We start from the raw sequence: 546,854 nt of genomic DNA, 5'->3' as shown, positions 1-546,854 counted from the left end.
TGTTGCAAGACGCTCTGTGTGTGCACATCCGCTGATTGCGTCATCTTTCGCTCATCTTGGATCTGCAGCTGCCTCAGAGTGTGTTCGACTATCCGTCGCTGCTCCTCTACCATTTAATGTGACCCACAGCTAAGTATTAACTTGTTGTTCATTTTTTTTCACATTCTCTTCCAGCACATAACGGTGCTTGTGCTTGTGCTAATTCTGCAGTCAACAAGAAGCAGAACAACAGCAACAACAATACGTGTCCGATACGCACATTATTCTTGGAGAGGAGCGCGCGTTTTGCAGTTTGGGCTGGGCAAGAGATCGTACACTTATATCAATATCTTGTAATCAATATAAAAATATATCAATTTGTTTCATTTAAGCTCAATAAACAATGTACGAAGTCTTAAAGTCAACTACTGCTGATCTCCTCTGAAGATAAACCCAAACAAAATCCAAATCTATTTGATCTGTTCTTAAGCTTTTTTACACTGGGAAGAAAGTGAGTTAAATGAATCGAGTTTAATTTTAACACATTTTCTACATATTATATATTGAATTCATTTATGATAAATTGTATTTATTTTCGTGCTTTTGGGTCGTGTCACGACACGCTCTCAACTCTAGCACGTACATGTATATCGAGCACGCCAGCGGTCAATTGCTTGCGTGGTAGCTGGCAATTGTGTTGGGGCAAAGACGCGTACGTGACGCGTTCGGAAGTTTTTTTTTTTTTTTTTTTGGTAATTGGGACTGTGTACACTGATTTGGGCACGGAAATGCTTTATTTAAGTGGCAGCGTCGTCGCCCAAGGGGCATGCTCAATGCCCCCTCAGTAAAACGCGTTAAGCTTGGAGCTGCTTCCGTCTGTGGACATTGAGCTGCAGGGGCCAAGAACTTGGTCTCCCCTTTGTTGTCTGTCAACGTGCAGCGCCGACAGTTATGTTTTGTGTGTGTGGCAGCTACATAAACAGATTTCCCAGCTAGCTGCAGCATCAGCAAATGAGACAATGGGCTAATAAAAGGCCGTAATAAAATGACATTAGAGATTTCAAGCACATAACGGTAGAGGCAGACGGCTATTATGTCATTATGACACTTCTGTGCGACATTTGGAAGCATTCTGAGGGTTCTCACATCGGAACAAAAAAACAGGTTGGGATGCGCAGCGGCTGCTCTTTGTACAGAAATGTTAAATTTAGTCGGTATCTCTTGCGAGCTGAGAGGTGCTCACAAATGTCAACGCCAATGAGAGATTACGTGTGGCCGCGTGGGCGTTGTCCAACACTGACCTTCACTCCAAGCCAACGGCAGCTAAAGCCTTTTAAAAATATCAATAACAATAAGAAAGAAAGAAACACGTTTACATGTGTTCACATTTTGGCATTTTCACGGTCAACGCAGGTGAAGGCTCGGCGTCGGCGTCGCCGTCGGCCAATGAACGCAATCGAACGGCCGCCAACGTAGCGACGTCTCGAAACTCAAGTTTGAAGATGCGCTCAGACTTTACAGAACAAATCGATTTCGAGACGATGAGCGCAGTCGGATTCAATGATTCCCCAGTGAAAATGGGGCTCTGGGCATTCGAAATGCTCACCAAAACGAAAGACTCAGGCAACAAACTTGCTAGTGCTGTTCACTGTTCACACTGTTTGCTGTCTGTTTGAACATTTCGAATTCCCATTTAATTGGAAAACAATATTTATTAATTCTTGCCCACTGTCAGTTCTGAATATTTGGTTTTGTTCGTTTGTTGCGCTGCAATTAAAATTTAATTAAAACGCTTTGCGCCCTTCAGGCGGCCAAGCGTTTATGTCTATGTCGCTGTTACTGACCCTGTACGTAGTTAGTAGTAAGAAACAAAAATAAAACAATACATGGGAATAGCGTAAGCATGGCTGACCGGCTTACAGATACCCTATAAGCATTAAAATTGCATTTTAAATATTAATATATATTTTACGTGTTTGCTTCTTATGTTAAATTTGGGGTATTTGGCCAAGAATATGAGCCCGGAACTGAAATATTCTTGTAATATTTGAATATAGATATAACCTTTGCTATAAGAAGTAGAAGGAGACAGTCTTCCATCCCCGTCAATTATTCCTATATGTAATTATATTCATATATTTATAAAATGTGCCTCGTAAGTAATAATGCTTGTAATGGATGGGTATAAAAATAAACTATTCATAGTTAATTTAATTGCGTTTGGCATGCACAACAACAACAATAACAAGTAAGAGGTTCGAGTCGGGAGCTCCCGACTAGGGGATACCTTGAACCCTCTTCTTCTTTCGATTTTACCAACGACCTCTATTTTAAAAAAAAACCTCCGCGCGGAGTTATGTCGTTTTGGAACATCATATCTCCGCGCGGAGCTATTACCCGAGATATTAAAAAAAATATCATCGAAAAAGTTTCGATTTTCGCACCGACCTCTATTTTGAAAAAAAAAAAACGTGTTGCAACCCCTTGCCATTTTGTCGATTTGGGTCAAAATTTTGGATTTCTTTTTTTTTTATGCCAATCGATAGAACTGATCCTTACGAGTCAAAAATGGTATAAACTTTCAAAATCGGACATTCTTTGACGGAAATATTTCAAAAAATCATCAAAAAGATGGAATTACGAACGAATCGGGTTTTTGTATTTAACATTTTTGAACCCATCGATGATTAATTTGTTTGAATGCCAATTGATGGTAGGGATCCGTACGCATTCAAAAAGGTATAACATTTTAAAATCAGCCATTATTTACCCAAGATTATGATTTGAAACCTCGATTTTGAAAAAAAAACGTGATGATTTGGAAGGTCATATCTCGCGTGGAGTTATGTCGTTTTGGAACGTCATATCTCCACGCGGAGTTATGTCGTTTGGGAACGTCATATCTCCGCTTGGAGTTATGTCGTTTTGGAACGTCATATTTCCTCGCGGATTTATGTCGTTTTGGGACGTCATATCTCCGCGCGGAGTTATGTCGTTTTGGAACGTCATATCTACGCGCGGAGTTATGTCGTTTTGGAACGTCATATCTACGCGCGGAGTTATGTCGTTTTGGAACGTCATATCTACGCGCGGAGTTATGTCGTTTTGGGACGTCATATCTCCGCGTGGAGTTATGTCGTTTTGGAACGTCATATCTCCGTTTGGAGTTATGTCGTTTTGGAACGTCATATCTCCACGCGGAGTTATGTCGTTTTGGAACGTCATATCTCCGCGCGGAGTTATGTCGTTTTGGGACGTCATATCTCCGCGCGGAGTTATGTCGTTTTGGAACGTCATATCTACGCGCGGAGTTATGTCGTTTTGGAACGTCATATCTCCGCTTGGAGTTATGTCGTTTTGGAACGTCATATCTCCACGCGGAGTTATGTCGTTTTGGAACGTCATATCTCCGCGCGGAGTTATGTCGTTTTGGAGCGTCATATCTCCGCGCGGAGTTATGTCGTTTTGGAACGTCATAACTCCTTGCCATTTTGTTGATTTGGGTCAAAATTTTGGATTTACTTTTTTTTGATGCCAATCGTTAGAACTGATCCTTACCAGTCAAAAATGGTACAAGCTTTCAAAATCGGACATTATTTGACGGAAATATTTCAAAAAATCATCAAAAAGATGGAATTACGAACGAATCGGGTTTTTGTATTTAATATTTTTGAACCCATCGATGATTAATTCGTTTGAATGCCAATTGATGGTAGGGATCCGTACGCATTCAAAAAGGTATAACATTTTAAAATCAGACATTATTTACCCGAGATTATGATTTGAAACCTCGATTTTGAAAAAAAAAACGTGATGATTTGGAAGGTCATATCTCATATCTCGCGTGGAGTTATGTCGTTTTGGAACGTCATATCTCCGCGGGGAGTTATGTAGTTTTGGAACGTCATATCTCCGCGCGGAGTTATGTCGTTTTGGAACGTCATATCTCCGCGTGGAGTTATGTCGTTTTGGAACGTCATATCTCCGTTTGGAGTTATGTCGTTTTGGGACGTCATAACCCCTTGCCATTTTGTTGATTTGGGTCAAAATTTTGGATTTAATTTTTTTTTGATGCCAATCGATAGAACTGATTCTTACGAGTCAAAAATGGTATAAGCTTTCAAAATCGGACATTATTTGACGGAAATGTTCCAAAAAATCATCAAAAAGATGGAATTTACGAACGAATCGGTTTTTTGTCAACAAAATTTTTCAACCTATTGATGATTAATTTGTTTGAATGCCAAAAGGTACTTGACAAATATATTATTTTTTAGGGGCAACATATCATGTTTCGTGACTCTAGCTCTTGATGATGCTGATCAAGAATATATACACTTTAAGGGGTCGGAGATGCTTCCTTCTGCCTTGTACATACATTTGGATTTTGCACAAATACAATATACCCTTATACCCATTTTTAATGGGTTCAGGGTATAAAAACAACCACAACAACAAAAGCAGCAGCAGCAGTAACAACAACAACTGCAACAGTAATAACAACAGGGTCGTTGTGGAGCCTTAGTTTGGAGTCAATGGCGTGGCAACTTTTTGCGGCAGTTGACACGCGACTTTTTACATAAAAGTTTGCTGCCATCAATGCGCATGGGTAATTACAAATACACACACACACACACACACATACATGCTGAATGATTTTTTAATTGTATGCAAATGTGCATGCGCTGAGCTCATCTTTGCGGCTGACGTAAGCCCAGCATCCTGCCCCGTCAGAGGCCACGCAGATGACATTAACTGCAGCTGCTGGCAACAACATACAATGATAGCTTTTGAGCGTAACTTCACTTGTTGATTTTTCATTATTGTTTTTAGCTGTCAATTTTAATTTTTGTTTAATTTTCATAGCCGTTTATTCAGCGCGTCAAGTGCTTGGGTCAACAGGGACGAGGCGGCTGCACAACACAAAAGACTCTGGCAACAAACTTGCCGTGGGTTCTGGCATGCACTCAACAGTGCGTATAAAAGTATATACACATGTATATATATATATTGCCACAGTGAACTGGCAACACGGTTGCCATAACAGCAGCAATTAAAATTTGCAATTTTTACAAAAATTTGTGTCAGGCTAATCGAGCGAAAGGAAAAAGCAACAGATTACAAAACTGTTTGCCCCAATAAATGCTGGGAATTACATTAAATACAAGAAATGTATCACAATGACGACAGCAAATGCTGCGTGCGTGTGTGTGTGTGTGTCTGTGTCTTGGCCATAAATGTGTCGATGCGTGAGTTGAAGTCGCCGCTTAGCTGGCCGGGTGCTAATTGAGATTTCAAAATACATATCTATATGAGCTCCATGCGGCTGTAAACGCTCGTAAATCGATGCTATGAGCCAATAAATAAGACACGCCATATAAGCCAACAACTATCAACTATCGTAACTGTGCCGTGCGCAAGATAAACTCCAAACTCAAATGTATTTATGATAATTTATTAGTCAGTTTTGGATACCGGCTCAGGTCATTTGAGCATCGCTTGTTGAGCCTGGTGACGCGAAATACTCCAATAATTAATTTTAAATGTCAATGGCTAATAAATGGTGGATCCTCAGACTAAAATGGTTATCATAAAACAAACCATTAAGTTCACAGATTGCTTTTAATTCCATTTGCGTCAAGATTTTGCAAATCACATGAAGGTTGACGAGAGGGAGAGAAAGAGAGAGGCTAATCATTTGTTGCTTGTCTTGATGATTCTCTAAAGTCACAAGTCTCTTAGAGAGAGAGATAGAGAGAGAGAGTTCTTGAGTTCTTGTTAGCTCTTTCAGTTAGCTAACTCGTTAAGTAAGACAGAGCCCAGTTAGCTCAGTTGACTGTCGTATCACCTTGCCCCGCGACTCCATCGGCTAGTTAATGATGCACCTTAATAAGCCGAGACATTAATTGAATGCCAAAGAGTCACGTCAGGCGTTCGGGTTATTTCATGTGCGTTTGCTGTCAATACACGCCAAGTTCGCGGCGCTGAGCAAATGGCTAATCATCTTGGCATATGGATGGGTTACCTTGTAACCAATCTCGCCAACTGGATGCCTTATAAGTGGCACAGCTAAAACTCAATTAGCATGTCGAAAAAGGCAGAACCACTTGCCGCAGTCACATAACATATCATAAAACATTAAGTAAATCTTTTGTTGCGTGGGTGTTTGAGTCGATTCTAGTGACCAGCCCGATCTTAGCCCAGCTGGACTTACCGTTTCCTTGGGCATCGTATTGCAGCTGCGCAGCGGCAACTTGTAGCGCAGCGGTCCATTGTGATCTCTGCAAGAAATTCAACAGATAAGATAGAACAGATATCTAAATAGTATTCCGCATCGCGCACTCACCTGTACTCGCTGAGGCATGTGGAGTTCTTGGACAGGCCTTTCGGGTAGATCATGCCGCTAAACAGGCCCGTCTCGTGATTGGGTGGCGCATCTTTGATCACGATCAGCATGGAGCCGGACAGGCATTTAACCCGCACGCTCGGCTCTATTGTGGCCTGTTTGCCCGAGGGCGTGGCATCCTGCGCGGCTGCTTCCGCCTCAGCTGCTGCAATGGCAGCGTTTAGCGTGCCAGGCGCATCCTCTGCAACAGAAGAAGGTGGGGGAAGAGACAACGGGCGACGTTCGATTATAAAATATTTGTGAACGTACAGTTAAAACTACAGTTAGACAATAACAATAAAAGCCAAGGCCCAAACGCAAGTCGAGGATGCAGTTGAGCAGAGCCCAAGTCATTGGCATAAATCATCCGCGATACACGAATCTGCAAAAATAAATAAATATGCTCTGGGCGCGACTATTCGACTATGAGATGCCCTGTAAACTGCGCCGAGCAGGAAAGGGAAGGACTCAAGCTAGATTTTATGCTTTCTCTATATTGTGTTAAGCGGATAAAGGTATCCAAATATTTATATACGCTTCTTGAAAACTAGCCTATCAAATTTTGCTGTCTCTAGCTCTTATAATCCCGAGTTATTTTTAAGAACCTTTATTTTAAAATCGATATGCATCAGTTTTTAGCAAGCATATCGAAATGTCATATGTGAGAGCAAAGATTTAAAAACTGATGTACATTTTAATACTTATCGATTTTGATCGATTTTTTCAAAATATTTGTCGATCAATCGAAATGGAAAAAAACTGGCGAGAAAATATATCTTCTGATCGATTCATAATAGGATCGCACCCGCACACAACTAATATACCCCTTCTACAGAAATTTCACTAGGTATAAAAAGACAGCTTGCGATGGCAACCAAGACAATGGCAAAAAAAAGACGCCCCTGGGAGCAGCAACCGAAGCTGTAGCTGACTGCGACTGCGACGGCAGCTGGCAACTGGCAACTGCGGAAGCAAATGCTGCGACAAACATGAAAACCTGGCCAAGTTAATGACATTGAAAAGCCATTGAATGCGCGCAGCAGCTGGCATTAGAGAGATGCCAGTTCCTTGAACTTGCGCCACAGAACAGTCAGAACCCTAAGCTGGAGCCACAGTCGCAGCGACAGCCACATCTTGTGGTTTGGCATCGCAAAGTAATTGCAGTGCCCAGAATCCAGGTGAGCTACGAGTTGCAGGGTTATATAGTCGCTATATATACATATATATATATATGTATATATGTATATGTGTACCATATGCAGCACAACACCTCGCGTGCGATTGCCCGCTCTGCGGTTCATTCCAGGCAGATTCCTATACGTTTTTTTTTGCACTTCTTTTGTGGCCCAGACACGGCGTGTGCTCGCCTCGCACGTCCACGTTTTGGACCCGGCTTAAATGGAGTGGGCTCTGAAGATGGCGTGTTGCTTTGGTTTAGTTCAACGAACCTTCGAGCAATTCGCATCAGTTGCTTTGCTTCTATTCCTATTCTACAGCATGTGCTGCTGGGCAAAGTAATTGCATGCAACTCGGAGCCGGTTTTCGGTTTTTTTTTTCTCTATTTTCCTCTTAGTCGGTTGCCCCAAAGCTCCGAGTTGTTGTCGCTGTCGTCGTTGGCTGGGCTGGCACATAAAATGTTTAATGGCTTTCTATTATGTATAATTTTGTAAAATGCACAACTGCAACATCAAATGGAGCAGCTCTCAACGCTAAATCTAATCTAGAGAAGGTTCAAACCCTTCCCGCCAGGTTAGGTTCATCGTAAAATCTGGCCTAACTATATAGGAAGCTTTTTAAAATGTAACATCAGTTCATTTTTTCATCTACTCAAAAAACTATTTTATCATATTTTCTACACATTTGATTTTTATGTTTTTTTTAGTATAAAATTGCAAGTTTTCAAATGGAAGATTCTTTCATAATCAAAGACCTTAGCGAAGGTCTTAGCGATACAGAAAGCTCGGACGATACGGCTCAATGCACCCCCTCGAATCTGGAGAGGTCCTGTACGACAGAGACGTCTGCAACAGCAAGGCTGGAAATTTTGTGGAATGGACAAAGCGATCTGTCTGCTGCTGAACAGCAGAAGCAATCGTTGGATAATTCGCACAGACTGAAGTCGGGCGCACAACTTGAGGAAAAGAGTTCCGATAGCACCAGAACTTACACGGACACAAAGACGGAGCTGGGGGATGAGACTGTTAGCCAAATAAATTCCAATCCGACATCGGCACCGACTTTCGATGATAAAGAAGGGAGTGCTTCATCTGATTTCGATGTAAAGGTAGGCATAATTGATTGCGTTTGTAATTCCCAAATGGTTAAAGCGCAAAGCTTCTGCTGTTTCTGGCAGTTGTACATTGTTTAAATAATATTTTCATTTATTTATCTGGATGTTGTCTTGATTTAGCACAGTTACGTATGTAAAGAAGTTATCCAAATGGGGTAACAATATTATATAGCTACCATAGAAAGAATCAGTAAAATGTAGTCATTTTGTGTATGCCATGGATATTAAATCTTTTTGCTAATACTTATTCTTTTCCTTTCTTGATCCTTAGCTGGGTGTGCCTCTTGTATGGTATGAAAAGGTAAGCCACATGAATATCTTTTATAAGTCGAAAGTAAAGTGCCTTAAAAATGCCTGCAGCAGGAACTCAACGAAGACAAGGAAGGCTCCTCAGTCAAAAGCTATAGATCCCAGATGGAAAGGCAAGATACATGCATATTTGCATATGCAAATGACTTATTTTTTTTTAAGTTCTTAATAGACCCTTAACACAATCCGAGGAGCAGCTGCTCATAGTGCCGCTTGACGAAACGTACAGCCTGATGGACAAGATAGAACTCAAAGCGGAAATGAACAATGGCAACGAGCAGCAGCCGGGCAGACCCCATATTGGCAAAAGGCTCCTTGAGCTATTGCTGGACGGCAGCAAGTGGGACGTAAAGGTGTATATCGGAGATTACAAGTTCTACTGCCATCTGTGCGTGCTGCAGGTGTACTCGCCGTACTTTCAGCGATGCAAAATGGAGGAGACCTATGTGATTCGCCTGCCAACGCACAAGGTGACCGCGCAGGCATTTCACATCATCTACAATTGGATGCTGCACGATGAGCCGCCGCCGCGTAAGCGCTTCAGCAATCGCTGCCTCCTGGAGATCTATAGCTCGGCCAAATTTCTGGCCATCACCGAGTTGATTGATGCCGTGTGGAATACGCTGGACATTATCAAGAACGAGAACGAGGCGTTCACACTGTTGCCGGACATGAACTATGTGGACATGGCCACCTTTGATTTCTTGTGCTTCTCCCGCATCAGTCGCTTCTTTCTGACGCTCGTCGCCTCGCTGGAGTTCGCCGAGATGGATGCCAACTATGTCTGCCGGCTGCTCAGCAGCCACAGCGTGGGCGTCAATAGCGAGATTGAGGTGAGTTCGATTATTCTATTGGCACCCAATGCAGCTGCTACTCCTGCAGATCTTCTATTCGGCATTACGTTGGCTCAGCTACAAATGGCCCAAACGCCGCACGCATGTTCCCCAGCTTATGGGCTGCGTTCGGTTCGGTTTGCTCTCGCCCGTGTTCTTACGCTTTCTGCAGAAGGAGCACAGCACACGTGTCATGGACTACATCACCAAGTGCCCGCAGGTCCAGGAGCTGATCAACAAAGCCTTTGTGTAAGCCTTAAATATTGTCCCAAGTATCTATTACTCCCCCATTTCCAACTATTAGATATGCCTCGGCGGAGCTCTACTGCAAGGATCCCCAGCAGACTTTACCCTTCCAGCTGCCCGAGTACGTGGTGCCGGAGCAAAGGCGCTGGCTCTATGACGATAAGTGTCCCTATCATCATGATCTCAAGTGCAGCCAGCGTCAGTTCTTTACCTACGAACAGTTCCTGGCCTATCTGCAGGCGCTGCACGAAACCGGGCCCGAATATTGGCGCAACTTAATATATATACTTGAGCCCGTAAAATGCTGCGAGCGCCCTTCGGCTGACTAGTCAGAGCCAGAGATTGGCCAAGAGGAAGTGTGCCGCAATATGCAAGTCTTTCAAGTTGGATGTCATCGCTTTTTAATAAGACAGCTAAATGCGACATGAATTGACTTTTGTTTGCCATCTGGCGTTTATTTGGCTGCGGCACAACATATTACGAGCCCAGCTTTTCTCTGTTTTCAGTTGTTGTTGCCGTCAGAGCCAGAGACACCTTCACTTTTTTTTCTAGCTTTAGAGATTTATCAGCAGGACAAGCAACTGCTGGCAGCAGCCGAATTCCCTCATGAGGATTGGCACGGGCTTCCAAATGGCAATAGGCCAACGACTACTTTAACAAGAAACAAGCAAGGGGTTCTAGTCGGTAGCTCCCGACTAGGGGATACCCTGAACCCTCTTCTTCCAACACCAAATGCATATATATATTCTATTATAGAAGCTATATGTCAAGTTTGGTGACTCTAGCTCTTATTATTTACCAAAATTGGGCAAAAATCAGGATATCGATATCGATTTTTATCGATTGCTTGGAAACGGAGAAAGTTATCGATTATCGGAAATTAACTCGATCTGCGCGGGCACTAGGAGCATCTACATCTAAAATGGTGTCTAGCTCTTATAGGTTCTGAGATACTTGCGTTCATACATACGAACAGACAGACAGACAGACAGACGGACATCGATGATACGGATCCCTACGTATTCAAAAAGGTATAACATTTTAAAATCAGACATTTACCCGAGATTATGATTTGGAACCTCGATTTTGAAAGAAAACGTGATGATTTGGAAGGGAATATCTCATATCTCGCGTGGAGTTATGTCGTTTTGGAACGTCATATCTCCCCGTGGAGTTATGTCGTTTTGGAACGTCATATCTCCCCGTGGAGTTATGTCGTTTTGGAACGTCATATCTCCCCGTGGAGTTATGTCGTTTTGGAGTTATGTCGTTTTGGAACGTCATATCTCCGTGCGGAGTTATGTTGTTTTGGAACGACATATTTCCGCGCGGAGTTATGTCGTTTTGGAACATCATATCTCCGCGCGGAGTTATGTCGTTTTGGAACGTCATATCTCCACGCGGAGTTATGTCGTTTTGGAGTTATGTCGTTTTGGAACGTCATATCTCCCCGTGGAGTTATGTCGTTTTGAAACGTCATATCTCCCCGTGGAGTTATGTCGTTTTGGAGTTATGTCGTTTTGGAACGTCATATCTCCGTGCGGAGTTATGTTGTTTTGGAACGTCATATTTCCGCGCGGAGTTATGTCGTTTTGGAACATCATATCTCCGCGCGGAGTTATGTCGTTTTGGAACGTCATATCTCCACGCGGAGTTATGTCGTTTTGGAACATCATATCTCCGCGCGGAGTTATGTCGTTTTGGAACGTCATATCTCCGCGGGGAGTTATGTCGTTTTGGAGCTATGTCGTTTTGGAACGTCATATTTCCCCGTGGAGGTTTTTCGTTTTGGAACGACATATCTCCCCGTGGAGTTATGTCGTTTTGGAGCTATGTCGTTTTGGAACGTCATATCTCCCCGTGGAGTTATGTCGTTTTGGAACGTCATATCTCCCCGTGGAGTTATGTCGTTTTGGAACGTCATATCTCCGTGCGGAGTTATGTTGTTTTGGAACGACATATTTCCGCGCGGAGTTATGTCGTTTTGGAACATCATATCTCCGCGCGGAGTTATGTCGTTTTGGAACGTCATATCTCCACGCGGAGTTATGTCGTTTTGGAGTTATGTCGTTTTGGAACGTCATATCTCCCCGTGGAGTTATGTCGTTTTGAAACGTCATATCTCCCCGTGGAGTTATGTCGTTTTGGAGTTATGTCGTTTTGGAACGTCATATCTCCGTGCGGAGTTATGTTGTTTTGGAACGTCATATTTCCGCGCGGAGTTATGTCGTTTTGGAACATCATATCTCCGCGCGGAGTTATGTCGTTTTGGAACGTCATATCTCCACGCGGAGTTATGTCGTTTTGGAACATCATATCTCCGCGCGGAGTTATGTCGTTTTGGAACGTCATATCTCCGCAGGGAGTTATGTCGTTTTGGAACGTCATATCTCCCCGTGGAGTTATGTCGTCTTGGAGTTATGTCGTTTTGAAACGTCATATCTCCCCGTGGAGTTATGTCGTTTTGGAGTTATGTCGTTTTGGAACGTCATATTTCCCCGTGGAGGTTTTTCGTTTTGGAACGACATATCTCCCCGTGGAGTTATGTCGTTTTGGAGCTATGTCGTTTTGGAACGTCATATCTCCCCGTGGAGTTATGTCGTTTTGGAACGTCATATCTCCGCGCGGAGTTATGTTGTTTTGGAACGTCATATTTCCGCGCGGAGTTATGTCGTTTTGGATTATCATATCTCCGCGCGGAGTTATGTCGTTTTGGAACGTCATATCTCCACGCGGAGTTATGTCGTTTTGGAACGTCATATCTCCGCGCGGAGTTATGTCGTGAACGTCATAACCCCTTGCCATTTTGTTGATTTGGGTCAAAATTTTGGACTTACTTTATTTGATGCCAATCGATAGAGCTGATCCTTACGAGTCAAAAATGGTATAAAATTCCAAAATCGGACATTATTTGAGGGAAATATTCCAAAAACTCATCAAAAAGATGGAATTTACGAACGAATCGGTTTTTTGTCAACAACATTTTTCAACTCATCGATGATTACGCATTCAAAACGGTATAACATTTTAAAATCAGACATTAGTTACCCGAAATTATGATTTGGAAACTCGATTTTGAAAAAAAAACCTGATGATTTGGAAGGTCATGTCTCATATCTCGCGTGGAGTTATGTCGTTTTGAACGTCATATCTCCGCGCGGAGTTATGTCGTTTTGGAACGTCATATCTCCGCAAGGAGTTATGTCGTTTTGGAACATCATATCTCCGCGCGGAGCTATGTCGTTTTGGAACGTCATATCTCCGCGCGGAGCTATGTCGTTTTGGAACGTCATATCTCCGCGCGGAGTTATGTCGTTTTGAAACGTCATATCTCCGCGCGGAGTTATGTCGTTTTGAAACGTCATATCTCCGCGCGGAGTTATGTCGTTTTGGAACGTCATATCTCCGCGCGGAGTTATGTTGTTTTGGAACGTCATATCTCCGCGCGGAGCTATGTCGTTTTGGAACGTCATATCTCCGCGCGGAGCTATGTCGTTTTGGAACGTCATATCTCCGCGCGGAGTTATGTCGTGAACGTCATAACCCCTTGCCATTTTGTTGATTTGGGTCAAAATTTTGGATTTACTTTTTTTTATGCCAATTAAGATAGAACTGATCCTTACGAGTCAAAAATGGTGTAAAAAAATTTTGAAAAAAAAAAAACGAGATGACTTGGAAGGTCATAGATAGAACTGATCCTTACGAGTCAAAAATGGTGTAAAAAAATTTTGAAAAAAAAAAAACGAGATGACTTGGAAGGTCATATCTCATACCTCTCGCGGAGTTATGTCGTTTTGGAACGTCATATCTCCGCGCGGAGCTATTGCATACATAGCTGTTAAATACATTTGGATTTAGCACAAATACAATATGCCCTTATACCCATTTTTAATGGGTTCAGGGTATAAAAACTGAACATGTCTTAATTCTAGCTGGATTTATTTTTTGAGTGAGTTTTTTAATGGGAAGGGTCTAACCTTAAGCGTATTTTACCACTAACTCGTAAGTCAATTAAATGTAATTTGAGCTCCATAAAAGTAATATTTTAATTTAGTATTTATTAGTATCAAATTTTTTCAGCATGAGCAAATGTTTGGGAATTTAATTATACTTCAACTATAGCTTTACAAATGAATATGCCTATGAGATCATATTCGACTTTTGGTCACGCCCACCAGGCTTTGGTTGTCGATTGTATACAAAAAGACTATTAGTCAAAGATCATCATTTGCTACTAAGGTTTGTTTTTCAGACTAGACTCAAAACCTGAAAAGCGTTTTGTGACTCGTTCAGCTACATTTTTGAAGACGACTCTTTTTAATTAACTTTGTTGTTCTTTAAAAGTTAAGGAGAAGCATTTATTTAAAATAATTTTTCGAAAATTATTCTTTGATAATTATTTACATTTAGTTAATTATTATAATAATAATTATAATGAATTGATTTCTGTTTTAAGCCAAGCCAAGAATGTGCAGTCGTGAAATTTTGACGGCATTTGATTAGCCAAGTAACTTTAAGCCTAGCTAAACTATCAGCTAAGATAAAAGTACGCATATAAACTAGCTTGGAATTCTGTTCGAGTGAGTGGGTCAATCTGTTGGTATCTAGCTTTTAACGCATTTTTCCTTGATTTAAATAAGCAACTTGAATGGCATATTAAATTGGAATTGGCTTACACAATATAAATGATAAATGTACTTACTCTCTGGCGTTGGTATCTGTGCGCCGTGTGTCGTTAGAGCTGCGATTGTCTGCAAAGAAAGTGGATGGGAAAATGATCATTAGCAACTGGCTGTGAGAGGGCCATGGCCATAACAGTGGCCGGTTGCCATAAAGCTGTTGACATAAATCACGATCGAGCCGACATTAATGCCAGACTTATCTCGGCAAGTCTGCAGGCGAGCTAAGCTCCTTTAATTAAAATGGAAATGCAAAGAAATGCGCCAAGATTTTTGGTTGCAGTTCGTGCTGGGTTAGAGGGAGATGGGCAATATTCTCACGATTCTAGAGGCAGCCAAAAAATAATAAAAAACAAAAAAAAACTTTCGCCAGCAGCAGCTCGCGCCAGGTTAGAGTTGAAACCCAAGCTGGGACCCGACTCAAGGCGGCTTAGAATCTAGCCATGAAGCTGGCAGCTGGAGCTGTGCTACTTTTGGCAACTTGGCACAACACGGCATCGATTTTAGCATACGGGCGGCAGCAGGAGCACGGAGAAATTCAGGTTAATCGCCAGGCCATGCAATTGTCATTCACAGCCCAGGCTCCAGCTGGAGCTGTGGCCTCTGCTGATTGATGTGTGCTTAGCCAATTTTTCATTTCACAGCGCCTCGGAATGAGGACACGAAAAAAAATATCATATTTTCTATAATACTTACGATTAAGTGCAGCGCGGTGCACAGAATTCGAGTGCTTGACTTCATTGTGGCAGCTGCAAAGAGACAATAGAGAGAGAGAGAGAGAGAGAGAACTAAGTTAAAAAGTGAGCAAAGTTTTGGATTAATTAGAGAAACAAGCGAAATTGCCAAACCGGTTGCCAGTTTGAGATAGCTATAGAAATCGGATTATATTATGCTAAGAATCATATGAGCCAAAATAAAATTAATGAATTTTTGATTAGCTGTAAGTGTGTGTGTGTGTTTGTGAGTGTTTGTTTTCGCCCAAGCTGCGCCCGAGGCGAAACTTTCGAGCAGACACAGCCCTGGCAATTGGGTCAGCCAAGCTGGCTGGCTGGCTGCCTCATGTTGCGTGCCATGGTTCGAAAATGGGTTAAAATCAGCATAAAAGCCCGAAAACATACAAGACATAACGGTAAAGGCGCAGCGACAGGGCCTAAACTGGCAAAATCCTCAATACAAGCCAAAGAGCTTCCGTCAACAGCTGCCACTCGCCGCTTGCAACACATGACAGCAACAACAACAACAATGACAATGACAACAACAACAGATATCAATAACCAAATGGAGCACATGATAAGCAGTTTTTTCTCCAGTTACAGCTTCCTGCATAATACGTGTGCTGTGTGAGAACATTGTTGTTGGCCAAGTCATGGCCAGGAAGAGAGGCCCCTAGAGTTGTTGGCCAGCAATCCGGCCCGATCATTATCGCGACGACCTAAAACCAAAAACAACTTGCCGCGGCTTACATAGATGGCCAAGCGCATGATAAAAGACGCCAATGATTTCTGGCTGTTGTTTACTCTTTCACAGATGATGTCACAAGATGGACGGAGGGAGGGAGGCACGGTCTTACACTCACCTATTGATTGCCGTGCTGCAGTTGTTGCAGCTGTTTATTATCCAAGTGCTATAATCTCTATGGGATTTTGGTTATTATTGAACTTTGTTTGCCAGTCAATTGGGTCATGCGATATTGTCAGCGTGTCTTGACAAATGGCCAACATCATGTGGCGTCAATAATTCCAATCAAATATTTGTCAATGCCGGGCCCACACAGTCTATCGAGCAGGAGAGAGATTCGGATCGCAGCTAACCGCGTGGCTACAGTCGCAGCTCGGAACTGACATCCGCCCAATGCAAATTGCCAGCTAACACTAACAACAACAACAACAATAAAAATAGCAACAACAATGAAAGCAACAAACAGACAATACTCGCCTTGCTATTGCTGCTGCAATAAATTAGCTAAAATTAGACGCATGACGTAAGCCCGTTTAGCGGCATAGCGCAAAAATGTCACTAACTCGGCTCTAATAAAAAATAAAAACAAAAAATACAGCTGCTCCAACCTGAAAGCGCAGCTCATGCACGTAAAACACCATTCGAATAATAATAAATATATTCATGACAAACTGCGAATACCCTAATTGACGAACTAACTAAGCTAAAGTGTGAGGAAATGAAAGTAAGCGCAGTCTAATCAGGAGTGTTCGACTAGCAGATATCCTTGCTTCAGCGCCGAGTTGCCTTTGGAAATATTATAGCTTTCTGCAATCTACATATCTATTCCTCCCCACAGCTCAAATAACTTCGGTGCCCATGGGCCCATTTATTTTAAATTCTCATGGCTTTTAAATGCCATGCCAAAGGAGAGCCCATATACTAATTTTTCAGGGTCTAGCTCTGATAATCTACAAGTTAGGATTTAAAAAGAGTCATCGAGCTATGATTATAAAGAGTACGATAAGACAGGTGTCTCAAAATTGTTATCTATCGAAAGTATGCAACCGAAGAAGATTTCGAAAAAACAAAATGATTATATAGTCGCAGAAGCTTTCGTCTTTCATTTAATTTGCACAAAACTATAATAAAAGTTTGTCTGTTTTACATATTCGACTAAAGGCTTAGTTCCTATTGGAGTTTCATATAAAGTCTCGCTATAAATCATTTTCCCAACATTTTACATAGCCTGACAAAATTGTAATACCCTCTGCGAGCGTATAGAGCTAACAATAACTTTGAATTAAAATTGCTGCGCATTGCGCTCAACGGAAATTATGAATAATGAACTCTGATTGGCATCTGCTCTCGTTACCCAGTTTCAAGGGTTCGTAACAAAAAGTCGGGAGCTCCCGACTAGGGGATACCCACAACCTTTTTTTCTTAACATCAAATGCATATATATATTCTATTTTAGAAGCTATATGTCAAGTTTGGGGACTCTAGCTCTAATTATTTACCAAAATTGGCAAGAAATCAGGATATCGATATCGATTTTTATCGATTTCTTGGAAACGGAGTAAGTTATCGATTATCGGAAACAAACTCGATCTACGCGGGCACTAGGAGCACCTACATCATTTTAAGTCTATAGCTCTTATATGTTCTGAGATCCTTGCGTTCATACATACGGACGAACGGACAGACAGACAGACGGACATCGATGATTAATTTGTTTGAATGCCAATTGATGGTAGGGATCCGTACGCATTCAAAAAGGTATAACATTTGAAAATCAGACATTATTTACCCGAGATTATGATTTGGAACCTCGATTTGAAAAAAAAACGTGAAGATTTGGAAGGTCATATCTCATATCTCGCGTGGAGCTATGTCGTTTTGGAACGTCATATCTCCGCGCGGAGCTATGTCGTTTTGGAACGTCATATCTCCGCGCGGAGCTATGTCGTTTTGGAATGACATATCTCCACGCGGAGTTATGTCGTTTTGGACCGTCATATCTCCACGCGGAGTTATGTCGTTTTGGAACGTCATATCTCCGCGGGAGTTATGTCGTTTTGGAACGTTATATCTCCACGCGGAGTTATGTCGTTTTGGAACGTCATATCTCCACGCAGAGTTATGTCGTTTTGGAACGTCATATCTCCACGCGGAGTTATGTCGTTTCGGAACGTCATATCTCCACGCAGAGTTATGTCGTTTTGGAACGTCATATCTCCACGCAGAGTTATGTCGTTTTGGAACGTCATATCTCCACGCGGAGTTATGTCGTTTTGGAACGTCATATCTCCGCGGGAGTTATGTCGTTTTGGAACGTCATATCTCCGCGGGAGTTATGTCGTTTTGGAACGTCATATCTCCACGCGGAGTTATGTCGTTTTGGAACGTCATATCTCCGCGCGGAGTTATGTCGTTTTGGAACGTCATATCTCCACGCGGAGTTATGTCGTTTTGGAACGTCATATCTCCGCGGGAGTTATGTCGTTTTGGAACGTCATATCTCCACGCGGAGTTATGTCGTTTTGGAACGTCATATCTCCACGCGGAGTTATGTCGTTTCGGAACGTCATATCTCCACGCGGAGTTATATCGTTTTGGAACGTCATATCTCCACGCGGAGTTATATCGTTTTGGAACGTCATATCTCCGCGCGGAGCTATTACCCGAGATATTAAAAAAAAATCATCGAAAAAGTTTCGATTTTCGCACCGACCTCTATTTTGCCATTTTGCCGATTTGTGTGAAATTTTTGGATTTGCTTTGATGCCAATCGATAGAACTGATCCTTACTAGTCAAAAATGGTATAAAATTCCAAAATCGGACATCATTTGACGGAAATATTCCAAAAAATCATCAAAAAGATGGAATTTAGGAACGAATCGGTTTTTTGTCAACATTTTTCAACCCATCGATGATTAATTTGTTTGAATGACAATTGATGATAGAGATCCGTACGTATTCAAAAAGGTATAACATTTTTAAATCAGACATTATTTACCCGAGATTATGATTTGGAACCTCGATTTTGAAAATAAAGGTGATTTAAGGTCATATCTCATATCTCCGCTTGGAGTTATGTCGTTTTGGAACGTCATATCTCCACGCGGAGTAATGTCGTTTTGGAACGTCATATCTCCGCGCGGATTTATGTCGTTTTGGGAGGTCATATCTCCGCGCGGAGGTATGTCGTTTTGGAACGTCATATCTCCACGCGGAGTTATGTCGTTTTGGAACGTCATATCTCCGCGGGAGTTATGTCGTTTTGGAACGTCATATCTCCACGCGGAGTTATGTCGTTTTGGAACGTCATATCTCCGCGCGGATTTATGTCGTTTTGGGACGTCATATCTCCGCGCGGAGGTATGTCGTTTTGGAACGTCATATCTCCGCGGGAGTTATGTCGTTTTGGAACGTCATATCTCCACGCGGAGTTATGTCGTTTTGGAACGTCATATCTCCGCGCGGAGCTATTACCCGAGATATTAAAAAAAATCATCGAAAAAGTTTCGATTTTCGCACCGACCTCTATTTTGCCATTTTGCCGATTTGTGTGAAATTTTTGGATTTGCTTTGATGCCAATCGATAGAACTGATCCTTACGAGTCAAAAATGGTATAAAATTCCAAAATCGGACATCATTTGACGGAAATATTCGAAAAAATCATCAAAAAGATGGAATTTAGGAACGAATCGGTTTTTTGTCAACAACATTTTTCAACCCATCGATGATTAATTTTTTTGAATGACAATTGATGATAGAGATCCGTACGTATTCAAAAAGGTATAACATTTTAAAATCAGACATTATTTACCCGAGATTATGATTTGGAACCTCGATTTTGAAAATAAAGGTGATTTAAGGTCATATCTCATATCTCCGCTTGGAGTTATGTCGTTTTGGAACGTCATATCTCCACGCGGAGTAATGTCGTTTTGGAACGTCATATCTCCGCGCGGATTTATGTCGTTTTGGGACGTCATATCTCCGCGCGGAGTTATGTCGTTTTGGAACGTCATATCTCCACGCGGAGTTATGTCGTTTTGGAACGTCATATCTCCGCGGGAGTTATGTCGTTTTGGAACGTCATATCTCCGCGGGAGTTATGTCGTTTTGGAACGTCATATCTCCACGCGGAGTAATGTCGTTTTGGAACGTCATATCTCCGCGCGGATTTATGTCGTTTTGGGACGTCATATCTCCGCGCGGAGTTATGTCGTTTTGGAACGTCATATCTCCACGCGGAGTTATATCGTTTTGGAACGTCATATCTCCGCGCGAAGCTATTACCCGAGATATTAAAAAAAAAAATCATCGATTAAAAAAAAAAAAAAAAAACGTGATGTCTTTTTGTCGATTTGGGTCAAAGTGTTAAATAAATCGCTTATGGTAAACAGGATAACAGGAGTTAGTTAATTAGTTGTTAGTTAATTAGGCATTAGTTATAGATAGAATTGCATAATATTTATGCGGCTATTCAAGCCGCGTTGCGTTATATTTCATAAAGTTTTAATGCACTGTGTTATATGAAAACCTTTTGGGAATTAGAACTAAGAGATTTGAATATCGAAATTCTTCTTATAAGTCTCTTGTGTGTGCTGTTTACAGAAAAGTCTTTTCATATAGACTGTGAATCAATGAAGCTATATAATGTTACGATTATATGCCCAAGTACATATATGGTTAAATTTATGCATGTGTCTTGTTTTAGCATTGGGTATTCATCATGAAGTCATTCAATTGATCATCATCATCATCATTGTCATCGGCAGCGTGCGTTCAGCTGTAACGGATATTTTTATGTGGCTGCCAAGTGTTGAATTCGTTTGACACACATTCCGTAACAGCAACGACAACAACGACAACAATAACAACAACAACAACAACAACAAACTAACAACAAAACCTTTAAGCCAAACAAATACGAATAGAGAAAAGGCCGACAAATGGGCCGTGCAACTGAATAAATTAAGCGAGTTGCGCGTGCACGCGGCAGTACAGCGAAAAATGACGTAGAAGAAAAAGAAACACTAAAAAAACAAAAACGAAAAACAAACATATTTGTTTAAACAATTGCATTTTCATTTACGAGCGCAAACCCAACTGAACGTAATGTGGCGACTAAATGACCTCGCGTGTTGCCATTACCAAAGCACACATAATTTATTTCGAAAAGTCGCGCCGCATAAACATTTGCAAAATGACTATTTTTGAATACACTAAAAATACTTTGAAAAAGGCTCAATGATTTTGTGCAACTTTATGTAACAGGCAGCAGGAAGCATTTTCGAGCCAATAAGGTACATAAATTCTCGCGCAGGACGAGCTGTCTACCCTTCTTTTAGATATATATATACTATTATATCATACACAGAACGGGATTATAATTATTTTTCGATAAGTCCTCCAATTCACATTCTATTGATCAATATCGATCTGAGCTAGATATACATATATATGCGACCTTCAATTATTGTATAAACAAAAGGCATCTCAGGGCCAGGGCATCGCCTAGTCGAGCACTACCGTCTAAAGCAGGCTAGCTTATCATTTATTTTACTTTATTCAATTTTTGTTATTTTTTTAGTTTTTTTCAAGCACGAATAATTTACAGCTTTCTGCTCGAGCGATATTGAAAGGAAACAAACTGTAAAATGTGTTGCCAAAACCCGCGTAACTGTGCGTAAAATGCGTTTAATTTACAACAAAAATTTCATGTGCTAATTGAGCAGCAAATGGGCATATAATTTTTTTTGGGTCAAGCAGGAACGCTCGATGATGCTTGAAGATTGTTCCACAGAGCGAATGGTAATCAAGCTGTAATCTAGTTTGCGGCATCTGCGCCACTTCATTGGGCAAATTATGCTGTTCCACATAAAAAGACGCACATCAATCAAAGACGAAAGACGAATGACTTAAGACGCAAACTTGCGCAGCACAGATGACTGAAGACACAAACTTGGGTGCGCGCTTGCGATAAAATCGGGGGCGAAGCGGGGCTACGACTTGATTAGAACGAGCTTCGCTTACAATTAGAATATCACACGCTTAAAATCAGAAAACACGGCCATGCAAATTGCCAATGGCAATACAAAAAGTGTGTTAAGCACACACACACACACATATGCACACGCACACACCTAACCACAAAGCGCGCCAGTTTGACCTATTTGAAATGGGCAACAGACAGTGAAAAAAAAAAATATAGAAATAAAACGAACACGGACAAGACCAAGATTCTAACAGCTAACAACTTTCGGTTGTGGTTAGGCCAAATGCCATAAAAACTGAGAAATCTCTGCTACCTCCCTCCCTCCCCTCCCTCTCTCTCTCTCTCTCTCTCTCGTATTACAATCAATCTAACGAATAGCACTGCGTATAGCTAATTTCGCTGCAATTTCGATAGAAAGTAAAGTTGACTTCAGAGGGTTTCCATCTCGATAAGCCACCAGCTGGCATCCGAGCTGCATTTTGTGACTGCTGCTGCGTTTTGGCCCGCATTGTGTTCTTAATTATGGTAATTAACGAGGCAAAGGGTCAATACGAGCCACTGGAAAGCGCATAATATATTTCTTTATATCTAGTTTTGTAGCTTAACAATGTGTTTGTATCTTCGCTTTGTTTTTTTTTTGGGGTCAGGCACGGCTTTAATTTTTTCGACTTTGTCTTAGCTTTTACTTTTACTTTGCCGAGAACTCGCCCGTGCTAATCAAAAGCGCTAAAGACATGATCAAAAACTCAATTGTATTGACTTTCACCTGCTTGGCTATGCAAATAAGTACATTCATTTGGCTGGCCATCAAAATTAGAATTTTAAATCTGACTAGAATATACATACATATATCTGATAGCTGCAGTTTCGAATGCCAGGTAGCTGTCCAAGTAACGTTGAGTTGGCTATTAAGTGTCATTTGGCTGCCAGCTTAAGTTAACAAGCTTTGTGTGCTGGCGAGATGGGGAGATGGGCATGGGCTGGGGCTTGGCCAGATCAAAGTAAGCGCAGTCAACGAAACGGAACGAACGATGTTTTTTTTTATGGCTTGACGATTGCGTCAAGGTCATTGCAATTGCCCGGCGTCATCGCAAATGCGCTAACAATGCCTCCAAATTGCTATTGGAGGGGCGACAACAGTTGGTAATGCAATTTGCAATAAACGCCAACATTAGTTTCCATTGTTTAAATGTACTTTGGCTATTTTCCCAGCTGCATTAACTTTTATTATGTGCCCGCAATTTACAATTAACAATTAAGACAAAGTGCACAGTTAATGTTGCAGTTTAAATCAAATGACTTAGGCCACAAACTTCTGTTGCGCTTTTGTTCAATTGCAACATGGCCAAAAGTTATGTCTGTTCGATTGTGTTGCTTGCCTTTACGAGCTTTTTTGGCCAGAGCTAGTTTAGCCATATTTTTGGCAGCAAAGCAGCCAACACAAATGGAAAGGCGCTGCTCTTAAAGTTGTCCTTGTGCAATGCCTTTGCACTAAGCCAAGAAAGCGTATATTGAGTCGGCGTAGCTAAAGAAATTATAAACCATTTACTAACTGAACGAACTCAAGCCAAGATTTACGCTTTTGGTTCGAACTTCGATTCGGCACAGTTTTTTAAACATTCACTAATTTAATAATTTAATTTCTGCTTCATGCATTTTATAGAATTGTCAGTTGGGCTGCTTAAACCGGCTTCGGATGCTGATAGCAATAAGCTACCATTGCAGTGCATTTGCTAGTCGTATACTCTTGCCGCATTCTGGCTGCGTGCACTTAGCGCTTAGCACACAGCAAATGTGCGTCAATATTTGGTCTTGGTTTGCGTGCTGTCAGCTCTGTCGTCAGCCAGGTCCGTCAGACGCAGTTGCAAAAGTCCGCCCCGCATTTGGCCGAGTGCGTTAAATTGGAGCGTTCACAAGTTGCCACATCTTTGGGGCTGTGGCTGTGGCTGTGCGACCAACTTGAGAAGCAACAAAGTCCAAAAACAAAACCTAAGAAAATACACAAGCCAAATGCGTTGCGTCTTTTATTTTTTAATTTTCTTCTTTTGTTTTTATTGGTCGCCACGCAGTTACGTAAAATTTGTACAAATTGTTTTTGCTGTTGATTTGTCAAGATCTCCAATTTAGCTCAAAACACAAGACCAATGTTTTTTTGAGCACCCACGAGACGCGCCCTGCGGCAATTTTTTTTCGCACAGCTATTTTTGACGCCTAATTTATATTTTCTTTTCCAGCTTTGCGCCTTTATTTTGTATATGCAAAAAAAAAAAAAAAAACACGCAGCTGAACGTGACTTGAGCTCAGCTTTTTGGCCGTAGGACTTGAATATGTTTCGATTTTTATCAGACAACGACAACAACAACATTTTCAGCTGCCAGACATTTACTTTGCGCTGGCCGTTGCCATTTTTTTCCTCGGTTTTTAGCTTTGCCCTGGCGCTCATTGTCTGTGTGTGTCGTTGTAGTTGCTGCCTGCCTGAGGCCGGCGCAAAACAAGTTTTGCCAAACGCTCAACAGTTCCGTTTCAGTTTTTTTTTTCTATTTATTTTTTGCATTGTTGCGACTGGCCTGTGCCTAGAAGTACTTAAAAGTGGAGACCTCCAGCGACATTGGCTACCGCGGATCTATTTTTATTGTTAATTGGAAATTTGAAACCCAAAGAGAACTCATTAAACTGAAATTATGAAACACGTTTACGACTTGAGAGTAGTTTATGAAATATCATTAATGCGTTCTTTAGCTTTTTATGGGCGGCAGTAAGTAAAAATATATTTGAGAAAAACTTAAGTCAGTAGAACTCAATAAAGATTGTAAGGCACGGAATCATAAAAACATTAAATATTTAGTAGAAGGTATTTTCTAAGAATAGTTCAACTTTTCAGCGTGCTTCGAATAGACAAAAAACATGCAGAGAAAATTCTTTTCAGTTGAAAAATTTTTAACTAGAGCTGGAATTAAAGCTTAAGTAAAACCAACTGTTGCCTAACTAGCTATTGTGTCCATTTATTATAGGGTATATAAAAAGAACAGGCAAAATTTCTGACCTGGTTCAAAAGTCATGAGTACATGCACCAGTTTTTTTCCTTTTTTTTTTTGCCAGCCCGTTGGACACACCCACGCCCCACTCGGTTTGTGTTTGAAAGTGTTTCTGTGAACGTTTGTACAATTACGAGCAACATTGTGTTGGGCCCAGACTAACCCACGCAGAGGTTGTTTGTATTATTTTTTTTATTTTTTTTATTTTTTATGGTAAAAGCCTGCATTTAAGTTGGCTTTTGGATTTGGACACGTTGTGCCAGTGTCTGCACCGAATCTAGCCAGACTACTTTTCATTTAAAACAAACAGACAACAACTGATTGTTCGACTGGCGTTTAATCCAGCTCAGCTGCTGACTCACATGCGCCAAAGCAAATTGTTGGGCACGCCTTACAGCAAAATGAAATGAACGAGGAAAAAACCCGAAAAACTGCAGAAATACAGATTTGCATAATTATAGATTGAGCGAGGAAGAAGAGGTAGAGGGAGCGAGAGAGAGAGAGAGAGAGGGAGCATGGTCATGAGTAATGCGTGGCGGTTAGCGAAAGAGCACTGTTAAGTAGCAAGTTTGTTGCCTAAGTCTTTCGTTTTGAAAGCCGTTAGTCGCTTGTTACCTCAACTGTAAATCAATATTGTTGCCAAAAAAAAAAAACATGTATAGGAAAGCCAAAAATGGAATTTAACATTGTAAGTTCTTCGCGCAGGTTGAATGAACCTTTTTCTCTTCTCTTTGAGCTTTCTTTGCGTGTTCTTTAAAGCTGGCAACATATGGCAAAGCGATTAAAAATCAATTATTAAGTTCGTGAACTCAACAAGCTGGCAATCAAATGGTTTTTCTTATTTCTTTGAGTGCGTCATAAAATTACCAATCAATATGTAAATAATGGTTGCCCCCTTCTTGCCCAGCGATTTCACAGATGCTGCCGCAAATGTTGTAACCGCAATTCACTTTTCAAGTGCTTTGCAATGAGGCAATATGCCAAAAAAAAATAAATAAAAGCCAAATTTATAAATTAAAAGCAGAGCACAGCAACAAGAAATAATAAACAACAAAAAATGATTTTTTCGACGCATTTTTGTGTGGCCGCTTTTGTCTCAAGGTCAGTCGAGCTGCTTGTGTTGTGTTTGTTATATAAACAAGTTAAGTTCATTATGACCAAGAAGTGCCGCATAAATTGTGTACGCGCATGTGTGTGTGTGTGCATATATAAGAAAAAACTGGTCTTGCCTGCTTTTTAATTATGGAAATTTGATTTTTTGGCTTGTGCGTTGGCGTTTGCCAGTTGCCCACATATTGGTAGAATCTATAGAATCTGAGATTCTATTAGCTCAGTTGAGAGGCCAACACCGACGATAGCACACAATTATTCACAACAAAAGGTGTTGCAGTCAACACACATTATAGGAAAATATTTTGATAGTTAACAACCACAAATTAACCAATTAATAGGCCATGCATCAAGCGGCAGGCAGGGTTCAGGAAAAATGACCGAAAAAACATTTTCATTCAATTCTCCAATGCTGATGATGCAAGTCGTTCATCTGCCGCTCTGCCTCTCGCTCTCTCTCTCTTCCTCTTTTGCTCAGCTGTCAATCAATCAAATTTTCTAATTGCTTCTTTAGACGCCAACACAACAACAACAACAACAGCAGCAGCAACAGCAATAACAATAAAGCAAACGAAACGCAGAGTCATAATTATGGTTAAGGTCTTCGCGTAGAAGTGCTAAAAGTTTAGACAAGCTTTTTTTCTCTGTGTACTTGGCTCCACCGGCAATCGCAGCCAATAGTTGGCAAGAGGCACAGCTTATGCTGGTCTCGGACTATGATTAATGTTATTCGAGAGTTTCTTTCGTAATGTTTGCCAGCCAATTAGCAATAGATTCTAGTACTTAAAAATCATGTGGGCTCGTTATAAGTAAATGTAAATGCGTTGAAAATTGCTTTACTCTTACGGAAAATGTTGGAAAAAGAAACACCCACTTCTTAGCGTGGCCATAACTAGACAGCTACTTCGTTTTCATCAGAACTAGTTGGGAATTACAGCGTAAAAGGCAGCAATTGCCTGGCATTGTCCATAAATATTGTTGCAAAACTAAAAGATAAGACCCTGACAGTTAGAAATATACGACGGCTTGATACTCTATTGTTAGTGCAATAAAAATGTATATAAACAGACGAAGAAAAGCCGTTAAAACTTGAGAAGATTTCTGAATGGAAGTGTATTGATAAAAAAAAAAACTTTAGGTGATTTTTCAAGTCAAGCTTAAGGAAAAACCCAACTCGTATTCAATGACACAAAATCTACAAATCTCTAGCTATAACAAATCTAGTTTTAATACTCCACTTAACTTAGACTTAACAGAGTATTAAGAAAGACTATAATAAAATTGCGCAAGCGACTGGAAGAGGCAGATAGCTGTTGAGTATGTGTGTCGGGGTCCATTTGTCGGAGCCTGTCCAACTTGTCGACAACGTTAAAAGCGGGAAACAACAACACATATTAAGAGGACTGCAGACCGGAGTACAGTATTTTCTAGTCGAGCACTCTCTTTTATTTAATAGCTAAATGTTCTGTGCAGCTATTTGTATTTCTCAGCGCTGAGAACGTTTTTTTGGGTATGACTTTTCACAGTTTTCCGCTGATTGAAATTAAACATGCCGAACATGCAGCCGAGCAGCAGAAAGCAACAAAAGCGGATGTCCGTGACGTGGCCATTACAATGTCCATAATAATATATATAGAGGGGGATTTATGCTACGCATTGTGGCATGCCGCGTCATGCAAGCTAATAAGTGGCAGCAAAATTGTCGCATCTCCATGTTTGTCCGAGCGATCGGCGATGATGTAACTGTGCGGCAAGAGCTGAGCGAACTTGGGAGGCAGCATATGACAGCCGATTTGCTGCGGATCTAACCTTGAGGAACAGGTTCAATGCGCACAGATCGGACGGACTTAAAGACAGTTGCGACAGGAAAAACGCAGCTAAAAGCTGGCTGACCAAAAAAAAAAAAAAAACAAAACCTCCATTACATTGAATTTTGCGCACAAAACATTTTCTTCATATATATGTATATATACATGCGAATTTGTGCGCAAGCGAACCTTAAGTCAGAGCCCGAACGAACCGGTTTCCAAGATGAGGACCGCCTCAGTAGACGGCGATTTATGAAGTCATCTTTCGTGGCTTAGCTTGCAATTTTGCAAACGGCAAAACATTAAAAAGAAATATAAAACTAAAAAAAAAAACACCCTGCGCCATATTGAATATGTTGCGATCTGCTCCGAGCTGGACAATATGTGCATAATTAAACTCTAGCGGTTCATTTTTGCCAAAAAGATATAAACCGAAAAAAAAACATCAAACTCACCTTATAACAACGTTCGTCCCGTTTTAGTTGCTTTGCGTAATCCAATTAGTTATGTGGCCTTTGTTTTACACGTGTTTATTTATTTGTGATCAACTTTTTGTTTGCCAAAATATGTGGAAATATATTTTTGTGTTTGAATTATTTGTACAATTTTTAAAATTTATCATGCTTTGTGTGGCGCATTATTCGTTTCTTTCACAGGCGCATAATTTGTTAGGTTTTCTTTGCATACATTTAATTTGGCTAACTTCCTCTTGGTTTGGCGCACACTCGATTTACATATGGTTGCAGGCTGTAGAAAATAAAACAACAATTACGACTGGCTAAAAAACAACTGCAAGAGCGAAGAGCGTGCTTTAAGAGTGAAAAAGCAAAGGCAAAGAGCGATAGATATAGTTGTATATATCAATTGTTGTAACTGGCGCTCGCAAGTGCTGGCAACAAGCGAGAAAAAACAAAAGACTTAGGCAACAAACTTGCGGTCAATTTACACAAATTTCGTTATTCTGTTGTTGTCGTGATGAAGTCAAAATTAACTGTTAGTCGAACCACCCGTTGTGCCTTATAACAACAACAACATCAACAATAACAACAACAAGTTGATCGCCCGCCAAGGGCAGCAACAAAATCAAACGACAAAAATGCAACCGAACATTTCTTTGACTTTGGCAGCGTCACAAATGCGTTTGCACGTTCGCAGTAAAAGAGCCAGCCCCAATTTAGAACCATTTCATGCCTCAAGATTAAACCGATTCACACTCTAACTCTAGCTTAACACGTACATGCTCGTTTTTCATCTGCGATTCCACGGCTCGGTATATTGAATCAAAGGCAAACCGCGGGAGAGCGAGCGCGCGACGTACGAACCGCGCTTCTTATTTGCTGTGTGGATGTGTCTCGCACACCGACCTGGCCAAGACTGAACTAAACAGACGCTTGCCTCTAAAGTCAAGACGGCTCTAAAGTCAACACCGACAACAACAGCAACGAGACCTAGGCAGCAACCGGTCTGGCCAAGTTTTCGGAGTCGCAGTCGGAGTAATTGGCAAGCCAAGCCGCGCTCTTATTGGCGCCGCGCTCTTCTTGTCACTTATGTGTGTGTGTGTGTGTGTGTGTGGTGTGTGTTGTTGCCTGGTGTTGGCAGTTTTTCAGCAACAACAACTACTACAACGATAATAACAACAACTGGCCCACACACCGGTTGCACTTGGGCCCTGTGCCACGCTCGGCTGACGCTCTTTTTATGCCCTAGAAAAAGGGTATTCTAATATTGTTGGAAAGTGTGGACACACCCGAGACAATAAAGTATATATATATAAGTTCTCGTTCAGCAGTCAAAGTTGCAACGATATAGTCAAGTCGGCTCTGTATGTACCCAGACGAATCTAGCCTCACGGTTTAAAGTATAACTGAAGCAAGTGATAAGGAATCTTGTCTCTTGTGTATTTATTAACCGGCCTGCAATATCCATAAAAGTGTATTTAATAGTCGGCCTGCCGCTGCTAGGTGTCATTTCTAGTTCTCACCTGAGATTGTTTCTCTTTCTAATGAGCGCACGCCTGGCGCGTAATTAGAGACTCCAGCCCATGTATCCCTGCAGACCCGAATCACGTCATGCTTGGCTAACGCGTCTAACTAAGCCGTCTTTGCGAGCTTTCCGAATGCGCTCGGAGAGTCGCCAAGTTGAGCTGCGTCTTGGCAGCAAGTCGAGAGCTACGCAAACAGAATCAATGTGTGGGCTGTCACCAGAATGCCTTGATGACGGCATATACGGCAAATACTCCCATACATACATATATATATATTTATATACATGCATGCATATAGTCATAGCTGACAATACGCTAACTACGGTCCGTATTCTGTTGAAGCTGCATAAATCTTGAACTTGCATTTACATTTTCCAACCACGCAGGTAGTGGCCAGCAGAACCTTTTCCTCGTTTCCAGCTGCTGCTGTTAGCCTTGATCGGGGCCGCCTCAGACGCGGCCAATTGTTGACGTTTCCCATTAACTTGAACGTTTCTATTTATATTTTTAGTTATACCAATATTTATGATTATCATGCGTGCTTCTCTTGTTCAATGCTCAATGTCAAAAGTTCGTCGACAGAGACGTGCAGGAATGTTTCGATCTTCAGACGTGCCTGGAGAGCTCTAGATATAAAAATATGTGTCTAATAAATGAAATAACCAGAGCATTAGCGTATTATTTAAATGTGCTTAAAAATTAAAAACAATTTTACAGGGTATATTCTGGAATGGTTACAAACATATGATGTGCACTTTTGATTTATGCAGAATCGAAATTGTTTCAGCTTTAGCTTGATATTCGCTCGAAGACAAATAATATGATTAGTTTCTGAATTTAATAAGCTGACTCAGCGCTGGAAAGGCCATTTGGGTGGGTTTCATCCATCCATCAGCTCTGTTGGCAACAGTCGATCAATTGCAATTACATCACAGAATTCTAGAGACCATCAGCATTTGCCTAGAAATACGATAAGCCCACGCCATGCGTGCATGTTTTTTTGGCAATACTTCCAAGCAGGAACGCCCACGGACTGAGCCAAGTTCATAATGTCAAGCTGACAGGTACATAAATTCACAAGTCGTTGGCCTTAAGACACGTCCGGCGTGGAGAGCGGGGGGTGGGGTAATAACAATAGCAACAACAGAAAATGAAAAAAAAAATAACAAAAACAACCCCCGCCTGAGGTGCTGCGACGGACATGTCCAGGTAGCCCTTGGTTACAGTACAACAATTGTTTATGTACTTGTCGGCCAGGTGTTAAAATCAAAGCAGGGTCTGGATTTTGGCTCAAATAAAGGCAAAGCTCCGAACGGAGGAGGCAGCTTGCCAATTAAATAAATATTTGTAAAAATTTCTTGTTGAAAAAGGGTTCATCAGATCAAAGTAGATTAGCTCATTCGAGGCAAGTGTCCAAGAAGGAGACAATTCAAAATACATTTAACGGCATTATGGCCGAGATCTTGTCGCGCGAAAAGGAACTCTTCAATATAAATCAAGAGCTAAATCTTTTGGCATTGAATCCCGCCGAAGATGGCAGCCATGCGGTAACCCAGTCCCGCTACAGCACCTATCTCAAGCAGAAGGGTCCCAGCACGTTGCTGAAAAAGAAACTGAATGTGGATGGCGGCAGCGCCAGGACAACGGGCAGGCGTGGCCACAAAGGAGGACTACCCAGGGCGCTCAGATCGCCCAATAAAAGTGCTGCAACAACACCAACAACATTGACACCGCCATCAACGCAGGTGACATCACCACGGTGCAAGCCCACGACGACCCTAATGTCACAATTGAACAAATCCAAAATGCCCGACTGGCGGTTGGGCAAGGCGCAGACCAAACAAGCTCCAACAACCAACAACAACAACAACAACGGAACACAGCAGCCGGCTGGACGAATCGATAGTACCTTTACGCGTAGGGCAAGCCATAAAACGGCCACGTACGTTAAGTATCGCAATCCAAATTTCAAGCAAAGTCCATCGTTGGATCTGCTGCTGCGGCACGGCGATGGCCTGGACGCGCAGCAACAGCCGATGGTGGAGCTAGAGGTAGTGCAGCAGTCACAACGCGAGAGCACAACGGTCGTTAATGGACAATCGAAGAAGCAGCTAACGCAGGACAACTTCATCAGGTGTGTGCGCATCAAAAATTAAACCGCATTCAAAGTCTAATGTGTGCTATTTTTAAAGATTTCTAAAGGCCAAGGTTACCATTTTGGAGGAGGATCACGGACAGCTGACGCAGGATATGGCCGATCAAAAGGAGCGGTTGGAACAGGCACTCGACGCACTGCGCAAGGTGGAAAGTCAACGGGATCAGGCATTGAACTCAAACGCCAAGCTTGCCGAGCAGCTGCATCGTCTCGAACTGCAGTCCGAGGAGGCCAGCCGCCGGCAAAAGGAGCGCCAGGTGGAGTACAACAACCAACAGCACGAGTTGGAGCTGCTGCGGCGCGACACAAAAATGCTGAAGCAAACCAATGCCAATCTGGAGAATCGCTTGATGCGCGCCAGCGAAGATGCCGAATCCAGTCGCCAGATGCTCGGCCAGCAGGCTAACCAGCAGCGCGACGATCTCGAATACAATCGCAAAGAGATCAAGTTGCGAGATGGTCGCATCAAGGCCCTAAAACGCCAGCGTGCAGACCTCCTGAATGCCTACAAGAAGCAGCTCTTCATGATTGACAATCTCAAGCGGCAGAACAGCTGCGTGGAGCAGGCGGTGGCCATTGGCTTTGGCGAGAAGGAGTTCAGCAAGGTGCTCGATTGGAATGCGGGTAGCAAGGCAGTATTTTAGTTCGGTCTCAAAGCTGATCAATTTAATTTATTTTAATTTCGGAACTAGTGCTTATTTGAATCGCTTGTACTTAATTAAATGTAGTATAACAATTAAATTTTATGTTAGGACACGCCAAAGAAAAAAAAAAAACCAATTCCCTCAAGTCATTTTGCTTTTCAATTAACACGAGCATAACCCAATTAGCCGGGCAGACAGGACACCAAGGGTAGATGCAGCCTATAAAAGCAACAGTCCTGGCAACCACAAATCACACTTCAACTTCAACGCTTCGCCAGCAAACAGTTGCCAGCCACAACACGCCGCAAACAGACTTCACAATGGCCGCACTCAGATGTACACTAACCTTGCTGCTGGTCACCATTATTGTGGCCGCCATTCTGCTGCACAGCAGCGAGGCAGCCTACAGGAAGCCACCGTTCAATGGCAGCATCTTTGGCAAGCGCAATGCTTTGGGTAAGTTCGCATAGACTTAAAACAAAATCATGGATAATAACCGTAGATAATACATTTGCTTAGACTATGACAATGCCAAGGCAATGGGCGCTGTTTGCGAGGTGGCCGTGGAGGCGTGTCAAGGCTGGTTTCCCCAGAACGACAGCAAATAGGAGCAAGCCCTGAGACTGATCTTAAACGTACGCATTCTAAAGCAAACTAAAACTAGATGTTGTAGCTGCCGACTCACCAACAGCGACTAAATACAATTACAAAAAAAAAGCATGTATAAAATGTATTAGTTAAGTCGTCCATATACATAAACTTACAATACCTATATAGCATATACAATACATACTCAATAAACTTACGAGCAATGCACTTGACTGTTGTTTTTTTTTTTTCTTGTCCTCTAAAGTTAACTAGCACGCGCTTGAGATACAATTAGAATATAATTACGCGAATTATTTGTTTATGAAATACAATTTAAATATGTTGCAGAAGCTTTATGTTAGCGACCTATCGTATTAGTCTATGTACAAGAGAAGTGCAGTATCAACGCCGTCGACGCTGTCGTAGCTCATTTATATGCTTGCGCAGATATTTCATATAGTCCACCATGGATGAGGTGAGTGCCTGGCAAAATAAATAAAAGAAAATACATATATTAATCAATATAATTATAATATTATATAAATAGACACTCACTGCATCTAGCACATAGCGTGGTATATAGCCCTTCAGATCCAGGCACAGCACCCATTCCAATATGCAACCATCCGATTTGCCAATGATTTCTCGAAACGCAAAGCCCGACACTATGTTCTCGCCTCTGATCAGATATAAAATCCGCATTATTATGGTTATCAATTATATATAAAGATTCATTCCTTACCTTGTATACTTCGCTATGGCCGGCACGGCTGGATATTCCACACTAATTGCTGCGCTCATCCACACCTTTTCATTGGTCTTGCCCACCACAGTATCTGTCGGCGTTAATACGCTCTTCATTATGGGCGGCGTATCGTCCAGCTGATCTTTGGCATCCTCGAATGCATCATCCAGCGGCGGTGGTTCGGCATTAAACGTTAAGGCAGCACCCAAGCTCTTGGCGCCCAAACTCTTGCTCAATGTGTCGTAGGGTGTCGTTGGGGCTGTCGCAGTCGCTGTGCCCTCCGCTGGCGGCAACGAGCTCTGGCCGAAATACCTGTTGCGATAGCTACCAACACTGCCGGCTTGTGGTGTCTGCGATTCATTGTCCGATAAGGTGGTTACACTGCCCTCACAAGATCGATTTAGAGAGTTATCGTCCTCGTCCTCGCTGCTAAGCTTAGCCGCTTCGTCGTCATCACAGATTTTGCCATTGTAAATTAAACGACACGAACGCAAGTTGACAAAATCGCGACTCTTTACCATGCCACCGCCGCCGCCAACGGAAACTTGGTAGGTAATATCGGTGTACGAATTGATTTTCTAACACAATTCGGCAAGTGTATAAAAGAAAAGTAACATAAAATCAAATTTTATATATTTAAAAGCCTATCAATATAACATTATAGCCTTGCTACAAATGACAACTATTTATTTTAACAAATATATAATCGACATTAACAACTATTGACTATTACTACTTACCCGAACTATCTTGGACTCTAAGAGCGTTGGATTCCATTTGGGAACATCTTCAATGCGGTAGAACAGCTCCTCCATAAGCGCTTTGGCGGGATACTTAAGGCGCGCCTGAAATAAAAAAGTAACTTCATTAAAAATCAGACTTAATAATTACAACTACGCACCGTTAATTTATAAATCTTGCCAATTTTATCTCGCTGTGTGCTGTGTATTGTGTCGCCCTTGGGCGTAACCTTTTCTACTTTCCAATCCGTTGACTCAATAAATTCATATGCCTTGCGCAGGCAGTCCAAGCCCATTTGATTGTACTCCTCGTCCTGTGCAATGTAGAAAAGGTAAATATACATATGAATTAATGGCGATAGGTACAAATAACTACCAAGAACATTGTGAGAGTGCTTTTGTTGCCTAAAAACTAGATGTCAGCATCTTTTATAGATGATGCACAGTATAATTGTTTTATTCAAAGTTTATTCTGAGTATGCGCATGCATAAATACTTAGCTGACCTCTTCATCCTCTTCGTCAGAATGATGTGCCGTGTCCAAGGGTGAATAGAAATCGGTTACGCTTTGCGGTGGGCGCTCGTGTTCCGTCAAGATCGTTGGCTGCGTTAATGTTGTGCGCTCATTTGTGCTCGCCGCTAAGCAACAGAAGACGGCATGGAATAAATAAATACAAATATCGAAGAGATCACAAGATTTACCAGCAAAATAACGACGGGCATGCCGCTCCTGAGGTATCACACGGCAGTCCAGAAACCAAGCCTCACCCCAGGCCAGTATGAATGATGTTATAATGAGTATCACCTCGAATACTTGCTGTTTGGAGTGCACCCACTGAAAATAATGAAATATTCTTATATTAAAGCTAAATGCCGATCTATAATGGATATACTTACATCATAGAAAAACACTTTGGTGATGAGAAACAAACATGAAGCACTTGTGGAAAGCTGCAAGTAGCAAGTTACTAATTAAAGATAGTCAAGCATCAAGCAACAGTCGCTTACCGCTATAATGGACCAATGATTTATATACAGCAATGCATAGAAAAAGATTAAGACTATGAAGCGGCAAAGCGCCGTGGCAACTACATCAAAAAGCGATGTGTATATGGTATATTGCATGACTTGTTTCTGAAACGCCTGGAATATATTGTCGCCACCAATCTGCGCAGAAAATAAAAAAAATTAGCACTATCTTGTTGCTGGTACCGGCTGTATACATACAACTATGCAAATCAGCCAAAGCAGCGAAACGAACACCAAATCGAAGGTGACAAACAGGCAGAAGAAACGTCGCACCACGGACATGCGTCCATCCTGCATATAGCCGCCCAGGAACTCCTCCGTAAATAAATTTATGGAATGCGGTCGCGCTATAAACAATGGATTACTTATTATGGCGTATGATATGGGAATGCATTCACTACTTACACATATCGTACGGCATGTGGTAGGGATTGCCGCCATGCCGAGCATTTGTGAGCAGAAGCTGAGCTGTGCTGCGTACATCATCCGAATCATTTTGGGACATGGCTGTGGCTGTGGCTGCCTTTGAAGGTCTTAGCTCATTTTAGCGACACACTGCAAATCCAACTGTAATTCATTATAATTAACAATTGTTGTTTATATCAAGCATATTGGTTACTTTTAATCAGCTAACAAGTGCGCTCGAATAACCAACTGCCCCATTGATAAGAATGCCAAATAACCAATATTTATTTGTTTTCGTGTATTCATTCGGCTTTCTGTGTATGACTAATATAATCACAATAAAGAGTTTCCTCGACGTGTGGTTCCGCTAATGTTTATGCTGATAAGCAAAAGCTTAAATCCATACAAGCACATGCACACACACACACACACATATATATACACACACACATACACACCCACATATGTGTATACATAATTGTCTTTGCACATATGCAGCTTGACTTGACACAATTTAACGCACCAATTAGCTAGATTTTAGAGCGCACAGATTGTATATAGATTTCTGATAAGCTGCAGTATTAGAACTTTTTCTTTGTTTTCTTTGCCAAACAAATATTTAGCGATTCACGCCCGCATACGCAACGAAAAAGATTGCTTACATTTGTGCATATATTTTTACCTGACACGTGACTATATATTTGTAATATAATATCAAACTATTTACTAGTAATACTAAATCACTATTTAAAATGTTAATTAACAATTTGTTAGGGTTCAGCTCGTTCAACGGGTATATACGTGGGAAGCTACGGTGGAACTGCATAAACAGCTGTTCAGTGTGACCCTGCTGTAAGCAACGCTAAAATACCAAGTATTTTTACTAGTACTCCTGTATGCCGACAGGTGGCGTGATATAATATTTTAAGCAATTGCTACAATTGATAAAAACCTTTTATTTATCGCTAATTACTGCCTAATTACTTAAATGTATTGAAATTATTTTAATATCATCGTAGGGCTTATCGGTTTTGGGATTTGCCTTAGCATTGCATATGTTGAGCACGACTTCCATGCCACGATACACACGGCCGAAAACCGTATGCTTGTTGTCCAGCCAAGGCTTAAAATAAAATAAACCAAAACACATGAAATATGAATAAATTACAAACATCTTAAGACATCCCTTACCGTAGGCAGAACTGTTATAAAGAATTGGCTGCCATTTGTATTGGGTCCAGCATTTGCCATGCTTACAGTGTACGGACGATCATGTTTCAAGCTCGGCACGAATTCATCTTTAAAGTCATGGCCCCAGATGGACTTGCCACCGGTGCCCGTGCCTGTGGGATCCCCAGTCTGTACCATAAAGCCCTTGATCACACGATGAAATATATGTCCATTGTAGTAACTAAAGAGGATTGTTTAAGATTGTATAGAGTTTTGGATAAAGAAAGAAAATTCAATCCTTACCCGTTTTTCGCATGAACACAAAAGTTTTCCACCGTTTTTGGTACCTCCTTAAAGAACAGTTTCATATGTATATCACCTTTGGTGGTGTGCAATACCACATTTTCATAGATGCGTTGTATAACTAAAAAGCATTCATAAAATTCATAAAGTTTATAGTTAAGAGCCCATAAAATACATATAAACACCTTCATCTAAATAGTGTTAGCGTGTAAAAGACAGTACACAGTTGTTAGTAATTGTTAGTATTAATGTTAGTTTACATTTAGCAATTACCTTGAGCCTCGGGCACGGCAATGATGTCCTCCTTCGAAGGCTTCTCATTAAATATGTCACGATCAACATCTTGCAGATCCGAGGGCAGACGCCTGCTATATAGATAAAACCGATTCTTTCTGTAAACGAAATTAATATTTCATTATTTTAAAATATATCTTCTCCTCGTGCGCCTATACCTACTTGTATGCTGTGCAAAAAGCTGTCGGATCATTGAGCAAGTTCTGCAGCGCTGGATTCTCGCTAGCCTCCTGCTCGAGCGTTATGGCAGCCTTCTGCCGCTTGATTCTACCTTGGAATAGCGCCACTTGCAATGGTCGAATGTTATCTGTTTTACCCAAAATTGTGACACAGCGATTTGTGGCCACATTGATAACTTTGATGCCCAGCATCGTGGGATACAGCAGGAAATGTCCAGTGCTATCGAAGAGTATATTTAGCGTTGTATTTTGCGCAGTCTTTTCCAAATCGCGCTCAGCTGCCATTCTGCAAGAGTGAAAAACAGACTTTAGTTGAAGTAGTTACAAATAAGGAGAACTAACCTTCTGCCAAACTCCATGTTGGGCAGCGCATGCGGCGTCTGCTGCATTTGTGTGTATGTGGAGAGCGCCTCGTCAAATACACGCAACAGTTTGCCCGTATTGAACTGAAAGACACGCACTTTGCGATCCGTTGAGATGGCAGCAAAACGTTTGCCATCCGGCGTTGCTGCTAGCCCTGTAACTTGAGTTTTATTCTTGGCAAACTCAAAGAGGCCTACGAAGGGATTTAATAAATTAGAGTTTACTATTATATACTGTATGCAAAGCTACTTACTTGTGTCCAATTTAGAGCTAAAACTAACCAACCGCTGTGGAAATTTGTAGTCATGCCTCGAATTTTGCCAGTACTCCAATATACCGTTGCGATCAACCGAGATGACCGTTTCCATGGCCAAATTAAAGCACATAGCAACGACCGGTGCTGAATGCAATTTGTCCAGAGTGTGCAGGACATCGCCACCGCCCTGTCCATCATAGATGTGTATGCTGTTACTCTCCGAGTCGGTGCTGTCGTGTGTGTAAATATATATTAAGGAAATGCATGTAAAACTATTGTACGCATCTAATTACATGGCCAGGCCCTGAACTGCGTCTCCAGGGGAGCTTATCCACTCGCTACAAAGCGGCGTATAGCCCAAACGTATAATATTGATCATGTCAAAGTTGACCACATCGAAAACCTTTGCTGTTTGATCGGTTGCCGCCGAGCAGAGTAAAGTTCCGCTGCTATTTGTTGTCAGCGTTTTAACAGGCACCAAATGACTACGAAAATGCTTAACAAAGTCGATGCCCAGGTCCATTTTCTTCCAAAACTTGATGTGCCCATCTATGCTGGCGGTAACAACGAATTCAGTTTTGGTGCTCACCAGGTGCGTGATGACGTCGCGATGCATGTAGCTGCGCTCATAGCTCTCGGCATTGGGCAGATTCTCCAAGTAGATGTGTTCATAAGGCAAAACTGTAGGAGCATAGTACACAATTCAGATGCTTGGGGCTATAATATGTATTTGATTTTGCTTGTTTACCTTTCTTTTTCTTTGCCGGCACTGCCGCGCTTTGTTCCGATGGCAGCGGTCCAATCCAGCCGTCATTGTCTCCCTCTGCTTCTGTTGCCTGCGTTGCTTCTTTCTCTAATTCCTCTGTATCTGCAGTTGCGCTGCGTTTTAAGTCTTCTCGGTCAATTTCCGCGCTCATTTTATGCCACTATTAAACGTATAAACAAAACCCAAACAAACAAAACGTGCCAACATCAACCGGAACGTCAACGTAGTTATCGATAAGCTGCGATATATCGATAACTGCAATTAGCAAAAAACAGCTGTCCGCCTGGATGGAGAATGGCAAATTTGAGCTGTGGCAATTCACACAAATTGAAAACATAACAAGCCACAGATTTAAACAAAACTAAAATCTGTATATATACACGAATTGTAAATAAAGTATGCAAAAGACCAGCGAAGAGGACAAGACGCATGCCATCCAGATTGCGTCGAAGCCAAGAAAGGATGTGGACGATGGTGGCGGCGGCGTTGGAGGCGCCAATCGTATCATTGTAAATGCAGCGCTTGGAGCGACTGAGACACGCATACGAATCAATAAATGGCGCGTACGCGAAGGGCAAAACGTTTCAGCGGCACAAATCCTGTTCCTGTACCAACAGCTCGGCGATGATGGGAAACCAATCAAAATGGGCGATGCCACTTTTCTAAAATACAAGTCAAATCAAGCTGGAGTGGTTAGGAAGCGGCTACGCAAAGAAGGCGAAATAGTGATAAAAGGGTGAGTTTTTCCTCTTCATCTGCTTCTTCTTTTGTTTTTTATATGTGAATCCAAGTCGCAACGAATGGAGCGGGCGGCAGTGGGTGGAATGCAGTTATTGCACCACACACCGCACAGCACAGCAACACATGAGCGTATACATAAAATGTTTTCTTTTTTCTCCCGCTCAGAGATGCGCTTTTGGAGCTATCCGAATGCATACACACAACAGTTATCAAGGACATGTGCGCAGACTGCGGCGCAGACTTAAGGCAGAACGATAATGTAAGTGTACCATAGAAAACATGCATGAAGAAAAGAATTTCTTATTAATTCATAAATCTTATTGACAATAAAAATAATAATAGGGACAAACATCGGAGGCATCGGTGCCCATGGTGCACACAATGCCCGATTTGAAAGTTACACAGAAACTGGCCCAAAAGCTTGGACACGATGACACACGCCGCCTGCTCGCCGATCGCAAGCTGGTGCTGTTGGTGGATCTCGATCAGACGGTTATACACACTACCAACGATACGGTGCCGGATAACATCAAGGGCATCTACCACTTCCAACTGTATGGCCCACAGTCACCCTGGTATCACACGCGTCTGCGCCCGGGCACCGCTGAGTTCTTGGAGCGCATGTCACAGCTGTATGAACTGCATATTTGCACCTTTGGTGCACGCAACTATGCACACATGATTGCCCAGCTGCTTGATCCGGATGGCAAGTTCTTTTCCCATCGGATTTTGTCGCGCGATGAGTGTTTCAATGCCACCAGCAAGACGGATAATCTAAAGTAATTGCTTGCACAATTGTTGTAGTTGTAGTTTACTTACCTTTATGTTTTCCTAATGTGTTTGCCTTTATTTTCTAGAGCGCTTTTTCCCAATGGCGATTCAATGGTGTGCATTATAGATGATCGTGAGGATGTTTGGAATATGGCGTCCAATTTGATACAAGTGAAGCCCTATCATTTCTTCCAACACACTGGCGACATTAACGCGCCGCCAGGCTTGTCAAAACACGAGCTGGATGGCGAGGGTGTTGATTTTAAGGGTAAGTAACTTTTTTTACCTTTGATGTAAACTCTGCGCACAATTTTATGGTCACTTGCAGAAATTGATAAAATTGCCGAAAAGAAGTCGGACGGCGACAAGCCAGCGTCGAGTGTGGATAAGGAATTGAACAAATCCGAAGACGCTGAAGAGAAAGGCGACAATACAGTTTCAAGCACAAGCAAGGATGAGGAGGGAAACGAGGAGTCTGTGGATATATTCGAGCTAGATAGCGAGACAAAGGATGCAGAGGCCAACACCATTGAAACTAAAGACACCTGTGTAAATAGCGTTGAAAAATTGAATGGCAGAGCGGCTGTCGACGAACATTTGAATGTAGACGAGAACTCATCCGGTTTACCAGAGGAGGAAGCGCACAGCAGCGGCAAGCATGGAAGCGATAGTGATGATATTGTTGTGATTGATGACGTGCCCTCGGAAAGCTCAAAGGGCAGCAATAATGCTGAGAAATTGATGCCCAAGAAAGAAGATGACGAAAGCATCGCCTCGTCCACAAGCGGCGATGATAAGCGGCTGGCAGAGGGCGACGATGACGCCGCAAAAACCAATGATGATGTGGCCACAACATCGCAAAGCAACTGTCCAAATGTTAAAATATCCAATGATGGGTTGAAACAAATCGAAATCGAGGATCCCGATGACTATTTACTCTATTTGGAGGTTATATTGCGCAACATACACAAGCGCTTCTATGCGATCTACGATGAGACAACAGAAATACCCGACCTCAAAATCATTGTGCCGAAAATCCGATGCGAAGTGCTGCGCGGTCAAAATCTAGTCTTTTCCGGCTTGGTGCCGACCCAAATGAAGCTGGAGCAATCGCGCGCCTACTTTATAGCCAAGAGCCTAGGCGCCGAGGTGCAGTCGAACATTAACAAGGACATAACACATCTGGTGGCCGTCAATGCGGGCACCTACAAAGTCAATGCGGCCAAAAAGGAGTCCAAAATCAAGGTGGTCAATGCCAATTGGCTTTGGGCCTGTGCCGAACGCTGGGAGCATGTAGACGAGCGACTATTCCCGCTGGATCGCAAGGTGCGCAACAAGGGCCGCCAGCCGCCGGCACATTGTCACAGTCCCGAGCATGTGGTCAACTACAGTGAGAGATCTGAAATTTCGCCATCGAGCAGCATGCAGCAGGAGCAAGGTGGCAACTTCCGTGAAACGCTGAATCCGCTGTTGGTGTTTACCAATGCGGACATTGAGTCCATGAACAAAGACTACGAGACGTTCTTCGAGTCGGACTCCTCCAGCGATGAAGGGCCAGTCAACTTTGGTAAGCAATTGACAGTTACTTAAATAAATTTCGTATTTATATAAATGATTCCCATAGAAAATCCGCCCATGGACAAAAAGTTACTGAAGCGCAAGCGCGAGGACGAAAGTTCAAATCGCGCACATGATTTCTTTACACGCGCTGAGGATATCATGCTGGCCGCTCCCAGCAACGTTGCGGATTTCGATAAGAGCTCCAACGAGGGCGATGAAAATGATGACGAGGAAAAGGAGGACGAAGACGATGACGAGATGCCAAGTGCTAAGTTTAGGCGCGGTAAGCTTAATTTAATTATAAAACAATGTAGCATTAAATCTAAACTAACAATTTTTGCAGGCGAAGAATTGCCATCTGATTTGGAAATGGGCTCCGATTCCAACAGTGAAAACAATCAGGAGGATGAGGATGATGGTGAATGGAACATGATGGGCGCAGCTTTGGAGCGTGAATTCCTCGGACTAGAAGATTAGATTATTGATTTCAAATTGGACATGTAAAAAATTTGGCGTTACGCTCGAACTAAAAAACCGAGTAGCGCAATTTACTTGGCCTGGCCATGGAAGACTAGCTGGTGGATATAATGTTCAATGCACTTTTGACATTTCAAATGTACCTACTCTTCGAAAACAAAAAAAAAATGCAAAAAAGAAAAGAAAAAATTATAACGTAATTAAATGAATCTTGGTTCGGCTTAATTTAAATACCACCAAGCGAAGCAATAAACAGCAAATAACAATTTGTATGTAGAAAGGAGAGAGCCGATCTTAACGCGTGTTTGCTGCAAGTACGAGATTATTTATAAGAAGCAGATGCGTACTGTATGTATTAGTAGTTAATATGTATCTACTTTTAAACACACACACATCTATCTAAGTTTAAGCAAAAGCGTATGAATTTTGAACATTCAATATGCATACACACACATCCCACAACACAAATATATAGTGTCCTGTTAAGCTTAAGCTGATTTCCTCGATCAGACTCAGGCGCAACGCTTGATTTAAATTGTAAAATCAAAAACAAATATCTCATTGTAAGTAAATCGCGTAAATGTAAATGTTTTAAAAATAAATTCCGTTGAAACGGACTAGTAAATAGTGTTTAATTTAATAACAACTCGTGTACACAACTCTAATTATTTATTGTTGTGTGCGTGTGTACAATACAGGTTAAACAAATTGATGTACATAGGCTCATAATTCCGTTTTTCCACAAAGTAAATAAATGTACATATCTCACCCATCATTATGTGTACCATTATATTTTGTTCATGGAGCGTTGCTCCTTAAAGCGACTGATCCGCTTCTTGGGCGCATGCGTTTCTATATATTTGCCCTCGGGCAGTGGCTCCGGCGCTGTCGGCTCCTTTTCGACCAGATCCTGCATGACTTTCTGATACGCGCTCATGTCGCGCAGATCATCATCAATGGTGCGTGGCTTTTTATTCTTTCGGTTTCTGTTCTTCTTGGCCTTATTTGGTTTTGGCTCCTCGACAACAGCACGAACTTCTCGTTCCACAGCCGATTTGTTGCGTAATATCGACTTAGTTTCGGTAACTGCTGGATCTTCACTTTTTTCGGTGGTTTCCATTGTCGCCGGGAATTTGGAAAACTAAAAAATAAAAAAATTATTTGGGTTAATCAATTAGCATTTAGGATAGAGCAGGTTTAGTAAAGTTGGGTGTTGACATTTCAAGAGAGCTATTGTCTAATTAGAAAATCTAACTTAATTAAATCACAGTTCTAGAAGTTTAAACTGAGATAAAGATTCTTCAAGAAGAAACATTTTTTTAGCTATATCCTTTCTATCCGATTCTCATAATCTGATTCCGCTGCTCAAAACTCACTCGGATTTGCCTTAACTCTCATTTTATGCTCTACCACCTTTTAACATCACAAAAAAGTACTCTATTTATTGTGTTGCTATCTTACCTGAGCACGCGGATCATCGTAGGCCGCCGATCGTTCCTCCTCTTTAAGTATGGGCACTTTCAGCTCGTCCTCGCCCGCAAAACTGTTGATATATATAGGAAACGATTGCTCAGCCTGCGCCTCGGCCAGGGCTTTTTTGTATAGCTGATATAAGTGCGCTGGATTACCAGGAATCGATGTATCATCGAACTCCTTTGAAGTACTTGGCGCATCGGAATGACTAAAGCTTATGTGTAGTGTATTAATGCGTCCCGTAGAGGCTTCAAGTATTTTGTTGACCAAATCAAAGTCTTGCACGCTTTGATTTTCCTGCACATATTCCAGATTTCGTTCAACTTTTTGCATGATTTTTGGACTCGTGGCCTTTGCTGGCACCTCTAAGCTGCTTTGCTGCTGCGCTGGCTGCAGTGGTGCATCCAGGTGAATTACTTCACGCTGTTGTTGCTTGCCCTTGGCGAGCATTTCGGCCACTGTTTCGTCTTGTTTAAAGACCAGCTGCTCGTCGGATTCTGCAAAGGAAATGCGTCGCTTTTTGGTATCAACCAAATCGGGCAGAGATTCAGCATCCTCTGACAGCTCCTCTGTGCTGGCCACTTCGTTTTGCTCAAACAACATTTCCTGCAAATCGTCCTCTAGGCAAACAACCACATTCATCAAATGCGTGAGCTCATCACTGATGAACGATATCTTTTGTATTTTACGCATTTTCGCTTTTATAACTTGCAATTGCGAATGCAAAAACTGCTCTCGCTCCTCCTTGGGCAATACTGCCATTTGTTGTCGTATTAGTTTTACTTCCTCCGGTAGATCTGATTCTTCCTCCTCCTCCTCCATGTCATCTTCCTTATTTGTTGCCAGGTCTTCATTTAGTTTGTCGGCATTGATTTCGGCTCTAGCTATGCGTTGCTTTGCAGATGTCACCTGCGTTTCACCCTTCATTAGATTACGCACGAGCTCGTTGGTGCTTTGCAGATTTTGCTCAGACTCCTCGTCCAATTCGGATGTCTCAAGCTGCTCCTGCGCTTCCAGTTTAGCTAATATGTCAAATATCTCCGTATCGGTTTTAGCTGTTGAATTTTCATTATCACAGTTATTGCTTTCAGGTTTGTCAATTTTAATCTCAGTTTGGATCAGATCAATAAGCGTCTGTTTATTGACATTGTCCGGATCGAGGCCAAGCTCCTCCAACATTTCAGATTCCTCCAGGTTATGAAAAAGATCATCTGGCGCATTGGCATGTGCTTCACGCTGTGCGCGCTCTTCTTGCTTTTCCCTACGCACGCGTTCCTTATGTTCCCTTAGCCAATTTTTGTGTTCCGCCTCGTTGTACTCCTCCACAATTTCAATTTCATCTGAGCTTGGCACAGCACCTTGCAGTACAGGTGTTTCCAGATTGTTTCTGTAAAACAGATATATTAAAATCTCCTAGCATAAGCAAACTTTTCTTTGATTTACTGCCACAGATCCGCCTCCACTTGAAGTTTATTTAGGTGCTCTTCGGCTAGCCGCAGACGGTGCTGACATATCTCCTGGGCCTTATGGGCCGAGCAAGCGGAAAAGTAGCCCTGATAGTGGCCCACAAGCAATTCGTTGGTGTGTATCAATTCGCCCGGCATTAGCGCCTTCTTTCCGATTGGCACCATAACCTCGACGGTAAGATTTTTAGAGAAGATTTCGAGATTCTTCATCGCCACCTCATTGTCCGCTTTGTATGCTTGCCAACGTTCCGTTTCTTGAGCATTTTTGTCGAGTGCCTAGTATATTGCTCACTTTGTGTTTATTTCGCAGAATATTAAAACATTCTAAATTACCTGTCTCAGCACATCCTCGCGCCGCTGCATCGTTGTTTATTCCGCGAATTTATCGATAGCTTGTTGTTTACTCATCGAACATATCGATAACGCGAATTAGGCGCGTACAGTGTGCCCAAGCGCCATATAAATACTAAAGCTCAATGTTACCAGCCCTTTTAAACTGATACCCAAATTTAACATTTCAAATATTTAACGGAAATCAATTAATTTTTTTGGTTAAAAAGTTCGTAACTGAATTTTGAGAACAATTTGTATAATTTAGAACTTAATATTTTCACCATAGAATCTAATCGAAACAAAATAAATATAAAAACGTATCAGAATATTGACTAATTGAAGTTAGATAAGATACAAGCAATTATGCTAATTTATCTATTCTAGTTTATTTACATTACACAAGTCGCTAATTAGCCATTATCAAAAATCAATACACCAGCCAGTATTGCAATTTGATTGTTTTGCACTTTATTCAGTTGTTACATATTTAATACAAGCTCACTCATTAAAAATTAAAAAAAAAAAACGGATTTCACAATGTGCAGGTGGCTTTAGTTGACGATTCTGCAAAATCATGACACGTTTTTAACGTAACATGCAACAGCGTAATTTTACAGGGCCTAATCATGTTGAATACATATAGTTAAGCTATATGTTCACATACAAGTTCGTTTCTCGTGTACATTGTCATTGCTTTCGCTTTTCTTCATTATTGGTGTGGGGACGCGCGTGCTTCAAACGATAAATTAATTACATACATACAAAATATACATAGGTAAAGCTTTTCATTGCAATTAATCGTTGTTTTTTGTTTTGTTGTTGCGATTGCTGAAACCACATTCTTCTTTTTTTTTTATTTACGTTGTGCATTCTTGGTGCCGGCGCTCAGCGAAGTATTCGAAGCGGCATTACCAAGCGTGGGGAAATTCTTTGTGAGCTCATGCACCTTCTGATGGCTGGGAAAATCGTTCGACAAAAGTATTTGCTTGCAGCTGCCGCACACTTCCAGGCTGGGCATCAACTTGATCTGGCTGGGCGTCAGGCTGTTCACATATTGCTTATGCACCAGATACAATTCCTGTGTACAAGAAATTAAGAAAACAAATATTATAACAAGCACAGAGGTTGAGTTTAATTTTAGCTGATAAACCTGTTGTTTGCTTATGTCGGGTAGCATGACTAATAGTTCCGGAAACAGACTGTGAAACTTATCTAGCATTGCGCATTGGCAGTGCTCATAATAAGCTTGTCCTGTACAGGTGCCATCACGAAAGCTGGACGAGAGCATGCGAAATTCGTTAAAGGCCTCGGGTGTTTTTAGTACCTCGCGCAGGTTATCCACCAAATTCTGCCAAAAATCCAATATTATTAGTTATGTGCTGAAGACATAAATTTCAGTTGTGCTCACCTGGTTCCTGTTGGCCGTGTCTGGTGGATCGCTATAGCTATAGGAACTCGGCACAATGCTATAATTCTCACCCAATGAACTGGTAAATGTCAAATTATTTGGCAGCTTGGCCACCGAGTTGACGGTGACATTGGACATAAAACCGGGTGGTGGTTTAACGGGCGCTGCACCAGCGCTCAGACCAGGCGGTGCACGCAATGTGCTTAATAAGTTGCCATTGGAGTTGACAATTGTTGGCAGCTGTTCGTCGTCGTTGTTGTTTCTGTTATTATTGTAATTATTATTATTATTGGTATTGTTGTTGTTTTTTTCTTTTTGCTTGTTCACTTTGGGCTGATTCTCTTGATTGTTTTTCTTTTCTTTGGATTTCTTATCCTTCTTGTTGACCTGTGTTTGCGACTCCTGCTTGTTGGCGTTGTTCTTGTTGTTATTTAAGCTAGTTGTGCTGCCCTTTGGTGTTGGTAACATAGGTGCGGGCGCAACTTTACCCTTGCGATTCTCTAAATCCTTCTGTTTCTTGTCTGATATGGGTTTGGTCCAGTTTAAGGAGGCTGCCGTTCCGCCCCCATTGGCCCTAGGTAATGGTGTTGCTTTGGTGCTGCTTGGCGCCAACGTGGGGAACTCCAATGCGGTTAGTTTGGGTGCACTCTTCTTAAGCGCCTCCATGCGTGCCTTAGCCTCCAGCTCCTCCTTTTGTACCATTTGTATCTTTTGATAGGTGCTCGGATGCGCCACCGAGACATAATCGTCGACCAGTGTGCGATGCTTGGCCGCCAGATTGCCCATGGGCACGGCCGAATTGCTGGGCAGCATGTCTTCGTCCAAGTTGCGCGACATCTTTTTGCCTTTGCCCATAGGCAATGCGGGAAAGTCCATGTCTGATGTTGATTTCTTGCTGCCGTTGGCAGCTGGACGATTCGAAACATGCAGCAACATGCCATTAGCCGGAGCATTGGCACGCGCTACTGCAGCGCCGCCAGAAGTACCGCCAGCAGCACCGCCTGAGCTAGCGGACTTCTTAAAGTTAGCCACTGCAGGCTGCGGGGCAGCAGCTCGGGCGCTGGCATAACTGTTATAGGCGTTGGATATATTGCCACCAGCAGCGCCACCCAGAGCTGGAAAGTTTTCTTTGGTGCGTGCTAGGCCCGAGGTGCCGCTCAAATTCCGCATGGACGGTGGCGGCGCCCTAACCAAAGACACATTCGGACCAGGTGTAAAGCCAGCCAGCATGGGAAACTCTTCCTCGTTGCCGGCATCAATGGTAACGGGCTGGCTGCGCTGTGTGCTGCTCGAGGGCAGCTCATCCAAATAGTCTTGATGCTCATCGTTTCTGCAAAAAAAAAAAAAATACAATATTAAATAATAGGAGAAATTAGTGTCCTTGCAAAGGCTACACACCGTGATCTCATGTTTGTAATGCCTTGTTCATTTTGGCCGCGTCGCCCGCGTGGTCCCAGCGTAATCTCCAGCTGCAATGTGCGCGTTTGCTTGGCCTGCTGTTTGTTCAACGTTTTTCCATGAACACTGGCCACATGCGCTTTATATTCAATCTCATTGCGAAAGGCGCCCGTAAACTCCTCCGTGGCGCATTTGCCCTCCTCACAGAGGAAATGCTCCTTGCGAAAATGATCTGCCAAGTCTGCATAGACGCTGAAAGGTAGAGAAATAAGCATAAGTTATAGTTGACATTTTGATTTGGTAACATGCAACTCACTTGTAAAAATCATTGCAGCCATCGGCATCGCAAAAGTGACAAAAGTAATGATCGCGTCTCAAATGACGGAAGAGCTCATCACGATCCACGTAGCGCTCATTGCAGTACTCGCACAGCGGATGCCCACGATGCGATGTGTTCTCCGGATCGCCCTTCGCGTTGTGTGTTACCAGCTCGGCCTGCGTGTAGCAGCGGCGTTCGAATGTAAAGATCTTCAAATTCTTTACGCACAGATCGCAGAAATACATTTGGTGTTCGCGTAGAACATGATTGCGCAGCGCCTCGAAGGTGCGATAAGGCGGCACATTACACCTATTCAATTGTAATTTATTATTTCAATTGTAACACAGAAGCAAACTGGAAACTTACTTGGGACAGGGATGATCGAGTAGCTTATAGAATTTCTGCTGAATGTCGGCGGTACAGAAGCCAATGCGATACTTCTTGCTATAGAAATCGGAACGATTGCGAGCTTCAAGTTCGCGATAAGGCAGCTTTTCCAGTGTAAATAGAACCTGCATGGAAACATTTTATACATATATTCAGTATAAATATTTATATATAAAACACAAGCATATATAAGGACTTACCTTGGACAGCACATGCCGACAGATGGGGCACTCGTTCTGCTGGCACAATACCCTCATACGTGTAGAGCATTCATAGCAAACGGGATGATCGCAGTCTCCGATTGAATAGATTTCCACGTTCTTAAAGCACACCACGCACGCGTTATCATCGTTGCCCACTTGATTGTAGGCAGCCTCCGTGGTGTTAAGCTTTGTGTTCGATTCGCTTTTCTTGACGCTTGTAACTTCTGCAGCTGCGGCTGGTCGACGGTGTGGCCTCGACGATGAGCCTCTCGATCTTGAGTTCTGCATGGCAATAGAGGGGGAAATTTCTACTTGTTGCCAAAAAAAAAAAAGGAGACCTGCAGCAAGTATAGTTTTGTTGCTAATTGCAGCACTGTATGCTGTGTATTTGAAGTCGGGTAGAAAGCTTAAAAATTCGTATACGTATTGCGTTTATGCAAAGACCTTGATCATCAGGTTGCCGAGTAGCAATTTTTATCCCAAAATCAAAGCGACGACTTACAATTTCTCTGAATTTTTGTCAGCGTGGAGAATGATACAACTAGTATTATTCGATTAGCTATTTAAAATAATCGAATCAATTGCTTGGCATATATACGGCCTCACTGTGGCGAAATTCCACGAATACCAAATATTAAAGTCAATAACATGACAGTGAAAACATGAAAACGAGCTGTTTTTGTGTATTTAAAAAAAATAACTATGTGACATATTGTACGCAGTTTTTATTATAGTTTCAACCAATTTGTTAGCAGTCAGCACATCGCAATGTAATTAAAGTATTTTCTTTGGTATTTTTTTTACCACCAAGTCTGGCAACACTAGCTAAGCAGAATGTTCGCAGAAATTACAAGGAGTTCATATATTGCTTTCTCACGTGTACTAGGTAGGCGTTCATTCCGGCCAATTTGTGCAGTGTCAGAAGTAACATTTAGCCGCAGTTATAGGCAATTACATATCCAGAGTCTACGGAAAACAAACTTAAAAATGCCGCTGTACGAAACAATTGCAAAAGGCGCCATAAACTCGCCCAACTACAGCCTATATTTCAGTAAGTATGCAAAAAGGAGCGCAAAAATGCCGCTCCTTAGGTAATTAAGCCCAAATAAAATAAAAACATAGCAGCCAACTATTGAAATAAACAATTATGCAACAAGTTGCTGTTAATTAAAAGAAAGAAAAAAACAAAAAAAAACGCTGCTTTATCAGCAATTCGCGCGCGGCCGGCGCAAGCTTTGCCGGTGACACCGGACAAGGTGAATCGGTTGATGCCGAACGACCTGTGGACTTTAAAATTTAATGGAATTTTGATTATAAAACGGATATAGCATATCTTAATTTGAGTCATAAATTCAATATCCAGCTGCTGTTTGAAGAACTTGTCAACAGCGTGGCTACCTTTGCGCTCGCTGTTTTAATTAATCAAGCGTTTGCGTGCTCAGTTTTTCGGACGCAAATAAATTACAACTGCTAATTGCTATTTGAATATTATTTGCTGTAGAAAACAACTGCGGCAATGTCATTTCACCCATGCACGACATTCCATTGTACGCCAACGAGGAGAAGACCATCTACAACATGGTCGTCGAGGTGCCACGTTGGACGAACGCCAAAATGGAGGTAAATAGCATAATTATCGATAGATAATTTTGATAAACATTCGAATGGCGTGTTTTGAAATGCAATTTTAGATTAGCCTGAAGACGCCCTTGAATCCCATTAAGCAGGACATCAAGAAGGGTAAATTGCGTTTTGTGGCCAATTGTTTTCCCCACAAGGGCTACATCTGGAACTATGGCGCCCTGCCACAGACCTGGGAGAATCCCAATCACATTGAACCTTCCACTGGCTGCAAGGGCGACAATGATCCCATTGACGTTATCGAGATCGGGTATCGTGTGGCCAAACGCGGCGATGTGCTGCAGGTCAAGGTGCTGGGCGCCATCGCGCTCATCGATGAGGGCGAAACGGACTGGAAAATCATTGCAATCAATGTTAACGATCCGCTGGCCTCAAAGGTCAACGATGTTTCCGATGTAGATCAATATTTTCCGGGTCTGCTGCGTGCCACCGTCGAGTGGTTCAAGGTACTTCCTCATCGGACTTACATTCTATATATATTTATTTTCTTTTATTAATGCTATGCCTTCAATTTGGCCTAGATTTACAAAATACCCGATGGCAAGCCAGAGAATCAGTTTGCGTTTAATGGAGATGCCAAGAGCGCAGACTTTGCCACCTCCATCATTGCGGAGACGCACAAGTTCTGGCAAACCCTGATCAATCAGTCCAATGTGGGCACGCCGGAAATAGCTTGGTTTGTTTATATTTATCATATAACATAATATCATATCAAACTAATTGCATTTCTAGCCAAAATATAACCAATCGCCATTCGGAATTCGTAATTGGCAAAGAAGAGGCTGCCAAAATACTCGATGAAGCCCCAGATGGCGGCGAGGTCGAGGAAGTGGTCGACACAGGTAAGGTTTACTATGTTCCCGCTAAGCTTTAATACACGCCAAATCAAACACAGCACAAAATTGGATTCCAAATTCCAATTCTGCATGCTATACTAACCCAAAGACAAATCAAATCGACACAAACCAAAACCAAATGTCCTGCTGTAAATATTGCTTTAGATCTATGCACACTTTTGTAATTGGCTTTGCTTGTTTATTGTTTATTTATTGTTAAATGTAATTGTTAATAAATATTGTGTAATTTGTAAACAAATCTCTTCTATCTATTGTCTTACAGTCGACACTTGGCATTTCATACATCTCAAGTGAACCGCACGCGCGACTGGAATAGATTGCCCAAGATTTTCAATTGAATTCCAACACACTCGATGTAAAACTTGAAAAAAGAAAAACAACTCACATTTAAAAAATGAATAAAGCTCTAATGCAAGCCCAAAGTGCGGGCAAAAATTGGTACAACTTCTTCACTTGAAATATACAGTTTTTATTTATATTTTACGACTAGATCCAAAACAAGTTTAAATTAATTAGGGTACATATAATGTAATATCGAAATATGCTGTGTGGTAATTATGTGTGTGTTTTGTGGATTTCTTCGCGCAATGCAATTAGAATTAGAACGTAAACGTAACAAATTAACTTAATTGCTTAAAGGATAGGCAAAAAATTTACAAAATATCATATATGTAAGGTATTTGTATGTGTAGCAAAAAAAAAAAAAACAAATTATTTATCTTTATATACATCAGACATTTTTTCGTTTCCATTTCTTTTGTTTGCTTTGTCCTTTGCTTGAACCAAAAAAAAAAAATAATAAAATAAAAATAAAAGAAGATACATAATTCTGGCGTGATACATATACATATATATATATATATAAAGAGAGTTGAATAACTAAACTTAAATCGGGGCTCCCTAAAGCGAAAACAATTGTACAAAACCTTCTAAGCAAGAAGAAAAACAGACATGAAGAAATGTTACACTGTCATATATATGTATATATATATTTACTTGAGTATGTTTATTATTTATGTATTATTATGCATTATATATTCATTATGTTCATTTTCACTTAAGAGTAATTCGCGTATTTTCGGTGATTAATTTAACTCGTGTGCTTGTTCTCTTGTATTTGTCGGTAGTACGTGTGTGTGTGTGTGTGAAAGAGAGTATATAATATATGTAGGGATAACTCGTATTATGCGTTTAGCTATGGCTCTATGCCGCCTTCAAGTCAAGCCCGTCCGTCCGTTTACTTGCGTCCCAGGGTATCGCGCCATTCGTTGTACTTGTCCATTTCCTCGTGCAGCTGCAGCGCCTCGACGCAGGCATTGAAGAACGGCGATCCGAAGCAGTCTTGCCTGTTTTATGGAATTGCAAAGAAATCCAAGCATTACAATATGATCAGTAAAAGTGCGAAGGGGTTTTTATTTGAGGCGCCCCGCCCCGCTCACACAGTGTGGAGCCAAAAGACAAAAAATCTGTTTTGTTTGTGCCCGTTCAAAAAACATTGTTGGCCGCTCGTCCATGGTGAAAAATTCAAAATGGCAATTGCACTTGACAAAACAAATGGCAAAAATCAAAAACGTAAAAATATATATATACATATATATAAAAAAAATTAGAAATTTCAAACTGAAAACGTACCACAAAATAAAAACGGTAAGCGCGCGTTTTTAGTCGCGCCGGAAACGCGCCAAGCATCTACGTCAGCTGCTGCACTTGTTGCGAACGCTCTCTGCTCTCGCGCTCTTTGCCTTTTCGCTCTCACGTTGTGCGCTCTCTTTTTGCGCTCTCCCTGGTCAGTGTCGCATTCTAATTTCATTTATCACAATTTTGGATGCCCTCAAATAGCCAGCGATTGTTTTGTTCATTATTTAACATAAATATTAATAATTTTTTTTTCTTCTTTTTTTTTTTTTTTTCAACTACATTTCGAATGCAGTTTTGTTTTTTCTGTTCGCTTTTGCGTGTTTTTACCAAAGGTTTTTTTGTTTTGTTTGTGTTTTGCACAAATTGCGTTATAGGCTTAAATATTTTTATGTATTCGTGGATATATAATTTTTCTTTTTTTTTTTTGTTTTCTTTTCTTTTTGCCAACAAATTTTACGCTAATTATGTTTTAAAACTTTACAAAATAGCACAAAAATCTAATACATTTGCAAAATACTTTCGGTCTTGTGTGTGCGTGTGTTTGTGTGTGTGTGTGTGTGTGTGTGTGTGTTTGTGTCTGTGAATAGCTTTTGTTTTGTTTTCTCTTTTTTCAGTATTTTTATCCTTTTTTTGTCTGCCCTTTGATGTAAATGCTGCTTGGAATACGCGATATATTTTTGTTTTATAGTTTTTTTTTATGTTTTGTTTTCTTCTTCTTTTTGTTTTTGTTTTTTAAATACAATATAAAAAATAATAATTATACATTAAATAAGTATATTAAAAACAATGGATCTTTTATTTTACATACATAACGCAATAATAAACAAGCTAAGAATACTTAGAAATAAATACTTCTTCGGCTACGGGGTACGCTGTCATGGTACTGAGAGGTAGACCCCCACCCTCCCTGATACCGTACTTTCGCCCGTTTTTCCCCCCTTGCGTGCGTGTGTGTGCTTGCTCACTCGCACTCGTTCCCGTACATACATACATATACCCCTGCCCCCCGCGGCCCCCCCACATATGTTCCCGTGTCCCTCACTTACAACAAACGCATAACGTTTCAATAAATTAATTAAAATAATTCGTTTTTTAAAAAACACATATAGTAAAAACTGTAAGGCATACAGTAATAAATAAGTACGAATTAAATTTGGGCGTTAAACATTTAATTTGTTGTTCTGCTTGTTGTTGTTGTCGTTGTTGTTGTTGTTATTGTTATAGTTGTTCTTGCTGCTGTTTCTGTTGTTGATTGTGTGGTTCAAGTTCCGAGCCGAGCCGAGCCGAACCGAACCGAAACGAAACGAAACGAACCGAAACGAACCATATGCGAACTGGAATCTCTTGAACTTGTTCTTCCATTTCGTTGTGTGTATCGCGTGAGTGTGTGTGCCTGTGTGCGTGTCGCTGCGTGTGGCTGCGTGTGTAACTGCGGATAGGTGGATGTCTGTGTCTGTGTGCGTGTGCGTGTGCGTGTGCGTGTGCGTGCGTGTGAGTGGCTTCTGGTGGTATTCGGTGGTGGTTCTAACCAACCACTTCGAGTTATGTAACCGGCGCCATGTTGAATGATATGGGCGAGCCATTTACTACTTTTATAAAATGTTGTAAATTTGTTATTTCTTCTGTTGGTGTTAAAAGCACTTTAACGCATTCGCCAAACCATTTGGAATCAAAGCAGTCTTTCCTAAAATGCACACAGAAAGAAAACAAACAAACGTACAAATCAAATAATACAAAATCAAGAAAGTTTCAAATAAATCATATCAAATCAAATCAAATCGAAGCACACAAGTTAACAAATTAGAAATTAAGTAGAAAATCAATGTATAAGACATCTAATATTTATAGACAACGGGCTTGTGAAAGGGATAGGGCGAGCCATTGATAACTTTTAGATAATGCTGCAGCTGTACAATCTCTTCATCATCGATGAGCAGCACTTTAAGGCATTCTCCGAAGGTTTGATGGGCGAAACAATTGGCCCTGCAGCAAATAGACAGAAAGAAGATACAGCTAGCATAGATTGATAGACAGATAGATAGATAGATAGATAGATGGATAGATAGTTGGAGAGAATGTACAAGAGAAAACTAGAAAACAGCTAGATACATAGATTTGTTTTTAGAAATATAATAGTTTCCTGTGTTTTTTTTTTGTTTTGGTATAACTATGTCAGGGTCATATTTTTTAAGAAAAGTATTCTTGTTTTTTTTTTTTTGCGATTTGGCGCCTTGAATTGCTTTCAAATTGTTGTTGGACCCTGTCGTTGAGGTTAAGGAAGAGTGGATAGGAAATGTAGGAATAGGGTATCTCAATTGCTAGACGAATTTGCTTGGATTTGGTTAGTCAGTGGGCGTTGGCTTAGCTGATCGCAAACACTTACTTGCATAGTCGATGTATACTCGTCTCACGGAACAATTGGTAACAGTCCTCACAGATGCGATCCAGGCGAAAGAACATCGTCTTGTTGAAGATGCCCTTGCATTCCAGATCAAAGAAATTGCTGCGCTTCGATAAATTGTGATTGTGTGGCAACGCTGTGAATATGGGTATCAAGACAAGAAACAGCACCACCGAGATCTTTATGTTGCGGGAACACATCTGCAAAAAAGAAAACAAAACAAAACAAATCAAAATTTATAATTAACAAACACACGAGTTTAAATATAAGAATAAAAGAAATCTCTGGTTTTTTATTTTTTTATTTCTACACTTAAACTAGATTTCGTAGTCGCTGCAACCTGAAGTTGAACTCTGCCAGCGCTATACTTACGCTCTGATCTGATAATGCTCAAGTAGCCGAGTACCGGAAATAGTTTAAAAATAGCACAATTTACTGTCTGGCCCGGCTATTAATAGCCCGTGTCGGTACACTTAAGTTCTGCTTTGGTTAGCGTGCGGCAGCTAACCGCTTACTGGGTAAATGGATATGGGCCAAGCTGAACCTTGAAACCGCAAAAGGGCCCGTGGACTGGCAGGCGGGGCACGACGCTTTGGACGTCGGCCATGGGTAATCAAAGCGAAAGGGGGGGGAGAGTGCGAGTACTTGTAGATCGTAAATCGTAGACCAGAGGCAACTATAAATAGAGCCTGTCTGCAACTGCAAAGTGTGTGCTAAAAATAAAATGAATTTCGTGTTGATCTTGCTTTATCTGTTGCCCATCTGCATTCGGCGTCTGCATAAAGGTGTCCACACACACACACACACACGCTCTCTCTCTCTCTATAAATAAAACGCGCAATTTCAATGTTTATTGCATTATTTGCAAATCTGTCGACTTGGCTAATTTACGAGTCCAACTGGGCTCAAAGGCGAGCCGCAGTCCAACAACAAATTGCATGGTCACACCTAAGCACACACACACACACATACGCACACACATATGCATATAAATAAATGCATGCGTGTGTGCGCCATCAGACAGGCCCCCAAAAAAATATAAATTAAATTAAATTAATAACAATTGTCGCTGCATTTGCATATTTTTATCAATTTGCATGGCCCGCTTCAATTTCAATTACGTTCGGCGTCGACATACATTCCACATTCCAAGCTATTGAATAATTTAATTAAAATTGTAAATTTTTCCATTGCGCTTCGTTTTTGCATGTGCGCCAATTGGTTTTGCTTTAAGCCCAAAAAAAAAAAAAACGACAACAACAACAACAAAATACTGAAAATGCGGCGTGTGTGAAAATTTCGCGTGCTTGTCAGCTTACGTGTGTCTGTGTGTGCATGTGTGTGTGTGTGTGTGTGTGTTTGTGAAAAATGAATGAAAATTCAAAGCAGACACAGCGTCGCTATTTGGCATAACAACAAAAACATGTGAACAATTTGTTGAAATATTTCATCGAATTTTCGTCTTTGGCTTCTTTATGAGCATTTTCTATATGCTCTCTCGCTCTCTCTCTCTCTCTCTCTCTCTCTCTCTGTGTGTGTGTTTATTGAAATTGATTTTTTATTGGCTTGTTGATGCCTTCAATTAAGTTGAGCGCATTTTTGTTGTTGTCGCATTTGATTTATGGCCAAATGTCTATGGCTAGCTGCAAAGTAGAAAAGTTCATCAATCAGTTTTGCCAAATGTTCTGCCGTATGCTGTTGCCATTAAAATCGAGCTCAGTGCGCAACTCAACAGTTGGCCAAAAAAAAAAAAGTTAGTTATAGTATATTATAGTATATATTATTTTTGGGCTTATTTAGATGTAGTATAATTAGCAGCTGCCGCACGACACGTGAGTGCCATTAAAATACTAAATAAAATACGGGCACATAAATAATTGACGTAACATTGCAGAGTGTTGGAAAAAAGTGCAAGTTTTCAATGATGGCGCCACTTCGTTTTCGTTTAATGGTCTACGGCCAGGCTTTACACTTAACATTGCCGTCGAGGAGTGTTAACAGCAGCTGGCGCTGTCTCGCGTTACCCACACGACGACCTCTGCTTGCGCTAATTGGATTCGAATTGCACGATTTATGGGCATCAAGCGGAGAGTTCGAGAACGAGTTCGAGTTCGATGCATTTATTTTTAACACTTTGGGCCGGCCGCATAAATTGCATAATCGATACGGGCATAAAGTAACAGCCCGTAACAGAGCAACAGCTGTAGCTGTAGCTTTAGCTCTAACAGCAGCTGTTAGCTGTAAATGTGTGCGTGTTGCCGATGGCGTCATCGTTGTCCACCAAACAGGAGCCAACGAACGGGAACGGGAACGGGAACCGATTGGCCATATATAGAGAACGATCGATGGATCGATCGATCGATTTATCGTCATCGTCATCGCTGGCAATTTGTTTGCATTGTGCTTTGATTAGCTGCCAATTGATTTTATTTGTCGGCCTGCCGCTTTGTATCAATTTAAATAACTGTCTGTCATACATACAAGTAGACGCATTATAAAACAAAAACTGATCGCCAATACACAAATATATATTTATATATATATATATATATATATAACTGAATCATTGGCGCGAGTCGCGCACGCCACGCAATTCGCCATGCTCCATGCTCAAGTCCATTTGCCAGATTGTAAACTATTCAACTTTGATTTTGTGTGTGTAGAAGCTGCCGCCTGCTGCCAGGCGACATTGAATGAAGTCATGAGCCAAAAATAATGACAAACAGCAATTATAACGAATTTTGTATTCTTTTGTGCGCAATAGTTTTAAGAATTTCATGCCCCTCTCACCTCTTCCCGCTGGGTGAGACGGTGGCATTTATATTAGAGATAAACATTTAAGCAAATATCCACCTGTCTGTGTGTGTGGGCCTTATCGGGGCGCCTAAATTTGGCCTGGAATGCGCCCTGTTATCGCCGCAATTAACTGTTATTATATGGATTTTTTACTGTGAATTGACAATGAGTGACAATGAAATGCCTGAAAAACAAGCGCGTGCATTGTACATGCAGGTTGCATCAATACTTATACATTTTTATATTTGTGGCAGGTGCCACAACTTAACGCTTGGCTACGCAAGCGTGCTACGACATTTGTTGCCATTAACTGTTAAGCTAGCCAGACAATTGTGCTGTTAATTGTGCTGTTAATTTGCATTTACATTTAGCCAATTACAGCGCAATGAGTTCTGTTAAAAGTTTGCTGTTAAGCTTATCCTTATGCTGTTAAAGACTGAAAGAGCTGCTACTGGAATATCTAAGAAACAAATACAGCCAAGGCACGCAAACATTTAATGTTTGCGAGCAACAGTTAAAACAACCCACCCAAGTTGTTAAAACAGCTCTCGAGACTGCATGGTACCATGGCCACAACAAAAACGAAAAACAAAAAAAAACATAAACACAGAGACATGGCGAGACTGCTTGGTACCAAATAAACTGGCACAGCGAATTGTTGGCAGTTGCAAGCTGTTGTTGTTGCTGTTGCTGTTGTTGCTGTTGTTGCTGCTGCTGCTGCTGCTGTTGGCCGTTGCGCCTGCGGTAAACGGTGCTGTTAATTGACTAGACATGCGGCATTTGCATTTCGCTGCAACTGGACACCGCTTGTAGCAGGCGCATTTTAATATGCAATTTAATATGCATTAAGTTCTGTTTGGCATCAAATTAATAGCTCAGCTCAGCAGCAGCAGCAGCAGCAGCCGTAGCAGCAGCTCATTTGCAAAATGGCGGCAGGTGGTGTCGGCGTCTGTTTGTGAATGTTGCGCGCTCGTTTAACAGCGCTAGGAATAGGATGAGCATGCATATGTATGTTAACTGTGTGTGTGAGTGTGTGCGTGTATTAATTTCGCTCACTTTGGCTGCTGCCTGCTGCTTTTGATGCGTTTTTCTATGGCTTCCAGCTGCGCTGACGTCGCCGTCGCCGTCGCTGTGACGTTCAAGCTGCATGACGCGCATCAATTGGCTGCTGAATTGCTGTTGTTGTTGTTGATCTCTCTGGATTGATCGTGTGCCTCGTGCGCGTATTGTATCCAATTAGTATTTATTAAGATTAATAGTTGCACGTTTCGTAATAGATCGTAAAAAAATATATATATCTCTGGCAACACACAACTATTTCACTCTCTCTTCCTCTCTCTCTCTCCCACTCCTCTGTGTGTGTGTGTGTGTGTGTTTGAGTATTTTATCAAGTTGTTTGCTTTTTCACTTGTTTTCTTCGTTTTTTGGTCGCTTTCGTCAATGTTTAAACAGTGTTGAAAATCATGTGCAAACAACAGCTAACAGCAACCTGTGTATTATTATTATTGTACACATAACAATAAGAGCGAGCAGTGTTAGCAAATGCCAAACAAAACACCCGCGCGAGCAATCCACTTTGTTGGCAACAAAAATAAAACTGAAGATCGCAAAACTGTTGAGGTTGCCAGACAACAACTGCTGCTGTTGCTGCTGCTGCCGCTGCTGCTGGTGTTGTCTTTTTCTTATCAGCACACACACACACACACACACACACACAGACGTGCACACATTTGTGAGAGGCAGCGACGACAGCGAGTCTGGCGCTGTTGAGAAGGCAAACGCAGCCAACCGCACCGAACCGAAGCCAACCCGCCAGCCAACTTAAGCATGCAACTGTCTGTGTGTGTGTGTGATCGCACACACACTTACACAGACTCATTATAAATGCAGCGTGGAACAGCGAGGCGTATACGTGATATGCATTATAAAATAAAACACTGGACGCTTATCATTCGAGCCAAATCAAGCCGAAAGCCGTTAAGAAACGACCACGTTTATCTTCTTATTATTATAAGCGTTTTATTTTATTATTTTTTATATTTTGTTTTTGGAATTGTGTCCTGCTTGATCTTTGCCTGGCGGCGAAAACGTTGACGTTTACCGCATATGAATATGCATTTACGTGCCGCAAAAACTAGTTGAGAATTTTTGCTTGTTGCTGTAAATTGTTTTGCCCCAGAGAAAGACTTTGCGCACAAATTGAATAACTGTGTTTTCTTGTTCTATTTATCATCTGATATCGATTTCATTTTTAGATATTCTAAACTATATTTAAAATTAAATTATTCGTATGGGCCAATTTCAGCTTTTAGTTAACAATTTTAAACTATTTTCAAGTTGAAAGAAGAAAATGTAAGATTAATTTCTTGCTTTCTTAAGCCGTAAGCCTCATAGAATGAATACTGAATTCTGATATTTTTAAGAATATATCTAAATACGCAAGGAATTCTTAGTCTTAGCTTAAACTTTCAATCAAATATGAATTTTAGCTGGTCTCTTAGTTTAATTGCAGCTTTGAGACAAGCTACAAATAACGCAACTGTACAATTGCTAATTGTTCCAGTTTTATACACATTGCGCATACGCCGCGTTTGACTTTGAACTGGCATGATAATAGATCTAATAGATGGGCTGATTTTAGATTCGATTGGTAAGAGTCGAGCGAGGCATTCACTGGCCAGCCGAGTCCGGCGTCAGTTACAGCTTTGCCAGCCAGTTAGGCGACCGTTCGACACACACACACACACACACACACACACACGGCAGACACACACACAGACATACACAGTCAATGTATTTTATTTTTTTGCTATATACGACAATTGGCATTTTATTAGTTTAATTGAAAGCAAAACAATTTAGCATGCATGGAGAACCGAAAAACTGGTTTTGACTCGTTTTTCAAATGCCCCGTAAAAAAAAATAAAAATAAAATAAAAACAGACGAATGCGAAATGGAATGAATACAAATACGTATACGAAATACAAGTTTCGAGTAGTTTGCAGCGCAGAGAAGCGTGTCACAGGTTTCACTGTACCACAGCAAATGCATATACATTGATATACATACAAATATACATATTGATACCAATATATATATGTATATATATATAAATTAAACAAGTCCATTGAGGAAATTATTTGCGTGAGTATTTCGGGCTGCGGCCGCTGATTGTGCCAATTTTCATTATTGCTGCTGTTTGCTCAAAGCTCGCATAAATCACATAATTAAGCTTTAGCGATCGTTTATATTGATATTGAATTTTGTGCATTTGAATTGAAATTCATAAATTTTCGAACCGCACTCGTTAAGCATTAAGGCCCTCTATATAGGCCCATTAGGCGTACAGCTGTTAACTCAACAGTAAGGAATTTATTTTTGGGCATACGGAATAAGACGTAAGCTGATTAAGTGGCCAGGTGATGACAGCGATATCGAAATGCAAAATCAATGCAAATTATATGGCGATGGCAAACAAGGAGCTCAGATTAAGAGTCTGTTAAGCCGCAGATTTCTTTTAACATAACATAACAGAGGATCTCTGTTCGGGTGCCTGTTAAGCTGCACATTTATCCTAACATACTGTAAAGCAGCAGATGATCTCTGATTGAGTGGCTGTTAAGCTGCACAATTAGCTTAACATAACAGAGGATCTCTGTTTGCGTGGCTGTTCACATGCTGTAAATGTTCAGTTAACAGTGCTGTCATTTGTACGACACTGTTAATTGGAATTCTTTAAAGTGTTATTATTAAATTGATTTCTTCTGGCAACTTACAACACTGCCCCACAAAAACCATTCACACAAAAAACAAACACACACACACACACACACACACCCACACAAGTTGGCTTGCAATCAAAAATGGCGACCTATATTTTAAATAGCAAATAGAAAATGCCACAAATGCTCGATATCAATTTATTTAAGCACACACACATGTGTGTGTGTGTGTTTAACATTTGTATTGCTTGTACATGCTGTCAGGCAACGGAAACGGGAAGTGAGTCACGGCTACAAAGTGCACACACACACACACACACACACGTTCGCCAAAGCAATTATAATAAACGGCCATTGAACGTGTGAACCAGAAGAATTAACAAGAAACAAACAAATAATGCGTCAAATGCACAAGATTTGTGTGTACTCTAAGAATGCGAGAAATGCCAAACACACACACACACACACACACACACGCACACACACACACAATTAAAATCAATTCACATTTCGATTGAATGCAATAAAAAGATTCATGAGAATTTTTGTTTTACTTTAAATATACATATTTTTTTGTGCTTGGCTTGCAGCTAAAGTCTTTGGCCCCATTAGGTGTTGTGTGTGTGTGTGTGTAAAAGCGTGGACGAGATAATGATCTGATAATATGATAACGTGATAATGTATTTTTTAAATAAATACACATATATATAAATATATGTGCATATGTGAGCAGAGCTTGACTTACAAAGGCCTGAATTCAGCTGCGATTAAAGACAAAGTGATCTTAAGCTTAGAAAACAAATGAATTTATTTAGACAACAATCAATTTATTATAATTGATTATTTTTTATATAGTTATAGTTATGGGTATTAGATTAACTACAACCGATTCCTTGTGGAATAGCAATATAGCATACTTTTGGGCTGTTGGCCTGCTTTTTTTAATAGCTGGAGTTGTTCGTCATCAGAGCTTTTACTGTACTTCAATCCAGTTCTCTCGTAGTTGGATCTAAAGTATATTTTGTGCTTGAAAGCATTCGGAAATAAATCAACAAACATTTCAACATTTTTGAAAGCTCTATCATTCGTTTCAATATTAGGTAATTACAGGGTATCTGTTATAGGGAAATTCCCATTTTCCAGCAGTTCTGCAAAAGGAATTGTCTTACACTTCTTCTGGCTGGTTATATTCAATGCATACGTCAAGTATATCAATATTCAGCTTATTACAGGGTATTAATTACGCAAAGCAGAAACGTTTTACTTATACTTCTTTTGCCATAGTTTTGTATACCCTTCGACTAGCTCTTTTGGACTGCTCTACTCAAAATATTCAACTCCTACGTTAAGCATATCAAGAGCCAGTTAATTACAGGGTATCAGCAGTAATTCAGTGTATTTGCTACGGCCAAGGACGGAAGAAATGTGTGACGCCGGAGCGTCAAGTGCGGCTATAAAAGGCCAAAACTTGCACCGTTCAAGAGGGGAGGGGGGGGCTCGCGGTGTCGCGCCGTGTTTGACGTCAACTAAAGTTGGAAAAATTATAAAAAAAAAAAGAAACGGCAAAACTGCAAAACTGCAAACTGCAAACTAGTTTGCCAGCCGATTACATGACATAAAATCAATCATTAACATTTGTAAATTGTGTGCGACTTATTTGGTAACCCGTCGTCGTTGTTGTTGTTGTTGTTGTTGCTGGCTAAGACTAGAGAGGGGGGGGAGAGACAGGCCACAGCTTGTTGACGTTGTTCAGTTGGATTTATAATGGCAAAAGTAACAATTAATAATTTATGCCCCGAACCCATTGAAATAGTTTGAAAAAGGGTAAAATGGCTGCTGATATAATCAAGTCCAACTGCAAGTCGAGCATTTCCGCTTGGCGAAACAAGAACAAGAACAGAATATATAATTGCATTTTCTCAATCTAAGCTAAAAATCGATTCTCAGTTTTGTTCAAATAAACCAATCTTGAACCTCTGCTATATTAAAGAGAGATTAAAAGTATTTCACTTTTAAGGTGTAAATAGATTCTCAGTTTTGTTCAGATAAACCAAACTTGAACTGTAATTTCTGGCATATCAAAGACGGCTTAGAACTATTTAACTATTTAACTATATTTGCGCAGGTAGAGCTTAACGCTTTAGTATATTCAACTCTTGTATGCCCTATTAAAGCTCTGCAAGTTACAAAAAGATCGGACAATGAGTACCGAGTTTTAGAAGCAGAATGAATATGGCATATCTCTAGATGGATAGATGGGCTGGCCGTTTGAGTCTAGGGTATTTGCTAGTCGGGCACTGTCGAATAGAGCACTCTGTGCAGTTATTGTTGCCGTTTTCGGTTTCGCCTGTGACAGGCCCCCCTTTTTGACTGTTTTAATGGCACTTTTGTCAATTGATTGTTAATATTTTTTATGGGCTCATATTACAACATTTCATTTGCCAGCCTGACATAAGAACGCGTTCAGCTTTTACGACGCACAGCAGCAGCAGCAGCAATAATAACAATAAAAAATAAAAATAAAAATCAGTTAATTGCTTCATTGGCAGCATAAATACGTATGGCTGGCTATAGATATAGTTGATATAGTTGATATATGGCCATTAAAGGCCAATTTAATGCGCAGACACACACACACACACGCCATAAAAATAATGTTGCTGGCAATGGCAGAAAAGCAGAAAAGCAGAAAATAGATATATAGAAAAATTTATAGCAAAAATAAGAAACTGTTGCATCAGCCAATTTGAAAATGATTTGATCTGGCCATGATAACAATTAAATAATTATTACACAGCGAGAAATTGAGTTAAAATAGCCTCGAACTCTGTGTTTGGCTTAATCCAAGATCAAGAAGTCTTAAAAGAAGTAAAACCTGAATTATTCTAGAATCTTATTTAAGAAAAATCACTTCTCGCAGCAAATATCTTATGCATAATTATGCTAAATTAGAGAATTAATTACACAGCGCGAAAAGTGGATGTGCTTAAATTAAGCTCAAATAGGCTCGAGCTCTGAGTTTGGCTTAATCGAAGATCAAGATGTCTTAAAAGAAGTAAAACCTGAATTATTCTAGAATCTAATTTAAGAAAATTCACTTCTTGCAGCAAATATCTTTTTTATAATTATGCCAAATTAGAGAATTAAATAAGAATTAAGGCGCTTGAATCAAGCATTGTTGAACTTGATTTAAGCATATTTGCCAACGCCACAAAGTTAGTTACTTTTTCTCGCTGTGTAGCCATGCGCCCAGACATTGAGTCACGGATATGTGCGTCAGATTATAAAGATAAGTACTGAGCAGATAAGCCCAGAGCTAATTGAAACTGACTAAACGAAGTGTCAAGTGCGAAGAGCATGTGAGCTTATAATATTATACTTAGTTATAGAGAGCCATAAAATGGGCTGTTGCCAATGCCAAATCAAATCGAATATGTAAAATCATTTCGCTGTGCGCATTATCGGGGCATTGAACTGTAAAATAAGTCTGTCAGAGGCTGCAGCTGGCAGATGTTCTATATGGTATATATGGAGTAGGTATATATATATATATATATATAGGATGCGAGTACTTATAATAATATGGAAAACATATGCATATTGTCTTTTGATATATGGCATGTTTCTTCTTCTTGCTGGCGATTTTCAATTGGCAACATCAAAGCGTGCCAGTCGCATTTGTATCTGTGTATCTGTGTATCTTTGTATCTTTTTCTGCCACACATTAACCTCAGAGTGCGGCCGCTGCTAACCATCAGAGTCCACTTGATTGCCGTCGGCTTTTTGAAGCGCCTGCCACAACTTCATTATCGTGTTGCAAACACACACACACACACACACACACACACACACACATACATATAAGCAGCCTGTGGAGGATCATTTGAGTGCGGCACAATTGCTTTTCAATTAGGCTAAGGCGACGGAGAAGGCGGCGCGTGCCTTCACAAGAATCCGGCTAAACGAAGCAAGATTTATCGCCGAATTCAATTAGGGTTGGGTTCTCTGGTATAAAATACAAAAAAAAAAAAAAAGGAATCCAAGCCCGGCGACGTGCAAGGTCAGTCGCAGTTACAGGAAGAAAAAAATAAATAAAATGCAGATAACATTTGCTTGCGAGCTGCTTATTTGCGCAAGTCTTAAACAATTCTTAGAACAAGGTGTGTCAGATCAAAATGCCACGCTTTAGCCATATATAAAAGTTATATATATTTCACAGGAAGCAGAAAAGTGCATTGCTTGAATCATAGGAAAAGCAATTTAAGTAAGAAATAGTTTATTACAAAATATAAATATCTTTCAAAGGAAAAAAACCAACCACAAGCAAATATATGAAAACCTATTTATCAACATGAAGCGAAGCCAAACAACAAGGTTGCGGGTTCAAACCCTAGATTCTAGTGCCTGCAAGTTGTAGCCCAACAGTGGAAGATAGCTTGATCTTATCTCGATAATCTCTCGCGAAAGTTATCGATAACCGCGGATCGATTGTTCGATAACCAATGAAGTAAATCGAACCCGTAGAACGATAAAGAGTTTAAAAACGCAAAAAGTAACTCTGCGGAAATTGCGCAAAAGTATCTTTCATCAATTGGTTTGATTCATGCGCACTTTAATTTGAGCATTTGCCGCAGTTCAATAACAATTTCAATCAGCCGCAACATCATCAACAGCAGCATCAGCATCAGCTTGCAACATCATCATTACGTTGGCCTTTTCAAGTTCATTAACATGTGCCCCAGGCACACAGCGAGACCAAAGATCGAGTTGTGGAGCCTTCAATGAAAATCTCTTGTTGCTCTTTCACGCGCTGAACTTGAAAAAAAAGTGCATTTTTTATACTTATGTATAAAGTTCTGGGATGCAGAATAATTCTTGGAACAGCATGTTGTGCAAATTAAACAAGTAATTCATTTAACCCCCCTCCCATACCATATTGAACCCCATCCACCCCCCTCAGACAACTCCCACAAGCACGTTTGATACTCACATTTAGTGACAGCTTCTTCATGGTTTTTAGTGACAGCTTCGATTTGATGTTAATTTTTTTTCTGCTTTTTCTGTTGTTGTTAAACTAACAATAAAATGTTTGTAAATTTGTTTGGCTGTTAATTAGTTGCTTTAAGTACTTGTGTTTGCTGTTTATTTAAGTACTTGTAACACAGTTTGTTCCTTTTTTTTTTACCGTTTGTGGTTTGATTTATTATTTTCGTTTCGTTAAGTTTTGTTTTTTTTTTTTGTTTTTTGTATTGTTTTAAGTTGACTTGCCGCAGCTTTTGTTTGTTTGGGATCTTATAAGTTTTTCTAAAAATAAATATTATGGCCATTATTATTATTATCAGATTTGCGGTTGCTGTTGTTGTGATCGCCCGATCGTCTGACAGCTGTCAAACTGATTAATCACAAATCGTTTGCATTTACATTTACAGTTGCCTATTTTTTTTTTTTTACAGCTTTTTAGCTAATAACAGTGCAAATCATTAATCAAAATGTTATCGGCAGCTTTCGCTGTTAGTTAACTGTGAGAGTTTGTGCAATTGTGAATGCGCTCTGCCCTTCCAATGCGCATTCCAAATACGCATTGCTGGAATTTGTTATGCTCGTATGATCGCTGTCATTTATTATTATTAATGTGCGTGCGTGTGTGTGTGTGCAGCACTGCCTGCGCTCTGTGCTGGCATAGTGTGCGTAAACGTCGACGTCAACGCCATTGATTAAAATCATTTATATGCATTGAGCGCTTTAACGGCTGGACTGCAGCCGCCGCCGCCGCCGTCGCAGCAGCAGCAAGAGCACGGAAAGAGAGCGCGAGGGCTGGCTGGGCGCATGCACATGGCTGCTTTTGCTGCTTGCTCTTTGCTGCTGCTGCTGCTGCTGCTGCTGCTGCGACTGTTGTTGTTGTTGTTGTTGGTTATTGCTGATGTTGATTTATTTAGCCGGTCCGATCGCTTCGCTCGCTGCATTTAAAATGTCGGAAGTGTTTGTGTGCAAAAAATAAATACAAATGCAAGTGTGCGTGTGTGTGTATGTGTGTGTATGTGTTGTGTGCTTAAGCATAATATATATATTTCCTGTTGCAAGCGCGCATTTGTGTGGCAACAACAACAACGCGAATGGAACGCGCATATTGGCAAAACGCGCCAACAATTTTGATTTCTAGGAAACGCGCTCCGGATAAAAAAAAAAATAAAATAAAAATAATAAACTGAATGCCCGTCCATTCTCGCGTTGTCCCTATGCCCGGCCCGGCTTGCCTGTTCCCTTTTACCAGTCGCCGCTTTTTTCACGCACCAATAAGAACTTATGACATCATCGCCCAATAAAATATCAACGAAAGTTGTCTTCCCTGTGTGTGTGTGTTGGTGTGTGTGTGTGTGTGTGTGTGTGTGTGTTGGTGTTGTTGGCGCACCCTCTCATGGCAACAGAGCCAAAAAGAAAAGAAATAATGTCAAAAATGTACAACAACAGCGACAGCGACAGCGGCCGCACAGGGAAACGTGGCTCAAAGATGCAGCGTCAGCGTCGTCTGTGTGGCCTGTGTGCGGCAAGGTGGCAGCATAATGCGAAAAACAACAAGAAAAAAAAATGAAAAAACAAAAGAAACGAAAACAACAACAACGACAATTTGTGCCGGTCGGCATTGATTTGGTTATGGATATCGATGAGAGATGACGACACAACTGACAAGATGCTCGAGGCGCAGGCGCAAGGGCCGTGGCACAGCAGGTAGTCCCCTTTTAAATACAGCACACACACACACACACACACACAGGCAGAGAGAGAGAGCGCGACCTGCGCGCACAGATTAAAACGTCGCGATAAGCAGCAATTGGTATTTTGGTATTTTGTTAAATTCGAATTTGGTATTTTTGTTCAGTTACAGTTAAAGAGCCTGTTTATCCCAGTTTAACATTTCATAATGCAACAACAGCAACAGCAACAACAACAACAACAAGAGCAATCATGATAATAATAATAATAATCGTAACAATAATTATTCGCGCGGTACTTTTCCACCATTCACGCAAGACATCAACTTTATTTTGGTTTATTTTATGACTTAATTTTGTTTTTTTAATATTTCGTTAATTGCGGCCCAAAAGTTGAACCTGCATCGAGCTGTGTTTTGTTTTGTTATTTAACGTAACAATTTTTCAAATGTTTATTTCACCTTTTTTTTTAAGACTCTTTTAAATTGCACGTGTTTTTTATTAATTAATAACAATTTTGTTTTGTTTTATTTTTTTTTTTTTATTTTTGCACTAAATATGTTAAAAATTTGAAGTGACACTTGTTTGCTTGCACTTGTTGCCTTTCGTTGTAATACGTGTATTGGCTGCGTGCTTACATGATCTTTGAAAACAGAAAAATATCTCGATATCTATGCTACAAGTTGTCTCTCGGAAAACGACCTGCTCGCCACGCTGTTCAGATTGAAACTGTTGCACTCGGCAATCCGGTTTTGTTTTTTATACTAAACTTGTGAGAAACTCTGAGAGCGACCCTCTTACCTCTGCAACATTGTTTGGCTGCTGAATGTTGACTGTTGTCTGTTGGCTGTTGTGTGTGTGTTTGCCTGCATGTTAACTTAACACGAATGCCTTATTGATTTTCTGCGCCTCTTGGGCACATGTTGCGCGCGCGCGCTTCTGTGCAAAAGGTTGCAGCCGAATGTTGCTGAGTCAACAGTGTGCTGTTAACGCGCTGTTAAGTGCTCTTTCTCTGTGACTCACGCTCTCGCCCGCTCTTCGCTTTGTGATGTGTGCGTGTTTTCTTAATTCTCTTCGGACCACTTGTTGCTGCCGGCATAAGGTGCAACTGTAACTGTTGCCTTCTCGCTCGCTGAGGATCTGTTCTGTTCCCCCAGGTATCTGACGTAATTAATTGCTAATCGATGCAATAATTGCAACATATAATTGCCACAAAACTACAAACTGTGCGTTCTATTGTTATACCCTATAAATCAAAACATGCTGAGGGTTAGCTTATTTTGAATGTGCTAACACAACTATAATGTTTGGGAAAATTGTTGTCAAATTCCTTTAAACTAATGTACATTTGAAACTAACATTGCATACTATTAGGCTGTTATGTGCCTGGAATGTTCTCTCAGTTTACAGGGTATCCATGCAATCTAGCACACGCTCCGCTGCTGACACATGACAATCTAATTGGGAATGTGAGGGAAATTTTGTAAAACAATTGAAACTCTCCAATGGAAAGTGCCAATGGAATAGTTCAGGTTCCCAATTGCATTTAGTAACCGGAAAAGCTGCATGCAAAGTTCACAAAATTAAAAATAACTCACAATCGTGTTGTGAGTGGGCACTGTGTTAATTTCCATTTAATTGGGCATATAATAAGCAGCCAAAAATAGCAGATCGCCCTCTCGTGTCCCGCCCCCCTTCAAGCAGAGAATTGTATACTAAAGCGAGCAGCAGGTGGGCGTGTTTGAATCGTCATGCGAATATAAAAAATATATATATAAAAATAATATATGCCGCATGTTTACGATTACGTTCCAGCAATTAAACTAATTAAATCATCATTCGATATAATTATTGTGAATAAGCCAACCGAGGGCAATTAATGCATGAGTTAAGATTAGTTTATTGGCTAGCTTCAATCGATTGATTTATTACTCATTCGAGAGAGGAGACTCTATGACGTCCATACACTCCAATTATGGCATTATAATTTCCAGTTTGCCCAAATACATATTTATATTGTTCGCAGAAAAGTGGAAAAAAGAGAAACACAAGTCCAAAGTTTCCTAGAATTTCGAAAAATTAATCAAATTCAAGTAGGAAAACTTCGCTGGAATATTCTCATTTGTACCTAAAAAAAAAGTCCCGAATAAAAGCTAGAGAAACAGACTGAAATTAAATCAGGTTCTTAAGGCAATTTTCGCTGGAATGTTCTCATTTGTACCTAAAAAGTCCTAACTGAAAGCTAGCTTTAAAATAGGACAGTTTCGCTGGAATATTCTTATGTGTACCTAAAAAAGTCCCAAATATGAGCTAGCTTTTAAATAGGACATTTTTCACTGGGATAATCTCATGTGTACCTAAAAAAGTCCCAAATAAAAGCTAGAGGAACAGACTGAAATTGAATCAGGCTCTTAAATAGGAAATTTTTGCTGGGATATTCTCAGGTGTACCTAAAAAAGCCCCGAATAAAAGCTAGAAGAACAGACTGACATTGAATCAATTTTAATTCCTTGGCAAAAATAGCTAAATCAAAAGAAAAAACACAAAATTACGGTAAAATCGAATTTAAAAAAAAGTTCTCATGCTCATAAATTGAATACGCACACAGACACAGACGCGCATTACTTGCAAAACGGAACCGGAAATTACGGTAAACAACACTTTTGCGTCTGCGTGCGTGTGTGCTCGAATGTGTGCGTGTGTGTGTATGTGTATGTGTGTGTTGCGGCAAAGAAGCCGAAAAATTCGTTATTGAAATGAAATGAAACCAAATATATGCCAGCTCACGGGCATAACCCGTACAAAAACCCGTACGTACGCTCAACAAACAATTGACCTTGTAACCATTTCTTTACAACAGCAACAAAACCCCCAAAAATGTTTAAATTTGTAAATAAGCGACTGGGAAAGTGGACACAGCGTTGGGGCGAGGGGTGGGAATGGGATATCAATGTTATTAACCTCAAACTGGGCCACACAAACGGCAAACAAACAAAAGTTGAACTTGCGAAGCGAATGGAAATGCAAAAACGCCGCAAAAAGGGTGAGATAAAAGTTAATAAACTGACAAACAAATATGCAAATATGCACAACAAACAGGCGAAGATCGAATTCGAAGTCGAATTCGAAGGGTCGCTTACCTTAGGCGCTTGTTTCGGGTTCGATGCGAGTTTCTCTGCTGCTGCTGCTGCTGCTGCTGCTGCTCTTTGGCTTGTGGCAAAGTTTTGTTGCATACAAATTTGGTCGAGTTTTTTGTTTGTTTTGTTTTTGGTTTTGTTTTTTTTTTTTTTAGCTAGTTGTTATCTTTGCTCTGTTTTAAACTTGACGCTGGGGCGTTTCTCTGGCGCTTGAGTTTATCGCCATTTTGTGTGGATTTTTGTTAGATCTTTGTGTGCGTTGCGTTGATACGGCCTAGGCGGCATAGATGGGCGTGGCCAGGCGAAATGACACAGCACAAAAAAGCAACACGAACAACTTGCGCCGTTTCTCTGGCTGATTTGGTTCTTTCACGTTTTCGTTTTCGTTTTCGATTTGGGTTTTTTCTTTTTCTTTTTATTTTTGTTTGGTATTTTTGTTCCACACGCGATCACTCTCACTGCTGTTGCTGCTCTCCTCTCTCGGTGCGTGGCAGAACTGACGATAATCACCAGAGGCGGCAATCACAATCGTTATCGTTCACAATGATGCCGACGCGCAATGAATGAATGTAAATTGTTGTTTGTTTGTTTGTTTGACGTGCGGTTTCTGCTGCTGCTGCTGCCGCCGCTGCTGCGATTGCGAAGCTGATCTACACACACACGCACGCAAAGAAGGAGAAACACTGGGTTAACTTGCTCTCTCTCACACACACTGGCTGTGTGACTGTGTGTAACATTCGCACGCAATGCGAGTGGTTGGCGCGTTTAGTGACATTCAGTGCCAGGGCATCGAAATTGCTTTACATATGCACGCACGCACACACACACACACACACGAACACATAGACACAGATGAACACTCACAGGCAAACATACGTACATATGCATATGTATCTTTGTAAATATATTTCCACATAATTGATACGCGGCGTATATCGAAGCTGTCGCCCCTGGACAAGGGCCGCACAATTCTCACGTTGTCACTGATAATTCACAATTGACTCTGTACCACATGCAGTTGTAGTTGTACACACGCATACATACATACATATGTATATTCAAATATATATATAATAATATACATATATGCACATATATTTTTAAGTAGCCAAAGTATATCTGCAATGGACGCAAAAACAAATACCTTTGTTGGCTTATATAGAAATGGGTATATACATATGTATGTATACCTATATCTAGCTATATGCCAAGGCGACGCGCCATATCGAAAAAAAAAGCAAAAAAACACTACAAAATTCTCATTTTTCTTATATTTTTTTATGTCGAAAGCAAAATTGTCAAGCCACATGAGCAACGAAAGCAGACTAAATGCAAAAAATGAATTGACAAAATGTTGGACTGGCTGTGGGGGACTGAGCAGCGAGCACTGAGCACTGAGCACTGGAACACGGACGATCGTGCGGATATACACACACACATACACACTTACAGGCGCACATACATGCAAGCATATGCGGCAATGTTGCCCGAGTTGAGTGTCTGTCTGCGGCCCCAATACAACGCCGCCCCCCTTTTAAGCTCACTGATAACTGCGTGCGTGTGTGTGTGTGCCCAACTTTGGTCAATGCATTGGCACAGAGGCATGGCAACACTGGCCAGTCAGAGGCTGCCAACTAAAGCAGTGAACGAGTCTGGAGCGAGTCCCCCTTCAAGCTACGCCACTGCTTAAGTCACACACACACAAATGCACGAATTGAAATTGAAATTGAAGCATGTAACTGTAATTCACTCGACTCACCAAAATAAAACGCGTCACGAGCATAAATGAGCAAGGAAATGTTTAGTGTGACCATGCACGACTATGAGATGCCACTTACAATGTGAAATCTTATAAACTAATTTTAAAAATCTACCATAATAAACGATATTAACATATGCAATAACTGGAACTTTTAATTAGGTAATTTTATGGTGCAGCATATTTTCAGCTAGTTGAGGAGCGTAAAGAGAATTTTTTAGTATATTTAAAAGAATGCTTTGTAAAATATTACACTCGTATAAATCGAAATTTTCTAATTCCCAAAAGTAGGCTTTATATTGAACATTTCGACTAGATTTGAAGAGTTTTTGAACTACCTAAAGGGGTGTATATCCCTAGCGATATTATAGCTTTAACTTTTCCTAGCAGCTATGTAGGGTATACAGAAGTTGGGCTGCTGTTAGTGTAAGAAGTGTCTTTCCAGGCGTTCTTGCAGCGCCGCCACCTTCAGTTGACGACGCCGTGGCTTGTCGCGAAGCATGTAAAAGCGTGTAAAATAAAATATATGTTAAAAAAAATTAAAAAAAAAAAAAAATAGTTTGAGCTGCGTCGCATATTATTGCCCATTTCCGTTTTTGGGGCGGCAACGCGACAGCCCCGGACTTAAATATAACCGTAACCAAAGCCATCTAGCTATATATACATACATATAAATTAAACGCCTGTTTACAATTAGATTTACGCTAGCGCTTTGCCCTGCGGTTCGTATATTTTGTTAGTAATACATGTAAATCATCTATGGTGGGCACCTCACCTCACCTGTGTGTGTGTGTGTGTGTGTGTGCACATCACGTATACGTCAGCGTGTCAACAAACTTGTAATGTAGCACAAGTATGATTCAATAAACCGAGATACGGTCAGACGTGTTGTCTGAGCTTCTGTCAATCGGACGCCGATTGCAGAATGTTGCAATACTTGAGAGGCGTATAAAATTATAAGAAATATGAATATATCTATATCTATTTCTATAAGCATTGAGATATTAGCATAATCCCGTTGCATTTACAAGAAATCTTCAATTAACGATTGAATTGATTACGCAATTGGCTAACCGAATGCAACACTTGCTATTGCACGTGCCCCCCTTCCTCCGCTTCCCCCCTTGCAGTTGCATGGATTGCGGTAGGGCGGCTGTGCGTCCACGCTGACAGTTAATTGGCCGTATTTTCTTGAGATATATGGACAGACGTTGACTAAATGAGCGTCGCACACGCAAATTATAAATACTTAGCAGGCACAAAGTAAGAAAATGCCAAACACAAACTCAAGAGAGTGAGAGAGAGAGAGAGAGAGAGAGAGAGTGGGCAGCGACAGACCCCAGCAAAGGTCGCCAGGCACTAAAGTATCTGTATCTAAATTCGTGACTCTGTCTCGTGATGGGCACTTAAGCCAACAAACCAGATTAAACTGCTGCCATTTAAGAAAGCCAGATTCTTATTTTAGTGGGCAGCCGATGCGATCTTTCACTGCACTAAAAAATATGGCAAAGCTTAAATTAATAAATAAAATTTAGTATATCCTAACATTAGCTGTCTACTCTGGCCACACTATTTCGAGCCAAGCTTTCCATTGTGAACTGCCGTTATGCACACATTGTACTTGCACACTCTAACTATTTCCATTTCCATTTTCCACTTCCATTTGCATTTTCATTTCGATTGCAATTATAGATCGGCTTGTTGGCATTTGAATCAAACCCGTTTTTGGTGCATGCTGCAAATGGAAACTGCGCGTCTAAAAATAGCTGGGCTTAGCTCAAAGATTACCCAAGTGCCGATCGCATATTATTATACCCTAGCCCAGTGTGCATGCGCAGAAAGGGTATAATAGTTCCTCCTGTTTTAGGAACTGGCCAGACTTGAATTTATAAACTAGCTCTTGCCAGTGCACGAAAAGATCAACTTTATTGCAAAACATCGATTAATCGCCTCGTTTCTATGACATCGATAAGTATCGATATATATCGAAAGTGCATTCTTAAAGCTAGAGCTTTGATTATTTGATAACGGACGTCTAGTATTTTAACAACAACAGCGTATCTTCTAATCGGGCATACCCGAATCGAGCACTCTTAGTTGTTTTTCAAATGTGGTTTACAGATCTGATTCGCACTCACCATTTTGTAAGCCTTTGACTGGGTTTATTTTTCTTTTAACTGACTGCTGTCTGTGGCCAAAACTCCGCCGGGTTCTGCAAACTGTGCCAAAATGTTTGCGAAACTTCTGGCCCAGCCGCTTATATAGTCCCCTTTACAAGCCAACAGTGGTGTTGGAGGGGAGGGGGTGGGGAGTGGTTGTTGCGGTCTTCTTTTTGCATAAAACGCGGCTGCTGAAGCTGATTACAAAGCGCCCTCAAGACAACTGTATAAATTAGATACATCTCTCTGTCTCTCTGTGTGTGTGCGTGTGTGTGTGTGTGTGTGTGTGCGTCTGTCATATGATTATGATTATGACTATGATTACGGTTATGTGGCACGTTGATTAGAATGCGCGCTTATCACTTGTTGCCGCTGTGTTTTAATGCTCATGGCAACTATTTTGTTCTTCTTCATCTCAATGCAATTGGCCGGACGATGACAGCTTCAGGCACAAAGGATGTCATTAGTTCAATAGCGTCAGCAAGGACGATTCATTATGCACATCGATATGCGCTTATTGAAAGGCGCGTAGGATGTGCCATCGATAGCCTTTCACTTTCCAAGCAGCGGGTTATCCGACAGAGATGCTCAGCTTAGCGGGAAACAAGCTAAATCAGCCAGCTGTAACTGTAACTAGCTGCTAAAGGATAGATAAACTCAATTTTGGCACTGATCCGGCAGTTGAAGTTGATTAACAATTTTTAATAATCGACTTTATTACTTAATTTGTAATTATTATACCCTGAACCCATTAAAAATGGGTATAAGGGTATATTGTAAAAAAAAGTTATATGCAACTGCGCAATTGAATACAGCAGCATCTTTAAGAATTTCTGTACCAAAATCGACAAAATGGCAAGGGGTTACATCACGTTTTTTTTCAAAATCGAGGTCGGTGCGAAAATCGAAAGAAGATATGACGTTCCAAAACGACATAACTCCGCGCGGAGATATGACGTTCCAAAACGACATAACTCCGCGCGGAGATATGACGTTACAAAACGACATAATTCCGCGCGGAGATATGACGTTCCAAAACGACATAGCTCCGCGCGGAGATAAGACGTTCCAAAACGACATAACTCCGCGCGGAGATATGACTTTCCAAAACGACATAACTTAGCGCGGAGATAAGACGTTCCAAAACGACATAACTCCGCGCGGAGATATGACGTTCCAAAACGACATAACTTCGCGCGGAGATATGACGTTCCAAAACGACATAACTTCGCGTGGAGATATGACGTTCCAAAACGACATAACTCCGCGAGGAGATATGACTTTCCAAAACGACATAACTCCGCGCGGAGATATGACGTTACAAAACGACATAACTCCGCGAAGAGATATGACTTTCCAAAACGACATAACTCCGCGCGGAGATATGACGTTCCAAAACGACATAATTCCGCGCGGAGATATGACGTTCCAAAACGACATAACTCCGCGCGGAGATATGACGTTCCAAAACGACATAACTCCGCGCGGAGATATGACGTTACAAAACGACATAATTCCGCGCGGAGATATGACGTTCCAAAACGACATAGCTCCGCGCGGAGATAAGACGTTCCAAAACGACATAACTCCGCGCGGAGATATGACTTTCCAAAACGACATAACTTAGCGCGGAGATAAGACGTTCCAAAACGACATAACTCCGCGCGGAGATATGACGTTCCAAAACGACATAACTCCGCGAAGAGATATGACTTTCCAAAACGACATAACTCCGCGCGGAGATATGACGTTCCAAAACGACATAATTCCGCGCGGAAATATGACGTTCCAAAACGACATAACTTCGCGCGGAGATATGACGTTCCAAAACGACATAACTCCGCGCGGAGATATGACGTTCCAAAACGACATAACTCCGCGAAGAGATATGACTTTCCAAAACGACATAACTTCGCGCGGAGATATGACGTTCCAAACCGACATAACTCCGCGCGGAGATATGACGTTCCAAAACGACATAACTCCGCGCGGAGATATGACGTTCCAAAACGACATAACTCCGCGCGAGAAATGAGATGTGACCTTCCAAATCATCACGTTTTTTTCAAAATCGAGGTTCCAAATCATAATTTCGGGTAAATAATGTCTGATTGTCAAATGTTATACCTTTTTGAATGCGTACGGATCCCTACCGTCAATTGGCATTCAATCAAATTAAACATCGTTTTATTAAAAGAAATGTAGACAAAAAACCGATTCGTTCGTAAATTCCATCTTTTTGATGATGTTTTGGAATATTTCCGTCAAATAATGTCCGATTTTGGAATTTTATACCATTTTTGACTTGTAAGGATCAGTTCTATCGATTGGCATGAAAAAAAAGGAAATCCAAAAATTTGACACAAATCGGCAAAATGGCAAAACAGAGGTCGGTGAGAAAATTTAAACTTTTTCGAGGTTTTTTTTTAATATCTCGGGTAATAGCTCCGCGAGGAGATATGACTTTCCAAAACGACATAACTCCGCGCGGAGATATGACGTTCCAAAACGACATAACTCCGCGCGGAGATATGACGTTCCAAAACGACATAACTCCGCGAGGAGATATGACGTTCCAAAACGACATAACTCCGCGCGGAGATAAGACGTTCCAAAACGACATAACTCCACGCGAGATATGACGGTTGAAAAATGTTGTTGACAAAAAACCGATTCGTTCGTAAATTCCATCTTTTTGATGATCTTATGGAATATTTCCGTCAAATAATGTCCGATTTTGGAATTATATACCATTTTTGACTCGTAGGGATCAGTTTTATCGATTGGCATCAAAAAAGGAAATCCAAATTTTTGACCCAAATCGACAAAATAGCAAGGGGTAACATCACTTTTTTTTTCAAATCGAGGTCGGTGCGAAAATCGAAAGAAGATATGACGTTCCAAAACGACATAACTTCACCACATAGCTCCTCCGAGATATGACGGTTGAAAAATGTTGTTGACAAAAAACCTATTCGTTCGTAAATTCCATCTTTTTGATGATCTTTTGGAATATTTCCGTCAAATGTCCGATTTTGGAATTTTATACCATTTTTGACTCGTTGAAAAATGTTGTTGACAAAAAACCGATTAGCGAAAAATATGTCGTTTTGGAACGTCATAACTCCGCGCGGAGATATGACGTTCCAAAACGACATAACTCCACGCGAAATATAACCTTCCAGGTCAGGTCAGGTCAGGTTTATTTTCAAAATCCAGGTTCCGTTGAAAAATGTTATTGACAAAAAACCGATTCGGCATCAAAAAAAGGAAATCCAAATTTTTGACCCAAATCGACAAAATAGCAAGGGGTAACATCACTTTTTTTTCAAAATCGAGGTCGGTGCGAAAATCTAAAGAAGATATGACGTTCCAAAACGACATAACTCCGCGAGGAGATATGAAGTTCCAAAACGACATAACTCCGCGAGGAGATATGACGTTCCAAAACGACATAACTCCGCGAGGAGATATTACTTTCGGAATGATCACGTTATAACTCGTGCGGAACATATATATTTTAGATGTAGGTGCCTGCGCGGATCGAGTTTGTTTCCGATAATCGATAACTTACTCCGTTTCCAAGCAATCGATTAAAATCGATATCGATATCCTGTTTTTTGGGCAATTTTGGTAAATAATAAGAGCTAGAGTCACGAAACATGATATGTTGCTTCTAAAATAGAAATATATATATGCATTTGATGTTGTAAGAAGAGGGACAAGGGTATCCCCTAGTCGGGAGCTCCCGACTAGAACCTCTTGATTTTATTTCATTTAATTTTTTATTTTTAATTATTAATGTTCCTATGATAACATAAATACGTTTAGCGCATTATAGATCGTCTTATTCTAGTTAAACTTATTAGCTGCAACTAAAATTTGCCAAAAAACTTATTTTTGCCATGATGCCCATGCCCATGCCCATGACCGTGTCCATGACCATGCCCACCGCCGCCGCCCACAATAACGGGCTTGACCACAACAATGGGCTTCACAACGACGGGCTTGACAAACGTCGGCTTTGACTTGACAAATTTCGCGGACAGTTCGCCGAAAAGCTGGTCGGGATTCGGCAAATAGCTGGGCTTCTGCAAAGCGAAGGCGCCGCCTTTGAACTTGTCGTGTGTGGGCGTGGCCAGGGCAGCGGCCACAATGGCCAGAAGCAGCAGATAACACTTGAGCAGCTCCATGGCTAGAGTGCGGCACTTAATCCCGCCGCCGGACTATTTATGGTGAGCCACGCGCAGCAAGAAAAGCCTCATTGGCATGCAGGAATCGTCGCGGTTTTTCGCGCACTTTTATTCAAATTCATTCTTAACGCTCGCAACTTCTAAAGCACGGAGAATCACATGGTTGTTGGTGGCTGTTGCTGCTGCTGCTGCTGCTGCTGCTGAGAATTCCCCCAGTTGTAAGTTGAATTAACAATTATGTCGCGATACTGCGTAACATTATTCAATGATCGCTGCCGGGCCACATTCAGTTGTCATTCAGTCGGCGATTCTCTAGACTCGCGAGCAGAGAAATGACGTCGTCTTTGGCTGAGAGCACTTGACTCGCATTTCGAATGATTTCAATTCATATCTCATGGCGATTGCGGAAGTCGAAATGCATTTTCAACATATTTTCATGCGAATGTTTTATAAATAAATTTAAATTCCAGGCTTACATTTTGTAATTAACGCTTAAATACCATGCCCAATATTTTTTTAAACTAAATAATTGTGAGCATTTACAACACTGGCTGGAACGAACCGTTGCGAAATGAAACGCGCTGGCGTATGTATGTCTATGTTTGCATGTATGTATGTATTTGTGTGTAAATCACATTTTAGTTGTTCTTGCCTTGGCTTATTTCCTGAAAACGCTTTCGCTCGAGTTCGCGAAAAACGCGCCGCGAGGCCGGCGGCGCACCGACTATGCTGCGTATTACGAGATTCTGCTCACAGTAGGCTCTCGGATCGTAGGTTGCCACCGGTGGCTCATCATCCCAGTTCTCGGAGGACTCCACCAAGGGGACGGGCGAGGCGAGTGGCTCTTTGGGCGGCAGCACATCGGGATTTTGAAATCTCTCAAAGTCAATTCGGCTCGAACAGTTCTTAATATGCGACTATCGTACAAAATGGTAATACTTTTTCAAAATATTTTGTTGTGGCAAACGGTGCTACCTTCACTTACGTTCATGTCGGAGCTGTGCACCACATGGGTGGTATTGAAGGGGCAGCGTATCATATTGCTGCCGGGATGGTTGCGAGCGCATCTGGTCAAGTGCCAGGATAAACGGCTGCGCAGTATGCGATGCCCGGCGTCATAAGGACACTTTATATATGTGTCCACGGGTGGCTTCAACTCGACAGCTATTTGGGCGGTGGGCGACGAGGGGGAGCTCGATTCTTTGGGATCGTTGCGTTCAGTGGACATTTTTGGCGCTATAAATTCCTAGTTTTTAACTAGCTGAAATGCCTGTGAAATTGTTTACTACATTTTAATGTTTATGCATATCATAAAATACTTACAATTATTTAATAATCAGCCAAGCTTGTGCTGCGATACGCTTGACAGTCCGGCTAACATATAGTTAAAATGTTAATAACAGCAAACCGCGGCGCGCTGTTAAAAGAAATTGCCGTTAACTCTTTCTGTTAAGTGAGCAAAATTGAAGGCGTATTTTTTGTATATGAATTTAAGGATCAATACAATAATAATCAATACAAATACAAAACTGAAAAGGTTTTGATGGAAGTTATATTCCAGTTTTAGGAGGAGCTCTTTACACTCTGACGATAGAGAAACGAAATGGCCTTAATCTTATTAAATCGTAGGTACAACAGCTGAGACAAAGCTTATGATTTATAAATCAAGGCTTATGTTGTTTTAACCTTAATAATTTAACAATGTTATATTTCCTAAAACGCAACTTGGCAGAAGAGAGAATATTCTTAATATATAGACAATGCAGGCTAGAAATGTGAGCAATATTGAATTTGGCATCAAACATCAATTGAAGCGAATATATACTTAAGCTATATATTTAAGATAATTTTCATTAAATAATAATTGTTATTATTAAAAACAAAATTAGGGACTTTGCAACGTGTAACTCGTCGCGTTTGAATTTTCGCTAAGGCGGGGACTCGTTACTCGTTACTTGGCACTCGTTTTGCAATGTAACGAGTACTTAAGAGTCGCCCTGGAACTATGAACCAGTGTTCATGAACGGAAAAATAATAGTTTTTTTTTGCTGTTTATTTATTTAAAAGAGAAATGGACAATAGCGTTATAGAAATTAACGATTCTATCATAACAATTGACAGCGATGCCGACGTAGAAGACGGAGAAGTGAGGGAAGTCGAAGAAAATGCCGTAAACATTGCCGCCAAAGAACAACCGCCCCCGTCCCCCGGTGTAGAGGGAACGAACGACCAAGTACAGTATCGAGAAAAACAATAAAAATATTCATTTTCTATTAAAGTGAATTATAACCAAGCAGAAATCAATTACACCGGAAGGCCTGATATTCGAGGTGAACTTTACGCAAAAGGATGACTTCGAGAGGCTGCAAGAGCGCCTGGTCAAGGCGCTAAGCGCAACATTTGCCGGCGAGGAATTTGTGTACACAACAAAGGACACGAGCATAAGCGTACATCGGAGAGCGATAAGCCCCGAACCGGAATGCGATATATTTCAAATAGACACTTCGCCGGCGACAAAGCTAAATGCAGCCCAAGTGCCGTCCTACAAGCGCTGTCACACCGAGGTGCTGGACGAGGGCACGTTGGCGCGCAAGAAACTGAAGCTCGAGGCGGTTAACAAGTGCTTCCGGCCCAAGGTGCAGTCCGCGTGCTTCAATTGCGGCGGCGTTGAGCATTCGCTGCGTGAGTGCACGCGGCCGCGCAACCAGGCGCGGATACAGCGCGCCCGCAAGAAGAACAGCCGGGCGGAACGCTACCATGTGGACACGGAGCAGCGTTTCGCACACATACGACCCGGCCGCATAAGCAGTAAAACGCGTCATGCCATGGGCTACAGTCGGGGCGAGTTGCCGTTCATGTTTTACCGGATGCGTGTCCTGGGCTATCCACCAGCCTGGCTCGAGGAGGCCAAGGTGCAAAGCTCGGGCATAGCGCTGTTCAATGCGGATGTGAGTATGGGATATATCTAATCTACCATTTGGCTTAGGCTTAACATTGTTACAATTTCAGGGCAGCGAGGTGCAGGGGCCGGAGGAAGAGATGGGCGAAACGGACAGCTTCAAATATGATGTCAATAAAATAATCGACTTTCCCGGCTTTAACGCGCAGCCGGGTTCCAAGTTCTACGATGTAAATATCTGGCATGTGCCACAGCAAGCAAATAACAGTAAAACTAATCATGAAATCTTCAGGACTTTCAACATCACAATGTGCCACCTTTTCAGGAGCACCAGCTAAAGGAGAACTTCATCAAATCGCTAGGCGAAAACGTGACCAAGGCCTATAAGCGTAAGAAATTGGTGGACTTGCCCACGCCACATGATGCTAGTCCCACGTTGCTGGAAAGCGACACAAATCTGGTTGAGCACGACATGGAGCTGGACGATGATGAGACGGAGGGGCTGGCTATGCAGCCACCTTTGCCCGCAGAGCCAAGCAAAGCGACGACGCCGCCACCGCCACCAGCGCAAGATACGAGCATACGCAGTCCATCGCCCACACTGGAGGATCTGAAGGCGCAGCAGGACCAATTGCTCGAGCAGCTCGAATCGAATACTTCATTCAACACAAGTGAAGTCGAGCTGCCGCATGTGCCTCAAACAGAAGAAAAGGAAACGGCGGCGCCTGCTACTCCCGTCGAATCCAGTCAGCCCAACATCTTTAAGGCGCCATCCATAGCTGGCACGCCGATATTGAAATTTTCCGTCTATGACAAGCTGCCCGTGGGCGATAACTTTAAGGTGGGCGTCAGCGATGTGATTAACTTTGAGAATCTGCCCGATTCCACGGGCAAATACGAGCAAATGAAGGATCTGCTGAAGAACGTGCGCCAAAAGATGGAGAAGCTGCAAAACGAGGACAATTGAGCCGGAACGAGCTTATTATTTGTAAATACATAAACCGGACATGGCTTTTAATTAGCGACAAGTGCAGAGATTGGTTTTTGATTTGCCAATTTTAATGCTAAATTGCGCATATACAAAATCATGCCAATATACATTAAAAAATATATATGTGCATGTAGTATGTGATTAAGTTTGTACAAAAAATGATATTGATTAAACAAGAGTTGGTATCAATTGAGCTAATAATTTATGGCCGAAACGCACACACGCACACACACGCACGTACATTGATCAGCTTTTCGTTTTGCTTTTGCTTTCATTGCATTAATTTATTTTTGTCTTCCAATATAAATATATATATATATATATTGTGGCAAGTTTAGCCTATACATACATACATATATGTACATATATAAATATTTATATATATAACCGTTTGTGTATGTAGCTATAACCAAAGGAAAATGCAAGCTCTAATCATGTCCAGCGGCAGCTCAATTGATCGCCGGAGGTGGCTGCGGCGGTGGCGCACCATCCGGATTGTTATCACGTCGACTGGGCTTATTGTTGGAGAACTGGCGCCAAACGCTCGGATTCACCACATACATAAACATGGCCAGCAGCATGAATACCATGGCTATGGTGAAGCTTCCGCCGGTGTCGCCGCCGCCAATCGCCGGCTGAGCTACGCGTCCGCTGACTGAAGATCCGGAGAGTTAATCATCAACATGTTTAATCGCCAAACGGAAAATTCCACTTACCATCAATGCACTCGGTATCTGTGCAGGCATTCTGATTTTGGCGTATCTATCAGTACAAATATTATATAGATATAGATATATATATATATATATACATTAGATTTGTGGCTCAACTTACAAAGTTGAGGAGCCTTTGCATGGCCAACTCATGGGACCAAATGCATTCGCAGCCATCGAATTCGTCAGCCATGTTGGGAGCTCCTGTTTTATTTTCTGGTTATTTGTAACTGGCGATGCAAATAGTCTAAAAAATATTATATATATGTATAAAAAAAAACAAAAATAAAGTGCTCTATGCTTATGTATATATTTGAAAAATATATGAACAACAGTGACTATTATTGGCAATTTTGACTGACGTGGCGTTATAAATTGACGTAGAGCGTACGAAACACGACTGGTAAATATCAAAATGTGAGTAAAACTGTTTTCTAACTGAAAATGTGCTCAACTGAAACGAATTTTGTTTTCTTTCTTTTCATCGCTTTTTTTTTTTTTTTTTTGCCAGCGAAACAAAACGCTGGAAATGATTAGAACTTGAACGTAAACTCTACGCAGTGCAGATAGAAGACTGATAATAACTGTATTTATAATTGCTACATACAGTCGGTGATACAGTGAAGACTTTGCTAAAGGACACACTTTCTTGAGAAACGAAAATGGTTTTTGAGTATTTTATATGTTTTACATTGCGCGCGAAAATAAACCGTTTTCAAGACATACGTCATTTACAATTTAACCGTTATCAATGTGTGTTCACTTTAGCGAGTTGCCACTTGGTGCCTGATAAAGTCGACGAGAGAGCCGCAGCTTATACGCCACAATTTTAAATAGCTTAACAATTTTCAAGCATCGCCCATGTGTGTGCGTGTGTGTGTGTGTGACATACATATATGTTTGAGTTTGTGTATGCTTGTGTTAGTATGCCGCAAGAGTAGAAGTGGAATTGTTCTGACGAAGCTTTACTTCCAATACACACGACCGACCTTGATAGAACGCCTACAAAATAGATTACAAATATGAGCACTTAATTTAAAATTTAGTTGATATACTAAGAAAAACCACTAATTGATTACACGTACATACGTTTGTTTGTTTGTTTGTGTAACAAGTGCAGTTGATTCGACTTGTGAGCAGCTTTCACACACACACACACACACATATGCATGTACATATATGCAACTGCTGGCATCTACATATGTACGTAATTACAAACGCGAGACCAATTAAATGTTACGCCAAATCACATACATATATATATATATATATGTACATATTGATATTATTCACATTCATATACATATATACATATGCGTGATGGCAGTTTGGAAAATTGCAAACATGAAGTCACTTTCATATTTGATTGTTTTGCTTTTTATATTTGGGTCCCTTCCAATGGAAATTATGCAGCGGACGTAAACAAAGTGCATGAGCTATGTTTTTATGATGCCTGCCACAGCTAAAATTACGTACATTTTGCTTAGTTGTACAGCTATTACTTATATTATAGTTTTGATTGTTAATTTACATTTGTTTTTTTATGTTTAACGCTCTGTTTATTATTTTAGATTAGACTATTTATTTTCTTACCAATTGGAAATGGAATGAGCGACTGGAACACACATATGGTAGTGTTGGTTAACGTCTGCCACTGAAATGCACTAAAAAATGTCACTGCCAGCACTGCAACATTGGTGTATATGTATTTTTTGTACCGCACTTTTATTTGTTTTTTAAATATCATGGTTTGATTTATTCCGTATGCGACTCAAGCCGAGTCGTCGGGTTTTAGTTGTAGGCGCATAGATGGGTGACAGCGCCTCTTCACTCTTACGCTTACCCACACGTTCCCTGTGCACGCGTGGCGATTCCTGCGAGCAGCTCCGATCGCGCATTACGCGCTGTGATTCCCCCTCCACATTGTCCTTGCGACTGGGCATGGGCGTGCTTGTTGACGCTGCCATTGGAGCAAATCGTCTAATCGGCGTGCGGCCAGCATCCGCACTGCAGTTATCTGCATCCCGCTTCTGTTTTCGTCGCTTATTCAGGGACAACAGATTCCGGCGCGTAATTATCGAGCTCTTTGTCGCTTTGTCCAGGGGCGAACGCTCCGAGAGCTGTGTCAGCGAGGACTGCAGCTCTGGCGTGCATTTGGGCGTCTCGAATGGCACATTCAAGGTTTCCGAGTTCTTCTGTGTGACTAGCTGCGGCTGCTGTGGCGTTGCTGTTATCTGACCCATCCTGGTTTCAGGCTCCAATGGCACGATTCCATCGAAAAATTCACATGTTGGCTCAGGAATTCGTTTTTCTGATTCTATATCCTCTGCTGTGATAAGTTTTCTAGACTTGTCAACAGATTCTGAGATGTTTCCCGACGCACACTTCTTAAGCTTAATCTTAGCCAAGTGCTCCTTTTCCTCCTCCTGTTGACCAAATTCCAAATCGGCCATCAACATTGCTGCTCTTTGCCGCATCTCGTCCGTCAATTTCACGATCTTATTGGATGCAGTGCGAAATTCGATATTTTGATTCGCTTCTGAACCGTCAATTGCACTTCTCTGAACTTTATCCAACTGCTCCTTTGTTGTCTCTTGGGAACTTAAATTTCCGGTTTCCAAATCAGCCATCAACATTGCTGCCCTTTGCCGCATCTCGTCCGTTAACTTCACGATCTTATTGGATGCAGTGCGAAATTCGACTTCAGAATCAAGATTTCTATCACTTCTATCTGCTCCCATTTGCTGGGAGTAGCTGGCTTCTATGTCGGCCATCAGCTTGGCAGCTTGTTTCTGTTGCTCCTCAGAAACTTCGATTGCCTTGTTTGAAGCAGTGCGAAATTGAACGGCATCCGGAATATCCATAGGCTGCCATTCACTGAATGGTATCATATCCAACTGGCTACAAACGTAGCTCTCGGCAGGTGTCTGGTTGCTGTCTGGTATGTCCATGGGCTGCCATTCGCTTAAAGGAATCCCATCGAGCATTTCACAGTCCGTAGTTACTTCCTCTCTCTTTGAAGTGTTCATGTCCAATTCAGTTTTTGGAATTTGTTTTGGCGCTTTGAGGGTTTTATTTGGCGCTGAATGATAGCCGGGCATCCTATCCATTTGTAGCTCTTGCAACTCTGGTGGATTCCCAACAACTGTTTCCAAGTCAGCCATCAACATAGCTGCTTTTCTGCGCATCTCTTCGGTTATTTGCATGGTCTTGTTTGATGCAGTGCGGAATTGAATAGCAGCAGAGTCTCTGCCGTTAACGACCTCGCTTGGTTTCTGGATGTAGCTCGCTTCCAAATCAGCCATTAATTTGCCAGCTTCCTTTTGGTGCTGCTCAGAAACTTTTATTGGTTTGCTTGAAGCAGTTCGAAACTCAGTGACATCTGGTTGCCACTCGCTGAATGCAATCAATTCCGGCTGCTTGCAATCAGTTGCTTGCAATTGCTTCTGTTCCAAGGCAGAGTTTCTATTTGTACTTGCTTTCGATACTTTATTAGTTGAATGTGCAATGTCCATGGGCTGCCATTCACTGAAAGGAATTCCCTCCAGCAATTCAGTTTCCGTGGTCTCATTAGTTTGTGTTTTATCCAAAGGCACTTTTAGCTTTTGCGTAACGAAATCAGCTTTGAACCAATCCCCACACAAATTTGCCTCTATAAAATAGTAATATTATAACTATAGATATAAATGGAAACTATATAGCACACACCTTGAGATTGTCCAGCCTTAAGCGGAGTTTTCCTTGTCAGCAAGCGAGAACGCTCGCTAAACAGTGAAAACTCAGGTTCATCTGTAAAGAGGAGACATTATAGTTAAAGCAGCTGAGTAAATGATTAATAAGAGACTTGCCCGCTATTTTAATATCACAGTTTTCATCAAGCAATTTGCATTGCTCCGTGCTGCCGAGAAAGTAGCCCATATCCTCCACAACATCTGTTGCATCTTCTTGCTCGTAATCATTAGCTTCTATTGCTAGACAACTTTTGGGATCTATATCGGGCAAATCAATTGATTTGTTAACATTGTTTTGCGAGAAGAATGCACTCAAATTGAGAAGGTTTTCACAGATCTTCTGTGAGCTATTCACATCGAAGTTGCAGTGCGTCGTCGTCGGCACTTGGGTGGTATTATCCTCTTGCACAGATAGCTCCGAGGAGCAACTCAAGCGATCCTCATCATCAGCTGTGGTTGCTGCAATTGCTGTCGGGCGCTTGTGACCAAAGGTTTTAATTTTCTTGCCACGAAAACGAAACCACGGCGAATCATCATCTGTGGGCAGCTGCTCCTCCACATATGTGGGCGACGAACAGAAATCACGGAGTATTTCCACCACAATGCTGCTTGGTTTACTTAGCAGCTGTTCTGTTGCTTCTGGCTCTGGCAAGGCTTGCTCAATGAGCATATCCTGGCTCTCCAACATGGACTGCAGCGAGTGGAAGTTCTGTGAGGCAGGCACGGCACGTACCCGCAATGGCTCTTGTTGGGCACGCAGGCAGTCCAAGCGGTCGGCTTCAAAGAGCTGTTCTTCGTGCAGCTCCCAGGCACTCACTGAGTCCTGGCATGACTGAGTCCCACATGGCCATTGTGTTGCCGGCGCCCGCTTGGTCTGGCTGTCGTAGTTTTCTTGTACTGTACGAGTTTTTCTTCTAAGTAGGCGTTCGGAGCGCTTGGAACAACTGTGTCTTGACTTCGTTGGACTTGCATCTATGCTGTAGTCATCATCATCATCATCTTCCATGTTCAACAGACAAATCCATGCCCAAATTCTAGTTGCCGACGTGTTTGCCGCTCTGTTTATATAAAATCTACAGTTATCGATAAATATTGTTAGCGCTGTCGATTAAAATTAAAGTTGCCACCTGCTTAAACTATTGTTTACCAAAATATGTATCTTTTATATGAGGGATATCTTAGTTTAATTTTTTTTATTCAAATGTAATTTAAATGCAGTATTTAACACATTCTATTTAAAATTAAACAATTAATAAGCGTAATATGAAATTTGAAAATTAAAAAAGGATACCATTTTATATAAATAAAATACCAGTTTTGTTATTTTATCGCACATATGGCAACTATGGCTATAACTGTCAGCATTGTCCAGCACTGTTTGCCAGCCATATCGATAATATTTATTAGTTTGTCCGATTTCTTATTGCAATAAAGTCATTGTTTGCGTTAAGATCCTAGATAATGGGCATATCTACGGCGGTGCTGCGTACCCAGTTGATGGGCTTGACCAACTTCATTGGTACGCACAAGGACCAAGCGGACAAGTACCGCCAGCTGCTAAAGAGTGTCCTAGCAAACACCGGCCCCGAATTGATCGATACACTGAAACTCTTTGTGGAGGCCATTGTCAACGAGCATGTTAGCCTAGTCATAGCTCGTCAGATACTGAACGATGTCGGCGTCGAGCTGAGCAAACTGCCCGACGACATGTCCAAGCAGCTGTCCCATTTCACACTGGAGAAGGTGCACCCACGCGTCATATCGTTTGAGGAGCAAGTGGCCGGCATCCGTTTCCATTTGGCCAATATATACGAGCGTAATCAACAGTGGCGCGATGCAGCCACCGTTTTGGTTGGCATTCCCCTCGAGACGGGCCAGAAACAATACTCCGTGGAATGCAAGTTGGGCACATACTTGAAAATAGCACGCCTCTATCTGGAGGACAATGATTCGGTTCAGGCCGAGCTGTTCATTAATCGTGCCTCGCTCCTCCAGGCAGAAACAAACTCCGAAGAATTGCAGGTAATATCCTTATTTAAACCAAGTTTTCACATATTCTTATCTGTTGTCCGGCCTGTAGGTTCTGTACAAAGTGTGCTATGCCCGCGTCCTCGACTACCGCCGCAAATTCATTGAGGCTGCCCAACGCTACAACGAACTGTCCTACCGCAAAATAGTGGACCAGGGCGAGCGGATGACAGCACTGAAGAAGGCGTTGATCTGCACGGTGCTCGCCTCGGCTGGGCAGCAGCGCTCCCGCATGCTGGCCACGCTCTTCAAGGATGAACGCTGCCAGCATTTGCCAGCCTATGGCATACTGGAGAAGATGTACTTGGAGCGCATTATACGTCGCTCGGAGCTGCAGGAGTTTGAGGCATTGCTGATGGACCATCAAAAGGCTGCCACACCGGATGGCTCTTCCATATTGGATCGCGCTGTCTTTGAGCATAATTTGTTGTCCGCCAGTAAATTGTACAATAACATAACATTCGAGGAACTCGGCGCCCTGTTGGACATACCCGCTGCCAAGGCGGAGAAGATCGCCTCGCAAATGATTACCGAGGGACGCATGAACGGGCACATTGACCAAATCTCGGGTATTGTGCACTTTGAGAATCGTGAACTGCTGCCCCAATGGGATCGTCAAATTCAATCGCTGTGCTATCAAGTTAATTCCATTATAGAGAAAATCGGCGTGGCCGAGCCGGATTGGCTAGATCAACAGAACTGAGCATGCGAGGCGGGCAGACTGCGTCATACAAAACTTTACTGAAATTCTCATCCTGATCTGGGAAAGTTCAATGTTTTACATTTAATTTTACACTTGCCGCCGCCGAGTTCCATGTGTAAATTTCATTTTGAATTTAAGAAATAAATGGCAAAAATGCATACAAAATGATTCCATGAATCAGTGCAAATACGAAACAATAGTAAAATATAAATTCAATTTATATGAAACATGTACATACACACATATTCACAATAGTATTTCTATTCGTATAATTCACAAAAAGTCTCTGTGTATATAAACAATTTTAAGTCTTAGACAACTAGCGGAAAGTTTTGCTTTTGTATACAATACAAATACAAAAACAATGTATATTATATATAAATATATATATATATACATATATATATATATTAATATATATAGAGTAGTGTATATATATGTCTTACTTTTTCTTTTTTTTTTTTTTTTGATATCTGAGTAACTACCAAATTTAAATGAAGAGGGTTCCTCGTACTACCCACTGCCTACAATTCCAAAAAAAGAACAGACAACAGCAGAAGGTCTGCCAATGCCATTGAAGTTAACTAATTAGTATCTAGTATAATAGGCTAATTAAATTTACAAAAAATTCAACTAAACAAAATGCAAATGGTACAAAAGCAAAGCTTTTTAACGATTCGCTGAAAGCATCCTAAGGGTAAACAACACTCTTCGATATTGTGCGTTGCACCAAACCAAATCCGAACACCAAATTTTTAAGAGACTCAATTCTCACATAACTTAATAGTTAACGTAGAGTCATCCTTGGGTATTCGCGGAGGACTCCTCGTTTAACTGCATTTGTGCCAACGTGCGCACCACAACACCGCGATTCACTGGCGTGAGGCCTTGGCAGAGGCCAACAACAGCGTCCAGCGCCACATCCGGACAGTCCTGTGACAGATAAAATACATATATATTAATACATAAACTATATATAATTGAGGATCTTTATGGCGAACCTCTAGCATTTTGGATATTGTGGAGATGATGGCATCCCGCCTCACAGAGCTGATATTTTTGGACACAATCGATTCGGCATTTGTTTGCTCCTGATACCAGGATACCATTTCCTCATTCTTGTCCCACAAATAGGCCTGTTAGAAATACACATACGTATTAAATTTGTATATGCAATGTCAGCTGAATAGGGATATCTACCTCGGTGGCGCCCTTATCCTCAACCAGCCAGCGACGGAGCATCTGCTTGGCTTGACCCACAGAGAGATTATCCTGCGCGCGCAGTATCTTCTTGATGTACGCATCCTCGAGCAGCAGCCGACGCAGTCGCCAGTAGAGCCAGCGACGTGATTCGCGCCAGGGCACAATTTCGCTGATGCACTCCTTCTCCAGCATACGCTCCGGCGTATCGTGCAGATCGGCAAAGTGCACGGCGACTGTGTGATAAACATGCATCAGCACCGCGATGCGCGCCTTGATCTTCTCATCCAGCTGCGCCGCCTTGACCTTATCACCAGCGGCCACCGCTTCGTCGTGCTCGCGCTTTAGCTATTGAGATTAATTAATGATAAGTAAATCTATCTATAAAAGAGTATATATATAGTCTGTTCGTACCCCAATTGTGGTGTGATCCAGGCGATGTATTGTCTTGACGAGATCCTTTTCTTTGTACTTGATCTCCACAATGCCCTCGGGCTCGAGCACACCGCCGCGCGCTTCTGGATCGGCATATGTTTCCATATAACGCGGATTGATGAGCGAATCGAGCACAGCCCAAGCGCCGCCACGCAGCTCAGCATTGGGTGGCAAATAGATGAGCACCGGCTTCTTGTACTCCCGCAGGCCATCGACAATGTATGCGCCAAATTTGACAATCTGTTCGTACATGTCCTTCATGCCGCCGGAGAAGCCTCGCCAGTTGGCGAACACAATCAATGGCAGCTCCTCGCGTCCGAAATCCTTGATAGCCTGTGCCGTCTTGTACGATGAATCCGGATACCATACCTGACCTGCCTGCTGCAGTGTCTTGGCTTCCGAATCCAAATTGGCCGGATCGGCGGGCATTTCCACCTCCACAGTGCGCGTCTCCACGGCTATAACGCCGACGGGCACACCACCCAAACGGGCGCGACCCGTGACCACGGTTTTAGCCCATGGCGCCATGATCTCGTTCCAAGAATCGCGATCGAAGAAACCATTTTCCCATTCATTGGCATTTACAGGATTCACACGACCGGCGAGCATCCAGCGCGGATCATAGGGTGATTTGGTGGGCATGAAATCGACAGGACGATCAATTTGATCGCTGGGCATAATGATGGGCAGATCACAGCCAATGTAGGCGGGAATGTAGGAGAGCCAGTCGAGTATTGTGTAGACGCCATCCAAATCGATGGCTTCCGTCTTGTGGGTGACGCCATTGTTGAACATGATCTGGACGCCACCAAGCTGGTTATTCGAGGCATAAACCTTGCGGCCGAGTAGCTGGAGACGAGATCTCGATTAATACAGGTTACAATATACGGCTAATTTTATACCCTACCTTGTTCAGAGCAGCATAACCTGTGAGAATAATATGCGAGTTGTCAATCTGTATGACACGTTGACCCAGACGCACCACATAGGAGCCAATGCCAATGGTGCGGCAGGTGACCATTGCAATGGTCACGATCTCCTCGTATGCCTGCGATGTCTCGCCGGCAATGAGGCCAGCGTAGCGCAGATTCTCAACGCCCAGACCGTCGTCTTTGCCAATGATATCGGTGATCTTGTAGCGTTGCTCGCCCTCATCCTCGATGAGTATGGCACGCACCGAATTCAGATTGGCCACCTTGGCGTAATCCTCTGTGGACAGGTATAGATATTTGAAGCCCTTGTCGGGCTCTTCGGGATCCTCCCAGGCTATTCTAAACATGGCTTTCACCTCCTCGGCAAGACCAATGCGCGCGCCGCTGTTAACGGAGATGTAGATCTGCGGACGGAGATTTAGTTATCAAGTTATGGAGCTCAGCTCAGGTGTCCAATGGAGCTACTTACACGAGGCACTTTGAGTTTGCGGGCCAGCTGGGATGCCTTGGCAAAGAGCACATCCTCCTTGATGCCAAAGGAGCCAATCAAATAGGTCAGATCGTTGGCAATCACTATAATCTCGCGACCAGCCGGATACTCGGGTGTGGCCAGCACAATACGCCAAGCAACCATGCCACACTGCAAGAGATGGACATTGGAAGGCGGTTAATAGATTCTAGATCTAAGGTAGGCAATCCCAGCTTCTAAATATACGCACATTATTTTCGCCCGGCAAACGCTGCAGCTCGACCAGATTATCGTCCTCCAGCACCAGCTCCTTGCACTCGAGCAGAATCTTATCGGGTATGCGTATATCCACAGTGGGACGCGCCTTGGAGAACTCCTTCCAATGACGCTCGGTCATCTGGCGGAACATGTCGGGCACATCGTAGACATAGGTGGTGCCATTGGATTGCGCCTGGAAGCGTTTCTGCTGCAAAAAGTCCTTGGTCATGTACGGCGATGAGATGGGATGGCCATGCAACGAGCCCTGCTTATCGCCATAGGCCCTAAACTTGATCTGCAAGTAGAGAGGGAGTAAGGGATTAGCTACTGACAGGGTCTAAGAGAGTTTCCACTTACGATGCCCGTTTCGGGTTCGGTTTGTTCCGTATACATGGAGATGTCCAGGAAGTAGCCGGAATCGTTGGCTATGCACAGACGCACCGCCTGCGTGGGCGATTGGGGTGACTGCCGGATGACCATCTTGAGCTCAGCTTGGAGCACGCGCAGCTTCCACAGACGCGGTCCATAGCGCATGATCATCTTGGTGACAGACTCTTCGATTTTCGCGGGATCCATAATGACAGTGGGCACAAAGTTGAGGAATATGTGATTGCAATCGGTGCGTTTGGCATCCGGATGAGAGAATGCCACCTCCAGCTCGTCCATGGCCTCGAGCAGCACACGCTCGCCCTCGTTTTGCAGATACTCAAAGGAGGCCTCCTTGGTGATCAGGTCCGAGTGCCGGATAATGGAACGTATAAAGAAACGGAAATCGGTGACCTCTTGACCCTTGGACACCTTGGCCCTGCCCAAATACAGGTGCATCTTCTGATTGGCCGTCGGCAAGGCCTCCAGATCATAGGTCTTCATGCGATTCAGCTCCAAATGGAAAGCGGATGCCGGCTCCAAATGTCTGTAGATGCGATCCTCCTCGAACTTGTCGCGGGCGCGATACGTAAAGAACTTGGGGAACTGGCGCTTCTTGAGCGCGGCAAAGGTGATGCGACGTATGCGTCGCTGGAACAGTTCCTTGTTGTGCTCCATGCAATAGTTGCCGAAGATCTGTGACATTTGCACATCGTCCATTTCGCCCGTCTCCCGCACAGCAACGCTGATGATGTGTATGGGCTCCGTGGATTTGGCCTCCTCGGCGGCATTGGCACGCGTGATGGGATCCGAGAGTGAGACATTGATGGAGGTGCTGTGACGACTGTCCGATATGGAATCGGCCGCCTCGACCGCCTCCAAGACCTTGGCGCTAACCAGCGCTGGTGAAACGAAATCTTCCAACAGATCAAGGATCTCATCCGAATACATAGAGAAATGCTCGAACGAATCAAAGGCAGCAATCGCACCGGTTCGCACAAAGGAGCTGCCCATCGTTTCGGTAGCTATCGCCTGATCCAGGCCCTCCGGCGAGCTCATGCGCGAGAACAAACGATTCGGATGCGCCGTTGGCAGCAGAAATTGGAAATGCACCAGCGGCAAGCCGCCGGACAGCTCCAAATGCTGCAGGCAGGTCAGCTCGTACGAGGTGTAGGCGCGTCTCACATAGACCTCGAGGGCGGCATTGCAGACAGCCCGATTGGAGTGATAGAAGAAGTCGTGCAGTATATCGAAGATGGATGTCTCCGACAGGATTAAACGCTGCAAATTCTCCGGATGGAAATCGTGGCCATACATATCGACGGCCGACAGAAAAATAGATTCCATCTGGTTGTGACGCAGCTCATAGGCCGGCTGATGGGCGGCAATGAGCACCTGGCGCGAACGCAATGCCACACGGGAATGCTCCGCCCGGTTGAGGGAGGTCAGCTCGCTGAGCGTGTTGGCCAGCTCGTCGGTGAGCCCCGGCTCGTTGGCCCACAGATGATCGATGAGCAGCGTGACCAGCAGATTCTTTTTGGCCACCTGCGAGTGCGAGAATATCGTATTGACCACCGTCAGCATGTCGTCCTTGTTGTGCTCGCGCACCAGACCGACGCACTTGTCGTAATGTCCGTGCTGGAACTGTGACTCCACGTCGTAGTATTGACGCAACAGCTCATGGACGGCAGCCTTCATGCGTCCGCGTATGCCGTTCCTGTAGCGCTGCACCAGCTGCACAATGCTCTGGGTGGTCAGGAAGAAGACGTCGCGATCGGCGCGCTTCTGGAGCGTTGCCGCGTGGCTGTCGATGACGCTGGCGATTTGCTGCGAGGGGAACTGCGCCAGGACGCTGGTAATGTTGCGCTCGTAGAGCGTCATCAGTTTCCGTATCTTTTTCTCCACGGAAATGGGTATGCGGCCCGATATCGAAGCGATCACCTCCTGCAGCTCCAGCAGCGGCAGCGAGGGATCACGCAGGCTCTGCATAAACTTCTCAATAATATCCCGGAGGCGTTGCGCATTGTAGGGCTCGGGCAGACAGTAGCCGGCCAGGGTGTTCTCCAAGATTGCCTTGTAGGTGTTGTGGACACGATTCAGTTTCTCCGGGACTGGCGCATTCTCTGGCTGCGGGAATTGGCTCTTGCAGGGCTGCGCCTTGGTCACCAGTGAGGGATCATCCAGTTCCAGATGGCCGAGCAGAGAGCCCGCATCCAGCACAGCGCCTGGGCGACGCACAAAGGTCACAGTGCCCGCCTCCTGGGAGGTGAGGGTCATCACCATTTTCATGACCTCAATTTCAGCAAATGCCTGGCCCTTGGCCACATGTGCGCCGTCCTCCACCAGCATGTTGATCAGCTTGCCAGCCGAAGGACTACGCAACAGCGATGGATCGTTCTCCTTCTCGAAGACGCACGTCTGGTTGCCGATGACAATGCGATAGCGATCCACCTCCTCCTTCATGTAGGTGGTGTACGAGGCGCCCTCCAGCGAGATGAGCAGCCCGCCGTCGGACAGACGATGCACCTCGATCTCCTTGAACGAGTTGTTCATCAGCAGAAAATAGGAATTGTGTCCGCTCTTCGCCGCCTGCACCTTGTAGCGCAGCCCGCCGTTAATGAGCTCCACGTCCACCACGTTGCTCAGCGTGTTGGCGGCCTGGATTTGACCCTTCTCCAGCGATGTCTGGAAACTGGTGAATGCCTCCGTTATGTGGCGATCCGCAATGTGCAGCGCGCCGCACATGACGCCCAGCAGAATGTCCGGTTTCTCGGACTGCATACGCTCCGCGATCAGCGCATCCAGCCAGGCGGTGTCTATGCTATTTTCAAGGAAACGATTCGTCTCGAGCAGCGTAATCAGATACTCGACTGTTGTGCGGAAATCACCGCGAATGGACAGCTCCTTTAGGGCAATCACAAGATTCTCGCGCGCCTGCTGACGATTCTCGCCCCAGGAGAAGCAATGGCCGAACTGCGAGTCCGCAAACTCGTGCAGGCCACCCGAGGCAGCTACGCTGAAGTAGCCCCAGACATTTTTGCTGGAGCGGAAGTTGAGCTCCTGCACGGTGCCAGAGCTTGGCTTGAAGCCCTCGTCCGGATTCTCGGAGGTGATGCGTGCGGCAATGACATGGCCCGACGGGCGCGGCTTATTTGGCGGATTCTCAAAGTCAATGACGGACGAGCCCCACGGCGATTCGCCATAGAGCAGACGTATATCCTTGAGCCGGTACAGGGGTATGCCCATGCCGATTTGGAGCTGACAGGCGGGCAAATTCACATCGGCTACCATTTCCGTGCACGGATGCTCCACTTGCAGACGCGGATTAAGCTCCAGGAAGAAGTATCTGCCCTCCGGATCGTACAGATACTCGACCGTGCCGGCGCTGACATAACCCACCATTTTGGCGAGACGCACAGCTGCCTTTTCCATGTCCTCGAAGACCTCCGGCTGTGCGACAATTGCCGGCGCCTCCTCGATGATCTTCTGATGGCGTCGCTGTATGGAACAATCGCGTCCAAACAAACTGATCGCATTGCCATACTGATCCGCCAGCAGCTGCACCTCCAAATGCCGTGCACCGCTCGCCAGCTTCATCACAAATATGGGCGAACCGGGCACCTCGGCCTGCACCTGACGGAACAGGCCCGGAAACTCCTCGGTGGTGTCCACGCGACGAATGCCCTTGCCGCCGCCTCCCTCCGAAGCTTTAATCATCACCGGAAAGCCTGCAACAAAGTGGGAGAAAATAAATATTTGTAAATAGTGTTCAGTCAATCTTATCTTGAGTAAATATCATACCAATCTTGGCAACGGCGGCCAGGCCCTGCTCCACATTGGTGACACAGCCGCGTGCAAAGAGTTCACTGGATATTTTAATCTTCTTGCCGCTGTACTGTGCCTTCAGATCGGAGCCGGACCACGGCAATGTGGGTATCTCCGCCGTTTGGGCCACAATCGAGGAGGCCACCTTATCGCCCAGTGCCCACATCGCACGCTCCGGCGGGCCGAGAAACACCAGACCCTCCTTGTGCAACAGCTCCGGCAGTTTGGGATTTTCCGACGCATGACCCCAGCCAGCCCACACAGCCTGCAGAAAGAAAATAATAAAAATAATACTCTCATTAATTGCGAAGCGGCTAATTGAATAGATGGCAAAATGTATTTGCGGTAATGATAACGGTTATGGCATACGGTATATCAATTGTGACGACAGTGTGAAAAACAATCTACAACTAGTCTTACGCTGCTCGACTAGGTTATACCCTGTATAAAGATATGACAATAATTTGGTGTACATATAGCACCTAAATAACACCAAGAACTGCAGGGCTCACTTAAAGTAATGAGAATCACCTAGAAAGGCGTTTATATAATTAATTTACTTAATCCAAATTTATCTTAAGCATCACCTCGTTTCTCTCTTTCAACATCCCGAACTCTCTTTAGCTCATTAGCTCTCTTTCTTTCCTCATTAGCTTTATTCGCTCTTCATCTCACCCATATATAGCCTATCCATCTCTCTATTTTCTCTCTAATATCTCTTCTGCTTTTCATTAACTAGGACAAACTGTTTTCTATATTATACTGGCTACACAGAATAGTTTCAAAATCTTGTTAGTCTTTCTTGAGATTCTGAAAATCGCAGAGAAAGGCGCAACGCATTGGCGGTTCTTCTAATGCTTAATGAGTACAACAGTAAAAGCATATACATTTATTTTTAACTAAAAATTCTTATTATGGCCGCATAAATCTCTCATCTATTGTTATTTGGTTCAATTATCTTTATTGAAGATAAGTACGCAAGTGTTAGTCTCTTCATATCTAAATTTAAGGCAGATAGTTAAATGTGTGCTATAAAAACCAATAACTGCTATAAAGATTCCAGGGAAATATATGACAAAATTGCAAGAGAATATATATTACGGAAAGGTTTTAAAAGTGTTTTTAATTAGGACAGTACTACACCTATTTAGTATGCACTAATTAATTAGTTAGAAAACATGTTTGACTTTCAAGCTGATAAGTGCAAATTTAATAACTCTTCTATTGTTGCACAGTGTAATCAATTAAGTATGTGCTCATTAAAGGCAGGCACCGGTTATCCCAAGTGCCGACACGCCCACTTTGTGCTTTTAGGGGCTATACAAAATGTGCAAAATCGAACGATTCTACTTGGGTTCGAGTATGGCGCAAGTAAATAGAAATCATACGATACGAAGTCTAGACGAGATGTGGAGGGCAGGGCACGACGACTCTGGGCTGGGTTAAGAGAAAAACAACAACAAAAACAAAAACCAAATACGTACCTGCACTTGAGTGCGAAGTGCGATATCCACAATGAGCTCGACATTGGCATAGTTGTTGTTGTTGGATCCACCGGGCACAGGCACATAATGATCGGCCATTTTGATGTACTCCGCGTTCGCCTTGAGATCCTCGGGCGTGACCATAACCACAAATCGTACCGCCCGTTCGTTCTTGAACATCTCGTAGGACCAGCGGCGGATCGAGCGCATGCACTTGACCGCCGCAATTCCGTTATTGGCGATGAGAACCCGATTGATGACACGCGTGCCCCCGAAGCGCTTCACAAACTCCTCCGTGGTGGCAATATGAAAGTCCCGATCCTGATGACGATCCTGGCCGAGGCCAGTGCGCGACATGCTGGGTCTGGAATAGCGAAAGCAAAATGAGAATATGTGCCAAGTGCTGCTCCATTTGCTATTTGGTTGAGCAACAGGTGTGATAGATCGCACTTAACAAAGAACAATATAACCCTTTGAACCCTGCGCTCATCCAAAAAAAAAAAAAGACAAAAAAATAAGAGCGAGGACTGAATACGCTTTCAGACATTTAGACGTTGGTGTTACATATATCAATTGCTTAGCTTGGTTAGGATATCTTAAAAAACTGCGAAATTTTTCCATAACAGCAATTAAAACAACTACATGTCCTACTTGAAGTAATGAGAATCACATAGAAAGGCGTTTAATTAATTTAATTTATATTACTTAAGTGAGATTCCGCTTATCTTAAATAGCAGCAACATTTTCTATTCAAATACTCATCTTTCTTATGATATAGCTGGTCGATAAGGAGGAAGGAAATCTTGTAGATTTGAAGTGTGGTCAAGATTTCATGAAAAACAAGAGCTGTTCATAGCATAACTTAATTTCACGATGTTTCATGGCGATGGTTTAAGGCTGGGGGTCTAGATTGCATAGAAACTGAGATATGGGTATGGCTATATGGAGTCAAGTTTCTGATCAAAAATATAAATAAACATATATATAGGGGTTTCAGCTTAATCTAATTTACTGCGCCACACATATAAATATCACTGCTGGGGCATAAAAAGATTTAAGTACAATCAATATTTGACTGATTTAGGATATATTAAACAAATCCAAACGCGGGAAATATAACAAGTTTTGTCATTAATAATAAAAGAAGACGTAATGTATGCATAAAACATCATGGGTATAAACTTGTGTAGCGCAGTGTTACATTGGCAGGTGTCTGTGGGTCAATGTTAGACGAGAGCGACACAGAGAGAGAGAGTGAGAGGATGGGGGCGCAGCTCCAGACGAACAAGAAACAGCAGCAAATGGAATTTTAAAGGCATTTTGGCAAACCGGTTTTTACCAAATTCAAAGATTATTTTTAATGTGTGTGTTTCGTAAGCTCTTTTACATTGTTTACTTTGCTCGCACGCGTGCGCTCTCACTCTCACTCACACTCGCTCTCGCTCTCTCTCGAACGGAGGACGCATTTTGCAAGTGAATTATTTACTTGCCATAAAAATAATTATGCGTGATTTGTGTATGCAAATAGTTTATGACTGAATTACTTAATGGTGCCGGCGGTTGAAACGCTTAAAAGCGAAGAATTGTTGATGTTGTTGTTGTTGTTGTTCATATTAATGTTGCTGTTGTAGGCAATGTCATCGCTGCTGCTGCTGTTGTTGTTGTTGTTGCTGCTGCTGCCGTTGCACTGATCAATAGCCACAATATTGGGTATGGCTAGTGCTGAATTTTCTGTTGCCGATGGCAGCAACTCTTCACCGGTTTCCACGAGCACAAAACGTTTGCTGGCGCGACGCTTCAACATTTTGGCATACGCAATTAGGGCCAAGATCATTCAAGTCCAAAGTTTACACGTTACTATATATCGATTTACAGCCCAACTAAAATATCTATCTAGTATATTATGCAAGCGCATGTATTATACAAAAATATGACTAATCAACATGCAACGCGACTTTCACCGTATTGAAAACACAATGAAATACCACTAAAAACTATTGTGCCAGCGGGCCGGTCAGTGGCAAAGAAATGAAGAAAAAAAAATCACACGCAAGAAAATTTTTTGGGCGACGAGCTCAACGTATTGGCGACCGACGGGCACGGCAACTGTTTAATAACTGGCAGCACGGGCAACAGCGCCAGCTTGAACAACCCATTGCTGATGACGAAGACGTCGACGCTGACGTCGTTACTCATACGACCCGATGGTTGTGTATGAGAGAGAGCGCGTGCCAGCACATGCAAAGGGATGGAGAGAGCAGAAAGCAATAGCGCACAAGATAAATTGTTGACCCTTGTTGAGTGCGGCTTCATTTGTAATTATGAACAGGGAGAGAAGAAGAATCAACAAGAACCGAACAGTGAGTGGCTTCAGGTGTTAACATTTAACATTTTTGCTCTCACAGGCTGTCGCCTGCTGCTGCAATTGCAGCTTTTGCTCTCACACACTCCTGCAATTGTTAACTGCAGCTTTGGTGCTCTCAGAAAAGCTTCGCCAAAGATAAAAACGTTTGCCTTTGCCGCTCTATCAACGCACGTTGTTATTGCCATTATTGCCGTCTCTTTCTGTTAAACTCGCGCGATTTGTTTGCCGCGGAGAGCGAACCTCAACATTTATGACGTAGTTGAATAAGTCTTTTTTTTTTTATCTGCGAGATTTGTGGTGCTCTCGCGTATTGTTGATGTTTGGATAACTAACCTCAGACGCTTGCGACGTTCCGCAATGTCGCCATTTTGGCAGACATCGCTTTGCATTTTCTGCGGGAATTCATCGCCCGCTTCGCCCGCTTCGATGGCCTCCTTCTCATCAATTTCGTCGCCCACCTGTTAAATGTAAACATTTATTAGATATATTCAGGAACTTTATGTGTATGAGATTAAGGTATTACCAGAAAACTGGGGCGTTCGCCGTCCGTAGGCGCGGACTGTGTTGTTTCCGCGCTTGTCGTTGCCTCCTGTTCGCTCATTTTGTTGTTGTATTTAACGTCAATGTTGTTGTTGTTGTTGTTATTGTTATTAAAATTACTCAAATCTGTTAAAACGCTCTCCTTTAACTGCTCGCAGAGGCCATCAACATCCGACTTGAGGCTCTCGCTGGAGAATTTCACCTTTTTAATGCAAGACTTCGGAAACCGTTGCTTCTGCTGCTGGTCGCTGCCTTTTGTTGTTGTACTTATCGCTGACGATGTTGTTGCTGTAGCCGCAATTACGCTGGAGTTGTCTGCGTGCGAGAGAGACAGAAAGAGAGAGAGAGACAAACGAATCCCAATTAGAATAAATCGTACAAAGCTCAAGTTCATTGTTAAGTGCGTGTTAAATTGAGCCCATGTCCATGTTAAGCTTTAATTGGTTTACAAAACAAATAGTACGCTGCGAAAGATTCTTACTATTGTTATTGTTGTTGTTGTTGTTTGTCGTGTTGTTGTTGTTGTTGTTGTTAGTCGGAATTGCTGTTATTATTTGTCTTTCGCGGTCGCGCAAGCGACCAAAGAGCAAATTCAATAGGTAAGCAACAAACGCCAGAGTGATTAGGAATGCGATAAACATCGGCTACTCATCCACAAAAAAATAGGCTAAAAAATTGATAATATCGCTAACACATATATAAGATCTCATAACATGTACTTTTTTTGCTGTTGTTATTTTTGATATTTTTAAATATATGTAGGGCAGCAGGGCAACTGAGTTCAAGAGGTTAAAGTCATTAATATTTATTGAATATTGCGTACGAATTTGCGTGCCAAAGATGGAGGCAACAAAAAATCATTTAATTAAAATGCATAATTACGTTAAACTAGTTTCTTATCCAAATATTTGGCATAAACATAAAAAACTACATAAACTTCAGCGAATCTTTAATACTCTTATCAGCTGTAAAAATCAGCGTACTGAGCTTATATAACAAATTCAAGCATTTATTTCATAACAAGAACTTAAATGTTTAGCTTGAGTGCTTTGTTCTTTATTTAGAATTCAACTTGATAAGACAAAACAACATTCGATATTTAGATATAATAGACTACGACACCTTCTGGTTGCTTTAGGATTTGTAGTATGATACTTTAATTTGATTAATTATTATGCAACACATATTATATGACAATCTGTTTCAGAACAATATTCAACTGATAAGCTCAGGCATACACTAATATTATTTTGATAAGCAAATATTTTGGGAAAGGTCTCTTGCGCGAATAACCTTAGGCACGGTTTGAAAGAAAAACCCATGAGGTTTTAGATTTGATTCATATTTTTTTCAAAATTTTCCAAAAAAATATACTCTGTCTACAAATATATATATATATATCTGCAGGCTAGAATGTCCGGCTAAGCCAGCTGTTAGTTAGTAGAGATTTCACTGTACTTCCTAAATTATGCTGCTAGGCCTGTATTTTACCTTAAATTGGGTTTAGATTTAAATATTAACTATTAAATACAATTTGTACCTAGTTCGGTTAATTATGTAGTTAACAATTGATTTTTTTTTGTATCCAATAAGACTAGATGCTGCCCTTCCCTTGCAAAAAGGAGCCAAAATTAAATGAGATTTTCTTTTTGGATTTTCCACTGTGCACTTAATTTTAAAACAAATTTAAAACAAAACAAAGAAAAGAAACATTCAAAAGTTAAAAAACCTTTAAAAATACCAGAGGTTGCTTTGTGGCTATGCAAATGTGACTTTGTATATAGAAGAGGTCGATGATTTAACCATTACAATATGTAAGTGTGCCAGGGTGTGCACAAAAAGAGCTATAGAAATACGTTCAACTTAGTATTTGCCATATGCCGTATGCCCTATGAAATCCAATAAGAATTCCAGTGCAATCCTATTATGAAACACTATATGGATCAGATTTATATTTAGAAACATTGGTTTATATAAATATGGCTAGTGATATGACCCAAAGCTGGCTTTTAACTGATATGCAGCAAACACTTGTAGCTCGATTTCTGGGTTTTTTTTGTTTTTGCTTTTTGTTAATTGATTATTTTTATTATAGATATAGTTTTTACCACGCTAGTATTTTTTGTATTTGTTATTTATTTGGCAATTGATTGCATTTGGCTCTCGGATTTAAAGTTCAAAGCGCGCGCCACGCAATTGTGTGGAAGCAACAAGTCTCGCACGAGCTGCTCAATTTTTGCTTCCGCAGTGACCGACGTTTGGAATGCGACTGGCGGCTGGCATAGACGCACACTATCGATCACTGCTGCGCAGTCGACGTCGCGATTAGCAACATCAACTACTTATGTATGCTTGCCCAAAAGTCTGCGCCGGCAGAGCAGTCGCCTCAGCAGCAGCAGGTGTATGCTAGTGTGTTTGTGTGTGTGTGTGTGTGTCTGAGCTGAGCTTGTTGTGCTCATATGTTAATTGCTCGGAGGGCTTTACGGGTCGAGGCAGCTGCTGGGCCGCTGTCGCTGCGCTGCGTTATGCTGCTGACTGCACATAAAAAGCTGCAAGCAACAGCGTTTTATTTATTTACTGTTTTCCTTTATTTCTATACGCTTTTAACCATATTCGTTTTGTTTGCATGCCAAAGAGCTTGGCGCGCAAGCTTCGATAACGTTTTGATAAATCGATAACAATCGGTGCTTGCAGCCAAGAGTTGCTCTCTTTCTCTCTCGCGCAAGGCTTTCAATGTCAAGGTTGTTGTTGTCGTTGTTGTTATTGTTGCTGTTGTTGTTGTTTTTGCGTAACTTTAAGTTAATCTTTATTGCTTGACATTGATGATGCACTCGCTGGACATCGTTCAGGGTTATGACACGAAACTGCACAAAGTAAAACAATAACAATAACAAAAATAACAACAACCAGCCAAAATTGCACCCGGCAATGCACGTCAGCAGCTTAAAACTGATTGCAAATGATTTCAACTTGTAAAAAAAAAAAAAAAACACACAAAATTGATTAACTTGTGATTGGCATGTGCTTGTGTGTGTGTGTGTTTGTGTGTGTGTGTGTAATTCAAATTAAAAACAAACGGCGAAGAACACGCAACTTTCGCAGCCAGCAGAGGTTTTTTAAAAGTCATAAACAAACTTCCAGTAAAAAAAACTGATAAGAATCGAAAAATCTTACGATTTTTGTCGATCAAGCACGGCGGTAACCATGGCAACTGCCGGCTATGATTAATACAATATTTACGTTTTTGGTAAACATTTAACGGTTTAAAGTATTACCAAATCCAAGGCGTTACGGCTCTTATCAGCACTGACGGAAAAATTTGTTTGAGCTGAATTATTCATGTTGGGCGCGTGGCCAACTTTCGGATTATCAGTGGCCGGCAGACGCGTGTGTCGTAGCGTTCGGAACGTCTGCTTCTGATACGCCATAAACATTCACACACGCACACACAGATTCATATATGTATATATATATATTTGCGCTCTTATCAGCAGCTCAGAGCTTGTACAGTTTAATACGCGACGTCACTGCCAAACGTTCGAGCTGTCAACTCGAATTACACTAACACACACACACACACGCACACATTGCATATGCAATTTAACTATTAAGTAATTGAAGCCGGCTCGCTGTGACTGCTTTTCAAAGAATCGTCTCGAAACCCACCCACAACAATTTCGCCGAAACATACACAAGCAAACATAAACACACACACACACATACAAGCATAAAGGCACACCAACATAGTATCATGCGGACATCGCGCGATATGCGAGTCCAATAGAAATCAAGGTCAGGCCAAGCGGCGAGAGCAAGAGAGAGCGAGAGAGAACGAGTGAGCACGCGCAGAGCAGAGTAAGAGAATGCAAACATATTGAACAAATTATGCTTCCCAGCACTTTCATACTTGTAAAGGCATTAAATTAACAACAAATTAATACACAAGCAGACACACACACGTACACTCAACTAGAAGCACCGTTATTTGAATGTTGATTTATGCAAGTGCTTGTGCCTGAGGTGAATAACCCGTGTTTTGGCCCCAGAGTACCAAGAATTAAGAAACTAATGCATTTGCATATGTGCATATTTATGTATGAAAAGTCATTAATCGCACATTAATTACGCACTTGGCGGTAACTAAAACGCGCCAGCTGGCCATTGACTTACTCTTCTCCATTGTATTGCGTTTTGCACGCCTCTTTTTGTTAGCAATTTTGTTTTATATAAATATATTAGTCCGGCCACAAAGTATGTTTTTGTCCAATTGGGTTCTGTTTGTGGGTGGTTTTTAGCTCGGTTATGCTATTGAAAGCCGACGCACTCCGCACAATTAATTAAACGTGCTTCGCACTACACTTTTTCAGCGATTTACGTATGTGACAGTTATGTTAATACACATATTTTGCAATTCTTTGCTGGCTCATCAGTGGTTTTATACGCGTTAATATGAATCCGATTCTGTTAAGGCTGCGAAAGATAACGATTATCGATAGTTGGCACACCGATAGCAACAAGTGTTGCAAAACACCAATGCGCGCTGCCAACTTGCGGCTACAACAAGGTGGCAGCACGTACAGCCGACAACAACATCTGCAACATTTGCTGCGAAAGAAGCCGCGTTTTTGCTTGTTTTGCGAAATAATTAAAGAAAACACAACATGTTCGATGTGGAGCCAATCATTGCGGACCACAAGGATGTCATACATGATGTAGTGTTCGATTACTATGGACGCCGCATGGCCACTTGCTCCAGCGATCAAACCGTAAAGGTAAAAAGCAAAAAATTGCAAATTCCCTACAGCCGTAAAAATGTGATGCCGATTGTTTGCAGATATGGGACGAAGACGAGCAGGGCAAGTGGTCTGTGACAAGCAGCTGGAAAGCGCATTCCGGTTCCATTTGGCGTGTGTCCTGGGCAAATCCCGAGTTTGGTCAGGTCATAGCTACCTGCTCTTTCGATCGCACTGCCTCCGTTTGGGAGGAAATCATGGGTGAAAAGGCATCCACAACGAATGCACCGACACGACGCTGGGTGCGTCGCACAACGCTCGTCGATTCACGCACAAGCGTTACGGATGTGGAGTTTGCGCCAAAATATCTGGGCCTGCTGCTGGCCACCGCCTCCGCAGACGGCATCATCCGCATCTACGAGGCGCCGGATATCATGAATTTGTCACAGTGGCCCGTGCAGCATGAAATATCAAATAAATTGTCGCTCAGCTGCCTGTCATGGAACACATCTACATATATGGTGACCCAGTTGCTTGCGGTGAGTTCTCCCAATTCTCCAAAGATGTCCTGAGTAAAGTTTAACGTTTTTCCCCTCGCAGGCCGGCAGCGATGAGTCTGCCACGCCCACGGGCAAAGTGTTTATATTTGCGTATAGCGAAAATGCGCGCAAATGTGTAAAAATCGAGACTGTCAATGATATAACCGATCCCGTGACGGATGTGGCATTTGCACCGAACGCTGGACGCACATTTCACATGCTCGCCGTTGCCAGCAAGGATCTCTACATAGTGAACATACGCGGCGTCACGTAGGTGTCCGGCCAATTCATATATGTAGCCATATGTAATGCTAGTTTAAACCACATTTCAGCGATTCGACGGGCAATGCCAAATTGGAGCTGCAAACGCATAAGTTTAGCGAGCACAACTGCCCCGTTTGGCGTGTCTGCTGGAACATGCTGGCCACTATGCTAATCTCCACCGGTGACGATGGTTGCGTGCGCATTTGGCGCATGAACTACACACGTCAATGGATATGCGCCGCTGTGCTCAAAGCCGAGGGCAGCGGACCCACATATGAGCCAAATCCGGCGACGCCGGCGCTGGCAACAACCGCCGCGGCCACGGCAAAGTTCTACAAAAAAGGCACCATTGGCAACCAGGTGCCATGGCACTAAGATATCTATATATAAGAAGTATGTGTACATGTTTATGTGTGGAAATTGTTGCCCAATGTTAAAAAATATATATAATAGAAAGAGAGAGAGAGAAAACTGTAAGCTGAAATTGTAGACCCGATTGTGCACTTACGCCCTGTGCATCGGCATCGTCTGCACATCTTGTTAGCTCCTTGGCCCAGCGCCAACGTCAGCGTCAGTCTCCGGGTCCACATCTATATTGACCGCGCAGCGTAACTTCACATCTTGCGGCACAGAGCACAGAATCGCATTACATCACAGTGGCAAACGTATCCGAGAGCAGTTTGGGAGAGGGTAAAGGGTGTGCGGCACGCTTAATTTAATATTGTATGCGATATATAAAGACCGGCAGGGAAAAACGACATTTGTTGATTTTGAACAACACTCGAAATAATCAAAACAATTTTCATGCTCACGCGCAGCGATAAACCACAAAAAAGTAATCGAATTTGTTTGATTGTATGCCAAATATTATGGATGTGTGTGTGTGCGTGTGTGAGAGATCTGATAATTGTATTCATTTGAGCATTAGTATGTGTCATTTCTATGACATGTGTGTGTGTGTGTATCACATGTATTTGAAATAAAACAACGCCAGCTGAGACAAGTGCTGCCCATATTGTAGAAAGTATATAAAAAAAGAATATATTGAAAGCACTTTTTGTAACGGATCTGTTTTTAAATATGGCGTTGGCTCGTGATTTAAAAACGCCTTTCAAGCAAGGTGCAAAATTCAATAAATCGTAATACTTATTTTTATTGCAAAAAATTGAAAAAATATGCTATTTATTTCCTGCAGGCGATTGGACAAATAGTCCAAAAACATAGATTTTAACTTTTGGTGACTAATTCGGGAGACTTTAAACTCAATTTGAGACACGAATTTCATGGTAGTATAGTTATATTTAAGCTATTCCGATGTCGGGAAATGTATCAATAAATGAAAACTAGACAAAAAACTAAAGAAGACACTTGAAGAAACTTCATATATAACGACGACAATATCTCTAAACTGTTACAATTTCTCAAAACTTTCAAAACTTTTAGTTTGCTAAAATATAGTTTTTATGATGCGTTTAAATTAAATCAATGCTCTTCAAATAAGGTATAAAAATTTCTTCAATTTGAGTTGTTTTCTGATTAGTTGACAATTTCCAAAGGTTTTCTCTGAATAATTTCAAGCAGATTTCGCTTGGCGCTAAATTAAAATCCACACTCTACGATCTAATGTAGGCCTTCTTCAATATTTTATTTAATGTTCGAGCTGCTTCAAAGATTCCCCTGTCGATGCTTTTAAATAGATAATAGATCGAGAACATAAATAACGATTATGCACAAATAGTCAGCGATGCATTAAGATCGTATAAAACGACACGAAAAGGGGCACAAAATGTGATTTAGATATTTGTGCTGTGCTTCACATGTGCATAAATTTATGATTTTGGCCACAGCTGTGCCAAAACAAAACAAAATAAAAGAGGAAATATGCCAAAATTGTGGCCAAATCGATTAACTCGATGGATTTGCTGCGTATATGGAAATTTCTGACAGGTTAAACACGAAAAACCATTTGAAAGAATCACATAATATTCCACTTAATTGACTCGAACCGCAATAAAAATAAAATAAAAACCAAAAACCAGTCAACAAACAATACAGTTCCCATATGTAATTGTGTCCAACCACCCCGCGCTGCGCTGCTCCTGTTGCTGCCTCGAACGTAATCCAAGAAATGCAACCGAATTCTGCTTGTGCCAAGGTTTTTGTAGGCAAATCCCAGCAAAATCAACCCCTAATTCATAAGCATATACTTCATATGATTCTATCCCGTAGCCGAATGATTGTCTCTAATTGGAAGTTTTGACGTGTATATTACGTGTTGGTGTTGACGCTGATCTCTGCGCTGCGGTACCACCCCTTCGGCCCCGAGCTGGTTGATTTTGGGCATAATGCAAAATCAGTCGCCAGGACGAATCCAACTACAGAACAGAGCCCATTTTGGGGTGGCATTTCGCGTGGGAAGTCAAGGCGTTCAGCTCTCTCACATATCATACGCTGCGGCCCAGCCCTGGTAACGCGATAAATATTGAAAACATTTATGTTTAACCGGCAAAGTTAAATTAATGCGCAGAAGATTGTTTCATTTCAATGCCAAAAAAAAAACATTGTACACAGGACAGGGCTTCCCTTAGGGGTTGTTGTTGGTACGGAAACGCTTATTAAATATATTTGGAGTAGAACTTTGCTTGCCAAAAGTAAATACAGTTTTGGTAAGCGTGGAAGAGATACTTGAAAACTTGTTAGCTGATATAATTTAATTACATAATTTATTTTGATTTAGTTTTCAGAGAAGAACCCTCCAAGTGACCCAGTTAACAAGCTGGTTGCTGGTTCGAACTTGGGCCTTTCTTTTTGGCCAATAATTTGATGACATTTAACTGAAATATCACATATCTCACGTATATATATATATATCTTTTCTTCTGCTTATTCTATGGGAAATTGCATTAGAATTTCGGGTAAAAAAATCAAGAGCCTTTTAATGGGAATACTTTCCAGATGATGCAAACAAATTTGTTATGGAAGAAAACTAAATAAAAACTTAATTTTAGGCCTATTTTAAGCTTAATTAATATTTATTGCGTAAGCAATAAAGATATATTACTTAAGTGATATATGTTTATTAATATATACATATATATATATATAATTCAATAAAATAGGAAACATTTCTTTTTTTATGCCTTAACCTATATGGAGGTTTATAACAATTATTCCTCAGCACACTTTAGGCTTAATAAATAATAAGCAACTTTGATTATTGAACTTTACTTAATTTATTTTCAGATTTTTGGACATACCTCTCAGTTCCTTAGAGTCCTTTATATTCTAAAATGTGCTGAACTGACTTCAGGTAGTTCTGTGTCTTGTTTTATTTATTTTTTATTTATTTTGTCTAAGCTAGCCAGTCGGGCATATAGATTATGTTTTCGGTTTTGTATTGCCTGCTCGGGGGGTTATTGCTGCGCTACCCTTGACACCTTGCCTGGCCTGTTCCTAATTATGTACAGAAAATGCAGCAGCCGTCGGCTTAACTAATTCGTTGGGTTTTCGTTTACGTTTTTGTTTTTAGTTAGCGCTTTGTCGTTATGCAAATTTCAGACTGGTAAACCACAAAAAACAGACACACAAATATGCGATGACCCCCAAACGTGGAAGGGTTGGAACCTGGGCTTGACCAACGGTCAGCGGAAGCGGCGGGTCGTGCACGGTGGCCGCAGCTTATTAGTCGCGATTATGTGTTCCAGTTCAATGGGTTAGCAGGAATATGACCAAAGATTTACATATCTATTTGGTAATTTAACAAATGATAATTATTGAATTTTAAATACAACAAGATTTCCTTGTGGCTTCTCTCAGCTCACTATGCTACATACAAACTTATCGCTCTTCATTCACAGAAAGAAAAACGGAGGCAAAGAAGCTAGAAATTGATCGCAGCCAGTTTTTTGTATAACTATAATCGTATTACTAATATTAAACACGGAGCCAGAGATCAAGAAGAGCAGTGTAAGAAAGACTGGGAGAGAGAATGAGTAAATAAGAGTGAGACAGTGAGTGAGAGAGAAGTGAAAGAGCGAGCGTGAGATATAGGGAGATAGAGAAAGAGAGAGAGAGAGAAAAATAGAGAAAGAAGTGGTTAAAGCCTACTCTACTTAAAATCATGAAAATCGCATAGAAAGGCCATCATCGAACAGATGAGACCTTGAGTGAGAAATTCCGCGCGGAGATATGATGTTCCAAAACGACAGAACTCGGAAATTTTAGATGTAGGTGCTCCTAGTGCCTGCGCGGATCGAGTTTGTTTCCGATAATCGATAACATACTCCGTTTCCAAGCAATCGATAAAAATCGAAATCGATATCGTGTTTTTGGGCAATTTTGGTAAATAAAGGCTAGAGTCACCAAACTTGACATATAGTTTCTTAAATAGAATATATATCTGCATTTGATATTGGAAGAAGAGGATTCCGGGTATCCCCTAGTCGGGAGCTCCCGACTAGAACCTCTTACTTGTTCATTACAAAAATATTATCTTTATTTACAGTATTATTATTTACAGGCTTATAAAATGCTTTCAAAATTTGTGCGGATGCTTCGTAGAAAATGTGGAAAAAGTTTAACTTATCCTAAGCATTTAGACAATATACACTGTGGACATGGAACTCGGTTAGAGATCGTTTGATCCTTCACAACTTAAGACTATCACACATGTTCGGCTTTGATCTGACTAGAACGGGTTGCATTAGCCGGACAGATACTCTGTCACCTAGTAGGCCATCTCTGCGCCCCAGGGCCGATACGGCTTGGCGCCATTCGCCGTGGCATATTGCAGAGCCGTCGCATTGTTGTAATCCTGGCTGCCGCTGACCGGATACGGATGAGGCGCCGCGATATAGCTGAGACTCTCCGCCGTGATGGCCGGCACCACGTTGCGATTGTGGCTATTGGTCAGCTCAATGTAGGTGGGCACCTGTTGCGACTGCGCCTGCGGCTGCTCCGCAATCCCGCTGTGCTCCTGCGTATAATGTTGTCCAGCCTGCTGCTGCTGTTGCTGCTGCTGTTGTTGTTGTTGTTGTTGAGGTTGTTGTTGTTGCTGCTGTTGCTGCTGCTGTGTGGCTGTCTCCGCGCGCGGCTCCAGCGGCCCAATGCCCGCGGGAAGCGTCTCACTGGCGCCCGCTCCGCTCGTGCTGGACACACTGGAGCGGCCGACATGATAGGCGCCCGTGCTGGGCGCACTGTATGAGCTGGCCGTGGCATAGCTCTGATAGGGCGCGGCTGCACAGCTGGGCTGATAGCCGCCGCTGGCGGAGATCTCGCGCTGCTGCGCAAAGTACTGCAGGTGAGACATGAGGCGCAGACGCAACGGATCCTGGATGTCCATGCCCTCGATGGTGACCAGATAGCGTGCCACCTCGGCGGCGCACTCCCGAAAGCCAATGATGTGATAGTCCATGGCCACGCGCTGCGGATCGTAGCTGAGCGAATCCAGGGCTGCAACAACAACAATTGAAGGGCAAAAAGTCAATAACAATAACTCAAATAGTTGTTCCCACGCGGTTGCCTATCAAATACAATAACAAAAAACTACCCCCTGCGCCGGGCCCGAACAAGAATGGGTGGGTCGGGTTGTGCTGCACTTGGTGTAAAAAGCGGGCGGACGGACGGACGAACGGACGGGCGGGTGCTGGTGGTGGATCGGGCTGTAAGTGCAGCCGGGCAGTGAGCAGCGTGGGAAGTGCCGAGATTCGGTATTCACTCGCTCGCCCGCTTTCCCTATTGGGATAAACCCTTGGGTCAACAGGTTTGACATTGTTTAGCCAGCTTTATGATAATATGACACATATTTTGTGCTACTTATAAGGCATATGTTTTCCCATGGCTAGTCAAAATAGCAGCTAATTTTTTTTATCGTTTAATATTACAATTTTCCCAGAAATGGTTAATCTTGGCTGGAGATTCAGAAAAGATTCCGAATACAAGTGCACGAAGCTGTTAGGCTTTATAAATCGAAATATTCCTACTAATCCTTTGCTTTTTGGCTAATTCAGCAATTATCTTCTTTTTAATGTGTTCGTTCAATTTTTGTTTGAATTCAATTTCTTGCTCTAATCCAATAGAGATTATTATTTGTATTTTAAGGATATGGCATAGAATAAACTATAAACTAAACTTTTTAAAATTGCATTGACTAAGACTTGGGATTACATTCAAACACCTGTCTGAGGATGTGAACCTGTTTTCTTCTTGCTTGAAAAATAGATAAGTTATCTAGAAGACTGCCGAGTATAAGATATTAAAAAATATTCAACTTAAATTCCTTAAACTATTCACTTTCACTTAAGCCTAAATCCTTTAAGTTAATAATTTTCACTTCGTATAATTCTTCCTAATTAATACCAAATCTCACACAAATCACTTTCTAAACTTCTTTCTAAATGAAATTCAAACTGAACTTCTCTAGTTAATACTTACTTTTTGATTGTAAATTCTTCAAGTGCTCGACTGTTAATTGTAGAATCTCCGCCTTCTCCAGCTTGGCGGAGCCCTGTTTCTCGTAGGCCGAAGGCACCAGACGCTTCAGCTCGGTCAGCGAGGAGTTGATGCGATCGCGACGCTTCTTCTCGATGACGCCGCGGCGCTTCTTGCGGCTCATCAGCTGGCAGCTGCCCGTGCCGCTGGGCGAGATTCTGTCGAGAGAGAAGAGAGTAGAGAGAATCTTTAGCTTATACTGAAAATAACAAATTTCCATTCACGCATACGCACTGCTCTTTGGAGGACTCCTCCGAGTAGAGCTCATCGCAGTCGCTCTCGGAGAGCGCACGCTTCAGACTATTGTGCGAATGATGGCTCTGATGACTCTGGTGGCTCTGGTGGCTGTGGCTCTGCGGCGGCGGCACCCAATGGCTTTGGGGCGTGGCCGGCATCGACGCGGCGGCGGCGCCGTAGCCCCAATGATGCAGCGGCGGCGCATTCACGTGCATGTTGTGCTCCATTCCGAATGTAAATAGGTTTTGTTTGAGTTTGTTTTTGGGTTTGGTTTGGGTTCGGGCTTGCTCTTGGCCTTATTGCTGGCAATTATATCCGTTTGACAATTATCTTTGTCTGTTATCACTTTGTATCTATTTTAGCACATTGAACTTTTGGGCACAAGAACTTGTCAATTTTTCTGGAGCTAGTTGTGAGCACGTGACTTATCGTGTGCGCGAACGGCGTTCGACTGATTTTACAGCACACGACTAGCGGACGTTCAGGCCGCCGTTTGCCCGGCCTCTCAACCCCTTTTTGCCGGCGGCAGCAGCAGCAGCAGCAGCAGCAGCAGCGGCCCAATAAGACGCAGCAGCAACCACCCCCTTGGCAACAGGAGCGCGTGCCGCAACGCCGCTTGCACCGGCTGGGGGTAGCTAACGGCCAGGCCAGGCCAGGCTAGGCTAGGCCAGTGCCCAGTGGCTGTTCCTGCCGATCAGCGTCGGGCAGAGACCAACAAATGAACAAGGACGAGAGCAAACGTTGCCTCTGCTGCTCCTGACTGGTGCGAGCGGGAGGGAAGTCAGTAGGTTGACACATTCGCTCTTGCAGCATATTGTTATACCCATTAAAAATACCAAGAAACGGGCATAATGAATTCATCTCCATGTATGCAACAAGCAAGGGCAGGCAATTTCCAGCCACTAGAGCATAAATGAGCTCTTCGTTCAGATATATATCCGTCTGTCTACCTGTCTCAGAGACTTTGGATTATATAAATGTCGAGTTTCATTCTATGATAAGTTCATAAATAATTTTTAAAGCTTTATCAAAATCGATAAAAATCGAGGTTAATTAATTTTTAATAATAACCTCCAATAAACGATATTTATCGATTTTCATTCAATCATCATACACAACGTTAAAATCGATATTGCGCTTATATTCTTTTGCTCTGGATTATTTTGAGATACAAATTACGCATGTTTGATTTATCAACTCGTCTAGTCTAAAATTTGGTATATAGGGTATCTGCTAGTCGCGCCTGTAGCTCGCACACATTTTGGCCAAGTGCAATGCAAATGAAAAACCTCAATAATTATTATTAGTTTGAGCTCAACGCAAACGCCTCCTTGTGTCATCGATGCCGATTGTATCAGGAGCAGGAGCAGGAGCAGGAGCCGGATCCGGACTTGTGGCAGCAGCGGCAGCATCGGCGCCGTGGGCGGTGGACGCCGTTTGCCACAGCTTGTCGCATTGTCTTTTTGGCGGCCACTTGCCGCCGTTTGCCGCCGTCGTCGCCGTCGCAGTCGCCGCCGTGTTGACTTGTTGCCGGGCGCACTGGCAACTGGAGCACGCGACCGAGCTGCGAGCCGAACAGCCGCCGGCTCGTGTGCGGCATGTGGCATGCGGCTCCAACAAGTGCAACGCCCCGCCCAGCCTCGCTCCGGCGCCGCCTGTTTGCTTTGTGCGACCCGCATTTTGTAGGTCAGTGGTCTAATTTTTGCTTTCAAGGTTATTTTGGAGCAGGTGCCGCAACGGCGTTGACCTCTGACCTACCCAATGCCACACAATTGATTTCTCTCATCCTTGCAGGAGTCCAGCATAAAGATGAAGGTCAATTTCCGGGCTGACACAAGACAAGTTATTCAATGGGCCTTAAAGAGACTTCAATATTACTTATTTTAATACCCTGAACCCATTAAAAATGGGTATAAGGGTATATTGTATTTGTGCAAAATCCAAATGTATGTAACAGGCAGAAGGAAGCATCTTCGACCCCATAAAGTATATATATTCTTGATCAGCATCAATAGCCGAGTCGATCTAGCCATGTCCGTCTGTCTCTCCGTCCGTCCGTCCGTATGTATGAACGCAAGGATTTCAAAACATATAATAGCTATAGGCTTGTAATTTTAGATGTAGGTGCTCCTAGTGCCTGCGCGGATCGAGTTTGTTTTCGATAATCGATAACTTACTCCGTTTCCAAGCAATCGATATCGATATCCTGTTTTTTGGCCAATTTTGCTAAATAATAAGAGCTAGAGTCACTAAAATATTATATATTGATTATATATGATTTTTATATTATATATCATTTTTTTTTTAATATCTTGGGTAATATCTCCGCGAGGAGATATGACGTTCCAAAACGACATAACTCCGCGCGTTTTGGAACGACATAACTTCGCGCGGAGATATGACGTTCCAAAACGACATAGCTCCGCGCGGAGATATGACGTTCCAAAACGACATAACGCCGCGAGGAGATATGACGTTCCAAAACAACATAACTCCGCGCGGAGATATGACGCTCCAAAACGACATAACTCCGCGAGGAGATATGACGTTCCAAAACGACATAACTCCGCGAGGAGATATGACGTTCCAAAACGACATAACTTCGCGCGGAGATATGACGTTCCAAAACGACATAACTTCGCGCGGAGATATGACGTTCCAAAACGACATAACGCCGCGAGGAGATATGACGTTCCAAAACGACATAACTCCGCGAGGAGATATGACGTTCCAAAACGACATAACTCCGCGAGGAGATATGACGTTCCAAAACGACATAACTCCCCGCGGAGATATGACGTTCCAAAACGACATAGCTCCGCGAGGAGATATGACGTTCCAAAATGACATAACTCCGCGAAGAGATTTGACGTTCCAAAACGACATAACTGCGCGCCGAGATATGACGTTCCAAAACGACATAAGTCTGCGCGGAGATATGACGTTCCAAAACGACATAGCTCCCCGCGGAGATATGACGTTCCAAAACGACATAGCTCCGCGAGGAGATATGACGTTCCAAAACGACATAGCTCCGCGAGGAGATATGACGTTCCAAAACGACATAACTCCGCGAGGAGATATGACGTTCCAAAACGACATAGCTCCGCGAGGAGATATGACGTTCCAAAACGACATAACTCCCCGAGGACATATGACGTTCCAAAACGACATAACTTCGCGCGGAGATATGACGTTCCAAAACGACATAACTCCGCGCGGAGATATGACGTTCCGAAACGACATAACTTCGCGCGGTGATATGACGTTCCAAAACGACATAACTCCGCGAGGAGATATGACGTTCCAAAACGACATAGCTCCGCGAGGAGATATGACGTTCCAAAACGACATAACTCCCCGCGGAGATATGACGTTCCAAAACGACATAACTCCGCGAGGAGATATGACGTTCCAAAACGACATAACTCCGCGCGGAGATATGACGTTCCAAAACGACATAACTCCGCGCGGAGATATGACGTTCCAAAACGACATAACTTCGCGCGGAGATATTACCTTCCGAATGATTACGTTATAACTCGTGCGGAACATATATATTTTAGATGTAGGTGGCTGCGCGGATCGAGTTTTGTTTCCGATAATCGATAGCTTACTCCGTTTCCAAGCAATCGATACAAATCGATATCCTGTATTTTGGGCAATTTTGGTAAATAGTAAGAGCTAGAGTCACGAAACATGATATGTTGCTTCTAAAATAGAATATATATATGCATTTGATGTTGGACGAAGAGAACAGAGAAAGAGAACATCTGTGCCAAGGCTTAATGAGAATGGTTTTGAAGCAGAAAGCTCAAGAAAACATCTAATTTCTTTATCAATAATAATAATTAATAATAGATAATAATAAATAAAAATAAATAAAATCCCCAATAAGGTTATGTTAAGGCCTTTGGATGCATAGTATGAATATATTCATATATTTTTATGTGTATAGGTATATATTTATTATATTTATTTCACCCATAAAAGCATATAGGCACTATAGAAACTTCGAATAAATATAATTGCACGAAAAAAAACACAACAATTTAAAATGAAGCAATTATTTGGCCAATTTCTTAAGTGCACAACATGGCGTATGCTTGATATTTGCTTAGGAGGACTCCAACCTGATGGGATATCGATTTCATGTGCCGCATTAAAATGAAGAAAAGTGCTTTTAATTCGCTTCGACATGCTGTCGCTCAGGTTGCCAAAAGCCAAGGAAGAAGCAAAGTACAATCAAGTAAAAATTTCGAGTGGGCGAGCCTCAGTTGTTGTTGTTGTTGTTGTAGTTGTTGCTGTAGTTGTTGTTGGACAAGGCGCGTGGGACAGCTCGAACAACAAATAGTTGTTGGCAACAACTCACCCTTAAAGCTGGACGAAATGCCGAGCGAGCGCCGAGCAACCCCACCGAGTGAGAAAATGGCTCGTGGGAAAGCCAAAGGTTCGACGATTCTCACGCATGTTCAGCACGTGCGGGTCGTGCGACTGTCTACAACAACAACAACAACAACAACAGCAACAACAACAACAATTGAGGAGAAAAAAAGCGCCGACCAAATCGTTTGAAGTGCATTTAATGCACGTCGGCCAAAACGAGCGACGCTCCTTGTATTTCATTTTAATGCTCTTTGCAAAGAGTATCTACACTCTATCACTGAACGTGTAACACGGCAAATCAGACAGCTGCAAGGGTCTAGTGTATGTCTATAAACATATATATATATATGTTCTTGATTAATCTGAAATAGTTGTCCTTCAGTTCAGGTCCTTTCCTTAAGCTTCAGTTCGATTATCCTTTTTGCTGCAAAATTTTTCAATAATTAATCAAAATAAATTTCTACATAAAATCTATGTTATTTTTATCAAATAATAATTAAGACTTTCCAAAAAAAAAATATTGCTTTTAATAGAGCAATAGAGGAAAAGAAAATGCTTCGGTTCAGTTTTAGGTTTGGCTTTCTTTTAGCTAGCTAATCCCTGTAAGCGTTCTGTTCAGGGTAACTAAAAAGTCATATATTATGTATATATATTATATAAATGCAGCATATCCCAATATAACTTAATATATAAAGTATCTAACAGGGAACTACTCACATCAGAACACTTTACGATATAGCTCTCCTTTATTTTTGTTCATAAAAATGTACTTGTCATCTCTGCAAGGGTATTCAGACTTCGTCATTCCATTTTCTCCACATTTTGACTGTTGTTTTTTTAATGGATTTTCGAAATTGTAACCAATTTTCATATAATGAAAAATAATGAAAATTGCCAGCGATTATAATCGAGCGACATAAATGAATTAAAAAACTGGCCACTATTGTTATATCGATTCAAAATAGAGCGTATAATTCTCAAAAAATGGAAACTCTCTTAGAACTCTAGAGCACAAGTGCAGGGTAAATCCGTTAGGCAAAATCCAGTTGGATTATTATTAAGCTGCACCCTCACATCCATCGGGCATCAGGCATTGGGCATCTTCATCAGAAACTCTTAAGGCATTGGTTCAAGTTGTTGTTGTTGTTGTTGTTGTTCGTGTTCTTCTTCTTATTGGTTTGTAGCAAATTCTGGACGTCATCGCAGTTGCCCAACTCGGCGTCATCGATCCAGGTCTCCAGAGTGCAGGCGCTGGAATGATGACTGGACCTCTGGGAATGGCCGCTGCCCAAACGCTTGCCATTTGGGGCCGACTGCAGCTGCCGCCAGCGATTGTCGAAGGCATCCCAATGCTGGCGCAGATCGAAGTGCTCCTCGTCCAGCGAATTGCCATTGATGTCCCATTTGACAATCGGATAATCATCATTTGGAGGCTGGTGCTCCATAATGATCACGTTGTGATAGTGTCCATCGAACTGGGAGCCGACGCTGACGCTATAGCCGCGCTGGCTGGCCATCAGCTCGCGCTCCCGCTGCACTTGCTCCCGCTCACGCTCCCACTCTCGCTGCTGCTCCAGCGGCAGGTCGAGGCTGGAGTTGGAGGGCGTGTGCCTCAGATAGCGCACATTCTCCTTGTAGGGCACACGATCGAATTGTATGTCTAGGGCTGTGCGCTCGGACGGCAGCTGCTGCCGCTCGAGCGGCACATCCAACGCCTCGGCGGCGTCTTGGACGGATTGTATTGGGCTGTTGTTGGTGTTGTCGATGTGGCACACATATTGCTTATCGTTAGTGCTGCAGTTGCAGCTAATGTGCTCCTGCTCCACCTGCTGCTGCTCGTGCTCCTCGTACTCCTCATCCTCGTCCAGGCGCTGCACAAATAATTGCTTTGATGTGGATATTTTGCGCAGCAGCTGCATAAAAGTAAACACATTTTGTTGAAAGGTCACACGCAGCCATCGATTTTTTATTGATTGTGCAGCAACTCACCTTGAGACAGGACTTCTTGGTGCGCCGCAGCAAATGGGACATGTCCGCGCCCAAGCTGTGCCTCTTCTTCTACTTCTTGTTGTTGTTGCTGTTGTTGCTGCTGTTGTTAAATGTGTTTTGGGCCACGCGACATTTTGCTTGCGCCTGCTGCGGCTGCGGCTGCTGCAGCTCGTCGGCCTAACAAACCAACACTGAAATCGGGAATAGAACAATATTCCGTGACTCTATATTTAACCCCGCCGGGCTCTCAGTTATGAGCAGGTGACTCATCGAGCAGCCGGAGTTGCAAGTGCCAAAACCGAGCCGAGAGCCGAAGGCATTGTCGGCATCGGCGCAGTAAACATAATCTCTATGTATTAGTCTTAGCCCGACATTGTTTGAGCGCAGATTTGGCTCCGATTCAATGGTGGGCGATGGGTTGGCCCAGCTCGAGTGGACCCTCGAGTGCAAAGGCGGCGGCGGCGACGGCGCCTACTCAGCGAAATGTGCTAATGCGGTAATGCGCCAGCCAGACCCCAACCCACTCACACCACCAACCCCCGCCCAGAACCTAGCCCAGCCTTGAGAGCGTGTTCTCACCATTGTGTTCCGGCGCCAATTTGGTGCCATAAATAACATTGTCCTGATTATAAGTGGAACACTCCCTTGCAAAGTTGGCGAACAGCGCATTTTGGGTCCAAAACTATTTGAATTTGAAATAGAGTAAATAATTTCAACATATTATTTAAACTTGTATTATAATCGCCTTTTATACCCTGCATCCATTGAAAATGGGTAAGAATGGGAATAATGTATTTATACAAAAGTATGTCACAGGCAGAAGGAAGCATCTTTTACCTTATAAAGTATATATATTCTTGTGCAGCATCAATAGCTGAGGCGTTCTAGCCAGACGAAGGAGAGGATCTTAGAATCTATAAGAGCTAGAAATTTAAAAGGTTTAGCTTAGTTCCTCTGATTAGATTACCTTAACCGAAACAAGAGTATTTAGTCAGAGGAGAGCTCAGACTAAAATGAATCTTTGACCTGACCCACAAAGATAATCACGTATCTCATGCTTGAAGGACTTTGGACTACGCATAGTCTTTCTAAATAAAATCAAATATTCAAATATTTAGATTTGCTTTGCTTAATTTCCATAGAACATTTCACACGGATCTAATTTATTTTGTGTTTGTGGGAACTGAGCTGTCTGTAAAGTTTCGGGAGTGCAGCAAATAATTAATGATATATGCATTTAAATTTCGTGGGCTTATTACAAAATGATTTAAATGCATTTAAGTGTAAATTAAAAAACGAGTTTTTCAATTCAACAACGCTTCACTGTTTTTTTTTTTTTTTTGCTAGACAGACGAATGGAACCCAAATTTGAAGCACTTTGCGGCTTGTCCGCGCATTTGACACATCACTCAAAGTGAAGTGCGCGAAGCGGCGATGAGGACATGGAGAAGTACATGAAAAAGGCAATGAAAAAAGATGTGATGCACTCAAAGCTGAAATGAATGAATGATGACACACGCAGCTAATTGTGCTGGGCAGCCAAAAATGATGATTTGATTTGGAAGTGGACGTGGACCTGGAAAAGGGATATCGCAATGATATTCGGCTATAAAACAGATCTTAAGCGTGACTGGATGCATTTTCGGGTGACAATCGCTCAATATTGCTTTTTTGACAGCTGTCAAATGCTTTTTTGGCTCGAACCTTACCTGGCCAAAGGGTGCTGTGTGCCATTCGCTGACTCGCCCAATTAACGATTGATCGATACACACACACACACACACACAGAGAGAGAGACACACACACATGCTGACAATTGCAATATCCATTTCAAGAGTTTGATTTTAATTTATAATTGCCCATCAATTGGCCAGAGGGAGTTTGCGGTCGTTTGTCCTTGGTCACAAGTGTCACCCCGCCAGGCAATCCAAAAGGTATATATATATATATATGTGTATATATCCCACACCCAACCCTCCGGCGGACACGCCGCATAGATTTTATTGTTATTGTCTGGTGGGCCTGAGGCTCGAGCCCGGCGGGGGTTGGAATATTGCCCAGTTCTCTGTCTCTCGACCACGGAGTGTCAATTATGCGCATTTCGAGTTGCGCTTTGTGAAAATTTACATTTTATTAGTTTTACATGCTCGAGGCATTAAAATTATTTACGATCCCAAATATTGTAGGTTGTAAATAATTTTTGGTCACGTACGAATCGGGTCAAAAATAATTAACTATAAAATGGAAATTCGCACATGTAACGGCCTTTGCCCTGACCTTTTGCCGCCAATTAGAGGCGCATTGTTTCCCATTCTATTCACGTCCAGCCCCTCCACTCCGCCCCGCTTAGAACAAATGGACATTCGAGTGGACACGCGCTCGACTCTAAATGTTTTCCAAGTCTGTTGCGATTTCGTAAATGTATCGACGGCAGTCGTTCAACTTTGCCACTTGGCTGATAAGAATTAAAAAAATTGTAAACTCTGGGCTCAAATAGATCTCGGCTAGGCGATGCCCTGCACTCAAACAATTCAATTGTTCCACAGCGCAAAAATTTATAAATAAATTAAATATTAAATCTATCTATCTGGTTAAGAAATGCAAAATTTAAAAGAACACATTTTAGGAAAAGCAAACATATATTTGGAAGATGCAATTTTTGGGTTCAAATCAAATCTAGCCCGTTTTTGTATATGAAAATATTTATAGCTTGCAATATTTTCAGTGCAAGGGGCGGCGGAAAACTCAAAGGTTTGAGCCAACATCTCGGCTCGTTCTTGATTGGTTCTAATCGTAAATCGTGGGCTTGCAGCCCTATTAAACATAACAGTACCACCTAATCATACCCCCCTTTAGGCAGATTTAATAGTTACAGGGTATACAACGTGTGCACATTTCAGCTCTTCGCAGAGTCTGCTAATCAGTTAATGTTTTCAGCTGGCTTTCGCAAGTCGTTTCGTTCCTCGAGAGAAATGGAAGTGTCAGGTATCAACTACTATGAGCACGTGCTGGACATACGCCGGGTTATAGAGGAGGCTCAGGTGCAGAACTGCGACGAGGCGCTCAACATATGCGATCTGTCCAGTGTGGAGCGCAAGTTCCGTCTGTGGCAACAGCAGCTGCCCCGCATCAAGCCCTACTATGCCGTCAAGTGCAACGACGATTCGCGGATTGTTCAAACTCTGGCCGGGCTGGGCGTGGGCTTCGATTGCGCCTCCAAAAATGAGCTCAAGCTGGTGCGTATATAGCTCGCCCGTATTTCTATATATTGGATTGTCTATATATTTGAATAGGTGCTGGACTGTGATGTGTCGCCCGAGCGCATCATCTTTGCCAATCCTTGTCGTCCCATCAGCCACCTGGACTACGCCAAGCAGCGCCAGGTGCTCAAGGGCACCGTGGACAATGAGTTTGAGATTTACAAGCTGCACAAGCATTATCCCAATTCCAAGTGAGCAATGCCTTATCTCTTGTTGAATCTCTCATATAATTGTGGGAATTTTTCTACAGTCTGATTGTTCGCTTCAAGTCGGAGGCAAAGGCCGCGCAGTGCCCGCTGGGCGATAAATTTGGTTGCGATGCGGACATTGATGCCTCGGCCTTGATGCTGCTGGCCAAAGCTTTGGATTTGACAGTGAGTCAGACAAACAGATTGTCGATAGCCAAAAACAAAAGAAAATTTGCTTTGGAAGCTTTCAGCAGAAACCAATGTATTAATTCAATTCACTTTAAGCTTAAAAGCTTTCCAAAACTCCTTAAGCACAGCTTTGCCTTAGCTATTGAAACTTTACTCTTAAAGCCTTTTCCCTTTTTGCTGGATTAATCCTTAACAAGAGCTTTAGAGCTTTTAGTCCAGGTAGCTCTAGCTAAACATTAAAGCTAAATTAGTATGATAAAGCTTTTTAAGCTAAAGATTGCTTTAAGCAAGATAAATTGTGTTAAGGGAGTGTAATTGAATTAATCAAAAGCTCTTGCTGGATTAATCCTTGTATTAAACCACTTTAAAAATATTTCAAAGCTAATATTATTGTGCTATGTATAATTATGCTTGTAGCTAAAAACCACTTTAGGCTAATGTCATTTTATATGATTTGAATCTTTGCTCAGGTAACAGGCACCAGCTTTCACGTTGGCTCCGGCTGCACTGAATTGGAGGCCTACGAGCGTGCCATCAAGAAGGCCAAAAACATATTCAAATTTGGCGAACTGTTGGGCTACGACCTGAAGCTATTGGATATTGGCGGTGGCTTTCCGGGCAGCGATGATGAACAGTTCGTAAAGGTAAAAGTGCTGCAAATTAAATAGAAACAAAAATATTAAACGAAACGAAAGTCCAGATAGCTGCCAATGTGAATCGCGCCGTACAGAGGCATTTTGCCGATGAACGCATTGAGATAATCGCCGAACCGGGTCGCTTCTTTGTGGCCGCCGCATATACACTGGTCTGCAAGATTCATGCCAAGCGCGAGGTGCGCAATGCGGCCGGCAAGCTGGACACTGTGATGTACTATCTGAACGATGGTGTCTACGGCTCCTTCAACTGCATACTCTACGACCATCAGCTGGTCACAGCGCAGCATTATCTGGTAAGTGTGAGAAATGTATATGAATAAATCTATATAATAATAAGAATTTTATATTTTAGGAGGGAGCCGAATCCTTGCCCACATTCAAGAGCCTGATCTGGGGTCCCAGCTGTGATGCGCTGGACAAAGTTAGTTTAACGTATATTAGCTATTTCTTTTTGTATTTAATTTAATTTATTTTATTTTGTTAAGATATCCGAGAATCTGCGTCTGCCCAACTTGAATCGTGGCGATCTGCTGGGCTTTCCGAATATGGGCGCCTATACGGTGCCCATAGCGAGCGCTTTTAATGGCTTTCCCCTGCCCAGGACCCTGTACTTTCGGGCCATATGACTAAAAGTTGTGGCATTTCAAATAAATACACTCGACATGTGTGTGTTAGTAACCAATATGATTTTTTATTCTTTATAATTGCTCGATGGGGAACACACAGTATGCCTGGATGGGATCCCCTGCACACTCTGTGCTCCGCAACGAAGACAACGGAACTGCTTCATGGATTCGGTTTTGCTTTTGTTTACGTATTTTGGCAATATTTTGAAAAGAACAGCTGAACAGCCGCAACTGACCCGAGTTGGGTTGCAGCGCATTCTTTTGAAAATATTTTGAATACTATTGAAATTGCTTTCGGGCATGGACGCCAGCTAACGGCTAACTGACCCAACCGAACTGGCGAACTGTGCCCAACAAAACGGGGTTTTTTTTTTTTTTTTTGGACAATAAAATGTAAATACAAAATAGCTTATGCACAATACTTAGCACGAAACAGGTATATGTATATGTGTATAACTTAGTTCAAATACAATTCAATAGAGGTACATAGAAACATACACAAACATCGTAAACAAAACAAGAAAACAATTTCAAAAATTGCATTTTTTTTTTGTGTTCTAAATTGTTGCACATGCTCAAAAGTAGTTGTAAAAAATGTTTTTTGTATTTTTTTTTTTGTTTGTTGCATTTTGCGAGTCAACCAATTATTGGCGCACTCCCGATATGTTGTGATATTACAATATATAGTATTGTATATGTATAATATATATATATAACGATTATGTATATAATAATTGATATCGTGTATATGCGGATGCTGCAACTGATCCGCCTAAACGCTTCTTGCTTCATGCTTCTCTCTTCTGCTTGCATATAAAGAGTACAAACTACTTATTTCATAATCAGTTCTTGGTGATTGATGCAAATGTTATTCTTCTTCCATTCGAACGCGTACAATTTCGTTTTTCATTTGTTACTTTTTTTTTTTGTGCTTTTTGTTTTTGTTTTAGGTAGATACATATATAAATAGCATTAGTATTTCTTTGGTAAATAATCGATAAATATTGCAAAAATTTCGACTAGGTTGCATGCCTTTTGATATGCTGCTTGGAAAAACTTGAATAGAAAAATGTAAAATAGAAAAAACCACAAAGAAATTGTTTATAATGATTGTATCTCACAACAGCGACGACAAGACGACGACGACGACACATAGTACTACACACAATAAATAGGTACATAGATATACACAATACACACAGAATTTGGTAGTAGTATGTGTAAGTATTTAAACTCTTGCTCTTTAAATTCTTTATAATTATGGTAGTAATAATAATAATAATGATAATAATATCGCTTAACTTGTAACAATTCACGGTTTCTGATATGTTTCGGTTTTTTGTTTGTTTTTTGTTTTTGTTGCTTTCAAAATTGAATCTCTTAACTTTTCACTTAAGTCTAAGCTACGTTTTTAATGCCTATCGATAACACGATTTATATCGATTTATACCGTTAACAATTAATGATCGATATATATTTTTTTATTTTCAATTTTCAACGGTTCTGCCTAAGTTTTAAGCAACGATGTCGGGCTACTGTCCACAGTGCGTATATGTTGTTTGTGTATTCTTTATGGAATTCATGATTTGTTTATCTTTACTTCTTTACTTCTTAACTTCTTTTTCTGTGTTTTTTTCTTTCTCTCGCGATTTCTGACACATTGGCATCAATATAATATCAATACAACAAGGTGGGTGTGTATCATTTGCATTTTGGGTATTCAGTTTCGATGGGGCACTTGCGGGTGATATTGCAGCTTGTTTTTTGGGGGCTGTTGTTGCTGTTGGTTGCGTGCATATTGAGTCTAACAATTGCCAGAGTTGCATAATTCACGGATTCACTATAATCTATAATAAAAAATACAATACAACAACACAGAAATGGTTTGTAGGCGTACAAAAGTGGTTTTTGGTATTTTAGTTTTGGTTTTGGTTTTGGTTTGGTTTTTGTTTTGGTTTTTAAGGGGGCATAAGTATCACTTCGTCTATGTCTGATGATGATGATCCATCATGAACACCCATACAATAATGTGTGTATATATATACATATATATACATACATATAAATATATATATATATATATAGATGAATATATATACATGTATATGGATAACTAAACGGAAAAACGGATGTGAATGCAATTGATACGATTGCGTATGCTGCTTGGAGTTGCATATTAAACGCTACTCAGAAATGCCACACTACACATGGCTATTTGGGCCAAAATGTTCACTTGCAGTATCCGCATGAGACCGCCGCTGGTGGGTGAAGGACTCACATTGAGGCCAGCGCAGTGCATCTTCTCGGTGGGCATCGCTTGCACAAAGTACTCGCGATTATCCAGCGACATGTGACACAATGGCTTCTTCTTTTGTGACATTTCATCGTCCTTGTTCTTCAGATCCTCCAACAGCTTGGGGAACCAGGTCAATTCGCACGAACAGTTCAACGGATTGTCTGCACAAAGATATATATGTATCAATTAAAGATTCTATATAGTCTATGATTACAACACTTGCCAGTAATGTCAATTATGCGTAACGTATCGATGACTGGTTCCATTGTATCTTGTGGTATTCGCTGCAACTTGTTATTCTGCAGATTCAACGTTTCCAGCGAGTTGAGATTCTCGAATAGAGTGCTGGGCAGAACTTTGATGCTACAAATTGAAATGTGTGAGAGACGTTAGTTTGGAACTCTTTTCGTTTTTTGCTAGCTATTGCGTGCTTTACTCATTCTTCTGCAAATTGAGAAACGTCAGCGAATCGCCGTATCCGGTAAAAGCATCATCGGCCAGCACATTGATATTGTTGTTCCGCAAATCCAAATGGCGCAGACGATGCAACGGACGCAGTGCCTCGCTGGGTATGGCGTTAATATTATTATCGCCCAGACGCAAGTACTGAAGATTCTCTGTAAATTTGTTAGCCGACATTATGTGAGCCTTTTGGGAGGACGCTTCGCTTCAGCTTACCCTCAAGACCCCTAAACGCATCCTTATCAATCACGCTAATCTTATTGCCCTCCAGTTCCAGCGAGTTGAGTAGGCTTAAGTGGGAGAATACATTTGCAGGTACGGTTGTGATCATATTATGCGCTAATATCAAAGAATCCAAATTCTGTAGACCTGTCAAGGAGTCGCTCAACTTTAGAAGCTAATGTTAATGGAAATTTACAGCAGCCTTACCTTCAAAATCGCCCTCACTGATCGTACGTATCTTGTTCTCCTGTATCTCGAGTTTCTTCAGTGTATCCAATATGGAGAGCGCCTTTTGCGGCACATTCGAGAGATCGTTGCCACCCAGATTCAAACGTTTTAGTTTTCTGCAAATTCAATACAAAATTAGTCCTTAAATTCAGTTAAGCTTAATGTTATTTACTTCTCCAGGCCACGGAATGCTTCGGGATCGATCTGTGTTATTTTGTTCTCATAGAGCGTAAGTATCTCCAGGGTGTCCAGCCCTTCGAAGGCATTGTTATGTATGACGGTGATTTTATTGTGATTCAAGTTCAAAATTAACAAGTGATACAGATGTTGCAGCGCCTGTAACATACGAATATTTTCTTTAATTTATAATATTCAGATTAAATATAAAATTAAAAAATTGTTAAATAAACTGAGTAGTAAACCCTTTTAAAGTTCGATTTTTTGAATAATTTTTAAAGTGACATTATTTAGTCTTATGAGATCTTATGAGAAAGAATATGTCGGAATCTAAATATTATATCTAAAATATATATTCATTCAAATTGGAATTAAAAGGTGAATAGTACAAATACCATATAAATTTGCATAAGTCGATTTAAAACAGACTTTTTATGTACGAGTCGCATACTTGTTTTCTCCCTTAAAGCTATTTGAATAAATGACAAAATGGCCGCCAAGGATGGCCGCTGGGCATTTAAAAGTTATCGATAACTTAATCGACATATGTATGCCGATATAAATGTGTTTCGGTATTTTAGTGAGATCAGTTTGCCGATAGTCAAGCGGTATTAAATACAAAAAGCAGAACTGACCTGCGACGGCACAGTTTTCATCTGGTTCAGTGACACGTCCAGCTGTGTGAGTCCATTGCCTACGAAATGGAAATGATAATTATATTGGATAATTCTGATGATTGAGGCAACACTCACCCAGCGAGCTCAATGCATTCTCCTCGATGGCCGCCAGGCTGCTGTTGTGTATTGTCAAATGGCGTATGTCCAGAGCCAGAAATACGAAACCCTGCAGCTTGGGCAGATTATTGTGGCGGAGCTTCAAATAGAATATGATCGGACTTTTGCCCTTCAAGGTGCCCATCGATTTGGTGATATGCACCAGATCCGTGGCCTCGCACAGTATATCCAGTCCGTTCTTCTTCACCGTGCATATGCAGGGCGAGATATCGCCCTGCTCTGGGCACACTTGTTGCGGTGTGCCTTGGGCGAGTGTCTGGACCAAAAACAACAGCAGACATCCAATGGCGCCCGCTGTATGCGTGTAGTGGACAATCAGTTGCCTTTGTGCTGCCATCTTGACACTCACACTCACACACACTCACGCACACGCACACACGCACACCTTAGCTGAGCTCTACTAGATGTCCGTTAGAAAAGATTGCCCTGTTGTCGCCGCTGTCGCCGCTGTTGTCGTTCTGAGATTCTCTGATGATGCTATTTACAATTGTGTTCCTGTTAAGAGCATATAAAAGTAGATAGAAGAGTCGGTTACGGCTGCAGCGTATTCAAAATCAGCTTGAAATGGAAACGAAAAGCCACAGCGAAAAGCGAATTACAAATTAAGCGCACAATGCGCCATTTTATATCTATGTGTTTGTGTGTATATATGTGTGTATGTATGGCTGTGTGTGTGTGTGTTTGGCGGATTAAAAATAAATTGAACTAATTGAGCAGCTCTTTACGTACAGTCGTTGTTGCTGCAGCTGTTTTCTCTGCGTCCGAGTTACGCATGAAAATGCCAACAAAATGAATGAAAAGCAAAGAACGAACATTGATTGTGGGCTCACCTGAAATGTTTGTCCGTCCCTATTTAATTAGTGCCAAATAAAACATGCTTCTTATTGCGATGCGATGTATTGCGATGTATGTATGTATGCGTGTATGTGTGGGCTTTCAGAGCAGAGCTTCCACCGATAAGCAACAATTAACCATTGCCCGCTGTCACTGTGCTTTAACGGACCAAGAAGCACACACACACATTGAGAAACAAAGACGAGCACCCCCTACCCAACACCTGCTGGGTGTGTGTGCGCGGGGTGGTTGGATGTGTGGCCTGTGGCTTCAAGAGGGGCGTGTGCTTGCGCGCGGCGTATTGTGTAAACTCGGTCAGAGTGTGTGTATAACGATGTAACGGAAAATCGATATCATTCAAAAAATGTTGTCGACCTAGCCTTCTCCTTCTATTATTATTATTACTATTATTATAAGTTGTTAAAAACGTTGGCTTTTACTATTGTTATTTTGTATTAATTATAATAACTAATTGCACATAGTTGTGTAAACTTTGTTAGACGCTGCAAGCTTATTTCAATTGCTGTCGCATTGAGACGACATTTTAATTTTTGCGTCTATTTGGATTTGGTTGTGGCAATGCTTAAGGTTTTTATTTGTATTATTTATTGTACATTTTTCGCTGCCGCGCGCCGACACACGCATTGGATGGGTGTATGTATTTGCGTATATGGGGAAAAATAGTACAAACAGCGCGTGTAAGAAGCACGTTTACTTGGCAAAACCGACGACTGCGGACTGAAATTCAATTTTTAAAATTGAATGTCTGCCGTTTCATTTGGGGGTTGTTGATTCGTCGTTAGTTGCTTCCACAGTGTTGGTAACCGACCGAAAATGGCGTTGCCACCCCTTTATGCGATATGGTCACCCTACATATACGTTACGAATCGATTTAATAATCGAATTGCAGCTCTGTGCTCGATTAGGCGCCTATTTAAATTCAAATTTGAAAATGTTAACAAAACTGTTAAGGGGCTGGCAACAAAATATTTGTGAAAATGGGTCGTGTCTGAAATGAATAGTGTTTGCATTTAATATATTCAATAGACTCTGAAGGAACATAAAACCGATTTATATAATACGGTTTTAAAGGATCAGATTTTTCTGACAATTTCTGCATAGTTATAGCAGGCTTTTACAAACTTTAAGAACTAAACACATGTTATAAAAAAAATATGTAAAAAGAATCATAGCAGCAAAGTTCATTCAGTCGGGCAAACCAAATTATCGAAGTTTTTTTTTTTTTATTTATATTATATTTAATATTATCCTTTTCCAAAAATGGGTAAATGTGATAAGGAGTTAATTATAAAACTTTTGTGCGAATTTCTTGCCAGCTTCTTTGTACAATTTATTGGCTGCACTCTTACCGAGGAAACCGTCTTAGGTATCTCATTGCCTACAACGGGCTCATTTCCCTATGCAATGAGCTGGGGCGGAAGTGTCCTTGCGGCGACACAAGCATTCCGGATAGTGTCTGGTGCACACATAAATCCGTGTATTTCCATTGCATCCATGATACTCGAGAACGTAGGCATTCTCGATGGCATGCTTTATATACTTATGCAACTTATCGGATCAGCCTTGGGCTTCGGTCTCTCATTTGGCATATTCTATGATTCGAAATTCAAAAACAAGAAATTTTGCTGTACTGCGATAACGCTGGATCCTTGGTGGAAAGCGATACTGTTGGAATTTTATATGACCGGAGCCTGGGTATTTGCCATGTGCGCTTCATGGCATGAAAGCAACGAGATGATGTTGGAGTCCATTTCGCTACGGATTGGATTGGTCGTCGTTGCTGCCACCTATGTTGGAGTAAGATTCGCAATGAAATGAAATTCAAAGCAATTTATATAATTCTTCTATGTGATTTGCTGCATTTGCCAGGCCAATTTCACGCGATCCTGCATGAGTCCATTCAGATCCCTCTGGCCAGCAATAGCTGCAGGTGAATACAAGCACATCTACGTCTATGTGGCTGTGCCTCCACTCACGGCTATTCTGCTGGCGGTAGCCTGGCGATTTCTCTATCTGCAAGGCAAATCCGAGACTGTCAAGCCTGAAGGAGGTGGTGACTAAGGGGAACGGATTTCTCTCCACAATGTGGAAAAGAAACACAAGAGTAACCAAAAGTCAAATGCAAATTTTTTCTGAACTCTTCAAAACTGAAGAACAATATATCAATATGTGTATGTGTCTATCCCATTGTCAGTAACATAATACAATATGACAATAAAATAATACATTTTTTCGAAGTGGGAAGCGAAAATATTCATGGTGATGATATATAGACAATCGACTATCGACAAGCCCCGCCTACCCCTATTAACAAAAGCCACAATTGTAATTGGTATGGTCTTTTTGAAGATTCTAGTGCTGAACATTTCATCGGTCTAAATTGATTTAGTTATCTAGTTTTACCATGATACCGAATGCCAATAAAATTCACTCTGTCAAATCCGTCATTCGATCGAATTCATAGAATATGTAATTTTGCTAAAATCCTGGTAAATTACATTATAATATAATAATAGGAATTATTTTTTAAAAGAATTAGCTGACAGCTACAGCAGAAAACTATTTTAATGCGGCTTTTTTCAAACGCCCGATAACAGCGATAAATGATTACCGTTAATCCAATTAAAGAAGAAATGGAGCTGCCAGAGTTTTTTTTAACGAAATTTCCCTAGCTCTAACGTAAACGATATGAACTAATGCTCGATCGGTTCGTGAACCAGGCTTTGGGCGCGGGCCATTGAATATTTGAAACTTTTATGTAGAGTTTGTATTGTCTATATCTCTAGTAGGCTGAGGTCAATTTAAGCTTATGATTATGGCAGATCAGCTGGAGAAATACACAGTTAAATTCAAGTATTATTTCAAACCGGAGCACAATATTTCCTAATACAATAGTTTTTTTTTGTCACGTGTCACGGTACATATTTAAATCATGGGAAATTTTAAGTGGGACATGGAGCTTCTCAAAAAAGTGTTTGCTGAATTTACTGGAACCGCGATGATTCTAGCACTTGGTTGCACCGTTGACGGCACGCCAGATCCGATGAAATCGCTCGCCTGGGGCCTCATTTACTTGGCGGCCATTCACATATTCGCCTTCATGAGCGGCGCCCATCTGAATCCAGCTGTGAGTGCCGCTGCCACAATTGTCGGCGTCATGGAGTGGCAATTGATGCTCTGCTATATGCTTGCCCAATTACTGGGCGCTTTCTTTGGCGCTGGAATGGCCTTTGGTGTACAGCCAAATGGTGTCAAACAGTTCTGTGTGACTGTGCCCATCTTGAAGGATTACTTGTATCTGGGAGTTGAGTTTCTTGCAATGATGCTCTTGATGTTTGCCTATTGCGCGATCTGGGATAAGCGCAGTGATAATGCATACGACACGATGTCACTACGCATTGGATTCACAATTGCTACCTTGTCCTTTGCAACGGTAAATATAGAAGCTTAGAGCCAATATATGGATGCCAATCGATAGTAATGATCCTTTCGAGTCCAAAATGGTATAAAATTCCAAAATCGAATAATCTTTGGCCGAGAGATTCCTGAAAATTATCAAAAAAGATTGACTATATAAACGAATCGTTTTTTTGGTCAACAACTTTTTTGAACCCACCGATTTTCAATTTGTTTGAATGCCAATTGAAAATAGGGATCCGTACAAATTCAAAAAAGTATAACATTTCAATATCACACGATATTTACCCGAGATATTCCAAAAAAATTATCAAAAAAGTTTGGATTTTCGAGCCGAGCTCGATTTTGAGCAAAAACGTGATGTAACCCCTTGATTTTTGGTCGATTTCGGTCAAAATTTAGAGTTTAATATTTTTGATGCCAATTGATAGTTGTGATCCTAGCGAGTCGAAAATGGTATAAAATTTCAAAATCGGACATTTTTTGACCGAGATATTCCAAAAAATCATCAAAAAAGATTGACTATACAAACGAATCGTTTTTTTGGTCCACAACTTTTTGGAACCCACCGATTTTCACTTTGTTTGAATGCCAATTGAAAATAGGGATCCGTACAAATTCAAAAAAGTATAACATTTCAATATCACACGATATTTACCCGAGATATTCCAAAAAAATCATCAAAAAAGTTAGGATTTTCAAACCGGGCTCGATTTTGAGCAAAAAACGTGATGTAACCCCTTGATTTTTGGTCGATTTCGGTCAAAATTTAGAGTTTAATATTTTTGATGCCAATTGCTAGTTGTGATCCTAGCGAGTCGAAAATGGTATAAAATTTCAAAATCGGACATTTTTTGACCGAGATATTCCAAAAAATCATCAAAAAAGATTGACTATACAAACGAATCGTTTTTTTGGTCCACAACTTTTTGGAACCCACCGATTTTCACTTTGTTTGAATGCCAATTGAAAATAGGGATCCGTACAAATTCAAAAAAGTATAACATTTCAATATCACACGATATTTACCCGAGATATTCCAAAAAAATCATCAAAAAAGTTAGGATTTTCAAACCGGGCTCGATTTTGAGCAAAAAACGTGATGTAACCCCTTGATTTTTGGTCGATTTCGGTCAAAATTTAGAGTTTAATATTTTTGATGCCAATTGCTAGTTGTGATCCTAGCGAGTCGAAAATGGTATAAAATTTCAAAATCGGACATTTTTTGACCGAGATATTCCAAAAAATCATCAGAAAAGGTTGACTATATAAACGAATCGGTTTTTTGGTCCACAACTTTTTGGAACCCACCGATTTTCAATTTGTTTGATTGCCAATTGATAGGAATCCGTACGAATTCAAAATCAGACAATATTTCTCATCAGTTTGCCTAAAATTTGAATGGAACCAAGACCTGGCTTAGCTGTTCTTCTTTGTTTATGACTATGCCTGAAAATCGAATCAAACTAGTTAAAGGGAGGTCGTCGGTTCGAATCCAGCAGTAATTTTGAAAGGCCCAAACACCTGTCTTACTTTTACTTGACCCGGATATACACATATATAGATTTTTAAAATACCCACCCTATTTTATTCCGCAGATCAGTTTGGGCGGATGCAGTCTGAACTTCTTTCGCAGCCTAGCTCCAGCTTGCATAAGTCAACAGTTCAATGGCTTGTGGGTTTATTTTGTTGCCCATTTGTTGGCCGCCGTGTTGGTGCCCGTGCTTTGGCGTTTCGTCATCGCAGAGGAGAAGCCAGAGCCCGCTGAGGGATAATGTGTCGTCACAAAAATATATGGAAAACAATCGAAAGTCAGGTGTATATACCTAGATATATATGCGTAAGTGGTTTGGCGTAAACGTGACATCTATACGAATACAACAGTTTTTTTTAAATCTATTGTATATTTACATGTATTTTACACTGTACTCGATGTATACAAACTTATACAAAATGTTGCATATCAGAAAGTTGACACATAAATTACGCTAAACAATTTGAATATTTAAATAGATAACTATTCCTGGCATCTATGCATCTAATTATCGATATCGATTAGTTAATTTCGATAAGCTCGGATCATCAAAGCTACGTAGCATCGATGCTGATTACAGGGTATAACTTTATTAAACACTATTTTTGTACCATGTACTAATTGAAAGTCCATTAACTCGGGCAATTGCTTGATTTGAGATTATCGATGCACCGATTCCATTAAATCGATAAATTGTTATCGATATCTTGTATTCTATACACAGGAATATTTCAATTAGGGTATGTAACTGTCGGGCATTCCCGAATAGATCATGGTGGTTACAAGGTATATCCCAATTAGAATTTATGAATTCTTATTCTTATTCTTTTTAATTTATCGATTTTTGATGACAATTTTCACGTTTAACGTTTGCAGAACACATCGATTCGGTCTTAAGGCCTGACTATTCCAATTTTATGTTTTTTTTTGCGTTGAGCGGCATTGAAAACTCCTTTGATGATGATCAGGTTACGGCCGCACGTGGGCGTAATTTTCTCGCAATTAGGATGCGATTACGATAATGTGACCCGTCGTCGCCGTCGAAAGGGTAATTGAAGAATGGATAGGTGATGGTGTTGCTTCTGGTGCTGGCTTCTTTGTGTCCATGGCCCTTGCCGTGTGGCCACGTGCCATCAGACGCCTTCGCGCAGTTTGACTCTGGAATGGCTGAGGGCTGGTGGGGCGGAACGGGGCAGCGGGGATTGACAGTTTCAATTTGCAAGCATGTTGCCTTTTGTAGAACGTCTTGGGGGTTGTTCGCCAGCTGACGGATTAAGTTTTGAGGGCAGCCAGATGCTGCTGCTGCTGCTGCTGCTGCTTGGCTGTGGTTTCTCCAAGAAACTGAACGGAACTCAAATGAACGGAGAACGGAGAACGGAACGGAACGGGGGGTGTGGGGACGATTTTGTACACAATTTGAATTTGAAAAAGTGCAAAATCCTTTGCACTTTGAAGACTGATTGACTTCTTATCCTTGAATGGATTTGAATAGAAATATATTATTTCACATTTGGGGGTTGGCCTGCCCCTGTGCGGGTGTGTGCGTGTGTGTGTGTGTGTGTGTGTGTGTGCTCGTGTTTATGTAGCATAAACAAACGGAAGATAATCAAGATGTAAAACACAATCCGACAAGCGAGTGGCGCCTGCGAGGGCTTCTGCTGTGCAGCTACTCGCGCGGCTGAAATTCAAAACCAAACAAACCCGTTGCAGAATCAAAAGGCAAGCGCTTGCCCAAATTACAGTTACAGTTCAAGCCGAAGGAATGTGGGTGGGTGAGGGGCGACAGGTGGGGAGTGGCGCCACTGGAAAATTGTGAAACGGATTTTTCAGCATTTCACTTTGTACTCGCCGAGGGAAACTGTTATTAACTTAATGAAGGACTGTGCTGCGCACACACACACACACACACACACACAAGCACAGACAACCACATTTTACCTGACACGTGATTCGGGTGACGGAAACACTCGAGCCGTTGGTGGGAGGGATGGGGAGAAGGTAGGCATGGCACGGCAAAAGCTCAAGATGCTGCGCCAGCAGCAAATGGATAGGAGTAGTCGAAGACGACGAACATCAAGCTCTTTATTACGCTTATTATAGATTCGATGTCAAGCTATCAATTGCTGGGTATCTACATCTACCTTTACCTGAAATATTCGAATTATATACATAAATATATTTATTTTGTAGCAAATTAATGATTGGTTATCATTTGAAACTTTTACATGCAAAGGCCAGCCAGCTGACTTTGACAGATGCGGATCGAATTGCGTATATAACAAACGAAGCTCTTGATCCGCATAAGATTAAAGAGGTATATTATTTGAAAATTTGACTTTAAGGATTTGAGATATTCCAATAGCAATATTTTTGAAATAACTGTCTTTGTCTCGGGTAAATAGAGTAGAGCTGAAAGATACTCTATCTGTATCTATTATTCCAAAAACTTCATGAAAAACATGGATATCTACAAGAGTAAAAAATAAACAATATAACTTGTATGTATATGAAAAATGGTAAACTTTGTAAATTGAATGCTTGGATAAGATATCTGCAATAACAGAAAACTTATTCATTCATATATATATAAGTATATTGAAGGCATCAGCATAAAAACTGAAAGACTGCTTGCGTACTTGTTACATACATTTGCACAAAAACATCATACCCTATCCCTATTCTATTAAGCGGAAACGATTTTCCACCATAAAAAATTGGACCATTTATTATGCATATGATACATGCAAAATATAAATAAATTAATAAGCCGTAATGTTTTGATAACAATCAGTCGTCAATCAGTCAATCAGTCCATCATATTTACCTAGATCTGAAAATGTATTTTTGAGCATAAATGTATATTATTGTATCTTAAACACTTTGATATTTGAAATGCAGTTAAATGCGCGCCGCAGCAGAGTTGCCAGACAGTCTGCAGCAGTGCTCGTTTGTACAGTTATTAATATATACAATTATTTAGCTTATGTGGAAGAATGCGCATAATTTTTGGCATTATTAATTATTTGCAGCTTGAGCGAAGCCCGACTTGTCGCCAGATTCTGTTGCTGTTGCATATTTAACAAGTTTTAACCCAAGTCCCGCGTTGGCTGTAATTAAACCAGGAGATATATGGCCACACACACACACACACGATTGGATATATTGCATATAGGTGTGCGTGCGTGTGTGTGAATGAAGCTCATCTCGCAAAGTGGCAGGTTAAGTAAACAGTTTCATTGTGCGAATTCAATTAAAATTTATTCAAAACGTCAGCGGCAGCTTCTCAAATCTGCGGCGAAGGCAGCGGCAGCAACAACAATGCAACAAAGTGCCACATGCGGCATGTTGCACGCACGCACAGCGTAAATGTAATTGTAACACGCACACAAGCACACACAGCGAGTGTGTGTCTGTGTGTGTGTGTATCTATGCTACGGTCTGCCATTGGCAAAGGGGTGTGGCCTAGGCAGCGGCCACGCCCACACCACGCAAACGCAGACGCGCAATTGCCGCACTTGCGTCAAAGCGAGACAACGCTAGACGAGAGTGCGGCCCAACATTGTATCTGTTGGCTGTAAATGTATCTGTATCTGTATCTGTATCTGAAGCTGGCAGTTGTAGCTGCGCTGGCACTTGTCGGCGCCGTCGCCGTCGCCGTCGCTGCTGCTGCTGCCGCTGCCGCTGCTGCTTGTAAGTGGTGTAAATGGCAATTTGTCTGCTGCCCGCCGTCGCCCCCGCACGGTAGCGATAATCAACGTTGCGTTGACAGCATATGTATGCGTCTCACTGTATGTATCTTTGTCTGTATCTGTATCTGTATCTGTCTGTATCTGTATCTATAGCTGTATATCTATTCATTCGCATTCGCGCATTTTGTGCCATATCATCGTCTGCTGCTGCTGCTGTTGCTTTGGCTGCTCCGTCATCATCATTATGATCGTCCATTTTCAGAGTGTCTTATTTTTGGGTTGTATTATTTCTTTGTACCGAAATATAAATGCACATACTTAACATACGTATGTATGTACGTAACATACATATATGTATGTATGTACCTGCTCCATTGGGTTATTTTCAACTTCCGCTGCAGCGTCGACAACGCTCGTCATCCCATCCGCCCATTCGCAGGTATTCGCAGGCGTGGTGTCCCGTCCCGTCCCGTCCCGTTCAATTCCGTCACGCCCCGTTCCCGGCCGCCCTGTCCCGCTGCTGGTCCTGGTTCCTCTCCTACAATATCGCCCCTTTCAGCTCTGTGTTAGTTGATGTTAGTTGATGTTCGGCTATAACTAATCAAATTACTCAGCAGTAAATTGTATGTGACGCTGTACAGGTATTTGAATACAGGTGGGGTTATCAGGTATCCGCTGATCAATGTCAAACAGCTTTAAAAGCAACTAAACAGCATTGAAATAAGCTAAAAAGAAGTTTAAATTCACATTATTCAAATATAAAACAAAAGAGATTTTGATTTTCTTTAACAAATTCTCCATTATAACAGAGAGGGAAAAGTTTGGTCAAGATACATTTAAAAATTGAGCTTCAAGTTTGCGGATAGATGGACAAGAGTACATCCTATGCAAAGTTTTTCGAAGTGCTTTCAATTCAGAATATAAAATATATTACTATAAATATAAATAACTATCATACCAATTTAATCATAGATAATCAAAATATACATAATTAATATTATTATTAATATAATATATTTAAGTCTTAGAAATTAATTCGATTCATAATATAATAAATATTACTTTTTTTTAATAATAATAATAAAAATTAGTATTATTTGGATTATTTTTATTATCAATACAAAATTAATGTTATTAATTGGTTTAACTTGTATTTTTATTGTTTTTAATATTCTTCTTATGAATATTATATATCTATTGAGCTTGCTGGCAAGAATAGCCTAAACATCTTCATATAAATAGGATTTACGACTTTTCCAGAATATATGTAATGCATTATCAAATCTGCAAGCTTATATTTATACACATGTAAAACTATAATCAAACCAATAAAAATCTGCATTCTTCTTTGAAATTGGTCAAAAAATAAAATGCTAGGCGTACAAAAAAAAATGAGCAGACATTTTTCTTTTAAAAAAATCGGCTAACAAGCGCAAAATGAATGCTCAGTTTCTGTTGAAGCGATCTTATCTAAGCTATGCCCAATGCCAATCCTTAAGAATGCCTTTAAAAGTATCTTTATCCTTGCCAATGGCTGCCATACAACACGTTCTCTGGCAACAACAGCTACGAGTAAAATGGTTGGGAACAGATAACAATGGCTGGCAGCAACAATCAATGATGATAATCATCATTATGATGATGATAATAACGCTGATGATGATTATGTTGATGCTGATGATAATGATGATGACAAGTTGCAGTAACGAGAGAAACGACATTTCGCGCTAACGAATTCAATTGAGTTGAATTTTTCATTTAACGTTTATTTAACTTTTTTTTCTTTTGTTGTTTTTTTTTTTTTTTGTTTTCAACGGCAACGGTAAAAGCAGCCAGAACCAAAGGCAGTCACAGGGACTCACACACACACACACACACACATACACTCGCAGCGTTGGGTAAGGAAGCAGCATCATCTGTTTCACAGTTACATATATTATATATATATATATATATACATTTATGTATATGCATGTGTGCGCTTATGCTTCCTATATGTTGTATGTATATATATATGTATGTGTGTATGTGTGTGTGTGTGCGTGTATGCATGCCTGTGCCAATGGCCGTTGCGTCGCATATATTTGGTTTCGTACTCGCCCATAAATTTATGCCTAATGGCGATATTGTTGGCTTCGCCCCTCTGAACCTGCCCCTGCCCCTGGCCATGCTGCTGCCCCATCTGCCTCTGACTGTTGCACATTGTGTCATTGTACTTGATTATTAAATGACACATTATGTGATTTTCAACATGTTTCCGAAACTCTGTCGCAACAGACAAAGGCACCAGGGTATAACATGGCTATGACAAGGGGGGCAGGCGAGGCAGGCGGCGGCGCAGGCACAGCATCATTTCATAGTGCTCGTACGTAACCACTTCAAATTGAATTCAAAGCAAACCAAATGGTCGGACAGACCCCCTCTTCTAGCCATTCATCCCCCTGCCCATTGAGCCCCTCCCTCCTGGCTGTAACTGTCAGCCAGTTACATGAGCATATGACAGCCATAGAAGGCATTTTATAATATGTTCATTGAGTACGTGAGCTTCCTGTCATGTGGGAGGGGGTTGGACGCTTGCTCGGTAGCATCGCTTTACATGGGCGTAGTCCATTGCCAGAATACGATTTGGAGTTGATTTTTAAGGTCCTATATTATTTCATTTTTTTTGGATCTTTAATATTTTCTCGCCCTAATAGCAAAATACCACACACAATGGATCAGAAGAAAATTCTAGATAATTTTCGAAAACTTTTACGCACTTAATTTTTTTTCTCATATTCTTTGAGCCTCTCAATCGTATCCACATAGTATTTAGGGAAATATATTGAGTATTTTTTCTTATGTTATTCAAAGCTGTTTTATTGCTCAATAAACATTTTGCAACGTGCTTAAAATACCGCCCCCTGCTTAGTTTCCGATAAAAACTCCCAACTACGCCACTGGCCAAAAGTTTATTGTAAATGGCGCCGCATAGACGCGCCCTTTGGGTTGGGCGTGAAACCACTCCCACTTTTTCTGGGAGAGTCACAGACGGAGGCAGCGGAAGAAAGTGTAGACAAACAACCCCCGGGATAAGGAACAGCATGCCACAAAAGCCGATATTTGGCCTCCGCACGGAATGCTCTCCGTCTCGGCAGTTGGTTTAGTTGCGGCTGCCTTTCCAGCATTCCAATCCAGATGCTCCGGGTAGGCCGGGCAGGGGCAGTGCCGCTTCAGCTTTGTAATACAAATAAATTGAAAATTTCGCACACACAATGTCCTCCTCAGCTTCATCGGAAAAACTGAATAGGAAAAAAAAAAAATTAAACTAAAGTCGTCCGCAGTCCGGGTACCGAGTCGCAAATGCATTCACGTCGTCTACGGGGCACGCCTTTTGTGCTGCATAATGAAATTAAAAATAAAATCAAATAAAAAAAAAGTTACTGTTGCCCAAGCGCATTCACGGAGCGCCGAGTCCATTATATCATTAGGAGAGCACAATATATATATATATATGTATATAAAATATATTCCATTCAATTTCAGTTTCCAGAAAGGTATTCATCATTCAGCATTGCCAATCAGCTCGGCGAGTGTTGGATTCCATGTTGAGATTCAAATTACAGTTTGGCCAAATGTTAGCATAATCCGAAGCACACTCGGGGCCCCGATATATAACCATGCACATAAGCATCTGGATAAGGGTGCTTTAAAGAGTCAAATACTAAGTAATCCAGAGGGCTGAAATCGACAAAAGTCAGCTAAGTTAATTACGAACAATCATTTGGGCATTTGCAATTAAAGTCAATAAAATTTATGCAAGTTTTGCATTTCTTATACTCATTTCATTTGAAGATATTTTTTCAATTTATATAATATTAATTGCCTTGAACTTAGTTACTTAAAATCAGAATTTGCATGCCTTAAAAAAATCTAAAACATATCTTAAATTAGAGTTAATTCCTTATTGCGAGAATAAACAAATAAAAAACATTAATAAGATTATGTTTTTCGTTTTCAGATCGAATTTAGGTAAGTTAGGGAAATATCCTCAGACAAATCAGCTCTAATCAGATTTCAGATACGAATAGAGTTCTTCGAAGGTAAATGGAAAAATTGAAATTATTTATTTGTATTTATTTAGGAGAACTTCGGCTCATATGACCGACCCAATGACTTACATAAACCCAGTCAGGAGCTGCATTGGCTCTTAAGGTTCTTATGTCTCCTTATATTTTATCTAGGATCTCCTGTCTAGACTTGGTCTTAAGGGGAATTTGTCATGGTGTCAGATGCAAGGCGCATTCCCGCACTCTCGAATTGCGCGCTCGCAGCTCGAAGAGATGTTGATTCCTTGGCTTTGGATTACCATTTGACCATTTGGTGCTGTGGCCAGGTTTCATTGGGCTGTAGTTCATTTCCTTTGTACGTGATTAGTTTGTGGATTTTCCATATTTCTTCTTCTTTTTTTTTGCAAATTTTCTTTTACTCCATGCACATCGATGTTATCGATTGAGAATTGACGTTTGCGGCGGCTCATTTCCGTTTTCGATTTGCAACGGCTTCAAATGCGGAAATCAACTTGGTCAGCAGATGGACCAAATTAGGGCCAAGAGGGGCGGACTCTGGGTGAAAGTGCAGCAATTGCAATGAAATGCGTTTAATTTCATTCCGAGTCTCAACGTTAATTACAATATTATGACAGTTTTGTGGGTCGCAATGAATAATTATCACCTCATAAATTGTGACAAACCGCAAGGCGGTTGCTTTTTTACAGGTACGAACAACTTCATGTCAGATGTCTGCAGTTGACTCCAGTAGTAGTTGTTGTTGTCGTTGTTGTTGTTGTTGTTGTTGTTGTTGTTGGCCCGAGCCGGGCAGAGTGGCTGCCGGGCAATGATTAATCGCCCAAGTTATTTGAGTCGCAACCAGCCGCCAAATGCAATCAACGTCCGAACGACCCGAACAAACGTAAATGTTGTGAAAAGCAAATCTAATTACACAAATGCTCGCCGACTATTTGAAAATGGGCAATTTCTCAAGATAGTTATCTAATTAATAGGCCCGAGGCTTGGCCACTCCACAGTCCCACTCCACACTCCAGTTCCCATTCCCATTCGCATTCACATTTATATTTAAAAAACAAAAAAAATACAATAAGAATAAAAACACACACACAAAAATACATTCAGCATTCCCAACGTCCACGTCGACACCCATGCCCAGTTCCACTCTTAATGAGTTATGTTAAGAACAATGGCCTGCGCATGTATACCATATAATATCTACAGCTCCGTCCCGGGCCCCTACCCCCGTGCCCAGGGCTTTGCCAAAACATTGCTCCGAATAGGCGTTACAACAATTTATATAACGTCACAAACAAAAAAAAAGGCAGCCGCAAACAAGTCGATTGCTTTAATAGTTGATGACTGACTCTTAGTTACCCTGTGCTCCGTTTTAACTGATATTTTTTTACCAATTTGTAGTTTGTAGAAAAGTGGGAAAATGCGTGGAAAATTTAAAACGAAATTAATCAAAAATATTTATATTATTTATATACAATTTTTTGCCCAAATATGTGACGTACTGCAACTGATCTAGCTAAGGGTTTTTTAAGGGTTTTTCTACCATATTTTACAAAAGCGAGAAAGTTTATCAATTTACTTAGATCGTAATGTAAACACATTTGAATATAATCTAAAAATATTACCGATTTTTAGTAAGTGAACATAAATAAATACTTTCTTAATTTTTGATTCATCCAAGAACAACTTAAACTTTTAAAGACTTTCAAATCGCCAGCTCAAGTGTCTACTTTATACTCCAAGGATTATTTTTAATTACTATAGGGTATTTTAGGTCGCATACTAAACGAGAAGAGGGCATAAAGTGGCTGCGATGCGTTCAATTACCCGGCAGTTGTTGCCCCCTTCTTTAAAACAAAAGGCTGATTGAGTGACAATTGTTCGCGAGTGCGAGCGAGATGGCTAACATATGGTTGCCGTGTGTGTGTGTGTGTGTCTGGGTGTGTGTGTGTGTGTGTGCGCGCGCAGGCGCACAACGAATTAAGCTCATTGCGCATTTGACGCGTCGTTTGACGTTTCTCTTTTCAGACGGCGCTCATTAATTGACACTACCTATCAGAAGGGGCAGCGGGAAGGGGGCGCGGTGAGTAGAGAGTGGGGTGAAGAGAGGGGGAAAACAACGTAGCCAAGTGGGGGCAATATGTTGCTCTGTTTTGCTCAAGAGATGCAAGAGGCGAAAGTGCCGCTCGTTGTAATTACATGAAATGTGCGCTGCATAATCAGGCATTTTAGCACCAGTTAACCCAATCTCAGGCGTAATAAGGCCCAGTTACACACGGCTAAAAAGTCTGATTTGTAAAGTAATCGCCGGCAATTAACCAGTTAGCGCTTGTTATGCAAAACCTATTTGTTCTGCCATTAGCCGCGAGACCGTGGGATAGTTGACTCTTAGTCGAGCTCAGGACTTGCCCAGTTTGGAGAGCTGGCTCTCTGGGGGCGCACCGATTGCGAAACGCATAATTGATATTTTATTGGCAACAGTATCGTTGGCCCAGACCGCAAAACAGATAATTTTGACCAAAAATGGCAAATTCGATATTGTTGCCCGGCTGTCCCGGCTGAACAGTTGCCCACTCTGTGATTGGTGTTAATGACTTAATTAATGCTGCAGTCGTCCAGTTTGCCTCGCTTACCTGGTCCGGCTGCACGTTGCAAGCTGCCCGCTGCTCGGCTGCCTGTTGCCTTCTTGCCGCATGCAACAGTAGTCGACAATTTCACACTTTTTGCGTGGCAAGTTCACCAACAACAACAACAACAACAGGCCTGGCAACTGGTCAACGACAGGCTCAGACACAACACACACACAACACACACTCCGCACACACACACAGCCTAATCTTGCAGATTTCACGCATGTTTCGTGCCGCGTATCACTTGCCAGTTCTCAGCTTGTGTGAGTATCTGTGTGGATCGTGCTGCTCCTGCTGCTGCTGTGGATGGGCACGATCTGATTAATATGCGCAACAGCCGCACAGTAGCCCCGAAAATGTCCCAGCCAAATGTTCGCCTCCGGATGGCTCTGGGCGCGCAGCTGACACTGAGCCTCTGACATTTCCATTAGGCGAGCAGCCGAAAAATCACCAAATGCGACTCTGTTCTTAGCCCTCATCATCATCAGCATCATCAGCATCATCAGCATCATCATCATCATCATGGTCGTTGTCATCTTTATTAAGGAGACTCGTTCTCTGCTCCTCGTCCTTCTCATCCTGCTGCTTGTGCTCCTTCTGCGCGGCATAATTATTAAATGCAGCTCAATACATTTGCCGTGCATTGCTCACATTGTTGGGACAACCTAATGCCCAAAGGCATTCCTCTGGAGCCTTATGACTATGGAATGCAGCCCAATCGCACCAACAGCCGCAGAAACAACACAAATATGCGACTGCCTACCTCTCTTCCTCTCCCACTCGCTCAACCTCTGCCTGCTCCAGCTGCAGCTCCTACTGCCTGCTTCTGCTCCAGCTTCGGCTCCTACTCTAAACGCCGGCGCAGTCTGGCGGCCAAACAGAGAACGATGTAAATTAAACGAATGCCTGGCCACAGCGCCGATCTTTCATCATCATCGCATCATCGATGCAATTGGTGATCGCAGCTCCCGGCTCGGTTTGGCGCGCCTTTATGAAGCTATTCTGATTTGTATACCCTGTACAAAATAGAGCAGTTCAAATAAGCTCGAATTTGGACGTTAGTGAATCTATTTGCCCAACAGAAGAAGAGCAGGTTATATGATACGATCCCATATCGAACCAGACCATATTTTAACTTACGCACATCTAAATTGGGAGCTTCCTTTTTAAGTAATTTAACATGTATGTCTATCTACCCTATATACTGACTATTTCCGAACATAATAATATTTAATTTATATATTTCAAATTGATCTTAAGCATGACAATGCTAAAGCATGCCCTAAAGCTGACTACAGGGTATCATTTAGGCGAGCAGCTTTAATGCACCAACCTGTCTTAATATTGCCAATAAATTTAGAGCATATTTAAGGCAATTAATCAAAACTGAAACATGTCTACTTAATACTAACTGCCAAACAGGGTATCCCACTGGTCGAGCAGTCACGACACCGCTCCGACTTGTTATTTCTCTTAGGAATACGCGTATTTTTCAATCAGTGCGCCACGGCGCGTCCGGTTTTTGATATTTGACGATTTATTAAATTGCGTATAAATTAAAATATTAAATATTTGCCAACGACAAAACTTTTAATTACCAGCCGTTGCTTGCTTCGCATTTTTCGCAGATATTTCGTGAAAATCTTCAAAAGGGCTAACGAACCAACATACAACCAGGCCATAAAACTTGAGGTCTTAGCCACAACAACAGCAACAACAACAACAACAACAATTGAATCGTTGGCAGAGAAAAGCGATTTGTGTAACGTTTAAATTGAATTTTGATCCCTTTTGTCGTACACAAATATATTATAAATATATATCACATTGAATTTTATTTTATTTTCAATTTTCCTTTTTGTGGTCTTTTAAATTGGAACTCCAGAGGTCCAGCTAGGTGTGTGTGTGTGTGTGTGTGTGTGCGTGTGTGTGACCTGTCAGCGCTTGACATGAAGGTGTCGACATTCACAATTTATTGTCGCATTTACCCACTGGATGCGGGTACAAGCCAGACACACCATCCCTTCACCACCCCACAGCCGACTGCCCCCCTCCCCACTCATGCCACCCACACTAGACCTTCCCCTGTAAACTGTTCGCATAACATATAAATATTCAGGTACATGAGATCAGATTAAATTATCTAAAACAAATTGAGTCGCAAAAGCAACACAAAGCCAACAACAACTTTGACTAGGGGCGATTGCAGCGTTATTTGTGGCAGGGGGCTAAAGAGAAAGAAGACGAAGAAGAAGATCGAGCAGCATTCACGAAAAAGCCGCATACTAAATACCCTTGCAGACTTTTGTAGAGACTTTGCGATTCTTTCAATTGTAACTATTGAGCTAAGAGTTTTGCTAGATGACCGATGCAAGAATATATATATACTATATAATTTATCTGGCCGGAGTTGTCGCCAGACTGCTAATACCCCTTTGCAGACAGCATATGTGGGGACTCGTCCTTTTCTGGCTGGATATTCGGGCCAAAATTTGAGTTCCTGGCCGCGGGCGTGTTACCAACAAAGCCATGATAAAAACATTCTTTCAGTTTATTAAAACGGTTCGTTGGCTCGTTTTGCGTTTTGGGTGCGCAACTTTTGTTCGTATTGCGGTTGGCAAAAACAGAGAAACCCCCCTCCCCGCCTCCCCCTGACCAGACGACACACCCCTTCTCGTGCCCATTAAAGCTCAACGAAGCGCTCATGAAAACACTTTTAATTGCCTTTTAATTGTTTTTGCAAAATGTGATTTCACAGGCATAACGGCACTCGGCACACACACATTTGGCCTAATTACATTTTCAGCCTTTTGTACATTGGCTATCATCTCTGCAAAAGTGGGCGTGTTGGCCGCCCGCCCGCCCCCCCTCCACGGTATATCGAAGCACGCGAGCGCACATTTTGTCATTTAATGGACCACTGGGCGCATGATTTGATTGGGCCAGTGACACAGTTTGAGTTACATTTGGCTACGAATTTGCAGTTGAATATTTTGATTAGCGCCCCAGGCGACAACGGCAACAATAAACATCACATCAGACAACTAAGAAGAACCAATAATTAATGCTTCGTTAGGCAATTCGAATGGAATTGAGATTGCTTTTTGTCTAAACTTCAAGTTCAAGGGCGGAACTCAGTCTCAACTCAAGCTGGCATATTATGACTTGTACCGCTCCGATGGGTCTTGGGTAGCTTTATTGCTTTCCCATCTGATGTAATCCGAGGTGGTAGCAGGTGTGCTCGACAGCTATCCAAATTTGTGTTATAAATCTACTTTCCGTGTAACAGTGTATAAATAAGAAGTTCCATCTTATAATTTACTTAAACATATAAATATGTAGTCTATAAGTATTATTAATTTTAATATTAATTGATATTCGTATGATTATTATTAATATTATTATTATTATGATGATTATATTAAGAGGAAATAAACAAGACTGTCTAGATTCAAAGTATCTTCCACTTTGAGGTAATGCGAAAGCTTTTCCGAAGTGAAGATAGACTTGATTATATCATAAATATCTGAAATATCTTATATTCCAAATGTTTAGTCTCTTGCCCTTATAGTTTCTGAGATCGTTTTAGTCATACAAACGATCTGCCGGACAAACGGGCGTGGCCCAAGTTCGAATGAAGTAAATCAAGAATATTATATGAATAAAATATTCTAGCCTTATTTAAAGTCTGCTAAAATTGATGGAAATTTAACGCGAAGCTCCTTTAGTAAAGATTTATTGTCAAAGATTGTATTATAACTTAGCTGGGAATACCAGAGAGATATTTTCTTTCTGCTTCTTGAAAATGGAAAATGTATTTCGTTGCGGCTTTAATTTAACTAACAGTTCATGGCGCTTATCTGTCCATCAGCTGCATGGCCCGAAACATTTATCGATGCCATAACAAAACGCGACGGCGCATAATATAACAGATGATAGATACTATAATGAGTGCACAGAGCCACAGGAGGAGGCATGTCCGCATGTCCAGAGCCGGCTCATAAGTGTGTGCTGTGGGAGCTGGCGCAGTGCCTATACGCTATCGCGGATTTTGTATCTGAGTGTCTAATGTGAATGTATCTGCAGGCGAGCAGATGTTGTTGTAGCTGTTGTTGTTGCTGTTATTGTTGTTGCGACACAATCGCAATCAGTAGCCGTAGTTGGCACGAAGCCTCTCGTAATGCAATTATCCTAAATGCTCAACCAACTACTCAAAAAGTCATCGTTCAGATTTAACAAGAGCCAAGCAGCGGCAACAGCCAGCTGCACCACCGACACCGGTTTCAGATACAAAAGCCTCGTGCAATGCGGCCCGAACGAGATACGGACACGGACACGGACACGGACACGGATACGGCAATGGCACTGGGCTCAACCTCTGCCAATATGGTTACATGCCCCTATATATATATGTATATATATATATGTATATATATACATGGCTATGGCGGCGTTGTGTCAATGGCGAATACATATGTACAGCAGCTCCAGGGGCAGCGGGTCGCGGATCGCGGGCTGGTTTTTGTGGCATGGACATGGTCATGGGCACGGACACGGTTACGGGCACGCCTCTGCATGGCGGCAATTTGAAAACTCATTTACTTGCGGCATGTAAACAACTAATCTGTTAACACTCTCCACAAGGCGCGAACCTTACGGCACAGTGGGTACTGGTTAGTGGGTAGTGAGTACCCCTAATGGTGCACTCCCCCTGCACCCTACCCATCCGGCTATTGCGCTGGCAAACCGCGCTTGTAAATATTTCCCTTATTTGACGGCATAATCAAAAGTTTTTCTTTACTTTTTCGCTTTGCTTTTCTTTCGTGGCTTTTTCTTTTGCTAAAATGAAACCTGAATTTCGTATTCGGCCCGGATTTAGGGGTTAGCTGGGTTAGATTGGGTTGATTTCGCAGCAGAGACGCAGTCAGAGCCCCGAACCCGGCCGCGGCCACATAATATCAAACATTTTGCTACACTTATACAATATGTTAACATGACAGTGGGCGAAAAGTTGCGAAAAGTTGCCAAAAGTGATTAAAGCTTAAGATTTAACATTTCATAAGTTTGAGGATTAGTTTTATATTATTAATTATTATTATTTATTGTAGAATTTTGAGAGCTCTTACTTCTTATTAGAAATAACTACAGATAAAACTTTTTAAAATTTTAAAAATGTATTATATAGAATTTGGAGAGCTTCTACTTCTTTTTATAATTAACAAATTGATTTGTGAAGGAAACAACTTTCGTATTCTAGAAATTTAAAAGTAGACAATTTCTAAACTCAAGAATAATACAAATTTTATCTTAATTTGAGCTATTTGTTAGAGTGTTGCCGTAATTATTTGAAAGTTTTCCCTAACAAAAACTGTTTATCCGAATTAATTATTGATGTAAGCATTATAAACCAATTACACCTTGCGTTAAAGACAATATTTTGTTTAGTCTATCTCGAAAGCAAATAGTTTGACGCCTAAGTAAATAGATGTGTTACACTTCAATAGGGACTCACATTTATTAGCAATAGATTCGAACCACTGTGCAGCTGGGTGGTGGTGGTGCTGCTGCTGCTGCTGCTGTTCCCGTTGCTGCCGCTTTATTTGATTTCTTTATCAAAAATATCAACGAGCTGCTGCCTCACTCATCACCCTTACCCCAACCCCTGAGCGAGCTCCCTTGCAATTGCAACTGTATGTATTCATGCATGCCTGTGTGTGTGTGTGTGTGTGTATGTGTGCATGCATGTGTAGTAGGGCTTATATACATTTCATTTAAACGCAACCGGGGCTGACTACCACCGCAGCCGCAATGCCGCCGCGCGAGCGAGACAGTCAGACAGCCAGCTGCCTGCCCTGCCTGCATGTTAGAGCGAGACGACTAGCTACACACTGGCTGACAGAATCGGGCAGGCCACTCAGCGCAGTGCATGTTTAGTGCCCCAGGAACGCCTACCCAACAGCCTCTGCCCTGGTATGGTGGTGTTTCAGTATCCGTATCTGTTACAGTGTGCGTGTGTGTGTGGCAACTCGTTTCTGTAGCTGTATTTGTAGCTGTATCTGTATCTGGCAGCTGGCAGCAGTAGCTGCTAGCTGGTAGCTGCTGCTGCTGCTGCTGGCTCTGTTGCTGCCAGAGTATCTGTATCTGTGGCGCGTCATTGTTGTGCGTTGCCGTTGCCGTTGCCATCGTAACCAACGCCGTCGCCGTCGTCGTCGCCGTCGCCGTCGTCGTCCATCGCATAGTAGGCAGCTCAGTTACAAGACCATTATTTGACGTATTTTTTGTGCGCTCGGTTGTACGTTTGGTTGGCTCGCTCGCCTGGTTATATCCATAGCACGCCCCAGCTAGCTCTCAGTGCGAACGCAATCCGGATTTGGATCAGCAGCCGCCGCAGCCGCAGCCAGTTGCACATTCGTTGTTGTCGGTCGGGTATCGTGGGCATCAAGGATTCCCCAAAGCGTCGCGCGTGAACGATCCTCCCAATATGCCCAGCTAATCAGCTTAAAAAACGTGCTAAACAGATATATATATAATTATATATAAAAATATATATTTAGAGAAAGAGAGATCTAGTGACTGTGATCGTTATAAATAGATATATACAAATTGTGTGCGGTTTTAAATTGAGTGCTCGCTGCAAAATTGATTCGCTTTGGTTGGGAATAGTATGCGAATTAGTTCACAGTGGATTCAACGCATAAAATGGCCGTTGGACCGACGGAGGGCAAACAGCCGCCCTCAGAGACATTCTCGCCCACACACCATCAGATTATAGCACCCAGTCCGATATTGGCGGTGCCGACGCTCGCCTTCTCCGCCGCCCAGGTGGAGATCGTATGCAAGACATTGGAAGATTCGGGCGATATCGAGCGTCTGGCACGTTTCCTATGGAGTTTGCCGGTGGCATTGCCCAACATGCACGAGATACTCAACTGCGAGGCGGTGCTCCGGGCCCGGGCAGTTGTCGCCTATCATGTCGGTAACTTCAGGTAGGCGAGATGCTCCACACACACACACACACACACTCACACACAAATTGCCATTTAGCCAAACCGACTGGGGGACAAAATAACGTAAGCTCACGGCTCAAATAACAGCTCTGATTAACCTCGACTCGAGCTGGCCGGGAGACAGGGCCCAGGGGTTGGGTTAGAGCACATTTGGTTATTCGATAGTTTAAGCTTTGTCTGTCTGTGTGTGCGTTTGGACACGTAATAAGAGCACACAATGAGCTCCGTAAATTAATAAACAATGGCATTAATTTACTAATTAAAGAACTCATTTGTTGAGGCCAAACAAAACAGACATCGCAGACGGCAGCAGATTTTGATTAATAAAACACCGAGCGAACAATGGCAAACCGAAATCCTGATCTGATGAGGCCCTCACGATCCATATAGGAGTGTGCTTCGAGCTTCCTCTCCGCGGAAGGTTTTGCATAAATTCTCAAATTTCAAAACTACAACAAAAAATGGGCATTTAAATTTGCCGGAAACAGTTCATTGAAGCCATTTGAAAGCCTATCTTCCAGTTAAACCAACTTCAGATTAGCTCGAGAACCAAGAACTGCTTCGATCCTAGAGTTTCCCACACGAATGACCCATGTAAATTGCACATCTGTATTCAGATGTGTCTGCAATTAACGGCTCTGATTGACAAACTACTTTGGCTAGTCATAGATACACAAGTCTATAATGCAATATACTGTACTTGTCACAAGATCAGGTTATTAACAAGTGGACAAACACGTCTCTGCTCCACTCACCATCTTTGAGATATCATTAAACAAATACAACACACTACGGTTAAACGTTTCATTAGAGCCCGAGTCAAGTTTGATATATTGGTTATGACAGCTGACAAACTGACAGAGAACCGTTGAGTAATGTGCTTCAAGCATTTAACATGCATGTCTAAATGTTAACTGCAGCTTAAGCTGCGCTTTCAGAGTCGCCAAGAATATTCAAAGCGTTGGGAAATGCGTGCTAAGTGCTTTTTTTTTTTTAACACACACGAAATCTTTTAAAGCTTTACTTAACTAAAATAATATAGGCATAGGAAGTTTTAAAAGTTAATTTAAGCAGGCTCAGCTAGTTTTAATGTGCGCTTAAAACAAGTTTGGCATTTGACAAGTTAAAGTTTGTTGTTGCTTAAATTAAGTTGCGATATTTTCTGTAAGACTTTTCGGTTTCAATTGCGAAACTTAATTTGAATTTGACAAGAAGCTTGCGCTGAATCCTATTAATACATATACATATTTATTTAAATATAAATTATATATATAATCTATGATATATATCATATAATCTATGATATTATCGCGATAAGCCTCGGACTAGTTCAAAAACTTTCGCCCCAATCTGAATCCCTGATAGCCTCAGCTCATTTTGAATCTCTGCTTATCCTTATGGCATATATATGATATTATTCCATTGCATTTGGACTCAGTTCTGGGCACTATATAGACACATATATATAATGCGATCAATCTCCGTTTCTATATTCCACACGCTATCGATTGATTCATCTATAATCCAGATATAATCCAAAGCGAGCAAGTGATTTGATTGCTTGAAGCTGCATAAATAAATGACTTCCAATTAAAACAATTTGTTGAATTTAACTGTCAGCGACAGTCAATGAATGCTTATGAAATTGTTTCCAAATACATATAAAAAAAAATTATGCTGAGCTTGGGCTACAAGTCCATTAACCAAAGCACAGCAGGATATTTGACAGCCGGAATGGAAAATCCCAGGGTTGTTGCCGCCCTTAAGGGTTGCCAACACTTGACTGTTACCATATATATTTATATATATAGTTATATATAGATTATGTCTAATATTTTGTACTTTTTTTTGCACAGGGAACTATATGCAATAATAGAGAATCATAAATTTACAAAGGCGTCCTATGGCAAGCTGCAGGCCATGTGGCTGGAGGCGCACTACATTGAGGCTGAGAAGCTGCGCGGCCGCTCCCTGGGTGAGTCCAAATTGCACATCTATATATTATATATCTATATATATATATATGCCCTAACTGGTTGCAGGTCCCGTTGACAAATATCGCGTACGCAAAAAGTTTCCGCTGCCGCCGACCATTTGGGATGGTGAGCAGAAGACGCACTGTTTCAAGGAGCGCACGAGAAGTTTGCTGCGCGAATGGTACCTACAGGATCCCTATCCGAATCCAACCAAGAAACGCGAACTGGCCAAGGCCACCGGCCTGAATCCCACGCAAGTGGGCAATTGGTTCAAGAATCGACGTCAACGCGATCGCGCCGCTGCTGCCAAGAATCGGTAAGTTGTGTCAAATGCTTCACTGCATCATCATTAGGCATAGGCGAACCACCTAAGCACAGCTTCCAGTGTAATCCGAGCTGCCGCTGCTGCCGCTGCTGGCCATACGAAAGCGTAAACTGATATCTAGCCGCATCCAAGTGGAAGTGGATGCGGGAATCTCTCTCATACAGGAGCAGCAGCAGCAGCGGGTGCCCTGTGCTGTGGCGTTTGCGTGCCATTTCCATTTCATTGATCGGTGCCGATGTCGACGTAGTCGGCGGCGGCGACATCCATCGAAGCGTTCTCAATTTCTGCCGTTTGTTGCGGTCGTCGGTTTTGGCCACATTAAAATGACCGCCGACGATGACAACGCCAGCAGCTGCGGAGTTACAAAAAACAATGTAAGCGCAGCTCTTGCTTCGCTTAAGAGGGGCAACAACAGCTAAAAAAAAAAAAAAAAAACGAGCTGTATAGAAGAAGTAAAAAAAACTCGACCAATTCGCGCGAAGTTGAAATGAAGAAGATCTCCGCGTCGTCCACGGCCAAGTGAAAGATGGCAAGTTAAGTGGAATGACACGGCAGAAAGCCGTAAGCCCCAGCGACGATCTTCAAGTGCGCGCTGCTCCTGCAGATGCGCAAATATTTCAAGTTGCTTCTACCTGCTGTACAGCCAACCCCCTCCCCACTCCCCTTTGAACTCGCCACCCAGCCCCCTCCTCCCTTACCATCCGCCTGACAGACAAGCATATGGCTGCTGCCGACAACATTTTGGCATTCTTTAGAAAACTTGCAGGTTGAAGCCGCAGCCGTGTTTATTAAGTTAGGAGCTCGCCAGCTCGCACTGAATGAATCTGCACAAAGCGCCAAGAAGAAGAGGAAGGAAGACAGTCAGTCAGCCAGTCAGCCAGCCAGCCAGCCAGCCAGTCAGCCAGTCAGTCAGGCAAGCGCCTTTCGGAGCGGGTCATTAGTTAAAATGATGGCGATTATTTCGCCTTGTAAAGTTAGCAGCGGCAACGGATACACACGCCAGCGACCATTACAACTCCATCTGCGACTCCGACTCCGACTCCAACACAGCCTTCACCAGCGACTCCTAGTTTGAGCTCGAGTCGGATTTCGAGTTTTTGGGCTCTCGTGTAGTCATCGTGCTATTAGGCAGGCCAAAGAAGACAAAAAAAAAGCCGGCAGAGACAAGAACAACAAAAACAAGAAATAAATAACAATAAAAAATGATATAAGAAATATGAAATTAAAAGCCGTGCATACGCCAGACAGACAATCAGTCAGTCAATCAGTCAGTCAATCAGTCAGTCAGTCAGTCAGTCAGTCAGTCAGTCAGTCAGTCAGTCATCAGCATCCACATCGACAGCGCCGGCAATAATGATGAGCAACAGCTTTTGCGAGCGACTCAACTCAGACATTCTAACCGGAGCCCAGACAAAAGTATGTGAGAGAGAGGGCGAGGGCGAGAGAGAGCGAGGCAAGTGAGAGCGAGCGAGATGGAGCAAGTAACAGGCGCTGACTTTTCAAGCATCGAGTGCTGAAAAATTGTTAACATTTTTGCTACTGCACTTGAGCGCAGACTCTTTCAACGTAGTAGCCGGACGATATACACTTTATTTATGGAGTTTTCTTCATCTCGTTCTGCTTTTTTCTTCTTTGCTCCGAGTTGGTAAATCAATCAAACGAGCAACTAGACAGCAGAGGCATTAGAAAGGCGCACAGCTTCCGAAATTGAGTTATTAAGATATTAACTATGAAAATGTTAGCTACAGTTGAGCAACAAAATTTGGTCATGCTCTGTGGGCTAAAATACAAAAGTAAGGCATTACAAATTGGAAAGGGGGGGGGGGGGCACTTGCAAGAGGGGCTTAGCTTTAAGCCAGGTACTGGATAATATAATCGCTGGCAATCCCTTGCCTCATTCATATATTTCCCTAGTCACAGTTTAATACCATCTCAGATAGCTTAACTCAATTGTTCAGTATTTTCCTCCAAAATCACTTTGTTTCACTATATCACACGATTTTTGGTCTAATAGGAATGTTTTTAAGTATTTTCTAGCCTTGTAGAGGCTAGAAATATATTATTTTTATATTTTATCTCGACAGCATTTTGTAAAGCATAAAATAATACTCCTGTCAGCATCAGACTACAATATAGTATTGAACACTTGCCGTCCGATGGGCTAGGCAAGAATTGTCCCTCTTATTACTATATAGACTTCTTTAGACATTTTCATTTAAAATTTTAAGTTACCTTGAGCTTTTTTTTACTCTTTACTCTCTCTCTCTCTCTCCCTTAAATAGAAAAGATTAAAATTTCGACTGGCTTCATTCACAATAATTTATATATATACATAGATATTTAACTATTGAAATTATGAAAGTCTTTTGCCTAGGTTGAACTCATAAAATGGGCTACTAAACGAACTTAAATTAAGACGTTTTCTATTTTTTTAAAGAAATATAATTTAATTGATCTACTTACTGAAGCTAGCTTGAAGCAATATCTAGAGAAATCAAGCTTAGACGAATTTTAATTAAAACTTCGCGTAACTCAAATAAATGTTGAAATTAGATAATTGATGGGAGCAACTGTTAAGTTTTGGTTTGTTCATCTTCTGGCTAATTCAATTAGCAAGTCATAGACTTGGGTTCGTTCAATTATAAAGCACCACTTGATGGACGATCCAGACGAGGCAGCCGGGGCGGAGAGAAGCGGGGCGGGTAATTCAAAAAATCCACACAGATGATTTTATTGCGTGAATTACATAAACGAAATGCGAGTTCGTGATAGCCACTAAAGCCCCAACCCACACACAGATACACCCAAACACAAACACAAACACACACACACACACACACATGGCCAAATTAAGTAGGAGCCCACCAGAGTGGGCGGGTGTCAGTGAACAGACGAGGGGGGACAACAGCAATTTGTCAAGAGGCGACCAGAAATGAAATCAACGGCAATTGAAATGGGAATAAGATTTCCAGAGTGTGTAATAAAAATGAATGGGAATAACAACAGCAATAACAACAAATAAACACGCACAACAAATATGTTGTAAATGTCAATGATCAATCAAAATATTGAACACACACACTCGCACACACACACACGCACACACGTTTTGTGGCAATAGAAATTAACTGAACCTGCGGCTGGAACATAAAGAAATTGAAGGACGCCTCGGCTGGGAGCAGAGCTCAGATTGACCCTGTGAACTGGGCCCCAAAGCTCAAGAGGCTGTTCATCGATTTCCGAACAGCTCGAATTCTAACGAAAATATGTGGAATCTCCAGCCGGCCAGCCGGCCAGCGGGCCAGTCAGTCAGTCAGAAGCTGCAGCCATTGTCAATATCCAAATCCGAGTGCCCACTTGGCTGCGCGTTCGGACAGGCACACTCGAGCGCCATAAGTACCCATACCCATGCCCATGCCCATGCCCAGAGCCAGAGCCGGGCACAGAGTCGAAGCCAGAGTGAGATACTCGACGATGTTTGCACAGCGCAACTACCGTTTCGGTGGCTTGTGAGAAAAATATACACGAGATACAAGATACAAGATACAAGTTACAATGCATTTATAGCTGCCAAATGGCAGGAGGAGGAGGAGGAGGAGCAGGAAGAGGCCGGGCGGACCTGTCGAGCCTCGCCCACTTCAGCAGCGCATAGAAAGTGTATTAAAGAAATCAATCAGATATATAAAAAAGAATGAGCACAAAGTGTAAGAGTCATTCGAGAGTCGAACACCGGATGTGAATGTGATTGTGTACGAGTGTGTGTGTGTGTGTGTGTGTGTGTGTGTTGACAAGTGAAATGTGTAACGAGAAGCTGGCAAAGTAACTGTGCAAATAGCTGAAACTGGAACTGAGCAAAAGATAACAAAATATTCAAATTGTACAAATTTAAATCCTGTTTGTCAACAGATCGAAGCAAAAAAAAAAAAAAAAAAAAAAAAGAAAGGGACAAAATAAACGTTGATTGTGTTTAGCGCCGGGCACGCAAAATAAAAACCCACCCCATACCCCCCAAACCTCTCACCCCTAGCCCGGCCCAGCCCGGCACTCCATCTCCTCCCATTATTCGGTCCACTTAAGCGCTCGAACCCCTGGGATTTTCGGGCACTTCTCGGCTACTGCGACAACTGCGACTGCGACTGCGACTGCGACTGCTGTCTAAATATTTACACAATTTATAACTTTCAATTTGTATGACACAATTATCGAAATGCGTTCAATCTGAATTCATTTCGCTTCAATTTGCATTTGCTGCCAAAGAACTTCCGCACGATTGTAACTGAAACGCTAAAGAACTATTTAAATATGACACCTTGCACTTAGATAAATATTTTAAATCTTTAGAGAAATTACGTTAAACGCAGTTAATGCTGTATCGATTTTTTGAGTCAATAAATCGATTTGTCGATGTTATTGAAAACAAATTAAGAAAGAGTTGGTTAGGGCAAGCCTCTTCTATGCGATAGCTATAATATGAAAGTTACTTGATATATGTATATGTTCTATTCAAGAAGCTAAAGCTTAAAACATAGGAGAATTTGTCGAAAAGAGGGTATCGATATCGATTCTTATCGATTGCTTGGAAACGGGGCAAGCTATCGGTTATCGGATAGAAAATCGTACTGCAGGGCCTAAATTCAAGTTTCAAGCTCTTACACGTTCTGAGATAAATGTGTTCAGATGGACAGATATGACAAATCGCACTTGCTCAAAAGCGTTGTGCTTTATTCAGATTCGATTGCTTGTGTCAACAAAATAATCGATGTATCGATTTTATACTTTAATTCAACCGATAAAACGATAACAAAACGAACTTCGCCTGCAATCGATAAAGTGTTTAGATAAAAGTGCATTCAAAGTGTATCAATATTCGTTATTACGAAAACAGTTAACTGCCGCTTAAATTATTGGATACCCTATAAATCGTAGTCGGAAAATCAATTTTAATCCCAATCGATATTCATTTACATTCACAATTCAAAGCCGTATTTAATTTGAGAAAGAGTTATATACACCTCTTTCTTTTTTCCTCTTTTTTTTTTGGCTGAGTTTGGCCTATGATCAGATCATATTACCCGGCATTCTTGCAGCTGAATAAGTTTTCACAATCCCAATCCCGGAGCGACCAAATACGCATACACGAATCTTCTGACGTGAGCCGATTAAGGCATTTCAATGTCTCGGGCCTGGGCTCAGGTTACCAACCAGGGTAACCAGTGGAGGCTTATCTCTATCCCCCTCCCTCTCTCTCTCTCTCTCTCTCTTGCTCTCTCTCGCTCTGTCTCTCTCTCTCTGTGAATGTCACTCAGCCTGTGTTGTGTCCACGCGGGTAATTACATACGTGTCATTTCGGTTTCGGTTAGGTGCCACAGTATCAGATTCCCAGACAGGCAAACCCTTTGGCTCTCTCTCTCTCTGATCTCTGGAGTCAATTGTTTGGAAAATATATATAGATATATATATGATATTGCAGCGTAGCCAGCTCCAAGCCTTTTGTTTTTGGCTCAAGCCATGCGAAAACACGGCCTTGGAGCAGCAGCGCCCGTGCCAGAGCTCTCGACTGGATTACCGCAGGAGCAACAAGGTTCTGCCTTGGTCTGGCTCTGAGCTTCATTGAGGCGTAATCGCTACCGCTAAAGGCTACAATTTCACAACGGTTGGCGGCCATTTTCAGTGGTTTTGACCCACCGCAAACTGTTTCGGCTTTCCCATATAAACAATATTATAAAGATTGATAATCTAATGGGGCTATAATCGAACTCTCAGCAGCGGGTAGCTGCAGTCGTTTGATCTGTGCCATGTGTAATTCATCAGCGGAATGGCCAGAGTGTCAAGTGGTAAATGGTAATCCATCAAGTTGGCGCATTAGGCAACTAAACGATTCCATTTTCCAGCAGCAACAATCAGTAAAGGAAGGAAAAAAAAACCACAGCCAAAAGGTAGCCGCAGATACATTTCGCGGCTCCAGCCGAGTTGTGACTGCGACGGATTGCCCGGCATTGCCAAGGCATCATTAATCACACAACACGAGCCGCAAAAGGACAGAGGCTGTGGAGTCTGGAGCCTGGAGTCGGGGGCATTATTAATGCTGATGGGTCAACAAATTGCGGCAAGTTGAGCGAATCCTAACCGATAATTATGACAGTGCAGGCGTCATGCGGCGTGATGCAGATGATGATGTATATCAGGCCGAGCACCGAGCTGCGAACACCGCACTCTGATGACTCTATAAATATGCCGACATTGCCACCGTCTTCTAATCAAGACATCTCTTTGTGTGTGTGTGTGTCCATGGGGCACTCCTTTGTTTTGGCCACAGATAATTTGTCTTAAGCATGTGTGAAAGTTGCGTCCGATTTATGTGCCCGCTCCCTGTTGCCTGTTGCCAGCCGCCCCCTGCCGAGCCGAACGACAAATGAGCCGCCAAATGGGCGTGGCCAGAGTGCCCGCGGTGCAACATGCAACACGCTGTCCACATTCACTAATTAACACAACTTAACTTAAGAGGCGCTTTTCATTTAATAACTGGGAATATGAAAAACAAAAAACTCTCACAATTCACAATTTAAGGAAGCTTTTTTTTCGGATTACTTCAATTTGTTATGGATTCTCTTTGGCTAAATAAACGATTAGACGCTTTAATACTAGTTTTGGCATATTTGTATCTTTGGATAGACTTTATAATGGATCAATCATTAATATCAACTAGTTAACGTTCAAGCTGAAGCGTGAAAATGGAGGCGCTGATTTAGTGGAGCATAAGGGAAAATGCAAGCTTGACTAACTGATTTATTTACAGACTGATTTTTATGAAAATTTCAGTGCATAATCCCCCAGCTCTACCTCCTTAAATGAGTTCCCTGCAATTTCGAAGGAAATGAAAAATATTTATAATGTGCATCTACTTTAAACAGCCTTAAGCCTTACATTTCTCAAAATCGATATTTATCGATATTATGAACATGGGCAGACATATCGGAGAGAAATACAAACTCTTTCTGCGTATAATATACGAGAATCTGTAGTTCAAATCTTAAGCTAAACATACAGAGGAATATACAAATACACTTTGTGTAATCAGGGATGCTTCCCACTTCCACAAACAATGGTACACATATTCCTTGGGTTCGGGGTATACAGAAAGGCATATGCACACCTGGAGATTTCAACAGTCGAGGTTTACATACAATCTACATTTGTTTATCATATATTACTATAATACATTCGAAGATGTAATTGAAACGTCCATCTGTTTCTATGCCAAGTGGTTTCTCAGTTTTATAGATAGTTTGATAAAACTGCCAGCAACTTGGCAACATACGAAAATTATTCGAAAGTTAAACATTGAAGGAGTTCTTCCTCTAACAAGAACTGATCTAATTGAAGCCCATATTTAAGAATTATACAAATTAATATATATATATATCTAACAAAACACCGCTTTTGCACCTCATTACAGCATTCAGCACAACCAGAACAACTCGGGCATGGGCTGCCGCAGCCGTCGGGCGGATGGCGCCGCCTCGCCCACACCCTCGGACAGCTCCGATTCGGATATATCGCTGGGCACGCACTCGCCGGTGCCGAGCAGCCTGCAGCTGCAGCACAGTCCGGGCAGCATGTCGAACGGCGCCAACGAGGAGAGCCTCAGCGTGGACGATGACAAGCCGCGGGACTTGAGCAGCGCCCTGCCCTCGCCCACCCCGCCGCAGTTGCCGTCAGCCTATGGAGCTGCAGCCGGAGCAGGAGCTGGCGGGCTGCCGGCGGGCTGTTTGCCACCGTTCAAGCTGGATGCGGCCAGCAGCTTGTTCAATGCTGGCTGCTACCTGCAAAGCTTTAGCAACCTGAAGGAGATGTCCCAACAGTTTCCCATACAGCCGATTGTCATCAGACCGCATCCGCAGCTGCCGCAGCCGCTGGCGCTGAACGGCAGCGCAGGCGGTGCGCCGCATCTGCATCATCCGGCCTATGCGGCCGCCTACAGTGTCGAGTGCGGCGTGGTGGCGCCACCGCCGCCGCCGCCCAAGCTGCGCATCAATTCGCCGGAGAAGCTCAACTCGACGGCGGTGGCAGCCGCGGCGGCGGCCGTGGCCGCCTGCGCTGGAGCGGCACACGAGATCAGCAGCAGCGGCAACAATACGACCACGACCACGACGACGACGGGCTATCATCACAGCGCCCAGCTGCTGCTGCACAGGCCGTTCTCCACGTCGCCCGAGCTGAAGCATAGCGCGCCCGAGATTACATGATATCAGAGGGTTTGAGGCGTTGGCCTTGCCCCGAGGGTTTCTCTGCACAGTCCCTGTCCCTGGCCCAGCAGCTCCTGCTCCTGCTCCTGCTCCGAACGCTCCCACTTGCACTAAGGCCCAGCTAATCGAATTGTTTCAATTTTTAGTTTAAGTCAAATGCGTCGTTTAAGCCACATCTTCGGGCAGCTCGAGCGCCCGATAGCAATAACAGCCGCAACAATCGCAGCCAACTTCATGTCAGATCCTGCATCCTGTCACGGCCTGTTTCCTAACACATGCACAGTACATACATACATACATACATATATATATATATATATATATATATGCTGCAGCTAAGGAGATATCGACATATACTATATATATACTATATATATATATTAAACATCGTCGCACACTTTTCAAAGATAGTTATTTAAGATTTACGCATACGATAAAAATCAAATTGGGAAACTGAAAAGAAAAACAGCAACAACAAAATTAAGCAAAATCAACTGAAAATTTGAACAAGTTTTTCATTCTAATTTCTGTGTGTGTACGTACTTGTAAATAGAGTTTAAGTATGCAAATCATAGTGCTTACGTATACATTTAGAATGCAATAAAAACAACAACTAAAAAATAAAAAATACAAAAAAAAGAAATAAAACAAACGAAATGAAACAGTTAAGAATTTAAATCATTACCGAAAATATGAAATGCGCCTTTTTTTTATTCAAATGGGGGTTGGATTTTTCAGGTGGAAGCGAGAAGAAGGGTCTTTAAAAATATGAGCATATGTTGATGTTATTTAAGAATATTGCAAGAATGAAAAATTTAAATTCTATTTTTGACTGCAAATCAAAAAGAAGACTCTAAGCATACAAGATTAGCCTTGAAATATATTAAAGCTTAAAGTGAAATACAAGATTTGCATTTGTTTTTACGTCAAATAAAGATACATTTAAATTTATTCACCAAGGAAAGCAATGCCAAGCCTCAAATTTGCAAGGGGTTCTAATGAAAAGATTTTTTGAAATTTATAAAAAAAAGAAGTTTTCTAAAATTGAATGATCGGGAAATCTAAGGAGTCATGGAAATGAATATTTTACGGCTCAGCACAATTGGAATCTGTAAACGAAGCTTTTTATCATCATATCCTAAAAGAATGCCGATTTAGTTTTTCTCTTTTTTAAATTCATGTAGCTCAACAGTTGATCCAAGCTTAAACTTCTCATTCTTCTCTCTGTAATCGATGATCTCTTCCACTCTCTCTCTGTCTCTCTCACTCTCCCTCTCTATCTATCTGCTATTCCGGCAGTTGGCATTTCCTTTAAGTTATATGTTTGTATTTTGAAATAAAATATCAATTTCTGTGTAAACAACAACAAACGTTGACTGCCAGCGAGCCATAAATGCAGCTCCAGAAGTCATCTGCAACAACAGGCCAAGACAAACAACAACATCAAAGGCAAAATAAAATGTATATCTATATATATATCTATATATATTGTATTGTACATATATCAGCGAAATAAAGCCTCGGCATATTTTAGATGGTAAGAGGTGCCTTTCGTCGTCGGCATTTGGTTGAACACTGGCGCCAACGATGACATGTCCTACTTGAGTGGTTTACTTAGCTGCCTTATGAAAATATCCGTGTGGTGGGCAAACACACACAGCAGATCGCAGGGAGATCAGGCCAACAGTCCATAACATCCATAAATGAGTCTACGGCCAGACGGCAGCCAGGCAGGCAGGTCGGCGGGCCACCAAAAACTGACGCGTCACTGTCACTCACACACAAATGCAACGCATCATCATCGTCATTATGTGGCTGGAAGAGTGCCCTGGGAAACATATTTGGAAGAGCAGCTAGTGCCACATATATATATATATATAGAATTTACCTATATGCATATGCGATATAATCTGTAGCGCAGCCAGCCTTGGCTCCAGTTTGGGTGGAGGGGTTGGGGTAGACCGCCTAGATGACTGACTGACTGACTGACTGACTGACTGACTGACTGACTGACTAGTTGGATAAGTGCTTCCTTCTTGCAACAAATTTTGGGCTCAAATTACAAGGTGAGCGAGCCATGTGGAAGTTGTCAGTCAGTCAGCCAGTCAGACACTTGAAAGCGCTGCAATTATCAGTAGCTGGCGCTGGGCTCAGCATATTGTGTATACGCCGCATTGTCAGTTAATTTTCGCCTTTCAGGCGTTTCTCTAGTTTTAGTTTTCGGCGCCGTCGCCCCGTCGACCCGTCGCCCCGTCTCCTTCGCAACGTCATCGTCATCATTAAGCATGATGTGACACTTTTGACCTCATTTTCCCCTCACCTCCGCAAAGCACACACACACACACACACACTTCTAACGTTTTTGTTGTCGTCACCAAATGCAGCAATCGATAGTCGATAAATGTGAGCGATGGCCGTTTCGATAGTTCGTCATGCATTTTAATTAGCCTAGCCTAGCTTTTGTTTTTGACTCAAAATGAAATCTGGCGATAGTCGTTAAATGTGAGAGATGACATTTTTGATAGTTCGTCATGCACTATGATTAGCCTAGCCCAGCCTCCGTCGATAGTCGATTAATGTGAGCGATGACATTTTCGATTTATTGATTTATCGATATTTCGGCATGCCTTTTAATAAGCCCAGCCTAGCTTTTGCTCTTGAAATGAAATCTGTCGATTGTCGATTAATGTGAACGATAACAATTTCGATATATCGACGTATCGATATTTCGTCATGCATTTTAATTAGCCTAGCCTAGCTTTTGCTCTTGACTCTAAATGGAGTCTGTCGACAGTCGATTAATGTGAGCGATGACATTTTCGATTTATTGATTTATCGATATTTCGTCATGCATTTTAATAAGCTACTCGTAGCATACATTTTTTTTGTTTCTGGCTAAAAAAGGCATCTGTTGCCGCTTAAATAATTTTACACTCGTATGTTGCCAGCGCATTTCAAGGCAATTTACTCGCAGCAGCTAAAACAACAAACATTCAAGTGTTGCAACGTCTTTTCGACTGTTTTTCTATCAAATTAATAAGCGACAGCACGAGCCGAGCGCGGCTGTGTCCTGCCATTTTGGGTGGTTATTTCGATTTACATATTTACAAGGGGACTCAATTAGTTAAACCACAAAATTCGAAAGCCGACATCGGCCGCGAAACAAGGTTTACACATTTAAAATTGAATTTATGCACCCTACTTGCCATCAAATGGTTTCTCTCAATTTATTTAGCGTACCTCCAGCTCCAGCTTCAAATGCGGCCTCAGCAACTCCCCCGCCTGTCACAACAGTGGGTCGCATAGCTATTAGTCGACACAAAATATTTAGATATTTTAAATTGGATGTTGTATTGTCTACAATTTAGACGAAAGAAAGTTGAAATAATTAGTTGACTGAAAATTATATGCATGGAGTATAAATACATGTTATTCATTTTGGTCTAACAAAGGGAAGCTCTACTATTCCATCTCCTTTGACTTTCATATATTATTTAAATCTAGCAAATTTTGTTTTTCTAAATATTCTTATTTTTATTATTCCAAATTAAACTAAGCCACAGACAACTTATGTTTATATATATATTAAAATTGCTTCTCTTTTACAAAGTAATAGAAAACGTATTTGTTAGAGTTTTCATTTACCCGATAAATTTGTAAAATTAAATTGCTTTCAAATTCTTTTCAATTTGTCGGAAATCAGTTATGAAAACGAGACTCACTTTAGTATGGCGCAATGTTAAATAAATTGCTAACCAATTAATGTGATTCGCTCCACTGTGCCAGCTTATTGGCTTCGCGCATATATTGACTAAAAGCAACAGAAACTCGCAGACAAAATTCGCGCCTTCCGTTAACATAACGTTTCCCACTGCCGACTCCCATTGCTATTCCCAGATATACCCTCACCGTTTACCTATCGATGCTCACATCTGGAAATCTTTTGCTCAGCTTTAGGTCGTTGCACGGATGGAACGAGGGGACGACGGACGGGGGGTGGAAGGGGGCAGCGAACAAATGAACCCCATCATTAAGTGCGTAAATGTACTGTAAATAGACAAACGCGTTTTGAATAAATTTTGAACAAAAACCCAAACGTAAAGAGTTGCATGCCTCTGGGGTTGAATGTGCCCCGCGCGGGCGGATGAGGGGCAGGCGGGCGGGGCATTTTGTGGGGTACATGGTGGGGGGGGGGGAGGCAATGCAAATTCCCTGAGCAAACACACAAAAACCAGACAGCTTCCAGCCCGGTCGGGCATCCGTGGAACTCTGGCGGTCAACAGGGCGTAGAATCAATAAGGCAACAAAAGGCTAAAGGCCTGCCGGCCGGAGTGGGGTGTTGGGGGCAGGGGCAAAGTGTGGGACGGCGGGTGGCGGGTAACAGTGGGTATTATTATGATAATTTGGCGTGACAAATTGAAGAAGAACTTTCAGCATTGTCACAATATTTGCAGCAGCAAATGCGCAAGGCAAACACTTCACACATGCCGCACGAAGCAAAAACCCTTTTCTCGACTAGAGATTAGATGCGGGCCAGACGCTGGCCAGTGGGCGTGGCAAGTGCTGCTCATTAGGAAGAAGAAAGGCGTGTGCGTGCGCCTGCTTATGGTTACAAATAATTTGACACTTGTCTTAATTGTCATTGAGCAGGAGAAATCCAAATTGAAATACGAGCGAAATGAAAATGAAAACCCAAATTCTCTCACCCTCACCCTCGTTCTCTCTCTCTCTCACTGTCTCTTTCTCGCTGCCGTGTGGCATTGTTACCTTGGCCGGCGCGTCTAATGAGATTTGCGCCCAAGGAGTCAGATTCGGGCGAAAGGTGCAAAGCAGGCAAAGGTACGCCGAGGCAGGCGTCGATGCGTAATTCATAAAACCATTGAAAAGGCAAAACGGAACCCTCAGCTCTCCCTCTCTCTCTCTCTCTCTCTCTCTTTCTATATATCTATCTCTGTCAATCTATCTAGATGCTGTCTTTGTTGCGCCCGTCAAGCCAAACAAAGGCGTTCGACATGAGGCGTGGCTGTTGTGGCTGTTATTTGGGTATTGGGCACAAGACGATCCGTGCTAAAGAGCTCCAGACCCTGGACTCGCCCATTGCGGTTGCTCATCCTCAATCCTCAATGCTCGGCTCTCGTCCTGCTGCCTGATGCCCGAACAAAAGCACTCAGCAAACTGATTGAAACATTTCCGCTGTTTGTTATTCTTGCCAGCGACTGGATTTACAGATTTTCCAAACGGATTAGGCAGAAAGGAACCAAAAAAAAAAAGAAAAGAAAATAAAATAAAATGGAAATAGAAATAGAAATAGAAGGAAACGGTACATGGTTTTCGAAATCTGCGTACCCCTGATCTTGGCCAGGCGATTATTGCGGCCAGACAAATTGCAAATTGTTTTATAGTTTCCATACCCTGTAGCCTGTTTAAGATGAATGCAATAGAGTTGTAGTTGTGTATGTTGCAGTCAATAGAAAGCATTTTTGAATCCATCAAATATGCAGAAATACACTGGTTCGAACGATAAAGGGAGTCCACTCAGTCCGCAATAAGCTTGACATTAACATTACCTGAAATCATATCGATTAATCAATTTATATATACATATCGATTATTATAGAAACTGCATTTAAAATAGCTTAAATCAAGTTCGATAACTTAACCACAATCGATTAATTGTCTGTATCGATTTGGCAAGCATTTATCGATATTAATAGGAGCTGAATGATTAAAATGATTAAAGGCTTACATATATGTAAGACTAGACTTTTGAGTTTTCTTAAATCATACGCATCACAAGTTCGATAATTTCGCCCGTTTACCTAAAATCGATAAATAATCAGCATCGATTTTGCAAGCTTATCTCGATTATTTTTTAAGCTGGAGTTTTATAATTTGGCCGATTACCCAAACATAATCCGCAGACTAAAGTCATATTTTAATAACTCTCTACATTTAATAAACATCGATATTTATCGATAGATATCGATTGTTAGCCTAGGAGCTACAGACACCACAGCCAAATCATATTTGCCTTTGGTATAGCCTCTCCCTTTGGAAATGCCCGCTCCACTCAATAAAGAGCGTTGTACAGGGTGTCTGCCAGTCGTACAGTCTCGACTCGAACAGCCACATTCATTTGCAATTGTTTATGCAGCTGCCTTTGCTTTTCCTTCAAGTTGCAAGTCTATTTACTTTTTGTTAGCTAAGCTAAGTGCGGCATTTTTTCTGGGCCAATTTAACTAATTTAACTAAATTGACTTTGCAATTTACCAATTGCTAGACCCATTTGCCAAACGCGCAGACAACTCAAATTGTGCCGAATCCAGCTGCTTCTTCGCAGAGCCGAGCCGAGCTTTGTTGTAAAATTGAAAAATTATTAAATTGAAAAATCGTATTAAATTACGGCACAAAAGCGAAAAACAAGAGATGCGCTCTAAAGAAAATTGAAGTCAAATCAGAAACCAAAATGAACAACAAAAAAAAATGAAAAGTTGATATATTTATATATATATATATACATGTGTGTGCGTGTGTGTATATGGAGCATGCATTGTGCATGCGCCCCGATTGAATTATGAATTAATAAAGATGTTTGCCCGCAGGCGAGATTTGGGTTACACGCAGGGCGTGCTAGGGGGGAGGGGGCAGCAACTGGCCGGACCTTGTAGCAGAGTGTGTGTGCACTGGGCGAAAAGTTTTAGAAAATCAGAAATCTGATCACAGCCGAAAGCATTTCAAGAAAAACAATTTTCCATCACAGAAATAATCCGAAATTCTAAATTGAAGACTGTAAAATTACAAAGAAGTATGGAAAGTATAGAAAATCTTGTTTTAATTTAGCTTTTACTTAAACTAAAAAACTTGATTTAACGCTCTTTCAAGTAGATAAAGTGTACTTTACCTAAAAAAATTCAGAAATCTAAGGAATCAAGAGTAGTTAAGGTTTTAAGTAAAGTTTAAGGTCATGATACTTAGTCTAAGCCATTTTGTACTTACATTAAGTAAGTACAAGTACAAGTACTTCCTACTTAATTTAGAAGCTTTTCGATGTGAAGAATACATTTTGTAATCAATCGAAATTCAGGCTTAATTTAAGAGCATTTGAAAAGGAAATGTTCTTTACATTTCAAGCTCTAGCTCTTTCATGAGCTCTCACGCGCTCCGACCAGAGTCTAGTTGGGCGTTTTTTCTCACAGTGTAGCAACCCTCTGCGTAAGTATGTTGCCGTTTTGGCTTTTCGGATTTGCCAAACACAACAAATCCGTTACAACAACAATAATAATGGGCAAGAACTTTGTCTTTTGTCTTCCTCGCGCTCTCGATGTGTGTGTGTGTGCGCGTGTGTGTGTGTGTAACTTGATGATGCACTTTTGCTGCCCCCTTTTTATTGAAAGATAATTGGGTTCGCAGCGCTCAGACAGGCATGAAGCCAGAGCCCAGAACCCAGAACATTTCACTCCAATTCAGCTCGCAATTCAATTGAGATTCAAATTTACTTTAGTTGCAAACGGGCCCAAAAATAGAGCCCAGCTCGGGCAGAAGGCAACCTATTGTATTACAGGCTGGGAATACAGCACCACCAGGAACACCACCACGAACATCATTGTTGCCCTCAATCTTTCGCTCAACATTTTCATCACCCGCAATTGCCACGCCCCCCCCCCCCTGCCCCCAACCATGCGGGGCATTAACGCTTTGACGTGTAAATGTTATCTCTTTTACAAATTAAGGCCCGCTACGATTTGGCATCAAGTTCGCTTCGGTTCGTTTTGCGGGCAGATTTTTTTGTACAATTCTATTAGGAATCTCCCTGCTGCTACCGCCGCCACCCCCTGCCACCCTGCCACCCGCTCAGCTGCAATCATGGCCAAATGTTTAACAATTAAATGTAACTCGAACCTGCTGAACTCTCGATGCCATGTTAATGTGCCCTCAATGTGAACCATTGGGCTCAACAAGGTCATCAAAGTGGTTTACATATGCTTATGGGATTTATGTGGGTTCGATTAGGATACACTTATGCTTGTTGGATATTATTCAATTTTAAGAATACGATAGAGTGCAAGCTGTTAATCTGCTAGGGTATTGCTTGAAGTAAACATATTAGAGTGCCCTACTATAAGATACCCTAAATCCTTCGCTTGGCCCCTCACAATGCATGGGAAGCACATTCCTCATTAAGTTTGTTAATAATAGTGCTGTGTTATTACAATATTGGAAGTACCCATTTCCAACAGTGGAAGTACCCACTTTAACCCATTTACCAAAAGAGCGCTGTTAACTTAACATTGATGTAAATAACATAATAGTAATGTAGGAACAGCCAGGATTCTTGTCATTGCCATTAAAAGGATTAGGTAATAATAATTGCGATAAGAACATAATGACAATGACAATGGCAACATGATAATGATAATAATATTAATAGTAATAATAGTAATGAGAATATTGCCAATAAAAAATAGGTTGGGGAATAGCAATAGAAATAGTAATGACAACAATAATGACAATAGCAATGAGAATAATATAATAACAATGATAATAATAATAGTAAAATAAATAAAAAATAATAACAATGATAACATTGATGAATAATTATAATAATAATAATAATTGCTTTTAACTATTATTGTAATAGTAATTATTATTGTTATTACTATTATGATAATAATTAAAGACAAATGTTAATTAGTCTAATATGACTTTCAGTCAATTTTCAGTTGATTTGCAGACTCATATGCTGAGTCGCCCGTTGCGACTGCATTTGCTAGATCGTCTTACGTAGCGCTGGGAGCCTATGCCCGATACTAATCGGTTTAGCTCTTGGACCCCACACACACACACACACACACACACACACACACACACACGCACAAATCGGTGCACATGCCAAGCCAAAATATGATCCTAAGCAAGCGGCGCGGATGGGGCGAAAGGCTTATGTCGAGCGCACACTTTGCTGCCAGAAACCGAATCTGAAGGCAGCCGAAATGAGCGAGAAGCGGCAGAGGAGCAATAGGTATATGGGCATATATATATTTATATATATTCAAATATGCAGCACATCTAACTGAGGCAAATCGGCTTAGGGCAAAATAATCGCCGTTTGAAAAAAAAAAAAACAAAAACAAAACAGAAAACACGCGCATCAACGACACCAGTTTCTGGGCCAGGGGGAAAGAGAGTGAGAAGGGAGGGGGGGGAGATCATACTGAGCTGCCAATGATTATAAACCAATAACAACAACAACAACAACAACAACTCGCTTGCCACAGATTTTATCGTGAAACCTTCGGCTGTCAATGTATTTTCCATTTGTCGCCTCTAATGACATATTTAAGGTGTTAATCGTCTCATTGCTACGCTGCTGCGCAGCGGATTTGCCCAGCACGGGGATTGTTTAAAGCCAGCACACACACACACACACACACACACACACACACACACACACACACACACACACGCACGCACTTCTGTATTGGGTGTAAATATTGATGTTGCGCTTATGCGCCTATTGCCTGCATTGACAAAGGACTTTTGCTACGCATTATCCTTGGCCAGCGATCTACCCCGGCCCCTGGCACTGCCCCTGCCCCTGGACCGTGTCTCTCTATCAGTTGCAGCCGCTGCTCAGTCAATCGTGTTTGGCTTTATGGCGCATTATCCCCTAAATCGCAAAAACAAAACTGCAAACAAATTGCCGCTGCCAGCCCAAAATGCAGCAGTCAGGCTTAAGGCCAACAGCAACAACAGCAACAGCAACAACAGCAACAACAACAACAGCTAAGACATTTGGCTCAAAGGCCTCGCACCAAATTGGCAAATGGCCTCAGCTAAAGGCATTCATGGAAATGAATCGAATTTTCATTGCTGCCGACATCGATATTTAGCCAAATAAGACGTCTAAGCTGTGTCTAGTAAATCCGCACACACACACACACTCACACACGCACACACACACACACACAAGCAAAAAGTGTTTAATCTTAGCCAAATGCATTTCACATATTTATTTGCAGCTTTACGTTTAATTTACTTAAGCTCAGCAGTTGCTATTTAGCCAAATTACAGGGTATTACTTATGCATGCAAAAAGACACTCAGCGTTGCGGCTTGTTTTATACATTTTCCTAAAAGCAGCAGTTCAAAAGGTTTTATTTAGAATTTACGCATTTATGCAATATGTTTCTATATATATGCACACACACACATACACACACACATCTATTCAGGCTGCACTATTTTTAGCGTCTGCGCATTGTTTTATATACTTGCTTTAGTTTTTACCGCTTTTTGCGCGCGTCTTGAACCACTGTGCTGTTTGCTGTACACTGATTGGCGCCGCCGAGCCGGGCCAATCAGCATTAAGCAATTTGAGCTGCTTGCAAGCAGTGCCTGAGCTGAAAGCAATGTTCAGCAAGCAGTTAGAAATTCCCCTTGAGAACATGTTGCTTTTACAATATGGAAACAACTGTTAAGCTCTCTTACTTACAGCTATAAATGCTTAACAGCTGCGTATCTAACATCTGTTAGCTAAGTTATGTTAAATAATAAACACAATAGCAGCTCTGCTAACGGACAACTGCTTGGCGCCAATTAAAAAAATCCCAGCGTAACGGGGAAATACTATAGACAGGAAACGGAAACAACTTTTCAAAGCAGCAATGTTAACTCTAACAGAAAATGTAAACATTTGAATACGTTTATACATATATTGGACGTATGTATACCCTGTATTCTTTGTTAGTTCTTTGATTTTGCATATGAAATATGCCAAAACTGCAATTAATCTAGTTTTGTTTTAAACCATTTTTATTTTTAAAAAAATTAACATGCCTTTTATTGTTTTGTAGCTATAATTATAATTACTAATTAAGTAAATGTTTTTGTTACCTTTCTTAGCCATTTCAAATGTGTTTTGTTTCGGTTTTCGGTTTCCTCTTGATTTACCATAATATTAATCTATTAAAAATTCAACATGAAAGTTCAGCTAAAAAATTGCTCAATTGTTGCATTCCACGTTAAACGTATTGATTTTTGATTTCTTTGAAAATTGTTTTAACAATTGTTTGTTTTTAAACCCAGCCACTTTTGCATTACTATTTATAACAATTTGTTCGTATTCTAATTAACAATGTTATGCAAGTGTGTGTGTGTGTGTGTGTGTATTTAAGAAAATTATAGTTTGAAAAAAAAAATGGATAACTAAATTACAAATTAATCATATTAATAAGTTTAAGTTGAGCATTAAACATTAAGTGAACACAACAAAAAGTAAAATATATATATATATATATAAACCATTTACATAATTGGCTAGAGTTAACTACAGGTATGTGTGTGTGTGTGTGTGTGTGTGTGTGTGTTGTATATAAAATGCAAGTGCTGCAGGCCCTGCCAAATAGTTGACTGTGCTAACAAATTAACAACAAATTTGATTAAACTAAATTTCAAGAAAACAAACAAAAACTAAACCCAAAAGCTTTACAAATCTTAAACAATATATAGATATATATAACAAAACTAAATTAGATTATGTTATTTGTTTTAATTGTTATCTGTTGCAATATATTTATCTGTTGCCACTCTAGAAATTGATGTGAACCTCATGGACGGATGTTTAATCTGAAGTCAAAATTGGCGCACAGCAGCTCAGCCAGAGGCTGCATACAACCCCCGAGTGTTGTCAGGCAAAGGGTATTAGAGCGGGAAGGGGGAGGGGGGGGGGTTTACAGTTCAGATTAGTAGACAGGGAGCATGGGAGGGGGAGGATCACAATTTTGATTTAACACTAAAGTTAACTATACGCTAATCAACATTCCGTTTCTGTTTCTGTTCCAGTTTCTGTTTTTGTTTCTGTTTTTTTGCATTTGCTTTTCGTTTTGTACAGTGTATATAGGCATCTAAGGCATAGTTTTTCATTTAATTTTTTTCTTTTTTTCTTTTGCACTATTCAAAACAAATTAAATTTTTCATTTACCAATTATTTACAACAATTTCGTATCACATTTGCATTTGTTTTCGTATTTTACAAAAACAAAAAAAAAATATTGTTTTTACCTTCATTTTGAATTATTTTCTAATCATTTTCTTTGACACAGTGTCGTTTGTTGTATGCATTCTTTTGAGCAGCACTGTGCGAATTTTCTTCAACCAGAAAACTGCGAGCTTTTGTAAAGCGCAATTTTCATTCAACTTATGCTTAATTCTTTTACACTTTACTTTTAATATTTATAAGTTAGTTTAACTAGAGGCTAAGTAAAAGGTACGAGTATAATAATATAATTCTTAAATTGTTGTGTGTAGCTGTCTGTGTGTGTCAGTGTGTCTGTGTGTGTGTGTGTGTGTGTGTGGCTAAAACAGTGTGTCCTGGCTATAACGTACAACTGTGTATATCAGTATTGCGTTTATGGTATATATAAAGGTAATTATATATATATATATAGATTTATCAGTAATTAAACTTGTTTTTATTTTGTTTTTTTGTTTTTTTTTTTTTTTTGCTGCTGCTCTTCCCCTTTCTCTAGATAAACTCTGAAAAACATAACAAATTGAAAGCCCTTAGTTATGGTCATATATTGGAGTATATGGACAAAAGAGTGCACAGACTTCTATATATATATATATGTATGTATGTATGTATGTGTGTGTGTGTGTGTATGTATATATGCTTGTCTAGCTGTTTGTATATGTGTGTGAAATGCCTAGTTTAAAAACGTTGCGACGCCTTTGAGGCGCCCTCTGGCGTCGCCTACTTGCACTAAAAACTGTCGCTTTACGTATGACGTAAGCTTAGCTGCCAGTTAAACTGGCTGTTAAATTTATTGCCTTTTTTCCTTTACTCAGCTTCGTTTTACCTTTCTATTTATGTATATTCTCCTATATATATACACCAAAGACTATAGACTAAAAAATTTGCATTAATTAAGACTACATAACAGGATTTGGGTATGGGGTTTTAAATTTAAGATTTCTCATTGGAAGAATTTGTAACTGAATTCTTCTCGTTGTGTGGGATTAGGTAACTACGTAGCTCTCATTGTTCTTATCTTTTCTTTTAATTCATTTTGTAAAAATTTTTGTTAATCAACTTTAAACTAGTGTGTTATATTTGTTCTCCTTCTTCCGACTCAGTTTGAGCTATATATTGCATTTAGATAAATGTTTTTTCATTTTGTTTTGTTTTGTTTTGTTTTTTTTTTTTTTATGTGGCTGGCAACTGTCAGTTGCCGCCAAACTGTGGCTGCTATTGGTGGCTCTTGCTGAGCAGATGGGCATTGAACTCGTAAACGTTGTTCAGCTGCTCGCCGCAGATGTTGCACTTCCACGGATTGCTCTCGCAGTGGCAGCCCTTGTGCAGAAAGTAGAGCGTCTCGTCGGGGAACTCGATGCCGCAGAAATGGCACGTGAGTATCTGTTTGCGGTTCAGCTGCAGCTCGCTCTCCTGCCCCGTTGACGTGATCGTCCCGTTGCAGATGGGCGTCGCGGAGCTGTTACCATTGTGACTGCCGCCCGCCGGTGTTGTGGGCGTGGCGGCGCCCGTGCCGCCGCCGGCGGCGCCACTAGCCCCGCCGCCATTCAACATCGTTTGCGGCAGACTCTGCAGTTCGTGCTCCAGCGGCGTCGCATTTCGCGTGATCCGATTGTTCGCCTTTGCGCAGATCCGTCGCTTCAGGTCCTCACGCAGCAGCGATTTGAGGGGCGAGACCTGCGGGGCAGGGGGGAAAATAAGCAAATTAAATAAAGTCCATTCAAAGTTTAAGGAAGGCGTCGAACAGTGAGCATTAGCACAATAATTATAGCTGCGTTTCGAGATGGTAACAAAATGTTGTGACTCTCAAACTGTAACTTGAAAAGTGATTGTACAACTGTAAGCCCAAATGTCAGACTCTAAAACTGTGACTCCAAACCTGTGACAGTTTCTGTCACAAGCCGTCCTGCTAGAACCAAAATCTGGCTTCAAGAATGTGTCTAGCTTAAAGCAAAGCAGTTGGCTTTGAACCAACGACTTTTCGTATGCTGGTTCGCAGAGATGTCCTCAGCAATTGAAAGCAAGTGACAAGGCCGAGACTTGAAGCAAAGTCTGGCGACAAGAATGTGTTGAACTCAAAGGCACGCAGTTGATTTGAACCAACGACTTTTCGTATGCTGGTTCGCAGAGATGTCCTCAGCAATTGAAAGCATATTACAAAGCCTAAGCTTGAACCAAAGTCCAGAATGTGCTGAACTCAAAGGCAAGCAGTTGGTTTGAACCAACGACTTTTCGTATGCTGGTTCCAATTTGAACAGAAGCTACCTTAATCAGTGAGGTGATTCTGTTGTTGTTGTTGTTGTTGCTGTTGTTGTTGTTGTTGTTGTTGTTGTTGTTGTTGGCAGCGATTTCCGTATCGCTGTTGGCATCGCAGGCGGCGCTGCCATTGAGCGAGTCCTTCCTGTCGGCATCCTCCAGCAGCGGCTCCTGAAAACGAACCCACATTAAATAAATGCTGGCGAGGATCGGGGGCGACAACTCAACTCACCTGCTTGATGGGTATTAGGCTAATCGAAGGCGTTATGTGATTCTCATGATGATGATGTGGATGTGAATGTGGATGATGATGTGGATGATGGGCATGATGATGGGCATGGGAATGGTGGCTCTTGCTGCTGCTCAGACTCGACGTTGTGCTGGATGTGATGGGCGTGGCCTTGCAGTCCATGGGCAGATCCTGGGGGGCCAGCAGCAGCGGGTGCTCCTTCAGTTGCTCGCTGGACTCCAGCTCCGTGTTGCTGTTGTTGTTGTTGTTGTTGCTGCTGCAATTGTTGTTGTTGTTGTTGTTGTTGTTGTTGCCCTGTAAGACAAAAGATTCACGCAAGACGCAAATCAGCTGGACGCACATGAGCAAAGGCTAGAGTTGGCTTAGATTGAGGTCCGGAGCACTTACATTGAACAGCTCCGTGTTGCCGCTCTCGCTGAGCGTTGAGATCTCGACGTGCGGCGTGAGGAAGTGCATCGGAGGCGTCGCATTCTCCAAGGAGCGCATCGATTCGCCGCTGTCGCTCTGATGGCTCGCCGGCGCCGAGGGCGTGGCCGCAGATGAGGGCGGCGGCGGCGGCGCCACCGACTGCTGCCCCATGGCATTGAGCTGCGGCTGTGAGTAGCTGGCGGCAGCTGCTGCTGCTGCGGCGGCTGCGGCGGCGGCCGATGCCTGCGATTCGAGGGCGAGCAGCAGGGAGGAGGTGCCGCCCGGGCCCGGATTGTCCAGATCGATGCCGTGCCGATTGAAGAAATGGATGCGCAGCGATTTCATGGAGCCGGCGCGATAGCTGCACAGCGGACACGTCTTGACCAGATCGTGCTGGCCGACATGCTCGTTCTGGAAGTGCGCACGCATCGCAATCTGGCGCTGGAAGCCGCGATTACAGATGGGGCAATGATACGGCAGCGTCTTCGTGTGCGTCGTAAAGTGCTCGGCGAGATGATCCTTGCGGAAGAAGCGCTTCTGGCAGACGCGGCACTCGTACGGCTTTACGCCCGTGTGCCGCATCTTGTGGCGCCGCATATTCGCGCCATTCGAGAACTTCATGTTGCACACATCGCACTCGAACACCTTGCGCGAGGCGTTCCCGCTGCCGCTCCCATTCCCATTCCCATTCCCATTGCCATTGCCATTGCCCGCCGGCGAGGAGCTGGCTGATGAACTGGAGCCGCCGACTGCATCTGCAGCCGGTTCCTGTTTGCAGCTGTCCATGTGACTGACGCTCATGTTCTCGGGCTCCTCGTGGCCCTCGCTCTTCAGGCGCACTGCCACCGCGGCCGCCGCCGCCGCCTGCCCGGCCAGGCACTGGACCACGTGCAGCAGGAGCGTCGCCCGCGAGCTCGTCTCGAAGTTGTCGCAACGCTCGCAGCGGAATGTCATGGGCGGCGAGTGCGGCCCAGTGCTGAGATTCGTTGGCGTCGGCATCGGCGTCGGCGTCGTTGCCAGCGAACGCGGCTCCGGCTGCTCGGATTCCGATGCGCTCGCGGCGGCTGCCGCCTCCTTCAGGCTGCGCAGCGCCAGCGCATTGTGGTGCAGCAGCGCAGCCGTCGACGGGGTCATGTCCACGATCAGGCCACCCACATTTGTATCCTTCAGCGCCAGCTCCATGCTGCTGGCTGCTGTGCTAATCGCTTCGGCCATCTACAAAGGTATTCGGTGATTAGCAGAGATTCAAAAGGATGCACACATAAAATAAACATGTCACACAGACTTTTTCTAAAGCGGCATAGTTAGAATATCATATTATTAGGCTGCATGTTCAATTTCAAAAGTGTAGCTTTAAAACTCTCCGAGTTATGGCTCTGAACCACTTTTGAACCGGTTCAGAGAATTTAATGAGCATACAATAAGGAAGGGATTATATTTTTGGAGAGTCTGAACTTCATTTGAACCGATTCAAAGTAAGTTGCAGCATTATTAGTCACTGAACCACTTTTGAACCGGTTCAGAAAATTTAATGAGCACTCAATGATGAACAAATTGTATAAGAGAACAGCCAGAAATTCATTTGAATCGATTCAAATCCGAATTCCAGCATTGAACCCCTTTTTGAACCGGTTCACAGAATTGAATAAGCTTACAATAATACTATATATCAACAGTCTGAACTTCATTTGAATCAATTCAAAGTAAGTTGCTGCATTATTAGTCACTGAACCACTTTTGAACCGGTTCAGAAAATTCAATGAGCACTCAATGATGAACAAATTGTATAAGAGAACAGCCAGAAATTCATTTGAACCGGTTCATAGAATAAAAACTTAGACACACCTAAGGATATAATACAATATTTAAAAAAAATGGTTTTTAAATATTGCCAGAACTATAGTAAATCTCAGCTATAGCACTGAAACACTTTTGAAGATTAAAATAACAATAAACCTATATACCTATATTATTTAGAGATTAAGATGAATTTACTAACAGAAAAACTTCAACCATTTTTCTCTGAATTAAACAAAATAAAATACGATTGCCTCAAAAATTGCATGTAGATCGGACTATAAGCACCGAAGATCAACAGGAGAACATTTCTTATAGAAAGTGTGGGTAGAAGAAGCACAACAAGGACTTGATTGCAAGTGTGTGCGAGTGCAGACAGCCCTAGTTTCGTTCTATATGCATTTGCCAAAACAAGCAACTAACTTAAGTTAATCGAAGTATTTGTCACCTGTTTCTAGCTAGTTAGTCGGTAATTTCTTGACAAATGCAGCTGTTAGAAAACGAACACAGAAAACGGGGTCAGCATCTGGAGAGCCGAGCATTTTTGGCGACTCTCTTGGCTTTTGGCTAGCTGCGAATTGGCCAAGAACGACAAACGAGCCAGCACACACACACACACACACACACACACACGCACACACACACATATACAGATACAGATATAAGTTGGGCCGTAACCATTTTGGGCGGCCGCCACGTTGCATGAAAATACCAAAGTTATTGAGGCCAATTGCTGGTCTCGCAGGTGGGCAAAACAGCTACAAATACAGATACAGCTACAGATACAGATACAGCTACAGCTACAGATACAGATACAAGTGCAGCTAAAGATACAGATACAAATGCAGCCACAGTTAGAGAGATACACACAGCTGCAGCTACATTTACAGCCAGTCAAAATGTTGTGTTGAATTCTTAAATTTAACATCTGCCTTTTTAGCTCTTCAATAGGTCAAAGTTGGGATGGATTTTGTTTTTTTAAAGACTCAAAAACTAAACTAAATTCGAGATGAAATCAAAATCGACGAGAAGTTGTTGCAGCTAATTTGTGATGCGACCTTGAAGCAGATGTGTGTGTGTGTGTGTGTGTGTGTGTGTGTGTGTGTGTTGAATGTGCATTAGCATTAGCATTAGCTGGTTCACAAAAGCCAGCTAAAGCCAGGGACGATCTTCAGCCAATTCCCCCCGCACACACGCGCATAATGGAGGCATACACACACACACACACACATCTATAGTGTACTATATGGTGTATATATATATAAACATGCCATCTCTGGGCCAGGTCATGCAAATTGAGGGCGAGTGGCATCATTTCATCATAAGGTTTTTTTTTTTTTTCATTTAAGCCAAATGTGTTAGGCCTATTTCCAAGCCAGCCACATTTATGTAAATCATTTCAAATACACTTTGGCGCCCTCATAAAGAAATAATCATAAAATGTATAAGAAACAATAACAGGTTTCATTTGTGCCCTTGCCACGAAGGGCATGCACATTTTATAAAGGAATTCGTTACCTTGCCAAAGCGTTGAAAAGTTCATGAATCATTTTTTATCAAATAGACTTCAATTGCCTGAACTATAAGAATTTAAATATTAAGCTGTAAGTAAGAGTATATAAATATAAAGAAAGTGCATTTCATCTTCGTTTGTGTCTCTCAAAGCTTAACTAAGCTCTATGAAAAAAAAACCCATGAGATAGGATAACTAACTTCATCTAGTTTAACAAGAGATTTATCTCTATTGTTTCCATAAAAGTCCTTTTCTGAATTGTGAATACTCTTTTAATAAAAGTTTTTTTGTTTAGTAAAGAGCATTTAAAGTTCGTTCTATCAGACAAGCAATATTTTATACATTTATGAAAAAATAAAGCAGAGCATTTCATAGTCGTTTCTTTAAGCAGAATATTTTCCACATATATTAAGAATACCTTGCAGATTTTTGTTTGGAAGAGCATTCAGACTTCGTCTTAACCGTTAAAAAGTGTGTTCCACATGCTTTTCCTACATTTCTTATAAGAATATGTTTGCAGTATAAGCACGCGCATTCCTATTGGAACCACACCTGAGCGTGGCATCTATTTTCTTATAAGAGTTAGGGTATTTCAGTATTCGCCTTAACCGCTAAAAAGTGTGTTGCACAGGTTTCCCATGTTTCTTATTAGACTATGTTTGTGGTATAAGCAGTTACATTCTTATTGGAACCACACACACAAGCGAGACAGCGCTTTTCTGACAAGAGTTAGGGTATTTGAGCTGCCATAAAGATTTTTCCTCTTCTTTTCATGGCTTTGAGCAGCGTCACAAACACACACACACACACTCAAACACACACATGCATACAGACATAATTTGCTGTTGCCTTTTGCGTCTGGTTAATAATGAGGTGCTTTGGTGTTTGTTGTTGTTGGTTTTTTTTTTGTTTTTTTGCTTTGAGCTTGGGCATTAAAATGCGAGAGTATTTTAATAGTTTGCTAGTTTGGCTAGTTAGCTGGCCCAATGGAGTCATTGGGTCAAGTTTTTAGAGAGCAACTGGGTCAGACGACGGCGGCAGCGACGCCAGCAGCGACGCGCGCATGGAGTGTCCCGCATTTTCACGCGCTGCTCCCAATTGGCAAAATATACAAAAAAAAAAAAAAAAAAAAAACTTTAAATAGAACCTAAAAAAGAAACAACAAGAAAAAAAAAGCTCCTTTGCTGCCTGCCAAAATGCGAGCACGCACACACACACACACACACACGCGCGCACATGTGCACACATACGCACAGGCAAGGCAGCGCAGCGTCAAGCAGTGCAGAGCAAAGCAGCGCAGCGCGGCGACATAATTGGAACAATTTGAGAGCCCTTAATGACGTCGACAGCGACGTCAACGGCGACTGCGACTGCGAGCGCTGCTGCCTTGTGGGCCAAATGTATCTTTCGCAGCAGCCTTTTTTTATTTTTTAAATTCAAATTCAAATTTGATAAATCTTTTGTTTTTCGATACACAAAACGTTGGTTAATCATATGCACGGACCACACGCTGCCGAACACACTCACATAACCGATTTGACCTTAACAGCTTTTGCCTACCGGTTTTCTAGTGGGTCGCCCCTCACCTATTTGTACTCCTCCCCCCCTCCGTCACTCTTCGCCTATCCATGCCATCTCATCATCAGTCTGCGCTTCACTGTTTCTGCCCCCATTCATGCGCCAAGAAAATGAGTCAGTCGGTCGAACGGCGATTTGTTGTTGTTTTTGTTTCTTTTTAATTTTGCTTTGCGCTTTTTGCTTTTTGCTTTTTGCTTTTGCGCTTTCAACAGCCCGCAAATCAATGAACCATTCCCAAAGTGTTCCCCTTAAGTGCAGCGCTCAAGAACACGAAGTTCTGGTTGGTTTCGAATTGGATGTAGGTGAGTTTCTCAAATAAGTAGAGTCTAATAAGTCTGATTTTGAGTTGGTTTGAAATCGGTTTACAACCAATTAGCCAAGATTCTCACCAACCGCGCAGCATCCAATAAGTCGCGCAATGAATTCAAGTCTGTCCCTGAGTTCAAATTGGATGCTGATCAGATATGCGTATGTGCATTTATTTAACAACTCCAATTAGTATTGAATTCTCAAAAAACGTTTAAATATCGACAAGACAGCTTGACTTGTGTGTGTGTGTGTGTGTGTGTGTGTGAACTTCTGATTAGACTTCACGCCGATTAGGTCCGACATCGAGTGGGTCTTATATGTTTGAATGCCCAGCAAGTCTAAGCTCGAGCTGGTTTCAGATTGGATGTGTGTGAGTGACATGTGCTTAAAGAACAAGAACAAGAACAAACAGGCACACGAGACGAGGAACAGACGGGCACGGGGCCGGGGCAGAGGGACTGACGAGGAGAAACCACTTTCCACGGTGACACACTTAAATGCTACGTGCTCTTTTGCTACTTTTGCTGCTGCTGCTGCTGCCGCTGCCGCTGCCGCTGCTGCTTTTATTACAGCTAACGTTGGCGTGAACGGCGACGTCGGCAGCGACGCTACTCCCATAATAGAAAGTGGAACAGGAATTTCCCTCCCAACATCAATGCCAATGCGGCGGCAGCGGCAGCGGCTGCGGCGGCGGCAGCAACAAAAACTGCCGCACCGATGATTTCATTTTGGCTTGCAGCAGCAATGCCGCAGCAGCGCCCGTCGCGCTCATTGCGAAACACTTGCCACGGCCAACAAGCAAATGACAACAGCAGCAACAACAACAAGAAACACACGCGAGAAAAGCAGGCAAGAAAAAAGGCGTAAAAAATAGTTCAATTGTGGGCAGCGCCAAACACCGCTCAGCTGAGCGCCAAGAGCAAAAGAGAGCGCGCCCAAAAGAGAGCCAACGAGAGCGCGCGCGTGAGAGTAAGTTACGAGAGAGAGCGCACCATATATCCAATTGGGCAGCTAGTTGGGACAGGCGGCATGCAGCATTATTGTTTACGCATTGCTGTTGTTGCTGCATAGCTCGATAAATGCATATATGTATATACACGCATGCATATTTGTATTTGAATTTATATTTAAATATATAAATGCAACGGCAACTGGCCTAAACTTGTGCATTGACATTAAATAGAGCACAACTTTCTTATTGGTTTCTAATTGCTGCTCACAAATTACAATAAGACGGCGTGAATTAGTTTCTAATTATTTATGGCACATGCTTGTCCCGTCTCGTCCCGTTCCGTTCCGTTTCGTCCCGTTTCGTATCGTTCCGCACACAATGCGCGCTCTCTTTGGTAAGTGGCACTGGCTGGCGTATAATTTTTTTTTCTTTTTTTTGTTTTTTTTTTTTTTTGTGCTGACCTAATTATACGCTCATTTTGATTCACTTGATTTTCTCTGCTCACACACACAGACAAACACACACACACACACACACACACATTAGTTTCGTCACTGCGACGACAAGTGGAGCAGCAGCAGCAGCAGCAGCATTTTGCGGTGGCGTTGGCGGCCCATTGGGGCAGGCGGCGACCGCAATTCTTTATTTTTTTTTTGTTTTTTTTTTTTTTGTATAGTTACTGGGACGTATATTATTGGGCTTCCCATAGATATGTGCTGGTACTCACACGCTTGATGCGCTTATTCGCACTCTATTTATGTTTTGTATCACTTCTCGTTCTAGTTAGTTGCCAATTGCAAATTCCAAATTGCATTTGTTGACGTTGTTGTTGCTGTTGTTGTTGTTGTTTATTTTTTGTTTAATTTTTATTTTTCGGCTGCCGCTGATCGAAACACCTGCGCAACGTTCCCACGAATTTCACTGCGCGCGGGGATTCTTTTCGATCAGTCGCCGTTGTCTCTCGGCTCACGTCGAATTTCGATTTCGATTTCGATTCCGATTTCGAAGCCGTTGCCGCTGCCGCTGCCGATTCCGCTTATTGGCGCTGGCGTCGACGACGCGCACGAACGAACTGAAACCCAAGCAAACTGCAATAGCTGGTGGAAGTACAAAATTTCTGACTGTGTGTGCGTGTGTGTGTGTGTGTGTGTGTGTGTGTGTGACGGACTGACAGACAGAGCGAGCGTCTCTTGCTGCCTGTCTGACTGGCAGTCTCAGTTTCTGTTTTGTTTTGGGACGGAAATGCCAGTGGCGTAGTCGCCGCTCCATTTTCGTGCACCACAAGAGGGCTCAATAAGCTGAAGCTTAGCCATGGTCCATATTAGTTATATTATACTAAAAATAAGTCAATTAATAAGATAAGCATTTCCAGTGTTGTAAATGGTAATTTTTTAAGACAATTGTGGCCTGCATAACTCCCTCTGATAAACGGCGCCCCTGTGCAAAGATTTGCCAATCGTTGGCGCGCTCAAGCTCTCAGTCGCAGCGCAGCAGCAGCAACAACAACAACAACAACAACAACAACAATGCACAGTTGACTGGCACAAGCAGCAGAATTTGAAATTAGGTCAACAGGTTTAGTTGGTAGTGGGCCTGAAGAGCGCTCGGCGACTGCGGCCTATTCGCATGATAGTAACTAGAGTGTGTTATTGTTGTTGTTGTTGCTTTTTGTTGTTTTATGATTTGCTTGCTGAGTTTACCTATGCCGCGACCTCGGACTGTCGCTACCATCCGGGCATCCAGCGCATCCAACGCCAACGTCGACGTCAACGTCGATGCCAACGCCGACGCAATATGCGTTCGCGTTTATTGCACCACAACTGCAGTTGCAGTTGCAGTTGCAGTTGCAGTTGCGGGTGTTTGCGGGCACAATTTAAGCTTTTTTGCACACTGACACAAACGCACACACATGCACACAAAGCACGATGCATATGTGTGAATTGAGCACACGGCATGGTTAGAAGAAGGAAACGGTGTGGGAAGTGAAGGAACAGAAGGAAGAGGCGGCAGCGTGAGGCTAAGTTGCGCCCGTTTTCATTACATGCGATAGATCTTTTGCAAGCTCTGTGTGCGTGTGCGTGTGCGTGTGCGTGTCGTGTATGTGTGCGTGCATGTGTGAGCATTTGGGGGAAATTGTGTGCGTCAGTTAGTGCAAAATGTTGATGGGAATGTGCATACATATATATATGCACATGTGAATGTGTGTTTGTGAATGTTTGTGTGGTGAGTACTAAAATGGAAACCCATATGCAGCCAATAAGAGCAGGCAAAACAAATGTCTGTGTGTGTGTGTGTGTGTATGTAAATGTGAATACATTTTGTCCATGAGACGCGCAGCATGAGTTGCCACACACTTCTTAGTTGGTTTCTATGTCACAATCAAACACACACACACACACACAGAGACAGACACAGATGCGAAAAGGTAAGAGAGACGGACAAAAAGCGAATAGTCGTAATGAGTGAGCCGCAGCAGCAGCACCTGCAAGCAGCGCGGCGCAGCGCAGCGGCCGCACCAGATAATCCCAGTAGAAATTGAAACTGGCTGCGGCAAGTTTAGAAACTGGTATAGAAATACACACACACACACACACACACACACACCCATACATGAAAACATGCATATATATATATATATATAGAGGCAATCGACCTTGTAGGAGTATTTTGTCTTGGAGCGCGCGCACGCCCGTAACTGGGCCAACGCGATTGCACTGAAATCAGGTGGGCGTGACGTAGGTAAATGTTGGCCAATGCATAGTGTATGTGTGTGTGTGTGTGTTTGTGTGGGAACATTTTGGAAAGCAAGAAGCAGCAGCTGAGGCTGTCCGTACCCTTGGCTGCCACATAATCCCCACACTCACAGCACACACATCCACACATTCACACTCAACAAAATGCCTTTCGAAATGACCACACATATTTGAGCATCTAAAATAGACACATGGATTTTCATAAGAACAACAACAGCAACAACAATAGACAATAACGGGCCTTGTGTTTGTTCTTGTTGCTAAATTTTACCTTCAGCGCAGCTGGAATATTTCGCAACCGTCTCCGAAAGGCGTTTGTATTTGGCAATTTTCGGATTTTGAAATACCACAAGGTGCATTCTAACAAGAAAATACACACGCACACACAGCTGCGCGCTCTCAGCACTCACACACACACACACACACACACGCACACAGTCACTGCAATTCTTTGCCTGCTTGTTTCTCAATGGAAGTTGTTGATGGGCAGTTTCTGGGGGGCCGGGCTGCGCAAGGTGCAGTAGCAGCAGCAGCAGCAGCAATAACAACAACAACGAACTAACCTCCACTCTTGCTGAGCCGAAATAAAAACGCGCGGCTGTTTGTAGTGTTGTGCAGCTGTTTCTGGAGCGAACGCGAAAACCAAAAAATTCAACACTGTATTCGGAAACGTAACGAAACGAAAGGGCAAGCGCAGCGAGCAAAAGTTAAAGCTTAAATAATAAACAACAATAATAATAATAAAATAACGGACGCACACGCGTTGCCCACATCTGTATGGGCCAAAAGACGAAACAGCACTGCCGCCGCCGCGACGGCCGCTCTATTGTTGAGTCTGCTTTTGCTGCTGCTGCCGCTGCCTCTGCCGCTGCCTCTGCCTATGCCTCTGCCTCTCAATGTTGCAGTTTCGAGTCAGTCCCGCTTCAACTGCGCGCGCTCAGTAAACAAGTCGAAGCGATTTCGACGTTTCCTCAAGGCCTACAGATTTAGGCCAAAAAATAATGTACAACGCCAATAATGGCAGATTGCTGGTTGCTGGGCCAGATCGGAGTCCGCTCGGGTCGGCTGTGGTTCCCAACGAGTTAGCAATAACAATTGGCCGTCTGATGTTGGCTTCTTGCACAAAATGCAATCGTTCTAATTGCGCAACTTTATGCGGCCAATTGCGATGCAATGATGCGAAAACATTATATTCAAACTTGCCGCCACAGCGATAGCTAATTGGCAGCATTTATCGTTATCGAACGGAACTCGCTTTGGTGAAATACCGTTTGGGCACGATTTCAGTCTATATAAACTATTTGGACATATATAATAAACAACTTAAGAGACACCATTTATTTATTTATTATATGCACATGTGTGTTAATTTCCATGTTTTCGTTTTACAGAATCTACGCCGTCTAAGCAATAAGCAAATCCTTATTGGAGCATTTAATAACTCCATTCGATTCAATAAAACAACTGGCAATAATACTTATATTATCATCTTTCATTTCATTTAACTTTATTAGAACTAAAAATATCACATTCAATTTTTTACCAAACACATTTTAATCGCCACCGTTTTTTATTCAAAAAAAATTTTATTCGATATTTACTAGCCGTTGCACAGCACTGTTTTAATATAAGTGCGTTCTCGCATTTGCAGGTACTGAGGTTTGCTCCGCATTGAAAATTTGTTTACAAGTGAATTAAGCGCGTTAAATATACAAAAGTAGTGTAAAAGTGTACTTATACCCTGGTTTCACAACTGTGCTGTGTTTTCCCATTGATAACTGACGTTTGTTAAGCATAAAAATCAAATTGAAAATTTACAATTAGCCCGCTGTCTGGTGCCGCAGTCAATATAATTATACTGCCCATTGGTTTACATAAGAGCGAAAGGGTCGGCTAGTGTACTATTTGCAGAAATGGCGTCGAAGTGGTGCACATGGCCAAGTCGTCCGAGACAATGACTGGTGTGCACAGACCTATATTAAACGATTACGCCCCCAATCTTAGTTCTTGTATTCGATATTGATAATGCGAACGATATGTGAATTGTGTCTATTAGTATTGATAACAGTGTGTGTTCAATACATTTAAATGTACACCATTTTGTCCGGTTTTTGATTCCGCTTTGTTCACATTATTCGGTTTCAATGCCCTCGCTTACAGTGTTGGCAAATGCAACGTGCGTCCAGTGTTGTGGAAGATCCAAAATCTCAACAACGTTTTCACATTTGTTTATTGACAAGTTTTGTTTAAAGTATACAAAAGTCAAGTGCAAGTGATCTGTGATTTGCTAACTTTTGTGTAAATAAATCTCATGAATATTTTATAACACTTGATCTGCTTACCATACCAAGATATTTGCAGCTGGCAACACTGCATTTTGAACTCCAGCGGCGGCAGTGCGAACGAGACGCCAATATTGCGCCTTAACGAAGACCGAACACAAAGCAAAGTAGAAAACCGAAGCGAACGGGCCCAAGAGTTTATAAATCAATTTTTTGTGTATGCAAGAGCTGTGCAATTCATACCGCAAATAAGGTATTTTTTCGGTGTAATGCAAGTGCGCATTTCATTATAGAATGCATACATATATATACCAGTGTAACAACATGAATTTCATTTAATTTGAACTGTTTGGGGTTGTTTAGTTACTGATATACCAAAAAAAGAAACGAAAAAAAAAAGTGGTTCCATGATATGCGTTGGCGGTGGCGGCGGCGGCAGCTGCTGGCTTGGCAATTCGAGTATGACAAAGCTTTGTGATATGAGCAAAATGTGACGAAAATTGCTATTCATCGCTCGAGTTGAGCTAAATCTTAAGGAAAATATGAATTGAAGAAGAGCATTTATAACAAAAGGGATGATCAAATTGAAGTCTAAAACGTTATTTTTTGCGAGAGCAACAACCAACAACCCCCCGTCAGCATTTCCCCTCGTATCATTGTCAGACGTCGATCACGTTCCGCTGCCCGCACCGCATCCTCCCCTGTTACCTGTTTTGCGAATACACACGCCCGCCTCGATGGCGTTGCTGCTATTATTGCTTTTGTACTCTACTCGCTTTATCCTTCCGTTCGTCTTCATTTCGGTTTCGTTTGTTATTCTGAAATTCTCAACGTTTTATAGTGCGTTCCACTTCGTGCGTGGTGCGTGCGTGTTCCATCTTTGCGCGTCTGTTTGTGTGCATGTGTGCGTATGTATATGTGTATGTGTATGTGTATGTGTTTGTGTTTGTTCACGTTCTCTCATTATTCCATTCTCTTTGATTAAATGTACATTGAACTCAGCTGGGCCATCTAGTTAGCTTCGTTTTTCTTTCGTTTTGTTTTTGCCATTTTGACCTGATGCTTCGTCTGCTTGCTACCTTCCCATTTCATACTTGGCTCTATGAGCGTATGACACTTGTTAGTTTTTTTTCTTTCTATTTGAGTGATGCTTTATTCTCGCCGTTTGACAACACTGAAAAATAAAACAAAGAAAAACAACTTAACGGAATAGCTTACATCTTATTTCCGTAAGAGTACACCGCTCTAACAAGTGTCTTGCACATCCCCCCCAATAACTAACAAGTGTCATTCCACTATTATAGAAAATTACAGTTAAATCGGCCTTAGAATAAATAGTAGGCATCGCTTTCGCTACCAATTTGCCAAGACGCCAGTTTTGTTCAAGTTGTTGTTTTAAAGAGAAATCTTGTGTGATATTTATCCAAATCAAAGTCTAATTTTCAATTTCCTGGCATTTTTGCACTTATTGCAGCTAATTTGTATATACAGTGTACATAGAGATGAGCACACAACAAACTCGTTCGGGGGGCGGCGGTGGCCGCACTCAGAAAAAATCAAATTCCGCTCACATTGGCGGTGGCGGTGGCAACAATGATACCGGTGCTATCACACATGGCGCAGCGGTACATAAGAAAGCCGATGCGAACAAGACAGAAAAACCCGAGAAGGCCCAACCAAAGGCCACCACGGAACAGTTGCGCATTGCCCAGATAACCAATAGCACCACAGAGGATCCGCAGATCAATGAAAAGGTCACCCTATTGCTAACAATGACCCAACGTTCCGAGGAGGAAGTCTGCTGCGCCTTGAATGAGTGCGATTATGATCTGGAGGCGGCGGCCAATTTCTTGATTGAGATTCTACCACAGGTGTGTTAAAACACATATCGCGTTCAACCAGCTTGTAAACTGTATGATAATCAATTTTACAGGGCGCCTTTGCCAAGTACGAGAAAAAACGCAAGAATAAGACTGCAAATGCAGTTGCGGATGGCGCCGGCGGGGATGCCGATTGGGCAGATGGCAACGCAAACGCGGACAGGCGAGAAAAGTCGCGCAATCGCAGCGCCAATCGCGGTGGACGCGGCGGCACCGACAGTCGCGGCTGTAAGTTATTAATTACCGACATTTCATTATATATATTATAATGACAATAAATCTTCTACAGGGCGCGGCAGAGAGGCCCGTGAGAATGACCGCAACATGCGCGAATCTCGTGGCGGCGATCGCGGTGAAGATCGCGCCAATGACAACTATCGTGGTCAGCGTAATGGCGGGCGTGGCGGTCCTGGCGGCGGCGTCGGTGGTGGCGGTCGCGACGGTGGACGGGGCGGCGGTTTTATGTCACGCCCCGGACGCGGCGGTGGTCGCATGGGCGGTCGCAGTGGCGGGCCGCGCGGTGATCGCGGCTACGGCTTACGCAACAATGCCAACAATGAGGATCACCACGAGGTTGAGCTCTGGGACAACACCATAGCGCAAAATGCCGAGAAACAGCAACAGCAGCAGTCGCACGACGACGCCTGGGGCGACTGGAACAACGAGGAGTACGAGGGCTCGCTCAAGGACAGCAAAGTCTTTACACCGAGCAATCTCAACTCGCAGACGGCGGCCAGCGTGGTAAGCGGCGGCGGTGCGGCGGTTACAGCCGCTGAGCTATCAGCGCCGCCAGGTCTGGAACATCATCATCTAGGCGGTGGTGTAGCACAAGGATCTCATCTGAGTGCGCTGGTTGGCAGCAGCGAGGACAGCGGTAGCTCGGCGCCAGCGCCAGTCGCCAGCATTTCCGGCACATCAGCGGCGACGCCGATGATGCAGTACAGCGCAGCGGTCAGTAATCCGCCTCCACAGCTGCAGTCGGTGGTAAGCACGCCGAGCAGCGTTGCGGGCGGTGGTGCAAGCGTTGCGCTGAATTCCTCACCCTATGTCGCCAATGCTGCCGCCGATACATTCTCGAGCGCTGCCTCCGCGGCTGCCACGTTAGTGCAGCAGGCCCAGCAGCAGGCGCAGCAGCTGCAACAGCAACAGCAGACGCCACTGAAGCCATCGGCCACACTTTCAGCGGAACAATCTCAGTATTTCAACTCGCTGACGTCGCAGGGCGCCAGCCCGACAGCCGCTGCGGCGGCAGCGGCAGCTGTGCAGCCCTCAATGGCGGCCGTTTATGGTAGCCAAAGCAGCGGATCAACGGCTCAGTATTCGAGCACGTATGCGAATGTGTTCGCCTCGGCGCCCGGCTCCAGCATGGGCACGCCCAACAGCAACAGTGAACAGTCGCAACAGCCGCAGGTGCGGCGGGCACGCGTCAAATTGCCGCCACCCTCGAAGATACCCGCCAGTGCAGTTGAAATGCCCGGTGATAATGCCCTGAACAATATTGGCTACTTGGATGTGCAATTCGGTGCCATGGACTTTGGCACAGACGACAGCTTCGATGCGCTGCCGGAGAAGTTCAATGCGGGCGTCAGCATCGACGGGCAGCAGCAGCAGCAGCAACAGCAGCAACAGGATGACTACCAGACCAAGTCACAGCAGCAGCAGGCAGCGCTCTCCGCCGGGCTACAGAACGCGCAAATTGTGAGTAGAGTCTCGAAACACATACTTCTCGCTCGAGGGCAATAGCAAATGACTCATGCATATATTCTAATCAGTTGCAGGGTGATGCTTTAAGTGCGGGCGGCTATGCGACGCGGTCGACGGTGCAGCAGCAGAGCGGCAATGCGCTGGATCAGCTGACCAAGAGCGATCCGTACGGACAGGCGGGCAGTGGCAACAATGGCGCGACGCCATATCAGAATGCGTATCAGAACAGCGCCGCCAGCAAGGCGAACAGTGCCTATCAGACGTCTGCAGGCGTGCAGGGCTACAATAGCTCCAGCTATGCAAACGTTCAGTCCTCGGTGGCGAACAGCTACCAGCCCTCTAGCTATGCCAGCTATCAGGCCAATGCAGTCAATTCCTATCAGCAGCAGCAACAGCAGGCGGCCGGCAATGCGCAGAATGCGACGGGCAGCGTTGGCGGCAGCGGTGCGACAACACAAAACATTCCGATCAGCGGCAGCGGCGGTCAAAACAGCTCCAGGTAAAGCCTCATCCCCATCCAAACCAGTTTGTGTTTATGCGTTTTATGCGTTTATCTTGTTGCTCCTCAAAATCTAACTCGTAACTCGATATGATTATCCAAATGCAGTTCTAATATTTGTTTTCTCAATGTTTTTGTTTTCGTTTTTTGTTAACTTTTTTTTCTTCTCTTTTAACTCCACTGCCCACCGCCCTGCCCCGTTCCGCTCCGCTCCACCACAATTTAACCCACATTGCCAAATAACAGCGCGAATGCGAGCTCCGCCTATCTCACATCGGGTTACTCGACACCACAAAGTGCTTACCAGTCCAGCCAGAGTGTCTATGGCAATACTGGTCTCTCCAACAGCAGCGGGTATGTATGGGCTTTTTAACCTTCCAGTCAACCATTATGCCATATATAACCCGTAGAGCACCTAGCATCTCATCCGCTTGAAATTGTATTACAATTGCATGTTGAATTTTTTCCTAAAAACATTAGTTGGATATTAGATAAGCTGCTGATGTGATAGATACATTTAAAAGTGAACCCTAAAATTGTACTTAAATCGTCCGAGTATATCTAGAGCATTAATTGACGTGCTTCAGACTTTAGACATTAGTCATAGTCAATTAATCAAAAGGCATTGAACTATTAATCGGCAATACACGTACAAAGAAAGGTGTTGATAAAGCTTATCTTGAAGATATCAATGTATTTCAAATGAAATAAATCGAATTTGTCTGCAATAAGTTATTAATTTAAAAATAATATGACCATTAGGTTCAAATTCTTTAAATTGGCAAATACTCTGAACATTTTGTATATATTTAGTTTAATTAATAAGAACAAAGGCGCGACATGTAGGATAACAGTTGTTTAACATGGCACAGAAATGTTATTTAGAGCACTTCACTGTTATTTAACAGTCGAACTAAATTGTTAAAGAACTTGTACTAATATCAGTTAAGATTCTTTAGGTCTATATCCAAAAAAAAATGCATACTAACCTTTATATACATATATATATGTATATATATTAATATATATGTTGATTCCTTTGTTATCGTTTGATTTGTTTAATACCCTTGCTGTGTGTGGCACATTGGCAGGTTTGCTGGCAGCGCAAGCAACTCGTCCTCGCAGTATGGTAACTTTAGTGCTAGCGCCAAGCTTAAGGATGCCGCGGCAGCAGGAGCTGCAACGCATTATGACAGGTAAGAGATTAGGCACGCCAAATTGCACGCTATAACTAATTACTAAACGGATGTATGTTTAATTTGTGGGAGATCAACTAACTTCTTGTTTCCTTCGGACAGTGTCTCCACGAGCAGCGGCGTGAGCAGCAGCAGTGCCAGCACTGGCAACGGTGCGGCGGGCGTGGTCAGCGGTGCGACAGGTGCTAATCAGGCGGTCGTTTCCAATAGTGAGTACCAGAGTGAGAGTAATCCACAAGTGGTACATATTCTTAATCCATGCTCTCTTTTACGCTTACAGCCAATAACAACGTGAGCGGCAGCAGTTCGGCCAGCAGCGTTGCGGCTGGTGGCAACAACAGCAACAGCAGCAATGTGGTGGCAGTTAGCAGCCAGGGCGGCAGCTCGATAGCGGGCGTAAGTGTAAGCGGCGGTGTTGGTGGCGGTGTTGTCGGCGGCAGTGCGTCCAGCGTCGGTAGCGGCGGCGTCGTTGGCGTCGGCGTTGGCGTGGGCGTTGGCAGTGGCAACAATGCCGGCTCTGTCCAGGCCGTTGCACAAACATCGGCGGGCACCGCAGCGGTGCTGGCCTCGCTGACCAACAAGAACAGCAGCAGCAGTAACAGCAGCGGCAACGGTAATGGCGGCACCGGCGGCGTCGGCGCTACAACTGGCGGCAGCGTCGGCGCAGGCGGCAGCAGCAGCTCAACTGGTGCTGGTGGTGCTGGTAGTGGTGGTGGCAGCGGCGGCGGCAGCAGCGGCTTGGTGCCCACCAACATCCAAATGGTTAGTCAATATATTCAGACTGGATTGCCATACTATCAGCAACCAGTTTATTCCTACGAGGAATTACAAATGATGCAACAGAGAGTGCCACATGTGGTGAGTTCATGGAGAAAAGCAAAATGCAAACAAAATAAAATTAATTAAAAAAAAAAAAAATCCAATACCAATACCAAATACCTACAACAATTCAATGCAACCAAAAGCAAACATATTCAAAATTCCATTTGCTCTCATTTATCAATATTAATATCTCAATATCAATATCAATACATATCGAATCGTATCAGATATATATATATATATATAATGCTAATGGCACTTTTTGCACGTTGCAGCCGTTTTTCACATTCACAATGTTTTTCTTAAACAACGTGTGCATTACATTTTCCCCATGTATTAACAATTTTCCGCCAAACACGTTGTCTGTGTCTCTGTGTGTGTGTGCATAAGTGTATATACTTCCACGAGTGTGTGCGTGTGTGTGTGTGTGTTTTGTCTCTATTTGTAAACATTTCATTGAAGAGGAATTCTTGCACTCTATTGTTTTGTAAAATCACAGAATGAACAATTAGAAGAGAAAAAAATTGTCTACCATATTCCGCTTCCAATCCAATCCTTGCATAAAAAAGCTTCACTTTTTTTTTTTTAAACAAATTATTTGCAAAGTAAAAAAAACGTAAACATAAACAATCAAAAATTGGCATTTAAAAATTCTTACGCTCATTAACAAGAAAGAAATATTTCAATTTCGTTCCGCTCTTTCCAGTGGAATTGAGATTCAACTATTTCCACCGCATCCTCTCTCCACTCCACGCTCATTCAAAAAAAAAAAAAAAAAACTACCATCATTATTATATTTTTTTTCTAACCAATTTGTTTCGTTCCATTCTTTTTTATTTTATTTTATATTTTTTTTATGGCACTTGACATTTAACTTCTTTTTGTTTTGTGTATATTTCATTTCCATTTCGGTCGCAGTCGTGCCAACTGTCGAAAGTTTCCGTTTAAACAATTCGTGAAGCCCTGGCAACGCTGTGCCTAAACCATAATCGCAGCTTATCTCATAACATTCGCTGCCAAATGCGCCTTGACACTTGTTTATCGCTAATTGGGCTTATTTTTAAATTGCAGCAAGGGTATTACGATCTGAACTACACGCCCACCAGCCTGGGCGCCGGACGCGACAATTTGGGCTCTGTGGCATACTCAACCATGACTGATGGACGCTTCGCGCGCACCGACAATAACTCCAGTCCTGTTAGTAATGTAAGTGTAACATTGTAGAAACTACCCAACAAATATTCCACAGAATAGACTTAAAAGGTAGCTGGACGAGCTTTTAACTACGATGAGCCAAAGTTTATGAGCATATAGGTAGATTATATTTCAACAAGAGTATAAGGGATTAAGGAATGCAATCTGCCCAAGAAATATTCCAGAGAATATAGTTTAAAGATGGTTAGATGAGCTTTCAACTCCATGAGTTATGACTATAGGTAGATTACATTTAAAGAAATTATATGGAATATACTTTTCCATCAGAAAGTTCAGTGTTGTTGTTATGTTGCCTCGAATCTAACCCTCGTGTTCAATTGCTTAGAACTGAAGGTAGTTTTCTATGTTTTGCAGTCCTTGTAAAAAGCTAGCAATATTTTTAAAATAAGTATGATATCCAATATGTTTCAAGTTATATAGAAAAGCGTTTCATTTAACGTGAGCATTAAATCTCATCTTGAGTTTATCAACTAAATGAGTGTAATTCTATTGCAGGTGTCTAGCACAATGTCGCAACAAGCTGGCTCCAGTGCGCCCATGCTGAATGTTCCTTATGCATATTTCTATGGTGGCAATGTAATGCCCGGCGGTTTCCAATATGGCACGCCAGCCATCTATCCAGTAAGTCGCAGGAATTATCATATATAACGTGCAATTAAAACTAATTATGCTTAATGGGATTTTCAGCAACAAATACCGGCTGCCAATACCGCATCCGGTGGCCAGTTCCCAAAGCCTTCGTATAGCGCGGGCTACGGCTCGACCAGTTATGATACGCTCTCACAAACAACTCAGGATTATAGCAAGGGCGGCTACTCGTCCAGCGTGAATCAGCAGAGTAAAACCCAAACGGTTTCCAATCAGCCGCAGGCGGGCACCGGCTCCGATCTGACCTCATCCATGTACGGCAAGGGTCACGTAGCGCTAAACAAGGTCAATGTGCGTATCAATCAATTTGCAAATGCATAGAAATATATATAATTTCTACATCTATTTGTGCAGTCGTATGAGAAGCAGAGTTTCCACTCGGGCACACCGCCACCATTCAATATGGCCAATACGCAGACAGCTGGCGGCACCTCGGCCCAACCGTATGGCATGTATCTGCCGATGCCAGCGGCCGGACATCACAATATGATACATCCGCCTATCCATCAGGTAGAGTACAATTCCGAACAGCAGTTTTTATTAAATCAAGAACAAAACATTCAAGTCGCGTACGAGAATGAGCAAATGTGGCATCAGAACCAACATAATAATCATGACTATGCAATGTCGGGACACAATCAGCAAGATAATAGCAACTATATACAAGATGATCTCAGTGGCATATCGTTTTTCGCTGAGTGAAGCAATTGAGATAAACTGAATATCCAATTCGAATCGAATGAAGCAACATTATTTAGCAACATTTTAGCAAAATTAACAATCTACACACACGCATTTTACACACACTCGCACTAATATCACACACACACACCTTCTCTCTGTCATATATTTATTGTTTATCAACTAACGACACTTGAAACTCATGATAATGCATGTTATTTGCGGGCCATTTAACATTCCTAATCAAAATTTTCAATTAGTTTTACATATAGTTTATTGTTTCGTTTTTAGTTTTTGTTTTTACACGTAGAACTTGTTTTATTTTGTGTTGTTGTTGCTGTTGTTAAATCTCAAAACTCATATTAACATATTCAATCTGAAAAAAGAAAAAAAAAAACCAAAAATACCTACAAATTCACTTGGCACATTGCGCACTATTCTTTTTAGCATTAATCCAATTTGGTTTAAGTTTTATTTCATTCACAAATAAAGGCTCCAAATCGCGAACCAGTTGAGCAGAAACTAAACCATCTAAACTTATACACAGACAAAAATATGTACCGATTCATGTAAAGAACTGCGATAAAGTTTAAATATCGCAATCTTTATGTTGTGTGGCTCAACATAATGTGGCTCATATTCAAAGAATAACATGGAGTACTGTGATGTGGTTCAGTTTCCAATAGAGAACTGTGATATGAGTTTAAATTCTCGCGAATAATAAACAATTGATCAAATCTTACTTAAGCACAATAATTCAGCTTTCGGTTCCTGGTGTTTTGTAGCCTTAATTAACCCGTTTCAATTTGTAGCATTTGTTTTTAAACGTAGCTAACAAAAATACATTTTCATGCATTTTGTTCACAGAGCTAGGCTCATTTTGCTTATCGCGGGAATATTTTTGCGCTCTCTTGCTCCCTAGTTAGTTAAAGTTACTTAGTTAGTTAAAACCTTACACACTCGCACACTTTTTCTCTCAGTGAGCTTAATTTCATCTAGTTCTGGAGTTATGCGCTATGGGATCTGCAGCCAAAGTGCAAGAAAACCAAATAATAAATTGTGAAATGCATGAAACTGTTCGATTGTTTGACTTTTTTCTTTATAATTTCTTTTGATTTTTTTATTGGGACAACATTAGATGGACGGCAGGATTCATAGCTCATCCCGCCGGGTAAGTTTTCCTTTGTTGTTGTATCAAGTGAATAAAACAAAAACCAAAACCAAATAAAACAAATGCAAAAATAACAATTTAATAAATCGTAATCGTTTTTCGTTTCTATTAAATATGTTCCTATCTGTATGTATGTAAAAAAAAAAACATAACACCTGTCACGCACGCACACGCACATAATAATAGCTCGCATATCTAAAACTAATATCTAGTAAAATTAGTAATAACATCTAGTTGGCTTTTGACATTATATTGACAAATTGTTGCTGAAAAGAAAACAACCAGAATGAGAAGGAAAACAAGGGCTAAAACAAATATAATTCATGCATATCACACAGCAGTGTCCATTAACGTGTATACATACATATATATGTATATACAATCAATAACTATATATGTCTTATGCTCTATATATATATGTAAATATATGGATCGTTAATGCTGCTAACACCTCACACTTATATATTTGTATGTATATGAAAGCTGGCTTTAACCAAAGAGCCAAAACATAAACATAAATATTTATATATATATATATCTATATATATGAAAGATCTTGTGTATTTGTTTTTTAACATTGAAACTAATTTCAACTCTTGCAGGACTCGAACAGCGCCGGCCAGCGCCAACAGTCGAGCAGCCAGTCAAAGTCGGCCGGCAAACCGAGCTACCCGACCTCGTACTGGACCGGACAGAACTAGCTTCCGGAGAAGACCATTTGGCGGCCGCTGCAAATAACGCTGCAGTCGAGCGCCGGCCGAGCAGGCGAATTTTATAGCCTACGCACCAACACAGCAGCAACAGCAGCAACAACAACAACAACATCCATTCACATTAATAACAATAATATCAGTCAGAGAGCGTTGCCTGTAACAGATGCGAGTTCAATAACAACAGCAACTAAAGCGACAACAGCAACTGCAACAAATCAGTTACTAATGCTTGTCAAGGAGAAGCAACAACAACAACAACAGCAACAACAACAACAACAACATCAGCAACAGCATAAAAAATCTGAGGAATATCCAATAAGCGAAACGTTGAGCGAGGAGCATTCATCAGAGGATAACGATGATTATCATATATATGAAGATGAGAGATCATATTTTACTTAATAAGAAATGTTTTTACTACGAACGCGTTGAGCTCGCCTCCTCCCTCGCCCTCTCCCTCCATCAATCCCTTCTTCGCTATGGAACGATGTCGAAGTGCAGATCTATGCATCTTTATAAAGTATACCAAGTTCAGCCCCTCAGCCACGCCCCCTCACATAACATACCATATAAAACACACACACACACACTCGCATACAGAATGCAACAACCAAAATACACACACAAACAAACGCATAAACGCATACATAACACGTACAGCCAACAACATCTGCATATATAAACTATACCAAGTACCATTTTTCACATTGCATACAAATAATTTACAAAGATAAAAGATAACAATTATTAAATATTAAAGGCGTAAAACGATTTAACAGATTTATAAGCGTAAGATGAAACAAATACAAATACAAAAACAAAAACAAACAAAACGTAAAAGTGAATGAAAGAAAAACAAACAACAAACAAAAATTAATTATTGTAATCGGTTTAAACTTATGTGTATTGTATAATTATAACCTTAATATTTAAATTAAATACAAGAAAAGAAGATAAAAGATACGATTAAATCCAAACAAATGCAAAAAAAAACAGGCTTACTTTTATTTTGAGCTGCAAAGTCGGCTCAGGCAACATAGAGAGATACGTATATATTCTTGATCAGTATATATATATTCAAGATCTGAAAGCTATCGCTTAACCTTGACAGAGATGATGAGATGTAGTCGGTTGAATCGGATCTGTATTCATATGCGTATAGCTTTTTTCGGAAAGTAAACTCATTCTAAACTTATCCTTGCTTCTAGACATAAGCAGGATCTAAACAATATCGTCCTACTACTTATATTATATAGGAGGCTCGCAAAGAAGCAATCGAAGCCGCAGATCTCGGCTCTTTCTATTTTCCAATAGTTTTAATCTTTATTGCGACGTTTACAGACTAATTGAATATATATATATATATATATACGAGTAAATACGAAAGTGTACAAAGCATTAACAATTACTGGCTGTGGAGAAGTTTATTGAAATCCGCATAGGCCGATTCCAGATCGAAGAGAAATTGTCGCACTTGGGCCTCGGTCAGCTCATCGGATGCCTGCATTTCGTTCAGTGTGCCCAGCCATTTGTCCACCTTTTGCTTGGCATCGAAATCCTCGGGTATCAGCGACAGGCGATTCATGTTGTCATCCAAATCTTTGACATCCGGCTGCAGTGCATCCATTGTGTTGATCTGCAGACGCAGCTTGTCCATAATGGTAATGAATAGCGATACGATTTCGGCAATGCATTTGGATGTGTTGCCCTTGTCGTCGCGTATGGTAATGGGTCGATCTTCACGAATGCGTTCCAGTGCCGCCGGACAGTCGAGGCGAAACTTTTTCACAAATGTGTCCACGGTGGGAAACTCTTCGCATTGCACCTGTTTGAATGCGATTTTGTATTGGACGAGATGCTTGGAGCACGCAGCTGTATATTCCTGCGGAGTAATGCAGTCCCGAATGTACGCCTTTTCCAGCTGCTGTATTGTGTTTATAATCGCATATAAATCGGCCATGTTATCGTATTTCTCACGTTCGCGAGCATTGCGAAACAGTTTCACCTCCTCGTAGAGCTCGGGACTGTGCTCCTGCATTTTAATACTTTTGTTTTCTACAAATGCGAAAATTAGCTCAGATGACGAAGAGCGATAGAATTAATTGTCAACAAAAGCGATAGAAATGTGTTATCGATAACTCGCAGTGATTCATTTTGTTTGTGTTATCGCCAGAACAATTTTATGTGGCGCGCAAGCCAATCGCAATTTGAAAAGCCAAAAGTCAAAATATAATTTATATCTAGCAGCTGGTTACGTACAAATCAATATTTTATATTGATTTGCGTTTTGTAGTGGCGCTGCAAATAATATGCTGATAGGGTTTTCCAGCAAATTTTTCCTAAAGCCTAATCGAATACGCAAACTATGCAAATCTTATCGAAAACGAGCTCTTCCGTTAAATTATTTCAATTCATGTTGTTAGACAATAAAGATAATCAAATATAATATAGATAAGCCCTCTATTGGCTCAAGCAGGCCAATTATATGAATTACCAATGCAAGTTATTTATTATCAGCATATCAGCTCGTATCAATACCGTTTGGCCGCCGTAAAGTGTGCAGCTCGTTCTGAAATAATTCAAATCTCTTACATGAATTAGTTTGCTTCCACCGATCAATCGAACGGTACGTGCTACAGAGTCCGCGTGTGTTTTGTCTACTTCATTATATATACAATATCATAATAACATTCCGATGGGCACCGAAAATCAACAGATTGTAAGTACATACAAGAAAGGAACAAACTATCCCATAAGTTAAGATCAGTTTTATAAATATTTTACATTATATGCTAAGAAAAACGTAACTCTATGGAAACTAAGCAAGCGACATTTTCGCCAATTACATTATATCAAAATATATATATATATATACCTGTATGAAACATGCTTAGATATCATATGCAAAATGCGCAATATATAAGTACATACAAATACTTGACTTAATATTGTAAGGTTGTACATAACTAAACTTAAAAGGGCACGGCCTGTTCTAATAACTTGTACCCCTGACCGGAATAACTACGTGGAGGATACAATACAAATAGGCCCAATTGCAGCAGAGACAGTAGGCAGCCCAGAAAGTTTGGTATCTAAAAGCCAAAAGAATATAATATTAAAATTGGCAGCAAATTGCAGTTGATGGGAATATGGGCACCTGGATAAATGAGTCTGATATTAGAACACCATAGATTAACCACTGTAGGCTGACAAAAAACGATGTGGCAATAAGGGGTAGGGGTAAACTCTCCGAGTTCTTGACACGTATCACATGCACCAGGGACGTGAGCGGTGCGGCAAAGAAGCAGACGGTAACAACGCAACAAACAATGCCTGCAATTATATATATAAAGATGATTACAATTATGGGGTTACAATTGTGCATTAATGGACGTGCTCACCTGTTATGTATATCATCTTTTGGGGGTCGTCTTGCAAACTGTTCGTGTACACAATAACGCCAATGAGTATTGCCAGAACAATTGCAAATTGCTTTACGTAGGCACGTTTGTTGACCGTGAACACATAGTAGACCAATGTGTAGACCAGAAAGAGCGTGGAGCCAATCATATTGACCATAACGACGCTCTGCTCGTTGGTGAGCACCCCATAGCGCAGCCAAAAACTACAGCTGTACAAACAAGTTGAAGTTTAGATACAATGTCTATCTATCTGTCCATATATTGTCTACGTCGACAGTTTGTACTTACGATAAGAAGCCGCATATGAATGGCACACCAGACGATTCACCCGTGCTCTTCTTTTGTATGTATTTTCGACATATTACGCTGATAGAAGCGTGTACATAAATTAAATCATAGATTATTAACAATTTGCATATACACTTACGTGCCCGATAGAAATTGAAAAACAGTGCTGATCACCGCCGTTGTGGATAGCACGGAATCATAGGCGAGTGTCATAGTTACCAAATTATATCTACAAAAACTGATTATTAATTAATTATTTATCAATAATAAAAATAAAACAATTAATGTATTACTGGCCAACTAACACCGCTACAACGTCAACAAAAAGAACACAAACAGCTGACTAAAACCAGTGCTGCCAGACTGTCAGACAGTTATTGTATATAAGTTGCAATCGGCAACAATCGGGTTTTCGATAAATATAAAAACGCGCGCAAGCTTTTAAAGCTGTGCATGGTCGCTACATCGTGCGAGCTTTAGCCGGCTAGCAATGTTGTTGGTTTTGAAAAGCTTTTTGGCTGCGCCGCTGCTACATGCTACCAAAATGTTGACACACGTTTTAGTCGCACAAAGGAAGCGAACGGCGACGGTAGCTTCAGTTACGGCTGCGGGCTTTCTCTATTTACAATATTTTCAACAATTTTTTAAACAATTTACGTTTATGTGTGTTGTATATAAGAGTCTATAATCGATTCCCGTGTATTTGTGCCTGTTGTTATACAACACTAACAAGTAAACGCAGACGCCGGCAGCATAAAAAGTGGCGCTAAACACACAATTACCATTCAGTGTGCTGAAACGGACACGTGTTGCAATTAGCGGCCTTATTTAGTGAAGTTTTATTGTTAATAACAACGACTATAAAAAAGTGCATGCGCTGTCTATAAAAATGCCGGTCATTAATAACGCTGAATTAGAACATTTGAACCCGCCATTTAAGGTTGAAATAGCGCCACCACAACAAACGGAAACAAATCAGGTGAGCAAAGCCAAACGAATAGGTGTTTTATTTGGCTGTACGTTGTCTTTGGGCGCTGCTTTCGCCTGTTTTCTTGTTGCTCAACACACACAACTTTTTGTTTACAACTGCAGATCGTCGACCTACAACACTTCAAAAACAGTCCAAACTGCACTTTTCCAACATTCTGCAAGCACCGCTTTCTCTCTTCGTCTCTTTCACTACTTTCGGCTGTGCTATTCCTTTTTATTTTGTTTTTAGAAATTAATACATAAACAATTTTTGCGTCGCAGTATTTTGTTGATTCGTTCTGCATTTTGTTGATGCGTTAGTAAAACAACAACAGAAAATAGTCTTATATGCAGTTGTCTGTCTATCTGTATTTACAAATATGCGCGGTACAAGGTCTGTAACCAATATTGCCATAATTCTCTCTACAAATTATCTACACATTTACATAAAAATGTAATTTTCTATTTACATTAATTACAAAAGCAAAACAACATTACGCATTGCATTATAGCGGGAACCGCAGCAAAAACCACGATCTTTGTACGATATATGAACACGCACACATACACACAAGCATGCAAGTGTGTACACAGCCGGGCATGTAAATATGTGCACACATCAAACCGTTAGGCTATATTTCAAACTTTTTAAGCATAATGTTTCGTCACATTTACACGCAACAAATAATTGTTTTATTTTTCATTAAAACAATTGAAACGAATTACATTTTACGTATAAACCAAAACTTTTGATTTAAAAGTATAAAAGAAATATATAAATTCATAAAGCACGTAAAAATACTTTCTTGGCGCACTGTATGTATTTACAGAATGGCCATGTATTTACTCTACTTTGAGCGTACATCGGCTCTCCCAAAGCAAATGACAATATATGTATTTATATTCTCACCGCATATATAATTATATTTATATTTAGCTATTCGTACGTTAGAATGTATATATATACATATGTGAATGTGAATGTGAATGTGAATGTGTATGTGCTTATGGCGAATTTGGCATTGTGTACACTTATTATCAGCTATGTTTGGGTATGTCTTATCAGTGTCCCCTCGCCAAATGAACCGTCGAGAAGCATTTTTGTTGACCTCTATAGAAATTGTTTTAATTAAATACAATTAGAAGAACTGTTGAAAGTTTTCAAATGTCTAAAATATGGCAATGATAATTGCAAATTGCCAAAAATAAATCATCGCCAAAATTTTTTTTTAAAGGGTCAGTTAATTGGTGACATCTGATGGGCATAAATCTGAATGATCCCAAATAAATCAGTGTCAGTTTATATGTATATATATATACTGATAAAAACAACTACGAAATGACGCAAGGAAGCATAAATAATTAACATTAAAACGAATTTAAAATAATTATGAAAGAATTATTAACTTTCAATATTTCATTCATATTTTCTCTGTTCCATTTTATTTTAAACGCAATAATATTGCAAAGACAAAACAATAAATATATCTGAAAAATAAGCAGCTTTATCACGTATTATTATAATTTCAAATATAATTTTTTTTCTCAAATATTGACACTACCAATTTCAACGTTAAAAAAAATAAATGAATAATATAATTTAAAAGCAGAGAATGATAAATTCTCTTAACTTATTGGTTCTTTTTTATACCTAACTAAAAATACATCTAAATAAAATACTTAAGCAAAGTCAAACAAAATACTTAGTTTAAGTTAATTTAAAGAAATTTTACGAAATAAATTGCGATGCACCTTTAAAAATGCACCTTTCTTTTCGCTTACATTTTTCACTTTCTATTACCTTTAATTCCTTTTGTACATGCATGTCTTTTGTCATATATTCCAAGTAATCTTATGGAACTTTTCTATTGCATAGAAACCACCATGGAGCAAGCTTCTGTTGCTGGTCGCCTTCGCCACAACGCTGGGAGCTGCTGTGCCCACGGGCTATTGCATAGGCGTTATTAATGCGCCCTCGGCGGTAAGTTGTGCTCCAAGAAAATCCTAATCCAAAGTTGCAACAGTATTTTTGGGTGTTTCATTTTGGCAGCTAATGAAGATCTGGTGCAGTCAGACGGTGCTTGAGAAATATGGCAGCACAATGAGCCAGAGCGGCATTGATATACTCTGGTCGTCGGTCGTTTCGGTGTTCCTGGTTGGCGGTGCAATTGGATCCCTGGGCGGCGCTGGCTTGGCTAATAAATTTGGCAGGTCGGTATTCCATATAATCTAAAGTCAAGTGCGGGCTTATCAATGGAAATGCAGCTTATCAGCTATAATTAGATTAACTTAACTGTTGATAAGCAGATTTCCGATAGGTTCCATGGATTACTCTGTCGTTCGTGTCATTTAGCTATTGCATAATCCGCTCGAGCTATCGAATTATTGGAATGCTTAACTCATGACAACAAACTAATCAAAACTCTCTTTGGTTCAGTTGGGAATGCGAACCCATAGGATCGTCCAATTTTAAATTAGTTTGAAGTTTTATGAAAGTTTAAAGATCGCCTGGAGATTGTGCTTAATATTTTATTCCCAAAGAAGTTACCAAATCAATTATGAACATAATTGGGCTCGGCTTGTGTTTCGGCTGTTTAGTTTGATTAGGCTGGCATTCCGGATTTGAACTAGTTTTGTTTTCAGTCACATTAATTAAACCGGAATTGCATTTGTTATATGCCATGCACGTTATTTCAAATTGAAGATAACCTGAAATTCGATTAGTTAAATATTACTCCGACAATCTAGTTAAGAATGTTGAATATATTAAAAAATTAACCCAACCTCTCCTCTCGCTCTCTTCTTCTACCCGCAGAAAGCCGTGCATGTTAATCTGCGCCGTGCTGTTTGCCATTGGCGCAGTGCTCTTCTTCTTCTGTCGTGCGGCCAAATCGGTGGAGATGCTGCTGCTGGGTCGCTTGATTGTCGGTCTGTCATCGGGTCTGGTCACTGCCACACAGCCCATGTATCTGGCAGAGCTGGCGCCGCCCTCGCAGCGCGGCACCTTGGGCGTCTTCTGTGGCGTTGGCGTCACCGGCGGCGTTGTTTTTGGTCAGGTGTTTAGTCTGGCTGACATCTTTGGCACAGCGGAGCTTTGGCATTATGCGATATCCGCTTACATATTGCTTGTCCTTGTGTGCTATGCGCCCTCGTTTTGGTTCCCGGAAAGTCCCAAGTTTCTCTATTTGATTAAGAGCAATCCGACGGCGGCACGTCGCGAACTGGTGCGTCTGCGTGGCGAGGATGCCAACAAGCTGATCGAGCAGGAAATTGCCGACATGCAGATAGAGGCCAATGATGAAATGCAGAGCAGCAGCTTCGGCGACGTGCTGTGCGATTCACGTTTCCTGATGCCGCTCTTCATTGTCTGCTGCTTCCAGGGTGGCCAGCAGCTGTCGGGCATCAATGCGGTGAGTTTTCTAATTGATTTGTTTTGCTGAAAATTCACTTTAACTTAATTACCTTTGCAGATCTTCTACTACTCCGTCTCCATATTCACCGAGGCCGGCTTCTCCGAGCAGAACGCCCAGTGGGCCAATTTGGGCGCTGGCTGCATGAACTTGTGCATCTCGTTGCTGGGCCCGCTGCTGATGGCCACCTGTAAACGTCGCAACCTGATGATGCTCTCCAGCTCGCTGTGCTCCATTTTTCTCTTTTGCATTGCGTTCGTTTTGTACTATATTGTAAGGTTTCAGCTTGTCAATGATCGGAAATCGTTCTAATTTACATTCTTTGTTGTTTGCAGAGATCGGTTAGCTGGTTTCCCTGGGCGTGCATATTCTGCATTCTGGCCTATATATTCTTCTATCAGTTCGGTCTCGGACCAATTCCTTATTTTATTGGCTCAGGTATAATTTGAAGAAGCCGCAGTACTTGCATACACGTATTCATATATATACCTATATTTGTATACTAATCTATTTCGATTTACAGAATTGTTTGAGGTGGCGCCACGCCCCGTGGCCATGTCCATGGGCAGTCTGTCGTCATGGACCTGTAATTTCATCGTTGGCATGGCCTTTCCCAGTTTGCAAAGCGCCTGGGGCGCCTTTGTTTTCATACCCTTCTCAATTACCTGTGTGCTGCTCTTCATTCTAACGAAATTATATTTACCGGAAACGCTGGGCCGTGATCCGTCCGAAGTGGCGCCACTTGTCTCCAAAGGCTTCCGCTCCAAGGTTAAATAAGGATGTGGGTGTGGCACACTGGAAAGTAGTTATAATTAAATGCTTTGCTACGCGGCGTATTATATTAAGTTAGTTTTAAGTTAATTGTTAGCTGTAATTTTCATAGTTAATGAGGTTTATGCAGGACACATGCCTCACCGGACAATAAGAGTACATTAAATTGTAAATTTGTAATATGAATGTACAACTAATTGATAAGACACCCTGTATAATAATGGTACCCATTGCCAACATATGTAGAAGGCTGTGTTTGGCTCTTATCGCTGCACAAGTTCAAGTTAATTGGCTGTGTTGTTACTTTTGCTAATTGAATTTACTGTGAGAAATCTTAGTTAGTTCAATTAATTGGGGGCGGTTAGAAAAATTTATCCTTACCTTATGGATACTCGGCCTCTGATTCATTGCCTTAAAAATAAGAACATATTAAAATGTACTTCCATTTGCTGCCTACGTTTTCCACGCTGACAATCTTCCTGAAGCGTTCAATGAGTCTTACCACTTTAATGATAAGGGAATGTCATAAAACAACGACACAAGCCAATGATAACCAAGCGCTGTTTTTGTAACTGGGCCAATGTGTTTTGTAAAACAGTGTACTGACTAGAAGATACCCCGTGTCGAATTACTTCAGACAACGGGTGTGCTTTAAGATGTTCAAATTTACAACTTAAATAAAATTTGTGACTAATATCCAAACTGTGCTTAAGTTTCCTGATGCTTAAGGCAGCTTTGAAATAATGTATATAAATTGGTATTCTAAATTAAAACTATATCTCGTTTTATTCCATTTTGGGAATGGCTCTTCAGCAGATTAATAATCTATTTATAATTAACTAATATTCCCTCCATTTACCAATGACAATATATGTAAAATGCTGAGATAAATAACGTGAATCAGCAAAAATTAAGATTTGCACTTTCACAACTTTAAGAGCGAATAATGCTAAAAATAAAATATGATTTCAGCCAGTGTTGCCAAGTGTTACATAAAAAAGACGCTGAAACTTTACCTTAAATAGCTAAAAGCTGAAAAAGCCTGCTAAGCACAGCTTGGCTGAAAAAGCTTCCTGAGCACAACTTGGCAACAAGCAGAATGCGATATCTTGTCAAAGCAGCTTAAACAATGGGAAATTTTAACTGTTTTCGACTACTGAAAATGGCCAAATACATTTAGAAACTAGCTGAAACTGGCAACACACAAAAAAAGCTGCGGCTATGGCATTCGCACCTGTTGTGTTTGGAGGGGAAAAACCCACGCTAGAAATATTGCTTCAAATTGAAATTTATGGGCATAACTTGTCTTAGTTATTATTTGTTTTTTTTTTTACTTTGACTAACCTGGCAACTGGTACTGATTATGAAGCTACTTTTATTCTCGGAGATGCTATCTATTGTCACGTGCACCAGTACACCCTTTTGCGTAGCCAGTTTTAAAGGGTATGAAGTGAAATCAAGCATTTAGCAGAGACTGTGATGGCTTGTCGTTTCACTGACGGCTCTTCAATTTGAGATTGGGCGTTAAGGTGTGTAGACTGTGGCAATCTATGACTCAGTTCGAGCACAGCATCGTTAGATAGAGCAACGGGTGCAGAGCAAACGGAATATGGTTGTCATTATGGTATTTAGGGGTATTCCGTGAAGTCACATCGCAGGCTTTGCCTGGCCTGAGTTTGTGTCTTGAATCTTTTGTTTTGCATATGTAAAATCTGTTTGCATTCTTTGCAGCACGTGAATGATGCAGGCGAAGGCTGGACCTGGTTGATGCTCCTAATATGCCTAACAACCACCTTGGGCACCACGGTGCCGGTGGGTTATTTCTTTGGCGTGCTCAATGCGCCCGCTGAGCTGATCAAGAGCTGGTGCGCCGATGTGCTCTCCACCGAATATGATACGAACAGCGATGATAATCAGCTGAATTTGTTGTGGACATGCATTGTATCCATCTATTTGATTGGCGGCATTTGCGGATCCTGCTTCAGTGCCTGGTGCAGCAACAAATACGGACGGTGAGTCGCTTCAGCTCATTAATAGCCTGTGATCAATCCTTTTTCTTAAACATCTCTATCAGCAAGGGCTCACTGGTAATTAGCAGCGTGATCCTAATGATTTGCGGCCTGCTCTTCACATGGTGTCGTGCAGCCAAGTCGCTCGAAATGCTTATGACTGCCCGCTTCTTTGGCGGCATTGCCTCGGCTTTGATCTTCACCGCTCAGCCCATGTATTTACTGGAGCTGGCGCCGGCTACGCTCAGCGGCAGCGTTGGCGTCTTCACCTGCATTGGCGTCACGGGCGGCATACTGCTCGCCCAGATTGTCAGCATGCCTCAGCTGCTGGGCAGCGAGGAGAACTGGCCATATGCACTGAGCTTCTATGCGCTGCTGGTGCTCATTTGCCTGATGCCCCTCATGTGCTATCCGGAGAGTCCGCGCTGGCTGTATCTAGTCAAAGGCGATGTCGCTGGCAGTGCACAGGCGCTGCGGAAGTTGCGCAGCCACCAAGCCAGCGTGGAGCAGGAACTCAATGAGCTAGAGCAGACGCTGGCCTTGGATAACAAGTCCAGCAGCATGTGCCAGGTGCTGCGCGACAAGGAGCTGTTCCTACCGCTGCTGCTGGTCTGTGTGTTCCAAGCCACGCAGCAGTTAAGCGGCATTAATGCCGTAGGTTTTGGAATATGACCACCCAGTCAACTACAGAAAATAACTCTTAATATTATCTTACAGATCTTCTTCTATTCGCTGTCCATACTCACTAGTGCGGGCTTCTCAACCAACTCGGCTACTTGGTTGAATTTGGGCCTTGGTGGGTTCAATCTTTGCGCCTCGCTACTTGGGCCGCTGCTGCTGCGCAAGTTTAATCGTCGCCCGCTGCTGATGTGCTCCTGCGCGCTCTGCGGCCTGTCTCTGGCGGGCATGTCCTTTTCCCTGTACTACCTGGTCAGTTCAGAGGGAACTGCTCTGCGCTATGTGAGCAGCGTGTTCATCTTATGCTTTATACTGGGCTTTCAACTAGGTCTCGGACCCATTGCCTACTTTATTGGCTCAGGTGGGTGCCTTCAATTTTGGACCTGTTTGTTAATGTTAATGAGTCCCATTTGCGTGCAGAGCTTCTGGAGGATGCGCCCCGTCCTGTGGCCATGTCCATGGGCAGCCTGTTTTCGTGGATTGGCAACTTTCTCATTGGCATGTGCTTCCCCCTGCTGCAAAGCGTCTGGAGCTCCTTTGCCTTTATGCCGTGCATGTGCGTTTGCATATTTTGCCTGATACTTACCTGGCGGTATCTGCCCGAGACACGCGGCCGCGAGCCAAAGGATGTAAAGCCGCTCATGAGTCAAGGACTACGCTCTAAGATCAATTAGATGAATATAAATAGCGTACTTCAGATATATATATATACTTTCCTTAATCTACATGCATTTAGTGTTCAAATCATAGACACATTCTAAAATATTGTGCAAGCAAATAAAAATTTCTTATTCATAACACCATGTTAATTGCGTTGTCAACTGTGCAATAAGCATCGAGTACTATTGCCCACTTAACGGTAACGTATGCGAATGCGCAGAGTCGCAATTGGCGCTGCTCTTATATGCTCACGAGCTGTTGCACTCTCTTCTAATTTGCTCTGCTGAGATGATCGCTGAGCCAATTCCGACGTCACAGGTGAAGCGTCAAAATTAGCATTTGTATTCGTTGTCTATAAATATATAGCCACCAGTAACTAGTAGAACGTTGTGGTGAACGTTTCGGTTTCGGTTGGTAGCAGCGCGCGCACATTATCCAAATGCGGCAGAATCGGCATTAAATACGGCAGCGCCTAGTGAAGTGGAATTAAGTAATGTACGTTTAAAAATAAAAATGCGGTATGGTGCACAGTGCGTGGCTACAGGTGCCAATAAATAAATAGAGCAACATGCATATTTATAAATTGAGCTAGTGATAAACTAACATGCGTGTATATACACATGTATGTGGTTTAAAATAGACGTGCATGGAAATCAGCTGCGAAATAGAATCAAAACGAAACGAACCAAAACGAAACGCAACAATGCTGCAGTGACGACAAAGCATTAGTGACGTCACGCCCGGCGTGTCGTGAATGGCATCTGGCAACGAAATAACAGAAAACAGCAATAACAACACACACACACACAGGCACAACACATATATAAACATAGCCGACAGCAACAACATACAGAATCAATAAACATATTGCAGTGACCGTTGATAGTTATCGATTACCAATGATAAATATGTTTTCCATTTATGTGAATACCATTAAGAACAATAAACAAGATAAATCTGCGTATGATTTTACAATTCGCATAAGCTCGTTAAGGCAAATCTATGCGCCGGTCAATGCACGAAAATTGGTCTTTTGTCTTGGGCCCACATCAATGTCTGTCAAACGGAATATACAACATTTGTTAGCCAAGTACATATCCCACTGTAATTTATTATTATCCATGTCATTTGCTCTGCACACACACACACGCACACACACACACACACACACACAATCCGAATCCATTTTACCGCAACTTGCGCTTAGCATTTTTTCGTGTGTTTTCATTTGCATTCAAACATTTCTTTTAGTTTTTTTTTTTCTCTTGTGTTAAATTTTAAAATATTTGCTCGTGTAGCTGTTGGCACTTAACATTCGCTGCCTGTCTATAATATTTTTGTTGTATGTATATTTTTTTGACGTGGGTAATTATGTACATTATGAAAAAATTAATTATGCAAGTGCGTTGCGCAGACTAACTCAATGTCTGTCTGTGTATGTGCCTGTGTATGTGTTTGTGTCTGTGTAGATAATTGAGCTTTCAGTTTTTTTTTTGTGGAATCCTGCAGCAGCATAAACACCATAAACAAATTCGGCATTTATGGGCCAATTTAAATTTTAATTAAAAAGCAGCCACTTCCCAGAAAGAAACTATATACATAATATACACAATATGAATGGGTATTCGCGCACAAATCATGGAGCACATTTTTCCCTTTCATTTTTCCTTTTTAGTTGTTGTCTTTTGATCTTTTTTTGCCTAACATTATTTATTCTGCCTTAATCATTCGCATTTTTGCTTTTCGTTTTTTGAGGTCAATTAGCATTTTGTTTGTTTTCTTTTAATCTTAAAACCTTTTATTATTATGAGTTCGCAATACCCTGTAAAGTTTTCCAACATAAGAACCCATTAAGAGTTAATTGTATTTTAATAGCCAACAACTTTTAAACTTCTACAAAATTCCAGAAACTCACATGTAATTCCTCTTTGTTTTTTTACGATTTCTTAATTGAGTTAGAACTAAAAACATCAAGCTGACATAGCGTTTATTTTTAATATTTATTTCCTTTGGCTTTTTTTTTTACCTGCCCACATTTAATTATTGCTTTAATGTGCTTCTGTTGTTTTCTATTTGGCTTATTGCTCGTAATTTTCATTCTCTGCTTCCCTTAAAAAAAAAAACATTAATTTTTTTTGTTTTTGTTTTGTTTTTGGCGCAGATTTGTTTGGTTTTTAATTATCTATGTATGTGTGTTTAGATTGTTTTTGCTTGTAAATAATGCAGACATCAATTGCAAATTGAACTAAATTTATGAGCCACCCCTGGCCGCAACAACTGTAAATACAAAGTGCTTATCTATGTTTGCCTGCGATTTGATCTATAAGTTAGATCTTCCCACTTTGGCGGCGTTTTGCGGCTTATGAATTAAGAATAGACAGATACTGCTCTCTCTTTCTCTCTCATTCTCCCTCGCTCTCTCTCTTTCTCTCTTGATTTTGGCAGAGCAAAAAAAAATGCCCACAAATTAGACAAATGACTGTTGCCTGTGGCAGAAGTTTATAAAAATAAGCTTCAACATATTTTACACCCACCAAATGAAACAAGAGTGGTCCCAGAGAGAGTTTGTTCGACGAGGCGATACCCTAGAACGCTACTTAAATTTATGAAAATCGCATATAAAGGCGGTAATTAATGAAAGAGCGAGAATTTGGGCGAGTAAGCTATTCAAGCTCATTATTCTTTCTCTGTTTCTTGAATATGAGTTCACTTTTAATAAAAAAAAAGATGTACTTAAATTAATGAAAAGTCCTGGAAAAGGGGGCGATTTCGAAGACATTTAAGTCACAAATATATGATAGGAAAAATATAGCTGTAATATAATTTAGGCATATGCACATATTTAGTATAGACTTTTGTATACATCCTCAACCTGTACAGGGTATAATGAGGAACATAAACGAAATAAAGAACATTTTGGCAAAATCTTGGGCACAGCCGCATCGTTATGGTTGGGAAGTGTTTAATTTGATGCTGTCGGTACGAGAAACTAGGCGACAAGTGTCATAATCAGCGCAATCCCAAATGCCACCCACAACCGCTTCTCATGGCCAATCCCCGAGACGCTCTCCACGGACGAGTGGCCAGACTAGCAGACCCCTAAATTAAATAATTCATATTCATGTAGTTCGCTTAGAAAACCACACAAATCCATTGATGCGACTGCTCTTAAATAAATATTTAAAGGAAAATAACATTAAAATGTCACAGTGAATTATTATAAATTATGTGACTTATTTTTAGGGCGGGTATTCAATAAATCAATAAACTTATAAAAATACTAAAGTTGGCCTCCAACATAATTAATTAAAAATGTATATAAATATGTGTTCTATAAGAAAATAGTTTTGCATTTAAATGATTTGTAGAAACGAATGTTTGTCGGCAAAATTAAAAAAGAAAAATGACATGCGTATGTTTTGGATATATATAAGAGAATTCTCTAAAAGAAACTAACATATTTATAGAATTTTACTTTAGAATTAAAACAGTCAAATTTTAAAACACATTGACTTGCAAATACGGAATATAGGGTATTAGACAGATCGTAGTCTCTATAAAGAGATTAATGAAAATACAATGTTGCTGCCATAAACATGTCTAGCACTCTGTGCCGGAGATTCCCTCCGTACAAATAAAATAATAGACTCGCGTAAATAAATGTTAAGTGACGACTCAACGATTTATAGATAATCTGATAATCTAGAGTCTTTTTGGAGAGATGCTTTTGTTTATTTTTGGCACTTTGTTTTAATTGCGTCGGCAGGAAGTCCTTGCACAATGCTCGAAATAATCGAAATGTTTACTTTTATCGCAGTTGTTTGAGCAACCGACGCCAATCCAAATCGATGGGCAGGCCAACCAAATCGAAGCATGTCCAGACCAAAGCCGTGCTCAGCCGTACTCGAGAGATCCCAACGAGCCGCTAATCGAGGCAGTGTCAGGGTCAGATTGGATGTGGTCGAGTCATGTCTTCGCGGCGCAGCTCCTTTCGGCGCAGAGAGAAGCCGGCATTCGCGCGGTTCAAGGATCATTGCCGTCATTTTACGGCATTTATGTTCAGCAATGTTGGCATCATACTCCTAGTCACATTTTATACCATTGGCGGAGCCTTCATATTCCAGGCAATTGAAATTTTCGAATACGAAAAACTCAAGACAGATAAACCGTATCGCTTCATCGAGCGCAACGCAAGCGGCGATTGCCTCAGTCGCATCTGGGAGCTCACGGCGGAGAACATAAGTTTCTACGATCGACAGGCCTACAGAAAACGGTATGATAGAAGAGTAATTGTGTTTGGTGAATAGTCTCACTCAGCTCTTGTTTTTCCTTTCAGTGTGAATGATGTGCTGCTGGACTATCAGCGCGCTGTAGTTAAGAAACAGCTGCTGGGCCCCGATGTGGATCATCAATGGAGCTTTTCGGGCGCATTTCTCTACTCGCTGACTGTCATCACGACTATCGGCTATGGCAATATAACGCCCAGCTCCGATTGGGGCAAGCTGGTGACCATACTCTATGCCATTATTGGCATGCCGCTCTTTCTCCTCTATCTGTCCAATATAGGTATGAATATAAGAGCTATATACATACACTCAAGAGAACACACACTAGATATTTACATACTTGAATTCATGAGAATCGCAGAGAAGGGCAACATTTAAAGTTACGCTATACACAAATAGCAGCGTATTCTTGTATTTTAGTCAGAGTAACTTAAATGAATTTAATTATCTTTAATCTACGCAGGCGATGTGCTGGCCAAATCCTTTAAATGGATCTACTCAAAGGTCTGTCTCTGTCGCATTTGTCCGGGCGTGGCCAAGCGGCGCATAATTCGCGAGCGGCGCAAATTGCGACAACTAGCTCGAGCGGTAAGTGTACATAGAACATCTAGTAGAATTTTTGTAATAATGTTATCTATCTCTACACAGCTGCAGCTACACAATATGGAGAGCGCGCGCGGCAGCAGCAGCACCAGCTACTCCAGCACTAGCAAGAGCACTACGAACAGCAGCAGCAGCACCGGCAGCAGTGACTACACCAAGAGCTCTGTTCAAACCTCCAGTGTGCTGGATGTGCCCTATTCCGATTCAGATTCTGATATCGAACGTGAGATACGCGGCAGCACGGATGAAATAACGGTGCCCCTAACTGTCTGTGTATTCGTGATGGTCAGGTAAGACACGTTTCCAACTGGCATTATATAATGTTGATCAGTTTTTGTATAGTTATATACTATCGGGTGCCATACTCTTTGGACGCTGGGAGGATTGGAACTATCTGGATGGCAGCTATTTCTGTTTCATCTCGTTGAGCAGCATTGGATTCGGCGACTTGGTGCCGGGTGATCGTGTGGTAAGGCTTTCGTTTAGTCTGCCTTTTGATAGAGGGTAATACAAATCGAATAAAGGAAGGAACCCTTTCCATTTTTCAATATATTCTACACAAGTTCAGCAAAATACAAACTTGTCATTACGAGCTTTACTATGCTATATATAAATCTTGATTTAAAAATCTTATTTTTTTCGCCAGATAACCGTCGATAAAGACAAGGTCGAGGTGAGCTTCATTTTATGTGCTGTTTATCTGCTGCTGGGAATGGCCTTAATTGCCATGTGTTTCAATTTAATGCAGGTGAGTATCAGAAGATATGTGTATAATGAATTCATATAGACTGTCTGTTCTGCTTTTAGGAACAAGTCATTCATAATATGCGCGCTATAAAGCGCGGTTTTAAGGCCTGCTTCCGCTGCCGCAGCTCTTAGCCAAAAACTTGTTGACGTACAAAGAACCAAAAATCATCAATTATGCTATATATTAGTTAACAGTTAAGCCGATCTTTAGTTTAAGTATCTATGTACATGTATATATGGTAGCAAGAATGTGTTCCTTTTTGTTTTTTGTTTTTGTAAATCAATCTATTAACTCTATTTTTAAATACTAGTGTAGAATGATTAAATGATTAATTTCTAGTAGTATATAACAATATAAAAGTAGAATGCTAGATACTGCTGCCCGTTGGCCATTCCTCGAATTTGTACTTGACAATTGACTATGTTTTATATATATATATATATATATAAGTATATAAATGAGAAATAATTTATGATTTTTAGAATATAATATTTTCCCCTTTTATAATCGAAGAAAATTGTTTAACAATACGGCATTTAGTGCAATCTAGAGCTGTCAAATTCTTTTTCTTTTAAGCAATCGCGCCTGCTCCGATTTGGACATTTGCTTTTCTAAACGCTTTTCCTTTGCTATTAAGGATTTGACCTGACGGTCATGCTCCAATGGCGCTGTGCCTGACAGCTCCGCATAGCTAGGCAAGGTTTCAGAATATTTTTCCACACAGGCATCCTTAAATTGCTTGCTTAGCTCTATAGAGACGTGACTATGTCCCGGCGAGGTGAGCATGTCAAAGGCGGTGCCTTTAAGGGCCTCGAATTGCTGACGCGTTTTGCCCGTCACCTGTTTGCGTCGTATTTTCGTTTTCGTAATGGGCACGGCCGTTATCTTATGTGTGTCGGTCGCAGCTAGCGACTTTTTTTGATCCACAATCAGCTTTCGATGACGCACCTCTAGTTTCATGCTGGGACTCGGCGGTTTTGTTGATGATACTTTAGCCAGCTTTTTCTTCTTCTGCAGCGGTGACCACGATATTGGACCCTTTGGCTGGGTGGAGGTGGTGTTAGGCTTGCGGCGTGCATAGGTTCGCACAGGCGGCGCCTTATGCATAAAATTACATAAAGCCGTATCTCCAGTTTTTGCCGAAAGAGCCGAACTGGAAGTGGATGTTGGTCGCGGCGCTGAAACGTTAGCGACAGGCAGCGAGGGGTTCGCCACCGGGGAAGCGGCAGAAGACGACTCCAGGAACGGCAAAATAGAATCAATACTAACGGGTATGGGTAAGGCAGACTTCTGCACGGGTTTGCAACGCGCTTGCTCCGGCGTCAGCAGCAGTGAGAAATTCTCCTTGTCAGCCCTTATGACAGCCCTTACGGAGGTGCCACTGGATGGTGTGCTCCTGGCCAATGGTCCGGATATGTTCGCAATGTGCTGCTCCAAGTTGAATCTCTGTGGTGTGCCAGCGCCAGCTACGACTCTAACGTCGCCCAATTTAGAAGCGGGAAGTATTAACTGGCCCGTTTGTACATTGGCAGCGGCAGCATCGCAGCAACGATGATTGGGTATTATGTTCTGAAACGTAATCCGTCCCTTGATGATCTGCGGCATAAAAAGCTCACTTTCGAATCCCACACAATCGACCAGCACCACATTATTACCGGACAATAGCTTAATTTTGAAAGTCAACGCTGCGCCTGGCGTTTGGCTTGGCATTTTTTTTGTATATATCAATTGATGATTTTGCAAAAAACGTGCAGAGCACTCTGAATGTATTTTAAGCAGCTGTGTAAATATTAAAATAAACAACTCTGATACAATAATTACTATAAAACTAAACTTGACACATCCACAGTAGGTAAAAAATAAAATAATGCTTGTTATTGTCATTAGAATTGTTGATGGGACTTTTGCGATAACCGCGCTTAAATAATCGCTTCAATTGGCGTCCAATACCTATCGATATCAATAAGCACTCACGCGTGCTATCATTATAGCTACCGTGAATGATTTCTACAAGTGCAAAGTCTGTAAGATTACATTATATTTAAAAAAGGTTTATATATAGCAATCATCCCACATATACTGGAAAAACTTGTTATGGCTCAGGGCTGCATCGTAATCCAAATTCAAATTAAGATGACATCAGTAAATTTTTCCACTGTTAAAGCTCAGTGATTATACATAGCTCTGTTAACTATTTTCTAACAGCTGTTCAATTTAAAATTTGCACCTATATTTTCCATTTTTAAACAAGACGCTAAAGCAATATGTTTGTGCGTGTTAGCAATTGCGCACTGAATTCCATTTGTTGTTTTTAATATTTGTCACAATTTAATAACAGTGCAAAATTTCCAGCTAAATATTGCCTGTTACTGTTAACAATCTATTAATGAAATGTTAGTTTACAGTTGGTCGAACAAACGAGCGTAACGCAGAAACAAACAAGAAAGTTATATTAAATGCAATAAACAATTTGCAAACAACAAAAAAAAAAAATAAAGCTGAAAGGTACGCAAAATGCAGTGCATACGTGGCAAATATTATTGTGTAGTGATATAGTGAAATAATGGGGGCGAACAACAAGCAAATTAGTGTATATGGTATATAAGAGTGCAGATTGCTGGTTAAACTTAGGCGTAACACATAATTAAAGTAAATGTGTTTTTTCAATTTAATGGCAATTCCTGCACGAGTGAAAAAATCAACTTCGAGTGTTTGATGATTCATGGCTTTAAAGGAAAGATACGAATAGAAATGAAAAGGTGGCAATGACGCGATATATTGACTGCCAACCACTCCGCGCCTCGCACCCCCCCCCCCCCCCCCCCCCCCTCGCTCTTCCTCACGCTGGCCAGACACAAACAACGAAAAGTAGCAAAAACACGCTCAACTCCAAAAAGAAAAAAGAAACCCCAATTATCTTTTATATAAATATACACTTGTACATTAATAGTGCATGTCAAAATACATGTTGTGTGCGTGTGTGTGTAAGTGTGTATGTCGCGTTTAGTTTTGCAAACTACAAAAGAAAGCGATTGTTGCAACCATTTAAATCATATGTGTATATATGTATGTATGTACATTATACATGTATATATGCATACGTATAGATGCATGTCATCATGTTGTCCGTATTGGCATACTTTTATCTCATACTTCACATTCAGATAAGTGGAAATTGATTTATTTATTTGCTTCCGCTGAATCGGTAAAAACGTACTTCAAAAGTTAATCAATGCGAAATTATATGTGGGCTGTGGTTAAAAAATACTCTCTGCTTCCTCTTTCTTGTGGGTTTTCTATAATTGCCGCCAACAAAACTTGGTCTAATAAGAATATGTAGCTCGGCTTGTGTGTGCGTGCGTGCGTGCGTGTGTGTGTGACATTTGCAGGCGTTACACTATTCGCGTGGACTTTGTTTAGTTTGGACCGACGGTGACCCATTAAGATAAATCTCAGTCTAACTAACAGGCAATTGTGGACCCGCATTGATCAAATTGAACTGCTGTGGTCTTTTTTTCTCTAAGCGACTATAAAAAAAAAATATTGCTTTTAGACGATTTTTAAATACCCTCTATTGCTATAGGCTTAAATATTTTTCCGGGTATCCATATTTAAAAGATGTAAATTAATTATGAGAAATTTACTACATAAATATTTTTTTTCGATTTTCGAAAGTAATCTGTTGCCCTAGAGCCCTTTGCAGCATAGTTTCAAGCATAGTAGTATTTTGTAAGAACTTTGGCAACATGTTAAAAACAGGACAAATTATAAAAGTACAATGAAAATCAAATAGATATAAATCGGAAAATGAAATGTCAAAGCTTTGAATTCTGTTTTCGTTTAGTTTCTATTAGTTTTCAATTGAACTTTGAATCGACGAATTTGATTAATTTAATAGCATTTTTAGGAAATCCCAGCCTTATCGCATGACATAGTCATAATACCCTGCCAACAATCAAAAACTAGGCAGCATGGCCACCCATTAATGTTTTTTGTACCCAGCTGGTTTTCTTATCAAGCTTTAAAAGTATACAGAGGAGTATCACACGTTTCGGCTTTGCTTGGTGTCAGGAAAAAAGTGTCCATGTTATCAACTAGTATTAAATTTTTGCATTCAATCTTATTCGTATATATTTTCAGTGATTCACCTGCTCTCACTCACACTATTAACGCGACTGTTTACCTGAAAATGGATGATATTACGGTGCACGATAATGGCTACCAGAACAACTCCTTCTGTCTGGTGGTGGCTAATCGCACGACGATCTTTACCAGCGCCTACAATGGCATACCCGAGACTCTCATATTGAATACGATCTTTTGGGTGCTGCTCATCCTTCTGTTTACCACGCTGCGTCATCAGGCGAGCGACTATCGCCTGGCGCTAGTCAATGCCAATGGCACCAAGAAACGTTGGACGGAAATATTTTATTCGCGTGCCGCCAGCGTTGTGGAACCGCAGCCGGGCACATCCACGCAGGAGACTCCCACACCCAGGCCCAGTGTGGATTCACATCAATCGCAGCAAGGCGACTCCACACCGCTGTCGCCCATACAAACCGAGCCCGGCATTTTCAGTTGGATAAAAGTCATCTTTAAGCTGCGCAAGCAAACGATTCTGCTCCACTCTGGCCCGGATGCGGTGCACTATTTGTCGTTTCAGCAGCATTTAATGATTGTCATGGCCGTGGTCACCATCATTTCGCTGGGTATTATTTTGCCCATCAATTTTTTGAATGGACCCACGGAGACGCCGTACGATGTTAATGCCTTTGGACGCACCACAATGGCCAATTTGTCGCCGAATTCGTCCTGGCTGTGGGTGCACACCATCATAACCATATTGTATATACCGCTGGTGGTGCTTGTCATGCGACGCTCCTCGGGCCGCAATGCGTTCAAAAAGGCCGCAACGCGCACCATCATGATATCAAATATATCTATCAGGTTGTTTTGACTTTTATTACTTATAAAGTTATATGTTTTCAATATATTTATTGATTTTGCTTGCAGTGATCGCAACAAGACCGTCATACGCAATTATATGCAGGAGCTGTTCCCGGACGTGACCATCGAGAGCGTCAGCATTGCGTACAACATTTCACGCCTGTTTGTCCGTAACGCGGAGTACGAAAGGGCGCACGATGCGCGTGTTTATTGTGAACACCATCGGGATAGGGACACGCTAATGGCCAAGCCGGAGATGTGCTCGTGCAAGAAGGAGAATGCATTTGAGTATTATCAGCGGGAGGAGCGCAAGCTTTCCGGGGATGTGGCCCGCTTGCGAGCTTCGACCATGAATGAGCCATTGGACATTGCTTTTCTGACCGTCTCCACGGTGCAAGAGGCCCAAAATATCGTCACCCACTTTACGCCCGGCACATACAGACAGTGGCATGTTATGTTTGCACCATCGCCCGATGACATCTTCTGGGAGAATCTCAATGTGAACAAGAGCCATTGGTATTTGAAATTCGTTTGCGTGAACGTTGTGCTCTTCATTGTGCTCTTCTTCCTGACCACACCGGCGATGGTGGTCAATTTGCTGAACAGTCGTCCCTGGCTAAAGGATACGGAGACCAAAATATCACCACTTGTATCCGAGTTCTTGCCCACATTGATGCTGTGGACACTGTCGGCGCTGATGCCAGTCATTGTTTCTATTTCGGACAAGTGGATGGGTCATTACACCCGCTCCAAAAAAAACTATTCGATAATGACCAAGTGCTTTGGCTATTTGCTGCTGATGATTCTTATATTGCCATCATTGGGTCTTACCTCGGCGCAGGCACTCTTGGAATGGGGGCTTACAAACGAAATTGGACGTTGGGAGTGCATTTTCTTGCCGGATCGTGGCTCGTTCTATGTCAACTATATAATAACTGCTGCCTTTATTGGTACCTCATTGGAACTGTTGCGTTTTCCCGAACTAATCGTCTATATATGGGCACTCCTGAAGGCCACATCAAAGGCGGAGACGCCATATATACGTAAGTCCATATTGATTGAGTTCCCATTTGGCACACACTACGCCTGGACAACGCTTGTCTTTACCATATCCATCGTGTACAGCGTGTTCTGCCCATTGATCATGCCTTTTGCTATGATCTATATAAGCCTAAAGCATATGGTGGATCGCTATAATCTGTACTTTGCTTATGGACCATCCAACATGATATCACGCAAAGGTGGCAAAATACATTCCACGGCTGTCACCATGACCAAGTTCTCGGTCTTGATATTGGTTCTCGTTATGGCAATGATCTGCTATTTCCGAGGCGATGATGGCATGGCACGCTTTTTGATACTCATCATAACCTTGGCCATAACCGTAACGTTGTTCATCTTTATGTCGCCCATCAAACGGTGTGCGGCAACGCGACGTCCAAGTATTGTGGAAATCGCGGGCCCTGCGCCCCCCTATATACCCGATGTACTAAAGACACGCCCCGAAACCAGCGCCAGGCCCTCGGTTACGGGCTATGCAGGATATGGCTCGGACAATGTCTCCGACTACGACAGCTCCCAGTACAGTGTCAATAGCGTCGAGGCGTAAGAGCATGTATTTTTTAAATAATTTTTTCTAGCTAAAACGAGACTTGATAAGCAATCAAAGTGTTGAGACATAATGCATATTTTTGTATAAGGATTTTAAAAGCCTATGTAACTTTTAATCTTGATGTTAAAAAGGCTTTGTTTGCAATATGAGATGGAAAATGTGATATCAATTAGCCTCGTGAATTGCGTCTGAGTTCAGTTGAATAACGTTTTCAAAAAACGTGCCCTGCTGCGCCCCTATAAATGTAATTTCTTTTTGTACATACACGCATACATCTATATATATATATATATACATCTATCAATAACCATAATTTACCTATTTTATATAATTATTTGTAATTGCAATTGTAAATATTACGTCTTTTTTATGAATGTTGATTAGGAAGCATATGTTTTGTAACTTAGCCCTCTTCAATTTGCAACTAATTAAAATAACTAATATATATATATATTTGTCAGTACTTTAGTAATAGCAGCGAAAGACCACAAAAAAGTGCATTATGTACGTATACGAGTAATTTTGTTAATTTATAGAAGAAGCATAAGTAAAAGCGAATTAGTTTACGTGTAACCCTTTTACATACAGATGCAGAATAACGTGTAATAGTTTATTAATTATTTAAGTATTTTATTAATATAACCCTGCAAATGTATCTTCTATTGTTATTTGAAGAAGGATAACTATCATCATCAATAACAATAAAAATTTCAATAAAAACACCGATTTCTCGGATCTTAGCCTTGGGGGTGTTATAAATGGGATTACAGAAATGGTAGATATTTGAACCAACAATTGGTTAAAATATATAAAGCGGATTTTATGTGCACTGAAGTTAGTTGCCTTATATGATGTAGGTGCACGTTGAGACGAAGTTTCGGGAAATTCCAACCGCAATTGAGAAAAACCTTATTGATTGTTAATCTTTAATTGTCTAGAACCGGATTAAATGAAGTCAGAGCTTTGCAAGACTCATTTGTGCTATATAACCGATCCCGTTTTGATGTATCCCATGTAACGTAACCCTTACCTATTTTGTCAAAACTAATATTTGAAAATCGGTGTAAGGTAACCGTTAAATGGGATTCTAGGCTAAATAAATCTCGGTCTTGGAAAGAATACGACACTATTATTTAACATTAGCCACAATTTGCTATAAAATATAATGTACATATCTATATATTCGTACGATCTTTAGCAACAGCAGTGAAAGACCACAAAACAGTGCATTAAGTGCAGTAATTATGTATACAAGTAATTTTTGTTTATCGAAAAATCATAAATAAAAACGATTTAGATTATGCATATCCGTTTTACATACAGATGCAGAATTACGTGTACTAGTTTATCATTTATTTAAGTATTCTATTAATATTAGCCTGCAAATGTTTCTTCTATTGTTTTTCGAAGGAGAATTTCTACCATCATCATCATATAAAAAATAATTAAAACCCCTATAAACAAAAGTAAAAAGAAAACAAACTCTGTTGGCGGTAGTTACAATTTGTTTTCTTTTGAAATGTTGCTGTCAATTTTCGCGCTCGACGATCTTCATGTATATCTCCAAGACGAAACACAATTGTATCAACAATTTTGCTGTTTGAAGCCGCATAGCTTTTGTAAATTAAACGCCTAATTTATTAGATGATACAGTAACTTACAAAGAAAACGAATTGCAGCAACTACACTAGCCACCACTTTCAACCTCGTGGGATCGTGTGTAAACAACTACAACTGCAATATGTAATTGATATTTGCTCAATACGCTTGCCGCATGCAGATACCAAATGAATTTCGTTGGAGTTGTTTAGTATTTGATGGTATGTTATGGATAAAAGAAATAAAAAAGGGGGAAAAACTACAATCGTTCGGTTTTTTGTGTTGGTAGGCCAAAAAAAAAAAACAAGACTGAATTTCCGCGCACTTATGCCACATAGTTGTATTGATTTTGATTATCCTTGTCCCGCTCCATATAATCACGATCGATCAGTGACTCGATGCGCTTTTTCAGATCAGCAGGCTAAAAGGTAAATTGAGTATTTGTAAATAGTCAAATAGTTGACCTATAGGTACGCACCTTAACGGGAAACGTTAGCTGGTTGAACAATTCGGTGATGAGCAAATTGTGGCTCAGTGTTTTACGCATTTTCATAATGCGAACAATGGCTGCATCAATTTGATATTGACGATCCTGGAAAACGCGCTCCTCCGTCGCCTTTTGCTCCTCATTCTATAAAATTATATTATATTATTATTATTATATTATATTGTTGATTGTCATTTACTAACCGTTTCCTTCATTTGTATTTGATTGATTTTGATGCGGAACAGTTTGTTGATGAACTCATTATTGAAATCAAACTGATCCCGATCCTCAATGTCGCGACCTTTGGGCGTTTTGGTAATGACACGCGCACGTCCACAGGCCAACGATTGCAGTGTGCGTCGCAACTCGCCGTCCTCAATGCTGGTGGCAGCCAATATCTCCTCGTAGCTCAGCGTTGGCTTATCATTGAACAACAGCAGCACCAACGCTTGAAACAACGACACCATCAGCTCTTTGGGACCCTGGGCAAAGTGCGAAAGGAAGAAACGTATGACAATCTGCTCTACAGTTATATAAAAGGTTAACCTACCGCATCAAAGTGTGCACGCAACACGCAATTGCCCAGTGTTGGCTGCCATTGTAGTTTTCTCCCGCTGTGCTTTTCCAGATAGAACTTGTTGAATATCTGCTGGGGATTGATAAATTGCGGCGGCATTGTGACTTCAGTGGGCGCGTACGTTGGCCAGTAGCCCATAGTTAGTATGCTGACGGTTAGGTCTAGATTGGTTACATCACGATCATTGCTAAGCGTATGACCGCGAAAAGCTAAATTGACATCACGACTCAATTCCATGTCCTTGAACATGCCCTCCAGCTTGGATGTAAAACCGCCGCCGCATTCCTGTTTCAATTTTGATAGCATACTCTTCTCTGAGTCCACTGAAGCGGATTTTCCTACCAGCAAGCGTTTGGCCAAATCCTGCAAAAATCGCATTATTTTATTTAATGCATAAATTTGCATAAAATCTATTTAACCTTTTTGTAGAATGCTTCAAAGACGTCCTTGCCGTGTATAAAACGAAACAGAACCATGATCTTATCCAAGGTCTTTTCCAGCTCCTCATCGGTGGTACCCTTGTTGCCAGAGCGCAATTTCATGTCCACATATTTTGCTATTGAACATAAATAAATACATACTACAGCATAATCTGTCTATTAATATACAACAAGAATATATACCAATGAGTTCCGCGGGCTTGTTGGCGCGCTGATTGATGAAGAATTCGAAGGCCTCTCGCAACGAATTCGTGAATTTCTCATTGTGTTCAAAGCAGTTGCGCACTATTACATCCATTTTATCTTTAAAGTCGAGCAGATCTTGTACCATACTTTTATCCTTCTCGGGATCAATGACAATAGTGCGTCCCTTTTTCTATAAAAACAAGTACAACAATGTTAAATAAACGAATAGAGCAAATGTTTCGTGGGGTCTTGCCTTGATGTAACCATTAAAATTGCCGCAAAGCTCGGATGTGCCGTTTTTGACACGACTAAGTAGGCCATACAAAAGGGTTAGATCGTTCAGTCTGTTGTCCTCTAGCAGGGAGTCAAGGCCCTTTTGCAGAATTGTTGTTAAGTGTTCGGCAAGCAGTTCCTTTTCCACATTGTATATTAAAGGATGTCTGCACAAGGATTATATCGATTAGTTTGCAAACACATATATTAGAATATTTGATATTGTATACTTTGTGCTGGAGTCTAGATAGTGCAACAGACGCTCATTCTCCTCCGCTAGACGTTTGCTCACATGCTGTAAGTACTCGGGGACTTCCAACTCCTGCATTTTTCGTTGACTCTCAGCCTTGTACAGTTGGTTGGTCGCATCAAGAAACTTCTCCTCGAACGCACTGCTATATATCTGCAGATCACACAGCATACGCACCAAACTCTTGAGCAGTCCACGATCCACTGTTGAGCCCTGCCGCTCCTTTTCGATCAGTGCCAACAGACCATCTACGGTGCGTTTCTGAACGAGGCTGTTCTGGGCAAAGTGGATGCGAAAGAGGTCCAGCCCCATGTCCCATATAGAGTGTATGGACGAATTTTGTAGCACATAGGTGCGATCCATATATAGAAATATGCTACGTATCATTATCATTTGCTGGCAAAACGATAGCCACCAATTGTTGATTTTTTCCAGCAAGACCTAAAGAGAATTTTAATTGAAGAAAGGATCATATATATTGAAATTGGAAATTAGGTGAAATAAAAGACATAAAATATACGTATGTAAACGAAATCGGAAAGTTAATCTTCGCCGGAGAATGGGATTACAAGGATACTTGGACGACAAATGAACTTTCATCTTATAAAAACTGATTCATAGTACAATTTGAATTTGAACGATAAAATACACACTTAGTCCAGGTAAAGCTGGAAGTCTATAACATTATATATTTATTAGTTTGGACCACTTACTAGCTTGTCCATGCTGCCGCCAGTTAGTTCCTTAAGCTTGATGTTACGTTTGACGTGCTGCTCGGTTAGTTCCATTAGTTTGACATACAATTGTGCATCCATTTTATGACTGCACATATTTACAACGGCCTGGTAGAGTTCCTCCAGTGAATATTTGATGGGCTTGGATAGTTGTATGGCGATAACGGCCTCCTCCAGTTTCACATAAGTGTCCTCAGAATAGTTATCGGGCAGTGTGGGTTTAGCTAAAGCGTATGCAAATGTTATAAATGTTGTTATCGTTATCGCTGTCGCCTCTCAGCTTACCCTTAAAGTTCTTAATAACTATCTTCTTGACATCACCCGGCTTGGTGTTGTGAATCGCGCCCATGCGGTTAAGCAGATTTGAGGTAGTTGATGCTGAACGTATATCGTTGCCATGATGCGGACCCAGTTTCGAAAAGTTTGGCAATCTTTCGCCATTTGTGGACGCTGCTGAATTCATATTTTGGGCGGCGAAGGCGCTGCGGCCAAGGTTCGTCGTCGTTATTGGGTTGCTGCTGCTGTCGCCCTTTTTTAGACAGGAGGCAATGTTCTCGGTGTCGTGCAGTTCAGTCGTATCCATAGGCTTGTATTTCTTTGCAGCACTCATTGCTTGGAATGAGTGTGAGGTGTCCAATACGCTGGAGCTGGATGTGCTCACGGCGCTGGCGCTGCAACGAAAATTGCTGATGGTTGCTGCTGGCCCAAGTGTCTGGTCTCCAATTAGCTGCCGGCCTAAAGATTATACTGCACAGAATGTTTTATTATTTGTCAAGCTACAAAATTTTTGCACTCGTATTGGCATAAATTTACCCCGTGCTAGTGCTAAACAAATCCGACGATATCGATATATAAAATGCCTTTCGCTAGTTTCGCACACTTCTCGCTGTCGCCATCGGCAAGAGCTGATAGCTTGGGTAAAAGGCACTTTCCTTGTTATCCAAGTGGCTTGTTCTGATCGGGCACTAAAACTGCAGCGGGCAAAGATAATGATACAATATACGCGTTAATTATTTATTTGCTCTGCACAGCTCAATTTATGCATCGGAGATTAATGACAGAAATCGATTAAATATCGACTCACCGCCACAATCTATGCAGCACTTAACGATAGTTTCGATATATTTGCGACAAGCATGCAAACATATGCTTGTACGACCACGACCATACGACCGTACAACCATGCTCGATCTGTATGATAAGTTCGATTTCGAACGTTTACGCGGTTACCGTTGTATTCAAAGAGCAATATTGTTTTTTGGTAAAAACACAACCTTATATGTATGTATATTTAATAAGCGTTGAGTTTTTCTTTTATTTGTCTTAAATATAATATCAAATATGTTTTATAGTGTAATATTAAGGTTTTGTTTGCTAAATAAATACTGAAACGTGTATACAAAATGTAAAGGGTGGTGTGTACATTAAAAAAAATTGTATCTACAGTTTACATACATATATAATGATGATGTGTATGGGTATACAACAAAGTCAAACAAGTCCAGAATTCTTATGTTTTCTCCCTCGACAGCTCGCTTTGGAATAGGATATACATATTTATATATATATATATATGTTGTGTGTGTGCTTAATCGGTAACAACTTCTAGGTACAGAGGGTTGAAATATTTACTTATATTTTTAGAGCATTATATGTATTTAATTTTTTTTTTGTTTTGTTTTGCTTTGTTTTTTAATATGTAATAGCATTTGGGCTTTAGTTTTAAGTTTGCAATTGAGTTAAGCTTTAATCTGAGTAAACTTTTTATTAACGTTGTTTTATAAACTTTCATTTAAATCCATCAACAGTATTACATAATTTGCATATGAGTTCCATGTAATTTACGAAGCCAGACCAGGTCGGCTGTTTTATTTTTAGTACATATGTATATGTATATGTATATGGCAGCGTATTGTTAAGCATATCAATACATAATTTCATCAATTTTCGATTTCCATTTTAAACGCGAATGGAGTTCAACTTTTGAGGAGAGCGTGATGTTTTTTGGCTAGCAATTAGGGTAAGTTATATATGTATATGATGATGATAGGTTAGCTGAAAATTTAGCCTATAACACATTTGCAGGACATATTCGGTTTGTAAAAGCAATTCAAAGCGCGTCGCCTACTTATAGTATATGCTTTAAAAAGGGTATCAATATCAATTAAATATACACAGTACATAAGTTGCAAGTGTTTACATATAAGTGTAATATACTTTTAATAGGTTTGCGTTTAAAAATAATGATTCGTAAATTATTTGATTTACGTTTATAGCTTGAGACACAAAGTTGTGTGTGTGTGTGTGTTTACAACAAAGTAAACAAAAAATAAATACATACAATTGTAGTTGTTGTTGTTGTGTTGTTAAAAAAAAGTGTAATAAATAATATCGGGGTTTTTGTATAATACACACTCACACTCGTACACTCGCTCGCGCACACAAACAAACTTTCAGCCTCACGCACAAAAACAAACACACACACGAATACTCAGACAAACAGGACTGCCATTTAGTCTGGCAGCATATGTACAAAACTAACGGGAAACATGCCACGCCTCGTCGGATGACCTTCAATGATGCCCTCCATCCAATTCTCATCATCGGTGCGCTCATTGAGCACAATCAAGATTTCACCCTGCTTAAACTCCAGCTCATCATCGTTGTCCGCAACGCAATCGTACAGAGCTTCACAGCGACGCTGTCCATTCTAAAAGATTGAATGTGATTAAAGGAGCTTCTTGTGTTAGTCACGTTGCTTACATAGTGTAATTTGCCCACGGAGCCGACGCCACTTGCATTCTTCACCGGGTTATCGGGCGAAGAGTTAAGCCTATCATTATCGCTAGACGAGATATTCGATTCAGCAGAATGATCCAGGCCGCCGCCAGAGGAGTCCATATCCGTATGCCAGGACTCGTAATCGGTGAAATTGGCGGATTGATTGATGAGCTAAGAAGCATACACACTAATTAGTTTAATCCGTACAATATATGCATATTATGTTTGAGTTAGTGGAACATATATTAAGAAAACACACAGAACACACAAAATTTTTGGAGTTTTAGAGAGTATGCGCGCATGGAGTTAGAAGAGCTCTAGAGAAAATGCACACGGCACATTTAGTAAAAAAACAAAAGAAATAAAATATATATAAACATATATATATATAGATAGTAAGTGAACAGGAAGAACAAAACAACAACAAGAACGGCAAAATCTGTTTGATTTGTTTTGGGTTTGATTTGATTTGGATTGGATTGGATTGTCTCTGCCATTTACCGTTTCCTCGCTGGAATGCTCTAATCTCAATAAGTTTTGTTGTTTGCGCTGAAATTTGTTGGAATTACAGGAGAAATACACAGGATACATTGAAAACGAAAGTTCTCATCAACTACGCGCGCGCTCCTTGGATTCAAACTGAACCTGCAGGATGCAAAGAACTTACCTTGCGTGGCGGCGCAATGGGACCTTCATCCATGGAGCTGATGCTTTCGTTGGACTGACCATTTGGTATCTCGCGCTCTGCTGTGTGTTAAGTATAAATATATGTAATCAAATTTGTAATAACGAGTTTGAATTCACTTGCCTGCAGGCGGACCGGGCGGCGGTATTTTGGGTCTCATCAGCGCCGATTTGTCCACATGCTTCAGAGTAGGCAACTCGCCGGTGGGCGGCAGCACAAGCTTGGCACCCGCCAGATGAATATTGCGATTCAGAGACTCGCCACTTGGTGAACGCTTATGCCCAAAGGTAGTCATGGGCATCAGGCTGCTGTTACTGCCATTGCCACCGCCACCGCCACCGACACTGCCACTGCCTCCGCCACCGCCCGCTCCATTACCGCCGCCTGTTATCCTCGGTGAGTTCTCTACGCTGCGCATGTGCGGCAATGTGCCATACGCTACGTCCATTGACTGATTCTTGTGATTGATGGCGCGTATGTCGTTGGCATCCATGTTCTGCGAATGCCTGGGCGGATGCGGCAGTGTGCCATAGAATATACTTGTCGGAGTACCAGACAATGTGCCGGGCGGCGGTGCTGGGGCTGCGCGCTTCTTTAGCGAGTTCATGTTGGCCGTGGACGTAGATTTGCGTGCACCCGTCACATGCGCCAGCTCATTTTGCATGTTCAAGCTGTTGCGCGTTCCGCGAATGTTTTGACTACAAGCGGAGCTGGGACTAGACCCACCTCCACCGCCGCCGTTGCCGCTGTTGCTGCTGCTGCTGCCAACACCCAAATTGTTGCCACTGCCCAAATATTGGCCAACATTCGTATGCTGCTTGGGCGAGGTGCCCGCGGATTGCGTATAGCTGGGCAGCGTAAATTGCCGGCTCGGACAATTGGCAATTGGACTAGAACTGGACTGTATGGAATCGCAAGTGGAGGAGCGTGAGCGCAACACTGGCGAGTCGCCACCAGCAAAGCTGGGTGGACGTGAGCGGGACTTCTGAAAAGTAATATATGCAAATATTTGTGGAGTAAATAATATAAATTAATCAGATCAATTAGACTAAAAAGAAGGTATACACTTACACGCTCGTCGATGACAGTTTCATCATCGCTAAAATCCGTGGAACCATCCTCGTTGGGCAGATTCCAATCGGTATTGATGTGATCGAAGGCGCTTTTCTCCCGTTTTATGGCACATTCAATCTGTGGATCAAAAAAGATACAGTATGAACGCAAGCCAAACAATTATAATGGGCATCTGCTTACCAGCTCCTTGCAGCTGTTGTGACCCATTTCTTTGGCAATGTCCAGCGCTGTTTTGTTCTGTGAGTTTCTGAGCTCATAGTCAGCGCCGGAGCGCAAAAGCAATTTCATGCACTCGCGACGATCGTGCAGTGCGCATAGATGCAGCGGCGTATTCTTGCCGGTCACATCTAGCAGACCGGGCGGATTGGTGGCCTTGTTCAAGCCCTTGAGCGGCATATTCTGTATGAGAAAATCAACGATGTGCAGCGTTGAGCCGCCCTCGCGCAGCACAGCCAAGTGAAGGGCTGTTTCGCCCGCATCGGAGCTGGGCAAACAGCAGGTGAGATCGGCGCCCTCGGCCCAAACCTGAAGCAGTTGACTCATATCGGCATTGACGATCGCCTGCTCCAGATCGCAGCGCAGATCATTGTCATCGGCACAGGTGCGCATAACATAACGCTTGGCCACATATTTGGCGCGAATGAAATCGTATCGCTCCTCCCTGTTAAATAAATGTGAATTATCATAAAATTAAACGAACAAGACATTGTTTAACTTACATGCTGCTCTCATGGTTGAGTTTACCCCGGCCCAATTTGGCCTCCATGATGTCATTCAATGTGCTGTTGCCCATGGCGCGCGCTATCAAAAGATTCGCCGTAGTTAGATTGTCCAGCGTAAGGCTTTGTATGCGCGAATGATGCACGCCCAGATCGCGATGCACACCCGAGCACTGAATGCAGACGAGTATGCCAAAGTTCAAGCTAATCCAGGTGACATCGTTGCGTGAGCCACAATCGCAGCATCTGTCGTTGCCCGGCAACAGTTGTACATAGCGAATCACTGTCTTTTGCAGCTCCACCAGGCTGGGACTCATCTGGGGATTGGCATGCTGAAAGGCCTTGGTCAGAGCCTTCTCCTTGCAGTTGACCAGCACCGCCATCCAGGCCTTCTGATCCGTTTCGTCTTCCGCTTGAAAGTGATACGGTCGATTGTCTAAAACAGGCAATAGGCGCATTAAATGCGAACTATTTGTGGTTGTGATCTGAATTACTTACAGCTGATTAAATCGAAGCCGCGCTTGTCATCTGGCACCGGTTTGATCTGACATGTGAGCAGATTGACTCGCGTCGGCGGCTTCGATTCATCCGCATGGAAAATGTCCAAGAAGCCATCGCTGGTGACACGACAACGACGCTTTTGCCACACACGTCGCACCTTGCCCTCGCTCTTCTTGAGCAGATGACCCTGACGCGTCACGCCGTGATGCTTGTCGCCCTGCAGCTGGTGCAGCGAGTAGCCGGCACCCGCACCACCGCCGCTTCGATTCTCCGAGGCCGGCACATTGTCGCAACGCTCAAAATCTGGTGTGCTGCGCAACAATGTTCGCAAATCCAATAGGCTGCGCCTGTCCTCGTCCTGCTTCAGTTTGATCACATGCAGCTTGTCGCTCAGATCGCCGATGTACGTGCCAAAGTGTTCGATCGTTTGCAAGCCATCTTTAAAGTAACTGCAATGCCAATGACTCGAGTTATATAAAGGCGTACACAATAAACAGTAAACAAATGCAAATGGCCACTAGACCCAATTAGCATGCGGCTCAGGCTCAGCTTGTTGCTGCCAGCTTAGCTTAGCCTGGCCCAAAACGAAAAACAAAAAAAAAACTCACTTATTCAGCGCGTGATAATACTCGATGAAGTGCTGCAGCAGCTCAATGCCAGTTTTTGTTTTGATCTCTTTGTACTTGAGCAGATACTCGCAGGTCTGCAGCTGATAGAGGCGTCGCTCCTTTTCCATTTCATCAGCGACAACGGCAGCATCGATCTCTGTACGCACCATGCCCGCCTCCTTGGCCTGCGCCTTTTTCTCTTTCTCGATTTTGATAAACTTGGCTTCGTAGTCTTTGGCCGCCTTATCGAAGGGCCGTTTCATATCGCCCTTAACGCCACGCAGCTCGCTCTTTAGCATCGAATCCACCGGAAACATCACAATGTTGTTGATGTTTTGCATCTGGCATTGAAAGTGGGACAACAAGATAAGTTCAGGGTTAGTCAAAGTAAATCAAAGGCCCCATTTTCTTAAGTATTCTATATCTGCTTAGTAATGAATAAAATCGCAGCGTTGCCACCTTGTTGTGATATCATTTTAATCAGCTAGTTAAACTATCATGAACTTTGCAATGAACTTGAAAAGAGTGGTCGATAAATATGAATATTTCTCTTGATTTCTCACTATATCATGAAGTTGAGAAAACTGTCCTAAAAACTCTATATATTTATATATATTTTATTTTATTTATAAAATGTTCTATTGTCTATTCTAAATCTATAAATATTAATAATCAGCAAGAAAGCAAGCTTTAAAGTTTTATATAAAACAGATTTCTTTTTTATCGTTATATTGTTATTTCTCTAGCCTATGCTTGAATAGGTATTTCTTCCACTTACCAGCGTTTTCATCAGCGCACTGAGCTCTTTGGTGACCACAGAGAACTTGAGAAATGCGGCGCCAATATCGGGCTCATCCTGATCAATGACCTTGCCGCCCAGACGCTCCAGTGCGCGCACCATGAACATTTCATTGTCCACATGAGCTAGATATATGAAAAACGAATTGTATATTAATTAGTATAAATTAATAATTAGTTCCACTTACTATTGCCAGAGTTGTGTATGGCTTTGACGGCCTTCTTTAGCTTGGTAAGGCCCTCGCGATCGAACTCCAGACGCTGCAACGACGAAACAATACACAAATAATTGATTATCTTATCTGGGCTGTTATATATTTAAACATGAACAAGATAATTTTCCCCAAAATGTGTCTTGTTCAATTTCAAGCATCAATTAATAATACGATGCATTTTCTAAGAGGTTTCTACTTTTAACCCCTTCACACAAACTCATGCATCTCCATGACTTGTTTAACCTCTTGACTTTTCAATTAATATTAATTCATTTCATTGAATTAGAGACGCTCGCAATCAGAGTCTGTTCTACGAAATTTAAATAAGTCTAACAAATTTTTAAGCCCAAGAAAACGCTTATTATTAAATGCTGCCCAAGTGAGCAATTGTGGATAAGAAAACCAAGTACATATACATGTATATATATAATAAAGTTTCTTTATAGATATTTTGCAATATTATCAATGATTGCAATGTTTTAGACGTCACAAGAAATAATAATAATAAAAATACAGACTATAATTATAAAATAAGTATAAAGTTAATTATATCTGCCTTCTGTAACATTTTTCAACATTACGTAGTCGGGCGACGCCGGTTAATTTCGACTAGTTTATATATAGAGTTAAAGTACCTTTACCACAAAATTGTAAAAAAGTACAAATATTGAAGAATCGAAAAATCAATGATTAGATAAATGCTCCAGATAGTATATTTATTAGCTTATACATTAATTTCGAAACTCAGAAAAACAGCAAAACAATTGACGTTTGTAATTTGATAGTTTAGGAATTCGACATATAACAGCTAAAACAGTGCGATAAGTGCAGACTGCGAAGATGTTTAAGGCGTGCTAATAAAGATTAGTCATGTGTTCATAAACATTTGCAGTTAAGTTTATGGCAAATATTTGGAACGCAAATTGCTTAGAACAATAACAAATTAAGTTGGTCAACCCGACAACTGGTTTCCGTTTCTCTTTCTAGCGACCAAGTGGCATTTTTTTTTTTTTCCTTTTCTATTCTCAATTTTTTTTTTTTTTTTGTATTCTTCTGTTATTCCGTTGTGTCTTGATAACAAAAGACGAAGTTCGTTAGACGCCTGGTCAGGTTACTTTTTAGCCGAAACCGCATTTTATTTATATTATTATTATTATACAAATACGAATTGTGTATAAGCTGCACTGTAAATAATAGCCTTATTGTGTGCGAGGATTTAATACTTATTTCATATAGACCAATCACATAAAGGTAAACTCTATATGTATTACAGCAAAATTCTATTCTTGGCTGTGCCAAAACACAGACAAAAAGGTGTGTCTCTTTCGGGTTTATTTATTGATTTGCCCGTTTTTTTTTTTGGGTCGAACTGTGAAACCCATCAGTGTAATTAAATATTAAACATTTAATTCGCTGTCAAACATTCGTCCGGAACAAACAAAATCAGGGCGCGCTCTCAGGTGACGTGTCTTGAAAGACATTGGGGCTAATTTAGTGCACAGTGGTACAAAATCTGTAAAACAATTTCATTTCATAAAAAGCTTTGGGGGATTCTGTAAATTCCACGAAAATGCTATTCATTAGAGTTAATCTATTCAGTTTAATGGCTAAGCAAACGCGAATTACGTTTAATTGTATTCATTTATTACAATTGCGCCAGCTTAAAGCTTTAGGCTAGCTTAATGGATCATTTTACACGAGCTTTTATTCAACATGAAGCTTTTAAGCTCAAATTAAAATGAGCTGAAAATGTGAGCAAAGACCACGGTGCTGCGGCTGACTGCAATGGCTAATTTTAGCAAAGGAATTGGAGCGCAGAGATTTCGTCGAGAAATGTTTTAGGGAACAGCCAAAGCATAGGCGATTCTTATGCGTAATCAAATGTGAACGCGCACGTTCTGATAAGCTTCGATCGCGGGAATGCAACAGCTTTAAGCTAAATATGCGACACATATGCCGACGTCTGCTTTATCATTCGCCTTTCCGCCCGCACTTGCCCTTATCACAGCCTGAACTGCTGCAAACGCATAACAATGTGTATGTGTGTGTTCGTGTGTGTGTGTGTGTGTTTTTTATGGGGAGTAACAGCAGCTGCAATGACTAAAAATAAAGTATTGCGTTGTCGAGTGGCTACGCCGAAAGCGGCAAGTGGGTGGAGGGTTGGAATTCAACGGGCCAGCTGCATTGATTTGAGAATGTGCACTTTCATTATTTATGACTTTTAATGTAGGGAGAAGACAAAACCACCTGCAATTGCCGCCGCCGACGACGTCATCGTAGAACAAATGCAAATTGTATGGCAGCAAATGGAGCGAACGAGGGCGGGGGGAGGGGGGGGACAGGTTGTGAGGTTTAAGTTGGCGCAACGCCAATTTAATGCAATACCTATTTGTTTTAATTTTTGCTTTCCATGGGCCCCACTGTGAAAGTACATAATAAACAATTTTTTTTGTGGGGGAGAGTACATAAGACAGCACAGTATATGCAGTAAATGTGTGTGCATGCAATTTATAGCGCTGGATCATTGATTAGCTACCTTGAACTTATGTGAGCGGCTGAGCGAGAGAGAGAGAGAGAGAGAGTGCGCGAGTTAATGCTTACCTCTTCCAATATGCTAATCGTTTGACGGCAATCCGGCATGCGGGACGCAAAGGTGGAGGTGGTGGGCGAATTGTAATCATCGCGCGTCTCCTCCACGAACTCAGAGATGCCAATTAATGCTGGCGGCATTTTTATATTGTTGTTGCTTTATTTGCTTCTGGGCACACTTTTTGTATCTGTTATTTTTTTTTGGTTTTCTCACACTTGAAAACAGCACAACGGGCGCAGGCGAACTTCAAGGACACCCAGGCAACAACAACAACAACAAAACGAGAAATGTCGACTGCAAGGCAAAGCAGAAATACGACGCGGACACGAATGTGTTTTGTGTGCCGTTTTTGAATTGTAGCAGCAGACGGCACAGCTGCTGCTGCTGCGGGCAACAATAAAGGATCACACAACGAGGCAACAGGAATAAACAGGATAACAACGACAACGTTTACGATGCCTTCTCTTCGTGTTTGGTGTGCGTCCCCGCGTGTATGTGTTTGTTTGTGCGTGAGATACGTTTGTATTGGTATTGGTGTAGGCACGTACGTCTGTATGAGAGCAACTATTGCTCTCTTCCTTCTGCAGCAATTTTCACGTTACTCCTTTTAATATTGTACACTTTCACACACGCTGCCGTTGCACATTTGATTTACGCACACATTTTTTTGTTGTTTGCCGTACAATTTTTTAGGCGCGCCACCTGATCGCCTCATCTTGCAGCAAAATTCGAGTCGCAGTCGCAGTCGAAGCGCAATTAATGTTACAGTAGTAGAGAAATGCGCCGCGCATATTTACACACAACAACTGTTTGTCACATTGCTAACACTCATCAATTATTGTTAACAATTGGGCATAGTTAGTGGCGATTTTTAAATTTAGTTACGACGAGCCCGGGCCGGAGTAAAATTATATATTATTAATATTGCAATTTTTTGCTGCTCTGCTGGCGTCGTCGTCTTCGCGTACAATGTAGCAGTGTTGTCCATACTTTATGTTCAGGAAAGTACTAAATATGCCTGAAATATACAAATCGTACAGCCAGCACAGTGGCTATGAGTTTAAGGGCTGGACACTCAGAAAGCTGTTGAACAACGCTGGTTCTCAAATGCATATATCCCAAAGAAGTGTTTTTATAAGGCCAAGCATTTTTATTAATTATTTGCTTATTTACATAAATACTGCCTTAATAGTTTCTAACACATACAGTAACTTTATATAAATATATAGATTGTAGCCGATATTTTCGTGCACTCGTATAGCAAGAACGAAACGCTGCATACCTGCCCTGAACTGGCTAAATAGAACTGAAGAAAAATAGTTCAATTATCCAGTTCCGCGAACTCGTTTGTGTTCACTCAGTACTGAACAAGCGAGCACTGCAATATATTTCCTTTTTGCTTCTGAAACATACATATATATTTTATACATTAATAATAACAAATGGCTGGTAAACGGCAAGCTACATCGAATCTGAACCACGATAACTGGGATCAAGAGGATGAGCCAGAGGAGCGCGGCACATTCCGAACGGCGCCGCCGGAAGAACTAAAAGCACGCGTTATCAAGAAGGCAACAAGGCGCAAGGCGGCTATCGGCTCGGCAGACGCCGACGATGCCGGCGAGAGTCCCAGCAGAAGTGTATTTAGCGGCTTTTCAGGTGCGTTCAAGTTATTCAAAGTGGGTTTGTTTCATTGATAACACTTGTTGGTGTTTAGGTTTTGGCAAGCCTGCAGCAGCCGCAGCCACCGGCACTCCGTTTGCATTCCTGTCCAACTTGCCGGCTGCGGCTGCAACTGCTGCAAAGTTCGCTGAGAGCTCCCCAAAGCCAAGCACGAGCATCAGCACCGCCAAGGATGATGCAGCAATAACACCACCACCAGCCAAACGTTTAACAGTTGAAGCAAATATCAAGAATGATTTAACGAGCAACTCCCTGTCCAGCAGCAGCCCCAGCACAACTCGAGCAGTCGCAACCACTTCCATTTTTGGCAATACAACAGCTAACGAACCAACAACAATGTTTCCCAAGACACCCGTCTCGATGTTCAAGTCGGCGGTGCCCGCAGAGAAGGCAACAGCGGGCAATGCAATCACCGCCTCATTGGAATATCGCGATAATGTGGCTGAATTGAACATGGCCGTGATGAAATTCCTGCAAGAGCATATGGACAAGAATCCCTATTGTTTACTGAGCCCAGTATTCGACAGCTACGACAAGTATGCAAAGGAGTTGCGGCAGAAGGATGAAGCCAAAAGTAATGCCACGTCAAGCCTGACAAAGACGCCTTCGCCAACAACAAAATCAGAAACAACAACCGCAATCACAACAACCGCAGTTGTAGCACCAACAACAAAAACAACAACAGCAGCAGCAGCAGTAACATCGAAACCACCAGCAATAACGCCAGCAGCAGCGGCATTTGCAACGAACGCACCTGCTACTGGCTTCTTCTTTGGCAAACCCACCACAACGACTGCCACCGGGACAACTTTACCGTCCTTGTCCTTTGGCAAAAAGCCAAATTGCACAATTACCAGTGGCGGCACCACAACCACTGTGACAGCGCCGCTCTTTTCCTTTGGCAATATACAAAAGCCAAGTACCACACCAACCAAGTCTGAGGCAACGTCCAGCACAGCTTCGCCGGCCAGCATTTTCAGTTTTGGTGTCAAACCGGCAACAACGGCTGCGAGCAACAAAACGGATTCACCCAAGCAGGGCTTTTTCTTTGGCGGCCAAGAAGCAGCTGCGGCTGCTGCCGCCACCTCGCCGCCAAAAACGAACGGTTTCAGTTTCGGCTTGAAGTCGGATGATAAGCCATCCACATCGGTCTTTACCGGTTTCGGTAAGCCTCCCGGCGAGACAAAATTGCCAGCACCCAGCACCGGATTCTCCTTTACAAGTGGCGCAACGCCATTTACCTTTGGCAATGTGAAGCCGCCGACAGCCAGCGAAAGTGCTGAAACCAATGCAGATAACGAAGACGAGGATAGGCCGCCGGTAGTTGAATTCAACAAGGTAAAACTTTACACTTTCAGGTAGTTAACGAGCTAGCTTAACCGGGGTCAATCCCTTTTTTTGTTTTGTTGACACCATTCAGGTCGTTGAGGACGATGCCATATTCTCGAAACGCTGCAAGGTGTTTGTGAAAAAGGATAAGGACTTTGTTGATCGCGGCGTGGGCACGTTGTATTTGAAGCCCGTTAAGGATTCGGAGAAAACACAGATGCTGGTGCGTGCCGATACCAATCTGGGCAATATACTGGTCAATCTGATACTAACCGATGGCCTGCCATGCCAGCGCATGGGCAAAAACAATGTCATGATGGTGTGCATACCCACGCCAGACGAGCCCAAGGCATTGTCCATGCTGTTGCGCGTAAAGACCGGCGAAGAGGCCGACGAGCTATTGGAGCAAATTAAAAAGCATACAGTCTGAAACATTCACTAGATGAGGGAATTCAAACTCACGTACACATTTATGTTATTTGATCGTTTACATAAACAAACTATGAAAATATTAAACGCATGGAAATGTAAGGAAAAACAATAAACTCTTGTTAATCCACAGAGGCCACAATTACCTTAGCATCGATTAGCTCTCTGAAGTTAACAGTTAAAACGCGCGACGAAGCGTCCGAGTCATCCAAGCAGCTAGAATATTGGTGCAGTATGTGACGTAGACCGTTTGGACATGCTGTAATTATTTGAATTCAAAAACGGCTGTCTTAAGGCTTTATTCAAGTTACATACCGATTACGTCAATGGTCATGGATCTCGTGCGGCGATTGATATAGCTACAGGTGCCCGCTATGTAATTGGTGTTGGCGGCAGGCTGTTGTGCGCCCTTTGATTTGGCCAGCTTAAATATGACAGTTTCGCCCACATTCGGTAGACTCGTTAGGGGCGCCGCATTCTTCAGCATGTCTGCAATAATGTCCAATGTATCATCCTTTTTCACAGGCACTGGCTGTACATCCGAGTCTGAGTCGTCTACATTCGTATCATCCAGCACCATAACATCGTCCTCAGAGTCCGAGTCCAGTAAGCTCTGTGTTGGCTCCTCGGCAATCGAGTTATCCTGCAGCTCTGGGCTATCTTGCTTTATCTGTGCGCGTTCTGGACTAAGCTGGGGCGGAGTAGCTGGCTTTGTTTCCGCTTGTACTATTTCTTCTTGTTCTACTTCATCTGCTTCTACAATTTCGGCTGATATGGCTGGTTCCAACGGTTCAAACTCCACTTGCTCAATTGCCTTTGGTGCGACCAGCGCCATGCTTAGCTTTGTTGCAGGGATTACAATTTCTTCTATGATTTTAATGGGCTCTGATTTGCGTGGCAGCTTTAAAACGCGCCCCGCATTACAGTCCAGCTCCATCAGCAGGCTACGAAATTCAACTTCCTGCACCACCGGCTCAACCCGATAGCTCGCCTCCACGGCCGTGATATCTGCTGGTTCGTTTTCCCCCTCTTCATCATCTTTGTATATTATGTGATTATTAGAGATATTTTGCTTCCTAATACTACTGAGATTCTTTGATTGATTTGGCGTGCTCGGCGCAGTAACGGTGACTGCCGATTTATTGTACTCTATACAGCTGATCTCTGGCGCTTGTGGATCCTCTTCACATGATTCAATCGAGCGCTTGGACTTATTTCCCTTAACACTTTTCTCACTATTCCCATTTGTGTTTTCTATTTGTACTGCGGGTTCCCCAAATGTTGTTTCATCTTTTTTAACATTTTTGCACTTCGAGCGCTTGGGTAGATTTGGCGTGGAGCTTATTAATTCTTTTTCCGATTCCACCGATCGATTTTTTCGCTTTTTACTAGTTTCGGCAAAGCACGAGGGGTCCTCTACCCCATCCCTAGAACCTTTGCTGGACACGTCGAGCTGAAAGGCTTTTAGCGACTGCGCTGATTTGATTACTTTGATGGACTCCTTTGGTGGCACATAGCATCCATCGTGGGTTAACAAGCTTATGTCCTTCTATAAGATTTATTTATTAAAATAAATATATAAATTCCAATAGACAGCAACTGCAACGGAACATACCAAGTAGAACAGCTTCTGGATGTGATCTTGTAATTCCTTAACATTCTCCCATGTGACATCAACCAAAACCAAGGAGCAGCTGCGTGCATCGCTGAAGAAGTTGGATAGATCCACTTTTATAGGAAAATTGTGCATCCTAAAATTGTTGTATATAGGTTTAAAAGAGCGTACAAACAGGCGTGTGTACACACTGGTCTATCAGTGACATATCGATAAGAAATATTTATCGAGTACCAATTACTTCAATATACCTGTAGCAAATACATACCTCTTTTGCTCGTTATTCAGTTGTTTCAGGGCCTGAACTTCACTTCCCCAATCACTTCCAGTACATTCCATTACAATCGCAATTAATGAAACATCAAAGTCAGAAGGACTTACTTGAATTAGTGAGAGGCGCGTAGAACGGCATTATTCGATAAAAGTATCGAGCGATAAATAGAGTCTAATTGAATGAGACTAGGAGACTAGACATTATTTATGTTATATTACTACAATTTGAACTTTTGTTTATTTAAGAGCTATGTACAGGGTAGCAACTAGTCGAGTACATGCGTGTATCGTGCGTTTTTACTTGCTTAAAGCATCGATATATTTAACATCCCTCGCAGCGAGCCCTATCTACTTCTTGTATACTACTCCAACGAAAACGAAAACAAATAGTTTCTTATCACATTGAATTTAAGTTTAGTCATCCGAATATCTACCACGGCTAATTATGTGATATATACACAAAAATCGCAACCCAAAGACTCGCGCGCGAATTCCGAAAATATGAGTAACGGCGAGAATAAGACAAAATCACGAAGCCAAAACCAAGGCCAAGGTGCTGCTGATGGCAATGCGAGTGGGAGTCAAGCAGCGCCAACGGCCATCGGGTCCACAGAGCGGAATCGACCCAGTACTGCAGCTAGCCAGGGAATGCTAGCTGCCGGCAGCACGGAACAGAGTATGTACATATATTTTGGATACCACAACCCAACTGGAAGATTGGCACATTGCCCAATTGCCATTTACTAATTCCTGGCTTTAACCCATCCAGGCAGTGCAACAACAACCGCCTCGAAGGAGAAGCGCAGCTGGTTCCATTCGCTGACCAGACGCAAGAAGTCGGATTCAGCGCTGGCCAGCTCGAGCTCAACAGTTGCCGCCGGCGCGCATTCAGTGCAGCTGCAAAACAACAACAACGAGCCGATCGCTGGGTCCACAGAGGCTAGCTCCAGCACGGCGGCATCCGTTAGCAACAGCAGCAGCCTCGGCGGCGCTCTGCGCAAGCGTAAGGATAAGAAGAACATGTTCTCGCGTATACGCAAGAAGATGGGGCTGGGCCTGAACGCCCTGCGCAATTGGCACTCCATGGGCGATGATTGCGATTGCGATGGCGGCACCACAGATGCCATGTACGAGTTTCTTGCACCGCCCATACGCGTGGAGCCCTCATTGCCATTTACGCATGACTACAAGCGTTTCATACGAAAAAAATGGATGGAGCGACAGGATGCGCCAAACGAGGTCATGTACAAGGCCTGCCTGGAAATGCTCAAGTATGTATAAGCGTGTTACAACAATGACTCATTTACCTGATGACGAATTGTCTTTCTTTCTTTTGTTGCAGTCAAGTTTGGTACTGGGGCGAGATTTCACGTCGCGATTCCCAGCGCCAGCTGAGCGATAAGCCCACCGGCTCGTTTTTGGTACGGGATTCGGAAACGAGCGGCTCACAATTTACGCTCAGCTTTCGCATTGTGAACGTCACGCTGCATTATCGTCTGGAGTATCGTGATGAGTTCTGGCATTTTGAGGAATTGAAATACGAGTCGATTGTGGATATGATTAAGGATATTCTGCATCGCTGCACAAACGATAATTTCGTGTGCTTTGTCAAGGTGCCAAACGAAATGCAGCCCCCATTTCCAGTGATACTCAAGTATCCATTAAGTCGTTACTTAAACATGCCCAAGCTGCAGGATCTGTGCCGGCGTGTGCTGCAGAGCCAAATGACCGTCGCTGAGCTGGCCCAGCTGCCAGTGCCAGCCCAAATGTTGGAGTATCTGTCCGTTGAGCGTGAATTGGTATTCCAAAGCTAGGCGCATGGCCAGTGCCTGGTATTAGCTTTAAATCCTAGTGAAGAGCACAGTCTAAGAAACCAAAGAGGTTAAGAGGCAGCTACACAGTTAACGGCACTGCCAGAAGTTATATTATATATATATAAATATATATCTATATACTATAGATTGAATTGGAATTGCTCGATCCGGATCTTAATCTTGAGAGCAAACACACACACACACACTTACAGGCCATAGCAAAAGCGACGAGTGTTTCAATGCATTTGTACACACACACACACACACTCACACACAGAATTGAACACGCACAAACGAAAAATTGATACTATATAGTATATACATATATATGTGCATATTTATATATATGCATGTTTTTAATCTATAACTGTAATAAGTATATTTGTATTCATATATACTTAAATATAGAATACACATATGTTATTGGCCAAAATTAGTCTATTATCTCGTTTTCCATTGGTCTTGGTCAAAGTCTGTACACCTAATTGATATTAATACTAATTTGTATTACATATACAATATGTATGTGAAGCTCCCAAAAAAAAAAAAAAAACTAAGTATTCGTATACATAAACTCAAGATATTTGTGTTGTATATATGTATATATATATACATGATGCATTTGATTCCTAATGTCAAACTAACTTTTGCTATTATACTAAATATACGTATATAGATCACTTAAACTGGGCAGCAAATGTTTAACTATTGTTACAACGTGTATTGACTTTTTTTTTTAACACAAACAGTATGTATAATTTATGTTTGAATATATTTTAACGAAATAAAATTAAATTAAATATGCGTGTGCCTATAATTAACTGAGCTCATCCAAATCCAAGCTATCCTCGCTGCTACTATTTACGTCCAGTATTTCCTGCGTTTGGCATTCCGACTCCTCGTCCGGTCGCTCCATATGCGCGTATATGCGATAGGCCTTAAACTGACCCACTTTTTGGCCATTGACGTAGTTGAAGCTATAGTAACAGGTGCGACATAGATATGAGGGATCATGCAATTGCCTGCGAGACTGCTCCACAATGAAATGATAGCCACGCAGTCCGCACATGTAGCAGGCACGTCTATTGAAGGTGTTGAAGGAGCGCAAAAATGGATATAGACTGCGATCGAGATATTTGCTGTGAGGTCTTAATACTTCCACCTGGGAGAAGACAAACAAGTGCTCGCAGTTGCCATGATGTAGATATTGCATTGGTGCACCCAAACTAACAGTAAGATCTATGAAACGTGTTGCCTCCATGGATGCCACCTTAAACTCTTCATCCTGTACACCCTGTGCGGTGCGTGCCCAATTGAGCACCGTTTGTGAGTAGTCACAATTGTTGGGGTTGCGTGTATCATTGTAGAATGCACCATTTATAAAGAAGTAGCCGGGATTTGTCTCCAGCACGGGCAGAGGAGCTTCGGGCTCCTTGCTAATATCCACGAATCGCTTGCCATTACATATGCAGGAGATTTTGTCGCGCAGCTCGCTCAGATAATTACTGCCCAGGCAGATGAACTCTTCGGCAAAAACGGGTCGCTCCAGTTTAAAGCCACGATGTGCCGCACGCGGAGGCCTATAAAACCGCACTGTTAGCTCCAGCTCAAATTGTTCAAGCGTCCACAACATGGACAAATCGCCATTGCCAGATGATTCGGCAATCAGCCGGTGACTATATTGTGTTCGCGTAAAGGGATTCCGTCGAGATTTGGCCTTATGCTCGTTTATGGCTGTGTATGTCTTTGGCACATATTGATCCATTTGTGGCTTTGTCACGTTGGGACGTTGTATTTCGGCGCCTGGTTCGAAGGGGTTGACCACGTTGTCGTCCGGTGCGCTAAGCAACGCCAAAGAGCAGCTGGCTGCCACATCCGGCGAAACGGGTGGTTTGGGCACAAAATAGAAGGGGTCATTGTTTAACGGTTTCTCAGCTGGATTGGCTAATTTCTGCGAATATTCTTCAAGAAATTGACGGAGATTTATAGATGGTTGTGGTGGCTCGAGCACGTTTTCCATATTGCTGCAAGAAATATAACAACGATTATTGACAGGAAGATTTCCTTTGCAGTAGAGATGGACGCGTGTTAGACACGATTATGCCTTGGCACAAGTTCCATCACTAATAAAAACATACCTGAGAGGGGGCGGTGATTTGTTAGTCGTCAGCAAATAGTTCTATTGCTTCCTTGTAGGTTATATTAAGCTTTAGGGTTTGTGGCTTTGTTTCAGCTTGCTGGGGTTCCTCTTCTGGTTTAATATCTTGTGGCAGACCCTCGATGTAAACCCGTTCGAAACTGATGACTTTATCGGATTTATTCACGTATTTATATTGCTGTCGGCAAACTGGCTCATAAAGTGGATCTCCGAATACGCTGTTGGTGTCTTTCTCGAAAAATACATTGGTGCCCATTGCCATATCATACGAGCCTGCAAGAGTCCAAATGTTAATAGTCATATTCAGTTTGCTGTTATCCATATGCTGCACCTTTGAAAATGTTGCCATTGATCTCGGCCATGGGCGTGTCGCTCTCAATGGCAATTATACGGATGGCAGCATCCTCGTGCTTCAGTTGATGCGGTGCCAGATGGTTTTTAAAGTCAGCATACACCAAATATTCGGTTTCTTCGTATTCCGAGTCAGAATCGCTCATGGTAATAGAAGCTGAGTACAAATATGTCAATCTAATGCAGACTATCTGTAATCGATAACTGGCAAGCTAAACGATAATTTCACAGTATCGTCTCTAAAACCGAGGCGAATATATTTTCGCTGCGTTTTTTTGCGTTGACAAAATTTGTTTCTGTGAAAAAAGTGTCGGACTGTTGTAAATACAGGAATATTAGTAAAATTTGCTGCTGCTGTTAGTGCCCGAAAGTGTGAAGTAGAATAAATCAAAAAACAGCTCAAGCGCAAATTATCAAAATCAATATTAAGACACACTTTCGTTAGTTGGTAGCGTGTAGATTATCATTAGACAGCGGCCATTTTGAGCGAACGCAGAAACGTCAGCAGCAGCGCCTTGCCTTGTATTTTGACGTAAGTGCTAGTAAAATAATAACTCAAAGCGCGTGTAAATGTGTACTCTCATTAATATATGGCGCATATAATTTGCAAAGCATTTATTGATGATTAATGTGCAAAAATTAGCGCCAAATTAAGACACGTACATTTTTATCAGACCCACCTCTCTTTGAGCATGCCTCATTAATCGAATTTTTGGCGTGCTCTTCTTTCATCAAACACGTTCTCTTTATAGTGAATCACGATAACGATAAGTACCGCAGTGCCGCAGTAAGCTTTTACGCGACAAAAGTTAAGCTTAGTAAACATAAACAAAAAACACCAAAGTTCAAAACAGTCAAACGACAAATCAATAAAAGCAATATAATGGCCGATGAAGATATTACTTTAAACGAGGATCAGCTCTTGGAGTCGCTGGAGGAGACAAACGGCGAACAGGAGACTGAAATTGTGACTGAAACAGAGGTAAGTGTGAGATGCCAAATCAAACCAGTTTCCATTTCGCCTTGAATGCAAAAGCACACTGAAATTCGCGAAAAAAGCTTTTTTATGCGCAAAGCTCGCAGCCACAAAGCGGCAGCCATTTTCGAAGCGTCGTCTCTCAATCACAATTCCAGTCGGCTTAAACAACGCATTCTGGGCATAACTTTGCATAACTTTATAATAATAAATAAATAACCCAAAATTTTCAAATTTAAATTGATTACCAAAGGAGGAGGGCAGCATGCAGATTGATCCCGAGCTGGAGGCCATTAAGGCACGCGTCAAAGAGATGGAGGAGGAGGCTGAAAAAATAAAGCAAATGCAATCAGAGGTAGACAAACAAATGGCAGGCGGTTCAACAACCGGTTTGGCCGCGGTGCCGCTTTCACTTGAAGAGAAACAGGAGATTGACACAAGGTCTGTGTATGTGGGCAATGTGGACTATGGTGCATCTGCCGAGGAGCTGGAGGCGCATTTTCATGGTTGCGGCACCATAAATCGTGTTACCATACTATGCAATAAGGCTGACGGACATCCCAAGGGTTTTGCCTACATTGAGTTTGGCTCCAAGGAATACGTGGAAACGGCACTGGCCATGAACGAAACCCTCTTCCGAGGACGTCAAATAAAGGTGCATCCAATTAATGTCCCATAATCCAATGTCCAAGTGAACTAACTCTTCATGTTTTCCCACATGCAGGTCATGTCGAAGCGTACCAACCGACCGGGACTCTCCACAACAAATCGATTCGCGCGTGGCAGCTTCCGCGGCCGAGGAGCACGCGTGTCCCGTGCCTGCTGTCACTCGACTTTCCGTGGCGCTCGACGCGCAATGTAAGACAGCTAGCATAGATTTGCAATTCCCGTTGGTGCTTGGCTAATACCGGTCTGTCTTTCGTTTCAGAAGAGGTTACCGCGGCCGCGCCAATTATTATGCGCCGTATTGATTATTGTGTTCTTAATTTTATAGTAAGGTAAGTTGACTGAAACAAAACCATAAATAGTCTGCGGGCATATGCCTTGTGAGATACATTTGATATTTAACATAGCGTATGCCCATTGTGCAAAGCCCATTTGTATATAATCCGTCCGCTTCCATTGCCAAAGTGCAGTAAAAAACCCAATTTGTATCGGTTTAAAACCGTTCGCCTGTGATTTAGTTTAAACTCACGTCTAATGCACACGGACGCCTTTGCTATAAAAGCTTCATGGGGTATACGAGAGAGCCGGTGCACATAGAGAAAGTCCACTAATACTTTTAACTAATACACTTTGTCAACAACAATCCGCACTTTTGGCCATGTGCCCTTTCCGTCTGTCTATATATCCAAAACCAAGAACGGGGCACTTCAATAACAGCTATTTAATTTTATTTTTAACACATTTCTTTAATCCAATCAATATTTGATTTCAGATTTTTTTAATATATAATTTCAAAAAACATTTTATTGCCAAAACTTCTTTGCTAATAAATACAAAAATAAAAAAGAATGCAAGAGTACGCCAACAAAAAAATATATGCATAGAAATAATATTTAAAAAAAAATCAACTGCACCAACGAAAAAAATTTCTTAAAAAAGGCGCAAAAAAGATGAAACCAATAAAATGAAAATCAACAAGGAAAAGATTTAAAAAAAAAACGTACTTGGCTATAATGTTTTTTGAAGCACCCAACACCACAAACACCCCCTTATCACACTTTTTAATTTTTCAAAATAAAAAAAAAAATAATAATAATAATTATATATATTTATATATATAAACTGCAAAACGTAAAAAAACAAAAGATGAGAAACAGTTGGTAAAAAATATATGTATAAAAAAGATGACAAACAAAAGCAGCATAAAAAATAAAACAAAGAAAAGAAGTTCTAAAGATGGCAAAAATAAAAGAGGATAAAAAGATATATAAAAAAAATTTTGAAAAAAGAACAGACAAGGAAAAGATGAAAACACCACAAAATAAAAAAAAATAAATATATATACATATATATAATAAAAAAGAAAAGAAATCCCAAGATAATTTTAAAATCTTGTTCATGTATTCGAAAAAATTAACATATATACATAATAGTATACAAGAAAATTGATAATATCGAAAAGATGAAGAAATATAAACGAATTAAACAACTTTTCTATGCCTTTCCTTTGGGTGGGACAAGGTTGGGAGAGAGAGAGAGAGCGCGCGAGAGAAAGAGAGAGAGGGAGCTGGCGGCGAGGCAACAATTGAATTCCGAGTTCCCGGCATTATTTATGGTTTGCATAACTAAGCATTATATAATATATATATAAAACAACTATATAGCATGTGTTTCCCAAACAGAAAATTCAAAATAAAATAAACTTGGCATTAACGCACGCTATTATACGGGTTTTATTTCAATTAAACAAAGTGCAGGAATCCAAAAAATTAATGCAACACTCAAATGCTGATACTCGATTGCTCGACGGGATGCCAGATGGACAACGCTTAGTTCTTCTTCTGGATGGCAGCCTGTACCAGTGGCAGGTTCTTGCTCAGGAAACACTTGAAGCCGCGATAGGCCCAGGCGTTGGGTGTCGACTTCTGTTCATTCTTGTCGGCGCACTTCTCGATGTCAGCCTTCAGGAGGGTCTTGTCCTCACGTCCCTGGCCCAGCTGGGCGACCAGGTTGTCAACCTTGAAGCCCTTGGTATCCTCGAACAGATCGAATTTGTTGAAAATGCATTTGATATAGTTGCGCGTGATCTCATCGTCGGGATACTCGAAGGTCTTGTATTTGGCAACCAGCGCCTCGGTCACCTTGTTGGACTCGGCGCACTCCTTGCGCACCTTCTGCAGATCCTCGGCGGTGCGGACCTTGTACTCGCCAGCGGAGGCCTGCACAACGTGTTTAGGATTAGAAAGTAACCAAATGCTGGCTCCAGGCTATCGAGCCACACTTACCAGGCCAATCAAGGCGCACAGGAGAATGGCAACGGCGTTCTTCATAATTGCAGGATTAGTTTTTTTTTTTTTTTTAGTTTATATTGAAATCAGGCAACTTGCTTTGCTGTGTATGGCACCGGAGTGAAAACTAATGACTGACTACCGTGGTGCTCTGGCTTTTATACTTTTCATTTGGGGGCATGCGTCGGCCGGAGCCGACGCGAGTCTCGGCCAGACAGGGGCGGGCGGGGGCCGCACATCGGCTTCAATTGAGTCGCCGTTTTGTTCGCTACGTGCAATTTAAATTTGATATGGAAAATTTAACTCGCCTTTAAAGTCGTACTTTTATTTTTATTTTTTTTTAAGTACTTAACTAAGGCACAGATTAATTTAAGTTATTTGTTTTTTTGATTCTGGCACATATGTAAATATATTTTACAGCATTCTCTGTAAAGCACTCGGAATCGTAATTTTTTTGTTATTGCGCTTGGAATAAATTGTCCATTCGCTTGACCTTTGCCATGCCATCATTGTAATCAGCCAAATCTGCGGCTATCTCAACGAGGAGCACCAGTATCTCAGTCTGAAGAGCTGGATAATCAAAAAATCGTGTCCTTTCAATAGGTAAAAACATGTTTATGTGAACAATTAAAATCTTTATGTAAACAATTTCATTTTTAGCCAGTTCTGAACCCAGCTCTGATCCAGGAAAGCCACGAAAAACACGACAACTAACTGAGCTGTTCATGGATCTACAACAGGCACCAAAAAGGTTCTTGTGACAAATAACAGATGGGCTGCCATTAGAGTTTGCTGTTCCGGCACAATTAGATCGTGCAACATCTCCAGCTCTTGTTCCTGGCAAATTACCATGGTCTTGGTTTCTCTGGCTACCATAACATTCCGGTCAGCTTGTTCCTTAAGAGAGTCCTCCTGCTTTCACGATCCGAATCTTAGCTGTGCATCTTAGAAGTGATCCGAGCAAGCGAATATTTTTGTGGGTCTACCCGCCTTGTCGAGCCTATGTACATTAAGACTATGACTTGAAATAATTTTAACTAGAACCATATACAATTAAAGTGCTATACGACATGTGTTTGGATTTTTAAAAACAAAATTCCACTTTCGCTTAGCTGATAATAGAAAGTGAGCTAAACACATTTACAACCCAGATATCAGTTTAGCTATATGTTCGGAAATCCTTCTATTGTATATAGAGACACTTAAATCAAGCATAAGCTGAGCTTAAGTTTGTAGAGCAAGGATTTGAAGTGGATCTCTAACTGATGTTACTCGCAGCAGGACAGGGGCAGAGGAAGTTTCCATATGTCTCTTCATTTTCAGCTGCGCCTCTGATAATGTACGCCTATTAGTGGGCACTTAAGCCGTAGCACTCCCTAGTCTGTGCCGCTTTGTATGCTGATGAAGATGATCATGAACATGATGATGATGATGATCATGATGCTGCTGCTGCAGCTTGGTTGGCTGGGCTACTGTGATTTAAATGAGCATTAATTGAATTGGCAAAAATTACGTTGACAAATACATGCCCTCATGTCTCTGGTGAGCGTACATTTGATTTGATTGTGCGGCTCGGCTGTTTGTCCATAATCGCAGATTTCTACTCGAATGTTCTCATATTTATTTATGCATGCTAGACGACAAAGGCGACAAGCCCCAACAATTGTATCTATGTACAAACACATTTGAAAATTTTCCACTGCAACTTGAGTTCATGTTCTATTCGACAAATTGTCGCCTGTTCTCTGTTATTGTTGGTGTGGCTACAGTCAAATTAGAAGTCCATCCAGATGAGATTCAGTCTGCAAAACGATTTAAGCCGAAGTGGTTTGAACCAGCAACCTTCCACCGAAACCGGAAAATATATAAAACTCAACGTGGGGCTTAAAAGTTTGTAGGCCTAACAATATTTGTTGTTTCTGGAATATAAATATAAAATTAAATAATTTATATAAAAAAGTAGCAAAACAATCTTGAACTGGATTCACAAACTTTCATAATAAAAAACATAGTTTTATACCATTTACATATATGGATTTATAAAGTTTGTCTTCAAGCATTTAATTTTTTATTGAAACATTATATATTCGTGTTTTCTTTTCTTTTAATATATATTCTTTTGGGGCTAAGCAGCGTTTATTATTATATATTTAAGCATTTGTTTAAGCCCAGCATAAACTAAATCATAAGCACAAAATATATTTATCATTAACTGATGATCACAAAATTATAATAATCATAAACATAGAAGGTAGTTAAGTTTAAATTATAAATCACAAGATTTCAATATAGTAGAGCTCAGGAATTTTAGTTTACAATTGATTTTCATTTTATTATCATTCAATGCAGCTAAACGAAACGCGAGAGAGAGGCATATAAGAAACGAATAAATAAAACCTGCGCAAGTAAATTCACTTATTTCGAATCGAAATACGAATCGATTAACTAAATAATTTGTATGCAATGATAAAAATTCAAGGCTAAATCACTTTTTCTGGTTGTTGACAGAACTTAATATATATAATTTAATTATAGTATACATAGGCTTGATGTATTTATGAATTTCAAATGTGATCAACTTGTGTGTGTTTTTTTTCTCTTTGGAAATTTAAACAAGATTGAATGCGAAATAAACATAATGTTTACGAAATATAACACGACAGAAAGCTTCACTCTAATAGTCAATATTAATATTGTATATATATATATATATAATATTCGTGTAGTTGCGTTTGGTTATGGATTATTCATTTCTCTGGAATGGGTCTCAGTGTGGCTGTGTCTAATTTGTTGGGCGGCACCAGTGCCGTCTCCAGTTCCGGCAAATCCGGTATGGGATCACGCCAGTAGTTGAAATTGGAGAATTCGATGGCGACCTCGTCATGCTTAACGGGTGGAAACAATTGATCCACAATATAAGTCATGCTGCAATACCTGTAAAAAAAAAATATAAACAATGCATTAGTCATAGACAACAAGATTTATGCAATATAAATAATTGCCATTGGCCCGGCGCCTAAGCGTATGCAACAGAGATTTGAGTACAAACTAACCTCAAAGTTGTGCTACAATACAACCTAACCTCAAAGTTGTGCCACAGTGCAACCTAACCTCAAACTTATGCCACGCAAAATTAAAATCGCATTATAACAACGAAAGTATGCACACATTTTATTTGTGTATAAATTATTATAGAAAAAAACAAATTAAACTTTAGGCTTATGATAGCTATAATGAATAAATTGAATATAGCTTAGAACTAGGCATATATCGTGGGAGTTTTGGCTCTGAAAAGTCGGTTTACTTAATGCTAATATAATAGGAGGGAGCGTGCTCCCATATCACAAAACTATAGACTAATATGAAACTTAGCGCTACACATATATCATATCACAAATTGAGGACTTTCCCCACTTCATTAAAATACAACTATGGGCTTTGCTTGGGCAGCCATTTCCAGCCTAATTGTATTTCATTTTTGGCCTCATGTGTGCTCATTATGAGGTTCATATCCTGATCATCATTGGCCTTGGCCAAGTCGTCATCAAAGATAGCCTCATCAATATTATCATTGTCATCGTCATCGTCAACAGCAACGTCGCTGGCCTCGTCCATATCATAATCATCGCTGAATTGTAGCTCATCTGGCAATTCCTCATCATCGAATACATCGGTGCGATATTCGTATTCATCAGTGTGCATCAGCAGCGGAAAGTATTCATTGACCTCAAGCGACTGATTGATGTAGCCACTATAAATTTGACAACCAAAATGCTTGAGTTGAATTTTTGGCACTCTCGATTTTGCGATTTTGATTGCGATTGATTAATTGATTGATTGGTTGATTTCATGAGTTTTGGTAGTACAATAATGAAGACAATTCCTACACGCAACATTTAAGTGGAGTAGTACTTACAACCTATAGGCGCACCTAGCGTTACATTATGATGTTAATACGACTTGAACCAATTGGGATTGCTTGCGATTTTAAATGTGGCATGAGTTGCAGTTAAAGCTCTAGACTAATAAAGAAAGCTTTAAGTGAGCTTTGTTGTATTGTGTAAATTGTGCTCGCTTTAAGGGAGCTTTCGGTCAATTTGAACGAACTTTAAGAGTGCTTCAAGTTTACTCAGATCTAGCTTTGAGTACGCTTAAAGCTCATCATATTTTTAAGCTTCACTTTAAGATTTCAACGCAACAACAAAGCAGTTTGGGAAGACACCACCACAACCATATAGACATTGATGATGCGATATTTGGCACTTTACTTACGAAGATTGGAATGTTTGGGTCAACTCGTGCTTTAGCTCGCCCTTCGTGTTGATGGTAAAGATGCGCATAATGGGTATGCCGACGGCGCGATAGGCCCACACATCCTGAAAAGACGACAAGCCCGCTGGTAAGTATTCAATTAAATGAATAAACAAATTAATACTCACATTAATACGATTGCCGTAGCCGGCATAGAAGGGCTCCTTGTCCGGGAAGAGATCGCGTATATCCGACAGACAGGCGATCTTAAACTGTTCCGGTTTCTTTTCAATGACCTCTCGATGGAAGGCGGATATCAACGATGTGGGATTCAAGAGCAACGGGCCGTCGGGCAGCATGACATTGCCCTGCCTGATGGAGCGTAAATATTCGCGTGTAACGCGCGACTGGCCAATGGCACGTGCCGATAAATAGAGCAGCTTATAACCATTCTGTTCGATTTTCGAGAATAGCTGAGCCACGCCCAATTGCGCCCAGTCCTTGCCGACCATCGGCAGAATGTGGCCCAATACATCCGACTTGGTAATGGTGCCATCAATATCCGAAATGACCACCTTATCGTTGTGCTTCCAGCGGAACAGATAGCACTTGCAGCGCGTGGTGCCCTGATAAGCGGTCGTCACACTGAACTCTATTTCGTTCATGCCCTCTTTGAGGTTTAGTTTTTTCTGTAAATGAAGCGAGCAGAGCAGATCAGGCAGTTAGAGCAAGGAGAGAGAGCAGGGACTGGGATTTGCGGGCACTTACAATGGCCGCCGAGCTGAGGCGCAGCGTTTTCTTGTAACGCTCCTTGGGTTCATCGCTCTTATTGGAGCCCATGGTCAGTTCCTCGAGATTGTCTACCAGAGCGGAGGTGTTCTCGGCATTGCCCAGCGAATCGCTCTTGCTCAGAGTGGGATCGCTTATATCCGGCGAATTGGGACGAGATGTTTGCGTGCTAACTGCAGCCTGATCGCCATCTGAAATAGCAGGAGAAGATAAGCTTGGCACAAATTGTGGCTGGTCCAAAAGCAGTTTACCTTTCTCATCCTTGCCCAGCGCAGCGGAATTCTGATGTTTCTTGTCCGCATTGTTCACCTGACTAGGCACTGCATCCTGAGATCGTCGCCAAATCCACCAGGAACGCTTGGTTTGACCAACATTGTCCGTTGGGTGCACAGCCTCCGGCTTGTCATCGCCGCCAACTCGTGCCGCTGGCGAAATCAGCTGCTCTATGGCATCCTAAAAGAAAAGAACCAAATTAATTGGGTTCACTAACGATACAGTGCGGCGGAAGGTAGGCATTAGTCAAAACTTACGTCGGTTAGTTGTTTCTGGAATGTTATCATTGTCATGACAATGGGACATGCAGCCATCCAAGTGTAGTATTTGCCATTTAGACGTACAACTAGGTTCGGTGATGCAAACATATTTGGATTCTTGCACACCTGCACACACGGCAAATTGGCAGGTAACAGGGCAATAGCGGGGCGACAAGCAGATGAATAAAATGTGTTTGTTAATAAGGGTGCAGAGTGCGGTGTGCTGTGTATCGCAGTGTTGCGGGGGGTGCAGTGGAAACAAATGCACACAAACTAGCTACAGAACCATCGACAGTAATAATTAAATAAATAGTACAGTATTTAATCCCTGCACACAATCGAGCAAATGCTGGGCTGATGTAATTTCGTTCTTCCCAAATGTAAGATTCAAATTGTAAAATCTAGCCATGACATCTCTTATTAATTGAAATGAATTCAAATGATTCAAATGATTAGGAACTATCGATGGTTTTGCAGCACATCAGCTATTTAAAGGGATTTTCACTTACATCCGGATAGGTGACCAGCTGTCGATCGAAATCCTCATCTCTGGGCGGAGCACCGTTCTCCTGCATGCCGCACATGGACATGGCCACAAAGTCCAAATATCTAGTTAAATATAAATCGAGTGGATAAGACATAAACTCATGATATTTGCGAGGGATTCGGCTAGCGGCTACGCACTTCTTGCCCTGTGGTGCCAGCTGTTTGCTCTCATCAAAGTCCGAGTCCATGCTCTTTTGGTTCTCCTCCAGCGAACTGGGCGAATGAGGCAGGCTCGTGCCGTTGCCGCTCTCGCGATCCTCATCGCCGCTGTTCGTTTGCTTGGCCTCCTTGTTCTTGGGACTGGGAAAGTAGAGAGCCGCCATCTCGGGATCCATTCGGCCCAGATCCAAATCGGATAGATAGATATCGCCAGCCTCGTTAGCGCCTTCTTTGCGCAAACGATTGGCCCGCTTCATGAAGCTAAACATGTTGCTCAACATCCAGTGGCGTTGGCTTTGCTGTGCATCCGCGGCGCTGACCGCACCCTTAGCCTGCTCCGGCGTGGGCAGTTCACCCCAATTCCAGAGAGCGCTGTTCTCATCATCGACGCCATGACGCTTGTCACGCATGGTCGTTTCCAGTTCGCTGTCGCTCTGGATGGGCGTCGAGGGACGACCGGCGCCGCGTCCAGCGCCGCCAGCTCCAATGCCCGTTGGCGTTGTGATCTCTGTGTCGCTAAAGAAGTGTATGTCCAGGTCGTGCCGTGCCGCGTTTGTGGGCGTGACGGTATGCTCCAGTTCGCTGAGTGGACTATCATTGCCTGTGTGTGCCGTTAGGAGTGCGGGCGAGGCCTGCTCATCATTGGACGAGGAGTTGGTATGGGTAATGGAAACACTGGCCGCCACATCAGTCTCATCAATATTGCTGACCTGCAACGAGCTGAGCGAGATGGCATCTGCATTGGTAGCATCGCCGCCAGCGGCGCTGCCAGCAGAGCTGCTTGAGGAAGTCTTGCGCTGTGAGTTCTTCTTCTTCATTTGCGACTTCTTGCGGCGCTTCTTGGTCTTGCTCTTGACATCATCCTTATTAGCCTCACTGATGACAGTTGGGGCTGCCGCAGCTGCTGTGCCAGCTGGTGCCATCAGCAGCAAATCCGACTTGGCTGATGGCGGTGTTTGGGCAACCTCTGGCTCGGGTGCTGGTTGAGGTTCCGGCTCCGACTTTGGCTCTGGCAATTTCTCTACCTTCTCTGGCTGTTTCTTCTCTTGAAATAGCTCCTCATGCTCGGCCCATTCCTGGCGCATCTTTTGTGTTGTAAACTCCTTGATTTTCTCCCTCAAATCACGGCGCTCCAGGATGTTATCCGTGTGCCTGCATCGGAACAGAGCATATTAGTAGGTTGCAAGGATTGCAAATCAAAACAAAAAAGAGGTTTTTGGCCAAGCTTTGCTACCTGCGGTGCGTGTAGTCCGATGCCTGATTCTCGAACTTGCCACCCTCTGTAGCGATTTCTTTGGGCTCCTCCTTGGAGAGATCAATTGAGTTACGACGCGGCAAAGGCAACGGTATTTGAAGTTCTTCGCTAGCGCTTCTAAAATATGTAAATGATGATATTTTATGTAGCTAGCTGCAGTGGAACGTTATCTACGGATGCTATAGATAGACGGATAACCTACTTGTCGGCTGTCACGCCGCGGATTTCCTCCAAGCTGTCGTTGACTTTGTTCAGCGACTGCAAAAAACTCTTTGGTATGGGTGAAGTGGCCAAATTGGCGGGCAACTCCTCATCATCATCATCCGGGCACTCCTCCACAAAGAATGCCTCCCCGGAGTCGCCCAGTTTCATTTGTATGTCCACGGGGACGCCATTGATTTCTATGTCCACCTGGCCAAAGAATGAAATATTAATAAAGTTGAAGTGGGACGCCCAACCAACCCCCCCATTCGTGCTACTTACCACCTTCTCACGACTGCGCAGCACGCCCAGCTTGCCGAAACGCACATGGAAGGGCGAACATTGAAACTCGCCGTCCTTTTGCTCCACAACGATCACATCGATGGCTCCGGTCAGTGTGGCCGCATTGATGTCATTGTAGAAGTCTTGCAAATTGCTAAAAACGCGCGCTAAACTGTGCATTTTGATTGCAAAAGTTAATCGATAGTGCCTATCGATATCGATTTTAGTTAATTCTAGATCGCACAGTGCGTGTGCGTGTTTCCTCGGCTTTAGATTGTATGTGTGCGCGCAATTAATAAAAACTCATTTTATTGCACTTGTTATTGTTGTTGCTGAGTCGTTCGCTGTGCTGATAAATCAACCTTTGGACAACTGTAAATGACAGAAAACACAGAGTAAGTCATAAATTGATTTACCCAAATATTATATACATATGTACATAGCTAGTTTATATGTTTTGTCTATGCTTTTGTGCTTAAAAATACAAATTCGCGGCATCTAGCAAAACGTTTTGTGACACTTCTGCTGACATTTAAATGCAGCCGACAAGTGCAATAAATGCAAAAGATGAAAACAAATTTTGGCGCAACATGAATCAACACAGCTACATATTCTTGTTGCTAACTGTAAATATTTCGCTAGCTTCTTCTTCCACGCAGAAAGTCAAGGTGATTGCATTGCGAATGCGAATGCAAGCAAAACAAATGCAAACAACGAATTAATGTGTAGAATAAAACTGGGTGGTGAATATGTTGGGTATATAGTTTTTGGCGGACCATACATACATAGTAAAAATATCTATGTTCATATGTATTTTGAATATTGCGTAGTTTGTTTGTTTTACAGTTATCCTTCCTTTTATTCGCTGTAACTGTAACTGTAACTGTTGATGTCTTTGCCAACAGAGCTTACAGTGTGTGTGTGTGTGTGTGTGTAGGCGAGTGTTATCGAAAAAAGAAGATAGTGTGATAGTTAACCGCTTTAGTGGCGTGTTCCCACCGTTTATATGTAGGTAATATAACAATAATATCGTCAATACGCACACACATACATACAAATGTTTAAAGATATGTATGTATGCATGCTCATTACTCATTTCTCATGCCACTGGAAAACATCACGCGATTTCACAGGCGGCATTTAATAGCATACATATATACATATAAGTATGTGTGTATGTATATAGATTTGTAAATTAATATATTGTGTTTATCAGGCCTGTTACGAGTTCATTAAGTCTTGCGCGCATTCAATATGTACGCGTAGACAAATCGCGTGATTAAGTTTTAACTGTTTTGCAAATCGTAGAATTCATTAAATTAGTAGAATGTCTTAAAATTTACCAGCCTAAAGGTCAATGTACAATGTTTTTGGGTAAATTTTATCATGGCCAAAAGTATCAAATGTTTATTGTTTGCGCTTATCGCAAAGGAAATGGTCAAATTTATTTTGTGCCCATATTAGTCTAGTACCTAGCGGTGTACTGCTTGTTTTTGATAAGACAAGGCTCAATTCTCAATTGATAAATTTGCACGTGTGTGTGTGTGTGTGTGTGTCAATTTTTTTTGTTCGAATTTTGGATCTATGTTTGCTTTAGTTAAGTCTAACCATCAATGAAAAGCAAAGTCCGTTTGGGCAGACATCATGCCACCTAACACGCGTCGTTGGCGTTGTTACTTTCACCTGCAAACAAAACGCAACGCAACGCAACGCGCGAAAAGCCACAAGCAAAACAAAACGCACAAAACTTGGCAAAAAGCTCAGTGCTGCGGATGCAGCACTAGGAGTGAGCGGGAGGGGTAACAATTGAACGCACACATGTGGAAGCTGCACAGCAACAACAACAACAACAACAACACAGACACTGCAAACGAACGAAGCAAATAAAATTTTGCACAAATTGAGCAAAACGAATTTTTCTGCTAAGACCGCAACAACGGCACAACCAATTGACGTGTATTTCTAAATGTTTGTGTTTATTTATTAGTCGCAACGCTGCTTAGTGAATTGTGTTGAGTCACGATGAAAGTCCAAACACACTCACTTATTAAAAACAAAAAGCAAGAAATATGCAAACACAAACACACAGGAACAAAGTCGAACCAAATTGTGTGCCAAGAAAAATCACATTGAATTGCACACGTTTCTAGTATAATGGAAATTTTATGTGTCCGCTCTACCTTCGTTGAGTTTTTCTTCTTTCAAAATCTATTTATTCGCTGCTGCTGTGGTTTTCCTTGGGGGTTTTTTTTTTTTTTTATTTTTCCTTTTTGGATTTTTCACGAAAAACTAGCAAGACAAATTGCGCCTCACTCTATTTCTGCTGCAGCAGCACTTGCAATTGTTTAAAGTAAACTGTTTTTAAATTTGGCACAGTTTGTGTGTAACTCAGTATAAAATGTTTGACAAGTCTTTTTGTTAGCGTTGCTTTTTCTTTGTATTCAACTTTTTAGCTGCTCCGCCTTGCGTGTTGCCTCGTCGACAGAGCTTGCACAACTGAGCGCTCGAGCGACAGCATCGACTCTTTTTAGTTACCCAAGTGAGCAGCGGTGCGCCCATAGCTAATTCAATTAGGCAACTGCCTTTGTATGTGTGAGTGTGGGAGAGCGCTGAGCACGTTGCGCGCGAGACTTAAGAGTAAAAAAAAGCTTTGCCATGTGTTTGTATCAAAAATAAACCTGTTAAACCAGAAAGTATGTCTTGTAAGACATGTTTGTTGTTGGTGTTGTACGAAATTTGTTGCTATGGCCGTGGCTGAGCAGCTGTTACAGCGCTCTCTCTCTCTCTCTTAGGCGCTGTCACTCACACGCTCGCTCTCTCTCTCTTCAATTGTACTTTTAAGCGCTCAAATACAAAGCCGCGAACAGCAACAACAACAACAGCAACAACAACAACAGCAACAACAACAACAGCAACAACAACAACAGCAACAACAACAACAACAACTTTAATAACTGTGCTTATCAGCTGTACGCAGCGTCGCCTTAAGCAGCTGTTGTTCTATGTTAATAAACAATTGCATATTGCCTTGCATATACATATATGAGTGTGTGTGTATATGTTGCACTCAAAACATCGGCTACTCAGAAAGCTTGTGAGCTATGCGACAGGAAATGTCTTTATGTACGTACTTGACATATGTACATATGTATTTATTCTATACGAATGGCAAACATCAAGAAAATTCGGTAGGGTCTCAACGCACGTGCTCACGGCCATCTCAACGGCAAAAAACAAAAAACATAAAAATTCGGAGTATAGGCAAAAATAAAATAAAAATTTGTCACAGTTTTGTGCGGCGGAATCTTTTGCAAAATGTGTAGACAAATTGTTATCGGTTGCCAAAATAATAAATGCTACACTGAGAGAAAATGCGTTTGCAAATTTCAAAATTAAAGAGCACTTACCGAAAATTATACAAAACAAAACTCACAAATGTAAAATAACATGCGCAATTCTTCAAATTCAATTTCAAATAATTTAAGTTTATTTATAAATCTTTATATAGTAAATAATAACTAAATCAAAATGCATAATTATGTACATTGAACAAATTGTACCAAAATAATATAATATAATATATAGTTTCTTTGTAATATTTTTTTGTTTGTTTGTCTACTTGGCTACGTTTTGTTGTCAATTTGTATGCGCATAAATAATAGATAAATATAACAAATACAAGATAATTGGCAAATGCAGGCATACAGATAAATACATGTGTATGTAATATATATATAAATATAAATAACTAAATAAAATAATAATAAAATAGCTGATGAAATATGATTTACTTTTTTTTTGTTTTTTTTTTTTTAAATATTTTTTAATTTTTTTTGCATTAGTTAAGCGTTTTTATTACTTGTTTAAGAATTCTAACGAAAATGCAATCATTGTTGTTGTTGTTGTTGTTGTTGTTGTTGTTGTTGTCGATGATCGCCTAAGATCCTTGTTTCGATTTGCTTTTGCGACGCGCATCCGTTATAGCACCCCAGAGTTCGATAATGAAGTCATCGGTGAAACCGAACGATTCCAGATCTGAGCTATCAATGGCCTCAGCAAAGTCCATCGAATTGGACTTCTTGTCACCCAGTTCCCAGATCTGTGACGCCAGTTCCGTATCGTTGATGCCCATAAACGATTCCAGGAGATTGTTAATCGCCTCGACGCCCGCAGTGGTTGCCTCATCGAATTTGGGCTCGATCTGTGCATTGCCATTGGCCTTAAAGCGCAGCGTCTCCTTGCCGCTGCCATAATTGCGTCCGGCAATGCCGGCGCCGCCGGATGCCGATGCGGATGCACGGGATTGGCTGCGCGGTCCGATGCCCTGGAAGCCGCTGCGCACCGGCTCGATCAGGCGCAGCGTGAACGTCTCACCCGTCGCAATGTCCTTCAGCATGCGTGCCACCTCGTAATGCCGCTTGCCCACCATATTGAGACCATTCAGCTTCTCGATGTGATCCCCCACGGAAATATGCTCGATGCGATCGATAATGGAGTCCTCCTTGATGCGTTTAATGAATGCATAACCCGCACCATTATCGGTTATGGTCAGACCCAGAGCATCTTGCGTCTTGACAATCTCAATCTCCTTGGCGCGACCCTTGCGATGGGCAAATATAAAATCATCTAGCCCAATCTGGCCGCCCAGCAGACGCGTCATGTCCACCTTGTGCGAGTTAAGGGTACAGAATAAAATATCATCCTCGGATATATCAAAGCATTCGGCAATTTTCTTATACAGCTCACGTACGCTAGCAAAGCCCGTGATCAGACCCGTCGGACTGCCATGCGCCAGTTGGCAGTGGAAGATCAGCGGGGGCTTCTTGTCCAGATCATTATTATTGTTCTGATGATTGCTATTATTGTTTTGCAACATAGATGAGTTCAAGGACGTGCGTCCTTTGCTATCCTGACTGATGTCGCTGTGATCGGATGAGTTCTTCGAGGATTTACGGGCAAAGAGCGGCATATTTGCAATTGGAGGGCTATTCTTCTATTTTCCTCTATATATAAATATATAAACTTTTTATCGCAGGTCCTTTGTTCGCTTTATTCTCATATATATATATATTTGTATATATATATATATATATAGTATATTTTTATCTGTGTGCGTAGAAGAAATTTGTGGAGCTCTTTTTTGAATAGTTCGTTATAAAGTTAAGCTATTTATTAGTTCCGTTTCCAAAATGTGTATAAAATGTGAGTATGCATGTGTGTGTGTGTGTGTGTGTGTGTGTGTGTGTGTGTATGTACAAGTGTAACACCGAAAAACCATAAAACATTTATAAATATTTATCTAATCTCTGCACAATTTATTGCCACACGAATCGGACACAGAAAGAAAGAACATGAGTCAATGGTTCGTTATTTTTCCAGTTTGAACCGAAGTTCGACTGGCGAATTACACAAGTTAATTAAATGGATCAGATACAACAAAGGAGTATATTGATTGTGTACTAATTGATATACTTATATTGTGCAAACTAATTATCGATGTGTTAATTATAATTGAATAAACAAAGATGCGCCGTGTGTGTACGTTGAGAAGTGAGGTTAGGGAAGTTCAAGTTATTTCTCTCAGGCTTCTTGTTAAATTTAACCGACTCTTACCCAGGTTTGCGACTAAATAAACTGGACTTTAGTTGCCGCAGCACAGTTGAAAATGCGAAAATTGGGAAAATCGCATGCCGCGACGCAAAAATACACAACGGAATTGAAGAAATATATATGAAGTTTTGTTTTTTTTTTTGTAAAACTGGCAAAAGTTGCCGCTAGATAAGATTTCAATGTGTGACAATCGCGTGATAAAAGCGCTCAGCGAGAGAGCAAAAGAGAGAGCGAGAGAGAGCGGGAGAGGAAGTGAGATAACGTCTGATTAGCCATAGGGGTAAAGATTGCGAACCGAACCGCGTTTTCTTCGTTTACTGAGACTAGACAGCATTTGTCAGATGTGACCAGATCGCCGAAATGTGAGGCAAACCACATTTAACGGACTCACTACAAGGGGGAATATTTGTTTTGGGGTTTTTCTGATATCTGCCGTACGTACGATTCCTCGATTCGCTGCTCTCCGAAATGTCTTACACTTGGAAACTGAATGGTTATAACACGCAGAAAATTTTGAAAAACTAAAGCAAAACAAATTTAAACATCGAAATCAAACATCAAATCCAAACAATACATGAAAGATTTAACAAAGTCCGACTCAGTATAACAGACGTCAAGTTAATTGGATCGAACTAATGCCAAATTTGACCAGATAAACCATCCGAGCTTATCTTGATGTGCGAAACGTGGCAACTCTGCCAGTTGAATGACAAGTTTGCGTGGTTCGTTTGAGAGGTTGTGTTCTTTGGCGTTGCCACCTTACCTCAACTTTGCGTTTTAATTGAAATTGTTTTACATTTATTCTATATTATATGATATAATGAGCATTATTATTTGATGTTGTCACAAATTATGGAACTTAACCTAAGTTAGGCATTAGTTGGGTCATCGGGGTTTAATAATCAAAATTTCAAATTTTGAAAAGTATTCTGATCTTGCCTAATCTTTCTGTTATCCAAATTTTGTCAATATCTGAAGATTTTGGAATTTTAATGCTTTCATTTTAAGAAAATGGGTTTTCCGAAAATGATAATCAGCTTGGGAAATGTTCTATTAATATTTCTCTCTTTTCTCTCTCTCTGACAGTCTCCATCTCTCTATCTCTATCTCTCCGTCTCTCTTCCTTTCTCTGTCTAATATATAAAGATCTCTCTCTGTGACAGTCTCCATCTCTCTATCTCTCCGTTTCTTCCTTTCTTTGCCTAATATATAAAGATCTTCCCTCCTTCTCTCAATCTCTATCTATCTTTGTCCGACTGTCTTCTCTCTCTATCTCTCTCTCTCCCCCTCTCTCTCTGTCTAACTGTCCCCTTCTCACTATCTGTCGCCCTGTCTCTATCTGTCTTCCTCCCTCTCTTTCTCCCTGCCTAATATATAAAGCTCTTCCCTTTGTAATTTGAGCAGTGTATCTATAGGCAGAGCTCTCTAGTTTCGACAATTCTTGTTTTCCTTGCTTATTTTGCTTGGATTTCTGCTTTTGCAAATTCACGTTCGCTTTCAACTTTGCTTTACCTTGATCGTCCGACTTTATTTATTTTATTTGGTTTAGCTGGAATAATTAAGAACAATTTGCATTTTTTACGGTATCTGAAACATCCGCTAAATAAATAAGAAGATTGAAATCTTTTCGTTATGTTTGACAAACTCCTGAGCTTTACACAGCTTCAACAAATTGCGAGCTGGCAAAGCGCTTTTTTATGGCATTTAAATTGAATAACACGAGAGCTAACCTGAGAGGCAACTCGAGACGAGCCCCTTTAATCAGGCATGCGCGAGAAATGTACATATACCCATATATATATATATTTGTATCTGTGGGTAGCACAACAAGCTCTACATCCGATTATTGTGGTACACACACATATATATATATATATATATGTATATATATATAAATCGAGTATAGAGCCATTCTATAGCTTTGTTTTTCATCGCACAACCGGCTATTTCTAGCCGAGCATAATAGATAACCCGGCGAATGAAAAATACAACACACATCAAGGTCGAATTAGTTAAGCATTGAGCGCGTGCAGCGATATCCGTACCTTTTACACTAACAAACAAATACAAAGCAAAAACAAAAAAAAAAAATAAAATAAAACAACAACTATTACGAACATACTACGCATTGGGATTTCATTTGCCAATGTACCCGGCTTTATGTGCGAATAAACAAACAATTCGGTTGAAGGAACTCTAAATTTCATTTAACTATTTCATACTCTAATAATAATATACCCTATCAATTAATGCACATTAGCTGTATTCGTTATGCATTATTATTTATTATCTATTATTAATTATAATTCATAGAAATCAAAACGGATTTAAGGCAATTTAATGAAGCAAGTTAAAAGTTATAGTATATATAAATTTCCCAATATTAGTTTTTGCCAGAAATTTTAATTTTCAAGATATTTGAATTGTTCCGAAATTATAATAGAGGGCCTTCGTGCACAAATTTATTGAAGCTATAAATCTTATTTTTGGCATGATTTCAATTCATTTCTTCAAATTGAATTTTTAAAATAATCATCCTAAGATGTAATTTAGCTCTCCATTCTAGAATCAGGTATGTGCTTTGCTTGTGTCATCAATCAGTCAGTCAGACAATCAGTCAGTCAGACAATCAATCAGTCAGTCTGCTTAGAGAATGGAAAGTATTCGGGCATTTGAAAAACCTTTGTAGGCGTAAACATTTGATATTATATTACTCGAGTCAAATGTAAAGGGTATTAAGTGTTCGGCTGGCTGTTCTATCTATCTTTTTTCTTGCATAAGAGGCATTAGATGGTTTCTCAACTGGCGCTCTAACGACGTTTCCAAATAACAATATGCATTCGTCAGATTGTAGACACGTGCATCCAAGTTTATCTGGGCTAATATCAACTGTAATTGCCAATGCATTCGCGGCGTAAACAACAAAATAACAAAACACCAAAACAACAACAGGGCAACAACATTTCCGCATACGCAACGCAGCCGGTTCTATAAGATACATACATATCTTTATATATATATATTTATATATATATATGTGTGTGTGTGTGTATATATTTATTGTTATTGTTGTTTGTTTACGCGCCGCCTATTGGCTGTAATTTGTGGGCCCGACTCGCAGAAATGTGGGCAAAGAAGCTGTCTGCTAAGCACAAACACACATGCATATAATTAAATATACACATACACATACATTTACAAGGTGCTTAGAATGTATCTGTAGCTTTTTATGTATCTGTATCTGTAGCTGGCGTCAACAACACACAACGTAAACAACTCAAATTGCGCGTGGGCTTTCCTCAACTACAGTGAAACCAACAACAAGAACAACAACAACAACAAATCGAATTTCAGTTAACAATGTGTTTTAGGTTTGTAATAAATTTTCATGTGCATTAGCTTTACGATGACTAATTCGGGCTGCACCATACCCTACACAGATAAGCTGAAACAATACTCTTAAACAACCCAAAAAGGCAGTTATTATATATTTTTTAGTTTTTAAGAAGCTCTATTTACATACAGTTTCAAACAACATTAGTCAGATTACGGCATGCAATTTAGGTATTCAATAATTCAAAATATTGAGGGGTATTTACAAAGGTGCGAGTAAAGATGTTTGGTTAGAACAAAAAGCACTGACAGGACAACCCAAACCCTCGTATTTAATCGTAGACTTGCAAAGATAGTGTTGGAAAAAACAGTTGTTTTGTGAGAGTTAAATTGTAACTTTGAAAAGACAGTGTTGGAAAATACACTTCTTTAGTGATCTCCAAAACTAAATGTTGGACAGTGCTGGAAAACATACGCATTTAGTGCTTTCCAGCACTGAGTATTTAACTGTAGACTTGCAAAATTAGTGTTGGAAAGTACACTTCTTTTAAGATTTTCCACAGAAACGGCAAAAACTAAACTAAGCTAAGAAGAGAACTGTTGAAACTCAACGATAAATTAAATCCAAACTAATTTCGAACCAATTTCGAAACAAAACCTGGTTTATTACACTTGAAAAAATAGTTTTACAAAACGAATATTAAAGCAATAGTGTTTTTGGCCCCACGCTTTAACTGAACTGAAGAATTTGTGAGTGGAATAACAATAGTTAATTAATTAAATGATGTTTTCTTATTTTTAATTGTTGCACAAAATTTGTTTAGAAAATGTCACATTTTCAGAATTTTAATGTACCGTGTCCAATTGTCTGTGCCTAATGCGCCCCATTCATGAATTTCCGCAGAGTTCAAAGAAAATGTTGGCAGACGTTAGCAAAAATATTATGAGTCATAAATTTCGAAAATAAAGGATTACCAATATATTCCCGACAAAATACAAATCGATTGCTAAAAATTGGTACGTAACGTTTCCTATTGCAATCCGTTTACGACATTGTTTTATTTGGCTTCAGCATTTAATTAATTAATTAAACAGTTGAATAGTTGCTTACGCCATCTGAGATGGCATAGGGTATAAAATACGTAATGCTCTATAGTATATATTATCGGAAGTCGCGCATTTTCATTCAGTTTTCTAAACGTTTTTATTTTCTTTAATCATTTTGCACTCGCCGAAATGCGTTAGTTTGTTTATTTCTCAAGAGCCTAAATACAATCACAAAACTATAAGAACTAAAAACATATTATTTATATATATATATGTATATATACGGAAAAAGAGCAAGACTATAGAGAAATTCGCTTGTGTGTTATCGCCGAACTATGCGCATGTGTATATTGAATATATTATAGAAAATAGTGCGGGATTTGTTTTTTTTATTCTTGAATTTCGTCAAATGCCAACAACAAAAACATAGAGGCCCCCCTTTGGGGACAACAGAATAACATATCAAGGTTATTCAATCGACACATATTGCGTTACGTACAGAACACATTATCATCAAATCAGATTTATCATGAATACCTAAGGTGTTTACTAAATAACATATTATGTGCTTTGAGTTCTGGGAAAAAGGGGGTGAGCTCTATCGGTACTACATATACATATTTGTGTGCACAGTGAATACTCTACTAGGGGATTTTCTTATGAGAAAAAGGGGAGACGTCCCCTATATATATTCTAGATTTGCAACAACAGCCGAGTTCATATAGGCATGTCCGTCTACTTGTCTGACCATTTCTAGACTCTCAGTTTTTTAGGCTCTCGTCTTGAAACTTTGCCTAGCTCCGTCTTTCTGTCACAGGCAATATATACATATGTCTGAACCAGATCGGATGACTATATCATATGACTGCCAGGGCAACAATCGGTCGCAAAGTAGCTTCTTGTATGGAAAACTGCGAGCAAAGCATTTATAGGATTTCCTACTCTACATATATGTGCAAAAATTTCATCAACATCGGACCACTACATCATAGCAATAGGGCGAAAGGGTATTAAATCTTCGGCGAAGATATCACGATTTCTTTTTACAGTGCGAACATTTCACGTAATAAATAAAATAAATTTAATGTTTAATTGATTCGTATATTTCTGTTATGTTTTATAAGCCTTTAAACCTTGCAGTCCGTTCAAGTGAGTCTTCACTGTAATATAATATGTGATGAATTATTGCATAATGCCAGTCATTTGTTACAATATATTTCAGTGTATGTAAATTGCATATTAAAAACAAACCTCGGCTGATGACGACAAAAACAGCACGTAAGCAACTTGTCTTTGCATATATTTATATATTTATTTTATTTTTATTTAGTTTTTTTTTAATGTTATTGTTTATACAATAAGAATTTCTTGATGCGCGCTTAACTGGCTGAGACGTCGACAAGTGGGCGTGACATTTAGCACGCCCACTTTATACAATGTAAACTGTAAACTGATTGCATCTAATTGCATTTTGTTGTTAATATTGTTGGGCTTGTTTAATTGTTAATGCACTCCGCTTTGATGATTTTTATATATATATATATATATATATAAAGTATCTTAAACTCAACTTTCGGGCTTACAATTGAAAGCCTTCATAAGCCATAAGGTTAAGTATTTCTTGTCAATAGTTTTTTATTTATACAAAAACTAACCAATGCCAAAAAAGCAACAACATGAGAAAGAGACGGATTTATTGAGTTTCTCTTAACTTGCGCTCTTCGAAAGCTTCGCAGCAAAGCTTTGCCCGCGCGAGCTTTGTGCAAACGTTCCGTTAATCTACCCGATCAGCTGAACTTTCAACGAACAACATTCGATGTCATCGCCAATGTGATTCATATTTCGTCGTTGACTAGGTCAATATTTGGACGGACCGTATGGAACCGGTAACGGTGAAAATTAATTCCCAGTGATTTTTCGCTGAAATTGCTTTCAGGCAAGCAGAAAATTGATCTGCTTACTGGGTCGCCACACACACACACACACACACATACACAAATATGTATATTGTATATGAATGCAGCATGAAATAGTTTGTGAAAAGGGAAGTACTGAACAAATATATAGATCATATTTGTAAATATTTATACTCCTCATTAGCTCATATAGAGTCAAATTTGAGCTTGAGGGCTTAAATTGAAATTTAGATGTTCGCATTATATCCCCTAATTTAATAAAAATGCAGATTTTAATAGCATTCTTATAACGATTTGTGATAGTTCCAAGAAATCTACTACTATATAGGGATTCTTAACATTGCAGTGTTAGTGTAATGCGCCATCTTTTCTTGTTAACATAATGTTAACTCAATGTTAATTGTTATGGAGGAAAGTTATCAGCTTTGGCCCCCCACTCGCTCTTATCACTAGTTTTTGGTCAAATATGTAGCTGATCTGGCTGACATTTTGGTAACATAAGGAAGTGCAAAGGAACATTCACAACAACACAGTTTAATTGTTTAAAGCGTCTTCTGTATTAAAATCCTGAATACAGGGCATCTCTTCAGTCGAGTACTATGCTCGAGCGCAAACTTATTTGTTATTTTTTAATAGCGGCAACATACTATATGAATACGCATCGGTCATTCACACACACACACACACACACACACACATAAACGCATTTGTTTGTGTGTAATTAATATTTTTTTTTTAATTTTTGAACGTATGAATCAGTTTTCCAAATGTTTGTTTTTGGGCTAGACTGCAAAAATGAGCGCTATATACGCGTGTCTATATGTTTCTTTTGGATATTATGGTGCGTTGCTCCGGTAAATTGTACACGTATTTTTTTTATTTATATTTATTCGTTTTTCGCTTATTTCACATCACGTTTTTTTTTCATATATTTTTGTATATTGAGCCGCATTATTCATAATTCGCTGACAGCAAATAAAAACAGCAGCAACAACGTGACTGACAAATGCGCATGCTTAATTTGTAGTTTATCATCAGCCAAGTGCAATGAACCGGCATTCAGTGCTGCAACCAAAGCACCCTGTATAGGCAGAGCTGGTGCCCTATAATGTGGAGCACACACATATCAACATATATGTCTGTATATATGTACATAGATATATAGAGAGAAGACCTGGGGCAGTTTTGAAAACATTTAACCGTTTCACCTCGCTGAACTTTGCGCACGGGGCAGGTAATTTAAGCAAACAACAAATTCAACGAGCTCACAAAATAAGCTACAAACCAATTTGAATCTATGGTAATGAGCGCAAGATGAAAGACTATGAAATTTTTGTATAGGTCGTTAAAGGCCAAACGCAGTTTCATCAGTTGCTGACACACAAAAATGTGGGAATACACATAAACTGACTTACACAAATAGATTTAGTATTTGAAGTACCTGGCAACAATAACGAGCTTTAACAAAATGACTTGGGCAATATCATTGCTTATAATATTTATTAAAAATATGGGTACGATTATTAAAACCCATAACATAGCACCCCAAGTTTTACATCAAGCTGTTAGCTTTGCATCTGCTTAACAGAACTTGCATCTGAATAATCTTAACAGTGAGATGCATTAACAGTTATTTGACAAACAAGCAAATGTTACAGCTGTCAAATCTACGAGTTTATACGCGAATATGTGCTTCTGGTTTGCTTACAGTGGCGTAACATTAACAGGCGCTTAACATCGTATATAAATATAAGCTGCCATTTCTGTGAATTCACATAAGGTTAACATCGTGCTATATGCAAATTTAAATTTTACTGTTTTTTTTTTATGGCAAATTGCCTACTCGTGTCTATCATAGAAGCTTACAAAGCGCAGCCGCCAGGAGGGAGAGAAAGGGGCTACCTCTTTGGCTCTGATGGTAACAATTGTGTTGCATTTAATGCCTAGGGGCGTGCGTACCGGTTCATAATATGGACTCTCTATGGTAATGTCACGCAAACAATTTACATAAATGACGTCGCTTCCGCTTTAAGCAGCGGGGCAGCCAACAAGAACAGCAACAAAAAACTATTGCCAGCAAACGGAGGATGGCTGACAGACACGAGAATGAGAGAAAAAGTGTAGCGAAAAACGCAATTGTGTCTGTCTGATTGGATTGTTTGGTGCGGAAGTGTGAAAGCAATCGATAAAAAATAATTTACAGAGCGCCCCTGCTGCTAACTACATATAACGGCAAATTTTTGCTCAACACAGATAACAGAAGACGGAGCATGAGAATGAGAGAAAAAAGAGAAGCAAGTTAAAAAAAAATAAAGTATATGCAACTGAAACCCATTTCTTTTGCCCAAAACAACAAAACCCACTAACCAACTTCACGGTTTGTTGGCAATTTAATTTGCCTACAAATGATTTTGGTTTTTTTTTTTTTTTTTGTAAGATTTCTTTGGGCCACCTGCGTCAAGTGCTCATTGCCTTTGGGGCACGCCCTCTTGAAGTTGAGAATTTGTTGGAGCAAAGAAAACGAAATTTGTGTGGCACATGTGTTGGCAACACAAATTAAAAAACATTAACACACTTTACGCTTTTTGGTCAGGTTTAAGGGTCAACCCCTTCTGTTTGAAAAACGCAATTTATGTTTAATGAAATATTTCAAGATATATTAAACATTCTTAATGCAAGTAGTTATAATATTGCATTTGGTTATCTTAAAATGTGACTTGTTCATATCAATCAATAAACGATGCAACCCCTGAAAAACCACCCGGCAAAAAACAGACATAACCTCAAAGTTTGCTATGTTAAAAATCGCGTGTCTGAGAACGTTTAAGGTAGGAAATGGGCAAAGAAAAAAACATGTCTAAGGTCATAGACACAACTGTGCAACATATGTTGCTATGGTGCTTTTAATTTTTGGGGGTTGGTACGAGAAATCCATAGATACAATACATGCACAAAAACTTGGATTTATATACATACAACATATATACATTTTTGTATAGGTGTGAAAAGGTTTCCGCTTATGACATAAGCATTTGGTGTGGGTGACAACACTCGAGAACATTTGCGGTTAATTATTTATCTGCTTTTGGTGCATTATGTATACACTGTTCCGCGCAGCTGCACAACTGCAATAAATCGACAAAACTGAAACTATTTTTATTTATCGATTGCCAATTTGTTGTTTTTGTTGTCAAGAAAGTCACCCTCTTGCATCTCTTTCGCACGCCCAACCATGATTCTGTACTATTTTGTTGTTGTTTTTTTCTTCGTGTTTTTATCAACAATAAAAGTTTTAGCATTTTTTTTTAGTAATAACAAATGTTAGTAGTTTACAATTAAATAGTGCTTTTTATTTGTATTTTGTTATTTCTATGGGACAGACAAAAGACTGAAGATGCGCCACCACCTTTCACTTTTTTTTTATATACATATATATGTTGAAAATTTTGGTTGAATGAATTAATTCTATTGTCATGGGATGCTGTATATGCGGCATTTGAACAATCAATATATCTAACAGAAAGACAGAAAGTAGAAAATATTGTACGCACCTGTCGTCGGTGCTGATTCCAGGCTGCACTTGCCTGCACTTTGGGCATAGAAAAGCACCGTAACAAGCAAGGAAAGCGGACATACGAGACCAGGTTATTGTTGTTATTGCTGCTGCTGTTGTTGTTGTTGTTGTTGTTGCTTTTCCACACACACACACACACACAGTCAGCGCAAATATAAAATTTCTTTCTTTCACCCGACACGGACTTAACTGGTTTTTATTTTTAACTTCACCACACCGTCGATCGTCTTCACAGACATACACACAAACAGAGCAACAACTTTTAATTAAATTAGCACGATTTATGTTTAGAAGAAATCAGCAATTTCGGCTACTGGCGCATTAACTATTAATTCTACTGCTCTTAGCAGCTCATTTTTCACAACTGTATGACCAGCACGCATACACATGTAAAGTGTCGCCGTCGACCCGTCTGTTGTATTTGTTCTAGAGATGTAAGTGATATAAGAAAACATCGCTGCACCGATTTCTACCATCGATTCACATTTACGATTTTCTTATACTGAATGTATCGATATAGCCATATTGAGATTTATTTCATGTTTGCCAATAATTGTTTATTTTCTGCCATCTGTTGGTTAGTTATAATTAATATAGTATATTAAAACTTGCTTACGATGGCATTATTGGCATTGTCCATAAATTTGCGACACTTGCTGACAAGTGTTTGAAAGTGGCAAAAACTATCGATTAAATATGATCGGTTAAAATATCGTAAAGCATTTTTTTGAATTTGATTCCGCGCAAGTCAATAATTTGTATAGCTAATATGACTGAAAAGAAATTATCAAAGTTTCAATTTAAATTTTATTTAAAAATATACATATTATCAGTTGTAGTTATTTATAACGCTGGGCATTTTGTTTCTGGCGTTGTAAGGAGCAGCAAAGCGGCTACACATATGAATTAACAATATAGAACAAAGATAGATATATAAAAGAAAGTAAACATAAAAAAAATGGATAAAAAAAGAATTATTAAAGACAAATTAGTGATTTTATCAGCATTGTTGTCTGTGTGTTCACGTGTAATTATAAGGGGGAAGTTAACCAATAGTTAAACACACAGAACTTAAGGTCACCGTAATTATGTTCATGTAATTTTTGGCGCTCTGGACACAACTGCCGTATCATTCTCATGGCTCGAACGGCCAATTGTTATTCCCTGATCATCAGCCAACTCATCATCATCCTGGTCGGCGTTTTCAAGCTGTTTCTGACGCTTGAGACGCAGCTCAAATACCTCGCTAATGGCATCGCGAAAGCAAATAAAGTTGTAGTCTATGACGCCCTGCCGATTGAAATTTTCCTCACGCAGTATGCAGACCAGGGCTAAAAACTTGTTCACCTCCCGCATATAGAGTATCGTATTGTTATTTAGTTTAATGAGACTAGAACTGCCACTGTCAAAGGCAGTTTCTTCAGAGCTGAGGGCAAGATAAAGAACATTTAGAGGGTGTGCCTATTTTGGCTTTACCAATATTTACCTATAGATGCTGGACAGATCAATGACCATATCGATCATGTCACAGCATAATTCGTAGGCTTGCATATCAACTGGAGATGAGTCCGTCGCTATATAGATTTTGGACACAACATCAAAGAGAAACGCCTTCTCTATGCCAGAGTTCTGTAGAGCATTGCAGTCATTAATGTATTTATTTTGGTTATATTATGAAGTATCCACTTACTGGTATGAAAATGTTTAGTAAATTCTCCAGCGTAGGCAGCTGTGGTATCAGCTTCTGTACAACCTTCGAGAATGCCTCGAATATCGAATGATCGTATATCGAAGTTAAATGAAAACTTAGATGGATTTGATCGAGGCCCGCCTCGCTGAGGTCATCCGATGAGCGTTGATGTATATCACGTTGTGATTCCATTTTGGAATCATCGCTGATGCCATCAACCTATGGGAAAGCCAACAGCTGCATAAAAAACGACAATTGATAACAGGCTGCTATCTAATTACCTTATGTATGAAAACCTCGAATTTGATGCGTGGATTTACTTTGTACGCTTTTATGACCGTGTTCTTGAACTTGGTCAGCGCTTCGATATAGTCATCCTTTGCATCAATCACAAAAACAAGCGCACCACAGCCGCCAAATATCATATCCGAATCGAAGGTGGGCTCTATGAAATCGATTTGACCCGGAAAATCCCATATTTGAAACTGTACAAAGCTGGAATTATTGATGTCATCCTTAACAATTTTGCTTGTCGACTCAAGAAAGAGCGTCTCATTGGGCGACATCTTGTGGAAGACGACCTTCTGTATGGAGCTCTTGCCGGAGCGCCGCAAACCCATCAGCAATATCCGAGGTTTGGTCTCGCTGTTGCTGGTCGCGTTCGGTTCCAGGTCCAGGCCATCCTGATCATAGGCACAATAGCCAAAATCTTTTGGGAATGGGTCCTCTGGGTAGTCTTCATGTTCGTAGCTCTATAAAATGCGATGCAAGGAAAAAATTGCATTAAATATTTTGCTGACCATATAAAGAATTTAAGATAACCGAGTAGAGCCGAGAGCGATAATATTGTGGTGCGCACTCTGTTGAAAGCAATGCACAAACTGACTCATTTGCAAGTTTCTGTCCCAATTTATCTTGCAAACGTTTAAGCAACAAGTTTTCCGCATCAATTTAAATTTACAGCTAGCTATTAGTTTCGGATCACATCATTGTGCCGCCCAGCTCCAATTTTTAGGGCTTCTTTGTTTATTTACCATGGTGACGTAAGCGTGAGTTGCTCGTGCACAGCTGATGTATTTAACATGCAGTTAGCTCAGCGCTCGCTTTTTAAATATTATAAAATTAAATATAAACAATTATGTTTATTTAAAAATAATAGCACACAACACAAAAACTGTTTCTTATCGGTGACAAGGTGTGTACACAACAGCTGCAAAACAGCTGACCAACAGTTTTGTCAAGTGTGTGCACACCTGCTGCGCAATTGGTTGAAACTAAAATACTGACATGGTATATTTTAGGATGTTTTTATTGTTATTTTGTGCGCAATGGAATAGCTTGTGTTCCACATGTCTTGTGTGGTTTTTAATAGTATTTTTATGTCATTTGCAGTTAGTATTTTTTGGACACACTAATTAAATAAGTTTTGCCTAATTTCTTGCTGAACGTGAATTTCTGTTGTTTTTATAAATAATCTTATAAAATGGCAGCGCGTGGGCTTTTACTTATGGGCCAATGCATGCCCTGCATTAAGCACAATGCCTCCAAAATACGCATACGTCGCATGGAGCTGGACAAAAACCTGAATATGGTTTGCACTGTTTTGCTTATAGCGTGATGGAATTTAGATTTATGATTCGCATTGTTTACAGTACTTTAAAAAGGATACGTTTTACTTTGCCCACGATCCCCAAAAGTTGTGCAAAACCGGCGATGTGGTATTGATACGTGAACTGCCCGAGCGCATGACACGCCTCATAACGCACAGTGTGGAAAAAGTGGTCTATCCGCTGGGTGACATAACCGATCCCATTACCGGCAAAAAGGTTGTGGTCGGCAAATACCGCGAAGACATTGAAATGGCCAATCAGCTGTTTGGCAAATCCGACAAGGCATTTGACTATGAAAAGGCGCCGCCACGCGGTCGTCTGGAGGGCACCAAGGATTTCACGCACGGCGAAACGTACATTAAGTACCACGAAGATGGCACGGAACAGCCCTTCGCCGTGTAGCCGTGCCGCTTGTTAAAGAATAGTTGCCTTAAGTATGCTCATAAGTAGTTAAACAGTTGCGGGTACATTTTACTAAATATTTTTATTTAAAATGTCGATAAATGTTTTTTTTGAATGCATTTGTTTTTGTTTGCTTTTGTATTTTTGTTCTTGCCATATTTGTTGCCAACATTCAGCTGCAAGCGGTTGCAGCTGAGCGCTGGAATGAAGTGTTGGAAAACGTGCGAAAACTTTTCTTTGTGGTGTTTGTTTACGTTTCCGTTTCCGATTCGATTCGATCCGTGCCATAAATTAAATTGTTAACTAATCACAATTTCTTACGATGCTAAAGTTGTACTGGAGTATAGGGTTCGCCACGTGGGCGTTGTCATCGCATAGTTTTTGCTGTAAATAGAAATTTTGATTAGGCCCGGCAAATACGCTTCGTATATTATAGATTTTATGTGTTGCTGCCCCTACTTGTTCCAGATCTGGGCTGGCGCGCAGCATAAAGTCGCGCAAAAAGTTGCCGCGACTGGGCATGTCCAGTGCTAGGATTAGCTTGTTGTTGCCCAATTGTTTGAGCACCTTCACCCAGCTGCTGGCTGGCGCGTCCTCATCCTCGTTCAACTGTGCGCCCGCATTCGACTTGGACTGATCCTCATCGTTGCAAATGGACCACTGCAGCGGCTTGCTGGAACTGTTAATTGATCAATTTATATGCAATTTCCAGTTATTCGACGTAGCCCCAAACCCACCTGAAATGCAGCTCCAAGCTGACGGCCTGCAAATAGCGCGACACGGGCACAGTATAGCTCACATTCAGGGAGCTGCCGGAGCTGGGACAAAACTGGGCCACGTCGATAGTCTGATTGTTAAGCCCGGCCAGCACACAAGTGCTAATGCTCCAGCAATCCAGTGGATGTGGCATTGCCGTTGCAGTTGCCGTGGCCAGCGGCGCGACGGGCGCTGCCTTGGCCGGCAGCTTCATCTGGTCGGCAGTTGCTGGCGGCGCCTCGTTTAGGACCGTGTAGAGGGCATCCTCGCCGGCGGCGCCATCCGTTTCGCTGGAGTATTGCTTGGCCCGGGCGGATGTTGTGTGCGAGCTTTTGCCATGATAGACACGTGCAGCGGCCGTATCGTTGCCGGACACGGGCTGTATGATCAATATGTCGCCATCCGACTCCTGCTCGGCGGACTGCAGCTCATCCTCGACATGCTGGTGCTTGACATTGACATCCACATTGTCGGCAACAGCTGCAGCCGGCTGCAGCTCCTCAAAGCAGGTGGACTGCATGACATTAGAAAACAGTAGGAGCAACCATTCGAGTATCAATCAAAAAACCCACCTGACAATTGTCGCTGACGGCCTCGTCGCCATTGCACTCCGGCGGCTGGCCAAAGAGCGGCGTCTTCAGGCTCTTGTGCCTGATCCAGTCCAGACTGCGCTGGTTCGCAGAGCGGCGACCCACCGTGGAATCGCGCAGACCCGCGTCCGTATACTCGAATCCGAACAGCGCCGTGATGGGATTATCCGCGGTCTCCGACTCGTTGGTATTGCTCAGGTTCTGCAGGTCGAGGGCATCGGCGCTGTCCTTGGCCCCGCTGCTGTTGCGCACAGCTGCCGGCGGCGGCACGTCCAGGGCCAGGGCGAGCGTGCTCTGCACCTGGCTCTGCTCGGTGCTGACCTTATTGGTAGTCAGCGCCAGATTGGCCGTCGGCGGCGATACGGTCTTGTACACATTGTAGATGGCCGCATCGCCCGCGTTCAGCTTGCGTATGGCCTGGCCGGCATCGGCGGCCAGATTGTCCACGGCAGTGCTGGCAATGGTGCCCACCACCACGATGTGCTCGTCCAGCTTAGTGGGCTGCTTCAGCTGCTGCTGCTGCTGCTGCTGTTGCTGCTGCTGCTGCTGCTGCAGCTGGGCATCCACGTCTATGGAGTTGTTCTCAAAGTCCTGGGCGAGCGTTAAGCCTGGCGGCTTCTCGGAGGAGGTTTCTGTATCGTTGCTGCTGGCCGCCAGGGTTCTGCCCACGGCTGTTGCGCGTACGCTTTGCAGCAGTTTCTGTGCAACAGCCGGACGCAGTGCCTCCTGGCTCACGGGCCACTTTGACTTGTTTTTGCTAACAATTGTCTTGTTGTTGTTGCTGTTGTTGTTGCGTGGAGCTGTCGTGGTGATGCGCGGATGCAGCTTGGGCAGCGGCAAATTCACCTGCGGATTGTTCATCACCGCCGTCAGCTCCTGCTCCTCCTCCTCATCGCCGTCGCCCTGCCGCACGGCTGTGCTGCGGCCCGTGGGCCGTGCCGTGCTGGCCGCATAAATCAAACTGGGCCAAGCCCCATGGGTTTTGTTCTTGAAGAGCGTTTGCAGGCTCTGCTGGAAATTGAAGCGATCCTCGTCGCTGAGCCGCGTCGGGCCATCGGCTCGAAAGAGGCGACCGTCACCAAACACGGGAAACCCGTCCATGTGCTGCTGCTGCTTATTGTGCTCCACAAAATACAGCGTGGACACGGCGGCCAGACTAAGAGAGAGAGAGAGAGAGAGAGAGGGAGAGAGAGAGTTAAGGGTACGGGAGCATAAATGTGTGGCATGTGCTGCTTACCAGGCGGCCATCACAATGATCAGCAGAAAGATGATGATCTGCATCATGCGGCTGGAGCAGATCTCGTAGCCATCATTGCTGCGATTGTTCGGCTTGTGCAGGCGCGGCGGTAGTATGCAGCGTGGCTCCAACAGATCCTTGGCACGCAATTGGTGGCTATTGTGACTATTGTTTGCCCGCTCCAGATTCTCAATGCGCGTCTCCAGCGAACCGGTGACCTTGCACAGCTCCTTCACGGCACCAATGTTCTCCATTAGTATACGATCCTAAGCATGCATATATAAAAAAATGGGGCGTGTTGAAATATATTTGTGAAATATATTTGTGTTGTCGTGTTAACGATTTTGACAGCTTTATGGAAGTGTTTAATGGGTCGATTGATTAGGTTGTTTTGGCATATGTTCAACTTTTGTTAAGCAAGAACAATTCAAAAATCTAACAGTCAAGGGAAATAATTTAGGTGTGACCAAAACGAATTACCAATTAGTGTGTACACATTTAATTTTTTTTGGCTGCATTAATGTGAGCACATATTTAAAGATGAGGGAAATTATTTATGAACAGCTCTTTTAACCGTTATCGTTTGGAAAGTGACCAATTGCAGGCATATTCCGAATATATGAGCCAGATACTCATAAAAGTCCTTTTTTTAAAGGAAATTATTGTGTCTTCGCTAAAAGAATGACCGTATACAGTGTGGTTATTCAAATAGGGAAATATAAGAGTGGCACTTATAAAAAAAATGCAATCTTAAAGTGTATTTGTCTTTAAGGAAAAACAAAGAAAATGGAATATTTCGCGAATATATGCTCAAAAAGTAAGACAATAAAAAATGCCCTCTTAATAATTTATTGGCATCTAGGGGAAATTTGTATGCCTTAATATACTGTTTAGTATATATGCAGAGTATATTTTAGTTAGTTTTCCTAAAAAGTCTTTGGAGCGAGTGTGACCATGCACGAGCACAGATTATTTGAAAGTTTAGATATTGATTCTTACCTTATTGACCAGCAAAAAGTTCTCAATAACATTCCCATTGGGCAGAACGACGCTGCCAGCCTCTTGGACCGCATCCGGTATAACCTCTCGCACCTCCTGTGCTATGACGCCCGTATCGACAATTTCTCTGGTGTCGCTCTCACGCCGCAAGCCCGAGTGCACGGCGAATTCCGGCTCGTAGCGATAACGCACAATGCGTATTTTTTGCATATTGCGCAACTGGACCGATGTGTCCAGTTCGGCAATTTCCTGTTTGGCGCGACTGTCGCTGGGCTGGACAATGTGGCCGGATACCTTGAGATTGCCGTGCACCACCAGGCTCTCGTCTGGGCGATCTGTGTTGATGCCGACACGGCCCGCATGAAAGATGGACTCCTGGGTGATGCCGCGCTGCCAGCACAGATCCACATCGGACTCGAACTGGCCCGGATTCGAGGCGCGCACAATAATGCGCTCGCTGCCATGGCTAACGACCGGAAAATGGCCGGATGTGGTGTGCACATGCAGCCCGACGACCAGCTGAAAGAAACGCTGCTCCGGATTCGGACGTCCCTTTTTGCGCATATTATTGTTGGTTGTCTCCGAGAAGTGCAGGCGACCCACCGTGATTTTGCTGACAATATGGCTCTGGAGATCGATACTGGGCAAAGGAATTCAATCAATGCATCAACCATATGAACTGGAAGTGGAGGATCGAGCTAATCCTACAACAAGTCTTATACTTACGGTACGGGATAGAATGGTTTCTTTGAGCGATCCGACTGGCTCTGCTCCACGCGTATCGTTTGGTTGGGCGCCTCAAATTTGACACCATAGAAATGCAAATGGAAGGATTTGATTTTCTCCAAACCGGACGGTGTCTTAACAAATTTGGCATCTCCTTGAAGGCGCGCATGGCAAGTAACCTGAAAGTGATTCTTCTTCTGGCACACGTATGCGTCATCTGAGACGCTGAAATTGAAGCCCTTATCCGCATCGACACGATAATAAATGACGGACAGCTCCTGGAGGCTCTGATCGCACAGCTTGTGCCAGTTTTCCGGCTGGAACGGACTGAACCTGATGCACTGCGTCATAGCCGGATCCCCAGCCTCGCTGCCGGAGCCGCTGCCACCGGCCGCATTGCTTGCCTGCCCATCCAGGCTGTTCTCCGCCTGCGAGTTGATGCCGGACAATGCCGGCGAAACGGAGGCGGAGCAATGTGAATGCGCGGGTGTCTTGCTCGGATCGTGATCGCTGCTGTTGCTGCTGCTGTGGCTGTTGCTGTTGCTGTTGCCGCCGGCTGGGGCAGCCTGGGCGCTGTCACGTGTTGCCACTGTTATGGAGTGATGGGAGCTGCGCAGCGGGCTCATTAGCAGGCCCGCCTCATGCTTCGCCACGGGCGCAAAATCCGGGCAATCCAACTGGGTGGACATCTTGCGCTTGCGCGACAACGAATGCACCGGCGTGGAGGGCGTGGAGCTGCGATTCAGCGACAATTGACTGGTGCCAATTACCTGAACGCGATCGCCCAGGCCCAGCGGCGAGGTCAGCATGCAGGTGGACATGCTGGACAGATTCTGATAGCTGCCGCCGCCATACAGACCCTGCCCGTTATCGTAGTGCTGATACAGCAGCTGCTCCTGCGGCAGTTCCTGGTGGTGCTGCTGCTGCTGCTGATGATGCATGGGCAGCAGCTGCTGTTCGCCCAGCTGCTGTTGGCAGAGCAAGCCGTTGGCATTGATTAGCTCATGCTTCACTCGCACATCCTGTCCAGGCGCCACAAAATGATGACCCTGCTGCTGCGGCGGCGGCGGTGGCGGCGATGTAAACTGCAAGTCCGTCTGCAACATGCCCGGATGTTGCTGTTGCTGTTGCTGCTGCTGCTGCTGTTGCTGGTGCATGGTTACCAGTCCGGGATAGATGAGGTCACGGCTGTTCAGGGCATGCACATCGCCCAGCGGACTGTAGGCTGGCTCGGAGCCCGAGTCGGGCGGGCTCTCGGGCAAATGTGCCAGCGGCATGGCCATTGCACTGGCACGACCCGTCAGCTGTGCATCCAGCACATTCATCGGCGGCGTGTGCGGCGATTCCAGCTTGGAGATGCCACCGATAGACGCCGCCGATGTGTGCTCCACGCTGAGCGCCTCATTGTTGCTGTGCTGTGCCGCATCGTCCAGCGCACCGACGCCGGCGGCCTGCATAAACAAATCGAGAGCCTCATTGTCGATGCCATCCATGAAATCGGGGCGAGCTGTAAGTACACAATAATGCATTAGTAATAGATAAAATGCTGGTATAAGTAGCATAATCAATATAATTAGATGTATGGGTATGCGTATAAGATTAATTATAAGTTTGAGGATAGTTAAAATTAAGATTTTTTATTAATTGAGAGAATTTGTTTTTAGTATAAGTGTGAGTATAAGTTTGATGAGTATTATAAGTTAGATCTAAACAAGTATAAGAAAGATAGACGATTGATTACAATAGGAGTATAAGTATAAGTTTTTAGCATAAGCGAAATTATAAGTTTAATAGTGTAATTAGTAAGTAATTAAGTTAGGAGCATATTTAATCACTTTTAGTATAACTTTTAGCGTGATTATAAGAGTATAAGTATACAGTATAAGACAGACAAACGAGTACGCACGATATGAGTATGAGTATAAGTATTACAAGCATATAAGTATCAGTATAAGGATGAGTATAATTAAAATATGAGTGTGGCTACATTCCTAACTGTAGTATAAGGTGGGTATAAGTAGCAGTATAAGTATGAGTATGAGTATAAGTAAGCCACGAAAATATGAGCATGGGCATGAATATAAGTACGGGTATTATTAAGCGTAAGACACGAACATAAATATTAGTAAAAGTGTGAGTATAAGTATGATGATGACTTTCAAATGATGTATATGTATGTCACTAAGAATGGTTATAAGACAGGAGCACACGCATGACTTTTAGTATAAGTGTGAGTTTAAGTATAAGTATGAGAAGGATGAAGTATAATGAAAGAATGTGTGTGGGTTGGATAATTTGTAAAGAGGAAAACTAGACACGGGACATAGATCATAAAGTGTTAGAATACATTTTCGGTTAGCTGTTGTGTATTTAAATAATTTAATTCGTATATTAAGCACATCGATTGCGGCAACGCTGACTCAGAGATTGTCGTTAAGGGGGCGTTAACGGCAAAATGTTTACTACAAATATGATAAAGGCACATTTCTAATGAACTGAATGAGGGAAGAACCGCAGAACTGGACTGATAAGAGGGCCCAAACAAAAGGCATTTGAAGTGTTTGATCGATAAAAGCGACGCAGTTGGCAAAATGCATAAATAAAATGGAAACACAAATCACACACAAAATTACCATTTAACGTTTTGCTATAGTCCATAATCGAATTGTGTTGTATTCAAATAAAATTGTTAGCTCTTTGACAATGATATTGAAACGCGTTGCGGGCGCCTTTTGGCCAAGCCCAAACGTGATGCACTAACGGCCAAGTTATGAGCTGCGCCAACAGCATCCACGGCAAGCATTAATTGTAAAAACCATTTGGAATATATATACACACAAAACAATTATCTAACGCACATGTGAGCGCACAGCCGGTTGATGCACTTTTCACAAGCCGCTGAACAGTGAAAATGCGCTTTTCCAAATGTTACACTTTTATATAAATATATATATATATATATATATATATATATATATATATATATATATATATGAAATAATATAAACAACTTTGAAGCGCAGAAACAGAAGCTCGTCGAGCAATTGAAAGCGAAAACGAGACTCAATTAAAAGAAAAATGAAAAAAACTAAAAAAAAAAAAGATCGACAAAACAAAAAGCTGAAACAAAAACAGAAGAAAACAAAACCAATTGAAATGAAAACTAAGTTTTGTTGCGGCAAGTGTTTCTTAAATGTTTTTCCAATTGTGCATTCACAATTGAAAACATGAACGCAAAAGCTGTTTTCAATAAATATCTTTGACCAGATTTCTTCTATATATATATATATATATATATATATATATTTATTTACGAATCCGCGCCACAATAATTCACGTCAAATTCGCTACGAAATTCTGATGCACTGAAATTCAATCAGCGTGCAAATATTTGAATGCGTCCTCCTGCCCGAGAATATTGATCAAACAAAGTTTCTGCGCGGCAACAAACAGGCGACATTATTTAGAAATATATATAAAAAAAACCCATATATATATATATATGTGTGTGTGTGTATAGGGGGCTTGTTTTGGCCCAAGCCAGATTTTGTTAGGCCCATCAATTTATTTGATTCGCCATCTATTTTCGTAGTCGCATTTAGATTTTATTATTGACGGAGTTGCGCATATTTTGGAGACCAGCCGAAGGACAATTTGAACGCTTTTTATAACCTTGCCGTGGACTAGAATCATTTAGTTGTTATCATCGTATCTCTAACTATTTGGCTGGCATAATTTATAGTTGCATTTTTTTTTTTGTTAGAGAAATCTTTGAACGAACTGAGCACAAACAAAAATTCTGCTTAGTTCTAATTCATCAGATAAATCTTTAGATAACTTTTGATTTTATTACAGCTAAATGCCAATTCATATTTGAGATATAGTTTTTGCAAAGAAAAAAATATTTTTTGTTTTAAATTAATCTAAATTTAAACGTTGGTCGAAAGCGCAGTACGAGCTTGTTTCCGATAATCGATAACTTGCCACGTTTACAAGCAATCGATTAATAATCGATATCGAAAACCAGATTTTTTTGAGCAAATCTCTTAGGTTTTAAGAGCTAAAGTCACCTAACTTGACATGCAGCTGCCTGTTCTATTTCTGTTTCAGTTTGCGTTGATAGACAAAGGTAAAGGGTATTCCCCAGTCGGTAACTCCCGGTTACAGCCTCTTAGTTGCTGCTGTTTTATAGAGCACAACTTTACTTTAGATCTCCCTGCAGTTCCCCACTCAGCTCAGCTTAATGCTATTTCATACTTACAAAAGTCCGGAAATTCGAATTCCATGTTCATGTCCAAAGATAATTGTCCAGCAAACGTTTGCTCCTCAGTGGCATCCTTTCCAGATGTGTGCACAGACTACAGCATGGTTCCGATTCCTCTGTTCTGGAAATGATAAAAGAGCATAAGAAAAAACTGCTATTGCTATTATTGTTTTTATAGAATTAGTTAATTTTCACAATATTCACAATTTCTGTTTATTCTGCTCCTATTACCATTTCTTATATTTGATTAGTTATTAACTTTTCGTTTGAAAAACTGCAATTCGAACAAGGTAAAAAAAAAAAAAATTGAGAGAGAAGAGAACGTTATTCCGACTTGCCATAATTCCCGGAAAATGACAAAATAAACATTCAATTCTCTATGAGTATGAGCTTGATTCGAGTTTTATTTTTATACATTTTTTTTTTTATTTTTGCGCATAATTGAAATGCGCTTCTCTCCGATAACACCATGACGTCGCAGATTTTGACAAACGTTCAGATACATTCTCATATATATATATAATATATATATATTTGCACAAGTACTCGACATGTTATCTCATTTGCACTCTGGACCAGGCAAAAGTTGGCAGCACCCAGCCAAGATAAACAGACGAGCTTATTAATCAGCTTTAGTTCAAGACTTATGTGTAATATATTGAGAATTTTACACATATGGAAAATATGCAAAAACATCGACTTTGTGTTTGTTCAGAATTTAAGAAAAATTAGTTGAGCATTTTTTAGTGGAAATAGCAACATGTTTTCGAAAATATCGATTTATTTTAATTGTGTAGGTTATGTGAGGTTAGGTTTTTATTTGAGGTTATGTTTTGGTTTGAGGTTAGGTTTTCATTTGAGGTTAGGTTTTTGTTGTACAGTTAATTTTTTGTCAATTTGCTTGTCATTAATTTCCAGCTAAGCGCTGTGAAGTATGCAATAAAATTGCAATATGCCAAATCTATATGGCATATATATCATTTTTTTTTAAAATATGTTTTTGTTGTTGCTTTTAATTGCGTTTTAAGTGCCGACATTGTTGTATTTGCTTTTTTATCTGAATGTCTGTCTGCTTGTGTCTCATTATCTTGCCAAGCGGAATGTTTGCTTTAATTCGTATTTTTGTATTTTTTTTTCAAAATGGCGCAATATGATGAAATGCGGAACTTATATCCGGCTGAACATTTGGTTCATTTATTAGATATCTTCTGTTGCCATTTATAACGCAATACGCTCAGGATCGTAAATGAACAAATCTTAAAGCTTTTGCTAGAGAGGCAAACTCTGGCTGAATATTTGTATAATGTTATTACAAAAAAATTAACATTCGTTAAATTTGTTTTACGTCTTATACGGCATTAAATGTGTTAAACATTTTAATACATTTTTAGACAATTTCGCTCAAAGTTTTCTTTGACTCGCTTTAATGTTATGTATATCTTTTAAATACACAGGTACTTTTCCACAGACAATCAATAACTATTTCGGATTTAAATAAATGCATGCAAATCGACATTAATTTTTCAACTGAAAGCACATTTAAATATACATTTTTATTTTTTTTTTACCTAGAACCACATAAATATGTAATTTCTTTTGTAAGAAAAATAGTAAAAAAAAACCCTACAAAATGTATACAGAAGACATTCTTCTGACTTTGCCTCAGCTATCGTCTTGCCAGTTGTTGTTGTTGTTGTGGTTGTTGTTGTCGCATTCATTGACGTCGTGTTGTCGCAATGATTTTGATTAAATTAACGCTTTGGCATCGGCGAGCCGAGCTGAGCAGAGCTGAGCTATGGATATAGATATGGATATGGATATGGAAACGTATTCGCAAAAGTTCCCAAGCAGAATAGCAAATAAAAAGATGCTATTTATATGAAAATAACTCAAGTGATTTGATTTAGTTTGACGCAACAAACAACACTCGAAATTGTTAAAAATATTTGAAAAAAAAAAAACAAAAAATAGCAAACGAGGCAGAACAAGTATAAGAATAATGACAAGAGTTTTTTTTTGAAGAAGAAGAAGCTGCGCGGTATTTAAGAAAAACAAAGATATATAAATATACTTAGTAAAAAACGAAAACCTGTCGCTACTTGTGAAACGTATTTGTTGTTATTGTTGTTGTTGTTATATTGATTTAGCCGGAAGTTAAGCTGTGCTTGTTGTTGCTATTGTTTGCAGGGCCACAGCCGCAAATGTAAGCGCTTCTTCATTTTTTGTTGCGGTCAAACTTTGGCGCTTTATTAGCATTTCAATAAAAAAAAAATAAACAAACACAACAACAACAACTTTTGCATTGAACTGGCGTGCCGGTCAAAACTGCACGAATTGGCCACAAAAATTGAGCCATAAATTTGAGCACAACAAATTTGTATAACAAACAATCAGAGTGACGACGCACAGATACCCTGCATAACCCGAATTGAATAAGCTCGGTGCTTATGGTCCGATCGGTGCATACATATGAGATTCAAGTATATGAACCTCAACTATGTCATATCCGGCTTTTTGGTGTCGATAACGACTCTTATCGATTTCGTGGATGAGTTATCGATAACTTTAAGTCTATAGCTCTGGCATAGACGTGTTTATATATAGCCACAGATAAGCTACATCGACTCGGGCACTCATTTTGACCCAGAAAATACATATATTTTACAAAGTCTTCCTGTTACATAGTTAGGCACATAAGCATTATACCCTTGCTGCCCACATTCAATGGGTATACAAAAAAAATAAAGCCATGCAAACGCTCATATTTGCCATTGCTGTCGTGCTAATTGCCATGACTGGCATGTGATTTGAACAACATTTCAATTACATGCGGATTAGCTGAAAAAGATAAGAGCTCTATGCTCGAACCGGCCAGAATTGGGGCCCAACGCATGATTTCAATTTGTACGTATGCAAATAGACTCTAGACAAGCTTTAGAAAGAAAGAAAAAAATAGCTCTGGCCAGCTATATAGACGTGTGTCTGAAAGATCGCACTAATCAATTGAATTAGCGCCCTGGCTCTAAAGATTTGCTCAAATACGTTTTGCCACACCGAAAAACAGATTTGCAAGACCAAACCAATCCCATCTGGTATAGATTTCAGGGCTGAATATCTGGGGTGCATTGGTCAGCAGACATGTACATTGTCTTTCTTTATCTATTATGATTCATTTTGGCATTTGGGCGCATTAAAAATATCCATTTATTTGTATAGGGCACTGACTTGCAATTAGCACAGTTTTGTTAAGTAGATGAAAGCATTGGAAAGTTATTCATTTGCAGCTTGCCTCTGCTTTAAAGTCTGGCCTACAATTTATCGATAAGCTCTCGATTCGATTACTTGGCAAATCTATTTGTTTCTAGATTTTAAATTTTAACTTACAAATTGTTGATAAGCCTGCAATTTCAAAAAGATTATTGATTAAAAAGCTGTTCTGCAATTTATCGATAACTCGATAAGCCGTCTCTGCACGAAATTGGGTTTCCCCTTAACCCAATACATACTTATGGCGTTGCCATACTTTTCCGATTTTAAAAAGTGTGTTTTCAGTGCTTATCGCTTGCCTTAAACAAGTGAAATTAATTGTTATTAAAAAACAAGTATAAAATAACACATAAAACAAATGTAAATGCAAATGATATTAACCGTTGATTTATCCACTAGCTTAGTCATACATGAGATTAGGGCTGCCATATTGTCAACTCTGCCATTGAAAGCCAGTTTATTGCTTCAAATAGAAGAAGAAAACGTTTTAAAGCTGAATTAAGCAACGCCTTGCCCTCGCAGACAAATCAAACAAAAATTAGCAACTGAAACCGAGAGGACAATTTACACGACAAGCCAATCAGAGTCAAGCGTTGCCATACTTTTTGAAGCCCCCTCTAAGCTGGCTTTTTTCGTAATAGTCTGAGCATTGATCAAACTGTGCTGTATGTATATATAATTAACATAATGAAATTATAAATAATAGGCGCGCACTTATTTTGCAGAAATCCGGCTTGGCAATTATTGCGCGCTCTTTTTTTTTTTTTTTGTTAACAAATTCCAATTGGGAAAAAAAGAACACAAACGGATCTGTAGAAAACTATGCTAAACAAGGCTTGGTTTTTTACTCCCCAAAGCTGCTGCTTTTATTTATAAGCGTGCATATATCTTTCCTTTTTTCGCCTTTTGTTTTTATTTCATTTTACAAATTATTGCTGCTGCTGCGCTGCGGCTGCGCTGCTGCTGCGGCTGAGCGCAAGGCAGCGGCTTGGAAACCCAACCAACCGGTTGAATTTTATGTCTTTTGCTGATATTTATTGTTTTTGTTGCTGTGCCTGGAGACGCTGTTGACGTCTCAGCGGCTGTTGTTGTTGTTGTTGTTGTTGTTTGTCTTTTGGTCTTATTTTGGGTTATGTTTTACTTTTTATTTTTGCGCGCTTGGCACAGGTTGAGACGAGCGATGAAGCTTTAAGCGCGTATAAGAAGAAGCCGAGATTAGCAACAACAACAACAACAACAGCAGCAGCAGCAGCAGAAGAGGCGCACGTCAAGTAAACTGGCCGCAATCTTGGCTTCGACTTGAACTTGACGACGGAGACGCCAACTCCGGTTTGTAGGGGTGCAGGTAGACCTCCTTCTTCCACTCCCGCTCACACCGCGACGCAGCATAAATTAGGCAAGTCGTGCGGCAGGTGGGCGGGCACTTTACACGGCGAATTGAGACTTTTAAAGATGTGCCAGGCAACGCTTCAAGCTAGCAGCAGCAGCAACAAATTCATTTTGCATTCTTTCAGTTTTGCGTTGTTGTTGTTGTTGCTGTTGTTGACTATTTTGAAATGAAAGGTAAGCGTTGTACGTGGCTTTGGCTTGGTATTAGTATGCCAATAGTCTATCTCTGTCGCACAATATCTCGTTCTGTGCTTAGATTTATTTTTGTTGTTTGTGTTTGTGCTGATGCTGCGCGAGTTTCTGTGATTTTTTTTTTTCTATTTTTTTTTTTGGTGGGAGTTTCATTGTTTTCGCTGATAATTTGCACATTTTTTTTAGTTATTCATTGCCGCTAAAGCTTGAGTATGTGTACAAACATGTTTACATTAGACACACACACACACACACTCACACACACACACACACACATGCGTGCGTACGCAGCTTTTGCTTTGCCCACTTGCACACATCTTTTTTTATGGCTTTTCTTAAATTGCAACAATTTTCCTGTTTTATTTTTTTTTTTTGTTTTTTTCACCAAGTCGCAAAGTTAGCTTTGATATTTTTCTCCATAATACATTGCATTATATTTGTGTATTCCTTATTGTTGCTTTCTCTCTCTCTCTCCTTTGCTTACACTTGTTTGCATTAAATGTATTTGTATTTGTATATTATTACTGCATTTAAATTCGCAGCTCACGCGCACACTTACACAAATTTCCGTTAGTTTGACGCTTGTATTTAACTGTAATTGTTTACGTTTATTTGATCGCTTTTTGTGTTTCACGCTTCGTATACGCGATGTACTTTACTAGAAACTATTACGGCGCTCGCTCGCTTATTATTTGCGTGTGCTGCTCGTCTGTAACTTTTATTGGATTTATTTGATTTTATTTTTCTCATTCGTTCAGAGCGCGATATCTAAATCTGTTAGAGTGTGAACAGCAACTGGGCGATCATGCGCTCCGTTCGCTGCCTCTCCAGCAGCTGCTTAATGAAGCTTAGCTTCGGCCGCGGAGTTGCCAGTGCGCTCGTCACATTTTGCGCACATCTGGCAACTACGTCAAGCCGAACATGCGCGCACACATGCACACACACAGACGCAAAACGCACAACATGCGCTCAGCCTACGAACGATAAGAAGCAAAAAAAAAAAGTAATGTAAATTAAATTATAACTAGCCTATGCAACAACAATGACTTTTAGGCTAAGCCCGGTACATTTGCTTAGTACATCTGAGCAGCGTTCGGCGACGTCGGCTCTCACGCTGACACAAATCTGGCTCGGGTCTGCCAGAGAGTTCTCAGAGCCCAGATCCGCTTGTCGGATTAGCACTCGATGCTCCAATGTATTTTTGTCGCCTTCAGCTGGTGTTGTAATGCTGCAGTTAAACCATCAGCGCATAATTTCAACTTTAAATCATTTAATGGAGCTGTTAGTTTACAAGAAAAATACATACATATATACACATGCACACATACACACATTCATATGTATTTTGGGTAGCAGCTTTCTCTGATTGAATTAATACGTTGATTTATGTAAATTACACTAATTCATATTACTCAATTTGCTATTTAATATTCATTGCTTGACTGGGTGACGTTCGTGTTCTCGTTCTTACATGTGAACCGTTTTTTTTTCTTCCTTCTACTTTCAGCGCAAACTTGATACATATTTATTATTCATTGTACTGGAAATGTTTCGGATTTATGTTATTAGCATTCACGTGAATTGAGCTTTCGAATTAAAGTCCTCTGTGTGCGTTTGTATGTGTGTGTGCTGCACAAGTATTAGTGCACGCACAGCGTTCAGTTTCAATGCTTTGGAAGCGTCGGCGTCTGTGTGAGCTGTACGTGTGACTAGTTCCCTCCTCATATGATGATAAATTAAATGTTTGTATGTATAAACCACACCACTTTTAATTTTAAGGTTACTCACATCTATTTGAAAATAACATTTTTAAAAACCTTTTTGGGCTAACAATCTGAAGCAAATCAAGCACGTTTATTGTTTATAACAATTTTTAACTTCAGGCTACATTATAGGCCTTGCCAAGCTTATCCAATAGGGCTGGATTATTTTTGGGTAACTTCTTAATGCCATCCATTATGAAAGCAACCACTGCAAAAATACAATTTTAAATGAATTTAAGATATAAATGAATATAAATGAAACACAGCCACCCACTTTTCTTCTCTTCCTGCGACATAAGCATGGCTAAGATATTGAATTCATCATTTTTGCTTATCTCCAGCAGCACTGCAGCTGTTGTTGGTTCCTTGTTGGGCACATAGAAATCCTGCAATGTGCGCAATAGATCCGTAAATGTGTCGGAATCAAAGCCAGCGCCAAGTATTTTGCACAGGTTTGGTATTTCAATAGATTTTAAATAGTGATATTTCTGATTTGGCGTTAGTTCCTTCCATGTTATATAAAACTGGGCAGTGCCGGCTGGCGCAGCTGGTACGCGCTGTTTAAAAAAGGATAATTAGTTGTGAAATTATAAACTTATACTATATTACACGTACCTCCATTGAGCCGTCGCCGGTTTCTGTGACTTGCGGTTTTTGTTCAGTTGTAGTAATTATTGTATTAGATTTTTTAATTTCAACTATTTTTTCTTTAGCTTGGATAGTCTTATCGGAGTCTTCAGCTTTTACTGTTTGCTGTGAGGTAGTTTCAACAGTTTGTTCTACGATTTTGTTACTATTGGAGGTATCTTCTGGTTTTACAGTTTGGAGTGGCTCAATAACGACATTTTTTTCTAACGATTTTGTACAATTTTCTGTGACTTTTAAAGGAGCAGCTGGTTGCTTGGTTTCCAGAATTTTTACATCTAATTTTTCCATTGCTTTCAAGGAATTTGGCTTAGTTACATTCTTATCTTTTTTTCCTTTTTTCACTTCCTCAAAAGGTCCGCAATTACTGTTAAATATCTTATCAATTTCCTCATCCGATATGCGCAATGGCTTTTGCTCATCCAGGTTGGGCCGGGGCGACACAATATCCACAACAGGCACACGACGCATGGGCTGCTTCGAGCGCTTGTAAGCGGGCTTATCGAATGGTAAAATATCTATAAGATCGTCGCGACTTTCACTAAAGTTGGGACCGTGTTTGTTAGCTGTAAATTGGGCATAATTAGCTTAGTTCAATAAACATTAATTAAGTTAAATACCAATTTTGCGCAAACGTTGGTTGATGCGTTCCAAACTCCGTTTGGCCTCAAGGTTCTTGGGATCTATGGCCAGCACGGTGGTGCAATCCTTGAGAGCCTCCATATTATTGCCCATCGATTCGTTCGCCTGCATGCGCCGATAATAGGCCTTTACGCACAGCTTGTCCAGCCCAATCGCCGCATCGCAGTCCTCAACGCAGTTATCATAGCTATAAGGAACAGATCAGTGAGGCTTTCTTAATATGCATATGCTAATCCACTTACCGTTCTAGCTTCAGATAACATAAGGCTCTGTTGATAAAGTAAATGGGATCCTGAGAATACACCTCTATGGCCTCAGTGTACGCTTCGACGGCTCTGTCATATTCGGCCTGTTTCACATAGTTGTTGCCACGATCTTTAATATCATTGGCTTTTTTGTGCAGCTGTGCCAATGCATCTGTCGGAAAGTCCCGTTTCTCGGTCGGTGTGCTAGCTGCTGAGCCACCGGGGCTACCTGTGGCATTGTTTGCTATTGGTTTCTTTGTCTCATCTCCCTTTGTCACGTGACTGCGCACCGGCGCGTTCTACAAAGACGCGTAGTTATAAACGTGACGAACTCACCAGCCACACTTCTGACTACTTACGGTTGTCTGAACGGTTGGTGCGGGCGCATTTTTCATTGCCTTCTCTTTGCTTTTGATTTCCTTCTCCCATGAGAAGAGATCCTGGACCGAGCTCTGATAGTCACGTGCGTTCTGGCGCACTTGGAATTGCAATTCCATTGCCTTCTTTTCGCTGCTCATTTTATAATTTTATGATTGTTGTTATTCTTAAAGAGCGCTATTTTTTGGTTGTCATGACAGCGATTTTTGACAAAAATATCGATTGTGCCGGGCTATCGATAGATGTGCAAAATAAATGATGCGATACTATCGCATACAGCTGTATCGACAGCTGTATCCAAATAGTACGCTTTTCAACACTTTTATTTTAGTTTTTCCGAAAATACCAAATGGAATAAAATTTATTTAGTTGTTGTTTATTTACATAAACTGCTGCAGCGGAAGGGAAAAGAGGGAGACAATCAATTATGCTCCGACTACCAGCCTTTATAGCGGCCCACGGAGCAGCCGGCAGACGTAAGTAGGTAACGCTGGACGCTTGTTGCATTGTTTTGGTTACATAAATTAACGTTTAAATTTGTTTAACACGCAGTTTCGCCTACAAGACAAAAACGCCGGAAACCCACTACGAAGTACTGAATGTTAAAAGCGATTGCAGCAAACAGGATATACGCAACGCCTATCTGAAACTCTCCAAACAGGTGCAACAAGTGCAAGCGGCTATCGCTGTTCGTTTACTATATAAATAATTCTCTTTAATTTTTTTCCTATAGTACCATCCAGATGTTAAGAGCAATGCCGCAAGTGTGGAGAAAACAGCGCGATTTGTCAAAATAACGGAGGCGTATCAGACCCTGGTGAAGACATCGACGCGCAAGGATTACGACGACAGCTTGATCTGGTATCCGGGCGGCGCACGTGAAACGATTCAGCCCTGGGATGTGAGACCCAATTACAATCCAAATCCTGGCCCGTACTATGGCATCAAGGGCATGAATCGTGTCTCCAACTGGCAGGTGGCCTTGTTTCTAATGTCTTTAGGCATTCTTGGCGCAATCTTCGGCTTTAGCTCGGTCAAGTAAGTGGCATCTTGTTGCTTATATATATATCTAGAAATTATATTTACAACTTATCAGACATTCGTTTGCGCTGAGCCGTCAAGTACAAGATGAAATCTCAGCGGAGGCAAACTCTCACCATGCGGCTGTTGTTGCCGATGCGCAAAAATATGGCAATCAGGAGCAAATGCGGCGCATGGTCGAGCGCCTGGCTAGGGATCCATTGGGCAGGGCAGCAGCCAAGTAACCATTTCAACGTTTTAATCATGTTTAGACTAAATTTTTTGTATATAGTATTCAAATAGATATGTTTTATGTATGGGCTTAATGGGCAACTGTATGTTCTGTGTAAGAAGCGCAAGCTGGAGCTCGCTTTCAATGTCTGGAAAGTGATTGACAATTTATACCCTTGCATAGGGTGGGCATTATAATTTTGTAGTGAAATTAAGGAGACATCTCCGACCCTATAAAGCCATGTCCGTCCGTCTGTTTCTATGCGAACTAGGCTCTCAGTTTTAAAGCTAACGTCATGAAACTTTGCAGAAGTGTGTCTTTCTGCTGAACGCAGTACATATGTCGAAACCGGACCACTATAAAATATAGTTGCCATAGGAACGATCGGTTGAAAAGTAGGTTCTTGTATAAAAAACTTTTTTGTTTATCAAGAAATCTGAACTAAACTCAGAATCGATCACTTTTAATATGCATCTTATATATATCCAAAATCCCAACAATACTGGACCATTATATCCTATAGCTGCCATAGGAAATCGGTTGAAATTAAGTGGTTGTATGAAAAACTTTTTTGTTTATCATTATATCTTGACCAAACTCGGCATTTATTAGTTTTACTATGCAACTGATATATATATAAAATTTTATCAATATCGGACCACTATATCATATAGCTGTCATAGATGATGTATGGAAAACTTGTTTGTTTTCCAAAATATCTTGACTAAGCACGCTATTTATAAGTTTTACATCGGTTGTTGTACTTATACTTACTCGGCATTAACTAGTGCTCCAGTGCTTCTTAGATCCAGGCATTATGAGTATTATAAAAAAGTTCGGTCTGCAAGGGTATTCAATCTACGGTAGCGCTTCTTTCTCGTCAAGTTTGCTCTTCGAAAATATGAAACAAGTTTTTAACTTAGGATAACGTAGTTTATGTTTTTATTTATATTATTTATTTCTTTTAATTTAGCAATCTTTGAGCAAATTGAATACTTAATTTAACATCGCGATGGGCGCATTTAATTACATAAATATTTGTATAGCTTGTACTTGTATATTTTTCTACTAATTAGAAGTTGAAAGCACAAAGATAGAATGAAAATGAGCGAACGATTCTCGATTGAATATATACTTAAAAATCCCGCCACCGATCTACAAACTAAAAATCACATATTTTCTATGAAATGCATAATTGCCTCATTACAATTACAACACAGACTTGGGCTTATCCTGGTCCAGCTCCTTGACCAGGACGCGTGCAGCGACATGCGGCAGGGCCGGCTTAAAGACGACCGCACCCTGCGGCTTATAGTCCGCATAATTCATTTTGTAGACCTCATGAAAGCCCAGCTTCTCCATAACGCGCGCCGAATAGTGACTGGAGCACAGCACATGGTAAACGGAGATCTGATGCTCTCGCATATACTCATAGGCACGTTCCGTCAGCTTTCCGGCAATGCCGCAGCCGCGATAATTGCTGTTCACGGAAAGTATTTTGCCATCAAGTATGCAATTCTCATTGGGATACAAATCAAATATGTTGAATTTCTCCTCTAAGTGATCCATTAGGCTGAGTATCTTTTGGAATTTGGGATGTTCGCAGGGATCGGCCAACTTATCAGCCGGCTCAGTTGGTGACTAAAAAGAAAATGAATTCAATTAGTGGGGCGATCTGATTTAATTGATGAGAACCTATAGTTAGCAGATGATTAAGCAAGTGAAGGTAGGCAGATATAGGATATAGATTGTATGGCGACTTACAGGCCGTCGCATGAGTCCATTGATAAAGACGCCTATGATTTCGCCCTTCTTGTTGAGGGCCTTGTACGAGCAGTTGTCCTTGAGGGGTTTCACTGAGAATTGCTCCAGTTCCTTGCACTCGCCGAGATCCAGAAATGTATTCAGTGGCTCATCCTGCAAACAAAAAAGAAGATGAAAACATAGTTTTAAAAAATAAAAAAACTGGCTCTATTAAACCAGATTCCCCAAAGTACAGCAACTGGCTGGGCCTGTTTATGTGTTAATATTAAATTAATAAAAAAAAAATTAACATTTGACAAATAGAAATTGAATCAGGTTTCTATCAAAAAATCAACAAAATATGCTAGCTTGCATATGAGAAATCTTTGATGGAATTTTAAATAGTATAATTTGTACAAATTGTTTAGGCAATTACGCGAGACACGAGTACAACATGCGAATTATAATAAAATGATTTATGCGCACGCATTCGTTTATTTATCTATTCGATCAGCATTTATTCATAATTTATGGCAATGCCAAACGGAACCGGAGCCACAGTCAGTCAGTCACTCAGTCAGTCAGTCGGTCGGGTTTGAATGCATAATTTGCATTGTTTTCTTTTTTATATATATATATTATATGTCACGCTCCAAGTTTCCAATTAATTGCAATCCAATACGGATTTTGCCCCGTTAACTGGAGTGGAAGTTTGTCACACGTTTCGCCAGTTCCACGCGAACAGATCGTTTTATGCGAGCCGATCTGATTGCGCAGCCGAGCATGAACTAGGCAACTAGTTGATGATCTTCAGAGTTTGAACTGGTTTTCGCTTCAGTTAAAGGTAAGCATAGCAGGTGTCTCATCAAGGGACTTTCCTATGAATCAGCTCGTAGTAAGGATAAAAGTTCAATCACTTTTGTGAATCGGGCAAAAAAAAAAGAAAGACCAGAAAAAATACATCAACAGCAAAAAACATTCACAAAATTCCTTAATTAATGCAAAAATCGAGTTTTAGTGTATTCATTGAAGCCAATCTCTGGCCAAAACACTAATTAAAATTTATTATGCATTTATTAAAAAATTGTTTGCTTTGTTTTGACTGCAACAGCACCTGTGTCAATTATAAATAAACAATTTGAATAACCTAGCAATAATTGGACTCAAATCTCTTGAGATTATGCGATTTTAAAGACAAGACAAATTCAAATGAAGTTAATTAGAAATCAAAGCCAACCTTAAAGAAGAAAGTCTTGAGCATGGCCAGCACTTCAGGTGTATCCTCGGGACGCACCAGCTCAATGGTAACGGGGCTTTCCTTGTCCAAATTGGCAGACGACGTCGACGACGACATATTGAGCACGTCCAATTTCTGGGTCAGACGGGCGATCGGATACAAATCGTTTAGCTGCAAGACGAAACAAAAGCGTTAAAAATCAGCTAGACACATGTATGGGTAGTACATCTATATAGATATATATGTATATATATATAAGTATATATAGGCTCGTATTTCAATGTATGTTTCGATTTATTATGGTTATTTATTGCTCTTAGATGAAAGCCAGACATTTTAATTTGAAGCACATGTGCGCCATGAGACGACGACGACGACGGCGACGGCGACTTTTCACTTGCATTTCCACACAGCCATTCCCATTTCCACTGGCATTTCCATGGCCAGCCGGGCGGGCAATATTTGAATTTGTTTTTCATGTACATTTTTGACACATCGCATAAATTATGGTCAAACAATTAATTATTCTACATGAGAAAACGGCTGAGCAAATATTGGACTAGAGCAAAGTTTTCAATATATAACAGAAATATGCGAAATAATTAGAAAATAGCTAAAACTATTTATAGCACTGAGTAGTATATATATATTACTATATAGCTGTTATTGAGAGAAACCCGCTTTTATCTAATAATATATGCTTAAATGATTGTCAATAAAACAAACATATTATCCATTTAAATTATAATAGAACAAACATTAGACCCAGTGCAATTATTCTATACTAAATATATATTTTTTTTCTATATTTTTGTTGTACACAAAAGAAAGGGCAAATAATAATTATATAAGCCATAAACTATAGTATTAGCGTAATTACTATATTGCAAATTTAATGAACTAATGTTTTTTCTTTAATTTTCAATTCAAGTGCAATGTCGTTTTTGGAATTAATGGAATATATTGTTTCCAATTTCCAATCTTAGCTTAAGCTGAATTATTAAATATTGCCCAAGGGATTTTTTTCTCTTGATAAGGGAAATTTTCTGATGAACTTATTTCCCTGCAAAAGAACTTAATAACATTGCATTTGTTTATTTACTAGAAATTTGGCTATTAACTTGAGCAACATTTTACACTTCTAACAAAAAAAAAATTTAGTAACTGACAACTGAGACTAAAGTAAAACTTTATTTTTATATTTCTTATGGTGAAAACAAGCCAAACATATTAGAGAAATTTGTTCCGAGAAGCATAAATTCAACAACACTACTCAAGAAAAGAAAATCCCTTTCCCCTATCTTGCAGTCTAGTGTATTGATTGGCATCACAAGATTGTTGCGTTAATACATCAAATACTTTGCATATTTTGCTTTAAATTTAATGTAATTGCATTTTGAGTGCGTAAAGCACCAGCCCCTCCCCCCACCTCTCCACCCCTCTCCCTCTCTGGATTTATGCACTTGCGTATTAGAGTAAATGTTTACTTTGGCATAATTCTTCGATTTGGCGCGATCGCAGCTATTCTTGGCACACGCTATATTTATAGGGTTGCCGCTTACCACCCCCCTCCCCCCTAGCATGCCCCGCCCTCGTGAAACCCACGCAAACGAACTGTGTTTACAAATCGAATTTGGGGGTCGATCAACCAGTCAACTTCTACTATATAGTATCTGATTCTATATGGTGTGCCACACTTACCGCACATCTGGAGTCAAGGATGTGGCGTTTGCTCTGCAGCAGCGGCTGCTCGCGCATATTTTGTACCTCCATAGTTGATTTTTGTTTTCTCTCTTTTCTTTTTATTTGTTTGAGGTTCCTTGTGTGAGGCGTGAGAAAATGTTGTTCGAAAAAAAATATAGGAAAAATCCCTAGCTCTGTTTTTTTTGCTTTTTGGCGCGCGCGTTTCTTTGGTATTTCTGTTGTTGTTGTTGTTGTTGTTGCTGCTTTTGCGGCGTTTGTTTATTTGCCAACGTATTTATATTTATTATTGTTGCTTTTATTTTTTTGTGTATTATTTTCTTTCTTGATTGTGCGCACCAGCAGAGCAACTGAAACACTTCACAGCTTTGACAGTTGCAAATAATGCTAATTTATTATTAAATCACACACACATATTCACAAAATAACGTGATTTGATATAATGTAATTGTTTTTCGTATTAATCCTGGCGTGTGTTTTGGTTTTAGGTTTTAGTTTGTTTTAGTTTAGGTGTCGCGCTCGGCCTCCGCGAGCTTTAGCTTCCCTTGTGCAAACAATGAATGCCAAACATCGCGGCTGTTTGCACTTTATATATGGCACAGGGGTATTGGGCAGAGTAACGTATACGCAGTGTGTGCTGAACCTGAACCCGAACCGAACAAGGCAGCCAGAGCGAGAGAACGAGCAACAGAGAGAGAGAGAGAGACAGAGAGAGGCAACGTAGGACGGCGAAATTTCAATCTCTTTCAGGCAGGCGCTGGCTTTGCCAAATGAATCCAGTTCCGTTGTTGCCTGCTGCCGATCACAACTGAGCACGAAGCACGAGCAAGCGAATTGCCGGACATAACAAAAGCTAAAACTGTGTATGGATAACGGCAGCAGCGGCGGGCAGCGAAGCCAGCAGTGACGTTGGCGCTACGTTTGATTAGGCTTGTGTGTGTGTGTGTGTGTGTGAAGGCAGATGAAGGTGTATGCAGAGGCAACATTTGCATTTGCTGCGGCGGTTCCACACGAGCGAATTAGACAAACAGTTGTATGCGTGTGTGTGTGTGCGTTGTGAGTGGTCAAAGAAAACCCGCTCTCTCGCACTCTCTCTCTCTCTCTCGTTCGCTGTCTACTCTCGCTCAGTGTGATCAAAACAGAGAAGGGAACAGCGCTTTGGTATCGTGACAAGTTTGTGAATGTTTGGAGTTTTGGCTGATGGGAGAGGTCAATTTTGCACGCTGTTTCCGGATTGAGAAAGCGTTTCGCTAAGTAGTTGACTAATGTTATGATAAGGGAAAAATGAAGTCACACGGAGTCATATTAATTGAATTAATTTCACACATTGCAAGTATATTTGTTAATTGCACTAATTAAATTTGGCAGCATTTAAAACAGTTGATTATTGACTTTCATGTTACGAGCGTGCTGTTGTATTTTAAGGTGAACTTCAACTTTGAGTGACAATGGCTGCCTGCCTTGCAATTGTATTGTTATCTAGTTTGTTGCACTTATGCAAAAAGCCGCCCCTTTAAATTGACAGCAGCTCATTTAACTAAGGCAAATATTTGCCGCTTGTCAACGAGGAAAGGATGTATGTATCTGGATCGACTGCTATCTGTTTGCCATACAAATACTCTCTCGCTGAGCGCGAGCCAATATTGCAGGCATTTCAATGCGACACTCGGAATTCTAAAAAGTTGAAGGCGTAGAGAGCGATTGGGGCGGGGAGCAGAGGCGGAGGTCAGTTGCGTTGGGTGTGTTTGCATTGAAGGTGCCGGCAATACTTCGAGTAGCTCTTTATGCGTTTATTTTGAATCTCTTGTTTTCTTTTCGCCAGCTCTGTTTGTGTTCTCCTCCGATTTTGTTTACATTGGCGGGCGTGCGCTCTTGTCAATTGGCAGACAGCGAAGCGCAGACACATAAATATGCATATATACAAAAGTTTTTAAAATATTTATTAATATTATTGTTTATTAAGTTATTTCTTTATTTCTTTTTGGCTGCGACACGCTGGTTTATTGACTTGCCAACATTTCCACCGATTATTTTGTTTTCTTTGTTGTTATTATTATTATTTGGCTTAGTTGCCAGCATTTTATTATTTTGTTATTATGTGCGCGTTTTGCTTTTATTGTTGAAAATTGTCGCCGATGAGCACGTGATAGGGGTTTTTTTTTTTATTTTTGTTTTTATGAAACGTTTTACATATGTGCATATTTTAATTTATATGGCAATATAGCTTAGTCACATTGGAAAATTACAAAATAACTCTTGGCTAATTTGCGGTTAACCTGTTTATTTGCTTAATTATTATTATTTTTTTTTTTATATTTATTTTGTTGTGCCCTTGATTGAGCTGTGAACCGTAGAGTTCTAAATTTAACGAACAGACATTCTTGAACTGATTGCGCTAATTTGAATCTATATAAGATCAGCCCCAAATTGGCCAAGCCTTCTCCTGGCCATAACTTGGCTCATTGTCTTTATTGTGCTGCCACTTTGATGTGGTCAATTGCAGGTGTTAAATGCGTATTTATATATATTCATCACACGGCTGAGTGTCTGTCTTTATAATTAAGGTAATGTGATTGCAGCATTTTTGGCATGTCATGAATGTGGATATCAAAATATTATTATTATTATATATATATATTTTTTTGTTCATTGAGCTCAAATGTTTTGCTTGACACTGGCTAACATGTCGTATGCTTATTACGTATACGTATAATTAAAAATCTACGTATGTGTCTCTTTTAAATTCTTAACTTAAGATAGTACAAATTCTTTTAATTTAACCTTTATTAGACTCCGATAAAATCGCATTTACCAAGTCTATCTTTTTATGTGTACCTATTTGTCTGCAAGAAATATAACCTATATAGGATATATAGGATTTGCTCACGTTTTTGAAAATCGCATTGAAAGGCAATTTAAAAGAAAGCAAAGCTAGTGGAACCAGAATGGAGCATACACGTGAGGGTGAGCGAAAGAGAAAGTCAGAGTATGAAAAAAAGAGATAGAGAAAGAAATGAGAGGGAGAGAGAGTGTGACTAAAAAGCTACTCAAAGAAATGAATGTGAGATAGTGAATTTTTTCAAATATGATGATTTAAGGTCATGAGAATCGCATAGAGGGGCGATTGGCATAACAGAAAGAAAGCAGGAATTTAAAATGCACAAGCATATACAGAAAGAAGCGGCACACAAAATTTGTCGCTCTCTTTAGCTCTAATAGACATACAAATAGAAAGACAATTTCATTAAGAATATTTTTATTAATAAGTTAAGCAATGCTTCCCACTGCTTGTACGCCGACTAACAAATGTGTAAGCTGCCGTTTTCCCGCATTTTTAATGGGCAAACCTTAACAAATAAGAAGACGGGATTATTTTTAGTTGAACACGTTGATTTTTATCGCGTTTTAGTGGGCAATTTCAGTGTGTCTAATAAAGTTATTCGAATATGATAAACAAATTAGGTAGTCTGTTGATATGGGAATTTGGGTAAATTCCTATTGTAAAATGGATTTCCAGTCGCCTATTTTCAATTCTAATGAGAGTGGAATTGAAGCAGTGCCAATGCCCATTTATAAACAGAATGCTGAGCTATTGTTGCGCAAATTGGAACAATCTCAGGTTTTGTATAATACTTACGCAATCAAGTCTCGTATCGGATAGATCTTGGCTATGCTCAATTTATTGAACCTTGTGAATGCAAACTTTAATTTGGCTTACAAACGTTTCGATTTGGGGGCTATAAATTGCATTGTCTAAACAATTCGCATGCAAATTTTCATTTTCATTTCGAATTTCCGCTTGATTTGCCGTATGTGTGTGTGTGTGTGTGCGCACGCGTGTGTGTGTGTGTGTGTGTGTGTGTGTGAGGCGTGTGTGTGTGCTTCAATTTTCGCAATGTCATGTGACTAACGAGCTGTATAACTCCTCCAGACTTCAACGAGCCGGCTATAAAACTGATTTGTTATACCCTAACCAAAGGTATATTCAGTTTGTCACGATCCCTGCGAGCATAAAACGTATATATGCATATAACTATAGCTGGATCCGTAGAGTCCAGGTCTGTCTATGCCTGTGCAAATCGCTCAGTTTTAAAGCTATCTTTATGATAAAGACCCCGATAGAGCTATCGTAGGAACGATCAGTCGAAGTTCTTGTATGAAGAAATTTTCCTAATTTTCCATATATTTTCTATCTTATATCTTAACCTATATCGCAGCAATACTATATATACCATCATAATGGAGCCATAATATCATCTATCAACAATTGATCCCAGTTCGAGTTTCTCTTGAGTATAGCTATATATAACATATGTATATATATCACCGACTTGATTTATTTTTTTGGGTTGGCCAAAATTGTGTGGCCCGTGTCGCAAGTCAATTTTACGCAGTCTGTCAATTTAAACAGACTAATTGACAATTTACACGTGTTCTCAGTGCGGGGCACCTTACGATTTGCGGCTCGCAATTCGCAATGTTTAGTAGTTTATTTAATTATTCATATGGCAGCTCGCACACGTCTTGGCATCTTACATTTTTTATATTTATTTTACCTGCATGAATGATATTATAGTGCGCACGTTTTACGACTCTTAATGATCCGTCATCGTGTGTCGCGGCTGCAATTTTGTTTGCATATCGATAATTATAGTGACATTAACGCCATTTAAGTGTGCACTCCGATCATTTGCCTAAGTACCCTGCACATAAATCGCTAGCTAAATATGATTTAGATATTTGCCGACAAATACATTTTGCTTTGCAGCCAATTGAGAGTTTATGTGGGAACTATCCCAGTTGACAGCTCAACCAAAGACTTTAGAGTGAATGTCAAAAAACGTGCGAATAAAGAAAGTAAGACGGCTCGAAATATGATTTAAATATGAATATATCATTAATATTTTTTATTCAGGTTACCTCTAAAAATATCAAAATAATCCATTTGATAATGCCCGACTGTTAGATACCCTAAATGCCACGTGTATCTGTCCTCCTCAAATAACTGCGGGCCTTATAGTCTGATTTTAGTGTAAATTTCAGGACCTGAAGCTTCCTTTTTAAACCAAGGAGCAAGGTTCTACAGTTTCCAGTGGGGGCTAGGGTATTCATGGGTGGCATACAGCAGGTATGATATTTTTAATCTATTTATGGCCACTTACCAAACTTGGTTTATGTAGCTTCTATAATTCTTAGTTATGCTTAAGAAACTAGTGTCAAAATCGATACTTATCGATTATTTCAAAAGTGAGGGAAAATATTGAAAACACAAAATCGATTTTTATCGACTATTTGTAAAGGGAAAAAAGATATCGAAAAAAATATGAGTAACAAAATTGATGTCATAGACTTTTGCAGCTATGCTGAAAAAAGTGACACAATCTATATTTATCGATTATTACAAAAGTAAAAGAAGATTTTGAAAAAGTCAAAGTCGATATTTATCGATTATTACTTAAATGTAAGAAGATATCAAAATATATATGATACGAATATATTTAAAGCTTAAGATTCCGAGTTCTTGAAACTAAATCGACTCCGCTCGTCGCCCTGATAAAGAATATATGCTCTTTATGGGGTCGGTGAAGCTTTCTGCTGTCTGTTACAAACATTTGCTTTAAGACCTTTCGCCCTTTCAGCTTATACAGAACCTGCTTTGCATTTAAAAGACTTTTAGGAACTTCTAGTATATCAGATTCTTAACACGGACACAGTTTCGTTGATACTTATAACACACCTGGCCCAACCTATTTAGTTTTTTTTTTTTAAATATAGTAAAATGTTTAAACGATTCAAGGTCAAGTTTGGCTTGAAATCAATCTCAATTTAATGCTGTCCAGGCCAGGTTAAGCTGCAATTAAGCTGTGTTGATATTCTAACTACATGTAATTAATAAAAATATAGCCCAGTGGTGCAACATTTTGGTTTTAATATGCAAATCCAACTAGGAGAACCAGCGATTATGACACGAGCGCTTAAAAATTTACAATTTTAATGGTTGGGAATATTCGCTAGAGCTTTGAGTTGGCAAAGATTTATGACTTTGCAGCTAACAGCTGGTTGTCTCAATAGATAAGCGAAGATATAAATGCAACGGATCAGAAATACACTTATTAAAAACTTAAATCAAACCAATTGAACTGGCTTTGAGTTTGAGGCAGACAACAAGTAAACTAGATAACATAACTTGCAAATAGAGACATAACAGCATAATAATAACATTAATGCAGCTCCCATAACATTAACATAAATATAGAGCACTGTTAAACTTAACATTATTTGCAGCTGTTACCACTTTTACCTAACTATGTTCAAGTCTTGATGACTTTTGGTTAGCGCAATTATCTATTTCCATTTGGGAGTGACAAAAAACGACACGCGCTGCTAAAACTGACTTACAATTAGCCCTCTTTGCCATAAATTAAATATTTACATTTTAAATACAATACAATAAATCATTATAATATAAATATAAAAAAAGCATTCCATGAGCATATTTAACGCGGAAATACCCTGTGTCGAATCTACAAGTAGATTAATTTAATAAATAATTTATTTTATTGTGGCGAAATTAAAGCACAGCACATATGTAATTGGGCTAAGTTTATTCTAGAGTCAACAATATTGCTTCCCGTCTGATCGGGAGTACAGGGTATTCAGCATAGAGGCGCGTGATATGCTTTTGACCAGGGCATGACATATGCTAAATAATGTTAAATTAAAAATATATATATATATATAAATGGCGACAGGTATATATCATATTTTATAACAAAATAACAGACCATGGGCAAATAACTATTGCAAAAAAGTTCGGCTATATATTGTTCAAAGTCTGTGACTTTTCCGACAGGTGGGCAGCTGTGTGTGTGTGTGTGTGTGTGTGTGTGTGTGTATCCGTGTGTGCCTGTGTGTGCTTGCTTGTGCTTGACAAAGCGGAATTGATTTGACCCCAGACCCAAAGGGGGGTAACTGGACAAATGGCCCACGGTCGGCTGGAGCTGGAGTCGTTGTCGTCGTGTGGCTTTAAGTCAACATTAAATGCTAAACGTGACTTGAAACTGAAAGCCAATGTCGCCGTCTATGCCACGGCGCTGCATGCGGCAGCGATGCAATTGTCAGCTTGCCAGCTTGTCAAGCTTTCAATAAACCTCAAAAGCCGCCTTATCAGCCGGGCCGTGAGCAGCTGCTCCCAAGCCCAAGCTTGTGGGTGTTTTTTTTGTATTCTTGGCCATAATTAACAGCGCCTCGAGGCACGAAACGCGGTTGGCAACAAACATTCGATTTAATTGTATTTTTGATTTCTTTTTAGCTTTGAATTTATTTTGATTTTATTTATTTTTTTTTATTTATTTTTTTTTTCATTTATTTTATATGCGCCTGATCAAAATTAATGTTACGTTCTAAACACATTAAAGTGCTTTTATCTCGCCAGACACAATGCACGTTTCCAACAATCAACTATGCCCCATTATCATGAGCGCACCATTAGATCTGTGTGGACCGTAAAGTGGATAAAAATTGGCAGCCAAATCCAGCAGTGAATTTGCCTACTGCTAAATTCGCTGGGCAATAAAAATTCATTAGCTGCCAGTTTATTAAATTGCACCCATAATATCAACCGTCATACGATATAGTTTACCATGTATGTGTATTACACACCAGGGGAAACTGTATTTTCACAAACAAAACAATTTGTTCATAAAGTGTGTCATCTCTCGATATCAATGTTATAGAATCAACTGATACTCTACAGTATCTGACGATCTTTTCAGGCATGGGTTCAACTAAATAGTTCCGCGGCGAACCATTCTAGTTCTTCAAAGTGTTATCTCTAATGTGTTTTCGAACACTATTTTGAAGCGTAGCGGAAGATCCAAATCAATTTTTAACTGACGTGAAATGAATTCTGTTAAGAAATCATTCATTATTTCGTATATTTTTTTATGGTATTTTGGAAAAGTAAAGTCTATCGAATTTCTCCCAAGTCGCAAGCTATTAACTGAAAAAGGTGTTTCTGTGCAAAGCTGTTCTTATGATAATTTGTTTTAGAGCAGTGTTATTAAAGTCCAAAAACATTGTGAACTTAAGTAGTTCCAGTAGATCGCGGGCTTCCAAGAAATCGATCATTATTTATCATTTTATATAAATATATATGTTCGACAAGAGATTAAAATAAAAAGACTTGCTTATTTAAAAGTTTTTAATAGCACTAAACGTCCAAAGTAAAGAATCAATCATTATTTATATATCTTTATATATTCTATGGTATTTTGCAGAAGTAAAACGCAAAACTCTGTAAATTTGGGTAACGTTTCTTCGTATTTGAAATGTGAAAATCTTGGAGCAGATTTATTTAGTTTGGTAAGTATATATTTTTATTGTAAATTACTAAAATGAAAACTAAAGCCATTATAGTAAACGAGTTTAAGTATGCGTTCAAAATGACCCATTTTTAATTAGCAGGTGTTTTTTTTGTTCCGATAATCTAGAACTAGCCTCATATACCTACAATTTTATTCATAAATTGTTTTACAACACTAAAAATAACTGAAGCTTAGATTTGACCACAGAAAAGCCTGTAAAATGTCAGGTCAACTATTTTAATAAGAAATTTTTCAATTAGCTGCAAATTTCACAGCTTTTCAGAGAAATTCTTGGAAGTTTCTTCAAAAAACTATAAAACTATATCTAGATGGAAACAGAAATACCGATTGTATACCCTGTTTGGCTTCGCTTGTCACATTTGAAATGCATTTTAAATTCGTGCATTGCCAGCTTAAACTTATTGGATCATCTCAATTTGTAACGCACCGAGAGATAACTCTATAAATATAAATATCATCATGCAGATTTAACAAAATGTAATTTGGCTGTCAGTCGTTAAAGCGAAATGCATAAATTGCGAGCATATTGTGCAAATCTCCATCTCCAATGATATATATTCATTGTCGCATTTGCATTTAGTGCAGTGCACTGGGACATGGATTACGCGAGCTGTCGGCTTAAAATGCGAATGAAACGATACAAAAAGCCGGAACTGGATGCGGTTGGGGGGGTGGGAAGTAGGAAGTGGGAAGTGGCAAATGCGAATGGAAATGCATGTCGATGTGGATGTGGCAGTGGCAATGCGAGAGCTTAAAGCTCAATTAAAATGAAATGCTGCAAAATGCAAGATAATTTTTTACATATGCCACCATGCAGCACAGAAATCTGCTGTTGTTGTTGTTCTTGTTGTTGTTTTTCCTCACAGTCAGCTAATCTGGCAGCCCTCCCTAGCTCCCTACCCACCCGCCACCCGCGCTTAAGCCTCGCACGGATGCGGCAGCAGCAACAGAACAATACGCATACGCCCTGTTTGCCGCACTCGCCTCTCGGCTTCTCTCCTGGCTGAAAAGCAAACAGACAGCAGCTAAATTGTTGGCAGGAAGCCAGCCAGGCAGCTGGCGCACAACACAATATCATCATTACCATCATCATCATCATCATCATCATCATCTTCTTCTTCATCGTCATCTTCATTATGATTGTCATTGTGTTTGCCGCTTGGCTGGAGTGCAGTAGCAACAAGCTGCCTCGGGGCTCGAACCACCGTTTCGCGCGCCCCTCTCTGCGATTCTGGCTGACACAATGTTGGCGCCATTTTGCTGTTTGCTTTTCCTCTTGTAATAAAATGAGATCCGGCATGCTGTTTCCCTTTGACGCTGTGCTAATGATAATGGCATCTGTATAGACTGAGCCAGTCCTCGACTTGTTACAATATGCAAAGTATGTTTTCCATTTAAGCACTTGAAAATTCAATGACACAACTCGAGCCTCGCTGGGGAGCTGACTTTTGAAGGCGCGTCGCCTCCTGCCTGTGGGGCTGGCCTCTTGACAGGAGCGCTGCTTGTCTTTGTTGACAGATTGATTTTAATGTGTTTTTATTGTCATTGTTATGTTTCTATCAAGATGAGAGCAGGCAGGTCCTTTGAATGCTGCTGCTCCTTGCCTCAATGTCGCCTTTGTTTATCGAAGCATCATTCATGAACTGGCAAACGTTTTAGCTTAATTGGTTTGTGCCAAAAGCCGCTTGGCAATTGAATTAAATAGCTTTTACTTTGAGTCTCATTAATTGTTTCGACTCGCAAATGGCAAACATAATAAATCCCCATCTGAAGCTCTTTTTCCATTTGTTATGTGGCCAAATACGAGCCAGCCTAATATTCCGACTCGTTTATTTAATTGCATGAAAAATGATTTTTCCATCCTGCTGCTGCCATTTGCCGAGTGCGCTCATATTTTACACAGACCTGCCGGGATCTGGGCAACGGCAGCTGTAAATTCTATGCAAAAACTTTTTACATTCATTTGCGTTTAGTCAAAGAGCTGCAAATGCGCATTGGAACTAACATTTTCCTTTAAATTCAACGAAATTCATTTATTCATTTCACAAAAGGTTTTTCATGCGGTTTTTATGCTACTTTTGCTGGCAGCGAACTTTTGGGAACGTTTAAATGAAATTTGTTTTATAATGGCAATTGCCAGTAATTTCTCTCTCTATTTGAACTTAGCTTAACACAATGAGAATTGAGAATTGCATAGAAAGGCTCTGTCTGAAAGGCACTTTATTCAAAGGGTTAAGTCTCTCTCTCTCTCTCTCTGTCTTTCTTTCTCTCTCATTTTCTCCCTCTCTTATCTTCTTATATACAAAATTTATAGGAGGAGGAGTTATATTTTTATGTTATCTTCAGTTTGGACTTCTTTAAACATGCACAAGTTCAACTTATTATGGCCTAGTCCTTCGACCCGATCTAATTTTATTGGCCAATTGTCCTGCCACCATTTAATTTGACCCACACACGTACACAACCTTTGCACACATAGCACCTGCCCATCTGTCGTTGATTTGAATTCAATTAAGTGGACCGCACAGAGCCAAGGTGGGCGAGAAATGGGGGGGCGGCGGCGTATTAAGCTCAGGCATTCGACTTGTTTGTGTCGGCCAACTTTATTGAAGCGTGTTAAACACAACAAACTCGTAACATGAAATCCAATCAAATCGATACAAAAAATGTGAGAAAAAATGCCTTGGACCGCACAGCCAAGGGGCAGGGGCAGGGGGAGGGAGCGAAATTGGGGGCGTATACGCAACTTTAATACAAGTCAAGACGAAGTCGGGCCAACTGGACTTGAACTTCCATAAGGGACTTAAGCAACTGGAATTTATTATTTTTTTTGTTGCTGTCTAAGTTTGTGCCCCCATCCCCCCCACTCCTCTTCCCTTCCTCGCCAAATCAATTGAAATAAATTCCGTGTGTGTGTGTGTGTGTCTTGTAAGTTTTTGCTCTGATTTCAGTTTTTTCTCCGTTTTCCTTTGTGTGTTGTCTGCATGACTTTGATTTTCATGGCTTTTACCGCGTACGTGCGGATTTCCCATTGTGTGGTGTTTTTATTCTTTCTTTTTTTTTTTATACATTTGTCGGTTTTGTTGCAGCATTTTGTAGTCGTACATTTTATGTGTGGTGTCCTGTGGTGGTCCTGTGGGTCCTGGCAAATCGAATGTTTGCGTGCCTTACTTCCATAATTTGGTCAATTGTCACGACCTGCCCAGCCCGGCCCAGCCCTGCACCGGCTCTCAGCTTAGCTATTCAATTTGAAAATTGAAAACTGAAATCAGTTCTTTCGATTGCTTATCGCTGGGCGAACTCTAGACTCCCTTTGAATTACCCACTGATAGCACTCCATAAATAGCTGTATTTCATGTGGTTATCAATAAATACACGAAGCGCGAGGCTAAATAAATTCTTATCAATTGGTGTACATAGATAGTGCAAGAAATCGTTAAGGCGACATGGTTACTGCAAGCAGCATGAGAATTGCGTAGAAGGGCTTTATCTCGAACAAGCTTTAGTCCAATATTTAACACTTTAAGGCAGTTAAGATTAAATAGTTAAGTAATTTTCATTATATAACCACAAATTATCCATAAAAATAATTTATAATAAAAAAAAGTGCGCATTTCCTTCAACTTTTTTTTAAGTTATTCTTTAAGCTAAATGCGTGTAAATACATTGCCAAGTATTTGGGTTAATTTGTATATCATGAAAAGCTCGAGTCAGGACTAAAAATAAAAACCTTGCTCATCTTTTGAGATGTTATAATTCTTTCTGTTTTTGGGTTATGCGCGTTGGCATGCTATTAAACTATAAAAATATTTAAAACATATATTTAATGGCCGGCAAATGCTTAGGAAAATATTTGTTTCGGCCACAGACGTAGTACATATAGTATTTATAGGGTCAGACAAATTTTTTTTTTTTTTTAATTTGATTTGGTCGCTTGCCAAAAAGACTCGTAATTTCTGGTACCGCCATTGTGTTTGTATTTATATATTAATGTATTTGCGGCATTTAATCAAGTTCTGGTCCACAAACGAAAACCTTGTTGTTCTTTCAAGACATATTCGATTTTTTATATAGCACTTGGCGGCAAATCTTATTGTGAAACACATAGAACAGGGCGGGAAAACAATTGGAACATTACCCCTATGAGCTATATACATAAATTTAAAAAAAATATATAAAATCACGTTGGGTCAGGGAAACTTACGCGTTGGAATTGGCTAATGAATGGGCCTGGCTCCTTTCTCAAGAAATTGACGCAGCTGTTGATGAACTAACACTTCGTATTTTGTATTTGTAATTTTTTTTTTTTTTTTTTGGCTCGACCAATCAAAAAATCGTGCGGCGTGTCGTGTGTTCTTTTAAATCTGGGCGCCCTGATGTTTGTGTTTTTTTTTTTTGTTGTTTTATAGTTGATTATTTTAGCGGTTGACCGTTAGCGCGCGTATTGACCACGAGGGCAACGCATTTGATACTGAAACCGAATTGTTGTAAACAAACTGATACAACCCCTCGCATTGGTGAAATGCTTTTGCGCCACTCAATTGTGCCGTTATTTGGGCATTTGAAGCACTCAAACGGCGCGCCAGAACACGGACAACCCCCAAAAAAGTGCGATGGAGGAGACAACAACAAAGCGCTCCAGCTCAGAATGCGAACCTAACGCTGGGCAAGGCAAGGCGAGGCGAGGCTACGCGACGCGGCGCGACGCGACGCGAAGAGCGAAAGCGTGTGTAAAAGCTGAGCGAGCTTTTCCACTTTTCCACTCAAATTGGAGCGCGACCGATAACAGTTGCGGACTGTTGATAAGACCAAAGTGTTTTTGTTGCCAGCCAAAATGAGTGCTTTGCACAGAAACAGTTGTTCTTCTTATATGGTATATGAGTAAATACAGACTTATTGCGATAACAGTTGTTGAACAAACATCAGGCGAGCCGCATGTTTATTTCTTATCATATGAAATAGCGGAGCAAAATTGTTTACCAGTCAGCCAAATTACTCATATATTATATAGTCAGCATAAACATAAGAAAAAAACGAAACGTGTCTGGTCTATAAAATTGCTGCATTTACAATTCATTCATTTACTTAGCTTAATGAACATACACGTTAAACTGCCGAAATGCTGATGGTTTTACAATACCCTTTACTCAAGGTACAGCAGAACAGTAGAATACAACAAGATAACAAGATTGAAGATTATACGATTTATTTAATCTTCATCTAGAGTAATAATCAGTAGTTAATATTATATTAAACAAAACCGTATTATGAAGCTAGCTTTCAAATAGTTTTCAACTGATTTGTTTAATTTTATATATGAATTCAATTTGTAACGTGTTTGGCGCCACGCAAACACAGTGTTGTCAAATACGTTTGGTAAGTGTTGTGCACTCTACGCTGTATTCACCAACACTGCTCAAAATCTTAGATGCACGTCAAGAACGACAAAAAATCGAATTACACAAAATATAACACAAAAAGTAATAACAATTGACAAAAGCAACTACTTGCCAAGTAGCTGGTCGATTAAGGATAATGCACGGAACCTACACAAGCGAGCAGCCAACAGATTTTCAGGCTGCCACCGCCGCAGCAGCAGCGGCGGCAGCAGCAGCAGCAGCCGCTGCCTCAGCTTCAGTGTCTGCGGTGAGAACTACAGCTGAGCAGAGGGATTTGGAGCGGGAAAGCAACAGCAATGAGCCGGACGAGTGGAGCATGAGCGAATGCGGTTTCGCGGACAACGATGTACAGCGTGCAATACGCGGCGGCAGCGCCGCCGAAGACATTACACAATACCCCATACACGGCTGGGTGGATGTGACCAAGGAGTTTCACGATGCCTGCGCCGAGCTGCTGCCCGGCGAGCTGGCGCAGGACATGCTGTTTGGTTTGTTTGAGGCTATGTCTGCGATAGAGATAATGGATCCCAAAATGGATGTGGGCATGGGCTTCGATAAGTTCGATTTGCCGCCGCCCTCTTTCGAGGCGGCCGTTGCGGTAAGTTGCAATTGCCTTTGCTGGAATCACTAACTCATTATGAAATTACAGATGGGCGCCATTAAGTTGGATGGCCTGGAGCCGGCAGAGCTTATTGGCATTTTCGATGCACTGTTTGCATGCTTGGTCTCCTGGCTGGAAGGCAATTCCATGGATCAGGTGTTATTCACCTGCCTCTATCTGCATGCACCATCACAGATACAGGACAAGGCGCTGCGCGTCTTTTGCACCGCTGTGCGCAATCTGATTGTGGTCATCAAAAATATCATCATACTGGCTGCTGTCAACGAGGAGGAGGATTTTCAATTGTATGGCAATTCGGCGCTGCTGGCAGCGGAAAAGGCTCAGCCCACAAGCATTGCCGGACTATTGAAAGAGGTGGAGGATGAGCTGGTGCGCAAGTGCAAACAGCTGCCGCCGGTTGAAAATCAAAATCTCATGGCTGTGGTACATCGTTTACGCTTTATGCGCCACCTATTCCAAGCCATTTACCAACTGGAGCTAATGGTGGGTGCTGAGAGCGCCGAGGAGGCGGTCAATGAAATCTACAAGAGTCTCAATGTGGCGTCCGAGCTGCTGCCGCTCATTAAACGCACCATCGAACGTGGCACCCAGCCCGTTGAGGGATGTAAGTATGGGAATTATATAATGTCGGAAAGAGCTAAACAAATCTTTGTACACAATAGCCGAGGCGCCTAATCCCATGGGTTTCTCTCCGCGCATACATGACAGAAGCCAGCCACCCACATTTCCGCGCAGTATCAAGATACGTGAACGTCCCGCCAGCTATCAATTTCTGGAGGAGATGGTGGCGCGTTTCAAGTACGCCTGCAAGGTGATACGCTATAAGGACTATTACTCCGCGCTGGTATGTCATAAGCAGAGTAAATATGCAGTCTATATAGTTAATATATATGCTTTTCTCTTAGAACTTCTTCATCGAGTACAGCCGCAAATCGGGACACTGCATCCTCTCGCGCAGCGTGCTCCAGAGCCTGTTTAGCTCGAGTATACGCTTAGCACATGGCAAACAATCGATGAAGCAATTTTTACGACATTCGGTGCAGGCATTTAATTCACCGCCCGTGCTGAATCCCAAGCATCCGGTGGCCAGTGATCCTAAGGTGCAGCAGCATCTGGAAACCTTCTTTCGCTATTGCATCAACATGAACACCTTCAATCAGTTCATACGCTTGTGCGGCTTCAATCGTGCACGGCAGCGCGATAAGCTGGCGCATCTAATTGAGAATTTCGACCCGCTGCAGGTGGATGCGGCACGTCTGGATTCGCTGATGAATCAGCTGGCCAATGAGCGCGCCATGGAGGGCAATGAGTCGCATGCGACGGCGCTGAAGCACAGCACGCACTTCTCCACGTGGGTGCTGTATAATTGCTTTCGTGCGATGCTCATCTATCTGATGTCTGGCTTTGAGCTGGAGCTGTATGCTGTGCACGAGTTTCTGTACATATATTGGTATCCCTATGAGTTTCTAGTGGGTTTTCTGGTATCGGCGCTGACGCGCACAGAGAATATATTGCTGGCGCAAGAGGAATATGCTGAGCATCAGAGCAAAATTCAATTGAATGGCGGTGGCAGCGGTTCTGGCGGCAAGAATCGCAAGGCTGCCAAGCCCAAGAAGAATAAGAAACAACAACGTCCCTATCGCCAGGAGATCGTCTATTACCATGCCCTGCTCAGCTTGTGCGGCGGCATGTACAAGGCCATGGGTGCTCTAACCAAAGATGGACGCGTGCGTCTGCCCATGTCCAAGTTCGACAATGAGGAAATACGCTACAATCGACGCTTCTCGCCATTTGTGCCCCTCACCAGCCCGCCGCCAGTGTCCTATGCTGAATTCAAAAATATACGCGATCACATGATGCTCAACAGCGTCGAGGAGCTGTACAGCTATGCGGCCAAGCATTTCGATCAGGCGCGCAATGTGCTCGAAAGCATACAGAACCCCGAGCAGGAGGTAGGCTTGAAATGATTAACGACTATTCAATTTAATTAATTGGGTTTTGTCTTCTAGATTCTGGACCTGCTGCAAATAGCGCGTACCAATTTTGTGGTGATGAATGTGCTCGCCCGTGGCCACCAGAAGGAGGTGAAGCGTCAGCCGGAATTTGATTTTAGCAGGCACAGCTATTTTCCCATTATCAAACTGAAGTAGCTCCCAAGTTCGTGTTCATATCGCTCCTCTCTCTCTAATCATTAATTGTCTTAGATCTTTCTTTTACATTTTGTTTCGTCCCTTAACAAATAAAATTGGTTTGTATTCATACAGCGGAGACTGTAAGCCGAACAGCTTGTGCTTAAGACAATTCTGCAGCAGCTGATCCCACAATGTCCTGCTTGATCAAGTACTCCTCCACGTAGCCGCTTGTTTGACAACTGCGCGCACACGTGTATACCGCCAGCACGCCCCAGTCTAGTGTTTCGTCTTTGAGCAGCACCAGCATTTGTGGCATTATCTGGAATTCAAACTGACGTGGACCGCCGCACTGGGCACAGTTGGGCATCGCTTGCAGCTGATCTTCAATCGTATCCGCCACGTTTGCTATCCACAGCGGCTCACCTTGGCGTTTGTAGCGCACGATTTGCTCGGGCTCAGCTGCAATTTGCTGCTTGAATTTTTGAAAGGCTTTGTCCTCGGCTGCCGAAGCACTGCCAAAGTATTTGTCCAGCTCCTTTTCGGGCACGTCGCTTAGCTCGCCCGTTTTGCCGCTGGCGGAGAGCTGCTCATACTCTGCCAGACATGCCTGCTCGTCCTTCTCAGATGCTGCAGACACCTCGCTTGTTGGTTCCCGCTCCATGACTATTTCGTAGACAGGAAACTCAATCGCTGACAGGGGCTTATTGGCAACTTCTGGCAGTCTACCGCCGCCACAGTGCTGCTTGTGCTGCTGCCAATGTGCACGTTGGTGTGCGGCACAGCAATAGTTGATCTCCTTGCAACGGCTGCAGGCATGCGGCGCCAAGCAGCCGCAGGCGGCGCACAGTTTCTTAAGACTAGCTATGGCAGGCTACGTGTATAGAAACAATAAGATTGGGTAAGTTCCTTTAGAAGCAAACAACACATACCAGAGGCTCGCCATGCTCCGAGGGCTCCTGCTCCGAGTAGAATTTGTTTTTCAGCGGCAGCTGCGAACGCAGCACGGTGAAGTTTCTGGTAAGCGAAAAATAATAATGCTAATCTTAACATATATACATATATTAACACTTGCTTTGCCACTCACTCCGCCTTGTTGACCTGCTGACAGTCGCCATTCCTGCACACAAACACATAAATGCTGCGATGGAAATTGAACTCGTCTTCATAAGCCGCATACAGCTGACAGAGAAAGGCTTTTTGCGCGTGACACTGTTTGCATTGCAGCTGAGCTGTGCTTGGCAGCGCTTCCAATTCAAGCCAGGCCGGCTGGCCGCCCAGTTTGCTGGGGAAGTAGCGATTACTCAGCCAAGCCGCATTATCCGGCTGCTCTGCAAAACCCAAATCCACATCCATCGCGTGTTTACCTTTTGCTAGAGCGCGTGTTATTAAACCAGCCCTGGTCTGCGAATATCGATAGGTTAGTCTGCACGTTAATCGATAGTGCTAGTGTTGTAAGCATGCAAGAAATCAGTGCTGTTAAGTAACCAAGTTTAGTTTGCTGTGGAAATGACACGACCACAACGCAGCGCATAATAATAATAATTGGAAAAGGTGCGTGTTACAAAGTGAAACTAAATTCAATATCAAGTGCGTCACTTAATGCATATGCAATAGTTGCAAAAGCCAGTTGAAAAATGTACTGCTGCTGCGGCTGCTGGTAGCTATTACCAGGCAAACGCTATCGATAAGTGTGCAGCTGCTGTTAAAACAATAACAACAAGCGGAAGCATTCCACTGTTCATTCGCTGTTCAGCTCGTTTCGCACATCGTTTTGGTTTGCTACTGTCGTGTGCTAAAAATAGAATTTTAACCACCCACGCAAAAAAAAAAAATAAAATAAAACAAAAACGCATTTAATTCGGCAACCTCAAGGAACAGTGTGTGTGTGTGTGATTGACTTAAACAGCGATGCAGATGCACAGAATTAATAAGCAAAGCAATAACAACAAGAACAAAAGCAACGATGAGGAATCTCTGTAAGTTTATTTCCTGTTTTTAGTTTTTTTTTTCGGTGTTTGTGCATAAGCTTTTCTGTGATGCTTTTCTCGCTCTGTGTGTTAGTGTGTGTGTGTGGGTTTTGCTAAATTTAGTAATGCATGCGCTGGGCTGAAAATAAGAATTGGAACACCCTGCCGTATACTTTGCCGGCAACGAACTAACGGGTCACACACGCACACATACATGCACATATACACGCACACACACTTTTTGTCACCTTGCCAAGAAAAGTGCTTTAAACTGTTGCGCCAAGTGTCCAACAGCAAGATTGAAAAATACTTGAAAATATAAGTAAACACACACACACACACACACACACGCAGCATGCTGAGGTCAAATTGTCAAAATCAATAAAGGTCCAATAATATCTGTGCTCTAAAGAGCTTTGTTATTTCAATAGGAATTTTTACAAATTTACTTAAAACACTACAATTAGCGCTCTGAATGTCGTCAATGTCAATTCGGGCTCTTGATTAACATCCATTTGCGCGAGCATGTGAAACGCTCAACAACAACAATAAGAACAACAACAACAACATTGCATCGTTGCTTACAGTTAACGGCGCAGTTAAAGGTTGGGTTAGGTGTTTGCTCTGTCACTCCCACGCTAATAAGTATACGACGTGTAGTTTCTTTATTTACGCACATGCATAAAAGCTCAGGCTAAGAGAGACTTAAAAGCTTGCTTGCTGATCAGGCCGTTATTTGTCCCTCTCTCTGTGTGTGTGTGTGTGTGATTGTGTGTTTTTGTTATTGAGCGCGTTTTGCACTTCATTTAGTTTTTATTGATTTTTTGCTGCGTTGTTCAGCACTGCTGCAGTCGGCACTCTTCATTATTGTTGTTTTGAGCGGCATTCACTTGGCTTTAGAGTGTAAACTTCAAAGGCTTTTGTTTTCTTCTTTTTGCTTTGCTTCTGCAGTTGCTGTTAGCTGCTGTTGTGTGTGTGCTTTACACCTTTTTAGATTTGTTGTGCTCGCTCTCTCTCCCTCTCTATCTCTCTCGCTCTTACACATCAACTCTTGAACCGTTCACTTTCTACAGCTTTTAGTTTGTTTTTGTTTGCTTTTTACCCATCTCACGTTTCATGCTGCAAGCGTTGTATGCCCTACCCGGGCCTCCCGCCGTTTCCCTGCACTTTGCCTGGCCTCGTAAAATATACAAATTAAAAGTTGGAATTGTTTTTTCTTTTCTCTTCAACTGCTTATTAAATGTGCAGCCAACTTTGACATGCATTTCAGCTAGCAATCGCTGTGTTTTTCACTTTCCAACTTCAACTTTGTGGCTTCATCTAATTACAAATTGTCCAGCACTGTTGCCACGCCCACTGTTTGTCGCCCTTACAAAAGCAGTTTCTGCGCCATTGTCATTAAAAAAACCACTTTGCAGCAGGACAGCTGCCAAGGCTAATAAGATTTCAGTAGGTTTCTAAGCTCATGGCTCTCTGCCCCTCCCTCCCCTTTATGGCGCCAAAGTACGCCCCCTTCACCACTGACCCACGCTTTAAATTGAATTTGTCGCCGTGCAACTGCAGCGCCAGCTTTATGAGCCAGCCCAGACAAATGGCCACCAAGCCAGTTGCTGATTTGCTAATAAAATATGCAGATCGTTTGTGCAATTTAGTTACCGAGTGACTAATAAACTTTTAAAACAGTTAGCAGCTGTGCAAAGCGCCAAGATTTATGCACTGGATGATAACGCATGCAAATACCCTGTAATACAAATGATTTATTTCGTTCTCTGGTAGATTGGACACATTAGATTATACCATTTCGGTATGGTGCTCAATATGCTTTCTTTTATTCAGAAATATAAATCGATAGATCGATAGACAGTTACTTATCGACTTGTTATAGTGTTAAAAAACGCAAAATTACAGAGTATTAAAGGGGGAAATCCCACACAATAATGAATGAAAACAAAACGATTCAAAATGAATCATCTTAATAGCTTTTCGAAGCAAACTGATTTTAATTATGAATTCATTGTTAGCTCGTAAGCAAGGCAATATCTCAGTATAAACCGCTTTTTGCTTTTACTATAATATATTTTGGTTCTTTGAATGAATCTTAATTTTGCTTTTCATACACAGTAATTTATTCAATGCCCCATCCACTCATCCAATCCAATTGCGAAATGCAGCTTGATAGCTCGATATAAATTTATATACCTATATATATATATATACTATAAGCACATATGAATAACAATTAAGCAGACGCTTTATTGATATGCCAAGTGGTCGTTGTTCTTGTTTTTGTTTTTGTTGTTGTGGGTTGGCTTCGGTAAGCGAATCTAATCGTAGATTGCACATGCCGCTCCTCAGCTGATGCCCATGCCCGGTTTGCGGCATGTGCGGGTGGCGGAAGGGCGGTTGGTTGGCAAAGGCTCTGATAAGTATTAACTAACAGTCATTATCGATGGCGGCTGCCATAGCCAAAGGCGGGCAACAGCTAGCAAACATGTTGCCATTGTTTACTCTATCAGCGTCCATGCACATAGTTGTTGTCAAATAAATATAGCTATATAGGCACATATGTATATATACGTGTGTGTGTATCGAACTTAATATATTTGTGCTGATAGCTCGTGCGTGCGTCATGCCGGATGGCGTTTGTGATTCATGTGCCAAGTTGCCAGCCATTTGGGCAGACTCTGCATTTAGACTGGGCCACTTGAATGGGCCCAGAATTGGGCTCGGGCCCAACTAAAACACACACGCACACAATGTGCTCGTTATTGTCAGCCGTTAAGAGCATTTGCTTTGAAAATCAATAAAAGTCTTGTTTTAAAGATGCAGCCTTGAATTCATTTGCATACCCTTTAAGAGAAGGGGTTTTCTTGTCTGCTAGCAAAGTGTGTAACGCCTCTCCCATTGAGCGTATGTTTAATAAATTTCTAGCTTTCCGTTCGAGAGATAAGTTTGTTTATTTTAAAGCCAACTTGTGGCTCAATTTGAAAAGTATTGCTATCACGAATCTTCTTTATTCCTTGCAATTCTCAAAAAGTTAAAGCTTCATAGGAGAAATCACAGAAAATCAGTTTTTAGTAGGGTATTTAATATTCGATACACCAAACAAAAAAATTGTTTCCTTTCTATTTTTATTGTGTACTTATGTTTCGCACTGATATTGCCTTGCAGGAGCGGCCGTTGCATTGAATGAGTGTCCTTGGCGTTGCTGCAACACGCTGTCGCGCCACGCCACAATGTCCGATTTTGTACCCTGCGATTTATTGCCAGATCTTTGGCAGGAGATACTGCAATGCCACTGGACGTTTCTGGAAACTGAGGAGAGCCCGCAGAAGCTCGAGGAGCGCAAGAAACTTGAATGTGAGTACCAGATAATCAAATAATTTCATTAACATTAGCTAATTGCTGTGCATTTTTTCTTTGCCAGGCTGCCTGAAAGAGTTTCTGTGCGTGGTGCCACACGATCGCAAATTCTTCTTGCCCGAAACGGGGCATGTCCTGCGCAGAACTGTTTGCGAGCTAAACGACTTTACGGCACAGAATGCCATCGTTGGCTTCGAGGCCGTCAGCCAGTATGCCAACAATTTATTTACAAAGCCCTGGCGCAAGGAATTTCGCACGCTTAAAGTATAAATGCCTCAAAATATTCACAAAAATTGCCGAAAACTAATCTCGTTTCATATTTGCAGACCTACTCCGGTTCGTATCAGCATAACGTTGAATCGAATCTGATCGATGCCGAAAGACTGTTTCTGGCCATGGGCTATCGTCGCATTACCGAGGATACGTTTGTGTTGGAGGGACCCATCTGCCCCGACCAGGTGACGAATGTCTCGCGTGATGCGATGGCCGCGTATGTCGAGTGCCAAATTATGAAACACATCTATGCGGGCCTCAGTGCCGCTGGCTACAGCTGCAGCTGGCAGGATATATTCCATTATAGGGAACGACATGTCGGCGGCACAACGCAGGCCATCAAGGAGCTGGCCTATCGACTGCACGAGCTGCGGCTGCGCAAGGAGCAGCATCAACAGCAGCACCAGCAGCAGCAGCAGCAGCATCAACTGGCAACGGAGAACACCTACAGCAATATCGCACCCCCCCATCGCAGCAATGACAGTTGTACGGCGGAGAAGTCTGCACCAGCCGCCGCCGCCTGTGCGCTGCATGGACCTGCTAATAACAATGCCAATATCTGCGCGCTGCATGCGCCCGGCCATCAAACCGCCCCGCCCACGAATCTCAATTGCATGTATCAGCAGCAGCAGGCGCAGGGCGCACTGATGACGCACTCGCGCAGCCTGGAGCATTATCAGGAGCCGCATACGGCGCTGCCACAGCGACACTCATTCGATCAGCATCCCAAAGATTGTGCGGCACTGCATCCACATGGACATTTGTATGAGGCGCCCTACGATTGCCTGGATGGCCTCAGCATGGGCAGCAGCGCCTCGTATGCGGCCGTTGCTGGCGCTTACAATGCGCCCGGCAATCGCTATCCGCTGCCCTACAACATCTCCAGTCAGCTGAATGCGCCCTATGCCACGCCCCTGGATGGTTACGGCCATGTGGAGCAGAATAATGCGAACATGTATGCCAGCATAGGCAACAGGCCGGCTACAGCGGTGCCCCACAGCTGTGGCTACCATGGCGGCCAGCTGGGCGCAACAACACGGCATCAGCCCAACAATGCCGCCGCACTGGCCGCCATGCAGCACAGGCAGAGCACATATCCGCCGGATCACCATCTAATTGATTTCGATGAGCGGGCCCAGCTCATGCAGCATGACTTCAACGATCCGCGTCCATACGAACGACGTGGCCAGCGTGCACAGACGGCCAAGCATGGCATGAGCAGCTCCATGTATGCCCAGCCTCGGGATGCCATGGCCATGGGCTATGCCGGCGGCTACGATGTGCCTGCCATGCTGCCAACAACCTTGCCGCAGCCGACGCCACAGGATATGTATGTCTATGCGCGACCTGTGCCTAAGAGCAGCCGCATTCGCGCTAAGCTCGAGACGGGCGACAAATCAACGGACAGGCAGCGAGAGCCAATGATGGTAAGTGACAAGCTGAAGGGTTCATGCGAGATTAACATATGTAAGGAATGTAGAAAACCGTTAAAAAGAGATATAATAGAAGCATGCATCGATCCAATAAAGTAGATAGATTCTTGATCAGGGCGACGAGCCGGCATGTTCAGCTGTCTGTCTAGGCGAGGGTGTCTTCTGGTCGGACACTTCCGACTAATGACTGCCTATTTGATTGTAACTTGCGTTTATTATTAGGATCCCCTGGATAATAATCGGAAATCGACGCACAAGGAATTGAGGGAACGGATTAGTCTGACCGCCGCCGGCGCAGCTGATGGCCGCCAGCATATGCGGGAGCGTGACCTGAACATCTCGGATGGCACCAGCTATGAGTCGGCCAGTCTGGATGATTTTACGGCGCTGAGCAGCGCATCGCCGCCGCTGATGCCCAAGGTGCAGGAGGGCGTTGGCAGTTTCGAGTCCTGGAACTATGTGTTCAAGAATCTGGAGCGTTCCGGCTACTCCAAGGATCTGGGCGATCGTGAAGATTTGCTGGTGCAAAGCTTGGATCTGGATTCACTTAATCTGGCCAATGGTGGTGCAGCTGCCGATAAACGGCGCGGCACCGAGACGCATACACAGCCCGCCGCTGTGGAAAAGTCGCGCACGCTGGACAAGAAACGTGAGCCGCGCATTGTGCAAGCGGCGCCACCAGCTCCAGCGCTCAACAGCAGCAGCCCGGGTGTGAAAAAGGTGAAATCCGCTCTAAAGACAGCCACCATAGACAACAGACCTGGCGGCGGCAGCGGTGGTGGTGCACGGAGTCGCGGCAGCACAACGGGCGCCGTGGCCAAACAGCCGCCGCCGGTGTCGACGCAGCTGATTGTGACCAGCCCGAACGAATGGAGCTGTCGTTTCTGCACGTTCCTGAATCCGGACACAAAGCGCATCTGCGAGATGTGCTGTCGCAGCAAGGACTTTAATCTGGAGGCGGCGGCAAATGTGTCGCACGCATCCTCCACCTGTGTCTAGACTATGTTAAATCCTGCACATGCTACAATATGAATTAAGTATATATTTACTATATGAAATATGAGAAACTGTACACCACGCAAGTGATAGAAGAAAACACACAGTATGAAAGGAGTTTTGGATATATACAACTAAACATATAGAACTTATATATTTTTTATACGAAATTCGTCATTACAACAAACTGTGTGCATGTTTATAGAAAGTTCTCTAGTCTTATAGCATCTACGATTTCAATCACAATCCCTAGCATTATGTACATACGAGACATACATACATACATACATACCTATTATAAGTAATATATTATTCATATTATGAATTACAATTTAAGTTTTCGATTAGACTTGTGTACACATGCTTTAATTAGATCGTAGATATGTTTCCATTTGTTGTGGGCGTCGCGTTTTTGTTGCAAATGATGTGCCTATACCTGATATAAGTCGCATGTATGTATGAATACTAACTATATAATATAAGTAATAACTGTATAGTTGTGTGTGCCTGCGAGTGTGCGTCTGTAAATAGTTTATTAAACCGAGTTACAAACAAAAATACAACAAAAAAAAGTATATATACATATATATTGGAAAGCCAAGTATATTTATTATGCGTATATATATATATATATACACACAATATATACATACATATATTTATTGTATGCTAGACTAACTTTTCATAATTACCTTTACTACATACAATATAATCAATTCAACTTGAACGAGCTAAACAAATGGGTAATACAAGTAGTACTGAACATGTTTTCACTTATATTTTATTAGCAGCTCCTTAGTACACATCAAGATTATGCAATAAGAGTGAGAGACAGCAACTATACATGCGTACATATAGTATATCCTCTATATATATATATATAGTGCCACACAATCTTTAGTTTTTGCCCACCATGCCACACCCAACGCCCAACGCTGAAAAAGTGAGAAATAAAAAAGCACTTAATTTGTTTGTTAATTGTTGCTAAACAAAAATGTTAAATGAAACCTTAAGCAAAATAAATAATATTTTTTTATGCAAAAAAGATTTAAAAAAAAAAAATATTGAAAGAAGGGAGGAAAATAATGTACCTTTTTGTGATTTATTTGATTTGTTGTTAATCTATTGCGCCCTGACATATAGAAGATATGTAGTTCAAATTGTATCAGTTGATATTAGCAAAAAACAAAAACAAAAAAAAATAAATAAATATATGAAGAAAAAAAAAACACAAACCAAAACAATCAAGAGTTAAAAAATTCGATTTTCAACTTTTCTAAAATACTAACTAAAAAAAAAAGTTACAAACAAATTAAATACAATTTATATTGCATATTCAAAAAAAAAAAAAAAAAAAACAAAATAAAACCAAAATAAATGAATTTATAGGCAAAACTCTTCCTAAAATCCCAGCAATAAATAAAAAAAACAACACTTTGAATTTTTGAAAAATAAAACTGAAAAAAAAAAATTATACAAAAAATTAAAAAAGAAAAAAAAAAACATAAAATCTTTGCATTGTGCATCAAAAGTTTTAATACTTATTTATGTAATTGAAAAGTCTCAAAAAATGTACAATTTTTTCCCATAGATTTTCCAGTTTTTCAAGTTTTAAATATTCCCAAAATTCTCTGTCAACTTTTATGAGGCTGCTGTTATTGCAGCTGTTGCTGGCCCTGCTCCAGCTTGCCAGCGGCTACAATTATTGCCGCAATGAGAGCCATTTGTGCAACATGGCCAATAGGCGGCATTTTATATGCAATGCGGCCACTGAGCTGGTAATTATGAACTTTTAATGGTAATATTATTATAAGAAATTAATTGTAACTCTTCTGTGCGCCCAGCATCCACTTTTTTACAGGGCCAAATTTTTGGCTATCGTTCCGGACACGTTGCCATTCCGCAAGCTCATTTTAGACTATCACAATAAGTATCGGAATATGGCGGCTGGTGGCCAGTTGGTTACGGATGGCAATGAAACCTTTCCGGCCGCCTCACGCATGCGTGAGCTTATCTGGGATCTGGAGCTGGCGTATATGGCGCGCGTGCATGCCTCCACGGTGTCCTTCAAGCACACGATGTGCCGCTCCGTTGTGCGTTTTCCGCATGCCGGTGAAAATCTGAGCATGGTTCTTGCCAAAAAGAAACGTTTCTCAGTCAAAGAGTTGCTGGACTTGGCGCTGTTCCCCATGTTCGACGAATATAGAACTGTTCGTGATCCCGTTGATCTGCTCAAAGATTTCGACTCAAACAGGTGAGCACCTAAACGTGATTCCACAATGCTTAAGCATAGTCACATTAAGCGATTGTATGTATTTCCCTTTTTCTCTTTCAGCCACCATCTTGTGGGCCACTTTACGCTGATGGTGAACGATCGAGTCTCTAGGCTAGGCTGCGCCTTTGCCATAGCCACAAATTGTGATAAGAATAACACTGATGAGTATGTAATATATATTTCTAATGTCACATCACAAATCGTATACTCATTGATTTAAAATTCTGGAACAGCTATTGTCACTTTATGACCTGCCATTACGATTTTATCAATATGGAGGGTTCGTATACTTATCAAATTGGCAATGCGGCCAGCAATTGCGGCATCTGGGGCGCCTGGCCTAGCTCCAGGTATCGCAACCTGTGCACCAATAGTGGCGAAATATTTCCCAAGGATCATGGTGATAAGGACAGCAAGCTCCACAATGTGGAGTAATATTTATATATTGTTTAGTATATTTTCTTGTTTATTTTCTATTTTATTATTCAAAATCGAAATATTTTCAGATATTCTGGCATCCCCCTGACCAAGTTGGAGGAATGTGTAAAATGATTGTAATCATGTTTAAATTGTTTTTTATAATATATTTTTGAATCTTTAATTTCGTCTAGTTCGATTGATACATAAGCAAAATATTTACTAATTAATATCAACTAACGGCTAACAGACTTAGTCATTCTTTCTTTTTTTTTTTTCGTTTTCTTCCGTTTTTTAATATTTATTTACGAGTATATAAACAAATACCTTTTGAGTTATATGTATTACCCCATATATACCATATATATATATATATATATATATATATATATAGGGGTTCGATCTCTGCGCGATTAATGCAAGTACAATTGGTTTTTAGTGTTGATTTTAGATTGTGAGTTTATTTGCCTCGTTGGCGAATGAAACCCGCTTGCTTAGATAGTACGGAACATAGTTAAGGTGCCTGGGATTTGGATTCTAAATGCCTTTGCTCTGTGACTCGCAGCTTTAACAAAATCAATAATATATATGTGTGTATATAGCGAAATATGATGAAATCCATTTGGAAAATACCGAGACCATACAAAATATCAGACTAAATATTTGCGCTTCGTTTTAAAAATATCAGCATATTTGTAATAAAAGTTAACTTTGTTTCGCCTCGATAAGGCTAGAATTGTAGTATTAACATTTTTGGTATCCATAATTCTGTTAAATATATGACTCCATACTTTGCCCGGCACAAAAGTGCCAACTGTTCGCATCGTTGTTTTGCTTAGACTACTTTTAGATTTTTCTCGATCAGAATAATAATAATAATAATTGTGTGTGGGGTACGTATAATGCCTATATTCTAGGGCACGGGAATGCCTCCTGCACTTGTCTATTTTGCGTTTCTAACGTTTTGCCAGCTACACATAATTCTTCATATAGAAAAATACTTACAAACTTCTCTTTTTTCTTTTCTAGAAAGCCGCCTCTACTTTATAATTTGACCATTTCGATAAACTTCTGACAAGCTCGGATATTGTAGGGGATGTCATGGGGCTTACAACTACTGCAGTTAAAGGTCTTTGACATTTTATCAAAAGTGCCGCAAATCAAATATATATTTGTTTTGAATGGTTGCAGACTTTGCATAAATTTTGGTTCTAAAATGGAACACATTTAAGGATATTCTTGCAAGGTGGGTTTTGAAATGTTCTTTTTTTTTCCTAATCAATTCGCAAATCGTGTTTAATCCTTTGAAAGAAAATGCATTTAGTTAAAGTTCTGAATCAAAAACTTCTCGAAAAAAAGTTGACCAATACTTTTCAATGGCAAAAATATGGTATTACGAATTTTTCATATAATTTTCAAAGTCTACGTTTGTTGGCTATACATAAATAATTTCATTTGCCTCATTGTTTTATCCAGTATAATTGATTATTTCAGCCTAATTCGCATAGGCTACACGGTGCAACATTATTCCTACTTCATTTTGTGCAAACAGCTTGCGCAAACAGCTTGTGCAAATAACGTCAATTTAATGCCAAACATATTCTGTTGCGTACACTAAGCTTGCTCTTCATTTGGCTTTTCTAGTTAAACAATTTGCATTTACATATAACATTTGTTCAGCAATCTCTTCATATGCAAAAACCAAAAAAAAAAAAAATATATATATATATAAAACGAGTATCCTTTACAATATCTGACAGCCAGAACCGTGCATTACCTCGCTGATGAACATGGGCGTGCCAGCTCCCAATCCGCCATCTGTTTTCTGATGTTCGTTCTGCAAAAGAAAAATAAAAATGATAAGGATCATAACAAAAAACGAATCGTTTCGTGGTCAACAACTTTTTTTTAGCCATCGATGTTTAATTTGTTTAAATGCCAAATCCATGAGTTCAACGCGGAATCGGGAAATAATTGGCCAAAGTTATATGCATCTGCGCAATTGAATAGAGGAGCAGCATCTTTAAGAATTTCTGTATACATGTACAAATGCTTCGCATTTTAACAGCATGGTTATTGCGACTTTTTTCTGTAATGCTATTAAAGTTCCTTTTTTATCAGAAGTGCTTAATTCAAAATTTTGACCCAAATCGACAAAATGGCAAGGGGTTACATCAAATTTTTTTTCAAAATCGAGGTCGGTGCGAAAATCGAAACTTTTTCGATGATTTTTTTTTTTCGCGCGGAGATATGACGTTCCAAAACGACATAACTCCAATGGGAGATATGACCTTCCAAACCATCACGATTTTCTTTAAAATCGAGCTCGGTGCGAAAATCGAAACTTTTTCGATGAAACTTTTTCGCGGAGATATGACGTTCCAAAACGACATAACTCCACTGGGGGATATGACCTTCCAAACCATCACCAACATTAAATCGAGGTAGGTGCGAAAATCGAAACTTTTTCGATGATTTTTTTTTAATATAAATGTTATACCATTTTGAATGCGTACGGATCCCTACCATCAATTGGCTTCAAGCAAATTAAACATCGTTTTTTTTTAAAAAAATGTAGACAAAAAACAGTTTCGTTCGTAAATTCAACCTTTTTGATGATTTTTTGGAAAATTCCCGTCAAATAATGTCCGATTTTGTAATTTTATAAAATTTGTGCTTGTAAGGATCAGTTCTATCGACTGGCATCAAAAAAAGGAAATCCAATATTTTGACCCAAATCGACAAAATGGCAAAGGCATCATGTTTTTTTTTCAAAATCGAGGTCGGTGCGAAAATCGAAACTTTTTAGATGGGATATGACGTTCCAAAACGACATAACTCCGCGCGGAGATATGACGTTCCAAAACGACATAACTCCGCGCGGAGATATGACGTTCCAAAACGACATAACTCCGCGCGGAGATATGACGTTCCAAAACGACATAACTCCGCGCGGAGATATGACGTTCCAAAACGACATAACTCTGCGCGGAGATATTACGTTCCAAAACGACATAACTCCGCGCGGAGATATGACGTTCAAAAACGACATAACTCCGCGTGGAGATATGACGTTCCAAAACGACATAACTCCGCGTGGAGATATGACGTTCCAAAACGACATAGCTCCGCGTGGAGATATGACGTTCCAAAACGACATAACTCCGCGTGGAGATATGACGTTCCAAAACGACATAACACCGCGCGGAGATATGACGTTCCAAAACGACATAACTCCGCGCGGAGATATGACGTTCCAAAACGACATAACTCCGCGCGGAGATATGACGTTCCAAATCGACATAACTCCGCGTGGAGATATGACGTTCCAAAACGACATAACTCCGCGTGGAGATATGACGTTCCAAAACGACATAACTCCGCGTGGAGATATGACGTTCCAAAACGACATAGCTCCTCGTGGAGATATGACGTTCCAAAACGACATAACTCCGCGTGGAGATATGACGTTCCAAAACGACATAACTCCGCGTGGAGATATGACGTTCCAAAACGACATAACTCCGCGCGGAGATATGACGTTCCAAAACGACATAACTCCGCGTGGAGATATGACGTTCCAAAACGACATAACTTCGCGCGGAGATATGACGTTCCAAAACGACATAACACCGCGCGGAGATATGACGTTCCAAAACGACATAACTCCGCGCGGAGATATGACGTTCCAAAACGACATAACTCCGCGTGGAGATATGACGTTCCAAAACGACATAGCTTCGCGCGGAGATATGACGTTCCAAAACGACATAACTCCGCGTGGAGTGCCTCTTACTTGTTGTGTTTTATTTTTGTGACATGTCTACCCAAACCCAGGAAAATTGACAAGCAAATCCAATGGTTCCTAGATGACCCATTTATCCTTGGCTTTATTCTACCAAAGATAACGTCCTAATGAACCTAAATTGACCGATAAAGTCAAAAAATATGAATGCTTTTTCTTTCAGCCATCATCATCGCCTAGCGATACGGTACCTAGTGGACCCACATATATTCTTGGTCGTACCATACCATTGATATAGTCCTGGCGAACCTAGAGGACCGAATCCGTGCAAAATGCGCACGGAAACGGTCCACAAATATGTATGATATTTTGCTTTCAGTACATAGTTGCAGCTTAACAGAATTTCGTGGCTGCTGCTAAAAAGCGACAGTAAAAGTATGCCATTAAAATTTGCGATCGTTGGTTTAACAGAGGACTGTTAAGAATATTATTGCAGCCCATGGGTATGCAATGCAAATTTTTATTAAAAAAAAATTAGTTCGTCTGCCTGCTGGGCATTTCTGTTCGCCTGGTACTTCAGCCGAATTTTCGTTGAAATTTTGGCACCCGCTCGCTGTCGACCGAGCGCCCCGTTTGGGTATGCAATGAATTTGTTCATTCACGAAAAATTTTAGTTCGTCTACCTGCTGGCCATTTCTGTTCGCCTGGTATTTTTGCTAAATTTTCGTTCAGATCGAACGCCCCCCTTTTTAACAGTGGCATGTTAATTAACAGCGGCAACTGCTGGTTAACAGTGGACTTTTATTTAACAGCTGCTAATTAACAGTGGACTGTTAAATGAAATTTTTTCGTGCATCTACCTGCTGGGCATTTCTGTTCGCCTGGTACTTCAGCTGAATTTTGCGTTGCTTTGCCCGGCTGGGCCCAGGGCAATGGGGATTTTACGATCGTTAATTTTTAAACCTTAATTTAAATGTGGATAGCGCTTTTAAGCGAATTTTGTTAGGATTTGGAACTATAGGTTCCCCAGGACTCTATCAATGATATCTTATTGATCAAGGATATTATGGGTCATCTAGGAACCAAAAGAGTGGTGCGCGGCTGAAAGAAAAGATGCATATTCATATTTCTAGACCATTTACGAGCAAATTTTGCACGAATTTTGATATTTAGGTTCACCAGGACTATATCAATGGTATGGTTAAACCAAGGATATACCGGGCATCTAGGAACCATAAAGGGATAAGGGGTGGACTTCAAAATAACAGCATACACACATATTTTTGAATGTAGGTTCAATAGGACTATATCAATGGTATCGTATTGACCAAGGATATTATGGGTCGTGTAGAAAACGGCTTTGATTTTCTGTTCGGCCACGGACGTGCCTGATTTTTAAGATATTTGATTAAATGGCTACGTGTCAAATATATAAAGTCCTTTCCAGAGAAGGTAAGGATTTTAAAATTCTAAAATACATTTTTGGCAATAAAGCTCAATAATTAAATAATAATTAAATGATTATAGATCATTATTATGAAACAGCCGAAGGAAATATAGTTTCTCCTTGGAGTATGCATATGTTAAGGTTTGATCTGTTGTGTTCAATGCTTACATCATCGTAATCGCAATCGAAATAATGGCTCTGACAGTCCATGCATCGGCAGCTTTCGGACATTTTGCACGTAATGCCCCACTGCTTTGCCAGATCCTTGTAGATCTCCTTGGAGGTCTTGTTGCTCATCATTTCCGGCGTGAGCAGGCAGCTCTGCTCCTGCTGTTGCTGTTGTTGCTGCTGCTGTCGACGTCCACGACGGCTTCTCGAGGAAACTGAAGTGGAGCCAGAGCCTGATGCACAGCAGGCCTCGTTGCAAGATTGTGCACTGCTGTTGCCCGATGCGGCGCCATTGGAGCAGCCAGCTGGACGTGGAAAGAGCGTAAGATTTGTGCAAATGCAATGGGATTCGGACTTACGCTCGCTGCCATAGCGATTTAGCAGCGGATCATAGAAATTGTGTCGTGCCGCGTTGCTGGTGCTTGGCTCCTCGCCATCCTCCTCGGATTCCATGCCAAGGTGGCCGCTACCGCAGGCGGCCTGCTCGCCACACTCTGTGCATTCGGCATCCGTGCACGGCTGTTGGCCCTCGCTGGCATCGCTGCAGGCGGCATAGAGATTATCCTTATTGGCACGTGAAGCAGCCATTTCGGTTTCCAATAGAAACTCGTTGACGCTCAGCGTGCACTCCTCGTTCTCGCTGTGCTCCAGATCCAGCTCGGTGACGCCCTCGATGATGTGCGGGTGGATCTGCTGCTCCCGTTGCTCCAGTTGTTCGCCGTCGTTGTTGTTGTTGCTGCGGTTGTTATTGTTGTTGCTGTTGTTGTTGTTGTTCCGGCTGCCACAGTTGCCGCTGTTGTTGTAGTTCTGCTGGCAATCCGGATCGTTGCAAATGTCGTTGCTGTCGCTGTCGCTGTTGCTGTTGCTATTGCTGCTGTCATTTAGGGTCAGCTGCTCCAGGGCGGCGCTCAGATGAGCAGCGCTCTGCCGCGAGCTATTCGCCGAGCTGCGTCGACTGTTCTGATTGGGCGTAGCACTGTTCTCCGACGACAGCTGCCGTTGATGCTGCGAGAGGCGCGTGTTCTGTGTGTATGTGTTAAATCTAATCAGTATCTGTCTTGGCATGGCCATCAACCATTCCAGTTACCTCTTCTAGCACATACTCATAGGTGGGTGGCGGTGTGGTAGGCACCTTGTTGCTATCCGTTGCCGTTGCCGTTTCGCTGATGCACGGTGTGCGACTCGGGTTGACATAGCCTGCAAGATAATCTCGAGTTTAGAAAAAAACTAGCATACAAATTGCTTTAAATTTCTTATTGATTTTGTTGCTTTGGTCGGGGAGTTGAGGGCGGTTCTCATGCAAATTTTGAGCCCTGCATACACTCAAAATATATGTATTTCTTACCCTGGAAGCAGGTGCAAATAATGTGGAGCGATCAAAGAAAAAACACGTTTGTAAAATATAAAGGTAAGACGTTGGCTTTTTTTATAATTCATGGCCGATTCAAGAATTGAATCCTGCACTCTTCCTCTTATTGAAATATCGATATCGTCACTGATATCGATACTTCAGACATCTTGCACTGGGTTGCTTATCATCTTATTATATAATATGGTTACACTGATTAAATTCAAATTCACATTCAAATGGTTGTCGATCTTACACGTTAAAGCGGCCTAGAGATTTGTAAGATTTCCAAAAGTGGGGTTTAGAATAAGGAATCGGCTATATAATTCACTGTAGCCAGATCAGAGGATATGAAATAAATGAAAAAAACGCAACCGTGAAAATGAAACAAATTAATTGAAATTGAAATAGAGTTCGCTAATTAAGGCCTTGGCAACTGAAGCTAAGATATAGAGCAAATGTATAACTCTGTGTATTGTTTCTTTTTTCCAATATATCAATTCAAATAGAGCTTAAAACACGGATCACTCTGAGTGTAAGCAGGGCTTAATTGTGCTTGAAGGGGCCATGCATTGTGCATTTGCAAACTAACAAAATAAACCAAATTGTCAAGTAAATAATAAACGCTTCATTGCATTAATAAGCATCCAAAATAATGCAGCATGCTGTTAAATCACATTTAAGAAAAATGGGGGAGTAAGGGAGTGTGTTTGTATGAAGATTGAGTAGTTTTGGTATTTTTTAGCCTGTTCTTACCCATACGTAAACTGTTGGAATTATTGCCAGCTTTACTTGGATTCGGAGGCAGCAGCAGCTTCCGTTCGCTCATTGAACCGACACTGTTGCAATCAACTGAATCAATTGTGGAACTACTGGCACCAACTGCCTGATGTTGTTGTTGTTGTTGGTGGTGCTGCTGCTGCTGCTGATTTAGTTCCTGTTCCTGTTGCTGTGTGCCCAATAGCGCCTCGTTCACTGTCGGATCCGGATCATGCTCTTGCGATGTACTCGTGCTTCGCGAGCTGCCCATGCGAAATTTGAGTTTAAATGGCGCCATTTCGCTTAAGTCTTATCAGCTTTTAATTCTGAGTAATCCAATTGCTAATGCAACGGTAAGTATGGGCTTTTTCTGAGTTAGCTTTTTAAATGAGCATTGGTCGGCGATGGGATTTTTTTTTTATTTCGATATCAAGTTGAACAACACTGATGCAAAGAGAGTGATCAAAGGATACAGGAAGAGAGAGCGAGAGAGAGAGAGAGAGAGAGAAAGAGAGAAAGATATATAAGTAGAGCGTTTAAGAAGAGCGATAGATTAAGTTAAAAATTACAATAGATTTTTATATGTATGTAGTTATCACATCAATTACAGGTAAGAATTAAACTCATAAAATTACAGCGTAGATCTCAAATTATTTGGAATTTATATTATCAATTTTAATACGTTCGACTTTTACTTAGATTTATGTCTTTGAGTTGCATGCAAATTTAAAAAAAGTAAAATAAATATACAAATTTTTGTGTGTTCATTAAATTATTGTATTTTACCTGCAAGCCGCAAAAGAGACCCAAGCAGAGCTGCAATTAATTAATATCAAATAGATAAATATTAACTTATATATTAACTTATTGCACACGCTTTTCAATTTAATTATGGCTTAGCTGCTTTTAATTAATCAATTTGTTAAGGTTTTTCGTGCGGCAAAATCGGCGATGATTAATGTGCATTGCTGTTGCAAATACGCAAATTGACAGGCCAAACAAAAAACAGACATATGTACACCCACATGTGGCACTCGTGTCAGCAGCTGCTGCCTCGCGCTGCTCATTATATGTGGCACGTGCCACATTGCTCATACGCCCCGTGCAACTGGCACATGTGTTTATGTTTATTAATTGCTTGCGTTTGGGCCAACTGCCTTTTGCCTTAAAACAGCGCACACTACATGTCCTTGCCTACACACACACACACACACACACACACACACACACACACACACACACACACACACACACACACACACACACTCATACGCACACCTGATTATGTTTATAGTTTTTTTTAGTGCGCGACAAGTTGTAGCCAAATTTGGCACGCGCCCGCTTGGCTTTTCAAAAGTGGGCCAACACCCACCCGCCCACTCGCCGCTCGGCATATGCCTTATTGTCATGCAGATTACACAAAAGCCACTTAACGCTTAGAGCGTTCATCTGCTGCTGTTCTATGTGCACCTGGTTATTATTATGCAGAAAGAAAAAGACAAAACTCATTTCCTTTGCGGTGAGTTGCAAATTGGTCTCTAGCCCCAGGCAGTTGCCACGCAGCAGCTATCTGCCTGGAACTCATCTTGATGCTGGCCTTTAAAACAGAGCAGCTTAAAGGGTGCGCCCGAATAAATCTACTCGAGCTCTTTCTACAGTAATCGCCAGGTGTACCACGTTTGCACAGGGAGAGTTTTTTGAAACAAAAAAAAGTAATATTTGCCTGCCATCATAATCTAATTGGTATTGACATAACAAATACTCGAGCACACACACCTAAATAATATATATTTATTTATCCTAACACTTTTTGATTGCAGGTGAACTCTGAACTGTTTGTATATGCAAAAATATATGTGAGGTGCTTCAAAAATAAAACAATATGACAACTGGCTTGTATTAAAGGGGAATTAATCTGGGTAAGCAAATCAATTGGAATTGTATTGAATCCAACTAAACGTCATCTGATTGGCAACGCGCGCGGGACATTTCTTAGAGGGAATTTTTATTTAAAATACAAATGACAATAGTAAATTGTACGGCATGCCTTAGGGCATATCAGGGATCACTAGGATCCACCCAATTGCATCTAAGGATTCAGGAATCTGTATATAAACTAACTCAATCGACCTACGTTAAGACATTGTTTAGGAAACCAGGACAAAAACATCAACCAGTTGAGTCGCAAGCCCGTCGGCTTGCTTGCAAAGAATATGTGCAGTAAGTCACAATCCATTCTGGAGCCTGTCATGCGGCAGGACATAAGAGCGCAACGTAAGCCCAAGCTTTGGGGTGCTGGGCCAGAGTCCTGGCACGTCAGCCTGCTGGGATTTGAGTTAATAAATGATTCGTCTGTGCAGCTATGCTGCAGTTCAGTTGTTTTTTCAGTGTCAAGTCAATTGAAATGGATGAGTACCATAAACAGGATATCAACAGATAGATAGATATATACATATATCGGTTAAGTGCCGTAAGCAACCTGACCTGACCCTGAGTTTATAGAGTAGCTGCTTTTGGTGTGACATGTCGACATGACTCTGCCACCTGGTACTTTGACTTGCCACGACGTTTGCCTTGGGCTCTGACTTTACATCTCGCTCCCGCTCTGTGGTATAATCTATTAATACCCCCAAACTAGGTCACAGTTTCAATTCGCTGCATTTGACAGCCTAATAAAACATACATGCACTCGTATAACAACCTACACTCAACTGAATTTTCAATGAACGTATGCCTATCCAAACGGAAAACATGATTTTCACTTCAAGTGCATTTTCTTTTGTTACTCAAAATGTAAATGCAATGCATAAGAAAATGTGTTTAATAGTCAATGTTGGATATAAAGGTGGTTGTCCAAAAAATTAATAAAATATTTTTAATCTTTAAAGATAGTTTTTTTTTTATAGAGGAATAGAAAGGAAAGAAGTTCAATTCAAGTTTAAAAATATATTTGAAAAAGTGAGGAAATTTCTGTTTTTACTAAGAGTTTTTCTCGGATATAGTGTCGCTCATTTAAAAAATAATTATTTAAAAGAAAAAAAAGCCCTCTGCCAAGAAAATTTGCATTGCTCATAAATATAAAAGCCTAAGATGTTTCAAAAGCGGGGAGATGTTTTTAAGTACAGCTCATAAAATCAAAATGATATTTTTTTTTTCATAAAAAACACGAGCAAATAAATTGAGGCAACTGTTGCATGCAATCAAATTGATGGTCTTTGCATATTTTAAATGAAATGGCGGCAATATTTGCGGGCACCTTAAAGGCCAACTAAGAAAACTAAGGGACTGGCCGGGCAGCTCTGAAAATGATACATAGTACGGGAATTTCATTGTTCTTTTGCCTCGGATATCATGCGGCTCCATTAAGCAAATAGACAAACAAGTGTCCTGCGCGGACATGTGGCAGAAGTTCATGTCGAATGATGATGGAACGTTTCAGTTGCGGCATGGCGTCATCCGCAGCGGGAGTGGGAGCAACGGGCAACGGGCGGTTGGGGCGGTACAGGACAGAAGAGCACACACGTACTGGAGGGAAATTAACGCAGCGCTGTAGGGGAAACCGCAACGAGGCGGCGAACAAACAAATAATTTAATACGTCGGGTGTAGATGCCACATGGGATGGGCACCGTTCCCTAGTAAACTGATATCTAATTGAGTAAACATACAGTGAATGGCCATGAATTAGCCAGGGACGCCAGTCAATTCTCTGATAAATACAAACGTATATATGTATGTATATATATCGTATATATATGTATGCAGCCTTGCAGCATTCACATATCTCGGGGTCCCGTGGGTTCGTTTTTATTGTCTTCGATTTAAGAGCGGTATGAAAAATCGAAAGGCACACACACACACACAGACACAGACACACATACACAGGCACACACATGACACAACCTTGAAGTGAATGCATTTGCTCTGCAAAAGTGTGTACTTACCTCGTGTGCGTGGGCAGAAACGTTGACTGCGAATATATGTAGTATTTTTTTTTTTATGTGCAAACAATTAACTAAGTTGTTTTTAGTGTGCCAACTGATTATAAACAAATTGGTGTTATTCACAATACTGTTTAATTGATGTTGCGTATTTAATGTTTTTTTTTCTTTCTCAACTGTTTCAACTCACTTGAATTCTGTCACAGACTGTGGAAAGTTTTGTTGGGACACAAGCTTTTTATTATCCTGTCTCTCATGTTTGCCAAGCTTTCCGTTTTTGATGAGCTTGACGAAAGCACGGCGCACGCGTCCTGTAAGCTTCCGGCTTTTCTGGCCCAATGTTTTGCTTCGTTTCATGTTTTGCGCTTTGAATCCTTGCGCTCCCTGCTTTGGCTGCCAAATTCGCGTGAATGAAAAAATTAACTCAACTATTCTAATATTCTAAAGAATGGAATGATTCTACTCAATATCATATACTATTTTCAATACTTACATCTATCGAAAGTCCTCCAACAAATCTTTTTCTTTTTAGAATTTTACCCGTCGTGACAATAGAACTCTTAATAAATCGCCTATAATAGGCCCTTAGGGTTGTACATGAATGAAGAATGATTAGTAATATCTCCGTTTTGTCACGTTTTATGGTCGAATATTTTGTCTATCGCTTTACAATGCTCTTTCGTTTGACAGTTCAGTTCATACGCTACCAAAAACGTTCACAATTATAGAGCAGTTAAAGTGAATTTTGAAATTAACGTTTTTTTTGTTACTATGTAACAGACCTGTCTAAATTAGCTCATTGGCTTATTTGGTATTTTTTATTCGCACTGGTGTGTACACACTTTTGCAGCTGGCAGTTTTTGCGGGAAATAGTAAACAAAATTAAATGAATCTCAATGTCAGCAGCAGTTTTGGATTTACGTGCAGGGTAAATTAACAATATGCGCATAGTTATATTTAATATAATTTGATCTGTTCTCTTTTAAAGCTGCTACAAAAACACTGCGAAACCCGACAGACGAACCAACGAGCCGCCCGGGATCTTGACGACTTGCTGAAATGCTTAAATGCAAAGGAAAAGGTAAGTATTTGGCTTGCATAGTTTAAATACTTGAATTATTATCAAATTTTGATCCAAGCAGCTTTTGCTGGCCAAATACTTCTGCCAATTGCCATTGAGCGTTGGCAGCTTTCGAGTGCTGGGCCAGCTGCAACAGCTTAGAGTACTGACAGCCACGGAATACATATGCAGGTAACAAATGGGAAATAGAGATCGACAAATATTTATGTATATCATCTAATCAACGACACTTTGACAGTATAGAGAATGAAGAGCAGTTGCAGTTAATATTAATTGAGTTTCTACAAAATGAATATAAGCTGCTGTCTAATCTATTCATTTCGGCTCATTATGGTAAGTGATTTGGACTTTCAATTCTGTATGTAAATAGAGTACATTCAGGTTTTGCTTTTAGATTCTGTAAACATGCTAAGACTGAACAATATACTCGAAAATGCTTTGAGGAATCTCTTTAGCGCACTGGCTGAAAATCCAAAGATTGGAAACTTAAACTATGTGGAGCATTTGTGTAAATTTTTACCTGGTAGGTGGGCTCTATGTAAAGTACTGCATTTCTTCTAGATGACTGACAATTGTCCTTATAGATGATGTATTGGTCAATGTGTGCATGCAAATGCATTTGAACATACTGTTGGAATTGCATGAGGCTGCCGATGTCAGTCTGGCATTTCAACACTTTAGCGCTTGGATTAATGAGGGTGTCGATGAACTAATCTTTGTCAAACACATCACAGGAAAAGTAAATATATAATATATGTTTAGATTAGTGTCATCTTTTTAACAAACCTTTATATAGCTCTTTGGCAGCCATCAACAGGAAGCGTTGTCCCATCTATTTAAACTATCTACCTCCTCGAATTTTAAACATTGGAAATTTTATATAATTTTACTGCAGTCCATGGCCAGCAGCGGAAATGCAGACACAATTGCATTTATTAAAAGTATGCGGGTTGGCTGCCTGCAATAAAATTATATTGATATGATTATCATTTTCACAGAGTACCTCAAGAACCGTGTGCTACAAGTGGCTAGTTTGGGGTGTCAGCTCTCCTTGTTGCATCTACTACTGACGGCACGGGCTGCTGCAGCTACAACCATGAATATACAACAGAATTTGGATAACTATGCTCAGTGGTACAAGCAAAACATTGGCGAAATGACCTATGTGCTGAGCAGTGAGCAATTTCAAGTAATTTTAAATATTTTAGAAGACTCCATACATTACGAACAAGAAATTGATTATGTTGAGGTAAGCGTTAAGCGCGGCTAACTTGTAAATACATACTAATGGGGTTCTTGTTCCACAGATTCATGCAGCGATTGCCATTTCGCCTGGTGGCAAACTCGTGCAGTCCTACAAAACCAAATGCAAAGCGCATTTGGCACGTTTAAAAGCTGCGAACAAGCAAAAAGATGTTAAATAATTCTAGATAGTATATATACATATATATTTAAGCACATTTCACAAACAATAAAGTATTATATTTACAGTTTTGTAGAACGTCCTTTGCCCGCCAGCGGTTTATTACGCTCATCCCAAAGCGTTACACCGTCGCAGGCGCAAATTCTCTTAAAGTTCTGCAAAATGCCAGCCGAGCGGGCAATTATGCCGCAGGCAATTCTAAAAAGAAGTCAAAAATTATATAACGCATAACTTAGCAAATATACACTTACCTGTCACCGGAATTGCCATCGATTAGACTTTGCGAGTTGCCACCGCGTCCCATGTCATCCGCATTGGCTGTTATGACAACAGCTCGTCCAATTATGTCCCAAATTTCCAGGGCAGGATCAACGAAACGGAATGTGGCACGGCCAGTTTCGTCGGCACGTATGTTACCCAAGTCGCCGGCATGTCGCTTAGCTGTGCCTGCGTCTGGGCTACCGTGTGGCGAATTACGCGGATTATAATGGTCTCCAACTGATGCACAGCCTTTGGACACATCGCCGCTTTCGTGTATGTGAAAGCCGTGGAGTCCCGGCGCTAATCCATCCACCACTCCATCAACAACTACGCCAGCCTGCTGTGCAGCAATTGTGCTGAAACGCACTGCGCCCTGTACGGGAGTCCGGTCAACGACACAGCCGGTTGTATTGATAAGCGCCACCGCTGATTGTCCTCCAAAGCCGGAGAGAACAGCCCGGCGACCGGTGCTTTCGATTTTGTCCTGAACTTCCGACCATGGCACTGTTGTCTGCACAATCACGCGTCCCTCGGCCGGATCAATGTCAACTTGACCCATGCCCTCCAGAGCACGCCGCAGGCTGTCTACGCACGATTTGTCGTGTTTGTGCATTTGCACTGCAAACTCAATCTAGATGGTGATGTTACTTAGTGTTAAATTCGCCTATTTTACAATGTATTTTACCTTAGTTGAGTCCATTGCGTTGTTTATAAGAAGTCAACCAAAAAACACAAATAATGGTTGATTAACTATCGATAAACATACATAGATGGATGCAAAAGCGATAAATACTATCGATATTCGGATTTGGCGGTTACCTCGAATTCGACTTACAGTTTATATCGATATATAATTTTATCAACTTATTTTTGAAAACGAATTTACCAGGCGTAGGCACATTAATATATCTAAATAGTTTAAAATGCTTAAATCAATTAAATACTTATATTATTTAAAGTATACAAATAGACTTCTTGGTATTCAGTATTTATGAAATGATTTGTGTAAAGTTTAAATTATCACTTTTATTGCAATTTTGCAACATAAATGTATCAGCCTAGGCAAGAACAAAGTAAAATAAATAAATTTTCCTTAATTAATTTATTGCACCTTAAATTTATATATATATATGTACAATTATCGAAACCCTACGGTCTAATACTTAGGTATACTTTATAAAATCACACTTTTATTTCTCAATATAGAAGCGCACACAAACTGGAGATTTGTGTGGCCCAGAGTGGCACTGGAATGCTGTGGCGACAGCTTCATCCAAAGATTTTCACACTAGCACGTGGGCGTGTGTGTGTGTGTGTGTGTGCTGGATGTGGTGTGCAAGTGCATCAGCTGGACCATTGCTACGTTGGGATTTGGGCGGCACGCGAAGTGGACGGTGACGGCTCCAACGTGCTGGCCGTGACGGCATTTGTGGCTGCTGGTGTCTCTACGTTTAGATGCGGATCACACTCCGAATACGGCGGAGCCGGCAATGCAGCAATGCCAATGGCACTGGACTCCATAGTTGGCGTTGGCAGAGCTGCAGCGGCCGTGGGCGTTGTCAAATTGCACATACGCATCACTTCATCATAGCTGGGCAGCTCCTTGTCATCCTTTTCCAGCTGTTCGCGTATGCGTGCCGCCTCCTGGCTGTTCGGCTCAATATAGAATATATCGCCAAAGCGGTTGTGCTGGCGTCCAAGCTCCACATTGTTTTGGCGATCTGCAAGACAAGCATTACAGGCATATATTAGCATTATCTACGATCTATCCATAAATAGTTCAAGATTGTTGAGTTGATTCGTATACCGAGCCGTTGGCGCTGGCGTTGCCTTTGTCGATTCAACAACGTGGATTTGTGCATGCGCATAGCCAGCTAACGAAACGAACAAACAGAATAAACCATTAAGACCATGACTCGAAACACACAGATCTGCACATAATAATGACTGGGCACTATGATTACGTACTAAGATCAGCTGGACTACGGCGAATATGGCGAACAGGAAGCCCGCCGCCACCAACAAATTGGATGTCAAACTCATTCTACGTTCGGAACCAAACTCGACTGGGTTGTCATTGCCAAATATAATAAGTTGATCGTCAAATAACAATAATAATAGGCAGCTCAATGGTGCTGAGTGCTGAATGGCCAGCGATTAGATAAGCCCCGCCCTCATATTTGGCACACGTTACCATTTCGACTGCGATTGATTTGTCTTTGCCGACGTTGGCAGCGCGGCGGACAAATCTTTGCCAGGGTACGATTTTCGATGCGCACATAGAAGCAAACGATGGGCAGACAGCAGAAGAAGAAAAAGACCAGCGCCAAATAGACGGCCACATGGAGGCCAAACTGTGTACACCAGTTCATGGCCGATTCGAATTTGGATTTGAGACAAAGGAAACAAGTGCCGCAAACCGGCGCATACTTATTGCACGCCCGCAACAGGCAACAGTAGGCCGGGAACTAATCAAAGAGCCTATATACATGGATGACGTTATGTACTATTGATATAAGTATGCGTAGTTAGTTGTTTCTATTTAAGCGATAAGATTATGTGCACGCAACACGATAAACAAAGTTGCTAACCCGAAAGCCTTTATATATAGTGTATATGGCAGTCATGTGTTAAAGGCAGCTCACCTACACTACACACGCACGGCGATGCCACAAAAGCTCAGAGCACACGCAAAGCTCTCTAACCGAAAGCACACTAATACTAATACAGACACCAATACACAGCTGGTGCAGCTATACGCGACTTACTTTGGGGTCTGCTGCCATTGGCGCCGGCTGGACAAAAGCATTTGAGAATCCAGATAATCGCGCACTATCAGGAAAAGAGAATCGATTTACTCTGTGTGTGTGTAAAAAAATTGTGAATTTTCACCTGCAGCACTACATAAGATGTTAGGCCTATGAGCAAAAGTATTATGAAATAGAAAATTGGACCCGTTTCCATACTTCCCACTTGCAACAAGCTCCGCGGAAGACTAAAAATCAAGTGCTCCTATCAAAAGTGCTCACTTATGATAGGTACCAGGTTAACTGAACGCCTTATCAGATACACTTGAAGTGGCGCATAGTACATATACAAGGTCTAAGTAAAATCAACCAGCCAATTGTCTGCATATCAATTTTATTTTGGTTTTTTTCTTCGTTGTACATACCAAGCGAACGTTGCGCCCGAACACGTAGCTGGATATCCCGATTATTGGGCGGAGTTTCAGCTGGAGTGCGACAGCACTTGAATAATATAATCCAAACTATATACTTTAAAATAAGTAGAAGAATTCTGAGTTAAGTAGAAAAAAAAACTGCCAACAGCTTGCACCAATTACCTGTATGCAGAAATATACGATGGGCAGGGCGACAAGCATTATAAAGAATAGAAAAAAATAAAACATTAACATTTCACCCATTGTGTCTAAGCCCGAAGCGTATGAAATCCGTTGGCTTTGAAACGTCGAAAAGCACTGAATATTTTGCCCTACTAACGCCGAGAATATCTTATCAGGGGAAACTAACAAATATATATATACATATATGGGCTAAGCAGTTCAATAATATTTTTTGCCAAGAGCCAATTAATTACTTTATGTGCGTCTAAAGGAAATGGTTATGGTTATCAGAGTCAAGATTAAATAAAACACAGATTAGATTAGTTAATATATACAAGAAAGGAAATATCGAGAATATCGAGATCCTTTCATTTACATACCCTCGCGTGGCTGCCACAATTCGTAGCAGGCCCAGACAGCAAAGCGCAGGCAACAACAACAAATCGCACAGGAGAGGAAGAGCAGAAAAACGCCCGAGAATATGGACATAAGATCCAACATTTTCACATTTAAATATTGAGTATTTCGAGAGCTCCGGTAATCGAAGGATTGATTTGTGCGTCAATTCGCCCAGACACGATCGGATCGCATCACTCTGCGCAGAAGCCGATAGCCAACTGTTTGGATTTCCATGCTGCGCGCTTTTTGGAGAAACTTATCAGGTGGCAGGTGGCAGGTTCGCTCATCGCATCGCCTGATAAGACCAGGTTGAGCGTGATAAGATAAGATTTGCATCATTGCGTGCCATGCGTGGAAATTTCTTGCATTAACTTGCAGACAGTCATGGGCGGTAAGCCGCCTAAGAATAGCCCACATATATGGACAACCATAAATTAAGAGCTCGTCAAAGTAAAGACAAACAAGAAATTGAAATCCCAAAAAGCGCGGAAGCATTCAAGTAAATTAATTATCAGTGTGTGAATTAATATTGTGCGAGACACGGGCTAATTTATTGTTACACAAGCGCAATTAAGCCAAGCCAAAACAAAGACGCACATAAATCTATTGCGGACTTGGCCAAAACAAGCTACTTAAGCGGCCAGCTTAAAACAATTATGCCACAAAGGCGGCCAAAACATTTCTCACATGCTCCACAAATTTGAAATGTGCTTGGGAATCGAGGTATTTCAATGTCAAAGCTATAAATATATAGATAGCAGCTGCTTAAGCGCTTCCTTAAGAATAATAATTCAGTTCAATTGGTCGGTAAGTATTCCAATTCCAATTGGAACACTTGAAAAAGTGGCCAATAAGTAGCCAACTTGTTGCTTAAACAAAGATAATTTCGTTACTCGAATCAATTTTAAAGATGTTTATGTTCCACATAATAATTGGTCTAATCAGAACCAATGCACTTGGACCAGGAATGCCTGAATCCCCATTCCAGTTCTAATCGGACCAGTTTGATAGACACTTTATTTTCATTTGGCTGGCTTCCAATTTAATGAAACCTCACGATATTCTTTCTATTGCAAATGAACTCTATTTAATGTTGAATTCAATTTTTTCTGCAGTCTGATATGTGATATATGCACATTTTATGCCTAGAATTTGCCCTCGTTTTCCTTAAATAGGTATGTTATCTCAGATTATAATAGTGAAATCTTTGCACAACGCTGATAGCACCGTCTGACGTGAACAAAACAAATTGAAATGAAGCCGTCAAGAAGTTGCAAGGCGTATTTCATTTTAGCTTATGCCTAAACAAATTTGAGAAAGCTTCTAAAATAACAAACCCTATCTCGAAGCCCAAATTAGGCACTTTAACTGATTCAATGCAGTGGGGGGGGATTATTGTTATCACATCGCGATAATTTGCTGCGAATTATGAGAGAGCTCTGGAATAAGCCTCTTATCGACAAGGTTCAATTCACGGCGTATATCTCTCGCGCTCACCTGCGACCACTTCGGTGGTCGTGCCGGATGGATCGATCCGTATTTGCCGCAGCACCCTCGGCGGGCCACGCCCACGCTGTGACTGTGACATGGGCAGCGGGGGCTGATCGACAACAGGCTTGCGCATGGCGCAGACACAACACAGCTGCAAGAATCGCAGAAGATTAGTGGAAAACACACACGCACGGCGGAAAAACAGAAACCGGTGAAACTTACGCGCACCAAAATACACAAAATGACAACCAATATAAAGTATACTATATAGAGTGTGACATCGGCGGGCATTTTGGTAACGGAGTTGTGAATTGGCAACGATTTCTGTTCGACACGGGCAAGTAGCTATTTTATAATGGCAAATACGACCACAAATGGAACTGGGCAGGTAACGATCGATAAAATATGACTTGGTCTTATCAACGTGGGGCAAAAATGGTGTGTGCGTGATTAATAATATGTTGTATATATTTGTATTTAGTCATATTATCAGCTTATGCCAAATGTATGGACGAAGGGTTGACGGAGGAGGGGGGAAGAATTGTAAAACACATTAACGGAATTTAGACCTTTGGCTAGTACGCACCCGGTGAACTGGAGGCCCGCCCAGAGCGTTCCAACGAATCGCTGTCGCACTCCTCCTCCATGTGTTTGTTGTTGCGTATGCTCCTGAAGCACAACTATTGACAGAGTGTTAGAGCTTTGGGCGTCTCGAAAGATACATTTTAAGGAACTTACAACGGTCACCAAAAGCACCAATATAAATATATAGATCAAATCGTTCGGATACATCATGTCCGTAGAAACTGGCTGTCTGAGGCGCGAACACTGACAGAATTGAGAGAAATTCGCTGAACAGGTTTTAAAGCACTCGAGGAATAGCAATGTTTAGTGCCCCCCATAAGGACTGTTATCTTATCATCAAGCTTTTTTTTTTATATAAATGTTATTTGTTGGGGCATGTCGAGTACTGAAGCTTTGCGTGCTCGGGGAGGTGTCGGGGGGGAGTCGAGTGTGCTCTGTGGTTATTCTTACCCTCGAGTGCCAGGCGCAACATCATTTCACGGCGCGCAAAGACGCGCCTATTCCATTCGTCCAACTTCAGTCTGACAAACAGATAGCACTCCTTCAGATAGAGAGATGGAGAGAATGAGAGAGAGTGCGAGGAGTTGAGTGGACTCGCCCATTGTGGCAATCGAGGCGCAAGGCTTACCCGCAAAATGAGTGCGACTGCGATCCCAATGAGAATGCCACAGAACCAAAATTCCGTGTACATTTGAAATGTGTCTGTTCGTAATTTTGACAGTTTGATCTAATCTTTAATTGTGTCCGATTTTTGACTATTAAATTTAAAGCTGCTTAGTGTTTAGGCACTCACCAGGCTCAGCCTGATCTCGGCTGCAGGAGCTCCAGTGCCGAAACGGTCCCAAATACGTCTGATCAGCAGAGAAGCAATGCTATTAAAGGATTGCCAACCGAATTCAACGTAGCTTACCCGCAACAGTATGAATAGTATTAGCAAAAATGATATGAAATAATACCATTCCATAATATCCATTATAAGGCGAGCGTATAAAATATGCGCCCCGACAGCTGGGCCAACGACAAGTGAATAAAAATGAGGATGAAATCTAGATACCAGCGAGTTCCCGGGTTCAGTTACGATATAAAAACGAAGATAAGCGCACCGATTAGAGCTCTGCTGTATTACTACAGTTTATTCAAGGGGCCAGATATTTCTATATTTAGCTAATATCATTGTCTAGTTATCTGTGAAGCTTACCAGTTAAATCTTCCAGCGGCCGCATGCTCATCAACCGAGTTGTATCTGTTTTTGCCTTAATATAACCTTTAATTAGCAACTTTGAGAGTTTGTCACCTTAGGCATTTGGCCAAAGAATCACATCAATTAGAGCTCACCCAACCAATAGCAATTGTTATGATCAGAAACACAAGGCACAAGCTCCCAGTACGACCATCTTCGATACATTTTAAGAGCAAATCAAAGTATATTCGAACGCTCACTTGCATTTAAAGACTGATTGTTTGTTTATATATTTAAAATTGTATCAATTTAAAATAAATTTAGCTCTTGTTTGAGCTGATAACGCGCGTAGAATGGCTCTTTTATCTAATCTCAGCCAGGTGGGTTTGATTCAGGCCCAATCCTAATCTAAGCGATTAAAAGATAGACAAATAGCAGCTTGATGTATTTACAGAATGACTAAATATAAAAGTACACCTATCAGCTCTGATAAGCTGCGATTTGATATAGTAGTCCGATATTGATAAGAACTTGCTCATATGTAAAGAACATGCTATAGCTGGTAAATGTCAAGGTGAGTCAAGATTTCAGAAAGGAGGAACAGGAGCTTTTCTCTTCTACATATTTCTTCACTTAATTATACTAACAGAGACACATTTATTTTTGTGGTAGATCTGGTAAGCTTACCCACGGGTAATGCTGCTGATCTTCCATTATGCTGTCGCCTAGAAATTCGAGCTCTTTCCTTTCTTTGCGCTTTAATAACATTGTCGAGAATCTTTGAATGAGTAAAGTATATTTCTTAAATATTTAAAGACAATTTGACATAAAATCAGCTTACCCAGGCTAGGAAAATGGCGATTAATAAAATGAATAAAATTGTAATCCAAGCCAATGATTTTTCCATTAAAAAAAAAAAAAAAACAACAAAATGCAAAGCGAACCAAACGAACAACAAACTGAACTGAAAATCTTACGACAACTGAATTTTCTCTTGTCGCCGACTCAAATTAAGTTTATCTCTATTTGTCTAAGAAAAAAGCTCACCATTTGCATTTCTGGTCGCACTTCTGTTGGCTCTTTGCGGAGGCGCCTCTGCGGTTGAGTTAGCTTTTTGACAAGCTTTGGCAAACAACTTTAAGAAATTCAAATGCAAATTCTTATCAGAAATTGTGCGACCTTTGACAGTTGTGTAGCTCACCCAAATTAAAACAATTGTCATGAGGAAAATGCCGGAAAGAACATCCCAAATCTCCCCAGCCATTTCAAAGGCAATAATATATGTATAAATTCAATAAAAATACAATTGAAACAAAAAATGAAAAAACTAAGACAGCGACAAACTTCATTGACAGCCTTATGTCGACTGCCCGATTAGTGCGGTCGACCCACCCGTCTATCGCTTATTATTAATATTATTATCTAAACGGTATCAACGGTTCTTTTTTTAAGTTAATGGCTCGCTTAGGACTCTGGGCTATCTAATCTGTTTCGGGCTCAACTAACTCATAGGCTTATGCCCCACATGACCCAACCATAAGTTCAGTCGTATTTTTCGCGCTGATCTTGACAAACGCTTTAACCTTTTGAAAGAATGTCGGAACAATAATCAATGAAAAATAACTCGTGGTTTACAAGGCAGATAAAGCTTTATAGCCGAAGCAATAAACATGGCACGTGTCTTTCTTTTCAAAATAAAATTAAAATCGTTAGAAATAAGCCTTTCATTTTCGGTCAATAAAACTTTGCTGCGTAGTACTCGAGCTTAGCCCAAATTTAAGAATATATATCTCCTGCTCCGATTTGTCAGGCTCTTAGAAGAAAAGGCTTGCTTCGATCTAGATTTTTGCCACTCGCCTAGACTCAAGCTGTTGTAATCTTAAAACTTTATCTTAAGTGGGCATACACGAGTATTTACTCGAAGTTTCTCTTGTTTTCAAAATATACTGTTTTCCCCTTTTGAACGAGTATTAAAATGTGCTACAATTGGATGTTGCTTTGTATATTTATTTCTGACATATCAAAGTCTGTTGATGCGGATAACTAAACAATAACGTTTTTATGTAAATATATATGTAGAAGATATATATCTATATAAATTGTTGACTTTTAATGATATATAAATATAAATTGATTGGCCAATTAAGGACAGGGTATTTATTCAGCGGCAAGCTGAAGATGGTAGGTTTTACTCTTTTTTTTTAGCACTTAAAAACTTACCACGCCTTCTATTCCTATTCGTCTTGCGCACAAATAACGTTAGGGCCTTTAAAACATAGTATTTAGCAAGTAATTCAGCGAAGAGTGTTCGCATCAAAACTTACACAGGCGTAAAAGAAAATGCTGAGTACGAAGAGGAGCAAACTTATTAACAGGGCACCTAACATTTTTGCCTTTGGACTCAGTGCCAAAACAAATTAAACTGATACAAAAAAGTATTTTGTCAATTTTGCTGGCACTTTGTTAATACGCGCTCAGTCCGCCCTGTTGCAAATCTAATCGGTTGAAAAGACCAAACAAAACAAAAAACAAATAAGACTGTAGTTGTTGAGTGTGCTCGACTAGAAAATCCCCTGTAACTCCCAGTCATGATAATATCTTGGTTTTTTGCATTAAATTATTTGAGTTGAAAATTAAAGCCCAGTATTGAATTCCAGAATGTTTATGCAGCTACCTTAAAATATATATCACAATACCGGAAGTGTGGAAGTGTCCTAGATCGACATGGACGGAAAGAAGGACATGTAGTCCTTACTCTTACTTACTCCTTATCAAGAATGTGTATCTAAAATAATCGGACTTGGTTCCTTCTACCTGTTACATATACATTGTATTTTCATAAAACCATATCCCCTGTTACTAACTTGCAACAGGTACAGGGTATTGCTACAAGATAATTGCATTGCGACAAAAATAATTGGATAAATATCATTTGAGGTATTTGCCCTTATATAAAACCTTACTCACCCGACCTCCACACAGACTTCCTTCGCACTAGCACTGCTAAGCCCTTCAAAACAGAAGGATTATATTAAAAAATACATAATAATATTTACTTGGATCACGTGCATATGAAACTTACTAAGCAATAAATGAAGATCATGCCAATTATCAGGGCACCCCACATAGTTGTTAGTAAATGTTTTTTACTCTATGCCAATACAAATGTAACTAAAACAAGAATGTTTTGTCAATATTGTTGGCACCTTTCATTTACCAGGTGTATTGCCTTATCGCAAATTTAATCGCCAATATTATCATTAACCGAGTAAATCATAATCGTATTACACACACCTACAACAAAGCTTTTAAAGCTCTTGAAAGCTTCGAGTATTGCAATTAATCACGCTTAAAGTTCGACAAGTTAACACTGGTCTCCTCTCTCTTTGCTATTAAGGTGAAAGTACATAAACTGAGGTTGATAAATAAAAAGCTTTCTATACAAGTGCCTACACTTAAGCGGATCGATCTTATGACAGATATATGATATACTGATCCGAACCCGCAGATTTAGGCATTTATACTGGGGGCGATAGACTACGTGCTCTATCTAAATCAAGGTATATTTTATGGGATACTAAATAAAGATGTTTAAGAATATGTATTCTATAGAAAAACCCTACTTACATGAGTTTTCTAAATTACACACTTATTTCCTGACAAAATTTGAATATCCTTTAAGAAAAGGCTCAGTTCAAATACTTACCAGTATTCCTGCGACGGTTCGCACTCGCAACAGCCATGCACGCTATCTAAAAGAGAAAATATTTGAATAGATAATAATAGATAACATTGTTGAAATGTGCATAACTTGTACCTTTATAAATATAATAAATGCCAGTGTCAGAAACAATATGCATATGTAGAGACCTGTTGCCATAATTGGCACTGCAAATGGAAACTCTTGAGCTGGCCAACAACTCCTTTACAGCGGCAATTAGGAATCGAACTGAAGAGCTCCAAGCGAATGGATAGCAACAATTAAATTGGTTTTTTTTTCATTTTTTGTTATACGGAAACAAAATGCGAACGCGATAGGCACATTTTAATCGTACACAATTGAGTCTTATCGGTTAAATTAGTTATAACGCAATCCCCATCTTTGACAGCTCTAAAATTATTGCCGGAGATATGTATTTTTTAATTAAACGCAACTTTTTGTTTTAATTGAAATGCTCGCTGTAAAAGGTCACAGATTTGTTAACAGACAACATATACAGAATTCAAGTTCAGAGCAAAAACAACAACCACAACAACAATTGACCTATTTAATAAACCAAAAGCAATTACACTGAGCTCCGCAAATAATTATGGGGCAGCTGAAAAACATACTGAAATGGTAATGTGATGAATAATAGCTCTTGGGAGAGTCTGTGGAGGGCTCCACCCCCTGGCCGAAAATGAAAAAAAAAATATATAAAAATACAATGGAATTTGTAACAAAATGCGAATTTCTTGCAGTTGTTTACAAAACGTCAATGGAACGCACGGATTTATGGGCAGACAGACAGACAGACGGAAAGGCTGACGGAGCGACGCCTTGAACTGAAATTAATTAGACCGCATAGCATACAGCATACAGCGCAGCATTTCTTTTGTTGGCCACACCAATTGGCAACGCCTCACAATCTGCCATTAAGCAGCAAGTCAGCCAGCCAGTCAGCCAGCCATGCCCAATCCGCTGGAGGTGATATCAACCCATTCACAATGCGGCGACAAGGCGCACGCTTCACGGCTCTCAACACCCCGCAAATAATATGTATAAGTCCCTTGGCGTTGCAATTGATTTTGAATTGTATAATAATGAAAATATGAAAGGACATAAAGTTTAGGAAGCTATAGAGATGAAAACAGGCACAAAAAAGTACATAATACACAGTTTGACAAAGATCATAGCCAGAATCGATCTATTTTAATTAAAACCCAGATCAAGAAACGATTATTTCAGTTTTGATTGGATCTCTAAAAAGGCAAAGATACCAAAAATCGCTAAACAACAAGCTCAAACCTGGCTCGAGGGTTCAGCTGTGGATACATTAATTTGAAAACAAAATCATTGATCAAAGCAGAAACCAATTGCGATATCTCTCAAGGGGACTTCAGCTATGGTTGCATTACTTATAAGGCAAAGATCATATTTGAAGACAATATAGCTCAAAAAATTTCGGCATAGCGAGCTTAAGGCTAGTTCAAGGAATGAGAGCTCTGGTTCAACACAAGATCAAGATCAAGATCAAAGCTCAAGAATGCCTCGCATTCGGTAAAGAACATATAGCAAGATAACATAGATCAACAAAATCGCGAGATAGTTCATAAAGCAAGATCTATTGAAAGCTGTCATTAAAGCTAGCTTAAGGATCGAATAGAGGGATAAGGATCATGATTATGGCTAAGAAACAGCAAAAAGATTAATAGTTATTAAGCTAGATCACAGTTTTATTTAACTTTTAATACTAATCCTAAATTTTAAGCCAGTTCAAGTAATCGGATCATATTCAGATTATTCTGAGGTTAAAATAAATCTATGAGCTCCGTTTAAATATAAATTTAATAATTCCAATTAAAACAAAAATAAGATGACGTCATGTGATGAATTGCCAGGATTGCAGGAATGCAACTACTTACATTAAATTTAATCAAACAAATAATTATGCTTTAATCTGAAGTCTTAACAAGCTCTAAGCGAGCAGATAAGTCTTATATCATTGTCAAACTGTGTGCTAGACCTTTATCAAATAATAAATGCTAAAGCTCATGGCTCGATTTGAATCTCTAAATCACTTCCTTCCGCCCCAGCTGATAATTATGTGTGAGTAAAAAAATGGAAAAACATTTGCATTTCTTTGCACCGTTAACCGCCCGTTGCCCCGCCCTCAATGTCAAGTTCAGGCCATTTCCGTAAGACCGAATATTGCAGTGATTTTCATAAGCCAAAGCCCAATCTTGATAGTCTCTTGGTCTCTTTGCTGTCATGCTTAAAACAAACTTACAAATCATGCGGCTCACAAGTTCCGGCTGTTGTGTTTTTACGCTCTTTAAGCTGGTCCATTGTCAGACAATGTGAAATGAAAAGTCGCTGTCAGCTGCGAATCTCTTTAATTATCACAAAGCAAAGCAAATCAAGCCCGAAACACACACCCAGCATAACTGGCACAAATTAGACAAGAAAATTACTTAATCTAAGCGCTAACTGCGTATGAGCAGGCAATCTAATTATGGAACGCACGGATTTATGGGCAGACAGACAGACAGACGGAAAGGCTGACGGAGCGACGCCTTGAACTGAAATTAATTAGACCGCATAGCATACAGCATACAGCGCAGCATTTCTTTTGTTGGCCACACCAATTGGCAACGCCTCACAATCTGCCATTAAGCAGCAAGTCAGCCAGCCAGTCAGCCAGCCATGCCCAATCCGCTGGAGGTGATATCAACCCATTCACAATGCGGCGACAAGGCGCACGCTTCACGGCTCTCAACACCCCGCAAATAATATGTATAAGTCCCTTGGCGTTGCAATTGATTTTGAATTGTATAATAATGAAAATATGAAAGGACATAAAGTTTAGGAAGCTATAGAGATGAAAACAGGCACAAAAAAGTACATAATACACAGTTTGACAAAGATCATAGCCAGAATCGATCTATTTTAATTAAAACCCAGATCAAGAAACGATTATTTCAGTTTTGATTGGATCTCTAAAAAGGCAAAGATACCAAAAATCGCTAAACAACAAGCTCAAACCTGGCTCGAGGGTTCAGCTGTGGATACATTAATTTGAAAACAAAATCATTGATCAAAGCAGAAACCAATTGCGATATCTCTCAAGGGGACTTCAGCTATGGTTGCATTACTTATAAGGCAAAGATCATATTTGAAGACAATATAGCTCAAAAAATTTCGGCATAGCGAGCTTAAGGCTAGTTCAAGGAATGAGAGCTCTGGTTCAACACAAGATCAAGATCAAGATCAAAGCTCAAGAATGCCTCGCATTCGGTAAAGAACATATAGCAAGATAACATAGATCAACAAAATCGCGAGATAGTTCATAAAGCAAGATCTATTGAAAGCTGTCATTAAAGCTAGCTTAAGGATCGAATAGAGGGATAAGGATCATGATTATGGCTAAGAAACAGCAAAAAGATTAATAGTTATTAAGCTAGATCACAGTTTTATTTAACTTTTAATACTAATCCTAAATTTTAAGCCAGTTCAAGTAATCGGATCATATTCAGATTATTCTGAGGTTAAAATAAATCTATGAGCTCCGTTTAAATATAAATTTAATAATTCCAATTAAAACAAAAATAAGATGACGTCATGTGATGAATTGCCAGGATTGCAGGAATGCAACTACTTACATTAAATTTAATCAAACAAATAATTATGCTTTAATCTGAAGTCTTAACAAGCTCTAAGCGAGCAGATAAGTCTTATATCATTGTCAAACTGTGTGCTAGACCTTTATCAAATAATAAATGCTAAAGCTCATGGCTCGATTTGAATCTCTAAATCACTTCCTTCCGCCCCAGCTGATAATTATGTGTGAGTAAAAAAATGGAAAAACATTTGCATTTCTTTGCACCGTTAACCGCCCGTTGCCCCGCCCTCAATGTCAAGTTCAGGCCATTTCCGTAAGACCGAATATTGCAGTGATTTTCATAAGCCAAAGCCCAATCTTGATAGTCTCTTGGTCTCTTTGCTGTCATGCTTAAAACAAACTTACAAATCATGCGGCTCACAAGTTCCGGCTGTTGTGTTTTTACGCTCTTTAAGCTGGTCCATTGTCAGACAATGTGAAATGAAAAGTCGCTGTCAGCTGCGAATCTCTTTAATTATCACAAAGCAAAGCAAATCAAGCCCGAAACACACACCCAGCATAACTGGCACAAATTAGACAAGAAAATTACTTAATCTAAGCGCTAACTGCGTATGAGCAGGCAATCTAATTAGCTGACAGCGCCCAGAACCTCCGATTCTCGGCAATGTAATTAATTTCAATTCTCTATTCATTGTGGATCAGCCTTGAACTTCAGATTTGTAGCCACGGGCGCATTTATTAGAACGTACACAGATCTCTCTCGAACTGTTTCGTGTGTTACTTTCGCTTTTAATGCCGCAATATAAACAAGCACACAATAATAATAAAAGAAACAACAGATGTTAAATCATATTCGTAATTCTTGTGAAACACTCAAATAGCGGGCCCATCTAAAAGGAAAGGCGCTGATATAATGATATAACACATTCACGCATTGTCTTTATTTATTTGGTTTTTTTTTATGTATTTTTTGCTTGCTGGGCGAACTGGAGCATTGCGACTAATTAGTCAATAAACAAAACATTGTTGAACAAATTTCTCTCTCTCTGTGGTCGCTCTTGGCTCAGTTAATCAATGTGCACAGATCTGAGTGTTTGGCATGGTTTTAAGATTTTTGTTTAAATTATTATAATTAAAATGTTATAGTTAATTGTTAATATGTCTGTTGCTCTCAACATGTTGTCCTTAACTATTAATGATAAAATTATGCTCTTAATGTTCTCTGTTTGATGAATATTATAGAATGTCTGGAAGATTTGGTTGGTGTAGCGACGAATTCATGTCATGTACATAGTATAATTGTCTACAGACTTTTAGGTTTTAAGCACAATCACATAGCTAGATATAGTATTTAAATTGTAGAGTTATCTGATTCCAGTATCCCAACTATAAACTAAAACTATCTGTTTTTATTTATATGTTTGCAAGCATTAAGCCTCTTTTGCAGGAAAAACTGTTTAACATAACAAACAGATGTTGCCAGTATAACATATGTAAGCACACATATGTTAAGCACACATATCAGCGTCATGTTAAATGTTACTAGCCGCAAAACAAATGAAATTGTTGAAGCAACTCAAAGCGTTTCCAGTTTTGTTAGAGTACAAAAGCTGCGACTCGCTGCACATAGACGTGCCGCATTTATGCATTTGTTATTATGACCATAATTTCGAATTGAACCTGACCGTCTGAGCACCTGAATAGCTGAGCACCTGAGCACCTTAACCAACCGCAGTCGTTGTGTGACAATCAACAACAACTTCCTCGAAAACAAGCCACCGTTTAGGCCCGTCTTTGAGCAGCTGCCACAATCGCAATGTTGGCCACTTGGGTGAAATTTTGTTTTATTTCTTTTATTTCTACTTTTTGCCAAGCTTTTATGACTGGCATTATGGGCTGAAAAGAAAAGGAAAATAAAAACGCTCGGCCTGTGCAAACTTGAATGTAAATCTGAGTTCATTTTTGCTGCATTTTGGCAATGCACCAAAATTCAAATAATATTGCTGACTAATCAATGGAAGTCAGGTAAACACATATTAATTATGCATGATAATTGAGGCAAAGGGAAACACAACGATACGCTGGGAACTATTTTGATTGGCTGCAATTATAATTTGCTGAATCAAGTCGTGAATTTCGATGCGGTTGCCGCCCTGCGAGTCACCACTCAACTTTTATTTTATTACAAATATATATAGATATATATATACTTATAGTGGAAATGTGCAGTAAAAAGAAAAAAAGAAAAGCTAGCGAAATTATGTGAACTTGTTATATCACCTGGCAGCAGGCAAAACACAAGCCAGGCAACAATCAAAGCAAAAGCTGACGGCAAACACTTTTCAAATATTACAAAAACAACAACAACAAGTGCACTTTCTTTGCGTTACGCTTCTTTGCATAGCCTCGTGCATTGCCAAATCATTTATAAAAGTATATCTAATAAATATATATATATATATATATATATATGTATATATATAGATATCTATATCTCTCTCTTTATCTACAAGACTGCGGTCAGTGTCCATGTCTAGACATTGAACGCAAAGCCAATTGAAATGAAATGCTTGAATGCTGCTGCCCAAGAAACGCCGCCAGATTTCAGTTGCAGCCAAATCTTGTGGCAAGTGCAGTGCGACGACAAAAGTTCAACAGACGAGCCAACAACTGCGCCTGCCACCCGCCGCGCCCCGCCCGCTCGCTGCCTGCTGCCTCCTCTCACATTTTAGGCGTTGCAGCAATTGTAAATTAATTCATATTAGCAAAACAAATGCGAGGCTTCACTGTATCTGTGTGTGTGTGTATGTGTGTGTACTGCCTACACCTATGTATCGCGTGTGTGTGTGTGTGTGTGAGTGTGTAGCTTAGCTTTTAGCATTTCATTGGCGATGAGTTGCTGTGCAGGTTTCGCGGTCTGTGGGAGCATCGTTGGAAAACCGGCGCAAATTATATTCAAGAAAACAAAATATAGAAAAAAAAAATCAACAAATACAAAACAACAACAACAGCCATATGTAAATGCAGCTATATAAAAAGTCGCGTCGCGGCGCATCGCGAAGGCTGAGAAAATCAACACAGCACAAATGTTAATTACGAGAATATCTTTTAACTAGCCAAGCAGATTGCACTTAACTTACATAAAGTATCTGATGGATGCAAATGTGCGCAGATGCCCAAATGCCCAAATGCTCAAAGTCTTGTGTGCAACTCAACAAATTTGCTGTCGCACTTGGCCAACGCTGCGGCGTATGCTTCTTTTTGAGTAATCCATCCAATTGGATCTGACGCACAACCTTCAACCAAATCTAGTTGGAATGCGTATATTCTAATGGGACTCACTGTGCCTCAATGAAATGGATGTTAGTGTTTTTTAACAAGCTAATAATTAAGTTAAGGCCCAGCTTTTAATTTATATGTATTTTATGCTACAAACGAAAAAAAAAAAAAAACAAACAAATCTACAGCAAATCGAGCTAAGAATAGATCTTAAATCGTAGTCAGAAAATGTTATCATGTCTTCAAACATTAAGCAATACAATTATTTATAAATATAAATTACCATAATTACCCTAATTGGTTCTGAATAGAATTCGTGTGTTATTTTTATTGATTTTTTACACTTATATAACAGGATGCATTATATTAATGTGTAATTATTTTGTAGTTATTATGTTTAATAATAATGTATTTTTGTTTAATTTATTTAAAATTTGAAAGTCACAAAAATACCCTTCTTTCAAATAAGTTCTGAGTTTTTGTCAATTTTAATATCAGATCTACACTATATCAATATTTGGAACAATTAAATTGTTCTATACGAAATGATTCTCAATAAATTATGTCAACAAACAAAAGCTCCAGCTTGACATTCATTTTTCACAAAAATATCATTCTTAAATCTAACTGAGTCACTTAGATTTTTCATGGATCGCTGCGCTGCATAATAAATGATTGAATATGAAAACAAATAAATAACAAGAAGAAAAACAAAAAAACTCATGCATTGAGCTAAACCAAAACTCAACACAGAGCTGGCCAGCTGGTTGAGTGGCCGGGCCAAGAGCTAAGAGCATGGCTAAGAGAAGAGCCAAGCCCAAAGCGCGCTGTGCTTGCCACTTGCCACTCGAGGAGCTCTTTTGAGCGGCGCTCGCCGTTCGACGCTTTGGTATAAAACATAAACAAGCTAAAGAAAGCCATTCATTTTGTTGTTTGAGCTGGCGCGAACCGTTAGTCCAGCAGTAGAAGCAGGCAGCACAAACGCTGTGGCATTTAGAGTGCAACATAAAGTGAACAAACACATAAAAACATATATCTACAAATAAAGTTAACATATCTGCCAACAAAGTTGCCCAGCCAAGACTTAAGTGCACTGTGAATAAATTCGAGTAACTTCTTATTTAAGAGTGTGTGTTGCCGTGTCTTTGTTTCTGTGTGCGTGTGAGTGCACATAAAATCAATTGCATTTTATTTTGGATATAAATTCAAGGAGTCGCCACCGCAGAATGCAGTAAGTCAAAGTCAAAACTATGAATCATTCGGCCCAAGAATTCGTGCAGTCGCAGCTTATAATTAACGTTTTGTATTGTTTGCCCAACTGCCTGGGCGAGGGGAGCTGCATGGCCGTAGGGGGGGGTTACTTAAGATTTGTGTCGCTTGGCAACCACAAAATATTCTTTTCAAAATATTTCAAAACCTAGAGCATACGTAACTGTGGCTGCTTTTCTTGTTGTTGTTGTTGTTGGCGTGTCTGAGACCTTTTTCTGGCTTTTTTCTAGCTATGTGTGTGTGTGTGTTTGTGTGTGTGCTCGGCGTGGGAGTTTTGCTTTGTTTGTTTGTTTGCTTGACTCTTGTTGTTGCCTGTGGCGCTGACTGAACTGAGTCTCGTTTGGACGTCTTTTTGGCTTTGCCTTGGCTTATTACCTAATCGCATTGTCTGCCCGCCTTCTGAGTGCGCAAAAGGAAAGAAAAATAAAAGCGTTAAGTAAATAGCTTGGAAAATGCGATCGCAGCCGTCTTGCAGCAATATATATATATATATATTTTTGAATTGTTGACACGCTTTGCATTAGCCTTTGTGTCAATCAATGCTTTTTAGCGACTGTCCCAGCTGTCCCGCTGACTCATTGCCAGGCCAGGCCAGGGCCAAACGCCAACTGGTGCATTTCGGTTGGTCAAAAAAAGCAAAAGAAGGCGACCCAAAGATCACAATTCGATACCTACAAGCAAGCAAACAACAGCAGAAACTTGCATAATTTGTCAGCTTATGACAATCCTTTCTAAAAAGAGGCGTATAAATTACTTAGCCGTATCGCAAGTGAGCGCGTATTATATAACCTAACTGTAGCTGCACTGGAAATTGTATCGCGCACACACACACACACTCACACACATGTGGCGTATACGCAATATTTCAACAGTCGCGTTTGAAATTACAGTTAGGCGTACGCACAGCAATGCGCATGCGTGTAGCCCCGCAGAGCCCCAAATTGCGCAGACAAGCGCCTAGGCGAGGCCGCGCGCGTCCACTTACTCGCCATGCCAAATTGTGGTCTTTATTGGGACGATTAAATCGGTTTCTTTTTTGTTGGGTGTGTATTTAATGCAATTAATAAATTGCCGAGCAGCGCCGCTTAACTACACATTGTAGCTGCAGATTCCCACAGCGAATCCTCCGCAGACCGCGCGAAGGTCACTCGAAATTGCCAGCGCAAAGTGTAACAAATTGTTTTCTTCTTCGGGTTTTTTATGTGAAACGAAACTTGAAAGAAAATGTTGCACATAAAATTCATTGCCACGCAATTATCGTCCACATAATTCACATGCTGAAAAATCAACGGATCGTAAAGAGAGGGCCGCGCACATTAAGACGCGCAGACCCGCAAATGCACGCACATTAAAGTTGTTTCAATTTAAGTCGTAATTGTTGCAATTGTAACAGTGCAATGTAATTTATTTTCTGTTTTCCATTTTTAACAATTTCGTCTTTTTTTTGCGCTCTGCTAACGAGCGTGCGTATAATTAACCAATAAAATAAAAGTACATAGCACTCGTGGCTTAAGTGAAAACAAAAGACTTAGGCAACAAACTCAGGTGTTAAATGGCAGCTAATGGAATCGTTGGGCCCGCTTAAAGACAATTAATTACCATAGTTAAGGCAACTAAACAGCTCAAGCAGTAGCTTAACTCGTCGCTATTAGTTTAAATAAAATGCGTATTAAAATTAAATTAAATAGAAAGACTTAGGCAACGAACTTGGTGCTTTCAATTTAACTAGTAGAGATTTGGTAAGATACAAAAAATCGAATAAAGCTGGTATAGGCTTAAGTAATAATGGGAATAATTTAAAAGAAATTTATTAGGCAAATTCTGTTTAAAAATATTTTGAATAAAGTTCGGTAGAAAGACTTAAGCAACAAACTCAGGCGGCATATGTCAACATATGCATCGCTTTAGTTAAAGGAACCAAACAAGCAAAGCCAAAGTTTCATCGTATTAGTTTTCAAATATAATAACTATTAAAATTGAATAAAATCTGTATAGAAAGACTTAGGCAACAAACTTGAGTTTTCAAATTTGACCATCCGAACTTTCTGAAAATAAATAATATTTAGTAGAGCTGATTGGCTTAAAGTAACAAGAGCATTTATTTAGGGAAAAGTTATTTGCAACTGTTTTCAACAAATTTCGAAAAGAAAGAAAACTAGCGCATTATCAAAGGACTAAGAAAAAAACTTGAACGCTAATTAAATTCAATAGGAATCAATACGAATACGTATTTAATTAATTTTTCAACATAATTATGCATTATATTTTCCTGAAACACTTGTTCTCAATATTTTCCTGGTCAACAATTTTTCTCAAGCTAAATATGGCTTTATCTTCTATTTCATAATCTGAAAACATGTCTTATGTCATACACACGCCCAACTTTTAAGGAAATCAAAACGTTTTCAGCTGCTGGCCAAAATATAAACATTAAAAAAAAAAAAGTTGCTAAAATTGAAACTGGGTAACCAAGAAAACAGACACAATTTCTATGAGTGTGCATAATGAAACCACTTTTGCTGCGGCAGCGGTTAGCTGCACCAGATGCAGTTGAAGACAAGAGACAAGCGACAAGAGACAAGGCGACAAGGAGACAAGCGAAAAGCCATCCACATAGACATCAACAACGCATCGTTTCTTGGCGTTCATGTGATGTAATGTGGTGCTATAAAGCCAGACGTACACATGCCTACATCTGGCTTGGCATCTGGACTACTAACACCACAGACGGCAGACGTGTGAGAGGGGCAGGCAGGCAGTCGGCGTATGCAACACATGCTCCCATTTATGGCAGACAGTGCGGCCACTTTTGTGGCATGCAACGCATGATTATGTGGAGCACTAGGAAACGTTTCGCATTTAGCAACTGGCAACTGGCAAACCAATTTAAACGAATTGATGACTTCAGCTAATGACTTAACCAAGGCGACGCTATCTCTCAGCCGGTATTCGGTGTTAAGTCATGCTGATAAATGATGGGCCTAGGATTAACGTAATCAAACAGTAGCTGGCAGCAGTGACAATCCAGCAGACAATGTAGGCAGCAGCTGCAGCTGCCACAAGTACTTAACTCACCTCGAAAAGTTCAAAGGTGGACAACAAATTGGCAAAGGCCAGCCGAAACACAGAGAGACAGACAGACAGACAGAAAGACAGCCTGACAAATTGCCAGCTAGAATGGCTGAAACAAATTGTACGAGCATTTTAAATGTGTAGGCAGTGGGCCATTACATAAGCACTCGCACTCGCTTTATTAACTTATGCCTTAATTAGCGCCGCCTTTTAGCCATTGACTCAGCCATTAGCATTAACATTAACAGCACCAGCTGTCCACCGATTCCACATCGAAAGTAAAAGTTTGCTTTGCCTTTGCTCTAGCTGTTGTTATTATTGCTATTATTTTTGTTATTTTGTTTGATATTGGTAACAGTTTTGCTTTCGATCGTAAATACCTCAATTAAATTGCATTGCGCGGGCACGTAACATTGGCCAAGCCGAGCCAAGCCGCCGGTCACCTGGCCCCAGGTATGTGGTATCTGCCAACGATGCGTATGCGCCGCCGTTGACATTCAACCAGGTTGGCCAAGTTTTACTAAATGGCGCTCAAATTGAACCCGCTGCTTAAAAGTGAGCAACTAAACAAAAACAACAACAACAACAACAACAAAAACAGCAGCGGCACATCTTCATTTTATACCCTTTCCCAGGGGGTACTCTTAATAGTTGATGCCCAAAAAAGCGAATTGTCCAGCTCCTTAAATGGAACTACGGGCATTCATATGTGAAAATATTCAACATGTGTATAATTTATATGATAAACTGGAGAAGCAAACATTTCTCTGGGGACACCTAGCTTGACATCCATAATTTATCATTCTGTCGTTTTGATTCGCTTATTTAAAGTTATGATAAAAGATGATCTTATTGATTCACTTTTTTGTTATATACTAATAATTCTTATTTCTGTAAGATTCTAGGCTATTTTTTTGCTTTAGTTAAAGGACAATTCACTTACCCATTCTTTAACAATCTTTGGATTCCCTTCAAGAAATGTCATTAGCGAGGAATATGTTCGCATTCTTCAGCTCCGAGAATTGAAATGAATCCAAGCCTTCTCTTTTGGCTCTTCAGTTATAATAGAAATATCTTTGTGGTGTTTTATTATGGAATATGGTATTGGGACATCAGCTGGCCATATTTATGGAATATCATAATGGGACATCAGCTGTCTCTGGATCTTAACAGAGTATCGTTGTGGCGACTAATGGCTATCAAAAATTTCGACAGCTAAAGTAACTGCACTTCTTGGCTGGAGCTTACGACTCCCAGCTTCCAGTTGCCATGTCTAAGCTCTCAGCTCCCAGCGCCCAGCTGTGTCTCAGGCGTCTTGCCATTGCCTTATAACTTGTTTCTGGTCTTGGTCTGGTGTCTTGGTCTTGCATAACGCGTCGCTGGGCTGCCGCAGTTGTTGCCTTCTTTGGCTGCAATTTGGCGGCATCTTCGCTGCATCTTCTGCTTTTGCTTTTGCTGTTGTTGTTGTTGATGTAGTTGCTTGGCAAAAGGTTTCGCGCAAAATCAAATATTTTTCCCGCGTTTTGCGCATTGAGGTTGCCACAAAAGTTTCCCATATCATAAAGTCTTACTTATTGATGGCATGACTTGGCTAATCTGATTGCTATTGGCAATTTCTCTATTTGTTTGTTGCAGACGCAATCGATGCTTGGCCCTAGTCCTGCTGGCCATGGGTCTGTGCGCCTGCGCACATGCCGCCGCCACGGGTGCACCCACAGCCACGGCCACCACGGAGAAGCCGAAGGGATTTTCCGCGCGCTCCCTGGATGTAAGTGCCAGCGGCGATGATGAGGATGAGTTTGAGACGCAGGCACAAACACATTTGGCCTATCGCCAGCCGCAGCAGCAACAGCAGCGACCGCTGTACGAGTACAGTGAAGAGGATCAGGAGGAGGCGCCGCGCCAGGTTTACGTCAATCGCAACAATGCCAAACAGCAGAACAATTATCTCAAGAAGCGGCCACTGAGCGAGGAGAGCGAGGAGGAGGAGGAAGAAGTTGAGGAGCCCGATCGTCTGTCCACGCTGCTTAGCAAGTCCTCCTTCAGCTGTACGGATCGCAACTCTGGGTAAGCACAAGCAAAACCTTCTTTTAAGCTTGTCAATTGTAATTGTAAATGTTTTCCAATAGCTATTATGCGGATGAGTCGCTGAGCTGCGAGGTGTTCCATTACTGCCAGGAGAGTCAAAAGCATTCGTGGATATGCCCCGAGGGCTTCACCTTCCATCAAATCCATTTGATTTGCATGCCCCCATCGCACGACAACATCTGCAAGCAGTCCTCCAAGTACCACATTGTCAATGACTATCTGTACAAGCCCATCAATCTGCAGGAGCATCAGAGCAAGCCGAATGTAACGCTGCGCTACTCGGAGCGCTATTTCCCAGAGAACTACTACGAGCACGAGCGCTACGACGACGAGGAGGAGGAGGAGGTGCAGCCCGCGCCTAGGCCACGCATACAGCATCAGCATCAGCAGCAGCAGCAGCAGCCACAGCAGCATCGTCAGGCGCTTGCTTATCAACCGCAGCCGCAGCAGCACCAACAACAGCTGCAGCACGCGCCTCAAGTGCGCGTCCAATACCAACAACAGCCGCAGCAGCAGCAGCAGGTTGTCACACAGATACGTCACCAGCAGCCGCAGCCCACGACGATCGCCTATCGGAAGCCATTGCCCACGACAACCATACAGCCGCAGATACAGCCACAGCTGCAGTTGCATCAGCTGCATCAGCATCATCAGCAGCAGCAAAGGCCGCAGACGCTGGCGCCCACAGTGACACCGGCGCCACAGTATCGCTTCTTTACGGCCGCGCCGCTACAGCATTTGCATCAGCAGCAGCAGCAGCAGGTCTACCGTACGCCCGAAGAGATAAATATATCGCTGCAGCAGCGCCGGCCACAGGTGTTCATTGCCTCGACAACGCCGCGCTACTATGAGGACGAGTACCTGTACGAGCGAAGGAAGTGAGCATCATGAGTTGACCGTCTCGTCTGGCCAGCTGGTCGCACTCAATGCAAACAGTCTTGTCGTTCCACGCCTTGTGTTTTGGAGTGTTTCTCTTTAGCTTTAAGCTCTGTCAGCGCCCTTTGTCACTAGACACACACACACACATACACACACACATGTATATGCTATAACAACAATATAGTCCCAAAATTTAGCGCGAGTTTTATGTACCTTATTTGTAATATTTAATGTCCTTCTAGAAGAATCCGCCTTCTAACTCATTTCGTTAATAAAGAAGCATCATTAAGTTTAAGATCATCATTGTATATCAATTTCCATATACTGATCAGCGTTGGATAGCTGCAACGCTTGACTCTTGGTGCCCTCCTCCACGACATAGTTCGGGCCAATCAGGCAGTTATTGAGCACAGAGCCGCTTTTGATCTGGGCACGATATCCAATGATGCAGTTATTTATGTTGCAGCCCTCCTCCACTATCGCATTAGCCATAATAATGGAATTGGTCACAATATTCTTCGGATGGACAATACAATTGGGTCCAAAGACGCTGAAGTTAAGCGACGTTTTCTCCGACAACTTGGCATTGTCGGCCACAATGATGTCCTTGGTTTGCGTTGACTTGACCACTGCACCGGGTGAGATCAGGGGATGCGCGTCGCCGCACAGTTCCTGCCAGATGCCGGCTAGCTTGCGATTAATGGCCAGGAAACTGAGCGTATTATTGACACGCACGCCAATGGCATCCTTGGGCGCCTGCACCGCAAAACATCGCACGACGTCGCCGTGGTACGGTATGTGCGACAAAGATTGATTGAACAGTGAAGTCTGTGTGAGCTTCTGGTCCAGCGCCGTGTGCGTAACATACTTAACACAGATTTGTGTAAATGGGCTTTGATTGGGGAGCTTACAAATGATAAGAAATAATTGTATAGCTTACATGCAAAATGTTATCCTCGTGCTTTGTTCCGACGCCCAGCTCAGAGGTGGTATCAGGCGCTATTTTCGTTGAGCGCCTGGCGTGTTGTTTTCGAATGAGATGTGGCAAGAATTCGCCTTTAAATGTTGAAATTTGTTCCTTCTGCAATTAATAAACTTATATAAGCAATAATACTTTTGCATTATGTCACATTTAATATACCCTGTGCAGATAGTTAATCACCCACTTCTTCAGCACATAGATGTGCGCATCCAGCAGGCGTCCATAGACATCCAGTTGACCTTTATTCTTGAGCAGATGCCGTTTGATATTTAGCGTATCCTCGCAGTCGCTGGCAGCAAAAATAAATGCCAAACGCTGCGTGGCCGTATGGATGCCGATCATGTCGCGCTCTGGCTTATACTTGGTCTTGGGACCTGGCATAACAACATCCGATTCAAAGCCACTTTTGAACAGCAGCAGCGCCAGTGACGCATCATCTGCACGGAACTTGTTGATCAGCGGATATAAACTGACATTGCTGACTATATCACAGCTGACAACTAGAAAGTCGGATTTGATTCTGAAAGAGAATATCATACATTATATACAAGAATAATACACAATTTGAAAAGTGATGCTAGATCTTGGGCGGCGACCTCTCGCTTCTTAAACCGGCGCGCCAAGCCCAAATCCCTCAGACGCATCACGTTCGCAAAGCACAACGCAAAGCAGCGTTAAGCTTTACCACAAATTTCCTTTACTCAGCTCTTATGGTGCAACAATCACTCACCTGTCGTATATATAGCGCAGGCTGTCGGCTGTGCCGAAATCGCTGTCATTTGGCACCGTGGCATAGTCGATTTTGACTTTAAGTGGCGTGTGCTCCAATGACAGTTGAATCTCCAGCTTGTCCTGCTCCTGAACCACAACGATTACCTCTAAAAAACACACACACACAAACGGTTGCTTTAAGTACGCATAAGCTGTTTGCCCAATTATTTACCTGTGAAGTTGTGTCTGCTCAGCATGTTGAGTGGATACCATATCAAGGGATAAGGTCCCACGGGCAGCAGACACTTGGGTGAATCGCCCAGCACTTCGGGCAGGCGTGTGCCACGCCCCGCAGCTAAAACTACAGCTTGAAATTCACAACTTGACATTTTTATGGAAAAAATAATAATATAATTCAAATATGCCAACACGCGTGAACAACAGCGAAAACGCAACACAGCTGTTCGAGCAGCAATTGACGTTAACCAACACTGTCGCCCAAGGGCCATATGTTGCTGTCACATGACTGCACTTGCATTGTTTTTGCAATTGTAAAAAAGTAGTCAGATGACCCATTTTTTTCCATAGATTCCCATTGTTTGATGCACTTTTCATCTGAATTACAACAATTATGATGCTCCATGAAACAACAAAAGACTTTAATGCATGATTTGAGCGCTACATAACTACAAAATGGAATACATACATTTTTCTTATTGGAATTACACTATATACTTTAAGCTTACAAAGTTTGCACGTAGCTACATACAATAAGTTTTTTTTTTGTTTTTTCGCGAATTAAAATGGAAACGGAACAAATAATTAATCTTTTCTTGTTTTTTTGTAACAATAACATATTGCTGGAATACACACACGTATACGCATGCTATGGGATTAATACTTAAAAGAGCACATCATCATCGCCCTCATCGAGTATGTTCGCCTGTTCGCGCACATCGATGCCCCGCTGAAGGAGATCAGCTTTTTTGGCATCTGCCTTGGCACGGGCCTCGCGCTTCTTGTCCTGAATCTTTTTCAAACGATAGAACTCCTCGCGCTCCAGTTCGTCCAGCTCCGAAATGATGTAGGCCAGTGTGCGATCAATACGCGGTATGATGACATGCTCGATGGCATTCACACGACGATTTGTGATCTTGATGACCTCGTCCAGTGTGACGAATGACGTTTGCAGCGAAGCCAGCTCGACGAGCAGCTTGACGGCGCTCTGGTAGTTCTTCTTCAGCTTGGCCAGCTGCTGGCCACCGCGGGCCAGGCCAGCCAGCTCGTAGGTATCGGCACCATCCTGATAAGACTCGAAGACGGGCAGCGTAACGCCAGCAACGTTGTCTTTTTTGGTGCGTATCTTGATTTGTGCCTTGGTCACGTTTTGCAGCACCACCTGATTGATGTCACCCGATGTGAACTTGGCCTCGGCCAGCGAAAAGGCAGCCTCTTTCATAACATCGCCCATCAGAGTTTTCGTCTCAATGATTTTACCCAGTATCATACGGAAACGCATTTGCAATGCATCAGCTTTTTTCTTGAGCAGGCCGTGACCTTTTTGGGCGCCAGCGAGACGTGCCTTCATTAACATTTGGGCACCACGCGACGGGAAAATCGGTAACCTATCTTTGCCAGACATTTTCGTATTATTTTAACTGTTGTAAGGGCTAATTACTCGACTATTTTACTGCGCACAAAAATTTTGCACACCCGTCGAAGAACACTGAAAAACTCCAACTGGACTGGATAAATACAGTGTTGGTTAAGGCCACAGTAACTTAGATAAAGTGCTGCAAAACACACACAGTAGCAGCTACTGTCACGGTTGCCAACACGGTTGCAGGAGAAAAGATTTATTTCAACCAGAAATAAAAAATATGTGCAACATTTACCATAAATAAAAAGTTACTAACTTATAAAAGTATTTGTTTACATTTTTGGCCCGTTTTATTAAAACCCGTGTACGCATTTATAGTACTGCACAACGCATCGTAGCAACAGTGCTGTGCAGCAATACAACTAAACAGCTGTTTGATAAAAGCTGTAAACAAATCGAAGGCGCCCTCAGCAAATTTCTAAATAATGCAAATATTACAACGTTTGTTTTGGTTGCCGGCTACACCAATACAAAGCTATTTCCGACACTACGCCAAAAAACCAAAATTCAGCATGGCGAACAACCGACGCATGGTGCACCAGGAGTTGCTGCGTTATGTAAACCCTTCTGCACGTATTAATATTAAATCGGACATATCCGTGCATGTGGAGCCTGCTGATGTCCATGTGCACACCAGTGGCAATGTGTTTATAGCACAGCTGCTCGGTGGTCCAGTGTCCAACTGTAAAGCCACCCTGGATGTGGACGTTAGTGATGATGACAAGATCGTGAATGTGTTGGTCAAAAAGCAAACCGAACCAAACTCGCATTTTAAATGTCATGTGAAAATTCCAGTACAAGCCGAGGTGCACATTGATGCGGACGCCAAAGTCACAGTACAGGGCATACAAGGCGTGGCACTAAAGATTAAGGCATCCGGGGACATAGTCACCAAGAACGTGCGCGCCACAGACATTACACTGCATAGCGAAAATGGCAACATCATCTGTGAGGGCACGCTGCTGGGCAAGTGCACAGAAATCGAAACACACAATGGGGTAAGAAGCTGCCGCAATTGTCAATACTTACACTATTTAATTGTAAATTATGCTTAACAGAACATCAATCTGGACAAGCTGCAGGGCGACAGCTTAAAATGCTCCACACAGGCTGGCGACATAAATACAGATTGCTGTTATGTGGAGAAATCCAAGTTTGAAACTACAACCGGGCGCATGGAGCTTAAGAATGTGCACAAGACCAGCGAAGTTTATGTCCATCAATCGGGTGACCTAAAGATGAGTGAGTTTATAATGGCTTAATCCATCCAATCATTTATATAGTGGCTTGTTCTCCAGCTGGCGTACATGGCAACCTGAGCGTGGTTACCAAGGGCGGCAGCATGAACCTGCAGCTGTCCGAGCTGAATGGCAAAAGTGAGATTGTAGCGCAGAATCTCATAGACGAAGCCATCATCAACATATCGGAGGCCATTGAGAATATTACCATAGAAGTAAAAGCTAGTCAGGTTAATCTAAACAACGAGCTGGAGCATGTTTCCCACGCACTGAGCGAAGACAAAAGTGAATTCCTGCTGAACAATGGAAAAGAGCATCATTTAGTCATCAGCAGCACCGGGGAGAATGGCGTGCGCCTGGGCAAGCAGTCCTGGACCGATTCACTGCGTCAAAAAATAAAATTAGGTGAATCAAATTAAGGTTTAACCAATAATCCTAAGCAGTTGCATACAGGCTATTGATAGTTTCTTTTATGTGTATATAAGTATAAGTATGTATTTATGTATGAATTGTGCATATGTGCAACAATTATCAGTCCTGTTTCTGAGTATTATTATTTGGCTTGGCCAGCTACGTCATTTAAAACCGCGCTGAGGCGCTGATGTGCCCTCTGAAGGAGCACATCTTCGACCTGTTCCGCTTGCAAAGCAGCGCGCAGCATTTCCACTTTAATGGCATCAATTTCTTGTATATCCTTCGTTAAGACTGGAACGTCAGCTCTGACGAGCATATGACCCAGCAGGCGGAGCAGTTTGAATGCATTCTCCTCGTACTGCGAACGCGGCTCATCTTCGTAGGCATCAAAATCATTTTCATCGTATTCGGCATAGTCTTCAATGTGCCGTCGCAGAATTGACCAGACGCCGAGTAGATGAGCAAAAGCCGCCTTGTCATAGAAATATTTCAGACACTGAAAATGAATTCAAGCGGGATTCAGTAAGGATTACAATTTATGAAGTTTTCAATACGCACGCTGCATATGTGGGCCAAATCCTCGAGGTATTCCTCCTGTCGCTCGCCCAGTGGCAGCAGCTGCATGGGCTGCTGCAGAAATTGTAAAATGCGGGTCAGACAAAACATAATGCTGGAGGCATATAGATCCATGGATAACTGCGCTTCTGGCAGCTGCACTAATATGGTGCATATATTGAGGTAGGTTTGAATTACTTCGATTTCGCAGTTTATTTTTGGTGTGCTCGACTCATCGCCATCCTCGTCCGCATCATCGGGATCATCAACGCCGGCTGTTGCCTGCCCAGCCGAAACGCTATCGACCTCATCTGTTAGCTTCGCCAGATCGTCGCGCATGAGACGCACAAAAGCATTATTGACGCCATCGCACAGCTCCGGCACTAGAAACACTTCGGAGAAGGGTTTCAGCTTAATGTCCGGCGTTTGGGCGTTCTCCTCCTCCACCAGAGCACAGCTGGCCAGCACAGCATTAATGGCCTTAAGCGCAGCTATCAGCAGCTCATCGCTAACAGATTGCTGCAGTATAAAGCCGAGATTCTTTGCTGAGCTATCGAAGGCGGCAAAGCAGATGTACCAATCGATGGCTAGCTGCTCCTTGCCGCTGACCACATGCGCCATGACATACTGATAGACACGCATCAGCTGTAGCAGCATGCATGTGTCCATGCAAGTGCTCAGCTTTAGCAGCATCTCAATCCAATCCGCGTGTGCCGTCAGCTGCTCCACACATTCAACCTGCGCGCACATGTTGCCCAGCAGTCCAATAAGTATCTCATAGAGGCGAACATCTTCGCTCGATGAGATGGCAAACATGATTAGCTCGATGGCATCATTCTCCAGTAGCAGTGCGACCACTTCCGGCGAGACAGACATATCCCACACCTTGCACAAATCATCCTCCAGCTCCAACCCCAATGCTGTTTGCGCTGGTTGCTGGCTGAGACGCATCAGTGTCTGCAATATGAACTTTTTGCTGTACATTGTCTCGCCAACGGCATCACCACGCATGCGCTTAAGCAGTTCGTTCTCATCAGCATCTGCAGCATCCTCATTGTTTTGAATTCCGTTGGGTTGGGGCGAATTTGACTCTGACTTGTTTTCCCCGTTTTGCGTGCCATTCGACTCCGATGCGGCGCCATCGTTTGGTTTGTTTTCTGACCGAAGCGGCATTTTGTTTTCATCATTTACCACTGCACCAACATTATCTATTTGCGCGCTGTCCACATCTTTGGTCATCTTGGCTGGTGTCTGGCAGAGTTCCGGAATAAGTTCGATCGAACGATTCACTAAACTGAACAAATGAACCAATTTACCAGTTCATCCACTTCGATACACATAACATTTTCTGTTAACATTCAAAAGCTTAGCAGTGTTACTGAGCTGTTAATAACAGTGCGCACTACTGTGCGGTTATTCGTTTTTAGGATTTGTTAGGATCACAATTCAATTAGATTTTATATACAACGATGTTCAACTGGTGTCAAAATAATTTTCCTAATTTAATACTCCCGCAGGATAACTCTATACATCAGTCGTATATTATACATTTATTCTAAGCGCTGTCTTTTAATGAACACATCCAGTAAATGGGAAATGGGAATTTCTGTGGAGGGTTGCGCCTGCGGAGGCGCAACATTATTGCGATGTTGGGGAAATGTTGGCATCATGCGCGGATCACAAGCTGAAAACAAACATTGTTTACAATCTGCAATGATACTTATTGGTTGCAACGACTTACGCTGCGGCGGCTCAGTAAAGTATTTACTGCTTAAACATTCGTCGGCGGTGGCTCGAGTGCTGGGATTGTAGATAAAAAGAATGTTTAGCAGACTTCTGCCCGCTTGGCCGAGCATTTGGAATTTGGTTTTCAGATTGTTGTAGGGTTGCTGGCTGAGCGTAAAGTTTTGCACAGCTGGCAAGTCCAGGAAACCCGGCCAAATTGATTCGGAGGGTGCACCAAGCAGATCAATAATCATGTCAAGCTGTGCAATCTCCGAATTGCCTGGGAGCAGCGGTTTGCCCAGCAATAGCTCGCCGAGAATGCAACCAAATGCCCACATATCAACGGCTGTGGTGTGCGTTCTGGCGCCGAGCAACAGTTCCGGCGCACGATACCATAGCGTGACCATTTGCGGTGTCATAGGCTTTGGCGGATTGCCGTACAGACGCGCCAGACCGAAATCCGCTGTAACAATTGAGAATGATTAGATCTGTAAATGGGAATAAAGTGGATTCGCGACTTGCCCACTTTGATGCAGCCCTTGTCCGTCATCAGCAGATTGGAGACCTTCAGATCTCGGTGTATTATATAGCGGGCATGCATGTACTTCAAGGCACGTAGCACCTGTAGCGTTATGCACTTGACCTCAGATTCGGTAAACGGCTGCGACATATTGTCCAGCACCGACGCCAGATCCTGTTCACAAAAGTCCATTACCAGGAATATGCTGTGTGTGCGTTGACAATATTTATAAGAACTGGGAGTCTATTCTAACTACGTTTTACACCGACCTGTCGAGGCTCTTGCCTACAACAACTTCCCGCAATCGTACAATGTTCTCGTGCTGGCAACGCTTTAATATCATAATTTCACGCAGTCCACTGACGGGCAAGCCATCCTTTTCCTGGTCCATGCGCACCCGCTTCAGCGCCACGATTTCGCCACTGCGTGTGTCGCGTGCGCGATCTAAAGTATATATAAAACATGAAAGATTCAGCGAAAATTTGCATTCAATACAACGAGATTTGCACTCACAAACGATACCATAGCTCCCCTCTCCCACGCGATTAAGCTTCTCAAATTCGGATACGGGACGGCATCGTCCATACTGAAAAATTCAACAAATTGTTTATTAAAGCCGGCATCAGACAAATGCATTCTTTTTAATACAGACCACATTTTGTTCCGGTATCGGCATGGGTGTGCCGCTGTTCTTCAGAGATATCAGGAATCCTTTGCGTGTTATGGGTGCTTGGGGATCTGGCGCTGGATTTGTTTCCAATTCACTTGATTTTTTCCCGCTGGACATGTTTATTTATTTTCAAGAATGTTTGCTCGACATGAAAACACAAACAGCCCAAGTATCGATACTTTTATAACTACCGCAAGAATGCATAGGGCTGCATTAAAAGTGTTATCAAAATGGGCGCGGACCGTTAAGAGTATCGGTAGTCCAAAAAAAAGAAAAAAAAAAACATTCTTCAATGGTATAAAATTTGCTCATGTTAATTATTAAAAGAAGAAAAAAAACCGCGTATGCATTTCATAATAGCAGCCAGCTTATGGGCAATTTGAGCCGGGTGCGTAAAAACAAAAGTGGCTAGAAAATCAAGCACGATTTATGAAAGTGAAATTGCGCCAGTTTAAAGAAATTTCGTTAGCATTTCATTTCAAATGCATGCTCTAGACATTAAAAGCGACGACTTACGCTAGCCAGCAGCTTGTCATCGATCCACATCTACGCATGTGTTAAAATCTTTGAATAAAGCCCCAACGACTCCACCATCAATTATCACCCTGAACTTGGGATAAACAGCAACAAAGCTCTTGAACGGCCCGATATAAATGTTGGAACCGGCGCTGAGTGCATCATCAGTTCTGCAGCAGCTGTGCCAACACACACGTCCCAACCCAAGACGCAGGAATATACATATACACAGTTAAACAAAATGAATAAAACTACCATTTGGTATGCAGCTGTGCTGCTTGTGGTCTACTTCACATTGGTGTTCTGCGAGGAAACGGCAGAAACAGGAAATGCGGAAACTCAAATAATGAACACGAACGCGGATATGGAAGCGGATACGGATACGGATACGGAAACGTTGCTTAACACTGGCCGAGCACTGTTGGAATTCGAAGGACGCACACGTCGCCATGGCCATCGCTTCTGGTGTAAGTTTTTGTTTCTTGTACGAAAATAAATACAATCTATTACTATGCAATAGCTGGAGCCGTAATAATTAGCACTCACTTCCATTCTAAGCTGTTTTATCAGAGCCAAATGTTGGGTGCACCTGCTAATCAGCACTGGGAGACTTTCTTTCGAAAGTTTCCAAATATATCTATCTCTAACTCTCAATCCCCACCAATTGGATCATCACGATCTGCATGTGCCGTTCAATAACAAGTGATTAACACTTTTCACTTTCAATCTGAGCATATATTAAACAATTGTGAATTGTCGTAGATCGCGTCCAAGTGATCTTCCACTGGGTTCTGTGCGTCTCCAGTGAAAGTGTTGCCTTAGCTGTTATCTAATCGGATGTGTTGCTTATTACAGATCGTCACCTGTGGCCCCTGGCGATTGCCTATTGGATTAAGGTGAAAGTGGTTATAGTCTCCTTCTTTCTGGGCAGCGCCATTTATTTGGGACTGCGCTACTTTTGGCCACATGCCCGATGCAATCAAGAGATAATTCTGGATCATCCGTAAGCATGGGAGCAGCCTGTTCATATAGCAATATTTACTTTATTATCGATTCAGTCCTTCATCCTTTGGACACGATCACATTCCCTACTCACTGGATCATCATTCGGAGCATGAGCATTATGATGCACCCAGCTCGTATGACTCGAGTCCCTCGTTTGATCCCTACTCCGGCTACTCCAGCTACTCTGGCTACTCATCCAGCTCGGATATTATGTCCGACGTTCATGGCGATTCACCTACCGGTACAACGGGACCCACCGGCCCCTCGGATACGCGTCGTCGCGGCAGACGCAGCATCGATATTCTTGATGCCGACGAGGATAATGTTGCCGTTGAGCAGGAGGAGCCAGTAGAGATTATTGATGAAGAGATTTCCGAAAGCGTAGCACGCCAGCAGCCCGCCGAAGAGCAGTGAGTAGTCGTTGGATATCATCCTTTTTTGAGTTGTCTTTAATCTATTTTGATTTTATAGAATCGCCGAATTTATGTTTGCCTTTTTGGGCTTGGACTCCAAGGCCTGCCGCCGCCGTTTTGTCTGTGAGATGGAGTTCCGCTCCAAGCTGAACCCGCTGACGAGTATGGCATTCCGTATAGTGGGTCGCGGCTTCTTCGAGAAGTACACAAATGCGCGCAATCCACAGACGAGAGCTACTAATTTCCTAGAATGTGCCGCCGTGAATCCCGAATGTGTTTTTGTTGAGAACACCGAGCCAGAAGAAGTAGAGGCCACTGCTTCCACCGAGGCAACCGAGCAGGTGAACACGGTGGAAACGCAGAATGAAGTGAATTTAGAGGCTGAGCGCCGACATGCTCAGCAGAGGAAGCGTCGCGGGGATCGCATGCTCAGCTCGATTGCCGAGCACATTCTGACGCAGTAGAAGAGTCCTAGGGCCGTGTATTTATTTATTTATTTAATTATTTATTTTAGCTATAAGAGTGATGAATGAAACTAAACATGCACATAATAAACTTGCCTCAGCTATTAAACAAAACATTTATACGATTATTTGTTCCGGAAAATGCAATTAAACAAATGCTTAATTTTCACTCAAGGCGCAAATCTCCTACTTCAGCAAGGAAAGAGTAAAAAGAAAAACTAAATAGAAAGAAAACAATTACCGAATACCGATGGTGACTAAAGTCTTAGGCCTGGACTGGACTAGATCTTTTTGACCTTTCTCTTTTTGATGGCATTTATCTGATCGGCCATTTGCTCGATCTCTCGCTGATTAATGGGCTCATTTTTTCTGACGCTAGTCTTGCCCTTTTGCTGCTGCGTCAAGTCGGCGACAAGGTCGCTCAGCTTGGTCCACACGAAGCTGAGGAAATTCACAGCCAAGTCCTGCTTGAAGAAGGCAATGGCCACCAGCGCAATGAGCACCAGCGCAGATATGGAATTCTGATTGAGATCTGCTTCAGTTGCGCGCACCTCCGCATTGAATTCCAGCTTCGTATAGACGGAGCATCTGTCGGCAACAAAGCTGAACGAGGGCAGCTTGTACGAGTACGTCTTGTCCGACAGCGTCGATTGCAGCTCCACCACATAGCTCTTGCCGTCGCGCGGTATACGCGGGAAATACACCATGATGCCGGGATTAAAGCTAGCCTTGGGATTCAACGGCGAGGCCACGCGCTGCGAGAACACAGGCGAATCGGAGGCGCCATGTCTGTACATCACAATTCGCAGCGTCTTGTAGAAGTCGTTGTGCGAGGCCACAATGCGGGCCGTAATGTCCACAATCTTTATGGGATTAATGGCAATCAGATTAATGTTGCGCACATCCTCATTGCCGACAGTGATCGTATGATTTTCTGGTATGGATCGATCTACTTTTTCATCGTCCGTCACAACCCGCACCGTATACGTGCAGCCGGGCTGTAGGCCGCGTATGCGATATTGGCCATTATTCTCACTGGTCGCTTCCTCTACCTGGTGCTGGCAGCTCTCCGTGGCGGTGGCCTGCACATTGACCTCTCCAAAGGGCTCACCATTAAGGGATGTGATCTGGCCAAAGATGGAATAGGCAAATCGCTTGCCACTGCAAAAAGGATAAACGAATTAGAGCTGGAGACATGGGTCTAAAAGGTGCCGATGGGACTTACGTTAGGGTGACCTGCACGGTTTCGCCATCCTTGATGTCAATCATTTTGGAATTGGGCTCAAACTTGTACTCCTTCATCATGGGCCGCAAAAAGTACTGCGATGGCGATAGCGAATGGAAATTGATGGCACCATCGTCGCCGGCGACCAAATTCTTGCGATAGCTTTCGCCGCCGCTAAGTGAGAGTAATACACCGCTGAGCGGCTGGCCGGCATCGTCCTGCACCTTGACCTCAATCTCGCAGAGCTTGTGTGCACTAAACGAATTCGACTGGCGATTGTACTCGCTGAACACATACGACTCCTTCTCAGCGTTGAGCTCGAATTTCAGCGAATCGTCGATGGGCCCGAATTTGAATTCGCCCGTAATCGAGGTGAGCGTCTCAATCGATTCACGTGCCGGCTGCTCGGGAAAGCTGAGCGTTATCTTGGCATCCTTAATGGCAGGCACGACTTTGCCGCGCAATATGAGCCCGCGTGTGGCCACAAAATTGAAAGCAATGTCCACGCAATCACTGCTGCCCACCACCTGCTGATGCTGTGGGCTAAAGAGCAGCACATCGCTCAACGGCTTTATGTTGAGGACTTCATCTGGTTTAAGATATGTTTCATAGCGATATGCGTATTTTCCATCCACTTTATGTGATTCAGCTGTGGGCACTATAATTTGCCTGCCAAGTGTTTCCGATTCCACAGCAAGTCTGAGGGAATCGGCATTTGGTTCTGGGGACAGGACACGCACGCCCGTCTTGTGTGCAATGGCATTGACAATCAACGTTTGCAGCTGATCTGGTTCAGGTGTGATGAATTTACTGGGCAGCGAATCATCATAAATGTGACAGCCCTCCAACTTAAAATCATAGCTGCCGTATTTGGAGACGCAGAACGTATTGACGCCCGAGAGGATTTTGAGCGTCTCAACTGGTGCCTTGGGCTCAGAGGGTCCTGTCACGTGAACGTATCGCATCTACAAAATGGTTAGATAATATAGAACTAAGCTCTGCCAGGGGATTAACATGTATCATCTACCAGAGCGCGATGGCTAGAAATGATGGACACCTCGTAGCCCTTGTGTATCAAAGGCGGCGCATTCTCTTCCGCAGCGGCGACATTTAGAAAGACACGCGTAGATTCATAGCATAGATTTCCCTGTGGAATTGTAATTTCATAGGGCCCAGGCAGCACATCCTTAAAGGTATACTTTCCACCTGAAAGCAAGAGATATGTGTTAGCCTAGGAATACATATTTTATTTGCATACATACGATGCGCTCTGGCCTTCCATTTGTTGTCCGTTGGCTGGCCGGTGGCGTCCAGACCCTGCAGCGTTACCTCAGCCGCTGTGCAGGTGGCTGTGGCATCCGGCAAGCATTGCAGCTCGCCACGTATGGTGGCGCGCAGCTGTGAGAAGGTTATGCCATTGACAGGAGCATCGAGCACTTCGGCCCTCTGCTGCACAGGGAAGAATTGAATGCCGTTTGATTTGTCCGCATCCGTAGTGAGCACTTCCACGTTGTATTTGCCAGCGGGCAGAAAGGCGCACCAGACGCCGCTCTCTGCCCTCGTCGTGGTGGTGGTGTGAAAGGTGGAGCCGGTTTTTGTGATGCCCACCACATAAGATTTGGGCGAGACAACTTTGCCGCACACTTCATAAGCAGCGGGCACAATTGTGGGCAATGTGGGCGAGGAAATCTGCGTCTTCACCTGCAGCGGCTCAAATTGCAGTTGCGGGTATTCGACTTCAATGTTGTAGCTGCTGGCTTTAATGTTCTCCAGCGTGTAGCTGCCCGTGGCGTCCGTCTCGGATACCTTTTCGTTGTTCACCTTCACTACGGCGGATTTAAGTGGTGCGCCGCCAGCGGAGCTCAGCACCTGACCCGTGACAGTGAAGCCGCTAATCGAGAACTGCTCCTTCAGCTGTAGCGTGTCCTTGCCCAACTCCACTTCCAAGAATTTGGGCGTGAGATGCAATTTCAAGTTCTGATTCTCATTGACGGCCTGCAACAAATATTTGCCAGTGGGCACATCCTTGAAGCTGTATTCGCCCTTCTCCGCCAGCACATAACAAGCGGCAGCACTTTCGTACTCATTGTTTAGCTTATTAGAGGGCGCATTGGGGATTGTCGCGCACTTGGGCTGAAGATTTTGCTGTGGGTAGAAAGTAGAGAATATATATTAGATACTATAATTCGTGAGAATTGCATAGAAGGGCAGCATTTAAATTTTAAATCTGTACATATATACATACATGCAAACATGCATAGAAAAGAGAACAAATAATACTTGTAAACAAGGCGTGAAAATTGTAGGACTACCTTGAATTGATGAGAATCGCGTAGGAGGGCAACAACTAAAAATACGTTATTTTTAATTCGCATCGAAATGGGGCACGTTAAAATATAAAGTAAATTTGGTTTATACATACATATCTATCTAAATATGGCGTATTCTTTGGGACAAAAATTTTTATAAATATTCAACCGATCAGCTACTTACGCCCTTTTTCTTGTAGAGCACCACAGCAATATTGGCTGGCAGCTGGGTGCTGACATCGAAGCGTCCATTGATATCGAAACCAGAGACCACTAGCGAGTTCTCCGGCAGTTCCGTGTTGCCGCTGACCACGACCACATTATGCTCCGCCTTGGCAAAATGCCACCTGGCGTGTGTGGCGCTTACCACATATTTGCCGGGTATGATGGGCGTAAAGAAGAAGATGCCATTGATGTCCGTTTTGGTGCGTCGAGTCTCGCCCTGCTCTGACTTAAGCTCAACATCTACGTCACGTGCACCGCCGCCAGTGGCAAGAACCACTTTGCCGGTGATGCCAAAGCCCTTGAATACGAAATTAACGTCTTTGCCCTGACTGCACACGTCATTCTTGCCATCGAAGTTGAGCTCAACGTGTTCGGGCTCAAAGCTCCAGCCGGGCGGCGGGGCAATGGTCAGCAGATACTCGCCCTTGTCGTAGATGGGCAGAAAATAGTAGCCATTCGAGGGTGAGCAGTCGGTTTTATCTTTTAGCGAGCCCTGTTTGGTTAAGCTGCAGCCAGAGTAAAAATCTTATCAGTCATTTATGAAATTATTTATGAAAATCTCACTTTACGTACAGTTTTATTTCCACCTTGGAGAAGTCAATATCGGCATGGCTTTTAATGAAACCACCACAGCCGATCACTTCGTTCGACTGTGCGTTTGTTTTACTAATTATATTAATTAAAATTAATATAAAGCCGGAAAACAGACTTGCCGACCTCATTTTTTCTCATTCAACTTTACGCTGCCAGCTGGAAGTGCAGAGCTGTTGGCGCACAGGTTTGATTAGCAGCGATATCGATATATTGCAACCACAACCTCAGGGCTGGCGATAGTTTATATCGATTTCGATTAGGTGCACAACAAATTTACGTGTGGTGAATAATGAACTAACTCAACTAAATTTTGTCAGTTAAGAATTTGAATTTCAATAGACATTAGCAATATATGTATATGAATCATATGTATGTACAAAGACTGTCTAGCTGATATAAAGATGTCTACACATAATGTATTGACATTGAAATCATTTGATTGCTGGAGAAATAAGCATGTCAGATATTAATTATCGCAACGAATTTTAATTACGCTCAACTGCGATACAGCGCAACAGCAACAAGTGCGCGCTATCACCCCCCCCCCCCCCCTCGTCCCCCACTGCATAGAGTATATGGTTAAACGATCTGCCAGGCACACACACACACACACACACACAGATACAGATAGAGCGCGACAGACGCGAAAGTCGTTCGCAAGAAATTCATTTCAAGCATCGTTGAGCTGCGGATTGCCCTCTGCCTATAAATTTTGACCGATGCCTGCGCGATAAATGGTGGCCAATAAAAGGCGAACATATGATCTACACTATATACATATACATATATATATATATGTGTACAATATTGGAAAAAAGTACACACAAAGCCCCATAACTGTTAGCTATAAACGAGCAATTGTACGGAACGTCTGAAGTATGCAACATCAATTGCTGACATTGACTTTGACTTTGCCCCGCCCCCCGCCACGTTCTCCGCTCGACGAAGTGCGTCCGATACAGCTATCGGATACGGTTTCCGGAAGTGACCAAACTGTCAGCTGTCACATGCTGGGCGCCATTTTAATGCGCACGGCTTCCCTTTGGCCTGGTCGATTTCTACCTGGCAGCGCTTACCTGTCGCCGCCATCAATTCAAAACTAATTAGCCGGCCACAGACGACAATGCAAATGCACGGATCTGCCTTAAGTCCATTTATTTGAAATGTCTGGCAGGCAGACAATTTGTCGAGACGGTAGCATAACACATTAGTTTTATGATCGGGTATTATTAGAAACGGAATTCTCTGCGATGACAAAGGGAAAAGGAAAACAAGTCCATTTGCCAGATAAGCCGGCGTGTCATAGAAATCCGCATTAACTAAGTAATTATAAATATCATTTTAATGAAATGCCCCTAGCTCATTAGGCCTTATCGCCCATACATATGTACATAAGTATATGCATATATACAATATCAGCGTTTGGCGTATTTATTTCTAAAATTCATTCGCTTAAATATTTCAATTTTAATATGCCCATTAAGCAGTTGTGTGCACCCGTAGGGCTATGTCTCCACAATGTGCAATTTGTATTATCGCCTAAAGTCACATGAGACCATTTTTCGGGGTGTGTTTTTTTTTTTTTTTTTGTGTCGAGTGCAGCACATGTCACACAACAATCGATGGACTTTGATTCCAACCCCCCTCTGGGCAAAACCAAAAACCTACGAAAAGTTAAACCAAACCAAAATATGAAGAAAATAGTATACCCTAAACTAGATAAAAAGCAAGTGAGCATATTGCAGACGGGTGTAAGCGACTGCATAATAACTGTTCCCAGTTTAAGATTCGCTTAAAACAGAAAACGCTTAGAAAAGCTTAACAATCAGCTTGTTCAATTAAGCCATAAATTCATAAAGAGAATACATTTTTGACACATGCGAATATACTATAAAGCCAATATACCCTTTTCATCATTGTGAACGCGTTTAAAAACTGCGCAAAAGTCAAAACGCAGCATAAAAGAAATGTTAGCGCAGACACACACAAACATACACACACACACACGCATACGCACCCTCCACTGCGGCATACGCACATGTGTTCTCTCACGGATCTGTTCCCAGCAGCTTAAACAGCGATCGCTGCAAGTCCAGGCAGAGACAGCGGCAGAGACAGCGGCAGCGGCAGCGACACCCCACAGCGCTTGCCAAAATAATTGGCAATACGCTGCGCTCATATGCCCAAGCGGAGAGCGCGTGCCAATCACAGTCTCTCCCGCTGCTGCGGCGCCGCTCAAGGCAGCAACGCAGACGCCGAGTCAGCAGTCAGTTGAACGCGAATCGCAGACGCTAACAGACGTATCTAGAGCGCGTGCGTGCCAGCAGCAAACAGTATCTTGGGCATAAAAAGCAGCCAACACGCGCAGTGTTCTTTAGCTAAATAAAAAAAAAAAAAAAACGAACAACATTTCGACAAGATATTTTATCGAAACGCGCTACAACAACTGATAATAAAAAGAATCTCAACTTGCGAGTGTTCCAAAGATTTTCTAGTGCAAAAACTCGTTTATTTCGCAATTTTGTTCAGTAAATTGCAAGCCAATTAAAAAGTATAACTAAAAAAAGAAAGAAACGAAAAAAAAAGAAAAAAAAAAAAAACAGCAAATTGTGCAGGAAAAATCTGCAAGGGCTAAGTGTGCGAGTGAGTGCATTGCAAGTTGTTGTTGCGCTCGAGCGAGTGAGCGAGCGAGCGAGCGAGAGAGAGAGAGAGAGAGAGCTTTAAGTGCACTTGACAGCTGCTGCTGCAGTTGACAGTAGCTGACAACATTCCATCGAGTTCTATCCGGTCCTAGACGCATCGCTTGACGCTCGACGCTTGACTAATTGCCAGATATCAATTATGACAGCGGAGACACTTAAACCATTTATAACACCGACGAGTGCCGTTAATAATTTTCCGGCCAAGCAATCGGGCGTAACGCACTCGGGCTCGAAGAGGAAAACCAGACAGCTCATACCGATTATCTTGAGCATTGTTGCACTCGTTCTGGTCGCCGGCATCCTCATTTTAACGGTTGGTATTTACAATTTAACATGCACTTTAAATTTAGTGCCCCAATCGGAAATTCCATTTCACTCGCTTATCACCAAACATCGAATCGCGTTGGGTTTAATCAAACTAAGTAACCTACGACACCAACGTGCGTAGCTGTCAAAAAGTTAATGTTTAGCTATAATTGTTTAAAAAAATAATTCAAATTCAAATCGAGCATATAAAGCATATTTTACGATGCGTGACCGACAGCCATTCCGGTTGTATAAACTATAATTTGGCACAAGCTACACCTAAACAAATCCCCCCCACCGCCCCTCTATAAACAAAAGATATCTACAGATAGATAGATAGACAAAAATCAAAAATAAAACCCGTCTCAGTTCGGCTTCGGATCCAAATTGAAGCGTGTCTTTAACCAAATCGTTTCCTAATGATGATCATAAAACCCAACAAGCTGATGATCAGCCGAGACACAGACTAGCTGGCGACTGGCTGCTTATAGATCATCGTCTTCTTCTTCTTGTTCATCATCATCATCTTCATCTTCTTCTTGCCATAAACATGGGAACTGTTTGAAGTTCAAGTGGTAGCGTGTGTTTTTTCAAAAGATTTGTTTAGTTTTGTTTATTTCAAAAAAATAAACAGAACTGGAAAATACTTAATACTACATTTAAGTCTGACACGGAGAGGGGGCAGGGGGGATGGTAGGGGGTCAAATAGAGAAGAAGAGCAGCAAAAATATGCGTAATCAGCAAAATATATGATCGACTCGCAATTCTCATTCGCCGAGTAGTCGATAGGTGGGTAGTTTAAGTAGGGCAATTCTTTATTTTACAAACTTTTTCGAATGTTTTCAATGCGTCCTTGCTCTCCTTCGTATGGAATTATAGAGAGCGAAAATTACAGGGTATAAGGTAGTTGAGCAAATGACAGCGGAAGGCAATTCCATAAAGCAGAGCCATGTATCTTTGTTTGTCTGTCTGAACGCGAGGCCAGAGTGAAGATAACTCGTTGCTGTTTACAGGGTATCTGCTAAGCGAAAACACTCGACTAGAGCAGCCTGGGTTTACCACGCAATCTATTTCCTATAAAGTCCAGTTGATATTTCGAGGTTTATCTGTGGGTTTAACCATTTATATGTCACACTCGATAAATGCCTTCGCAACTTTATATAAGAACTATATAGCACATAAGACTCTGAGCTCAGATGCTGCTGCTGCGAAGAAGAAGAAGAGAAAGAGAGAGAGACAGAGAGAGAGAGAGAAGTTCACATATTTAGCCCGTATTCCGATAGCTGTTTGCTCTACTATCGCGGAATAGTATTAAATTTGCATTGCTGCATTTTAATCTGAAGAAAAGAAAATACAAGAAAAAAAAAACAGTCGTCTTTTGTTGGATCAACTTTGACTGCGCATTTTGCATTTCATTCGCTGAGTTCGCATGCCCTTTGCAGTGGGTTTCTGAAACGGAAATCGTACAATTGTCAATTGTCAATTGACTTATAAGCGTTTCGACTTTGGCTGCAAAGCCACATAAATCTTTGTTAAGATTTTTATTCAATTTCCGAGTCGCAGCACAAAAGACCGATTGGTAGCTGACCAGGGCAGTGCAGGGGTGAGTGGTGTGGAGGGGGAGGGGGAGGGGGAGTGACCCTCATCAGCGGTGGTGAAAGTGGAAACACAAAGTTTTGTGTGTGTTTTTAATGTTTCGTTATTGCATTACGTCGGCTACCAGCAAGATTTATGTAGGGGCCTAATGGGAAACTCGTTTACATTTTGGTATAATCCACAAGGCTGTCATAATATGTGGGGACAAAGTGAACCTTAAGTGTTTACAAATGGAGCAGCAGCAGCCACAGATTGCCGCAAGTGAGCGGCAAATGAAATCGAAGATCTAAGTGGCAAATGCACTGAGCGAAAAAGGCCACAAATCAATTGAGAATTTATATTTTATTATAAATCACTTTTGTAGTTACTTGTGATCCGTAGTATAGCACGAAAAAGTGCTCTAGTCGGGTGTGCCCGACTAGGAGATACCCTGAAGATTCTCGCAACTAGGCCAGGGGGAGGGGGTAGCTATAAAATGACTGATACTTGATCTGTGTAAACTTTTCTAAAAACTTATTGTCAAGTTTGCTGACCCTAACTCTTAAAACCTAAGAGATTTTCTCAAAAACATGATTTCGATATCGAATTTTATCGATTGCTTGGAAACGGTGCCAGTTATCGATTATCGAAAACAAGCTCGTACTGCGCGGATACTCGAGCATCTAGGTTCCAAATTTCAAGTCTTTAGCTGTTATAGGTTCTGAGATCGGACGGACGGACAGACGGATCAAGAATATATACACTTTATGGGGTCAGAGATACTTTCTTTTGCCTGTCACATTCGCTTCCACAAAAACATACCCTAACTATCCATTTTTAATAGGTTTCAAAATTTGAGTCAATACTTTCGGTTATGCTCAAAGTGACACGTACCTTTCTCTCAGTGTACCCACGACAATGGCCTTGTGCCTCGACTACGCTCCTATCCCTGCCACATGTTGGTCTCTTTTCACGATCAATGCGAAAGCTTAATTCAATAATTTGGTAAACAAGTTTCATAATTTATTCACACACTCATCAAAAGAACTCAGTACACATGTCTGCGAGAATTTTGAGTACTAGTTTCGACTCGACTCGACTCGGCTGGAGCTTAGCGTGGAGCAAGCCGCCTGCGGCCTGTAATAACCGGCGGACATTGGGTTTATTTTATGTTTTTATACATTTGCTTCTTTTTTTTTGGGGTGCCGCCTTTGGGCAAAGACGAAATAAAAGAAAGAAAGAAGCACAACGTATATAGAAAATAATGATAGGAAAAGGCGCTGACAGACTCGTATTGAGCAACGCGTCGAAAGTTGCGGCTGTTCGCACAGAATGTTAATGATCCATTAAAAAGATTACGCGCCTCGACGGCGGTAGACTCTATTTTGAGCAATACCCCGCTCATGTACAGCCAATCACATAGGGTAGTTCCGATTTGTTCTAATTACGAAGGATTTATGTTAATATTGGGTTTCTGTGTGGGTTTTAGTTTGACAGCGTATTGCCTAGTCGAGCATGTTGAGGTGAAGCGTGACTCTTTTTAACTTATACAGAGTATTGCCTAGTCGAGCATGTCACAGTTGATCGAGTTTACTTTATGACTCTTTTCGACTTATACAGAGTATTAGCTAGTCGAGCATGTTGGAGCCAAGCGTGACACGTTTTAACTTATACAGAGTATTGCCTAGTCGAGCATGTCACAGTTCTTTTCGACTTATGCAGAGTATTGCCCAGTCGAGCATGTTGAGGTGAAGCGTGATTATTTGTTTCTCTGCTGAGTGCGACGAAATCTTTCGTTGCTTGTCGCGGGGTTAGCCCGCTCTTCTTCTTCTCCTTCTTCTTCTTCTCGGAGGGGTGTCAAAGTTCGCTGCTTGGGATTATTGGATGTGTTTGTTTTAGCACCGTCTATCGCCCCAATTAAGGCTCATTACAATAATTGTGTACGAAGCTGAAGATAAGCGCAAAATGACTCAAAAAAAAAAAAAAACAAATAAATGCTTATCGCGTTGAATTTAATTCGTATGAAATTGATTTTGCTTTAAAAGAATATCTTTCATCGTTTTCCCAGCTTTTCGTTGTTGTTTTATATTTTATTTAATTTCATTTTGAATTGACCAAGAAAACGTTTACATATATTGCGATATGTTTACATTAGGCTCTTTAATGACTTCCCTTTGCTTGATGGAGAATAAACACATGAATAAACACGTGTGTGTGTGTGTGTGTGTGTGTGTGTGTGTGTGTGTGTGTGTGGCTATAGTCAAGTGATCTCATAGACAGACACACACATGGATTATTTATGACGCAGATCTATATGGCACATATATATATATATGATTAAAGAACTCTCTCTCTCTCTCTCTCTCTCTCTCTCTCTATCTCCCTATCTCTCTCTTGCAGATCTGGCAGACGATACGGGTGCAACAGTTGGACACGGATCTGGCCAGTCTGCGGCGGGAAGTGGACAGTTTGCGGCAGAGGCTGGGCATTAATTATCTGGAGGACTTGGCGGAATTCCAAAAGGAGGTGAGTGCCAGTCTGACAAACTCAAAATAAATAATATTATTATCTATTAATATTTACTGTTGCGTCACGTTAAATATGAAAGAAAAAACTATATGGGACACTTGTATTTATAGATATACGTGCTCAAATTAAAATGTCTGAGAAATTCTTTACGAAATGTTCGCCTTGTGATATATGTTTATTTGTGTGAGAACAGCTAGTTGATCACTCTGCAAATTTATTAATGGGCATATATATTTGACAAATCACCTGCACATAAATCACATAGGTCTGCCTAAGACCTAGATAAAACACTCAATTAAGATTTAATTGACTTTGTTCTTGTTCTTAGCACAATTTATGTGCTAGCTGGCAGATCTTTTCGAAGATCTTTCACACGAAAATCCATTTCAATCTTTAGGCTGAACAATCGGCCTTCAAGGCAATTGCCATATGGACTCTATATGTATTATTGTCTTGTTAAAAGAAATAACCTAAAGAGAAATAATTATGGACTTTGTGTTGACTGATCTGATCCGATCTGATCTGATGTGATCTCATCAATGGCACAGATCGCTTCAAGATTCAAGATTTACCCATGTATATGTGAGCCAATCTCTAGAAGTATAAGTGTAATACATAATGCTTATATATAGGTATATATATATATATGTATATATATTTATGTATAGCGTCGCCCCATTACGATTCTCTAGAGAGTTGGGGCAGGCGCCGGCAATTAAAGCCGAAGCCAAAAGAGATGAAAAAGTATTCTTTAAATGAGTGCGCGTATTTTTAAATATGAAGAAAAAAAAAAAAATAAATATACAAATATGTATTTGAGAAATGCGCAAGCTCTGGGGACCTGGCAGCATCATCATCATCAGCACAAGTCACGTACTTGTGGCCAAGTGATTGACCCAAAATCTTATGGCATCCACTTTGCATTGCAGTATACGAACCTGCTCATTCATGATCCCAACAAGCTGGACGACCTCGAGGGCGAGGAGGACGACAATGAGGATGACGACGATGATGATGATGATGAGGACGACGTCGGCAGCTGGGTCGATAGTGCGAACGTGGATGAAGACGACGACGAGGATGAGGATGCGGGCAATGAGCGCACCGATTACGATGAGTATCTGGATTTGATAAAACAGGAAACGGACCACACTCGCACGACAGTCCAGGGCATCCAAGATGGCACCGAAACAGCTGCATCCGTCTCCGACTCCGCCGCCGCCTCCGGCTCCACCTCGGCGGCCTCCAATGATGATAATGTCTTTGACGATTTCACCAGCTATAATGATTCCAAAAAGAAGAAGGAACGGTAAGTGTTTCGCCAGCTTCCCCCCATCCCCTCTCCCATTCAGTTCTCTCTCTAACATCAGAATTCTATCTAGAAACAGAAAAACTCGCTCCATTGCGGAGTTGCGCAATGAGCTGCAGAGCAACGATCTGGCACAGATTCAAAACAACCAAAGCCAAACAGATCCGCAGATAAACAAGAGGTAGGTGACAAGGGTTCAATTTCCAAAAAAAAAAAGAGTATCCATTCGCAGTCAAACGATGTTACCTGCAAGCGAATACAAATATATATATACCTTCATTCCCGATTGGCTTTAACACACATTCCTCAATGCGTAGAAGTCTGCGTTTGGTATAAGAGCAAAACAAACAAGTAAACTTAACTTGATCTGTATATCGTATAAGAGAACTTATACATGAGCTCAATTATCCGATTAAAAAAAGCTTCATAGCTCTCTCTCTCTTGCGCTCCCACGCTCTCTGTACGCGTATTAAGTTCTCATGGCAACTTCAAAGCACAAGAGGAAGACTACTTGAATGCCTATACTTGAGCTCGATTATCCGTTGTCAACTTCAATAAAATACCAACACGCACGCACATGCATGTTTAAATGCATAGAACTAGAGGAAGACTAATTACGCACGTTTGTAAGAAAACAATTACCCATATACGCGCAGAGGATGCGACCGATCAGCTGGACAGACGCGCGCCGACTAAATTGACTGACATTCTCAGCAATACTAGTTACAAGAGAGAGAGAGAGAGAGAGAGAGCTCGCACAACTGTTGAAGCTCCTGCGCTGACAATATGCATAATGCCCGCTTACAACGGGATCAAATGTGCTTGGACCAATGGCATGCAAGCAGCGGTCATTTGAATTCTCGTTCGCTCTCACTTCATTCACAATAGTTGTTCTTTGCATTGAATTGCGATTCGCAGAGTCACCTACTGCCAGGATAAACACAAGAATAAGACTTAAACCCTGCAAAGCCAACTTATACCAGATAGTACTAAAACATATTTTATTTAATCTTTTCCATAGCGCTGTTACCTCTGATAGCACCACTGTGCAGCAGCTGCGCCGGCAGCGTCCACGAGTGCGTCAGGGCCGTCAACGTCTTCTGGTGCGCAAAGGTGGGCATTGATTTTTTTCTATATTGTTTAATAACAGTTGAATTGGCAATGCTTGTACCATCAAAACTATTGCATCATCCATGTGCGTTTGTTAATTCACAGGCGAATCTCCTGTTTCAGCGAAATCCGCCGATTACAATGCGCCCGGCGGCGGGGGATCTCTCACGGTAGCAGCCCATTTCCATTTGAATCGGAAGGTGCCGCATCACCAGGCGCCCATTCGGCTCCACTGTGAGTAGAACTATTGTCCAAATGTGGCTTGAGACTAATTTCTGTGTGTTTGGGCAGCTTATGAGGGGGACATGTATATGGGGCATGCCACCGCCAGCAGCGACAATCAGTGGCAGCAGCATTTCAGCGTCAACAACGGCATACTGACCGTGCATCAGCCGGGCCTCTACTATGTATATGCCCAGATCTGCTATAATAATACACACGATCAGAACGGCTTCATCATCTTCCACGGGCACAACGCCTTCCTGCAGTGCCTGAACACGGTGCCGACGCATATCGATAAGATACATACGTGCCACACGAGCGGCCTGATCCAGCTGCAGAAGGAGGAATCGATACATCTGCGCGACATCCATCGAGATCGCAATGTCATGCTGAGGGATATCAGCAATCGCAGCTACTTTGGCATCATCAAGATCTAGATGCGCTACACGGGAATCTGAAGAGAATTTAAGCTTTAGTAGTTGCGACTACTCAATAATACAAATACAAATACAAATACGAATACGCATACGCATACGCATACAGCAAAGTAGACGACTAATTTAGGGCTAGCTTTAGTAACATTCTATTTACACAAACTTATATTCATAAACACGACTCTAACATGAACATGCTTATAATACCATATTTATTTTGTATATATACGATTAATTCAAATTCTGTATGAGAATTGCCATAATAAAAGAAGTCAATCAAATAATAGATATTCTCCGGTGAGGTGGAGTATCTTATGATTCGAATCGACCGAAGTAAATAAAATAATATATATTCTTGGATTCATTTCGTTGACTATGAGAACTGGGTATACCTGAATCTATATGTATAGATCGAAAATGGGTAATTGCAAGATTTAAAGAACAATTATCGGATTCATTACATGGAATATGGGTTATAACAAGGACACTCAAGAAGCAGCATAACATTACTGTACATCAGGAAAACCCCAAGTGTCATATGTATGGGAGCCATACAATAGGATGGACCAGTATTTCCTGATCAAGAATTTGTTCAAGGTTCCTCTCATTGTTCAAGCAGCTCAAAGTAAATGCGAGACTCAGACAACTCAGCTTTTGGATCATAGGCCCACATCTAGATGATAGATGTAGGGATGACCATTCGATGGCCTTCACAAGCACTTGAGTTCTTTATGTTCATATTATTTTATTTAGAGAAATTGGTGAACAAGCGTAAACTTATGATTATTGTACATTTTCCGACATGTATTTCAAAGACAACGAGCAACAGCGAACACATCTTTTCATTGACTCTTCTAGCTTACAACTGAGCTTCTCCTTCTTGTATTTTTATCGATAAATCTATCGTTGATTAAATATCCATAGCAGGGTTGCATATGATAAGTGATTTTATATTACCAAATGAGTATAATGCCAACATTATACTCGCCTGTTTAATTTAACTGATTGTAAGTTCGACCACTCCTAGTTCTGTTTCCAACTCCTACACTCGGCCATCCTGACTCTTCATTCGACCCGAATGACGACTCTTCTGTTAAATTAGCATTTGGCTCCCATTTTTTCATGTATTCTGCTACAGTTGTAGTTTTCCCTGGACCTTCGTGGTCGCCTACCTTTTCTACGTCATATCTACCATGGTTTTGAATCTTTACTATTTTATATGGACCAAAGAATTTAGGTTTCAATTTTAAACCAGTACCATACTGTGTTCTCTTAATGGCTACAAGTTCGTTTATTTTATAATTGGACTCTTTTTTGCGATGTTTATTAAAAGATTTTCGGTTTTCCTGCTGTATTTTTGCTATATTTTGCCGCGCTTCTTTACGAACTTCTTCTCTTTCGTTACTTAGCTCCTCTATAGCAGCTTCTTCTAATAGTTCTTGCAAGTCCGATATTCTTTTAAGTTTCATCTCCACACCAGTCAACAATCTAAACGGTGAAACTTTAGTGCTTCTTGGCGGCGTACTGTTGATTGTTTGTTGAACGATATCAATATGCTTATACCAGCTACAAGGATTTTCACGACATAGTTTAGACAACATTGGTATTACGATTTTGTGTATACGTTCTACCTGGCCGTTTCCTCTTGGAACTCCTGTAGCTATCGTAAGATGCTGTATACCTTCTGTTTCACAGTACTCCTTGAACAGGTTTGAAACGAAAGCTGCACCCCTATCTGATATTATGCGCTTAGGATTTCCAAACACTGCTGCCTGCCGTCTTAGTCGATCTACAACTCCTTCTGCGGTGGTATTTTTTGTTGGATAGAGCCAAACAAATTTTGAAAACGCATCGACTATCACTAGAATATAGTTATAGTTTTTACTTGTCTGTTCTATTGGACCGACATGATCCACATGGTACGTGCCTAAGGGCTTGTCTTCTTTGTCAATTGGTGCCAAAAACCCTTCTTTCTTGCCTGATTTGCTCTCAGATATTATGCATTCTACGCAACTTTTTACAATTTTTGGCACTTTTGACGATAGCTGCGGAATATAGAATGTCTTCTCGATTGCTTCTTGAGTTCGTTTCGCTGAGAAATGCCCTTGCTTGTGTGCAATTCTTATGATTTCGTCTTCCATCAGCGATGGTACTACTATAAGTTCCTTGATGGGATCCTTGTATAAAATACCATGCCTAACATAAAAATCTTCGTATGTGCTACAATCCAAAACAGTTAGCACCGCTCGGACCCAATCATCTCTCGCTTGTGCTTGCTGCAATCTGTGCTGCAGTGAGTCTTCAAGCATAAGACAGGATACGCGGCTTAAAGCATCAACATGCCTCATTTTGCTGCCATTTCGATGCTCAATACTGTAGTCAAAATCTTGAAGGAAGAGTGCCCAACGCGAGACTCTCAATGGAATATCTCCACGTTTTTTCATGGTCAAAGCGAAAGCGTTACAGTCGGTCACAATCTTAAATTTTATGCCAAGTAAGTAAACGCGCCACTTTTTCAAGGCCTCGACTATAGCCAGCACCTCAAGCTCATAAGAATGATACTTCTCTTCTGAGGGTTTTGTTTTCCGACTTAAATATTGAATTGGATGCAACAATTGATCGTCCGAGTCTTTTTGCAAGAGTACACCACCATAACCATTCATTGAGGCGTCCGTATGCACTTCAGTCTTGGCTTTCGGATTATATAATCGCAATACTGGAGTACTAACTAATGCTGATTTTAATTGCCTGAATGCGACTAGTTGTTCTTCATCAACTTTAAATTGCACGTCTTTCCGTAACAAATCGGAGAGCGGTTTGGCTATCAGCGCATAGTCTTCTACAAAGCGCCTAAAGTACGATGTTAATCCGAGAAAACGCTGCAAACTCTTTCGGTCATGCGGTATAGGAAAATTTTGAACTGCCTGGGTTTTTCTTGCAGATGGTCTTATTGTGCCTCCCTGTATAACGTACCCTAAAAAGTCAACTTCCTTCATGAGAAACTGGCACTTGCTCCACTTAATACGCAAGTTAAACTCTGCTGCTCTGTCCAGTACGCGCTTTAACTTTTGGATACCTTCATCTATATCCTTGGAGGGAATTATAAGATCATCCATATAAGTTACGACTGTACCATCCTGTACCAGATCTACAAGAATTGCATGAATGAATCTGGAAAATACAGCTGGGGAGTTCGATATTCCAAAAGGGACGAACAGGAATTCATATTGCCCTGCACTTGTTACAAATGATGTAAATTTTCTCGAATTTGGCTCAATTGGAACATGAAAAAATCCGTTTGCGAGATCAAGTGTAGTAAACACACTTTGGCCCTGCAATCTCTCAATCACATCGTCTATTAAGGGCATTGGAAAATTGTCCCTCGCGATCTTTTCGTTTAAACGCCTGTAGTCACAGCACAATCTTTTGGTACCATCTTTTTTCGGAACGAGGACAACAGGAGATGCATACTCCGATGTACTTGGCTGTATGATCTTTTCTTCTAGCCAAGTTTTGATTTGCGAATCGACAATAGACTTGTCCGCATGTGATATGCGCCTTGGGCGTTCGAAAACTGGACGCTCATCATTTAACAAAATTTTCATTTCAATTGGACATTTCTTCTTCATTTCAGGTGAATAGTTTTTAATTATTGCTTGAACTGCGTCTGCAACAGGTTTTTCTAAGTGATGTAGATCGATCTCAGCCTCCTGATTTTCTGCAAAAAAGCATACATCTTTGAATTCTTGTAAAAGCTCTATGTCTGGCTTCTTATTTTCGACAGTATCTTCTGTTATTGTTGATGTCTTGTCAATTACTCTCTCGTTTGCATTGTCCTTCACTTTGGGTCGAAATTCTACGAAATTTTCCGATACTATTAAGTCCGCTTGCTTCAATACGCTGTTTCCTATTACAGCTGAGTATTGGATGTCGTCTCTGCTCGTAACATGAAAGGTTATATCCAGTAAGATACCATCAACTTCGACTTGAGTGACAAAGCTTCCCAGTGTATTTAGCTCACTATTACAGATACCAACAAGACACTGTTTTTCATTATTCAGTTCAACTTTTCCTAGCTCTTTAAGGATATCATCGCGTATCAGACAGAGGTCACAGCCTGTATCGATTAATGCAGAGAAGCATATGTTCTTACAAGACAACTCCTTAAAAATGCATTTTCCACTACTGTTGGCCTTGTTTATCATCGTGTTCGCATTTTGGCCTTCTTTCTTCTCCACTGCACGCGATCCTGAACAGTTAGCTGCCTTATGCCCTGGTTGAGCACACTTGTAACATTTTATTGGCTGTCTACATTCTCTGGCTAGATGTGATGGATCGCCGCATTTGAAACATTTCTTAATTCGTTCTTTATTCAAGTCAGGTTTCTTTTCTTCGGTATCGTTATGCATCCTACCCGTATTAGACGCTTGAGGGCGACTACTACGGATTTTCTCATATACCTTGATTTGTTCTTTTAGTTGCTGCAGAGTCTTGGCCTGATACAGATTACTTTTGTTACTCCTCGAGTCAGGTATTCCCTCAATAAAATATTCTATCAGGCTTGAGTCATCCAGGTTAAGAGGTCCGCCAATTTCCATAAGGCTATACAGATATTCTATATAATCTTCACCTTGACGCTTACGCCTATTCCGCAACATGCGGTGGACGTCTATTGATGAAACTACCGTCCCAAATTCTTCCAATAGCGCTTGCTTTAAAGATATCCAATCTGAAATTCCATGCTGACTGCGCACGAATAATTTTGCTGCACCTTTTAGTAATTGCTTTGAGTAAATAAATTTCTGAAGGTCGTTCCACTGCACTGCCAAAGCGTTATCTTCAAATTCATGAATCCATTTTTCAACAGCTGGTTGATTTGACCCATTGAATTGCGAGAGTGAATCTTCAATGTCGCGTAATGTAAACGTTGTTCGGACTATCTGCATTGGTGAGCTTTGACGGGTATGAGCCGACCCAGCATCGTCATACTCAGATTCATTATCGTCAACCTGCAACCCATAATATTCTAAAAGTCGGTCTTGCAAAGTTTGCTTTCTACCTGTTGTTACCAAACTAAGTGCCGATAACTTTTCTTTTAATTCGTTAACTCTTAACGCCAAAATTTCGTCTCTGTTCATTTTGTTATCGTCGTTGCTCGCTTTTCACAATGCTTAAAATTGAATCTTACAAATAAACAATTCAATGTACTTAACTTAATGGTATAAGTAATTAAACTCTTATGAATCAAATTTTAGTTTTTTTTTTCAGCAACTTTAGAAATTATTAAATTATTATATTCGTCTGTCTTAACTTATACTTTCACTTTGTGTTTGCTTACACTTAATTTCTTCTTTGTTATAATTTGATTCTTTGAAAATTTTTTACTGATTTAACACTCTTTACTCAACAACTAGTTATGTAATTATTTTCATATAATGACGAAATAACATACTCTGTTGTTGATCTGTAACTTGATACACCCTGTGATCATCGTTGTCGTGTTGAAGCACGTTCCAGTCACACGCTCTTTTATTGAAAGATTCCGCGCTCTTCGCTCTTCGCCTCTTTGATCTGCAACTTCTTATTTCATCACGAAGTGAAAATTTTGCGCTATCCAGCCTTTGCTACGCAGAATTTAAAACATCGCCTTCTCGCTTGCGCTTATCGACCACTGTCACGCAATACACGACTGTTTGTCTCGCTCTTACTAGAGCTCTCTAGGCATACTTCGCCGCTGTCGCCATTAATCCTAGACGATTCTTGACTTTTTCCATTTTTTCCAGGGCATACGAATTTTAATGAATTTTCATGCACCCGCTTCGTTTTATGCTCCGATTAATAGTCTTGCATACGTTTGTACTCGTTAATCAATTTACGAATTTCACAATTTCTGTCTATCCCACTTCTGACACCAAATTTGTAGGGATGACCATTCGATGGCCTTCACAAGCACTTGAGTTCTTTATGTTCATATTATTTTATTTAGAGAAATTGGTGAACAAGCGTAAACTTATGATTATTGTACATTTTCCGACATGTATTTCAAAGACAACGAGCAACAGCGAACACATCTTTTCATTGACTCTTCTAGCTTACAACTGAGCTTCTCCTTCTTGTATTTTTATCGATAAATCTATCGTTGATTAAATATCCATAGCAGGGTTGCATATGATAAGTGATTTTATATTACCAAATGAGTATAATGCCAACATTATACTCGCCTGTTTAATTTAACTGATTGTAAGTTCGACCACTCCTAGTTCTGTTTCCAACTCCTACATAGATATACATCTAAAGTTTCTTTGAAACATTAAACTATTGAATATTTAATTTTCAACAACACACTTCACTCGATTTTAGTCGACCTTGTACATAGTACATGATTTATGCCTGATGCCAAGTCTAATATTTTATTTAGCCATAAGTCAGCTTTAACACAATCTGAGAGTGTGATTATGGCAAATATTTGCTCAAATTCTAAAGCGTTTTTTTTTTGTAGTTATAATGCAATTATTTCTGACTCTGAGCTGTTTTTAACAAATATTTACATATGCTTATGCACCTAACTCAAACAATTGCTGAAATTCTCTTGTTAAAACTTGTTGTATACATTTCTAGCTAAGAAAAGGGGAACAAAATGTATCTCTTCATATTAAACCCAAGCACATGCTGCATTATAATAAATTAGTAAATATCCTTTGGACTTGGGAGAGAATTTTCTAGCAAAATAGTCGCACATTTTATGTTTTGCAATTCTGTTGGTTTTGTTATTTGTCAACCACAAAGCAAATGATTTTGTATCTTTTTGGACAGCTGGTCGATGGCCAACGGCAAAGGACCTGTGTGTGTGTGTGTGTGTGTGTCTACAGAATGTGACGTCAAATGGAATAATTAAGTCGCACTCGCACATGAGAAATTGGATGCATTCCAGGTCCAGTCCAGGGGAATCTCAGCCCGGGCTGAATGGCCAAAAATAGATGCAATTGAAGGTAATGCAGCTTTAAGCTGCAGCAACCGACGCATACATAAACACAAATTGGGATCCGGGACTCGGCCCGGGTCCGGGTCCGGCTCCAGCTGCGGCTGCGGAAGTAATTGCCGAATGAATGCCATTTGGCAAGTAACAGGTGGGCGGTTTTTCCCGCTGCTGCTGCTGCCAGAAGCAACAGTTCGGTTCTGTGCAGAAATTTGGGGTAGCATTGCCCCAGGCTGTGGCAACAACAAACTCAAACAGGCTGTTCTGTTGCCAGGCCTACCTATGTACATGCCTCCAATTCTTTGTATACCTGCCGTGTCCTGCACATGCGCAGTAAATCCTTTTAGCTTTCGATGCATCGAAAGCTTTATTTCAGTCTCTCGTGGGCGTCCCTTCGTTCTGGCTGTGTTTTTCCTTTCGATGCGTCAAGTGCAGTTTTGTGTCAACATTTTCCAGTTATCTTAAGCAAATTGCAAAAAGTTTTTCCTTACACTATGGTAAGTAATATTTGTTTTTCTTGAATAAACTGTGATTAACTTTCACATAATATTTGGCCAAGTGTGAGCTATTTGTTTAGATAATTAATTAAAACAACAGGTGTCTCATTTTTTATATTAAATAATTAATTAAATATTTGTTTTTAACAATATTTCATTAAACATTTCGAAAAAGAACTGTATTTAAATATATTTAAATCGAATCCCTTCTAATCCCTAGTATAACCTACATACTATGCCTAAGTTAGTATAAGGTATTCAGCTTTTTTGTCCTGATTTTCGTTCAAATATATTACTGTTTTTTTTTTTAATATTATTTTACACGATTTTCTATGGACCAACAAATTTATGTGCGCAGTTTCGAGACCTTGAATTTCAAATGCAATCAATCGAAACTTTGTAACTGTAAAGCAGAAGCACAAAAACATAAGTCAGGTATTTTCATAAATTTTCCAACTTGAATGCATTGTTAACAAAAGGACATTCAGCCTTGAAATCGCCTAAGCTAATCCATTAAGTAAACTATGTTCCAACAAGAAATTGTCCAATTAGCCAATTTGTAAGAACTGCACGCTTTTCATGCTTCAACTCCGCCTTCTCTTGCATTATACTGCGCACTTGCCTAATTAATTTGTGAATTCAACTGTAATTTCATTACGAGTTACGCCTCAAAGGGCACACACACATACAAATGCATATGTGTGACAAAGCTAAAGAGCACTAATGAAGTTTTCATTAGAAAAACCAAAGCTCACGGGCGCACAAAGTGAATGGCATCGGTGGATGTGTGGATATTAAGTAGTATGCTTCTACCTGAATAAATCTGTTCGGATGCAAGCGCAATGCTGCAGCGAATGAAATGCGAGCAGAGGGCAACAATAACAATGCGATGCGGGCAGCGCAAATCCGAAAGAGATAACACTCAAAGGCAAATAACAATAACAGCAAAGAGCTTTTTCAAGCAACAGCTTCGCCCACGCTCTCTCGCGCTCGCTCTCGCTCAGTGTGTCTCTCTTTCTGTTCAGTGTGTCCGTCCACTGTGTGTGGACTGTGGACTTTATGTGCCGTTATTCGCTTCCTTTCGTGCCGCCTGGCATTGTATAAATTGGAGAAGCGTCGCGCATTTGATGTCACTCTTGGTTCCGTCTTGACTGTGGCTGTTGGCAGAGTTTTTGTTCAGCCGCGAGCGAGTCCTTGTGGCAATTGTAAGAAAGCGTAGGAGTGACGCCATGTTGTGAAAAGTGTCTACCATTTTTATTTGCCGTCGTCAAATACAAAGAACACACACACACACACACACACACACAAAAAGCAAATACTAACTGCAACGCAAAAGCATTAAAAAGCCCAAATACAACAAGGAGCAAAGTGCAACTTTTTTTCACACCACCCAGCGACAGAGACGTCCAAAAAAAGAGGAGCTGTCGCGTCCATTGATTTGTTTGTTGGTAAGCGTGGGCGTTGTGTCAATAAGTCAATATAAGCAATGGCCCATAGTTGGGTCCTTACACTCAATATCAATATATCCATTTGCCAATGTCTCTGTGTGTCAATGTTTAACAAGAGGCCCGCTTTTGTGCGCTTGATTAACTCTAGCGAATGCCAAATAAATTATTTAGCTGACATTCAAAATTAACTCGACAAACTGTTAAATAACAAGAAAGTGAAGAAAAGCTGCAAAAACGATTGTCCGTCCATATCAAAAGGTTCACTTGCTGCTGCCCAATTAGTCGCAGCCTCTGGCCCAATATATATGTATACTCTGTATACACTGTATATATACTCTGCTCAAGCTGTGCCGTCAATTGAATTTGTCACCAAACTTGATTGCCTGGCTCGCAAATGCATATCCATCAAATAAATCGAATTATGTTGCCAATTTGCATGTCCTGCCCAGCCTCAATTTAGACTACTCTCGACTCCTACAGCCTGTATGTATGTATGTATAATATGAGTGGCAGCTAATGGAAGCTGTCTATCAGAATGAACAGCCAGCAAATTTATACAAGGCATACGCACACACACATTTATAGCCTGGCACAATACTTAAGCAGTTGCTTTCATGTACTTCTTTTTTAACATCAAGCATACGCCCAATGGTACATGTTTTATTTTTAATTTTTTTCTTTTTAGAAAAAGTTGCGACAAAAGCAACCGCAAAATCCTCAACAAACTTTTTGCTTTACTTATTTATAAGCAGCAACAACGTCTATATAGTATCAAAAGCTAATCAGAAAAAGCAATTTTCGCATGTGTTTTTATAAGTATATATATATATATACATTAAGGGTTGCGGTTCTGGGTCCTGAGCACGTTAAAGCTGTTCCTGTTGTAGAACTGGCTGTCACATAAATCGCAATTTGAAACTTTTCAGTTTTTGCTGTTTACTATAAAATAAAAAACACTGTCAAATTTGCATATGTATAAATTGCGCTCGGAATTAAACATGAGAAACATGTCATGTGAAGTTCGTAGAAAACAATATCTCAACTGTGCATATTAAACCAATTATTTCGCCCAGAATTTGCTGGAAACGTAGCAACAGATATCGAATTGCAAAATGTTAATTGCAAAACTCAATTGAAGACAGACAGGATGCCAAATGAAATGCGTTTAGGCAAATGCCGAAACGGTTTTGAATTTCCAGTAACATTTTAAATCAATTACAATTTATTTGCCTTAGTGCTCAACGGTATTCAAATCCAGATTTAAAATGCGGTCGAAGGCCTTGATTTATGTCTTTTAACGTTTCTATAAATTTATGCTCAATTGCTTGGGCGAATACGTTATGCAAATGAAAAACTGGTTTTTGGTTGCTGTTGAGCAAAATATAAGTATAAACAAAAGGAAAAGGAAGTGAAATAAGTTGAACTAAATTAATTTTATGCTTTTGCGACTTTGCTTGGACGCGTTTAAGCGGGACCAGGACGCAGCTGAGACAACAGGCAGCCAGGCAGCCGTAATAATATTATAATATTATATAATGAAACAACAGCAAGCTAAAAAAAAACAACAACAGCTGCAGGCGAGACGCTCTGCAAGTGGGCGGGGCTGCCTTGACATTTAATGGCGATTAAAGGCAAAACGTCTATCATAAATTCCAACGCAAAATGAAAAGCGAATTGTGGCCAGGGACACGGGGGCATATATATACGATACAACACCATGAACTATGGGTGTGTATAGCTCAGTTTTGTGCCGTGAAGCGACCGCAGCGAAGACAGCAACAGGCAGCTGAAGGCGGCAACGTGGCGTATACATTATATTGCGTATACGTCAAGTGTACGCCGTGTACAAGAGTTTTTGTTCGTTTTGGTTTGGGTTCTGCTGCCATTCCATTCATCACGACAACTATAGCATACTTTTGTGCGTCACAAATAAAAAGTTCGCCCGTAAAGGAAACTGGTTGTCATTGGCACATATCAACATAATTGTCAAACTGCGTCGGCAGCTATGGAATGCTGGCAGAAACTTGGCTTCAACACATAGGAATTTTATCGATTTATCTGTGTGGGCCGGCGTTGCTCCTGTAATCCTCTGCGTCAGCAGTTCATTAACAGTCCGGATGAGAAAATAATTGAAATGCCTGATGCCGAGTGCGCTGCCTCTTTCACAATTTGCATAGTTATGCGTGGCAAACACCTCACGAATTCCGAATAATTATGTTGAAAATATGTAGAGCTGGCTACAGTGATAGCTCGCTTGAGCATACAAACTGGCGAGCTACCGCACGAAAGAATATTTTAGCATAAATGTTTTATATTATATTATATAATTTTTGCTGCTGCGTCTGCTTCAACGACCTTTGCTCAAATATTATTTTATATTACGTTTTTTATTGCGCTGTTTAGGCAAGCCAGCTTTCACTGTACTTGCGGCATTTTGTGTGCCATTAGGCACGCCTAATGAATTGGTGACAATGAACTTCTAAGACCCATACTACCTGTCGCCCATCCATTTGACACCTGATAGCACACCTGCTGGCGTTTGCTTTAAAGTGCAAATGTAATTAAAAGTTTTGTCCCAGGGATTTTTGTTACTTATGCGAACCTGAAACGTGCCGCGCATAAAATCATATTAATGCGTTTATCCTTTAAACTCTTTAGCCGCACTTCTAAGGCAGCTGTCGCCATGGCCGGCCAATTTGTTGAAGCTGTTGCCATCCTGGGCCTGCTCGGCTGCATTGTCCTGGCGACGCCCCAGCGAGGCGCCTACTCGCTGCAGGCGGCCGTCGATGAGCTGCATCGCCGCGAGGCTGCCAAGTATCCATTAAACGCGCCGCCCCCCTCGGCACGCTTTGCTGCGGATCAACTGGACGATTGGGACGAAGGTGAGTCTGTCAGTTAATTAGCCTGGAGTGTCACTTGAACCAAAGAGCTGAATAGTTAATTAGTCGAATAATTGGCATTGACTGCAGCCGTCAAAAGACTAATGAGGCGGGCAGAATGATAATGAGCTGGGCGAAATCATTGGATCAAATCGAATGCCAGGTTTAGTCGCTCACTTGAATGAATTGCACTCGAGCAGCACCAGTTTATAGTGTGTACCTTTTAACTATTAATCCCTTCAAATTTATTACGAAGAGTTGCAAGCACCTGCGAATGATTCACAGTAAATCGCAATCAGTAGATTTATATTTTTTTACATTTCAATAATCACGAGTCAAGCAACATACTTATAATTATCATATATTCTTTTAAAATGGCACCTTTCTATGCGATTCTCATGCTAGCTAGCTATGCCTGAGCATTTTGATAACTTCATTGTAATTTAAAGATGCGATCGAGAGTGTAAATGTGAAGGCTTTAGTGGCGATAAGAGAAAGTGAGAAAGTAAATAAGGTAGGCAGGAAGACCGAGTAAAGTAAGAATAAGAGAGAGGGAAAAGATAGGGAATAGGCGAAAATTAAGATAGATAGATAGAGTTTGAGACAGAGAGAGAGAGAGAGAGAGAGAGAGGGAAAGGGAGAGGTAGAGAGATAGAAATAGAAAGAGTTAGAAAGGAAATGAGAGAGGGGGTAAGAAATATGAGAGGGCTTAAGAGAAGGATTAATGAAAGCCAGGGGCAGAGACCTGCTGCAATTCTCATAATCGCAATCTTAGCTAACATATATTAATGTAATATCAAATGAAAAGGCAATATAAAAGAGTTGATAAAAATGTATTTTTCAAGTCTCACTCTGCTCTCTCTAGTCCATTAATAATTCTATGACTAATGTCAAGCGACTGAAATGCGTCAATGCTAGATATTTATTTAAAGAACGATATAACGAGATTGTCAAATTTTAAGCCCAATGCACATTTACGTGGTCGTGACGTTTCTCAGCGGGGGTAAAACGCATAATCTCAAGTTAATCCGAAATGGCAAGTCAGGTCGAGACAGGACAGGGCAGGACGGGACAGCTGTCAGCTGCAGGCAATCCGATAAACCAATCCGTAACTGATAGCCAAGGGAAAAGGAGGAAAAGGAGGAGGAGGAGTAGGAGGAGGAGTCTGGGAGGAGGGCGGGTTGGTTGGTGAAACAGCATCAGCTGGAGCCCGCATGTAACCGAGCACGTGACCCATGGCCTGGCTTCCAAAAATACACACCCACACTCACATACATGACCCGCTCACACCCCCCACCCCGCCCCGCACAAAGCACACTTGATTTTCATTTTTGCCCCGCATTTCGTCTCGTTTTGGTGTTTCTCCATGCACACTTTGCAGATAGCGATTTATTTGGCACCGGCACCGGCAACAAGTATAAGAATCGGAATCGCCATAGAATAAATAAAGCACTTGCCAAGTATTTAGAGCGCGAGAACGAGAGCTACGAGCCGGGCCTAGGCGCCCCCTACGATGGCTACGAGTTCGACGATGAGCGCGAGCAGCAAACGAATCCCAGCAATCTGTTTGTGGACGAGAAGCGAAAGCGCTCCTCCTCGCCCTTTAGGGAACGCGACGAGCAGCAATACGGTAAGTAACCCCTGGATACACACGCACATACGCACACACGCACACCCAGACCCATCTGTTGGGTATTGGTTAAGTTATATGCTAGATGCGTGTCCACTTGAGTGCCTCAAATGGATTGGGATAACAATGCTTTTCGCTTTGCAGCCAAAGTTACTTAGCTCAGATTAACTTGTGCTGGAGGTGCCCATGTGTGTGTGTGTGTGTGTGTGTGTGTGTGTGTGGACTTAGGCTCAACTCTCTTAGTCGAATGATGAATGCAATGAGCTGGAATCTGGCACAAGCATCCTGCCAGCCTTCCTGTCATTTGATTTAATGGCTGTGCCTGAAAGGTCGCCAACAACTTGATGCGTGCCCATAAGCTCTACACACACACAAACACACGCACACACACACACACAGTCGCACGCACACAGAATTAATTATAGTAGTTGGATTTATAGTCCGGGCCTGTCGGAGCAACCTGTCGCTTGGCAACTGATTTAATTGAAGGTCAAAGTACTAACACGAGCCTTGCTTTCTTTCTTCACACACACACACACACACACACACACACACACATACATGCACACAGAGAGTGGTCCGTCCGTGTTCCGTGAGCGTGAGAATCTAGGCGGGAACGCAGTTGCCGCCGGCGGCGATCCGTCGCACAGCGAGCTAACCGAACAGTTTCTGCGCGAGATCGAGGAGGCCGGCGAGCACGATCGTCAGGAACGTTACAAGGCAGCGCTGCGTCAGCTCTGGGAGAAGTATCAGCAGCAGGAGAACGAGCTGCACGGCAAGGTTCAGGATGAGGAGCTCGAGGAGCAGCAGCTATTCGAGCAAAAGAAACGCATGCGCGTGCCGCCCTACTATCTACTCATGCAGAAGAAGCGCTCGTATCCGGTGCTGCCTTGGCTGCCGTACAATGCGGACAAGAAGAAACGCTTCCCGGTGGCCAAGCGTGCGGCGGGCGAGTCACCGCTGGGCAAGACCGACGAGCGTGTCGCCCAGGAACTGAGCGAGCTATTTGGCAGGCCACTTGACCAGCAGCAGCAGCAGCAGCAGCTGTCGGAGGAGAAGAAGAAACGCTCCACCGAGGAGCAGCTGAAGGCGGCGCCCACCACGTTGCTGCCGGAGACAGCGGCTACGGCCACGGCTCTGGGCGATATGCGGCTGGAGATCAACTTTCAGCGCGTGAACGTCAGCAATGGATTGGCCAAGGAGCCGCCGCCGGCACAGCCAGCGGCACCGGCACAGCCCGCAAAGCCAGCCGGCACAGGTGAGATGGTCGTGCATGGACATGCGGGACATCATCGCAAGCGCAGTGAGCATCACTCGGACGAGGAGTACGGCGAGCACGATGAGCACGAGGGCGAGGGCGAGGGCGAGGAGAGCTCCGACGAGGACGATCACGACGAATTCGACGAGGAGGAGGAGGGCGAGGCCGACGGCGAGGGCGATGCTGCAGATGCTAACGAGCGACGCCGCAAAAAGAAACGTGCGGCCAGCGCCAAGCATATGCATGGTCCCGGCGTTGGGCATCTGATGCTGCGCGCGAAGAAGTCCATCGATTGGTCCCAATACTTTGGACTCGATCGCAAGAAGAAGTCGGATCAGATGTCCGAGTAAGTGCAGCCGTTCGAAACAAACGAGCAGGATCGCGTCCAGATTTTCCCCTTTTCTTTGCACAATTACAGAGGCGAGTCGAAGAAGCGACGCGATGAAATCGGCAACAACATTAACAGTGAAGGACCGGATGGGGAGGCGCACAAGAAGAAGCGCGACATTGATCCCGAGAAGTTGGAGAGCATGGACAAAAAACTACAGTCCATTGAGGATTTCATTATTGATGAAACCATCAAGTACACTGGTGCCCACGAGGGCATCAAGAATCAGGACGAGATACGCAAGCTAAAGGAGCATGTGCTATCGCGTCTGGCCACCGCCTACAGTCTGGAGAAGATGCGCCGTGCGCTGGACAAGCTGCGTCAGTCCGTCGACGCTGAGAATCATCTGTTGCGCAATGTTATCGATTCCGATTCGGAGGAGAACACGCTGGACAATAATTGGACAAACAAGAAGCGCTACAGTGTACGCAAGGAGCTGGCCGAGGAGCAGTCGGAGTAAGTGCAGCCGCGTGGGTGGAAACAGCCGAAATTAATCTATCCTCTTTAGGGAGCCCCAGCAGCAGCTGAAGAAGAAGCGCAGCGGCTATATGCGCTATCCGGAGCAGCCGAACACCATGGACGAGGCACTTACCATGCAGGGCACACCCTACGAGACGCTCAACGACGCCTATCTGGGCAACAAGAACTACATCATTGGCTCCAATCAGTGCCCAATTATCGAGTCCATGGCCGAGCGTTGCCGCAGCGTTGACCTAATCTCCGGCGACTTAAACCAAGAGCTAATGCCCCTCTGTGGCGTCCATCAGATCTGTTATCTCTGTGTAAGCTTTCTCTCAATGATTCTCTAATCTCTAAGCGATCCACTAATTATCGCACTTATGCATTTGCGCAACAGGGCGCCTCGCAGGTGGCCTGCGACTACCAGTACCTGGCCGAGGCGGACACCATCTGCGGCAGCAGCAACGAGTGCCAGGCGGCGGCACGGTCCGTGCTCATGATATTGCGCGGCACGCCCGGCCGTCAGCTGGGACCGCGCGAGTGCTTGAAGAATCCCTGCCTGTACAGGGCCATGCGGGAGATTGGGCTCTAAGCGAGCCAAAAGTTTAACTAAAAGCCAAAAATTCAAAACATTTCTTAACGTCCTTTTGTGTGCGTTTCAAAAGAAAACAACAAAAATACTACAAAAAAAAAGAATACAAAAAGAAACTTTGCTGAACTAGCAAATCAAATATTTGATTCAAAAAGAACGATATATATAAAAAAAAAAAAAATAATATTTACATATAAATGTGAACAAACCTTAAATATTTGGATAAATTTTGCTGTTGCCAGAGAAGCAACAGCTCAACTAGGAGACCTAAAATACACTTAACAAAAAAAAAAGAGAACCTATAGGCATACCAAATGCGATTTTCAAAGCAGCATAATAACCATATAACAGAGTTTAAACGATTTTTCGATTCGCCAAGCAGTAGGCACCAGATATAGTCCTTGAATACAATACCAAATGTTTCATGTTTTTCTTTGGAGTGTGGATAGCAAATTTTTGATTTGGAAGCACATTTAATCTATATATATTACATATGAATGTCTACAAAAAAAATATATATATATATACAAGAAAAAAAGCATATTATAATCAAAATATTCATATGGTATATTCATAAATGTATTAAAAATTATTATGTGTACAAGTTCGCAAAATAAATAACAGAAAAAAAAAACACTGAGAAAAATAATGAATACAAAACACAAGCAACTCACACAGGCAGCTACTTAGCCGATATATATATATATATATATATATCTTTTAGATACCGCCCATTAAAAGCAACACAAACAAAAGTATACAAATACATATTTATATAGCTAAATCAGATGTAGAGGCATAATTGACGCGATGCACACAAAAGACACATAGAGAAATATCAGTTAATATATATATATATATATATTAAAAATATAAATTTTGAACACATTTAGCGTATATGAGATGGTAACTTGATAAATCTTTTTTAAATGTATTTTAATGTTTTCATGGAGCCCATAACAAATACATTTATTTGAAAGAGTTAAGAACTTCGAGTCAAAAACTAAAGAGAACATTCTTCAAATGAGATCTTTAATACACTTAACTGTGAGGTTTGCAGGCGAAAATTTTGTTGTTGTTGTTTTGAAATTTTCAATGAAGAAAATGAAACAAAAAGACGGCTTGAAAAGATTTCGCGAGTTACTTATTGATGTCATATAAAATATTCATGATATTTATTACTGTGCGCGAGCATTTCTACGAATAAACATATACTTAAATGTGTTTCAGTGTAAAAACAATAAATGAAAATAACTAAGACAAATATTCTTTAAAAATCTATAGATGTGATTATATAATAAAACTAAGGCAAAAGGCAAAAGGCAAAAGGCAAATACAAAACACAGTAAAGACAAAACTAAACAAAAACAAAAACAAAATAAAAACAAAACAAACAAAAAACATTGTATTGAATCAAAATATTATTATAAATGTATTTACATATATATATATATATATTGCTGGATGTATAATATGCTACAGTTTGACAAAGAATTTAATGAAAACTCTTATATGACAAATATATATCTATATATACGTATTGCTATACAGTTATAAATGTAAAATATATAAACGAGGTCTCGCCCAATGCGCTTTTAAATTGATACAAATCTATAACGGCATATAATTCCAATGGTGACGCATGAGACCTCGAAAAAAAAAAAACAAATTGTACTCGTTTTATTTGTGAACATTGGGTGTCGGATTTTTTAACTGTAAGTACTCGAAGCGTTACTTCGAAGTCTGAGCAGCTTAACCTGTTTGCGTTTTCGAAGTTTTGTACGAAGAGCCTTATTTCGAATTGGGCGCGCAGCTTTCAGTGCTGTAAAAGCCTGACAGCTGTTTTCAACAGAGTTTGCATTGCTTGCGTTGTCCGATTCAGAGTTGTCATCCCAGCTGAGTTTGCCACATCAGAATTAGATTGTTGCTGTTTTGTTGTCTGTTTAAACAATAACACCATATCAAGGTACAAATTTGTTCCAATAAATTAATAGTATGTTCTAAGCAAAAGCAGTTGTGAGCTCGTCTGACTACTAATGTAACTGCATTCAATGTGATTAAGGTTCAAATCGTCAAAACTTTGAACACGTCAGATCTGTGTGCAGCATCCGCAGCAGCCGATAAACAAACCAAAAACATTTATCAATCGGAACCGGAGCAGTGTACATAAAGCAGCTGCACAGATAAAGGCCAAACAGTGTCCAATTAGCCACGAAGTTGCCGACGCGTTGACAATTTTTGACGAAGCCAAACAACACAAACACGCAAACATGGCAGAAACAACAACAAGCATTGATGTCAGCGGCGAAATGGAGGTGCCGCCGCAGCGTCCAGCTGGTGGTCAGAACAGATTCAGCATCGATATGCCAAAGTGCGTAGCCACAGGCACATCTCTTAAGAATGCAATTTAATACCATTTTATGTTTCCCACAGCCTGCCTTCATTGTCGAATTTGCCCACTCCCTTGGAGTTGATTCACATGGTGCGACGTTCCCTGCGCCCGTGGACTGTGTTCTTCAACATCAACAATTTTAAGACTGCGGTCAGCATGCAACGACTGCAAAATCGAGTAACGCGTAATCTATCATTTTTCCAAAGCAACTATATATTCATATTTATAGTGCTGATGATCTACTGTTTGTAAGTGTATATATTATTGTCCATAATTGAGCGCAGTTGTTAACATATTTGTGTGCATCTCTTTTTAGGATTACATCGCCGGTTACTCTACTGGTTATAGCCGCTGTGGCATATGGCTGTCACAAAATACGCTACGTCAATAACAATGTGAATATCGCCGGTTATTCCATGTCGCCGAAGCAGCAAGTCATTGCCTTGAACATGGTAGCGGCACCTCTGCTATTCCTGGCTGGTGCTGGAGCTGTGCTCTTTTGGACGCTGGGCGCATCTTGCTTTGTGATATGCCTGCATGCGGTATTCTACAATATTGACGCAATCGTAACCGAGGAGAACGAGCTATTCTTAGCGCAGGTCGTCTAATTGACGAGCCTCCTACCGAAACTGAGCATGTAGAATCTTAAATCTGTAGCAAGTTAATTGCCGCACAGGGGCCTTATTAGACAATAAGTTGCAATATATATATATTTATATCGAAACCGACTTGTAATTAAGTTTTATCAATCAGCGACAATGTTGCTTTAGACGTATTAAAAAAAAAAAAATAACCGTATACACCAACAAACATGTTTTTTTTTTTTTGTTTTTAATCATTGCACATAAATATGTATATATATATTGTGTACTTAAAGCAATTTGGCAAAAGTATCGCAACAGTAGAAAATGTGGAATGGTCAGAAAGTATACACAATCACATGGTAAAGTGGAATAAATAAAACATGTATAAAAAGAAATTCACTGAGGTATTCAGAACTAGAACTAGGAATGCTTCGTTAGCTTTACAAAATAGATAAGTCTCTTGGTCCAGGTGTGTGTGTGTGTGTATGTGTATGTGTTTACTGTCGCCTAGGCGAACTGCGAGAGCGTTGTCGTCTCCGGATCGTGCTCCTCATCGCTGGCATTCTGATCGAGCTTCTCAAAGCCATTGCGATCGAGCAGTCCGCCCAGCTTAAAGCCCTCGGTCTTCTCCCAGGCATGCCGGCGATTGTGTGTGCCAAATGGCAGGCAACCTGTTGAAACCGCATCAAAATGACAATTTAATTGGGAAAAACAATGGAAATGCACAGAAACATAAATATATATATATATATACAGGGCATGCACTGGACGTTCTTTCACTTGCGTTAATCAGAATTTCATTCATTCGCTGCAATTTAAAACAAACAAAAAAAAAGAACAAAAGACACTTAAAAGTAGATTATTTCTTACATTGTTTAGATTTGTGTATGTATTTTGTATAAAAAATATAGGTATGTATATAGCTGTACACAAAAAATGAGATTACAAAATGAGAAACACGATTCTTGTCGAAGAAACTGGCAAGAGGAATGCATGTATAATCAACTTAAAAGTAAATTTTTGAAACATTATACACACAACTACATAATGGAACTGGAGTGTGAGTGGTATTGGTTAGCACAGACTTTGATTGGAAGCGGCCAGCTCGCGATAGACCAAATCACTGGGTGGCATCGAGCTGATCACTTGATTACCTCGTTTGCGGCGGCGCGCCATAATCAGCGCCAGAACGAATGTGGAGCCGGCAAATAGGAGCATCATCGACGCCACCATTATGGCCTTGCCGCTGGGATGATGGCGAGTCCGTGTCGCATCCACATCGCTAGCCGTTACAGACATGTCGCTTTTAGAGATTTGCTTTGTCGCGGACAGGGACATCGGCTTGGCCAGCGATTTGTGCACAAATTTGTGTATGCGCTTGGGACTCAGTTCAGCCACATAAATCGTATTGCCATCCTCAGTGACGGCCACATCGTGCGGATTCTCGAATTGCAGATTGTTCGGGCCAAACTTGGAGACCAACTGTTTGGTGCGCATGCTCATCACGAAGCCATGCACTTCGTTGTGGTCCTGCGGGGAGGATACACCCAGTTCGGCGGTGGGTCCGTTAACGATCACCAGCTGGCCGCCTAACAATTCATCACATAATTCAAATACATTTTAAATTGGGATAAGTAAGCAAGACTTACCCGCTGCAGGTGTATAGGCCATGCTGAACAGACGATCACCAATGAGCGGACTATGGTATTGGGAATGAAAAGTACCACTGTTCGAGTAGAAGCACTGTACGCGTCCATTCTCACGATCGGCGGCACAGAGCAGCTCCAGTTCGGGCACCAGGGTCAGTGCATGTGGAATTGCAAAGAAATTGGCCGGCGCCACATCATAGGAGTAGCCAGAAAAGGAGTTTTGTCCCCAGACAAGTATCTGTTCGCCCTCCTTCGTGTATTTTATAATGCGCGCATTACAATAGCCGTCGGCTACAAAGAAGTCCCCATTGTTCAGCACCGCCACCGCGGTGGGTTTGCAGAATTTATTTGGACCATTGCCCGAATGAAAGGCAGTGCCCAGTGTCAGAAGTGGTTTACCGCCCTCGCCACGAGGCGAGAATTTAAATACCTGGTGCATAGCGACATCGGTGACCCAAACATTGTCCTCGGGATCAGTGCTCAAGCCGTGCGGCAGGTAAAAGCTGCAAGCAAACGGCAGTCAAATGTAGCAACACAAAAATAATGAATACAATGGATGGCGCTTACAAGTTTTTACCCCATTCGTAGAGCACTTGGCCAGAGTCCGGCTCAAGGCCCAGCACAGTGTTCTCTTTAATGGGACCTCGATTGCGCTCCTGGTATACGTTCGCAGTGTTAAACGTCGTTTGATCCCAAATCCGATCGACTCTGTGAAATATGACCACATTGCCGGCCTTGTCGAAGCTAACCGCGGTGACGGCGCCCAGTTTCACATTATTCGCTGGCCAGCTATTCTGATAGACATAGGCTGAAAAACAATGAGAAGCGATTCAGCATGACCATAAATCTTAAATGTGTAGGGTACTCACTGGTGTTCAGTTTGGCTAACTCAGTCTTCACATCGGTGACTTGCGGTTTGGCGCGCTGTGGCCAATTAATTTCGGCTGCGCCAACACCTTTCAGCATTTGCTGTAGACGCTCGCTGTTGCTCCCGCTGCCAACAGCGACATTATGTAGATAACGTTGAGTGCTTTGATTCTGTGAATAGATTAAAATAAACAGCGTATAATTCAATTTGTTATGGGAGCATAAATTCCTCTAGGTACACACACACACGCGCATGCATGTGTGTGACGTCAGAAAACAAAATAAATACACAAAACATCTGTGTTCAGGTGGAAAACATATGTTGTCGTATTTAGCAGGAAACAATTAAATTATTAACGCGAAAATCACCTCGTTCACAGCAGCAGACGTAGCCAGCGTGCAGCAGACACTCCAGAGAATGCCGATCGCCAGGTAAAGGCTGTGGCTACGTGTACAACTGTTGTTGTTGTTGCTGCTGGAGCGCTTCATGTTTACTCATGAAATGTAAAAGCCAATTTTCCTGTTAAATTAGGCCAGGTTAAAATCTCGTTTGCAGCTTTTGTTGTTGTGTATTGTATTCCCTTAGGCGTGCCACGCGCAAGTCTTCGCAAATCTTCGCGTCTGGTCAGGTCAATACAATTAAATATTGTAGTCAACCAATCGACATGCTCGCGACGTTTTAAGCACAGTAAAATGGCAAGTTGCGAGCAACTGGAATGTTGTTTTTGGCTGGCAAACTGCTTATACAGCTTTAATTCTGGCGAATATGCACAGCAATTAAAAACTTTTGGCAATAAATGATTTATGTAGCTGCAGCAGCCATTTTAACTGGTTGATTGTTAGAACAGCTGGAAGAGTGACCAAACTAGCTAAAGCGTCAAATGTGTTTAAAAAGTGTGGTCACCCTAACGATAGGTTTGACTGCGCGTCTATCGATTGCGGAATTTTTTAAAAATTAATCGTTCTTTAACTGTGTATAAAAACCGCTCAGTAGCTGTTAATTATTGAGTCTGTATGTTGAATCGAACGAGTAACATTTGTGCAAATTCTCTAAACTAAACTAAATTAAATTGAAAAAACTCAGCAGTGCGACTTGGTGACTAACGCACCAACCAACTCTTGTTGCACAATGGAACTTTTAAATCATTGTTTATTTGTAATTATCACAGCTGTTGTGTGCGCCGCAGAATATGAGAAACGCGAATCGCCTTTTCGCCGCAGCTTTATAAATCCATACCCACAATTCAGTTCACACAATGACGGCATAGATCCTGGCGAACCGCTATTCCTGACGCCCCTGCTGAACAATGAGTCCATATCCAGGCAGGAGGTCCGGGATATGGCGCGCGTTAAGGGTCCACAGTTTCTAGGAGTGGAGAGCTATTCGGGCTATCTGACCGTCGACGAGGCTTACGATTCGAATATGTTTTTCTGGTATTTCCCAGCCGAGCAGGATCCGGAGCATGCGCCAGTTCTCTTATGGCTACAAGGAGGACCCGGCGCCTCCTCCCTCATAGGTTTGTTCATGGAGAACGGCCCACTCAGAGTAATCGCTCAGAACAAGCTGCAAAGGACGAAATACGGCTGGAGCAGAACACACAATCTGATCTATATCGATAATCCTGTGGGAACGGGCTTCAGCTTTACGTGCCATGCGGAGGGCTACGCACGCAACGAATGCGATGTGGGACGAAATCTGCACGAGGCAGTCATCCAGCTGTACAAACTGTTCGCGTGGAACAATTCGTCTGGCTTCTGGATCGCAGGCGAGTCGTATGCCGGCAAATATGTGCCCGCCCTGGCCTATCACATGCACAATACTCAGTCTGGACTTGAGGATCACGATCGTATACCGCTTAAGGGCGTGGCTATTGGCAATGGTCTGTCCGACCCGCTGCATCAGCTCAAATACGGTGACTATCTGTATCAGTTGGGCTTGATCGATGAGAACGGCCTAGAAAAGTTCCATTGCGCGGAGGCAGCGGGAAGGGCCTGTATTAGGCAACAGGACATGGACTGCGCCTTTGAGATATTCGATTCCCTGATTCTGGGCGATTTGCCAAGTGGTTCCCTTTTCAAAAACTTGACGGGCTATCAATGGTATTACAATTACTTGCAGGCCTATGACGAGGACTACGTCTCCAAGCTGGGCAACTTTTTGCAGTCAGGTGCCACTCGTCGTGCCATTCATGTGGGCAACAAGCCGTTCCACGACATGGACAAGGAGAATCAAGTGAAGATGTTCCTCAAAGAGGATCTCATGGACAGCGTGGCGCCCTGGATGGAAGAGCTCCTAAAATACTATACCGTCTGCGTATACAGTGGCCAACTGGATATCATAGTTGCCTATCCATTGGTACGAAATTATTTGAAAACCTTAAAGTTCCCGGGCTCCGATCGATATAAGACCGCGCCCCGTAAAATCTGGAGAGTTGACGGGGAATTGGCCGGGTACGTGAAGCAAGCCGGCAATTTGGTTGAAATATTAATACGGAATGCTGGTCACATGGCTCCGCTGGATCAGCCCAAGTGGGTATACGAGATGATTAACCATTTGACTCATTACACTCGTTAAAGTTGGTATTTACATTTTGTACATAGAGTTTTTTACGATAAAGGTAGCAAACTTATTTTAGATTAGTTTATGTGCATGTCAAAAATGTATATATTTATACTTTGTATGAATAAATTATCATGTTTTTAAGAATTGTGAATATTTGAACAAGTGTTTTATCTCATATTATTTTTAAGCATCCAAATTTTGTATTTTTGTTCGTGATCAGCGTACATTAACTCATTTTACTCAAAATGGCAATGTTCACATAACATTTTGCTGTTAACAAACATAAGCAAAGCATCACTGAATCGCGCAACACTATGAATTTTCAACACTGGAACGCGTAATACACCCCGCTTGCCGCTTTGCCCAAAAGCCATTATTATTTTTCGAGTTTCATCCACAGCCACAGTGCAAATTACGGCCGCACGTTAATAAATTATAATATCTAACAATAACAATGCTAAAATAAAGTTAAAACTTAGCTTTATACGTTCATCAACTTAATTTAAGTGTTAAAGTAGTTCTAAAGTGTCCTTTAAGTCGCCAAAAAATAAAATACAAATAGGAGTCTCAAGGCACGCAACTAAAAAGAGGTCGTCTTCGCTGTTCTTGTTATTGTCATAATCGCCTGCTGCTGTTGTTATTTTGTTGTCAGCAATAAATTGAAATACAATCACACACATTGGGCATTTCGCCTGCACGCCTAATGTACGTTCTGATTGCTGCATTTGCCCTGCTGCATACGAACTAGGAATACGAAAATACATTCGCCAGCGCGAAGAAGCAGAAGTGGAGACACTAAGGTGAGTGAGCGCGGCATCAATACAAATGTAAAATTGAAACTGTTATGCCATATGTGACAGTGGCGTCGGCTAAGGGGGTCGCGCTGCACAGTTCAATGCACGATGAACGAGCGAGCCCAAGAATTGGTAACTGTCAAGAACCTGATTATATCAAATGGCAAATGCAGCTGCATTTTATCGAATTTCAGCAGCAAAACAACCACAAAAAATTGAGAACTAGAAAAGTGCAACAAGACATGTAGCTATCCATATAAGTTGAGAGGGTAAAACTCTTAATGCACATTTCTGCTTTTGATGCTTTCGGTGGTTGCTTGCCGTGCGCCCCTTTTGCCGCCTGTCCGAGTCCCAAGCCCGCCGAGCCTGTCACAATTTGATTTAGGCATGTCTGTCGCCTGCTCGATCCGATCGTCGCCTCGCTGCGCTGGCTGCATTCAAATGCAGTTTTTGTACATTTTGCATGTTACTAAAAGTACACGCACAATTGCAAGACAAAGAGACACCATTTGTGTGCATTGTGTAGCCAATAAAAATATTTGCATTGTTAACGCTTTACCCAATTGCAGCTGCACAACGCCAACAACAACAACAACAACATCAGCAGCAGCAGCAGCAGCAGAAGTAGCGCAGTCTGGAGCATCATGCAGCATCATGTGCATGCAGCGAGAACAGCGCCACATTTGCGCGCGGCACATCATCACGGTCACATTGCGCTGCCACCGCATCCCGGCATGGAGCCACATCTGGGCACACTGGCGGCAGCGGCGTCCCTAGCCACACAGCAGCAGCAGCAACAGGCGCCGCCGCCACCGCAACGTGATCACGGACGGTAAGCGATAGACGACAGTTGGACACAATATGTTGGCTTGTTACGGGTTATATGGGTACGGTTAGCCCCTCTTGGCGTCGTGTCTAGGCTCTGCTCTTCTGTACGTTGCGGCAATTATGTTAATTCCTGTCACTGACAATCGCCTGTGAGACTCATCATCCCATTTTCTCAACTCATAAATTATAATTTCAGTGGCTCTTTGTTCTTTAGCGCTCAGCATGACTTCCGCTCGATAACGGGTTTGCAGCAGCAGCAGCAACAACAACAACAACAACAACAACAGCTACAACAACAACATCAGCAGCAGCGGCTGCAATTATCCTTGACGTTCGTTAGGATCGCACTGCGGCCAGTTTCTCTTTTTCTTTTTGCCTTTTTTTTTGTTTTGCCTTCGCTCAGTTTTGTCGCCTTTTGTGCGATCAGATGTTTTCCTACGCTACAGCTCCAAAGCAAAACTGTTCGCCCTAGCCGACCCGTCAGTTGCTCTGCAGTCGCGTTTCGCCTCGCCTCGCAATCGCCTCGCATTGAGCGCGTTCTGAATTCTACATTGATTTCGCAAAAGCATGTAAACGATTTGTGTCAGGTGATGATGCAAGCATTTCCACTAACTAAATGCTCAATTTCTGCATTACAAAGTGAGCACATGCACAGGAAATTCCCTTCAGGAAGAACGTGCAACGATTTCTAAGCCAACAAGTAAAAGCCCGCCTTTGGCTCAATAATTTTATGTTCTCAGCATTGTTTATTATTATATTTAAATGCTGCGAAAGATACGAAAGTTAACCGTTTTATAACTGTGTGTAGATATGTGAAGCCCTTAAAAAGTTTAAATATCAACTACAATAATATAAAGTGAAAATTCAAGGACCTGCATTAGCTCCTGATCTTGCTGATGAAATTCAAGCAGTAAGAAGACGTTTAGTTAGATTTGTGTTTCATATTATCAATTTTGTAATTGTCTTTGATAATGAAAGGAAATGATAAATGAATGTCTGCACAAAGCGATCCTATCCTATCCTAATTCCCATCCAAGTTCAAGATATTCTTGCATTATTTCCTGGTTTTGTGTTCTTTAAGACGGAGAATTCCCTTCAAATGTGTTGATTGAAAAATTTTGAATAATTTGAATTTGAAAATTTACCAAGTCGAGAATTATTTGCTTGCAGAGAATTATTTACTTGCCTAATTTCACAATATTGCTTATGCATCTGCATCCTTTCATCCACTTCAGTTGTATGCAAATTGAGCTACTTGAACTCTTCAGTTGAACAGCTTTGTTTAATTTTAACTCTCTGACAATTTTTTTTAATAGATTTAGCGATTGCAAATTAACTCGCCGAGTGGCTAGCACATGCATTTGTTGGTCAACACGCGGTCATCCACAGATTTGCAAGGATTTCCGAGCTTAAACCCGGTTGTGTCCTCCCTCTTTCCCCCCCCAAATTACCGTCGCTCTCTCTGTCTCTCCATCTATCTATGGTTAGGTGCGTCTCAATTGAAGCTGACAGTTGGCGAAAAATGACACGATGCGCAAGAGAATGCGGCTTTTGTGCTTTGTTAGGGATCAGAAATCCCTATTGTTCGTGCTTTACCGCTGTTGTCTGTCGCTGTAACAAAAACAACAACAACAACAACAGCAACAACAATGGGGCAGGGCGCAAAGGGTGAACCTCTATTGCCTCTGACCGTGCTTTTTTTGTGTTTTGTTATTTTTGTTTTCGATGGCCACTCAATATGCCATTTTATGTGCTTAGCCCCGGCAGTCAAAGCTTATCATTTCATGGCATTCCACGAGACTTTAGGGTTTTCTAATTCCAATACTGAATTTGTGTTCAGTTGTATAATATAATATAAATTAGCTTGGATTCGTGGACTCTGGCGGAATAAGGATTGAGAGTTGAGAAAGTTTCTTATTTGTGAGATTCCATAAAATAAATAAATAGAAACAGAAAAATTGGCATTTCATAGTATGTTTTTCTATAGAAGCCTATGCATTTTTGAGCATTTTTCAACGATCGTAGCTCATCTGAAAAGTTGAATTTCTTGCTGAAATTTTGTATAGATTTGGAGTACGCTGAATGCTCTCCGCCAAGCCAGACACCTGTGCTTATTATGTAGTAAAGCTGCGTTAGGCAAACTAAATTAGTAAATAGGCTTTAGTAATCAGATTAGAGCAGTATAAATTGTTTAGAAAATCTTTTTGATAACAAAATTATGGTCAACAATTAATGCATATCGTTAACAAAAAGTTTAGCACAGGCTGTTGCTCTTATTAAAAACCGTTCAATTTGACTTACACTTGCAGCCTGAATCATCATCATCATCAACAACAGCAACATCACCCGCAGCAGCAGCAGCAGCATCCACAATCGAATGCCGCGTATCACAACAACAGCAGCAACAACGACAACAACAGCAACAATAACAATCAAATGCAAAAGATACGACAGCAACATCAGCATCTCAACAGCAACAGCAATGGCCATTTAACAAAATGTAATCAAGCGCCGCCACCACCACCGCAGGCCTACAATCATCTGGCTGGGAATCCGGCAGCGCTCAGTTACGGCCAGCTGCCACATCATATGACACATCTGGGCAGCTATGCGGCACAGCCGCCGCCGCCAGCGGTGCTAAGCGGCGGCAAGCAGCAGCATTACTATCTGGGCAGTGGCAAGCCTTCCAAGTACAACAACAACAACAACAACAACAACAGCGGAAGCAGCGGCAGCTATTCGCACGCATCCAAGACCATTCTACAGAACACCTACCGTCACGCCAAGAGTAATGGCCAATTGCCTGTCGCAGCTACGGAGGCGCCTGTAGTTGCCGGAGCGACAGCAGCAACAGCAGCTGCCGCAGCGGAACATGCTCTGCCCAGCACATTGCGGATTTTGGGCAACTGCAGGAGCAGCAATGGCGATAGCATAGTCATTGCCAGCAATGAAGCGTCTGAGCTGCCGCCTGCCGAGTCGCCTGATAACTGTGAGCCAGTGAAAGAGGCAACGTTAACGCAGGACGAGGACTGCACAAGCAGCGCAGAGCAATTGGATGCCGCCGGCACGCTGTCCAATGAAGATGGCAGCGCGGCGCGCGGCTCCAAAGACAAGACGCCCATGTGTCTGGTCAACGAGTTGGCCAGGTACAATAAGGTGAGCCAATAAAATGTTTCTTGCTACATCATATATAGATTAAATTCGTCTCATGCCGCCACAGATCACACATCAATATCGCTTGACGGGCGAGCGCGGTCCGGCGCATTGCAAGACCTTTACTGTTACTTTGAAGCTGGGCGAGGAGGAGTATTCAGCAGATGGTTTCAAAATCAAGAAGGCGCAACATTTGGCCGCTTCGAAGGCCATCGAAGAGACCAAATACAAGCATCCGCCGCCAAAGATACGTCGAAACGAAGAGGGCAGCTCAACGCGCACGCACATTACGCCCACCGTTGAGCTAAATGCGCTGGCCATGAAGCTGGGCCAGCGCACCTACTATCTGCTGGATCCAACACAGATGCCGCCTGCAGATGCCATGCTGCCTCCTGAATATGCTACACCGTTGCTGCCAACACCAGCGGCTGGCTTGCCGCCGCCACCGCCGCCGCCTTATGCATTGCGCCGCAATGCCAATGGTGGTTATGTATTGCCGCCTCCGACCATGCATCCGCATCATCATGTGGCGATACAGACACAGCGCGGCATCTATGGTCATCAGCGACCGTTTGCGCCGAAATATCAATCGCGGTATGCACTGGCGCCAGCGCTGGGACCGCATATGCTGGCCGGACCGCATGGACCCTATGCGGCCGCACTGCCCGTCACACCCAGCAAGATAACCTTGTTTGTGGGCAAGCAAAAGTTCGTGGGTGTTGGACGCACACTGCAGCAGGCCAAACACGATGCGGCGGCACGTGCGCTGCAGGTGCTCAAGACGCAGTCGAATAGCTCAGCCGACGAGGCGCTGGACGACTCTATGGATGAGGGTGACAAGAAGTCGCCCATATCGCAGGTGCATGAGATTGGCATCAAGCGCAACATGACGGTGCATTTCAAGGTGCTGCGCGAGGAGGGACCAGCGCACATGAAGAACTTTATCACTGCGTGCATTGTCGGTTCGATTGTGACCGAGGGTGAGGGCAATGGCAAGAAGCTGTCCAAGAAACGTGCTGCCGAAAAGATGCTATCCGAGCTGCAGAAATTGCCGCCTCTCACGCCGACCAAACAGACACCTATGAAGCGCATCAAAGTGAAGACGCCTGGCAAAGGTAGTGCATCGGCAGCTGTCACAGGCATGTCAGCTGCCGGCACCGTCACGCCGCTGGGCAAGCCGGAGCGACGCAAGCGTCTCAGTGCGCCTTTGAAGGAGAAGACCATTTTGGAGCTAGATGATGCCGAGAATCCCATCACGAAACTCATTCAATTACAGCAAACGCGCAAGGAAAAGGAGCCCATCTTCGAGCTAATTGCCAAGAACGGCAACGAGACGTCCAGGCGGCGTGAGTTCGTCATGGAGGTATCCGCCAGCGGCAGCATAGCGCGCGGCACTGGTAACAGCAAAAAGCTGGCCAAACGCAATGCAGCACAGGGTGAGTTAAAGTTTTGCCATATCATTGATTCGTTCTAATTGCATTCAATTTCCTCCAGCCCTGCTCGAACTGCTGGAAACAACGGAGCAAAACGGCGGCGACTCGGAACATGCCTTGGAACACAATTTGCCTGCTGCTACAGCTGTGTCTTTAGGCGGGCTAACTATAGAGTCAACTGGCGGACTCGATGTGCCTATGGTCTCGACGCCTGCAGGTCCTGTGCCCGGTATTTTAATACTGCGTCAAAATAAAAAACGTAAGTGGGAATCCATTAAGGCGACCAAAAGTGGCATATAAAACTTTTTTTTTTGTATTTCAATAGCAGCGAAGAAAAAGGATGCGGGGGTTAAAGCCAATGTAGAGCCAGCTAAGGAAAAGGAAGCCAAAAAAGAAGCTATAATCACAGCAACCGTAACAGAGGGAAAAAGTAGCCGCAACAGCAGCAGCAACAACGAGTCCAATGCTCATGAGGCGGCCAACGAGAGCAGCCTAAACACCTCCACGGGCAGCAACACAAGCGGCGTCAGCAGTAACAGTAGCAACGCGCCCGCCAGCAGTAGCGGCAACAATGCCAGTGGCGGTGGTGATGGTAGCAGCAGCAGTGCTGGTGGCGGCGGTGCTAGTGGTGGCGGCGGTAGCGGCGGCGGTGGTGGTGTGCATATGAAAGAACAGCTGATATATCTCAGTAAATTGTTGGATTTCGAGGTGAGTGGCTGGCATATAAATACAATTAGATCAAAGCTAATTGCTTTTCAAATGGCAGGTCAACTTTTCGGACTATCCCAAGGGTAATCACAATGAGTTTCTTACGATAGTCACGCTCTCCACAACACCGCCGCAGATCTGTCATGGCGTTGGCAAAAGCTGTGAGGAGTCGCAAAATGCCGCGGCGCGCAATGCTCTAAAAATTTTAAGCGAACTGGGCCTAAACAATGCCAAGAAATAATAAGCCAAACTAATTAACTGCAATTTATATATATTTTTTTGTTGTTGTGCATTGCAAAAGTAAATGAAAAAGCAAAAAACACCCGTCCACAAATCAAACTAAAGAAAAAAGAAGAAAGAAAGAAAGAAATAATGAAAACTAGAAGCTGTGTGCAAATTGAAAATATTCAAGAAACAATGCAAGAAACAGTAATTTTTGAAATAGCAAATTATTAGTTAATACCTATTTATTTATTTATGTGCAAGTGTGCGCAATGTGCATTGTTGATTTGCATTTTTGTGTTAACTGCTGTTATTATTTTAATTTATTTGTTGTTGAAATTAATTATTGAAATGAATTGAACAGAGCCCAGAGCCAAGTCAACTAAAACAAAAATATAAACATAAGCAATAGAATAAATTAAAAGCCTTATGGCAGCAAGAGAAAAGTTGAAAAATGTTGCAGTATGTTGCACACATTCTACACAATCACATACTATATTCATATACATATATATATATATCTATATGTATGCATATGTATATATATGTATATATATAGATAAATATAAATATATATGTCTATGTATATTTAGATCGAGCACTCATTAGGCACTTAAATTAAATTGATGAACAAATTATAAACACGTAACTAATAATATTTATTAGCTGCATGCGGCTGCCAAGACGCTTATGCAACGCTTTCAAAAAATAAATACAAAAATTTGTCTGCCACATGTTGCATTTGCCTCACAAATGTGAAATTAGAACACAACAAAATTGAAGCCTGCACACGCTTGTGAAATTTTTAATTTATTTTTTCAAAGCCATGAAAGCCAATCATCGGAGCATAAGAACTGCTGCTGCTGCTTGTGGTCAAATGTATGATGGAACTCGTCGAATAATGAATCTATATAATAATACTATAATTAATATATCTATTAATAAGCAACAATAATTACAACGATCAAGCAACAAATTGTGTGCAGCTAAACAAATTTCCAGCCAACATTTCCATTCGCATATTGTGCGGTTGCAAAGTGAATGTTTGAAATTTGTTGTAGCCCCAACGGCTCCAGCTGCCACAATTTGTGGCAAGTGTATTTGCTTTGAATTGTGGCAAGTGCCCAGTTGGGTCGCATATCAATCGGCTTGTGGCTTATAATGAAGAAAATACAATTTACATAATCGTTAATAATTATATTTAAATGTTTAAAAACCATTTTGTAAATGTTCAGTTTTTTGGCATACACCCCCAACTAAAAAACTGAGCATCTTTATGAATAACGCGTTGTTTAAATTCCACTCCCAGTTTGATTTTTGTTAATCTATGTTTTAAAACACATACACACACACACACTCGGAAATCTTAACTTTATTACACACACACACACACACATATATGTATTTACACTTGCATGTTATGAAATTTGTTGTACAATAGTTTTTAATTGCTTTGCCCAGTAAACAGCACAGATTAAGCGTTAAGTTGCATTATGTCAAATTGTATTTTGTGTAAACAATGTTCGTCGCAACAATGTGCATGATTGCTTTAACTTAAAAGAACAAAACCTAATTTATAAATATTAAAAAGAAAGAAAACATTAAAAGAAAATTACGTACGAAATTCAACTAAAGAAAAGCCTTACGTATAAGCGAATTATATAAACACTTTTAAAAACACATCCAGTATTAAAACACACACATACATAAATAAATATCTTTGATATACACACATAAAAAAAATATATATTTAATATAAAAAAAGAATAATTATAAAATACCTTAAATCGTGCACATTGTCTGCATGCGTCGCCCCACTTCCTCAACTCCTCCTAACTAAACTACCCATTCAAAAGGTTCATTTTGTTAGAAGATTTTGCAAAACAAAAGAACAATAAATGTTACGCATCAAATTAATTGAATACACTTTGCAAAATCTTCACGAAATTAATAAGAAGTAATATATAATGTTGCATTATAATCGTTTATAAAGAAGGAAACCAACCAATCTGTTCATTAAGACAAGACAAAGGAACAAAAACAAAACGAAAAAAAAAATATAGTTGTGACTACAGCTAAATACACACATTTATTAGATTTTAAGCAACAAAAACAATCACAATAATAAGATGCAGAATCGGAAGAAGAAGCAGCAACAACAAAAAGTGTTAGTATTTAAACAAAAGTCTTGTCTTTCGTGAGAAAACAAATACCTAAAAACTATATGACTATGTAAAATGTAATACTTGTAATAAACATTCAAATAAAGTTGAATACTGCCTTTGATTTGATAAACTGACAGCTTTTCAATTTCAGCTTGATTTTTTTTTCTTTCTACTTTTGAGTGCTTAGCTTGTATTTATGGCGCCTGTTAATATCAACAATAAAAATGCGTTATGTAATTTGTCATAAAAATTTGTGAAAATTATGTCTAAATTCACCATAAAACTGGTGACAAGCTTCGAAGGCGGTGCTTGTGCGGGAGAGGTGATGTAGGGGGGGGGGGGGGGGGGGCACATATTAACGCTTGTTAATTTGACAACATTCCTTATATGTTTATTGGGTGTGATATAGATCATGGTGTGTATCTGGCTGCAATGACTAATAAATGAGGAAATTTTCAAAGTTAAAATAACGTGGGCATATACAGTCTGATATGCGTGGGATATAGCTCTTTGAATTCGTAGGAATCAGGAGTAGCGAATATCAATCAAATGCTTCCATTCTATATTAGCATCACAATATTTGGGCAATAATTTCAATTTCTACACGAGATCGAAGAGACATATCTTTAAAAGAAGTGCCTAAATTTAAAGGGTTTAGGAATCAACAACTGATCTCTTCTCTATTGGTTTATATTGATGCCTTTTGGTTTTGGGTCTCGAGCAGCAATGTTAAAGCTTAAATGCTATGAATAAAATATATGGTAGTTCTTGGTGATTGGCATATCATATTTAGCAACAATTGGTTCCATGTCCGATTGCAGCAATAATATTATACTTAGTATCTATAAGTAGGCGCGTCGGTTGCAGCGCTTTGTTTCACTTTCTCCGCTGGCATTTGGCTAGCGATTGAAATACAAGTTTTTAGTGGCAAATGCATAATAAATACATAAAATTAAATAAATGCCTTTGACTTGCACACTTGGGCGCTGGCCTGTAACGGGCCAAGCGTGCTCCAGCTTCCAATTTCAGATGCGCGGACCCGGCAAAATCAAAGCGTTGCCCACATTTGCATATGCATCCGAGCTGGAGATGCGCAGCCGGCGCAATGTGTGTCCATTTCTACGTTTGTGTGTGTGTGTGTGTGTGCGTGTGTGTGTTGATTAATTTATGGCGCTGATAATAATCCGACGGCGGCAACGCCAGCTACAGCGTGTGATTATGAAATTTGTGTTTTTGCCAAAAGAAATCAATAATACGGCGGAGGAGTGAAAGATGTGAAAGACGTGAAAGAGCCCAGGCCAGATGCGATACGAGATGAGAAATTAACATGTGTTTGTCAGCGCCGGCAAAGACATTAGTAACACACACACACACACACACATATATATATATATATATATATAGGTGTATCTGTGTGTCGCACTGTGATGTAATAGGCATTTGATAGCATGCTAGGGAATTGGGTTTCGGATTTCGGGCTTTTTGGGTTTTTGGAATTTTTTGTCGGAAATGAACGTTCAACTCGGCTTGTAGAGTAATTCAAAATCAAATGCTAAGTATTAGCTTAAACCAAATTTTTGTTGTTATTGCTGATTGTTACTGACTTATATAATTTCTTAATTATTTATACCAAATGTTAAACGTTCGTTTCGGGCGCTGCCCAAAAATTTTTATGCCAAATGGGAATTTATTTTTTGTTTTTTTTTTTTTTTTTTTTGTAGCACATGCTGCTGCCATTGAGTCGAATGAAAGTGAAACTCTTTTTCTTCTATTAATTTTTTTTTGTCTTTCGATTATAACATTTGCCGATGCGGGCTGCCTTTGACTTTGGCTAATTTTGCTTTTGATTTATCTACCTGTCTGGCTCGAAGTTAGTTTGAATTTGATATTTGACAAGCATTTAGAAGCAAACGCCCATCCGTCTGTGTCAGGCTGTGGGAATCCGTCTGTGATAGGCATATTTGTTGAAAGCCAAATAAATGCATGGATAGCTAACATTAAGATTTATAATTCGATTTACAATTTGGCTGCAGTTTTCTTTTGAATTAGATTGGATACGGTTTTTGGGGCAAAATTATAATCATTGTGAAAACCTGAAATTTCTTTCAATCATGCTTAATGAGCTGCCAGTTTTTTCCACTTCCTTTTGAGAGATGCGTGTGCGGCACCAGAATATGAATTATTTATCTCCATAGCATGGCCAGTAGCATTGTTGGATGTGTCCACATTTGCATATTTGTTGCCGCTCGTGTGCTTCAATTTGGCTAATGATCGAATAGTTGTTTTTATGTTCGGAATGTCTTGAGCGACCCTCGTTTTTATCTTTCTACATGTTTCCTAAATGCCAGCTGCTGCTTCTTTTCATGTTACAGCAAAAAAAACGGCTATTTCTTAAAGGTCAACTTATAAAAAACTGAAATAAAATCATTTTCGTTGAATAAAGCTAGGCTTGTTTAATTAATAGATTATTTTTAAATTGTAGTTTGTTATAGAACAATTATGAGACATGTGCAGGAAGCGAAGCAGGAAAATTAAACATAAATAAAGTAATTTAGGCGCCCGCATTCGCATAATTAAGAATTAGCCGCAGGTGAAAAGTGAACAAAATATAAATGAATTATGCCACAAATACCTTGTTGCCGCGACTCAAGTGCCAACAATTGGATTACTTCGAACTGAAGTACAGTAAACACTTCAGAATGGACCCAAGCAAATGATGGGGCTCATTTAACATATAAAGCCGAACAATTGTAGAATTTTGCCAAATCTTTTTTCCCGCTGCAAAATCAACAATATGATTAATTTATATTGAACATGATATAGAAAAAAATAAATATAAATTTGTTACAAGTGCTTGCATAATGCTTATTTATATATCAATTTGCGTTGAGAGACAGAAATTAAGGTATTTTGCATAAAAACGAATGTCTGGCCATAATTATGTGTCGAACTGACGGATGCCAGGCAAAATATTAATAAGAAACTCATTTATTTTAAGGCAGCACGTGATTGCTTCTATTTGAATAAAATGACCTGTAAAGTGTGTAAAGCGGGTATCCTAGAGGCAGGGTTTGTTTGACAGGCTAGATGTTAATACATTTGAGTGATTTTTACTTATCTAGCTTTAAACATGGCATAAATGCCAAGATCAGAAAAAATAATCTATTAAGATATTTGACAACAATTTTCACAATTTTATTTTATCCCTGAAGAGGGTTTAATGGATATATATCCAAAATCAGCATCAACAGATGACTTGATAAAGCCATGTCCGCTCGTCTGTTTCTTTGCAAACTTTTCTCTCAGTTCTTATATATATGCAAAATCTTATTAAAATTGGACCACTATATCATAGAGCTGGCATAGGAACGATCAGTCGAAAAATAACTAAAACATACCTTTAATTAAATAACAGATCGCAAATAATCCAAATTGAATTATTCTTATAAGCAAATATTTTATATAGAAACTGTCAAAATCAATGAAATGAAAATAAATACAGGGCATCAGACTGTCTCATATTTATATACAGCTTGGCTACTTCTTATTTTGTCTGGTACAAATTTATATGCTATTTCAGCGGATTTGTCAATAAAGCTAGTAGAAGAAGAATAATGACAAATAAGCCAATAAAAGAAAACATATGAAGTGTCATGTTTATAGATAAGGCACACAAAAGACCTGCACAAAGCTAAGCCAAAAGCAGAATAAAAATTAAAATTAAAATAAAATAAAATAAATAAATAAACACAATGGCCGAATGGCCATAAGCATGGTAATGAGAACTGAAGTGTGCATAATTAAATTGCGCCCACTGTTAAATTAATGACACCAAAGAATGCAACTTAATAATAGGATTTATTTCGCAAGTCAAGCACCGGAGCTCAAGATGTATCAAGTTCTGTAATCGATGTTGTTGTCACTGAACTATTCCTTATCAGCTGCGAGACGCTCCAGCTCCTCGGCATAATGGACAGGCGTCCAGTTGCCAAAGAGCGCATCGCCCAGGGCAATATACGCCTTGTACAGTGCATCATAATTCACATTTGGCTTATCCTCCAGCTCTTCGTCGTGCGTGGCTGCTGCAGGTTGCAAGCTGAAGCACACGAGTGCTGCCACAGCAACAAGCAGCCAAAGGAAAGGTAGACGCAACATGCTGGCCACAATGCTAGAACTGTTCTTATTTTTTTAATTGAAGGTGTTGCTGCTTTTATAGGCCAGCTGCGTGCTATTTAGCATGTTGCCACAGTTGGTGGCAGCAACGGCAGCTTGTTTGGTCAGCGCAAACAACAAATAGTGGACATGGCAAATATTGTGTGCGAGCCGCTTGTTTAACAGCTCGGCCAAAAGTGGATCAGGGGCATTAGTTAAATGCTTAAATAGCAAATTTAATGCTTGTTTAACGCTGGCCGAGGAGGAAGAACCACAAATTTGCATTCGATATGCGTGAATTTGCTATTGGCATCACATGACAAACCGCCAACGCCACCTACTTCATTAATCAAATTGGCCAAAAAGCCAACGAGCCATAAGCCAATGCTTCCAACGCTTCCAACGGGCCAAAAGCCACACACAGCCACACTTCAAGTGCAGAGCTCAGTTTAAGTTGCTTTAATTGATCGCACGAGCTTTGTTTAATTATAAAAAGTTAGTTTTTTTCTTCTTTTCAGATTTGGGTCACACGCTGCTCAAAACGCATTTGAGATGCGGAAATTGTCAGCGCCGGCTTTGGCAGACCCTCCAAGCCCACCAACACCTCCTCCTTCTCCTCTCCACAAAGCCTTGAAAGCAAAGCGCGCTTAATAAATTATTTATATATACTTGTATAGTATCTTTAAGCAATATGCTGGGCAAAGCGCTTATGTGTCGCATTCTTCATTTTGGCCAAGTCGTGAGAAAGATGCTCCGCAATGAAAATGAAAGTCAACTGTTGCCCTTTTCCCACAAGCCAAAGGGCCCAACATGCATCTCGGATATGTTGCAGCCGCAGCCGCAGCAGGTTGTCACCGGTTTCCAATCGGAGTAGCAGCAACAGCAACAACAACAAGCTCCTCATCATCGGCTCATATAATACGCAATCGATTGTTTTTTTTTTGCTGTCTCGCTTTGATTTTGGTGTCTTCTTCTTTTACGCATATTATAAGACTGTTTCGGGTGCTGCGGCTGCTGCCAAATATTTGGATATCTTTGGCTTTTCAGTTCAGTTCAGTTCAAGTTCGCGTCTCGAGCGGTTAAGTTTCGAGTTGTCGCGTCAACCTGCCAAACGCTTTAGCTGCAGGATATTCCAGGATATTCCGCTAGCAGGATAATGCTTTTGTGCTGCTTCGGTTATTGTGAAGTTGCTTACTAAAAAAAGAGTGTTTCAAATTAACGAACAACACAAAAACATCAATAAATAAATAATAAGAAAAACGTGTTTTCTATAAACTTAAGGTAATTGAATTTGTGCACGGAAAATTGTTAAACAAATGCTTAAACAAATAGTAATTGTTTATAAAAAATACTGTGAATTGTGCTTTAACCTGACGCAGACAAATCATATAGGACTCGAATATATTGTTATACTGTTTATTTATTTGAAAGCCAAATAGAGTTTATATGGATTACAAATCTAGCAAAAGAGAATATGTGAAGCATAAAAGAAAGATATTACTGTAAAGATTTTTTTTTAAATAATAATATAAAATAAATAATGAATCCTCTATATATCTGAATAAATAGATAATATTGGAAATAAACTACATATCTAGTCTAATTTGTTAAATTCAAAAAATTTAAATTTTAAAAAATTAATGAGTTACTTAAGAGAGCTTGGGAAGAAAAACGAAAAAATACACCAACAATTCTAAAAATATCTGGGATCTTAAGAATTTATATGTAACACAAAAAGAGAACTGGAATACTTGGCAGATATTTTTTGGGATTTGCCAAGACAGTTTCTAATTGGATACGATTTACTTAAATTAATATATTTTGCGGCTTTCGTCTTACCCTTACGCGGATTTCGTGATGCGCTCTCACATAATATCATAAGACAGGAATTTCTGTACTGACAGGACTATTTAACAATCCCACAAAATGGAGAGACTCGCTATGATTCTTTATTCCCATTCCCAAACACATTCAAATTCTTTGTTGTACTCCTATACCACGCCAATTTTTTTTATGCTTGCCTTTTAAAAAATGTGATTAATGTAGATATCTTCCGATTTCTGAGTCAGCCGCAATGAAAACAATTTGAATCCACATAAAGTCCAAAGCATTTATCATGCAGGTAAAATGCAAACCAAAAATGTATAGAACCAATTTGTCTGCTCAAACTCAAGACTATCGATCAACATGGAGCGCAAGGCTGCCAAAATGGATTAGATATTTATCTTATGAATATATCACACCTTATATAGGCAAGCCTTAAGCTGGTTCAATGTAGTTTTAAACGCTGCTAATCTTCCATAATAACTAAATATTGCCAACAGCTACTCAGATTCTCGTTGTAAGCAATGCGGATATAGAATCAATGGATCCCAAATACGAGATGCGATCAGCTCAGTCTGAAGTGGGGCACATTTTCAGCTTGTGTTACGCACTCAACTGGACGTCAGTTGACCAAAATGACAGCCACTTGGGGTACGTTCAAGTTGCCGGTACTGAATGTGTGAGAAAAGTCCCAAAATAAATATATAGCTAGCTGGCTGTAAGCATGTTTGTTTAAGATTGATGTCATACACAAGATTTGAAGTTAAATTCTGAGCAGATCCTTTTTGCTTATACACTTTGAGCGCGAACAAATTCCAATTGAATGACTCTGAAGTGGGTTTCTCTCGTCTGTTTGAGTGTTTGTTTGAATTAGATTGCTATAATTAAATTCTAGACTAAAGCGAAACCAGTTTCGAGGCAAATCATTTAAGATTTATGGTTGCTATTCGTTAAAACGTGCTGCTAATTTATTGAAAAGAATGATTAGCCATTTAAGGAAAACTCAATTTATAGAGCTCGCCTTATAATAATTACAATGCGGAATCAATGCGCTTACAAACAAATCAAAAGAGAAGAAAACGTTTTAATTTGTCCGCTTTTGATTTGAGCCTCAAACAAAAATCATCCAAAGGCAATTGAATGGGTTTAGCCATTCACTTTAAAGGTCGCCGTACCAAAGTTGTTATCTATCTAAAATATTTTCGGGCTACATATTTGTATCTTCTTCTTCGCCAGCTTCTGTCAGTCGCGTCTGTTTTTTTTTTTTTTTTCGTTTTTGATGGATCATTGAAAACAATGAGAAGTAAAACAAAATACCAACATGAAATATGATGAAGATGATGCGGATAAATTGGTATGAAGAGGGGAATGCTTCCTCATTGTCAGCGGGCATTGTTTTTATGGCTCCAACTGCTCTTGATAATGACCCTGAATCTGTCGAATCCGTATATTGTTACACTTTGCTCTTGGACTTGTTCGTCAATTGTATTGCATTTGCATAATGTGCTTGTAATATAGTCGTTTTTTTTTCTCAAAATTATTTCCAATCAGCCGAAATGAGCTGTGCCTTTGGTATTTGGGCAGTCATTAAAATACAATTAGACGTAGCTTAGATAGTCATTATAGAAATTATATATAGCAACAGGTGAGCTTACAGTTTATTGACATACAGGTTACTGACTTACAATATCTTCAATGTTTATTTATTTTATCTTAAATACGCGCCATAAATTGTCACATTAAGCGCACGCCTACAAGAAAAACTATATAAACGCTTGTTTGTTCACAAATTAGTTTTGCATAGCTTTATATTGAATAATTTTTACATCATCGGTTGAAATCAAGGCAGCTTATATAATCGATTAAGCTATCAAAAGTTTGCCGCGAACAGTTAAAATTGCAAATATAATTAAATGCTGAGTTTTATTTTTTATTTTCTGTGATTCATTTTCTATGGCTGTTTTGTTGCATCAAACAAAGACAACAATTTATCGCTCTTTAACTTGGCAAATTGTGGCCAACTACTGTTGTTTATTATATTTACCCAAATATACCGAATGCATGTATATATATATATATATATATTATTCATGCATTCAATTCAGTTCTTCAATTTATTTCGCGCACTTCATATGACATGATCTTCACAATGGACCACTGTGCGGCGCACACAAGTGCCCGCATTGCCTGTTGGGCTTTTTATTTTTTAATTGCTTTGGCTTCCTTACACAACAATCCATACAATTGCAGGCAATTTTCATGGCAAAACTTTAGGCTGACTGCACAAATAGAAAACATGTCAAGTGTGCAGTTGGCAAGTTCGTTGCCTAAGTCTTTTGTTTTCACCCTATTCAATTTAAACAAAAAACAAACAAAAAATTATAAAGTGCAATACACAGAATACAGACAAACGAGGCACTCATATATCACTCGACAAATATATATATATATATATATAGATTTAATGAGCTGTCAGTAATTTGACCTCAAACACTCAACTTGAAAGATCAAATATTTGACTTGCCGTACGATATGTCTTTGAAGACCAATTAATTTGTCGTATTCTAATATGTGTTTGATCATTTGAATAATCAGTTTAGTTCTATGATTAATGAAATGTTAGTAAATGGATTTGCTTTTAACGATTTTAGTTGTGCTAAAATAAAAAAAAAACGTGACGACTTTTGATAAACTAAAAATTTGAGTTGAAAGCGATACGCAATAAACTTTGAACTATGATGAGACATTTTTGAATAAATGCAAAACAGCATTTGCAGAAATAAAAAAGCTATATACTTTTTATATTCATTTAATTTATTTTAAAATAAACAATGATACAAATCGATAACTGCTGCTGGATTTAATTCGGAGACCTCCCGCCCAGATGCCTAATTCACGCGGGCTCAGTAGATTAAACTGTGTGTTGACTGAAAGTTATGAAAATAGCCCATTTGCTTTATACTTGAGCTGTATTTTTAAGCTAAAAGCTTAAGCTAGTAAAATTGAAGTAAGGTAAAAAACTGTTGACAATATGCCGAATGCGATATGCCTCGTTTTAATTAGCCAAAAAAATTATTGTTAAAAATGTAGATCAAACGGAAATTGTGAATGTCGATTGAAGGTCAACACACAAGTATGGAGTGTGGCTTCCTTTTATTATGGTGCTAGTTATACATAGATAAGCTAAGCTAAGCATATATATGCCAGATGACAGGCATATATGGCCAACTGACGAATCGAATGTGACTGTTTGCCGGGACCCACGCAATTGCCGCTTAATGTGGCCGCGAACAGTGCCGTTAAATAGTCTATGCACGAGTGTTAAATGGCGTTTGTTTTGATTAAATAAATCAGCATGGAACACCTCTAATGCTACGCCTTATATGGTTACGTCTATGCCGGAGAGCCGGGCACGCCTCAATGCGATTGTGGCTTATGCTAATTAGGCGGCTCGCGAGCTCTTACGTCGCTTTATATTCAAATGTTTTCAACAACATGTTCGTTTTAATCAATGAATGTTTATCGATTCATAATTTATCAATCAGCCTAATGCATATTGGTTTGTAAGCTTTGCCATTTACATATTATTTGACATTTGCTTACAGCATGCCCCGGTTACGATTACTTGCCCCAGTTGGCCCACATTTTCTGGTGCTGCTGCTGGCGGTGCTTGGTGGCGCCCGCGGTCAGGGCAGCTTTGAGGATGCGGACAAGGCTAATGAGTACACGGATCAGCAGTTCGATTTGCGACACACAATACCCGGCGAGCCGGGCGTCGACTATCCCATACTGAGCGAGGTGCCCAAGACGAGCTTTGTGTGCAGGGGTCGACACGAAGGTAAGTCCTGATTCCAGTCCAGTAGAGCATCATCAGTTCTTATTGTATTACTTGACAGGCTACTATGCGGATGTGGAGAGTCGCTGTCAGGCGTTTCGCATCTGCGCACATACCGCACGCTCCGCACAGGGCTTTGGCTTCCTCTGTCCGAATGGCACCGTCTTTAGCCAACAGAAGTTTGTCTGCGACTGGTATCGCAATGTGGACTGCGATCAATCGGAGCGCTACTATGACATGAATCGCGAGAGCAGCGTGGGCAGCACACAGGAAATGATGGAACGTGTGCGCCAAATGATGGAGTATCCCACCAAGACCATATCGCAGGCTCTGCAGGAGCAGGAGCATACCCAAGGCCAGACTCAGACTCAGGCTCAGCGCGACCATCAGGCACATGCACATCAAACGCTGAGCAAGGATTTGAGCAATGTTAGTGGTGTCTTATCGCAACCAGGCGCAGTCAGCAATGGCAATCTTGTAGTGCGTGGCGAGGACATCAAAAGCGAAGCTTTGCCGGCACCAGCAACAGCAGCAACAGTAGTTGATGGCGATGGCGAGGACATCTATGTGAACAGCCTGGGTGAGCTGTCCTCCGATCCGGGCATAGAGTTTGACCACACAAATGCGCACATCATTGCCGAATATCCCCGGGAGTATCACTACCAGAAGCAGAAGAACTTTGCGGAGCGCGTCAATGCGGGCCTTGAGCTGCTGAGCGACAACTCAGCCGCATCCAATGAGCAAATGGCGCCCGATTACATTAAACAAATACGCAATACTAAGGAGGAGGCCACCCAGCTGGATCTTGTATCCAATATCAATAATTTGCTGGAGGAGGTGTCCATCGATCTGGACCCCAGCGTCTCGGGCTACCAGTCGATGAGTCCGCAGAAGGTTAAGCAACCATTTCGATTCCTAAGTCGCGGATTCGCCATGCAAACGAACGAAAAGGATGGCGGCAAAGGCGCCTCATCCTATGTGTACAATAAACCCAAACAGACGCCGGGCACAGTCAGATTTACGGTAAGTTCTTAGGTTTGCCATATCTCTAAAGTTGCTTATCTATAGCTCTATATATATCTATGCCACAATTTGATTTTTTATTTATTTCCAAAGCCAAACCGGCTCCAAATCGAACTTTTAGCAGTCCTGAATTCCAATTAATGTTTCTAGTTACCCAAGAAACAGCTAAGAGAAATTCCGCAAAAGGCTTACTTAAACAAAAAATAGATCTTTTGGTCCAACTATTGCATTTATCCATTTTTGATAGATGCCAATTTTTTGGGCAAAGATCAATTTTAGCCCTTGCAATTTTATATGGCTTGCAATATTTTCAGTACATCGGGCAATTGTGCATTATATATATTAATTTCTTTTTTATTTGCATATATCTATGGATCTTTATGTCTCTATCTTTGTTTACTCTTTAATCTCATTTAAAAATCTCCTGAAAGTCTCTCTCTATTTTTCTATATCTCTCTTTCTCTCTCTCTCTCTCTCTCTCTCTCTCTCTCTCTCTCTCTCTGTCTCTCTCTTTTGCTAATCTATCTATTGCCTACAACATTGACTTCACCCACACATCTTTAACCACACAATACCATGAACCACAAATCGATATTAAAGCCCAATGAGTTACCATTTGAAGCTGCCAAAGACACTGAACATAAGCTCAAATTTAATAATGATAAAACCACAAGCAGCAGCACAACCACAACCACAACCACGAGCACAACTACTGAAGCGCCCATTGCCGATGCAATTGAAGAATTGTTTATAGCGCCCACATTGCCGCCAGCGTTTGCTGAAGAGGATACAACCACAACTGCCACATTTGGTAGCACAATTGAGCCAGCTCCGCTTGGCTACGGCAGCGAGCTGCCCGTCATAGAATCCATTGGCCAGGCCGCTGCGCTGACGGCTAGTCTGACGCTAAGCGAAGATCTGCAGCAGGAGCAGGCACCGCTGAGTGCCGCGGCAGCTGATAAAACGGATGTGGATCTGCGGGCGGAGAAGCTGCTGCTGGCGGGCGTCAAGCTGACCTCGCACGCTGAGGAGACAGCGCTGCGCACCAATAAACTGACGCTGGGCAGGCCAGCAACGAGCACCACCACCACCACAATGAAACCGACAACCACGCCTGGGATGAGCACCTCCACAGAAACCGTCACGGAGATAAGCAGCACGCAGGAGCGCATACGCAGCTATCGACGCTTTGTGCAGAAACGCGTGGGTGGCTCGGGCAGCGCACTGCGACGCCAATTGCCGCCGGGGCGCAGCACCACACCGAGAACCACCAAAGCCACCAGCACACCACGCTCAACCACGCCCACACGCAGCTATTCGGAACGCCTGGCGGCAAGTCGTTTGCGCCTCTCGCGCTTATCGCTGGCCACCAAGCCCACCACAGCTAAGATAACCACAGCAGCAACCACCAGCAGCAGCAGCAGCAGCACAGCTGCAACCACAACAAGCAGCACAACAAGCACCACCAGCACCACGGAGTCACCTTTGTCCTATGTGCGCGCTGGTGCCGATCAGGGTCCCAATAAAAAGATCTCTGTGCGCGACATTGAGCGGGAAACGGGCCAGCAGCGCGCAAGCTGGGACAGCGTGCAGAGCAATTTGCAACGTTTCCAAGTGCAGCGCGGTAATCGCGTCTACACGCCAGTAACACGCGCCACCTCCAGCCCCACCACACCCACCAGCAGCATCAGCAGAGCCAGCACCACCAGCTTGACTTCCAGACCCACTGTCGCCGCCAGCGTACAACAGCGTGGACGCAATCGTCATGCCACCTACAGAACACAGGCACCACAGCAGCGCACACGCGGCACCACCACACCGCGTAGCACCACTAGCACACAACGCACCACAGTGGCCGCATTGTCTACGCTGTCGCAACAAATCTCTGCCTTGGCCGCCGGCTACAGTTACGCACCACCACTCATACACAATAATGCACCCACAACCGCTCAAACTGTCATTGTGAGCGGCACACAACCACAAGCACAACCACAAGCACAAACACAACCACCAACACAACAGCAATTACAGCTGACACAAATCACTTCAAGCCTTAATCCTTCCTCTGCTTTCCTGCCCTTTGATAAGCTAACGCGTGCCATTGTTGATGACTCCATTTTACAGAACTTTAAGAGCAACCACGCCTATAGAGGCGCTGCCAATGGCTACAGCAGCAACACCCAGCAGCAGCAACAGCAGCGCGTTACGAAGCCGACAACAAGCCACAGCTATCATTATCCCAAGCCTACAGCAACAGCAGCAACGGCAACAGCAGCACCAGGTAAGCACAGCAGCAACATACATCTGAAATTGTTGCCACTATTCATATGTATTCATATTATATTACAGCTCTGGCTAGTCTACGCATACCACAACGCACGCAGCAGCAACAGCTACCGCAGTTGGTGCTGCCCACTCAGCCGGGCATTGTTATTGCTCGTGCAGAGGGACAACGCATTGCACCCAGCTCCGCCAATACCATCATCTCCTCGCTGGTCAATCAGCCACAAACAAAGACTCCTCAGTCCAACTCCTATGTGGCGCTCAACGATTTTATCAACAATAAATTTGGCAGCAGCAGCAACACTGCAGGTCCCACCACAATACAGCAGCAGCAACAGCAACATTCGCTTGTTCCTCAGCAGCAGCCGCAACAGTCCCATCAACTGCAGCTATTGCAGCAACAGCAACATCAGCGTCCGCCACAGCAACAGCAGCAGCAACTTGAACAACATCAGCAACAGCAACATAAGCAGCAGCAACATCAACGTCAGCCACTTAAACAGCAACAACAGCAGCTGAGCTACATCACCCAGCGCTATCAACAGCCAGCACAACAGCAGCAACATATTCAAACACTTCAGCAACAGCAGCAATATCAGCCACAACAGCAGCAGCAACAACGTCAGCAGCAACAACATGAGCAGCAACAACAGCAACATCAACAACAGCAACCTCATCAGCAGCAGCAACATCATCAGCAGCAGCAACGCCAGCAATCACAAGCCGCACACCAAATTAGTTACCACTCACAATACCAGCAACAGCCTTATCAACAGACGCAACAGTTGCAACACTTTCAGCAGCAACAACAACAATCTGACCGTCCCTCCATACAGTCCATACAACAGCCCTATCTGACGCCCAACATTTTTGTGCCCTATCAGCAACAGCAACAACATTTGCCCTTATTTCCACCGCTGGCAGCAGCAGCCGCACCTAGCTTGGCCCAAACGACGCGTGTGGCTAACGGACCCGGTCAGCAGTTGGATCATTTGAATGTGCCACTGCCGGCACTGGCCAATGGCTTGATACCAGCGCCAACATTGCAGGTGGCACAAAAACGCAGCGATGTCAAAGTCGGCCAGCTGCAGCTGAGCAGCAGCAGCAAGATAATGGATCAGGGTCAGGAGATGTCCTTTTATGCGGGCCGTACATCCTATGAAGTGCCACAGAGCAGCGTGGGCCGTTTGCCTAATGATATAACGCAGCAGCGAAGACTGCGCCAGCGACGCTACTAAGGATGAGGATGAGCAGCTCCTCCTGCTGCGGACGACGTGAGATTACTACTACAAAAGCTAAGTTATTATTTATGTGCTACGATAATTTAGGCTTAACTTAATGCAATTGTAAATTATATATATATATATATATATATTTATATATATATAATATTCTATTGAATTTGCTATATTTATTTAATAAATAAAACGACGAAATTTGTTGAAAACGATTCTTTGGTTGTTGTTGTTGATTTTTTTATGCAGTTTCATGGTGAGATTAAGTTTTATTGTTTAAAGTGTTTAGAATTGTTTCTTATTATTAATGAATACAAATACAATACAATGTTTTACTTTTACATGTATCTAATATTATTATTATTATTGATTTATATTGTTTTACAATATTCCATTTTGAATAGTTTTCGAATGTTGTTTGTTTCTTTGCATTTTTTATTTTTTAGCCTTTCGATATTGCCTTTGCTTTTAATTGGTGTCAAACATTTTCTATTTGTGGTTATATGCTTAGCCTAATTAATGCTGTGCACAATGCATATATATTCATCATCATCATCATTATAATTATTATCATTATAAATAGAATTAAACGTTATGGCATGGAGTATTCGTTTTATACATACAAAAATTGAACTAAATTATCAATTGGCATATGCATAAAGTAAAAAGATTAGCATGAACAAGAATAAAATAAACAATCTGTGAGGTGCTCGATCAGCAAAAGGATATGCGCAGTAAAACGTAAAACAGGCTATGTAAAGTATTTGCATTGTTAACATAACTACAACTAAATTACCTATTTAATAAGTACTATATATATACGTGTATACATATATATACATATATGTATATATATATATATATATATATATATATAAATAATAATAATTTAAATAATAGATAAACTAAAAATATATATATTTATATATTAATATATATATAGAATTTATAAACTACCATTAAAAACTGTCGCCCACAGCGTCTACATAAAATGTACAGCAATCTTTTTACACAAGTTTTAAGTTTTAAAAGGATTATAGAACACAAACAGCAACAGGATCAACAGCAGGCGCAGCAGCAGACAAGGTCAAGAGGATCAATAGCAGCTGCTGCCTGCATCCAGTCTCGTTTCAGCCAGATTATATACAAAACAGGCATTTGCCCGGCTTAAGTAAGTATTTTTATGATGCAGTCGCTCGCATCGCTTTATATATCCGAGGTATTAGCGTGCGCTCAACGCTTGACATCTAGGCGACATTTCTGCACGCGCACGCGTACTCAGGGAAGCGAATTGATGTTCAGTGTGGGCGGTGGCTCCACTACGCTAGCTGGTATGGTTGCAGCCACCGCTACTGTTGTTGCTGCTGCTGCAGTAGCTGATGCTGTCGTTGCGATTGCCTCTAGCGGCACATGCAGCTGACAATAGACTTTGCGTTCCTGCTCGCTCAGGCTCCAGCTGGCGACACGGGCGCAGGGCACATGCGCCGCTGCCTTGCAGGTGCGTTGAAAACAGCACACATTGGCGCCGGGCTGCGCACAGTGAACGCACTGATACCGCGTACTGTCCCAGACGGCCGCATCCAGGCCATTCACATGGGCGCCAATCAGTTGTATATCATTGGCCCAGACGGCGCAATCTTCATGCAGCCAAATCTCGTAGCAATGCTCGGAAGTCTTCGACATGCCCCGAAACGTTTCAACGAACTTGGCCTCGTGGCTGCAGTCGAGCGGATCCTGCGAAGAGCATTGCGATTCGTTCGGATCGTCACTGCAGGAGTAGACGCTGTCGTGGGTTTGCTTGCGTTTGCGTTTGTGCTACATGAGAATTGCAAAAAGAAATTGAATAGAAATAAGCTCTCAGTAGTAACTACAGCTAACCCGTTGCTTACCATGGTTATCTTGGGCGCCTGCATAATGTTCGCCAGCGTTGCGGGCACCACGGGCAGATTGCGCTCCTGCATCTTGACCATGTCGGCGCGCTTGCGTTTGCTCACAAATAATCCATCGATGTCGTGCACTCCCGCTGGCACCTGCACCGCTGTTCGATACTCCTCACAGTCTATGGAAACCAGATAGGGCCCGAAGAGATCACCTAGTCCGAGCTTGTGCGGTCCGCACTTGCAAAACACGCATATCCAACTGGAGTCGGTGGTGTCCGCATCATAGCGATTGCTCAACGTTGAGCTGTGCATGCCGCGCAGATTTTTGCGTTCATGGGGCGCTTTTGTGTGCTTCTTCTTGGTCTGCTTTTCGTTGACATCTTCGGCGCTGTGCGTATTCTTAATGCTAATGCTGCCATCGGGCTTGATCAGTATGAATGGGGACTTAAACCTGAGATCTGGAGCTGCACCATTGTTGGTCTCACGATTGGGCGCCGGTGTGCTGTCCTCGTCGGTGCTGAAAATTTTGCGTGCGCCGCCGGCGAAACCTTTTTTGCCAACGTTCTGCTTGGCGCCGTTCTTGCCCGTTGGCTTTTTGCCCTTGGGCGCATTCTTCTTGTTTTTTTTCTTGTTGTTGACATTTCCATTGCTCGCCTTGGGTGCCAGCGTTTTGGCCACAGCCGCTTCGCTGAGCTTGCGTGCCGCCAGCGCAGCTGCTGCCGCGGCTGAGGTGCTCGGCTTGTCATCATCGCTGTCCAGCTGCACGATTTCCGTTTCCGGTGGCGTCGCTACCGCCGTCTGCTTCTTGCGCACTGGCGTTTTCTTCGGCTTCAGCTGCTCTTCTATGGTGAAGCGCAGCAGCGAAGGATCCATGCCCATAGAAAGTCGCCGCGGCGGCAGACAACGCGTCGGCGGCGTTCGCGGTGTCAATTTGACGGTCGGCGGAGTTGCTGCCGTTGCCGGCGATGGGGTGTGTTCGGTGTGCTCCTTGGCTTGCGACTCTGCTGTCGGCGTCGGGCTGTGTATTGGACTGGGCAGCGTCGATTTCATGGCCGCCTTGGTTGCCATGGGCCTCAATTCAGGCGTCGGCGTGGGCGTGCTCGCAGCTGGTGGTGTGCTAGCAACAGGTTTTTCCTGCACCACAGCTTTGACCTGTGCACCACTGTCTAAAGCTAATTGTGCGCTAAGGTCATGCTCTGCACGGACTACTTTTGCTACGCTCGGCGGCTCATTTGCTTGCTCGGCGGGTTCGTCTTCAATACCCGCAAACATTTTCTCCAGCTTATCCTCCACCTCGTTAAAATGGCAGGGCTCTGTCGTGGGGGCAGCTGCCGTTGCATTTGTTGTTGCTGTTGCTGCTACTGCGGGCGATTGTTTTCGAGCCGGCGACTCCACTTCATCCTCATCATCGTGTACGCTTACCGCGGGCTTAGCATCAATGTCACCCTGCTCTACCAGCGCTGGGGATGCGGGCGTGTCTGTGATGGCCTTATTATTGTCCAGCTGCTGCTGCTGTTGCTGTTGCTCCTGTTGCTCTTTGACTGGCGGCGCCTCACTGGTCCGACTGCTATGGCTGCTGTGCGTGGCCGCACTGGAACTGCTCGAGCTACTGCTGCTGCTATTGCTCTGTGGACTTGGCGGCTGCACGAGTGCCTCCTTAGCCGCTTTTGTCGATGGCAACTGCTGGTCCTGCTCCTGCTCCTGCAGCTCATCCTCAACCTGGCGACGCTGCTGCTGTTGTTGTTCTGTGAGATTGCGTTGGAGCAGCGCCTGTCGCTGCTTTTTAGTCTTGGGATTGTCCGTGTCGTTGTACACTGTGGAGCTATTGCTATTGTCAGTTGCAGCCGCAACTGGCGGCGACACTGATCGTCCATTTTCCTGTGGCAGCTCGGGCTGCTGCTGCTCCTTCAAAGAGAATGGCTGAAACTCGTGCACATCGCCGCCATTCTTGGGCGAGTGCTTGGGACTGCAGCTGTTGCTGAGCGGGCTCGGGGTGCGCTGCCTTTTTACATTGTCGCTGGGCGTCAGACGCATGACCTGGCTGGCTTTGCGCTTTCGCCGCTTCCGACTATTGCTGCTGTTACTATTGGACTCCAGCGATTCCTCATTGGAGGTTGTCATGTACGGCGATTCGGGCGCCTCGGTTAGCTGCTTGTCCTCGGCAACTGGCGGCGGCAGCGGCGCATTGTTACTGCGATATGAGGCCGTTGTGGACAGATCGGTTATGATCGTTTGCGACTCTTCTTGTGCTGCCTGCTGTTGCTGCTCTTCTGACTTGTGCTTAGACAGCATATCGAGATTCGTTAATTGCGTATTGCGGGAATGCATTTGTGACGTTTGCTGCGGCGGCGCTGGCTGTTGCTGCTGCTGCAGTAGCGGTTGCTGCCGCTGCTGAAATTGTGCGCTCGTCATGTGAGACAGCGGCGGTGGTGGTGGTGGTGCTAGATGCTGGTTATGGTGCGTTGCAGGCGGTGCATAATGCAAATGCTGCTGCTGTTGCTCCTGCTGCATGTGCTGCGTGGGCTGCTGTTGCTGCTGCTGCTGTTGTGGCGCATAGCTGCCTACGCTTGCGTGCAGCTGATGGTGCAAATGCAGTTGATTGTAGTCCAGCGGCGACTGAGGCGTTGGTGGCGTCTGCGGGCCATTATATTTTGGTGGCGTCATGTTATATGGCGGCGGTTGCTGCTGCTGTTGTTGCTGATGATAGTTGCGCAGCGGCGAGGCTGTGGGTGCAAGGAAGATAATTAAAAGTTCTCTTCAGGCATATTGTAAGCACTTACGCTTTTTGGCGTGCTGCTGCTGTTGCATGTTGTGCGTGGCCAGTTTGCCTGTGGCGCCCGTATAACCGCAGTCTTTACCGCTCAGCTCGGCGCTCTTCTGCATGCTCTTCAGTTGCGTCAGCTTAAAGTTTTCGTCACGATGCTGCATATAATGGGGTGGCGGCCCATTGTTGTTGCTGCTGCTGTTGTTGTTGGCGTTGCTGCCATTGCCACTGCCACTGTTGCTGCCGCTGCTGTTGTTGTTGTGATTGTTATTGTTGGGCGGGGTACTTGGCGGGGGCGGCAACAGCGACTCGCAATCGGCCGGGCCAGCGCCATTTGCATTCAAATATTTGCTGGCAGCGCTGGCAGGCGATGTCGATGTTGGCAAGCCCGGCAGATGTCCTTGTTGCACGCCTGCTGGCGTATTTGTGGTCAAATTGTGTCTGCGAATGGAGGAAGCAAGATTTGATTTAATTTCTATAGTCCTTAAGCTTTGAGATAATTTTTCGTTACGGCTCCATAAAATAGATACTAAAGATATACTTTAATATATCTTTCCTGAGCAATATTTGTGTCTGGAAATGCCAATTCTTGCTTACATCGTTGGATAATTGGGTGGTGCATGCAAATGCGACTGTTGTTGTTGTTGCTGCTGCTGCTGCTGCTGTTGTTGTTGTTGTTGTTGTGCTTGCTGCTGCTGTTGTTGGCCAGTTTTATTCAGCGTAGGCGCAGCGCTGCGACTTGATTGCAGCGACAAATCCATGGAGTCAAAGGGCAATGTTCCAGTATATGGCGGCGCCAGCAACGGATTCATTTGATGATGATGGTCCAGCTGGAAGGCAAGGCATTTGGATTAGATATGTACAACAACCAAAAGTAGGCAAACAAAACGCAAAACGATTGGAGAAGCAAATACAAAAGTGCTTTAAAGAGAGAGCGAGAGAAAGACGGAGGGAAAAGCGGGGAATGTCAGATTTGGGAGTTGGCTACGGGTGGCGCTTGGAAGGAGTTTTGGTTGTGGTGCATGCGTTGGATTGGATTTTGTCGAAACGAGCGACGAACGAAACTACGCTAATTACGTTTTTATGATTGGCCGACATAAAATTGTAAATGGCATCTGGCGGCGGCGGTGGTGGCGGCTGGGCGGACGCTTGCCAGGCCAGCGGGGAGCGGACCAGCGACCGTTCGTTGGACATGTGCGCCAATTGCGGTTGTCGCGGTATATACGAAGGTATCTGCAGAGATGAGGATGCAGCCGTTCAGCCGTTAGCTTCAGTTCGGTGGGACGGTCTGGCGGCCAGGACAACAGATACTTACTTGCAGGGGATTCCATGAGGGATTCTGTGCCGCTTGACTCAAATGACCGTGCGGATGATTGTTGTTGGACATGATGCTATGCTATGCTAATGTTCAACTAACTAAGCGGAGACTGCATTGGTATCATCTAAATGTTTCGAAGGATTCGAAGAATTTTGATTGCCGACAATTAAAGGGCGGCCGTCATGTGACACACACAGAGAACCAGAGGGTGCCGGTAAAAGGGAAAACACTATAACCGTGCGCCGGAAGGATCACAGGACTCTCACGCAGACTATAACAACAGTTCTGACTTATTATTTATAGTTAAAACATAACTCGATTTGGTTAATAGGGGGAAAACACTCTGACACTGTCTATAGGGCCATACGGCACAAGGTGTTATGTCCTGTCGCCCATTTGTTTACTGTGCCTGCCGCTGTGTCACTCGCACGACGGCCATTTATCGCAAGGAGTTATCTAATTATTGCAGCTGACTCTGAATTCGAGTATAAACAAATTTCGCACGCACTTTTTTCACACCAACCACACGACCGCATCCACCCACTTGCAAAAGTTTTCAGCGAGCGGTCCTTGCGCGATAATGCAGACAGTCGATAAATTATCGACAGTTGTCGACAGCGTTGTTTTGCATGCCTGTCCCTGGTATTTGGTGCTGCTGCTGCTGGGCGCTACGCGAGTAACACGCGGTCTTTGTATCAATGAATGTTGGTTGCCTTATGGATTTTTGCAGTCGCATTTGCCGTTTATTTGGTAATTAAATGTGGTTAGAAGTATGTAACTGGCAGGGCATAGGTGAGTATTAGTCAGGAGTTTTGCTGATGATTAGCACTGTGTTTGCACAATACCTCAATCTTGCCTTCTCACTCACTCAAGTGCAGCGCATTGCAGCTTCGTTGCGACTGTTTTTGCGAATTACTTGTTTTGGGCCGAAAAAGCAGGCTAAGACCAAGCCTTGCCAAATAGCACAAACACACACACTTTATTGCCAACACATTGCAACGTTTGTTTTATTAAATTATCCTTTATTTTACAAATGCCGCAGTTGTTTTATGCGATTTTACGCGTATTTCAATTTGTTTAAAACAAAATGTAATTTACGTGTGCTTCTGCTTCTGTGTTATGAGTATGTGTGTATGAGTGTGCGTGTGTGTTTCTTAGTTCATGGTTGGAGTTTAAGAACCACAGTACTGGTTCCACTTCAAGTGCAACATTGCGGAACTCACACTCCTCACATAGAGCAAATAGGTAAAATATAAATATATGTGTAAATTATTGGTATTTGCATTTTAAAACAATTATCTTTACTTAACTTTAATGCAAATTTAGTTGCATTTTATTTTTATATTGAGCAGCAAGCACAATGCGACCGATACGACGTTCGCGGGTAAAGCAATCAGCTTTTGTCACACAGCTGCCGATTTGAGCGATTATGCAGCCCTGCGTTGCCCAGCACATTGAATTGCATATGCACATTGCAGTTTACTCCCCGGCTTTTCAAGTTTATCTTAAAAAAAGCGGGAAAGCGCAAAGTAAGATCGTAATATAAACAAATACATATCACAATATGAATGCAAATAAACGTGGTGCATTAATTGTATTCGAAGGATGCGATCGTTGCGGAAAAACAACACAAAACCGGCAACTGTGTAAGTAAAAACAGTCGCAATTCTAAATTTGCACGTGCAAATCATCATTGCTTACTTAATGTAATTAAATGCAATTATTTGTTATGTTGTGATATCTCACGTCGTCTTGTACATATGTTGTGATCTTGAGAAATACTCAAGAATTGTAAATATTTCATAGGGCCACTTTCGCAGCGACCGCCTGGGTCTATTGTGCCTCTCCCTAGTAATTCGAATTATGGCTGCAGTCCAGTACAGTCCAGTTCTAATATGTGCAAATTATATGATCTTTGGCTTTATAGGTTGCATTTTGTAAGGTCTGAGAAGTTGACTACCTGCATGTCGCGTATCTTATCTTATACCTATGCTTATCGTAAATGCAAGGTCTGAACGTATCCTCAACAATATTTATTTTGTACACTCAGCGAGTTTCTTATTAAAGTCACCTTTGAGTCTATTGTTTATCAATGGCTTGTTTCGAGGGCAGTTACTCTAATGCACGAACTCTCAGTTTCACTTGACCCGATACTAGTGACTCGCATGTGCAGGTCAATTCACACTTAATTCTATAGCATTTGGGAATACCAACTTCTGCTCTTTGATAAGATCCCCATGAAGGGCTCAATCTGCATTTGGACTCTTCTTCATTTAGCGGGTACTGTGCCTGCAGCAACAATCTGTTTTTCACAACCAGCTTGATATGGACGTGCTGTTGCAATGGCCAAAACAGGTCGTCTTAGCCAGCAAGCCTCTGGAAATGGAAAACATGATGCACCTTTATATTCATCACGCACCATACGCCCCACATTCCACAATTGAATGCTCTACAGCTCTCATGCATTTCGCTTAAAGATTTCAATTATATATGTACTTATGGAAAATCTTCCACCTAATAACAGTCGAACTGCTGACGGGTAAAGGAGTGGATACAATGCAAACCAATTTTCCGGATCGGTCCACGGCCATTGGCAATGTTATTAATCACTACTTGCAAAATAACCAGGAGCTATCCGATGAAGTTATCCATTTGCTGTTCTCAGCAAATCGCTGGGAGCGCATGAACAGCATTAAGAAGGATCTGCTGGCCGGTACGACGGTAATTTGCGATCGCTATGCCTACTCTGGCGTGGCCTACTCTGTGGCCAAGGGACTTGATTTTAACTGGTGCTGGGCACCTGAAATTGGCCTGTTGAAGCCCGATGCTGTATTCTATCTAAAGGCCACGCCCGATGAGCTTACAACACGTGGCAATTACGGCGAGGAGCGGTTTGTAATTGAACGGATTATATGAAGGCACAGCTTTTTAATGGATCTCTTGTCCTGTTGCAGCTATGAAAAATTGGACTTCCAGCGTAAAGTGGGCCAGATATTTGATCGCTTCAGCGAAAAGGATTCCAGCTACTGGCATACATTCGAAGCAAGCAAATCGCAGCAGGAGCTGCATGCCCAAATTGCAATTGTAGCGGAAAAAATTGTAATGCAATCTGCAGAGAAACCACTTGGCAAGCTTGCATAGGGCAATAGCAATGGATTTCCATTGATTTACGCATTGCAGACGCTTCACATTTAATTTACGATGTGTATAATAGATTTTAGGTTGGCGCATTGATTAATGCATTTGTAAAATGGTGAAAAAATAACAATCCCAATGGGATTATCAATTGGAATTTGCCGTTAACCGGCTTAAATATAAGCCCAAAGTTGTATTATTGCTTGTTACTGTTTAAGCCCGTTGATTTATGACCAAGATAGGTTTGCCTATCGTTTATATTCAACAAAGCTGAAAAGCCCAAAAACAAAGTTCGTTTCGGTTTGTGAAACCGAAACTACTAAATTATATATCTGAAAATTAAGTTTTATGGAACATTTTTTTGTTTTCCAAGATACCTTAACCATTCTCGACACAAACTATTTGTCCAGTGCTTTTTGATACAGATCACTATGACCATTATGAAATGCTTGGGTCTGAGGGGGTCTCAAATCTTTGGTGTGCCAAAGGTAGCCCATTTTCCTCGTTTCATACCTTGAACTAACTCAGCAATTCCGAGCTCCACTATTCTCCTAAGAGCATTAAATCTTTGGTGTGTTGAAGATAGCCGCTCTTATTGATACTACTTTTGTGACGTATTAATATTTGAAGTAATAACTAAATGAATTTGTATTATTTCCAAAAGAAAAAATGGCTGGGGATCAAATCATTTATTAAAAATCCATGGTATCTTTTAGGTTTAGCTGAAGAAAATTGGAATTCGCTCCGGTTCAAACCCGGAGCTTTAGTTTTCTGTTTATCGAGGGACTGTTTGTTGCTCCATTTGTATTTATTTTCACTTAAGTATACAATTTTTTTTTGTTTTTGTTTACAATTATATGAATAAAGAGTGTATTAAGGCTAAACCACAGCAAGAAAAAATAATTTACGTTCTCAACTTAGTTGCTAAATGATCCAAACTTTTGATGTGCTACCCATTGTGCTTGGAACTTGGTCCCCAAAATGCGTGTTAAAGTACTTCAATTTAATTCAATTCATAGTTATCATAGTCCAACACATCCGATCGCCGGCTGCGTGCAGCTCCAGCACCAGACTTGGGTGCACGGGAGCGCAGCGTCAGTTGGCGATAGCCCACGCCGGGTGCATAATCAATGTTGCCGCCTGAAACGCGTGCCTGAAGATTGTTCAAACTGGTCCTGAAACGCTTCTGTGCCTGGTGATAGGAGGCAATGTCGCCATAGCTATGCTTCGGCCACATGCACTCACAGCCCGAGGGCACTGTGCGTGTCTCCGACTCCCAGCAGCCGCTGCCCTCGTTCAAGCGTATCAGATGTATGGTGCGATTGAGCTGAATGCACGAGAAACCAGTAGCCGAGCAGATCTACGGGAATATCGTAATTGTCATAAATATTTTATAAATTTAAATTAATGATTAATATTAAATAAGGGAATTAACTATAGTATGCAGCTCTAACGTTTCTATATAATGTCTCTATTCTTATATCATTTTTGTATCGTCAGAAAGCTGTCAGCAATAAGTTTTCACAGGACATTTTGCATAGTGGATAGTTCCTCAATAACATAGAGCTGCTATATGATACTGATTGGTCTACAGGTAGGTTTTTTTTAATAAAAAACTTGATTCTTTTTTTAAGTTATTTGTGAAAGAGTTGTTAAATTGGTTTACTCGTTTCATATGCGCAAATCTCCTTAAAATCGGACTACCATAACACTATCTATATAAGAAATCGGCTAATATATGTATTTATAGCATTCATTCATTCACTCGATCATTTTAAGAAGATTTCCTAGTCGGTATTAAAGTAACTTCGTTTTGGTTAATAGGTGTTTGGGTGTCTGACTTCCACCTGCCCAACTCAAATCAAAAGAATCCGAGCTGACATTTGCACTATATAAATGAAGTATGTTTTCTGGTTCTCTTGCATTTGAGTAATAATAATAATAATAATATTAAGTATACGCACCTCACGCTTCTCACCGGCACGCTCGTTGAGAAGGGCGCGCAGCAGCGGCAGCTCGTTGCTGCGATAGTTGTAGTCGTAGTTGTGCAGCCTGGCCGGCAACGGGGCATAGTTGTTGGCACAGGTAACCTCCACATAGTGATTGGGCCGATATTCGCCATTGTCCAGCTTAACGGTAACACGCTTGGTGGGGCACAGCGATTGATAGGTGACCTGAAAGAGTTGTCAAGAGTGTGATTTACCCTGCGTGGACATGATCCCCTGCTTAACTTACGCCCTCGCTGCCGCTGTGCTGTGCCGCAGCTGCAGCTGCAGCCGCTGCTGCTGCTGCTGCTGCTGGTGGCATGACGCTGCGCACACGCCGCTTGCGCACATTTTGTATGCCATAGGGCAGCTGGGGGCTCAACTCGTCCGCATCTTTGGTGGTGACCACGGCATAGTCCTCCTCGCCCTCAACATCCACGCTGTCGTCTGTTTCGCTTGGTATTGCATCATTCTCGTAACGCTCCGGCTGACCTGCATGCCTACAAATTGCATATGCATAGAAAATTTAAGCTTTGGCAATGAATTAGCGACGGTCGCGCAGCTGCCGGAAACGGCTGCGGCCGTCCGTAAAATTCGCTCAAAAATATTATAGAAAGAAAGAAAAAATGTCGCTTTTGACGTTTGGCGTTAGATAGTTTTTTTATTTTATTCTTCAGCTTTTCATACCCCGCATCCATTTTAAATGTGAAAAAGGGGTATCATGCCTTGTACTAATCTTCGAAGCTAAAGTATTCACATATACTTTTGATCGAATCGACGAGTTAAGACGATATAGACTTGACCGTATGTCTGTCTGTCCGTCCAGCTATGAAAGCTGGAATTTAATGGGTTTATCATTATTTAATCGTGAATTTCGTATGAAGGGGTATCTGCCAGCTGTACTACCGGCTAAGTTACTTTTACTTTTTTTTTTTTTGTTTGCACTTCGGCAACAAAAGCGCATCATTTTGCATTCAACTGCAGCAAATGCCAATGCATTTTTTAGCTTTCATTTCGCGGCGTTTGCCATCCGCGTGCGCGCTTTGTCTGCCCGTCGCCTCCCCTTCTGCAGCAGTGGGAGCTGGGTGGAGGTGTGGCATAGACAAAGCTTCCATCGTAACGCGACTGTCGTTGGCTGCCAGCGGATTTCCTTTTTCGTTGTCAATGCTTTGCGCTGAGCGGCAAACCCAACAGCGACACCACCAAACCAACCCGAACCAGCCCGACCCACCCACATAGCCAACTGCAACCACTCACCGCAGGGGGCATTTTTGAAGCGCACTTCAGGCAAACACAGCGGCTTTGATAGTTTTGTCGCAAAGTTTGCGAAAATGTTTAGAAATAAATGGTTTTGAATTTGTTGCCTTGGCCGCTGCCTTCAATAATGCCCAGCGGGTTGGGGGCGGGGGCGTGGCCACAAAGCAAAGCAGCAAAAAAATAAAAAAATATATTTTAATCTTAAGCTACAAACAAAATATAAAAAAACAACTAAAATGTTGCATTTGTTTGTTTGCATTTATATTCAAATTGAGTTGCGGAAATTTTCAAATAGTTTTTGCGGCTACGAACTGCTCGGCTAAACTGGAAGGGTCTGTATTTGATTATTTTTCACTAAAATTATAAATGCAAGTCTGTATTCTAATTTTGTGCAGTGGAGAATTGATAGGGATATAAATAGTTTTCAGCAAAAATCAATCCCCCTCTGTGGAAATTGCTGTAGGCAAAGTATTTAGTTTCGATTACTATCTATTCGAAATATAAGTAAAAATGTGGTCTCTAGGGTGGGTTTAAATTTCATACGGGCGGGAAATGGTCCCATAAGTAATACCTTAAATGTGAACTAACGAACTTGGCCCGCGCAAAGCCGGGCTATTCACGTGGATCTAACATTAAAAGACTCAAATTTCATACGGGCGGGAAATGATCCAAAAAGAAATACACAAAATATGAAGCAAGTAATTTGGCCCGCGCAATGCCGGCTAATTTACGTTGCTTTTATAATACATTTACTAAACTTGAAAAGCTATCAAAATCTTTTGTTCTGGCATTTGCAACGATATGTGAAATGCTTTTCAATAAATTCTCTGCTCAGGGTATTCAACTGGCGGCTTGGCGGGCGGGGTGAATTTTGTGCATTGCACAGTCTTTTGTCTTCGTCAATCTTTTGTTGGTTGATTTCAGCTTGGCGCCGCATTACGTAATCTTTTGGCATGGCCATCGCATGCGCCTGATCCTGCTAAGCCTGATCTACCCAAAAAAATAAGAGAAAAGAAAAACTAAAGAGAGAAAGCCAGCGCGAATCAGCTTAAATGTTGGCATCAATGCTGAAGGTCTCGGCTTTAGTTGATATGCAGAGCAAAGCTGGGGCAAATCCAGCAGCTGACTTGGGGCTTAGTTATTGTCAAGCTGCTATCATATTTGGGCCACATTGAGGAATGTGCCACGGTCGGCTGCAGTTGCATGCAACGTGACAAAAAATTGCTGCTGCTAATTTTCGTTTGTTTTCCGAGAGGGCGTTAAAGTGGGATTTGCAACATACCTGGACAGGTAGCTGCTACGGCTGCGACGTTCCAGCGGCAAATGGGTCTCTTCTCTTTCAAATCCAGCTTCAGCTTGCCACAGATTGTTGTCGTCGATGTCGTTGTCATTCTTGTTGTCGTTGTCGTTGTAGTTGTTATTGTTGTTGTTGTTGTTGTTGTTGTTGTTATTGTTTCTGTTTCTGTGCTGGGCAGCAAACATGCCTACACCTTGCACAGCCGCATTTAAGTCAGACAATTGCGAAAGGAAGTCATTCCGAGCTGCCTCGGGATCATCAACAAATTGTTGTTGCTGCTGTTGCTGTTGCTGTTGCTGCTGGCGTTGGTGTTCCTGCTGTAGCTCCTGGGAATTTGCGTATAGTTTTTGCTGCGGCGGCTGCCATTTGGCTGTGGCTTTGTTGTAGTTATAGTTGTCATTGTTGTCGTTCCTATCTGCAATGCCATCAACGTTGTTGTAGCCATAATCGTTGTTATTGTTGTCGTTGTTGTTGTTATTATTGCCGTAGTAGCTGCTGTATCTATTGTTTTGAAGCGCTGACACGGACTCCTCCTCGCAGGCCGATGCGAGAGTTGTGCGCCTTGTTGGGCCACCAAATCGTGCAGCAACAATGGCCAACAGCAGCAGCTGAAAATGTAACCACAAAAAGAACACAAAAGATATATATATATATATGTACATAAATATGGCGATATCTGTAAATGTTTTGGGCTAATATAATTACAAAAAAAGGGCTCTGGACTGCGCAATTCGATTTGATTGGCTCCCTGAATGGCATTTAATATGCACTCTAAGTCACGCAAGTGGCACAAATCTAACCACTAATTCAAGTTAAGGTCTCACAGGCTTTTGATTGATAAAAGCAACTAAAACAAAACGCAGACGCAAACTTCCTGTCGCAAAGTTCAATTCCCTTTTGGATGTTGACAATCAATGCGTCGGCATTTTGTCAAAACCCAAACAAGAAGGACCGAAAATTCAACACTCTTCTTGACCGATTGCTGCCTTAGTATTTAAATTATATAATAGTTCGATTTGATACGGCTTACCTCCTGGAAATTCACAATTGCTCTATATATATTATTATATTTTACTTATAGGTAAGGAGCAAAGTTAAGTTAGTTTCCTCAAACCCAAAAACTTTACTTGTAATCGTTCATTTCCATGCTACAATATGATATAATTGTCCGATGCGACCTGCACACTTTCAACTTTCGCATAGAAATAAACAAATAAATATGACTATAACTATTCAGATTTTGTTCCCGATAAATATGGCTAGCGACATGTATTTCTAAGCGTCACACACTTCGTTACAACATTATGATACTCCGTGCAAGAGTATTGAAAACCTCACAAAACCCTAAAACCAAAACCGAACCCAAACAAGTTGTCCAAAACTTTCGAGCCTTCTCCAATGCCGTGTGGACTATTTAGAAGTAGGAGGATTGCACGCGCCTATTCCGGCTGGCTGGGACATGAAAAACTTTTAGCAACCAGCCCTTGGACATGCTTCCATTGAGTGAGTGCCCCAGTCAGCCAGCGTCAGTGCCAGTCTGGTGACTTTGATTATGTGGTCCTGTCGCTTTCTCCCTCCCCCCTCTAGCTTAATCTGAAAGTGCCCGCAAGTCAAATAGAGTCGTCCTGGCGCGTCATCGCATTTGGGTGCTGCTTTCGGTCCGGATAATGCCTCTGACTGCCGTGCGACCCCTGCGATAATATGCCGCACGCGTGGCCCAAGGATATATAGAACATATGTATATTATGTACTTTATAGGTATGTAGACCTATATTTTACCACATTCATAATAAGCACACGGTACGTGACCAAATAGTTGGCGCCTTAATAGAAAATGTTCTAAAAACTATGCAATGCCAAGTGGAAAGAGCGCAATACGTTAAGATTGGATACTGGATACCCTATTATAGTTAAATTTTAAGGAAATACAAGTATTTATAGAAACATTTATCAAATATTAAAAACATAAAAGCACAAATGCAATAAATATTGGGGTGCATATACAAAATTAGGAGTATTCTTCTATACAAGTATATTTATACGTCTTTATATATAAATTGTTATTGGAATAGTAGTGTATTAATTTAATTATAATTTTGTAATAATATTATAGTTGTTTCTTACTGTCATTTTGGTTGTTAGAACTTCGATTTTTAGTTGACTGTGTCAAGTTTTCCCCCATTCCTCCATCTTATTTTATGTAAGTACCAAAATAATAGATAATCTGATTGTAAAATATATCATGTACCATTATAACATTTTCTGGTAAATCTGATATTTTAAGAAGCCGGAACATCTTTCCGTAAGTCTTAAATAAGGTACAAACCGCAGCATAACTAGAATAAATCTTTCACTTTGGACTACAAGTTCTTTTATATCCAGCTAGTTTTACATGCGCACAACACACATACATATAACTAAATGGCACATATGTACACGGAAGCGTATAGTTATATGTATGGGAATCTAAGTTTCTTGTTGCTGTGGCTGTGTAAGATTTCTTTTATGCCTGCTGCTGTGGCATTTCCTGCCTATCGTCTTTTGGCCCAGTGCCTACCGCAAAACTTCTTTCATTTGCGCTTTTTGCCTTAGCACCCAATGCCCCATGTTTGCCGGCCCCGTTCGATCCCCTGCCCTGCGCCCTCTAAGCGCCAAGCAGACCAAGTTTGGGGCAAGTTTGTCAAACTATTTGTATGGAATTCACAATTTCTGTTGATGAAGTTTCGCACAAGACGCTCGCTGGCTTACGATGGCCGCGTGATCTGCGTGTACAAGTGTTTATGGAATTGAATACTTAGTGCGGGGGCGGAAGTAGAGGGTTGGGTTGATGGCTGCTTGTTGTGAGTCCATTGACTGCCAGTTGGTCTTACAGGTGGCATTGTCTTAGTTTAAGACATCTTTTCCTGATTTAAAGTTGTCAGCCTAATCCGATTTCGCCTACTGGGGCAAGCTGACTAAAAAATATAGAAAAAGGGTCGTTCAATCCTAGCTGAAGGCTTAGAGACCCTCAAAATCCTTGCCACACGCCTGGTTATTTCCTTTTTTTAAGCCTTTAACATTTCTTTTTTAAATATTTTTCATTCAGTTTAAATATTTATATAATTCTTATTTATTTAAGCTACAAAAACATTTTTCATATGTTTTAATCCTTATATAAGTTGCACGTGTATTATTTAATGCCGTTTTTAATGAACATTAATTAAATAAATAATTGCTCAATATGTGTGTGTACGTGTGTGCGCGTGTGTGTGTGTTCTGTTGAATATTATAAATATGGGTTCGCACGTGCCAAGGACAATTGAAATTATAATTTCATAATTTATTGTGCATGCTTGCAATAGTTTTTCTTTGTTTTAGCAAAAAACTATTATTTTTGGATTTTAATACCCTTTACTTATTTGGAAGCTATTGAACATAATATATTTCTAGCCTGCAGCTTTGCCAAGAAAACGGCTTTTAATATAGTTTTTACTCCTTAGCAATTTCATTTTTACACGAGGAATATTCTTTAGTTTTACACATTTTTTGTCTGCTTTAAAATCATTAATTTTTTTTTAAATTTTTCTTATACTTTTGCTTGATGTATTTTCTTTATTATGGAAGATCCATTATCATGGAATTTTTCCTGAAGCTCAGCCTTCATATTGTTTTAGGTTTTACTCTTTCGAATTTCCTTTTTACGAATTATAAATGCTCTTTATTTTTCTATAATTTCTGGCTATATGGGTTTACTTAAAATTTGTATTATTTTTTTTTTTCCTTAACTTTACCCATGTTGATTCCATTTTTTCCCGTTTTTCAAGCCTATTATATCTTCTTTGTAACAAAAACTTTTTAAAAAAATCTTTCTTTATTTCATATTTAATTATATTCTGTTAATTCCATTCCTTGATTTTCTGCATAAATTGTTTTCATTTATTTTTTTAATAATCAAATTGTTAACCGCAGTTTGGCCCATGATTACCTTTTTTATGCAGGGTATTCGTGCGTCCTTTACATTATTTTATATTATTTTTATCTTTTTGTGGGTATATTTTGTAGCTGCCATTCAATTACATTTTCAATCAAACAACAATCCACCGGGCAATGTTCAACTGTCGACACACGCATTCAGACACACACACACACACACACACATTTATACACACACGTACCACAAACATATGTAAAGTGCCAATATATATATGTTTATATATATCGTATATGGATTGCATAAATTTGTGACCTTTGAGTTTTCAATTCAATTTTGTGCACGGCAGCAATTGTTCGGCAAAACTTTGTCCTTACACCAAAAGCGCAAAAACAAGCAACAAAGTACACTCACACACATGCACACACGCAGAGGCACACTCAGCCGCAATTTGCATGCATTGGGTTGAAAAGGGGGCGTGTGCTGGGGGCGGGTGTTGCTGCCACTCGAAACATAAAACAACAGCAAAAAAAATTTAGAACATGAAAATTTTACATTGCTTTTTTCGATTTGTTTTAATTGTTGCGCTCACTCCATGTTGTTGTCTTTGTTGTCGTCGTCGGCGCTGTTGTTCTTGTTGTTGTTGTTTGTTTGTTTTGCAATAATTTGGATTGGTCTTTGGCTGTTGTTGGCTGTTGGCTGCTGCTGCTTGCGTTTTGGCAATACATGCGGCTGCTCTGGCGATTATTATTGGCAATTGTCAAATATTAGTTTTTGTTATGGTTTCATCAGAGCGAAAGCATTGATGGCGATTTTAATTAATTTCAAAGTTTGCCAATATCAAAAGTTGCCTACAAGTTGCCCCGTTTTTGTTTTTGTTGTCGTATCGCAATTTCAAGTGTCGATAGGTCAATTTGCCAACGTATTTATGAAAATTTTTGCGACTGTTGACCCTCAAAACAGAATTTGAGTTAGGTGGTTTTCTTATTGTTTTGGGCTATTTAAGCTTTGTCACCAAATGTATTACGATTATAACACTCCGTTAAACATATAAAGGCAGTCTGAATAGTCGACTCGATATAGTTATAAGCGAGCATATATAAGCTATTAAGCATACATTTTATTGGAGAGTATGAATAGCCGACTTGTAATAGTCATATGTGTGCGTGTTAGGTGAATAATTAGTGAACAATTTTTTTTCATTTATGAGGCCTTATTAAACACTCATAAGTACTTATCTATACCACATTAGGGTTTTAATTGATATTAATAGTATCAATATTTGTTAATATTTTAATTTAATATTGTTACTTCAATTTAGCAAGTAACAATTATTTATGCAAACATGCAACTGACTATTATAATTTATGAAATTTTATTATTAAAATATATCTAAATATAATGAGCAGATGTTATTTAATTTAATGTCACGATATTTTTATTTTTTTACAGATGACCTGGGAACTCCTCGAAGGCGAAATTTGAATATCCTAATCAAGCTCACATAGTTCGGATTGTATTTAGCGAATTATCGTCTAAACTCATAATCTGCATCGGCTAAACAAACATGAGAAGGTAAATAGAGTTTTTGTACGAATAACTTTTTATATTTTTTTAGAAGAACTAACATTAAGCCAGCCAATGCTGCTGGCGTTAACACAGAACGCTTAAAACATCTATATCCTCTAATCGTCAGCAAAGAGCGGAACCTCAAATAGAACGTTTTTTCCTGTGCAATTTTAAAATACGCTTTCAAACTTGTTAGCTGAATACATTGAGGTTGTTCAGGGCACAAATCGTAAAGTGCAGCTTAAGTCTAAGCCTGGGTAAACTGTGTTAATTTTTTGCCAGCTTCAGATTCAAGCTTCTGCTTAATGTTACGCATACGTCACGTGCGCTCCATAGATGACACTTACTGCGATTATTTGCCTTGTCCATTTGCTGCTCTGCTTTGCAAAGCTTAATCACCTGGCCGCAGCCGCACGTGTATCATCAACACACACAATCACTCCAACAATGTTTTTCATGGTAAGACTCTGAGCTTTAATGTAACAATTAGTGGCTGACATTGGTTTTAGTTGTTAGCCTAGTTGATGCTCTTTTTATGATTAGGATTTACACTGTGCCCTCTCACCCCCTCTTGCTCTCTCTATATATAAATATATATTTATTGACATTTGTCCTTGCACAGGACTTTGCATTTATTAAGCCACTTCATTGAAATTCTATTTATCAATTGTATTCTGCAATCTGCTAACGCACACACACACACACACACACACATGCACATACATATGTGTCAATATTGACAACAAAAACAGCTTTTGCTTTTGCGTCGCTTGTGTCGTTAGTCCTTATTGTCCTGGTCGCCGCTGCATGCATTAAGGCTCAAATGCGAAAATTATAAAAGCCAAAAGTGGTAATTTAATGAAAACACTCTTCGCTTTAATCTGATTATCTAGTGGCCTTTTAATACCCTCTCGCTGAAGGTCATTGTGGCTATTGAAGCTGCGCCGTTGCACACAATTATATTCAGCGAGAAGCTTTTAACAGTTCAGATAAGTTGTCTAATTGGACATTTTCGCGGGCACTCTAATGGTATTTAAGGCGAAAGTATGAAAGTTTATGCACTTTAGACACTTCGTGGTATTTTTATATTATATTTATCAGTATTTAAAAATATTATTATTTTGAATATATTATTATTATTATTTCTTTATACATATTCTATACTTAGAAAAATAATTAAAAATTAATAATATCTATTAGGTGTACTTAAAGCACCTTAATAGTTCAGTTAAAGAGCATTAATTTCGTTACTCTAAGCAGCTAAAATAGTATTTGGTGCTGCCGGTACACACGCAATCTCACACACCCACACACACACACACTCACAGACAAAGTCACAGCCACAAACTCACGCGTGCTTGCTTTGATTTTCATATTGATTTATATAAAACACAAAATGCCATATTGCGAGTATGTGTCCATGTGTGTGTGTGTGTGGCATGCAACAAGTGTCAATGTGTTAAATGCATCTCTATATACATAAATTTATCGAGTATTTGCCCCGTGGCATGTGTGGAATGCTGTTGCACAACTGCATTTACTTGCGACAACTCCACGAACTCAGCTCGGTTTGTGCCATTCAAGTCAGCTTATTGGTATGCATTTGCATGTTTGTGTGCTCGCGTCTGTGTGTGTGTGAGTGTGGACTCCAGCATATTGAAATTGTTGCCATAGCAGACGTAATCCTTGCCAAACGTTCAGGGTTCAAAACTTGAAAAGGCCAAGGCGCCAGCGCCAGCGCGCTGATAACAAAAAAATGTAATAAACGCCAGCAAAATATTTGTCAAATCAATTTCAATTTCGATGTAGTCTAGTGTTTGTGTCAAGGACACACACACACAAACACACACAAAATATGGAAGAATAAAAATTGAATAAGTTAGGAGCAGCTAGCTGTGCGCGCCAACTAAGGTTAGAATCTTTTGCTGATTTTCCATTTTATATGCATTATTTTGCCTTTGGCAGGCGCACAACCACACCCACACACACACACACATTTGTAACCCACGCATAACACTTTTCCTGAGCGACGCTTGGGCAAAAGTTTTTAAGGTTACGTCGACAAATAAATGACACTTGAAGCCATTCTAGGGCCATATACTCTCCCAAAGGGACTATCTATGATTTGTTAAAAGTTGTTAGCGCAGCGGGCGTCGGTCTGTTGGCTTGTTCAGCATGACTTTAAAAGCGTTAAGCAGCACAAAAATGAAGTAATTTCAAAATTATAATTATCAAGAATTGTGAGCACAATTACTATATTATTTTCAGCATTATGCACAAAAATAGCTTCTCAAGTTTTAAATGATTTTTAATCGAAATGTGTTTGCCAGCCAACAGTTTATTTTTTTATAAGTTGCATTTGATGATTAAGAGTTAATATTTTCTTATATATTGCCAAACAACAAATTACCTGGGTAATTACAGTATTTACAAACACACTTGAAGTTGGGTAGTTAAATATGTAAACTAAAATATGATTCTTGTAAATTGAAAGAACCAGAAAAATTCCCTTTATTATTTAAGGGCTAATAAAGTTGAGCACATATTTTTTGGTTAGAGTATCGAATATGCGTGGCTTAAAATATTTTCCGTTTATCCACTTTATTCACGCAGAGCAGTTATTTTTTATTTTTATTTGTGATATGCGTGTATTTCTTTCTTATTTGCAATTTTGGTCCTTTGTGCCTAACGGGAATACAACATGACAGTGTGACAGTACAGCTTGTCTGTCTGTGTGTGTGTGTGTGAAAAATTATTGAAGACACTGTTGATAGACGACGCATTGGGGCCCCTTCGCTATTGTATGCGACATGTTTTGATTGAGGTAGACCACAACAACAACAACAACAATCGCTGTGAGAAATAAGTCTGGCATCTTTACTTATTTATTAAATTTACTGCCTCTTTTTGGTCGCTGGGGAAACGGCGCCTGAAAGCGGGCTACAATAAATTTGGTTAAAGGCTGCCAAGTAAAAGGGCTAACACGTTTTATCCACATACCAAATTAAAGTTGACCAACTGTCAAACGGCCTCCAGGCCACAACTCGAGTGCTGACGACTCGGCAAACGGGGGCGGCGGGAACTTGATCGTGGGGTGGTTTCTTATAAACTCGTATTAAAATATGTCAAAATATGACAAAAGTTCCTCAACGTTGCCTTTTCCTGCTATCTCCTATGCTTTGGCTGCTTGTGCGTAGCTGTTGGGTGGCAGGATTTTCATAATTCCAGCACACAATACAATTTTGTTGTTCTTGTTGTTGTTGTTGTAGTTGTTGCTCTGTTTGGCACTGTGATTGCTTTTACCCCAGCCCTTGGCCGGGTTCGATGACAAATTGATGCTTTGACACTGGCTCAATGCAAAAGTTTAATCTCCCATTGATTAAGTTAAGTTCCTTTCAGTTTGTCAAGTGTCGCTTGAAGCGAATTAATACCAAAACATGTTGCTTCAAAATGAAGATAAGTCAGACACGAGTGTAAATAAATATAGTGGAGTATAGAGTGCTAAACCAGTTTTTAAAATTAAAATTTCTTTATTTTCGAGAAGAAACCTTGTTAGTGTCCGGCAAAGCTCATAATTTCTTAAACTGAGCACCAATATTTTGATTCTAACCATTAAATTTTATTTTAAAATGTCTTAATACGAGGTCTTCAGCACTTTTTTTAAGAAATTGAAATTGAAGATTTGTAACCCAACTCTCATGTTAAATATAAAACAAATTGTCATGTGGTCTATTCCAATTTAATTTAAATCAAGCAAGATTGATTTGATGTGAATTTTGCTATAACTTTTTTTTCCCAGTGTACAAGTGTATTTTTGTGGGGCATGTTTAAAAAGCTGTCGCATTGCTTCGGGGCATTATGCAACTTTGCTTAGTATTTACAACAATTTGTCACTTGGTTCTTTTTTGGGTAAAAGCTCATGTGTGTGTGTGAGAGCATTTCAATCAGTTGAACATAGGAAATAGCCACAATTTTGGATGAGAGTTTCCGGAACTTTGTTGCACAGCAGCTGTCGCAATGTGACAGAAATTTTTGCAATTACACTTTTGCAGTTTGCGAACAATTTTTTTGTTTAGGCCAACAAAGTGAGATGTACAATTGTTGACATTATTTTTGGATTTAATATGTGTATATTTCTGTGCTCGTTTCTCGGTATTGCTTTTGCCAAATTGTTTTGTTACGTCTGCATCTTCGTTTTGATTGTGGAAAGTTTTATTGCAGGCGTTGACAGTAATAAATATTATGTGCATCACACTTCCGGTTGCTTTATTTATGGCTCTGCCACAGCTTCTACACTTAATGGCCTAACCCACCCTGTGGCAACTCAAATTGCAATTGAAATCCTCCTGCCTGCCCATGTTTGGGCAGTTGTTGTGCTTGTGGTGTGTGTGTCTGTGTTGTCCTTTGTGGAAAAACCATGCACGAGACAGCTTGAAATCTGATGACAGGGCTGTAGTTTAGTAGACGGTAACTATCACGACTAAACACGAATTCATATAACTAAACACGTCTCTCACATTATATGAACACGAAGAGATTTTAAATGATTGCATTCATGATAGTTCACACATTTACTAATACAGCTATAAAAATCAATCAGGTTCCATAAAGAAAGAAGTAAAGAAAGTTTGCGAATCGAGGCACGCGCCCATCGCTAGTTTGTGTCTGTGGCCTGTATGATGAGAAATTGTATCGTATGTTGCACAATTTGTCGTCTTGGGGCTGTGGTGAGGTGCTTTAACCAACAATACACAGCATTTGTTCTCAAAATGCATCGAACTGTGCTAATTTCTAGTGCATGCTTCTTGTTGAAGACATGGCCAACAAATGTTAACTGCAAAATTCAGATTGAAGTAGAATTTCTCTGGAAAATATACAAGTCGTATATGCATCAACAACAATAATTCGATCTTTAAAGGGGTTCAAGCGTTTCTAATGGGGTTCAAGCGCAGCTGTTGAACATTTGACGAAATTTCACAAAAGATTTCTGAAGACTTTTCGAAGCATCTGAATAAGTATTTGCATTATTATAAATTATTTGCATATACTATAAAACCTGATATCTGTAGCTCTGAGAGATGATTGTGAATTCTGCTTATATTATTTTCCATTTCTTATTAGCTTTGGCCGTGGTCAACAAATAAACACACTGACACATAAATACACTGTCAAATGCTGAAAAGTCCATTGTGCGTGTGTTTGTGTGTGGCTGCTACTTAAGTTTATACGAATAACTTTCTTTGGAATTGAGATGAGAAATAACAAAAAAAAAAGAATAAAAGCCTTTCACAATTCAAATTTGGTTTACTTTGGCATTATGCATGACTTCCAAGTGGACCAAGTAGCCATAATATAGCATTGTGCTTAGTGTTATTTACATGCCATGTCAAACAGATTGCATAGATACAGATACAGATACAGACACAGACACAGATACAGATACAGATACAGATACAGATACAGATAGAGATAGAGATGCAGATACAAATACACATACAGATAGAGATGTGTGCGTGTGTGGATAACGGTAACTCGGCCGTTCGAGTGGCAATTTGTGCGTGCACCGAAGCGAACAGTTGCCAGCAAACACTCGAGAGACACAGAGCGGGGCTTATAGAGTGGGTGAAGAGGTGAGGTTGTTTTTTTTTAGTATATTACATGTTTCTGCCCATGCAATGCAGACGAATGCAATTTGCACAGGCTGCTCGAAAAGTATACTCAATATGTGTGAATATAAAAATAACTTTCAAATTTTAAATAATAGTACATTTCCTTTAAAATATTATTGATTGAGATACTTTTATTTGAATTCAAAAATATATATTTGGTTTTTTTCGAATTTTTAAACGAAATTAATTTACAAATTTAGAGCTTGTTAAATTTTTATAGTAGCTAAAATAATTTTCTAGATATCCTAACTGTATAAACTCAGCTTTAAGTTTCAGTTCACACAAGCCAGATATCTAGAAAAGTATTTGATTAATGATGCATTTAAAGCCGAAGAAGAAGATTCAAATAGATGACATACACTCCCTAAAAAGTGCTTAGGTATTCTGTTTTCATATGAGACATAGTCGAGCATACTTAAGTAAAATATATTAAAGAAAACATTTTAAAAGAGTTCAAAAATAAATCAAAGTCTTATAGGGTTTTGTTAACCTTGTTTGCAAATTTCTGTTTAAAATATTTCTTGATATCAACAATTCTTAAATTTTTCAATTTTCTGAATATTCTACGAACTTGTCCAGCACACCTCGCATACCCTTACACAAACGAACATATAAACTCGTATATGCATACAAAAAAATCCGCATAACTGCAGCTAGTTGAGATTTTTGCCTGCATTCGAAAGAAAATATTTTTTCCAGCTTACAGCTCTTCAGCCGAGCAGTTAGTGTGGGCGATGCGTCGGTGGACAGGGATTATTATTTTGGACGTGAAACTTTTTTGCCAAAAACAGTTGCGCAATATTTGCGAACAAAAATGTCAATGCCGACTCGTCGAATGATCGGAATGTGGTCAAACACAAGAAGATATAAAAGAAATAACATAAAATAAATACAATATCCGTTTCTGATAGAAATTTTAAGATAAATTGTAAAATTGATAGCCGTAACTTTGGCTGAGCAGCTGCTCAATAAAATAATCATGGCTTTCTGGTGTGCCGGAAAACAAATGCGCATTTAACATTCATGCGGCCGCAACGATGAGTGGCCAAAAATCAAGAGGGCAGACCAATGCAGCAATGCAAATCCTGGCAAGGATTAAACGCCAAAGGACGCATATACCACCGGACCAGGCGACCAGTCGACCAGGCGACCGTTCCACGTGCCCCTCCGTGCTGGTCGCTTTCTTTGGCCAGCACGTTATGGAAAGGCAGCCACAAAGTCATTTCACTGGGTCGGATGTTTGCGGGCAAATGAAAGGACGCACAAACGGCAGAGCCCAGTTCAGACAACGACAAACAGAGATGAATATGGTAAGAGGGTAAGTGAGGGGTGGGGAGTGGGGGTTGGTATTGAGAATTGGGTAAGGGGAGGCTTGTCTGCTCGCTTAGCACGAAGAAGTCGTAAATTTCAGCTGCAGCCTTTGGACAGTTTAATTTCGATTTCCCTTTTAGCCAATGGTTGCGAAAATGGCGCGTGCTCAGTGCCAAATGAAAAATGACCAAAACGAGTTCGGGATTGCGAATTGCGGGAACGAAAGCGTCAACTACCAGGACCGATACAAGTCATATATAAACGACCCTTGGCAGGTATAAAATAAATTTTCTCAAAAAGCTTTGAAAATAATTATGAAATTGATCGGACAGCAAACAATCAACTTTTATACAAACGTTATCCACCAACTTTCTACAAGTACGGGTGAAATTTCCAATATCGCTGAAACAGGTATTTATTAAGTTCATATGTAGAACTGCGAAAACTGTGAAACTCTTCTCAAATGATTTATCTTATAGATATTTGAAAATAAATTGGAGCGCAAAATGTGATCCACCAAATCTTTGACCCCAAAATGGAATTTCCCGAAACCCCGCCCTAACGTGCACCTATATCATATAATTTAACTACAGTGAAACTTTCAGCTTCGCAGCTCTTATGGTTTGGGCTGTGCGTTGATCACCAATCGGTCAGTCAGTCAGTTAGGACAAGCAGTTTTGTATATAGAGATAAATACAGTCTGATTTCGTTATCTAAAGATTTAAAATATGAATGCTTTTTCTTTCAGCCATCATCATCGCCTAGCGATACGGAACCTAGTGGACCCACATAGACGACCGAATACCTGCAAAATGCGCACGGAAACGTTCCAGACGGGATCCTTACGAGTTGAAGGAGTTCAAAATCTAAGTGAATTTAGTCGAGTTTTTTCTTATTAAATTTTTATTAAAATTGCTGCATGTGTATATTGTGAATGAACGAAAATAATAAATAAATGACGAAAATGATCATGATCATGGCGAGATTATGTCGTTCTGTATATTTTAACATATTGGGTCATCTCTTAGAATGTTGATTTTTGGATGGCAATCGATAGTCGGGATCCGTATGAACAGAAAGAGGTATATCATTCCGAAATCGGATTGTATTTAGCCGAGCTATTTCCATTTTAATATATAATAAATATTACAGCAAGAGGTATATTGTGAATGGTTTATTTTTATGCGCGGACCAAAAGTATGCTGTAGAAAAGCTACTTTATTAGGATCAATCGAATTATCTGTTCATCACAAAAGTATGCAATGCTTTCTTTTACCATTATGCCAAGATCAACGGCGGAGTTATGTCGCTTTGAAACGTCATATGTCCAGGATTTTTTTAGAGCGGCGGAGCTATGTCGTTTCAAAACGACATAACTCCGCCAAGATAATGGTAATGTGAGATTATGTCGTTTTGAAACGACATATCTCACCGCTCTAAAAACAACATTTTTACAAGAAATTTTGCAAAAATACCAGGCGAACAGAAATGACTAGCAGGTAGAATGCTGATTTTTGGGTGGCAATCGATTGTTCGGACCCGTACGAGTAGAAAGAAGTATATCATTCCGAAATCGGACCGTATTTAACCGAGCTATTTCCATTTTAATATATAATAAATATTTCAGCAAGAGGTATATTGTGAATGGTTTATTTTTATGCGCGGACCAAAAGTATGCTCTAGAAAAGCTACTTTATTAGGATCAATAGAATTATCTGTTCATCACAAAAGTATGCAATGCTTTCTTTTACCACTATGTCATGATCAACAGGGGAGCTATGTCGCTTTGAAACGTCATATGTCCAGGATTTTTTTAGAGCGGCGGAGCTATGTCGTTTCAAACGACATAATGTCGCCTGCGCTTATTCTGATTTTGGGTCATCTCGTAGAATGCAGATTTTTGGGTGGCAATCGATTGTTCGGACCCGTACGAGTAGAAAGAAGTATATCATTCCGAAATCGGACTGTATTTAGCAGAGCTATTTCCATTTGAATATATAATAAATATTTCAGCAAGAGGTATATTGTGAATGGTTTATTTTTATGAGCGGACCAAAAGTATGCTGTAGAAAAGCTACTTTATTAGGATCAATAGAATTATCTGTTCATCACAAAAGTATGCAATGCTTTCTCTTACCATTATTGCAAGATCAACGGCGGAGTTATGTCGCTTTGAAACGTCATATCTCCGCCGCTCTAAAAACAACATTTTTGCAAGAAATTTGGCAAAAATACCAGGCGAACAGAAATGACTAGCAGGTAGATGCACAGAAAATTTCGGCGGAGATATGTCGTTTCAAAACGACATAACTCCGCCAAGATAATGGTTATGTGAGATTATGTCGTTTTGAAACGACATATCTCACCGCTCTAAAAACAACATTTTTACAAGAAATTTTGCATAAATACCAGGCGAACAGAAATGACTAGCAGGTAGATGCACAGAAAATTTCGGCGGAGATATGTCGTTTCAAAACGACATAACTCCTATTTCCATTGTAATATATAATAAATATTTCAGCAAGAGGTATATTGTGAATGGTTTATTTTTATGCGCGGACCAAAAGTATGCTGTAGAAAAGCTACTTTATTAGGATCAATAGAATTATCTGTTCATCACAAAAGTATGCAATGCTTTCTTTTACCACTATGTCATGATCAACGGGGGAGTTATGTCGCTTTGAAACGTCATATGTCCAGGATTTTTTTAGAGCGGCGGAGCTATGTCGTTTCAAAACGACATAATGTCGCCTGCGCTTATTCTGATTTTGGGTCATCTCGTAGAATGCAGATTTTTGGGTGGCAATCGATTGTTCGGACCCGTACGAGTAGAAAGAAGTATATCATTCCGAAATCGGACTGTATTTAGCAGAGCTATTTCCATTTGAATATATAATAAATATTTCAGCAAGAGGTATATTGTGAATGGTTTATTTTTATGAGCGGACCAAAAGTATGCTGTAGAAAAGCTACTTTATTAGGATCAATAGAATTATCTGTTCATCACAAAAGTATGCAATGCTTTCTCTTACCATTATTGCAAGATCAACGGCGGAGTTATGTCGCTTTGAAACGTCATATCTCCGCCGCTCTAAAAACAACATTTTTGCAAGAAATTTGGCAAAAATACCAGGCGAACAGAAATGACTAGCAGGTAGAATGCAGATTTTTGGGTGGCAATCGATTGTTCGGACCCGTACGAGTAGAAAGAAGTATATCATTCCGAAATCGGACTGTATTTAGCAGAGCTATTTCCATTTTAATATATAATAAATATTTCAGCAAGAGGTATATTGTGAATGGTTTATTTTTATGCGCGGACCAAAAGTATGCTGTAGAAAAGCTACTTTATTAGGATCAATAGAATTATCTGTTCATCACAAAAGTATGCAATGCTTTCTTTTACCACTATGCCAAGATCAACGGCGGAGTTATGTCGCTTTGAAACGTCATATGTCCAGGATTTTTTTTAGAGCGGCGGAGCTATGTCGTTTCAAAACGACATAACTCCGCCAAGATAATGGTTATGTGAGATTATGTCGTTTTGAAACGACATATCTCCGCCGCTCTAAAAACAACATTTTTGCAAGAAATTAGGCAAAAATACCAGGCGAACAGAAATGACTACAAGGTAGATGCACAGAAAATTTCGGCGGAGATATGTCGTTTCAAAACGACATAGCTCCGCCAAGATAATGGTTATGTGAGATTATGTCGTTTTGAAACGACATATCTCACCGCTCTAAAAACAACATTTTTGCAAGAAATTAGGCAAAAATACCAGGCGAACAGAAATGACTACAAGGTAGATGCACAGAAAATTTCGGCGGAGATATGTCGTTTCAAAACGACATAGCTCCGCCAAGATAATGGTTATGTGAGATTATGTCGTTTTGAAACGACATATCTCACCGCTCTAAAAACAACATTTTTGCAAGAAATTAGGCAAAAATACCAGGCGAACAGAAATGACTACAAGGTAGATGCACAGAAAATTTCGGCGGAGATATGTCGTTTCAAAACGACATAGCTCCGCCAAGATAATGGTTATGTGAGATTATGTCGTTTTGAAACGACATATCTCACCGCTCTAAAAACAACATTTGTACAAGAAATTTTGCAAAAATACCAGGCGAACAGAAATGACTAGCAGGTAGAATGCAGATTTTTGGGTGGCAATCGATTGATCGGACCCGTACGAGTAGAAAGAAGTATATCATTCCGAAATCGGACCGTATTTAGCCGAGCTATTTCCATTTTAATATATAATAAATATTTCAGCAAGAGTTATATTGTACATGGTTTATTTTTATGCGCGGACCAAAAGTATGCTGTAGAAAAGCTACTTTATTAGGATCAATCGAAATATCTGTTCATCACAAAAGTATGCAATGCTTTCTTTTACTATTATGCCAAGATCAACGGCGGAGTTATGTCGCTTTGAAACGTCATATGTCCAGGATTTTTCTTAGAGCGATAAGATAATGGTTATGTGAGATTATGTCGTTTTGAAACGACATATCCCACCGCTCTAAAAACAACATTTTTACAGAAGTTTTGCAAATATACCAGGCGAACAGAAATGACTAGCAGGTAGAATGCAGATTTTTGGGTGGCAATTGATTGTTCGGACCCGCACGAGTAGAAAGAAGTATGCCAATCCGAATTCGGACCGTATTAGCCGAGTTATTTCCATTTTAATATTTAATTAATATTTCAGTATGAGGTATATTGTGAATGGTTTATTTTTATGCGCGGACCAAAAGTATGTTGTAGAAAAGCTATTCTAAAAGGGGCAAGCGGATTATGTGGTCATCACAAAAGTGTGCAATGCTTTATTTTACCTTTATGTCCACAAACACACAAATGTTCTTCGGAAACTTTAAATGGCGATATCTCGGTCAAATAAAGCCCAATTCCGGTCAAGGGAGTGTGTTGGGGCCCACGCTCTACACCCTCTTTACCTATGACATGCCCACTGAGTCTACAATTGAAGCCGAGGATCCATGCGATCTTACCATCATGTGTTTACGAAGCTTCTGACGTCCTCCACCAATATCTTCACAAATTTGAAATGTGGGCCAAGCTTTGGAATATTGGCATTAATTTACGATTTTATTTTTTATTTTTTTTTTTATGTTTATTACTATTAGGTGTAGAGTCTGTACAATCATAATTTAAACCTTAACAATACATGGAAGAGAAATTTTATTTAGAACCGAATCCCATAACGCAGTATGAGGATTTCAATCTAAGTATAAGTATATTATTTGTAAAAATTAAAATAAAGCAAGCCAGTGCAATGGTATTTTGTAACCGTTAACTTTCAAACCTTAATTTAATTGTTGATAGAGCTTTTAAGTGCATTTTTCTGGGATTTGGAACTTTAGGTTCACCAGTGCATCGTGCATCCAGGAACCACAGAGGGAGGAGGGATGGCTGAATGAAAACAGAATACATACATATTTTTGGAGCCTTGCCGCTGGTTTTTTTGTATTAATTTGGATCTGTAGGTTCACCAGGACTCTATCAATGCGTCATGATATAAGGTAACTACGGTTTGTGCTGTGCTTTGATCACCAATCAATTAGCCAGCCAGTCAGTCTATCAGGCGGACCATTTTTTTAAATAGAGATATACGCATACGATATAAGTAAATAAGCGGAAGCAGGACATTAAGGACATGGCACTGAAGTGCAACAGACTTGCGCGGATATATATACGAAATGCCAACTGTCAAGTTTACGCACACACATGTGCATGTGTATGTATATATATATATATATATATATAAATGTGTTATTTCATTAGCACGGGCACGTGCTGAGTGCGTCCTGTGTGTCCTTTAGCTGCTAACAATGCCTGTCAGCACTAGGAAGCTGCATGACATTTAAATTAGTTTCGTGATTTTGCAATTTATTTTGATTTACATTCGCGCAGCTGGAAATATTTTCATGTATATACATTTTATATTCACTGCTGTAATTGTTGGCAATGCCAAAAAAAAAAAAAATCCAGCCCAAAGACGAAAACATCACCAGATGATGGGCTACTAGAAACCCTGCACAGTGGCAAAGCAGCATCCAAAATTTAAATTTACTCTATACCAAACTCTTAACAGCTTTCAAGTGTAGCGTATGAAGCATACAATACGCGTCACTCAAATAGTGCCGCCTTAACTTACTTCTTACTTACTAGTAACTGTTCCAAGCATTTAAGACTTGCGTCAAGAACTATTACGTATTATATATACTGAACGAAGAGGTTATATTTAAATGCCTTTCAAATTTATTCATCAACAAAATGACATTTAATAAATTACTTTCAACTAAATGTGCGTTAGCTTAGCTGTCTAACATGAGAATCGCATGGAATGGCACTGTTTAAGAATTTAATGGGGAAGATCAAGAGCATCAGCAAGAGAATCAGAACGAGGGAATAATAAAAAAGGGAAAGAGAGCAAAGAGAGACTGAAATCAATCGAGCTTGAAAATAAAATGATATATCTTTAAATAAGGTAGCACACATGCAAAACCTATGCCCCTTCACTTGGTGCTATTCAAACTACTCGCACTGTACTCAGCATGTTAAATGCATTGTCATCGTGTGATAATTAATTACAGCTTTAAGCCTTAATCAGCGCAAAATGCCCGACTTTTGCCAACTATAGAGTTGTTAACTATATTTGAGCGCAAACTACATAAATCTTTATGTATGTGTAGGCATATGGCTGCTAAATAATAAAAGCCAAAAAATTTCCGGCCAAATGCTCGCATATAATATAATATCAATCAGAAGCAAAATATGAGGCATAGCACGTGCGGCTAAGCAAACGGAAATTTGACTCAAATGAAAGTGAATGAATTTATCTGCAAATGAAGAGACCAAACGCACTATATATATATATATATGTGTGTGTGTGTATGTGTGTGTGTGTGCAAGTGTGTTGTTGTTATGTCAGATTATATGGCTTAGCTCACAAAGCGTCACATACGAAATTGCGGTGCGTGATTTTGATTTATAAATAATATAATAGGAGTACTCTGTACATTTTTATGTGCTGCTCGATTTGCAAGGGTTACAAACGGAATACGTAAAAATATTTGTGAGCTGCCATTGCTGCAAATTGTTGATATGCGCTAAAAGGGTAGCTTAAGTCCATGGGCTATTATAGGCAAGGATTTATATTCTTACTGAGTTCAAACTTAGCTTGTAGTGCATTATGCAGTTCGGCTTGATGCTCGCAGTGCTGCGTTTTATATTTAGCATTTTTATGCCAAACTGTCCCACAGTTTGTCCGGCACTCGCAACTCGTGTTGGCATCTATAAAAACCTTTACTGTCTGCCTGCGTCACAAACAATAAGGCGGATTTTGCGCTGCTGGGTCCTAACTCATTTTAGTGGCAGCTAAAAATTTTTGTTTGCCCATAAAAATATATAAAAAAGGGTCAAGTGGGTAGGCAAATAAATATGCCTGTACTACAGTACATGTGCGTAGGCTGAGCAATATAAATGTTTATACACACACATATAATACAGATACACAAATTGTTTGAAAGTGTGTGCTAAAAACTGTGCGAGCCGCCACTTTGTCATTTGATATGTGCCCTTGAGCAAGTGTGATCGTATATATATATTTATAGAAATAAATTTAGAAATATATAAACTATTATTTCAGAACGAATTTGAAGCTCTAAGCCGATTGTTAACAATACTTTTAAGTGTCTACTTTTTTTTATATACTAGAAATATTCGTTTTTTATCATTCTATAAATATATTCCTTGAAACAGACAACAATTTAATTAATAAACTAGAAAGTATACTTTAAATTTAGATAATAAAAAATTATAATGTATTATTAAAAATCAACAATTATATTGTGTAGAACAGAAATTGTAAATTGAAATAAAATTGTGCTTTAAATAAAATTCCCTCAATGAATTTATTGTATTCTTTTTGTCATAATTTAAGGTAAATGTTTAAAGCCCGCGCAATGCGAACAAATTTAATAAGTGTATATATTTTATTATATGTATATAAATAATTTGTAAATTTTAATTAACTAACTAATGGTAGCATCATTTCTTTCATTTAACAATTTTCCTCAAAATTTAAAAACTTAAATTAACACAAAACATAAGAATGCGCAAAATTACAAACTGAAAATAAGCTAATGTAAAATGTAAGCTGGCCATTTTTAGAAAACCAAAACTAATTTGCCTAATTGATAAATATTTGAATAGATGATATTTGGCAACCTTAACGTATTCATTTATTTTTGCACTAATTTAAATTAAATTACAGCGCTAATCGTGGCTGATATATATATGTATTTATATATGTGATAAAATATTTGTGATAGACAATGCGAGCGCTGATTGTTGCTAATAATTATCTCACACGTTTTGGCTTCTTTTGTTGCAATTCAATTTCGTAAATTTTGCGGCTACCATTTTCATTAATTTACAAAACGGACTAAAACAAAAACTCCCAATTATTTAATGTGTGATTGATGTACGCTAATTAGGTTGATATATTTTTGCAGCTTTCATGCCCAATGCGCTGTGTTATGATCCGAAAAATTGTCTGATAAAATCGTTTGTTTTTTTAATGCCCCATAAAAGGGCTTTGTTAAGGTAAAGCACATGCAACATATTATTATATGCATAAAAATGGTATTCAAAACATTTGATTATGTTTTAACTTTCAATTTTATCAAGCTTGTCAGCTATAAAAAGCCAGCTTTAAGTTCAAAGCAAACCCCAAACAACAGCAACAGCCGCAACAATAACAAGAATAATTAGTCAAAAATAAAGAAGAGAGCCTTATATTAGGCCTTGGTTTTTGGGGTCTGTCGAAGGCCGGAGATTCTGTGTGTAGTCTCTGTTGCGGTTGCGTTGCCATTTAAATGCCAATTTAAACATTTTCGAATTATTTGGTAAAAGTTTTTCGATTAACCTGCGCAGCCGTGGCAGCAAACAAGGACAACAACTATTATGGCAAACAGACGATTGCCATGAAGATGACTGCTGAGAGGCAGCACAATGCCATGGCCACACACACACACACACACACACACACACACACACACACACACAGTCAACTCGCACACACGAACTTACACATAAATACTTTCTCTCACAGACCCACTTACTCATACAGCTGGACTTATTGAGTATACTTGGTCGCTCTTGTGGTCCGCATTTTACGAGTGAACTTTTAATGATTTACGAGAATATTGCCACACACATTCCTTGCCCCCAATTCCTTGTTGCGCGACTTTTTATTGCCACAACTTGTTAAGGGGTTGTACATTTCATTGCCAGATAGCTAAAAAGTGGTACAGTTAATGAAAACTTAAGAGAAACCGTCGGAATTAAGTGTTGGACAGTGTAAAAATGCTTTTGAGCAAGTTTATAAACACTTGATTAAACATACTTTCTTTCAGTTAAACGAGTTTTGCAACACTCCAAACTAAATGTTAAAATATAGAGCTTCAAAAGCACATTCTTTTCATTTTTAAGTAGCTAAAGCCTCATGTTTTGAAAAAGAACTTCATAAGCTCTTCTCGAGATATACTGTGCTAATGCTAAAAGCTCGATAATTCATATCTTTTCGACTTTGTGCGTTCGACTTTAACGTTCTGATCTTCCGCTTAAAAGGCAAACTATGAAATTAAGAAAAACAAGCAGTTGTTTAATTAAACTTATTTGAGATTACCAACACTGTCAGCATTAGTCAGCACTACAAGAAAGATCAGCTTTAAAAGCACATTAAGAAATATAAATAAACATTTATAAATATATTTATGTGGAATCCAAAAGCTCAACTAATTAACATTATTTTGGCTTTAAGCAAGTCCCATTTTCATCCTTCAACTTTTTTAACGTTTTCAGCTGCTGTTACTAGACCATAAACCAAGCACAACAACAAATTTTCTGTTGTCAATGAAGCAAGGCCATCAACACACAACAATGGCAGAGGTGGTTAGAGAAAGGGGGCGAGTTGCTGTTATTGGAAGTTGTGGGGGAAGAATCTCTATGACTTTTATTGCCAGCATTCAAGCTCAAAAATGGGATTTGCAGCAATAAAACATGAGTTACGTCGCCGTTTGGGGCGTGGCAGGCGCAAAAAGACTAGAGCCTGTCGTTTTGTAGCTAGGTTGGGCGAGGCTAGGGATGGGCCATTCACAGGAATTCGGCTGTTTGTCATTGAGTTTTTGGTATAGGTTTCAGTTGGACGGTGTTGATTGAAATTTACGATTTGGGCTGGCTTCTTCAGGACTCGCACGTGCTGCTTGTGTTGTTGTTGTTGTTGTTGTTTATGCTGCTGATCGCCTTGTCGCCTGTCGTCGCCCATAAGCGGAAACAGCGCCCCGCCATTGCTGGGCGCCATTTCGCTTTGTCGCGCGCATCAGTCTTATGGCAAACGGAAGTCGTCGCGTTATTTATGGCATACTGTCAGTATGAGCGTGTGTGTGTGTGTGTGTGTGTATTTGTGTATTGGTGTCAGCTCAATTATATTTCAATGCGTTGAATTCAGCTTTTGGCTTTGCGTTTATTTAATAGCTTATTACGGTGCAAATGCCTGTGAAATGCCAATTAAATGTGACATCTGCCTTTGACCAGTGCTTGGCGTGATTTTGATAAATGTTACATCCACATCCACATATATTATATATAAATCTATCTACTTATTTGCGTTATATGGGCGGCATAATCAATTGCTGTTGCGAGATCTGGAACTCTAATTTATGATACTCTGCTTTTGGTTTCAGCTATGCTTATCGGATTGCTTGCCTGGCCCGTCTGGCAAAGCCTCACAATTCCTGCTGATTCCTGCTGGCGCATTCAATGCCAATGATAATTGACTTTTACAAACGACTCGGTCTGCCCACAATTAGTCGGGCATAATGATGCGTCATTATGGCTGTAATTCATCAAGCGAGTGCTGCCGCACTTTTGCTTTGCTTTGTTTGTTCAGCTTTAATGGGCATAAATCATCGGGCGGCCCACTGTGCGTATGCGCAATATGATAAATATTTAAGGCGCTAACTTAGCATGTACTATAATCAGCTAAGGCGACAGTTTTGCATGCTCTGCTCGTGGCTGACAAATGCAAATTTAAATGCGACATGCAAATGACAAGTGCGAGCGAGATAGCGCGTGGCGAACAGAGGCTGTGGGGAAATACTCGTTTATTTATTTGAAAGCATTTCTCACATTACCTACAAAAAGATGTGTCCAAAAACATAATTATACCCTGTAGCTGTTGAGGGTTAAGTGGGCTGTTTTGAGTAAGTAGAAATCAAAAGAAATGGAAGAGGACACGTAGAAATAGGAATATGTAGAGTATTTTCTTCTTTGCCGCTTTCCTTAATAAATCAGATAAATCATTTTAAGAAAATATTTTAATAAATGAATAAAAATAATATTCTGTTTTACCAAACGAAATAAATCTTGTCCAAAACTAAGCCAGCTCGACTAAACCGAAACTATTTTAGCTTAACCCTAGCTAACCTCACTTTATCCAAGCTAACCTAATTTTTTCTAACTTAACTTCACTTTAGCTAACTTAACTTTTCAAAACTTCTTATATTACTTTATACTGTCTAAAGAATGTCCCCCCTTGCTGAGTATCTGCCGCGTTGCGTCGCTCTCAATCGTAGCTTTGTAACTTGTATAATCTCATTTCTGGTTTTTTTTTTTTTTTTTTTGGGCGCCGACTGCTGGCGCACTCATTTTATCTACGTGGAAGTTGGTAAAATAGAAAAAAATAGAAAGAAGCAGAATAATAGAAAGAGGAAGAGGAAAAAGAAAATATAGAAGACACGCTAATAAGTCTGCAACGTGACACTCGGTCGCAAAACTTGGACGGACAGCCGCGGGCCGCAAATGAGATGACTCTATCGGGCGCGGGCATCAGACTAGAGAAATGGCTGACATTTTCCAGCCTCCGCCCCGCCTTCGCACCGCCTGCGCCCCGAGCACGCCTTCTCGCCGCTTTAGATTTGTTGCTATTGCCGCTGCTCTAGTTGCGATTGTTGTTGTTGTTACTGTGATGGCAAAATGTAAATAGCAGACGTGACGCCGTGAACTCCGAGCTAAATGTGACAATAAATGCCGGCGGTTATGTATAAATTGCTAAAGTGTGCGGAAAGATTTACGGTCGTCCAATGCTCAAACTGAAACGGACCCAGCGGGCAGAGCGGGGCCACGTTTATCATGGCCCAGCCGGTGCGCGGGGTTTGGACTAATAACAAACAACAAATAGGCGAAAGGCACTTGGCACAGTCAGCAGACAGCAGACAGCCGACAGCAACAACTGCTGCGGCGCCAGGTGGTGCTTTTAGTATGATTGCCAGGGCAACCAGCAACAAACAGCAGCCAGCAACAACTAACAACAACAACAAACACCGCGCAACACTCACAATGACAGTTTGGCCAACACCAAAAAACACTCACAGCCAAGTCAAAGTGGGCAATGTCTGAGGCAGCGGCGAAAGCTCTAGCTGCTGCTGTTGCGGCTGCTGCTGCGGTTGAGTGACATGACAAGTGCAGTTCTAATACCCTGTAACTATTATTGAGTTGCTGAGGTATAACAGAAATAGTTGAGGTATTTGTGAACAAAGATGCCGAATCGCTTTGAAGCTAAATACGGGGTATATTAGAGACGACCAAAAAGGTAAAAGGTTGAAAATATGTTCTTATACCCTGTAACTATTAATGAGTTGCTTGGTGTATAGCAGCCATAGTTGAGATATTTGTGTTGAAGCTTTTTACAGATAAGACTGGAAACACTTCAAAGCTGAATACAGTGTGTTCTTAGAGTTTTCCCTACGCATGTACTTAAACACTTTTAAAATAAGCTAATGTACCTTACACTTATACACTCATACACATATTATACACTGAGTGCTGTTGAAATAGTTTATGTAGCTATTGCTAACATTATTAAATTTTTCTGTTGAAGTAGCTACTATTGATAGTAATAAAATATGGGGTATTTCATAGTCGACTACTCTCACGATAAGCTGTTGTCAGTTCGCTGGCCCTTTGGCTGGCATGGCTGCAGCACGTGGCTCCCGGACTCAATCATTTGCATGGGGCCAGTCGATTAGCCAGCTAATTTGAATTCAATTAGGCACGTTATTAAAAAAAATCAAAGTTCACGATCCAGGCGCAGGCCCAGGCTCAGGCTTGGGCTCGGGCAGTCTGCCAGCAGCCGCTGACACGCTCGCATAATTTTTCACAGCGTGTCAGTCAATTTTCTCCTGCCTCTTCTTTTGCTTTCTTCTTGTTTTTTTTTTCTTGTGTGCACATTTTCGCCTTAATGAGCTTTTCTGTTGACTTCGACGAACACTTATGCCATTTGTCGCCATATTTATTTTAATGGTTGCTCAATTTAATCACATTGGCAGCAGGAGCAGCAGCAGCTATAATGCCGCCATTAACTTTTACTTGTAATACCCTAACCAGGAGTTCTATAAATTAGACACAGCCAGCGAAACGGGCATGACAATGGGATATAATATAGATAAATATATAAATAGTTTTGTATGTTTAGATAAATATATGCATAGAAACCAATTATTAATAACCATTTTATATTTTTTTTATAGTGTAAAAGTTAGCTTAAAATTGTTTTTTTTTTTTTTTTATCTATAGAAATATATTTTCAATGAAATAAGGGTTGAGTCTTAAGAGAGAGTCTAGGTCTTTCGTCTTGCCGAAATTAGATTTTCTCTCTGCTTTATTTTTTAAGTGTGGTTGGAAAATGTTCAAGATTTCGTTTACGCGACATTTAATTAAGCGCACAACTTTACAAGTTTTAATGGAACGCACACCAGCTACACACACACACATACTCACACGCACGCACATATATAAATATATATATATATATATATAATATTTATAGGTTGTATATGTGTGTGTATATAAATTCATTTGCAGCACTTTGACACGCCAGTTTATTAAATTGACTGCCTGTAAAATACTTGGCGTGCAGCGAAAATTTTTTGATAATTTATTAAATCAAGCGGTTGCTGCTGGTGCTGCAGGCAGCCATCTTTATCAACTGGATGCTGGGTCTGAGCCTGGTCTGGTCTGGTGTGGTCTACATTTTTCGCTTGCCCGAGTGAAATGAGCTGCATCCGGCCCCGGGACTGGGACTGGTACTGGGACTGACACTGGGTTCGGGCTCGGGCTCGGGCAGAGTGCAACTGCAAGCGTTGCATTCTTAACGCCCGAGCACTTTTTGGCCCAAACCAGGCAACAACGGACTTTGGACTGCTTTACGTACGGACAACCGCAGCATCCGGGCGTGCATGTATGCCACGTAACGTATACTTTATTCCTGTTCCTGTGCGCTAGCGCATTTCCTCACACTAACACACACTAACACACACACACACGCACGCACATAGCCGTAACGAATTTTGATGCATTTCCTGGGCGAACGCTCGAGCGCGCACGCGAGAAATTTATGTGCAATCTTAGAAAAATAATGATTATCTTTTATTTTATGGTTGAGCTGCTGCTCCAGCTGCTGCCAGTGGGAAGCCATTGTGTCATATTATTGTTAGTGTTAAGCGAGTCGTAAAAGCGCATAAGCTTCCCGAATATTTAAAGCCATTTTACGACTGTACCGCTCAGACATGTGACCATGGCAATTATGTGGCAAATCGGCACGCCCACAACCTGATTGGCAGGCCGCGCAGGCCACGAGTGTGTCTGTAGAAAGTGTGTAGCATGCAAGAGAGTGTAAGTGAGTAGGCACTTGTGTCTCATTCATTGATTCAGCCACTTGATCAACTTATTAAGGGCGACTCTCATTTGGTATAATTTTTACAAAATGATTTTATATGGTCTTTTAGGATTGTTTAATTATGCGGCATGTTGTTCAGATGATAGCTGTCTCTTGGCCCAGAATAGGCAGTTAGCAGATGGCAGACAGCTGGGCTGCAGCCGAAAAGTAGGCAACAGAATTCTGAGAATTTTTGTTCAAACTTATCAGAGCTTAAAGCTGCTGTAAATGAAGTGCCAGTCACTTAAGCCGATTGCAAGGTATTAGAAAATGTAAATGAAAACATTTGTTTTTGATATTTTCTAATTGGACTGAAAACATGCTTACTTATATTTCCAGTGAAAGATAATACGCTCATGCGCTAAGTCTTAAAAGCTGTGACAGCTTATTTACTTTTGTTCTTCCATTCTGTCAATTTGTAGAAATACGAAATGAAAAAAATTGTGTATTCTGTGTAATTAAAGTAAAAGATCTGAACAGTGTCGAAGAATGAAAGTTTTATCGAAGCATCCTTTGATAAAAATGTTAGTATCATTTACACATGAATATTATAAAGAAACAATGTGGTAAAAACAACGGAATAATGAAAAGCAAACATGAAATCACATCGAGGATGTCAACATGAAGTATGTTTAATATAAATGTTTATCACAAAACATGGACATATATGGCAATTAATTAGCTAAATGGTGCCAAAGGTGTACATTTTCGGTTGGTTAAGAACTGAACTTTGTTCAGCATGCCTCATAATTTTTTTGTTTGTTTTTTAATTTAATGTGCTTTATGTAATTGCAATTTAATTAAATATTTATTGAGATGATGAATACGAAAGCCTTCTATGTTAAAAGGTAATGTAAGGGCGTTTAAGGACAAGAAAGAAATATTATTTGATTTAAAAACATACTACAAAATCAAACTATAGATATACAAATAAGCATTATACTTATTTTTTTATTATTAATAAACTGTATTTTGACATTTAGCTTTAGCATTACATTGATGTTCTTTTCTTCTTATTTTTTTTGCGCTATTGCTGCTCAACTAAATACCCTTTTCAAGTTTTTTAATATACGCAACTTGCTTCACTTGAAGCTGGTGCCTAGTGGCACGTACTGAAATGGCACGAGGAGGTCTCTAATGATTATGAAATATGTACAGCCGGCAGCTTGCCTTGGCATGCCACGAAGTAACCTTAGCCTTAACATATGCGTGAGTATGCATCAGTGTGTGTGTGTGTGGCGCGTGTAAAACTTTCAACGGATAACGTCACTCAAGTGCGCATTCGGGCATCACAAATGACGTAATGCGGCGCGAGCATCCAGCGAGCGAGCGGCTATTCGAGTCGAAGGCGTCGAAGCGAAAATTGTCTGTTCGGGGCTCATTAAATTTACATAACTAATTGAAAATTTTTGGCTAAAATTGTTAAGCAACAGCAGCAGCAGCGGCTAGTTGCTAGCTGCGAGTGCGGCTGTCGAATGTCAACCATAAATTCCAATTAAACTGTGTGCAAGTGGAGTGTAGTGGGCTTAGGCCACCCGGCGCGTCTGTTTTGGTTTTGATTAAGTATACGCCCCGTCCGCTTCGGCCCATCGAGGCACGGACCGGCTGCATGCAATGCAAAATGTGGTTAGCCCAGCGGCAGTGGCATCGGCATCGGTTCCAGTTTCATTTCCATTGCCATTTCGTATGCCAATTCATTTGGCAGGCGATGCAAGGCGTGTTCTTCTTTTGCAGTTTGTTTTGGTTCTCTTTTGATTTTGGTTTTATATTTTTGGCAATGTTTGAGCTGGCGTTTAATTGTTTTATTATCCACAAAGTGCTGGGCAACTCGCGCGCTGCACTGGCAACGCCCCTTGCCGCCATTCGCCGCCCCCATTGAGTGCCCAGTTTTTGGCACTGTCGTTGACCTCGTTGCCTTTGGGGCACTTGCTGCAGCTACTCATATATCTATGGATGGGGTATATATATGGATACATATATATATCCAATTTTTTTTGTCGGTACACTTGTCGAAGTCAGCGTCGCCTGCTGTCTGATATACGAGCGTGTGGCAAGTTTCTGGCTGCTGCACAAATTATGCCAAGTGCATACTTGAGGCGTGGCCTGACAGACGCAGCACAGCCAGCAGCAGGAGCCTGGAGCCTGGAGTTGCTGCATCCACAACCGCAGTTGCCACAGCTCTCGTCATCAGGTCTTAATAACGCCACAGTTGATGCGAAACGAACCTACGTGCTGCCTGCCACAAATTGTAATTAACTTTATAAAAATCTCATTATTCATTTTCTTTGCTCACGGCATTTGTTTGTTTTTTTCACATATTATTTACTGGAAAATAATGCGATTGCATTTCATTGTGTTTTCCCCTTTCTTATGAACCTGTTAATGATCGATACACGTCCGACGGATAAGGCCAACCAACTTCATTAGTCAATGATGAAAACTCTCAACAATGGATTTACACGGTGCATGAACTGAACTTAACTGTGCCATGAGCCAGCCAAGCAAGTATTTAAGCCTGGCCTTAACAAGACATTAAGCTGACACATACACACACAATAAAACTTGTCCAACAACAGTTCAAGTCCAAGTTGTGTTCTGGCAACTGCACTGTGTCAAGAAAAATAACTTAACGGCTATGCTGAACTAGAAGATGACACTTAATTGTGGCTTGCACTTGTTTCAAGATTATTTTACATCGAATACTTTGATAATTCATTATTAAGCTGACCTTTTAGACATTAAGTAACTTTAGATGTTAGCTTACACCCTTTTCACTTGTTTTGATTTCGACTTTACCAAAGCTTTGAAAGCACCTGAAAGCTTTCAGTCGGCTGTGCACACAACAAAGCGCACATAAAGCTCAAAGATATACTGGTTAGCCGCAGAGCGTTGAGATTTAGAAAGTAATCAAATTTGAAACGATTAAAACGAGTAGTATAGCATAGCATTTTTGGCTCGCTTAGTTTAAATAATTGCATGAAACAAAGTTCACTTAAAGTTCAAGCTCTGCCCGCAGAGCATGATGTAACAGCTTTTAGATAATTTTTCACCAGTTTTGAAGGATCAGATCATTTGAAAAGCTTATGCATTATATTCTCTTTAACGCTTATTTAGTTCTTTACATCAAAATACAGTAAAACATATGAGAGCTTTAAGTAAAGCTTTAACGGCTGAAATGCAGTTTTTGCCGTCACGTTGTCCCTCTCTCTCTCTCCCTCTCTCTCTCTCTATTATCGTTAACTACCACTGCTCACCTGCATATTCGCTCTGAAAGCTATTTAAACTGTTTCGCAGACCGACAATAAATGCTTAGTCACAACAAATTGCAGCTAAAATATGTATGTGTGGCTGAGGTCAGCTGCAAATGAAAACCAGTTCGGAGAATGTATGAAAAACTGTCTATGTGTGTTTTCAGTGTGTGTGTGAGTGGAGAAAACAATGAAAGAATTTACTTTAATGGTCTCGCATGTTGCGCATACTTAAGACCAGCTCTTCAGGTGGCCAAGTGCTCTAAATATGCTGTGCGTGTTGTGTTTATTAGTTAAGATGGAAAAAAAAATGCATGGAATACATAAATTTGGGCAATCTGGTCACATAACTTAGAGTCCAGGCCTTGGGCACGTTCGCTTCAATACAGTTGACTTGTCAGCGTGTTAATTTGCTAAATAATTTTCGAATTTCTGTTGCTGAGCCTGGGCTAAGCAAATGGCTATAATTCACCGAGAGAAAAACGCACATATACACACGCATACCCCTTCGACCGACACGCCCACTTAGACAGTAGTTGCTAGTCAGGGGCAGGACAAGGCGCAAACGTGCCAAATATGCAAGCGGCAACAAAACAAACGAGCGCTAAGTGGAAAGGGCTGAAGGACACAAGTGAAAGAAGAAAAAGGAAACCCAAGGAAAGCACATCAACATATATGGCCAAGTGTTTAGTGTGCGCGTGTGGGGGTGTGTGTGTTAATTCGGAAAGGATACAAAGTGGGAAAAAAAACTGTTTATGATTTCCTAACACGATTTCAGTAGCTTTCACAGTTTTTGTTTTTGGTATACCTGGGCCACGCGTTTATTTGTTTGCCTTTGCCCGGCTACGTGAGAAATTTTTGTATTTCGGTTTTGTACTTTTTTTTTTGCTTTCCCTTTTAAGGCTGGTTGGCAACGCTTAAAAATTGCCACGGCAGGACATGTTTTCGCACACGTTCATCAATTAGTGTTGAAGATTTAATTGTGGCACGTGTGAACTTAATTAAATGGCATTAGTTTAGTAATTGTACAGACGAGCGAAGCACACATACACACACGCACGCACTTATTTAATTGCCGTACGGGCGGCCCCTAAAAAGTTTGCAATTAAATTGCAACACTTTGCATGCGTACGTATTTGCATTCCAATTAATTTTTGGAGCATGCAAAAATTTCAGATTTCAAATTTTATTAATATGCATTTAGAGTGTGCCATGGAAGCGAGAAACAAGAATCGGTTGGGTTGCTATATGCCAGCCTCCGCTCAGTTAGTTTTTGTTGATTATTTACCTTTTTACTTTAATTAACTGTGCGCCATAATGTTGGGAAATGCCAGCTGCACTTAATTAGCATTATAATTGTCCTGGCAACCACAACAAACTTGCGTCCTGCAATTTTCAGCTGCATCTTAATGGGGCTGACTAAACAATAGAAATGTAATGCGCAGCAAGGGTTGCTTTGCTTTGCCCGAGCTGCGATTATATAAGGTATTTTGTAAGTTGAAGGCTAAAAATAAATTGTTGACCATAATAATTGTTGCCAAAGCTTGCAGCTTTCTCCTTTACATGGCACAACCATATTAAATAAATCTTAACAAGAGCTTGTTTCTAGGGTTTTTTGCAAGTTAACAATTTTTAAGCATGACAGCCCAACAGACTTCTAAGCAATGTTTAATCAAAACTAAAAATGAAAATATTGAAATTATTCGAAGGCTAGGAAAAAGCGCATGTTTTTTCTAATGATGGTCTGGATATAAGGTACCTTTTCTAGCTGCAGGGTATCGTTAAGTCGAACATGCATTCAGCACTTGAATTTAACAAATAACTGCGTGCTGTGAAATAAATAATAAACTGCTTTTGTAAACAATGCGGCTGATTGCAGCGTGGCAAAATATTTCTGAGGCATCAAATAAATTATGAAGTTTAACATTTCGACCCGTGGGCAACGGAAAATTATTCATGTGACCTTTTTTGTGGTACGTGTTTTAACGGAAACATGTGTCGAATTTTAAGTATACAATTTGCGTTTGCCTTTGTACACGCATATATGATATACTATAAATATTTTTGAATTGTATTATGTTTTTCGGAGCTAAGCTTTCGTGGGTGGCACGCAAGCGAGCACAACCAAAATTAAAATGAAAGCATAAACCGCCCACTTGACCCCAAAAAGGGGTGCGGGCTGGGTCAGATATAATGGCAGCTAACAAGCACGCTTCAAATAATAAACATCGGAAAATGTTGCACAGTGTTTGGTCAGCATTTCGGTTAGGCAATGGGCTGTGCGGAGGGACGGGTGGGCTTATGGGTGGTGGCAGGGTGTGCGGGTTAGTTGCTATAAAATTACCTGAACAACAACATTTTGGAATGCATGAGAGCCGCTTAATTCATTTGCGCACAAACAACGTGGTTGCTTTTGTCGCTGTTGTTGCAGCTTGTTATTAGAATTGAGCCCTGTTTTGGGCATTGCATTTAAATAATGTAAATATAATTTAACTGTTTGCCAGCGATTTAGTTTCAAAAATATTTTGCTGCATTTTATGTCTCGCCATGTTTGTTCCATTAGGCCATTAGTTTTTTTGGGTTTTTTGGCCTGGTTCAGGTGACAATGCAAATAATTAGAGTCCACAATGTGCGCCATTCAATGGACTAAACAAATACCAGCGCAATTTCTAGTGCGTGTGTGTGTGTGTGTATGCCATTGTTAAATAAATCAGAAAGTAATTAAAACAACATGAAATGCGAGTTACACTCTCTGCGGAAGCAGAGCAGGGCAGAGCAGCAGCAGCCCTGAGCTTCCCCTACTTGGCAATCTACACCCTGGCACACACTGGTTTCCTCTGCTGCTACTTTCCTATTTAGTAAACACAACTGAAAACGCGACCCGCTGGTCGCTACCAGGCCAACAGAAAGTAGAAAACAACAACAGAAACAACGAGCGACAGCGTTGGAAAATTGTGAAACAAGCCAAAGAAAATTTGCGCAACGAGATGCAAAATAAACTTAATTTACGTTTATTTGCGTTGACAAATGTTTTCGAAGGAGTGCAACTTTTAATTGCAAAATTTATTTGATTTGCCAGCATTTCGCTATTGGTTGCCCGTTGCCTCCTTCTGCCCTTGGCGACGTTAAATAAAAGATATCCATTACATAAGTTGGCTAACTTATCTGGTTAACCTTTCTTATCAAGGCTGATTAAAATTTAATATAAGCCATGCAAAAAATGTATCAGCAATACGTTGAGTATATCTTATCTCTCTTGTTTTCAACATATTTAAAAAGCATCTGGCAGGACTAGAATATAGATTCAAATAAAAAATCCGGAATGGGCGCCGAGTATATGTTACTTTATTAACATACAAAAGTCTGTGTTTGGACTTAAAAAATGATAATTAATAAATTATGATATAATTGAATATATATTTAAATATATTTAAAAAAGCTTTTTTTAAATTAAATATTTTTTGAAGATTTTTTATGCAAGATTTTAAACTGAATCCAAGCAAGATGCTTCTTATTTTACACAATTTCAATATTCAAACATTTCCATGATGATTGGCCTAAGCCAATCAAGGGCTTCAATTGTTGGCGCCCAACATGGGCTTGCAATAGTTTTAGGAAAAGCACGAATATTTATTTAATACCATTTAATCTGTTCAAATTTGTGCATATATACATAATGATTTTCAAATATTTGTTCTAACTTAATTGTGCTGCCTTTCGGGTCTATTCTGATTGGCATTGTACATGTTGCAGCCTTCGGTTGCATGTCGCTTTTAATTGCTGCGGCAGCCACACACAATGCACACACACACAGTTTAGTCACATTTTTCTAGTTTTTCAAACATTTTGTTTCAGTTTCTGGCAGTTGCATTGGAATTCATGTTGCGCGCAGTGGCAAATGGTAAATGCCGAGCCTTTGTCTGCCGTTTAGTGTCGCAATTTTTGGCAGCAAATTGCGGTGGGTCAGGTAAAATGGCAAGCGTGTGCGTGGTGCGGGTGTGTGTGTGTATGGGTGTGGCTAAAAGCACGTCATGAAATATGCGCATAAACACATGCATATTGTAACAGTTCGAATTTGCGCGCGTTTGCTTGAAATATTTTTTATTGTTATGATGCAGCAGCTGTTGCGGTTTTTTGCGCCAAGCCAACCGCAACAATGAAGCAGGTAAGAATTTAAGTTGAGTGCAACCGACTGCATGATACACGTTCACAATCTAATCATAGCTTAAGGTGGATAAAATATATTTGGGACGATACTTAGAGAAATTTCTGATCAATTTTTTGTGCTCTCTAACTGTGTTTTAGTAAACCTTATATAAATATTTGTCGCGCTCCCTACATCAATAGACTTGATTACTTCTTTCTTCTTCTTACTTCATTGCACAAAGCCAATATACTCTTTTTCCATTGTAAACGAGTAAACAGAAAAAAAAATTCAAATATTCAGTGGCAATCATGCCACATGCGGCAATTGCTGTCTAATTATTTTCTTTCTTTACCGTTCATTGCACTCACTCACAAGCTTACAAGCGGGCGGCTGGAAGAATGTCAGTAAAATTTCAACGGTGTGAAATTTTGTGCAGTTTTTTCAGTGCCGCCTGTTTCTTAAACGGCTTGAAGTTTTTTCTAATGCTTTGTGACTGCAGTCGGAATTTTCATTAAAGCATTTTTGATGTCTAATTTGCATTTTTCTTCTTCTTTTTTTTTTGTTTGCTGCACAGCTGCTGGAGAAGCCGTCGCCTCTTTAGCAGGCGACTGACACGTTAAGCATTCAGGGGATTGTTTTGGCCAAACGAATACCCGCACGGCACAGCCCGTCGCCTAACACTTTTGTAGCTGCACGTTTTTTTTTTTCAGTTTTTTGTTGTTGTTGCTGTTGAGCTGCAGTTGTCAGTTGTTGTTGCTGTTGTCTCTCAGCTCTCGGCTCAACTCTGATTTGGGCCCAGCTTGCAGGCTTTTTGTGTGCGCCTGGCTCGTTTCTTTGGCTGCTCGCTTGTTGGACAAACTGTCGAGTGGCAACACTAATTCGCATGCAGCACAACAACAAATTCGCTATGCACACACACACACACAAGCACACACAAGCACACACAAGCACACACAGGCACACACATGCACACATTTGCAGCTTTTTGTTGGATTTTCAGCTAAATTTGTGCCAGCGCTTTAGACGCCTGCTTTTTGTTAATTTGCAATTTTCTAACCATATCCATTTGCTGCCGCACTCTGAATATGTGTGTGTGTGTGTGCACAGCTGCTGTTGCTGTTATGTGTGTGGGTGGGTGTGGGTGCGTGGCATAGATGTCCGACGGCTTCACTGGTCAGCATTTCGTTTGCTGGCATTAATTCAATTTCTGTTTGCATATTGCCAGCTTCTGTTACTTCTTCTTTTTTTTTTTTTTATAATTTGCTTTAGCATTTCATGTGTCAGTGCGCCTAAATTCATGGCACACTTCTTGAAATGCGATTTTAGTGCTTTTATATGTGACTGCTTTATATATGACATTCCAACTCCTTACTTTATTCTTATGATGATATTTTATGAATTTCAACATTGAGATTTTTTTTCTTCAGAGTAATTGTATAGAAAATTAAACGTGTTTAGCTTCGTAGCTCAGTTAATTTAAATTATCCACACAATTTTCTGTTTTAATACTTAAAAATGATCTCTTTAAATTTTCGTAAATCTAAATAAATCACTTTAATTTTTTCGGAAAGATACAAATTAAATCAAAAAGTTTTAATTTTAGTTTTTAATAAAACCTCGGTCCTGAAGCAAGTAAAATATTTAAAGCTTTATTTATAAAATAAAACTGAGCTAAAAAAAGTTAATAAAAAACAGTTCAAAATGTAACTCCAAAAACCACTCAAACTTAATCTCGACAGCTGTAAAGTTGTTCACAGAAATCAGGAAAGCAAAAAATTGCAACAGAAAAAAGTTGAAATAACATTTAAATTTCACTGTATACACTTTCCACAATATTCACTTAACTATGCCAGAGAATTTCTTTTAACTACTTTATGAGGTTTTTTGCAAGAACTTTTGTAAAATTATTTCTGATATTCATGAATTTCTTTGCCCGAAACTTTTTTGCACTTACCAATGCCTTGGACACCATGGCGAATGCGTGTTATGGTTTTTGCTTGGTCCAAATTGACAAAACTTCTGAGATATCGCTTATGCTTTTATGTCTTTGAAATGCTGCCACATGTGCTAATAAAAAAATTCCAAATTTTTAAATTTAGCAGTTGTTCGAATTTAGGATTTGACACTTGGCTTTTTTTTGGCCACATACACACGTACACACATGCACACACACGTTGGCGTTGTGCGATCTATATGGAATATTGGAATATATAGAGTTGGGATCGCGCACGAATGATTTAAGCGATATGCTTGGCGTGACGAGAATGAGTGGCCAATTGCCGTGAAACGCGCCATTTATAATGCTGCGCTGACTGACGCGGAGCAGCGCCTCAAAGTAGGCAGCACAGTTTTTATTCATATATAAATAAAAGTGCTGCCGTCTATTGTTAGATATGCCACCTGTTGTCTATATTTGTGAGTGTGTGTGTATGTGTGGGCAGTTGTCACTGGTAACCCGTCACTTTGACAGTGGGAAAAGCCCTTAGCCAAGTGCAAATTTGTTGCTGCCAACACGCAATTATTTAATGCAAGCCGTTCGTTCTTATCTGGCCAGGTCTCTGTGTAAATGGCTGGCTATATTTGTATGTACATTAAAGGAATCTGCATAGTTCTCATAGCAAATCAACTGCAGGCTGATCCATGGAGCAGGCGCAGAAGAAACCATAGTCATTTCATTAGACAACAACACGCAGACACACACACAGACACACAGTGGCAAACCTTATAAGCGTGCTGTATATAGCGCTTGCTGCAGTGTCAGTGGCAGCAGCTTACTGGACAGCAGCCAGTATGCTTATCTAACATACAAACACACACACACACAGATACACAGTGTTGTCTCTATTACGTAGTTTGGGAATATTCCGAAGGCTGATAACATTTGAATTTTGGCTTGATTTATGAGGCATTGCATGAAACACCGTGGCAGGCTTATCATCAGCAGAACAACAGCTATAACAATTTTCATGCTAATACTTCAAATCCGTCCTTCCTCCCCCTGCAATTCTATCACATTTAATTTAAGCATTGGACCACAAACTTATGCGTACGCAGAGTATAGCGAAATTTAATATTAAAATTATGCTGAATTCTGATTTGGGTCAATGCGCACTTAATTTCCATATCAATTATTCCAAATCGAATTTCCTTATTTCAGTGTGTGTGAGATTTAACGATGTTGTGTATACATTCAATGTGTCCAGGAGTTATGATAAGCCCTGGCTTATAATATTTGCAGTGTGTAACAAGTAAAGTAAAGCCTTAAAGAACTCAATTCTCTGAAACGTCGTTTGTTGTATTATATACAAGTGGAATCGGATTTGGACAAAATTCTAGCTGCTGTCTTGGGGCAGGTCAATTGAACTCAATAAATTTATATGATTAATTTATATGCAAATGTGTTAAAAACAAGAATATTCTTTCACAATTAAAAATATTTGGATCTTTAGATGAGTCCTATATCCTGCAATGCCAATGAGTATTTATAAGGCCTAGGTCGAGTTAAAGCGAATTTTCCATAAAGGATATAATAACTTTAGCCATAGCTCGATCATCCTAGCGGACCCTATTCTATTTTTCAATTTGAACGGAACATTGATCACTAATCAGTCATATAGAGATAAATATATATTTGTATATACGTACTCAGCTGTAAATACACACTCATTATTTCATTGTCATCTATCAGTAGGCGGGAGGCGAACCTTTATATAAAAAAATATCACTGAAGGAACAGAACAGCGGAAATGTTTATTAGATTTATGGAGCAGTTAAATTTTCAAAAACTTACCAGTTTTTTCGATCTCCTTCTTCTTTATTCAAGCCACAGTTTCTTTCATAGTTGGGGTGTTCAAGGTGCCACCTTCTCCAATATTAAAGTCATATCCTCTCATATTAAGGCAGGCAAATTTTAGGTTCCTCGCCTTTACGGCTGTATCTGTGTGTTGATCATCAATCAGTCAGTCATTAAAAGAGTTTTATATAGATAGATGATATAAGTAATTATGTGAGCAATTAAATATTGCTTAAGCACTGCAAAAGCAAGACTCGCAATACACGAAGTTTTAAAATTTACCGAAATGCTCTTTTGGCGCAGTAGCGGACGCGCTGAAAAGTATGCTACACAAATGTGTTTTGCCGCAGTTGCTGGCTGGAAATTGTGGCATGCTGCACAGCATGGTATGCGATTGACAATTCATGGTAAAATATTTGTTGCCCGAGAATGTTAAACAGAATTCCATAGTGCAAATAGTTTCGCACCTTTTGAACAGCATTACGTGTAGCTGTCATAGTGCCCAATGCCAAGCCAGATATATCTAAAGGCTGGCAGTTAACAACAATTCGACTCTGGCTCTGAAACTGGAATGTGGTGGGAGGATTGCTGTTGTATGTTTGCTGTTTGGGCAGCTTGCAAATAGCTACTGCATATGAATTGCAGCTCAGCACATCGGGGGCAATGCACAAGCTCATATATAACACGAATTTCTAGTCCGTTGCCTGTTTCAGTTCACATATTTGCTTTGGCTGCCTTTAGTCTTTCCATAGCACTCCGGGCTTACGGCAATCACAACTGCTGTTGCTAATATTGGCCCAGACTCAATTGCAAGCTAATTAACATTTTGACATGCACTTGCAATTGGGACTTAAATGTTGTCCCATTTCGCTCACATACTTTAAGTACTCGAAAAATATATAAATTGTCTATTTACTTATTAAGCCATCTGTGACTATTGTGAGCAGACTTTGGAGCTGTTTCTTTGTTGGCTGCAACTTCCTTGCTTGCTTCCTGCCGCCAACATTTTTAGGTTTTTTTTAGTTGACTTCATTTTTGGTTTGTGGCCTTTGTTGTTGCAAGGCTTACTGCAGCCGGGCAGTAACTTTTTGACTCTTTCGCATCACTCATTTTCATTTTAGACATTGCCCCTCAGTAGTTTTCTTTTTCTGCTATTCTGTTACTGGTATTCTTCTTCCGTCTGGCCTGCAGTTGCCGTCTTAAAGTTCTTCAAATAATTGCCCAACCAGGGAAAAGGGATAACTTTGTGTGCTTTATTCTTTTGTGGTTCCGAATTCTCGGGTTTTCTCATTCTTCTGTCTTTTAGTTTGCTTCCTTCATGTTTTGCGGGTATTTTTGGCATTTTTCTGTGCACATTTCTGTGATTTGGTGGCACAGCAAAAGCATAACGTCTAAATTAAAATTTAAGGGGAATCTAGTTTTTCAGGCAAATTTATATTTAATTTATAATTATATAAGAACATAAATGTAAATAATTAAATGAAGCTTTCAATAAAATTCTAGTCTGGAAAAATAATTGATTTTGTTACCAAAATACCCAAAATATTAAATAAATCTTAATTCTAGTTGCTTAGTTTCCATTTCATAGTTTTTTTTTTTCAATTTATAGAAATCTTTTTTCTTTTCAATTAAAACAAATCAAGGGAACAGTAAATAAAAAAGCTGCAGGATTTGAGCCAGTGACTTCACGCATACTAGTCAACGACCTTATGACTGAGTTGTTTTTTGATGTTGTCTTTCCAACCAACAGAAAACTACTGCAATTTCAGCTGATTGGCCCTTACCTACTCAGTCAAGGCTAACTTGCATAATCTATGTATATAGATTAAATGTAACTCCCAGGTTTGCCTTAGTTTTAGTGTGTTTAGTAATAAATAATAGGGATAAAAATGCTTTGGAATTTTATATATTTGGGGAACCAGATACAGGTACAGCTAATTAGTTGAGCAATAAGTGAGTGTACTCATGAACATACCTAATGTCCAGGCAGCCAAAGTAAGTAAGAAATAATATTAATTAGAGCTATGAGTTATAAAATCCTCTCAGTAGACTTCAAAGCAAAGCCCCTCGGTTTGCCTTTGACAGCAGCAAGAACAACAACAAATATTAAATGCCGCAGCAATTACATGCAACACAGGCCGCAAAGTCAGACTCTACAGTCAGCTGCATGCAGCTCTTCTAATATTACAGCAAAGTAAAAATTTAATTAGCTAGTATTCCATTCGGTGCACTCGCTCAGGCTACAAGGCGAGTGGCTTCAAGTCACTTGCCAGCTGGTCATGTTGTGTGTGCAACAAGGCGAAAGTTTCAATTATTATATGCAACAGCCTGTACTCTTTGGAACTGCCGCCTGCACTTTATGCCAGCTGCCAGCTGCCAGTTGCCATTTGGTAGCTGCCAGTTTGCCAGTTGGCTGTTGGTAGTTAGTCAGGTTAACGTTCTTTCTGCACTTGGCCAATAAAATGTTGAGTACATTTATAATTTGTGGACACTGTTGGCCCGTCGTCAAGTTCATTAAATTTTTCATGGCCATGTACTTTAATTAATTTTCGCAACAGTCGTCGCTGTCTTTGTCGCCGCCACTGTGACTCGTTGGTATGTGCGCTATTTTGATATGATAACTGGATCATAATCAGCGTATAATCTTTATAGACAGAACCGGCAGAATGAACCGGCTAATCGGCAAAAATTGACGCACATGCAATCAAACGCCCACAAAGCATAAAACACACGAAAACTATTGACTATTGCGATTGACATTTACATATAAAGTTATCGTAAAAATGGAATTCATAAGGAATGCAACGTGATAATGGCGAGCACGACGTGGCAGACACCCACGATATTTTACTATATAACTTTTAAGACCTAAAAGGAGGTTGCCTTTTACCATACTAGGCAGTCAATTACCATGCATCAAGCTCTCATCAATATGTTAGTAAATGAGTGATTACATCCTAAATTTGCAGAGCTTAGCTTTGATAGTTGCTGAGTGCGGATTAAAGAGAATGAACAATAAAAAAATATTAATAAAATATCTTTCAAATATGTATACTCTATATGTAGTTATTTTCAATACTCATGAGCGATTGGCGATTTTTTGAACATTCCATATTTGGAGGGTGTAACATGAAACACAACAACGTTTGGCCAACCCCTTGAACAACTAGTTGGCGTGCAGGGTATCGAAAACTGTGTGAAACCGCCAGCAGGAGCCAAATGATTGCCATTGCCAGTGGCTGCTGCTGTTGTAGTTGCTGCTGCTGCTGAGGGTGTTGCTGCTCTTGCTGTTGTTGTTGATGTTGCCGTTGCCCTTCAACAGTATTCAATAAGCTTGTTTATGGCTTAGACAGCAGACACGCAGTGCAACTAATATTGAATACGCGTTTTAATTGAATTTCACGCGCGTTCATAAACTCGACGCGTGCCCCAGCTCTGGTTAGTTTTATGGCTCAGCCAACCAGCAACAATTGCGATTTCTATTTCTAACTCCATTGCTATTTCTGTTTCTATTTCTGTTTCACATGGCTGCACTGGCAAGAGTCGAGCATTCACGTCAAATCAGCCCACAAAACCAAGCCACATCCATCCACATCTAACCACGTTTTCATTCACATCCATTCAGATTGAGAGCGTGTTTAATTGCGCGCACTTCTTGTTATTGCAATCGTAAAATCTTTTGTTATTGCCGCACAACAATTTGTCCGGACCCGGACCCGGACCCGTACGCGACCCACCCATCGACTCGCCCAGTTGCATTCAAGTATATACAAATAATAATAACAACAGTGACATCAGTGCGTATACGTAATGCTTGTTGTAAAAATAATTATCGGAAATTATATTACCGCGAAGTTCATTAGGAATTATTACCAAATACACACGTTTGTTATCTCCTCCATCCCTTGCCCACCAATTGTCTAATTATATTAGGCATTTTTAATTACACGCTGATAGCCATCGGCAACATATCAAAGTGCCTATCAGGAGCCAAGGAAAATAATAAAAGAAATTAATACTGCAATGCGGACATTCGATTGCTAAGGCTGGAAAATTTTTGATTTATACTGCAATAAATTAAATTAGTTTCTGTAGAACTGCAAGTTATCAATATTTAATTAAACTCTTATCTTTAAGAATTTGTGAATCACAATGGATTTTTAAATTTTATTTTTGCTATAAATCATGCTTTGAACGAAGCATATACATACTATAGATTGCCGATAAAGCTAGAACAATTAGTTTATAAAATTTATAATCTTCAAAGGCTTGTGAATCCCAAATCACTGCTAATTATTGTTGCGGATACTAAAATATGTTATCTTACAATCAAAAATCAGGAAAACCATAAAATAAATTATATGATCATTCAATTTTTACTGCTGATAACAACGAAAAAGCTCAATATATATAATATTCTGATTTTAATGGGCATGTTATAAATTTAAGAAGTTTGGCTTATCAAAATTTGTCTAATTTAGTGTCTTGGAAAATTTTGGATGAATAGTCATGGGGAATTCCGTGCTAAGGTTTTGGAAAAGCACAAGTTGTACATATTGAACCTGACATGAATTTATTTGGCTTTAGCTCAGCTTGACGCCATGAGAATCGCAGAGAAGGGCGACTAACATGCGTATGAGTAATACAATAAAACAAGCACAGCACAGGGCTCGCTGCTATTCGGCACTTTTGAATTTACTGTTTATATATGCCATATATTATAACAGATTTATATTTAATCATGCAGTAAATTCCGTAAATTTCTATAAAATCTTATCTTTCAAGAGCTTGTAATTCCCCACATGCCACTGTCCTCTGAAGTGTTTCTACGAGTAGCTAAGGGGAATACTCCTTGCTAAAAATTAATTATCGCTCACAAAGTTGGACATATTATCACCGACTACTAGAAAAAATCGTATGTTACTCACAGCAGTTGTTTTAATTATGGTACTTAAATAGGTATTGATAAAAAATGGTCGCATATGAATGTAAACGGCTTATCAAAGGTAAGGTTCACTTGGAAGTGACCCCATGACAGGCTGACTCATGACTGACATCGACTGTTATTGCAAGCGCTTATGGCCAAAAACAAAACACATTCTGTTGGCCCACTCAGCCACCAATTACACTGCGAGCAGTAGTTAAGGCACGGTCTGACGCTCAGTTGTCGGCCGCTTAGTGCCCTGATGTCTGACAATCCATCAGGAGTTAACTCAACGTAACTCAATGTCGAGCAGGCGTTGGTGCATTTGCCACGACTTCATTTCCGCTGGCAGCTCTTGAAAATGGCTGCCTGGGGCGACCGCTGCGGTTGCTGCCCCACTCGTTATGCAGCTGCAGCTGCATCTGAAACTACAACTGCCAACTGCAGCGCGTTTAGTATGCAGTGCAGTTGGAAGGCGTGGCATTTGCTTTTAAGTAAATAATATTAATCATACGCCCGGTGGTGCCACGAGCTAGCAAACGCTCCGACATGCATCAAACAACGAGGGCGCTGAAATTGGAAAATTGAAAATGCATTGCAAGCGACGGCAGCTGCGGACAAATGGGGTGGCGGGGGATTGAAAAATAATGCTGGCATCGTGCGAAAATGGAAATGAATTACGCTTATTTCAGCAGTCGGAAGGGAGAATGGAAATTTTTATGCGCATTTCTGTCGCTCTTTATGAGCGACGCATTATGTCAAGTGCCTCGTTGTCTATCTTAGCTTATTGTTTAATTTCCCCGAATTTGATTTTGCAATTAGCTGGGGTTAGCGTTCGCCTTGCTGGTTCCAATGAAATCGTCCGCAAATCGTCGGGAATTGCAGAGTCTATTGTTATTCGAACATATATTTTCTACCTATCCAGACAGTTCTGACACTTCTGTATAGATAAGATGTTCGGTTTTACGAATCGAAACGGAAACATTTTGAGTGCTTAGTCAGCCACTCGAGAGGGTTCACCCACGGTGTTTCAGTTATTCGTTGCGCAATGCTTAATGCCTGATAAATGTATCGAGTGGCTTAGTTCGATAACAAAAACAAGGCATTCAAAGATAAAATGGCATTTAAATTAAATCAATTGAAATTGATGGAAAGTCCAACGATCTGGCCAACTAATGCGCTGCACTTCGCTGGTGGATACACTTTTTAAATTATTCTAACTTATAAAATGCGTTTGCTCTCAAAAAATAAAAGGGATAATTTTAAATATAGCTCTGAAAGCACATGAAAGCTTGCATAAAAATTAAGTTCGTTTACTCTTAGACAATAGGACGGGATAGCTTTAAAAGCAGCTCATTAAAGCTTTCAAAGGTCAGCTGGTTAGTCAAGCTTTTCAACCTTAAGTGCATTAAATTGAACATGTTAAATTAGTTAACTTTTAAAGTCTGAACAAAATTAAAAAATTGGGTGGATGACTATGAAATAAGCTTTGAAAGCACATAAAAGCTATACTTCAAAATGAGCTTTGGTGAAGTTAAATTTTAACTTAATTGTAACCAAAGCTTAAATGCGCTTTGAATGCTTATGTTCACATATTTAAATTGTTAACTAACATATCGTAGTTGTATTAAAAGCTAAAAATAACCGATATATTCTTATCTTCAATTATGCTGAAGTTTTTCTGTAGGGGTTTTATTTTGATATCAGTTTCATTTAGTTTAAATATAATTAATCAATACATATGAGGCCTAAAAATATAAGCTACCATTGGTGTAGGGTAATTTTATATTTATATCATATCAGCTTGTCAAAACTTAAAGGCCAAAGCCTTTGGCATATTTCATTCGCTTTTGACATTCAACACATTTGCCGCCTATAAAAACGTGGGTGCCTTTAGTTGCCACCAAAGTCTGCAGAGAACGACAACGCCGTAAACGTGTAGCACATCCAAAAAAAAAACCTAATAAGAGTACAAAATAAAATTGTAAAATGTTTTCGCTTACTTTGCTTGCCTGTTTGGCTATCGCAGCCTGTGCCACGCCCAGTCAAAGATTGGGTGAATCGAAGCTTTTGCAGGCCATTCGCAGCACCAGCGAGCTGCAGCAGGACAATCCGACACGTTCCCTGGAATGCTTCCAGTATTACAGCGAAATCTTCGATCAGCTGCTACAGCAATACGAGCAGGAATTCCAGGCCTGCCAGAATACATCTCAGCTCCAGATCTCGCTGGCGGATGAAAGCTTTAAGCCTGTCCTAAGCTCTTTGAACAACAGCGCGGCGAACGCCTGCGAATTAATAGATAATTGTAATAATCAATTGGATAGCTTGACAAGTTTGGCCTGCTACTCAGGGGTGGTGAGTAGACAAAAATTGTTTATAATTAAGTTTGTAATTAACTTTATGTTTGTATTTATATTTGATTAATAGGGCACCAGCGATGCCAAAATCATGTACAACATTTCGAACACAGCCAGCCAATATTACGGCCAGCTGCATCAGCGCATTCAAATGATTCAGTTCACGGAAGAACAGTGCACGAGTGAATCGAAGCGCAGCTATGAGCTTAGCACGGATCAGGCTTATGTCAATCTACAAGGCTGTCTGATGGGCAATGAACCAGTGCCGGTAAAAACCACATCAGTTCCAGTGACAACCACACCAGAACCAGTTCCAGAACCGACTTTTTCGGTTCCAGTTACAAATACCTCAGCTCCAGTTAAGACAACGTCAGTTCCACTGATGACCACATCTGTTCCAGCTGTAAATACAACTACTCCAGAACCAGTTCCAGAAACGACTACATCAGTTCCAGTAACGACCACATCAGTTCCAGTTAAAACTACACCAGAACCAGGTACAACTTCCTCAGTTCCAATTAAAACAACTCGATTCCCACGAAGGACCACAAAAGCTCCAGGTAAAAGACCAAAGACTACATCTGCTCCTGTTATGTTTACGTCGGCTTTAACTACGGCTACGCCCACGACTTCTGACGCACCTGGTTACCAACCGAGCCTGAGCGCTGAGCTGAAAAAGCTGCTGCATTCTCTGCTACACTAGACAACATGGTTTATGTCGCAGCGCAGAACTGCATTAAAATAGGTAACAAACTGACAAACATTGGCTATCATTCGGGTCTGAAAGGGGGCCGCAAACTTTTGTAATCTCGGTTGGGCGGGGGATCCCCACAGAAAAGAAACAGTAAAAGGGAAAGTAAAGAAAAAGCAATTTTATGGAAATGTTGGCCAAATATTGACATAGCCCAAGCCCAGCCGACAACTTCAATGGTAAACTTAACTAAACCAATTGCAACTCTGCAAGTGTAACTTACATAATTAACGCTTGTCGATGTAAACTAGTTTCTATACCGATGACTGACAGACTAGCAGATGCCCTGTACACAGTCTTAGTGTAGAATAAATTTATTTTAAAATAACTAAATAAATGTTATATTAAAGTATTGTAAGAAAATTGCTGTGAAATAAAATTTAAGTTATAAGAATACCAAAAAACGTAACACAACAAAAAGATTTTCTGATAAAATATTGATTGATTAAGAATATATGCAGACAAATAAGAATATGGAACCCGCTAACACATGTAATAATTGGTATATATTTTCTTATTTATATTCGAATGCTGTTGATTTTGGGTTTAAGTATTGTCTGTAAATATTTTAATTGCCTGCATATGGGGTTCATAGTTGAATATGCCACGCTTTTAGCCAATCTGAGAGTATAGGGCATTAAATATATGCTAAGATGTTGCATATCCTTTGACAAAGTTTTCGCACTTGCCGCTGCCTTTGAAAGTTTAGCACAGTTTCGAGCTAGGATCAGCTTTGGTCCGGACTAAATAAATGAAATTCCAATTGGCTGGCTTTAAGTCCGAGCATTTAACAGTAAAATAAACAGTTGCTGTCTTTTGGGCCAGCGGTGTTTTTCATTTAAATTTAATTGAGTTTGCGTTTGCTTTGGCTTTGGCTGTTGATTGTTGTTGCCTGCGGCATTGTTGTCATTGCAATTAAAACAAATTAGAAATGTAGGCACAGACACACCTGCCCACACGCGCACACAAACATTAACCCTAAAAATCAGGCAATAGCTGTCGCCAGGGCCGCGTGTCCTTGCCACAGGATGCAGCCAGCAGCTGATTTAAAGCGTTGCCTAGTTGCAACTTTCTGGGTGTGTGTGGGGGTGTGCGTGCGTGTGTGTGTGTGAAATGTTAATGCAGTTCGAGTTCTGTTTGCCTGGCTCGTTGAAAATGGTTGCGCACAAAGAACGCAATTAAGATATGCAAATTAGCAGCTGCCACGCCCCTCGCTTTGTGCGCAGCAGCAGCAATAACAGCAGCAGCCTCTGCAGGTGAGAAGATTTGGCAGCACTTGCGATAAATATGCTCATGCAAACAAAATCTTGAAGACAAATAAAATAATTAAAAGAGCATTCTAAAACTTGCAATTTTCTTTTCGGTATAGAAAAGCTTTGCATCCTACGAGAGCTGCTTCTCCCAGTGAGTTCTAAGTCGTATAACTGATCAAAAATGATTTGAAGAGTCTCAAAACAATACAGCAAAAAATATCTAAGTGGGAAACATCCAAATCTTTGGCAATGACAAAAAATCTAGAACGTTGCGTTGCTATATGCGAACTTTAAACAGAGTTTGAATTTAGCCTTCAACTTGAGTATAAAAATATGAACGACTGCGCTGTAAAGAAAATTTCAACAGTATTCACAATTCTTGATAAGATTGGCGGAACAATTTTGTGCAAGGGTATTTAGTAGCAGAGAGCCAACAATTACTTCAACAATATTCTTTCTATATACATGATTGATTTGAACCTGTGACCTGCTGCATGGCAGCCACAAAGTGATTGAAGTGGTTTATACGATTACGAGTAAGCCATTAAGTGGTTATCAAAACTGGCATAAACTAACCTCACCTAATTTGTATGCTGTCTGAAAAGCGATTGTATATTGTGTACAAAACCCTTCAGGGTACTTAAAAATAAAGTCAAAACTGCACACTTATCTTATACCCAGAAATAAATGCCATGCACATCAAGGAAATATAAAAATAAAAATAGTTAACTCATACGCATTTGCAATTTATATTGACCTTGTTGAAAACCAATTAAGTTATATGAATCACAAGCGCGATGACTATCGATTTATAACTTATTCTGAATTATTTTTTGTTATTATTGTTTTGCCACTGCACGTGGCATGATAAGCGACTGAAGACGACACGCACCGAGATTAGATTCGTGTAGGGTTTAATGGGTTAAGTACAACGAGCAACGACCAACTAGCATGATAATGTTGAGCATAAGTTAAAAAATAAATAAAATAAAACAAACAGATATTCAAGTATTTGGCTAGACATTTTTGTGGACATGTAATGGGAATATCAACCAGAAATTTTTAGCATAATAATAAATATTTGTATTAACCAATAGTGTATTAACCAATGTTGGCCAAATATTGACATAGCCCAAGCCCAGCCGACAACTTCAATGGTAAACTTAACTAAACCAATTGCAACTCTGCAAGTGTAACTTACATAATTAACGCTTGTCGATGTAAACTAGTTTCTATACCGATGACTGACAGACTAGCAGATGCCCTGTACACAGTCTTAGTGTAGAATAAATTTATTTTAAAATAACTAAATAAATGTTATATTAAAGTATTGTAAGAAAATTGCTGTGAAATAAAATTAAAGTTATAAGAATACCAAAAAACGTAACACAACAAATAGATTTTCTGATAAAATATTGATTGATTAAGAATATATGCAGACAAATAAGAATATGGAACCCGCTAACACATGTAATAATTGGTATATATCTTCTTATTTATATTCGAATGCTGTTGATTTTGGTTTTAAGTATTGTCTGTAAATATTTTAATTGCCTGCATATGGGGTTCATAGTTGAATATGCCACGCTTTTAGCCAATCTGAGAGTATAGGGCATTAAATATATGCTAAGATGTTGCATATCCTTTGACAAAGTTTTCGCACTTGCCGCTGCCTTTGAAAGTTTAGCACAGTTTCGAGCTAGGATCAGCTTTGGTCCGGACTAAATAAATGAAATTCCAATTGGCTGGCTTTAAGTCCGAGCATTTAACAGTAAAATAAACAGTTGCTGTCTTTTGGGCCAGCGGTGTTTTTCATTTAAATTTAATTGAGTTTGCGTTTGCTTTGGCTTTGGCTGTTGATTGTTGTTGCCTGCGGCATTGTTGTCATTGCAATTAAAACAAATTAGAAATGTAGGCACAGACACACCTGCCCACACGCGCACACAAACATTAACCCTAAAAATCAGGCAATAGCTGTCGCCAGGGCCGCGTGTCCTTGCCACAGGATGCAGCCAGCAGCTGATTTAAAGCGTTGCCTAGTTGCAACTTTCTGGGTGTGTGTGGGGGTGTGCGTGCGTGTGTGTGTGTGAAATGTTAATGCAGTTCGAGTTCTGTTTGCCTGGCTCGTTGAAAATGGTTGCGCACAAAGAACGCAATTAAGATATGCAAATTAGCAGCTGCCACGCCCCTCGCTTTGTGCGCAGCAGCAGCAATAACAGCAGCAGCCTCTGCAGGTGAGAAGATTTGGCAGCACTTGCGATAAATATGCTCATGCAAACAAAATCTTGAAGACAAATAAAATAATTAAAAGAGCATTCTAAAACTTGCAATTTTCTTTTCGGTATAGAAAAGCTTTGCATCCTACGAGAGCTGCTTCTCCCAGTGAGTTCTAAGTCGTATAACTGATCAAAAATGATTTGAAGAGTCTCAAAACAATACAGCAAAAAATATCTAAGTGGGAAACAGCCAAATCTTTGGCAATGACAAAAAATCTAGAACGTTGCGTTGCTATATGCGAACTTTAAACAGAGTTTGAATTTAGCCTTCAACTTGAGTATAAAAATATGAACGACTGCGCTGTAAAGAAAATTTCAACAGTATTCACAATTCTTGATAAGATTGGCGGAACAATTTTGTGCAAGGGTATTTAGTAGCAGAGAGCCAACAATTACTTCAACAATATTCTTTCTATATACATGATTGATTTGAACCTGTGACCTGCTGCATGGCAGCCACAAAGTGATTGAAGTGGTTTATACGATTACGAGTAAGCCATTAAGTGGTTATCAAAACTGGCATAAACTAACCTCACCTAATTTGTATGCTGTCTGAAAAGCGATTGTATATTGTGTACAAAACCCTTCAGGGCACTTAAAAATAAAGTCAAAACTGCACACTTATCTTATACCCAGAAATAAATGCCATGCACATCAAGGAAATATAAAAATAAAAATAGTTAACTCATACGCATTTGCAATTTATATTGACCTTGTTGAAAACCAATTAAGTTATATGAATCACAAGCGCGATGACTATCGATTTATAACTTATTCTGAATTATTTTTTGTTATTATTGTTTTGCCACTGCACGTGGCATGATAAGCGACTGAAGACGACACGCACCGAGATTAGATTCGTGTAGGGTTTAATGGGTTAAGTACAACGAGCAACGACCAACTAACATGATAATGTTGAGCATAAGTTAAAAAATAAATAAAATAAAACAAACAGATATTCAAGTATTTGGCTAGACATTTTTGTGGACATGTAATGGGAATATCAACCAGAAATTTTTAGCATAATAATAAATATTTGTATTTAACCAATAGTGAGCTTATCTCGGAGTGTGGTTGGCTGACCTGCTGATAAGGAAACTGACCAATGGCAGACTGCAGCAGATATGGAATCAAGTAAAGCCATTATTAAGTGGGTAACTAAAAGTTTTTTAATTGCTATTTATTTCTTAAATAAAAAATTAATAATACAAATATGTGTATTGAATAAACACTTGATAGATTGATTTATGATAAATGCTTAAAATAGCAAAGCAAATAGCAATCTATCAAAGGCGAGACGGCACTAGATATAGTACTATATATGGAAGCGGTTCAGGATGTGGCACTTGCCAGACCTGAGATTATACTGAAATCTCATGGTCTAGCAGACCCAGATATGATAGTATTTTCTAAGAAGCTCTAAGATTTGTACAAACTGTTCGGGTTTGTATAAATATTTATTTATTTGCAGTGGCATGTTCTCTAGGGGTTTATAAAGATTCCCAAGATTGCTGTGACGCGATCGGGGAGTAGTCGGCAACTGTTTAATTGTTTCATTGGAAATGTTTTTCACCGAGCCACCCAAATGATAAGAATGATAATGCCAGCCGCCAGCATTGATAAGGTGATAGCTCAAGTGATAGAGCCAAATCTAAAGTAATAACACGGCCATAATATGACAGGTACATATATACAATACGTGTAGTACACCATCCGATTTAATGTACAGCAACACTTGAGCGGCGGGCCTATAAATATTGAAGTCGCCTTCCCATTACCACAATAACGAGTCCGACGTTCGCAGTAAACGAATCAAAAACGGTGTTAAGCAAAAAAAAAAAAAAACTAAGTGTTAAAAATTCATAAAATGTATGTCAAAGTGTGTGTATTGCTTTTGGCCATTGGCCTGAGCCAGGCGCTGCCCAATTCTCTGTTGCCCGATGTTGGCCTAATGCAGTTTATGATGAAATCCCGCGATCTTAGCCAAGATAATCCCGCACGCTCGCTGTCCTGCTTCGACACCTATCTGCCCTTACTGAACGACATATCCCAGGATTTCCAGAAAGCTTACGCTCAGTGCCTGGCGACGGCTGACGCATCTCGCTTGGGCATCGATGACAACACCAAGGATGATCGCGACAAGATCGATTCTGAAGCGACCTCTGCCTGCGATGCTCTTACGACGTGCAGTCAAAGCACAGCAGCCATTGACTACTTTGAGTGCTACTCGCAAACTGTAAGTTGAATGCACTCTACAGCTCAAATGGATTACTTTACTTGGACCATTTCAATTTACAGGGCAGCGAGAATACCAAGGTCATGTACACGATCTCGGCCAACTCGGCTGAGCTGTTGGCTCAAGTGCGCGAGGAGTACCGTCTAATTGATATTGTCCAGTATGAATGCACCAACAAATCGGAGCGCGCCTATGTTGAGAATACGGCGGCCACCTATGAAAACTTGGATAGGTGTCTGGCGGGTCTTGAGCCATTGACAACAACATCAGCTCCCACTACTGCTCCCACAGTTGCTCCCACAACTGCTCCCACAGAAGCTCCAGCTGAATCGACTCCAGGACCAACCACAGCTGCTCCAGCTGAATCAACTCCAGGACCAACCACAGCTGCTCCAGCTGAATCGACTCCAGGACCAACCACAGCTGCTCCAGCTGAATCCACTCCAGGACCAACCACAGCTGCTCCAGCTGAATCGACTCCAGGACCAACCACAGCTGCTCCAGTTGAATCGACTCCAGGACTAACCACAGCTGCCGATTTACCCGAGGAGGATTTGTCCAAACTGTCCGAGCAACAGAACAAGCTGAAGCAGATGATGGATGAAATGAAGAAATGGTTCAACCGCCATTAAGCCTGCATTTAGAATAGGTCAAGTGCGCAACAGTATAAATATCAGTAATTAACAACTTAAATACATATTTTATTTATAAAGACAACTTGACTTTTTCTATGGCCAAATCATCCTAACTATAAAGCTCACAAATTCCGCCTTTAATTGTTCAATATTTTATATGGCTTCAATAAAGTTAAACAACAATTTAAACGGAAAAATATATATGATATATTTATTGTAGATAATTATTTGATATGAATTTAAATCATTTCCTACAATTAAATCTGAAACCCAACCTGGAATAATTTTAATTTTTAGTGTAGTGTGGAAAAATTAAATTAATTTTTTTTGTTTATTATCCGATTGGCCTCAAACTCATTTTCAAAGCTCTTTGCTAAAATTCACACGTCTCGAATAATTGGAAATTTGGGTCAAAAATTACGAAGAATATTTATGAAAATTTGTTTCAGACTGTGCCAATTTTTTCTCAGATCTAAGCTTACTAGCAGTGAAAATTTTTATGATTCTTTATTCGCAGGATTTTAAACTCGTTTTTTTTTTTTTTTTGAACATTTTATTAAATATTTTATTACCGTATTTAAATATTCACACTTTAAATAAGACCGGCTATGGCATAAGTTCTACGAGTGCTGTGTGTTCTTCACGAATATGTGTATATAGCAAATTTCCAGGCTGTGGCTTTTACTTTTTTTATTGCGGGGAGAATGGAGAGAAAATCTTAAACTCTGTATAGCATACAAGAGTGTACATTAAAAATTCGGTTTAGTTAGCTTTTTGAGTTTGAGTTTTTAAGTTATGCCTAATAATCCAAGTTTCGCGTATGGCATATATATATGGAATTACAAGTATCCAGCTCTGTTTCTGAGATGCACGCGTTTATACCGGAAGAAGAGCGGACAGGCAGACATATCTAAATTGACTAAGCTCCTTGCCCCGATCAGGAATATAAATATGCTGTATGGGGTCGGAGATGCGTTCATCTGCATTAAGCATATTTTTGCTTAGACTATTAAACTCGTTTATACCTATTTCAAATGGGCACAGGGTATAATCATTTTATTAAATTTCATTATGACTGTTGATTTATGCCAAATACAGTTTCATTTCCATTCGTTATCACATTCATTAATATATATACTTAGCTGAATTTTACCTAAAGCAACCTAAAATGCCTTGATAGCCAGCGTTTTGTGAATTGCTCACACTTAACATAAATAGCGACTACAGTGTTAACTCGACAGCTGAAACAGTTGCGCACTTGCCAATAATTCGGAGTAAGCCTTATCTGATGCCTTCTGGTTAAAACGTGTTTGGCCCTGAGATAATAACGACAACGCGTCGTGGATTGGTGATATGCACGTTTTTTTTTTCCTTTTGCTATTTTTAATAATTTTCAATTGATGAGTTAGAAACTTATTCAAGAACCAAGTAATCACCATATTGTGCTGCGGCATTTTGATTAGTTTTTAATCAAAAATCTTTACCTAATTTATTTCAGATAGCCACAATTGTCTATTCGGTGAGTATAAAAGTATAGTGTGCACGCTTTTGCGATCAGTTCAGCAAATTTGTTACTTCCCGACGAGGATCTCATACTGTGAAACAGTGCACAGAAATCAAAGCGAAAAGAGAAAACTATGAAGTACACAATTGGAGTGTGCCTACTTTTGGCCGCCGCCTGCAATACTGCTTTCCTTGACAAGCATGTTAACTTTCAACCATTTGTGGAGCTGCAGCATAAGGCCATGCGTTCATTGATCTCGGCCCATGCCAGCAACGATGATCCCAACTTGATCAACAACTGCTTCAACCAGTATATCACGGACCAGATGAATGTTTTGGACAACTACAATAGAATCTACACGGGTTGCGTGACCACAGCCCAAAGGGAGAAGACAGAATTGACCGCCCAGAGCGCAGAGAGTCGCAAGGACCTTCTGTCCCGCAGCGATGGAATGTGCACCAACCTCGGCTCCTGCGATTTGTTGACAGATGGTCTGGAATTCTTCGATTGCTACCGTAATGCGGTAAGTATTTAAGCAAGTAGCATATATGTTTATATCGGAGTTTAAATTTCTTTTTTATAATTCGAATTTTTGACCAAACGAGTCTTCGAAAGAATGGAACCAAATAAGAGCTTTGACGTCAATTAACTCAGTTCTCAAATCATATTTGACAAATTTCATTATTAAATGTAGCCCACATATTGTTTATGAAAATCTGTACGGCTTGTAATATTTTCAGTAGAACAGTTAAGGTTATTAAGGTTTGAACCAACATCTTATATGATGATATGGTTCCATTGAGATTAAAATTACTAAGACCAGAAAAATTGTTAAAATTCATATGGAAAAATAAGAGTACTTTAAAATGAAATATTCTGAGTTTTAGATATTAATCCAATATTTGAAATCGACATGGCTTAAAAGGCTAGCAACTGTCTAGGTGCTCAAAAAAAATTATTTATATTGTATGCGGATTTCGTAATGTGATGATTATCTTAACAGAAATGTTCCATTATTACCAATTTAAAATTATATTATTTTTCAGTCCGCTGACAGCTACAAAGTGATGTTCACTTTGAACAGTGATGCGAACACCAGGTTCAATACGATTAGCACCAAATACGGTATCATCGATTCAGATCTAACGCAATGCGTAGATGAGGCCCGTCTGGAGTATGCGCGCGAGCTGGAGAAATGCGATTCGGATTTCAATATCTGTATTTCGGGTACCGAAGGTACATCTGAACCAACAACTGATAAGCCAGTTGACTCTACACCAGTTGGGTCGACAACAGATATACCCATTGATACTAGCGAGGGACCAGTTGTCTCTACTGATGCACCAACCGTCTCTACCGATGAACCACCCGTCTCTACTGATGCACCAGCCGTCTCTACCGATGCACCAGCCGTCTCTACTGATGTACCAACCGTCTCTACCGATGCACCACCCGTCTCTACTGATGCACCAGCCGTCTCTACCGATGCACCAGCCGTCTCTACTGATGCACCAACCGTCTCTACCGATGCACCACCCGTCTCTACTGATGCACCAGCCGTCTCTACTGATGCACCACCCGTCTCTACTGATGCACCAGCCGTCTCTACCGATGCACCAGCCGTGTCTACTGATGCACCTATTGTCTCTACACAGGAACCTACAGAATCAACCATACCGCCTGTGACCACAACAGAAAGGATGCCAGAGGAAGATATTAAATTGCTGCCACAGACATTCAGGAGCGCTTTGGACAAGCTGAAGCGTTTTTTCTAAATTTGCGATGTATTGTAGTTTGAATGAGCTTTATTAATCAAGCGGAAGGCATGCATAAATAAACTTTATCAATTGATAATTTATTAATAATTTAAAGTCATTAATATACTTGAATAGTTGCATACTTATAGGGTGCCAAAGAAATTATATTCATTCATTGAGCTTATCAATTGAATTTTGATTAGAAGAAAATAAGTCTATACGCACGTGTATATATACTTATATATATGTATAAATAAGTATTAATGGCATGATAAGGTCGCAAGATAAACTTACACAGACCTTATATGAGGTTGCCATAAAAAGTTGCCTTGAAATCGATTTATTTCACTGTAACAACGGATCAGCTCTCATAACACACGACACATACCAGATAATGTCCACCTATCAATTGATATGCCAATCTAACTCTTTATATGACTGCTGCCGTCGAACATTTACACTTGATTGCGAGAAATTAGTAGGAAATTTTCAATTAGATACCTTCAATAACACACTCGACTGTTGGCCGACCGCTTGAGGCGCCATTCAAAATCTATAGCCAAATGTGTGCGGTACGAGTCGAGAACCAGTTGGGTTGCGAGACCAGACGTCGCCGGTGGCAGCTTTCCGGGCAGATGGTGCTGCTGCTGCAGCTGCTACTGGCCATTTGCCTGCATGGGGCATGCGGCACGAGTGCGGACAAGACTCTGGGCATAGGCACACCCTGGCCAGACACCACACTCGATGACTGTCACGATGACTACATGCTGGCTAGTGAAAATGCCTCGAGCATCTTTTCCAAACAGTACGAGCTGTGCGAACTGGAGGCCACCAACGGGCAGATCGATCTGACCATCAATGAGCAGCTGGAACGCGAACAAATCGAGCTGGGTCGTACCGAGCTGTGTAGAAGTTTCGAGCAGTGTGATTCACATGACGACGATCTCGAGTACTTTGAGTGTGTCAGAAATAATGTAAGTGCAATACTCTAACAAACAGTGGCAGTAGACAGTATGAGATTAAATTTGAAGAGCAGTAGGTTCAACATTTATGAAAATAATCTGTACTATGGCATCAAACAATTATGGCCTATGAAAAGAGCTTTAAAAAAACAAGTAAGCTTTGAATGAACTTGTTCTTATTGGCGTCATTAAATGTATTTTATCATAAGCGTAAAGCTTTCCATTTAAGCTTACATTTTGAATATGGAATATCATTTAAAAGTTCGTAACAGCTTTAATAGAGCTTGAATTTAGTGTCACAACAAAACGGTTTTTACTGAAAGCTTACATCTTCGCTTTCAACTTCATATTTTAAATACTAAACTATTCTTTGAGACCAAGAAGCGCCACAAGGAACCCTAAATTAATTATTTGATTTTTATATATTTGTGCTTGACCAGAGCACAACTTTTAAGTCATTTAATAGTTGTTCTTTTTGGCACATAGAAATATGTGCATATTGTGATCCTAAATATAATAAAATTGAAAAAAATGCAGCTTTAATGGTTAAAAAGCAAACAACTTTGATTATACTCTGCGTTTCCTTACCAGCGACAAGTTTAATCAAAAGGTCAAGCTTGACTTTCAGCTAGCGTCATTACAAGCATAACTTAACCATTTCCAATGCTTTTACAGGGCAGCCGCAATCTGGACTTGATGACAGACATTAATTACAATAGCACAAGCGCACATACACGCCTGCGCCAGGACTACGATACAGTTTATCAGACGCTGATGTTGTGCACGCTCGACGCAAAGGTGATGTATATAAACAGCATGCGTCGGGCGTACGAGGAGCTACATGAATGTCGCAGCGAAGCCGACAAAAATGCGGACTAAACAATATAAACAAGCATTAGGCAGACTTTAGATATTTAGTAAAGCATTTGAAAGACTTTAATCTGTGGTTTTAGCCGAATTCGCCGCCAGCTGCAGGCATTTGTCGAGTGCATCGAATATGCGCGCTGTGCCCAGGACATAGCTCTCCTCGGTGCGATTCGTGCAGAGATAGCGATTCACATCGATGCCATTCAGCTGCTGTGTGAGACTGAGCGCATTTTCCGAGGCATTGAACGATATGGCATACATCGTGGCCAACTGCTGCTTCGACTGGCAAATGATGCGTTAACTTGATGATAATTATTTATATGTAAGATTTGGCCATTTGTCGACCTACCAACTTGGCGAAACAATTGAAATAGTCCAGGACATTCGTTATTCTCAGGCAGCTGTCTATGTAGCTGTCTATGCGCAATGCCGCCTCCCGCATCAGATTTTGCTCGCCACCCAGCTTGCTCAGCACAGTGTCACGCACTGTGTCCGCTTGCCGCTGGCAGCCACTGTACGCCGTTGACCAGTTGGCGCCCACTTGCTCCAGCTGCGGCAGATAGCTGGCAAAACACTTTTTCGTATTGCCCACTCCAGCCAGATCGTGGCTCTCCAAATAGACTGTCAGGCTGTTCAGGCTGCGCGGTTCTTGCGCGTGCTGCAAAGTCTTTTCTAAAGTCAATTTTCCAATCCCTTACATTTTTAGCTATTTTTTTTTACCAGTAACTGCGACAGCAGCAAAGTTATGAATACGATTTTCATGTCTGTTTTGGTTAGTGGGCAACGTAGTACTGCAAAATGCTGTTAAGGTTCAAGGCATAGGGCTTATTGGTTAATATGACATTGATTCATGGTTTGTTTGTTTACGTTTAGTCGCTGGGCTTGCTCTTATCGCTACATTTGCAAAAAAAAAGAACCAGCTCAGTGCTGCTTAAACTGTAATAACTGAAATTGTGAGGCATACTTTTCTATGCGCCTGTAGCTGCTTGAATAATATGATAAAATACAAACACATTAAATTCGAGGAAAATTTAATAAAAAAGAAGATGTTCAAAAAGAAAAAAATGTCAAATTAATTGCTTTTTTGGGTACATATATTTTAAATATAAGCAACCAACAAAAATGCCTTTTATCGTATATAAAATGTTTATTAAATTGATAATATCGAAGCGGTTTAAATGAACTATGAACTCTAACATGCCCGCTTTACTTGTTTAGTTTCATGACGCTTGCAAATTTTTAATAACTTAAAGCTTTGCTAAGGGGAAACCTAGAAGGAATAAAAAAGTCTTCCTATTATCCATTTAAATATTCCTAGGTTTTTAAAATATATTAATAATAATTAGTTTCTTTGTCGAAAGACTTTGACTCAATTAATTTATAAAATGTAAAGTTCAAATATTTTTAAGAGATCCGATTTTTATAATTGATCTTGCAGGAATTTGCAATAAAGTTGGATTGCTTGGATAATTCTCATAACTTATTATGTTTATTTTTATCATTATACATTTATGACACATTTTCCATGTATTATAATAAATGAAATTATATTAATATAAATATATATTGAATAAATTTGCATCTTGATGTATTTTATTCTATTGATTTATTCTTATTATGGAAAATTATACGTATTTTTGTTTGTCTAGTCCAATCATATGCAAAAGTGCAATGACTTTCCCTACATTCAAAACTTTTATATATATTAACCATTAAATATCAAACACCCTAGCTGAGTACGTCCCAGCAGGATTAAGACTGGGCAATTATCGAGAATGTATTGTGGAGTTTTCTTGATATTAATGTATACGTTAATTATCGGTGCACGAATATTCATATTCAATATCCAATTTTGACTACAGTTGCTGACGTGTAACGTCACATTTTTGGCATAGTTTCGATTATTTATGATTGCGATAACACACAAAATGCCTAAGCCGATAAGCCGAACAATCGAGTTGTAGACAAATTGGCGCATATATTGGCTTAATATTTCATTAGCCAGGCTAACCATACAGCCATACAGCCCTACAGCTCGGCTGTAATAAGGCCGAACCTGTGCGAGGGAGCTATCAGTCGAGCGAGTGGGGGCGGGTATCTATTTTTGGTGTACAGGGTCATAGCTTTATGTGGGCGTTACGTGGGCATCACAAATGCACATGCAAAGCAATTTGAGGGCTCTGGCATAAGTCGTTTTGCGTTGCCGTTTGGGTCGACTTAATGCCACCTAATTGATCGGCGGCCGTAACGGGCTTCACACCTTTCACCTGATGAGGCAGCTATTTTGGTTGCTAGACGCAATTTGACAACAAATTCACTTGCGAATGCATCAATCATTCCCGAACGACCGAACACGCTTCGGACTGTATATAAAGCATTAGCGCCAACTGTGGGCCATGTCCAGTACTTGACGAACCAGAGAGAGCCTCAACATGAAACTACTGTGCAGTGTGCTAATCCTGGCCAGCGTGGCCCTCCACATCCAAGTAATTGAGCTGGGCCACTGGGCCAAATAATATAATCAGTTAAAGCAGCATTTGTTTTGTTTTAACAAACCGTAGGCCAAGCCGAGTTCAGTGCAAACGCAGCTGCAGGGCGCCCTGGATAAATATCTGGTGCAAGCGAACAACTTGGATATGGTCTCCGCAGACGTGACCTCTCAGTGCTTTTCCCTGTATCTGCCCATGCTGAATGAGGTGGCTGCCACGTTCTCCAGCTCGTATCAGGCCTGCATTAGCACGTTCAACGAGCAGCTGGCCAATTTGACAGCACAAGCCCAAAAGGATCAGGTCGTCTATCAGCAGGATGTGAGCGGCTTGTGCAGCGCTTTCACCAACTGCGACAACACCACCGGCAATGACACCGCCAGCTTCTTCAACTGCTACGCGACTGCGGTAAGTGGAAACTCCTGCAAGCACATCGTTTGCACATTAAACAGCAAATATTTAAATCACCAATGTGCAGGCTCAAGGCGATGTCTCGGTGATCTATGACATTGCCACCAATGCCGCCAACACGGCCAACACCCTTGCCGAGGCCATGAAGGCCAACCAAGACACCGAATACCAGTGCACCAATACCACCGAGAGCAACTATGTGCGCGACACGGCTGCCACATACGATCTGCTCGACAGTTGCCTGAAGAACGGTGTGCCCACCACTTCATCGGCAGCACCTTCCACCACCGTGGCACCCCTGAGCACCCAGGGTGTCCAGAGTACTACCCAAAGTCCTGCTACAACTGTTGCTAGCGTTGTTGCCAGCTCGCCTGCTGCTAGCTCAGCGGCTCCAGTTGTGATTGCCTCAACGGCAGCCACTGTCTAAATTCGGACTGCGTTCTGTTTGGCAGCCAATCAACAAATATATGAGCATTTATCAAAAAAAAAAGGAGAAAAAACAGTATATTTTGGTCTGGATTTCGTTTTCCTATGTTTATGTCAAGGTTATTGTTAGTTGACAGGACATTGCATTTGACAAGTGGTTCGATAGCGTTTTCTATTTCTCACACTGCCTTCAAACGCTTTATCTTTTTCTAAAGAAGTTTCTAAACCAGCAACTTATTCCAATTGTGTGCACATGTGGCAACGCCATGCGCATAAATTGGCAACTTCAGCTGACAAGCGACTAGAGGAATTGCTGAATTCAGTTAAAACTGTCAATTAGCTGTCAGTTGATAGTTCCTATTGTTGTAAAAATGTTCCTCAAACCTGTCACTGCAGGGTGGCAACACTGTTCTGTCACAAAGCTAGTGAAGTTATCTGTTTAATTTTGACAGGCACTCCAAAAAGTATATTGTTAGCATAGAACATTTGAGTTTGATTGAATCGCATGTCAAACTGGTTGTTAACTTGACTGCTGCATGCGAAAATATGGCTTTCGAAAAAAATTTTATTTTAATAAAGTTCATTCTCATAAATTAAGCATTTAATGTAATATTCATCAAAGTATTATTTAATATAGCTTTGATATTAACTATAAATTGAACTAATCTAATTCAATTGAAAATAGGACGCTTTTAGGAACACACCCACACGCGCTGACCTAACGTACGCTTTCAAAATCAAATAATCCCACTACTTTACTGCTGTTTACAGCTATTTTAATGTACACCTGTCAAAAAATCTTATCAGTGCCCCCCAAAGAAAAGAACCGAAATACCAACTGACCGTTGAAATTTTAATTATCGTAGAATCTATTCACTGTTGCTATTGACTACTTTTTTTTGGCTATAAAAAGCGCGGAATCGGTAGGCTTTCCACTCAGTTCGAGTTGTGTCTGCGAAACGTTCAACATGAGATTCATTGGAAGTGTCTGCCTGCTGGCCATGGCCATCTTTCTGCTAGCCAGCGTGAATGTAATGAGAATTGACTAGCCAAAAGCTGTCGCAGCCATGTTTAACTTTACCATTGAACAGGCTCTACCAGTCCAAGTGCAGTGCAATGATGGCAGCAATGGAACTCAAACCCAGACCTCGGCAGATGGCCAACAGACGCAGACACAAACTGGACCCGGCTGCCAAACACAAGTCTCGGGAGATGGACAGCAGAGCCAGAGCCAGAATCAAACAGGCAATGGCACCCATACCCAAACACAGTGCAGCGGCTCCGATTGTGCACCACTGCCGCCCCTCTTCACACTGAAGCCACTCGAATGGAACACCATGAAACCTCTCGAATGGAACACTTTTGCACCACTGCAGCCGTGGAATTAGATATAGACTTTGGCATGCCTTACATCTGTCTGAATTCCTGCCATTGTTGAATATACACAAAATATGTTTTAATTCTCAACTTACTTTGATCGACCTTGAGACAAGCTATATAACTGATTATAAAATCTAGCTATCATAGAGATAGTTAGTTACCAACATTTATTTAGCTCGCTTCAAGCTGTCATGAGTTGAGCCTTAAGCTGTCAGCAGATATAATTGTATTCAATTAATAAAATAAATCTAGTTTAAGGCTGTCAAGCCTTGAAACGCTTTGTCAAATAGTTTTAATTCAGTTTTTTTTTTTTTTGACAAATGGTATGCAAATCAAAATAAATGTATTTTTCTTATTAGTTGCCATGAACAATATTCGACAACTAGCTGAGCCTTATTTCTTTTAGATTACATAAAGCTTCCTTAAAGCAAAACATTTTGAAGCCATTTCTGATTCCGAGGTGACAATTGCTTGTTATGAAATTAAATTTATTGTATTCAACATTGCTTAAAGGTGTTGTAAACTTAATTTAATAAGAAAAGGCTAAAAATAGCTTTCCGTAATGGTTAGTTGAATTTGTGATAAGGGTTTCGGACTCAAAGGAAAGTGATGGGGAGTAGTTGGGCACGTGCTGAAGGCGTCTTGGACTCGACCTACTCGGATCGCAGTTAGTTTTTAAGATTTTATGATTCCAAAAAAATGCTATGGAAATACAAGATTTAAAGCTAGACCTTTGTGTAGCAGCAAAAGCTATAGCATTGTGATTTGGTTTATAGACGCATTTGAATGTTATATTTATAAGCAAATTTTGTCAAGTCAGCGATTGTTATTTTGGTTTTATTAGAAAATATCTTAACTTTCTATAAAATAATAATAATCTTATTTTTTTATGCGCTGCTTAAAATCTGACAATCTGCAGCTGAGATGCTGTCTACGACTTCTACTGCAGCTGTCCAATTGCAATTGTTTGCATAACAGAAGCTGCGCTACTTCCCCGTGCCCTGCCTTCTCCAAGAACTCTTCTAGAACTTCCTGCAGCAAAGTGGTGGAAAGTGTTGCATTAGGTCTTGCAGCAAGTTGCGCCTGCGGCTAATGCAATTTTTCGCTGCTGCGCATATAAAACTTTTTAATGCCCCCCAACTTTTGGCCAAGAAGCTGCGCCGTCTGCTCGACATCAAGAGATTTCGGGCAACTGCATCCGCTGATGTGCCATGTCAGCGTGTGCAAATGATTGTGCATAAGCGCTACAATAATCAAAGCCAGACATGGCTCGGATATAGAGAGGGAGACTGTTTGCTTGGGCTATGAGTAGGTGGGTGGAGGCAGTTCCAGTTCCGGAACTGAATCCAGTTAGCTGCCAGCCGTGTCGTGTCGAAGCCAGCTGGCTCTTAACTCATTTTCTGATTAAAATCTTGGCCATTAAGAGCGCGCGCGCGCTCAAATCGGACTAAACTTTTTTAATGGCACTGACAATAGTTGCGCCTGGTACCGTGCCGTGGCCTGTTCGCTGAGGTAGACAGGCCGCAAAGGGACTCGCGAAAATTGGCGCCTGCAATGAACGACATGGCGCTGAATTCGGGCTAAAATTAAATTAAAACTGTCGTGCAAAATGGGCGAGAAAAAACACAAGAAGCACCAGAAGCCAGAAGAAGTTGAAACTGTGAAAATATTTGCGCCCGCTGCTCCGCTGGCCGTGTTATTTTTTTTTTTTTTCATTTTAAAGGAGTCCGCAGCTCCAGCTGTCAGCGCTGCCAGAGCAACGATGTCAATTAGTTTTTCAAACGGGACGACCTGCCTGGCTGCCGCACACCACACCACACCGCGCCGCTCCGCACCCCATCGCTCCTTTTGGCTCAAGTCAAGTTGGCTTTAAGTTAATTGCATAAGATTTCACTTTGCACTTGCCGCTAGCCTTGGGGGGGGCAAGGGCGGATTGGCTGTTTCCTTCCGCCTGTCGCTTGTTGTCGCCATTTTTTAATCAAGTTAAAAGTTATTTTTAAATGAAGTGCGAACAATATTCAAGTGCACTACAAACATTGCGCCTCGCCCCTTTATCTATCTGAAATCCCATAAATATATCTGCATATTATTGCCCCATTTCTCTTGTGTTTGCCTTTTGCCTGGTCGAGCTAATTAAAACCACATTTTCTTGCGGTCGCGCGCTTTTGTTTCCGAGCCAAGACTTGACAAATGAATTGTAAATTAATAGAAATACTTATGAACAGCGTGACTTTTTATTGCGGCCCTATAAACGCGCAATGTGCTGTCTGTGACATCACAATGTGATTTATATAGAAAAACTTTGTACGAGCACACATCACGAGATATCATTTAGGCACGGTTTTTTATTCAATTTTGTTTTTTGTTTTTGCATATCACGATAAGATATCGTAACGTAAACGAACTAGTTAGCTGATAAATCAAGCTATTTGTGGACGTACTGAATAGGCAATACCCTTGATGTCAGAATATCGATAAATTAAAAATAAAATATAATGGATACTAGAAAAACTGTCAAATCGACAAACTATATATAAATGAAATTGATTTCTGAATTGGGAAGATACGGCATATATAAATCAAATTGATACTAGAATTGGGAAGACCCCTACTCGAAACTTATCGATTTACTAAAACTAAATTGATTAAAAACGAGTGAGAAGAACTCGATACACAGAGAGAAGAATTCCAATTTCTAAAAGAGCCTCAGCAAGTCTCATTGTCGACCCACTGCGCACAGCTTATTTGGAGACAATTTAAATTCCTCTATAAACTCAATTACTCATCTTTATTAAATATGAATTTTTTTTTATGTGAATGGAAGTGTCTAGTTACAGGCGCTCTAACCTTTCAACTGAATGCAAGCCGGTAAACAAAGTGCTCTTGTTGTGAGCACAGACATTAAATTGTTCTTGGCAAACTGTAGGGCTATGAAGGCCACTAGAAAAATCGAGCTGTTTGCTATGTTGAATTGAGTGAGTTAAGCTTTTAGCTGCAAGTAAACCTCCTTTTTCTACACTTAAAATAATAAATAACGCTTGAAGCTCTTAAATGATGCAACAGCTGTGCTCTCACATAGTTGTAATGCTGTCTCGCTAAAAAAATCCAAATAGTTCAATAAACTCTATACATAACTATGAAAGCAAAAGGTCATTTAATAATAAAAATAAATCAAATATAAGGTGCATATTAAAAGCGTTAAATATGTTTGTTCTTACAAAATATGTTCCATTTAAAGCTTTAATACACTGCGACACTTAAATAATAAACGCTTTGAGCTTTGAGATTGACATCAATGAAAAGAAATAAATCTTATGTACTTATCTCGTATATATATATATATATATATATATTAAAGATCTTTTTGCAAATTCGTTCAGAATAAAGCGAGCTTTAAGCTTTTGAGTTGCGAAAGAATTAAATAGATTTTGCTTGATTTAATAAGTATTTGTATTGCCTCTTGTTGATTGTATTTATTTTAATGAAATTAATTTAATTACAGGGTATCCAGAGGTGGGTCACTATGTGTTTGTTAAATACGTTTAGGGTGCGTGCTCGCCACGCTTGTTGAATTTCATTTGTCATTAGTTAGATCTCTTTATATTTTTAACAAATTATCTGTGCTGGCAAAGCAGACAAGCACAGCACAACCGCACACACACTCGCACACCCACACACTCGCTCACACAGGCACACATACATACTAACCAGTAATTGTGGGTGCTTTACACCTGCAAAGCCGTTGATTGATGATGTGAGCAATTGATAATGGGAGACCAGCCAAGCGGGTGGCGTGCGCGTGAGTGCTGGGCGGTGGCTACGCTAATTGGCGCCACAGTCGCTTAGGGGCGAGTTGGGGAGTGGGTCATGCTGGGGGGTTTGGGCTGCTTAAAAATGTAAAGCATGCTTTCGCCTCATTCTAGTTGTTTTGTTTTATTTTTTTTTTCCGTTTATTTCTGGCGTATTGTATTTACAGTAGAGTTTTTTGTCGCCTCTTTTTTTTTGCTGCCAGGGCTAATTGAGCGCTTAAAGCGGATTTCGACGCGCGTTTTACTTGTATTTTTTTTAAAGTTTTTCCTCTCAGGTTGTTCTTTTTTCAGCATGCTTTCTAATTAGAGCATCTAAAGTTAATTGCAATTTGAGGCACTTGCCGCGACAGTTACTTTGGCTTGTCACGTTTGTAACTACAGACGACTTCATTGACAGCATCAGCTGCCCAGCAGAAGTTGTAGTCGCGCGATACGCGGCTACGTGTTGGATTGAGATAAAGGGAAATACTATGTATGTGAAGAAATGTAATTCTCTCTGTCACTGTCTGTCTCTGTTGAGTTGTCTGTTGGTGCTTGGCTGGTAAAAATGTTCTAATTTTCTACTGCAGTGATTTGGCATGCAGAGTGGTTCTGCGAGACTACGACTTCTGTCTCTTCAGAGTCTCTCTGACTGGGACTCTGACTCGATTTCGTGTTTGCGGACTCTGGACTCGTTTCACTGATTTATGCGCATCAATAAGTTGCCCGAGTGCGATACTTAGGCGAAATGTGCCGCAATGAGACGTGGACAAGCAGTACGACCAGCACAGAGAGCTCAGCTGGAGTACGGAGCTGGGATGAGGAGGGCAAATACCAGTCAGCAGCAAGCACGTTCGCCTGCAGCAGATGCTTCTTCTGCTGCTGCTCCTCCTGCTGCTGCAGCTGCCCTGGCCAAAATAATGATTTGCATTTTGCATTTTCAGTTTTCCGATTTCGATGTGCGATTTGGATTTAGCTGCGGCTCTGCTATTTCTTTGCTTTCTTTGCCTGGCCGTTCCCAGCAGCATTGAAAGATATATGGGCTCAAGTCGTTGGCCGCATAAAAAATGGCAAAACTTTGGCGTCGCCGACTGTGGCCGAGCCAAAAGTTTTTTTAAAGCGGGCGCTAATGAGACGCCGCCATGCGCACGCCACAAATAAAAATATCTAGAGAAGTCAAAAAAAAAAAAAAAAAACACGGCTGCTAGATACCCCTTGTTCTGCATGTGTCTAGACTTTTTAATAAATACTTAACTCTGGATGCCTTAATAAACGTTGGGCGCCACATTCTATTGATTGCCTTTATTATTAATCTCTAATGTGAATTTATTGTACACTACGTATTTTAAGTAACAATATAATTTATCGCTGATACAATTCCGCCACTCAATAGAACAATGAAATAATGCTTTCGATTGAAAAATGTTTTCAGAGCCAATGGAAAATTGCCTGCCATGACGATTGTAGATTCATTTACAGGGTATACAAGGCATGGGCGAGTCAAATAATTCATTTCTGCGCTTTTGTTTGTCAGCCACGTTTTGTGCTTATTCCTTTTCTTCTCTTTTTTTTGGTTGGTCTTCTCTTTTTTTTTGTTTGCTGCTGCGCTTATCTTAATGGTTCAAAGGTTACGCACAGGCCTGAGGAGACAGCGAGCGCTTCCGACGCGTCGCCCGCTGAGCTAACGGTCAGCTTCAGTTACATTTACAGTTACAGCTAGACAGTTTCTGTTACAACTACTGTTACAGTTACAGCATCTGCATTCAAAATGGCCACACGCCCATTAAAAGCGCGAGCCCCAACTGTGCACAACGGTGGGTCCCAGCCAGGACGCTCCCAGTGCGCGGCCTTGCCGAGATTAGGCCTTCTTATAAATGAGCTTATGAATCGGTCTCGATAAGACCACAAAAAAAAAAAAAAATAGAAAATAAAGTCGTTGGGCACAATTAAGCAAAGAGCCCGCGCATAACTTGTCGCAACTTGTGAGCAACTCGAGTGGCACGTTATGAATTTTGTGGCATTACTCAATTCATCGGGGAATAGGTGCTTGAAATGTAATGTCAAATTGCATGCAACATGCAATTAAAATCGCACAGGCAACGCGCATTTAATTAATTTGAAAATTACGTTTCACATGTGTGGATGCTTAGTGCCGTACTAGGTTTTGGGCGTCTGCCTCCTATGCGGAGTGGGTTGAGTGGGCCGGTTGGCTGTTAGCGCTGCTTCAGGCTCAGCACTCAACTCATTTGCTAAATCAAGCATGCACCACTTAAATTTTCATTAGACTGCTTTCTTTGACTATGACTGCGTCTGCTACCCCACCCCGCGACTTGGTTTGGTTAGATGTTAGGTGTGGGAAGCTGCATGAAAAACCGCAAGCAGCGCACTTTGTCTTAATGATGTTAAGGTGAATTTAAACTTACGTGATTTTTACGTGCAGCTGCAGTAATTGCAGTAATGGAGCCAACTGAGAGAGAACACTGTACCAACAAGTGGGCCGGCTCGACTAGAAGATGTTCTGTAATAGACAAGAAGAAGATTGCTTAAAGATACACTGTAATTAGGTATATAGGCTGCGACGAAGCATACACTGTAAAATTGAATTCAATGTGCCAAAAAACCCTTAACTTATTTATGAACAACGCAAAAAATTTAAAAACTTTAGAATGCGAATACATAGTCTTTGGATTTTATCATTAAAACTTGCTTTTGAAATTTGTTTCTGTGCATTATTGAGAAATATTTTAATTATAAGAAATTAATATCTTCAGCACATTTTGTAATAATAAATATATATACATCAACTTAGATTTTTCTGGCTGACACATTCAATCTTATTACGCAAATTAAATATTTATAGGGCATAAAAAAGAAGACAGCAAACATGATATATGCTCACGTATATAGCAAATATGCTGGTCAAATCATTTTGCAATACGCATACTGAGCAGACGAGAGAGTGCGAGTGGGAGAGAGAGCGAGAGGAAGATTTAGCTGCAGCTGCAGAGTTGAAAGCCAACAACCTGCTTAGGGCCAAGAGATTCAACTTTGTATATATATATATCTGTGTGTGTGTGTGTGTGTGTGTGTGCTGGCACATGTGCGCACGTATTAGCCATAAATATATGAGACACATCGGGATGTGGCAGAGTAAAGGGAAGTTGGTGAGAGGTAGAGGGTACCTGCCTGGTTGCTTGGCATATTGGCGCTGCCAAAACGAAATCAAACCATAAATTTAACACGTTTCAACATGTGCAGCGCCTGGAGGTTGCCGCAGCTGAGTGCAGTCGCCAAGCGGCTAAATCGATGCCCTGAACTTTGCCCCTACGAGCGAGAAATGGCAGCTGTAGAAATGCAAAGGCATTACGTATACGCACTGTTAGCTGTCGCTGGCATTTAACACGATGAAAACGCAAGCAGCATGTCATATGCAAAGCCACGTGCCAGCTGATGATCCCGCCTCGCGTGCCAAATGAAAAACCATTTAATATTTCCAAGCAGCAGCAGCAGCTGCTGCTGTGGCTGTAGCAGTGGAATGTGGCAAAGGAATGTGGCAGCATATATCTGTCAAAAGCCGCCTACTAGTTTTTAACTTCCAATTAGAAGTGGGCGCGTGTCAGATTCTTACCACAACAAAATACTATTGGGAAGCCCGCACGCAACACGCTACGACAAAATAATTTGGAGACTTAGCTAACAGCTCAAACTTATGCCTCGCCTATTACTTTGCTTCTGATTTCGGTTATTTTTTAATAATAAAAGACACACAAATCAGTATGGCGCAAAGGGAAGAGACACCTTTAAGGCCGTTTAAAAATAAAATGATTTCCAAGTTATCTTTATATAACGAGTACTGTTACTATTGCCAAAGTCGAAAATCTTGAAATGTTGTAAGAACATTAAATATATAAAAAAAAGTTTTCGGAACCTAAAGCAAATTTTAAACAAATATGGTTTTAGCCAAATTTGAATTCCGGGATTCGGTTCAAAGCCTTGTTAATTATATATATATAATAGCGAAATCTGCAGCTGATAGACAAGAGGTTTCAAAAACATATTGTCATATTGAATATAGTATTTTTTGACATTATACATAAATCATAATATTCTTGTCTTCAAAATTGTCTTACACGATTGCAATTATTTATTATTATTTAATTTCTTTTGTTATACTTCTTAAATTTCTTAGTTCCGATTTTAGTTTTTAACGCGAGCACATCTTGTTAAATCGTGCCTGTTCGTTTCACGAAAGAGAACACGACTCGCGCCCCTGTCTACAACCCGCTCCTGTGTTCACACAATGCCAGCAACGACGTGCGTCTGGTTGGTATTTAGACAGCCGCAGGAGCAGCAGCAGGAGGCAGTCCAAAGTTGACCATATCGAATGAGTTTTGAACGGTTGCAGAATGGCGCAAGGATAGTGGGGTCCTTGTGCTAAGGGGAGGCTTGGGCTAACCGCAGCGGCAATTTCAGCGCTGTCAGCGGCCAAATGCTGTAGCCAGGACGCTGTCAAGGAAACGCAGCGCGCGCTGCCAGCGTTTCCTGTTGCTCGCGGCTAACGGCACAAGGCTTAGCACATGCGTATCTGTGTGTGCGCGTGTGTGAGTGTGTGTGTGTGTGGTGAGCCTTGACGCGCTTGAATTAAATAAACAGCAAAATCAGTACGGCGCAGTCCAAAAACGGGGAATGGCTGGCTTTATCGCCTGCTTCAAAGCGGATTTCCCACGCCCACACACAAGCGCACGTACACCCACTGACGCACACTCACAAGCACAGGCACACACACATGCAGAGCCCACGCTTAGCAAACCTTATCGAATTGCACACATTATCGTTAGATTTTAGTGGGCCGAGGAAATTAATTTCTTGAGTAAACCCGTGTTCAAGTGCTTAGAGCAGCTGCCCTGACATGTAATTTCGTGTATTTGGGGTGGCCGCTTTAGGGCGGCATATGCGCCGTTGGGCGTGGCTGATGAAACATTTGGCACCCATAATCATCACAAAAGCCAGCCAGAGGGAGTTAGCTGGGGGCGGGCTATTGAAAGCTGTTGCTATTATCGATTTGGCTGTCTTAAAAGCACGTAAGTACATGCGAGCGTTATTTGAAATTAAATTCTGTCTCCCCTCCTCCCTTCTTGGATGCTCGTTCATATTTCTTAGCTCGAATCGATCCACTTGGTGGCACTCAGCGCCAGGCAACAAAATCTCGTTAATATTGCAGAAATTCACATTGCACATAATTAAATTTGGTGCTGCTAATGGAACGTGCATCAGGATCAACAACAACAACAATAACCAGCTTAACAACAACAAGATGAACGGTTGCTTGGCATTTAAGGAAGATGTAATACCCTTTCACATATATCGCTTACATAATCTGCAATAAGCTGATTCTAATCAGACGGAGATTTTTTATAGTATGAAAGAAGGTTGCCATACTGAGTCTTAAGCTGGTTTATTGGAGGAAAACAAAAAACAGCCAAATTAGAATCTTAAATGCAAAATATTCAAAAAACATAAATACATAAGTTTTATTATGCTTTAAGGATGAAATGCATATGAAAGGTATGCATATAATTTTTTAAATAAAATAAATACGTTTGCGTAAAAGTTTATAATAAATAGTATTTATATGGCAACTATATGCCATAATTCTTTTGACTAACTCTAATATATTTACTAGCTAAAACAGGAAATAAAGCTATGCAATGTTTTTAGTTAAAAAACAGATGGATATATGTATAAATATATATTCATAAATATATTTTCTATATACCTAATGGACTCCGACTTGTTTTTCCCATATACCGTCAACCATTTGTAATACCTAATCTGATATACTCTGGCATTAGCCAAACTCTGTTGTAAATTGTGAAACTTAGCAGCTGGCTCAAGCTTGCGGCAATTAGTTTTCATTGACAGCCCTAAATCTGTGAAACGCCCTCTCACTCTGGGCCTCATTCTGTCTCTAGCTGTCTCTCTCTCTCGCTCAATTTCTCACTCTAGTTCTGGCTGTTGTGGACATCATAATATATGGTTTTGTGTGTGCGGCATTAGACACATAATTTCACATTGAGAATCAGTGGATGTCAATAAAATGCCAAATCGCATGACAACAAGCGGATTTCATGTTAGCCAAAAGACGCACACACACACACAGGCATACATCTTTACAAGCACAGCTTGTGCGGTGGGTAGAGGGAGGCGAGTTCTTCGTAAAAGCTGTTGTCGCTGTCAGCTGCTTAGTTACTTTAACCAAATATGGCCATTATTATTATTATGGCCAATGGGCTGTGCGTGTGTGTGTGTTGTTGTGGCTTACAACTTTTGCTTGGGCGAAAATCAAAATAAATGACGACGATCAACAACAATTGTCATTTGTTATCCTATTAGCCAGGCCAAGAAATTGCCGCAGCTCCATACATTAATGCAAACGCTTCTAATGGAAATCAACACATGCCCCAGCCCTCCTCCGGGCTAGTACTAGCCACTGGCTTGCCCCGCCCCTGTTTCCAAGTAATAAAGCAATAAATGCTTAGCAGCAACTCGACCACAAAATCAACTATTAAATCCGGTTAGCCCTTTGGGCCAACTGATAAATATGGCCCCATAAATATTGTACAAATTTATATAGATAGTCGACTTAGGGCCTAAAAATTATGTTCGCTAATGTGCGTAGTATCTATCCAAAGAAACGGCTAATGCACTTTGCTCAGAACAAAATCAATACCTAAAACCTTACTCAAAAACCAATTCCAAACGGAAATATCTTGAATAGAGTACAAATTCGATTCATAATAAAGAAGTTCTATAGTTAAGGATTTGCTTAAACTTTGATCCTTTTGCTACTGAACAAATTGACCATTTAAATTGAAATTAAATGCAATTCAATAATAGATGTTCTTTAAGCCGATATATATTTTCGATTAAAATGAATTTTAATTGGGAATACATTTTGCAGACAGTTTTGGCATACATTAAATGCCGTGTGAATTCGAGCTTCAAGTAGCGAACTTTTCTGACAGTGTAATAAAATGGCAGCAGCAGTGTGCTTGCGGCTTGCTTTCTTTCAATTATAATTTTAATGGACTGCCACCTGGGCAATATTGGCTGGCCGCAATAATGGTCAACTAGTGTAGAGTCCGATGAGTATTGGCCAATTGTAAATACTCATATCTAAGCCATTTGGTTGGGAGCATAAAAGCAAACGAAGCTCATTAAACAAACAAAAACACATATAAACGGAAATGCAAATATGCCAGCGGAAGTATTACAGCGTGCACAGGACAACAACAAGGAGGACAGCCACACAGGATATCCTTCGAGTGCGAAGCAGCCATAAAAATTGCATGCGACAATTGCTGGGAGTACAATGGGCAATTGTAAGCCCCATAGATAAGTATTACGAGTGTTATAAAGTGTGGTAATTGTGGCCTGATGACCACTTCAAGCAATACACTCACACAGTGAGATAGAGAGAGAGAGAGAGGGAGAGGGAGAGAGACAGAGCGTACATCGCTTCATTTCTCAGCACATTCTGTGGCGCTGCTTCATGTCCTGCATGAATATTTGAAGCAGCTGCTTTACTCAAGTTGAGAGGCACTTGAATTCGATTTTGATGTTGATTGATAATGTGTAAATATTACCGTAGCCTTTGGTCAGCTTCACCCACACAGGTCAAGTTGGGATATTCGATAGATTTTCCAACGTTTAATGAACCCAACTGCATCTTGATTTATTTGGTCTAGACCATTTCGGGCGAGTTAAAGCTAAAACAATTTGTTTTTTTTTTTTTTTTCAATCTTTTGTCTGGAGACAGTAGAAAAGAGGCTCGAATTAATGAATAAATGCATATCTACATATTCGAGTTTATGCCGAGGGCGATTTAAAAGTACTGGCAAACGGTCTAAAGAATAGCTTAATAAAAATAAATATTACTTTTTATGGCTGAATGTCTAGAAATTTTGTATTTTATGGCGTGTGCTTAAATTTTATTGTGATTTCTGCCAAACCCTGATATAATAATGCATTTTATTTTATGTATGTAAATGTTTGCTTGTTGTAAATTAAATATGTATTCTGCGGCAATAAGTGAAAGTTAAATTTAATTTAAATCAAAATTGAAAAAGGCATTTAAACTATAAAAATATTTTGTATGCATTGCAAATGTTAAGTTACAGACATCATAATATGCAAGTGTGTGTGTGTGTATGTATTTATATATGTAACAATGTTTACACATTGTTACATAGAACATACGATAATATGTTAGGCCAAGAGTCAACATACGAATATGTGAACACTTACATTTTGTTCATTTTGTACTTATAAATTTCAACAATTTATGTCAATTTTATGCACGAGAGCACCTGCAAAAGAAGTGCGAAGAAACTGACATGCGGTATTTCTTGCTTCATTCTTTTTGATTCTGTCATATATTGACTCTTGCATTTTGCATTGTGAGAGAAAATGGGAAAATAAAACATGAAAAAATCGGATTATAGCAGCAACATCTTCATGTCTTGCTGCTGCTTGCGATAAAACATACATATGTACATACATATGAAGTCCAAACAGTAAATGTTTTTTTATTAAAATATTATCAGAATCATAAAATATGCTGAATTCAAAAAATAAATTATTTATACAAATACGCCATTTTTTGGAAAGAAAACAATCTAAAATAGAGCAAACTATGCAAGGCTTAGCGAATAAATTAATATGCCTATACATATCAAATATCATCAAATATTTATATGGCTGTACATTTTGGCTGTGCGTTCTGCCAGCGTCGCAGTTGAGGCAATTGGGTTGACGAGCAGAACACGTTTTATGGTATTTAGTTTGGGGCATTTTATTGTCTTTGATTTAGTATTGTTTATTTTTAGTACATTTCTGTTGCTAGTTCGAACAGTTAATATAAATTTGAATCGATAGGGCGCTAATAGCGATAATCGATTTTTGGCATTTAATTGTAGGTATTTAACTGACCCCAAAAGCTCGCCACACAAATGGATTTAATTGATGCCATTAACAAGCAATAAGAAATATAAATTCAACAATAATTTATTGTTTTCTTAATTAAATATATTATTTTAAATTACTTGCCTAGTGAAGTGCCTGTGTGAAGTGTGTGCAAAGCAATTTAATAGGCGCAGGGGAATTCGGTAAGCTTTTTCGAAAATATATTTTTATTTGCAAACATGTATGGAACACACCTCGCAGTTATATTTCATTCGGTCAGAGTTCACTTCGTCGTGCCCTTTGCGCCCTGTTTGACTGCATGAGCAGCATGTATAGTGCGAGAGTGTCCCAAAGTTCACTTTGTTTGAGTCGATTCAAAATGCTGAGATTAGTGGCAAATTTGTCAAGGCGGCCAAAGGGCTGGGGCTCAAGCACTATGGCATGCCTGCCTCTCGGTCATCAGAGGAACGGATAGGGGGGGCATCATGCTCTAGCGAACAGTCACCATATGGCTATAAGCGGCACAATATGGCCAATGTCAACAGAGAATGAGGTCAACTATGGGCTGGGCGTCAGTTCCAGGCGCTGTTCAAGGCGCAACTTTGCGGCCATTGCCAAAGTATTTTAATTGGATTTGCTATGAAAAAAGTAGAGCGATTTACCTTACGAGTGCGCGACCATCAGATACCCTGTATACAGCAACTGTAATACATGTATCTACTTATGTCAAAACAGGAGATTCACTTATTAATCTATATTTCAAGCTTAAAGTCTGAAGAAGTTTTTGTAGTCACTACCTATTCTACACTACCCGCTTTTTACCCATTTCCATTGGCTACAGAGTATTGGGGAAAAAGTTTTTATGCCGCAAAAGTCTGGGACAGGGCTCAGCATTTAACACAAACATTTATAATAAACTAGCTGCTAATTTACTTTGACTGTGTGCCGAACATAAAATTGAAAAGCCAAACAGACGGCCAGGAACAACACACACACACATACATTCAGCTCGCGCGCGCGCGCACACACACACACACACACACACACGGACAATTTTGTGGCGAGGCACCTGCAGTTATTTAGGACTTTGACTCCACTTTACTTAGCTGCTGGCTTAACTGCTGTCCAAATCAAAGTCCGAGCAGCATACGATGGCGGCTAGAAGGAGAGGGTGGGCATAGACAAAACAGGGCGTGGCAGCGCGCCCCTTTTATGGGGCAAACAACAGTTGCTGGTTGTCTTCTTGGCTCTGGCTCCGGCTCGGCTTGGTGCTAGCCTTTGTCAATTTATGTGTTTCATTATTAAACTTTGCCACTTGACGCACATTTAGCAACAGACACACACACTGCTTGACCATAATAATTGGCCAAGTGTTGGGCCGTGGTGTACTGAACAAATAATGGCTAAAAATCAATTGAATTGTAGATGCCGGGTTAAACATAAGCGCAAACACGCGCCCAGCGTCCAAGTAAATAAAAACATCGTAAAGTTAAAAAGGACTCCAGCAGAGGAACTGCCATTACATACATGAATACAAACATATATACATACAGATATATCCTGTGGCAGTGCTTAGCTCTCGGCTGCCTTTTACACACACGATTGAATGCGGAATTTATGCGGCGTAATTTATGAAAACAAAAACCGGAAGCAATATTTTTGCTATGTTTGCTGGCAGTGAGTGTGTGTGTGCTTCTATTGAGTGGCCAAAGGCAGTGCGCTCCGCCAGACCATTATCCCTATATCTGCACACACCACAAAAGCCCACACACACACACACACACACACACACACACACACATACACACAGTTACAGTTATTTATGCGCTTGGGCAATGCAACGTCATCGTCGCCTCGCTGGCTGGCTTGGCTACAACGACCTGATAAGCAATAGAAAAGTATTATTATGGCTCCAAAGTGGCACAGGTTTTAGATCCACTGTATGTATGGAACGTTTCTTATACCCTTTACACACATGCCAAATTTGGGCATGCTCGACATTACCAACAAACTTATACAGCTGTACACCATATTTCTTGGTTAGGTTCTGATAAAGAGCACATCTACAATATAAGACTCATTGTCTGCACGCTATAATTCAACTACAACTATTAAGCTTTTGATTGCGATTGTATATTTAAAACTGAAGAAAAATGTTAAGGTGTGCCAAAAAAAAATAAAAGAAAATAATCTCAAAATGGGCTATGGACAAGATAAGTTTAAGTACCACATAAATACACTCAAATCTTTTGTTTGACTATTTTCTATATTAAAAAAACAATAAAACTCGAGTTATCAAGAGAAGTTAAAGAGCAGGGAAGCCAGAGCTTGAATATCTAAATGTGCTCTTGACTTTGGCATCAGTTTCGTTGAAATTTGTTTAAAAATAAAATTGTAAAAATGTCTAAGTGCCCGGCAAATAAATAATGATAGTTCCCTTTAGACAATTTCAGACCAGCGAACAGGATATTTCATAGTTCAGTTCTCACGCCTAAAGCCATTCCGCATGCATTTCGTTTGGCTTTATTTGTATTTACACTTTGTAAATTGTTTTTTATGGCATTGCTAACTGGCTTTAATTTCAAAACTGATTGCAGCTTAGCAGCAGAGGCAGTTAGGCTAAGGAGTTGGGGCGGCGTATGCTTGCAAATGGCAGCGCTGTGAATTGAAGTTTTTCAAATGAAATCATATAAAACTATGTCAAGCTTTGAGTCTGAGGCAGCAGAAAAAGAAAAGGAACGAACACTGCAAACTACAAAAACCATTTCCGCAAATGACGGCTAAAAGTGACGCCTCAGGCCGTGTGTACACAATGGACATGGAACTAGTTCCAGTTCCAGTTCTTCTGTCGCTCCCAACTCGACAGCAACTCCCGCAAACGTACCACAGTTTCCCGCACCGTTTTGGCTTTGGCTAAGTCGCTTTCCGTTTTCCGTTATGTCTTTCAGTCGTTTATTATTACTTTCTTTTTTCTGTTTTATTTTTTCTATATATATATTTTTTCTTTCAATCTTTATTTTTTCTGTGGCCCCTTTCTGTTGTTGTTGGCCTGGGTGTAGAGGCATATAAAAATCACGCACTCACAAACAAATAAAATGCTGACAGCATTTATTTCCGTTTCCGTTACAGTTTTGAGTTAAACACATGCGCAGGGTCTGTCTGTATGTGTGTCAGTGAGTCTGTGTTTATGTGTGTGTTTGTATGTGTGTGCCCGAACGGATGTATTACAATTTCGAAATGTCCAAAAACTCACACATTTATGCCAAAGGGATAGGTTAGTAGCAGCAGCTGAGGCAGCCATCAGCCCCGCCTGTTATTTGTTAAACACAGGACCGACTGTCCGCCCATATAACCCATATATCCTGCATTTGATTTTAATGCTAATTCTGTAGATCCTTTGTGCATGTGGCACTACACTCAGCTCTCAATCCAAATTCAAACTGCCTGCCCTTTTAGAGACTGCCTTTGTGCCACTAAATTAGTGATGGAACATAAATGGGTAGATAGGAAGTCGTAAAAAAACTGGCAAACTAGAGCTTTGCGGCTGGATGCAGTAGTTGAAATTTGTATACCCTATAGCTATTGTAAGTTCACAGATAAAGGGGTATTAGGGGAGTACAGTTCGTGCAAAATATAAATGTCACTTGGTTTTATTATTTCCATCATCACAAGCCTTTCTGTTTGACTTAAGGATGGAAACGCTATGCCCTCTTGTCATAGCTTTTACTAACTGACAATTAAAAAGAGTCAAAAAACGATTAAAGTGGGCTTACCATAAATATATTCTAGATTGTATATATCTATAGGCCCGGCTGTTCAGTCTGACAAATCTTTATTTAATTGAACTATCTGAATTGTTCAACTGTTGTCCGCACAAGGATCCCAGGAGCATATCCCTTACTGCTTTGGGTATTCTACCTTTAAGTCGAACTGCACTTCGTACAGGGTATCTGTTGTCATTGCAAACTCTTACTTTATACAGCTTTGCTTGCGTGAGCATAAAAATCCACTCGGCTGGCCATTTGTTGTGCGCTTCCACTTCGATTTGATTGACGCAAAGTTTTAGAATAAACATTTCGCATGTGCGTGCGGGCAATTTAATAGCCTGCGCCACGCTGTTTGCAAATATAGTTAATTAAATTTAAATATTTGTATTGTGCGTTGCTCCTGTTTGGCATACATACATACACCCACATTTATTTGGCATACATTTTGGCAGCGGTGTTGTGTGTGTGTGCCGCTTGGCTTTTAAGCGCACAATGGGATGAATAAAGCCGCAGCGTTAACCACGCTGAAACGCCTGCTGTCAAGTTTTTTATATACCCTGCAACTGAGAACGAGCCAAAGAGATGCTATAAAGTTACACAAATGTAGGCTCAACTTTGAAGAGGGCTAGAGGCTGAGCAGATCTGGGCATATATTATTTCTTTCTGCTGCAAAAATGTGATTATTCCAGCAGGTGCGATGTATCATGCTAGTGCTATCATCTACTTAACGTTTTCTTATCATCCAAAGGTAAGAGTTTATTTTCATTTTGGAATCTTTTAGATAAAATTAAATTAAAGCTTTGTCTTACAGACAAGATAAGAATCTTCAGTTGACTATTTAGACATTCATTTAATGTGATTTTTGAGTGGATCTTAGCTTTGTATTTAATCATTTCATTTTTATTTGCACATGCTATTCCCAAATTTTTTGCCTAGGCGTTGTACTGCTTTGCTTTGTAATCTCTTTAATGTTGCCAAAATATGCCTTTAAGTAGAATTCGTATGTAAGCCCAATTCCAGAGTATCTTCAGGGTCACTGCAGCTTTCTTATCTGTTTCGTAGCAGCCGAGTCAATGCGGCGTTAAATTTGGGTATTGTCCAATCGCTCCTTTTGTCGCGGCTGTTGCCGCTCTTCTTGTTGGGCGGTGCTGTTCGTGGTGCAGCTGCAGGTGTCGCTGTCAACTGGTCAGTCGCAGGTCGCAACGTGTTGTCTCTGGCATAAACGACAAACAAAAAATGACGAAGAAAAAAATGCGCTCTCGAAAATTTATTATGAAATAATTCATAAAAACGCATGCGGCCATTTCGCACCATATTCAGGAGCTGCCACCGCCACCGCCACCGCAGTTGCTGCCGCAGTCGCTTCAGGTGGGCAGCGACCTGTTTTTTGCTTGTTGTTTTTCGGCTGACCGACTGCCACATGGTGTCATTGCTGCTGCGACAGTTTGGACCCTGGCTGCTTCCGGCAGCGTTTACATTGCGTATACGTGTTGCCCCAACTTTGCAAAAAAAAAATGGAAACGAAAAATAGAGGGAAGAGAGTGGCAGCAAAAGAAATTGTTAAATTTATATTTATTTTTATGGCTTGGCTTTGTTTCAATGCAGCCACACGATGCGTGCCACTGCGCTTTATTTGCAGCATTCAACATTTTTAGCGAGTTGGCCTCCTGCCACTTAAATGCTTACACATTTGTGTTGTCCATTAAAAGAAAAAAAGGAATAAATACATGTGACTGTTATACCGCCATCCAGCCTCGTTGCCTATTTTTTTTCACTCTTTTCTCCAACAGTTTAACTGCCGTGCTGGGGTTTTCCTGCTTTTTTTTTTTTAGTGGGCAATTTTTGCTTTATTGGTCAAGCGTTTTTCACATGCGATTTGCATCTTTTTTTTTTGGGGTCAGCAAATGTTTGCGGTTTTACTTGTCAATTTGAAGTGCATTAAATGTGCGATAGCGCATACTCCCAATTTTTTTTTGGGTGTGGGGAGGGTTCATAAAAAATCGTTTTAATTTTTTTTTTTGTAAAGCTGTGCTGCGGCTTTGCGATTGCGCAAAATTGCAAAAATTTAAAATATTTAAAAATGTAGATAAAAGTCAAAAATCAACGCTGAGCTTTGAACCGGAAATTTTAGGCGCTTTGTGAAGTCGTCCGTTTTGATAAAGTATCTTATAAGAAGAATAATTAAGCTCGTAAGTGCTGAGTTTGCTTATGATACTTATGATTATAAAAAGTTTGATTTTGCCTGATTCCTCTCATAGATCTGATGTGGATATGTCATATATATCTGATGGCTATATCTACTCGACTCAAGAATATTTTTATTTTATTTTGTGGTTCGAGCGATGGCTTCTTGTATGTGTTACACATATCGTGGCATAAGTTTGATATCTTCTATAAGATAACTGAATGTAAGCGATGAATTATTATTTATTATAAGAAGCGCCAAAGAGCCTTCGTAAACATTTTACTTATATCCTTGACTACCTTTTAGCGTCTGTCATTGCAACATGAAAGGTAAATGGAAACAAGCAAGGTAAGCAAATATATATATTGCACATGTATATCTATTGTATTTGTATATCAAATGTGCCAAGTCAACATTTGCACTTTAATACACACACAGTCAGACACGCTCACACACACACGCACACGCTCACTCGCAGTGTGTGCCGCAAATGTTATCTCTCGCTCTTGGTGCTCCCCAATTTGTCATGCTTTGCCTGATCAGATATGTTTCGCAGTTTCGCGTGGCTTATGAATATTCACGAATTTGCGGTTAGTTCAACATTTTTTCTGTAGATTCTTGATTTCAAATTGTGTAATCTAAATTCGCCAATTACGCAAGTCCAAGCCGGGTAACAAAGTTCTTGAAGTTGCATACGGCATGTGGCATGCGGCATGTGGCATGTACATACATATTTATAGTGTTTGCCACACGTGTACGGGGTGCACAAAGCAAACAGCAATAAAGCAAATCGTCAAGAGAGTTACAGAAACAAACAGAGCAGCACGAGAAGTAACAGCCACAACGACAGCCAAAGGATACTCGCACTCGTACAAGGTATCCTTTCAGGCGGCACCAAGGCTGCTGCTGCTGCTCGAGTTCTCCCGCTTCCCACACGGCATCATTCACAATTTGTTTCAATTTTAAATGCCTTGTCGCGGGAACACACACACACACACACACACACACACAGAAGTGTGTTGAAACAGCAACTGCTTGAATGTTGACTGCGGTACGTGTAGTTTTAACGCGCACTGTGTGTATGTATGTGTTTTTGTGAGCGTGTGGTTGTGTTTATGTGTGGGCGTGCCTTTGTGCCTTTGCTTGGTTGCTTGGTGCTGGCATTTCGCTGCTCTTGTACACTCACAAAAAAAAAAACACAAAAAAACACAAGAAAAAACTTTAAACTTAGAGTATCCGAAGCTTAGATACCCTTGCAAACAAAGAATAGATTGTTTCTGAAGCTGCAATGCGACAGAGCTTTTCGATATTAATAAGTTTTGTTTGATTAAAAACTAATATAAATATGATTCAAATATCTTTATAAAATATCTTCAATAAAAAAAAACAATTACTAACCGATCGTTCGTATGGAAACTATATAAAAGTATTTCAGTTTGGAGAAATGGAGAAAATCTTATGTTGTTACGCGAAGAGATTTTAAAATGACACGTCAAGAGATTCACATCGAGTTTTCTTAAGATGGTTCTTAAGCTAAGAAAACTGATAACAAACCGTAAATATATGGATTCATTTTTGGATGTAAAACACTTATGAGCTGATAGATGTGTTTCTTGAATGGGCCACACTGTATAAAAAAAGCATAGTACTCTTTCAAAAGGTATTCTAAAATTACCACTGAAAATGTTTCGACGCTGCGTTCGAGTGCGAAAAGGTTGGACCCGCACTTAAGCAATGTCAACGGAACGGCAACGGCAACGGCAACTGGGTGCTCCTAGAACTAGCTACTGCTCCTGGGACTGACTGGCTGCTCCTAGCTGAGGCAAACTCTTCGGGCTGGGTGGCAAAAGAAATGCCAACCGGAACAGCCGGAACGGCGTGCGGTTGTTTGTCGTACCCGCAACGCGAAAGCGCGAGGGGCATAAACGTATTTGCTGAAAGTGTAACGCTTGTTAAAACAGATAAGAGCGTACAGGATATATGCACTCGAGCAAGGGAGGGGGGTGGGAGAGCGGGGGGGCGTGTGGAGCAGGGAACAGTAAGTGCCAGTGCCGGCATGATAAATGACATGTTTCATTTGACATTTTAACAAAGTGTTGAATTTTTGCTGCTTGAAATGCTTTTTGTGACGTGACGACACTTTTTTTCTCCCACTATTTTTTTTTTTCTTTATTATTTACTTTTTTTGCTTGGTATTCCAGCCAAGTGTTAAATAAGAGCCCAAGGACCAAGCAAAATAACTGTATAATTTTTCAAGCACATTTTGCCAGCAGCCAAGGCAGGCAGTGGGCGGGCCGCACTTGGCGAAGGAGGTGCTCTGTCAAGCGCGGCATTTGACAGTCGATTGTTTTGCATTCACTGATCTGCAATGGCTAATGATATATTTATACCGTTACCTAATGGTGGGGAATGATGTAACTGAGAGTAGTTGCTGGCTTGGGAATGCCTCAAATGATACCTTGTTTATGCGAGCTCCTGGAATAGTTTTTGAGTTGAAACTGTGTGAAGTAGCTAAATAAACATGATTTCAATAGCAAAAATGAATCTTACATAACTAATCATAATCATATAAATCCCGGGCTTAAATTACGATTTATATTCAATTATTTAAAGTTAAGAATATAAAAACATTTTCAAAATTCATTCTACATCATTTTAAATAACATACTTTGCAGTTTAACCAAAAGTCGAAATAAAATGTGTTTTTTATGCACTCCTTAAAGTATGCTATATAAACATATGAAATTGCAGCTCGATTTCTACAAATCGTGTTTACACACAAAGAACAAGTCAAAATCCAGCAATAAAGTCTTACCTTACAGTTTTGATTTAATTTAGTTTTAATCAATTGAAATTCACTTAAAAAAGGATGCTATCTGTTATATTAACATCATGGAGTTATGTTAACATTACTTAAACTCTATGTTTTCAAATGTTTTATATCTTGATTACTATTAGAAAGATGGTTTAAATTGGGCGAAGTGCTTTGATAGTTCCAATGTATCGTACATCATTGACGTTATTTGGCATTAATATATAAAAATAATATGAGAAATCTCAAATATTATCGAGATGTATTATCAAGAGATGTGTATCAAGGGTATCTAATGGTCGGCACTCCTAGAGAGTCTGTCATACTGATATTGAATAATATTTAGCAAATATTTGGCTTTAATAAAACGGAATGTCAGCGCGTTTTCCTCGATGATATTTATTGGTAGTTAAGACACATAAGCGTAGCTGCTTTAAATTGTTTTGCGGCTAAAAAATTAAATGGAAAAAGTTTATTAATCATGGCACGAGGCATTGGCGTTGTCAGCTGCCGCATGTTACGCATACGCCGTGTGGGCCATTCAAAATGTGCAATGCAAAGACAAAAGAAGAGCGCGAGAGCGAAAGAGAGTGCGACTGAGAGGGGAAGCACACTAAAGAGAGAGAGAGAGACGTATATAAAATTATGGCGCGCATTTATCAACATTTAAAATGGCGCTGATGACAATCTGCCGGCTGCAATTTAAATATGCAAATGACAGACAAGATGCGGAAGCTGCCTGCAGTTGCTGCTGCTGCTGCTGCTGCTGCTGTCACATGCCACATGCCCCGCCCCCTTAGCCGAGACATAGTTATGCTTGGAGTTGCGTGCCACGGCTTGAGTAGTGCGACTCGCAGCTGCGTCTGCAGAACTCAACGCCACATATTTTAGAGTGCACTTAACTCGTTTGCTGCTAAGGATATTGTGCCCTGGCGCGCCTGAGTGTATGCTATGAATATGCCAAAGCCCGCAGCTGCAACAATGCAACTTGCCAGCAAAAGCAGCTGCAGCCGCAGCAGCAGCAGCAACTGGTCCATCAATGTTGGCAGTCAGCTTTCTTTGACCTCGTGAACTTTAATTACAATCTAACGCAGCACATTCGCTCTGTGTGTGTGTGTGCTGTGTGTCTGTGTGTGTCTGAGCTGCAGCACTCGAAGTCAGCCGCTGGCCATAGAAAATATGTAAATCATAATAAGCGGCATAGTAGTACTTGCTGCCTTGCTCCCTAGTCAAGTCCCTGGCACTGGCTTTACATTTCGGGCTCTGACTTCTGCGCACGCAATAAAGGCCGCGTGCTTCCTCAGCCTCTGCTTCTATATATATTTTTTGCAGCAGCAGTGGCAACCGCAAATTAAAAATTTCTGCACGTCTCCACATAAAAAACTTTTTTCTCTGTATTTATATATATATATATTTCCTTGCTTCTTAGTTTTTTTTTTGTATATATATTTTATATATGCTTTCGTTTAGTTTCTGCTCATATTCAGGCTGGCTGCCTGGCAGCGCTGTCGCCGGTTTATTTCCTTTTATATTGTTTTGCTTTATGCGCACACACACACAGGGACATGCACACACACACACGCAAACACACACACAGACACGCACACTTGCACAATATGTGCCTGCGCGGCACTTCAAAGTTTAGCTTTACAGTAAGTTGTAAGTGTGTGCACACACATACTTTCACACATGGTACGCTGCTGCAAATTGTGCGTGCGTGTGCGTTTGCGTGTGTGTGTTTGCCGGCGTCTTTCTTTCATTGCCAGTCCTTTCGCCAACACCCCTTCCCCGGCAACGCTGCGCAGTGCGTGTGCAGCTAACACAACTGTCCTGATGCGTTGATTGTGTTTGCATATTATACACGCCCTTTTATGTCCTATGGCAATATGAAATTTATTGTACGCGTACCTCCTTCCATCCCTCCGGATGCCCCCTGCCCGTTGCTGTCACTCGGTGCCTTGCAGCATCCTTCAGCCGGGTGGCAGCCTTCCGCCTGGCCCTGACAAACTGGCTGCAGTGAGCAAGGCGCAGAAGGCAGGACATTGATTTTAATCTCAGCTATAGCTGTAGAGCCTGCGACCCACTCACACTCCCAGCACGCCGTATCACGCCCACTCGCCTGCCAGTGCCATTCGGTTGTCCTTTTCAGTGCAACAGCAGAAAAAGGGAAATTTTTTAATTAAAATAACAAAAAAGGTTAAACATGCACACCGAGAAATCCTTTTGCTTCCATTCCTTCAAGCAAACTACAAATGAGCAGTCGAAGCTCTCACAAAAGGCCCTCACAATTTTCACTTGATGGCCATCATAAATTATACTTGAGATTTTTAACTCACATAACTAGGTCGTTTCTTGATTTAAATTAGTTCCAAAGAGAATTTTTATATCTAAATCACAGGTCCGGCCGCGAATCGCAGGCTAGTATATGAATGTAAGTAGTATTGCCTTAGCCGATGTTATTCTACATGCTCATAATAATAAAATCAGATAATAATACTAAGAATTATACTACTTCTAAAAATAATTACAATAATTAAATGTTAAGCATTTTAAACAATCAATATTCTTAAATCTTCCTCTATTACTTTGGCATTAATATTTTTAAACGCATTTCAACTATTGAAAAGATCGCATATGGCCATTTTCTATCATCTGAATAAAAGTTGTTTGCAAATTGCAATTTCTTAAAAAATGCTAAAGAAAGATATTCCCACAGAATGATTTTTTAAAACTATTTCTTCTTATAATTCAAGTTATAAAATGTCAACCGATTTTGATATCGATTATTAACAAACATTTTTGTTATATTTCGGACGTTTGCCTGTGAATATATTTGTATGCCTGTACAACAAGTACAGTCTATAGTCAGTCATATTTAAAACTGGGCACTGCATGCAGGATATCTTCAAGTTGGGCAATCTTTTTTTTACTGCTCCCCATACATATTACCACAAAATTCTAATTAAATTTCCATTTCGAGGTTACATTTTCGAAATAAATATGATTTATTAAACATAATTCATCGTTTTAACAAACATTTTAAAAATGCATTAAAAAGATATATACAAAAAATATAGTCATATAAAAAAGGTGCATAATTTGCGCATATATATTAAATACCGCAACGCAAATTTCAACTAATAAATTTTGTTAATACTTCAATGAAATATGAACGGTAATGCACTGTAGGTAAATGACTATGAATAGACAGATATGTAGTGTGTGTTTTGCATTACGATTATGGCGGGCACATTAAATGGCCATTTATGGCTTCCGCTGAGTTTGCTCAAAACGTACCATAAATGCGCGTCGCGGCGGCCGCAATGGTTGAATGCCGCAATATAAACAAATGCAGTCGACCGCATGCACATACAAAACAGGCGGCCACACTGTCCGCAAAAAGTCTGCCACACCAGCGTATACTTTACACAAAACAAAAATACCGAAACAAGTTGGAGAAAAAAAAAGCAGACCACATTACCAAAAAGCGATTACCGCGATGCAGTTATAACGCGCTAATTTATGTGAAATGCACGGGAATCCGTAATTTTTGTTTAGGTTTGGGTTTTGCTTTCCAATTGATTGTGTGTATACACACACACACACACGCACACACACATAATTGATAACACATATATTATGATTTTAATTGAAAACAATACGCGCACGGCAGGCCACAATGTGCCACGCGGCGTATGCGCGATTTCAATACGCGCAGAACTTTCACAATGCCAGCAGCATTAAGTTTCGATTTATTTCAATCAGCGTGCGGCCATTTGCGCCGCCGCGCGTGGACGCCATAAAATTGCAGTAAATTAAACAGTTGTAAAGTTAAATTACGCACTCGATATGCATATATACGTTTATATGTATTTGTATATGTTTGTATGTATATAAAGTATTCTGCTATCTACGTTGCCTTGCTATACCCTGTAATCATAAAACTCAGCATCAGTTGCTTTTCTTACGTTGTTACCTTTACAAATATCAATTTTTTACAATCAAAATTATAATGTTTGAAGGTAACTTCCTTCCTTCTTTATAATTTTCTCAAAATTCAACAGTGATTTTGTTTAAAGCCTTTTTACATTTCAATCTAGGATAACTGCCTGTCATATACTCTTGCCAATTTAATTTTGTTTCTTTTTTTTTTTGTATTCAATTCCGATGCCATTTGCGTCGGGCGACTGTTGCGCATTTAAATCCAATGGCATAAAATATTCTTACACTTCGCCTTCTCGCTCCCGCTCCCCTACGACGTCATACATTGGGAAATTTAATGGAGTTGAGATCCTCGCGCATTTGCGGCTAAGACCCGCGTCCGCAAGTGTTGAC

General features: G+C 41.1%; 85 protein-coding genes and 2 long non-coding RNA genes across 175 annotated transcripts in view; 44 read left to right on the top strand and 43 right to left on the bottom strand.

The window, feature by feature from the left end:
* Positions 1-29,520, bottom strand: part of pio (piopio) — a 31,551-nt gene extending 2,031 nt beyond the window's left edge. The window contains exons 1-6 of one of the 3 annotated variants that reach the window (XM_015173746.3): positions 29,361-29,520; positions 28,579-28,870; positions 15,418-15,470; positions 14,745-14,793; positions 6,326-6,566; positions 6,194-6,260 (exon numbers count right to left, since the gene is read on the bottom strand). In XM_015173746.3, the coding sequence (XP_015029232.1) occupies positions 6,194-6,260; positions 6,326-6,566; positions 14,745-14,793; positions 15,418-15,462 (402 nt within the window). In that variant the 5' untranslated portion in view covers positions 15,463-15,470; positions 28,579-28,870; positions 29,361-29,520. Of the gene's footprint in view, positions 1-6,193; positions 6,261-6,325; positions 6,567-14,744; positions 14,794-15,417; positions 15,471-16,297; positions 16,544-28,578; positions 28,871-29,139; positions 29,152-29,360 lie in introns of those variants that run through there. The other 2 variants (XM_070210305.1, XM_002050324.4) reach the window with 2 other exon arrangements.
* LOC6625890 (kelch-like protein 18) lies at positions 8,196-10,465 on the top strand. Of its 4 annotated transcripts, none has more exons than XM_032436427.2 (6): positions 8,196-8,648; positions 8,926-8,955; positions 9,018-9,076; positions 9,136-9,796; positions 9,846-10,045; positions 10,101-10,465. In XM_032436427.2, the coding sequence occupies exons 1-6, from the start codon at positions 8,268-8,270 to the stop codon at positions 10,369-10,371; spliced, it is 1,602 nt and encodes a 533-aa protein (XP_032292318.1). In that variant the 5' UTR covers positions 8,196-8,267; the 3' UTR covers positions 10,372-10,465. The 4 variants fall into 4 exon arrangements, with proteins under 4 accessions (XP_032292318.1, XP_002050361.2, XP_015029994.1 ...); XM_002050325.4 differs by having other exon boundaries at positions 9,015-9,076; XM_015174508.3 differs by having other exon boundaries at positions 8,529-8,648; positions 9,126-9,796.
* A 1,894-nt stretch (positions 29,521-31,414) lies between the features above and the next one.
* On the top strand, positions 31,415-33,051 carry LOC6625891 (calponin homology domain-containing protein DDB_G0272472). Its single transcript, XM_002050326.4, has 2 exons — positions 31,415-32,241; positions 32,300-33,051. Exons 1-2 carry the CDS (start codon positions 31,559-31,561, stop codon positions 32,904-32,906), a joined length of 1,290 nt encoding a protein of 429 aa, XP_002050362.1. The 5' UTR covers positions 31,415-31,558; the 3' UTR covers positions 32,907-33,051.
* Positions 33,052-33,118: 67 nt separating this feature from the next.
* On the top strand, positions 33,119-33,722 carry SIFa (neuropeptide SIFamide). Its single transcript, XM_002050327.4, has 2 exons — positions 33,119-33,362; positions 33,426-33,722. The coding sequence occupies exons 1-2, from the start codon at positions 33,119-33,121 to the stop codon at positions 33,512-33,514; spliced, it is 333 nt and encodes a 110-aa protein (XP_002050363.2). The 3' UTR covers positions 33,515-33,722.
* On the bottom strand, positions 33,611-37,226 carry Start1 (Steroidogenic acute regulatory protein-like). Of its 2 annotated transcripts, none has more exons than XM_015173744.3 (12): positions 37,096-37,226; positions 36,414-36,575; positions 36,207-36,355; positions 35,988-36,146; positions 35,877-35,930; positions 35,682-35,814; positions 35,485-35,618; positions 35,141-35,293; positions 34,980-35,084; positions 34,237-34,817; positions 34,050-34,173; positions 33,611-33,977 (listed from the first exon to the last, which is right to left on the bottom strand). In XM_015173744.3, exons 2-12 carry the CDS (start codon positions 36,511-36,513, stop codon positions 33,897-33,899), a joined length of 1,773 nt encoding a protein of 590 aa, XP_015029230.1. In that variant the 5' UTR covers positions 36,514-36,575; positions 37,096-37,226; the 3' UTR covers positions 33,611-33,896. The 2 variants fall into 2 exon arrangements, with proteins under 2 accessions (XP_015029230.1, XP_015029231.1); XM_015173745.3 differs by having other exon boundaries at positions 37,076-37,213.
* A 123-nt stretch (positions 37,227-37,349) lies between these two features.
* Positions 37,350-39,977, bottom strand: LOC6626421 (peptidylprolyl isomerase domain and WD repeat-containing protein 1). Its single transcript, XM_032436426.2, has 9 exons — positions 39,727-39,977; positions 39,272-39,659; positions 38,976-39,208; positions 38,702-38,915; positions 38,343-38,645; positions 38,160-38,278; positions 37,887-38,007; positions 37,605-37,824; positions 37,350-37,536 (listed from the first exon to the last, which is right to left on the bottom strand). Exons 1-9 carry the CDS (start codon positions 39,893-39,895, stop codon positions 37,390-37,392), a joined length of 1,914 nt encoding a protein of 637 aa, XP_032292317.1. The 5' UTR covers positions 39,896-39,977; the 3' UTR covers positions 37,350-37,389.
* Positions 39,978-40,058: 81 nt separating this feature from the next.
* Positions 40,059-43,899, top strand: Fcp1 (RNA polymerase II subunit A C-terminal domain phosphatase Fcp1). Its single transcript, XM_032436424.2, has 7 exons — positions 40,059-40,480; positions 40,651-40,744; positions 40,828-41,264; positions 41,343-41,524; positions 41,585-42,823; positions 42,881-43,099; positions 43,160-43,899. Exons 1-7 carry the CDS (start codon positions 40,143-40,145, stop codon positions 43,291-43,293), a joined length of 2,643 nt encoding a protein of 880 aa, XP_032292315.1. The 5' UTR covers positions 40,059-40,142; the 3' UTR covers positions 43,294-43,899.
* Positions 43,900-43,945: 46 nt separating this feature from the next.
* On the bottom strand, positions 43,946-46,661 carry uri (unconventional prefoldin RPB5 interactor). The gene is made up of 4 exons (XM_002050331.4): positions 46,566-46,661; positions 46,210-46,508; positions 44,755-46,153; positions 43,946-44,434 (listed from the first exon to the last, which is right to left on the bottom strand). The coding sequence occupies exons 1-4, from the start codon at positions 46,593-46,595 to the stop codon at positions 44,081-44,083; spliced, it is 2,082 nt and encodes a 693-aa protein (XP_002050367.1). The 5' UTR covers positions 46,596-46,661; the 3' UTR covers positions 43,946-44,080.
* Positions 46,662-47,010: 349 nt separating this feature from the next.
* On the bottom strand, positions 47,011-50,950 carry LOC6626467 (E3 ubiquitin-protein ligase ZNF598). The gene is made up of 7 exons (XM_002050333.4): positions 50,278-50,950; positions 50,057-50,202; positions 49,688-49,999; positions 49,372-49,623; positions 47,974-49,303; positions 47,716-47,913; positions 47,011-47,643 (listed from the first exon to the last, which is right to left on the bottom strand). The coding sequence occupies exons 1-7, from the start codon at positions 50,566-50,568 to the stop codon at positions 47,419-47,421; spliced, it is 2,754 nt and encodes a 917-aa protein (XP_002050369.3). The 5' UTR covers positions 50,569-50,950; the 3' UTR covers positions 47,011-47,418.
* A 149-nt stretch (positions 50,951-51,099) lies between these two features.
* Positions 51,100-53,237, top strand: Nurf-38 (Inorganic pyrophosphatase Nurf-38). The gene is made up of 6 exons (XM_032435697.1): positions 51,100-51,331; positions 51,782-51,900; positions 51,972-52,367; positions 52,443-52,597; positions 52,654-52,763; positions 53,041-53,237. The coding sequence occupies exons 1-6, from the start codon at positions 51,115-51,117 to the stop codon at positions 53,070-53,072; spliced, it is 1,029 nt and encodes a 342-aa protein (XP_032291588.1). The 5' UTR covers positions 51,100-51,114; the 3' UTR covers positions 53,073-53,237.
* ITP (ion transport peptide) lies at positions 53,063-77,161 on the bottom strand. Of its 8 annotated transcripts, none has more exons than XM_032435700.2 (4): positions 70,685-70,784; positions 68,327-68,640; positions 56,800-57,017; positions 56,225-56,399 (listed from the first exon to the last, which is right to left on the bottom strand). In XM_032435700.2, the coding sequence occupies exons 2-4, from the start codon at positions 68,345-68,347 to the stop codon at positions 56,252-56,254; spliced, it is 387 nt and encodes a 128-aa protein (XP_032291591.1). In that variant the 5' UTR covers positions 68,348-68,640; positions 70,685-70,784; the 3' UTR covers positions 56,225-56,251. The 8 variants fall into 8 exon arrangements, with proteins under 8 accessions (XP_015029224.1, XP_015029228.1, XP_032291590.1 ...); XM_070209563.1 differs by having other exon boundaries at positions 70,508-70,781; XM_015173738.3 differs by lacking the exons at positions 56,225-56,399; positions 68,327-68,640; positions 70,685-70,784 and adding exons at positions 53,063-54,124; positions 60,670-61,170.
* Positions 77,162-81,732: 4,571 nt separating this feature from the next.
* On the bottom strand, positions 81,733-82,898 carry LOC6626471 (gametocyte-specific factor 1 homolog). 2 transcript variants are annotated; one of them, XM_015173737.3, is made up of 3 exons: positions 82,618-82,898; positions 82,280-82,564; positions 81,733-82,211 (listed from the first exon to the last, which is right to left on the bottom strand). In XM_015173737.3, exons 2-3 carry the CDS (start codon positions 82,520-82,522, stop codon positions 81,933-81,935), a joined length of 522 nt encoding a protein of 173 aa, XP_015029223.1. In that variant the 5' UTR covers positions 82,523-82,564; positions 82,618-82,898; the 3' UTR covers positions 81,733-81,932. The 2 variants fall into 2 exon arrangements, with proteins under 2 accessions (XP_015029223.1, XP_002050373.1); XM_002050337.4 differs by having other exon boundaries at positions 82,280-82,555.
* Positions 82,899-83,301: 403 nt separating this feature from the next.
* LOC26531451 (zinc finger CCHC domain-containing protein 8 homolog) lies at positions 83,302-86,262 on the top strand. Of its 2 annotated transcripts, none has more exons than XM_032435994.2 (4): positions 83,302-83,527; positions 83,589-84,242; positions 84,304-84,423; positions 84,486-86,262. In XM_032435994.2, the coding sequence occupies exons 1-4, from the start codon at positions 83,366-83,368 to the stop codon at positions 85,158-85,160; spliced, it is 1,611 nt and encodes a 536-aa protein (XP_032291885.1). In that variant the 5' UTR covers positions 83,302-83,365; the 3' UTR covers positions 85,161-86,262. The 2 variants fall into 2 exon arrangements, with proteins under 2 accessions (XP_032291885.1, XP_032291886.1); XM_032435995.2 differs by having other exon boundaries at positions 83,303-83,527; positions 83,592-84,242.
* LOC6626472 (small integral membrane protein 14) lies at positions 85,326-86,144 on the bottom strand. The gene is made up of 3 exons (XM_015173736.3): positions 86,019-86,144; positions 85,901-85,946; positions 85,326-85,839 (listed from the first exon to the last, which is right to left on the bottom strand). Exons 1-3 carry the CDS (start codon positions 86,088-86,090, stop codon positions 85,634-85,636), a joined length of 324 nt encoding a protein of 107 aa, XP_015029222.1. The 5' UTR covers positions 86,091-86,144; the 3' UTR covers positions 85,326-85,633.
* Positions 86,263-87,601: 1,339 nt separating the features above from the next.
* Positions 87,602-90,706, bottom strand: Brca2 (BRCA2, DNA repair associated). Its single transcript, XM_002050339.4, has 3 exons — positions 89,746-90,706; positions 89,606-89,686; positions 87,602-89,549 (listed from the first exon to the last, which is right to left on the bottom strand). Exons 1-3 carry the CDS (start codon positions 90,632-90,634, stop codon positions 87,634-87,636), a joined length of 2,886 nt encoding a protein of 961 aa, XP_002050375.2. The 5' UTR covers positions 90,635-90,706; the 3' UTR covers positions 87,602-87,633.
* A 308-nt stretch (positions 90,707-91,014) lies between these two features.
* Positions 91,015-92,527, top strand: CSN4 (COP9 signalosome subunit 4). Its single transcript, XM_002050340.4, has 2 exons — positions 91,015-91,650; positions 91,709-92,527. Exons 1-2 carry the CDS (start codon positions 91,090-91,092, stop codon positions 92,357-92,359), a joined length of 1,212 nt encoding a protein of 403 aa, XP_002050376.1. The 5' UTR covers positions 91,015-91,089; the 3' UTR covers positions 92,360-92,527.
* Positions 92,528-92,933: 406 nt separating this feature from the next.
* Positions 92,934-110,672, bottom strand: ACC (acetyl-CoA carboxylase). 5 transcript variants are annotated; one of them, XM_015173731.3, is made up of 13 exons: positions 110,278-110,672; positions 104,217-104,548; positions 104,027-104,151; positions 101,329-101,692; positions 99,821-100,109; positions 96,011-99,747; positions 95,646-95,948; positions 95,396-95,566; positions 94,902-95,330; positions 93,974-94,843; positions 93,560-93,907; positions 93,361-93,495; positions 92,934-93,292 (listed from the first exon to the last, which is right to left on the bottom strand). In XM_015173731.3, exons 1-13 carry the CDS (start codon positions 110,357-110,359, stop codon positions 93,158-93,160), a joined length of 7,320 nt encoding a protein of 2,439 aa, XP_015029217.1. In that variant the 5' UTR covers positions 110,360-110,672; the 3' UTR covers positions 92,934-93,157. The 5 variants fall into 5 exon arrangements, with proteins under 5 accessions (XP_015029217.1, XP_015029219.1, XP_070066544.1 ...); XM_015173733.3 differs by lacking the exon at positions 110,278-110,672 and adding an exon at positions 108,404-108,686; XM_070210443.1 differs by lacking the exon at positions 110,278-110,672 and adding an exon at positions 106,342-106,489.
* Nup44A (nuclear pore complex protein Nup44A) lies at positions 108,796-110,229 on the top strand. Its single transcript, XM_002050342.4, has 4 exons — positions 108,796-109,005; positions 109,068-109,505; positions 109,567-109,775; positions 109,838-110,229. The coding sequence occupies exons 1-4, from the start codon at positions 108,895-108,897 to the stop codon at positions 110,142-110,144; spliced, it is 1,065 nt and encodes a 354-aa protein (XP_002050378.1). The 5' UTR covers positions 108,796-108,894; the 3' UTR covers positions 110,145-110,229.
* A 3,583-nt stretch (positions 110,673-114,255) lies between the features above and the next one.
* Positions 114,256-116,931, bottom strand: Hey (Hairy/E(spl)-related with YRPW motif). Its single transcript, XM_002050343.4, has 3 exons — positions 116,493-116,931; positions 116,202-116,416; positions 114,256-115,220 (listed from the first exon to the last, which is right to left on the bottom strand). The coding sequence occupies exons 1-3, from the start codon at positions 116,720-116,722 to the stop codon at positions 114,496-114,498; spliced, it is 1,170 nt and encodes a 389-aa protein (XP_002050379.1). The 5' UTR covers positions 116,723-116,931; the 3' UTR covers positions 114,256-114,495.
* Positions 116,932-121,822: 4,891 nt separating this feature from the next.
* LOC6626822 (uncharacterized) lies at positions 121,823-123,081 on the bottom strand. The gene is made up of 2 exons (XM_002050345.4): positions 122,871-123,081; positions 121,823-122,794 (listed from the first exon to the last, which is right to left on the bottom strand). Exons 1-2 carry the CDS (start codon positions 122,910-122,912, stop codon positions 121,988-121,990), a joined length of 849 nt encoding a protein of 282 aa, XP_002050381.1. The 5' UTR covers positions 122,913-123,081; the 3' UTR covers positions 121,823-121,987.
* A 2,722-nt stretch (positions 123,082-125,803) lies between these two features.
* Positions 125,804-127,845, top strand: Odc1 (Ornithine decarboxylase 1). The gene is made up of 7 exons (XM_002050346.4): positions 125,804-126,106; positions 126,164-126,321; positions 126,381-126,504; positions 126,978-127,151; positions 127,208-127,456; positions 127,516-127,584; positions 127,649-127,845. Exons 1-7 carry the CDS (start codon positions 125,843-125,845, stop codon positions 127,787-127,789), a joined length of 1,179 nt encoding a protein of 392 aa, XP_002050382.1. The 5' UTR covers positions 125,804-125,842; the 3' UTR covers positions 127,790-127,845.
* On the bottom strand, positions 127,829-133,546 carry LOC6626824 (leucine-rich repeat-containing protein 15). 2 transcript variants are annotated; one of them, XM_015173728.3, is made up of 10 exons: positions 132,799-133,546; positions 131,927-132,463; positions 131,810-131,868; positions 131,170-131,333; positions 130,977-131,113; positions 130,764-130,916; positions 130,522-130,702; positions 130,309-130,448; positions 130,068-130,246; positions 127,829-129,636 (listed from the first exon to the last, which is right to left on the bottom strand). In XM_015173728.3, the coding sequence occupies exons 2-10, from the start codon at positions 132,303-132,305 to the stop codon at positions 129,619-129,621; spliced, it is 1,410 nt and encodes a 469-aa protein (XP_015029214.1). In that variant the 5' UTR covers positions 132,306-132,463; positions 132,799-133,546; the 3' UTR covers positions 127,829-129,618. The 2 variants fall into 2 exon arrangements, with proteins under 2 accessions (XP_015029214.1, XP_015029215.1); XM_015173729.3 differs by having other exon boundaries at positions 127,829-130,246.
* Positions 133,547-134,040: 494 nt separating this feature from the next.
* On the top strand, positions 134,041-135,060 carry LOC6626825 (uncharacterized). The gene is made up of 2 exons (XM_002050348.4): positions 134,041-134,620; positions 134,693-135,060. Exons 1-2 carry the CDS (start codon positions 134,084-134,086, stop codon positions 134,882-134,884), a joined length of 729 nt encoding a protein of 242 aa, XP_002050384.1. The 5' UTR covers positions 134,041-134,083; the 3' UTR covers positions 134,885-135,060.
* Positions 135,061-135,663: 603 nt separating this feature from the next.
* Positions 135,664-138,242, top strand: LOC6626826 (uncharacterized). Its single transcript, XM_002050349.4, has 2 exons — positions 135,664-136,256; positions 137,839-138,242. Exons 1-2 carry the CDS (start codon positions 135,756-135,758, stop codon positions 138,013-138,015), a joined length of 678 nt encoding a protein of 225 aa, XP_002050385.2. The 5' UTR covers positions 135,664-135,755; the 3' UTR covers positions 138,016-138,242.
* Positions 138,243-154,288: 16,046 nt separating this feature from the next.
* Positions 154,289-166,394, top strand: Optix (optix). Its single transcript, XM_032436302.2, has 4 exons — positions 154,289-155,143; positions 157,021-157,139; positions 157,207-157,456; positions 164,922-166,394. Exons 1-4 carry the CDS (start codon positions 154,857-154,859, stop codon positions 165,709-165,711), a joined length of 1,446 nt encoding a protein of 481 aa, XP_032292193.1. The 5' UTR covers positions 154,289-154,856; the 3' UTR covers positions 165,712-166,394.
* Positions 166,395-176,504: 10,110 nt separating this feature from the next.
* Positions 176,505-190,343, bottom strand: LOC6626308 (ikaros family zinc finger protein). Of its 3 annotated transcripts, none has more exons than XM_032436230.2 (6): positions 190,121-190,343; positions 187,532-187,876; positions 180,635-181,870; positions 180,230-180,541; positions 180,007-180,168; positions 176,505-179,418 (listed from the first exon to the last, which is right to left on the bottom strand). In XM_032436230.2, exons 3-6 carry the CDS (start codon positions 181,868-181,870, stop codon positions 178,957-178,959), a joined length of 2,172 nt encoding a protein of 723 aa, XP_032292121.1. In that variant the 5' UTR covers positions 187,532-187,876; positions 190,121-190,343; the 3' UTR covers positions 176,505-178,956. The 3 variants fall into 3 exon arrangements, with proteins under 3 accessions (XP_032292121.1, XP_070066072.1, XP_032292119.1); XM_070209971.1 differs by having other exon boundaries at positions 180,230-180,577; positions 187,534-187,876; XM_032436228.2 differs by lacking the exon at positions 187,532-187,876 and having other exon boundaries at positions 180,230-180,577.
* Positions 190,344-191,955: 1,612 nt separating this feature from the next.
* Positions 191,956-203,400, top strand: lig (ubiquitin-associated protein-like lingerer). 7 transcript variants are annotated; one of them, XM_002050352.4, is made up of 15 exons: positions 191,956-192,092; positions 193,314-193,710; positions 193,773-193,947; positions 194,009-195,417; positions 195,498-195,922; positions 196,169-196,276; positions 197,014-197,118; positions 197,221-197,327; positions 197,399-197,976; positions 199,012-199,146; positions 199,651-199,776; positions 199,843-200,094; positions 200,158-200,313; positions 201,623-201,655; positions 202,258-203,400. In XM_002050352.4, exons 2-15 carry the CDS (start codon positions 193,342-193,344, stop codon positions 202,354-202,356), a joined length of 4,077 nt encoding a protein of 1,358 aa, XP_002050388.1. In that variant the 5' UTR covers positions 191,956-192,092; positions 193,314-193,341; the 3' UTR covers positions 202,357-203,400. The 7 variants fall into 7 exon arrangements, with proteins under 7 accessions (XP_002050388.1, XP_070065748.1, XP_032291974.1 ...); XM_070209647.1 differs by having other exon boundaries at positions 195,492-195,922; positions 197,399-197,514; XM_032436083.2 differs by having other exon boundaries at positions 195,492-195,922; positions 197,399-197,880.
* A 265-nt stretch (positions 203,401-203,665) lies between these two features.
* Vps28 (vacuolar protein sorting 28) lies at positions 203,666-204,474 on the bottom strand. The gene has a single exon (XM_002050353.4). The coding sequence runs from the start codon at positions 204,404-204,406 to the stop codon at positions 203,774-203,776; it is 633 nt and encodes a 210-aa protein (XP_002050389.1). The 5' UTR covers positions 204,407-204,474; the 3' UTR covers positions 203,666-203,773.
* A 340-nt stretch (positions 204,475-204,814) lies between these two features.
* On the bottom strand, positions 204,815-206,499 carry slv (sugar transporter SWEET1). Of its 2 annotated transcripts, none has more exons than XM_015173727.3 (6): positions 206,372-206,499; positions 206,218-206,316; positions 206,079-206,156; positions 205,770-205,999; positions 205,526-205,701; positions 204,815-205,460 (listed from the first exon to the last, which is right to left on the bottom strand). In XM_015173727.3, the coding sequence occupies exons 2-6, from the start codon at positions 206,289-206,291 to the stop codon at positions 205,341-205,343; spliced, it is 678 nt and encodes a 225-aa protein (XP_015029213.1). In that variant the 5' UTR covers positions 206,292-206,316; positions 206,372-206,499; the 3' UTR covers positions 204,815-205,340. The 2 variants fall into 2 exon arrangements, with proteins under 2 accessions (XP_015029213.1, XP_002050390.1); XM_002050354.4 differs by having other exon boundaries at positions 206,218-206,307; positions 206,372-206,436.
* sut1 (sugar transporter 1) lies at positions 204,945-212,001 on the top strand. 2 transcript variants are annotated; one of them, XM_015174514.3, is made up of 7 exons: positions 204,945-205,087; positions 208,924-209,028; positions 209,098-209,258; positions 209,863-210,457; positions 210,518-210,730; positions 210,793-210,895; positions 210,981-212,001. In XM_015174514.3, the coding sequence occupies exons 1-7, from the start codon at positions 205,064-205,066 to the stop codon at positions 211,232-211,234; spliced, it is 1,455 nt and encodes a 484-aa protein (XP_015030000.1). In that variant the 5' UTR covers positions 204,945-205,063; the 3' UTR covers positions 211,235-212,001. The 2 variants fall into 2 exon arrangements, with proteins under 2 accessions (XP_015030000.1, XP_002050391.1); XM_002050355.4 differs by lacking the exon at positions 204,945-205,087 and adding an exon at positions 206,640-207,057.
* Positions 209,168-209,956, bottom strand: LOC138911320 (uncharacterized). The gene is made up of 3 exons (XR_011416845.1): positions 209,832-209,956; positions 209,342-209,756; positions 209,168-209,276 (listed from the first exon to the last, which is right to left on the bottom strand). It is a non-coding gene; the product is annotated as an uncharacterized lncRNA (long non-coding RNA).
* A 739-nt stretch (positions 212,002-212,740) lies between the features above and the next one.
* Positions 212,741-214,718, top strand: LOC6627174 (solute carrier family 2, facilitated glucose transporter member 7). Its single transcript, XM_032436084.2, has 5 exons — positions 212,741-212,852; positions 212,960-213,240; positions 213,303-213,891; positions 213,955-214,276; positions 214,336-214,718. The coding sequence occupies exons 1-5, from the start codon at positions 212,838-212,840 to the stop codon at positions 214,587-214,589; spliced, it is 1,461 nt and encodes a 486-aa protein (XP_032291975.1). The 5' UTR covers positions 212,741-212,837; the 3' UTR covers positions 214,590-214,718.
* Positions 214,719-218,392: 3,674 nt separating this feature from the next.
* uno (univalents only) lies at positions 218,393-222,149 on the bottom strand. Its single transcript, XM_002050358.4, has one exon. The coding sequence runs from the start codon at positions 222,094-222,096 to the stop codon at positions 220,768-220,770; it is 1,329 nt and encodes a 442-aa protein (XP_002050394.2). The 5' UTR covers positions 222,097-222,149; the 3' UTR covers positions 218,393-220,767.
* On the top strand, positions 218,544-220,680 carry sand (sandman). 2 transcript variants are annotated; one of them, XM_002050357.4, is made up of 7 exons: positions 218,544-218,848; positions 218,912-219,141; positions 219,325-219,449; positions 219,510-219,754; positions 219,807-219,933; positions 220,111-220,212; positions 220,272-220,680. In XM_002050357.4, the coding sequence occupies exons 1-7, from the start codon at positions 218,544-218,546 to the stop codon at positions 220,341-220,343; spliced, it is 1,206 nt and encodes a 401-aa protein (XP_002050393.3). In that variant the 3' UTR covers positions 220,344-220,680. The 2 variants fall into 2 exon arrangements, with proteins under 2 accessions (XP_002050393.3, XP_032291978.1); XM_032436087.2 differs by lacking the exons at positions 220,111-220,212; positions 220,272-220,680 and having other exon boundaries at positions 219,796-219,915.
* A 413-nt stretch (positions 222,150-222,562) lies between the features above and the next one.
* Positions 222,563-227,497, top strand: Tmem63 (transmembrane protein 63). 2 transcript variants are annotated; one of them, XM_015174515.3, is made up of 3 exons: positions 222,563-222,717; positions 224,353-225,159; positions 225,226-227,497. In XM_015174515.3, the coding sequence occupies exons 2-3, from the start codon at positions 224,402-224,404 to the stop codon at positions 226,766-226,768; spliced, it is 2,301 nt and encodes a 766-aa protein (XP_015030001.1). In that variant the 5' UTR covers positions 222,563-222,717; positions 224,353-224,401; the 3' UTR covers positions 226,769-227,497. The 2 variants fall into 2 exon arrangements, with proteins under 2 accessions (XP_015030001.1, XP_002050395.3); XM_002050359.4 differs by lacking the exon at positions 222,563-222,717 and adding an exon at positions 222,949-222,971.
* Positions 227,498-228,382: 885 nt separating this feature from the next.
* Positions 228,383-232,384, bottom strand: Cul4 (cullin 4). Its single transcript, XM_002050360.4, has 11 exons — positions 232,131-232,384; positions 231,603-232,064; positions 231,297-231,541; positions 230,564-231,024; positions 230,314-230,500; positions 230,058-230,250; positions 229,854-229,990; positions 229,408-229,797; positions 229,061-229,339; positions 228,849-229,001; positions 228,383-228,791 (listed from the first exon to the last, which is right to left on the bottom strand). The coding sequence occupies exons 2-11, from the start codon at positions 231,925-231,927 to the stop codon at positions 228,696-228,698; spliced, it is 2,466 nt and encodes an 821-aa protein (XP_002050396.1). The 5' UTR covers positions 231,928-232,064; positions 232,131-232,384; the 3' UTR covers positions 228,383-228,695.
* A 672-nt stretch (positions 232,385-233,056) lies between these two features.
* On the bottom strand, positions 233,057-242,272 carry Asap (ArfGAP domain of ASAP). 5 transcript variants are annotated; one of them, XM_032436580.2, is made up of 13 exons: positions 241,300-242,272; positions 238,672-238,744; positions 238,464-238,609; positions 237,686-238,026; positions 237,075-237,526; positions 236,577-237,012; positions 236,038-236,518; positions 235,855-235,974; positions 234,907-235,768; positions 234,766-234,845; positions 234,600-234,647; positions 234,081-234,269; positions 233,057-234,027 (listed from the first exon to the last, which is right to left on the bottom strand). In XM_032436580.2, exons 1-13 carry the CDS (start codon positions 241,426-241,428, stop codon positions 233,830-233,832), a joined length of 3,555 nt encoding a protein of 1,184 aa, XP_032292471.1. In that variant the 5' UTR covers positions 241,429-242,272; the 3' UTR covers positions 233,057-233,829. The 5 variants fall into 5 exon arrangements, with proteins under 5 accessions (XP_032292471.1, XP_015029212.1, XP_015029211.1 ...); XM_015173726.3 differs by having other exon boundaries at positions 234,907-235,765; XM_015173725.3 differs by having other exon boundaries at positions 234,766-234,842; positions 241,300-242,271.
* Positions 242,273-242,639: 367 nt separating this feature from the next.
* On the top strand, positions 242,640-244,863 carry Nup50 (nuclear pore complex protein Nup50). Its single transcript, XM_002050362.4, has 3 exons — positions 242,640-242,947; positions 243,006-244,309; positions 244,392-244,863. The coding sequence occupies exons 1-3, from the start codon at positions 242,731-242,733 to the stop codon at positions 244,728-244,730; spliced, it is 1,860 nt and encodes a 619-aa protein (XP_002050398.2). The 5' UTR covers positions 242,640-242,730; the 3' UTR covers positions 244,731-244,863.
* Positions 244,735-246,528, bottom strand: coil (coilin). Its single transcript, XM_002050363.4, has 3 exons — positions 246,345-246,528; positions 245,045-246,278; positions 244,735-244,988 (listed from the first exon to the last, which is right to left on the bottom strand). The coding sequence occupies exons 1-3, from the start codon at positions 246,477-246,479 to the stop codon at positions 244,852-244,854; spliced, it is 1,506 nt and encodes a 501-aa protein (XP_002050399.2). The 5' UTR covers positions 246,480-246,528; the 3' UTR covers positions 244,735-244,851.
* A 398-nt stretch (positions 246,529-246,926) lies between these two features.
* Positions 246,927-249,234, top strand: Socs44A (Suppressor of Cytokine Signaling at 44A). The gene is made up of 3 exons (XM_002050364.4): positions 246,927-247,293; positions 247,387-247,888; positions 247,960-249,234. The coding sequence occupies exons 1-3, from the start codon at positions 247,119-247,121 to the stop codon at positions 248,429-248,431; spliced, it is 1,149 nt and encodes a 382-aa protein (XP_002050400.1). The 5' UTR covers positions 246,927-247,118; the 3' UTR covers positions 248,432-249,234.
* Pbp49 (proximal sequence element A Pbp49) lies at positions 249,132-250,451 on the bottom strand. Its single transcript, XM_002050365.4, has one exon. It carries the CDS (start codon positions 250,449-250,451, stop codon positions 249,249-249,251), a length of 1,203 nt encoding a protein of 400 aa, XP_002050401.1. The 3' UTR covers positions 249,132-249,248.
* A 139-nt stretch (positions 250,452-250,590) lies between these two features.
* On the bottom strand, positions 250,591-251,096 carry LOC6627251 (uncharacterized). The gene is made up of 2 exons (XM_002050366.4): positions 250,921-251,096; positions 250,591-250,862 (listed from the first exon to the last, which is right to left on the bottom strand). Exons 1-2 carry the CDS (start codon positions 251,084-251,086, stop codon positions 250,591-250,593), a joined length of 438 nt encoding a protein of 145 aa, XP_002050402.1. The 5' UTR covers positions 251,087-251,096.
* Positions 251,097-251,786: 690 nt separating this feature from the next.
* Positions 251,787-253,557, top strand: Pabp2 (poly(A) binding protein nuclear 1). 2 transcript variants are annotated; one of them, XM_032436583.2, is made up of 5 exons: positions 251,787-251,922; positions 252,170-252,571; positions 252,641-252,774; positions 252,848-252,914; positions 253,355-253,557. In XM_032436583.2, the coding sequence occupies exons 1-4, from the start codon at positions 251,824-251,826 to the stop codon at positions 252,885-252,887; spliced, it is 675 nt and encodes a 224-aa protein (XP_032292474.1). In that variant the 5' UTR covers positions 251,787-251,823; the 3' UTR covers positions 252,888-252,914; positions 253,355-253,557. The 2 variants fall into 2 exon arrangements, with proteins under 2 accessions (XP_032292474.1, XP_032292473.1); XM_032436582.2 differs by having other exon boundaries at positions 252,845-252,914.
* A 723-nt stretch (positions 253,558-254,280) lies between these two features.
* On the bottom strand, positions 254,281-255,021 carry Obp44a (Odorant-binding protein 44a). Its single transcript, XM_002050368.4, has 2 exons — positions 254,868-255,021; positions 254,281-254,801 (listed from the first exon to the last, which is right to left on the bottom strand). The coding sequence occupies exons 1-2, from the start codon at positions 254,910-254,912 to the stop codon at positions 254,412-254,414; spliced, it is 435 nt and encodes a 144-aa protein (XP_002050404.1). The 5' UTR covers positions 254,913-255,021; the 3' UTR covers positions 254,281-254,411.
* A 2,517-nt stretch (positions 255,022-257,538) lies between these two features.
* On the bottom strand, positions 257,539-263,066 carry Lpin (phosphatidate phosphatase LPIN). 4 transcript variants are annotated; one of them, XM_015173722.3, is made up of 11 exons: positions 262,887-263,066; positions 262,606-262,814; positions 262,383-262,520; positions 261,128-262,300; positions 260,953-261,052; positions 260,441-260,569; positions 260,162-260,363; positions 259,890-260,101; positions 259,310-259,810; positions 259,143-259,246; positions 257,539-257,804 (listed from the first exon to the last, which is right to left on the bottom strand). In XM_015173722.3, exons 1-11 carry the CDS (start codon positions 263,064-263,066, stop codon positions 257,618-257,620), a joined length of 3,135 nt encoding a protein of 1,044 aa, XP_015029208.1. In that variant the 3' UTR covers positions 257,539-257,617. The 4 variants fall into 4 exon arrangements, with proteins under 4 accessions (XP_015029208.1, XP_070065749.1, XP_002050406.1 ...); XM_002050370.4 differs by lacking the exon at positions 257,539-257,804 and adding an exon at positions 258,015-258,621; XM_070209648.1 differs by lacking the exon at positions 260,441-260,569.
* A 105-nt stretch (positions 263,067-263,171) lies between these two features.
* LOC138911321 (uncharacterized) lies at positions 263,172-297,652 on the top strand. 3 transcript variants are annotated; one of them, XR_011416847.1, is made up of 2 exons: positions 263,172-263,281; positions 296,996-297,652. It is a non-coding gene; the product is annotated as an uncharacterized lncRNA (long non-coding RNA). The 3 variants fall into 3 exon arrangements; XR_011416848.1 differs by lacking the exon at positions 263,172-263,281 and adding an exon at positions 296,358-296,491; XR_011416846.1 differs by lacking the exon at positions 263,172-263,281 and adding an exon at positions 296,508-296,769.
* On the bottom strand, positions 266,660-278,482 carry kermit (PDZ domain-containing protein GIPC-like protein kermit). 2 transcript variants are annotated; one of them, XM_032435673.2, is made up of 2 exons: positions 278,344-278,482; positions 266,660-267,992 (listed from the first exon to the last, which is right to left on the bottom strand). In XM_032435673.2, the coding sequence occupies exon 2, from the start codon at positions 267,853-267,855 to the stop codon at positions 266,824-266,826; it is 1,032 nt and encodes a 343-aa protein (XP_032291564.1). In that variant the 5' UTR covers positions 267,856-267,992; positions 278,344-278,482; the 3' UTR covers positions 266,660-266,823. The 2 variants fall into 2 exon arrangements, with proteins under 2 accessions (XP_032291564.1, XP_002050407.1); XM_002050371.4 differs by lacking the exon at positions 278,344-278,482 and adding an exon at positions 268,939-269,080.
* RagC-D (Ras-related GTP binding C/D) lies at positions 279,118-281,271 on the bottom strand. Its single transcript, XM_002050372.4, has 5 exons — positions 281,091-281,271; positions 280,338-280,808; positions 280,057-280,275; positions 279,853-279,995; positions 279,118-279,792 (listed from the first exon to the last, which is right to left on the bottom strand). Exons 1-5 carry the CDS (start codon positions 281,091-281,093, stop codon positions 279,459-279,461), a joined length of 1,170 nt encoding a protein of 389 aa, XP_002050408.1. The 5' UTR covers positions 281,094-281,271; the 3' UTR covers positions 279,118-279,458.
* Positions 281,446-282,187, top strand: mRpS17 (mitochondrial ribosomal protein S17). The gene is made up of 2 exons (XM_002050373.4): positions 281,446-281,647; positions 281,709-282,187. Exons 1-2 carry the CDS (start codon positions 281,540-281,542, stop codon positions 282,066-282,068), a joined length of 468 nt encoding a protein of 155 aa, XP_002050409.1. The 5' UTR covers positions 281,446-281,539; the 3' UTR covers positions 282,069-282,187.
* On the bottom strand, positions 282,132-296,281 carry LOC6625315 (myelin regulatory factor). Of its 2 annotated transcripts, XM_015173721.3 has the most exons (9): positions 296,048-296,281; positions 290,638-290,761; positions 286,377-287,883; positions 285,651-286,290; positions 284,652-284,917; positions 283,397-284,570; positions 282,806-283,338; positions 282,528-282,747; positions 282,132-282,452 (listed from the first exon to the last, which is right to left on the bottom strand). In XM_015173721.3, exons 2-9 carry the CDS (start codon positions 290,666-290,668, stop codon positions 282,372-282,374), a joined length of 4,452 nt encoding a protein of 1,483 aa, XP_015029207.1. In that variant the 5' UTR covers positions 290,669-290,761; positions 296,048-296,281; the 3' UTR covers positions 282,132-282,371. The 2 variants fall into 2 exon arrangements, with proteins under 2 accessions (XP_015029207.1, XP_002050410.2); XM_002050374.4 differs by lacking the exons at positions 290,638-290,761; positions 296,048-296,281 and adding an exon at positions 289,010-289,127.
* Positions 297,307-299,377, bottom strand: spag (RNA polymerase II-associated protein spaghetti). The gene is made up of 6 exons (XM_002050375.4): positions 299,143-299,377; positions 298,781-299,082; positions 298,517-298,725; positions 297,867-298,462; positions 297,526-297,808; positions 297,307-297,459 (listed from the first exon to the last, which is right to left on the bottom strand). The coding sequence occupies exons 1-6, from the start codon at positions 299,299-299,301 to the stop codon at positions 297,368-297,370; spliced, it is 1,641 nt and encodes a 546-aa protein (XP_002050411.2). The 5' UTR covers positions 299,302-299,377; the 3' UTR covers positions 297,307-297,367.
* Positions 299,378-299,473: 96 nt separating this feature from the next.
* On the top strand, positions 299,474-319,138 carry DnaJ-60 (DnaJ-like-60). 7 transcript variants are annotated; one of them, XM_070209653.1, is made up of 6 exons: positions 299,475-299,641; positions 299,714-299,822; positions 299,895-300,199; positions 313,374-313,458; positions 318,840-318,857; positions 318,910-319,051. In XM_070209653.1, the coding sequence occupies exons 1-6, from the start codon at positions 299,589-299,591 to the stop codon at positions 318,973-318,975; spliced, it is 636 nt and encodes a 211-aa protein (XP_070065754.1). In that variant the 5' UTR covers positions 299,475-299,588; the 3' UTR covers positions 318,976-319,051. The 7 variants fall into 7 exon arrangements, with proteins under 7 accessions (XP_032291560.1, XP_070065754.1, XP_070065756.1 ...); XM_070209656.1 differs by having other exon boundaries at positions 299,477-299,641; positions 319,000-319,138; XM_032435669.2 differs by having other exon boundaries at positions 299,474-299,641; positions 318,840-318,966.
* On the bottom strand, positions 301,451-318,006 carry speck. Of its 2 annotated transcripts, none has more exons than XM_015173720.3 (4): positions 317,686-318,006; positions 303,394-303,564; positions 302,178-302,330; positions 301,451-302,054 (listed from the first exon to the last, which is right to left on the bottom strand). In XM_015173720.3, exons 2-4 carry the CDS (start codon positions 303,508-303,510, stop codon positions 301,623-301,625), a joined length of 702 nt encoding a protein of 233 aa, XP_015029206.1. In that variant the 5' UTR covers positions 303,511-303,564; positions 317,686-318,006; the 3' UTR covers positions 301,451-301,622. The 2 variants fall into 2 exon arrangements, with proteins under 2 accessions (XP_015029206.1, XP_002050413.1); XM_002050377.4 differs by lacking the exon at positions 317,686-318,006 and adding an exon at positions 305,095-305,660.
* Positions 319,017-321,784, top strand: Naa35 (N-alpha-acetyltransferase 35). The gene is made up of 5 exons (XM_002050378.4): positions 319,017-319,478; positions 319,530-320,106; positions 320,165-320,346; positions 320,408-321,454; positions 321,512-321,784. Exons 1-5 carry the CDS (start codon positions 319,017-319,019, stop codon positions 321,650-321,652), a joined length of 2,409 nt encoding a protein of 802 aa, XP_002050414.1. The 3' UTR covers positions 321,653-321,784.
* Positions 321,710-323,036, bottom strand: Zfrp8 (Zinc finger protein RP-8). Its single transcript, XM_002050379.4, has 3 exons — positions 322,719-323,036; positions 322,564-322,648; positions 321,710-322,505 (listed from the first exon to the last, which is right to left on the bottom strand). The coding sequence occupies exons 1-3, from the start codon at positions 322,985-322,987 to the stop codon at positions 321,795-321,797; spliced, it is 1,065 nt and encodes a 354-aa protein (XP_002050415.1). The 5' UTR covers positions 322,988-323,036; the 3' UTR covers positions 321,710-321,794.
* Positions 323,037-323,109: 73 nt separating this feature from the next.
* tamo (PUB and ZnF_RBZ domain-containing protein tamozhennic) lies at positions 323,110-331,034 on the top strand. 2 transcript variants are annotated; one of them, XM_015174519.3, is made up of 5 exons: positions 323,110-323,185; positions 326,773-326,961; positions 327,029-327,228; positions 327,291-328,664; positions 328,893-331,034. In XM_015174519.3, exons 2-5 carry the CDS (start codon positions 326,838-326,840, stop codon positions 329,667-329,669), a joined length of 2,475 nt encoding a protein of 824 aa, XP_015030005.1. In that variant the 5' UTR covers positions 323,110-323,185; positions 326,773-326,837; the 3' UTR covers positions 329,670-331,034. The 2 variants fall into 2 exon arrangements, with proteins under 2 accessions (XP_015030005.1, XP_002050416.1); XM_002050380.4 differs by having other exon boundaries at positions 323,117-323,610.
* Positions 331,035-331,215: 181 nt separating this feature from the next.
* Positions 331,216-332,542, top strand: LOC6625335 (venom allergen-1). 2 transcript variants are annotated; one of them, XM_002050381.4, is made up of 5 exons: positions 331,222-331,444; positions 331,511-331,920; positions 332,002-332,106; positions 332,175-332,388; positions 332,448-332,542. In XM_002050381.4, exons 1-4 carry the CDS (start codon positions 331,310-331,312, stop codon positions 332,374-332,376), a joined length of 852 nt encoding a protein of 283 aa, XP_002050417.2. In that variant the 5' UTR covers positions 331,222-331,309; the 3' UTR covers positions 332,377-332,388; positions 332,448-332,542. The 2 variants fall into 2 exon arrangements, 1 of the variants encoding a protein (XP_002050417.2); XR_004303863.2 differs by lacking the exon at positions 332,448-332,542 and having other exon boundaries at positions 331,216-331,444; positions 331,970-332,106; positions 332,175-332,317.
* A 1,051-nt stretch (positions 332,543-333,593) lies between these two features.
* LOC6625336 (putative uncharacterized protein DDB_G0285119) lies at positions 333,594-343,977 on the bottom strand. 3 transcript variants are annotated; one of them, XM_070209649.1, is made up of 8 exons: positions 343,768-343,977; positions 340,612-340,641; positions 339,823-340,269; positions 338,806-338,915; positions 338,078-338,741; positions 337,719-338,023; positions 334,136-334,195; positions 333,594-334,044 (listed from the first exon to the last, which is right to left on the bottom strand). In XM_070209649.1, exons 3-8 carry the CDS (start codon positions 340,121-340,123, stop codon positions 334,018-334,020), a joined length of 1,467 nt encoding a protein of 488 aa, XP_070065750.1. In that variant the 5' UTR covers positions 340,124-340,269; positions 340,612-340,641; positions 343,768-343,977; the 3' UTR covers positions 333,594-334,017. The 3 variants fall into 3 exon arrangements, with proteins under 3 accessions (XP_070065750.1, XP_002050418.1, XP_070065751.1); XM_002050382.4 differs by having other exon boundaries at positions 333,594-334,195; XM_070209650.1 differs by lacking the exons at positions 333,594-334,044; positions 334,136-334,195 and adding an exon at positions 336,861-337,204.
* A 560-nt stretch (positions 343,978-344,537) lies between these two features.
* LOC6625337 (uncharacterized) lies at positions 344,538-346,335 on the top strand. 2 transcript variants are annotated; one of them, XM_002050383.4, is made up of 9 exons: positions 344,538-344,692; positions 344,753-344,845; positions 344,907-345,016; positions 345,084-345,178; positions 345,240-345,368; positions 345,430-345,584; positions 345,642-345,786; positions 345,844-346,094; positions 346,153-346,335. In XM_002050383.4, the coding sequence occupies exons 1-9, from the start codon at positions 344,651-344,653 to the stop codon at positions 346,267-346,269; spliced, it is 1,137 nt and encodes a 378-aa protein (XP_002050419.1). In that variant the 5' UTR covers positions 344,538-344,650; the 3' UTR covers positions 346,270-346,335. The 2 variants fall into 2 exon arrangements, with proteins under 2 accessions (XP_002050419.1, XP_015030006.1); XM_015174520.3 differs by having other exon boundaries at positions 344,904-345,016.
* Positions 346,134-347,334, bottom strand: Ccs (Copper chaperone for superoxide dismutase). Of its 2 annotated transcripts, XM_015173719.3 has the most exons (4): positions 347,215-347,334; positions 346,520-347,160; positions 346,335-346,466; positions 346,134-346,240 (listed from the first exon to the last, which is right to left on the bottom strand). In XM_015173719.3, the coding sequence occupies exons 1-4, from the start codon at positions 347,227-347,229 to the stop codon at positions 346,234-346,236; spliced, it is 795 nt and encodes a 264-aa protein (XP_015029205.1). In that variant the 5' UTR covers positions 347,230-347,334; the 3' UTR covers positions 346,134-346,233. The 2 variants fall into 2 exon arrangements, with proteins under 2 accessions (XP_015029205.1, XP_002050420.1); XM_002050384.4 differs by lacking the exon at positions 346,134-346,240 and having other exon boundaries at positions 346,267-346,466.
* A 278-nt stretch (positions 347,335-347,612) lies between these two features.
* LOC6625339 (uncharacterized) lies at positions 347,613-369,469 on the bottom strand. 17 transcript variants are annotated; one of them, XM_032436532.2, is made up of 3 exons: positions 369,413-369,469; positions 357,234-357,279; positions 347,613-348,250 (listed from the first exon to the last, which is right to left on the bottom strand). In XM_032436532.2, exons 1-3 carry the CDS (start codon positions 369,452-369,454, stop codon positions 347,889-347,891), a joined length of 450 nt encoding a protein of 149 aa, XP_032292423.1. In that variant the 5' UTR covers positions 369,455-369,469; the 3' UTR covers positions 347,613-347,888. The 17 variants fall into 17 exon arrangements, with proteins under 17 accessions (XP_032292423.1, XP_070066496.1, XP_015029201.2 ...); XM_070210395.1 differs by lacking the exon at positions 369,413-369,469 and adding an exon at positions 357,345-357,422; XM_015173715.3 differs by lacking the exons at positions 357,234-357,279; positions 369,413-369,469 and adding exons at positions 356,495-356,537; positions 356,610-356,682.
* Positions 365,046-371,731, top strand: LOC6625340 (transcription factor SPT20 homolog). Its single transcript, XM_002050386.4, has 3 exons — positions 365,046-365,359; positions 370,105-370,536; positions 370,599-371,731. The coding sequence occupies exons 1-3, from the start codon at positions 365,355-365,357 to the stop codon at positions 371,437-371,439; spliced, it is 1,278 nt and encodes a 425-aa protein (XP_002050422.1). The 5' UTR covers positions 365,046-365,354; the 3' UTR covers positions 371,440-371,731.
* On the bottom strand, positions 370,626-373,595 carry eIF2Bgamma (eukaryotic translation initiation factor 2B subunit gamma). The gene is made up of 5 exons (XM_002050387.4): positions 373,362-373,595; positions 373,149-373,296; positions 372,578-372,938; positions 372,377-372,517; positions 370,626-372,303 (listed from the first exon to the last, which is right to left on the bottom strand). Exons 1-5 carry the CDS (start codon positions 373,516-373,518, stop codon positions 371,737-371,739), a joined length of 1,374 nt encoding a protein of 457 aa, XP_002050423.3. The 5' UTR covers positions 373,519-373,595; the 3' UTR covers positions 370,626-371,736.
* Positions 373,596-373,766: 171 nt separating this feature from the next.
* Vha36-1 (V-type proton ATPase subunit Vha36-1) lies at positions 373,767-374,871 on the bottom strand. The gene has a single exon (XM_002050388.4). The coding sequence runs from the start codon at positions 374,769-374,771 to the stop codon at positions 374,031-374,033; it is 741 nt and encodes a 246-aa protein (XP_002050424.2). The 5' UTR covers positions 374,772-374,871; the 3' UTR covers positions 373,767-374,030.
* Positions 374,872-374,956: 85 nt separating this feature from the next.
* Positions 374,957-376,561, top strand: LOC6625343 (protein FAM185A). Its single transcript, XM_002050389.4, has 3 exons — positions 374,957-375,787; positions 375,848-376,031; positions 376,088-376,561. The coding sequence occupies exons 1-3, from the start codon at positions 375,215-375,217 to the stop codon at positions 376,444-376,446; spliced, it is 1,116 nt and encodes a 371-aa protein (XP_002050425.3). The 5' UTR covers positions 374,957-375,214; the 3' UTR covers positions 376,447-376,561.
* Positions 376,438-378,290, bottom strand: LOC6625344 (uncharacterized). Its single transcript, XM_002050390.4, has 2 exons — positions 377,000-378,290; positions 376,438-376,937 (listed from the first exon to the last, which is right to left on the bottom strand). Exons 1-2 carry the CDS (start codon positions 378,233-378,235, stop codon positions 376,581-376,583), a joined length of 1,593 nt encoding a protein of 530 aa, XP_002050426.1. The 5' UTR covers positions 378,236-378,290; the 3' UTR covers positions 376,438-376,580.
* A 184-nt stretch (positions 378,291-378,474) lies between these two features.
* Positions 378,475-380,098, bottom strand: Cdc2rk (cyclin-dependent kinase 10). The gene is made up of 6 exons (XM_002050391.4): positions 379,894-380,098; positions 379,755-379,827; positions 379,511-379,685; positions 379,244-379,446; positions 378,738-379,184; positions 378,475-378,680 (listed from the first exon to the last, which is right to left on the bottom strand). The coding sequence occupies exons 1-6, from the start codon at positions 380,026-380,028 to the stop codon at positions 378,547-378,549; spliced, it is 1,167 nt and encodes a 388-aa protein (XP_002050427.1). The 5' UTR covers positions 380,029-380,098; the 3' UTR covers positions 378,475-378,546.
* Positions 380,099-380,230: 132 nt separating this feature from the next.
* Positions 380,231-382,309, top strand: LOC6625913 (uncharacterized). The gene is made up of 4 exons (XM_002050392.3): positions 380,231-380,894; positions 381,283-381,430; positions 381,486-381,842; positions 381,904-382,309. Exons 1-4 carry the CDS (start codon positions 380,669-380,671, stop codon positions 382,307-382,309), a joined length of 1,137 nt encoding a protein of 378 aa, XP_002050428.1. The 5' UTR covers positions 380,231-380,668.
* Positions 382,310-382,325: 16 nt separating this feature from the next.
* On the bottom strand, positions 382,326-386,823 carry LOC6625914 (BOS complex subunit NOMO1). The gene is made up of 6 exons (XM_002050393.4): positions 386,642-386,823; positions 386,028-386,574; positions 384,797-385,679; positions 384,562-384,740; positions 383,535-384,499; positions 382,326-383,470 (listed from the first exon to the last, which is right to left on the bottom strand). The coding sequence occupies exons 1-6, from the start codon at positions 386,788-386,790 to the stop codon at positions 382,591-382,593; spliced, it is 3,603 nt and encodes a 1,200-aa protein (XP_002050429.1). The 5' UTR covers positions 386,791-386,823; the 3' UTR covers positions 382,326-382,590.
* Positions 386,824-388,930: 2,107 nt separating this feature from the next.
* egr (TNF superfamily member 12 eiger) lies at positions 388,931-397,197 on the top strand. 3 transcript variants are annotated; one of them, XM_032436152.2, is made up of 7 exons: positions 388,931-389,677; positions 393,646-393,771; positions 394,704-395,083; positions 395,163-395,264; positions 396,105-396,196; positions 396,299-396,427; positions 396,485-397,197. In XM_032436152.2, the coding sequence occupies exons 1-7, from the start codon at positions 389,504-389,506 to the stop codon at positions 396,850-396,852; spliced, it is 1,371 nt and encodes a 456-aa protein (XP_032292043.1). In that variant the 5' UTR covers positions 388,931-389,503; the 3' UTR covers positions 396,853-397,197. The 3 variants fall into 3 exon arrangements, with proteins under 3 accessions (XP_032292043.1, XP_032292044.1, XP_002050430.3); XM_032436153.2 differs by having other exon boundaries at positions 388,932-389,677; positions 395,157-395,264; positions 396,317-396,427; XM_002050394.4 differs by having other exon boundaries at positions 388,932-389,677; positions 395,157-395,264.
* A 7,016-nt stretch (positions 397,198-404,213) lies between these two features.
* LOC6625916 (neurofilament medium polypeptide) lies at positions 404,214-413,274 on the top strand. 3 transcript variants are annotated; one of them, XM_015174521.3, is made up of 7 exons: positions 404,214-404,322; positions 408,429-408,652; positions 410,031-410,279; positions 410,851-411,883; positions 411,956-412,381; positions 412,434-412,707; positions 412,782-413,274. In XM_015174521.3, the coding sequence occupies exons 2-7, from the start codon at positions 408,454-408,456 to the stop codon at positions 412,974-412,976; spliced, it is 2,376 nt and encodes a 791-aa protein (XP_015030007.1). In that variant the 5' UTR covers positions 404,214-404,322; positions 408,429-408,453; the 3' UTR covers positions 412,977-413,274. The 3 variants fall into 3 exon arrangements, with proteins under 3 accessions (XP_015030007.1, XP_015030008.1, XP_002050431.1); XM_002050395.4 differs by lacking the exon at positions 404,214-404,322 and adding an exon at positions 405,460-405,770; XM_015174522.3 differs by lacking the exon at positions 410,031-410,279.
* Positions 413,275-414,852: 1,578 nt separating this feature from the next.
* Positions 414,853-416,096, top strand: LOC6625917 (prenylated Rab acceptor protein 1). Of its 2 annotated transcripts, XM_032436623.2 has the most exons (4): positions 414,853-414,942; positions 415,039-415,347; positions 415,410-415,616; positions 415,685-416,096. In XM_032436623.2, the coding sequence occupies exons 2-4, from the start codon at positions 415,247-415,249 to the stop codon at positions 415,974-415,976; spliced, it is 600 nt and encodes a 199-aa protein (XP_032292514.1). In that variant the 5' UTR covers positions 414,853-414,942; positions 415,039-415,246; the 3' UTR covers positions 415,977-416,096. The 2 variants fall into 2 exon arrangements, with proteins under 2 accessions (XP_032292514.1, XP_070066564.1); XM_070210463.1 differs by having other exon boundaries at positions 414,884-415,347.
* Positions 416,097-416,242: 146 nt separating this feature from the next.
* On the bottom strand, positions 416,243-419,322 carry Pal1 (Peptidyl-alpha-hydroxyglycine-alpha-amidating lyase 1). 3 transcript variants are annotated; one of them, XM_015173704.3, is made up of 6 exons: positions 418,838-419,322; positions 418,471-418,639; positions 418,169-418,409; positions 417,602-418,104; positions 417,038-417,541; positions 416,243-416,623 (listed from the first exon to the last, which is right to left on the bottom strand). In XM_015173704.3, exons 1-6 carry the CDS (start codon positions 418,955-418,957, stop codon positions 416,460-416,462), a joined length of 1,701 nt encoding a protein of 566 aa, XP_015029190.1. In that variant the 5' UTR covers positions 418,958-419,322; the 3' UTR covers positions 416,243-416,459. The 3 variants fall into 3 exon arrangements, with proteins under 3 accessions (XP_015029190.1, XP_002050433.1, XP_032292513.1); XM_002050397.4 differs by having other exon boundaries at positions 416,244-416,623; positions 417,107-417,541; XM_032436622.2 differs by lacking the exon at positions 416,243-416,623 and adding an exon at positions 416,735-416,760 and having other exon boundaries at positions 417,107-417,541; positions 418,838-419,321.
* Positions 419,323-419,476: 154 nt separating this feature from the next.
* Positions 419,477-421,182, top strand: LOC6626019 (venom serine carboxypeptidase). Its single transcript, XM_002050398.4, has one exon. It carries the CDS (start codon positions 419,598-419,600, stop codon positions 421,041-421,043), a length of 1,446 nt encoding a protein of 481 aa, XP_002050434.1. The 5' UTR covers positions 419,477-419,597; the 3' UTR covers positions 421,044-421,182.
* A 221-nt stretch (positions 421,183-421,403) lies between these two features.
* Positions 421,404-430,443, top strand: stau (double-stranded RNA-binding protein Staufen). 2 transcript variants are annotated; one of them, XM_070210462.1, is made up of 7 exons: positions 421,404-421,831; positions 422,395-422,657; positions 424,963-425,809; positions 425,874-427,242; positions 427,301-427,498; positions 427,568-427,947; positions 428,006-430,443. In XM_070210462.1, the coding sequence occupies exons 2-7, from the start codon at positions 422,470-422,472 to the stop codon at positions 428,186-428,188; spliced, it is 3,165 nt and encodes a 1,054-aa protein (XP_070066563.1). In that variant the 5' UTR covers positions 421,404-421,831; positions 422,395-422,469; the 3' UTR covers positions 428,189-430,443. The 2 variants fall into 2 exon arrangements, with proteins under 2 accessions (XP_070066563.1, XP_070066562.1); XM_070210461.1 differs by having other exon boundaries at positions 427,565-427,947.
* A 5,111-nt stretch (positions 430,444-435,554) lies between these two features.
* Positions 435,555-444,788, top strand: LOC6626022 (putative uncharacterized protein DDB_G0271606). Of its 2 annotated transcripts, none has more exons than XM_070210307.1 (5): positions 435,555-435,767; positions 439,916-440,148; positions 440,207-441,168; positions 443,293-443,449; positions 443,518-444,788. In XM_070210307.1, exons 2-5 carry the CDS (start codon positions 439,917-439,919, stop codon positions 444,687-444,689), a joined length of 2,523 nt encoding a protein of 840 aa, XP_070066408.1. In that variant the 5' UTR covers positions 435,555-435,767; position 439,916; the 3' UTR covers positions 444,690-444,788. The 2 variants fall into 2 exon arrangements, with proteins under 2 accessions (XP_070066408.1, XP_070066407.1); XM_070210306.1 differs by having other exon boundaries at positions 441,769-443,449.
* A 147-nt stretch (positions 444,789-444,935) lies between these two features.
* On the bottom strand, positions 444,936-451,791 carry LOC6626023 (uncharacterized protein CG5098). Of its 6 annotated transcripts, XM_002050402.4 has the most exons (7): positions 451,494-451,791; positions 450,646-451,426; positions 450,408-450,563; positions 449,928-450,160; positions 449,347-449,771; positions 446,576-449,289; positions 444,936-446,501 (listed from the first exon to the last, which is right to left on the bottom strand). In XM_002050402.4, exons 2-7 carry the CDS (start codon positions 450,715-450,717, stop codon positions 445,965-445,967), a joined length of 4,137 nt encoding a protein of 1,378 aa, XP_002050438.3. In that variant the 5' UTR covers positions 450,718-451,426; positions 451,494-451,791; the 3' UTR covers positions 444,936-445,964. The 6 variants fall into 6 exon arrangements, with proteins under 6 accessions (XP_002050438.3, XP_032291572.1, XP_032291573.1 ...); XM_032435681.2 differs by having other exon boundaries at positions 450,646-451,791; XM_032435682.2 differs by lacking the exon at positions 450,408-450,563 and having other exon boundaries at positions 450,646-451,791.
* Positions 451,792-452,096: 305 nt separating this feature from the next.
* LOC6626024 (uncharacterized) lies at positions 452,097-454,126 on the top strand. The gene is made up of 3 exons (XM_002050403.4): positions 452,097-452,294; positions 453,173-453,539; positions 453,603-454,126. The coding sequence occupies exons 1-3, from the start codon at positions 452,213-452,215 to the stop codon at positions 453,787-453,789; spliced, it is 636 nt and encodes a 211-aa protein (XP_002050439.1). The 5' UTR covers positions 452,097-452,212; the 3' UTR covers positions 453,790-454,126.
* A 446-nt stretch (positions 454,127-454,572) lies between these two features.
* On the bottom strand, positions 454,573-495,219 carry LOC6626296 (uncharacterized). The gene is made up of 5 exons (XM_032435686.2): positions 494,940-495,219; positions 458,308-458,930; positions 456,019-456,268; positions 455,748-455,957; positions 454,573-455,143 (listed from the first exon to the last, which is right to left on the bottom strand). The coding sequence occupies exons 1-5, from the start codon at positions 494,955-494,957 to the stop codon at positions 454,787-454,789; spliced, it is 1,458 nt and encodes a 485-aa protein (XP_032291577.1). The 5' UTR covers positions 494,958-495,219; the 3' UTR covers positions 454,573-454,786.
* LOC26531720 (uncharacterized) lies at positions 469,638-471,756 on the top strand. The gene is made up of 5 exons (XM_070209615.1): positions 469,638-470,780; positions 470,922-471,056; positions 471,114-471,192; positions 471,261-471,430; positions 471,530-471,756. The coding sequence occupies exons 1-4, from the start codon at positions 470,508-470,510 to the stop codon at positions 471,266-471,268; spliced, it is 495 nt and encodes a 164-aa protein (XP_070065716.1). The 5' UTR covers positions 469,638-470,507; the 3' UTR covers positions 471,269-471,430; positions 471,530-471,756.
* An 8,405-nt stretch (positions 495,220-503,624) lies between the features above and the next one.
* Positions 503,625-505,172, top strand: LOC6626297 (uncharacterized). The gene is made up of 2 exons (XM_002050405.4): positions 503,625-504,057; positions 504,130-505,172. The coding sequence occupies exons 1-2, from the start codon at positions 503,692-503,694 to the stop codon at positions 504,760-504,762; spliced, it is 999 nt and encodes a 332-aa protein (XP_002050441.1). The 5' UTR covers positions 503,625-503,691; the 3' UTR covers positions 504,763-505,172.
* A 4,967-nt stretch (positions 505,173-510,139) lies between these two features.
* Positions 510,140-511,292, top strand: LOC116650953 (uncharacterized). The gene is made up of 2 exons (XM_032436265.1): positions 510,140-510,575; positions 510,638-511,292. Exons 1-2 carry the CDS (start codon positions 510,207-510,209, stop codon positions 511,205-511,207), a joined length of 939 nt encoding a protein of 312 aa, XP_032292156.1. The 5' UTR covers positions 510,140-510,206; the 3' UTR covers positions 511,208-511,292.
* A 1,179-nt stretch (positions 511,293-512,471) lies between these two features.
* Positions 512,472-514,572, top strand: Muc55B (Mucin 55B). Its single transcript, XM_070210045.1, has 3 exons — positions 512,472-512,565; positions 512,709-513,237; positions 513,761-514,572. The coding sequence occupies exons 2-3, from the start codon at positions 512,848-512,850 to the stop codon at positions 514,487-514,489; spliced, it is 1,119 nt and encodes a 372-aa protein (XP_070066146.1). The 5' UTR covers positions 512,472-512,565; positions 512,709-512,847; the 3' UTR covers positions 514,490-514,572.
* A 434-nt stretch (positions 514,573-515,006) lies between these two features.
* LOC6626300 (uncharacterized) lies at positions 515,007-516,373 on the top strand. The gene is made up of 2 exons (XM_002050408.4): positions 515,007-515,445; positions 516,109-516,373. Exons 1-2 carry the CDS (start codon positions 515,035-515,037, stop codon positions 516,310-516,312), a joined length of 615 nt encoding a protein of 204 aa, XP_002050444.1. The 5' UTR covers positions 515,007-515,034; the 3' UTR covers positions 516,313-516,373.
* Positions 516,329-517,080, bottom strand: LOC6626301 (uncharacterized). Of its 2 annotated transcripts, none has more exons than XM_015173703.3 (3): positions 517,021-517,080; positions 516,650-516,967; positions 516,329-516,582 (listed from the first exon to the last, which is right to left on the bottom strand). In XM_015173703.3, the coding sequence occupies exons 1-3, from the start codon at positions 517,060-517,062 to the stop codon at positions 516,370-516,372; spliced, it is 573 nt and encodes a 190-aa protein (XP_015029189.1). In that variant the 5' UTR covers positions 517,063-517,080; the 3' UTR covers positions 516,329-516,369. The 2 variants fall into 2 exon arrangements, with proteins under 2 accessions (XP_015029189.1, XP_002050445.1); XM_002050409.4 differs by having other exon boundaries at positions 516,650-516,958; positions 517,021-517,079.
* A 1,555-nt stretch (positions 517,081-518,635) lies between these two features.
* Positions 518,636-519,689, top strand: LOC6625023 (platelet binding protein GspB). The gene is made up of 3 exons (XM_032436403.2): positions 518,636-518,786; positions 518,862-519,194; positions 519,265-519,689. The coding sequence occupies exons 1-3, from the start codon at positions 518,733-518,735 to the stop codon at positions 519,622-519,624; spliced, it is 747 nt and encodes a 248-aa protein (XP_032292294.1). The 5' UTR covers positions 518,636-518,732; the 3' UTR covers positions 519,625-519,689.
* Positions 519,690-520,515: 826 nt separating this feature from the next.
* On the top strand, positions 520,516-521,292 carry LOC6625024 (uncharacterized). Its single transcript, XM_002050411.4, has 2 exons — positions 520,516-520,654; positions 520,715-521,292. Exons 1-2 carry the CDS (start codon positions 520,592-520,594, stop codon positions 521,009-521,011), a joined length of 360 nt encoding a protein of 119 aa, XP_002050447.1. The 5' UTR covers positions 520,516-520,591; the 3' UTR covers positions 521,012-521,292.
* Positions 521,293-546,854: the final 25,562 nt, after the last annotated feature.

Source organism: Drosophila virilis, chromosome 5, assembly GCF_030788295.1.
Source record: "Drosophila virilis strain 15010-1051.87 chromosome 5, Dvir_AGI_RSII-ME, whole genome shotgun sequence".
Classification (NCBI taxonomy): Eukaryota; Metazoa; Arthropoda; class Insecta; order Diptera; family Drosophilidae; genus Drosophila; species Drosophila virilis.
This window is presented reverse-complemented; position numbering and strand designations above follow the sequence as displayed.

Coding starts and splice junctions, on each gene's coding strand:
- LOC6625890 (XM_002050325.4), top strand. CDS start 8,268: ATGGAAGATTCTTTCATAATCAAAGACCTTAGCGAAGGTCTTAGCGAT. Junction 8,649..8,925: donor CATCTGATTTCGATGTAAAG/GTAGGCATAATT, acceptor CTTGATCCTTAG/CTGGGTGTGCCTCTTGTATG. Junction 9,077..9,135: donor TATAGATCCCAGATGGAAAG/GCAAGATACATG, acceptor AGTTCTTAATAG/ACCCTTAACACAATCCGAGG.
- LOC6625891 (XM_002050326.4), top strand. CDS start 31,559: ATGGCCGAGATCTTGTCGCGCGAAAAGGAACTCTTCAATATAAATCAA. Junction 32,242..32,299: donor ACGCAGGACAACTTCATCAG/GTGTGTGCGCAT, acceptor CTATTTTTAAAG/ATTTCTAAAGGCCAAGGTTA.
- SIFa (XM_002050327.4), top strand. CDS start 33,119: ATGCAGCCTATAAAAGCAACAGTCCTGGCAACCACAAATCACACTTCA. Junction 33,363..33,425: donor TGGCAAGCGCAATGCTTTGG/GTAAGTTCGCAT, acceptor ACATTTGCTTAG/ACTATGACAATGCCAAGGCA.
- Start1 (XM_015173744.3), bottom strand. CDS start 36,513: ATGTCCCAAAATGATTCGGATGATGTACGCAGCACAGCTCAGCTTCTG. Junction 35,931..35,987: donor ATCATTGGTCCATTATAGCG/GTAAGCGACTGT, acceptor TGCTACTTGCAG/CTTTCCACAAGTGCTTCATG. Junction 35,294..35,484: donor CTGACGAAGAGGATGAAGAG/GTCAGCTAAGTA, acceptor TACATTGCACAG/GACGAGGAGTACAATCAAAT.
- LOC6626421 (XM_032436426.2), bottom strand. CDS start 39,895: ATGAGCGCGGAAATTGACCGAGAAGACTTAAAACGCAGCGCAACTGCA. Junction 39,209..39,271: donor GCAGTTCAGGGCCTGGCCAT/GTAATTAGATGC, acceptor CACACACGACAG/CACCGACTCGGAGAGTAACA. Junction 38,279..38,342: donor GCTTTTTGCACAGCATACAA/GTAGGTATAGGC, acceptor TTTCGTTTACAG/AAAGAATCGGTTTTATCTAT.
- Fcp1 (XM_032436424.2), top strand. CDS start 40,143: ATGCAAAAGACCAGCGAAGAGGACAAGACGCATGCCATCCAGATTGCG. Junction 41,265..41,342: donor AGCAAGACGGATAATCTAAA/GTAATTGCTTGC, acceptor TTTATTTTCTAG/AGCGCTTTTTCCCAATGGCG. Junction 41,525..41,584: donor CGAGGGTGTTGATTTTAAGG/GTAAGTAACTTT, acceptor GGTCACTTGCAG/AAATTGATAAAATTGCCGAA.
- uri (XM_002050331.4), bottom strand. CDS start 46,595: ATGCAGCGGCGCGAGGATGTGCTGAGACAG. Junction 46,154..46,209: donor GTGGAGGCGGATCTGTGGCA/GTAAATCAAAGA, acceptor TCTGTTTTACAG/AAACAATCTGGAAACACCTG. Junction 44,435..44,754: donor ACGATGATCCGCGTGCTCAG/GTAAGATAGCAA, acceptor TTTATTTTTTAG/TTTTCCAAATTCCCGGCGAC.
- LOC6626467 (XM_002050333.4), bottom strand. CDS start 50,568: ATGCAGAACTCAAGATCGAGAGGCTCATCGTCGAGGCCACACCGTCGA. Junction 50,203..50,277: donor GTCGGCATGTGCTGTCCAAG/GTAAGTCCTTAT, acceptor GTTTCCATGCAG/GTTCTATTTACACTGGAAAA. Junction 47,644..47,715: donor CCGACATAAGCAAACAACAG/GTTTATCAGCTA, acceptor TCTTGTACACAG/GAATTGTATCTGGTGCATAA.
- Nurf-38 (XM_032435697.1), top strand. CDS start 51,115: ATGTTCGCAGAAATTACAAGGAGTTCATATATTGCTTTCTCACGTGTA. Junction 51,332..51,781: donor CAACTACAGCCTATATTTCA/GTAAGTATGCAA, acceptor TATTTGCTGTAG/AAAACAACTGCGGCAATGTC. Junction 51,901..51,971: donor GGACGAACGCCAAAATGGAG/GTAAATAGCATA, acceptor ATGCAATTTTAG/ATTAGCCTGAAGACGCCCTT.
- ITP (XM_032435698.2), bottom strand. CDS start 60,771: ATGCGCGTCATGCAGCTTGAACGTCACAGCGACGGCGACGGCGACGTC. Junction 57,018..60,669: donor AGCAGCAGGCAGCAGCCAAA/GTGAGCGAAATT, acceptor TCTTTTTTGCAG/ATGTGTTCCCGCAACATAAA. Junction 56,400..56,799: donor AGTATACATCGACTATGCAA/GTAAGTGTTTGC, acceptor TATTTGCTGCAG/GGCCAATTGTTTCGCCCATC.
- LOC6626471 (XM_015173737.3), bottom strand. CDS start 82,522: ATGTCCACTGAACGCAACGATCCCAAAGAATCGAGCTCCCCCTCGTCG. Junction 82,212..82,279: donor TGCACAGCTCCGACATGAAC/GTAAGTGAAGGT, acceptor TTTGTACGATAG/TCGCATATTAAGAACTGTTC.
- LOC26531451 (XM_032435994.2), top strand. CDS start 83,366: ATGGACAATAGCGTTATAGAAATTAACGATTCTATCATAACAATTGAC. Junction 83,528..83,588: donor TAGAGGGAACGAACGACCAA/GTACAGTATCGA, acceptor ATTATAACCAAG/CAGAAATCAATTACACCGGA. Junction 84,243..84,303: donor TAGCGCTGTTCAATGCGGAT/GTGAGTATGGGA, acceptor TTACAATTTCAG/GGCAGCGAGGTGCAGGGGCC.
- LOC6626472 (XM_015173736.3), bottom strand. CDS start 86,090: ATGGCTGACGAATTCGATGGCTGCGAATGCATTTGGTCCCATGAGTTG. Junction 85,947..86,018: donor TGCAAAGGCTCCTCAACTTT/GTAAGTTGAGCC, acceptor TTGTACTGATAG/ATACGCCAAAATCAGAATGC. Junction 85,840..85,900: donor AGATACCGAGTGCATTGATG/GTAAGTGGAATT, acceptor CCGGATCTTCAG/TCAGCGGACGCGTAGCTCAG.
- Brca2 (XM_002050339.4), bottom strand. CDS start 90,634: ATGGAAGATGATGATGATGATGACTACAGCATAGATGCAAGTCCAACG. Junction 89,687..89,745: donor CTGTGATATTAAAATAGCGG/GCAAGTCTCTTA, acceptor TCCTCTTTACAG/ATGAACCTGAGTTTTCACTG. Junction 89,550..89,605: donor TAAGGCTGGACAATCTCAAG/GTGTGTGCTATA, acceptor ACTATTTTATAG/AGGCAAATTTGTGTGGGGAT.
- CSN4 (XM_002050340.4), top strand. CDS start 91,090: ATGGGCATATCTACGGCGGTGCTGCGTACCCAGTTGATGGGCTTGACC. Junction 91,651..91,708: donor CAAACTCCGAAGAATTGCAG/GTAATATCCTTA, acceptor TCCGGCCTGTAG/GTTCTGTACAAAGTGTGCTA.
- ACC (XM_015173730.2), bottom strand. CDS start 104,874: ATGTTTATCGCATTCCTAATCACTCTGGCGTTTGTTGCTTACCTATTG. Junction 104,549..104,714: donor CAACAACAACAATAACAATA/GTAAGAATCTTT, acceptor TCTCGCACGCAG/ACAACTCCAGCGTAATTGCG. Junction 95,567..95,645: donor GTTTGCCGGGCGAAAATAAT/GTGCGTATATTT, acceptor CATCTCTTGCAG/TGTGGCATGGTTGCTTGGCG.
- Nup44A (XM_002050342.4), top strand. CDS start 108,895: ATGTTCGATGTGGAGCCAATCATTGCGGACCACAAGGATGTCATACAT. Junction 109,006..109,067: donor CCAGCGATCAAACCGTAAAG/GTAAAAAGCAAA, acceptor GATTGTTTGCAG/ATATGGGACGAAGACGAGCA. Junction 109,776..109,837: donor GTGAACATACGCGGCGTCAC/GTAGGTGTCCGG, acceptor ACCACATTTCAG/CGATTCGACGGGCAATGCCA.
- Hey (XM_002050343.4), bottom strand. CDS start 116,722: ATGGAGCACAACATGCACGTGAATGCGCCGCCGCTGCATCATTGGGGC. Junction 116,417..116,492: donor GAGGAGTCCTCCAAAGAGCA/GTGCGTATGCGT, acceptor CTCTCTCGACAG/AATCTCGCCCAGCGGCACGG. Junction 115,221..116,201: donor GAAGAATTTACAATCAAAAA/GTAAGTATTAAC, acceptor TTGTTGTTGCAG/CCCTGGATTCGCTCAGCTAC.
- LOC6626822 (XM_002050345.4), bottom strand. CDS start 122,912: ATGTCCCATTTGCTGCGGCGCACCAAGAAGTCCTGTCTCAAG. Junction 122,795..122,870: donor CCAAGAAGTCCTGTCTCAAG/GTGAGTTGCTGC, acceptor ACTTTTATGCAG/CTGCTGCGCAAAATATCCAC.
- Odc1 (XM_002050346.4), top strand. CDS start 125,843: ATGGAAGTGTCAGGTATCAACTACTATGAGCACGTGCTGGACATACGC. Junction 127,457..127,515: donor TCACAGCGCAGCATTATCTG/GTAAGTGTGAGA, acceptor TTTATATTTTAG/GAGGGAGCCGAATCCTTGCC. Junction 127,585..127,648: donor GCTGTGATGCGCTGGACAAA/GTTAGTTTAACG, acceptor TATTTTGTTAAG/ATATCCGAGAATCTGCGTCT.
- LOC6626824 (XM_015173729.3), bottom strand. CDS start 132,305: ATGGCAGCACAAAGGCAACTGATTGTCCACTACACGCATACAGCGGGC. Junction 130,703..130,763: donor TGCGTTTAGGGGTCTTGAGG/GTAAGCTGAAGC, acceptor ACAAATTTACAG/AGAATCTTCAGTACTTGCGT. Junction 130,449..130,521: donor CTCAATTTGCAGAAGAATGA/GTAAAGCACGCA, acceptor TTCAATTTGTAG/CATCAAAGTTCTGCCCAGCA.
- LOC6626825 (XM_002050348.4), top strand. CDS start 134,084: ATGGGTAAATGTGATAAGGAGTTAATTATAAAACTTTTGTGCGAATTT. Junction 134,621..134,692: donor TTGCTGCCACCTATGTTGGA/GTAAGATTCGCA, acceptor TGCATTTGCCAG/GCCAATTTCACGCGATCCTG.
- LOC6626826 (XM_002050349.4), top strand. CDS start 135,756: ATGGGAAATTTTAAGTGGGACATGGAGCTTCTCAAAAAAGTGTTTGCT. Junction 136,257..137,838: donor CTACCTTGTCCTTTGCAACG/GTAAATATAGAA, acceptor TTTATTCCGCAG/ATCAGTTTGGGCGGATGCAG.
- Optix (XM_032436302.2), top strand. CDS start 154,857: ATGGCCGTTGGACCGACGGAGGGCAAACAGCCGCCCTCAGAGACATTC. Junction 155,144..157,020: donor TATCATGTCGGTAACTTCAG/GTAGGCGAGATG, acceptor TTTTTTGCACAG/GGAACTATATGCAATAATAG. Junction 157,457..164,921: donor GCCGCTGCTGCCAAGAATCG/GTAAGTTGTGTC, acceptor ACCTCATTACAG/CATTCAGCACAACCAGAACA.
- LOC6626308 (XM_070209971.1), bottom strand. CDS start 181,870: ATGGCCGAAGCGATTAGCACAGCAGCCAGCAGCATGGAGCTGGCGCTG. Junction 180,578..180,634: donor GCAACACGGAGCTGTTCAAT/GTAAGTGCTCCG, acceptor ATGTGCGTCCAG/CTGATTTGCGTCTTGCGTGA. Junction 179,419..180,006: donor GAATCACCTCACTGATTAAG/GTAGCTTCTGTT, acceptor CCTGCCCCGCAG/GTCTCGCCCCTCAAATCGCT.
- lig (XM_015174511.3), top strand. CDS start 193,342: ATGAGCACACAACAAACTCGTTCGGGGGGCGGCGGTGGCCGCACTCAG. Junction 197,119..197,220: donor GCTGCAACGCATTATGACAG/GTAAGAGATTAG, acceptor TCCTTCGGACAG/TGTCTCCACGAGCAGCGGCG. Junction 199,777..199,842: donor GCACGCCAGCCATCTATCCA/GTAAGTCGCAGG, acceptor TGGGATTTTCAG/CAACAAATACCGGCTGCCAA.
- Vps28 (XM_002050353.4), bottom strand. CDS start 204,406: ATGCAGGAGCACAGTCCCGAGCTCTACGAGGAGGTGAAACTGTTTCGC.
- slv (XM_015173727.3), bottom strand. CDS start 206,291: ATGACACTCGCCTATGATTCCGTGCTATCCACAACGGCGGTGATCAGC. Junction 206,000..206,078: donor TTCATATGCGGCTTCTTATC/GTAAGTACAAAC, acceptor TTGTTTGTACAG/CTGTAGTTTTTGGCTGCGCT. Junction 205,702..205,769: donor AAAGATGATATACATAACAG/GTGAGCACGTCC, acceptor ATATAATTGCAG/GCATTGTTTGTTGCGTTGTT.
- sut1 (XM_002050355.4), top strand. CDS start 206,968: ATGCCGGTCATTAATAACGCTGAATTAGAACATTTGAACCCGCCATTT. Junction 207,058..208,923: donor AACAAACGGAAACAAATCAG/GTGAGCAAAGCC, acceptor TCTATTGCATAG/AAACCACCATGGAGCAAGCT. Junction 209,029..209,097: donor TTATTAATGCGCCCTCGGCG/GTAAGTTGTGCT, acceptor TCATTTTGGCAG/CTAATGAAGATCTGGTGCAG.
- LOC6627174 (XM_032436084.2), top strand. Junction 213,892..213,954: donor AGTTAAGCGGCATTAATGCC/GTAGGTTTTGGA, acceptor ATTATCTTACAG/ATCTTCTTCTATTCGCTGTC. Junction 214,277..214,335: donor TGCCTACTTTATTGGCTCAG/GTGGGTGCCTTC, acceptor ATTTGCGTGCAG/AGCTTCTGGAGGATGCGCCC.
- sand (XM_002050357.4), top strand. CDS start 218,544: ATGTCTTCGCGGCGCAGCTCCTTTCGGCGCAGAGAGAAGCCGGCATTC. Junction 218,849..218,911: donor CGACAGGCCTACAGAAAACG/GTATGATAGAAG, acceptor TTTTCCTTTCAG/TGTGAATGATGTGCTGCTGG. Junction 220,213..220,271: donor TGTGTTTCAATTTAATGCAG/GTGAGTATCAGA, acceptor TTCTGCTTTTAG/GAACAAGTCATTCATAATAT.
- uno (XM_002050358.4), bottom strand. CDS start 222,096: ATGACAATAACAAGCATTATTTTATTTTTTACCTACTGTGGATGTGTC.
- Tmem63 (XM_002050359.4), top strand. Junction 225,160..225,225: donor ATATCAAATATATCTATCAG/GTTGTTTTGACT, acceptor TTTTGCTTGCAG/TGATCGCAACAAGACCGTCA.
- Cul4 (XM_002050360.4), bottom strand. CDS start 231,927: ATGAGTGCTGCAAAGAAATACAAGCCTATGGATACGACTGAACTGCAC. Junction 229,991..230,057: donor CAAGCCCGCGGAACTCATTG/GTATATATTCTT, acceptor TATGTTCAATAG/CAAAATATGTGGACATGAAA. Junction 229,002..229,060: donor AAATACAAATGAAGGAAACG/GTTAGTAAATGA, acceptor ATAATTTTATAG/AATGAGGAGCAAAAGGCGAC.
- Asap (XM_032436580.2), bottom strand. CDS start 241,428: ATGCCGCCAGCATTAATTGGCATCTCTGAGTTCGTGGAGGAGACGCGC. Junction 237,527..237,685: donor TATTATCACGCGCTGAATAA/GTGAGTTTTTTT, acceptor TTGGCATTGCAG/TTACTTTAAAGATGGCTTGC. Junction 237,013..237,074: donor CGGCTTCGATTTAATCAGCT/GTAAGTAATTCA, acceptor TGCCTGTTTTAG/ACAATCGACCGTATCACTTT.
- Nup50 (XM_002050362.4), top strand. CDS start 242,731: ATGGCTGGTAAACGGCAAGCTACATCGAATCTGAACCACGATAACTGG. Junction 242,948..243,005: donor TGTATTTAGCGGCTTTTCAG/GTGCGTTCAAGT, acceptor GTTGGTGTTTAG/GTTTTGGCAAGCCTGCAGCA. Junction 244,310..244,391: donor CGGTAGTTGAATTCAACAAG/GTAAAACTTTAC, acceptor GACACCATTCAG/GTCGTTGAGGACGATGCCAT.
- coil (XM_002050363.4), bottom strand. CDS start 246,479: ATGCACAATTTTCCTATAAAAGTGGATCTATCCAACTTCTTCAGCGAT. Junction 246,279..246,344: donor TCCAGAAGCTGTTCTACTTG/GTATGTTCCGTT, acceptor TAAATCTTATAG/AAGGACATAAGCTTGTTAAC. Junction 244,989..245,044: donor CATGACCATTGACGTAATCG/GTATGTAACTTG, acceptor AAATAATTACAG/CATGTCCAAACGGTCTACGT.
- Socs44A (XM_002050364.4), top strand. CDS start 247,119: ATGAGTAACGGCGAGAATAAGACAAAATCACGAAGCCAAAACCAAGGC. Junction 247,294..247,386: donor TGCCGGCAGCACGGAACAGA/GTATGTACATAT, acceptor TAACCCATCCAG/GCAGTGCAACAACAACCGCC. Junction 247,889..247,959: donor GCCTGCCTGGAAATGCTCAA/GTATGTATAAGC, acceptor CTTTTGTTGCAG/TCAAGTTTGGTACTGGGGCG.
- Pbp49 (XM_002050365.4), bottom strand. CDS start 250,451: ATGGAAAACGTGCTCGAGCCACCACAACCATCTATAAATCTCCGTCAA.
- LOC6627251 (XM_002050366.4), bottom strand. CDS start 251,086: ATGAGCGATTCTGACTCGGAATACGAAGAAACCGAATATTTGGTGTAT. Junction 250,863..250,920: donor CAATGGCAACATTTTCAAAG/GTGCAGCATATG, acceptor GGACTCTTGCAG/GCTCGTATGATATGGCAATG.
- Pabp2 (XM_032436582.2), top strand. CDS start 251,824: ATGGCCGATGAAGATATTACTTTAAACGAGGATCAGCTCTTGGAGTCG. Junction 251,923..252,169: donor AAATTGTGACTGAAACAGAG/GTAAGTGTGAGA, acceptor TGATTACCAAAG/GAGGAGGGCAGCATGCAGAT. Junction 252,775..252,844: donor CGTGGCGCTCGACGCGCAAT/GTAAGACAGCTA, acceptor CTTTCGTTTCAG/AAGAGGTTACCGCGGCCGCG.
- Obp44a (XM_002050368.4), bottom strand. CDS start 254,912: ATGAAGAACGCCGTTGCCATTCTCCTGTGCGCCTTGATTGGCCTG. Junction 254,802..254,867: donor TGTGCGCCTTGATTGGCCTG/GTAAGTGTGGCT, acceptor CACGTTGTGCAG/GCCTCCGCTGGCGAGTACAA.
- Lpin (XM_002050370.4), bottom strand. CDS start 263,066: ATGCACAGTTTAGCGCGCGTTTTTAGCAATTTGCAAGACTTCTACAAT. Junction 261,053..261,127: donor CTGGCACCACAGGGCAAGAA/GTGCGTAGCCGC, acceptor ATATTTAACTAG/ATATTTGGACTTTGTGGCCA. Junction 259,811..259,889: donor GCCTCAGCTCGGCGGCCATT/GTAAGTGCCCGC, acceptor CTTCATTTACAG/AAAAAACTAAACCTCAAAGA.
- kermit (XM_032435673.2), bottom strand. CDS start 267,855: ATGCCGCTCTTTGCCCGTAAATCCTCGAAGAACTCATCCGATCACAGC.
- RagC-D (XM_002050372.4), bottom strand. Junction 280,276..280,337: donor TCGAGGTTTTCATACATAAG/GTAATTAGATAG, acceptor GCTTTCCCATAG/GTTGATGGCATCAGCGATGA. Junction 279,793..279,852: donor GATCTGTCCAGCATCTATAG/GTAAATATTGGT, acceptor TCTTGCCCTCAG/CTCTGAAGAAACTGCCTTTG.
- mRpS17 (XM_002050373.4), top strand. CDS start 281,540: ATGGCAGCGCGTGGGCTTTTACTTATGGGCCAATGCATGCCCTGCATT. Junction 281,648..281,708: donor TGGACAAAAACCTGAATATG/GTTTGCACTGTT, acceptor CATTGTTTACAG/TACTTTAAAAAGGATACGTT.
- LOC6625315 (XM_015173721.3), bottom strand. CDS start 290,668: ATGAACATGGAATTCGAATTTCCGGACTTTT. Junction 287,884..290,637: donor ATTCGAATTTCCGGACTTTT/GTAAGTATGAAA, acceptor GTGTACTTACAG/CTCGCCCCGATTTCATGGAT. Junction 283,339..283,396: donor CCGTCAGCGACAATTGTCAG/GTGGGTTTTTTG, acceptor AATGTCATGCAG/TCCACCTGCTTTGAGGAGCT.
- spag (XM_002050375.4), bottom strand. CDS start 299,301: ATGAGCAGCGAAAAGAAGGCAATGGAATTGCAATTCCAAGTGCGCCAG. Junction 299,083..299,142: donor CACCAACCGTTCAGACAACC/GTAAGTAGTCAG, acceptor GCGTCTTTGTAG/AACGCGCCGGTGCGCAGTCA. Junction 298,463..298,516: donor CCAACGTTTGCGCAAAATTG/GTATTTAACTTA, acceptor CCCAATTTACAG/CTAACAAACACGGTCCCAAC.
- DnaJ-60 (XM_032435669.2), top strand. CDS start 299,589: ATGCTCCGACTACCAGCCTTTATAGCGGCCCACGGAGCAGCCGGCAGA. Junction 299,823..299,894: donor ATCTGAAACTCTCCAAACAG/GTGCAACAAGTG, acceptor TTTTTCCTATAG/TACCATCCAGATGTTAAGAG. Junction 313,459..318,839: donor GAGCAGATTTATTTAGTTTG/GTAAGTATATAT, acceptor ACGCAAACACAG/TGTTGTCAAATACGTTTGGT.
- speck (XM_002050377.4), bottom strand. CDS start 305,166: ATGGAGGTACAAAATATGCGCGAGCAGCCGCTGCTGCAGAGCAAACGC. Junction 302,331..303,393: donor TCAAGACTTTCTTCTTTAAG/GTTGGCTTTGAT, acceptor TTTTGTTTGCAG/GATGAGCCACTGAATACATT. Junction 302,055..302,177: donor ATGGACTCATGCGACGGCCT/GTAAGTCGCCAT, acceptor TTTTCTTTTTAG/TCACCAACTGAGCCGGCTGA.
- Naa35 (XM_002050378.4), top strand. CDS start 319,017: ATGCACGGAACCTACACAAGCGAGCAGCCAACAGATTTTCAGGCTGCC. Junction 319,479..319,529: donor CTTTCGAGGCGGCCGTTGCG/GTAAGTTGCAAT, acceptor ATGAAATTACAG/ATGGGCGCCATTAAGTTGGA. Junction 321,455..321,511: donor TACAGAACCCCGAGCAGGAG/GTAGGCTTGAAA, acceptor TTTGTCTTCTAG/ATTCTGGACCTGCTGCAAAT.
- Zfrp8 (XM_002050379.4), bottom strand. CDS start 322,987: ATGGATGTGGATTTGGGTTTTGCAGAGCAGCCGGATAATGCGGCTTGG. Junction 322,649..322,718: donor CAGCAGGTCAACAAGGCGGA/GTGAGTGGCAAA, acceptor TTCGCTTACCAG/AAACTTCACCGTGCTGCGTT. Junction 322,506..322,563: donor CGGAGCATGGCGAGCCTCTG/GTATGTGTTGTT, acceptor CTATACACGTAG/CCTGCCATAGCTAGTCTTAA.
- tamo (XM_015174519.3), top strand. CDS start 326,838: ATGTCCGATTTTGTACCCTGCGATTTATTGCCAGATCTTTGGCAGGAG. Junction 326,962..327,028: donor GGAGCGCAAGAAACTTGAAT/GTGAGTACCAGA, acceptor TTTCTTTGCCAG/GCTGCCTGAAAGAGTTTCTG. Junction 327,229..327,290: donor AGGAATTTCGCACGCTTAAA/GTATAAATGCCT, acceptor TCATATTTGCAG/ACCTACTCCGGTTCGTATCA.
- LOC6625335 (XM_002050381.4), top strand. CDS start 331,310: ATGAGGCTGCTGTTATTGCAGCTGTTGCTGGCCCTGCTCCAGCTTGCC. Junction 331,921..332,001: donor AAAGATTTCGACTCAAACAG/GTGAGCACCTAA, acceptor TTTCTCTTTCAG/CCACCATCTTGTGGGCCACT. Junction 332,107..332,174: donor GATAAGAATAACACTGATGA/GTATGTAATATA, acceptor ATTCTGGAACAG/CTATTGTCACTTTATGACCT.
- LOC6625336 (XM_002050382.4), bottom strand. CDS start 340,123: ATGGCGCCATTTAAACTCAAATTTCGCATGGGCAGCTCGCGAAGCACG. Junction 338,742..338,805: donor ATGAGTATGTGCTAGAAGAG/GTAACTGGAATG, acceptor ACATACACACAG/AACACGCGCCTCTCGCAGCA. Junction 338,024..338,077: donor AAATCGCTATGGCAGCGAGC/GTAAGTCCGAAT, acceptor TTCCACGTCCAG/CTGGCTGCTCCAATGGCGCC.
- LOC6625337 (XM_015174520.3), top strand. CDS start 344,651: ATGAATCTCAATGTCAGCAGCAGTTTTGGATTTACGTGCAGG. Junction 345,017..345,083: donor GCCACGGAATACATATGCAG/GTAACAAATGGG, acceptor ACACTTTGACAG/TATAGAGAATGAAGAGCAGT. Junction 346,095..346,152: donor AAGAAATTGATTATGTTGAG/GTAAGCGTTAAG, acceptor CTTGTTCCACAG/ATTCATGCAGCGATTGCCAT.
- Ccs (XM_015173719.3), bottom strand. Junction 346,467..346,519: donor GATGGCAATTCCGGTGACAG/GTAAGTGTATAT, acceptor ACTTCTTTTTAG/AATTGCCTGCGGCATAATTG.
- LOC6625339 (XM_015173706.3), bottom strand. CDS start 352,053: ATGCCCGCCGATGTCACACTCTATATAGTATACTTTATATTGGTTGTC. Junction 351,914..351,984: donor TTTTGTGTATTTTGGTGCGC/GTAAGTTTCACC, acceptor CGATTCTTGCAG/CTGTGTTGTGTCTGCGCCAT. Junction 348,251..351,768: donor GACCACCGAAGTGGTCGCAG/GTGAGCGCGAGA, acceptor CTTGTCTTGCAG/ATCGCCAAAACAATGTGGAG.
- LOC6625340 (XM_002050386.4), top strand. Junction 370,537..370,598: donor TGTACGGATCGCAACTCTGG/GTAAGCACAAGC, acceptor GTTTTCCAATAG/CTATTATGCGGATGAGTCGC.
- eIF2Bgamma (XM_002050387.4), bottom strand. CDS start 373,518: ATGTCAAGTTGTGAATTTCAAGCTGTAGTTTTAGCTGCGGGGCGTGGC. Junction 372,939..373,148: donor CTGCGCTATATATACGACAG/GTGAGTGATTGT, acceptor ATTCTCTTTCAG/AATCAAATCCGACTTTCTAG. Junction 372,304..372,376: donor ACGAGGATAACATTTTGCAT/GTAAGCTATACA, acceptor ATCTGTGTTAAG/TATGTTACGCACACGGCGCT.
- Vha36-1 (XM_002050388.4), bottom strand. CDS start 374,771: ATGTCTGGCAAAGATAGGTTACCGATTTTCCCGTCGCGTGGTGCCCAA.
- LOC6625343 (XM_002050389.4), top strand. CDS start 375,215: ATGCAAATATTACAACGTTTGTTTTGGTTGCCGGCTACACCAATACAA. Junction 375,788..375,847: donor AAATCGAAACACACAATGGG/GTAAGAAGCTGC, acceptor TATGCTTAACAG/AACATCAATCTGGACAAGCT. Junction 376,032..376,087: donor ATCGGGTGACCTAAAGATGA/GTGAGTTTATAA, acceptor CTTGTTCTCCAG/CTGGCGTACATGGCAACCTG.
- LOC6625344 (XM_002050390.4), bottom strand. CDS start 378,235: ATGACCAAAGATGTGGACAGCGCGCAAATAGATAATGTTGGTGCAGTG. Junction 376,938..376,999: donor ATTTGGCCCACATATGCAGC/GTGCGTATTGAA, acceptor ATTCATTTTCAG/TGTCTGAAATATTTCTATGA.
- Cdc2rk (XM_002050391.4), bottom strand. CDS start 380,028: ATGTCCAGCGGGAAAAAATCAAGTGAATTGGAAACAAATCCAGCGCCA. Junction 379,828..379,893: donor CGATACCGGAACAAAATGTG/GTCTGTATTAAA, acceptor TGAATTTTTCAG/TATGGACGATGCCGTCCCGT. Junction 379,185..379,243: donor CAAGGGCTGCATCAAAGTGG/GCAAGTCGCGAA, acceptor CAATTGTTACAG/CGGATTTCGGTCTGGCGCGT.
- LOC6625913 (XM_002050392.3), top strand. CDS start 380,669: ATGAATAAAACTACCATTTGGTATGCAGCTGTGCTGCTTGTGGTCTAC. Junction 380,895..381,282: donor CCATGGCCATCGCTTCTGGT/GTAAGTTTTTGT, acceptor TGCTTATTACAG/ATCGTCACCTGTGGCCCCTG. Junction 381,431..381,485: donor GAGATAATTCTGGATCATCC/GTAAGCATGGGA, acceptor TTATCGATTCAG/TCCTTCATCCTTTGGACACG.
- LOC6625914 (XM_002050393.4), bottom strand. CDS start 386,790: ATGAGGTCGGCAAGTCTGTTTTCCGGCTTTATATTAATTTTAATTAAT. Junction 384,741..384,796: donor ATGGAAGGCCAGAGCGCATC/GTATGTATGCAA, acceptor TCTTGCTTTCAG/GTGGAAAGTATACCTTTAAG. Junction 384,500..384,561: donor TTTCTAGCCATCGCGCTCTG/GTAGATGATACA, acceptor ACCATTTTGTAG/ATGCGATACGTTCACGTGAC.
- egr (XM_002050394.4), top strand. CDS start 389,504: ATGACAGCGGAGACACTTAAACCATTTATAACACCGACGAGTGCCGTT. Junction 395,265..396,104: donor GATCCGCAGATAAACAAGAG/GTAGGTGACAAG, acceptor TCTTTTCCATAG/CGCTGTTACCTCTGATAGCA. Junction 396,428..396,484: donor GGCGCCCATTCGGCTCCACT/GTGAGTAGAACT, acceptor GTGTTTGGGCAG/CTTATGAGGGGGACATGTAT.
- LOC6625916 (XM_015174521.3), top strand. CDS start 408,454: ATGGCCGGCCAATTTGTTGAAGCTGTTGCCATCCTGGGCCTGCTCGGC. Junction 408,653..410,030: donor ACTGGACGATTGGGACGAAG/GTGAGTCTGTCA, acceptor CACACTTTGCAG/ATAGCGATTTATTTGGCACC. Junction 412,382..412,433: donor CTGGCCGAGGAGCAGTCGGA/GTAAGTGCAGCC, acceptor TATCCTCTTTAG/GGAGCCCCAGCAGCAGCTGA.
- LOC6625917 (XM_032436623.2), top strand. CDS start 415,247: ATGGCAGAAACAACAACAAGCATTGATGTCAGCGGCGAAATGGAGGTG. Junction 415,348..415,409: donor TTCAGCATCGATATGCCAAA/GTGCGTAGCCAC, acceptor TGTTTCCCACAG/CCTGCCTTCATTGTCGAATT. Junction 415,617..415,684: donor GTGCTGATGATCTACTGTTT/GTAAGTGTATAT, acceptor ATCTCTTTTTAG/GATTACATCGCCGGTTACTC.
- Pal1 (XM_015173704.3), bottom strand. CDS start 418,957: ATGAAGCGCTCCAGCAGCAACAACAACAACAGTTGTACACGTAGCCAC. Junction 417,542..417,601: donor GGCCTATACACCTGCAGCGG/GTAAGTCTTGCT, acceptor ATGAATTGTTAG/GCGGCCAGCTGGTGATCGTT. Junction 416,624..417,037: donor GCTGGCCGCTTCCAATCAAA/GTCTGTGCTAAC, acceptor CGGTTTCAACAG/GTTGCCTGCCATTTGGCACA.
- LOC6626019 (XM_002050398.4), top strand. CDS start 419,598: ATGGAACTTTTAAATCATTGTTTATTTGTAATTATCACAGCTGTTGTG.
- stau (XM_070210461.1), top strand. CDS start 422,470: ATGCAGCATCATGTGCATGCAGCGAGAACAGCGCCACATTTGCGCGCG. Junction 427,499..427,564: donor ACTGCGTCAAAATAAAAAAC/GTAAGTGGGAAT, acceptor GTATTTCAATAG/CAGCGAAGAAAAAGGATGCG. Junction 427,948..428,005: donor GTAAATTGTTGGATTTCGAG/GTGAGTGGCTGG, acceptor TTCAAATGGCAG/GTCAACTTTTCGGACTATCC.
- LOC6626022 (XM_070210306.1), top strand. CDS start 439,917: ATGCCCCGGTTACGATTACTTGCCCCAGTTGGCCCACATTTTCTGGTG. Junction 440,149..440,206: donor GTGCAGGGGTCGACACGAAG/GTAAGTCCTGAT, acceptor ATTACTTGACAG/GCTACTATGCGGATGTGGAG. Junction 443,450..443,517: donor AACGGCAACAGCAGCACCAG/GTAAGCACAGCA, acceptor ATTATATTACAG/CTCTGGCTAGTCTACGCATA.
- LOC6626023 (XM_032435681.2), bottom strand. CDS start 450,717: ATGTCCAACAACAATCATCCGCACGGTCATTTGAGTCAAGCGGCACAG. Junction 449,772..449,927: donor CCACCCAATTATCCAACGAT/GTAAGCAAGAAT, acceptor CTCCATTCGCAG/ACACAATTTGACCACAAATA. Junction 449,290..449,346: donor GCAGCAGCACGCCAAAAAGC/GTAAGTGCTTAC, acceptor TTGCACCCACAG/CCTCGCCGCTGCGCAACTAT.
- LOC6626024 (XM_002050403.4), top strand. CDS start 452,213: ATGAATGCAAATAAACGTGGTGCATTAATTGTATTCGAAGGATGCGAT. Junction 452,295..453,172: donor AACACAAAACCGGCAACTGT/GTAAGTAAAAAC, acceptor ACCTAATAACAG/TCGAACTGCTGACGGGTAAA. Junction 453,540..453,602: donor GGCAATTACGGCGAGGAGCG/GTTTGTAATTGA, acceptor GTCCTGTTGCAG/CTATGAAAAATTGGACTTCC.
- LOC26531720 (XM_070209615.1), top strand. CDS start 470,508: ATGAGTGGCCAAAAATCAAGAGGGCAGACCAATGCAGCAATGCAAATC. Junction 470,781..470,921: donor GACAAACAGAGATGAATATG/GTAAGAGGGTAA, acceptor TTTCCCTTTTAG/CCAATGGTTGCGAAAATGGC. Junction 471,057..471,113: donor ATATAAACGACCCTTGGCAG/GTATAAAATAAA, acceptor TTGATCGGACAG/CAAACAATCAACTTTTATAC.
- LOC6626296 (XM_032435686.2), bottom strand. Junction 455,958..456,018: donor AGCACAGCGGCAGCGAGGGC/GTAAGTTAAGCA, acceptor CAACTCTTTCAG/GTCACCTATCAATCGCTGTG. Junction 455,144..455,747: donor GTGCCGGTGAGAAGCGTGAG/GTGCGTATACTT, acceptor ATATTCCCGTAG/ATCTGCTCGGCTACTGGTTT.
- LOC6626297 (XM_002050405.4), top strand. CDS start 503,692: ATGTTTTCGCTTACTTTGCTTGCCTGTTTGGCTATCGCAGCCTGTGCC. Junction 504,058..504,129: donor TGGCCTGCTACTCAGGGGTG/GTGAGTAGACAA, acceptor TTTGATTAATAG/GGCACCAGCGATGCCAAAAT.
- LOC116650953 (XM_032436265.1), top strand. CDS start 510,207: ATGTATGTCAAAGTGTGTGTATTGCTTTTGGCCATTGGCCTGAGCCAG. Junction 510,576..510,637: donor TTGAGTGCTACTCGCAAACT/GTAAGTTGAATG, acceptor TTCAATTTACAG/GGCAGCGAGAATACCAAGGT.
- Muc55B (XM_070210045.1), top strand. CDS start 512,848: ATGAAGTACACAATTGGAGTGTGCCTACTTTTGGCCGCCGCCTGCAAT. Junction 513,238..513,760: donor TCGATTGCTACCGTAATGCG/GTAAGTATTTAA, acceptor ATTATTTTTCAG/TCCGCTGACAGCTACAAAGT.
- LOC6626300 (XM_002050408.4), top strand. CDS start 515,035: ATGTGTGCGGTACGAGTCGAGAACCAGTTGGGTTGCGAGACCAGACGT. Junction 515,446..516,108: donor TTGAGTGTGTCAGAAATAAT/GTAAGTGCAATA, acceptor ATGCTTTTACAG/GGCAGCCGCAATCTGGACTT.
- LOC6626301 (XM_015173703.3), bottom strand. CDS start 517,062: ATGAAAATCGTATTCATAACTTTGCTGCTGTCGCAGTTACTG. Junction 516,968..517,020: donor TGCTGCTGTCGCAGTTACTG/GTAAAAAAAAAT, acceptor ACTTTAGAAAAG/ACTTTGCAGCACGCGCAAGA. Junction 516,583..516,649: donor TCAATTGTTTCGCCAAGTTG/GTAGGTCGACAA, acceptor ATCATTTGCCAG/TCGAAGCAGCAGTTGGCCAC.
- LOC6625023 (XM_032436403.2), top strand. CDS start 518,733: ATGAAACTACTGTGCAGTGTGCTAATCCTGGCCAGCGTGGCCCTCCAC. Junction 518,787..518,861: donor GCGTGGCCCTCCACATCCAA/GTAATTGAGCTG, acceptor AACAAACCGTAG/GCCAAGCCGAGTTCAGTGCA. Junction 519,195..519,264: donor TCAACTGCTACGCGACTGCG/GTAAGTGGAAAC, acceptor ACCAATGTGCAG/GCTCAAGGCGATGTCTCGGT.
- LOC6625024 (XM_002050411.4), top strand. CDS start 520,592: ATGAGATTCATTGGAAGTGTCTGCCTGCTGGCCATGGCCATCTTTCTG. Junction 520,655..520,714: donor TTCTGCTAGCCAGCGTGAAT/GTAATGAGAATT, acceptor ACCATTGAACAG/GCTCTACCAGTCCAAGTGCA.